The 576,716-nt window shown below is 35.6% G+C and overlaps 6 protein-coding genes and 2 non-coding genes across 10 annotated transcripts in view; 4 read left to right on the top strand and 4 right to left on the bottom strand.

Moving 5' to 3' along the window:
• The window catches only part of LOC138715495 (trehalase-like), a 95,900-nt gene extending 8,947 nt beyond the window's left edge, over positions 1 to 86,953 (top strand). The window contains exons 2-5 of the mRNA XM_069848468.1: positions 29,446 to 30,228; positions 50,470 to 50,603; positions 57,504 to 58,048; positions 86,648 to 86,953. Of these exons, the coding sequence (XP_069704569.1) occupies positions 29,446 to 30,228; positions 50,470 to 50,603; positions 57,504 to 58,048; positions 86,648 to 86,893 (1,708 nt within the window). The 3' untranslated portion in view covers positions 86,894 to 86,953. The remainder of the gene's footprint in view (positions 1 to 29,445; positions 30,229 to 50,469; positions 50,604 to 57,503; positions 58,049 to 86,647) is intronic.
• Positions 1 to 116,975, bottom strand: part of LOC138715497 (WAS/WASL-interacting protein family member 3-like) — a 211,352-nt gene extending 94,377 nt beyond the window's left edge. Inside the window, exon 1 of the mRNA XM_069848471.1 lies at positions 116,367 to 116,975. The gene's annotated coding sequence lies outside the window, so the exon portion shown is untranslated. The remainder of the gene's footprint in view (positions 1 to 116,366) is intronic.
• A 7,565-nt stretch (positions 116,976 to 124,540) lies between these two features.
• Positions 124,541 to 408,889, bottom strand: LOC138715496 (dnaJ homolog subfamily B member 9-like). Of its 2 annotated transcripts, none has more exons than XM_069848470.1 (4): positions 408,386 to 408,889; positions 158,509 to 158,737; positions 145,503 to 145,738; positions 124,541 to 132,331 (listed from the first exon to the last, which is right to left on the bottom strand). In XM_069848470.1, exons 2-4 carry the CDS (start codon positions 158,723 to 158,725, stop codon positions 132,098 to 132,100), a joined length of 687 nt encoding a protein of 228 aa, XP_069704571.1. In that variant the 5' UTR covers positions 158,726 to 158,737; positions 408,386 to 408,889; the 3' UTR covers positions 124,541 to 132,097. The 2 variants fall into 2 exon arrangements, with proteins under 2 accessions (XP_069704571.1, XP_069704570.1); XM_069848469.1 differs by lacking the exon at positions 408,386 to 408,889 and adding an exon at positions 166,486 to 166,653.
• On the top strand, positions 203,262 to 223,948 carry LOC138715494 (uncharacterized). Of its 2 annotated transcripts, none has more exons than XM_069848466.1 (14): positions 203,262 to 203,374; positions 219,228 to 219,273; positions 219,388 to 219,584; positions 220,655 to 220,912; positions 221,077 to 221,200; positions 221,299 to 221,483; positions 221,579 to 221,833; positions 221,950 to 222,073; positions 222,174 to 222,358; positions 222,447 to 222,701; positions 222,800 to 222,923; positions 223,042 to 223,208; positions 223,298 to 223,552; positions 223,669 to 223,948. In XM_069848466.1, exons 2-14 carry the CDS (start codon positions 219,228 to 219,230, stop codon positions 223,789 to 223,791), a joined length of 2,298 nt encoding a protein of 765 aa, XP_069704567.1. In that variant the 5' UTR covers positions 203,262 to 203,374; the 3' UTR covers positions 223,792 to 223,948. The 2 variants fall into 2 exon arrangements, with proteins under 2 accessions (XP_069704567.1, XP_069704566.1); XM_069848465.1 differs by having other exon boundaries at positions 223,024 to 223,208.
• A 538-nt stretch (positions 408,890 to 409,427) lies between the features above and the next one.
• On the top strand, positions 409,428 to 409,500 carry TRNAY-AUA (transfer RNA tyrosine (anticodon AUA)). The gene has a single exon. It is a non-coding gene; the product is annotated as a tRNA-Tyr (tRNA).
• A 5,192-nt stretch (positions 409,501 to 414,692) lies between these two features.
• On the bottom strand, positions 414,693 to 508,118 carry Cog3 (conserved oligomeric Golgi complex subunit 3). Its single transcript, XM_069848464.1, has 15 exons — positions 507,777 to 508,118; positions 498,679 to 498,813; positions 488,225 to 488,344; positions 478,098 to 478,205; positions 475,686 to 475,853; positions 472,716 to 472,978; positions 468,282 to 468,500; positions 464,390 to 464,529; positions 456,489 to 456,649; positions 451,073 to 451,232; positions 440,281 to 440,456; positions 437,767 to 437,893; positions 428,786 to 428,997; positions 425,314 to 425,517; positions 414,693 to 415,230 (listed from the first exon to the last, which is right to left on the bottom strand). The coding sequence occupies exons 1-15, from the start codon at positions 507,930 to 507,932 to the stop codon at positions 415,018 to 415,020; spliced, it is 2,562 nt and encodes an 853-aa protein (XP_069704565.1). The 5' UTR covers positions 507,933 to 508,118; the 3' UTR covers positions 414,693 to 415,017.
• TRNAT-CGU (transfer RNA threonine (anticodon CGU)) lies at positions 454,103 to 454,175 on the top strand. The gene has a single exon. It is a non-coding gene; the product is annotated as a tRNA-Thr (tRNA).
• A 33,896-nt stretch (positions 508,119 to 542,014) lies between the features above and the next one.
• The window catches only part of LOC138715492 (protein bunched, class 2/F/G isoform-like), a 717,347-nt gene continuing 682,645 nt past the window's right edge, over positions 542,015 to 576,716 (bottom strand). Inside the window, exon 4 of the mRNA XM_069848460.1 lies at positions 542,015 to 545,499. Within this exon, the coding sequence (XP_069704561.1) occupies positions 545,275 to 545,499 (225 nt within the window). The 3' untranslated portion in view covers positions 542,015 to 545,274. The remainder of the gene's footprint in view (positions 545,500 to 576,716) is intronic.

Below are 576,716 nucleotides of genomic sequence, written 5' to 3'. Positions count from 1 at the left end.
TTAACTAATATTTACAAAGCACTATTTACAAATCAGAACTGTCAGTTCTCAGTTCTTCTAGCTCAGTCACTCGAGTTCACCGTATCTCGAACCACAGACCTTCAGAGACAGTCCACTGTACTCGAATTCAGGTCCCTCCAACTGCGGTCCACTGCACTCGAACTCAGGCCTTCGGATGCTGACACAGTTGCGCACGCACACTCGAGTCGAACTCTGGTACTGGCTTGCTTGCTCTGGCTTACTGACTGAACTAATCATGAATCACACTCACACTGTCCGAGTTCCCTCGCGATTCTTCTTTTATAACCACAGCGACGTAGCCTGGAAAGTTCGAATTCCCGATTTTTCCACTTCGACGGACTTCTCGAAGAGTCGGGAGGGTCCGTCCCCCCTTCACTCCGCACGCAGCAGTTGCGCGCGCACACTCCCTCGCCGCGTAGGCCCTTTTCCCCTCTGTTCTCTCCGCCGCGCGCTGTCCCTCAGTGCTCCGTGGAGCCCGCGCGATCTTCTCTCTTGCGGGACGCTGGTCGTGAGTTCGAATCTCACGTTGCTGTCGCAATATGTTTGCAGGTGTTTGAATTCCTAGCAGGTCAACTATTCATGACCTTGTATATGAAGTCAGACGTACAGGATCTTTTATGAACAACAAACGTTTTCAACAACGCCGTGTACTGACAGAAGAGAAGCTCGATGAAGTAGGGCCGGTTAGAGCACTCACCCCGCAAATCACTGCGACGTTTAACATTTCCAAGACGTCAGCTTTTGTGGCAACAAAACTTCTGAAACTAAAGCCGTAGCCTACAGGTAACTGTAGTTCATGCTTTACAACCACAAGATCCTGTAGGTAGGGTTAATTATTGCAATTGGTTTGTGCAGTCCGTTCATAATGGCGACGTGGACCCACTTTTAACGTTCTTCACTGATGAAGCGTGGTTTCATCTTCACGGTCACGATTCTACTCAGAACAATAGATACTGGGCTACCGAAAATCCCTATATTATTCATGAAGTTCCTCACCACGCTGCAAAGGTTGGAGTTTGGTGTGCAGTGAGTGCGAGTAGAATTATCGGTCCCATATTTTTCGACACAGCAGTTGATTCACACGTTTGTGTAACTCCAATTTTGAATAATTTTTTCCCGCAACTAACAAGAAATGAACGATTGAGTGGCAGGATTCAGCTACAGCGCAAACCGCTGCGAATTCTATGCATGAGTTGCGAAGTGTGTTTGGTGACGGAATGATTAGTCGAGGATTGTGGCCACCCCGTTCCCCTGACCTATCTCCATGCGATTTTTATTTATGGGGAACGTTAAAGAATAAAGTGTACGCGTCAAGTCCGCACACGTTACAAGTTATTGAAGGACAACATCACGAGTGATATACAGGCAATCATTCAATATAAACTTTTGCGAGTGAACCAGAATTGTTTTCGGAGATATAGGGAATGTGTTCGAGTTGAAGGTCATCACTTTCAACGTCTGTTGTGATGCAGGTAAGCCTAATGTTAGTAGAGTAGTTAGTGTTCCGTACCCATGACTGCCGGTCGTTTACGTGTAACTCTGGCGGCAGGCGCCCCAATCTTCACCCAGTCCAAGGAACGGTCCAGCCGAGCTACGAACGCACTGTGCTATGGGGATTATTATTGTGTTCTTCCATGATCTGATATTTAGGTTAAGTTTAGATTTAAGACCTCTCCTGGCACCACATAATCATAACCATAAACATCACATCATCGGGGTAATGCAATTCCGCCTCCCAGGCACCCCAACCTCAGAAGAGGGTTACAACTAAACCAATGCCAGGAGAAAAGACCAGAAATGTCGAAAAAGACAACCTGGTGGCATTGGTAAAAAAATTATATACTATAAATAAATAGTTCGTTGCTAGGGAAACGTGGACAGCACATCAGCCTATAGATAATTATACAGTATGGACACTTCGCGTCAGTATCTTTGATGTAGCAGGACTGATTTCAATGACCTTGTAACCAGTTTAAGCGTGAGATTCTGCCTTCTCCCTGGAGTTGGCACTGACATCACACCAGCTAGACCCTAGCAGTCGACACAGCGAAAATATAACACACACAATTAATACATCTAGGTACATTATGTACTCACATAAAATAAATTGGACAGATGAAATAATAAATCCGTCATTAACTGTAATATCTTGACTCTAGAGTTCCTTTATAATGAGAGTTGAGACGTTGACCCCAACAACAATTAAAATACGTAATGATTTGATAGTGACGTGAATATGTTAGGAGATAATTCACAAACGATTAGGGAAAATACGGGAATTTTACTTGAAGCAAGTAAAGCGATAGGTTTGGAAGTAAATCCCGAAAAGACAAAGTATATGATTATGTCTCGTGACCAGAATATTGTACGAAATGGAAACCTAAAAATTGGAGATTTATCCTTCGAAGAGGTAGAAAAATTCAAATATCTTGGAACAACAATAACAAATACAAATGACACTCGGGAGGAAATTAAACGCAGAATAAATATGGGAAATGCCTGTTATTATTCGGTTGAGAAGCTCTTATCATCCAGTCTGCTGTCGAAAAATCTGAAAGTTAGAATTTATAAAACAGTTATATTACCGGTTATTCTGTATGATTGTGAAACTTGGACTCTCACTTTGAGAGAGGAACAGAGATTAAGGGTGTTTGAGAATAAAGTTCTTAGGAAAATATTTGGGGCTAAGAGGGATGAAGTTACAGGAGAATGGAGAAAGTTACACAACGGAGAACTTCACGCATTGTATTCTTCACCTGACATAATTAGGAACATTAAATCCAGACGTTTGAGATGGGCAGGGCATGTAGCACGTATGGGCGAATCCAGAAATGCATATAGAGTGTTAGTTGGGAGGCCGGAGGGAAAAAGACCTTTGGGGTGGCCGAGACGTAGGTGGGAGGATAATATTAAAATGGATTTGAGGGAGACTGGATAGGATGATAGAGAGTGGATTAATCTTGCACAGGATAGAGACCGATGACGGGCTTATGTGAGGGCGGCAATGAACCTTCGGATTCCTTAAAAGCCATTTGTAAGTTGTAAGTAATGATTTGATAGTGCTGAAAATGGAAAAATAAAACTCCTATGAGAAGTAAAACCATATACCTATATTATAGGTTGTATACAACTATTAAACGAATTTGATACATAATTTTATAATGTATTATATTATTTTGTAGTACAATTTATTATATATAAAACATTCAAAAATATTATTACAACTAGTTTGTCACTGAGAAATAAGGAGAAGCTGTTAACTTGAATTTATTTGAAGCAAAGCGTTACTGGATTATGCAGTAAGGTAGGCGATGTTTGGATCCTGTGTTTAAACTCTTGCACTCAATTACCATTTTAGCGTGTGCTCGATTACACTAACCTCTAGCGTTTGAAAGTGGAACTAAACGCCGGCGCACAGAGAAACAAAACAGGAAAATTCGTTCAGTGTCCATTCTATATAATCCCTATTCGCTGAGACATGAACAATAATTTCAGTGTCATTTGTTTTGCCGCATGCCGTATAATATCTGTGTGTAAAGCACTTCGCTATTGTGGGTTATTGATTTTAATGAAAAGAAATTATTTTTTTTTTATTTAAAGTTGAAACTGTTTCATCAAATGTGCGTATAAAACTGGACATGCGCAACATGAAAAATACGTGATGTGATTATCCTGTAAAACAAGAAATGTTTAAATTATTTAATGAAAGTATGTGCAAAAGGGACAAAAGAAATATACGAATTATTAGACTTGAGTGAAGAAGAGATGGCAGATGATGAGTAAACTCAATTTAAATTGTATCTGTAAGCATAAACGTTTTTTTAATCTACCATCATTTTATAGAGACCTAATTAATACATGGATACCAAATGGCATCGTTGAGTTCTGATTTGACCAACAAAGGGATCTTTGCTGATTATGGGGATTTGTTAAACATCTAGGGATTTCCGTCTGAAAAAATACCTGGCAACACTGTATCACTGTGGTGTGCCTGTATTGTTATTACGGCATCCTTAATCATGGGAAAACAAAGTGTCTTCATTCAGAAATTTAGAAAAGAGTGGCTTGAAAATATTAGTTTAAAGACTCCGACAATTGGAGTACCAACTTCAACACCGCGGCCGAATAGCTTCAGAGCATAAGGTTTTCTGATTTGTCTTAATCTTGTTGATTTTGACTTCATATTACAATATTTGGAAATAACAGGTCCCTTTAATTGATCAGTGGTCGGTCTTACTGGTACACTTAGCGGCAAAAAGAATGGGCCGCCCGACAATTTCTAAGTTCCAGAGACATAACATTGCGCATGCTCGTCTCGTCAAAGCCGTAGTTCACCAGGTAACACATAATTAAACCATTTAAATGTGCTGCAATTTGTTTAAGAGTCTAAAATATATAATAAAATCGAATGACGTGTTGATTCTAGATACATCAAGGTCCTTGAAGTGTGAAATAATAATAATAAAATTGATAAATACAAAATCAACCGGAGCGAATATGAACAGGAAAACCACGTATTATGCCGAACTGATATTAACAGTCACAGTAGCGTAAGTCGTTACGGCTTTGGTCTATTGAACAAATTGATAGTATAGCTCAAGGTTCGAATCTCCCCTAATCTTCTTTTTTTAATTACAAATTTGCCATCATATGTGTCTCGCAAAGCTATAATTATGTGGCGATATCTCTTAGAATATGCCCAAACTCAAATAATAAACCTCCCTCTCTCTTTCAAGGAATACTGATATCTGTTAATACAACGTTCTGTCTCGTCATTACGCTTGAAGATGACACAGAAACAATAACTCATTGCCCTGGTTCGCATAGGTTATTCTGCGTATGCTATTCTCCGACAGGACTTCGATTGGAGAAATGTCATTTTCTCCGACGAGGTAATTGTCTCCAATAGCAACGATAGTACTGCCCTACTTTATTGTATGAATGGCCACCGATACGATGAAAGCTTCGTGAGACGAATTATTAACAAGTCGGGTTGCGTGAGGGTCGAGTGTTGGGGGTGGATGTCATACGATGGGGCAGGACTTCTGGAACGCATCCACGGGCGGTTTACGGCAGAAGTCTACGAACACATTTTGGCAAATGTAATGATCCCTTCCGCCCGAAAACGATATCCAAAAGGAACACTTTTCTTCCAGCACGATAACCATCCGATATACACCGCCAACCGGATTCAAAGATGGTTTATGAGGAGGCGTAATGTCGACGCAGTCGACTGGCCTCCAAATTCACCAGATATGAATCCGATTCAAAATTTGTGGGCTGCAGTCAAAAGGACCCTACGCTCTAATTGGGCAGAACCACCACCCGTTCGGACACCTGAGGAATTGTGGGACAGTGTTCTAGAGGAGATGGCCAAGAATTTAGACCTGTTCCATAATCTTGTGGACTCCATGCCGCGCAGAATGAGGGCAGTTGTTGACGCAGATGGTTTGTGGACGAGATACTAGTCCCTACCACAGGCCTTGTTTTGATAATATATTAAAAAATTGTTTGTTTTTGTTAATTTAATTATTTATTTGTGTTTGATATGCTTCCGGTTTTTTAGGATATGAAACAAGTATTTTTTGTTTATACAGGTCAGATCTCACCTATTAATAGCCCACAGATGATGGGAAATAATGTTTTTACACGACAAGCATAACTAAGTTTGTTAATAAATGCCATTTCATATTTAAACTAATAAATTAAGTAAAAGTTAAAATAAAAAAAATAACCATTTTACCGTACCGGGAGGCGAACTCACAACCTCTGGTACGGATGTCAAACTTCGTACCACTGGGCCACACACTGCCCGTACGGTTTATTACATTATAGACGGATGACTTTCAATGAAGAGACACCACAGCTATACCTTGAGGTGTAGTGCGTTTACACGAGTGAACCGCGCGATGGAACTTAGCATTTCTATCGACCAAGAGTCGGCCCATTCTTTTTGCCGCTAAGTGTACTTTATAATAATAGGTCACTCACATGATTTCGCCACAAAATATAGACTACTTGTATCCAGTAGCTGCCGGTGATCGAAATCCTCGGTGAGGCCAGATGCAACTAGTTTAAGTGCCTCCGATAGGAAATGTTTGTTTATGATATTAATTATTATTGTTATTATATTATTAATATAATTATTACTGTATTATTATTGGTAATTTGATAGAAGACGGGCAAAATCCAACATGGCTGACGAAAACTACCAAAAAGGTTCTGCCAACTATGAAGTCCAAATGTCACCAAACATCGCAAAATCAAAGATGAAAAATCAAATATATATTCATATTTTTAAAGAAGAACAAGCCCTCCAAAAAAATGAAAATATATTTAATTTTTTTCCTTCGATTCTTTTGGAGTTTCGTGGCATTCGAACTTCATAGTTGGTAGTACTTTTCTGGCAGTTTTTGTCCGCACTTTACCCCCAAAAGTCACTAAAACACAAAACAAAACAAAATAATTTATCACCTTATCAAATAAAATTCAATTCTCATTGACTTCTTCATCGACAACCACTTCACTTCCAGTATAAATGACACAGGCTTCAAGGCAATCTAACCTTAAACCATGCAGGCAACACAGAACTAAATGTCGTACAGTCAACTTTGCATAAACCACGTCTTTACACTGAATAAAATTCTCTTCGAACACTTATTACACCTTAACATGTACAGAAAATTCAGTAAATAATTCCTTTAAACCACAGAAAAAAAGTTTTCTCCTCAACACTCAACACAATCCTCATTCACCAGCGAAAGAACTAAACAAAATCGTCACAAAATTTAATAAATGATTTCAGAACACGGATTCCTTCCTTTCCCTCTTACTTCAATATTCCAACCTTGTGCACACAAAATAAATTATTGACACTGAAAAGTGACTTTTTGTAAGCATGATGTTGCGCATTCGACAAATGCAGACAAATCTACAATGTAACATCACTCACGTCAAACAACCAAGAACTGACAACGTCATTATCCATTCAAAATAAATGAAAATTCTAGAACAAATGACAACTATAACCAATCAAATTAAAAGAAAATCACGGCGACACCTAGTATAAAAACCCTAGAACTAATATGTAAAAGTCACTAAAAGATCACTAACATTTAACTCTGAAATAAAAAAGTTGGTAATACTTACTATATTGAACCAAGTGCCCGTCTTCTATCAAATTACCTTATTATTATTAGCCTACTATTGATGAAAAATAATGTCACTCACCAAATAAGCTCTTATGCTGTGAGTGTCAGTGATTGTTTCAGTGTGATGATGCAACCCACATTATGTGTTGAAAATCCCCTCCTTTCTGTTCTTTTTATTTTTTTCCCTTGACAGCAACGAACAAGGCCAACAGAGAAGTTTATTTCACACCACATTACCACTTAACCATTTATGTTGCCCATACCAGGATGCAATAGAAACTCGCGTTTTAAGATTATCTGTCAGAAAAATTGTCAGCGATGTCGTAGGTATCTCGGTAGTCTCTCTCTTTATTTAAAACTTCCTTTCTTTCAATATTATTTCTTCTCGAAAAAGGACACTCTAACAATGAATTAACCACACCAGTATTATTTCTCGCATTTGTTTCTGTTTATATTTTCCCGAAATATATAACAACATTGGCCCAGATTCACTACTGTACTACGAATTACAATAGTACAACACTCTCGCTTAAGTCATAAACTGAGACATAAGGGGAGGGAATAGTGTGCGTCTCTGCCTGCCAAAGAGCTGGAATTTGTGTTATTTATGACCTATTTAGGAAGACAAGTCACCACTGCTATTCCCACCCCACTCTACCCTTGGATGGGAGGAGTGAAACCTGACCAGGCCAGCCGAATTGTGTCTCGACAACGTTTTAAGCGCAAGCTCAAACCCCGCGAAAATACAGGAAATTCAGAAGACAGACCCGCCACGAACGATTCTGGCCTCAGGAACAAATTTTACTGCAAAACAGGTCTATATACATCACAAGCCAAACCCGGCACGAGCGATTCTGGCTTCAGGAGTAAATTTTACTGCAAAACAGGTCTATATACATCATAAAGTTTTTAAATGCTTCTACAGCGATGCTTCATTCAAATAACTAATACATTATATAAAAACACAAAATTTGATTTTTGTTAAGCCAAGTGACTGGGGCCCGGCCTCACTTGCCTCAGTCAGTCAGCCGCCACTGCTTGTATCCTATTTTTACGAAGAAACGTTCAGGCCTGCAATTGCATATCTTAACAAAATACATTATCATTGTCGGGGAGTGGTCACTTTTCTTCGCCTTGTCACTAATAACCACAAAACTAATGTGGAAATGTTGAGGTCTTCCGAAGGTAAGCAAGTACACAGCGTTGCATCGCACTTGTGACGTATTGGCATATGATAAGTAACAGGTATGAAACAATATTTATGACTGAAAAGTCTGATTGGACTGAAGCCGTTACAAGAATACACATTCATATTCCGTAAGAGAAGCCATTCATCAGTGGCGCCAACTTTTGGAAAACATTGGGTGGGCTCAAACACGAGTTATAAGTTAAAATAAATAAATCTCAATAATAATAATAATAATGATAATAATAATAATAATAATAATAATAATAATAATAATAATAATAATAATAATAATAATAATGGTGTTTAATTAGACCGCAAAACCCTTGCAATCATAAAAGAGACACCAACAAATACAAAGTCTAAAGTTAAGTGTATGGGGGAAATTTCTGAACCTTTCGAAGTAAAAACAGGAGTAAGACAAGGAGATGGACTCTCTTCATTATTTTTCAACAATCTACTTGAAAAAGTAACACAAGAGTGGCGTGAACAAAAAACAATCCTCAAAATTAATCAACCAATCACATTAGGCAGAAGAAAATTAAAGATAGACTGCTTAGTATTTGCAGACGACTTAGCAATTTTACCTCGTGACGTCAACAGCTGAAAAACAGGTTGAACTGTTAAAATAAAAAAAAATAGAAAACGAACAAAAGAAATCGCATAAAAATACATAAAATCCTAGTAGTGAGGAATCAGGGAAGAACTTTCTAAATGTACTGAAAGGTATGAAGTGTCTGTTTCAATTAAAGTATCAAAATTGAATAGTAAAGCCCATTTAGCTCTTCAGTGAACATGACTTATACTGTAAATGAAGAAAAGATGCCGTCACTTGTGACATAAAGCTACGTGACAAAATTCTCACTAAATTGGATCATTCACTTATGTGAAAGAGATGTTATCTGAATGGCTGGAATGGTGGTGGTAGTAGTAGTAGTAGTAGTAGTAGTAGTAGTAGTAGTAGTAGTAGTAGTAGTAGTAGTAGTAGGTTTATTTTGCCTGGCAGAGTTAAGGCCATGAGGCCTTCTCTTCCACTCAACCAGGTTTCAATAATATACATGAAATACAAAATTTGATTACAAAACAACACAAAAGAAAATACCTTAGAAATTACATAAAATATAGTAGAAAATTACAATAGTCAAGATCAGTTACATAATATAAAATTAAAAATAGATCGGTTATGTAATATATAAAATGAAGTAGAAAATTACACATAATCAAAATCAGTTACATAACATAAGGGGAATATACACACTCACACACACACACGCACAAACACACAATTTATAAGACCTAAAATGCTCGAGATAAATTCGACGATTAATTCACTTGAGATATATTATACAGTTAATATACTAATAGGAGAATACATGTGGGTTACAAGACATAAAATTTTGATTAGCAAAGTCGTACTAAATGGCATACAAACCAAAATGATTAAGAAATATATCAGGATAATAAAAAAAAAAGAAAAGAGATAAAAAAGAGACAGGAGAAAAAAATAACAACTTGATCATTTAAGACTATTTAGAAACTTCCGCAAGAGTCTAGTTCTGTTCATTAAAAACATTTCTAAGTAGAGTGTACTTAAAAGATTTTAGACTCCGACTGCTCCTGATTTCTGTGACAAGGAATTCCAGGAACGAGCTGTAGCCTATGTATTGTGAAGGAAGCAGAGTAGAGAGATGTTTGATGGAATGGAATTGATAGAACATGGTTATGCTGTGAACGTGTATCACGGTTGTGGTGGGATGCGAAGCGAGGAACTAGGTAAATAGGTGTGGAATTATTTAAAATATGATACAGCAAACAGAGTGAATGAACTGAACGTCTCTCCCGTAAACGAAGCCAAGATAATTGAAAGAAATACTCGGAGACATGATCATAGCGACGGCTGTTAAAAATGAAACGAACACAAGCATTATGAACACGCTGAAGCCTCAATGACAATTCAACACTAAGATCACTATACAAAACGTCGCAATAGTCAAAGTAAGGCATCACCAGGGTCTGTATCAAGATCTGTTTCAGTTTAGAAGGAAAGAAATTTTTCAGTCTTTTCAGTGAATGCAAGATTGAGAAAGTTTTCTTACAGACATATATTTTTACCTGTGCATTCCAGCTGAGATTCGAGTCGAAATGGAAACGTAAGTTTTTAACCGTAGTACTGAATGGTATTACAGTATTATTTAAAGTCACTGGCAAAAGTGTATTAATGCTGATGGAAGATAGTAATCTTTGATGTCCTAGTAGAATTACTTGCGTTTTTCCCGGATTAAGATTTAGCCCGCATTTTCTAGCCCAGCTGCTGATTAACTTAAGATCATGATTTAATTTTGATAGGCTATCATGGTAAGGCACTAAGTAATTTAGTTACTTATTTAAAATATAATTAAACTATTTTTACAGGTTCCAATCCCATTGCAGTGCAATGTTCAACACTTTCATTCATTCATTCATTCATTCATTCATTCATTCATTCATTCAATTCATTCATTCCATTCAATTCATTCATTCCATTCATTCATTCATTCCATTCATTCATTCATTCATTCATTCATTCATTCCATTCATTCCATTCATCCATTCATTCATTCATTCATTTTATTCCATAGATCTTACATGAGCAATGAAGCTTTAAGATGTGGAACAAGTCAAAATTTTACAATATTACAATTACAATTTTTGCAAAATTTTATAGTTTTACAATTTAGTAATTTTCTACAATTTTGTGCAATTTTTTACAATATTTTGGCGAGATGTAGTGAGATGAGATGAGATCCGAGGATTCGCCATAATATTACCCGGCATTTGCCTTTTGGTTGGGGAAAACCTCGGAAAAACCCAACCAAGTAATCAAATCAAAGGGCGGTAATCAAATCAAAGGGGTTGATGCCAAGGACTCGCTATAGACCATCTGGCTTCAGTTCCACGGCATGTGTAGGGATGTGTCTTGAAGAAGAATATTTCCAAGATAGTAAATATTAACTATAAATACAATTTCATTCCCGTGAATATTTTAAAACGAGACGAACATTTTAAATTGCATATTAGTCTCCAAAAATTGTGCATTTATTGGGTGTAGTGAAAAAAATTATCGATAGTTCTGTTCCTAAGCTTCCTAAAATTATTGTGAAGAATAACTTGAAAATGAATTTACGATCTGCATTGGAAAGAGCAGAACTTTTCAAGTATATGAATTTATTTGCATTCAAAATATTTAAAAAGTGTTTTGCAGCAAGGAGAGAAGTATTCGAGAAAAGTACTGAGGTTAGAACTTTTGCGTATATTATTAGTAGTTAGATTCCAAATACAAACGAGATATATTTTATTGGATTATTTTACGACGCTGTATCAACATCTAGGTTATTTAGCGTCTGAATGAAATGAAGGTGATAATGCCGGTGAAATGAGTCCGGAGTCCAGCACCGAAAGTTACCCAGCATTTGCTCGTATTGGGTTGAGGAAAAATCCCGGAGAAAACCTCAACCAGGTAACTTGCTCCGACCGGGTTTCGAACCCGGGCCACCTGGTTTCGCGGCCAGACGTGCTGACTGTTACTTCACAGGTGTGGACAACGAGATATATTCTGATTGGTTGCGGCCAGATATAATTATTAAACTACATACAACCTGGTGTAAGAACTTTTTATCTACCTTAATACGAACGATAGCGTAAAGGTTGGTAACATTGTGATACGAGTAATATTGTGATAATTCTTTTTGATAATGTATTACAATTTTACTGAGCGAAAGGAGGACTGGTTTTGTGCAGAAACTTGTCCACGAACATTCCCTCAATACGTAGACGCAAAAACCGATCTTCCTCTCGCCCAGTAAAATTGTAATAAATTCTCAAAAATAACTATCACAATATTACTCATATCACAATATTACCAACCTTTACCCTATATTGCTGTACATGTCAATAAAGGCTTGTGCCCTTTGACATCTTGGACATAAAAATATAATTATTTTGTAAATGAAAAGATGTACAATACTTCACATAAAACTGCCGCTTTTAAATTTGTACCTTTTTCGTTTGATGGCAGTTAGGAACATGCATCTAGTGTCTTAATTGCAAAGTAATTCTGAAAGAATTTCCTGCTGTCAACGTAAATACTGAAAATGATCTCTCTCTTCCTGCAGACACATTCCTACCCGTCGTTCATTTGTGGTAGTTCACTGCAGTATGCTCTGATCAATGGCGTTAATTTCGGTAATGATGATGCTGATCTTCAACCGTCAACTGTTCGTGGTCGATTTCAATAAACTCGATCTTTTTGAGGTAACCCACAAAAAGTAATCTGCTGACGTTAGGTCTACTGATATGGGTGGCCTAGAAATTATTCGGCAGTCAAGGAAACTTATTTTAAGGACGAGAGACTTAGCACATGCATGACAAGTCTTGATTACAATAGTCTTTAGTCTTTACAATGTCGCACATTCGCTCAATAAATGTCTAGAAAATGTGTCTGTATCGGTCTCTCTTCACCGTGTCCGGAAAGAAATGACCCCACTATTTTGCTTGTCCAATCTTCAGCGAGTGTAGCAGCGTTTCATGAATACCGTGTGGGTTATGTGGGGATCGAACGAGTGAGTTTAGATATCCAGACAGGTGGATCAGGCTTCTTCCGAAAATCACGTGATGTATAGAGTGCCAGGTACCCGCACAATTAGAGCCGAGAATCACGGGCCATAGTAATCATATGAATGCCTATATTATGTAGGCTATTTGACTTAATTTTAAATGTTTAATATAATGGCATACCGAAATAATTTTGTACATCCCTAAGCGAAAGAGAAGCCAAGTTCATATGATGTAAATACGTCTAAAATATTGTGGAATGAGTGAACTGGATCATATTTACCTCCCCTCCGTTTTGCTCATGCCTGACGTACGCCATGTCGTCTATATTCTATAAGAATATAAATAATGAATACAAGCAGTACTAAAAATACTTTGAAAATTAATATATATGTAGTAAGTTAAACCAGCCTATTAAACTATTAATGTATGGATTTTGATACATGATGTTGCAGAGTTGCCCAGTGTGTGAACTACTTATAGCATACCAAAACAGTTCAGTACTTCCTCTTCGTTCACACACGTGGTGATAAGAATACAAATACACATGGCGTATATTATTTAAATCAGGCCTGCACAAGGTTTGCGCTCTCCGAGCCGGCTCACAGCTCATGAGCGGAATGCAGATATTAGCTGCGCTCTGTATAAGGGTGGACTGGAAGAAGGGGTGATCTCGTACAAAATATACACAAAAGGAAGTACTAGTAAGAGTGTTCGTGAAATGAATTCCCGTTCAGTGTTTACAAAACTATCGTGGACTATTATTAATTAATAAAGAAATATTTATTTTACAAGAATAATAGAAATTCTATAGCTACTTAAATGTACAATATCATTTTGTTATATTTTTATTTATCAGTACATCAAAACGAGGTTTTATGCTGTTGGCAGCTGAAAGGAACAGTAGCCTACTGATCGTAATGAAACATCAATTACAGATGTGTTCGATGTCTGCCTTTATTAAAGTTGATTATAGAAAACAGTTGCTCACAAATATAAACGTTGAGCCAAACATAGCAATCATTTTCACAGCCAGCCTGTGTAGTCGTGGATATTATTGCTAATGTTTAGTCTTGTAAAACTCAACCAGGCTAGTAGTATTATTCAAACGATCATTAGCCCTTAGGTCACATTAAAGATCAATAAGTTCGAGCTGTAAATCGTTAAATGTTATGTTCCGTCTTTTAGATTCCTCCATACTGTACTGTAGCAGTAGGTAAGCAACGTGAAACAGTTACTGAGAATAGGCCTATACACTGCACTCCACTAGATAGCCGAGTGGTCGTTTCCCTCTCCTCTACCTATATCAAGTCTATGTCATTCTGACGTATCTTCCTCTCCATTTCGGCGAGCGGTAAATACGGCTCTCCCGCTCCGAAGGAGCGCGCGCGCTCGTTGACCGCTGTTTGTGCAGGTATGATTTAAATGCTTAAGGGGAGAGGATGGTATTTTTTAAAACTTTATTCCTATTTGATGTCAAATATATTAATTTTTTGTATGTAGAGAGCTCATAACTGTGGCAACTCAACCAAATAAAAATATTTAGAAAAAAAATTATTTCAGGGCCCAAATTTGAAAAAAAAATACCCGAAGCAGGACTGTACTAAAACCGATATATCTAAACTATTTTTAAAGATAGATTGAAACAGTTTTTTGCAATGTATTTGCAAAAGCACGTTCTACAAACTGTCTATAACAGAATTTTGATATTAGTCCCTACGTTTGTAAAATAAACAATTAAAATTTAATAACAATTTTCTGATTTCCTTTCTTGCAAACAAACGGACTTATTTTTAAAATGAAATCAACTAACAAAATTCTGTTATAGAGAAATGTTTCCTAATAGTCTAAAGAATATGTGTTCTAAATTTCATGCATGTATCTTTAATAATTCAGAAATTATATCCATTTTTGTCTGGCAATGTAGCAAAAAAAAATGAAGTTACTGGAAACCGATAAATGTGGGAGTGTGATTTAAAAATCCATAGCGCAGGAAGTTTAAAAATGACGTCTCAACATCCGATAAGGGGCACAAATACTCACAAAATGTTATGCAATGCATTCCACACATGTAAAAGGGTATTTTAAAGAAAAAAAAATTTAATTTCATTTACCGGAAACAACAATAAAAGTGGGCAAGTGATTTAAAAATCCATAACGCAGGAAGTTTAAAAATGGTGACTCAACATCCGATAAGGGCAAAAATACCAACAAAATGTTATGCTATGCATTCCACACATATCACAGAGTATTTTAAAGAATTTTTTTTGAAAATTTACTAATTTTTCGCCAAAAAATACCATCCTCTCCCCTTAATCATTGCTTCACCTTTGAGTCCAGTACAGTACGTGTGACAATCGGACTAAGAAGTGAATGTTGCGATCTTACAATGTATTTGTGCGTGAAATATAGTATACAAAATTACAGACGTGGACAAATTATTATACTAAAACGTTTTTCTTGGAAACATAATATAATTCGTCATATCGACTATCAATATAATTCACAAAGTATCTGTTGTTGTAAGTATGATTGTTTACATCTTCTGGTATATTTTTCCAATGGTTAAGTATATTTTTTCTGGCTATGTTGGTACTACTGATGTTTTAATTATATACTGCAGAAAGTCTGTTCTCCCATGGCCTGCAAGACGACCGGACATGAACGAAATTGAAAATCTGTGATCTATACTGAAGAATAAAGTCAAGAAAAAGGGGTTTACAACAAAACATGAATTAATTTAAGCACTGTCTGATATCTGGCTAAATGATGCTGATATTCAAAGAAAGTGTCAAACTTTGGTTTCCAGCATCCCTGACAAAATCAACGTGTTAATAAAGAATAAGGGAATGTTCACAAAATATTAGTAACCTCCAGACTCAATTTTCTGTTCATAATATCTGTGCAAAATACATTTTTGTTCATTATTTCTACCGGTAAATACAGCTTTGTTGCACATATAATTAATTTAGTCTAATAATTTGTCCACGTCTGTATTATGCCTTCTGTACTTTCAGAACTGAGTAAAGAAAAACATTACACAGTGAATGCCGTGGTGATTGTTAGCAACGTGTATGACTTCATGAAAGAGGAATCAGATAATAAAGAATGGTTTTGTACTGTAGTTCTACAAATAAATTTAAGAAGTTCGAGAAAGAGTTAGAAAAGCGACGGGAGTATCAGTACGTTCAGTTTTTAGGATTTTAAAAGATGGACAAAAACATGAGGACGCAGGAACTTCATGAAGAGAGACAACTCAAGAAAATAACTGAAATGCACTAGCTTTATAAAGTATTTATTCGATGTACTGTTCAAATATTTCTGCGTTCAATATAGTTCTATTCAAATAATATAAAATTGATGCCCAAAATTACAAGATACTATTATAATTTTCAAAGAAACTGCAAAAGCCTAAGAAGAATGATAAAAATCTAGGAAGTCTAATAGAGAAATTTTGATTGGAAAACATTATTACACTCTAAACGAAAAGCTTGCTTGTCGTGTCTGTGAAACTATAGAGATGAAAATATACCGATTTTCATTCGGATGAAAGATACATTCAGAGCGGCCATACCACCACCAGACTTGGATTGATGATAGTACCTTCGATGTTCTAGCACTTATATTGAAAGGAGGAAAGGATTACGTAATAGTTAATGCAGGTGAAGACATGGTTTCTACCTCAAATCCTTCCCCGCTTACAAATCAAGAGAGAAGAAAGATAATTTCCACCATGGAATGAACACACAAAATTGAGTACCTCAGTGGAAAAACGGCAGATCCCAACCCGCCGTCAAAATGGATGTTTCACTAGAATTGTATCTAGTAACATGTTGAGAAACGAATTGTTGTGTTGGGATATGTCGTTTGGCTGTAATCTGTATTCTTTGCTTCTGCAAATCTGCTTGCCGCGCTCTAGCCTAGTGGAAGATCGGCATATCCCAACCAGTCTCAGAATGGCGTCCGTAACGAGTGGAGTGGCGAAGTTGCTGCTGTGAAAGCTAGAAAACGATCACGAACTTCCCAGGATTGGGTGAAGAATAAACGAAAAATATGTAGAAATAGAGGGGAGGAATAGGCCTATATAAATGCATCGCACAAGCATGTATTAAAAAAGTGTAGGGTGAATTTGGTCTCGAGTTGTCGAATGCCAATACAGTAGCCTTACCACTGAACAAAAAGGCACGCTCTTTATGGAGTCCTATGATATGGGGGACTACAACAGACAGAACACCTACCTTTTTAGCCTTATTGAAAAATGTATGAAGATGAAGGCTTATAAAAAATACAGAGTGAATCCAGACTATTCGCAAAGAAACTGGACTTACAAGTACTGTGATCCTATTAACAATCGACGAGTTCCTGGTGCCAGAAGGCCCTATTGTCAATATTTTGTGTGGAGACTGCGAACAGTACGAGGTACGCCTATTATTATTATTATTATTATTATTATTATGATACGTGTTTCCTGTGTGAGTTTTACGCGGTTTCCCCATTCTAGGTGAAAACATTAATACGACACCAACGTCTCCAAAGACGGCACGTCTCACGCCTTCGCAAGATCAGCGAGTTAGGCATACAAATCGGCCACACTAAATCAAAGATGAGGACAAAGAAGAGATCGGGAAACACATACGGTCATTTCCAAAGTACCAATCACATTACAGCAGATCAAGAACCCCAAATAAGACGTACAGTTTCCCTGGAAAAGAATGAGACGATTGAATATTCCTAAGTCTCAGATGTAAGACACTGCGCATGATCAGAGACCAGAGCACTGATACACAAGATAACGAATATTGAGTTACTTAGATTCATGGCCGGTTTCACCAAGCTTCTTTAAATCAGCACAAACGACTTGTCAACAAATGGATCGTTTAATTTTAACGGGATCTTTAAAAGTTGACGGTTTCACCAAGCCTCGTATCTTTAAAATTAACAGGCGTTTACTAACGAGGGGATTTTGTACATGTATCTTGCATGTTTTGTTTTTCATACGACCATGGCTTCGAAATCGCGAATTTCATTGGTTACATATGATCATGGCTGACTTTGTTTGGCATGAGGAAATAATCATAAGCAAACGGGTAAGAGGCAGTAATTTTAAAAACATCTTCCTAAATACAACATGTTGTCATACCGCAATTAAAAACAAAAATACAGATGCTTCCAAATGTAAATAGTAGGAATGTAGAGCAGTTAAATTGTAACTTCTAAAGGAAATCTAAGAAAATTTAGCGGACTATAAGGCCGACAGCTTCAAACTGATGGCACAATTAATTATATACAAAGCATTCTAAGCAGTTATATTAGGCCTAAATTTAGGACGGGAAATCGCTCTTCCATAAATTGCATACCAATTTTCCACTGTATTTCATGCAGATTTATGTAGTACCCTGTAACAATTTTGCTATGCTTGTGTGGCAGGATTCAGGAGAGGTGTCATTAAATTGGATTTTAAGGGGTATCCATTGTCTCCTAAAAGAAAATCTCTTTGCACCCTTTTCATTTAAAAGGCATCCTCCTTTGGAATGTTGTGCTATCCGTGTAGACCGTAACATTATCTTAAACCGAGAAGAATCTGTTGAAGTGGCGTTAAGTGGGTGATTCCTATCTGTCGTGTTCTAACCTATTACAACTAAACTAGCGCTGAGGTAGTTCTGCTGGTTTCAGAAGTGAAAATCGTTGAATTTATAAGGGATTTTTTTGTGTCTGGTAATGCAGTTGATCGTATATGCAAGGCATAACAAAAACCTAAACTAATCAAACGTAACCTGTCACAGATTCTTATGTGCAAGGTGTATAAGCAGAGTACGAAGGAAACTACCTCAGCGCTAGTTTAGCCACAATTTTTCTATGCGGAGCTTTACATAGGCCTATGCAATTGTTTGAATATTGAAGGAAAAACAGGATCTTCTATTGCAGAATCTTTTGGCTATATTACTGCCAGAATATACGATTGGGACATGTACTGTACACAATCTATGTTGTCTGTGACAACAGAAAATTTAGCTATAAGCTTATTAGGCCTATAGAAATAATGACTATTGTAATGTTGATGTACGTCTGATATTTTATTCACATATCTAGACAATACAGCTTTTGATACCCCGTTCATATCATCAATTATTATTTCAAAACTTCCCGCAACATTATCTTAAAGCAAGAAGAATCTGTTGAAGAGGCGTTAAGTGGGTGATTTCTATCTGTCGTATTCTAACCTATACAGTGGTATTCAGTTTCTTCTAGAATCATTCTTACTACTTATTTCCTTAATGTTTAGCTTTCGTGGAATTCTTTATCACTTAAATCTTCAAAATGATTATTCCGAGTGTTATTACAACATATAAGTTCGTCGTTATGTTTAAGCTCTAAATAAAGAACTTCATCACCGAATAATTACGTCCGCCATGTTGTTGATTTCTTAACGCATCGTCACTGTTTTAACGCGACGAATAGGTCCTAATAAATTAACGATGAATTTAAAGATGCGTTAGCAATAATGATACTTGGTGAAACACAAAAACTGACTAACGTGTCATTAAATTATTTAACGAGACGTTATAATGATAACGAAGGTTGGTGAAACCGGCCATTAGGCTATTTAGTTTGTTACTAGCATCGTTCCGAAATTCACTTCAAAAACTGCAAAAAATATGATAATATTACGTAAATAAAATATAAGTATATACATAAATCGTGTAGTTAAATCGACAATGGACCTTCATGACTAGATCGACACTCATCACAGAAAGAAAAGCTTTCGTGTCGTTGCAATAGCTCAGACGTTAAGATTTCCGCGTGTTGTGTAGAAGAGAGCAAGTTCCATTCTTAGTCTACATCAACGATTTCTTTTTGTCTAAATAACGTTGAAATAGCTAAGTAACGTTGAAATAGAGTTTTACAAAGACCTCAGATTAAGTGTTAATGATCACAGACAATACAAAATTGCAAGTCATAATATTATAAACGTTAATCTAATGAATGCATTTATATACACACACACATATATACAATGTAAATGCATATATATTAAAAACTAACAATTAAAATGAAACTAAAAATATTCCTAAGCCACACAGACAAACTTTTACAAAGGTTTAGAGTCCTTAGACTATGTCATTTTTTGAGTAATTATTACAATATTTTATTAGTAGCTTTCCCAAATGTGTAATAAATGCACTCGCACAAAACAATTTTTGTTAAAAGTGTGGCTTTGGATTATTTCATTCTCACCCCTTCAGTTGATTTTAACTATTTTATCTACGTGTTTGCAATAGTGTTTAATTTAATGTGCATTCAACTTTATTCATGTTATGATTGAATGAAAAAGCACTGTTGGAGTTATTGACTAATTACATATATTAATACTAATTATTAAATTCATCTGTTAAGTAACTAATTGCAGTATCTTTTGCAAAATCTTGAATGTTTAAGTTGTCAATAATATTTCTGTACTATATACTATAAGACGTTAAAAGAATTTGCAATAGATTTGGGATCCTCTACTTTATAATCACTGGCTTTAATGAAAAAATATTTTATTTCATAATTGAAAAAGAGAAGGATAGCCACCTATGTCCACCGACGCCATCGAAATCGAGACGAATTGTGGAATCAAGTTGTTGACCCTGGGAAGATCTCGCCGGGGATTAGAACTTATTCCACAATCTCGTGACATCCATGCCGGACTGACTTAGAGCTGTAATAGAAGCTGATAGCATGTGGACAAGATTTTAAGTTAACAGGTCTCTTTTTGTTTCTTATGATTTTTGTTTGAGGAAGAATACTTTTAACTTCCAAGTAAGATTTATTTTTTGACGAGGTTCAGCCCACTTGTAAGACCCAGAAATTGGGCATAAATTATTAATATTTTTCGACAAAGTAGACAGTCGAGGAACTCTGAACGAATTAATTACACCTCAATGAAAAAAAGTTTTACCTGGGATCGAACACGAGACGTTTCGGTTAAGTAGTGGAAGCGACACGCTACTATATGAGCTACCGAGACAAGACAGTGACAGCAGCAATCTAGAATGTAGATCCCATAGCAGGCATTTGCCATTCGGTACAGAGAAGCAATGATATTTTGTGACCCGAGCTATGTTGTGAAATCGTGACCTTAAATGGCTGTCTTCTTCGTGATCCTTATTCTGGTCCTTGTCCTTGTTGTGGTCCTTGTAACAATTCTTGTTATATTTGTCATGAAACTTATCGTTACGTCGATATCGAGTGAACCGCGCTGTAGAACTTTAACTTCCGACGACCAAGAGTCGTCTCATTCCTTTTAAGGGTAACTGTACATCTCAAGTGTCCACTCTGTTCAGGAAATGTTTAATTTGTATGAGCGTCACTGTGATGAACCTGAGATTATTGGTCTCGGTTATACGTATGGCCATCAAAATGAGTGGATAAAAGTAAACACAAAAAGAAGGGGTCGACAGTGATCACTTTCAACCTCAGGTACCCAAGTGGCCATTGCATCAAGCTGTCCAAGTATGACGACCTAATGAAACTCGTACCACTAATTCCTCCTATTTATCAGAAATTTTAAGACTGTAAATGACACAAGTACGGGTGAAAACATCGAATTTATCGAAGATGAGATAGCGTTTGAGTAGTCATATATATGCCTGTAATGCTATCTTCAATTTTGAATAAATACTGATACACTATGTTTATAACTATGGCACTACCGATTTGCAGTCGTATTGTACATCTGTCTTCTTTCCTCTAAGCCAGGTTTGATACATGTATGTCCTATACATCAGTAGTAATTATCTCACAATTGCTTTGAGTTGGGATCTGCCGTTTTTCCACTGAGGTACTCAATTACATGAAGTGGTCCATAAGAGTGTTCATTCATCCCTGAGTTCCATCTTAGTTATCGACACTGCATCACACCACAACATCCAACTCCTTGAAGAAAGATTTGGAAGCATGGTTAATAAAAATAAAATTCTGTTCAGTGAAAATTAAAGCTAAGATAGCATACAAAACCAAATTATTTAATCGACCAGTAATCACATAATAGTCAGAAGTTCTCAAGTTATCGCCTTACCATCAAGATTTAACCCCATCGAATTAATCTGAAAGGATGTCAAGCAATGGGTTTCGCCAAAGTCGTCATGTTAAAAGAACTAAAAACCATTATTTTGAAAAGGATGACATTGTTAAGACTTCCACTTAGCGGAATCGAATCGAACAGAATCTCTCTTAACAATATATTTAAAGGAGACAAAAGAAATAGGAACAATAATTATAGACCAATATCATTACTTTCATGTATTTCAAAATTACTAGAAAAATGTTTGAAAGTTCGATTAATGAATTATCTAGATAAACATAATATATTAAGTGATAATCAATTTGGTTTTCGAAAAACTCAGTACAGATAATGCAATATATCAAGTTACTAAAAAAATGGTTAGAGAATTTGATCAATGTAAAAAATGCATTGGTATTTTCCTGGACATTAGAAAAGCATATGATACAGTGAAATATATCTTAATTGAGAAATTAGACTTATTAGGAATCAAAGGTAATGCTTTAAACTTAATAAAATCATATCTCAACGATAGAATTCAAATAACGAAAATTGACAATTATTCAAATGAACCTTCAAGGCACAGTTCTAGGCCTTATTTTATTTTTAATATAATTATATTAATGACTTGTCAAAAATTGACTTACAACAATACAATGGTGTTCATTATTCTTATGTAGATGACACAGTTTTACTTTTTGGTGGAAAAACCTGGTATGATGCATATAATAATTCAAATAATGGACTTGCACTAATTAAAAAAAATGTTTTGACATAAATTGTCTTTCTATCAACGAAAATAAAACCATAATAATTATTTCAATCTCATTATCTGAAAAATGTAACAAACCTCCTACATCTATAGTAAGTATTAAATTACATAATTCTGATTGTTGTCTTATACAGTGTAAATGTCTGATTATTAAGGAGTCCTCTGAAGTTAAGTATTTAGGCATAAATTTCGACAATCGTTTAAAATGGAACCAACACATTAATTACCTTTGTAATAAATTACGTAAAATAATATATTATTTTGTTTTATTGAGGAATTATTTGTCAATAAGTTTATCACACACAATAACTTCAATCGGTAATTATGTATGGAATTATAGGATGGGGTAGCTTATTTAAATCCAATTTTAATCCACTTTATTCATTACAGAAGTAAATAATTAAAATATGTCTTCATAAACCTATTGATCTTCCATCTCAAAAATTGTTTTTACACTTTAATTTTCTTAAAATAAGACAAATTTATTATATCTAATATATAAAAGTGAATGTCGGTATGTATGTATGTATGTATGTATGTATGTATGTATGTATGTATGTATGTATGTATGTTCCCTATACAAATCTACACGCTTTGACCAATATGTACCAAAGTTTGCACATTTAATCTTCATAACCCGGAGAAGAACATAGGCTATATTAAAATTGTTAAAATGGACGTTAGATTGATTAAAAAAGTAAAAAATAAAAATAAATATGATCAAACATTCATATATATTACTAAAATGCAATCTTCTATAGTCAATTGTTCTTTATTATTGTCTGTTGTATTCAACATAGACTTTCATGAGGCCATGGAAAAAGCAAAACGATATAAAATAACATTGTAGATACATCATGAAGGCTAAAACTAGATCATTCATACAATAAGTATCTTTACGAAGTCCAGGACCGAATTATAAATTTCTCGATGCAGTTGTAGATAGTGAGCAGACTGTGTTTTATCAAACTGAATTCTTAAATTCTTTAAAATCACAAGGATTGCCAACACATAATTTAATACTTAATATTGAATCACCAATAGTACTATTGCGAAATATTGATCCACAAGAATTATGCAATGAAACAGGAATTGGTGTGAAAAAACTCATGACAAACGTAATAGAAGTGACAGTATTAACTGGCAAAACGAAAGGAAAATATGTTTTTATCCCACATATTCTTATGATAGCCAGTAACATGCCATTTGATTTTAAGTAACTGCCATTTCAGTGCATCTAGCATTCGTAATGACCGTAGTAAAATAAAGCTCAAGGTTAGTCACTCAAAGTTGCAGACATTCACTTAAATCTCCGTGCTTTTCACATTGTCAATAATTGCGTAACTTGCTTTCAAGTGAGCACACCTAAACATATATACACATTTATACAAAAGACGGGAAAACGAATTGTATGCATATCAATGAGACTTTTGTCATGCTCCTAATGTAGTATGTGAATATACGTAAGCTCACTAACAATAAGACATTAATTTACATTTTCTCTATTTTTGTTCATTTGAATTGATTGGGATACCGATATTTTAAATCCAAGATTTGGACGGCTATCATTTCGATATATTACTTAATTCTAAAATATATATCTTTCAAAATATTATTGCCCATGTCCAATAATGTGTTATTGCGAAATTTTATCCGTGTAATCAGGTTGCCAGTGTAATATGTCAAGCGTTGTGGAAAGAACGGTCACTTCATTTTCTATAACATATGTCTTTCAAAATATTATTATTTATGCTGAATAATGACTTCTTGCAAAATTATACTCTATCTGCATTCTGTATATAAAATAAAAAGTAATATATTTAATATGTTCTGAATTTGTTAGATATAATATCTCAAGTAATATTTTAAGAAAGGCCGGATATGATATAAGCGGGCGTACAGCTGTCAAGGGGTAAAAAATATTCCAATATAAATTGAATTACATACGTATATATTGATTCTTTGGTACGACCGATAGATAAATTTAGGCTCACGATGACACCCCAACGATTCAGACTGGTAACAAGGGAATTCTCTAATTACCATCAGCTGTCTCTGAAGTTCAAGTGAAAGCACACATAGACGTGAAATTATGTGAAATGTATGTCAGCACAGCTTCAGTTAAATGTACAGATCTTACAATTATTTTTTCTCCGCCTCTGTAGTCGTACAACGTCACATTTGTGGCGGGGAGGAAAGGAGACAGCAGAAAAATTAATGGTGTTTAATACGTTGACAGCCACGACCAAAGATAAAGCACTTGAAATTTAGCGGTAACTGACCGGCAGAGATAAATAAACAAAACAAATAAATATATAAATTTAAATCAAAGTTGAAAGTCAGGCACATGATGAAATATTTTCTTTTCGGTGCCTGATCTACAATTGTTTTAAATTTAGTTAAACCTGGCAGGCATTTGGCTAAGGAGTATTAATTCATATAAGTGAAGTTAAGTAAAGATTCATCTTTATGTGCGAGGAAAGCTTAGTAAAACAATTCCTTTTGGTTGTCTATAGTTGGGTCTCCGAAATTTTCGAAAATTTAACAAACAGTTCATTTGAAAACAGAAGCAGAAAGGAAAACCCAGGCAAGGCCGGGTACTTTCAGCTAGTTGTGTTAATAAAATTCATACATAAAAATCGAAATAATTTTTAATTGTATTCTCATAGTTATGAAACAAAAGGTATGAATTATTTAAGATTGTTTGAACCAAAATGCAACACTGTTACAGTATTTAATCATAGTAATAATTTAGGCCCAGGAATATATAACAAATTTATATTTAAATATCCTAATCTTGTCAATTCTAATAGTTCTAGTATTAAATTTAAAAAGTTATGTATTGATTTTATAAAAATTAAAAAATTGTAAATTTAAATTCATATATGTTCTTATTTCATAGTAGACATAAGACAAATTGTACTATATACTTCTTAATTTCAATTCAGGAATCCGCCCCTGAGCACGAGTTCTACTCTTTCAGTTTCTTTCTGTTTATATTATATTTTTACCTGCACCGATTAAATCAACATCCGAATCAACATGCATTAAATTTGCTGGATAATAGTCAAACAACATGAAAACTTAAAAGGACCAATGCTCTTTACCTTCCATTCATTTTTAGTACAGCTATTTAAAACATTGTTATTTTTCTTTTGTAGTGTTGTCATGGGATAATATCTCCACTCAAGTCATATTCTTTTGTGCAAGATCGTGCGTATTTGCTTGGTTTCCGCACAAAACCAATCCGCGGAAAGTCTAAAATCCCACATTCAGTATTCCCAACCTAACATACATAACAATTTCCCTCTTCTTACCGCTTAAGTGACATATTGATTTTACTGCTTTAGGTTTATAACATATTATTTTTAGAGACGTTCAATATAGTAATAATTATAAATTGGAAACTTACCACTGCAATTTCACCTAAATTGCACTGTTAATTATTGTTTTTAAATATTTGCAAAAATTAAGTAAACTCTACAACTCCACTAAAGTTACTGCATTCGTGATGCAAGTAACATTAAGGAAGCCGTGAAAAAATCAACAAGATTCCAGACTCATCATAGACTGAGGGAAAGAAAAGACAGATGTATATCACGGCCTCCTGGAGTACAGTAAACACAGAAAACATTTTAAAGCAACGATGTTGAAGATAGATATTTTTGTTTTGCAAATTTGCCGTCATTGAACAGAAACCAAGATGGAGATTTCATTGCAAGTAATTAGAAATTTCTCTTTCAGGTATGTAATAAACGATCTTCGCACAAAATAATGTACGATACACGAACGGTAGGTTTTCTTTCAATTCTCGGAAATTAAAAAAGCTCAACTACGTTTCGCTTTTTCAAACTTTTCCTCGAACATGAAAACTTCAACATACCGCTCTTGTAACGCATATTACTATTATAATATTTACTTATTGTCTATTGTAGACAGATTGTAAATGTGGCATAATTGTTAAAAAAATTATATGTTACAATTATTAGCAAAATAAACAAACAAACAAACAAGTAAATAAGTAAATAATCAAATAAGTAAATAACTAAATAAATAATATAAGTAAATAAATAAATGAATAAATAAATAAATAAATAAATAAATAAATAAATAAATAAATGGAATATAGCATTAAGCGGCGCGTCCACTCGAATCGAATAGAATTCATGAGCTAGAATTTTCCACTGCTGTAACAGAACTTTTTGTTTTGGGTATGATTGTATGCTTTCGTGAAGCCTTCGTGAAAAAACAAATGAACCGTATCCATTTTTGGCAGCTTAATTTGTTTACTGCAAACTATTGCTGAAATAGTACTATGCAGAAAATTACAATGTAATAATATGAATGAAGAAAAATTAATAAGTCTTGTTCAGAATTATCCGCTACTGTATAACACAGCACAACATTATTACTGCAATGGCCCTAATTATGCCCATGTAGTGTTTGGAGCGAAATAAGTAAATTAATGGAAACATCAGATAAAAATTAAATTGTGATTTTTTGTGCAAATGAAAATTTATCACATTATCAACTACATTATATCTTAGATATTTATTTATTCCCTTCCCGTCTCTTCACATAACTATGCCAAAGCTAAATATTATGCGATCCATTTTAGAGTGAAACACGTTTAGGTTTGGTCGATTCGATTCCACTTGCTGTGAGCGGCCGCAGATGTTTCGTTTCGATTCGATTCCGCTGAGTGGAGCGGACCTCAAAACGGACCGTCGAAATAATCCTCATTCTGGAGAATGGTGCTGAAGGCAGCGATACCGATGTGAACATAAAATGTATAATCTGTTACATGGTTCTAAAAGGGTACCGACTTTAAACTGAAATAATGATTAATTTTAAATATTTTACCTAAAGAAATACATTTTTACATTTATTTAATTAACTAGATCTGCTATTGGCATTTATACGTCTTTTAGTATAAATCTTCCGAAACTTTGTTAGAACTACCGAAATTTTGTTATATAATAATAGGCTACGCCATATACAGGGCTATTCGTAAGTCCGTGAAACATTAAAAAAATTGTAGTATTATAGGATCATCTAGCTTCATATTCCGGTTTCTCAGCACCATCTTCTGCTCTGGCAAATTTTCTTCCCTTCCATGCTGTCTCATTTTTTTTAGATATAATCTACTTCTAGGTCTGTTTATCTCATAAGCTTCTGGTCCACTTCGTAAATATTCTTCAGCATGTTGGTTCGAGGATGAATTATTCCTTATTGCTGAAATTTCACTTGACCCTAGCTTCCATAATTAAATGTAAACACAATCGTATGTAAATGCTTATGTCAGTGTATTGTTATTAGTATCTCTTTGTTGTTACGTTGTTACCTATTGCTTTAAAAAGAATATGTTTAACTTGTAATTTTAAGTCAATTTTTCTACTACTCCTTTACTGTTTATATTTGTTTTTAAATCTTTTTGTATTGCCCCTACTATTATACATTGCCTTTCAAGAATTTCGTTATTCGTTAGTTGTAAGTCATTACTTGTGTTATTATTTTAATCATTGTACTTGTTTCTGAATCACGTATGTAACTTGTAACCGTAAATCATTGCTTGTAATATCCCTTTATTACTCTTAACTGTTCCATTGTTCATGAATTAAGTATGAATTTGAATGTGAAAATCAAACTTTGTTATATTAATCTACTATTGATTATCTTTTTAGGTCGTGTATTTACTCTGAAACGGTTAGACATTCTTGTATATCTTTTACATTGATTATTCCTCAAGCATCTCATTAATCTTTAACGGGATCCATTTTTCATTCTTCTACATAATTCATGTTAATTGTAACTGTGACCACTATTTTATATTATCACTTTACTATTGTTTATTGGTTATAAAATATGTATTTTGATGCCAACTACAGCCCTAATATACACATATCAAAATTGTCTAAGGAACAACTAAAAAATATGAAATATTGAGAAAATTGACCAAGTTACAAAACTGAACGGAAGTGAATATTAAATTACTAGTCATTTGTCATTCTACCAGGTTACCATAGTAACCAACACACACACTATTAATTGACACCACATTTCAACACTTTTCAACAATTGAACGCACCCACACAACAGGCAGCGAAGTTCGAGATGACGCCGAGATTTAGTAGGCTCTGAGGATGGTGTGAAGAAGCACCGAAACAGCTGTAAGCCGCACATGCTTACACAATTAACACGAGTAAGATCGCCATTTAATCAATTATGTAATGTTAAAACATTGAGGACATTTGGAAGAAACTAAAAATTCTGGGACATCTTACTTGAAGCTGAAATACAGGACAATTCCGTTTTTTAGAAAGTAGCCTATGGTAACCCTAACTGAATCTTTTCGTAGTACACAATTTCACATAATAAGAACAATACAGAAGATCTATTATGAAAACGAGGACCAATTGATATTTTTCGTATAAAACTAATTCACTCCAAAAATTAGTAACATTTGATTAGGTTATATTTTGAAATTCTGAAACAAGTGAATTGAGAGCTGGTTTTTGATACGACATAAAATATATTTTAACTACTGTACCTCCAGACTATTTCCTCTCATTTTTCACAGCTTACAACGGAAGTGGCATATAAAACTAATATTTTAGGCCTATTGCACATTACTCCGATATATTTTACACGTATAAGAATTGCTGTCTTTTTGTTTCAGCGACATCTACTGCCATGGACCACTGCTTCATTCGGTGCAGATGTCAAATATTCACCCTGATTCCAAAACATTTGTCGATATGAAAATGAAATATTCTCGTGATGAAATATGGCAAAAATTTTCTACATTGATGAACAGAACTAATAATACACCAAATAATACAGAAATTTCCAAATTTGTGAATGAAACGTTTGACCCACCTGGAAGTGAGTTTGAAGATTGGAATCCTGTGGATTGGAGGGAGTCTCCGAAGTTTTTGAATAAAATCAAAGACATTGAGTTTAAATTCTGGGCAAAACATCTACATGGGTTTTGGAAATCACTTGGGAGGAAAATGAAGGACGAGGTGAAGCATAACATGGAGCTGTATTCCATCATTTATATTCCACACCCCGTGATTGTGCCTGGCGGCCGGTTTCGAGAGGTCTACTACTGGGACTCGTATTGGATCGTCCGAGGTCTCCTCATTTCTGAAATGCACCAAACTGTGAAGGGAGTGTTGGAAAACTTTCTTTACTTGGTTAAACGCTATGGATTCATTCCAAATGGTGGACGCATATATTACACCAAGAGATCACAACCGCCCTTTTTAATACCAATGGTTAAGAGCTATGTAGATAAAACAAATGATACAGATTTTCTTAGACAGAATATTGACACCCTTGAAAAAGAATTTTTATACTGGATGAAAAACCGCACAGTCGAGATTACGAAGGATGGAAAAACGTTCAAACTGGCAAGATACTCAGCTCCTTCACTTGGACCCCGGCCTGAGTCTTACAGGTGAGTGTACAGACACTTAATAATGCAACTTACAGTTAAGACAAAAGTGATGATCAGTGATCACTGTTTTACTGCATTTGCTTTTGTTACTTATAACGTACTCGAATACTCACAACAACTGGGACGAAGTGTTTTTCTTCAAATACTTATGAGACGCAAAATGTTTTAATTATCCACCAGTGGCGTAGCGTCAATGTAAGCTAAAAAGCTCAGCTTCCCCAGTTAATAATAATTTCATAATAAACCTGCAGTTCATGGACAAAATTATTTATTAATTTTAACAGAATTTAACGCGTTAAATATTGTGATGCGGCAGCTCAGGGTGACTTGTGATGCAGCAGTAAACAAGAAGCCTGCACACACCAGCTTCCAAGCAGACTGGTTTCTTACTCATTCTTCTGTGTAACCCACCCCGCAGATTTTCCATCCCTTTCTAACTAAACTACACTGGTCGCAAGGCTCGCAAGAAGCTAGCTTTGACATTGAAAATAAGTAGTTTCCGAGTTATCCCTTTTCGTCAGTTGTGTTCAGTTGAAGTGTTAGTGTGCATTGTGGCTGATATAATAAATAATGAGTGAAATAACAGTTCCTGACACTAATTTACTTGAATTTTTAGGACAATTCTATTATCAAGACTGACTTAGGAACAAAAGTGTGATCTAAAAAACAAATGACCGACTCCCTTGCTGTCGATGAAGGACATACTCAAAATACAGACGCATACTTACGTAATGATACTAATATTGTATCTATTGATCGTTAATATTGTGATTTATCTAAGTATGACAGGGAGTGAGCGAATGTTATACGTATACGTGTCTATTTGTTAGAGATATGTGTAAACCGTCAAATCATATTTTACTACGTACCATTTGAGGTCATGCCTTATTGGTGTTACTTACGAGGTTCCAACCAATCTTCGACTGCCGACTTGAAATTGACTACTATTTATTTTAAGACTGTATTTTTGTAATACGTTTTCTCATATTGCATTAAAGACAACTTGAGTTTGCTTTCCCTGCTTAAAATTTCATGCTACGCCACTGCTATCCACCACTGTGTAGTAACATTTAACATATTTGACTATGAAACGAGCGGGCCCGGGTTCAAATCATGGTTGGAGTACAATTTACCTAACTGAGGTTTTCTGTGGTGTTTTCTGTGCTCGACGCTGAACTCATGTCGCTGGCATTAGCAGCTTCATTTCACTTGACTCTGGATAACCATTACAGTTGATAAAGCGCCGTAAAATAAACAAAAACATATTAAACTTAAAATGTCATTGATTTATAAAGATGTTCATTGCCATATCTATCTATCTTATCTATCTTATCCATCCATCCATCCATCCAACGTATCTATCTATCTATCTATCTATCTATCTATCTATCTATCTATCTATCTATCTATCTATCTATCTATCTATCTATCTATCTATCTATCTATCTATCTATCTATCTATCTATCTATCTATCTATCTATCTATCTATCTATCTATCTATCTATCTATCTATCTATCTATCTATCTATCTATCTATCTATCTATCTATCTATCTATCTATCTATCTATCTATCTATCTATCTATCTATCTATCTATCTATCTATCTATCTATCTATCTACCTACCTATTTATTGCTAGTGAGTTTGAAATGAATACAAATTAATAAATACAATGAAAGATAAACTAGCCCACTCCTGAATGAGTAAGACTCGTGCTCAGGAGGGGATTCCAATACAGACAAAAATAAAATCAAAATACAGATTAAATAGTGTTTAATATGTTTAAACCCAAACTATAAATCTAATGCATTTTTTTTTTATTTTTGTATTAATTTGGAGAGGATTCGTGGTTGAAATATTATTGGAATAAAATTTGTTTAACAATCTGGGACCTTGACTCATGCTATGATAAAAAGCTGCACTGGTTTTACATTTTGGTTCAGACAAACGCAGAGAATTCATATTTTTAGTTCTGTATTTATGTATATACCTTTCAAAGTTATTAAAATTTCTATGAAAATATTTTAATAAAATAAAATAATACATTTGTTTAATGTTGATAACTTTGAAATGTTTAAACAACAATTCAGTTGGGTAATATTTCTGCTTTTTTAAACAAATTTTTAAAACTTTTTTTCTGTAGTAAAATTAACGGATAAAAGTTCTATTTATAAGTTCCACCCCAACCTATAATACCATACATAAATATAGATTGAAATAATGCTAAATAAATTACACGTAAACAGTTCATTGATAATAAAGAAATTTTAATTATAATAATGTATTAGCCCTTACTACTTAACCATGCAATTCCCTCTTCGGTCACTAAATAATCATATCACATGTAGATAAAAAAAATTAGTCTCTGAGACATGTATAGAAATCGTTACTGCTTCCACTGAAACAGTTAAGCCTGATGTTCAGATGTGAAATATTCAGCACCATCGTGATCCCTTAATAGTAATATACGTTACAAGAGCGGTATGTTGACGTTTTCATGTTCGAGGAAAAGATTGAAAAAGCGAAACGTAGTTGAGCTTTTTAATTTCCGAGAACATGAAAACAAACATACCGCTCGTGTATCGTACATTATTTTGTGCGAAGATCGTTTATTACATACCTGAAAGACGAATTTCTAATTAGTTGCAATAAAATCTCCATGTTGGTTTCTGTTTAATGACGGCAACTTCGGAACACCGAAATATCTTTCTTCAACATTGTTGCTATAAAATGTTTTCTGTGTTTACTATACTCCAGCAGGCCGTGATATACGTCTGTCTTTCCCCCCCCCCCCCGTCTATAAATGCGAACTTAAAACAAACGGTAAGGTTATGTAATGATTTATTTTTCATTTTAATAGTTTAACAATATTATTTATATAACATATTGCAGTAATAACATCGGCATCTGGAATCTCGTTGATTTTTTCACGGCTTTCTTAATGTTACTTGTATCAGGAATGCAATAAGTTTCGTGGTGTAGTAGACTTTACTTAATTTTTGCAAATATTTAAAAACAATAATTAACATTGCAATTTAGGTGAAATTGCAGTGATAAGTTTCCAATTTATAATTATTACTATGTTAAACGTCTCTAAAAATAATATGTTAAAAGCCTAAAGCAGTAAAATGAATGTCGCGCTTAAGCGGTAAGAAGAGGGCAATTATGTGTGTTACGTTGGGAATACTGAATGTCGTATTTCACACTTACCGCGTATTGGTTCTGTGCGGAAAACAAGCAAATACGCACGATCTCGCACAAAATACTTTACATGAGCGGGAATGAGCAATATTGAATACTGTATACAAAACTGAGACATACTCACATACCTAACAATTTGCATTCACTGTACACAATACATAGTGAATTATGATTATTATTTCATAGCAACATTTACGTTGTAGGACTTTTTAAACATTGCAAACGAATATCACTGCCACTGCCACACCATAGCCATAATGTTCTCGAAATGGAAAGCCATATAGGACATGAGGCGTTTCTTTTCTTCTTCAGTTCTCTTAAGGAGTTTAAAGATACGGAAAACCTACTGGCAATTGAAAGACAAAATCTCTGAAAAATTTATTATTGTATTTTTAACAAAGACACAAAATAAGACAATCAAATATTATTTAGTGATCTACAGTATGCGGCAAAACAAACAACATTGAAATTATCGCTCCTCTGCTACCCATGTCTCCCCAGCAACCAAGCATTTATTTTATATAATAGTTTGACTTACTGTATAATATTCAGTGCTAGGGTGTTAGTGCTGCAAAAATGGTTCCCACTAGAGCTGGGGATGGAGCGAGTAGAACTGTTGAGTTGCTCGGTTCTATCGGTTTATGTGCTTGGCAGCGGAGCACCGAAGTTACTCGGTTAACCGTAGCCGTTACCGGTCAGTTCAAACATTCAGAGTTCACGTGTTTTACTTAATTCTAGCAGACAACAACGTAGGTACTGTTGTATTTAAATAGTATCTGCTGCAGGACAAATTGTTTCCTTATCCCCAAGGCGGGCTGAAAGGCCTCTAGTATTGAAGAGGAGTTCATCCTATTATATGACCTGTCAAGTGGACCTAATGAACACTGACAGTCGGAACATAGACTATTACTGTACATAATTATAATAATAATAATAATAATAATAATAATAATAGCCATGTATTGTGGGTCCCTATCACCACGGCATGGCGCGTCCTCAGGTTGCGGATAGAGGAGACGGCCTCCAGATATGGAGGGTAGCTGCGAATATATTGAATAAGCAGTCGTGGACAGCCGATAAGGGGTGGTTCTCCAGCTTGGGGGTTGGGCGAAGGGCTAACAACCCATCACCGTAAAAAACAGCTTGTTACTTATCCCTATAATAAGCCTCGGAATAGGACTCATTCTCTGGCACGACCACAGCAAAGGAATAAGGATTTGAGATTTGGCACTTGGAACGTAACTAGTCTTTATAGAACAGGAGGGGTAACATTAGTAGCAAAAGAACTAGCTAGATATAGAATAGACTTCGTAGGAGTACAAGAGGTTAGGTTAGATGGGAATGGCATATCACAAATAGGAGATTACTTGTTGTATTATGGGGAAGGAAACAATAATCACCAATTAGGAACAGGATTCTTTGTTCATAAAAGAATAAAATCAGCAGTAAAAAAGGTCGAATTTATCAGTGACAGGTTATCATATTTAGTACTTAAGGGTAGATGGTGCGACATCATAGTCATAAATGCTCACGCCCCTACAGAAGAGAAAGACGACCATATAAAGAATAGCTTCTATGAGGAATTGGAACATACTTTTGATCAGTTCCCTAGATATCACATGAAAATTTTATTGGGGGATTTCAATGCTAAAGTAGGACGGGAGGATATTTTTAGACCAACTATTGGAAAAGAGAGCCTACACGCAATTAGTAGTGACAATGGAGTTAGATTAGTCAACTTTGCCACATCGAAAAATTTAATTGTCAAAAGTACAACATTCCCCCTTAAGGATATACATAAATATACTTGGACTTCTCCAGATGGATTGACACACAACCAAATAGATCACATCTTGATAGATAAACGGAGACATACTAGCATAGTAGATATTCGAAATTTCAGGGGTGCAGACTGTAATTCTGACCATTATTTGGTGATTGGAGAATTAAGAGAAAGATTATCAGTAGCCAAGCGAGTAGAGCAAGAAGTTAATATTACTAAATTCAATATTTTGAAATTAAAGGACGAGGAAGCTAAGCAAAATTATCAGGTCGAAATTTCGAATAGGTTTGCCACTTTAGAAAGTTCCGACGAAGTTGAGAAAGAATTAGATGTTAATAGCGTGTGGGAAAATATCAGAGATAGTATCAAAATTGCAGCTGAGCAGAGCATAGGTTATTATGAAACTAAGAAAAAGAAACCGTGGTATGATGAAGATTGTTGCATGGTAGTAGAAAGAAGGAAACAGGCAAAATTGAAATTATTACAGGATCCAGTCGAGGAGAAGAGAGATAATTATTTCAATGAAAGACGGGAAGCAAGTCGTACACTTAGGATTAAAAAGAGAGGTTACTTGAAGGAAAAACTGAATGAGGTAGAAACCAATAGTAAGGATAAAAACATTCGAGATTTATATAAGGGTATAAAGGAATTTAAGAACGGATATCAGCCAAGGGTAAACGTGATCAAGGATGAGAATGGTGACTTGCTTGCAGACTCTCCATCAATCCTAAACAGATGGAAAAACTATTTTGCGCAACTACTAAATGTACATAGGCCAAATAGAAATGATCGGGACGAAATTGAAATACAAACTGCTGAGCCATTTATACCCGAACCCACGCTTTCAGAAGTCGAAATTGCGATAGAAAATCTGAAAAAGTGAAAATCTCCGGGTATTGATCAAATTCCACCATAGTTAATACAAGAGGATGGAAGCGCATTATCTAGCAAAATTTATAAACATGTACTTGCTATTTGGGAAAAAGAAATTGTACCAGAACAATGGAAGGAGTCCATAATTGTACCTATTTTTAAGAAGGGGGACAAAACCAACTGTGGTAACTTTCGAGGAATATCACTTTTGTTGACGTCGTACAAAATTTTGTCCAATATTCTTTTGAGAAGATTAACTCCGTACGTAGATGAAATTATTGGGGATCATCAGTGCGGTTTTCGGCGTAATAGATCGACTATTGATCAGATTTTTTGTATTCGACAGATAATGGAGAAAAAATGGGAGTATAAGGGTACAGTACATCAGTTATTCATAGATTTCAAAAAGGCTTGTGACTCGGTTAAGAGGGAAGAATTATATGATATTCTTATTGAATTTGGTATTCCCAAGAAACTAGTTCGATTAATTAAAATGTGTCTCAGTGAAACATACAGCAGGGTCCGTATAGGTCAGTTTCTATCTGATGCTTTTCCAATTCACTGCGGGCTAAAGCAGGGAGATGCACTATCACCTTTACTTTTTAACTTCGCTCTAGAATATGCCATTGGGAAAGTTCAGGATAACAGGCAGGGTTTGGAATTGAACGGGTTACATCAGCTTCTTGTCTATGCGGATGACGTGAATATGTTAGGAGAAAATACACAAACGATTAGGGAAAACACGGAAATTTTACTTGAAGCAAGTAGAGCGATCGGTTTGGAAGTAAATCCCGAAAAGACAAAGTATATGATTATGTCTCGTGACCAGAATATTGTACGAAATGGAAATATAAAAATTGGAGATTTATCCTTCGAAGAGGTGGAAAAATTCAAATATCTTGGAACAACAGTAACAAATATAAATGACACTCGGGAGGAAATTAAACGCAGAATAAATATGGGAAATGCGTGTTATTATTCGGTGGAGAAGCTCTTATCATCCAGTCTGCTGTCCAAAAATCTGAAAGTTAGAATTTATAAAACAGTTATATTACCGGTTGTTCTGTATGGTTGTGAAACTTGGACTCTCACTCTGAGAGAGGAACATAGGTTAAGGGTGTTTGAGAATAAGGTGCTTAGGAAAATATTTGGGGCTAAGAGGTATGAAGTTACAGGAGAATGGAGAAAGTTACACAACACAGAACTGCACGCATTGTATTCTTCACCTGACATAATTAGGAACATAAAATCGAGACGTTTGAGATGGGCAGGGCATGTAGCACGTATGGGCGAATCCAGAAATGCATATAGAGTGTTAGTTGGGAGACCGGATGGAAAAAGACCTTTAGGGAGGCCGAGACGTAGATGGGAGGATAATATTAAAATGGATTTGAGGGAGGTAGGGTATGATGATAGAGACTGGATTAATCTTGCACAGGATAGGGACCGCTGGCGGGCTTATGTGAGGGCGGCAATGAACCTTCGGGTTCCTTAAAAGCCATTTGTAAGTAAGTAAGTAAGTAATAATAATAATAGAGTGTTTTATTAATATTAAAATATGTTAAAAAAGGAAGTGCATTATATTTTTCTTGTATTTGCGTTTATTGTATTTGTATTACCTCATCAGTCATCATTTATTGGTATTTATTTCTACGAATTATGTTACCTAATTACTTTAATTTATCAATAATATTACTCTTCACCAAAGGGAACATGGTTGTATTGAAGGCTAGTAATGTTATAAAATAAATAAGCATTAGGTTCTTCAGTTTAAGATTCCACGTTTTATTGATTATTTTACCCACTTTCCGTAATAATAAATAATTCTGTGTTATTTTTAAGTGTTTTAGGCAGCGCTTCATGGAGCCCGTTTCTTTGTATCTTATTTACTTAGCTTTCAGCGTTTAACGTTTATCTCGCATGTTAATTTATTAGTTGTTAGTATTATAAATTATTTTATCAATTTTATTTCGTCTGTCATATATAACAACACTGAAAGTTAAATAGGCCTTTCATACAAAATAACTCGCAAATAGTTGTAATCACGCAAATGAAATTTGCAACCGCCATTTTGCAATGAAGAGAAGCACTTTTTTCTCGTCAATTGGCGAAGCGAAAGCGCTTTACTACGACGCTTTTAAAACACCCTTGGTTTCACTTTCAAAATACGTTCTAAAATCGACTCAATCTATCTTAATTTTAAATCTGCCGCCACAAATTTGTACTCGATTCAACCGAGTAATGACGTCACAATAACTGCTCCAGCCCTAATTCTCACAACAGAGGAGAAGGTGTTTATCGTCGGGCATTATTTTCGGTCATACGGAGTGCTGAAATTACAAACATACTCTGAAAATCAAGATAAGTCATTATAACATGCAAGGCGACATAAGACTGATCCCGTACGACGGAACTTCTCGACGACAACTAACATTGTTGTGGTATTTGGTGCTGATTGTTAAATCGCTTCTGGCACTGCTCTTTAACCCTCGCAACCTAACTGGGGTCTTTTCTGACCCCATACTTTTTACATTCGCTTGTAAGTTGGCAGAATACAGTTTTATTCATTCAGTATTCTAGACATGCTTCTATTACAATCTCTAAATTAGTTTGTGCATGTATTTGTAGAGTCCACTGCAAAAAGGGGAAATGTCGTAAATTTGTGAAAAATGAGGTGAAGGTTCAGTACTATATATTTCCAGATCTACATCGTGTTGACGAACAAAACAAAGGAGGAATGTCAGAGCGAAACAGTATAAAAAGGGGAAATGTCATGGCATCACTGTATCACGCGACTAAGGACTCATTTGTTTACAATATTTATTTGTTCGTAGTGATGTTTAGACATTATCTGCTTTGTAATTTATTGCTATTTTTTAAGTTTAAAATCACGTCTAATTATGGCATCTTCGGAAGACAGTAAAGGTGAGTGCACCAGTCTGAAGATAAACACAGGTACAAGGAAACGTAACAGTTACGTTAGAAGTAGTGATGTAATGGAAACGTTGAGGTTATCAACGTATAAAACTGGACCAGACTGCAAGTGCAAACGTTATTGGTGTTCTGAGGTCATTCCGCAACAAGAAATTTTGAAATTAGAGTAAGTCAATTAGATTTTTCACAGCAACATGAAAGCAGTTTTTCTCATAACTTCAAATTTTGAGTTATTTTCCTTTTGGACTGGCTTTTTGAAGCTTGTCAGCGTGACTATTTAGGTGTTTCGACCGATATAAAGCGGCTTGAGCAAATGTGCAAAATCTCCTAATTTTTTATACCCAATCAACGGAATTTTTAGAAGTCATCTAAGGATTTGCACACTTAAGAGGTTGGTAACGCTGTTCTACAGCTAACAATAACAATGTGCCACACTACACAATAAACTGAGAACGGAAATGACAACGAGAACGAAAATGGACAAACTGTTTAAGTACATATATTTAAATATGAGCAATCACAATTAACGAGAAACTTTCCGGAGCCCGGGAACGGGAAGTTGAAGTTTGGCGAAGTTTCAACTCGTTTTCGTTTCCGATTTTGTTGTCATCATAAAGCTATTTGGTCGTCGTATATTTTGTAGCAAGGATGTCGTGACATAATTAATTCTTCATGCATCGTGTCTAACTAGCTCAGAAATTCAGTAGAATCGCTTTCAATACATGAGTCGTTCAGAGCAGAAGTGGTGTAAGTCAAAATGGGTAATGAGGGTTAAACTAACATTCTGTAAAATACAGCGCAAAGTAGCAATTAATATTCAATTTATTTAAACTATTAGTAGTCAGTGAATAGCACGAAGGACCGGTGCTCACCCAGCATCGTGATGTACTTGGGGAGCTACGATAAGTAGCGAAATCCGGTAGCGAATACCAGCTATAAAGGCTGGGGGGATCATCGTGCTAACCACACGATACCTCCATTCTGGTTGTATGATCGTCCACCTCTACTTCGGCATGTGGGCGTGAGGCCTGCAGCCGGCTGGTCGGTGCAGGCCCTTCACGGGCTGTAGCGCCACGGATTATTATTATTATTATTATTATTATTATTATTATTATTATTATACCAGAATGCGTAATATCGACTTTTACATACCATTATTGACATGCATATCGATATGCATAGTCATTTAAGTTCTCGGTTTATTGTGAATCAAAAATCTTCACATTCATGTCCTCCGCTTCCCGTCCTCATTCTGGTTCTCGTTTCAGTTTATTGTAGACTTTCGGTGAGCTGAAAGAGTAATAATTATAATGTGCGTATTACTATTGTTGCATCAATACTTTCGAAATTTTACTTCTAAGAGCAAAAATGTATTTGAACCCGCAGTTTCATTGCCGCCCTCACATAAGCCCGCCATCGGTCCCTATCCTGTGCAAGATTAATCCAGTCTGTCCTTGCTGCTATTATTATTATTATTATTATTATTATTATTAGTAGTAGTAGTAGTAGTAGTAGTAGTGTTATTATTATTATTGTTATTATTATTATTATTATTATTATTATTATTATTCTTGCGAATTCATATCTTTACAATATTATTTATATTATTCCAGTCTTCATTTATTTGATTTCATTAATACATTTGTAATTCACTCTATTCAATTGTCATTATTTTTAATTATCTCACTGAACTAATTTTAATAATAATTATTATTTGTGCTATTTATTTTGTTGCATTTGGTCAATTGATTAATGTAGACTATTATATTGTTTGTATTTCATCTCACTGCCATTTCTATCATTCATTCTCATCATCATTTGTTGTTTTGTTTGTATCTTGTGCTAAACTGTAATCGGCCTTGAGCTGTTGTTTCGCACATTAATATTATAAATAAATAAAATAAAAAAAATAATAGTATTATTATTGTTATTATTATTGTTACTGGCGGCCGGGTAGCTCAGTTGGTAGAGCAGCTGGCTACGGACTGAAAGGTCCGGGGTTCGATCCCAGGTGGTGACAGGATTTTTTCTCGTTGCCAAACTTTCAGAACGGCCCCCGAGGTTCACTCAGCCTCCTATAAAATTGAGTACCGGGTCCTTCCCGGGGGTAAAAGGCGGTCAGAGCGTGATGCCGACCACACCACCTCATTCTAGTGCCGAGGTCATGGAAAGCATGGGGCTCTACCTCCATGCCTCCCAAGTGCCTTCATGGCATGTTATGGGGATACCTTTACCTTTTATTATTATTGTTACTATTATTATTGTTATTATTATTATTGTTATTAATATTATTATTGTTGTTATTATTATTGTTATTAATATTATTATTGTTATTATTATTATCATTATTGCTATTATTATCGTTATTATTGTTATTATCATTATTATTGATATTTTTATTATTATCGTTGTAATTATTATATTATTATTATTATTATTATTATTATTATTATTGTTATTATATTATTATTATTATTATTTTATTATTATTATTATTATTAATATTACAAAAATATTAAATAACAATACGAATATGAATACTAAAAAGAAGGATTGATGACATACACAAAACAAGCAATTAAGTTGAAGTCGGTATGCAAGGAGAAAGTAGTAAAAACGTGTAGATTTTAACAACTTATTCCTTGGGTAGGTTAGGCATAGACTACAACAAAATATGTCAGTATCATATTAGCCCCAAATGAATACTTTTCTCATAAAAAAAATTTTCACGTTAACTTCTACCCCCGCATGTAAACGTACAGTCTTAGAAAAAAGTTTTGTGGTACAGATATTTTACAAGTCCCAGAAAGGAGGCAGTGCGCATGATCAGAGGACGAGCGACCTGGTTCACAAGAGGACGACTAGTTGAGCTAATAAATCAGTTCTTTTTCGTTGATGTCTGATCATACGCACTGCCTCCATTCTGGGACTTATAAACTATCTGTACCACAAAACTTTTTTCTAAAACTGTACACTCACCTGCAGGTCGTGCATGTAATGAAAATAGCGATTTTGTAACCAGTGCAATTCCGTTTTCTTATAGCCTACACAATTATTTAGTGGATGTGTATTTAAATATGCCAACATTTTCTTAACACGAATATCTCTACATGATTTTAATTTACTGAGAATCACGCTATAAAACTCGTGACGCTCGACGACTGTATGAAGAAAGATTTCCAGGAATGTAGAAGTGTTTACTTTTCCAGTTTATCAGCGTACATGACACAGGAAGTGTAATATCTGGTTTTATAATTCTGTAATAAACGACGTAATGAAATAAAATAATTGTCAACAGAGAGAAGGAAATGTTGAAATTAGTGGAACAAAATGCAGAGCTGACTATAGCATTGGACTGTTCTGAGAACATTAAAAGAACAGTTATTAACCTCCATATCACATCCAGCGTATACAACGTCAATATGCACACGATTTTCAACGACGTGTGTTGTTGTATGAGTGGCTAAGTAATAGCCGTATGCATGATCCAGGTAGCTGCTTGAATTCTTATATGGCAAGCTCGCTGAAACATATTTCACTGAGTTAGGATTATATTGAATTTCTCTCTTAAGCTGTTATGTTCGAAATTGCCGCCGGAACTTCAATTAAGGGAATAAGATACTGAAATTTGACTAAAATTCACATTCAAAATGCGCTTAAAATAATCTTTTAACTGTAGAGAGTATATCTATACTAATAATAAATCTGTAGCCGAAATTTTTCTGGTAATTTTCGATTTTCCAAAAATAATTGGTCCTAACATATATAATTAACCACCCTGAAACCGAAAATCGCTTTTTTGAAATTTTTGTTTGTATGTCTGTCTGTATGTTTGTTACCTTTTCACGCGATAATGGCTGAACCGATTTCGATGAAAATTGGAATATAAATTAAGTTCGTTGTAACTTAGATTATAGGCTATATGGAATTCAAAATACATTATTTAAAAGGGGGGTTATAAGGGGGTCTGAGTTAAATAAATCGAAATATCTCGCTTATTATTCATTTTTGTGAAAAATGTTACATAACAAAAGTTTCTTTAACAATTATTTCTGATAAGTTTTGTTCTCTGAAAAATTTTGATAGGACTGATATTTAATGAGATAAATTGGTTTTAAAATTAAAATAACTGCCTTCTAAGGCGGTCTATTGAAATAAAAAACAAATGACTTCGTCTATAAGGGGCCTTGGACACAACAATCGAAAGCTATGAATCATAGCCTACAGAGAATGTTTCTGTGTTTGTATGAAGCTAAATTAACCGATTTGTATAAATAATTATAATTTCATCATTGGAAAGTGTAGTTTGTCTGGATGGACATAATGCTATAATGTTATTACAGTAACTTGTGAGTGAATCGAGGACAGGTAAGATTAAAATAGCTTCTTATGCACAGAAAACTTGATAGGTTATTCTGTATATTCATTTCCTGTATTTCTTATAATAATGTTTATGGACATATTCATTTTTATCTCATAGAATTAACGAACAACGAGAGTGTATTGATTTAGTATGCAGTAATAGTACGTTAGCTTAGCAATGCATTATTTTATAATTCAAATTTTAACTATGCTCAATTGAATCGTGTTAAAATACATAAAATACATATGCAATAAATGCAATGCAAAAAAATTGGGTAATGACTAATGAGCCAAGCAGATTATGTTGCGCTGTTGTAAAAGTTGTTCCTCCTGAGATTCAACAGCTCCCACAACAAATTAAAAACTTTCTAATTCGAGTACATCCGTTATCAACACACTTTTTCATAATATAATATAATATAAACATAATAATAAATCTGTAGCCAAAATGTTTCTGTTAATTTTCGCTTTTCCAAAAATAATTGGTAATAACAATTAAGAAACATGTTAAAGGAATTGTCATTGCACCAAATGAGTGGTCTCTGGATCAAAATGATCGCATTTTAATATTTTAAATACAATTTAAATTAAGTAACATATTAAACGATTTATCCTTCTATCAAACACGAATGTTCCCTGGATCAAATGTCCTATTTTAATTATGTAATTACTTTATATTTATTTCTAACGGGTGCAGCGGAGCGCACGGGTACGGCTAGTTACAAATAAAATCTAACCTCTAACTCAATGCTATGACAGGTATACAGGGTAGGCGGAAACTGCACACCGCTTTTCGACGACCCACTAATCTACCCGGATACTGCACACTGATTCACGAGGGTTTTACTAATCTTATCCGAAAACTGCACAATTTACAAAATATGTTTCTTTTGTATTTGTCTGAATTTACATTGAAACTTCGGTTACTTCCTTCATTGCTTTGCAGTTTAATAATGCAAGTCTCAGTTTGTATGTCCAGAAGTTGATTCACGAATTTATACAATGAAGGATGACAGCTGTAAAAACTGACATTAAAATGCTTGTGAAATGATTCACAGCCATTTGTTGTGCGAGAGGTCGATGCAGTCAGGGCTGCCCATACAGTAGGAGAGAATATTGCATCTTCGGAGATGTACGTTTACAGTAGGCTAAACAATCTGCAAATTTCTCAAGTCTAGATTTACCTCAGCCAGTTCCACAGCGAAGAATTCCCCGACTTCTTGTTATTGAAAAGAATGAAATCTTCGCTTCGTTGAGTAATACAAGTTTAAATGACTCAGTCTGTCATGAACTTCGGGTTGCGATTTAGGTAGAATTGGTTGAAGTGTCCTCCACGATTTGTATGTTATCTTTTATTCGAGATATGTCACGCACTTTTATGTTTTCTGTAGGCAAGATTTGACAAACAGCATGAAATATTTTTGGTGACTTGCTATTAACAACATCGATGGCTCTTCTTTTCTTAGCTGTATTAATTATTTGGCGATTTAATACACTAATGTCCACCACATGTTATGCCCACTGCGTTCTCTAGTAATTTCCACATTGTTCAGCATGCTATAAATTTTCGCATTGCATTTTCTAATAAAGCATCTCCACATTACTTCATAGTTTTTCAGTTCCTTGGCTTTATAAAATTTACAGTCGTCATATACCAGTACTAAATTATCCCGGTCACTTTCAGATGTAAACAAACGCTCCATTTCGAACAAAATTAAAACAGTTTGGTAAATTAAAACTATCTATAGTATTGGCAAAGCAGGGAGAAAATATTCTGATGTGCAGTTTCCGACACCCGGCTGTGACATTTATACTTACTCACTTACTTACTTACAAATGGCCTTTAAGGAACCCGGAGGTTCATTGTCGCTCTCACATAAGCCCGCCATCGGTCCCTATCCTGAGTAAGATTAATCCAGTCTCTGTCATCATATCCCACCTCCCTTAAATCCATTTTAATATTATCCTCCCATCTACGTCTCGGCATCCCCAAAGATCTTTTTCCCTCTGGCCTCCCAACTAACACTCTATAGGCTATGCATTTCTGGATTCACCCATACGTGCTACATGCCCTGCCCAACTCAAACTTCTGGATATAACCTCCGGTTTCCTTAAAAGCCATAAATAAGTAATAAGCCTACTCAAATTTGGATTTTATGGTTGTTCACAAGCCCCAACAGCCTAGGCTGCGCAGAATTTTAAAGTAGGGACAAATTGAAACTTGCGTCCACCGCCATATTTTGGGAGAAGCACCGGCTATGCAATGTTAAATGTTTACTATATATATATATATATATATATATATATATATATATATATATATATATATATATATATATATATATATTTGTTTTATGTATCTTATAAATCAATCTGAATGGATAAATGAAATAAAACCGTTAGTTTGACACGAAATGAAAGAAAACTGCAACAATTAGATACCGTAACCAAAGACGTTGTGTAGTTATTTGACAACATATAGGGCGAACAGAATTAATACAAATGCATGTTTTAGTAATAGTTCAGATGAAAAGAAAATTATTAGTATTAACTATTATTACCAAAATAATTCCAGTTGTGTAAGGCATTACATAACGTCTGTATTATAAACACACGTTTGCTTTGATGTGGACGAGAAACGAAAAATATCTGTTTCCATATCACAGAATATACACCTTTAAAATAAAAGCATGTACCGGTACCATACCTAATGTTTTAGTTTGAAATATAAGTAGGCCTACCATGCCTTAGCTTATTATCACATCTTTAGTATGAAATAAGAGTCATACGTATGAATTAGTCATATAATAGAACTCAGGCCTAGTGAACAGAACATCTTTGCCCATTGATTATTACTTTTATTATTATTATTATTATTATTATTATTATTAACTACGTTAAATGTTGTCTTTCAACTTTTTTATGTAAATCCGGTACCAGTAACCTTAATCTGTGTAGTGACATCTGCTCTTCATGTAATACTTTCTTTTAGTTGGTTATTTAACGACGTTGTATCAACTACTAGATTATTTAACATCGATGGTATTGATGGTAGCAAGATGGTATTTGGCGAGACGACACCATAGATTACCTGACATTCGTCTTACGGTTAGGAATATCGGAAAAAAAAAAACCCCAACCAGGAAATCAGCCAAAGCGGGCATCGAACCCGCGCCTGAGCGCAACTCCGGATCGGCAGGTCTTAGTCGGCTGAGCTACGCCGGTAGCTCTTTATGTACTTCTATGGTCAATTTAACAGTTTAAAATGTGATTCTCGGGGGAATCTGAGGACCCATTTCCTAAAATATTTTCCTATAGTTGTAGAAATATTGTACAAATGTCCTACTGTTAGATCACATTGTTTTCACACGATGTAAGAGAGACCCTTTGGTGGTAATATGTCATTATTCTCTGTCAATATCTGTATAATCGCTCTTTCACTTAGGCGGCATATTTCTATAATCCGAAATGATGGTACAAGACTGCCATTTTTCTTTCGTTAAAAAAAAAAAAAAAAAAAAAGAGATTTTGTTTACTGCTGGTACGTATCATAAATTGAGCCTTTAAATTTATTACATCATACTTTCTTAATGATTTAACAACTAAGCCAGCAATGAATACAATCACATTTTCACAATATTCCGTCATCGAGAATGATGTACGAATGAGGGAATTGCAATCAATGTCTGCAGTTGAAAGTTCTAAATAGTCATATCGCCTCTGATTCTCAGAACACTGAGGATTATTATTGCAGTGCGTTAGGTTTTGTAAAATACCATTGGGTATATAGACATCTTTTCAGCGAACATGCCCCTCTTCGTAATATAACTTAAATAAGTTATTTACGTATTTTCTAACGTATATAAAATAACATAAGTAAAAATATTCCATGTATTCCGTCATTGGAAACAGAAATAAACTAATAAGTCTATTTATGAGCAAAATGAAAGGTTTATATTTGAAGCAATGCTTAGTTGAAGTAGGGGAATATGGGGCAGGACGGGGTATAGCCTCTATCTTCCCAACAAGTAGTGCAATCGACCGAATTTTTTTTTAAAACTTCGTCAACTCATGTAAATATATCATCACAGAACACTTACTGCCATTCCTTGCATCTGTTGTATGTTATTCGGTTGCTGCATCATATTGTATCATTCATTTGCAACTTTAAAGTGTTCTCTTATCACACGTAAGTAGAAATGAGATTTATTTAGATAATCTATTTTAATGTCATATTATAGAGTGCTTACCTGGCTTTTAATTCCGAAACTTTCTTAAATTGCGTGCGTTATTTTTCCTGCCAATACCTCATAACTTAGAAATTGTGACTGTGGGGCAAAACGGGGTGGGGCATAACAGGGCAGTACGTTCTGCCCCACATCATATTTAATTAAATTTCACCTCCTGTAATGGGTTGTTCGTTCTGTTGTTTGTCAGAAGAAGGTTGGATTAGATGCGTATCATGTCTGAAATGGGCTCACAATTGTTGCTCAGGAGTAGACAGTGAAGACGAGGATGCCACGCACATTTGCGTATTTTGCGAATGACTTTTTCTCAAGTAAACTTGTAAAATGTTGTAGTATTCATACTTTCAGTATATAATTTTTGCCACTTTTGCCATTTAATTATTACAAAAAGTAGATACCCCATTTTGCCCCATACGTGGGGCAGAACGGGGCAAAACACACATTTCGAAAAACTAATTTATTTTAAGGTTATAATGACCGGATTTTACTCGAAGTGCATTTTTTTTTTTTTACTTGTTTACAGTGTAATAAAAGCATATATGTCATAAAACCCATACATTTACATTATTTGATACCAAATAAAAGCATTCAAACATTAACTACCCCGTCCTGCCCCATGTTCCCCTATTTAGATTTACTTATTTTACATTACAAAATACGGATGTCCGCTAAGAAAACTCCTATATACCCAATGGTATTTTCTGAACTCCGAATCCTTCATAGAAACAATCATTCGTGCTCCCCAAACATGGCGTCGTGCCAACCTGCGCGAGAGGTTTCAAATTTGTACACGACACCAGCGCCAATTGTGTGTCTAGGTATATAACTACTATGTCTTTGGGTTGTTCAGCACAACAAATTGTAAGTTTCAAGGTGAAAGCAAGGAATTTCAAATGTTCAGTAGGCCTATCCCTTCATTTAATTTTAAAGAGTGCCTACTATTATATTATGAGCGGCCTCGAACTGGACCGAAGTGGACAGGAACGCCGTTTCGGTCTAGTTCGTGAATTTCAGGAATATTTTCGCTCCGTCTCGTAAAAAATGGATATTGCCCGATCTGTATCGTTTTAATTTCATTTCATTTTATTTTATATTATATTTCATTCTATTCTATACAATAAATTTTCAATTAAGCGTGCATTATTAAAAATACTGGCGGCACTGTCGGTAATACTTTGTTGCATTAAGTATCCGTATAAGCTCTCACTAATCCATAATACTGTTGTGACATGTCTTATGTTTCATTGTGCATCGAGTATCGTTCAGGTTCTGAATAACAGCGCAACCTGCATACCAGCTAATGGTCAGATGTATAGACCATTGCTATACAGCGAGTCGAATTTTTCATTGTTTTAACTGCGACCTGGGTATCCATTTCAAATACTTGCTAGACAAAGGTTCCAGTCGTAAGTGTAGCGCCGAAAATAATAATTTCGCTACTAATAGTACACGCACCGAAGTAAATTATTAAAGATGTGTGCATTTTATAAAAAAAGAAACTATACGCCTATATATTGATTGATTGATTGATTGATTCATTCATTCATTCATTGACAGACAGACTGACTCACTGACTGACTGACTGATTCATTCATTCATTCATTGACAGATAGACTGACTCACTGACTGATTGATTGATTGATTGATTCATTCATTCATTCATTCATTGACAGACAGACTGACTCACTGATTGATTGATTGATTCATTCATTCATTCATTCATTGACAGACAGATTGACTCACTGACTGACTGACTGATTCATTCATTCATTGACAGACAGACTGACTGATTGGCTGACTGATTGACTGGCTGGCTGACTGACTGATTCATTCATTGACAGACAGACTGACTCACTGACTGACTGACTGACTGACTGATTGATTCATTCATTCATTGACAGACTGACTCACTGACTGAGTGACTCACTGACTGATTGATTCATTCATTGACAGACTGACTCACTGACTGACTGATTGATTGATTCATTCATTCATTGACAGATAGACTCACTGACTGATTGATTCATTCATTGACAGACAGACTGACTCACTGACTGACTGACTCACTGATTGATTGATTGATTCATTCATTCATTGACAGACAGGCTCACTGACTGACTGACTGATTGATCCATTCATTCATTGACAGACAGACAGACTCACTGACTGAGTGATTGATTGATTCATTCATTCATTGACAGACAGACTGACTGATTGCTTGATTGATTGATTCATTCATTCATTCATTGACAGACAGACTGACTCACTGACTGACTGACTGACTGACTGCTTGATTGATTGATTTGATTCATTCATTCATTGACAAACAGACTGACTCACTGACTGACTGAGTGACTGACTGACTGATTGATTCATTCATTGACAGACAGACAGACAGACAGACAGACAGACAGACTGACTGATTGATTGAAGTGACTATCATTCCTGGTTTCCGTCTGCGTAAATCAGATAAAAGGACGAAAATTTCCGCAGACATGAGTCCGAAACTTTTATATAAGTTGCGTCATCTTATTAGTCACTAATTCCGTCGTCATCAACAGCACCGTGTCTTCTACAGCGCGTCTAAAGATAGAGTGGACTTGCCGGCTGTTTACATAGCTGCGGCAACTCTCGCCCAGTCCAAGGCGCCGCGGTGCTCTCTATCTCTAGACCACTGTAGCATAGCAGAGCGTTCCGGTTCGAGAAAGCGTCCATTTCGAGCTCCGATTATGAGATAAAGCGTGGGAAATAATGTGTATATAACATTAGACACTGTCATAATAGTCCTGTAAAATTTAAGAAATAATTTGTTAATATTAATTATACTCTTTTGTTTACAGTGAAGACTTTGAATCAGCAAAAGTTTTCCAAGACGATTTTGAAAAACAAGAATTTTACAATCAACTGAAGTCTGCAGCAGAATCCGGCTGGGACTTTTCAACGCGGTGGTTCATTCTCAATGGCACCAACAGCGGTAAGTCAGCTGCAGTTGTAGTTTGTCCTATACAAAAAATCCTGTGCCAGTGTAAGAAGGATTTGACATAATAAATTACTTATAGACAGTGGCGGCTCGTGATAAAATATTATGTGTGTTCACAATTTTGTGGTTCAAAAATCGAAGAGAATTTGAAATTGTACGTTTAGTCTAATGTGAAATGTCATGATTCCAATATTTCATTATCGAAAAAAACCGTATATAAATTCAAAACATGTAATAATAATAATAATAATAATAATAATAATAATAATAATAATAATAATAGTAATAATAATAAAACTCAGACTTTATATTTCCAATTTTTCCTGGTAAGCCAGTTTACCCAGTTCTTTACTGTTCCAAATTTCATTGAACAGCGTTCATTGTTTACGTTTGTTAATAATGAATACATACCACAGTCCCGTTATTTACAAACGCGTGTGTTCAGTAATATATTTTGATTCACAACACACTGATACACTATAGCCTATACCAGTACTGTAATCCCATTCGCATAGATTGATTACTATAAATACATGCCAGTAAATATTATTCTTAAATACTATACACTACCATACAGATACTTAAATTCATACCACCACCACCACAGTCAGCCAGCACGTGTTTGAAAGCCAAACTATGCTATTATGCCGACACTGAAGTATAGTAATTCACAAACTACACTCTCGTAGCAGCACTGTACACACATCTACGTAAAGTAAACGTTCCTACAGTCAGATGCTGACATCTACAGGCTTTTAAATTTCCTCCTCGAGATATAGCACGTGAACGATAGGCACCGATGTACCTGACATCTGTAGGATAGATACTCATCATGTTCACTTAACGCTTTGTGCTCTTGACGAGTCATAAGCGGCCAGCTAAAGACAATTTTCTCCCGCGCATGCCTGAAATTCCTGTAACCATCTCGAAAAGAGCACGGCTTGTACGTGAACGGATGTTGCCAAGTTTACATAAGAAGTTTATGCAAGATGCGGGAAGTTTAAAATACGGTACTCTATTCTGATATTATACATCCCCACTACGTCAATACGGTATCAAATAATAAAACTAGTCGTGCATTAATGGAAACAAGGTGTTCACGTGCTCTTGTGCTCTTATTGACGCACCGCCACTGCTTATAGACATGACTTAACTTAATAGTTTTATGTTATTTAATTTATTTGATAAGTCTCACTTTAACTTTAAAACAAAACTGATGGACGTCTATTATGTAACGTAACAAGGTACAGGACTCCACACAACAATACAATCAATTCTTCGCAATACTATCACCTTACAAGTTGTTATTGAATTATTTATAGGAGCTGTAAGTGTGGGGCCTCAGCAGTCATATTCTGAATCATCACCATCATGTAGTATAGTGTCTTCACCGCCCTAAAAGAAAGCTAAACACGATTTTTCTGAAACTGAAGAAACTAAAAGCCTTACCAACACAGAACTACAACGACTAGTGTTGTTGGAACGATATAAACTAACAAAACTTCAGCTTGAGAGAGAATGATTGCTCTTTGAAAGACTTAATAGTAACGAAGGCCTACCTCACAACAATGAAAATGAAATCTGTCTTGAAAATGATGGAAGTTTTAATTTTTATGTTTTATAATTGCGGAACTGTACACTGTACTGTTTTTTTCATACGATTACATGTTTGTTCATAAGGATAATAATTATTATCCTTGTATCATGATCTATTTTAGTAAGGCAGGTTAACTCACAAGTTATATAAATGCTGTTAGTCTGAAGTAGGCCTACTTAAATAATAGACAAGTATCACATCATATTTTGGGTGTGTGTTATAAAGTATTTTTCTACAAAATATAAGTAAATTAAATGTGTGTACTCTAAAGTCTAAACTAAATATTGCTCTTTGAAAACAAGATAAATAGTTAGGTAATTTCATTTGTGAGTTTATCGTGTTCTTTAGTTTTACATAAACTAGGCCTAAATAAAATATTACAGTCAGAAGCACATTTGAATTCTATTTCAGTAAATTTAGTTATATGTTATGTTAGTGGCCACACTTGTAGGTGTTTAAAGATATGTGTATATCACTTTTCTATATTCTAAGTTGTTGTGAACATATTTAATTTCTTTAGCAAAATGTAAAACTAAATTACTAAATATACTAAATTCCTACACATTTCAGACAATGCCCTTGAAAACAATACCCAATACTTTTTTCAGATAACGCTGATAAAATTATTAAAAGCACTCTTAAAGAAATTTTGCACCTACCAGCTGACACACCCGATTCTATGGTATATACACATCGTAAATATAAAGGTCTTGGTCTTTTTAGGGTACGCTGGAAATCCACGCTACAACATATTAACGGCTTAAGGGTATTACACAAAACTAATGATCCTTACATTACTTCCACTAGGGACCTTATTGAGGAGAGTAAAACATGTTTAAAGGGCCTTAAATTAACTCCTGCTAATTCTTTTTTAAATAATCGTGAAAATTTTGTTGACTCTCGAAAAGTTAGAGACGCTTTAAGAGAAAAAGAATTTGAAAATTGGTGTACATTGCAACAAAAGGGTAAAGGAGTGATTCTTAACAAAGAGTTCCCCCCCAGCAAACAGCTGGATAAGAAATCACAAAGGTCTAACCCTCTCGGAATGGATAGACGCCCTTAAAATGGTAGGCTATGTCGCTCCGGTCCGAGCGGGTAGAAGTCGGGATGGTACCCGCTGTAGGCGCTGTCTCAGCGAAATTGAAACTCTTCCCCATATCCTTGGCTTCTGCCCCTATAGTGAGGCCCTTCGCAACATCCGTCACCATGCTGTCCGTTCTATGCTGGCCGAGGCACTGAAGGAAGTAGGGTTTACAGTCCATCAAGAGGTGCAGGGACTAGCCACACAAGGAAGTGTTCGGCGAATTGATATCATTGCCATTATAACAACTCGGCATACATTCTCGATCCCACCATCAGATTTGAAACACATGCAGATCAACCGCATGAGGTGGACAGTGAAAAGAAAAAGAAACGGATCTGTGAACCAACAATCCCGTTCTATAAAGATAAATATAGCCTGTCCCACGTTGATGTAATAGGTCTGATGGTGGGAGCACGAGGTACCATACCCTCCTCCTTTGCCAACAAATGTAAAAACCTGGGGCTAACACACAGCATTGTGAAGGAAATAGCCATTAGTGTCCTCAAAGCATCGGTTCAGATATTGAGAAATCATTTGTATGGGAGTGATAATGGAAATTTAAAGTTATCTTAACCGATGGCTATTGATTAGTTTAGATATCAATTCCAGTAAATCCGTACTATTATTTTTCTCGAGGTATATGGCATTCAAATCATTCTAACCTATCTGATGATATTTTTTCCCCCTTTCTTAACTGTAAATGAGCACAAACGCTACTTAGGTGTAAATTTTTCTGACATTTTGTATATTCCAAATTATATGTAATACGCTTTGTCAGGTCTGGCAACCTCTTCATAAGGGAAGCTAAATTTATATTTATATTATGTGAAATTAATTGGTGTTTCATTACAAGCAATTTTAGTCACAACCGCAAGGGTGACTCAAGAGTCCATGATTTTATATTATAAAAGCAATTTTATTTCTTCCCTTCTGTCACGTCCCACACGTAAAATTTCTCTTACATTCACTTGTTCCTCTTCACCCTCTTCCACACCCACGTCATCTACAATTTCAACGTCTGTGAAACTGTGCCATGATCTACTCTGCAGACAGGTGAGGCTGCTACTGACCCAGAAGCTTTTGCTCATTGCATGAAGCAAATCCATCTCTTTATTCACATTATTTTTCTAATCAGAGAGCAATTGGACCGACGGAAAGCACTTGCTCATGTCTGCTGTTGCATCACCATGAGCAGGAGGTCGAGCTCTTTTTCATTCAACATATTGGAAGCATTTCATTCAAAATAGTGAAGTAAAAGGACTTGCTCAGCTTTATTCACTCGGCCGAATGATTCTAAAGTGCTTAGCAGACTTACCTTTTCCAGATCATAATCAACTCGCTTACCAAACAATTCACTCATACTGTATGGTAAGGACAAAAGAAAATATTGAGAAAAAAATCGTTCTCTTCTCTTATTCATTCATTCATAGTTTTCAGCCCAAGTGCAGGTCTTTCACTGCAAACCCAGCATTCTCCAATCTTTCCTATATTCTGCCTTCCTCTTTGTCTCCGCATATGTTGCGTATTACTGTATCTTAATATCGTCTATCATCTGATATCTTCTTCTGCCCCGAACTATTCTCCCGTTCACCATTCCTTCCAGTGCATCCTTCAGCAGGCTGTTTCTTCTCAGCCAGTGATCCAACCAACTCCTTCTTCTCTTCCTGATCAGTATCAACATCAATATTTCTTCACCCACTCTTTCCAACAAAGCTTCATTTCTTATTTTATCTGTCCATTTCACACGTTCCCTCCTTCTCCATACCCACATTTCAAATGCTTCTATTCGCTTCTCTACACTTTGTCGTAATGTCCATGTTTCTGCCCCATACAATGCCACATTCCACACAAAGCATTTCACTAGTCTCTTAGTTCTTTTTTCCAGAGGTCCGCAGAAAATGCTCCTTTTTCTATTAAAACCTTCATTTGCCATTGCTATCCTTCTTTTGATTTTATGGCAACAGCTCATTTTACTGCTTATAGTATACCCCAAGTATTTGAACCTGTCCACTTGCTCTACTGCCTCTTTTCGAATTCACAAGTTTACCTTCTTTATTTTTCTTCCTATGACCATGCTCTTCGTCTTGTTTGCATTTATCTTCATCCCTTACTGCTCACAGCTGTCATTTAGGTGCCGTAGCATATACCTTAGTACAGCGTTTCTCAAACTATGGTCCGCGAACCACCTGCGGTCCTTCAAAAAGGACAGAAGAAAAAATAAAATTCAAACGAATTGCGTATCACTCTATAGCTGAAATTCTCAGAGTTGGGAAGTGGCACATGACAGTCGCCTTTCACTTTTTCTCCCAGTACTGACATTTTATGAAATTTATTACCCTATCCTTCTACTAACTTCCCACTCTACTTTCAACAACAAAAGAGGGATTTAAAGCACTATGAATGTAGCGTTTCCCTGCACATCTGGCGCCGCGCCTGTAACCCAGCCAGGGACCACCCAAATTCATAACAGAGGGCCGAACTTTATCATGTATTATGACTTTCTTAATAGTTTTGCCGACACCCAGTCTGCACATTGAAATGGTTATATACTGTACGTCGTACACCAATAATATAACTCTGAGGTTACAATTTGAAACTTATTTTCCAAATAAATACGACGAATTTTGATGAGTCGTGATCACTTTCATTGCGATATTGAAACTAACAAACTTTCGTTGAGTGAAAGAGAACAGTTAATTGAACTCTCGAATGACACCGGACTTAAAATGAAATTCCAAGCGGAAGGTATGGATAATTTCTGGACCGCATCACAAGTAAAAAGAGAATATAGTAAACTGTACAATGGTGCTTTAGAAATTATAATTCACTTTGCTTCCACGTATCTGTGTGAGAAAGGGTTTTCATCACTAACGCTAATAAAAACAAAGTAGGCTACCGAAATCGTCTCGATGTATGTGACAATCTCCGACTTAAGCTTACCAGCATATGTCCAAATACAGAACAACTGTGCAAGAATCGGCAGGCTCATCCATGTCGTTAATGTGTGTATTAACATTTATTTATCTTTTTTGTTAATAAGTTAAAGATTATCCAAACTCTGATAGCTTTGAATTATTAAAAAAACAAAGATGAATTTTCTTATATTAACGTTAGCTTAATTACAGTAGTTAATACTAATATAAAATTAATTTAATTTATTTAATTTTAATTAATTAATTCTATTTTAAAATATAAGTATACTGGTATTAAAATATGCTACAAAAATGATAAAGTTTGCTTTCGAAGGGAACAAGAGTATGGTGGTCCGCGGAACTGTTCTGACTTAAAAAAGTGGTCCCCACTTCAAAAATGTTTGAGAAACGCTGCCTTAGTATCATCTCCTCTTCTGCTAACAATGCCATATCATCAGCAAATCTTGTACATTTTATTCTTCTTCGTCCTACTATCATCCCTCCCATGTTCTGAAAACAGTTTCTTCTCTTATTATTGTCAAAATTACGCGTATATTGGTGATAACAATTTTGACGATGATGACAACGATGAAGATGATGATGATGATTGTGATGATGATGATGATGATGACAGAGATGACACCAATAATAATCACGTTGTTAACATTACTATGACCTTAACATCATAAAGTAATATTTCAATCATGATCATTAATATCATCATCATCAGCATGTTGAAGGTTTATATGCAACACATTATGTAAATATCTATTAATTTGAGAAAAATTCGTCCCTGCATCGGGAGTCGAACCTGGGACCTCTCAGCTCTGCGCGCTGAGCGCTCTTTCCATATGAGCTATACCACAGTCTAGTATATACAGTCGCGAAGCTCAATACGTAGTAAATATGCAAACATTAGGTAGTTGCTCACCACTAGGATCGCTAATATCGCCTCATTACAGGCAATGCAAAATATAACCGTCACAGTCTATTGTTTCTAGCACCCTCAAAACTCAAGCTTCGTGACTATATATAGTAGACTGTGGCTATACCGGGACAAAATGTACGGCGCCAGTCGAACTCTTCTCCGTGGATCGTGTCCCGGCATAGCTCAGATGGAAAGAGCGCTCAGAGCGCAAAGCTCAGAGTTCGGGTTCGATTTTTTTTCTAAAATTAATAGATATTCATAGTATGGCTATTTATAGACATTGATTATTGAAAAAGGACGGCGAGGTCTCATATATGTATACATTATGTAAAGACATACAATAATGAAGTGTATTTTGTTTTTGTATTTGCAGGGAACTTGAGCAACACCAAAACACAATATATCATTCCTGTTGAACTGAATGCTCTCCTTTATTGGAGCGCAAAACTGCTTTCCCAATTCTATGACACTTTGGGTCAAGCTTTCGAGTCAGTTACGTACGCTCACATAGCAAACGAAATCCTACAAGCTGTAAATGAAGTCCTATGGAACGAAAATGTTGGCATATGGCTAGATTACGACTTAATTAACAATAAATCACGAAACTACTTCTATCCAACGAACCTGGTTCCTCTGTGGACCGGCTGTTATGACAAGAGGATGGAGGTGGGGAGAATCATGAAGTACCTGGAGCGTTCACAGATCATGATGCACATGGGAGGCATTCCGACGTCTCTGGAACACTCCGGTGAACAGTGGGACTTCCCAAATGCTTGGCCACCACTCCAGTATATGGTAATCATGTCCCTTGAGGCGACGGAAGACAAGTGGGCCCAAGAACTTGCCTTTGAGATAGCAAAGAAATGGGTCCGTTCCAACTACAAGGCCTTCAATGAAAGTAAAGCTATGTACGAAAAGGTATGAAAATCATTTGTATTTCTTTTAAACGCATAGTATGTTACAACTAAAGGTAGGAATTTATACCAGAACATGAGGATATTAGGTTAGTTGTGCTTAGACTATCGTTATGTCATGAATGACGTGAATCCTGAAGTATTTCAGGTTACAACTGAAATGTGTTGTGTATCGCAGCAATTGGATGGGGATACGTTTCTCGTGCGTAAGGTTCAGCGACTCATTTCACCGGCATTATCACCTTCATCTCATTCAGACGCTAAATATAACCTAAGATGTTGATAAAGCGTCGTAAAATAACCTACTAAAATTAAAAAAAAATTGTCCAACTAAAACTTTCAAGGTCCAAGTGGAATTCAAAGAAAAATTTTATTTAATACATAGTTATTCGCACATAATTCGGTTTCATGATGATAAATGCAAGAAAAAGGTGCCTGAACGCCGCTCAAGAGCGTTCCGCCAGAAAAAAAAAAACACTTCTATGTAGTGTCGGACATCCAGTGTTGTAGATAAATCGATGTTAACATGCTATCTAAAAAAAAAAACAAGCAGCAACTTGAGCGGCATTAGAAAAAACAAAGGTACGTGTCAAAAATTCCAACCTATTTATATTGGATGTCCGATAAAAGTTATTATTGTTTTCGAAAACTCGCCTATTTAAATTAATGTGAAGTCTGCGCTTGGTGGGTTGCACAAAGTTTCTCTATACGTGGCCTTATAGTTGACAGGCCAACATGTAAATCATCTTCAAGATGCAGCAGTCTGTTCCTTTGTTTAGATTTCACTATTTTCATCATAGAAAATGCTGATTCACACAATTGTGACGTTGAAAATGGCAGTTATAAATACTTGTTTTAGTTTATTCGGTACCATCGACTGATTTGACAAAACATTTTCGCATATAAGACACTCGAGATATTGTTTATAGTCATCGCCACATATTGCAAATATTCATCACTATATTTAGAAACACAGTACGTTTTTGTGAACCCTGAAGGGAATTTTCGTTGACATTATTTGAATTATCACTGCTGTTATCTAGCGCAGATTTTGATTCAGATTGTCTTTTTCGAAATAAAAATTTGTCCACGATAAAATCTAAATAAAGCACTTTTGATAAAATAGTCGCACTGTCACACGTATATATTGAAAATGACCAATATGTTCTGATGATTCTAAACTCTATTTATTACTAACAAGGGAAGTACCCCAGCTCGAACGGCTAAAACCGACTGGAAACGCGTTTAAAATATAATGTTGTACCTGTTCGAATAGCTATCAATGCCATTCATCTGTAAAACTACGTGTGCGGCCGCTAACGTCATCTGAAAGATAGCGTACTAGCCCCACTACATCGCAGCTGTACAGAGAGTACGAGCGAGACCATTGCGGTGTTCAGTAGTGAAGTGCACGTACTAACGGCAGACATGAGTAGGCTGAAGTCAATTAATCCTGTGAAGATTGTTTACCTGCTGCGCGAAGAGGTACGTCGAGCGTGCATACCGGATAATGTGGATATAATTGGAGTAAGGATGAGCCATTTGCATGCATGTTACGTGACATTATAATGCAAAAATACAACCGGGAATTATCAGAAGTAGATACCGACATATTGGATAGGAATAGTGATTGTGAGTCTGATGGCGGAGAAGAAACAGCACATGGGTATGAGAGTTCCAACAGTTCTGGAACGTCCTCTCCAGCAAATAAAGGGACTGCAAGTCAAAGTGAATACTTACTTTCATTCCGAAAATGTGACCTCCGCGATCTCCAGGTTTCAATCCGGCCGACTTTTGGTTTGGGGTTACCTTAAATAACGAGTTTTCCTGACACATCCAACAACCCTACTGCAACTGAAAGACGCCATCTCCAAGAAATTGCCAATATTCCAAGACATTATCTGCAAAATGCTGTGCATGGTAGCAGAAAGAAAGCTGTACGTTGAACAAGAGAACGGCGAACATCTTTCCAATTTTTTGTAAACTCCGTTGTTTGCCCAACACTGTGATGTTTTTGTTTTTTCCCTAGCTCATATTATAATATTTATAGCGGTTTAATGCTTGAACTGACTTTTGAAATAGCCTATACTCGTATATTATTTAAAGCAAATGCCGTGTAGCTTCTGGCCACATAATACCTGATTTATGTATTTTGTGGATCTCCTTGTCATAACTGTCTGTTACACGGGGTTGTTTCTTCAGCGATTTGTGCTTCTCTAGTCATTAGATTCGTTATTCTTCAATCATTGATTGCACACGACTGCAGAGTTTTACAGATAAATAACCTTGATGCGTGGTAGAACAAGCACAGCTCTGTATTTTAAACGTATTTACACTCGGTTTTAGCCGTTCGAGCTGGGGTACTTCCCTTGTAAGTGGGAAGAGTAAACGCATGCTATACCCCTCTTACCCCCTGCAGTAGGCGGGTTAGTGAATATAACATTACAAGATGTCACAATCTCTAAGTCACAATCTTCAGTGGAACTGTTCTCATATTTAAATTAAATTAAATTAATATTTAATATAAAACGCCATGTACTCCCTGACTCTGTAGCAATAACACGTGTTCAGTTTAGCACAAGAAGATAATACGTGCGCATGCGCATAGCGTCGGCGGTGTGATTGGAGACGGGGAGCATGTTGGGAAAGGGAGCATACGTCATCTGCGCGAGACAGTCACGCCCTCTGGTTTCTGCGCACAGAGTTTTCATTGTCGAATGCTTATAAGCATTGTTTCAGTGTTCACTTTCATTCGAATTATCGCCAGGCAGGAAAATTAAACTCAGCATTGTTGCAGGTGTTCCCATTTCATTGGTAAAGTCTGTCTCAAAATAAAATATAGGCCTACCATAACAAAGATTTCGTTGAAAATAAAAAGAAATGCGTTGTAAAGAGACTTTCTCTATGGCATAAAATTTATTTTTCAATTTAAAAATTTCGCGACACACTCCATGGGGTTGCGCGACACACCGGTTGGGAACCCCTGAGTTAGCGGACCTTTCAAGTTTCTGGGTTGTCGGGTTGCAGAAGAAACATTTAACGGGCCGCTAGTTATTGGATCGTTAACCAAGCGTCTTTGGATTTCACAAGTGACGCAATAGTACGTGAATGAATAAAAAGTTAACATCGGCTGCTAGACTGATGTGAGGCATGCTTTCATTGTTGTCAAAATTTGCACTAAATGTACACTAATACCGACCAGAAAGAAATCAGGAACACAAGTTTTAGTGAGAAAGATAAACATGCCTATTTGTTATTATAGAAAATAAAAAGATTACAGAGCACATAACCTCGTCGTCAGACGATGAACTAGAGTCTGTAATAAAGAAATAAATAACAACTTCGCTATTCGAAGAATGAATGAATGAATTAATTAATTAATTAATTGAATAAATAAACAGTTAAGTAAAAAAATAAATAAATTATTAAATAAAAATTAAACAAATAAATAATGAAGTAAATAAATCATTAAATAGATAAAGAAATTACCGTACATCGATGGCTAAGAAGAGATGCCTCGTATCTACAAAAATGGTCATTTAGTTATTTAGATTGCCAGAACTACATTATTGTTGTGTTCACAAAATTGGACAGTATACTATTATCTTGTTCTCGAGTAGAAGATCTTGCAAAGCAGAAACATGTATGAAAATCTGTCCATTTTGAGAAAATAATTTCTAAAATATTTTTTTCTTAATTTACCTGCAAATTTACAGATACGAGGTATCGCTTCTTAGCCATCGATATGCAACATTATTTTTATATCATGTATATAGGCATAGCCCTCTCTAGTCATGGCCCGGCCCACACTACGTGGCAACGTCGGACAGCACGTTAGTTGCCGTCCTATGCTGTTGCGTAACTGTTAAATGCGAGAAAAGCAGTAGGCTACATCGTTTTCCTGTTTCAAAGGAAAAGTAACGACTTCCTAAATCTTCGGTGAATTCACTAAACATTATAGATCACCCTATTATTGCCAGTTATGATACACAATGTTTTGTAATCCACATACATGTATTTGTTGTAAAATATCTTAACATACTGTATTTCTGCTGAACTTGGGCCTGTAAGTTGTTTAACCAAAACAAGTCTTATCACTTATCACCTTTTCAAAATTACCAAAATGCAGCACTAATTAAAAAAGTTATCAATACAATACTTTTCGCGAGATTATCTATTTTATTTGCAGCAACCCCAAACAATCGTCCATTTTCGTAGTCTACAGTTCCTTATACTTGAATTTAATCTACTTGAATTTTCACAATTTTTACACTCTCTGAATACTGCCTAACATGCTACAAGAACTATCTAGTCTCAGATATTGAAGAAGGGGATAATTTAAACAACGAGGGAAGTTTTCTTAGATAGGCTATCGAGAGTGATGTAATGACAAGATGTTGTTCAGTATAATCATATCCTAACACTTGGCATTTTGGATATAAATTAAAAATGAGTTTATAAATTATTGAGGACACATCGTACTGTCGCCCTGGGTGACGTAGTCGGTATAGTACCGGTCTTCTGTGCTCGAGGTTGCGGGTTCGATCCCGGCCTAGGTCGATGGCATATAAACGTGTTTAAATGCGACAGGTTCATGTTATTAGATTTACTGGCGTTTAAAAGAACTCCAGCGGGACAAAATTGCGGCATATCGGCGAATTCATTCTGTGAGCAAAGAATTTCTACAGCTATTAGCAAGTTAGAGGCTGTCCATATTAAAACTTCATTCGGTAGACGTCCACCATTCATGTGCATTTGCACACTAAAATCCCTGTTTATTCTAATGCTAACAGCTATTTTAGGAGTATTAGTTGCGTTAAGTTCAAACAGTGTTCAACGAGATTCGTTTTTAAATAGTGACTCGTCTTTTTTAGACAGTTTCTTTGATATATTTTCCAAAAAATTAGGAAAATGATACACACTGTTTTCTTCGTCTGCCTCTTTCTTTTTGGTTTTTAAGGCGATTTTCAATTTCTTCTCTCCTCTGTTGCGGATTTTTCCATTTAGTTTCAGTCACACTGCTTAGATATGAAGGAAAATTTGGAAACGCATTCGAAATTGCACCTTCACACAAAACTGGATGACCGCGTTTACGAAACCTCGTGTTTTAGTCCCTGCCGGTGTATTTCTCAAAGCTCAAGTCAGTTTTTATGAAAATGTTCCTTTCATGCCACAGATGTGTTGGTTGGTGACCAGTCTGCCCGTAGAACCCAACGAATCCATTTACTGCGTAGTTCGGGATCTTTAGGAAACCGAAAACAACTTATAATATTATCCCTCTGCTTTTATTGTCTTATCGTAGCTACCTAAGCAGCCCGTCATTACACATACATCTATCTGACATGGTTATGAAAAATGTATGTTATCACAGACGACATAACAATGGAAATATAGGCGCAAATGCACAAGCGAGGAGAGCGCCTTACACTGAAACACATGGCACATTGCTGAGCTGATAGGACGGGCTGCGACGTTGCCACAATTACCAGGGCCGGGCTATGACTAGAGAGGGCTATGACATAGGCCTATTATACAGGGACATCATTTTATTTTTACTAACATTTTTAATATTAACCTGGCTATACCTTTAGATTAATGACTGAGACCCGGAAACACAGTTTGCTACCTCCTTCCAGGACTGGAGTTCGATGGTACTGGCGTAAAATACAAACAAATCACTTTACTAGGTATAGGAGGGAAGAAAAATAGTTCATTCATTTACGTAAACTAGGAAATATCGCAATTTTGAGTTCGATAATTTTCATTAGGTTTTGTTTAATCAAAATACAGTACTGTATTAACAATAAGTGTTTTTACTCACGAACTGAGTTTATCCATGCGAACGTATTCATTATGCAGTGTATATTATACTGTCTACAGCACATTAGCGTACAATATAGAGAATGAAGTTAATATGAAAAATAACCATAATATAGATATTTAAACACATTTTCGAAAATGGTGGCCGTTCATTTCGATACAGGCTTCAGTTCTTTTGTGCCTATTATCGCACTATAGACTATTGCATCTGATTCCAATTACCAGTTTCGTCCTTCATACTTAGTAACTCATGTTGAAATAATTCTGTACCTGCTCTATAAAGAGTACCTTACGTACTGTAAATTCAGTCTTAACTTCTGCCCGACCCGCACAGATAAAATTACTCAGACATGCTATCTACTGTCCGTCCAAGTGGTTATGTCGCAGGATCGTAGAAAAGTGTGGGGGGGGGGAATTACGTGATAGTTAATTACTTAACGAGGCCCTTTTATTTAAGTTATTTTAAACAGTTGCATAATATTACGTAGACGTCTAATTAATTCCTAACAGAAATTAATGTTTTCAGAAAACAGCTAAGAAAGCCCAGCTACTAGTCTTTACAGTGGAGCGAGCAGAAGCAGATGGGGGAAATCGGGATGCGACGTAGGCAAACGGACGACAGTACCTGTGCGAAAATATGATTCAATATTGGAAGTTTTCGTCACTGGAAAACGCGAACATATTTCTGAAACGCACTATACTCACTAACTCAGTACTGCGGCCTTGGTTCTGTGTGGACAGTTGGAACTTCGTTAGTAGAAGGGGTGGGAGTGAAGTACATTCAGAAACTCAGGTACAATAAAAGTTGAAGTAAAAATAAAATGATGTCCCTGTACAAAATATCACATACCTGAATCTCATATAGGTAACATTATGATAGCCACCGGCGTGACTCAGTCGGTTAAGGCGTTTGCCTGCCGGTCTGAAGTTGCGCTCGGGCGCGGGTTCGATCCCCGCTTGGGCTGATTACCAGATTGGGTTTTTTCCGAGGTTTTTCCCAACCGTACGGTGAATTCCAGGTAATCTATGGCGAATCCTCGGCCTCATCTCGCCAAATACCATCTCGCTATCATCAATTTCATCGACGCTAAAGTCGATCTCGTTGGCAAGTTGGTATAGCGCTTGCCTTCTATGCCCAAGGTTGCGGGTTCGATCCCGGGCCAGGTCGATGGCATTTAAGTGTGCTTAAATGCGACAGGCTCATGTCAGTAGATTTACTGGCATGTAAAAGAACTCCTGCGGGACAAAATGCCGGCACATCCGGCGACGCTGATATAACCTCTGCAGTTGCGAGCGTCGTTAAATAAAACATAACATTTAACATTCGACGCTAAATAACCACGTAGTTGATACAGCGTCGTTAAATAACCAACTTAAAAAAATCATTATGATAAATAAAAGTATAGTCAAACTATTCGCCAATACACAAAATGTACGTAAGATGGCTGTCTAACGGAGGAATAAATATTATTTATTATAGTAGGAGAGAAATCATATCTCAAAGTCAGATCCTTTAACGGACTAATAACACTAAAGATCATCATCATCATACGCATTACGGTATGGACCATAAGATCCGTTCCACTCCAATCAAATCAAAACTGGTCCCGCCATTTTTTTCTGGGTCTTCCTGGTTTCTTCTTCTTTCATGTCTGCAGTCGGTTTTTGTTGGTCCCGCACGATGCCGTATGTATGCGAAACCATTATACAGGGTATTTCAAAAGTCAGTTCAAACATAAAATCGCTATAAATATTATAATATTTGAGATAGGGAAAAAACAAAAACATCACAGTGTTGGGCACACAACGGGGTTTACAAAACACTGGGAAGATGTCCGCCGTTCTCTTGTTCAACGTACAGCATTCTGTTTGCGACACCATGCACAGCATTTTGCAGATAATGTCTTGGAATATTGGCAATTTCTTGCGATATGGCATCCTTCAGTTGCAGTAGGGTTGTTGGATGTGTCAGGAAAACTCGTTCCTTAAGGTAACGCCACAACCAAAAGTCGACCGCATTGAAATCTGGAGGTAGCGGAGGTCACATTGTTGAAAGTGCCTACTGATGACACAATCGCCAAACATCTGCGTAATTAATTGTTTTGCAGGGATAAAGATGTGGGGTGGAGCGCCATCTTGCATGAAGATTATGTTTTCCATATCGTGATTCCTTAGTCTAAGGATGACGAAGTTCTGTAACAGGCTGTAGTAGCGTTCTCCGTTTACTGTAACAGTCTGTCTTATTCCATTATTGTCCACACCTGTGGAGTAACGATTAGCGCGTCTGGCCAGAAAACCAGGTGGCCCGGGTTCGATTTCCGGTCGCGGCACGTTACCTGGTTGAGGTTATTTCGGGGTTTTCCCTCAACCCAATATGAGCAAATGCTGAGTAACTTTCGGTGCTGGACCATGGACTCATTTCACTGGCATTATCATCATCTCATTCAGACGCTAAATAACCTAAAATGTTGATAAAGTGACGTAAAATAATCTACTAAAAATTAATGATGGAGTTAACACGCCTAATTGACATTCGTTTTCCGACCAAAGTGATCAGTAGCCACTTTCCAACAATGTTGCCTCCGCGATCTCCAGATTTCAATCCGGCCGACTTTTGGTTGTGGAGTTGTGGTTGTGAATGAGATGAGGGTTTTCTGTACTCCAGTATCTATCGTTTTCAGTTATAACATGGCTATGCAAGTGAAACCATGCTTCACCTGTGAAAATAATTACTGTATGATCCACAACACCATTGGTAACACTTTGTAAAACCAAGTTATAAAATTTCACACAACTCACATTAAATCTAGGTTGTAATTCATGCACTACTGCAACCCTGTAGGGCTTAAATTTAATAATTTTATTGACTCTAAATGCTGTGATTTTCGAAACGCCCGTCTCCTGTGAGAGACGGCGGAGAGATTTCCGAGGATGTTTTAACCATTCTCCTATCTCAACGAGTTTTTCCTCAGTAAATACACTCGGATTTCTCTTTCCACATTTATTCAGAACTGATCCCGTTTCTCTCAACTTTTTACGAAGTTTAATAAAATCGTCCTATGTGGAACAGGAATACTAAGAAATTGCGTAGCAAAACGTCGTCGCACTGTTCCACAATTCTTTGTTATCAAGTAACACCCGACAAGATAAATCCTTTGTTGTAATGCAAACTTTTATGGTGCCACATTAAGCCACAATCTTCAGTCTTCAACTAAGACGTACGTACATAAATACAAACGTCTACAGAGCTTATAGGCAACTGAACAGCAGCTATCAGTTGCAATGTGACCATGTGCTCTGTCAACCTACTCAACCAATTCCTCCCTCAACTTCCTATGGTTCAGCTCCCGAACCACCACAACGTCCTCCGCCTCGAGAGTCGAGAGTCTTCTCAAGCCGACCTTTGAATGACAAAATCTCCAATTCCATTCTTACTACACTACACTCTGTCACTTCCGGATTTGAATCAAACTCTCTTGGCTCTCTTCAACATCATCCAATCAAAACTCCGTCCCCAGAATGTTCATCACATAAGCTACTACGATAGTCAAAACCAGCACGTTTAATATCTTCTGTTTTTTTCTTATTATTATTATTTTTAATTAATTGAATAACAATTTTTGTAGCATTTGTTGTATATATTTTGCATTCCTATGTTTTATTTTAAAATAATTTTCTTTGGCTGATTTAAAATACTTAAATTAAAAACATCATTTGGCAATCAAATTTTGGTTACTCGAAAAAGAAAATGTAGTTTTTTTTTTTTTTTTTTTTTTGGTACGTGCTTCTTTATTACAACACGACTTCGAAATATTACTGATTTTTCTTGGTGTGATATTTCGAATGTTTTAATTGCAATTCTCTCAATGTTTCATTATTTGTATTCCAATTAAAATATCCCCATTAAAGAAGCACATTATGTTGGTACTATGATTTAACTCATCCTGATATTTTCCTTTTAATGCGCTGACAATTGCTGGGCAAATTTCTAGGATTATTTCTCCGATAGCCTGTTTTGAAATTCGCAAAAGGTACTGAAGGCTTGTAAACAAATCCCCTGTCCAAGAACCGTAAAGTCACTGAGAACCTGGAATATTGACATATACAATCAACTAAAAATAGTATTTTATATACTTTGTTAATTACACAGTAACATTCTTCAAAGGATGAATTGAGTTTAGTACAATAAATACTGTCCTATCCTGACTTGAGATTGGTTCTCGCATGTTGGTGACTGATTTTTTAAAGTTTGGTCCGATTTTCGTCAATAATTCTCCAGAATTGGTGGATATCCGAGTAGTCCTAAGGTTTTTATACTGGCCGCTGATGTCTTGAAAGTTTATAGCACTTAAAAAATTACTCCCTAGCCACTTCTTATACAGTCCGTAGGTCTACGTCTCTTTCTGTTGACAATGTGTCCTACTGCTACGAAAGCGCAAATAGCAGTTAACAAAGCTTCCTCGTTTTCCATGGTCGTGCATCGTGCTAGATAGAATGGAACTAGAAAGGTGTTCAAGGCTTGCGCGCTGCTCAGATGGTTCGTATCGTGCGCACCGCTTGTTCCAGAGAGCACAATTTCCTCCGCGCATTACATGTAGTGCCGCGTTACTCGCGCAGGGCGTCCGTGTATTCCGAGCACAGAATACATAGAGTAGACACTAGCATCTTAATACCATTGGACGGAGTGAAGCCGGTTTGATGGGCCTGACGCCATCTTGTTGCTACCAAAACATTGCAAAATAGCTATTACGTTATAGAAGATTTTATGATAATAGGAATTCCATATGTCCCTAATTTCCTGGAGGACTCACACTTCCTTGTTTGTTTCGTAATACAGAATCCCTAGGCACGTATTTTTAGCAAAAATTGCAAAACTGTAATCGATAAATCACATATATACATATTTAAATTGACAGCTCTTCAAATTGCAGTATGGTATTTAATAGGTACTCTGGAAAGTTAAACAAACAATAATGATAAAAAAGGAAGATAACAGTTTGACCTTATTTTGCTACTAGTCCAATAAAAATGCTAGCCTATAATAAGTACTTTCATAGATTGATCCATTTGCTTCGATTTAATAATGCAACTTGCTTCTTAACGCAAATTATCATTCTCTTCCTTTTGCCAGTATTTCGTATAGATGTCCCGATTTTTGTTTAGAGAAAAAGTGGAATGCTCTTAACCATATAATATTTGATAGGCTCTTCGTTTATAGTATATAATTAGATTATAACGGCGAACAAAAGTGAAGTTTTATTGCCAAGTGGGTCAAGTTAGATCACGATGGAGTTAATGCAGCTACTAAATCTGCAAAGCGTAAGTCTGATTTCGTGATTATAAAAATTAATTAACTTATAATAATATTAATACACTATTTCTTTTTCTTCATAAAACGAATACGTGCATTCGGTTGAAGAGAAACCTCGGTACACCATTTTCTATAGCACGCGACACAAACTTCCAACACAAGTTGCTAGGTTAGCTTCGCTCGTAGATGCTAAGTCTGCAAAGCATGTCTAATTTCGTGATTATAAAAATTAATTACAATAATATTAATGCAATATTTCTTTTACATCAAACGAATACGTGCATTCGGTTGAAGAGAAATCTTGGTACACCCATTTTCTATAGCACGCGACACAAACTTCCAACTTGGGTTGTTAGGTTAGCTTCGCTCGTAAATGCTAAGTGTACAAAGCGTAAGTCTGATTTAGTGATTATAAAAATTAATTACAATAATATCAATACACTAATCCTTTATCTTAATCAAACTAATACGTAAACAATACGAATCTAACTGACTAACTTAGGCTAAATCATTCATTACCGTAATAAGTACATTTCACACATGCATATTTACCTGTGAAAAGTTATTCCAGGAATTTTTTTTGAAAACCTGTTTGTGCAGCCATACGCAGAACATGTAGGCATATTGAAATTAGTTAATTTATTAATTAAAACAACGATGCAACATCACAATCAACTGCCCATGTGCTAACCGGGAGCCCAATGTTTTGGTAGCATCATAATGGTGACTGTCCACAAAAGCGGCTTCACCTCCAAGCTGTTTATATCTACTCTATGCATTCTGTGCTCGTTGGTGTATTCCAGGCCTTAAAGGCAGGGGCAGAGAGAGAAAGACTGTAGCGGACAAATGACAAGCGCTGACGCCGGGCCCGCTTGCCGTAGAGAATGTCATAGACCGCTCTGTAGTTACCGTTTTCGCATTGTACTATTTTTCTCGATCGAAGGCCTATAATTATTTTGTAATTCATACATGCAACGAAAATAAAAATGAATTACATTTTCTTCATGTTTGTACTTCTGATAGGAGATTTGTTAAAAAGAACTGTTTAATTTTCGGTTTAATAGACATCTGCAAGATTATAACAATGTTTTAATCTCAACTTGCAATTATTTCACTCCCTCTCAAAATCTGTAATAACATTACGACCATTTAATACACTGGTATTCATTTTCCCTATTGGGATAAAATATAAGTCCAGTGTTCTGTGTAAACTGATGGCCTCGTAATCACTAAATGGTACAGGTACAAGTATATGTTCAACTGGTCGTAAAGATTGAGAGGTATATATCCCGTCTAATCTCTCTGTAGACGATCCTGTAAAGTGAGTGAATCGAACTGTGGTGTGAGTTTTCAGCTCTACGTCACACACCTGAATTGAACTAAATCACGTAATGTGTCACGTGGCTTATATTGTCCTGTACAATCTTCCGTTCGCAATACTCAATTGAAATCACCTGCAAATACTGCACGTAAAGTTATGGAAGAGTACGTAACAAATACGGAATTTCAGACTGAGAGAAGAGATTTATTTCTCGTTGCTTATTTGAACCTGATGGTGGATATATGTTATAAACAAGACATTTTTATAAACTCTGCTGATTCTTCTCCCCGAGGGTAATTTTTCTACTGAAGTCAAAATGATGCCAGATTTTATCAGGATGGCTCTACCCAACACCTCACTTCCAAAATTTACATACGCTTTATAATTGTAAATAGTAGAAAAGTCATTCGTTTTTATTTTCTCTACGAACAACACATCAATATCATTTATACCGTATTTAAAAAAGTTGCAACATTGCCATTTTTGTTGAGGAATAATTTCCGTTGAAATTTAATGTGGCCACCACTATAGTAAGCGCCATAAAAATAAACAAATACCTTCAATGACAACTAATAGAAGTATGATGTCAAATAAATATTCTTTCTGTCGTAATTATGAAAATTATTCTCATTGTCTACGCAGTGATATCAATGCCCCCATAAACCTACACAGGGCAGATTCGGGGTAGATGACGTAAAGCGGACGACAATTCAATCGTACCTGCATGCAGTGTTCTGTGCCCGATCACATTGCCGTGTGTGAATGTAAGACCAGGGAAATTTCTTGTGCACGATTAGCTACAGCCAAAGAGTTTGTAATACTTATTACTAGACTTCGTTGAATTGCCACACGCAGCATGCGATCAGATTGCCGATGTACGGTAGTATAGAGGAGGTGAGCGACCGCCCGGTCTCGTAGTATAAGTAGTTCACGTTAAGAGATGTGACCGGTCCAAATAGATAGAGCAGCTACAGCTAATGCATACCTATGTAAGCACTTGTTTTTGCATTACTGTGGTTGGAATAGTCAAAGCTTAACATCTGTTCAGTGCAGACAAGAATTCAATCAAACATACTACAATGAGAGTGTTGCTGTTACAAATAATTGCCCCTGGAATACCCTTACCCCCGCAGCCAATTTTGACCCGTTGGGGAGCGTGGTTGAATGCTGTTAATTATTATGCATAACATTACTGCGAAATAATGGAGGTAATTGATGCATTGGATAGCACAAACAGTTCTGCAGTTGCAGCTGTAAAATCATTACCTTCTGAACAGCTATTGGAAGATATTCTGTTCATTGATTCTAATTTTAAAATCGTGTCCAAAAGCAACATCCTGTTAGAATCGTCTAAACTACAACTCTCAGAAGCCCTTAATATAGTGGATAAAGTATCACAAGCCGTTATCCAAAATAAAAATTCATTAATTTCAGACAAAGTGAAATGTAAGTTGAGAAACATTATTGCTAAAAATTCTGCCTATTCACAACTTCGTATTATAAATGATGTACTATCAGATCACAAGACATCTGAAGTTGGTGTACTAAAATGTAGTGACTTTCCGTTCTTCAAATATGTACGTATTACATCGTGTGTTGTTGAACTTACATTTTCCCAAAATAAAAACTGTTACTTTGCAGTCGCTCAAGGATGTGAGTATCTTACATTAAATTTTAAGAGTTAATATATCTCACTATAAAATAATTGTGTACTTACATGTTTAGACATTTCCTACTTCAACGATCATTCATTACATTTCTTGAATGCAGGATACAGGTTTTATTGTAACTGCAGTATACTGCTCAGTGTTTACATCAGAGGCATATTTCCCTCCGTTGCACGCCCCTTTCTCGTACAGTCTATACTGCGTGCGTAGTAAACCTTACGATTCTCGTGGCAATTCCACGAAGTCTACTTATTACAAACTCTTTGGCTACAGCGAATGGTGATATTCGGCCGGTTCGCACCGGCTCGGAGGAACCGAGTTGTTAAATTATTTCTAGGTTCGGCGAACTTTTCAGTTTGTGATATTTGGAATTAGCTACCATGGACTTATACCATATATGTTTAACATAGGTACACATGAGAGAACTGGTTGTTGAACTTCTTGAATATCACCACTGGCTACAGTATTTAGCGACAAGTTTACGGTCTGGAAATTCGAAGGTTCATTGGGACACACATTCTTTGCTGTTATTAAAATGCAGTCCTTAATAAATCGTCCGTCTGAATAAGTTCCATGTCTAGCGATAATAATGCGCGCCAGTTCATCACAGCATCAACACTATACACCTCCATGCCCCACGAAAAGATATACAGGGACATCATTTTATTTTTACTTCAATTTTTATTGTACCTGAGTTTTTGAATGTACTTCACTCCCACCCCCTCTACTAGTAAACTTCCAACCACACAGAACAAAGGCCGCGTATGCGGTCATATTAAGCAGTACTGAGTTAGAGAGTATAGTACGTTCCAGAAATATATTCGCGGTTTCCAGTGACGAAAGAACTTTCAATATTGAATCATATTTTCGCACAGGTACTGTCATCCGTTTACTTACGTCGCATCCCTGTTTCCCCCACCCGCTTCTTCTCGCTTTTCTGTAAAGGCTAGTGGCTAGGCTGACATAGCTCTTTGCCGAAAACATTAATTTCTGTTAGGAATTGGACGTTTACGTAATATTATACAACTGTTTAAAATAACTTAAATAAAAGGGCCTCGTTAAGTAATTAACTGTCACGTGATTTCCCCTCTTTCTACGACCCTGTTATTAATCACTTGGACGGACAGTATCTTTTCGAATCGGGCAGAAGTGAAGAGTGAATTTTCATTACGTAAGGTACTCTTTTATAGAGTAGGTACAGAATTATTTCAACATGGGTTACTAGTACGAAGGACGAAACTGGTAATTGGAACTGGTACAATAATCTATAGTGCGATAATATGCACAAAAGAACTGAAGTCTGTATCGAAATGAACGGCCACCATTTTCAAAAATGTGTTTAAATATCCATATTACGATTATTTTTCAATTTAACTTCATTCTCTATATTGTATGCAAATGTGCTATAGACAGTATGATATACACTGCATAATGAATACGTCCAAATGGACAGCTCAGTTCGTGAGTAAAACATGTATTGTTAATACAGTACTGTATTTTGTTTAAACAAAAACCTAATGAAAATTATCAAACTCAAAATCGCGATATTTTATAGTTTACGTAAATGAACTACTTTTCTTCCCTCCTATACGTAGTAAAGTGATCTGTTTGTATTTTATGTCAGTATCATCGAACCCCAGTCATGGAATGGGTGGCAAACTGTGTTTACGATTGTGAACCTTTAATGCAAAGGTATACCCAGGTTAATTTTAAAAATGTTAGTAAAAATAAAATGATGTCCCTGTATAAAAACACTTCAAGAACAGTGCTCTAACCGACATGTTATTATCTCGGTTTTCACAGAATCGCACGAAGCTTTCACCCATTCAGTTAGTATCGACACATAAGATGCACCATGCTTTTCAGACCTATTTTCATGAAAAAAGTGCGTTTTATATCCTGGGAAATACGGTACATAGCGGGAAATATGTAGTAAACATTAATAGAATGCGATGAAAGAGTAATGGAACAGAGAAAAATTCTCTCCGGCACCGGGATTAGAACCCGGGTTTTCAGCTCTACGTGCTGATGCTTTATCCATTAAGCCACACCGGATACCCATCCCGGTGTCGGACACAATCGTCTCAGTTTAAGTTCCAACTCTTGGGTTCCCTCTAGTGGCCGCCCTCTGCACTACGTCATAGATGTCTATGAACGTAGAACGAAGTCCACACATGTGCTGAGGTGCACTCGTTATGAGTGACTAGTTGGCCGGGATCCGACGGAATAAGCGCCGTCTTAAATCACGAAGTGATTTACGCATATCATATATATTACTTTAATGTACCGACGTACATATGATATTTCCATGCAGATATTGTGCGTCATCATACGATGAAAGAGTAATGGAACAGAGAAAAATTCTCGCCGGCACCGGGATTTGAACCCGGGTTTTCAGCTCTACGTGCTGATGCTTTATCCATTAAGAGTTGGAAATTAAACTGAGACGTTTCTGTCCGACACCGGGATGGGTATCCGGTGTGGCTTAATGGATAAAGCATCAGCACGTAGAGCTGAAAACCCGGGTTCAAATCTCGGTGCCGGAGAGAATTTTTCTCTGTTCAATTATTCTTTCATCGTATGATGACACAGAATATCTGCATGGAAATATCGTATGTACTTCGGAACATTAAAATAATATATATTAATAGAATACATAAGTAAATATAAAAACTGTGTACCTTACGGAATAATTCACGTTTATTTATATCATTCTCTTTAAATTTGTGGTCATTTCCTTCAAACTCTTGTACAGGGACATCATTTTATTTTTACTAAGATTTCTAATATTAACCTGGCTATACCTTTGGATGGCTGAGAACCGGAAACACCGTTTGCTACCTCCTTCCACGACTGGAGATCGATGATACTGGCGTAAAATACAAACAAATCACTTTACTAGGTATAGGAGGGAAGAAAAGTAGTTCATCCATTTACGTAAACTAGGAAATATCGCGATTTTGAGTTTGATAATTTTCATTAGGTTTTTGTTTAATCAAAATACAGTACAGTATTAACAATGAGTGTTTTTACTCACGAAATGAACTATTCATTCGGACGTATTCGTTATGCAGTGTATATCATACTGTCTACAGCACATTAGCGTACAATATAGAGAATGAAGTTAAATTGAAAAATAATCATAATATGGATATTTAAACACAATTTTGAAAATGGTGCAGTTCATTTGATACAGACTTCAGTTGTTTTGTGCATATTATCGCACTATAGACGATTGTACCTAATTCCAATTACCAGTTTCGTGCTTCGTACTAGTAACTCATGTTGAAATAATTCTGTACCTACTCTATAAAAGAGTACCTTACGTACTGTAAATTCAATCTTCACTTCTGCCCGATCTGAAAAGATAAAATTACTCAGACATGCTATCTCTGTCCGTCCAAGTGGTCACGTCGCAGGGTCGTAGAAAGGGGGGAAATTACATGACAGTTAATTACTTAACGAGGGCCTTTTATTTAATTTATTTTAAACAGTTGTATAATATTACGTAGACTTCTAATTCCTAACAGAAATTAATGTTCTCAGAAAAGAGCTAAGACAGCCGAGCCACTACCATTTACAGATAGGCGAATAGAAACTGATGGGGGAAACCGGGATGTGACGTAGGCAAATGGACGACAGTATCTGTGCGAAAATGATTCAATAATGAAAGCTCTTTCGTCACTGGAAAACGTGAACATATTTTTGAAACGTACTACTTACTATGACCGTAATGTATATGCGGTCTTGGATGTGTGTGGAGGACGGTTGAACTTCATTAGTAGAAGGGGCGGGAGTGAAGTACATTCAAAAACTCAGGTACAATAAAAATTGAAGTAAAAATAAAATGATGTCCCTGTATAAATTTAATGATCAGTTTTATATTTCCTTGGATCATCGAAATGCAGATCCAGATCATTAATACTACCTATCTATTACTGCTACGACTTCTTTTTACATATTATTAACTATGATTCTATGAAAAATCTTTACTTTCCTCTTAGAATTGCACAACAGTATAATAAGCCTAAATGTACTATCAGCACATTCCATGAGCTTTAAAACTGTGAAATTATGGTAAATAGCATTTAACTTTGTAGGAAAATAATTCTAATATCGCACAGCGTGACTGAACTACTTACATCACAGTTATCAACTTTACTAGAACAACTCCAAATCCTTCATAGTCAGCTTAGTGTTTCAACTCGTAATGTAGTTTTATATTGCACTTCCTCATAAAAAAGTACTGTTTGCATTGTACAGGGACATCACTTTATTTTTACTTGCATTTTTATTGTACCTGGGTTTCTGAATGTACTTGACTCCCACCTCTTTCACTAATGTCCTTGCTAACGTCAGCCACACAAACTTACGGCCGTTGTTGCTAGCAGTGAAGTAACCAGTACAGAGTACAGTGTGTTTCAGAAATATGTTTCATTTTCTATAGAAGAAAGAACTTATATTATTGAACTTTATTTTCACACAGGTATGGTGTGCTCAATCCACACGGATAAATTCAGTTATGCTACACAAGTGAAGATTAGAGTTACCGAAAGTACGGTACCTACAATATGGTACGGTACTTAACAGCATTAATAAATTTAAACAAGAGTTTTGTTTTACTGTTTGTAGTTATGAAGGACGATGGTGGAAACTGGAATTAAAATATAAACGAATGTGAACAACAGTTTTTTTCACGCTTTTCTTATTATATCATTATGGGATATTTTCCTAGAAATTTCATTAATCTGATAGGTAAATTTAGAGCAACAGGGTGTACAGAAAGGAAGAAAAGTGTAAGATAACCAACAAAGGTGACAGAAGATGCTAGAGAAAGGATGCAGCGAAGTCCTAATAAGTCGGTCAAGAAGTTAGCTGTAGAAATTGGGGTTTCTTACGGAAGTGCTCACAAAATTCTCAGGAGTAAATTAGGTTGGTAATATAATGAATAAAGTAGACATTATATGATAAATATAACCGCCTGAAGAGTTGAGTTTGTGAAAAAAAATATATATATATTGTTACTACTCTATTGTTTTTTTAAACATATCGTAAAAGTAATGATAAAACTGAAAATCGTAATAGGCCTACTGTATTTTCCTGTAACATAAATGGATACACTACTTTTCTCTCCTCCTATACCTAGTAAAATGATTTGTTTACATATTGCACTAGTAAGACCAAACTCCTGTAATGGAAGGGGGGTAACAGTGTTTCCGAGTATAGCCAGGTTAATGTTAAAAATGTTGGTAAAAATAAAGTGATGTCCCTGTATATGATTTGCTAGAACCCTACACAACAACGCATTCTCCCATTCTACATAGCCTATATTAAATGTCTGCACAAAGTAGAGATTCAGCGCGGTTCACGTCTAGGGATTTAGACACAGTCTTTCCTTGGACTTTGTTCTTACGTCTTGCTAGCACTTCGGGCCACGAGACGCCCTGGGCCCGAGCTCGTGGCAGCTGCCACCAGTGGCCGAGCTTGACATGACTGATCTACTGTATTACATTTGACATTTGATCCTATTGCAGATTTAGGTTTGCCAAATGAACTCCTTTAGTATTATTTTGTGAATATTTCCTGTTTATTTCTCTTCCAGTTACATTTTGTTTCCCTTCTACATGGACATCACTTTATTTTTACCAACATTTTTAACATTAACCTGGCTATACTCGGAAACACTGTTGCCCCCTTCCATTACAGGAGTTTGATGTTACTAGTGCAATATGTAAACAAATCATTTTACTAGGTATATGAGGAGAGAAAAGTAGTGTATCCATTTATGTTGTAGGGAAATACGATATTACGACTTTCAGTTTGATCATCACTTTTATGGAATTTATTAAAATACAGTAGAGTATTAACATTTTTTTTTCAAAAACTCAATTTTTCAGGCGGCTATGTTCGTTATGTAATGTCTACTTTATGTAGCATATTAATTATTGGTGTTAACATACAATATACAGAGTGCACTTAAATAGAGAGGCTCATAAGTAAAGGGCTGTAAGTGCACTTAAGTTACTTTTGAGAAAATGGGGTTTAAATATTTAAGCTTTCGTAAAATCGGTGAAATTTTTATTTAAATTTTAATGTGTGATGAGATTAAAATATCCCTTTGCCACTAAAATTTTAGATACTTTAGCTTACACTGGATGCACTTAACTCATGTTATTACAAATTTCACTAGCATTCCTTTGCTTCTAGCCACCTCAATTCAAAAAAAGCTAACCTGAATTTTCAAACAAGTTGCTGAAAATGGTTGCCGTTCATTACAATGCAGGCTTCAATTCAGTACGCATATTATTAAAAACATTTTGAAGCATATTCTATGAAATTTAATTTATCGTTTCTTGAATATAATTTTTAATACGATATTATTAATATAGGTTCTTTCTTCTATAGAAAACGCAATCATATTTATGAAACACACTATACACTGCAGTGTTTACTTCACTGCTTGAAGACTTCGAATGCAACAGCGGCCGTAAGTTTGTGTGTCTGACGGGAGCAAGGACATTAGTGAAGGGGTGGGAGTGAAGTACATTCAGAAATGCAGGTACAATAAAAATGCAAGTAAAAATAAAATGATTGTCCTGTATATTTGTAGTTTCATTGCTATGCCCAACAAACTTAGGATCTGGTTGTTGTAGGGGTTGGAGTTGTTGTGAGTTGATGTTGTTGTTGCTGTTATAGCTGACGCCAGCGTTTTTGGCGTGTATCCTAGATATATATTGCCCTGTTTGTGAGCATGTTGATAGTGAGAGGTCAGAATGGTACCACTTCCTATACACGTCACATCAGCTATATGCCAAACACAGTTGTCAGACTGACTGCGGCAAATGTAAAACACACGCAGTTAACGTTCCCGTTACTTATTTCACACGCCAAAAACGGTGACGCGGACTGTACTGTTGTGTAATGTAGGAACTAGATCACTAATGTCCGCGGAGCTAGTATAACCTTCTCATGTATGTTTCATTTCGGACAAGTATGCTTCATGTGTGAAGAACTTGTACATCGCAAACAGGCTTGTTCTTGTCTAACATAGAGGTGTGAAAATTATTAGAATAATCTTAATTTTAAAGGTTTTTTAATAGTTCCTTCACAAATATTAATTGAATTGATGAATATTGGTATATATTACTATACTGATGTAGGATATATTTACTACTAACAATGCCGGAAAGCATTGTTATACATTGGTATTTTTCTTATTTTACAATTGTTATGGGAATTCAGAAATTATTATATTATGTTGGCGGAATTGTAAACATAAAACATTATATGCACAAAACAGATGTATACGTTCATTGAACCTTCACAACAATGTAAACGCAAAGAACAATTTGTTTAAAGCATTTCTTAATTAATTTTTGATGTTTCCAATTCCGCCAACATAATATAATAATTTCTGAATTCCCATAACAATTGTAAAATGAGAAAAATACCAATGTACAACAATGCTTTCCGGCATTGTTAGTAGTAAATATATCCTACATTAGTATAGTAATATTATATACCAATATTCATCAATTCAATGAATATTTGTGAAGGAACTATTAAAAAACCTCTAAAATTAAGATTATTCTAATAATTTTCACACCTCTAAGAAACAAAAGTCTCATAGCTTCCAATTATTATATTACATGGAATTGATTTGCAATTATCATTCGTACGAACCGTATACCAGTTTCTAACTGAAATCTGTATCGAGCTGACCATTATTCATTACTAACTTTGGGTAAATTTTCATAATTTTGTAGAAAACATTTTTAAATCTATCATTATTTACTTCCGGAGGAATGTTAAGAATTCTGACTGTTGTAAATTCCTTATCTGCAAGGGTTACAACTACATTACTTTGTCTCCACTCCATTACAGTTGAGTTGCCAGCATTGTTACGTAAACGAGTTTCGTAACTAGCATTTATTTTCAATTTTAAACACACTGCACTCTGTTTTTCCATTAATTGTAAAGTTTGTAATTCATCGTCACGTACCTTAAGACCTTCTTCCACCCATTTGTGTATTTCCATGGCTAACAGCCTCTGCTGTGCTGTACTAAATGTTGCTTTGAATGTATTTTTCCTATTAACTTTAGTTTCCACGATGTTTATAACTTAGTAGACAACAAAGTCACTAACAACTTGAAGGTATGCAGAAACCGCAGTATGCAAGAAATACTCGTACACACACTGACGGCACTAGACATCCGATCAGTATGAGACACACGGGTGAACTGTGCACTCACAAGGAACGGTCAACACTGGAAGGTTTAATAGGACCTTCAAATTTTGCACACTGATATGTCCTATTACCAGTGGCGGCTTCTCAAGAGGGTTGCAGGTTTGTACACCCCCCAGTAATGTTCCTAATCTCCCGGCTTTGTTACTATTAAAAAAAATATATATATATATTTTTTTACAATTTTCATTCATGACCAGTGGCGGCTCGTGATAAAATATTATGTGTGTTCACAATTTTGTGGTTCCAAAATCGAAGAAAATTTGAAATCGTACGTTTAGTCTAATATGAAATGTCATGATTCCAATGTTTTACTATCGAAAAAAACCGTATATAAATTCAAAACAACATATAATAATAATAATAATAATAATAATAATAATAATAATAATAATAATAATAATAATAATGAAACTCAGTCTTTTTATTTCCAATTTTTCTTGGTAAGCCAGTTTACCCAGTTCTTTACTGTTCAAAATTACTTGAACAGAGTTCATTGTTTACGTTTGTTAAAAATGAATACATACCACAGTCCCGTTATTTACAAACGCGTGTGTTCAGTAATATATTTTGATTCACAACACACTGATACACTATAGCCTATACCAGTACTGTAATCCCACTCGCATAGATTACTATAAATACATGCCAGTAAATATTATTCTTAAATATTATACACTGCCATACAGATACTTAAATTCATACCACCACCACAGTCAGCCAGCACGTGTTTGAAAGCCAAACTATGCTATTATGCCGACACTGAAGTATAGTAATTCACAAACTACACTCTCGTAGCAGCACTGTACACGTAAGTAAACGTTCCTACAGTCAGATGCTGACATCTACAGTCTGTTAAATTTCCTCCTCGAGATATAGCATTTGAACGATAGGCATCGATGGACCTGACATCTGTAGGATAGTTACTCATCATGTTCACTTAACGCTTTGTGCTCTTGACGAGTCATAAGCGGCCAGCTAAAGACAATTTCTCCCGCGCATGCGTGAAATTCCTGTAACCAATTCGAAAAGAGCACGGCTTATACGTGAACGGATGTTGCCAAGTTTACATAAGAAGTTTATGCAAGATGCGGGAAGTTTAAAATACTCGACTCTGATATTATACATCCCCACTACGTCAATACGGTATCAAATAATAAACCTAGTCGTGTATTAATGGAAAAAAGGTGTTCACGTGCTCTTGTGCTCTTATTGACGCACCGTCACTGTTCATGACTATCTGCAGCTGGCGTCTTGTTTTGTACGTCTGTAGGAGCCTTCGAGCCTCTTGGTTTGCAAAGATGTTGAAAACCTAGGGAAGGTAGTTTATAGATATGTTCGGCTAATGCAGGGACAGGGGGGTTAGAGGCGTGGTCTACTGCTTTCTCATTGAGAAAGGTTTGTCGCACTCCCTGACATGGACACCAACGTCAGTGCTGAAGAAACTAAATTTACTGGGAAAGTATCTGTTTCAACTAGACATTTGTCCGAAGTAATAAGCATGAAAAATGTATTCATTCGGCTTGTGCAAGGAACAGTCGCATATTTCGCACATTACTTTCTCAATCTGCATGCACACAAACGGCACAATACATAAAGGAGCTTGTATTTTGCTTTAAAGTTCTAAGAGTTGTCGTTCTGACAATAAGTGCTGCTATCTCCCGACAGCCTACGAAAGCTGCATTTGAATTTTATGAACGAAAACGTTGGATTTGGTACTTGGTAGCATTCTGATGACGATTCTGTGCTCAAATGTTTTTCATGAGGTTAAATCGTAATACAGAGAGCTCCATCCACGACCCCGTCCACTTTTGGACTTTCTGTATAAATAAGTATGCTTGTATTTAGTCATTTTACTTATTAATTGCATATAAATAACCTTTAACAGTCTTACTAATAAACCGTGTATAGTTTTTATACGAGACTTATGCAGAGTTGAGACAGAAAACGTTACTAATAAACCGTGAATAAGCTATGGACGTATAAACAGGCTGTAACTATACAATGGGAATTGCTTTGCAGTAGTTATATATACGAAACCCCTTGTTTAAGCGTTGTATATAGCGAAAAAATGGCCGCCCCTCTAACCAACGAGCACAGAATGCATAGAGTAGATATAAACAGCTTGGAGGTGAAGCCGCTTTTGTGGACAGTCGCCATTATGATGCTACCAAAACATTGGGCTCCCGGTTAGCACATGGGCAGTTGATTGTGATGTTGCATCGTTGTTTTAATTAATAAATTAACTAATTTCAATATGCCTACATGTTCTGCGTATGGCTGCACAAACAGGTTTTCAAAAAAAAATTCCTGGAATAACTTTTCACGGGTAAATATGCATGTGTGAAATGTACTTATTACCGGTAGGCTAGATACGGTAATGAATGATTTAGCCTAAGTTAGTCGGTTAGATTCGTATTGTTCACGTATTTGTTTGATTAAGAGAAAGGATTAGAGTATTGATATTATTGTAATTAATTTTTATAATCACTAAATCTGACACGCTTTGTAAACTTAGCATTTACGAGCGAAGCTAACCTAACAACGCAAGTTGGAAGTTTGTGTCGCGTGCTATAGAAAATGGGTGTAACGAGGTTTCTCTTCAACCGAATGCACGTATTCGTTTGATGAAAAAGAAAGAGTGTATTAATATTATTGTAATTAATTTTTATAATCACGAAATCAGACATGCTTTGCAAACTTAGCATTTACGAGCGAAGCTAACCTAACAACCCATGTTGGAAGTTTGTGAATAGTGTATTAATATTATTGTAATTAATTTTTATAATCACGAAATCAGACTTATGCTTTACAGACTTAGTAGCTTCATTAACTCGGTCGTGAACTGACTTGACCCACTTGGTAATAAAACTTCACTTTTGTTCGCCGTTATAATCTAATTATATACTATAAACGAAGAGCCTATCAAATATTATACGGTTAAGAGCATTCCACTTTTTCTCTAAACAAAATCGGGACATCTATACGAAATACTGGCAAAAGGAAGAGAATGATAATTTGCGTTAAGAAGCAAGTTTAATTATTAAATCGAAGCAAATAGATCAACCTATAAAAGTAATTATTATAGGGTAGCATTTTTATTGGACTAGTAGCAAAATAAGGTCAAACTGTTATCTTCCTTTTTTTTTATCATTATTGTTTGTTTAACCTTCCAGATTATCTATTAAATACCATACTGCAATTTGAAGAGCTGCCAATTTAAATAACCTGTATATATGTGATTTATCGATGACAGTTTCGTAATTTTTGCTAAAAATACGTGCATAGCGATTCTGTATTACGAAACAAACAAGAAAGTGTGAGTCCTACAAGAAATTAGGGACATATGGAATTCTTATTATCATAAGATCTTCTACAACGTAATAGCTATTTTGCAATGTTTTGGTAGCAACAAGATGGCGTCAGGTCCATCAAACCGGCTTCACTCCGTCCAATGGTATTAAGATGCTAGTGTCTACTCTATTGTATTCTGTGCTCGTTGTCTCTAACAGCTGTTCGTATCGACTGTCATTTTATGATGATGGTTACCTTGTGACCACAGAAGAACAAACCAAATATCGTAGAATTATTAGAATAATATTGCTGTAGCTTGTACTCTTTGACCAAAATGTAGTGTGGTAATCGATTAGAGCCAGTTGTACTATCGAAACTTAACACGCCACACTACAGCGCTCTACCGGATGCAATAGAGAACCTCAGATATTCTATTACCTTGCGTAACGAAGTAATGACGAAACTATGACGTAGCTGTGCAACAGTTATACTGTTATACACGACGTATGTAGTGATTATTAGTAAGGAATTTAACCACGACTTATAAACGAGCTACTCATTGTATAAGAAAGTTAAACGTCTGTATATAGAGTTTTTATTAGTAAGACTGTATATGTATAGCCCTGAGGTATACACGGTTTTAAACTTTAAAGTAAAGTATGTTTAACTCCTCTCCGATATCCATTGTGCACCACCATATTTTCAAACCACCAGCCCCCACTGTATATAAGATATGTCAAAAAAGTTGCGAAAATAATATGCAAGATATTAAAACGATGTTCCGAATATCACTGTGGATCTAGTAGTTGCGGGAGTGTATCGTCTGGTAGAGATGACGGAGAAACAAGGCTGCGACTCATTCTTTGTAAACAGCAGAGTTAAATAGGGTCTATCATTCATTACGAACAAAATATGAACTTATTTCATGGATTTAAACAAACTCATAGTATATTAGATTGGTATGGTATGTTTAATTATCTGACAAACTAAATCTATAACAGCATATTTTTCAATAATTAAGCCTAGACAAATACAATACAAAGCCTACAGCACAGGTTCGTCTATCCCTTCTTCATTTCTCTTATTCTATTCTTCCACCCCTTCTGGTTGTCTATACACACTACAGTCCCACTGAGCGAAATTGTGAAAATTGTTAAGGAATTGATGAAAGCACAAATGCTTATTGCACCACGCTCAGCAAATAAAACTTGTTGCTGCATCCATATAGTACATTTTTAAACCGTAATATGTTTAATGGACTCAATTTTTATGTCTGAAATCAGTGACTTAAACTAGCGATGGCGAAAATGTAATCGTGCGCCGAGCCACTGTGTAACCTGCAACGTACATAGCACCTATGGAGGGAGGCGGACACCCGAAGGGGAAGTGAAGCAACTGTCTGACTTATTAACGGAATTTCATTTTCCTTACGTCAAGCACTTAAATATAAATTTATACAGTGCAAGACTACAAACTAATGTTTAGTACGTGTAACGAAGAAAGAAATGAACAATAAATGAACAATATCACAACCTAAAATTAACTGTCTTCAGAATGTCTCTGCGACAAAGTTTCAAAATCAGGAATTATGTCACTTACTGCTAGTCGTAGTTGATCACGAAATATTTGTCTGTCAGTCGTGATCTAAATTTGGTTTTTACTATTTTAATTGTTGAAAATACTTTTTCAATAATTTTTCACAATAGTAACATACGTTACAAGAGCGGTATGTTGACGTTTTCATGGTGGAGGAAAAGATTGAAAAAGCGAAACGTAGTTGAGCTTTTTTAATTTCCGAGAACATGAAAACAAACATACCGCTCGTGTATCGTACATTATTTTGTGCGAAGATCCTTTATTACATACCTGAAAGAGGAATTTCTAATTACTTGCAATGAAATCTCCATGTTGGTTTCTGTTTATTGACGGCAACTTCGGAACACCAAAATATCTTTCTTCAACATTGTTGCTATAAAATGTTTTCTGTGTGTACTATACTCCAGCAGGCCGTGATATACGTCTGTCTTTTTTTCCCCCAGTCTATAAATGCGAACTTAAAACAAACGGTAAGGTTATGTAATGATTTATTATTTTAATATTTTAACAATATTATTTATATAACATATTGCAGTAATAACATCGGCATCTGGAATCTTGTTGATTTTTTCACGGCTTCCTTAATGTTATTTGTATCAGGAATGCAATAAGTTTCGTGGAGTAGTAGACTTTACTTAATTTTTTCAAATATTTAAAAACAATAATTAACATTGCAATTTAGGTGAAATTGCAGTGGTAAGTTTCCAATTTATAATTATTACTATGTTAAACGTCTCTAAAAATAATATGTTAAAAGCCTAAAGCAGTAAAATGGATGTCGCGCTTAAGCGGTAAGAAGAGGGAAATTGTTATGTGTGTTACGTTGGGAATACTGAATGTGATATTTCACACTTACCGCCTATTGGTTCTGTGCGGAAAACAAGCAAATACGCACGATCTCGCACAAACGTAAGTTTTAGCGAACATGGCTTCAACAGAGCAAGCGAAAGAACGAAGCTTCGGATATTTATTTTTTGGCAAAGATTTGAAAGTTCAACATTTATCAAGTCCTTACATCTAGCTTTCATTTGACATCACATTGTAAATCATTGAGTTCAAATTGAAGAGCTAACCGCGTTATTCGTACATCTGCAGAAAAAGGGTCGACGTACAGAGATGATGATGATGATGATGATGATGATGATGATGATGATAACAATAACTCTTAACCTTTTAATGTTATATTAATCGTGCCGCAGCTATATGACGAGTGCCGGCAAGAGGAGGAATTTAATGAGAAATAGGCTATATTATAATGGAAGAGTTTTAAGTGAGACACACCGCTGGCTATTTATAGTGCAACATTACTTTTCATTGATTTCTAACATGTAACACTTTTTGTTTACAGTACGACGCAACACTTCCCGGAGGTCATGGTACTGGTGGAGAATACGTAAACCAAATAGGATTTGGTTGGACAAATGGCATCATTCTGGAACTGCTTGAGAAGTATGGTCAAATTATGACCATTCAAGAGAGCTTCTTTCATCCTGAAACAAAACACATACCTGATAGTGCTGCTATTAGATTATCCGTGGTAACATATATTCCAGTGATGTTGACGTTAGTTTCTTGTGCAGTGTCATTTTTATAAAGTACGTGTAAGTAGGTAGTTTTTTTTTAATATAAACAGTGTATTAAATGTGAAACATTATATCGAACTTTCCTTTACCCTACACTAGTGATGGGCGAAGTTGTTCTTTTCCCGGAACAGTTCCGACGGTTCCGGTTCCGAAAAAATACTATGTTCCAAATAACAGTTCCGAAATAACAGTCACCAGTGGTGATGAGTCGGAGTCGTTGAGTCGTTCAAACGAACGGTACAGTACCCTCCCTCTTCACCATGCAGCTCACACTGGAGCACTCAAAGGCATGACATAGTACACATTCTTATCTATAGATGGCACTGCAATGCACATTCGAATCGATTTTGGAAAATTGCTGTGCATGCGGACAGAACTCAAAAGCTTAATGTTAGTAATTACACAGCTGTTGACTACAAGGACAGAATACAACACTTTGTTTTCGTACATAAAGTTATAAAGATATGGTTGCCAACTAAAAAAAAAAAATCATTAATTTTTATTTTTACTTTTCTTAATGCACAGTTATAATAATAATAATAATAATAATAATAATAATAATAATAATAATAATAATAATAATAATAATAATAAATATTACAATTTCATAAATAAAAAAGATATATATTGGCAGTACTGAAACCTGGAAACCCCGCAGTGGGTTAGTAAAATGTTGGAATCGCATCTTTACCAAAGTGTAATTTAAACTTCGCATTAAACCTCGCTCTCCAAATCAGTACTTATATGGGTAGTTTCCAACAAATAATGCTACAACATTTTTGTCGTTCTTTGATAACAGAGAAGATAGCACAAAAACTTGTGCTTGTCAGACTTAACCTCAACAAACGACATACAGACATTGTAACTAAACCACTCATTACCATTTACGACTTTAACCTTTGTATAGAATCAGCTGATCAATGAATTAATAATAGTATGCGTACTTTATGACTTTGTAGAATGTTTATAAAACAGAATTAGTCAACTAATGGTGAAATAAACCATAAAGCGGGAATGAATATTACAGATTATTAAATACTTACTATAACATTACAGATGATTGGCCAGTCTTACAAATGTTGATATTAAAGTTCGCGCCACCGCAAGGATTTCAATTTCCATGCGCCCCCCTCCAACCACGTGAGAGTTTCAAATACTAACTTCATCCAACGAAGTTCCAAGTACAACATAAAGAACAACGAGAACAGTGTAACTGCTGCTGTCGTTGGTTCATCGGAACAAGCTCCGACGTTCCGACTGTTATCTCGGAGTCGGAACATACCTTGTGCAACGCGGTCCTGCGAGCCCGCAACAGCTGGGCAAGTGAGCAGCTCGGAGTCGGAACACTGTTATTTCGGAACAGGAGGTTCCGACCTACTGTTCATTTTTGCAACAGTTCCGAGACCGGAACAGTTCCAAAATAACTGTTGTGTTATTTTTTACCCATCTCTACCCTACACCCCTGCGGTGGCTGGGCGGCCAGACCTCCAGCCTGTCACGCAGGCGGCCAGGGTGCCAGTCCCGGCCAGGTCTGGAATTTTTCATTGAAAAATCCATAGTGACACTTGTAGCGGACAAGGTCATAGTTGGGGTTTTTCCCGGGGCTTCCCGTTTCCCTGTATTATAAATATACATACTCCGTCAACATTTCTCCATTCCGTCATCATTCCGTAGCATTCCCCGATTGCCGGCTGGTGATGTACGGAGGGGGCTGGCTAGGGACGAGGGGGGTTGCCTACCATTCTACTCTCAGCAACAAAAGAGGGATTTAAAGCACTATGAACGTGGTGTTTCTCGCCATCTTTTCCCTGTACATCAGCTGACGACATGCGACTAAGTACATTGGCATATCTTTAAGATATATCTTAAAATTAAGCGAACTAAATCTCTCTCTACAAGGTAATTCTTTGATTGTTCTCAATGCGCATGAGAAAATAAACTTGGTTTGTGGGTCAGTTCCGTAAAACAGACTATTTTTTTTCGCTATTTCCAACCCTAGAGTCTTTTTTGGTCGAAAATGATTTCGTTATTGGAAAAGAATTATGCAATGACATATGTTCGCGTCTCGAAACTACGAGGTCACAATTTTAAACTTATTTTCTAAGTAAATATGACGAATTTTCATGTATTCGTGAACCATTTCATTGCGATATTGAAAATAACAAACTTTCATTGAGTGAAAGAGAACAGTTAATTGAACCCTGGAATGACACCGGCCTTAAAGTGATATTCGAAGCGGAAGATATGGTTAATTTCTGGACCTCATCACAAGAGAAAAGAGAATATAGTGAATTGTACAGATTATAATTCAGTTTGCTTCTACGTATCTATGTGAGAAAGAGTTTTCATCACTAAATCTAATAAAAAAATACCGAAATCGACTCGATGTATGTGACGATCTCCGACTTAAGCTTACCAGCATACATCCAAATATAGAACAACTGTGCTAGAATCGGCAGGCTTATCCATCTCATTAATGTGAGCAACAACATTTATTTACTTTGTTTAGTTAATAAGTTAAAGATTTTATCCAATCTCTAATAGCCTTGATTTATTTTTAAAAAATGAAAATGATTTTTTTCTTTTGACATTAACTAACTGTTCTGACTTAAAAAAGTGGTCCCCACTTCAAAAACGTTTGAGAAACGCTGGACTACACGAAACCTGGGTACACAGCGAACTTTAGTGCAGTCAGCCGGTGTGAGTTCGGGAATGCGCCTATCTTGAGGGTTAGTGCAATAGATCATAATAGGTCGCAGTGCTGGGCCATAGTGCCCCCCCCCTTCCGTAAATTCCATTCCTTAACTCTTTAAAAATAATTAGAAATCATTTTACTGTTTGAAGTTAAGGTTGAATATTTGTGGTAGGCCTAAGTACAGCAAGTTATAATATGAATTTCGTTCCGATGGTTTTGATCATCATAGCCAAGTCCAGTCTTATAATATATCTGATTGTAATAAGTCAATCTTTATTCATTTTGTGTGAACGTATCAATGATGTTTGTCTGCTTATTGCTCATCAAAATGAACTGAAATAATAGTCCCGAAATTAGGTAGTAATCTAGTTCTGTTCTGGTGGTCTAATGGTCAAAGTGAAGTGGAAAGATTCTTGTTATAAGAAATATGGACCTATCTTTACTAAAGGTGATACATTTAAAAATAAATCCCACAATAAAAAATAATTTAAAATTCGACTTCTGTGATTATTTAAATGGGGTGTAATTGTACATTTAAAGTGTTTCAGAAGATCCTTTGAAGTTTTTATTTATACACTAGCCGTACCCGTGCGCTCCGTTGCACCCGTTAGAAATAAATATAAAGTAATTACATAATTAAAATAGGACATTTGATCCAGGGAACATTCGTGTTTGATAGAAGGATAAATCGTTTAATATGTTACTTAATTTAAATTGTATTTAAAATATTAAAATGCGATCATTTTGATCCAGAGACACTCATTTGGTTCAATGGCAATTCCTTTAACATGTTTCTTAATTGTTATTACCAATTATTTTTGGAAAAGCGAAAATTAACAGAAAAATTTTGGCTACAGATTTATTATTATATTATATTATATTATATTATATTATATTATATTATATTATATTATATTATATTATATTATATTATATTATATTATGTAAAAAGTGTGTTGATAACGGATGTACTCGAATTAGAAAGTTTTTAATTTGTTGTGGGAGCTCTTGAATCTCAGGGGGAACAACTTTTACAACAGCGCAACATAATCTACTTGGCTCATTACCCAATTTTTTTGCATTGCATTTACTGCATATGTATTTTATTTATTTTAACACGATTCAATTGAGTATAGTTAAAATTTGAATTATAAAATAATGGATTGCTAAGCTAACGTAGTATTACTGCATACTAAATCAATACACTCTCGTTGTTCGTTAATTCTCTGAAATGAAAATGAATATGTTCATAAACATTATTATAAGAAATACAGGAAATGAATATACAGAATAACCTATCAAGTTTTCTGTGCATAAGAAGCTATTTTAATCTTACCTGTCCTCAATTCACTCAAAAGTTACTGTAATAACATTATAGCATTATGTCCATCGAGAGAAACTACACTTTCTAATGGTGAAATAATAATTAATTATACAAATCGGTTAATTTAGCTTCCGATATTTTACTTCATACAAACACACAAACATTGCCTGTAGGCTATGTTTCATAGCTTTCGATTGTTGTGTCCAAGGCCCCTTATAGACGAAGTCATTTGTTTTTTATTTCAATACACCGCCTTAGATGGCAGTTATTTTAATTTTAAAACTCATTTATCTCATTAAATATCAGTCCTATCAAAATTTTTCAAAGAATAAAACTTATCAGAAATCATTTTTAAAGAAACTTTTGTTATGTAACATATTTTACAAAAATCAATAATAAGCGAGTTATTTCGATTTATTTAATTCACGCCCCCTTATAACCCCCCTTTTAAATAACGTATTTTGAATTCCATATAGCCTATAATCTAAGTTACAACGAACTTAATTTATATTCCAATTTTCATCGAAATCCGTTCAGCCATTATCGCGTGAAAAGGTAACAAACATACAGACAGACAGACACATACAAACAAAAATTTCAAAAAAGCGATTTTCGGCTTCAGGGTGGTTAATTACATATGTTAGGACCAATTATTTTTGGAAAATCGAAAATTACCAGAAAAATTTCGGCTACAGATTTATTATTAGTATAGATAAAAAATCTAGTTCTGAAAGGATGAAAAATGTATTCTTATAACAGCAATTGAATTTTGTACTGGCTCTAGGCCAGGCCTGCACAAACGGCGCTCATCGAGCGGGAGAGCTGTCCAAACAGCTCGCCGGAAAGTTACGTCGGAATGACGTAGGCCTGCTATAGGTAGAGGATAGTCCACGCAGCTATCTGGTGTAGTGTGTATTATCAGTAGCTATTTCACTCTGGCTATCTACGGCTACATAATGGCGGAATCTAAAAGACGGAAAAGTGATCATCAGGCAAATTCTTTCAATATTGCATGGAATTATGCTTATTGTTTCACAGTAGCTGGAGTCAATACTTATCTGCCACAAGAGTTTGAAAGAAAGAGAAAAACATAATATAATGCGTCATTACTAGTCCATATATACAGATACGATGGTTTTGTTGGTGAAGATCGCAGTGAAAAGGTTCAGGAGTTGAAAGTTGCATTATTACATGAGGTAGGGTACGTTAGAATTTATTAATCTTTAACAATTTATAAATATCTCTCTTCAGGGAAAAGGCCACCTCATTGTTGATGTGCTGAATAATTTACCGGATTTCAGTCGTAAACTTATACTTTTCGTAAGTCAGTTTCGGGAAGGTAATATGGCTCACTTACGAACGATAGAAACTGCTCGTGATGAAGCCATGTTAAACGATTATGTGCAAATATTAATTGAAATTCAAAATGAATTTAATAAAATTCTAGGTTCCAAGATCTTGTCTTAATTGGAAAGAAGTTTAAAGTTATAATAAATTCCTTCAACACCAGTTGAAACATGTCATGCATAACATTTAAGTGTACTTAAATGCGACAGGTTCAAAATTCCGGCACACGGAAGACGCTGATATAACCTCGGCAGTTGCGAGCGTCGTTAAATAAAACATAACATGTAACATTTAACGATTTACAGCTTGAACTTATTCATCTTCAATGAGACCTAAGGGCTAAAGACAGTTTGAATACTACTACTAACCCGGTTGACTTTTACAAGACTAAACATTAGCAATAATATCCACGACTACACAGGCTGGCTGTGAAAATGATTGCTATGTTTGGCTCAACATTTATATTTGTGAGCAACTGTTTTCTATAATCAACTTAAACATCTGTAACTGATGTTTCATTGCGATCAGAAGGCCTGCTCTTCCTTTCAGCTGCCAACAGCATAAAAACTCGTTTTCATGTACTGATAAATAAAAATATAACAAAATGATATTGTACATTTAAGTAGCTATAGAATTTCTATTATTTCTGTAAAATAAATATTTCTTTATTAATTAATAATAGTCCAACATAGTTTTTTTTATCCAATTTAATAAACCCTATTTCACCCTTGCGGTATATTAGGGTTATAGTTGGTATCAAAATACATATTTTATAAGCAATAAACAATAATAAAATTATCATACAAAATTGTGGTCAAGGTTACAATTCACATGAATTATGTACAAGAATGCACCTTAATGAAAGAATGGATCGTTTCATAAAGCCTCAAGGCATGTCTCTATATTTATGTCTAATGGTTATAGGAAGAAATAAATATATATATATATATATATATATATACTAGGTAGCTATTAAACATGTTATTTTAGAAGCAATAAATAGCTATACTAAGAGATGGCTTAAAATTTACGAATTAAATACATTATTTAGTAACAACAATTGGCAATAATCAGGTATTACAAGAAATGGCTCAAAATTAGAAATCAAATGCATAATTAAAATAAAAATTAAAACCAATAGTACAATATTATAGTATGCGAAATTGAAGACTTACAGTTTCATTATAGTTGATTAGAACTAATACGATTTTTTTTTCCCCGGAATAATTTAACATTTTACAGTTTGACGAATATTCTATTCAAGAAGGACATGAAATACTTATATGATTTGGAGTTTGTAAGCATATTGGTTAACGGTTTGGTAAATCTATAATTTAAAGTGTTCAGTAACAACTCAAGCTCGTATCTTTCACGCCAGAAGACTGGACATTCATATAATACATGTTTGACATAGTTTTATAAACACTGAACGGGAATTCATTTCATGAACACCTTGTGTATATTTTGTACGAGATCGCCCCTTCTGCCAGTCCATCCTTATACAGAGCGCAGCTAATATCTGCATTCCGCTCATGAGCTGTGAGCCGGCTCGGAGAGCGCAAACCTTGTGCAGGCTTGCTCTAGACCAAGGTTGCGTATGAAGTGAAATAACTTGAAGGAAAGTTATCCTAGCTGGTTCCATTCTAACTGGCAGTAACGATGTTTTAAATCAGTGGCCGTCAGCACTTGCTGAAATGGGTATCGGGTAAAGAGTGTATGCACCGTAAGCAGTCGTAGCTGATACGGGCGATCAGTGCAGATTAGTCAGTAGTGCAGACGAGGACGCTATTTTCCGCACCGTCAAACATTATTATGTCGTAGCTCCTATGATAGTCAATCAACTTTAGGATTCATATGTGAATGTCTAAGGGAAGCATAGAACTATTGTCTGTTAGAATTGCGGATTCTCATAGAAATCATCGCGGTGATTTCAAATTTGTTTTCGAAATGTTTCCATTGATTAAAGTCTTCGAGTTAATTGTGAGTTTTGAAATTTAATTTAAATAGTTCTATTACATAATATTTATGCTGACTGACACTAGTATGACATACTTTGAAATTACAAAAATGAAAAGAATATCATAGTAGTCTTTTTATTTATTATTGACATTACTGTCACTATTATTATTATTATTATTATTATTATTATTATTATTATTATTATTATTCTACTCGGGAGGAAATTAAACACAGAATAAATACTGTATGTTATTATTCGGTTGAGAAGCTTTTATCATCCAGTCTGCTGTCAAAAAATCTGAAAGTTAGAATTTATAAAACAGTTATATTACCGGTTGTTCTTTATGGTTGTGAAACTTGAACTCTTACTTTGAGAGATGAACATAGGTTAAGGGTGTTTGAGAATAAGGTGCTTAGGAAAATATTTGGGGCTAAGAGGGATGAAGTTACAGGAGAATGGAGAAAGTTACACAACACAGAACTGCACGCATTGTATTCTTCACCTGACATAATTAGGAACATTAAATCCAGACGTTTGAGATGGGCAGGGCATGTAGCACTTATGGGCGAATCCAGAAATGCATATAGAGTGTTAGTTGGGAGGCCGGAGGGAAAAGACCTTTGGGGAGGCCGAGACGTAGATGTGAAGATAATATTAAAATGGATTTGAGGGAGGTGGGATATGATGATAGAGACTGGATTAATCTTGCTCAGGATAGGGACCAATGGCGGGCTTATGTGAAGGCGGTAATGAACCTCCAGGTTCCTTAAAAGCCAGTAAGTAATTATTATTATTATTACTATTATTATTATTATTATTATTATTATTATTATTATTATTATTATTATTATTATTATTAGACGCTGTCTTGTTTCATTTTCCTGTCTTAGCACAAGAGCCATTCCACTTCAAACCTCTCAAGATTCCATACTGATATTTCCATTTTTGGCGCACTTTTAACTTTAAAATAAATTTTATCAGTGTATATTTTTTTTCTAGTAATCTAATTTCGGCAGATATTAAATTACGAAATTTTCGAAAAACCGTTTGTATCAATTCCTCGGATCTATCTGTCTCCGGTTATAATCGTTCATATTATTTAGTCTTGGCCCAGATGAAAGGTAAAAATCTCACTGAAATAATGAGATATTCTACGAGTATGAAAGGATTAAGGGAAGGATCGCCGTCCATGGCCGGACTTTCAAGAGGTACAATCCCGGCATTTGCCTGGAAATAACTGAGGAAACCATGAAAAACCTCAGTTAGAATTGCCGGCCCCTGGGATCGAACCCCGGACCTCCCGAATGCAAGACCAACCCTCTACCAATTATTAGTAGTAATAATAATAATAATAATAATAATAATAATAATAATAATAATACCTGTCTTATATTAGTGTTTTTTAACTGCTCCACCATTTCGATTCTTTCGTCGTCTTTTAATTTGTCGCATTCATTAGCATGACAGTTGTCATAGTGACGCTGCAGGTTATATTTTCTTATCACATTGAGTACCTTACTGCAAATTGAACATCTTGCTGCATTTTCAAACTCTGTAAAATAAAAAAAAAAGCCTCCTCCCATGAAGGGTTAAACAACGTAGGGGTGGAAGACCTATGTAAATCACTATTTGAACTATCTGCCATCGTGTACGTACACAAACCACTCACAAGTGTCTAGTGCTGTACTTACTACTCTAGTCTCCACTGATCGTCCGCATCCAGGGCTATAGCCCTGGTCCGCATCAGCTAAGGCCAGATTCCTCCCTCTCCCTCCTCGAAGCATGCACGGACGTGGAGGTTTCCCTGCTCTCTATACCCAATACCCATTTCAGCGAGTGCTGACGACCACTGCACTAGCCGGACTAGCGTCTTTGCAGGTAAGAGACTCTACCCCGAGGACGCATTGATGACCGCTGGTCTAGGAGATGAAATTTCAAAGGGCGCAAGGATACAGGTTTTCAGCATCCCGCAAGAAAGAAGGAGTGACCACGAATGAGAATCTGAGCAAGAATTATTTTTTTCTGATTGAATGATCTTCTTTCGCCTTAAATGTTTGTTTAACAGGGAATGACAAAGTTTTAGCGAAACAAATCTATTCTTCAAGAAGCGGTAAAACGGAAAGTAAAATTGTAATATTATTTCTGAGGCCGATAAGAATAACAAGCAACGAGTTGGCTTCCTAACAACGAGTGACGTCACGACTGATGGAGTCAATTGCCGCGTTTGTATCTCAAGTGCTAGGGAACTGGTCTTCCACCCAAGAGGCCCGCGTTCGGTCCCCGGCCAGTTCGTGATGACAAAGCAGACATTGCAGAGGGGTTTTCTCGGGTTACGCCCCGTTCCTCTCTATCATTCCACCAACACTCTCCACCTCCCCTCATTTCATCTATCATCTACAGGGACATTATTTTATTTTTACTTGCATTTTTATTGTACCTGCATTTCTGAATGTACTTCACTCCCACCCCTTCACTAATGTCCTTGCTCCCGTCAGACACACAAACTTACGGCCGCTGTTGCATTCGAAGTCTTCAAGCAGTGAAGTAAACACTGCAGTGTATAGTGTGTTTCAGAAATATGGTTGCGTTTTCTATAGAAGAAAGAACCTATATTAATAATATCGTACTAAAAATTATATTCAAGAAACGATAAATTAAGTTTCAGAGAATATGCTTCAAAATGTTTTTAATAATATGCGTAAAGAATTGAAGACTGCATTGTAATGAAAGGCAACCATTTTCAGCAACTTGTTAAAAAATTCAGATTAGCTTATTTTGAATTGAGGTGGCTAGAAGCAAAGGAATGCTAGTGACATTTGTAATAACATGAGTTAAGTGCATCCAGTGTAAGCAAAAGTATCTAAAATTTTAGTGGCAAAGGGATATTTTAATCGCATCACACATTAAAATTTAAATAAAAATTTCACCGGTTTTACGAAAGCTTAAATATTTAAACCCCATTTTCTCAAAAGTAACTTAAGTGCACTTACAGCCCTTTACTTCCGACCCCCTCAATTTAAACGCACTCTCTATATTGTATGTTAACATCAATAATTCATATGCTAAATAAAGTAGACATTACATAACGAACATAGCCGCCTAAAAAGTTGAGTTTTTGAAAAAAAAAAAAAATGTTACTACTCTACTGTATTTTGATAAATTCCGTAAAAGTGATCATCAAACTGAAAATCGTAATATCGTATTTCCCTACAACATAAATGGATACACTACTTTTCTCTCCTCCTATACCTAGTAAAATGATTTGATTGCACTAATACCATCAAACTCCTGTAATGGAAGGGGGTAACAGTGTTTCCGAGTATAGCCAGGTTAATGTTAAAAATGTTGGTAAAAATAAAGTGATGTCCCTGTACAAGAGTAAAAACAGGCCAGAGTGAAGTCTTGGGGGTAGCACGGGTTTCCGATAAAGAAGGGCTTGGAGCTCCGCCCCTGGGGCTTCTCAGGCTATTCGTCCGCAAAACGAGACATGGCTCTATCAAGGGCCGAGGCAACAATGACAAATCCAGACTGCCAAGCTTCAAATCCAGGAAAAGCTAATATCGGTATCCATACAAGCTGACAAAGGATGAAAAAGGCTGACATTGAACTTACTGGTATTTAAAGCAGTGACTTCAAAAAAGAAGTCAGTTTAATGTGAGATTTACTTTTATTGTAATTGTCAGTCACATACTTAGCTTTCCTAAGAATGTCTCATCTAATTCCTGTTCATAACATTTCCCCTAATAATTCATCTTGCAACATATCAGAGAAGAGAATGTTCCGTTCATTTTCGTGCTAGAACTACAACATTAGTGTTAAGAATAAATAAGAAGCAAGAATAATTGTAATTAAGTTTGTGAACTGTGTTTTATTTTGTCGGATAAGACTGAATACTCTTTCCTCTGTTCCATTGCTATAGGGCAGCGTTTCTCAAACTATGGTCCGCGGACCACCTGTAGTCCTCGACGTCTGCCTTTTGGTCCTTCAAACAAGACAGGAGAAAAATAAAATTCAAACGAATTGCATATCTCACTATAGCTTAAAATCTCAGAGTTTGGAAATGACACATGGCAATCGAATTTCACTTTTTCTCCTAGTATTGCATTTCATGAAATTTATTAGCCTACCCGTCTATCGACTTCCCACTCTACTCTCAGCAACAAAAGAGAGATTTAAAGCACTATATAGTGGTGTTTCTCGACTACCCGAATTCATAACAGAGGACCAAAATACCGAACCTTAATTCAATTTTAAAATATAAGTTTACTGGCATTAAAATATGCTACGAAAATGATAAATTTGCTTTCGAAGGGAACAAGAGTAAGGTGGTCCGCGGAACTATTCTGACTTTAAAAAGTGGTCCCCACTTCAAAAAAGTTTGAGAAACGCTGCTATAGGGCATAGGTGGAGTTATGGGAGGGGGCATGGGGGGACACTGTCCCCCCCCAAATTTGTCTCAACTCTTTTTTATATTAACATTAGAAAATATTGAATTCAAAAGATCTATTTTGCGTTTGTTTATGATTAAGTTCCTGTGCTTAAATTGATGAATTAATGTCTTCAGATCATGTGTCTGGACTATAATATTTATTTTAAATTTCTGAATGTATAATAATTGCTGTACCTCAATTGAGGAAGTGAAGCACTGTAATGTTTCTTTTGTAACAGCCTGTACTCATGTTTTAGAAGTCTGCAGGTGTTCAGGCCGCCACTTGGAGAAATATGAATAACATACTGCACAACAATGCAGAAAAAAGAAAAGTGATCCCAGTATAATGTGTAAACTTAAAGACGAGGTAAAATAATTAGAGTTTACATTTCACATCATATCTTCAGAAAGTTAAACTTCAAATAAAAAGTTTCTGTTAGCACTGTTACGTAGTGTTATTCATGTATGCTTGTGTTTCTGTACGAAAGAAAAAAGAGGGAGATTGTTTTAAGTTATACCCTATTATACAGGGACATCATTTTATTTTTACTTCAATTTTTATTGGACCTGAGTTTTTTAATGTACTTCACTTCCACCCCTTCTACTAACGAAGTTCCAACTGTCCTCCACACAGAACCAAGGCCGCAGTACTGAGTTAGTGATTATAGTACGTTTCAGAAATATGTTCGCGTTCTCCAGTGACGAAAACTTCCAATATTGAATCATATTTTCGCACAGGTACTGTCGTCCGTTTGCCTACGTCGCATCCCGATTTCCCCCACCTGCTTCTGCTCGCTCCACTGTAAAGACAAGTGGCTGGGCTTTCTTAGCTCTTTTCTGAAAACATTGATTTCTGTTAGTAATTAATTGGACGTCTACGTAATATTATGCAACTGTTTAAAATAATTTAAATGAAAGGGCGTCGTTAAGTAATTAACTATCACGTGATTCCCCCCCCCTTTCTACGATCCTGCGACATAACCACTTGGACGGACAGTAGATAGCATGTCTGAGTAATTTTATCTGTGCGGGTCGGGCAGAAGTTAAGACTGAATTTACAGTACGTAAGGTACTCTTTATAGAGCAGGTACAGAATTATTTCAACATGAGTTACTGGTACGAAGGACGAAAATGGTAATTGGAATTAGATGCAATAGTCTATAGTGCGATAATATGCACAAAAGAACTGAAGCCTGTATCGAAATGAACGGCCATCATTTTAAAAAATGTGTTTAAAGATCCATATTATGGTTATTTTTCATATTAACTTCATTCTCTATATCGTACGCTAATGTGCTGTAGACAATATAATATACACTGCATAATGAATACGTCCACATGGATAGCTCAGTTCGTGAGTAAAAACACTTATTGTTAATACAGTACTGTATTTTGATTAAACAAAACCTAATGAAAATTATCACACTCAAAATCGCGATATTTCCTAGTTTACGTAAATGAATGAACTACTTTTCTTCCCTCCTATACATAGTAAAGTGATTTGTTTGTATTTTACGCCGGTATCATCGAACTCCAGTCGTGGAAGGGGGTAGCAAACGGTGTTTCCGGGTCTCAATCATTAATCCAAAGGTATAGCCAGGTTAATATTAGAAATGTTAGTAAAAATAAAATGATGTCCCTGTACAAGGTGATCCTTTTGGGTATGGACAAAATAAAAACACCGTAAAACATTTACTACTGAACTTTATTTATTGAAACTTCGTCCATACAACACTGAAAGATGGGAGATTCCTCAGAGTTCAACAAAACCCCCATTGCGCACCCTGCACAGCAACGGCAATTCAGTCCATGTCCGTTGTAACATAAGGGGGGAGGATGATTTGTTGAAAAGCTTTAGTAATTTTACTCTCAGATCATCAATGTTCGTGGGTTTCTGTGAATAGACAGTGGCTTTAACAAAACCCCACACGAAGAAATCAGGAGGGGTTAGATCTGGTGAGTTTGGGGACCAAGCCAAGAGATAGCTGCTTCTCGTACTGGGTTTCGCCTGCGACCTCCTGTATGTTTTAACACAGAACCTGTTTGTACTAATGTTCGATACCACAGCATTATGGAATCTTACTTAGCCTAGGTACATTACGCACACCATACTCATGTCGAAATTTCCTTTGAACTCTTTTAACACTCTCAAATTTAGCATACTAAAGAACACATTGTGCCCGCTGTTGATTTGTAGTGGCCATTTTAATCATCTACGACAGGCATGTCAATTGATACCCACAGGAGCAAGCGCGCGCTTTAGAGCCCAGGAGAGCCTGAGCGCTTTACAGCGGAAAGGAAAGAAGCAGACGAAAGTGGTGGTATATGCTGATTGGTCGAGCTATATTCAGGGATGGCCAGCACTGATTCAATAGATAAAGGGAACAGAACTTATTAAAACTGTATCCATGTTAATTTTTAGATTTGCCTAACAAGTGTAAGTGCATTATAAGAATGTAAGTTTTAATTTTAATGCTCATTTTTCACAAGTTTGATTTTTTTATTCAAAAGAAATATTTTCTCAACTTTTCGTATAGAAAAGTGAAATTTTCAGGTATAGGCCTATTTATTTAGTAGCCTTACAGAATGTTTTCGTAAATCTAATATACCGTATATAAGTATTAATGAAGATAGTGTATTGAAAATTTTGAAAATATTCGCATGGAAATTGTTTGTAAGGAGATGAATTAACAAAGCAACTACTGTTACATCCTAAACAAAAGATACGTGCCCATGTGTTGTAAAATGTCAGCTCTATAGCTTCAGCAGATTTCAAGAAAATAATTTAATATTCTGATGATAGGAAGTTGCTCACAGATATCACCTTAAAAGCATAATGCGATAAGAGTTTTTTATGTAATATTAGTTACACTTAAAACAGATACAGTACCTAGGTAACTTTGCTTTGTACTGTAATATTGTTTTGATTAGTTTATTGATTACTTTTGTAAGGCTAAAGATACCATCAATATGAATTCCAACTTATCATATCATACTCAATCACTTTCTTTGGAATATCACTTTCTTTATGAATGATGTGTTTCATCCATTTAGTACAGTATAATTGTACTACTATGGAATTTAAGTGAATATTCCATCTCAACTCTCTATTATGTTATTAAGATTTAAAACACAAGTGCAATATTAAGAAATCAGTGTTAGTACTTTTGTTTTACAGACAATATAGATAATATTAAACAGAAAGAAGCCATATAAAAATAACGACATAAAATTTCACGTTCCGTTTGACGTTTGTGCACCACTGTTTTCTTAATCCAACAGGTTGCTTATTCATATACACAACCCTTCCTCTTTCCATACTTAGCGCTTGCTGCCCGCGCACGACGTCAAGGTCAGAAAAATGCGCTTGCTTTGGTATCACTGATCTACGATTTTCATTTGTCCTTTCAGATTATGCGTTGTCGATTGTAATATATGGAAACTACCACCTTTTAATCATAATATAACCAGTAAGAAATTTTTCCTATTATCACAATAGCTTTATAATAATAAATTAATATTATCCATACCCACACGGATCAGACTGTAATTTGTAGTAGACCTACAGTTCAAGCCCTACACAACTCGGTCCGAAACATCGCGGATATGGATGTAACACTATAAGAAATATACCTCCGAAAATACCTTTATTAAATGATTACATTTCGATATACTGTACCACGGTTAAGCTATAACGGAGGGAGGAGGTAAATGATGTCCCCCATAACCCCGTTATATGGGGATTCTATGGTTTTGCTTTGCCCCTCCCCCCCCAAGGAAAGGGTTCTCTCTCCGCCTATGCTATGGAGCAAAGTTGAAACAATTAGCACAACCCTGCAGAGTTTTTCATATTTGTTACACCATTTTAGTCAGTTTTACTGTGCAGATTGTTCCAAACTACCTCACAATCAACACTTCAACCAATGCCACCTGAAAATTTGGAGACTGTTGTTGAAAACAAGGACTCGGCGTCAAAAACTTTGGGAAGGAAGGTGGTGAGTGCATGTGTTACGCTGACAAGCATAAAAAACGCTGATCTCAGCCGTAAAAGCTGACATTGGCAAGCCCGCAAATCTCCCAAAGTCGTATAAACTACCTGATGGTGTGTTTGAAATGAAAGTGTTGTGAAGTGCAGTTTAAAGATGACAAATAGAGAGAAACATAGTGATTCAATATTTATAAATCAGTCAGTAGTTAAAGTTTTCATGTTAGATCAAATCTTGTTTTGTAAGCCTCAATTCCTCATGAGCATTAAATATATGTTAAACAGATGTACTTATTATATAGGCCTACTTATAATATGCTGTCATACTCGTTAGTTTGTAACAATTGTATAGTGGGTGATGACGGATTAAGAACTGGATTACATCTAATTCACCATGACGTAAGTACTAAATGCTACAATGAATGAATGAATGAATGAATGAATGAATGAATGAATGAATATGCTAACAAATAAGTAAATATGTTAATAAATAAATATGTTAATAAATATATAATTGCAGAAACGTTCATTTCATTCACAGAATTTACCTTTGATTGCGAATGATTTTTATTAATATTTTTCGCCAGCAACGAATAAATCTAACGACCAAAAAGTATTATTTATTTGTGATTAACGAGTAATTTTTATTCACCTTATTCGACAGCAATGAATAAATCTCACGAACAGAAAGTATTATTTATTACTCGTGTTTAACGAATAATTTTTTTTATCTTATTACCCAACAACGAATAAATCTCACGAACAGAAAGTACTATTTATTATTCGTGATTAACGAGTAATTTTTATTTATCTTATTCGCCAGCAACGAATAAATCTCACGAACAGAAAGTATTATTTGTTACTCGTGATTAACGAGTAATTTTTATTCACCTTATTCGACAGCAATGAATAAATCTCACGAACAGAAAGTATTATTTGTTACTCGTGATTAACGAATATTTTTTTTATCTTATTACCCAGCAACGAATAAATCTCACGAACAGAAAGTACTATTTATTATTCGTGATTAACGAATAATTTTTTTATCTTATTACCCAGCAACGAATAAATCTCACGAACAAAAAGTACTATTTATTATTCGTGATTAACGAGTAATTTTTATTTATCTTATTCGCCAGCAACGAATAAATCTCACGAACAGAAAGTATTATTTGTTACTCGTGTTTAACGAGTAATTTTTATTCCTCTTATTCGCCAGCAACAAATAAATCTTACGAACAAAAAGTACTATTTGTTATTCGTGATTAACGAATAATTTTTTTTTTATCTTATTATCCAGCAACGAATAAATCTCACGAACAGAAAGTACTATTTATTAATCGTGATTAACGAATAATTTTTATTCATCTTATTCAGCAGCAACGAATAAATCTCACGAACAAAAAGTACTATTTGTTATTCGTGATTAACGAATAATTTTTATTCATCTTATTCGCCAGCAACGAATAAATCTCACGTTCAAAAAGTACTATTTGTTATTCATGATTAACGAATAATTTTTTTTATCTTATTACCCAGCAACGAATAAATCTCACGTTCAAAAAGTACTATTTATTATTCGTGATTAACGAATAATTTTTATTCATCTTATTCTGCAGCAACGAATAAATCTCACGTTCAAAAAGTACTATTTGTTATTTGTGATTAACGAATAATTTTTATTCATTTTATTCAGCAGCAACGAATAAGTCTCATGTTCAAAAAGTACTATTTGTTATTCGTGATTAACGAATAATTTTTATTCATCTTATTCACCAGCAACGAATAAGTCTCATGTTCAAAAAGTACTATTTGTTATTCGTGATTAACGAATAATTTTTATTCATCTTATTCAGCACCAACGAATAAATCTCACATTCAAAAAGTACTATTTGTTATTCGTGATTAACGAATAATTTTTATTCATCTTATTCACCAGCAACGAATAAATCTCACGTTCAAAAAGTACTATTTGTTATTCGTGATTAACGAATAATTTTTATTCATCTTATTCACCAGCAACGAATAAATCTCATGTTCAAAAAGTATTATTTGTTATTCGTGATTAACGAATAATTTTTATTCATCTTATTCAGCACCAACGAATAAATCTCACGTTCAAAAAGTACTATTTGTTATTCGTGATTAACGAATAATTTTTATTCATCTTATTCAGCACCAACGAATAAATCTCACGTTCAAAAAGTACTATTTGTTATTCGTGATTAACGAATAATTTTTATTCATCTTATTCACCAGCAACGAATAAATCTCATGTTCAAAAAGTATTATTTGTTATTCGTGATTAACGAATAATTTTTATTCATCTTATTCAGCACCAACGAATAAATCTCACGTTCAAAAAGTACTATTTGTTATTCGTGATTAACGAATAATTTTTATTCATCTTATTCAGCACCAACGAATAAATCTCACGTTCAAAAAGTACTATTTGTTATTCGTGATTAACGAATAATTTTTATTCATCTTATTCACCAGCAACGAATAAATCTCATGTTCAAAAAGTATTATTTGTTATTCGTGATTAACGAATAATTTTTATTCATCTTATTCAGCACCAACGAATAAATCTCACGTTCAAAAAGTACTATTTGTTATTCGTGATTAACGAATAATTTTTATTCATCTTATTCAGCACCAACGAATAAATCTCACGTTCAAAAAGTACTATTTGTTATTCGTGATTAACGAATAATTTTTATTCATCTTATTCACCAGCAACGAATAAATCTCACGTTCAAAAAGTACTATTTGTTATTCGTGATTAACGAATAATTTTATTCATCTTATTCACCAGCAACGAATAAATCTCACGTTCAAAAAGTACTATTTATTTTTCGTGATTAACGAGTAATTTTTATTCATCTTATTCTGCAGCAACGAATAAATCTCACGTTCAAAAAGTACTATTTGTTATTCGTGATTAACGAGTAATTTTTATTCCTCTTATTCGCCAGCAACGAATAAATCTCACGTTCAAAAAGTACTATTTGTTATTCGTGATTAACGAGTAATTTTCTTTATTCGTAATCATTATTCGTCAATCGAATAAATTTTGTCTAAAACTCTTCATGCAGAAGTATCAGTAGTAGTCCGTCATTCGCTCGTACGCGTGCTACTGATACCCAGCGCACCTGGCGAGAGAGAGACTACTAAGGAAGGGTGTACACTGGCGTTCAAAGACCTACAATTTTCTGACCGTGTAAACGTACTTTCCAATCACGAAATAAATCAGAACCAAAGATATAACAAACTGACAAACCTTGAAGTAGATCTCCTACTTCTCAATAGGTGACTCTATTATTGGGATGGGTAGAAAATTATATGGGAAAATGTTGATTTAGATTAAAAATAAATTATTCTCATGACACTACAAACGGTATCTCGCTAAACTTTGTGCTTTTTACTATGATTAGGTAGTGATGAAATTTTGAATCCTAAATGTAGGTATATTCATGTACTGTTGACAACACTGGCTGTCATCTTCACCATCTATTCATAAAGTTAATAACTACAAGCCAACTTACACCCAACAAATTATCGATCACTATCGATTAGTATTGATCAGGTATCTTTGAATGCCAGTGTACATGGAAGGAGAGAAGAGTAAAGATTGGTTCACAATAAATCGGGAACGGAAACGACAAAGAGAACGAGAACGGAAATATTGATAAAATAAATGTATTTAAATTTGAGCATTCACAATTAACGGGAAGCTTGCTTGAGCCCGGGAACGAGAACGTAAAATTTAATTGTGAATGCTTATATTTAACTTACTTTCTTACAAAGGGCTTTTAAGGAACCCGGATGTTCATTGCCGCCCTCACATAAGCCCGTCATCTGTCCCTATCCTGTGCAAGATTAATCCAGTCTCTATCACCATACCCCACCTCCCTCAAATCCATTTTAATATCATTCTCCTATCTATGTCTCGCCCTCCCCAAAGGTCTTATTTCCTCCGGCCTCCTAACTTACACTCTATATGCATTTCTGAATTCGCCCATACGTGCTACATGCCGTGCCCAACAAAAACGTCTGGATTTAATGTTCCTAATTATGTCAGGTGAAGAATACAATGCGTGTAGTTCTGTGTTGTGTAACTTTCTCCATTCTCCTGTAACTTCATCCTTCTTAGCCCCAAATATTTTCCTATGCATCTTATTCTCAAACACCCTTAACCTATGTTCCTCTCTCAAATTGAGAGTCCAAGTTTCACAACCATACAGAACAACAGGTAATATAACTGTTTTATAAATTCTAACTTTCAAATTTTTTGACAGCAGACTAGATGATAAAAGCTTCTCAACCGAATAATAACACGCATTTCCCATATTTATTCTGCGTTTAATTTTCTCCCGAGTATCATTTATATGTTAATAGCGTGTGGGAAAATATCAGAGATAGTATCAAAATTGCAGCTGAGCAGAGCATAGGTTATTATGAAACTAAGAAAAAGAAACCGTGGTTTGATGAAGATTGTTGCATGGTAGTAGAAAGAAGGAAACAGGCAAAATTGAAATTCTTACAGGATCCAGTTGAGGAGAAGAGAGATAATTATTTCAATGAAAGACGGGAAGCAAGTCGTACACTTAGGAATAAAAAGAGAGGTTACTTGAAGGAAAAACTGAATGAGGTAGAAACAAATAGTAAGAATAAAAACATTCGAGATTTATATAAGGGTATAAAGGAATTTAAGAACGGATATCAGCCAAGGGTAAACGTGATCAAGGATGAGAATGGTGACTTGCTTGCAGACTCTCCATCAATCCTAAACAGATGGAAAAACTATTTTGCGCAACTACTAAATGTACATAGGCCAAATAGAAATGATCGGGACGAAATTGAAATACAAACTGCTGAACCATTTATACCCGAACCCACACTTTCAGAAGTCGAAATTGCGATAGAAAATCTGAAAAAGTACAAGTCTCCAGGTATCGATCAAATTCCAGCAGAATTAATACAAGAGGGTGGAAGTGCATTATATAGCGAAATTTATAAACTTGTACTTGCTATTTGGGAAAAGGAAATTGTACCAGAACAATGGAAGGAGTCCATAATTGTGCCTATTTTTAAAAAGGGGGACAAAACCAACTGTGGTAACTTTCGAGGAATATCACTTTTGTTGACGTCGTACAAAATTTTGTCCAATATTCTTTTGAGAAGATTAACTCCGTATGTAGATGAAATTATTGGGGATCATCAGTGTGGTTTTCGGCGTAATAGATCGACTATTGATCAGATTTTTTGTATTCGACAGATAATGGAGAAAAAATGGGAGTATAAGGGTACAGTACATCAGTTATTCATAGATTTCAAAAAGGCATATGACTCGGTTAAGAGGGAAGTATTATATGATATTCTTATTGAATTTGGTATTCCCAAGAAACTAGTTCGATTAATTAAAATGTGTCTCAGTGAAGCATACAGCAGAGTCCGTATAGGTCAGTTTCTATCTGATGCTTTTCCAATTCACTGCGGGCTAAAGCAGGGAGATGCACTATCACCTTTACTTTTTAACTTCGCGCTTGAATATGCTATTAGGAAAGTTCAGGATAACAGGCAGGGTTTGGAATTGAACGGGTTACATCAGCTTCTTGTCTATGCGGATGACGTGAATATGTTAGGAGAAAATACACAAACGATTAGGGAAAACACGGAAATTTTACTTGAAGCAAGTAGAGCGATCGGTTTGGAAGTAAATCCCGAAAAGACAAAGTATATGATTATGTCTCGTGACCAGAATATTGTACGAAATGGAAATATAAAAATTGGAGATTTATCCTTCGAAGAGGTGGAAAAATTCAAATATCTTGGAGCAACAGTAACAAATATAAATGACACTCGGGAGGAAATCAAACGCAGAATAAATATGGGAAATGCGTGTTATTATTCGGTTGAGAAGCTCTTATCATCCAGTCTGCTGTCCAAAAATCTGAAAGTTAGAATTTATAAAACAGTTATATTACCGGTTGTTCTGTATGGTTGTGAAACTTGGACTCTCACTCTGAGAGAGGAACATAGGTTCAGGGTGTTTGAGAATAAGGTGCTTAGGAAAATATTTGGGGCTAAGCGGGATGAAGTTACAGGAGAATGGAGAAAGTTACACAACACAGAACTGCACGCATTGTATTCTTCACCTGACATAATTAGGAACATTAAATCCAGACGTTTGAGATGGGCAGGGCATGTAGCACGTATGGGCGAATCCAGAAATGCATATAGAGTGTTAGTTGGGAGACCGGAGGGAAAAAGACCTTTAGGGAGGCCGAGACGTAGATGGGAGGATAATATTAAAATGGATTTGAGGGAGGTGGGATATGATGATAGAGACTGGATTAATCTTGCACAGGATAGGGACCGCTGGCGGGCTTATGTGAGGGCGGCAATGAACATCCGGGTTCCTTAAAAGCCATTTGTAAGTAAGTAAGTAAGTAAGTATCATTTATATTTCTTACTGTTGCTCCAAGATATTTGAATTTTTCCAACTCTTCGAAGGATAAATCTCCAATTTCTATGTTTCCATTTCGCACAATATTCTGGTCACGAGACATAATCATATACTTTGTTTTTTCAGGATTTACTTCCAAACCTATTGCTTTACTTGCTTCAAGTAAAATTCCCGTGTTTTCCCTAATCATTTGTGGATTTTCTTCTAACATATTCACGTCATCCGCATAGACAAGAAGCTGATGTAACCATTCAATTTCAAACTCTCTCTGTTATCCTGAGCTTTCCTAATGGCATGGGCATATTCTAGAGCGAAGTTAAAAAGTAAAGGTGATAGTGCATCTCCTTGCTTTAGCCCACAGTGAGTTGGAAAAGCATCAGATAGAAACTGGCCTATACGGACTCCGCTGTAAGTTTCATTGAGACACATTTTAATTAATCGAACTAGTTTTTTGGGAATACCAAATTCAATAAGAATCTATACTAATAATAAATCTGTAGCCGAAATTTTTCTGGTAATTTTCGATTTTCCAAAAATAATTGGTCCTAACATATATAATTAACCACCCTGAAACCGAAAATCGCATTTTTGAAATTTTTGTTTGTATGTCTGTCTGTATGTTTGTTACCTTTTCACGCGATAATGGCTGAACCGATTTGTATGAAAATTGGAATATAAATTAAGTTCGTTGCAACTTAGATTTTAGGCTATATGGCATTCAAAATACTTTATTTCAAAGGGGGGTTATAAGGGGGCCTGAATTAAATAAATCGAAATATCTCGATTATTATTGATTTTTGTGAAAAATGTTACATAACAAAAGTTTCTTCAAAAATGATTTCCGATAAGTTTTATTCTTTACAAAATCTTGATAGGACTGATATTTAATGAGATAAATGAGTTTTAAAATTAAAATAACGCCTTCTAAGACGGTGCAATGAATTAAGAACAAATGACTTCGTCTATAAGGGGCCTTGAACAACAACAATCGAAACAGGGGCCTTGGACATCAACAATCGAAAGCTATTAAACATAGCCTACAGAGAATGTTTCTGTGTTTGTATGAAGTAATATCAGAAGCTAAATTAACAGATTTGTATAATTAATTATTATTTCACCATTGGAAAGTGTATTTTCTTTAGATGGACATAATGCTATAATGTTATTACAGTAACGTCTGAGTAAATCGAGGACAGGTAAGATTAAAATAGCTTCTGATGCACAGAAAATTTGATAGGCTATTTTGTACATTCGTTTTCTGTATTTCTTAAAATAATATTTATGTACACTCATTTTAATCTCAGAGAATTAACGAACAACGAGAGTGTATTGATTTAGTATGCAGTAATAGTACGTTAGCTTAGCAATCCATTATTTTATAATTCAAATTTTAACTATGCTCAATTGAATCGTGTTAAAATACATAAAATATATATGCAATAAATGCAATGCAAAAAAAATTGGGTAATGAGCGAAGCAGATTATCTTGCGCTGTTGTAAAAGTTGTTCCCTGGATCAAACGTCCTATTTTAATTATGTAATTACTTTATATTTATTTCTAACAGGTGCAGCGGAGCGCACGGGTACGGCTAGTATTATATAAACCTTCTCTCGCTTAATCGAGTCATATGCCTTTTTTAAATCTATGAATAACTGATGTACTGTATACTTCCATTTTTTCTCCAATGTCTGTCGAATACAAAAAATCTGATCCCCCCTTCCTTGTAGTGCTCGCATTACATTGCGTATAAAAAGTGCTTGACATTTTAGTTTTACTGCTGATAGCTGCAACCCTCCCTTCTTTTTTGGTAGATATAATTGCTTTTTTTTTTTAGCTTTAGAACTGCCCCTTCCATATGTAATAGTTTACAGCTTTTTCCGCGATGCATGAATATTTGTTAGTCATCGGCAGAACTTGAGCGACATACCATAATTTTGACAGACAAAATACATTGATGTACCAAATTTTCTGGTGATATTTTTAAACATGGAGGCTCGGCTGCTGGCAGTGACTTTAGACCAATTGCTTTCCACCATATCGTCAAAGGAGCTGCAGACCGTTAGACCTAGTATATTTGTTTTAGATTTAATTGGGACTTTTGATAATTTATTTGTCCGTTTGAGGCCTCAAAATAAGTTTTCAAAATGTCCGGTAGATGTTCACACTCTTCGACGTCACGAAGCAGGAGGACGTCGTCGTCTGCATACACTCTTACCGTAAACATTGGTGTTGGTACTCGATTTCTAGGGTGCAGTACCTGATGTGCAAGTCGTATAAATGGTTCTACACTGACGAGAAAAAGAAACATAGATAGAGGGCACCCTTGTCTGACTGAGGATTTTATTGGGATTCTTTTAGTAATAAACCCATTAACTTGAATCTGAGAATGTGCATTAACGTATATCGATTTAATGATATTAATTATTTTCTGAGGTATACAGAAGTGCTGCATGACTGCGTACAAATAATTGTGGTTCACTTTGCCAAAAGCTTTCTCAAAATCGACCGATACCAGTGCACCACTTTCATTTGGGTGTTATTCACAGTATAATATGGTGTCTCCGATGGCAGTGAGATTGTCTATGATGGATTTATTAGGGATGCCACATGTTTGCCCTGTTTCAAAAATATCTTCAGACATAGGTCGAAAACGGTTGGCTAGAACTTTCATCAGTTGTTTATAATCGATGTTTAATAGTGTAATGGTCTATGGCTGCTCTACTAGGAGATGTCTTCTTCGGGATGAGCGTCACCACACCGTCACTGAACCCATCAATTATATCATGAGTATTAGAAATATAGTTGAACAGTTCCAACAAATATTCTTTCATCACTACCCAATGTGTTTTGTAAAACTGGTATGTTAGACCATCTGGAACGGGTGCTATGTGTTTAGGCGTTGAGTCTAAAGCTTTCCGGTTTCCTCTTCCGTGATTGGATGTTGCAGTTCTTCTTGCTGGATCACACTTAAGTGACGATTGATATGTATGAATAGCACTTGTGTTTGCTGCTGCGAATTTGTATTTGTATTTGCATACAGAGACGTAAAGTGTTTCTCAAATTCTGTTATACATTCGTTGTTTGTGTTGAGGGTTTTCCCAGCCGCCGTCTGAAGATTTGTAATGAATCTGACATGTTTTTGCTTTTTTTTTTTACCAGGTGATAGAGGGCACATTTTTCGTATTCGTTTATTGTAGGAACTCTCGATCGAATTACTACTTCATACTTTGTATTTTCCTGTAAAGTGCATATTGTGCGTTTAACTTGACTGATTTCTTCCCATTTATTACCTTCTGTCTTGTTACGAGAATAAAGTTCGTTCAACATCTGATAATGAAATTGAAGTGTAGCTCTACTTTCCTGTGCTAGCAGATATCCCGCAGATATAACGACTTAATTCCGGGTTTTATAAGACGAAACTTTTTATTTTTTATTTTATTGGGTTATTTTACGACGTTGTATCAACATCTAGATTAGGCCTATTTAGCGTCTGAATGAAATGATAATGCCGGTGAAATGAGTCCGTGGTCCAGAACCGAACGTTACCCAGCATTTGCTCGTATTGGGTTGAGGAAAAACCCCGGAAAAAATCTCAACCAGGTAACTTGCCCCGACCGGGATTCGAACCCGGGCCACTGGTTTCGCTGCCAGACACGCTAGCCGTTACTCCACAGGTGTGGACAATACGAAACCATTTCTGCATAATACTTAGAGGGGAATTTTTTACTCTGCTTTTTATATTTTCAAGATGATCATTAAAATTCTGATTCACATCATGCAGTTGAAGTAAAGAGTTGTTTAGCTTCCAATAACTGCGTCCATACAAAGGAGGTAGTGTTCGGTTATTGTTGACAATCGCACAGAATCATGGTCGGAGAATGGAGTGGGAATGACTGTCACGTTGTATGTGTCATTTGTATGCGCTTCACCGATGTAAAAACGGTCAAGTCGGGACGCACTGTTCTGTCTGTGAAATGTGAACGATACGTTGTTGCCATGCTTATTTTCCCACGTGTCCACAAGCTCAAAGTCCGTCACTAGTGTTTTAAAAACAGGCGAGCGATTGTAACTCCCAGATTGGTCCTTGGCTTGTAGTACACAATTCCAGTCTCCTCCGAGAATTAGCTGATTATATCGATGTCGTAGAACAGCGATGTCAAAGAAAGAGCGCATGAACGACGTTCGATTCCTTCGCTCGCTTACGTGCTGGAGTGGAATTCTGTAAACACAGAAACGAGCAAGACACAGGGGCGGACAAAGTGAAAATGATCTGGTGTCCAGATGTAATAATGCGTTACACACTTGTTCATACATTTTTATTAAATGCAATTATGTGATAGCTGAATAATTTATACATGCTTTACAATAGTCAGCCAAGATTACTTTTGTAGACTATTATAGCCTAGTACTGTTTTAGTAACCTAAAAATAACATCACAGATAGAATGATTTCTGAATATTCTTGGTTATTACAATTACTATCTTCAGTAATAACGAAAATAGGGAAAATGAACATTGCAAAATGAAGTTAAATCAGAATAGTCAGCCAAGGTTAGTTTCGCAGACTATTATAGCCGACAGGCATATGAACTTGGAACTTTAATGATTGTTTTTATTGATCATTGTCCATAATTACGCTAATGTGATTCTCACAAACAAACATGATTGATTGATTGATTGATTGAATACTGCTTTACAAATAACATAACTTATATAATGATTTCTGAACATTCTTGGTTATTAAAATTACTACTGTATCTTCTGTAACGGCGAAAATAAGGAAAATTAACATTTCAAAATGAATTTTCGCCAGAATCGTTCCTACGAATTCTGTTCGATACCAGTCTTGTAATGTTTGGTACTACAGTACGTTATTTGAAGTAGCAAGTCGAACCGTAGCACGCTTATTGTCATCAGATAATTTGGCGCTTAGTCTTGGCTTTGTTAATTCCATAAATTAATAAAAATTGTTGGCATACATATAAGCTACTGAAAATTGTTATAATTTGAGTTGCAAACTTACGGACCATAGGATTCAGTTCAGGACTCAAACATTTGTAAAAGGTAAGGAGGTCCTGATTATTATATGCATGTTTTAACAACGTTGTATTCCCAATATCAATTATTTATAGCTGCAATCTAGTGGTACAGTTTCTATGTTTGCAGCAAGAGGTCGATAGAAAAGTTCTAGTTTATTTCGCTGGGCGCATGATTAATGCCAACTGTACACTACAACTACAGTCTACTATATACAGTCGCGAAGCTCAATATGTAGTAAAAATGCAAACATGGGTAGTTGCCCACCACTAGGATCGCTACTATCGCTTCATCATCGCAGATCTCTCTCCTAGCAGCCGACAAAATATGTTACACTTTCTTGTCGTGTTCTTTTGGAAAAATTAACACCTTCCTTCCATTATTGAAATATTAAATGCATAAAGTTAATTTATTATTTTAATGAAGTATATTAAATTCCACCATAAACTCGAAGATACCTGCAAGAAATAGGTTAATATTATTTTTGTTTGTGCAAAACGAAAAAAAAAAAAAAAAGTACTATAATCGCTTCACTCATTCAAGATTATAGCGATAATTAACTATGAATTGAAACCAATAAATATTAATTTGCATTTCTCTTTACAACAATAATAATGGAAATATGAATTAATGGAGTAACTTACGTGTACCGGTACTTGTAGTGTAGGCTTACGTAGTTAACAAAATGGGATGAGGTTAAGCAATAATAATCACACCAGAATTGGAAATAAAACGTGATCAATACATTTTATTGTAACAGACTTTTTCTACGTCTCTAGTTAAAGCAACAAATAAAAATAACAACAAAATTAACAGCTATAATTAAAAACATATCCTTTGAAGAAAAAAGTAGGCCCAAGCAATAATAATCCCACCAGAATTGAAAATAAAACGTGATCAGTAAAGTTCATTAAAACAAACTTAATTTTTCTACGTCTTTAGTAAAGTAACACATAAAAATAATAACAAAATTAATAGCTACAATTAAAAATATATCCTCTGAAAAAAAAAGTAGACCTAACCTTTATTTCTCTGGAAATTTAGCAGCCTAAGTGACAGAACTTTGACCGGTATCTAATGTCCTTTCGGTTAGACTGAAACATTTCATTGTGAAATTTAAGGATATAATGTATTCTAACAGTCACAAAGAACTTCAAATTAACTGTTTTGTTTCTGCACAGCATTCTTGTGGAAACCCAGGAACCTTTCTGAATCTTTCGGAAATCGGAAAAAGGATAATTCTGGCCTCTTTCTCTTACTGTTGCTACAATTTATAGCACTACAAACGTATCCTCCTTGTCCCATATTATTATTCCAATTATTATATTTTAGCCATTAACATTTTCATTATAACCAATAACGAACATTTCACAAGCATCAATGTGAAATACGCAAGGAGCTAGCACTCGATAGAAATACGACACAGTCCAAAGTCGACCATGGACAGTCTATTGTTTTTAGTTGCTAACCGCTTGGAGCGCTTTATCACGAGATTTGCAAAAAAACACCTCAAACTTCGCGACTGTATATAGTAGACTGTGCTACAACCCTCACTGAAGCTCGTACTGTATTCGTAGCTGGCGCGCTCCAGTGGCGCAAGCGTCCTCATAGCGCATACAGTATACGCTCTGATTGACATCCCTGTCGTAGAAAGAAGGCCAAGTCTCTACCAAGGAAGTTTTCTCGTTCACTACGATTATAGTATTGGTTCCGGATGGGAGGTACACATTCACTATGTGGGTGTCATTTAAAGTCAAGGATGTTACTCTACCACTTGGATGTCCTTCTATATTTTTTACAATAAAACCAGCACGATAGATTACAGCAGTAGGCCTACCTCTATTGTTTTCTCCTGTATGAACTACAAAATCAAATTGTGGTCCTAAAACATTAAAACTGTCCACGTTTACCTCTTGTAACAGTAATACATCTATGTTATTGTCTCTAATAAATTGACTCACTGCGTTTTGCTTGGATTTACTCTATATGCAACTTATATTTAACGTAGCATACTTTCTTAAGATTACCATACTGAAAAAGTGAAACTGTGATCGCATTTAAAGAATAGTTGCTAGAAATGTACCACCACGTTTCATAATAAATATTTGCAACAAAAAGCTTCCCCTTCATATGTTTGTACACTATTCTCTCAAATAAGTTAGGAGAAATTACCTTGAGATAAAGTGATCTTTCCTGTGTGTTGAGCTGTACCATATTCAACTGATCTGCTGTTACCTTTAACTGTTGCTGTATCCATCGGTGCAGTTCCATTGCTGTAGGTCTCGTTGCCGTTGTCCCAAATTGAACCTTGATGGTGTTGACACGACGAAAGGTAGTCATTCTTGTTGAAATTCACTTAAAGCACAACTATTTATATTAATTGATGTATATTTTCTGTTATTAATGTACCTTATTTGACCGCATTATTTCACTTACACTGTAAACAATAAGAACCTTTACGTGCGCGTAATCAGTAAGTTCTCGTCACGGTACACAAGCCTGATCGGAAACACACGACCTTCCTCTACCGTGGTCAGAACCACACTGGATTCATACATCTCAGTACCCAATAGTTTTACCGTAAATGGGATTCAAACTTTAGACACAAATTATTTTTTTTCGGCTAAACTATTGTTCAAATACTAAAATGACATTTGACTTTCACTTCTTGGTTACTTACAACCTAAAGATTCTGTTTTTAAAATTAATGCAGTTATACCCCCTCCTTACTGCATAACATACATATTCTACAAGATAAATATTTATACGAACAAAAGCACTTGTAACTACGAAGTATATTCTCCAAAAATAAATATGACTGTATGGGAAGATAGCGTCAAATCATGACGGGAGTACTTGTGGGAAGATCGCATCGAATCCCACTAATTTTTTGTGTCGTCGCATTTAGTTGGTTGTGCACGTCTCTTCGTACTGCACAAGGTCAAGATGAGTTCTACCTTAACTTCCGTCAGATGGCTTATAAAGAGGATGCCTACTGTCTTTAATTTTACTCATCACACTTATTGTAGTTAATATCACTTGTTTTACTTGTTATGCTAGTTTTAAACAGGATAGGCCCTACCAGTTTTTTTTTTTTAATTCAGGTAGTCTAAGTTTCAAAATTAAATTATTTACAAACAAAACTATACTTGATTTATTGAATTTACAAATATGATACATTATTTATATGAAATATCTGTTATCTTTTTGAAGTCGGTTATTTAACGACGCTGTATCAACTACTAGGTTATTTAGCGTCGATGAGATTGGTGATAGCGAGATGAAGCCGAGGATTAGTCATAGATTACCTGGCATTCACCTTACGGTTGGGGAAAACCTCGGAAAAAACCCAACCAGGTAATCAGCCCAGGCGGGGATCGAACCCGCGCCCGAGCGCAACTTCAGACCGGCAGGCAAGCGCCTTAACTGACTGAGCCACGCCGGTGGCTTCTATTATCTTAGATCGTTGTTATGTCTGCCAACTGATGCCATAATTTTTTTCGAACTTTGTTGAAATATCTTCTGCAATCCAATCCATGTCTGTTAAGCCGAAAACCTAGAGCCTAATAACGTTGAAAGTCCAACAATTGAGAACGCAAACAGTTTTTGCATTCTCAACTACTGCAGCTTACCTTCTTTAGGCAAAATACCCTTAAGACGTTTATGTCTTAAGAAAATCTAAAGCGTCATCACAATCAACATGTAGTGTAAATTAAGACATCTTGCTGTATTTTAGACAATACAGGAATACATGAATACAATGGAATTCCGCTTAGGAAAATAGTTCGAGCGATGTTCCGTTATCAACAACCATTGAGAATTAAACACAAAACATATGTAGGCGATCTTACTTGATGTGGCGTGAATGAATACACTTATTCAAGAATGTGACGTGTATCCACGTGCAAATAAAAACATTTTCGATGACTGCTGGCGTCAAACCAAAGTTCATAGCTAGATCAACGAATTCCCTTCCTGGCTAGACAATAGATTTCTGTGCAACTTATTAACTTCGTTCTCAAGGCTTTTATAATGGAGTACAATTATCATCAGATTTCGCTGCGAATTTATTTCACCCTAACTTCCTTATATGCTTGCACCCTCTATCAGCTAAGAAACATCTGTTATCCTTGATTTTCAATATAAACATCTTAAAAATATGTTGAATATATTTGGTTTTCATATCTTAACATACTAAAACTACAGTTGTTAAAGCATTATAGTTTAAATAATTACGCTATAAATTGTCGTAATATATTATAAGAAAATTAAAATAACAAAAAAATGGTACGTGATAGGAACTTTCTGGCTTCGAATTTGACTTCAGCATGCTAAAAATACCCTAAAAACATTCAAACTTTGGAGGCAGTAATTTCATCGCAGACTAGTGTTATTTGATACGAGCGATAAAGAGGTAAATTAACTCACCATGAGACCCCAAGGGGTTCAGACTGGGAAGAAGAGAATTCCTTATTTATCGTTAACTGTCTTTAAACGTCGAGTGAAAGCATACGTAGACAGGAAATTACACTAAATTTGTGTGAGCACAGCTTTAGATCAATGTAGAACATTGAGTTTTGTTTCCATATATTGTTTGAAAACTGCAGTTCCTCTTTTTGCTAGTTGCAAGTAGTCTCTCACATGTGAGGAATCCATTGTAAAATTGAGTTTCTGCTGTTTTTCTGTAGTGTTTGATACTATTTCTGTTTTTGAGGGGTTTGCTGGATGCTATTCCTTGTATTGCTGTTCTTGGGGTCTATCAAAATGACTGCTTTGTTAAAGTTGTAGGCCCTATGTATTACATTTGTTAGAGCTACTTGTATTGATTATTTTACTTCCTCATCAAATACTGTACTTACTAACTTACTGGCTTTTAAGGAACCCGGAGGTTCATTGCCGCCCTCACATAAGCCCGCCATTGGTCCCTATCCTGAGCAAGATTAATCCAGTCTCTATCATCATATCCCACCTCCCTCAAATCCATTTTAATATTATCTTCCCATCTAAGTCTCGGCTTCCCCAAAGGTCTTTTTCCCTCCGACCTCTCAACTAACACTCTATATGCATTTCTGGATTCACCCATACGTGCTACATGCCCTGCCCATCTCAAACGTCTCGATTTAATGTTCCTAATTATGTCAGGTGAAGAATACAATGCGTGCAGTTCTGTGTCGTGTAACTTCTTCCATTCTCCTGTAACTTCATCCCTCTTAGCCCCAAATATTTTCCTAAGCACCTTATTTTCAAACACCCTTAACCTATGTTCCTCAAAGTGAGAGTCCAAGTTTCACAACCATAAAGAACCGGTAATATAACTGTTTTATAAACTGTAACTTTCAGATTTTTTGACAGCAGACTGAATGATAAAAGCTTCTCAACAAAATAATAACAGGCATTTCTCATATTTATTCTGTATTTTATTTCCTCCCGAGTGTCATTTATATTTGTTACTGTTGCTCCCAGGTATTTGAATTTTTCCACCTCTTCAAAAGATAAATTTCCAATTTTTATATTTCCATTTCGTGCAATATTCTGGTCACGAGACATAATCATATATTTTGAATTTTCGGGATTTACTTCCAAACCTCTCTCTTTACTTGCTTCAAGTAAAATTCCCGTGTTTTCCCTAATCGTTCCTGGACTTTCTCCTAACTTATTAACATCATCCGCATAGACAAGCAGCTGATGTAACCCGTTCAACTCCAAACCCTCTCTGTTATCCTGGACTTTCCTAATGGCATACTCTACAGCAAAGTTAAAAAGTAAAGGTGATAGTGCATCTCCTTGCTTCAGCCAAAGTGAATTGGAAACACATCACAGAAACTGACCTATACGGACTCTGCTGTACGTTTCACTGAGACACATTTTAATTAATCGAACTAATTTCTTGAGAATACCAAATTCAATAAGAATATCATATAAAACTTCTCTCTTAACCGAGTCATATGCCTTTTTGAAATCTATGAATAACTGATGCACTGTACCCTTATACTCCCATTTTTTCTCCATTATCTGTCGAATACAAAATATCTGATCAATAGTTGATCTATTACGCATAAAAACCACACTGATGATCACTACCTTTGCCTATTGCTATGTAGTGTGCTAATTCTTTACTGTAAACACCTGCGCTACTGTTATCCTAAGAATTGATTCTAGGTCTATCTGTGTATATTTTCCACCACTCATGTTCCATATGCATCATCAACCATGGATTAAAGGTAACTAGTCGCTGTTCATATAATTTTCCTTGTTTATTGGTATATTAAGTTCTAGGTATATTTTATATATGTAATATTCGAAGGGTTTATTAGTGATGGCATTAAGTTTTGGAACGGTCTACTAACAAGCTAGCAGTATCTTTGTAACTTATTAATTTAAAGCATTCAATGTCAACTAAATTTTGTGAATCTCATTTTCTAAACTAAACTTCCGAATCATGATCTGAAGCATACTCTGACAAACTTACGTTAAGTCAAAAGAAGATTAGCATACGAAATTTTCAAGCTTTTCCTGGTGTCTACCATTTCATTAAACTTATCATCTTAATAAAACAAAATGTTGACTGTGTGTTTCTTATGTACAGTGAAGGACATAATGGTTGAGCAGACGCAAATGTTTCAAGATCTATAGTGCAGTTCAGAAGAGGCTATCGTTTCAATTCCTTCCCAGTCTAGATATGTAGGTAATATTTAAACAGAAAAGCGAAACGAATATCTCGTCATACGAACCAAAACTTTCGGCTTGGAGCATGCACAGTGTGGGCATTCTTTGTCTTAGAAAATACACTCAGGGACAAAAAAACCGGACACTTCTACATTTGCTTGTATTTTGTTGCCAATTATTTCAAAATGAAACAAAACCCATTTAAACAAAATAATGTTTCATTTAGCACCTTATATGACAACATTTGAAAAAAAAAATTCTCTGATGAGAAAATTTACAAAAAAATTACAAAGGGCGTATAACTATGGCATCGTTTGGTCTGTTTTTTTCATTTTATGGTGCCTTAAACATTAAAAACTCTTTTTAGTAAAAGGTATTACCCCCTCTGGCTTGAATAACTGCATCCATACGTCTTGGCATGCTCTCAATTTGGTTAGCAATGTCTTCTTGAGGAATAAGTTCCCGTTCTTCGCCAAGTGCTCGCCTCAACTCTTGTAACGATTCTGGTCTCGGTCATCTATTCTTAACATGCCGTCCCAGCATGTCCCACACGAGTTCAATTGGGTTCATGTCTGGACTCCTTGCTGGCCATGGAAGAACATGGATTCCCACTTCTTGGAGATAATCTCCGACCGCATGGGCAATATGCGGCCGTGTATTATCATGCATTAAAACAAAATTATCGCCTACAAATTGGCCAAATGGCACAACATGATCAGCCAAACATTCATTTATATACCTATCAGCTGTTAGTCTTCCATTTTCAACAAAAACCAACTCTGTACGAGCACCCGTACACACTCCTGCCCAAACCATCACTCCACCACCTCCATACGGCACATTTTCGGAAATGCAACACTGTGAAAATCGTTCTCCCCTCCTTCTCCAAACTCTTTCACGTCCATTAGGTGAGCACAGATTGAAACGGGACTCATCGGTGAACAGAACACAGCTCCACTGTCCATTTCTCCAATCCCTGTGATCATTTGCAAAACGCAGTCGTTCAACTCTATGCATCCTGAGAAGTCTGGGACCAGTTGCAGGTCTACTTGATATCAGTCCACTTGCTTTCAACCTCCTTCTAACTGTTTTGGCCGAAATTGGGCGTCCATGTATGTTAACAAATTGCTGGGTACACTAGTAGCTGCAGGTTGCGCTCCCTAAGAACTCTCAACACCATATATCTGTCTTCATTTGGATTTGTAGCTCTTGGACGACCCGAACCTGGTCTTCTGGTATATTCTAGGATCTCTCTATACCGTTTTATGGCATCATGGGTTGTGCTTCTAGCCATATTCATAACATTTGCAATGTAACGTACACTGCGTCCATCATCGTAAAGGGCTACAGCTCGAGCCAATCTTCAGGTCGCATCTTGTTTTAAGACAAACGTTACAACCCCACTTAAACTCAGAAAATGTAAAAATAAAGAAATAACGAATGACAACGATAATGAAGCAAAAACTGGTTGAGACAAAATTGTTATAGTTGAGACTCCGAAAGCAAAATTGGAATATTTGGTTGTAATGGCTTGTTTATAAAACAAAAAACAGTCAACAATGTATACACGTCTCCATAACAACAGATGGATACCATAATATTGTATGAGAAGATAATATTTTGCAAAATACCAGCAAATATTAAAGTGTCCGGTTTTTTTTGTCCCTGAGTGTACTTCAGTCATTCAACTATTATGTCCATCATTGTACATTAATTTGTAATCCACACATATCCACTCATGTGAAGAATGTAGGCATATGCAGATTTCCTGAAATTTCATTTACAGTTAGGTATAGTTTATAAGTGAAATATTTTACACCAGCGTTTCTCAAACTATGGTCTGCGGACCACCTGTGGTCCTCGAAGTCTGCCCTTGTGGTCCTTCAAAAAAGACAGAAGATAAAATAAAATTCAAACGAATTGCGTATCATACTACAGCTGAAAATCTGTTTGGAAATGACACATAGCAATCGCCTCTCACTTTTTCGCCCAGTACTGACATTTCATGAAATTTTAATATTACCCTACTCGTCTACCGAATTCCCACTCTACTCTCAGCAACAAAAGAGAGATTTAAAACACTATGAACGTGGTGTTTCTCTCCATCTTTTCCCTGCACATCCCGCGTCTGTAACCCAGCCAGGGACCACCCGAATTCATAACAGAGGACCAAAGTACCGAATCTTTTCATGTATTTATGACTTTCTTAATAGTTTTGCCAACACCCAGTCTGCACACTGAAATGGTCATGTACAGTATGTCGTACACCAATAATAGAACGTGCCAAATTGCATATTTACTTTTTGAAAATCAGGCATGTTTCTGCATTAATTCTTTTTATTTCTGTTTTTCCAGATGATGATATAAGAAATTTTAGACCCCACCTATTTTAAAATCCGGGCGAATCAGATCCAAAAATTCAAATGCAATACCTTTCTAATTATATTTTTTGTAGCCAATAACAAGTAACTTAAAACAAATTCTGTGCATTGTTAATTCGTTGCTTGCCTTTTAGCAGTTATTTGTTTGAAAACTTTCTTATGTGGTACATTTTAGTAGTTGTCTATGTCTCTCTTAAATAGTGCCCATTATACATAATGGAAAACTGGCTTCGATCCTGATCTTTGAAAAGAAATGAACGTGATTATATGCTTCAGTTAGGTAGTGCTAATAGATATTAATATCAGTGATTCTAGTGCCATTAAAGAAATATCTAGTCATGTTCAAAGAAAAAATACTTTCGTAAATATTACAAGAGTTATTTGGAACTTGGATTTTACTTGGTGTGGCAATGAGAGTGAACCAAACCTCGGTGCGTTGTTTGTTACGAAGTGCTTTCAAATGAGCGTATGGAACCCGCGAAATTAATCGGCACTTAGAGACGAAACACGCAAATGTAAAAAGTAAACCTGTAGAATTATTAATGTCAGTACTAACATTTCTCTATTCTGTTAATTAATAACTTAAAGATTATCCAAACTCTGACAGCTTTGTATTATTAAAAAAACGAAAATAAATTTTCTTCTATTAACATTAACTTAATTAGTTAATCATCATCAACGTCATGGATTAGGCCATTTCGGCCTGTTCCGGCGATGTCTCAGCAGGGTGTCCATCTCTTCCAGGGTCTTCCCACCTCACACTTGCCTCTAGGATTGTAATTTAAGGCTAACTTAGGCAATCTGCTGTTATCCATTCTGAATAGATGTTCTGTCCATTTATGTTTATAATCATGAATTTTTTCTTCCATATTTTTGTATCTGCAAATTTTTTCTTATTTCTACATTCTGTATTCTGTCCATGATATTACTTCCATTCACATATCGTAGGAATTTCATTTCGGCAGTCTGTACTTTTCTTTTATTTCCTGCACCCATCATCCATTAGTTAATACTAATATAAAATTAATTGAAATAAATTAATTTTAATTAATTAATTCCATTTAAAAATATAGACATACTGGTATTAAAATATGCTACAAAAATGATAAATTTGCTTTCGAAGAGAACAAGAGTAAGGTGGTCTGCAGAACTGTTCTGACTTAAAAAGGTGGTCCTCACTTCAAAAAAGTTTGAGAAACGCTGTTTTACATTATTTGAATAAATATACTGAATACAGAATATTCTCACACACCAATAGATAATCAGCATGAAAATACAGTAATTCTGAATACAGGCAGTATATGGAAAAGAAAAGAAAGGTGCACTCTTAATCAGGTAATATTTAGACTGACACAATTCATCTCTTGAATACAAACAACTTTATTAAACACTCTAAAATAAGACCAAATTTCGTGACAAAATGCAGGCTTACATTAATGTGGGAAGGAGTGTAAAGGGAGCAGAAATAACAGGGAAGTAACAACACTGTTACTCAATCTGTCCAGTGACATAATCCTTCATGTACTGTTATAACATCAATTGACTGTAATTGAGGTCCCAAATAAAACAACAGCCCAAGCATAGGACGCAAAATTTTACAGAAGATCGTTTTATTTGAATTACTCATTTCTAGGCTTAATTTTATTAAAAAGTTTTGGGTTATAGTTTTACATAATCAAACTGTATATAGCATTAAGTTTTAATGTTTGTGTGCTTGTTGGGTACAAAATATTAAGGCCTTTTTAAGCTTGACTTGAGACGTTATTTTATTTTAGCCCTTCTTTGCTATACTGAATTAATCTTCGGTTCATTATATAATACACTAAATGAACAAAAATTCACATAAACCAAAATGTATGTACAAAATATATTTAGACAAAAATAACAATTAGCCTGCATAATAAATTTCTAAATTATAGACATCAGCTCAAAGGATTTTGAGTGACCACAAGGGTCCTGAATACAATAAACATGTACAATAATGTGATGTGATACATGAAAGAAAAAAAAAAAGTTAATTGTTGAAGGCAAATATAAGTTGATTAATTGAAATAGAGATGATGATGTAATATTTGAAGAGAATCCTTGATAATATTTATAAGAATAGACATTACATAATCAATGTGAAGTTCCTTAAGATAATTCCACGTGAATTTTGTGATTGAACATCTACTGCCAAACAGCAAACCAATGACAGACCATTGTTTAAGAGGGACGTTGTACTTTTGAGAAAGATACGGCAGACAAGGTTCATATATGGACTTCTTCTCAATATCAACTTCGGTGGCCTGATTTAGGTTTCTTTCGAAACGGATAGCAGGGTCAAGAACAAGAGCCCGTTTTAAGCGTCCGTTGATAGCAATAATGTCTGCCCGCCTAAAAGAACCATCTGATGATACACAATGTACTTCCTCATGAATCTCCCAATATAAAGTTTTTAACGATGTCGCCAAAGCATGTCATACACGATGATGTCTAGCATTGATCAGCAGCTCGCCTTTGGGGCATTGTCCAAGCACGTGTCCAAGTGTTTCAAGCTCACTACAGTCTGGATGACGGCAGCGGGTTGTGCTTAGAGTTCTGCCCGATTATAAGGAAATTTCATAACCATAAAAATAGATCAGTAATCTAGTCACTTGCCTTTCGTTGATAAGAATTTTCCTCCTTTTCAAGATGTCAAGAGCTGTGTTCTTTACAACCAAAATTTTGATATCCAACTTTTCACATTCTCTACAGACAAGTACGAGTACGAGTATAATTGAAATTGTGTGTGTGTGTGTGTGGGGGGGGGGGGGAATATTCAAAGCTACATGCTTCCCTTTATTCAACATTTTGTTCTGTATGCTTCTTGGTGGACGTTGTTGGGTATACACAGTTTTTATTATCTTGCACTTATTTTGTCTCCATTCTGCACTTTCTTTCAGTCGAATTTCACAATTACATTCCCTCGAAACTTCGTCCTGCTGGCAAGCACCCTAGACTGGTCAAACCAGTGACTTTGCTGCAACACATGATCCCAAGTTGGCAGTGCCGACCAATGAAACAGTGACCGAAGTGATATTGTTACATAGGAATGAAGGATGAAGACGTCACAAAGTGTATGAAGACACGGAGTATTTCTTGTCTTCTTGTCAGTGGAGGGTCACTCTGCCTTAGCACAGCTAACATCTAAAGAAATGTCAATTTCGCAAAAAATGAGACTTGGTCTGTTGTTTTATTTGGAACCTCAATTGCTTCGAAATGATTCCTTTAGTAAATCATACTTCTATCACAGTCTAGTATATACAGTCACGAAGCTTAATACTTACTAAATATGCAAACACAGACAGTTGAAATATGCATCCATAGATAGTTGCTCACCACCAGGATCGCTACTATCGCCTCATCACAGACTCTTTCCTAGCAGACGATAAAATATATTGTACTTGCGATATCGTGTTCTTTTGAAAAAAATTAATACCTTCCACTATTGAAATATGAAATACATAAGGTTTATATATTATTTTCACAAAATATATATTATACTCTATAAACCCACTTTCCTGGATCTTTCGGAAGAAGGATAACTCTTACCTATTTTTCTTACAATTTATAGTACTACAAACGTCTCCTTATCCCATATTATTATTCAAATTATTGTATTTTAGCCATTTACAATTATTACAACCGATAACGAACATTTCACAGTTTACATAGCTTTTCACAAAAATGCGAAATACGGCACAGTCAATGCCTTTTCGATCTAGACCAGGCCGTAATGTTTGTTCGGGTTTTCTATTTCAGTGTATGGAGCTCAGTGAAATATTATATTATAACTTTATTGCTTATCATTGCTAAGCTTTATTTAGTGTAATGTGTCCATAAGTTCCGTTTACTTCTTGTTGCATAATATGTTGCAGAAATAATTACAAAACTGTGTTATTTTAATGTGAAGAGAATTTTATATGTTAACATAATCTGTTCGTGTCAACATTTCAAGTTTAGAATGGAAGCTATTTTGAGGTTTAATAACAAAGAATTTATATTATGACTTCAATTTAGGACATCTACCTTCCTTAATTTTAGACAAAATGTTTACCATACCACTCCTATGAAATTAGTGTACATACAATTGTGTTACTTCGTCTCTTAAGTAGTAGATAAATACAATAATTCAGTACTCAATTGTAGTATTAAAATACAGACAAATTGAATGTCCGGGGTATCATACATGACATTATGCTTACTTATAATGTATGATTGCGAATTTAGGAATATAAGTTAAGTATAGTAAACATAACCTATAATTTTCATATGAATGGCAAGGCATTGGAGGTCACTAAATTTAGACAGAAAGGGGCAACTGGTACATTAAACATAACCTATAATTTCAACATATCTAAATATCCGTGCGGTGCAATTGAAAATTATTGAATCGTGCATAAATGAATGTACAAGAATTTCGCAATATTTAATCGAAATAAATGCAGGTATTACACATACGAACAACGTAATTTTCACACCATAAATAATATTACATCTTAACTCGCAAGTGAATTATGTCTGAAGTGTCTCATAATCATTGTTTTAAATTTTATTAATGGAATTACACTACATTTTAGAGAAATATATGTTACTGTTCATGCATTCCAACTAATTTATATGGTTGAAACGCCGCCATTCATGATCGGGTTAAGCGAGTTACATCAGTTACATGATCTGCCTTACGGCCTGTATTAGATCACGATGACTGTGGCACAGTCTATTGTTCCTAGTACTCACAGCACTCCAAGTGGCTAGCAACTACCGTGAAAATTGCAAAAAATCATCCCAAGCTTCGTGACTGTATATAGTAGACTGTGCTTCTATGTTAATTTTTCATTGACATCTGACACATTAAGTCAAGCTGAAGAGTATTAAAAAATTCTGTAAACATACTCTTGGTACTTGGCATCACCATTCATACGTTCATGAGGAACCTTGTATTATAAATAATGTATGTACATATTTACAAATTGAAATTTAAAGGCACATAATTTAATTTCTCCTATATTACATATGTAAATTTCCTATAAGTAATGCTATTTCACTTGAACTGCTTTATTCATTGAAAGAAAATTCAATGCTGAGAGAAAGTAATATTTCTTATTTTAATTCTATAGAAGTTAAAAAATAAGTCAACCGACATTTAGCTGTTGTACACAGAAACTCCCCAAAGTGTGCTTGGACATGTTCCAAAAAATAAATGTAAACAATGAGAGTAATCCACACAAAGAAGAAAATAGTACAGAGAGATGAGCTGTGCACCAACACTCTGAAATACTAAATAGTTCCTTTAAATTTGCAAGCTGGTGCCTGTGAATAATGAAAAGAAAAATTATACATAAATTTGTATAAATAATTTGTTTCAATACATATATACAATGTATATGTACAAATATGGTGATACTGGTAATACTTCGATATCACTGATACTGATCTGTATCAGGTACCACTGACAGTATCAAAAATATAACACGAAGTTTCTCTGTACATCGTTGCTTTCCTTGAAATTATTCTTGTCAAATCAAGCCTATACTACTATATCAGCACTATAACTATGGTCTTCACACTGCTCTCGAGAGCAATACATTCAAAAAATCCTGTTCAACATTCTAGATTTATCCAAGATATGAAACAGAAATAACCGGAATTAGGAAGAGTCTGGAAGTTCCAAAAACAATCTGTAATTCAAGGAGGACATATACTTCGGTAAAATGCAATATGTTTCTGCATAATTAATATTAAATACAGCAAAACCTGCAGAAATGGTCACCTCCAATCAGTGATCACTAGGGCTAGGATTTTGATGAAATTGCATCTTTTTTTCTAGTAAGCCAGAAACATAGCTGCTTTGGTATTTATATGTTATGTGATAAACTGAGTCTTTTAAGACATATTTGTTAGGGCATATTTTTGCATTTTTTGGCTGTTTCAACTCATAAGAGCATCTTTTGTTTTATTCGGTCATTTTTAGGAATTTTCATTTAATTTTGACCATACATCATCATTATTAATGTAAAATAATGTTTATTTCCTTTGATATTTTCTTTACATATTTTGTCCATTAATACCCTTTATTTTCTATAATATTTTAATCGTTTTTCTACACAAATATTGCCATTTTAACGTAGTACACCCCATGTAATGGATCAGTCCAACTACCCCTTCAATATAGACTCCTCTATACCTGCTAATTCCGGATAAGTGTGGCCTTGTGGTAGACTACATGGAAACTAAAAGTAAAGTAAATCCATGGCGCTACAGCCCATGAAGGGCCAAGACCGACCAGCTGACTACTGACCTCACGTCCACATGCCAAAGCAGAGGTGAACGATCATACATGGAAACTACATCAGGTAAAATAATTAATTAAAGTGCACTACTTAGAAAAAATTACGTAAAATTTAATGCAATTACTACTTTAAATATTAAGTAGTACAAAACCTCTTTTCCTACTAAGCCAATTATGTAAGATCAATTTTTAGGGCATTTTTAAGGGCATATTTGAAAGATTTTTAGGCCATAAATGCAATGTCTTAGGACATTTTTTCATGATTTATAGGTCATCAAAATCCTAGCCCTAGTGATCACTCATTTTCGTATGAAATTAATTTAATTTTTCAGGACATTCAAGTAAGTAACACCTCATTTTTTATTATATCTTACCATGGTCAGCAGTCAGACAACTTTTACAGTCACTACTTGACAGCCAGCCATAAACTGATTCAAGTCACATACCAGCCACTGTCTTTATTACTTTCTTACGTAATGTATTTTCTCTGTATATGAGTAAATTAATAGAATCTCACTTTTTCATACTGCAGGAGCTGTCAAAATACTTTTCAAAAATGTTACTGAATCACAATTGGTTAGGTTACTGCTAATGTTTATGGTACCTCAGCTTAAAACTTCATCCTGCAACTACATGTTACAATACCGAAAGTAGTATCTATTAACAAATAAATTTGCAAATATTTCGACAACGATAGTGAGATGACATGAATCAACAAACTCACTGCACACTGATTCAAAGGACAATGCTACTTGTAAAGTGAATACACCTAATGGATTTTGTATTAGCACAAGTCTGGTATATGTTTAAATGTGCTATATTTTATCGGAAAACCAAGTAATATTGACGTGAATTTTCAACCATTCCCTATGTTACCATCTCACGAAAATTTTTCATAGCAAGGCATTTAAAAATACTGGCACAGAGTTATACTGGATATTTAAATACCTCTGGATTGGACTTAAAGTGTTAACAAAGGAACAAATATAAAAAAGTGTAGCTAAAAGGAAATTTAGACACATGCAACTGCACTAGAGAATTTTTTCATTAGTAGGTGCGTTCAAAATTTATTGTACAGTACGCTCATTGTTTTGACTTACAATATTATGCAGTCACTGCGTGATAAAATACAGAGTGATTTATATAAAGTAGAACTAACTCATTTCTTTCTTTCTTTATTTCAAAACGAATGATGCTCACCACAATTTGTTATACCTCAAATGTAGAGTATCTCTGGGAGATTACTAACCTATATAGGAAATGATGAAAATTCTTTATTTATTCAGCTGGAAATTCACTTAATGACTAATTTTTAACGTCCAATTAAGCAGGAGTTGTGATTCTCTGTCACGAGATGCGCAGATGTTTATTCTTTACTCCTTATTGTTAGCAGCTGTTTTCGACATTTTGTTTCAGTCGCTGAAAATGCAGTACGCATTAAATCAACGGCTCTTCCTTGTGAAGCAATACTGGATCATCATCATCATCATATCCGTCACGTATTAGACCCTACAGGATCTGTTACGGTCTCATGCCAGCCCTTACGTGGTCTTCCCAATTTCCTCTTGGTACATAAGTAAGAATCTGTTTAGGCCATCTAGTGCGATCCATCCTTTCGACATGTTTTTTCCGCTGAAGGCGATATTGTTGAACAAAATTAACTATAGGATCCATTTTTAGTTCCTGCAATATGTCCACATTTTTACGGTGTTCCAGCAAAGAGCATCCCGCTGTTCATCGCATGAACCTCATTTCAGCTGTCGTCAGCCTTTGCTCATGAGCTTTTCTGATTGTCCATGCCTCGCTACCGTAAGTGAGGACCGGTCGAGCTAGTGTTTTATGTACCTTTAGCCTTGTATGGATTACGAATTCAATTACAGCTACTCAAAGGGCATATCAGAGAATTTCGTTTTGAAATAAATAAATAAATAAATAAAGAAAGAAATGTGTTAGTTCTACGTAAATCATTCTGTACAACGGACTTCTATATTTCGTACTTTGCGCTCACCTGTGCTGAACTGTATTTTTAAGAAGGTCTGATCAGTCATGAAGACAAGTTTCACAGTACTGGTATTTTACCAATTGTGATAAATAATAGATTTCAAATTTCAATGTTGGATTAATAACTTCAAAATTACATACTGTATTTTACCAGTTAAACAATTGATATTACAGATGCATTATTTGGATTAATAAATTAATATTCAATTACGAGATAAATTTTAGTTTAGACATTATTTCTTCTCAGTTGAACAATGGACTGTTTAATAATAACCATAGTATAAAATAGGAATCTTCAATTCTGATATCAGCCTATCGTAATTACCAATTTAGAATTCCTTATTAACAAGAAGTTATTTATTTTATGGATCACACAGAGGGAAATTTGTGTCGTATATAGTAAGAATTATTGAAAATCTAATCCAGAACTTCAAAGCTCATTCCACGCTGTCAAAAGAGACTGAAAACATTACAATAATCTATAGCAGAACCTCAATCATGCATCAAATCTAAAAAATTATACAGAAAAATATCACAACTTCAGAGAGATTAATTTAAACTTAGGGTTAAGATTTTGTTCACAATTCGTTCAGTCTATTTCTTTTTTAAGAACATTGCGTATATGTTGTCACCATGTTCCCAACTCGTTGCGTCACTGTCCGACATGATCTTCCTCCAGAATTATGGTGAACTCTACTTTCGTGGTGACCGTGGTGACCATGATGAGCATGGTGAGCATGGTGTGCATTATACCCAAAATGAGAGCCAAAGAAAGAACTCCCGTCTCCAAACATGTGGGGTTCATATCCATAATGATTATGTGTGAAAGATTCTGGCTCCTGAAACATAGACAAATTTTACTAATGATGGATTCATGGCGAAGTGCATCAACATCGGTTAAAAACGCAGTAATCATAGATTACGAAACGACGGTTAAACAGTAACCGTGGTTAAAATGTAATTTCTGTGCACCATTCATAATCACCGATTACTTAAACATAGTTAGCTGACACTTCATTTAACCAGAGCAAAGTCTTTGATGGTACACTGTTTCTACAAAATGACTAAAGGAAAGCATTCATACCACAGCAAAGATAATAGTCAACATCTAAAAACGACTGCGGTCACTCCGTTCTATATCGAAGTGAACATGTCCTACATTTTCGCGTTGCATTTGTTTGCCTTTGGGCGCTGTTATATTTGCGAGTTGCATTTCTTTGTTTTTCATTGCTGTTAGGTTAAAATCGTACAAAATAGAAAATTGAATGCAAAAATGATTATATCCCAATGTGAGGTTAAGTATCGATAGACTTACTTAATAGATTTAAATATATTATATAATAAAGAAGGAATATCCATAAAGGAAAAGGATGCAGAAGATTAGTAGAAATGTGTGTACGACCCAAGATCCCATTTACACCAGGTTACCGTTCATTATCCTAAGATCCATAACCTCTCTTTGTTCAGCCAGTGACAGAGAAAGAGATATTCAAGTATTCCCTCTTAAAATACAGAAAATAACAGTTACATAGAATCTTAACATAAGGAGCTGATCAACAGAAGAAATATGACTGTTTTTGAGTTATTGCAAGTGAGCCATTTGTAGATTTTGATAAACAAAATCCCTCCTGAAATTTTCTGTCACCTAATTCCTCGTAAAGATTCTCTCTTTCCACTAAAGGAACTTCACGCTCACGCTCTATCCATATAATTCAAGTACTGTACAATAATAATCGTCTTCGAAGTAAACATCTGTGGCTCTGGCCGCCATTTTGCTTTACTTGCTCTACTAATCACTGGTTATCTCCTTTAACCGCTCGAAAATGGCCGGTTATAGATTACTGTGGTTAACCTTCTATTTAAGTCGTAACCGAGGTCGATCCACTGTAAAAATGCTTAAACAGAGGTTAGATGACAATTTTAACTGGTGGTTACACTAACCGACGTTGATGCACGTGGGCATCAGAGAAAGAACTGGAGGGCTGCCTAGAATAACGTAGTAAGTCACTTTCTGACCGAAGTAAGAAATATTTTACACATATCTTCTATCATGTGCTGCTTGTTTTCTTGCCGATGTGGCACTACTTTGAGAGCTGTAATGTTTTGAGTTTGTTGTTCAGCTGAAAAACGTAATAACACAAGTGAAATAGCAGACAAGCTATTTTGAATGCGGCACATGGTCTTTCAAGTAATGTAAATAAAAAGAGAAACGAAAAAATATTGTCATGGAGCTGAAGGGCAATGTACATAAGCCACGAAACGATCAGGAGAAAGAATATATCTTGAAGAGAGGCAACATTAAATCAGCTGTAAAAGTTCTGAACCAATGAGCAGAATAACATTATATGTATGTCAATGCACAGGATGGACGTTATAGCAAAATAATACAGTATATACTTACTGTGGTAACAAAAGCAGGAAGTAAGTGTTTTATTAATTAAACTGCACAATGAGTGAATATTATTCAATCATAATGTTAACGTGACTTGGGTTAAATTTGTAATGACAGACAGATTTTCGTCCTTAACGTCAAACATAAATTTTAATAAATAAATCATCATCATCATCATCATCATCATCATCCTTCACGAATTAGGCCTCTGTAGACCTGTTTCGGCCCCATCTAGCAGTCTTTTTAAAGGTCTTCCTGGTCGACGATGTCCTCTAGGTTTATACTGCATCATAATTTTTGGGATTCTTGAATTTTCCATTCTTCTTACATGATCTAGCCAATTGAATTTATATCTGCTGATTTTTTCTTCCACTGACTCTACTTCTAATTGTTCTAAAATTTCTTCATTCCTTTTTCGGTCTAAAAGAATATATCCTGCTGTCCTCCTGAAAAATTTCATTTCCGTTCCTTTGATTCTGTTCATGTCTTTTTTTCTTTAAAGTCCAAATCTCACTTCCGTATAAAAGGGAGGGTAATGCTAGTGTATTATATATTTTTATTCTTGTAGATTTTTGTACTAATTTAGCTTTTAATGTATTATTTATTATTCCTAGAATTTGTGTAAATCTGGTAATTTTCTTGTTCACATCTTTTTCATTTTGGTAAGATATTTCACAACCCAGATAGTTGAAATTTTGCACTTGTTCGAGGCATTGGTTATTGTGTATTATCTTACTTCTGACTGGGTCTTGTCCTAAAAATGCCATTACTTTTGATTTTTGTGCTGAAATTTCCATCCCAAAATCTTTTAATATTTTATTTAATGTATACAATCCTCTTTGTAAATTATCCTCTGAATTGGAAATTATGACTTGATCATCGGCATAGAGTAAGGTATTTAATGTTAGAGCACTGGTTATTTTGATTCCTGATGTGTAGATTTGAGTCTATTTTAAAATAATTTCATTTATATAGATATTAAATAAAGTTGGTGATAGTGGACAACCTTGTCGAACTCCATTATTAACTAATTTTCTTTCGGATATACAGTTATTAATTTTGACACTTATTTTGCTGTCTGTGTAGATTGCTATTATATTTTGTAATAGCAAATTTGGAATATTTTTATCTTGTAATATGTCGAATAAAAGGTCTCTTCGGACTTTATCAAAAGCTTTCACAAAATCAATAAAAGCTATATGGGTTTCTAAATTAAATTCTCTTCTTTTTTCTAACAATAGTTTGATACTAAATAATGGATCTACACATGATCTTCCTTTTCTAAAGCCATTTTGACACTCCAGAAGGAAAGTTTCAGCATGTTTTTTTTTTTAATTTTTCATTTAAAATCCTACTAAATATCTTATAACATGTGTTAATAAATAAATAATCCATAAATTTTCTAGACATCACAATAACAAAAGTAGACAACAAACACACATTCAAAGTATACAGAAAACCCACAACAACAACAACACACATACACAACACATCCAACCACCCCACACAACACAAACAAGCTGCATTCCGAACAATGGTACACAGACTACTCAACATATCAATGAGCCAACAAGATTACAACGAAGAACTAAACACAATCAAATACATAGTACAAGAAAACGGATACAACCCTAACATAATAGACAACATAATACGTAAGACAAAACATAACCACAAAAAACAGAACAATACAACACAAACACAAGAACACAAAAAATACATCACACTAACATACGAAAACAAAAACACACATAAAATTGCAACCTCATTCAAGAAATTAAATTACAACATCGCATACAGAACAAATAACACTCTACAAAAACATCAACACACAAACAAACAAATACAACCACACAAGCGTATACAAACTCAAATGTAACACCTGCAACAACTTCTACATAGGACAGACAGGCAGATCATTTCAAACACGTTACAAAGAACACATCACAGCCATAACAAAATTACAAAACACCTCCACATATGCAGAACATATCAGAAATGCTAATCACACCCACAGAGACATCAACACAGACATGGAAATACTACACATCCAACCAAAAAGCCAGAAACTCAACACACTAGAACAATATGAAATATACAGACACACGAAAACATACCCCAACGATATTCTCAACACACAACTCAATTTCAGAACACACACACTCTTTGACTCTACACTACGAACACACCCTCACAGGAAACAAGAGGCGCCAAGACCAACAACGACCAGTTCTGAAGATGACCCAAAATAGGTCGAAACATGTAAACAAGGTAAGTTAAAATTTAACACAAGAAAGTTCTTATCATACATATTCCGAAGTGATACAGTGTCAAAAGCTGTGTAACCAAGATGTATAAATTTTAAATTTAATTTACTTTATTCCTAACCAACATTATTTATCTTTCATGTTGCAACATAAAGCGTGTAACAGTATGTTTCAGTGTAAAACTTCCACGTATGTCAGAAATCATTATGTGACATTATTGGTTTAGTGTTTGCAGATTAAAGTGAGCAGGGTGTCACCAATCTGTCAGATTTACGAGGAAAACATTGTAATAGGAGATTCACTTTATCTCTCATGATGCAAAGCAAGTGTAGTTCGTGAGAACAATTGAAGCTTCCCAAAACAAGGAAACCAATACAGTAGGAACACTTCAGCTAATTTGAAGATGAAGACAATGTAGCAGATAAGTCAGACTTCTGATTATCTTTATTGCCAAATATTTCATACTGAGTTCAACTTCAACCCTGAGGCTCCTGCATCAGATACTTGTGCTACCTGTGACAAAAAAACTGCTGGAGAATTATGGAAGAACAAGATGGTATATCATTTGTTAAGTGAAGTGCATCATGGGGAAGGTAGAATCAGCATACGATAACACTGTTCAATAGCCATTTTGTTACAGAAATATAAATAACCAATTTTGAATAATTCGACATCTTTGCGTTCGAAAAGGGCCACGAACACTTTTAATTGGTTACAGTTTTTGTGTGCAAGAGAATAGCTGTTTTCATAATTTTGGTAATTCTCCATAACAGTTGACCTATACTTAAAATGAATATAGGGAGTAACTTGATAATTACAGGTGGACTTATACATAAAAATTAATTATCTGGTAATTAAAATGTGTAATTTTATTATTAAAATATTAAATATTAAAAGAATCTGTTACAGTGTACTAAGGTATAACTATCAACTCAAATTGTCCGAAACCTAAATCCTTTGCCTTTTGGATTTGCTCTTGTACTGAATGTCGGGAGCATCTCTTGCAATGTGTCAACAGTAATTGTTATAATCAGCTAGCATGTTCCTGAGAGGTATCTTTCTCCCATGCAAAACCAGATCCTGATGGAACAGCTTACCATCAATGACTTTTCGACAATTAACTTGGAAATATTTCAGATGACAATGCAAGAATTGTATTTTGAATATTTATTGCAATAGTATCAAGAAATATAGAATTTTATAGTGCATACTGATTGGCATATTTTAAGGTTTTTAAAGGCATACTTGCATGCATATTTAATAGGTTTTTAGGGCACGAACTTCCTGGCCCTAATAATGACACTCAAAGACCAGAGCTCCACCTTATAATGTTCACTTTTTGCATGGCCGTCACAAAAAACAATAAAAGTTATTACATCCTAATTGCAGTCAGAATACAAAAGCCACTACCTTCAAATCTCCACATATACAATAACTGCAAAATCGTTTTCATAACCTCTACATATCAATGAGGTCAATTTTCGCCTTTGTTTCACAAATGTAAATTCACCACAAACATAACAAAAATTGCCATTACTATTCAAACATTTCTGTGGCATACAATGATAAATTACCAGTGGCGGCTTCTCAAGGGGGTTGCAGGTTTGTACACCCCCCAGTAATGTTCATAATCTCCCGGCTTTGTTACTACTAAATATATATATATTTTACAATTTTTATTCATGACTATCTGCAGCTGGCGTCTTGTTTTGTACGTCTGTAGGAGCCTTCGAGCCTCTTGGTTTGCAAAGATGTTGAAAACCTATGGAAGGTAGTTTATAGAGATGTTCGGCTAATGCGGGGGCAGGGGGTTAGAGGCGTGGTCTACTGCTTTCTCATTGAGAACGGTTTGTCGCACTCCCTGGCATGGGACACCAACGTCAGTGCAGAAGAAACTAAATTCACTGGGAAAGTATCTGTTTCAACTAGACATTTGTCCGAAGTAATAAGCATGAAAAATGTATTCATTCGGCTTGTGCAACGAACAGTCGCATATTTCGCACATTACTTTCTCAATCTGCATGCACACAAACGGCACAATACATAAAGGACCTTGTATTTTGCTTTAAAGTTGTAAGAGTTGTCGTTCTGAAAATAAGTGCTGCTATCTCCCGACAGCCTACGAAAGCTGCATTTGAATTTTATGAACGAAAACGTTGGATTTGGTACTTGGTAGCATTCTGATGACGATTCTGTGCTCAAATGTTTTTCATGAGGTTAAATCGTAATATAGAGAGCTCCATCCACGACCCCATCCACTTTTGGACTTTCTGTATAAATAGGTATGCTTGTATTTAGTCATTTTACTTATTAATTGCATATAAATAAGCTTTATATGTATAGCCCTGAGGTATACACGGTTTTAAAATTTAAAGTAAAGTATGTTTAACTCCTCTCCGTTATCCTTTGTGCACCACCATATTTTCAAACCAGCAGCCGCCACTGTAAATTACAATACGAAATAAACAGTAAAATGTTTCACAACTGAGGTATTTTCAGTGTCCTGTCTATTCCACATAATAATTCAGACACAAAGAAACTATTACAATCCCACAACAATAGAACAGTCTAAACTTGTATCCCTTCAATCCCTTCTCTCACCACCTAGTAATTCAAAACTACCATAAAATGGTGTTAAACCTTCTTCTGCTGGTTTGGCAACAGTGTTTACAAGCTACATTTTGCTTTAAAAGTTATAGTCAGGTCTTTGTAATTTATTTTTCTTACACTAATTATGATTTATTCAGAAATGGAAAAAATGGTGTTTATTCAATAATTCAAAATTCGTAACCAATTCAAATTATGCTGAAAGCTACCTTTAATAGAATACATTTTAGTATGTTAGGACAGGGCAGAAGAAAACTTGCTGTAACATACAATATATGAACACTGCGATTATTCTTCTCTAAGTTATCTTAGTGTAGTTCCTACCCGGAGATAGATCGAGGGACTATTTTAACTCCAGAACATTTTACATTGAGATCAGCCATCATTGTTAGGGAAAAAGAGTGGGACTGTAGTAGGTGTTTTTACAGCTTATGTAGGTACCTCACTTATCGTCTTCTGAAAGGATCACCAGTGGTATACCCCAAGGATCTGTACTTAGTCCAACCCTCTTCAATATCATGTTACATAGCCTACCTGATATCATTCCTTCTGACGTCGAAATATGTATTTATGCTGATGATGTTTCAATATGGACTACCAATAAAGACCCAGACAGAGCTTTAAAATCTATTCAAATAGCCATATAAACATTTGGGCAAGTAAATGGAAATTATCTATATCGCACTCAAAAACTGAATACACTGTATTTACAAGAAAATATAGTCTGAAAAACTATAAACCTATCATTTTTATTAACAATATGCAAATCCCATATAATTCAACTCCAAAAGTTCTCAGCATTATTTTTTATGAAAAGCTCCTGTGGCACGCACATATCAATCATATTATTACACGATGTGTGCCTAGACTTACTCTTTTAAAAATTGTTGCAAATAAAAAATGGAGATCTGATATCATAACAATGAGATCGTTTTATATAGCTTATATAAGATCGAAATTATTATATGGGTGTGAAGTTTGGAGTGGTACAGCAAAGACACACCTGAAGAAAATTACTACATTCCAAAACGCTGCATTAAAACTGTGTTTGGGAGTGCCTAAAACTACCTCAACATGTGCAATAGAAATTGAATGTAATATCCAACCTGTTTGGTTATATATACGTGAGAAAAAATTCTTAAAATTCACCTTAAGCTTCAGTCTTCGTCAAGATGTATGTTTTTTCAAATAACGGATCACAACTTCAGCAAGTTTTATAATGTACAAATGGAAGATATTCCTTTAAATGTAACTTGTTTAGTGATGGAACAAAATTTAGTTGTCAATGAAACTCCACCATGGATGTGGAAAAGACCAAAGTGTTATATTAGTATCCTTGGCAATTATACTAAGAATGATACATCACATGTTTTAAAATCTAGTGCCATGGAACTAAGCTGTAACAAATATGAAAATTTTCTTCATATCTATACTGATGGGTCACAGAATCCTGATGATGGACTTTCAGGCACAGGGTATTATATTCCAAAATATAACGATAAATATTATATATCATGTTCATCTCCCTCTAGTCTCGAAACAGAATTACTGGCCATAGAGGCAGCTCTTTTACATGTCTCTACCTTATATGATATATTTGTATGCATTTTCAGTCACTCGATGCGAGCTATTCTAAATATCATGAAATATACTCCAACTTCCTATCCACAAATTACAATCTCTATAAAGAAAATATGAAATAAACTAAATCTTCAAAAGAAATAGTATTCCAATGGATACCTAGTCATTGCGGCATTACTGGAATTGAGAGATTGTAGATAATATTGCTAAACAGGCAACATCTTTGGGGCCCAAACCTATGCAAACAACTTCTTTAATCAGTACATATTCTGCAGTTAACTCTCATTTAACAAATTTATGGGTCGAATTATGGCTTTCTACTGATAAAGGCCAAGTATTTCAAAACATTCAAAAGAAACCTAATGATTTACAAATGTTCCGCAACATTCCCAGACACATACAAACTTTCTTAGCAAGAGCCAGGACAGGCCATATTGTCACTCAGAAGTATCTTCACCGCTTTAATCTTGTTGACTCTAGTAGTTGTTGCTGGTGCAACAATAACGAAGAAGATGTGGAACATATCCTCTTAAACTGCCCTGTCACAAGCATCCATAGAACTAATCTAAAATCTGCAATCCCTGTAACCTTGGACAATTCTCTCCAATATATACTGAATACACCTCATCTTTGGAATGTGGCTGCTGAAATATACAACCAGCATCGTGCTTTTACCCTTCATTTGTAAGAAGAGGAAATTCATAGTGAAATATAGTGGAACACGTGTTGTCAGCAAATAGCTGGATACACTATGAAGATAGAAATAAGTTATCTGAAATTACATTGTTCAACAAACTTTAACTCTTTATTACAGGGATGTAAATAATATTTCCTTATTAATTTGAGGCCACTACATCAGACACAACTGTACCATTCATAATATTAGTACTAAAGACACTTTTTTGTGAATGTCTGGGATGAAACAGTAGCTAAATTGAAATTGCATGAGTAGGGGTGTATTACTTTTTTTTTATTTTATTGGGTTATTTTACGACGCTTTATCAACATCTAGGTTATTTAGCGTCTGAATGAAATGATGGTGATAATGCCGGTGAAATGAGTCCGGAGTCCAGCACCGAAAGTTACCCAGCATTTGCTCATATTGGGTTGAGGGAAAACCCCGGAAAAAACCTCAACCAGGTAACTTGCCCCGACCGGGAATCGAACCCGGGCCACCTGGTTTCGCGGCCAGACGTGCTGTTATTCCACAGGTGTGGACGGGGGTGTATTACTATTCACAGATCTTAGAAAAGAGCACAAAGGAGAGGAAGGGTGTGTTGTGAAATATCAGTCAGTTTGGTGCCATAAAAGCAGAGTGTCACTTTGCATTCTGTATAACAGTGGTAAACTGACACATAGATTTCTGTCAACTTAACCATTCATTTTTATGGTTATTCCGACGATATTTTTTTGGCAGAATAGCCAAATCAACACTGTTATTCAACATTAAAAAATCAGTACCTTTTACAATTTTGTTTTCAGTATAGCATTGGGACATTTTAGGAAGGTATGTCTGTCAACATGCTCCAGATACTCTCCAAAAGCTACGGGGCCATGTATGCAACACTTGAGCCATATAACGTAAGCTGCGGTCATCCTTTACCAAAGCGACTGCTCTAGTGATGTTCTCGGGGCTTAACGGCATATTAACTCTCTTAAATGTTGTTTAGAACTGAGTTCAATATTACAGAATTCCATTATAAGCAAAAACGAAAATAACAATGTGGTAACTTTGTTTTGTCTTCTTGTGTTTAGTGTTGTAAATTTTAATGGCATAGCAATAAATAAAGTGAGAGACAGGAAGTGGCAAAGAGGGTGTCACAAATCACGCAATGACTATACTTTCCTTCCCAAAATATGAATTAACACTTGTCTAACACAAACAGGTTCATAGAAACACATAGAAATGTTGTTGTTTTCTAATGCCAGGCGTTTGACAATAAAGTCATTTGACCTCTTGCACTCCAATATTTTTCAAAGATATTATCATGGTCAGCCACTGAAGCACAGATTTTGAGGTGTTCCAAATCCATTTCTTTCAGAAATGTTATAATTTGTATTATGGTTTAATATTTCAAATTTATTAAGTGTTGCGTTTTTTTTTTCTTTTTTGGCTCAGCAGTGTATAATTAAGTATTGCAACAAGACTAGCGACATACCATTATATATTTGATTTGTTACTTTTATATGTATGCATAAATTATTTTACATTTAAATTTACGAATGTTCTAATTTGACAATTAGTGTCTCTTTATATTACTTGCTTATAGCGTTTCTTGTTCTATGGCCATGGAACATTGGCGCAAAGACAAATTTGGTTATGATCCGACATTACATGTTTCTTGGGCTAGTTAGTTGACATTTAAAGCTGCGTTACTACTGTTCATTCACTATACTAAAAGCCAGGTTATGAACCGACTAAACCGGAAGCAACGTTCTGTTGCTCTCTTTCTGAGCTCTGTTGCCACATAGTGGGGCGAGATTCAAAGCGTGTTCAGCGTTTGTCACCGATATGTTTAAAATAACTACTGTATATAGATCTCGATAACACTATCTACAATATTAGTAATTAAAATTACTGTTTTTAAGAAAGCACGAGCTAATGACGCTGGTACGAAATGCGACTCGTAGTGCATGTGGTACCGCAAATGAACTGGCTACACTGTCTCCGTGATTCCGTTGCCAGATTTTCGTTAGCAGACGACATTTTCACGCGAGGTCCAATGAAAAGCTCCGTTCTCTTTCTCCCCTCCATCCTCCACACTCAACGTGTCATCACTGCACAGGCTACCCCTCTAACCCGCACTTTCCTCTCGCCCTTCCAACCACTTCCTATTTCGTCGGTTCATAACCTGGCTTTAAGTATAGAGATATAGTCCAAGCTCACATAACTTAATACTTTTGGTACCAACTTCGTAACTCTGGTGAAAACGTATTTCATTGTAGTATACTGGAAGCAATGATTTAATAAGAACATACAGTAAAACCTCGATAAGATGCGCCCACTTATTACGCTATCCCGTGTAATACGCTTTTTTGTCCGGTCCCTGCACATTTCATATATAACGCCTTTATAAAATACCCTGTTTGTTGCGCTCAAGTCCTGCATAATACGCTGTTTTTGTGGAATATTTTCGATGTAATTTTCAGCCATGTACTGTAACAGCAATGAAACATCTTGGTTACTGAAGTCACTGGTGCCATTAACCTGAGAAGTATTGGTATTCGACCCTTTACCTGCGCATCTAAACCTTCATACTTCATACCTCAGTATACTCCACTCTCTTGTTACGCTCTCTTATTGGACTCTTTACCTGCATGGTTAAAGCCTACATACAGTTACAATACCTCACCCTTTTGCTAACCCTCTCTCTCAAACAGCATTCCTCACTCGGCTGTAATAAAATTCTGGAAATTTTTGCTGGGCAGTTTGATGTCCTTTAGTGTATTGAAGTGTCTGTGAATGTGATTACAATGAGTGTTAAACGAAAAGCCTTTTCTGTGTCGGAAAAATTGGAAATCTTACGAAAGTACGATGAGAACAGTACTCTTACTCAGAAACAACCCTCTGATTTATTGCAACGCTGCTGGGAGGATATAATCGCAGAAACTGAAGTGTGGTAAACATGAGTTCTTGGAGAACACGCATACGGCAAACAACTATAAATGACTTTTTTTTTCGAAAGAATTAAGTACAGTACAGTAATTACATAATGGAGTAATACTGTATTACCTTTCATGAATCATGTATCTCAATAAAGAAAAATGCTAATAGATACTGTATATAAGTCAAAATTAGTATACCTGCCTAATACATGGTCCCGGTTAATACGCCGTTTACATCCGGTTCCTTGAACAGCGTCTTATCGGGGTTTTACTGTATTACACTGGACCATAATCGGTATTATATGTATAGCTTCACACAATGTCTAAGTTGCTTTATGCTCGACCATGCCGAAATGTAGTAATTATACACCTGGTAGCAGACCTTTAATGCATGTCATTAAAGTACACCTACTCATTAAAGGTCAGGTCTTTCAGCCAATGACGACTCAGATTACAACTGTTCAGCCAATGACAGGTCAGCTTTCTACCGTTATAAAACCGCAAGTATCGATTATTCTCGGATATGCAATCGAAAGAGAATTAGCGAAAAGTCACAGAGGCTGGAAATCCAATACTGTCGCAGAAGGTTATGTTCTGTTACTATAATAATTAGCGTTAATTGTAAATAATATTCAAATAAATTCAATTTGTCATCTCGTTTTTCAATGTCGAATTCAATAATCAAGGTTATAATATTATAATATTATCAAGTTTAACGGGACTATGTCAAGGTCAATGACATTATTGTTCCTCGGAAAAAATCAATACTTTCGCGTCTGCGCACATCTCACAATTCACGACCTAGAACAAGGTCACTTCCGATCTTGTCAGTTACAAATAAAATGTATACATCTGAATACCGGTAATTTCAAGTCAGAAATATTGTCGAGCATAAAAAGTCGTATGAAACTCGCCTATAATGGTAATTAAGAAGCTCGTATGAAAATTATGAAACTCGCTTGCGGTCATTTCATAAATATCCATACTCGATTCTTAATTACTATCATTATAGGGTCGTTGCATAATGTACTATTAGAAAATTATTGAGAACATCATACATAAAGAATTTTAGGCATATCTTTTGCAATTGCATTATGATGAAAGTTAGTACTGAAAATAAATCAGCATCAAATATACTGTGAAATGATCTGTGTATTAAATATAAAGGGGGCTGTGCTTATTCAATAAACATAAGAATGATGGTGTTACTATGCAACATTAAACTAAAATACTAATTTTAAAGTAAGTTATACACAACATTGCATTACATAACATACGCTTATAGTCCACCGCTGTGGAGTAACAGCATGTCTAACCATGAAACAAGCGGGCCCAGGTTCAAATCCTGCCTGGGACAAGTTACCTGGTTGAGGCTTTTTCCGGAGTTTTACTTCAACTCATTAAGAGCAAATGCTGGGTAACTTTCGGTACTGGACCCTGGACTCCTTTCACTGGCAATATCTCCTTCATTAGACACTAGATGACCTTAGCAGCTGATAAAGCGTCGTAAAATAACAACTAAAAAATCATATGCTTATTATATTTATATTATCTTACCTCTTGGAAAAAATCCTCGAAGTTAAAGAAATTGTGTCCACGGTCCTCATAAGCATTTCCCCCGAAATGGAAAGAACTCTGTCCAAATTCGTCCTCAAAGTTGCGTAATATGTCATCGAAATTGAATTGGAAACCTTGGCCTGCAGTACCACCACTACCACCATTATTTTCGAAATATGATGATCCGAATTTGTCATACTTCTTTCGTTTTTCTGGATCCGTCAGTACTTCATAAGCTATAAAAGCAAAAATACAAATTAATGAAGGAAAAGAGAAAGAAGACAAGCAGAAAAAAGAACACGAAGTAAAAAAAGGAGGAAGACAAAAGGAAGGAAGCTGAAGAAAAGAAGACATAAGTAGGCTTTCTATAGTGTAATAAATTTATTTGTATATCTTATTTAAGACATGAAAAGCCTTTCCTATAACAGTCCTATGGAAATGCTGAAGCATATTTATGATGTGCAGAAAGAACAATCCAGAATGCTGCACCTCAAGAACACTTGTGTTCAAAAGCAATATGTAAGTGTGAGATCATTAAACAACAACAAAATCTTAAATTTAATTTGAATTTATTTAATCTATGAGTCTAAGGGCAGTTGGCATAGTCAAATTACGTAATAAAATAATTATTGGTGGTTTTTGTTAATCTACATTTGAGTATACCCAAAAAATCACTACCGTAAAATGAGGTGAAGTTGACCACAGGGGTGAAGTTGACCAAAACTCCCGAATAAGTTTCAGAGGCCATTAATGCCCAGAAGTAAAATTTCTAATTTTTTCAAAAAATGGTATTTTATATGTTGTACTTCTCTTTTCATATTTCACACATTGACAAAATTTTAAAATATGTTTCGTTTCAACTAGAATATTTTATTTAAGTCTACAATATTTAACATTTTTTATACATGGGATAAACTTTAAAGCTGCAGGTGACTCCAAAGAGGATATTATCACACAACCATTGATTTCAGCATCTTTGAGCATCTCTGAACACACACATAATTTGGTTTCCTATCCTGAATTACTTAGTAGTCTACTGGAGGGAAAAATAAAAAAAAAGGGAAATTTACATGTTTCTTGGGGTGAAGTTGACCACACTGTAGGAATTCACTGCATTTGTTATAGTACTGAGTATAGATACAATTTTGAGGTTAGAAAGTTATTTTTTTGCCCTTTTTTGTAGTCTCAAGACAGTGTTAGTTGGAAATGCCTAGAAAGTATGTATCAGTTGGTAAACAGAACTGCCAATATAGTAAACAAGATTTAGAAGATGCTCTAAAAGACTATTTAGATGGGAAATTGAGCATGAAACGGGCATGTGAGAAGTACCATATTCCAAAGGGAACACTTTTCAATAGGGTGCATGGATTGAAAGGAAAATCGTATGGTGGTCCAACGGTTTTTCAGCTGGTGAGGAAAATATAATGGTAAACTGCTTGCTGGCATGCGCATCTTGGGGTTTTCCCTTAAATACCCTTGATGTGCGGTTGTTTGCCAAGGAATATCTAGACAGAATAGGTAGGGAAGAAAAGAAATTTGTAAACAACATGCCTGGTGTTGAATGGGCTAAAAGCTTTTTGCAGCGACATTCTGAAAAATTGTCAGAGCGCCTGGCAAACAACATTAAAAGAGCAAGAGCAAACGTCAGTGAAGATGTAATTAGGGATTATCATGTAAATCTTTCTGACACAATAGAAGGGTTACCAGCAGAAAATGTTTTCAACTACGATGAAAGCAACTTGTCAGACGACCCAGGAAGAAGCAAGATGATTTTCAAGAGGGGTGTTAAGTATCCTGACAATGTTATAAATCATTCTAAGAGCTCCGTATCATTTATGATGTGTGTGTCAGCTGATGGAACTGCTCTTCCGCCATACGTGGTGTACAAATCAGCTCATTTATATGACACCTGGAGGGAAGGAGGACCAAAGGGAGCTCCATTTTGTACAAAACCATGCTGCAGTAGAGGGACACGTTACAATAGAACTTCTCATGGGTGGTTTGAAACAATCACGTTTACAGATTGGTTCAAATCAATGTTCCTCCCACATGCTAGTCGTCTCCCTGGAAAGAAAGCCCTCATAGGTGATAATTTATCATCACACTTTAATGAGGAAGTGCTTCAGCTGTGTGAAAAGAACAATATTTTTTTTGTATGTCTTCCAGCCAATGCTACTCATCTATGCCAACCTCTAGATATCAGCTTTTTTGGACCATTAAAGAAAGCATGGAGGAAAATCCTAAACAGCTGGAAGAAATGTCACTCCAAGCACTCTGCTGTGGAAAAGAGCTTGTTTCCAAAGTTGTTTAAACTGTTGTTCAATGAAGTGCCAAATATGCACCAGAATATTATCAGTGGCTTTGAAGCCACAGGAATCCATCCTCTGAACTTAGATAAGCTCTTAAAAAGAATTCCCAGGAAGGAAACACTCACACCTTCGAAACACCCTGACACTTCTATGATGATAACAGAAACACTTGTAGAGTTTTTGAGCCAGCAGCGACATCCAGTGCAGACTTCATCAGGTTGTAATACAGAGAAGAAAGCCAGAAGACGACTGACATTGACTCCTGGTCAATCAGTTGCATCAGAGGACTCTCCTCTGAAGAATAATAGTGCCACTTCAATACCAGTATCCAAGCAATCAGGATCAGCTAGAAAGTTATTTGTTTCTCCTGGAAAGTCATTGACACTGACTTCCAACACAAGAAGAGCTGCCGAAACTGCTCAAAAAGAACCTCCACATTCTGCAACAGTGCCGAAAGAAAATGACTTTGTGTTGGTGAAATTCAAACAAACAAAAAGTGTCCTTTATTATGTGGGTCAAGTCATGGGGAAGATGAATGAAAGTGGTGACCTGGAAGTCAAATTCATGCGCCGTAGTAATAAGATTCCAGGTTCATTTCATTTCCCAAATGTGGAAGATATTTCTTTCGTAAAATTTGATGATGTAGTGAGAGTATTAAGTGAGGTTTCTGCTCCTAAAAGGCTAACCTCACGACAGAAATCATATTTTAATTTTGTGTTAGATGAGGACAATGTTCACTGAAATGTAAAAGTGGAACTGGCTTCGTAACACCTACTCACACACGGTACCGGTATTTTATTGTAATTATAAATTTGTTTAAAATTTTCTAATGTTTTTAATGTGTTTGAAGTCAATTATGGCACTTTTCTTAGAAATTGCTCTGTTAAAATTCAAATTTCAATAAAAATTACGTTTGATAAGGTATTATGTGTTGTGTATAGGTACTGGGTACTCTTTTCTTGGTGTTTTAATCACTGTGGTATAAAAGCAATGGTTAACCTTCATTTTCATAAGGTCACCTTCATCCCATGCCTTAAAGAACTTATTTCTACATGAAATACTTATGTGTGGTCACCTTCACCCCATGCGGGGAGAAGGTGACCAAATAATGTTTTTTTAAAATTAAGACTACTTGTAATAGCGAAAGTATGTTTGCTCTGATTAAATTCTATTCTTCAGATACGCACCTTTCTTTATATGCTTTTACAAAAAAAATTAAAAAATAATCCTGAACGCCACAGTTATGCAAAGTTCAGAATTGGTCACCTTCACCCCGTTTTACGGTATTCCTAGTATCATGACAATGAACATCATTCACAAAGTAAATATAAGAAGATTATTTTTAACAAAATTTAAAGCTTGATAAATATACTGAGATGTTATAATAATTTTTCCATAAATAAATCATGGTTTCCGTATGTCTTCATTGATGAGCTACCAGTAGTTATTATTCTAATAGTTCTTTTTTGATGAGCTATCAATAATTACTATTCCAACATTTTTTTTCATAAAGTCCTATCAATGTGAGTACTATTGCCCCATGACAATAAATCATAGGACAGAATACTACGCAAAAATGAAGAATAAGAAAGTCTAGGGAGCATACAATTTTAGATTTCGTATAAAACATTTGATTCTTGACAATTTTTTTCAAAATAAATCAATATGATCTTCCCACGTAAGTGTGCCATTAACAATGATGCTGAGGAGTTTCAAGCAATTGCCATTGTCCATGGTTTTTTTTTTTCGTTGTTGGTAACTCTATAGCATCTATTAGATGCTTTATGGTTGTGCTAACAGATGGAGTTACTTGTCAACAATGTGACACTGAAACGTGTGTTCAGGTTACTGCCCAGCGACAGTCCTGATGTATTTTTATATTTGTGATGATTGGTTAATTAATATTAACCCGGCACACTCACAATCACACTCACATTCATACAAATTTCCAGACTCTAGACACCCAGGGAATTCTTCTTCTTCAAGAAAAACTCACCGAGAGCCGAGCCCGGGAATCGAACCCCGGACCTTCTGATCTGGAAGCCAGCATGCTGACCAACAGACCACTGTCCACGGTTTTACTACTGAATAAAAGAGATGACTTTGGTTTCATTTAGTAAAAATTACTCACTAAACCATTTCTTACCATCTTTAAAGGCTGAATTGGCAAGATTTTTCAATTCATTAAGATGACTATATTGTGTCAAAAATGTAGTATCAGCAAAAACCACAGAAAAGGCAGGAACTTTATAAATAAAAACAAAAGTGGGCCCAATATAGAAGCCTAAGGAACAACATATTTTAGGTTAATAATTACAGATTTATTACCATCAATGAAGATGCAGTTATAAAAATACGAAGAAATCACAATATTGCAGTTTAATATAACCTAACTCACAGAAAAGCACATTTAAATTACTTCCTTTTAAAACCTTCAATAGCATTATAAAATATCTTCATTATGAAACTACAATATTAAGGAACCTATGATCCACCTATGGTGTCATGCATGGTACTCAAAAGGTACGGATGTTTGATGAGGTGGTGAAAGTCATTAATAATAATGAACTTCAATCCAGTTTAACTAACGGAACTGACGAAGAAACAAGTCAAAGCTTTGAGGGTACTGTACATTATATTCCAAGAGGTTCTTTCCGCAAAGGTGGCAAACCTTGATGGAATTATGCAGAATGTGACAAAAAGAATCAATTTCATCCGAAGTAGACATTTAAAACATTCATAAATGAAATCAATAGTAAATATGGGATGCAATTTACCACAAAGAAGTAAGGCACCTGAGCCTCAGTCACACACTGGCAAGGTGTTTGCTCTGTGAGAGGGGATCCATAAATTTCTTGAAGAAAAAGGTTCCCACGTGAATTTATTAACTGATCCTCTTTGGCTGTCCTCCTTAGCATTTCTTGTTCATTTAACAAAATATTTCAATGATTTTAACACTGTATTACAAGGCAAAGCTAAACTAATCAATGATGCATACAGTGCAGTAAAATCATTTCAGTTAAAGTTACAGTTATTCAAAGGACAAATTTCGTGAAAAATGAGGACATTTTCCTACAATAAATGATCTGCAAAGCCAATATCCTGAAATATCTTTCTATTTTGTGGAAGTTATTGAAGGTATTGAGGGGTTGCTAAGAGGCCCTGACATTAGTTTGATGGAATGCGTTTATAAGCACGTTATTTATATAGTAGGCCTATAATTAACATTCTCAACTAATATATTTCTATATTGGCTTCAAGAGTTAGAACTAACATTTATCTACCTGCGGTAGTATTGGTATAAGGAAATTTAACATCTTTGTCGCGGAATTTACAACAGGAAAAATAGTTCTTATCAGGACTAGTTGTTTGTTTACATATTCAATTATATATAAATCAATATTTATGTACTTATCAAGATTCTGAATGTGAAATAACATGCTTCATTGATAACTTAGTGCACTAATGATATCTTCAATTTATTTGTGAACAATTTACATTTATTTATTACCAGCCATGTAATTTATACTAATGAATAATAATCAAAATACCCAACGGTGTGAATATTGTGATAAACTCTTCAAATGTGTAACCATTCATATAAGTAAAGGACACCCTGATGTTAATCACAAGGACATTATATCTACAGTCGCGACGCTGTTATTCCCGGTGTGACTCATCCTCTTTGCTTACGCCTTAGGAAGTGAAGGCTCTATAAAGTCTAAGTACATAGTATCGTGCGCCATTTTTGTTCTTTCATTGCCAAGCTACCAGACAAGGAATCTATTTGCCGCACCGTTAAACATTATCATGTCATAGCTATGATAATAAATCAAACGCACTGTATTTGAGCGGCAAATAACGTCCTCGTGTGCTTTCTGTAAACGCCAATGAAAGAGTCAAAATGGCGGGCTATTATATTAAGTATCTATCGAGCCTTAGGAAATGCATAACATTATCAGGAGCGAATCACAAGGTGCACATGTTTAAATATAGCTGACCTGCAACGCGATTGGCTGCGGAAATAACAGCGATGGGACTATAAATATGATGTGAACAAAGCAACTAACCAGTTGAAGGGACATTCCTATGCATCTATTCCTGGGAGAGAGGAAGATGAGTCACAGTCTTCACACGAAAGTCCACCAAATGGTAAATCTCAAGGTATTGTAGAATTTGAAAATAATTTCAGGTTGTTATTATTAACAGTGACGTGGAGGAGTTTGAGAAAATCGTCGTTGATTTCACTGAATATTTGGCAAATGCTATTAACACCTTCCCAGGTCCTAGTTATTCTGCAGTACATTATTATAATGTGAAGCCCATAAGGAAAAAAGGCATATTTCCCACTTATCTACGAAAAATCCTGGTAGGTTAACTGCAAGAAAACGAAAACAACATAAAGAACGATATCAATATGAAGTGGCCCAGTATCAGTATTTGAATCAACGGCGTAAAGTAGTGAGCAATATAATGAATAGTCAAAATAATAAAATGTGTAAAATACCTATTAATAATAGTCTATTTCTGAATATTTTACAAATAGGTTTGGTAAAACAAATGACTTAACACTACTACAGCTTATTTACCCTATATTTTCAGAAGAGGATATTCAGATATCTGAACATGATATAAACATGGAAGTATCAAAAATTAGCGTTGACACTTCTTCTGGTCCGGATCGGGTAATCATGAGAACAAAAAAGGCACTAAAGACGAGTAAAGTACTTTGCTTACTAGTTAATGCCATGGTGAAGTTTAAAGATGTTCTCATGTTCTTAAGACAGATAGGACAATTTTACTATTTAAAGATGGTGAAGAAAACAAGTTGACGAACTGGAGACTGATATCAATATTTTCAGTAGTGAGAAGAATAATAGAGAAGGTTCTTGATAAATATCTCCGCAATTTCGTTAACTTGTCAAATCAGCAATGGGGGTTTATATCTATGTCTGGGACTCATATAAATTCATCAGTTATCAACAGATGTCTTCAGGATGCAAAATTGAAGAAGAAGAACTGTTGCGTAGCTTTCCTTGATATAAGTAAAGCCTACGATAATGTAGGACATGAGCATTTAAAATGATCTCTCTACCATATGGATATGCCAAACAATCTCAGAGACTTAATTATTAATTTAATGGAAGATAACATTATCAAAATAGAAACAGGCTTAAATAAAAGTGGTGACATACACCTTAATAAAGGAGTAGCTCAGGGTTCTCCTTTATCCCCAGTTGTCTTTAACTGGCTATTGATAATATTCTTAAAGAATTAACTGAACCTGAAATAGCCCAAGAATACGGTTACCAGTTATCTCCTACTGTTAGCCCTGTCTCAATTGTTGCCTTCACCAATGATTTGGAGTAAGGATCTTGAGTCAGTTTCTATATTAATGGATTTGACCAGGGGCGTGCATTTAGGGTAAGCGCCGCATACCCTACATACACTTCAAATTAATGTATCATTTTATCTCATTCAGCTTATACATAAACACTTTTAATAAAGTGTATTCTGCACTTCATATATAAATGTTCTGCATTAAGGCAGCTCTTCGTTCACAGCTTGCCTTTAGCCTCATTTTACAGTGCTGGCGCATGCGCGGACAGTAGACAAGGATGGAAAATTTCCTCGTACACCACTGCATTGCCTATACGCAAGAATAAGCGCTGGGATTATCGCTTGTCCTGGCTTGTTAAGTTCCTACAGAAGAATACCAGTGTTGATTGTTGAATTTGACAGTGTGTGTGAAACATGTGATTTGTTTGTCAATTGTGATAGTGTTCAGGATCTCTCAGTTATTTGAAGATTTGTTTCTTTGTGAGTGACAATTTATGTCGTAGTTTTCTGTGTATAAATTAAATATTGATTAAGAATGGGCGATTCGTTATGTCCTATCAAAAAATTATCGAAATACCCATCTCGACTACATTCTTTGCAAGAAAAATTAAACAATACAAAGTGATCGACCATGTCCTGAAATGCCAACGCTTTTTGTAGCTCATAAAGATAAAAGGAAAAGAATATACTAGACATTTTCAAGCGTCCCAATATCAGAAAACTCAGTGGATTGCAGGAAGTGCGAAATTAAATAAACTCTTTTGCTGGCCCTGTCTTATGTTTTCTAAAGCAGAAACAGTTTGGTCTAAAAATGGTTATGATAATCTGAACAATCTGCACAATGCCATTAATAAACATGAAAAGTCACAGGCACATATTTTTAGTGTTTTACAGTTTAAGTCATTTGGATCATCTCGAATAGACGTACAGTTAGATTCACAACTTCGTGTCAGTGTCGAACAACACAATGAAATGGTGCGAAAGAACAGGGAAATATTGAAGAAGTTAATTGATACAGTCTGTTTTCTAGCCATACATGAATTGCCATTTCGTGGTCACTGTGAGTCGGAAGAGGCAGTTAACAAAGGAGTATATTTAGGTGTGCTCAATTACCTTGCAAAATATGACTTAACTCTCAGCCATCATCTGGAAACCTCTACTACATTCCGCTGAACTTCAAATCGAATACAGAATGACTTGATTCTCGCTGTAAGTGATGTTGTTATGGATAACATAAAACAAAAACTTTCAAAAACGTCATTTGTTGCAATCATGCTAGACGAAACTTCAGACATTATGAATGCATCCCAGCTTTCAACCACTCTTAGGTATGGTGATTCAGAGAATGGTGAGATTAATGAAAGATTCATATGTTTTACTGATGTAAGCAATGATAGATCTGCCAGTGGTTTATTCGAACATGTCCAAAATATAGCCACTGAGTATGACATAAGCAACAAGCTCGTTGCTCAAACGTTCAATGGAGCTGCTGTCATGGCTGGTCACACAAATGGACTGAGAGCTAAAGTTCTTGAAAAATAATCTAAGGCAATATTTGTGCACAGTTTCAGTCATAAATTAAATTTAATCTTGTTGCAGTCACTTACGTGTTGGAAAGAGTGCAGAATATTTTTACAGACTTTAACTGGTTTGGGTTCTTTCTTCAGTAAATCGTCCAAAAGAACACAACGACTTAAGGAATACACCTTAAAAAAAATGCCTAGACACACTCCAACTAGATGGAATTTTACATCGCGTCTTGTTCAGACTGTAAGGGAACTTAGGAGTGAATTTATTGGATTTTTTCAAGACATATGAGAAGACAGTTCTACCTGGGACAGTGAAACAGTTGTCACTGCACAAGACCATTCTGAGAAAAAGATGTCATATAAACATTTTGTCCTAATTGCGATATTTTCAGAGTTACATTAATTTGAAATTATTAGTAAAATACCTTTTTTCTTTAGTTTTACGGGTAAAAAATGTTACAAATAGAGAATGAACTATTCAGAAGTATCATTTCTTTAATTGGCTAGTTTTCTGAAGCTAAAAATAAGCTCCGTAAGGGACGGTAAATCCTCGTGAATCACATTCATGACTAATATGTATAAAATAAATGTCAATAAGTAAATTTCAGAGCTTACCCACACAAAAAATACACCGCACGCCCCTGGATTTGACGAATCAAAATTGATCAAAAATTGATTTGAATATTAACCCCCAAAAATATCTCATTAACATTACACATAGTAATCTCAGCCAAGACACTATCACTTTGAATTGTGGAAATACAATTAATTCTATTGGATCGGGTGAAATCGTCAAATATTTGGGATTAAATTTTCTGCAGAAATTGTATTTGATCAACCAAGTATTATTCGAACTTTTGGTAAAGATATTGACAAGTTAATCACCACTAATTTACTGAAACTTGATCAAAAAATGATGTTACGAATCAGTATATATGGCCTAAGATCATTTATTCCTCCAATGTACACCATTGAATAATATTCCAAAATCTTTCTTGCATGATATTGATAAAATTGTCCAAACAGGTGCTAAAAAAATTGTGGGTTTGCCACATGACTGTCCGAATGACATGCTATATGCTCTGAAGAATCTCCGTGGCCTTGGTTTATTTAATACACTACAATATTGCCAGAAGTCTTCCAAAAATAAATGACGAACATCTCCATTTCTGCAGGAATCTTGAAACTGAAAAACAAGAAGCTCTTTCACAATTAAACATTCCCAACAACGCAGAAGCACATTCGATGACAGGACGAAGTTTAAGATCTGAGTTACGGTGGAGGTTGTTTAATAATTGGTGTCATCTTCCACAAAAAGGTAAAGGAGTGGTGACTTACAGTGAAGATCCGAAAAACAACTCTTGGATTAGTAACAGAAGAGGGATATCATCCTCAGTGTGGACCAATGCCATAAAGATGTCCACAAACATCGCAGCAGGTCAGGTTGTTCCTTCCAAGATCATCGGTTTTAGATATTGTCTACTATTATACATCATCTTAACAACGTGGCAGCCATACTTAGGCATTGTTTAACCTTAAACATAGTCTAAATATTGTTTCTGCAATTGATCCATAAGTCTCCATGTTTTCATCAACATATATATGAGAAGATCAGAAGCAAAGTGGTTTAACTTTAACATGAGAGTCTGGTGTGAACAAAATATTACATAAGTTTTGTTAACAAAGTTAATTAACATTGTTTATCAACAATTACAATGTGGACACATCTTTACCCAGAAAGTGAAGAGTTTCCTTGATTCCACAGCAAAAAAGACAAAAGTTTGGTATTTCACCGCACACCACAGAATAGGCAAAAAAATCAACACATTGTATTCCTATGATTGATTTTCATCATCATCATCATCATCATCATCAGCCATACAGGTTATAGTCCCAGAAGGACTGTTACAGTCCACAAAAGTTTTCACCCATCTCTTCAGCTTATCCAGAAGCTATAAAGTGGCAATCCCACCACTGGACTTACCTCCTCCTTGCTAGCAACTAGTTGGAGGGAAATCCTACCATGCCTGCAAGTCTATGGTTGATTTTTATGGCTCAAATGCTCCAAGATATTGCAAACTACTCCACAGGCTAAGACGTGCAATCCAAAACAGAAGACATGTGGCACAACACAAGACCACACCTTAGTTTTAAATGGGAAAGTTCAAGCCATTCTGCCCAGTCCTGATCTTACTTCCAGTAATCCCCACCTATTTTTGTTTCTAAAGAAAAGTCTAGCTGGGTGAATATTCTGAAATGGGCAAATATGAATAACAAAACTGGAAAAAATATATTATATTAAATTGTGTACTTTTTTCTCACATTGGTTACATTTGCTCCTATTATTGAAGATTCTAGTATCAGCTGAGCTTAAAAAAAAAAAATATGTGACTTTTCTAATTTAAAAAAAATCCAAGGGATTGTTGTTATCTTTCCCTTACAGTCCATTGTTTAAGGTATCTTCTAAACTTCTGTACTTCAGATTTCACTTGTCTTCAAACATTTAGTTTTTCACGATCAGTCATATCTGCTGTTTTCTTTCTTTTTTTTTTTTTTATATATTATTTGCCATAGTGCCTTTTTTTTCTGCAACTCCTCTTCAGTCATATTTGCCCTCTGCCTACCTATCTTCTCCCTTTCATATTTCCTACTTTCATCATCAGACTTTTTTTTTTCTTTCCTATAAACAATCACATGAAATAATATTCGAAGTTACTTTATATATACCAGTATTTAATAATTGTATGTTAAATGAAACCTCGTCCCACAATAATGGGACAGACATTACAGGGAACTTGTTACAAATTAGTATAATTTCCGCAATAGTTCTGACAAAATAAATCGTTAAAAATATCATGGAGGTTAGATTTTTTAGTCGACAAACATTGTAATGTTTTGCATATACTACGAAAGTTTAGTATATACAAACTATATTTAATGCCACCTGGGACCGGTGTTACCAATAGAAAACATAACATTCAGTCATCAGTGATGATTTTTGTATTTTTCAATAAAATAAAATACGATAATGGACGAAAAGTTTTTCAACTGGCGCCATGTTGACCTCTCATCACTACCAAGCGTTAAAATTTACCACATGAAGCAAAATTGTCTTTTGTGTAGCTCTTTTATTTCAAGGGACCGGCGTTACGAAATTTTTGGGGACAAACTTTACGTTAAAGTTGTGTCCTTTCAGAATTAAACAAACAACAATTCCTGTCTTTCAAAAGTATTTTAACTATTTATTTTTATAATCTTGGTCGAGGAAATTAAATCGAAAATTCCGAGAAAAACTTAATAAAACAGAGTAAAATGTAGTTGGGGACATAGGGACCATAGTTACATTTTGACGTTTGGACATTATTTTTAATTATAAATTTCAAAATTAATCCTTTTATGCTTTGTTTCCAACTAAAACATGTGAAAGTTAGTTAATTAAATGCAAAAGTAATCAGGTAACATTTTCAAGAAACTCCTTGAATCAGCCGGGACATACATTTACCCATTTCAGAATATTTATACAGCTAGCAAAGGATTAGACGAAAATAAAGAGATGAAAAATTGTCACTGCATTGTTGCATATGCAGGAGGCAGAGTTCTATGACATCAGAATACAAAATACCCAACCTCAACAAATGTTTTGACAACAATGGCCACTATGCAAAAAAAAAAGTTAAAGGGCATTTGTAAATAGGTTCATCACTCGATTTTGTAAATAGGCCTACAGTTTGTTTTGTTTCTATAGCATTTGTATCTTTACTTTCTGGATATTCTTTATACATTGTACCAGCTTTACAAATTTTACTTTATGCAAGAGCACGAACTTACCTTGGGCAAGTTTTTTAAATTTTTCTTCTGCATCTTTCTCCTTGTTCTTATCTGGATGGTACTTAACTGCCAGTTTCCGAAATGCTTTCTTTATTTCCCTATCTGATGCATTTCGTGACACCCCCAACAACGCATAGTAATCCTTCTCATCATTGCGTGCAGAAATTTCTAACAATGTGAAGGCAACAAGTAGAATCAATCCTTTCATAAAAGTCATTTTTCTTGAAATCTGTGGACAAAGAGAGAAAAATTATTAAATTTTCATCAACTGTTAACTTATGCCATGTTACTTGTTACAAAAGTTGATTAAAAACAAAAATTATGAGATGGTGGACATTAAACCTTGATTTATTATACATATTGGAAAGATTTTACAACAGCATTGTAGCTTTGAGATGTGAACAAGCGAAAAGTCACACAAAAATATACAATACATAGTAAACAGACTATACCCAGGTTGCTGTAACCTTCTATTTGACAGACAGCTTTGTAACATTGCCACAATGACCAACTACACGACAGCACAATTTTGCTATTAATTCAAATGACAATTATTATGTAACTCCGTCATAGAGAGGCTTAAATGTTTTTATGTTTGCTGTATTACGAATGGAGAGACGAATTCCTTCTCCTGTTGCTCGTAAAATTGACGAGTTACTCATACCTGATGCGTGCCCATTCATGCAAAGGATTCTCACTATTTGAGCTATTTTCTGTACAACATCTTTTATGTAACATTTCACAGCAGCATTACATATTATTTGTAACACTAACACATAAATGATGTACGTGGTAGTAACACGATATAATACAGGATGTAGCAAAACGACAGTGCTCTGTGTAGCAACAGCAGCTGATACAAAATGCTATGTTATATGTATGTATGTATTTATTTACACTGCAAGTGGGCAAGCACCCAGTGGCAGTGGTAAACACAATATAAACAATACACAATAAAATGATAAATACACAATAAAATTTACAATTCACAATACAATTATACAATAACAATACAATTTAAGTTTAGTCCTGAACTTAATAATTACAATTGTTGCATCTACAGCGATTCACAAACAGCCCTCAAATCAATAGATAATAAGTTTCACTTAAATCCTCTGGCAGTGGAAATTAGAAGAAATGTAATACATTGCGACAAACACATTTGTTTCTCATGGATGCGAGGACACAGTGGAACAGAAGGAAATGAAAGGGCTGATGAACTGGCAAAGAGTGCTGCAGTTTCGAACTTAAATTTGAGCTATAGTCTATGTCCTTATTCATATGCAAAAAGAAAAATACATGAGCACATAATAAATAGTGGCTGTGCAGTACAAAGGGTTCAGTTACGAGAGAAATCTTCTTTCCTAGCGTCGACACCCGCTTAAATAGAAACCAAATTATACCGGATTTTATATTAACACAATTTTTATCGGGTCATGGGAAATTTGGGGCTTACCTAGAACGATTTAAATTGCATAAGGACAATGGCTATTTATGTATCTGTGAGGAAGGGCAGACTGTGGATCACCTTCTGTTTCATTGTCCAGTGTTCGAAAACAAAAGATTTATTTTGGTCGGACATTTACATTTTTGTAATATAATATATGACAAACCACTATTCAATTTGTTCACAAAAACGTGCTGCTATAAAGAGTTTTGTAATTTTATATGTAATATATTTAAGAACTTGTAAATAATTCAAATTATTGTAGTATATATAATTGTTAATTGTAAATAGCAAGACTGGGTAACCCACGTCAATGTAAGTCTATATGTAATATATTTAAGAACTTGTAAATAATTCAAATTATTGTAGTATATATAAGTTAAGTGTTAATTTTAAGTAGCAAGACTGGGTTACCCACGTCAATGTAATTTTATATGTAATTAATTTAAGAACCTGTAAATAATTCAAATTATTGTAGTAGATATGTGTTAATTTTAAGTAGCAAGACTGGGTTACCCACATCAAATGAATTCTCATTATAATAATATAAACTATAACTATAACCCTAATGTACTTTCTGGTAAAATAGGGTTCAAGAAAATGTATATTCAAATAAATAAATAAAATAACAATACAATTTTATACACAATACAATAAGAATACACAATACAATTTAACACAATAATAATAAAACATAAATAAAATACCTAATTTTACTATATAACCTACATAATTATGTATAGGCCCTACATAAGTTTCAATAGTCTTTCACTTTACTCTCATCTCACTCACTCTAGTGGCACTATGACGCATTTCACTGACACTTTAGCACACATTTCACTGACACTCTGTAACACATTTCACTGACACTATAGAACACGTTTCATTGACGCTATAAATTATCACTGATCGGAACTATTCACTGCACTGTAAAACCATAACTTCACTGACTCACCTCGCTTCACTGATACAACAGTTCAAATAAGTCAAATAATTACACCCTTATGCATACTTATAAACAGAACTACATTTAAACTAAACATTTCTAATCTAAGGCCTTCTTACACGCTATTTTTAAATAATTTACAATTCAAACCAAGGAAGTAACTCGTCAGGCTAAATAAATACATGTCACCTTAAAAAATTAAATGTTAAATGTCACCTTAATTTTAAGTTGCACTTTATACACAACTTTTTAAGTTATTCTTGAATTTCCTTAAGGAAGGACAGCCCTCAAAGACTGCTGCAGGTAGATCATTCCAATCATTTATAGTTCTATTTAAGAATGAGAATTTACCTACATCCGTTTTCTGTTTCCTACATTTGATTTTAAAATCATGATCGTTCCTACCATAGTACGTTGGCTTTTCTAACCGAGCCGTTATGTCTACCCATGCTTTCTGACCTAGATGTGCTCTATACAATGATCTTATTCTAGTTTTCCTACATCTGTTTTCCAAAGTTTCCCATTTAAGTTCTTTTATCGTATCGTTTCCATCTTCTCTTTTACCTTTAACAAATTTCGCTGCCCTATACTGGATTCTTTCTAATGAATTTTCCTGATATATTCTATAGGGATCCCAACACGTAGTTCCGTATTCCATTAACGGTCCCATTAACGTTAGATATGTTGTGATTGGTTCAGAAGACCATCACACAGCATGTCCTCCTTTTGCCGGATGAATGGTAATCCTAGATAATCCTAGACAGTTGAAACTCGTAGAAATACAGTGACTCTCAAAAGTATTCGTACGCATGAGATATTAATCATATTCCAATGTCAATAGGCCTATACAGTTTTGTGAACGTAAGCAGTTTTAATATTGTTAAAATACGAATGAAAAACATAAATAACTAATAGGCCTATTAGGTAATTTGTGTAGAGAAAACAGTTCTTTTCTGCAAAAAGTGAAGTAAGATTTAAATAAAACAAACGATAACGTCGTGTCTCAAAAGTATTCGTACGCACCACAAAAGTATTTGTACACAGTTCTGAAACATTGGTTAATGTTTTGTCCTGAATGGAAACACAGACAAGGATGCACTCAAGATAGTAATTGTAATACAAAGAGCTGTACAGTCTACTGCTCTTACAAACAGTACAATGGCGCGTAAAAGTAAAAATACATCAACTGAATAGTTGATAGTTGATAATTAAAAAAAAAGGTAAAACATACAGACAGATTAAAAAAATCACGGGAAAATCTGTTTCTACAATCCAGTACAATAAAAAAATTCAAGAAAGGAGTCGCCCTCAGTAGCATAGTTGGTATAGTGCTGGCCTTCTATGCTTGAGGTTGCGGCTCTGATCCCGACCCAGGTCGATGGCATTTAAGTGTGTTTAAATGCGACAGCCTCATGTCAGTAGATTTACTGGCATATAAAAGAACTCCTGCGGGACAAAATTCCGGCACACCGGCAACGCTGATATAATCTCTGCAGTTGCATCGTTAAATAAACCATACTTTTTTTTTTCCACGAAAGGAAACAGGCTTCAAGATGAACCAAAATCAGGACGTCCTACATTACTGCCTCAAAGACGTGAGGGATTTGTTGTAAATAAAATGAAATTAAAACCAAAAATGAGAGCTCCCATGATTGTTTCTAGTTGTGAAAACAATATTGGTGTAAAAGTAAGTCCAGAAATTGTAGGAACAATTGTTATGGGAGAGTAGCTAGAAAAAACCGTATATTAGTAAAGAAAATCGCAAAAAGAGATTAGCATTTGCTGTGTAACCTGCAATGAAAAAAAAAAGTTAGGTTTTATTTAACGACGCTCGCAACTGCAGAGGTTATATCAGCATCGCCGGATGTGCCAGAATTTTGTCCCGCAGGAGTTCTTTTACATGCCAGTAAATCTACTGACATGAGCCTGTCGCATTTAATCACACTTAAATGCCATCGACCTGGCCCAGGATCGAACCCGCAACCTCGGGCATAAAAGGCCAGCGCTATACCAACTCGCCAATCAGGTCGACCACACAATGAAAACAGAAGATTTTTGGAAGGATATGATATTTACTGATGAAAGTAAATACAGCATTTTTGGGTCAGACAGTAGATAAATAGCATGGAGAAAATCAAACATTGAACTAAATATAAAAAATCTTACTTCTACTGTATGGTTCAGTACTAGTATGGGGTTGTATGTCATCCCGCGGTGTTGGAAATCTAGCCTTTATTGAAGGCACGATGGACCAATACAAGTACGTAGACATACTTAAGAAAAATTCAAAAGAGTGCTATAAAAATGGGTACAGAGAATAATTTCAAATTCTACCCAGGCAATGATCCTAAGTACAAGCCATTACTTTCAAATACTTGGTTATTATAAGTTACAACTACATGTACTCTGAAGTACTGCAAACATCTCCCCAATTGCCGGATACCAATCCGATACAATATTTGTGGTCCCACCTTGGACAACAAATTCGAAAACATTAAATTCGAAATGCTACTGTCTTAAACAAAAACTTCAAGAAGAATGACAGTCTATTTCACCATCAGTTACAAGCAAGTTGGTAACATCAATGCCTAACGGCTACAAAGTGTAATACAACAGAAAAGTTATCCTACCAAGTATTGATTACAGAATATTAGTGTTGTATGAATACTTCTGTGATGTGTACAAAAGCTTCTGTGGCACCGTATTTCTATGATTTTGTGATATTCCTTACCATTAATTATTCTATGTAAAGTTCAGAAATGATTTAACTTTATAATTACAAGCTGTATTTCTCTTAATTTATATAAATAATATCACAATTCAGACTTCAAATCTCTTTCATTTATAAGTACTGTAGTGTACGCATACTTTTGTGAGTCACTGTACATTATCGAAGGTACGTTTTGTAAACAATTTTAACATTGAATTTTTCAACTAACAGTTACGAGAGACTGCTAAGCAGAAGGTTTCTGGATCGATCCCAGTGATTCCAATATGGTGAACAGGCCTATTATACTTAAGAAATATCTGTGTTAATATAAAAGTGTGATGAAGGTAGGAGAAAATAGTACTTACAACTTACTTACAAATGGCTTTTAAGGAACCCGAAGGTTCATTGCCGCCCTCACATAAGCCCGCCAGCGGTCCCTATCCTGTGCAAGATTAATCCAGTCTCTATCATCATACCCCACCTCCCTCAAATCCATTTTAATATTATCCTCCCATCTACGTCTCGGCCTCCCTAAAGGTCTTTTTCCCTCCGGTCTCCCAACTAACACTCTATATGCATTTCTGGATTCGCCCATACGTGCTACATGCCCTGCCCATCTCAAACGTCTGGATTTAATGTTCCTAATTATGTCAGGTGAAGAATACAATGCGTGCAGTTCTGTGTTGTGTAACTTTCTCCATTCTCCTGTAACTTCATCCCTCTTAGCCCCAAATATTTTCCTAAGCACCTTATTCTCAAACACCCTGAACCTATGTTCCTCTCTCAGAGTGAGAGTCCAAGTTTCACAACCATACAGAAGAACCGGTAATATAACTGTTTTATAAATTCTAACTTTCAGATTTTTGGACAGCAGACTAGATGATAAGAGCTTCTCAACCGAATAATAACACGCATTTCCCATATTTATTCTGCGTTTAATTTCCTCCCGAGTGTCATTTATATTTGTTACTGTTGCTCCAAGATATTTGAATTTTTCCACCTCTTCGAAGGATAAATCTCCAATTTTTATATTTCCATTTCGTACAATATTCTGGTCACGAGACATAATCATATACTTTGTCTTTTCGGGATTTACTTCCAAACCGGTCGCTCTACTTGCTTCAAGTAAAATTTCCGTGTTTTAGGAGAAAATAGTACAAATAATTAATTAGAGATGGAGAAACGGAAAGAAAAAGGGTAGGCCTATATAGACAAAAGGTTTTATTCCCCAGCCGTGTAGTTCCACAATCCTTGAGTTAATGCTTAACTGGCAACTGAAAATATGGCAGCTCCAACAATGCACACTTGTTCCTACTACATTTTGATAAATTACTGCTATAAAAATATAGGCCTATTTATTATTTTGTTACATTATGTGAAAACGGAAAAAGTTACTTATCATTAGAAAGTGATTTTCTCTTTTGTGATTTGACTTTTATAAAGTTAGAAAACACCCCAATGTTAACCAGGCCTAATGTACTAGTCTTTCTAATCGTGTATTGAAGATCTATATAGGCTATATTATGCTTATTAAAATTAAGGAATACAGGCATCATTGAAAAAATAAGAATGATTTTCATTGAAGTGTCTACAAATGGTATAAGTACACCCACCTTAATAACTTATTTCGTACTTTGTCCAATAATAGTTAAAACTATGACAAAATAAATCACTGGCAACAGAAAATGAGGAATATGTTTGTAGCAAAAATAAATCAGATTTAATATAGGCCTACCAAATATCTAAGTATAAGTGTATTGTAATTTTCAATGTAGATTTTATTCAACACTGGAAATTAGAAGTAGAGCCTCTGCATTTTAAAGTATGGTGTGCTGTGAAAACAGTGACACTAACAGATATGGAACACGAGAAGGAAAATATTATGAACTGGCCTTTACTAAAGGAAGCACATCTCCCTTCCCCCTCTACTAACTGCCAAGGGAGCCTGTTAGAGGTCCAGGACGAACTACCAGGGAAATGGTAGTCTCATTACTTCATTAGCATTGCGTCCTTGACCTCTAGAGCATTTTATTTGTAACAATTACAGAGGGGGTGGGCTACAACACATTAGATTATATACAGGTAAATAACAAACGATTTTCATGTTGAAAGCATTTGTGGGTGCTAACTAAAACTATATGTTTGTCATTATATACAGCTCACAGAAGCAATGAAAACAATAAAAAAATTTGTGCCTCCTTTAGTTTAGCTTTTCTGGAGAATTACATAATATAAAATAATCGCAAGCCTTCGGATTACAACAAAAATGAAACTTTGCCTCTTATCATGATCACATAGTCTACAATTTTAATACCATTTTTAGCAGTTCTATCGATTCTACGTTAGTATGATCAAATCTTCAGTAATATACAACATTACCTACATTTCTTGGGAAGGTTAGGTTTGTTTTTCTGTATAGGTAAATGAGCCCGTACTTAACGTTCATTAGAAGTCCATACTTTACTTAATTGTAGTACTTTGCGTAGGTTTACCTCTCTTGAGACGTACAGCAACAATCAGCAATGATCCATACATATTACAGCGGAATTATGTCAATGTTTAATATGTACATTTTGTGTATGTTACATAATTTCTATATCACAGCTGTTACGAAGAGCTTTGAAAACTATTAACCTAAGTAGGTTATCGGTTGAAATTTATTTAATTACGATATCTATCTAATATTGTTAAGATTAGTAGCACGTAATTATACATATCTACACCTATTTCAGTCATCTCAATAACGCACTAAATCATAATTTTAAAAAATTAAAATAGACATATGATCAAAACATGTAAGTCTAAAGTAATTTATCTCTGATGTCCACAACTATGTCATATTACGTACTTCTACCATGCTAAATGTATACTAACCTATGTAATTATTATAAATTATTTTAGTTGGTCTGATTAATACACTTAATGATAACTTTCACTTTCACTGCCACTACAACACAGAAATTCCACAATTCCAGTATATATACAAACTGCAGTCATATAGACACGAACACTAATCTCATTGGCTAAATGGTTAATCTCCAAGCAGTCTTGTCAACACATAGATTGAAAATATGCTAGTTGAGCTACAAAACAAGCATTCTTGCATAAAAAGATTTGCTAGTTTATAAAAACAAGAAACAGATTCAAAATGTCAATTAAAGAACCAAATTATGCAAAAACTGTATATGAAGAAGTAAGTTAAATTATCTCAGAAATAGAATAATTTGCGTTCTTAAAACTATTATATTGGCTGTCCTTTCTCCGCGAGGTTCCATATTTTCCACTTGTGTCTCGGGAGCACAATTTTCGTGAGACGTCGGAGATCTTCGGCGATATTCGCTTTTAGCAGAACACTGTCATGACTAGGGCTCTGAAGTTGATGAAATATCTTTTTTCTAAGACATCACAGACAATGCAATGCAGGCTGCAATATAAACTCACATTTCAACATGAACCAATATAGCCTACTTTCATTTTGCATTTTTTGGCATTTCTGTCTTTTATTATCTATTGGTCATTTTTTAGGAAATGTTCAACTTTTTTTTAGCATATTTGCCCTTTTCTGCTTATGACGGACTTCTTTTTTTACGGTGTAGTCGTCTATATTTGGGAACCTAAATTTATACTGCAGATTGTTTATGCAATTCGATTACATCATGATGCAATTCGATTGCATCATGTAAAAAATTTCCTTATGGATGCTTTGATGTGGTCCCCCAATTCAGCGCACTAGAACAAATATTGCAGCTGCAATGCCCGTAGTCACAAGTGACGACTTAAAAATACCGAAAGTAAAGCAACTGACGATCCATCAAACCCGAGACCTTACGAATGGCGATGGCTCTTTACTGCAATGCTGCAATGCAATGAGAATTCCAGTTTCTCCTAGTATTTAAATGTGCATTGGTGTGATTTCGGAGACATTTTATTATTATTATTATTATTATTATTATTATTATTATTATTATTGGAATCTTGGTCTTTTTTTAACCTTAATGTAATATTTTTTCAGAAAATTTAAGGTCATTTTATAGGTAATTTTCTGTGATTTTTAGGTCATCAACTTCCGAGCTCTAGTCATGACGCTGTAGAGATGAGCTTAAACGATATTTCCAAGTACTTGTGACAACTACTGTGACTTGACAATTAAATATCTGTGACTTTTATCTGTGATTTTCTCACATCGACATTTTTATAATATTGACTATTACACTCTTACTACGTCATACTACTTTTGACCAATAAAACGGTACGAAACAACGAGCACAGAATACATAGAGTAGACACTAGCATCTTAATACCATTGGACGGAGTGAAGCCGGTTTGATGGGCCTGACGCCATCTTGTTGCTACCAAAACATTGCAAAATAGCTATTACGTTATAGAAGATTTTATGATAATAGGAATTCCATATGTCCCTAATTTCCTGGAGGACTCACACTTCCTTGTTTGTTTCGTAATACAGAATCCCTAGGCACGTATTTTTAGCAAAAATTGCAAAACTGTAATCGATAAATCACATATATACATATTTAAATTGACAGCTCTTCAAATTGCAGTATGGTATTTAATAGGTACTCTGGAAAGTTAAACAAACAATAATGATAAAAAAGGAAGATAACAGTTTGACCTTATTTTGCTACTAGTCAAAATAAAAATGCTAGCCTATAATAAGTACTTTCGTAGATTGATCCATTTGCTTCGATTTAATAATGCAACTTGCTTCTTAACGCAAATTATCATTCTCTTCCTTTTGCCAGTATTTCGTATAGATGTCCCGATTTTTGTTTAGAGAAAAAGTGGAATGCTCTTAACCATACAATATTTGATAGGCTCTTCGTTTATAGTATATAATTAGATTATAACGGCGAACAAAAGTGAAGTTTTATTACCAAGTGGGTCAAGTTAGATCACGATGGAGTTAATGCAGCTACTAAATCTGCAAAGCATAAGTCTGATTTCGTGATTATAAAAATTAATTATAATAATATTAATACATTATTTCTTTTTCTTCATAAAACGAATACGTGCATTCGGTTGAAGAGAAACCTCGGTACACCCATTTTCTATAGCACGCGACACAAACTTCCAACACGGGTTGTTAGGTTAGCTTCGCTCGTAGATGCTAAGTCTGCAAAGCATGTCTGATTTCGTGATTATAAAAATTAATTACAATAATATTAATGCAATATTTCTTTTTCATCAAACGAATACGTGCATTCGGTTGAAGAGAAACCTTGGTACACCCATTTTCTATAGCACGCGACACAAACTTCCAACTTGGGTTGTTAGGTTAGCTTCGCTCGTAAATGCTAAGTGTACAAAGCGTGTCTGATTTAGTGATTATAAAAATTAATTACAATAATATCAATACACTAATCCTTTATCTTAATCAAACTAATACATAAACAATACGAATCTAACCGACTAACTTAGGCTAAATCATTCATTACCGTATTTAGCCTACCGGTAATAAGTACATTTCACACATGCATATTTACCCGTGAAAAGTTATTCCAGGATTTCTTTTTTAAACCTGTTTGTGCAGCCATACGCAGAACATGTAGGCATATTGAAATTAGTTAATTTATTAATTAAAACAACGATGCAACATCACAATCAACTGCCCATGTGCTAACCGGTAGCCCAATGTTTTGATAGCATCATAATGGCGACTGTCCACAAAAGCGGCTTCACCTCCAAGCTGTTTATATCTACTCCATGCATTCTGTGCTCGTTGGTACGAAAGGACGTAATTCAACAAATCATGGCTGCTTATCGCACAATTTTATCGCGTCCCTAGCATTTGTTTCTTTGTTTGCCAACATTTGAAACTGCGCTGGTCTGGACGTCAAAAATATATACAAACCACTCCAGTCGATGCACAGCAGTTTCAAATATGACTCGCATTGGCATTCAAGAACAAGAATTAATCAAAATCACTGATCATACCTATGCATCTTCTGAAATCCGATTTACAAATAAATGAAGAGCACCATTCGGAAATCCTGAATAAGTTGAATACACCATGTAGGCCTAAATCAACGAGTTCCACTTCTATTATGCACACGTCCAATATAACATCAATTGAACCACCAACCACATTCAAATTTGAAAATTGTACATTCAATAATTATTCCTTTTAAAATTATTCATGTTTATTTTTTATGTCATCGTCGTTAATTAAAACTTTTCTAACACTTGTGTATATTAGTTAGGTTATGTTATAGCTTCTGCTCTGAGAGGATAAAAAGAACTTCTGCTATATGATATTATGGATAGTCACGTATCAGAGATTGTTTAATATTAAGATTTATTGAATAGTAATCATTACAGTGTCTGTATAAAGACACTACTGCCATCTAGCATGCATCTAGCGTAATATTTGTAATGTTGAGATGGTACAATAATACATTTGAAGACAGTTGTATTTTCGTAAGTCAATTAATATTTTATTGTATTGGAGTACTTCGTTACTTCTAATCTTTATATACTTTCTTCTAATCGTGTAATAGTCCATTAAATCCCACTCGAGTTTTGATTTTCTCTAGATAAATCAAAACGTCTAGTGAGATTACTGTTGATAAGTAAGCAAAATATGCATGAATTACACCGATATTTTGTCACACCTATAAAAATTAACAGAAAATATTAAGGAGCAGTGAAATGTGAATACCGTACGATATCTCTATACATGTTAGGTGCCACACATCAGTGATTTATATGGGAAAATCCAACAAAAAATTACGTATACCGGTACGTACAGTACCATTAACAAATAAATACTAAAATTAATGAAACATAAGTAATCGGAAAAACATTGGAAAAATAATTATAAAGCAAAACAGTTGTTCAGGCAGGATTGTACACAAGATACAGACTCACAAAAGTATTCGTATACTGTAGGTACAGTATTATAAATGAAAGAGATTTAAAGTTTGAATTGTGGTATTATTTATATTAATGAAAATAAATACAGATTGCAATTATAAACTTGAATCATTTCTGAACTTTACGTAGAATAATGATAAGGAGTATCATAAAATCATATAAATACGGCATCAGAGATACAAACCCATATTAGTACTGAACCACTACAGTGGAACTATTGTCCGCGCAACTTATCTAGGCACTTGGGTTCCCTAGTGCTCTCTCGCTGCCCCTCTCCTTCCCTCTCCTACCACGCTACCGCTACAAGCAACCTCGCTACACTCCAATTCCCCGCTCTTTTAGCTGCCCAGATAAGTTGCGCGAACAGTAACACGTTTTATATTTAGTTCGTCTACCATCTGACCCACTTTCATAATTAAATATCACATCCTTCAAAAGTTTTCTGTTCTCATTGCATGTTCCACAGCAACACCAATCTCTTTATGCGATTGATATACGGCTTATTTCTAGCTACTCTCCCATTGTAGGCCTAATTGTTCCTCCTTCTCTTCTTACAGTTCCTGGGCTTACTTTTACATAATATTGTTTTCACAACTAGAATCGATCATGGGAGCACTAATTTTTTTTCCCCGTTTAATTTCATTTTATTTACAATAAATCACTCACGTCTTTGAGACAATAGTCTAGGATGTCCTGATTTTTATTCTTCTTGAAGCACCGTTCTTCCTTTATTGAATTTATTGTTGATGGACTGGGTTATAGAAACAGATTTTCTAGTGATTGCTTTAATCCGTCTGTATGTTTTACCTTTCTTGAAATGACCACCTATCAGCCAGTGGCGTAGCGTCAATGTAAACTAAAAAGCTCAGCTTCCCCAGTTAATAATAATTTCATAATAAACCTGCAGTTTATGAACAAAATTATTTATTAATTTTAATAGAGTTTATATTTATGCGTTAAATATTGTGATGCGGCAGCTCAGGATGATTCGTGATGCAGCAGTAAACAAAAAGCCTGCACACACCAGCTTCCAAGCAGACTGGTTTCTTTCACTCATTCTTCTGTGTAACCCACCCCGCAGATTTTCCATCCCTTTCTAACTAAACTACCTTGGTCACAAGGCTCGCAAGAAGCTAGCTTTTACATTGAAAATAATTTAGTTTCCGAATTATCAAATGTTATGGTTTATTTAACGACGCTCGCAACTGCAGAGGTTATATCAGCGTCGCCGGATGCACCGGAATTTTGTCCCGCAGGAGTTCTTTTACATGCCAGTAAATCTACTGACATGAGCCTGTCGCATTTAAGCACACTTAAATGCCATCGACCTGACCCGGGATCGAACCCGCAACCTTGGGCATAGAAGGCCAGCACTATACCAACTTGCCAACCAGGTCGACTCCCGAATTATCCCTTTCGTGAGATGTGTTCAGTTGAAGTGTTAGTGTGCATTGTGGCTGATATAGTAAATATTGAGTGAAATAACAGTTCCTGAGACTAATTTACTTGAATTTTTTAGGACAATTCTATTATCAAGACTGACTTACGAACAAAGGTGTGATTTAAAAAACAAATTACCGACTCCCTTGCTGTCAATGAAGGACATAACCAAAACACAGACACATAGTGTCGTAATGATACTAATACCACAGTCTAGTATATACAGTCACGAAGCTCAATACGTAGTAAATATGCATACATTAGACAGTTGCTCACCACTAGGATCGCTAATATCGCCTCATTACAGACAATGCAAAATAGTACCGGCACAGTCTATTGTTTCTAGCACCCTCAAAACTCAAGCTTCGTGACTGTATATACTAGACTGTGGTAATACCACAGTCTACTATATACAGTCGCGAAGCTTGAGGTGATTTTTTGCAAATCTCGTGATAAATCGCTCCAAGCGGTTAGCAACTAGAAACAATAGACTGTCCACGGTCGACTTTGGACTGAATCGTATTTCCATCGAGTGTTAGCTCGTTGCGTATTTCACATTGATGCTTGTGAAATGTTCGTTATTGGTTGTAATGAAAATGTTAATCGCTAAAATACAATAATTGGAATAAGAATATTTTACTAGAGACGTAGAAAAATTAAGTTTGTTTTAATGAAATTTATTGATCACGTTTTATTTTCAATTCTGGTGGGATTATTATTGCTTAGGCCTACTTTTTTTTTCAAAGGATATGTTTTTAATTATAGCTGTTAATTTTGTTGTTATTTTTATTTGTTACTTTATTAGAGACGTAGAAAAAGTCTGTTACAATAAAATTTATTAATCAAGTTTTATTTCCAATTCTGGTGTGATTATTATTGCTTAACCTCAACTACGTAAGCCTACACTACAAGTACCGGTACACGTAAGTTACTCCATTAATTCATATTTCCATTATTATTATTGTTGTAAAGAGAAGTGCAAATTAATATTTATTGGTTTCATAGTTAATTATCGCTATAATCTTGAATGAGTGAAGCGATTATAGTAAATTTCAGTTCGTTTTGCACAAACAAAAATAATATTAACTTATTTCTTGCAGGTATCTTCGAGTTTATGGTGGAATTTAATATACTTCATTAAAATAATAAATTAACTTTATGTATTTAATATTTCAATAATGGAAGGATGGTGTTAATTTTTCCAAAAGAACACAACGAAAGTGTAACATATTTTGTGGGCTGCTAGGAGAGAGATCTGCGATGATGAGGCGATAGTAGCGATCCTAGTGGTGGGCAACTATCCATGTTTGCATTTTTACTACATATTGAGCTTCGCGACTGTATATAGTAGACTGTGGTAATACTGTATCTATTGACCGTTAATATTGTGATTCCTCTAAGTATGACAGGGAGTGAGCTAATGTTATACGTATACGTGTTTATTTGTTAGAGATATGTGTAAACCGTGAAATCATATTTTACTACGTATCATTTGAGGTCATGCCTTATTGGTGTTACTTACGATGTTCCAACCAATCTTCGACTGCTGACTTGACATTGACTACTATTTATTTTAAGACTATATTTTTGTAATACGTTTTCTCATATGTACCGTACATGAAAGACAACTTGAGTTAGCTTCCCCTGCTCAAAATTTCATGCTACGCCACTGCTATCAGCTGACGTAATTCAATTGATGTGTATTTACTTTTACGCGCCATTGTACTGTTTGTAAGAGCAGTATGTTCCACCATGTAAGAGCAGTAGACAGTACAACTCTGTGTCTGTATTACACCTGCTGTCTTGAGTGCATCCTCCATTCAGGGCAAAACAATCAGAGCTATGTACGAATACTTTTGTGACGCGACATTATTGTTTGTTTTGTATAAATTACTTCACTTTTTGCAGGAAAGAACTGTTTTCTTTACACAAGGCAGCTAATATGAGCTATTTATGTTTTTCATTCGCATTTGAACAATATCAAAACTACTGACGTTCATAATACTTATATTAATATTGGAATATGATTAATATTTCATGAATACGAATACTTTTGAGAGTCACTGTAAGTACTGGTAACCAATGGTGTTATTATTTAAATCGTTTAATCACTACCTACATCATTTACAATAAGATGGTAAAACTAGCGCTGAAGTTGTTTCGGCGATTTCGGAAGTGAAAATCGTTGCATTTATAAGAAATTTTTTATGGAGATGCAGTTGCCCACCATAGTATTATATACAGTAAAAAATATCAATCTTAAAACGATTAAAAATAATTACATAACCTCAATTTCTCCATAACCAACTACATTAAAAATTATCAACTGATTCAGCAACTATCCAGAAAACCTACACCAAATAAAGGCATAATTTTATTTTCCTTCACTGGCTTTTGTGAGATGTACTAATATATAGTGGTAAACACGTGGTCTTAGTTTGCAGCCACAAATACTTTCAACAAAAAGTCGTTTGATACCTGTTATGCACCATTGTAGTCCCTCCCAACTTGCTACTTATTATAAACATGAGAGATCCAGGGCAAATTACTAGGGAAATGATCAGTTTCGTTGGTATTGCTTCCGGATCTCTCGAGTATTATATCTGGAACAAGTAGGAGAAGGCAGGGGTTAGGACAATGTACTAGAATATACAGGTAAGTATAAAACTATTTTTATGTTGAAAGTAATATTGTGGCTGAAAACAGTGGCGAGCGGTGACGGTTTTCATGGGGGACCTGCAGTAATGACACTATTTAACAATAAACAGAAAAAATATAAAAATATGTTAGGTAATACGTATTACAACAATAATAAGACTTACCAGTTACTTTCATGTGTACATCAACGGAATCCTCCTTTCTCCTTTTCGGGCAAATTTTCCTATGACGTCATCGTAAAAATGCTTTTGGCTTTGAATTTTGTTAAATAGAACTATTTCAATCGATAACAGTGAAACTCGCGAAAGCCTGTCTTCGCACTGAGTGTTCCGTACTAGAGACCTGCAAAACAGCGTACACAACCGGTTTAGATTCAACCGGTCGGAGCTCAACCGGCTAGGATGAACATCGGACCGAATAACTTGGTTGTCGAGCGGTTACGCCTGATGTATTGCAGAGTAGACAGAACATCAGGCGCATTTACATGAAAATAACGTTTTTCGAGTACACAACCGGAGTAACAAGGAAATTTACGTTGTCTTATTGAAAAAAAAAAAAAGTGTTTGCAAGTATTCTTACAGTTCATTCGACACTATTATATTTTCTTTATTATTCTGAACTTGCAGTAACTTTATAAGTATCGTTTATATTTTAAACTTTTAGAGTTTTACTAATGAAAATTGCTTATAGATATGTTAAACAATATTATAGTTTTTCACAGAACAAGACGTGCACAAGCCATGTATATTTTTCTTACCAATAAACGCTATATAGCTGGCGTTTTTCTATACCAGTGTTAAACAGTATACGTCATAACTTCATCATTTGATTACGTCGTAACTCTTTCTCGTCACATATTGATGAATCTTGTCCGATTTGTATAACCCAATGATCGATATTACATAAGTTCATGTAAGATTGGGAATTATTTAGAACACAAGTCTCACACAGAAAGAAATGGTAAGGAGGAAGAAAATACGATCTCCAAATAACACCAGGTACATTTCACCATACAATAACTCTTTAACATTTTCTCAGTAGGCTATACAAACAGAGTAATAATATTGAAGGATATTTATTTTGTTTAATTACAAAAATATGTTTGCTTGAAATAGGAATAGAAATAATTTGACACTTTAATACATTTATTTTTGTATTTCGAACTTGCAGTAATTTGACTAGTAACAAATAAATGACATCGAAGGAAATAGACGTAATGTATAATGTGAAATATCATTATATAAACATATTCAAAAATATAATTACAATTCATTATAAAACAAAATAGGAAATAAGTACACAAGTCCATTATGACGTTTGTACTTTAAACTAAAAAAAATGTATAGGCCTACCTCTAAAACAATTGTTACATGCTTTTTAATTATTCTAATCAGTTGCAATATTATTTATTAAGAAATCAATTTAAAAAGATATACAGTAATGTTATTTTCAACAATACGATTACTTTGGCTCCCAATGGTTGTTGTTCTGTACAAAATAAGTATAATTTACACATTTCTATACTACAAATAACAAAAGAATAGCAAGATTTAGAAACAAATCATTCTGTATAGAAAAGATCTACTTCAGAGAAAACAAGTGCCATTCAAAGAACTATTTTATTACACACGTGCTAATATCAACAATTTGATGTTCACAATTATTATTAGGGCCTATTATCATAGACTACATGATCAGAGTTGACTTCTTGTGTTTATGTATTAATAAACCTGTTTTAGTAGAATAAAGTTACGCTCGGTGGAAACACTTATTCATGGAATGACGAATATTCATTTCACAAGTGTTGCTAGAGAGGCTAGAGTTGTTTGGTGATCTTTCCATCAATTTAGTATGTAGAAAATGAAATGAGCATAATGTATAATGTGAGATATAAGTAAATAAATCCAAAATAGAATTACAATTAATCACAAAACATAAAATTAAATAATTATTAACTGTAAATGCATTCCTCCAAAACAGTAGCTATTCTTATACAGGGTAGAAGTGAAATAACCCTGCAGATTGTACGGGGCGATAAGGTTCACTTAAATGAATGGAAAACCTATATTACGTTTAATTCTCTAGTCATAGTAAACGTACTAAAAGCATTGGTTGTAGTAGGTTTCAGAAGATATAAAGTTAATTTTGTTTTAGTTTTACTACTGATCGAGTTTACTGTTTTTTAAGTGTGTCATTATTGTAATATTATAATTCGGTTTTCTAGTGTAAGCAAAAATTGCAACCTTGTTAATTTGTGGATACCGAAAGATTTTTTCTGCAACTTACGCTTTACAACGTCTGTAGTTTCACGCTGCATGCTGTTTGTTCCTCTTGATGATCCGCAGCTATAATATCTGGATGGTTCACTGTGATCTTCATTTTATACGCCAGAGCCGTCCACCCACAGAGAGATCGAATCAACTCGAATACACGTTAAACCGAATGCTGAGGCAGTACGCAAGCAGATGTACTTCGCATACTGCCTATAAAGCCAGGCGTTCAGTAGCGCTCTGCAAGTTTGTTCGCTTTCAACCGGTTTTGCAGGACTCTATTCCGTACGTAACTCTTCACACGTTTTAATCAGGAAGAAGTACGTAACTCCACCGTGGAGGTGCTCGCTGGAAATGTAGCTACCAGTCACTGTCCTGCCTGCAAAGTCTGACAACCTATAAACAGCCACTAACTCACTTCGCAAATTTTCGAAAGTTTTTGTAGCCTGATTTTAGAGACGTAAACAAAATCTCGGGAAATCTGGTTTTGAAAGATTCAAACTTTTTGGAATCAATTAGCTCGACTATTTCGTTTATATGACGTCATTCCATTTTCGACCAATGAAGTGTAATGAAATTTTGAATTCCAACCAATCACAGTCACACTTTGCGATAATTTTTGCAGCTAGATTTATCGCTATCAATTTATCGCATGGTCGTTCTTTTGTTTAGTCGTTGTCGCCAACTGTTTCCCCGTAAATTGATGATCATGAATACATTAAGATGCAACTATACGGTTAAACATTTCTTTCAACTTTAAAGCAATGAATGCAAGATTGATATTAATATTAATTAATATATTTACGCACTGAAGACGACGTTCAAAACGGCGTTCCATGTAGACATAAAATCTTCATGCATCTTAATTTAACGTACGTTTTAAACTTGATTCTTTCAATATTCTTCCCAGATTGCATGCATACGCGATTGAAATATTGAACTGTGTAGATGCAGCCTTAGTTCCGTTACACACTATAGCGAGAATATGTTTGTCGAGCTATAAAAAATGCTTTCCTGTAGCACGTAGTTAACGATCGAAATAAGGCACAGCTGACACTGGTCGTGCTCACACAGGTAATCTAATCCTGTATAACTGTAGCCTATAAAATACATCTTCATCTTCCAATTCCATGTCCATTGGAGGCTATCTGAAAAAAAAAATTACATTCCTTCATTCAGATTAGATAACTGCGTTTTCAACAATTCTTCATTTAATTAATGTATTAATCAGGTTACTGTAATTATATTATACAATTTTAAACTAAATCATGATTTCAGCAGATAACGAAAATGTATTTATATTATAATAATAAGAGAAAAGTGCAGTACATGTAATTAACATTGTTAAACCTGTATTTCGCTTTTCGCAATTGGCATTACTGAATAATAACATCGAATTTCTTTATTGCAGTAATCGATATTCATCTATTTCAACTTCACAATGTCTGAATAGGTTAAGTATTCGTAAATATACAATTATTAATATTTTGTAATCGAATTTTAGGGATATATTATTTACATTTTTATTTTATTCACGAAACAGTCCTAATAAATGTCACTCGAGGTCTGAGGTTTCCTAGATAAATCCACTCGCTTCGCTCGTGGATTTATCGGCAGATCTCAGACCTCTTGTGACATTACTACAGATAAATTTTAATTCTTCTAAATCATGAAATCTGTTTTCCATTTGGCTAACTATCGTGTCAGTTATCTCGTTGTAAAGACGCAAATATCTCATTCTGGGATCGTCCAATTCGCCTTCCAACGGCGCTTTCTAGGTTCATTCTCATTCGTATTACTTTCTTCTAGTGTTGCATACATATCATCAAAATTGTTTCGAGAGTCATGAATGAAAGAAATGGTCTCTTTCACTTTTCTTATGCAATAATTTACATCAAAAGTCTTTGTCTGGAGAATATAGAATAACGTATCAGTGAGAGGAAAAATATGACTCAAAATTTCCAACAGAAAAGAAAAGGTGAAATCCTTCAGGGATGCTAAATATCCTCTCCTTGCATTCCCATTGTCCTTATATTCGCCTTGTTCGCCTTGTTCTTCTCGTATCCACCCCTGTTCTCTTCGTATTCCCTCTATGCCACCTCTTCTCCTCGTATGCCACCTGTTCTTCTGGTATCCTTCGTCTTCCTCGTATCCCCCTGTTCTCCTCGTATCCTCCATGTTCTCCGCGTATTCTCCCTGTTCTCCCCGTATTTCCTTGCATTCCCCATGTTCTCCTTGTATTTTATCCGTTCTCCTTGTATGTCACTAGTTCTCCCTGCATTCCCCATGTTCTCCTTGTATTTTATCCGTTCTCCTTGTATGTCACTAGTTCTCCCTGCATTCCCCATGTTCTCCTTGTATTTTATCAGTTATCCTTGTATGTCACTAGTTGTCCCTGCATTCCCCATGTTCTCCTTGTATTTTATCCGTTCTCTTTGTATGTCACTAGTTCTCCTTGCATTTCCCATGTTCTCCTTGTATTTTATCCGTTCTCCTTGTATGTCACTAGTTCTCCCTGCATTCCCCATGTTCTCCTTGTATTTTATCCGTTCTCCTTGTATGTCACTAGTTCTCCCTGCATTCCCCATGTTCTCCTTGTATTTTATCCGTTCTCCTTGTATGTCACTAGTTCTCCCTGCATTCCCCATGTTCTCCTTGTATTTTATCCGTTATCCTTGTATGTCACTAGTTGTCCCTGCATTCCCCATGTTCTCCTTGTATTTTATCCGTTCTCCTTGTATGTCACTAGTTCTCCTTGCATTTCCCATGTTCTCCTTGTATTTTATCCGTTCTCCTTGTATGTCACTAGTTCTCCCTGCATTCCCCATGTTCTCCTTGTATTTTATCCGTTCTCCTTGTATGTCACTAGTTCTCCCTGCATTCCCCATGTTCTCCTTGTATTTTATCCGTTCTCCTTGTATGTCACTAGTTCTCCCTGCATTCCCCATGTTCTCCTTGTATTTTATCCGTTATCCTTGTATGTCACTAGTTCTCCCTGCATTCCCCATGTTCTCCTTGTATTTTATCCGTTCTCCTTGTATGTCACTAGTTCTCCTTGCATTCCCCATGTTCTCCTTGTATTTTATCCGTTCTCCTTGTATGTCACTAGTTCTCCTCGCATTCCCCATGTTCTCCTTGTATTTTATCCGTTTCCTTGTATGTCACTAGTTCTCCCTGCATTCCCCATGTTCTCCTTGTATTTTATCCGTTCTCCTTGTATGTCACTAGATCTCCTTGCATTCCCCATGTTCTCCTTGTATTTCATCCCTTCTCCTTGTATGTCACTAGTTCTCCTTGCATTCCCCATGTTCTCCTTGTATTTTATCCGTTCTCCTTGTATGTCACTAGTTCTCCCTGCATTCCCCATGTTCTCCTTGTATTTTATCCGTTATCCTTGTATGTCACTAGTTCTCCCTGCATTCCCCATGTTCCCCTTGTATTTTATCCGTTCTCCTTGTATGTCACTAGTTCTCCTTGCATTCCCCATGTTCTCCTTGTATTTTATCCGTTCTCCTTGTATGTCACTAGTTCTCCTTGCATTCCCCATGTTCTCCTTGTATTTTATCCGTTTCCTTGTATGTCACTAGTTCTCCTTGCATTCCCCATGTTCTCCTTGTATTTTATCCGTTCTCCTTGTATGTCACTAGATCTCCTTGCATTCCCCATGTTCTCCTTGTATTTCATCCCTTCTCCTTGTATGTCACTAGTTCTCCTTGCATTCCCCATGTTCTCCTTGTATTTTATCCGTTCTCCTTGTATGTCAGTAGTTCTCCTTGCATTCCCCATGTTCTCCTTGTATTTTATCCGTTCTCCTTGTATTTCACTAGTTCTCCTTGCATTCCCCATGTTCTCCTTGTATTTTATCCGTTCTCCTTGTATGTCACTAGTTCTCCTTGCATCCCCCATGTTCTCCTAGTATTTTATCCGTTCTCCTTGTATGTCACTAGTTCTCCTTGCATTCCCCATGTTCTCCTTGTATTTTATCCGTTCTCCTTGTATGTCACTAGTTCTCCTTGCATTCCCCATGTTCTCCTAGTATTTTATCCGTTCTCCTTGTATGTCACTAGTTCTCCTTGCATTCCCCATATTGTCCTTATATCTCCTTTTATTCAATTTTTCTCCCTGCATTCTCCTCGTTCTTGTATTTACCTCGTCGTTCTTGTATTTACCTCCTCGTTCTTGTATTTACCTCCTCGTTCTTGTATTACCTCCTCGTTCTTGTATTTACCTCCTCGTTCTTGTATTTACCTCCTCGTTCTTGTATTTACCTCCTCGTTCTTGTATTTACCTCCTCGTTCTTGTATTTACCTCGTCGTTCTTGTATTTACCTCCTCGTTCTTGTATTTACCTCCTCGTTCTTGTATTTACCTCGTCGTTCTTGTATTTACCTCGTCGTTCTTGTATTACCTCCTCGTTCTTGTATTTACCTCGTCGTTCTTGTATTTACCTCCTCGTTCTTGTATTTACCTCCTCGTTCTTGTATTTACCTCCTCGTTCTTGTATTTACCTCCTCGTTCTTGTATTTACCTCGTCCTTCTTGTATTCTCCTTATTCGCTCTGCTTATATTCTCCTTGTTGTCCTTTTATTCCCATGATTTTCTTGTATTTCAATTGTTCTTTTTTGTTTTCGTTGCATTCCCCTTGTTCTCATTGTATTCCCCTTGTTTTCTTTGTATTCTTCTTTTTTCCTTCTTGTATCCCTCTGTCCTGTTTATATTCTCCTTGTTTATTCCCATTGTATACTCATTGTTATCCCTATATTCTATTTCTTCACCTTGTATTCTTATTGCCCTCCTAGTATTTCATTTGTTCTCTTTGTATTATTGATTTTCTCCTTGTATTCATTTTGTTCTCCACATATTAACCTTATTGTTCATGTTCCCGTTGTTCTCCTTATATTCCCCTTGTTATCCTCACATTTTCCTTCTATATATGAAGATATGCAGCACAGAAAAGCTATGCATCTGTCGACAGGTGTTTGCACCCAGATGTATGCATCTGTCGATCTTTTGTAAACTATTTTCCTATCAAGAAAATAATAAGTACGGTAGGCCTTCTCGCTTTTATATCCTGAAGAAAATTACCAAAGTAAGATTTTTAAGTGCGCAATTACTTTCATAACCAGAGCCGTGTTTCTGTGATGATAATTTTCTTACAATTTCGCATGGCACTTTCAAAATTTGTGTTGAATAAAGTACCAAATTTTCGCGATAATGTTGCAATACAGTTATATATATATATATATATATATATATATATACTAATAATAAATCTGTAGCCGAAATTTTTCTGGTAATTTTCGATTTTCCAAAAATAATTTGTCCTAACATATATAATTAACCACCCTGAAACCGAAAATCGCTTTTTTGAAATTTTTGTTTGTATGTCTGTCTGTCTATCTGTCTGTCTGTATGTTTGTTACCTTTTCACGCGATAATGGCTGAACGGATTTCGATGAAAATTGGAATATAAATTAAGTTCGTTGTAACTTAGATTATAGGCTATATGGCATTAAAATACGTTATTTAAAAGGGGGGTTATAAGGGGCCCTGAATTAAATCAATCGAAATATCTCGCTTATTATTGATTTTTGTGAAATATGTTACATAACAAAAGTTTCTTTAAAAATTATTATTTCTGATAAGTTTCGTTCTCTGAAAAATTTTGATAGGACTGATATTTAATGAGATAAATGAGTTTTAAAACTAAAATAGTTGCCATCTAAGGAGGTGTATTGAAATAAAAAACAAATGACTTCGTCTGTAAGGGGCCTTGGACACAACAATCGAAAGCTATGAAACATAGCCTACAGACAATGTTTCTGTGTTTGTATGAAGCTAAATTAACCGATTTGTATAATTAATTATTATTTCATCATTGGAAAGTGTAGTTTCTCTGGATGGACATAATGCTATAATGTTATTACAGTAACTTGTGAGTGAATTGAGGACAGGTAAGATTGAAATAGCTTCTTATGCACAGAAAACTTATAATAATGTTTATGAACATATTCATTTTTATCTCAGAGAATTAACGAACAGCGAGAGTGTATTGATTTAGTATGCAGTAATAGTACGTTAGCTTAGCAATCCATTATTGTATAATTCAAATTTTAACTATGCTCAATTGAATCGTGTTAAAATGCATAAAATACATATGCAATAAATGCAATGCAAAGAAATTGGGTAATGAGCCAAGCAGATTATGTTGCGCTGTTGTAAAAGTTGTTCCTCCTGAGATTCAAGAGCTCCCACAACAAATTAAAAACTTTCTAATTCGAGTACATCCATTATCAACACACATTTTATATAATATAATATAATATAATATAATATAATATAATATAATATAATATAATATAATATAATATAATATAACATAAGTAATTTTAGTTTTTTGAAGGGTTCAGAACCATAGTGGGCCAATCGCCATTTACTGAATACGTAGAAAGCAAGAGTTAAAATTAAGTTATTACCATAATTCAATGGAAACATAATAAAGTCTACACATTAAATCTAAATGATGTCAATCTTCATTGAACTATGGATGCATGTAATAAAAATTAAGAAACATGTTAAAGGAATTGTCATTGCTCCAAATGAGTGTCTCTGGACAAAAATGATAGCATTTTAATTATTTGGATGCAATTTAAATTAAGTAACATATTAAACGATTTAACCTTCTATCAAACACGAATGTTCCCTGGATCAAATGTCCTATTTTAATTATGTAATTACTTTATATTTATTTCTAACGGGTGCAGTGGAGCGCACGGGTACGGCTAGTATATATATATATATATATATATATATATATATATATATATATATATATATATATATTTAAGTAGATTACATAAAATGAAACTCTTAATTTTGTATAGGTTATTATTACTACCTTTATTATATTATGAATTTTTTCATGTAAAATTTCTACCTCGGGACTAGGAGAGATGGCGGTGCGCAACTTCTAATCATTATATTCTGCACCAGCATGTCTGGGTTAAATCCCAAATCTCTCCGCAGTGATTAAGAGAAGGCATATTATTGCGGGGAGCTCACGAGATCAGCCCTGGTAGGAATGTGGAGTAATGCCAATCCTGCACGCGTAACCCCACTCCTGCTCGCAAAAAACGACATAATGACACACTACTAACTACATTACAGTAACTAACCAATGTGAAAACATTCGATCAACTTTTAACATATAAACTAACAGTTTTAACTTATACAGGGACATCATTTTATTTTTACTTGCATTTTTATTGTACCTGCATTTCTGAATGTACTTCACTCTCACCCCTTCACTAATGTCCTTGCTCCCGTCAGACACACAAACTTACGGCCGCTGTTGCATTCGAAGTCTCCAAGCAGTGAAGTAAACACTGCAGTGTATAGTGTGTTTCATAAATATGATTGCGTTTTCTATAGAAGAAAGAACCTATATTAATAATATCGTACTAAAAATTATATTCAAGAAACGATAAATTCAATTTCAGAGAATATGCTTCAAAATGTTTTTAATAATATGCGTACTGAATTGAAGCCTGCATTGTAATGAACGGCAACCATTTTCAGCAACTTGTTTAAAAATTCAGATTAGCTTTTTTTTGAATTGAGGTGGCTAGAAGCAAAGGAATGCTAGTGACATTTGTAATAACATGAGTTAAGTGCATCCAGTGTAAGCAAAAGTATCTAAAATTTTAGTGGCAAAGGGATATTTTAATCGTATCACACATTAAAATTTAAATAAAAAATTTTACCGATTTTACGAAAGCTTAAATATTTAAACCCCATTTTCTCAAAAGTAACTTAAGTGCACTTACAGCCCTTTACTTATGACCCCCTCAATTTAAGTGCACTCTCTATATTGTATGATAACATCAATAATTAATATGCTAAATAAAATGGACATTACATAACGAACATAGTCCACACCTGTGGAGTAACGGTCAGCGCGTCTGGCTGCGAAACCAGGTGGCCCGGGTTCGAATCCCGGTCGGGGCAAGTTACCTGGTTGAGGTTTTTTCCGGGGTTTTCCCTCAACCCAATATGAGCAAATGCTGGGTAACTTTCGGTGCTGGACCCCGGATTCATTTCACCGGCATTATCACCTTCATATCATTCAGACGCTAAATAACCTAGATGTTGATACAGCGTCGTAAAATAACCCAATAAAATAAAAATAAAATAACGAACATAGCCGCCTGAAAAGTTGAGTTTTGAAAAAAAAAAATGTTACTACTCTACTGTATTTTGATAAATTCCGTAAAAGTGATGATCAAATTGAAAATCGTAATATCGTATTTCCCTACAACATAAATGGATACACTACTTTTCTGTCCTCCTATACCTAGTAAAATGATTTGTTTACATATTGCACTAGTAACATCAAACTCCTGTAATGGAAGGGGGTAACAGTGTTTCCGAGTATAGCCAGGTTAATGTTAAAAATGTTGGTAAAAATAAAGTGATGTCCCTGTACAACTCACCCACACAGAGCTAGTCTCAAACTAGCTGATATTTTCAGCCAAAGTATAATTACACACCATGTGCTGATAGTGGTGTCATTTGTTTAATGTCGTAAGACTCATAACTCATAACTAGGGAACGGAATTTGGAGTAGTAAAAGCTAGTATTGGCATCTACACAGTCATTTGTTTACAACCCTTTATACCAAGTCCTCCCCTCCATGACATACTCGCAGATCTCTGCACGTCAACAACAGGTGAACGGGACAGTTGTCGCATAAGAACTTCAACATGCAGGTTTGGAGTTCAGCGTAGTGGAGTGCATGTACAATGCCGAAAGTGAAGCCAACTAACAATACAAAATTGAGAGACTATATTTGTAAAAGCTAAGATCGATCATCAAAATTCAGGAAACAATTCCCTAAATTATCGCTTCCCCCATGTCCAGTTCTTAAGAGATGGGGGTCATGGTTAGAAGCTTGCAATAATTATTATTACGCACATCACCTCCAATCTGTGAAGAAAGTGGTCCAGTCTTTCGACTGCGATTCAAATATGCCAGGAACTGCTAAATGATAGAATAATCAAAAAAGAAATCATGGATATTAAGTCAAATTTTTTTATATTTACCGGATGCCATTATTCGATTAGTACAATCAGGAGTAGAACTAGTTAAGCAAATAAATATTATGAGTACTATTGTAAATAAACTGAGTGCAGTAGAAGGTGAAGTAGGAAAACGTGTTGGTGAAAAAATGAACAGAGTTTTGATTAAAAATGATAGTACAGTATTCTCAGTCGGATTTCAGATGCACTAACAAACACGTGTTCCAATGACGTCATTCAACATGTGAGTTTAATTGACGTATTTTGTTTCAAGTACTCTCCAATTGTCTCTGCAGATGTAGAACCGAGTTTTTCCATGTTAAAAAATTTCCTTCCTTGCAAAAGAGCAAAGTTGTGTTTTGAAAATGTCAAAATGATATTTACAATTTATTATAACAAGGCACAGCAGGAATAATTGTTTCATCACCAAAACATAGCATTAATTGAAAATGCCATTTCGTTTGGCTCTACATTTTGTTCAACATTTAATGATACTGTATTAGGCTATGTTGTAAATATTGTAGTATTTATATATATATATATATATATATATATATATATATATATATATATATATATATATATATATATATTCTAAATACTGTAGTGTACGTTGTGTACATATTATCATATTTCACGTTATTGTAAATAAAGGTTTTAATTTAGCACGCTCCTGACAGAAAAACACACATATTCAGAGTCGAGTTCCATACAGAAGACAACTATCAGCCACCAATATTTCCCCTGACACGCGAGGACGCAGGGATTGATATTTAATTATGTATATTTGTAATGTTGTTTATTGGTGTCTTGTGCGTTGCCTAGAAAAACACATGTAGTTCAAAGTGAAATGCAGATTATGTATGTAGGCCACTATATGTCATTAAACTATTCCATATGTTTATTCTGAAATACGTTTACAGCACGTTGCGTGTAAGTTTGTATGAAGTGAACTGTACTCGTCCATGCTCTGTGACGCAGCTCGCTTGACAGTCACTGATCTACGAATATCTATACTACGTTTCACCATTCTTTATAATACTCCAAATCCCTTTCCCTACTCATAACAATGTGTCTTATCTCTGGTCAGTTCTAGGAAGAGCGGTGCTCCATTTACCAATATCTCCTCGCACCGCACCTGATTGAAATACATCTCGCAGAGACTTTCTGGTAAGCTCCTCACAGTACATTGTTGATAGTAATTAGTCCGTCACACTGGGGCGTTAAGCCTGGCAGGTCCTTTAGACTACGTGCAGGCACCGGGTTTCTCCTTCTCCCTTGCTCATCTTCATAATCATCACTCATTCCATACACTATCAGTCTTACTAATAAACCGTGTATTGTTTTTATACGAGACTTATGCAGACTTGAGACAGAAAACTTTACTAATAAACCATGCATGAGCAATGGATGTATAAACAGGCTGCAACTATACAATGGGAATTGCTTTGCAGTAGTTATATACACGAAACCCCTTATTTAAGCGTTGTATATAGAGAAAAAATGGCCGCCCTTCTAACAGCTGTTCGTATCGACTCTCATTTTATGATGATGGTTGCCTTGTAACCACAGAAGAACAAACCAAAGAGCACAGAATAATTCGAATAATATCATTGTAGCTTGTACTCTTTGACCAAAATATAGTGTGGTAATCGATTAGAACCAGTTGTACTATCGATTCTTAACATCCCACACTAGAGCGCTCTACCGGATGCAATAGAGAAACTCAGATTTTCTATTATCTTTCGTGATGAAGTAATGACGAATCTATGACGTAGCCATGGATAAATATATAATAGGATGTGAAACTTAATGAGTTTCCCGTAACACATACTAGAGGCGCTGTTGTAGAAATTGATCTTGCTGCCATCTATTTCTGGGAGAGGCGTTATTACATCTAGCAGCGCACCAAGTAGCGAAAAGAGTAATTACACCATGCATTTAGCAGCGCACCTGGTGACGAAAATGTTAAACTGTGCAAAAAGTATTCCCTCCCATCCTCATCGATATTCAAAACTAACCCAATTTAAAATAAAACATTTACGGTTTTATTCCTCACAGCATATTCTACTGAAAATTCTTACCGGAGCCAACAGGAAGGTAAAAGAGACGATGTGTTTTACACTACCCGATTAAAATATAACCAGACAGAGACAAAAAATAAAGCAAAAGGTTAGATAATAGGGATTGTATTCTTTGGGTATGGAAAAGTCTGCAAGAACTACTTAGATAGTTCAATTTATTATATTACTATTACTATACAATACATTCAACAACACTATTTTTACAACGTCCATAAACATCACTGTTTAACATACACTGCTTATACACACACGTATCACTTTAAGTTCACTTATTAGCAAGTTTCAGTCCGCCATCTTAATCTTCGACTCTCCCGTACAGCAATATCTCGAACGGATAAATAGAGAACTCTCGGTAATGTACCCAACACGTAGTTCTAATATTCACCACCTACGACGTTGGGCGCTGATCACCTTATTTCAAACCCCCAAATCCAGATGGTGCTGACCGCAGTTTCGCATCCTATTATACATACTAGGTTCAAAAAGTTCCCGGAATTTGCTAGCATCATAGAAACAACGTACCTTAAACACTATTCTACAGCATTCCCTTCAAAATAGTTGCCTTCCGCAACAACACACTTTTGCCAACGCGTGTAGAGTTCCTGGAAGCAGGCCTGGAAGCCATTTTGTGAAACCCGTCTTAGTGCTCTCGTCGCGTTTGCGATAACCTCTTCAGCATTGAATCTCCGTCCTTTCAGATGACTTTTCAGACGGGGAAACAGAAAGTAATCAGGTGGTGAGAGATCAGGAGAGTATGGTGGGTGATCCAAAGCAGTTATGTTGTGCCTGGCAAGAAAATTCTTTACAATAATTGCGCGATGAGCAGGTGCATTGTCATGCATAAGGAACCAGTTGTTTTCTACCCACTTTTCTGGACGTTTCCTTCTCACTGCGTCCCAGAGGCGACGGAGGGTTTCTACGTACAATTCTTTCGTTACAGTACGACCTTCTGGAATGAACTCATGGTGCATGAGACCCTGAGAGTCGAAGAAAACTTCCAAAATAACTTTGCTTTAAGTGTGCTTAAATGCGACAGGCTCATGTCAGTAGATTTACTGGCATGTGAAAGAACTCCTGCGGGACAAAATTCCGGCACATCCGGCGATGCTGATATAACCTCTGCAGTTGCGAGCGTCGTTAAATAAAACATAACATTTAAAATAACTTTGCCTTTGGAAGTGTCCCTAGGAAATTTTTGCTTCCGAGGAGATGTTTTCGATTTCCACTCAGATGACTGTCGTTTAGGGACTGGGTCGTACAAGTAGCACCAGTTTCATTTTGTTTAAGAAATCACCATCTTCATCAGCCATACTGATCATGTCCCCAGCAAAACACAGAACTTGATGTTTGTACTTTGCTCTGTGGACATAATTACAAAATGCGACGAACAAACAAAACACTATGATAAACAATTGCCTACAACTCAAAACCAATAATTGCCATTATCAACAAACTTTAAGGAAATGACATCATGAATGTTACCAACAAAACAAATGTATAATATCCCTTGATATATATTAATACGAAAAATGGTAGTAAAATTCCGGGAACTTTTTGAACCTAGTAGTATATTCATCCATGACGTAGCTGTGTAACAGTTATACTGTTGTACACGACGTATGTAGTGATTATTAGTAAGGAATTTACTCACGGCTTATAAACGAGCTACTCATTGTATAAGTATAAGACAGTGAAACGTCTGTATATAGAGTTTTTATTAGTAAGACCGCTAGTTGCTTAGGCGAAGGTCAGTAGGCACTAGCAGTTTGTTAGCATTTCATTACAATCAAAATATTGACTGTGCTCATTTGAATGATATTGAAATATGTGAAGCGCATAAGTTTCCAATAAATATATACAATGCAAAAAATGTGTCTTTGAGTCAAATGGATTATGTCGCGTTTCTAGAAAAGTTCCTCTTGAAATTCAAGAGTCCCCACGACCAATTAAAAACTTGCAATATTACATCCTTATGTGGAGTGTATGGGGGCAGAAACATGGAAATTACGACGAAGTAAAGACAAAAAATTGAAGCATTTGCAATGTGGGTATGGAGAAGATTGGAGTGTGTGAAATGAACAAAGTAAGGAATGGAACTGTGCTAGGAAGCGTGGTTGAAGAAAGAATAGAGTTGAAATTAACCAGGAAGAAAAAAAGTGGATGTGCCACTGCCTAAGAAGGAAATGCCTATTGCTGGATGCACTGGATGGAATGGGAAGCGGAAGGAAAATTCAAGGCAGAAGAAATGAGATGATAGGCGACACTAAAATACATGGCTTTTTTAATAGGTTAATTTACAACGCTGTATCAACATGTCACGTTATTTACCGTCTGAATGAGATGAAGGTGATAATGACGGTGAAATGAGTTCGGGGTCCAGCACTGATAGTTACCCAGCATTTGCTGGTATTGGGTTGAGGGAAATCATCCTGAAAAAACCTCAACCAGGTAATTTATCCCGACCGGGATTCGAACCCGGGCCACCTGGTTTCGCAGTTAGACTCGCTAACCGTTACTCCAAAGATGTGGACAAGGTATCTGGATCATATGTGGGGACCAAGAGGAAGACGGAACATATGAAAGACTGCAAATGCTGGGTCTGGAGTAGAGTTGGGCAACACGATTCTTTTTCAGAAGTCGATTCCAACGATTCAATCACACATTACGAATCGATTCTAACGATTCATTCACGATTCTTCTCAGGCTGCGATTCCAACTATTCTTTTGAATCGTCGCAAGACACTTTCCTTTGCAATTTTTTTTTTTTTTTTTTTTAAATTCGTCAACTTTTGGATACAGTATCGAAATCTTGGGTGATCTCCCGACTGTTGCTAATTACTTTTACTTATTGCTGAGAGGTAGTTCATTTATGATGCTGCACTCCCGTCATAAACTTTCCTTTGCAAACCACGCGTAGAACAAAAACGTTCTACATCTCTCTCATAGATGGCATAAGAGGCGAGACATTCGATTGTCTCTTTCTCATTGGCTGGAACCATTCAGTATGACCTCCATTAGTCACAAAATTACCCAAGATAATGTCTCTAAATTATAATTTATCAACTGAACCTTATTATGAAGTACATTTTTTGCATTACATCTCTATTTAACTATGCAAATTTCAGGTTTGTGTTCATTATTTTCCATACTTAACAAATGCAGTACATATTTTGATTTCACTCTCGCTCGGGAGCATTCGACACGGTTCGGAAATGTCCGTTGACAGGTTACATCAAACAACGAATAGAATCGTGGGTTACGATACCATGCCTATTCCTTAATATTCTTTCGAATGACGATTCGTTACGATTCTTTTGAACGACGATTCGTTACGATTCTTTTGAACGACGATTCGTTGCTACCACGAATCGATTCTTTATTATTAGTCGTTCGAATGAACGATTCGTTCACGAATCGACCCAACTCTAGTCTGCAGTGCAAGACCTGCCCGTGGGCAGAAAACATTGAATGAGTGAGTAGGCCTTGTACATTCGTTATCAACATACTTTTCAAATAATATATAAGGCAGTACAACAGCATATTGTAAATGGCATCAATTGGTGCAATAGGAGTACCCGAAAGCCATTTAATGCAAAAATTTAAAGTTGAAGGAAAGGCTTATCATTTAATGGAAGTCATCTTCCAGCTCTCATTTCTCACTAACATTTTTCTTTCAGACGCTGACCATTCTTCTGTTAAGTCTAATGTACTCGTAGTAATACAATAAATAACCTTTGGGGCTACAGCTTTTTCAAAACAAAGACTGACGAGATGGCTGCTTGCCTCACGTTCACAATCCGAAGCAGAGGTGGACGATCATCCAACTATAATGGAGGTATCATGTAGTATCCTCCCAGCTGATATACCTTGCGTTTTTTAAAGCGCTTCATGACTTTGCTGCAGTAAAAAGAGGGTCGAAAAAAATCCAATTCGGCTAGCTGTCTGGAAAATGGTGGACAATTAATATTGGCTTCTATTACTGCAATAATAAATTTAACCTTAAAAGAAACGAACATATTAAATAGTTTCTACTTCCATGACAATGACATGGAATCACTATTAGTTTAACAATAATAAACATTGCAAAAGACTAAAACACGCATTCCTCCATGATGGATCGTGCGGCAAACTCGTAAGGTAGAGCCAAAGAGTTTGTAATACTTACTAGAGACACATACCCGTGAGTGGCAGGCAAGAAAAATGTCACAAATTGAACCGGCTAGCATCCGCCATTAAAGGGAGTGTTTGCGGCGCGAAATTCTAAAACAGTACCACAATACATTGATGTAGCCTGATGATAGACACTGTTTTAAACATATTTTACAAAGGATGAGTCGTGATGAAATAAACATGAATGACAAAGTATTATAATCAAAGTATTATCAAAGTATTATAATGGCGATATTCTAAAAAAATTAATTAAATCACCATATACACTCCGGATAAGTATGTGAGATATTGAATAATGGCAATGTCAACATTAATTTTCAGTATTACTAGTATTGTTTTAAAGACATAATAATGGATATTTACTGTAATAAATATCTATATGATCTATATTTCAGTCCTTTCATGCAAAGGAAGAGGAAGGTATATGGTGCTTAGAAAATATTTAGTGGTGAAATATGAGATCATGAAAATTCTGGAAACAGATTTAAAATATGAGAATAAATTTTATCATAAAACAATCTATTCATTGTGTAATTGATGACCACCAAGTTAGAGGTCAGTACATACTTTTCAATACAATTAGTAGCGGTAATAGTAGGCCTAGTAGTAGTGGTAATAATAGATCTAGTAGTAGTGGTAATAATAGGCCTGGTAGTAGTGGTAATAGTAGGCCTAGTATTAGTGGTAGTAGTAGGCTTACTTTTTGTGGTAATAATAGGCCTAGTAGTAGTGGTAATAGTAGGCCTAGTAGTAGTGGTAATAGTAGGCCTAGTAGTAGTGGTAATAGTAGGCCTAGTAGTAGTGGTAATAGTAGGCCTAGTAGTAGTGGTAATAGTAGGCCTAGTAGTAGTGGTAATAGTAGGCCTAGTAGTAGTGGTAATAGTAGGCCTAGTATTAGTGGTAGTAGTAGGCTTAGTTTTTGTGGTAATAGTAGGCCTAGTAGTAGTGGTATTAGCAGGCCTAGTAGTAGTGGTAATAGGCCTAGTAGTAGTGATAATAGTAGGCCTAGTAGTAGTGGTAATAGTAGGCCTAGTTTTGGTGGTATTAGTAGGCCTAGTAGTAGTGGTAATAGTAGGCCTAGTTTTGGTGGTATTAGTAGGCCTAGTAGTAGTGGTATTAGCAGGCCTAGTAGTAGTGGTAATAGGCCTAGTAGTAGTGATAATAGTAGGCCTAGTAGTAGTGGTAATAGTAGGCCTAGTAGTAGTGGTAATAGTAGGCCTAGTAGTAGTGGTAATAGGCCTAGTAGTAGTGATAATAGTAGGCCTAGTAGTAGTGGTAATAGTAGGCCTAGTAGTAGTGGTAATAGTAGGCCTAGTAGTAGTGGTAATAGTAGGCCTAGTAGTAGTGGTAATAGTAGGCCGAGTAGTAGTGGTAATAGTAGGCCTAGTATTAGTGGTAGTAGTAGGCTTAGTTTTTGTGGTAATAGTAGGCCTAGTAGTAGTGGTATTAGCAGGCCTAGTAGTAGTGGTAATAGGCCTAGTAGTAGTGATAATAGTAGGCCTAGTAGTAGTGGTAATAGTAGGCCTAGTAGTAGTGATAATAGTAGGCCTAGTAGTAGTGGTAATAGTAGGCCTAGTAGTAGTGGTAATAGTAGGCCTAGTAGTAGTGGTAATAGTAGGCCTAGTAGTAGTGATAATAGTAGGCCTAGTAGTAGTGGTAATAGTAGGCCTAGTTTTGGTGGTATTAGTAGGCCTAGTAGTAGTGATAATAGTAGGCCTAGTAGTAGTGGTAATAGTAGACCTAGTTTTGGTGGTATTAGTAGGCCTAGTAGTAGTGATAATAGTAGGCCTAGTAGTAGTGGTAATAGTAGGCCTAGTAGTAGTGATAATAGTAGGCCTAGTAGTAATGGTAATAGTAGGCCTAGTAGTAGTGGTAATAGTAGGCCTAGTTTTGGTGGTATTAGTAGGCCTAGTAGTAGTGATAATAGTAGGCCTAGTAGTAGTGGTAATAGTAGGCCTAGTTTTTGTGGTAATAGTAGGCCTAGTAGTAGTGGTAATAGTAGGCCTAGTAGTAGTGGTAATAGTAGGCCTAGTTTTTGTGGTAATAGTAGGCCTAGTAGTAGTGGTAATAGTAGGCCTAGTAGTAGTGGTAATAGTAGGCCTAGTTTTTGTGGTAATAGTAGGCCTAGTAGTAGTGGTAATAGTAGGCCTATTTTTTGTGGTAATAGTAGGCCTAGTAGTAGTGGTAATAGTAGGCCTAGTTTTGGTGGTATTAGTAGGCCTAGTAGTAGTGATAATAGTAGGCCTAGTAGTAGTGGTAATAGTAGGCCTAGTTTTTGTGGTAATAGTAGGCCTAGTAGTAGTGGTAATAGTAGGCCTAGTAGTAGTGGTAATAGTAGGCCTAGTTTTTGTGGTAATAGTAGGCCTAGTAGTAGTGGTAATAGTAGGCTTAGTAGTAGTGGTAATAGTAGGCCTAGTTTTTGTGGTAATAGTAGGCCTAGTAGTAGTGGTAATAGTAGGCCTAGTTTTTGTGGTAATAGTAGGCCTAGTAGTAGTGGTAATAGTAGGCCTAGTAGTAGTGGTAATAGTAGGCCTAGTTTTTGTGGTAATAGTAGGCCTAGTAGTAGTGGTAATAGTAGGCCTAGTTTTTGTGGTAATAGTAGGCCTAGTAGTAGTGGTAATAGTAGGCCTAGTAGTAGTGGTAATAGTAGGCCTAGTAGTAGTGAGACCTAGTAGCAGTGGTAATAATAGGCATAGCTAGGCCATCAGCTATATTTTCACTAATTTCTTTGCATTTAATATAACCAAACACTAGAAGTACATACTGTACAAAACGGAAATTACATGATTAATTCATTATTGTGAAACAAAACAGTTCTAGAGGGATATAGTCTGCGGATTTTCTTATGCACTCTGCTATTATAATCCACTGTAATGTGATGGCACCTAACTCTTACATACATTGTTGAAATCAGTCTTATAAACCTGATTAATGTGTTTCTGGAAAAACTTATCCAAGAAATATTCCGACATTCTGTAAACACATTCAAAGGAGGAACTGCATTTGTAACATTCTTCCAAATATTAAGATATGCATGCTTTCCTGGGCATCCTACAATAGTAGCTATGTTCGAACAATTATTTGCGGCGCAGTATTTCACCATTTTCTTATTATTTCCCTTCAAGTGTACTTATATTTATTCGTACTCCTCAATAAGCATGAACTGCTCGCACTCCTGGCGAAGCATCAACTCCCTTTAATGGCGGTCGAACAGCGGTTCAATTTTGTACGCGAAACTAGCGCCGTTGGTGTCTCTAGTTATATATTACAAACTCTTTGGGTAGAGCTGAGACGAGATGTTATGGCACCAACATGCGCGATGTTTTAAATTGCCGGCCAGCAGGGTAGAGGAGTGGGGGTTGTTTGGGTTACGGTTCTCAAGCTCAGAGCGGCAGGCATATCCGTTTCATCTCTTTCCAAAAACATTCGTCTTACCTTAGTATCACCACTTTCCTACTCAAGAGTCCGAAGGACCTAATGGAATAACGCCCGCTATTCCATCTTTACATTCTTATTCTCCGTCCGAATCAGACGACTGATCTGTGCTGGAATCAGATATCCCTACGTTTATGGAAATGTTCTAAAAAATACTGTCCATCACGTGCTCACTTTCAATGTAATTATTCTCTACTTTCTTCACATAATCATACACTGATATCCATTCTTGGAATACGCGATTGCAGAGTCGGCCTCTGCTTATGCGTAGCGTAGAAATTATAAATGAGTCTTCTTATGACTTCCTCATCAAAACTGTCTACAGCTGCAACAATCTTCTTCTTCGGCTGTGATTTTTCCGGACTGGAGAAAGATCTGCTGTTCCTGCCTCAATATTTTTCCCTTCTTTCCTGATTCTTGCCAAGGTTCGCTTTGAAATACCAGTGGCAGCCAGTACTCGTGCACACACGCTTTTCAATGGAACTGGTATTCCATTTACAGCCTCTTCTGACATGAATTTCCATACATTGTGTGCTATTTCATGTCCTAGACTATGAACTACTCTATGATTTCACACCTTAGACAATGCCATAATGAGGGCGCTCAGAAGGACAATGTTTTCAGTATTAGCAATAGCGGTAGTAGCAGAACGATCTGATCACTCGGAATGCTAGTAACCAACTAACCCAACACCCTCCAGTTGAGTGTGAGGGCGAGTCCAAGCAAACGAACTAAAATGCGTCCTTCGCGCCGGTGCCATAACTTCTCGTCCGGGCTCTAGTGTTTGGATATGCTGCACGGTTGCTGCAGCGCTTCACGTTTCGCTTAAAAAGAAAACGCACGGATAGCTTACTGCTTTCGTAACTGGAAATCGCTGCCTAGAGAAGCTCCGTAGTCCTCCAAATGCATCACGATGCTAGGTGGTCATTAGTTCTATACTCTGACCGAAATTTCATGAGACAATTTGTATCCCCATGAGGGCTCGTAGCAGCGCCCATTCTGTAACGCGAGTCTTAAGCAGAATTTAGACGACGAGGCCACGGCTCGTAAGAGTCTAATGGAGTACCGTACCAACCTTCAAAGTGGAATTGGACAACTCCAGAAAGTATTGTTTAAAAATTGCATTATAGTGTTAAGTACGATTTGGAAAGAATTGATGAACAGACGGCTTACAAATTATAATAAGTTAACTTTTTTACTAAGTAAGTAATAAAAAAAAACTATATTTGAAAATATAACGGATTTAGGTCGATTATATTTGTAACAAGTGGAGCGAAGGGACGGGGATAACTAATAAATAAATAAATAAATAAATAAATAAATAAATAAATAAATATTTGGACTGATTGAGTATCTGGATAAGTTATTATATGGATAGATGGGTGAATGGACGGTTGGATTGTAGGTGATGCATGTGTAGGCTATATGGAGTGAGTGAGTGCATTGATGAGTTGCGAAGAAGTGATTGGATTACGAATCTATACTAATAATAAATCTGTAGCCGAAATTTTTCTGGTAATTTTCGATTTTCCAAAAACAATTGGTCCTGACATATATAATTAACCACCCTGAAACCGAAAATCGCTTTTTTGAAATTTTTGTTTGTATGTCTGTCTGTCCGTATGTATGTTTGTTACCTTTTCACGCGATAATGGCTGAACGGATTTCGATGAAAATTGTAATATAAATTAAGTTCGTTGTAACTTAGATTTTAGGCTATATGGCATTCAAAATACATTATTTAAAATGTGGGTTATAAGGGGGTCTGAATTAAATAAATTGAAATATCTTGGTTATTATTGATTTTTATGGAAAATGTTACATAACAAAAGTTTCTTTAAAAATCATTTCCGATAAGTTTTATTCCTTGCAAAATTTTGATAGGACTGATATTTAATGAGATAAATGAGTTTTAAAATTAAAATAACTGCCATCTAAGGCCGTGTAATGAATTAAAAAACAAATGACTTCGTCTATAAGGGGCCTTGGACAGCAACAATCGAAAGCTATGAAAGATAGCCTACAGATAGCCTAATGTTTCTGCGTTTCTATGAAGTAATATCGGAAGCTAAATTAACCGATTTGTATAATTAATTATTATTTCATCATTGGAAAGTGTAGTTTCTCTAGAGGGACATAATGCTATAATGTTATTACAGTAACGTCTGAGTAAATCGAGGACAGGTAAGATTAAAATAGCTTCTTATGCACAGAAAACTTGATAGGCTATTTTGTATATTCGTTTCCTGTATTTCCTAAACTAATTTTTATGATCGCATTTTAATTTTTTAATTCAATTTAAATTAAGTAACATAATAAACGATTTATCCTTCTATCAAACACGAATGTTCCCTGGATCAAACGTCCTATTTTAATTATATAATTACTTTATATTTATTTCTAACGGGTGCAGCGGAGCGCACGGGTACGGCTAGTGGAGGAATAAATGTATTGATGGATTAGTGAATATGTTGGTGGATTAATTAGGCATGCATTAATGCGTGAGAGATAATAGACTGTTGCGGTGAGTTGATTAGTGGGTACATTCCAACTTTAAACGTGCATAATGCATACCATAATGCATTTTGAAATAATCAGAATGACAATTAAAAAGGAATATTATTATTACGTATACAAAATAAGCAATTCAATTACCAACATTTTAGCCAACAACTTGTGTACTTAACAAGAATCGTGATGGTAATTCTTTAAATAGATCACAAACATTTGTCAAAATAATATTATAATACACCGTGTTCCGCTTATAAGTATAACAAAAGAAATAGCTATAACTTCTGAATTAATACAAGTATATAGTTGAAACCAACTGCTACAAAGAATGAAAACTGGGAATTTTTGTTACCTTATGTTCCATAAACCTCAACATGGCTTCCATTGGTGGCACGGGAAATATCCAACCGGTATTCAACCTCGACCCAAGTGTTATGAAGCATCTGTGGTGTAACATTGTTGACAGCAGCATAAATTCTTTCTTGTAAGTCTGCCAAATCACGTACTGGCGTCCTGTAGACCTGGTCCTTAACAAACCCCCACAGGAAAAAATCAGGTGGTGTTAGATCTGGTGATCTGGCAGGCCATGTGATGTACGGTGATCCTCTTCCGATCCATCTTGCAGGGAATTGTTCGTCTAAGAATGTGCGAACCATGTTGGCAAAGTGTGGTGGAGCCCCATCTTGCTGGAAAATTGCTCCATCTGGGAGTTGTGGCACAGCATACAGTTGCAACATATCCAGGTACGTGTTTGCAGTGACTGTCTTTTCAGCAAAGAAATAGGAACCAATGATTCTGTCACGCATGATCCCACACCAAACATTCCATTTAGGGGAATCCCGTTGGTGGGATGTTCAACTGCACACTAGCCTGTCGAATGGATTTCCGCGGGCTTCTCTGAAATCCCTCGCGAATGCGTTCGACATTTTCGTCAGACACTTTACGCTTGGAATGTTTACCTGCATTAGACAACAAACTTCCTGTTTCTCTGAGCTGCCTATCCCATTTCATTATTGAGACGTACGTCGGTACAGCTTCCCTCGGTCTAAGATTGTACTGACGGCGAAACAAGCGCTGTACACGAATTATGGATCTATGTTCTGCTAATGACAGCACACAAAAGGCTTTCTGCTGTGGCGTCCACATGCTGACTGACTAAAGATACGATACGAATTCTCTTATTTAATGATCTGCGCATGCGTGAGTCTTCTAAAAATAAGTAACAACAATGGATTAAAACTTCCCAATTTCCTCTTTACAATGGTACCAATCTTAACCCATTTGCATGCATTGTTATGAAATTATAACTATTTCTTTTATTATACTTATAAGCGGAACACGGTGTATATAAACATGATGTAGCTATAGTCACGTATAGTCAGATTTAAAAGCCAAAGCTTGAGGTAGTAAGAGGCATTCTACCTCATGTCCTTGGCTTTCAGTCTATTTAAGCTCTGCTCCAGTAGTTGTGTATTCACAGTAAAGGTAATAGTACAATACCATACTAGGTTGCAAAGTACTTTCTGCAAAATCGAGGAAAAATCTGAAAAAGGAACAGAGCGAGGTTTTCAATTTCCGAGATTTTGTAATGGACTTCACAAACGTGTATTGTAGGCCTTAAAACAATTTTTTGCAGGATCATATTTAAAAAATTGGAAATACAATATATTTTGCATTAAAATTTAGAGCAATATTATCCAAAGTTTTCGCAAAAATGTATGTAATTGTAACTAAATAACAATAAGTGCACTGTAATAGGTTTATATCAGTACTAGTGGCTTGTGCAGCAAATACTGCTGCAAACTATGTTCGTTAGAAGTTCAAATAAAAATTGTTCAGATTTATTTTCAATGAAGAATACTTCTCTTTTTGATAGTTATTCGCTTCCATAATAATGAAACATACTCCCTCTGAATAGATTTTTTTTAGGCCAAATACTTTTTCTTGAACCTATCCAAATTCAGTTTTTGAGCTTCAACGCGAAAACGCAAGTATCAATGTCAGGACGATAGCAGTAGCTATTTCGGGTCATTGTGGATTGTAGGCAAAAGTTAAAAAAAGTCAGTTTTGCTAAGCTTTCGAACAATAGCATTTTCGTATAGCTGCTGCATGTAGAACTTGAAATGTAGAGCGTAAAATCATTTTATCCTACTAAGAGATTTTGCTGAAATGATCTGGAGACTACAAAATTTTCTAGGCCTCTTATTTTATCAGTAAGTGATACCTTTTTATCTTTCCTTAGGAACTGTAATTTTTGCGCTCTCTCGAGCCAATACTGAAGGCAATGACACATATCAAGATCTACACTACACCGCCATTAAGTATATGAAAAAGACCCAACCCCACTGGACTAATAAGTATAAAAATATTTGATTTCTAATAACAATATTATTATCTTACTTAAGTTTTGTAGTTACTCGTATATAGGCCTATAGCAGCCACTCAGTAAATTATAGAAATGAAGATCTAAATTAAGATATTCTCTACATTTATTTACATAACCTCAAAACGTTTCACTTTCATGTCATCAATATAGCATTAATATTATGTACAATTAATGAAAAATAGACGCATCATGATATTAACTATAATAATATTTAATTTCTAATGATAATAATGTCATCAAACCACCTCAAGTTTCGTAGATTTGAATATCCAATACACAGTTGTACTCAGAAAATTATTATACACTGCAGAATCAGTTTTTAGTAAAAAAAATTGAATTGAGCTCTAAATATGTCGGCAATCCTACAGGTCATGGCCTTCGTGTAATAGCCTATTGTTTATTGTAGTGTGTGTTTTGTTCTGAAAGTCAATAAAGTCGGCCGTGGTTCGATAAAATTAGTTCTCAAAACTGACAACAGATGGATTTTGGAAAATAGGAAAATTGTGTATGAAAATTGACATTTCACTGAAAACTACTACTTTTCCGAAAAACTTTGGGTTCCAAGCTTCAAAATGAGGGGCCATTTATTAAAATCCGTTCAGCCGTTTTCCCGTAATTTCCATTACCAGTTCAAATTATATATATAGATAGTTTTATATTATAGAGAATGGTTTCCCTAGCAACAAGTTTCTGTGTGCAAATTATAATTTTCAAGGGCTAACAACAATAGCTGTAAATACAACAGGAAAACGATCGTACAAAAAATGTTCTTACAAGAAATATTGTGATGAATGGAATGAAATAGAATTTACGGGACGGGGGCACTATGGCCCAGCACTGCGACCAATTTCCACTTACTGTGCTAACCCTCAAGCTAGGCGCATTCTCAAACCCAAACCGGCTGACTACGCTAAGGTTCACTGAGTACCCAGATTTCGAACATGCAATCCTCCCTCGTACCCTGGTCTGCCCCTCCTTGTGTCGTCAACCGGCGATCGCAGAATGCTATGGAATTATAACGAAATGTAGAAAAAGTGACAGGAGGATGTAGATCACTAATATGGGGAAAAGTGGGAGAAACCCGAGATAAACCTCAACAGCGTCCTTGAAAAATCTCAGACCTGACCGGGACTCGAACCCGGGCCGCTTGTGTGACAGAATGGAGGTCTCAACACTCAGTCAGCGCAGGCTCCTAACATTGTGAAGAAAGGAGAGAGTAGAACCATAGTCTAGTATAAACAGTCGCTTAGCTCAATACGTAGTAAATATGCAAACATTAGATAGTTCCTCACCACTAGGATCGGTAATATCGCCTCATTACTTACTTACTTACAAATGGCTTTTAAGGAACCCGAAGGTTCATTGCCGCCCTCACATAAGCCCGCCAGCGGTCCCTATCCTGTGCAAGATTAATCCAGTCTCTATCATCATACCCCACCTCCCTCAAATCCATTTTAATATTATCCTCCCATCTACGTCTCGGCCTCCCTAAAGGTCTTTTTCCCTCCGGTCTCCCAACTAACACTCTATATGCATTTCTGGATTCGCCGATACGTGCTACATGCCCTGCCCATCTCAAACGTCTGGATTTAATGTTCCTAATTATGTCAGGTGAAGAATACAATGCGTGCAGTTCTGTGTTGTGTAACTTTCTCCATTCTCCTGTAACTTCATCCCGCTTAGCCCCAAATATTTTCCTAAGCACCTTATTCTCAAACACCCTCAACCTATGTTCCTCTCTCAGAGTGAAAGTCCAAGTTTCACAACCATACAGAAGAACCGGTAATATAACTGTTGTATAAATTCTAACTTTCAGATTTTTGGACAGCAGACTGGATGATAAGAGCTTCTCAACCGAATAATAACACGCATTTCCCATATTTATTCTGCGTTTAATTTCCTCCCGAGTCTCATTTATATTTGTTACTGTTGCTCCAAGATATTTGAATTTTTCCACCTCTTCGAAGGATAAATCTTCAATTTTTATATTTCCATTTCGTACAATATTCTGGTCACGAGACATAATCATATAGTTTGTCTTTTCGGGATTTACTTCCAAACCGATCGCTTTACTTGCTTCAAGTAAAATTTCCGTGTTTTCCCTGATCGTTTGTGGATTTTCTCCTAACATATTCAAGTCATCCGCATAGACAAGAAGCTGATGTAACCCGTTCAATTCCAAACCCTGCCTGTTATCCTGAACTTTCCTAACGGCATATTCTAGAGCGAAGTTAAAAAGTAAAGGTGATAGTGCATCTCCCTGCTTTAGCCTGCAGTGAATTGGAAAAGCATCAGATAGAAACTGACCTATACGGACTCTGCTGTTTGTTTCACTGAGACACATTTTAATTAATCGAACTAGTTTCTTGGGAATACCAAATTCAATAAGAATATCATATAATACTTCCCTCTTAACCGAGTCATATGTCTTTTTGAAATCTATGAATAACTGATGTACTGTACCCTTATACTCCCTTATTGCCTCATTACTGGCAATGCAAAATAGTACCGTCACAGTCCATTGTTTCTAGCACCCTCTAGCACTGTATATAGTAGACTGTGGTATAACCCTCTTTAAAGAGTCATGTGATGCTTCTATCATAGTTTACGTCTATAAGGCTGATTAAAACTTGATAGAGGATTATGTAATCCGATGTAGGCTTACTATCTGAATACTTGGACTTTGTAAGGCTGAGGAGAAAAAGCAGTCGGCAACACATCGAATTGAAAAAATGTAGCCTATCTAATCTCTAAATCGTGGAGTATATAAGAAAGCCGATCAGCTCCGTTAAGACATCAACTGGTATTCCTTCTGACGAGCATCAGAGGAGCATTAGTCAAGGTGAGAAACATTTATAATTTTCAGACAGGTGAACACAATTTGCTTGATAACAGCATGCCAGGAATTAACTTTATGGCTCTATACACAACATGGAAATTAACAGGGGCGGCTTTCGAAGAGGGGCTGCGGAGCTGCAGCACCCCCAGACATTTGTGGCTCTTGACTTGTTTTATGTTGTGAAAAACATTTATTATACAGTCTCTATTTAGCGGCTCGAATTTTTTAAAAAGTTTCGCTCTCAATGATATGCACGCAATCGTTAGTGAAGTCACTTCCTCCCCTGGTGCTGCCAGAGCGAAACCAGAGATAAGGACTATAGGGTGAAGCCACTTCCTCCCCTGGAGCTGCCAGTCTTGTCTCGGATGCTTTGCGCATTACAGTCCATGAGGATTTACTTGTCTAGTCCCTTTTAGAAAGAGAAAGAATACTCACCATCTCTCTCTACCCTCATTTATGGTAACGGCGGTATGGTCGACACTCCTTCCAGCGACCAGGAGTTAGCAGCGGCGGCACTCTCTTCCTCTTCAAATTCTGACTCCTCTCCGCCAGAAAGTTCCTCGTCCGTGTCCGTGTCATCCAAATTTATTACGAATCGATCGCTAATTTCGTCTACTAGTCCGTCCTTCTCCCAATAAAATTGTTCGACTTTTTCCACGTGTTCACAGGCCTTTCTCCAATTATCTTCCGTCACTTTTGCAAGAGCGCTCTCAAACAACAATTTCACATCTTTACTTTTGAACGAAATATTACGCTTCGCAACGTCATTTTTAACCTGCCCCCATATTAATTCGATCGCGTTTAAATCACAATGGTATGGTGGCTGTCTCACTACAGTATGGGAGTGCATTGTCGCAATTTGGTCGATTTCGTATGTTTTGAAATTATCTTTTTTAGTTTTTACAAGTTCATATAATACAGGTTTCGTGGATCGTAAATCAAATTCAATGTTATTGTTACGAAGCCAGGACTGCATTTCAGATTTCGGTGTTGATGAAATTGGTGCCTTATTGAGTTCTGTTGAATGATAGGGGGCATTGTCCATTACAATGATGCTATTGAGAGGAATGTTTGGTAATAATTGATTAATGAACCAGTTCTTAAATACAGTGCTGTCCATCTCCTCGTGGTAGTCTTTAGTTGATTTAGATTTGAAAGTTAGAAGCGCGTTTGGAATGAAACCTGTCGAACATCCGGCGTGTAAAATAATAAACCGTTGACCTTTTCCTATTGGGGTTTGAAGTGGGAAGTCAATTTCGTGATCATCGCTTTTCCAAACTTTGCTTTTCGTATGGTTCACATTAACCCAAGTTTCGTCTAGATAAACAACGGCGCGTCCAGTGGCGCGTAATTCTTTCATTTTTCTTAAGAATTTAAATCTCTTTAAAATAACATCTGACCTTTCCATTAAAAATTTTCTGCCTTGAGTATTTTTAACATACCTAAATTTCATTTTTTTAAGAATTTCTCTCAAACTTCATATGCTTCCAGTGAATAAGCTTTCCTTAATTAATGCGTCATTTATATCCTTCAAACTAGGCAAAAAATCAGTCCGATACAAAGAATAAATTACTCGTCTTATAGCGGCGGCAGAAAATGAGTCAATTGCAGTTTTCTGAGGGGTCCTGTTTGGGCGTTTCTTTCCTGGAGTTCGCAGAACACTTCCACTTTCTAGTGCCTCCCTTTGTTTTTTTAAAATCCTGCTAACACTACGAGACGATATACCTGTCGCTGCAGCAGTTCTTTCGATAACACTCGACACAGATATTGTTTGCTTTCCGCGTTTCAGTGCCTCATATTCTTCAGTAAAGAATTTGTGTACATTAATAACCATGTTCATACTGTCCGACTTCAAGGCTTTCCCACGTTTTCCCATATTGCCTACCATGATTATTAAAAACAAGAGCACAACACACATTACAATGTTTAAGATAACAGGGAAACCATGCAATTCCGAAAACATTTTGTTTAAATTGTGAATTATTGTATATTATATTATATTATATTAAATTGACACAACGAGACACACACTTACTTCACTATTCACTAAACACTACTAAATAAATGAACTCGAACAACGCCAAGACGCCACTGAGAGACCCACTAATTGGATTTGCAAAAGTGTGTTCTAGAAGGGCCAAGGGAGAAGGAGGGAAGGGAATTCCAAGAATTCTACAAAAGAAAATCTTTCCCCCCTTACATCTGTTGACAGTCGATAGACAAGGACCGCAGACAAGGATAGTAGAAATCACGCCAACTTAACCCTCATGCACTGTAGTTTTACCCCTCCTCCCTGCTGCCCCTTACCTAGAATCCAGAGTTTCTAGGCGCTGCAAAATTTGCAGCAGTTTGTCAGTAGCGCGCAGTTTTAAATACATTTTCTTTAATGTTGTGAGTATAACAAGTGCAACAATGTTTAATTCTGTACAATATTTACAGCCTATTCAGTTCAGTGCCTTAACAATTCAGGAGAAATGTGAAATTAAGTGCCCATCAATTGAATCTCATAATGGAAAGAGCCGCTAAACAAAATAGGGTAAACTAGGTAGTTATTGACCAGTATACGGTGATTGACCGCTTCCTTTTTTCAAGTATATTGTGAATAAACCACGATCGTGATTTCACTTTTTGCTGGATATACCTCTAGTAACAACCCTTATTTGTGGTTAGTTGTCGCTGTTCATCCCACTGAGTTAGTGTCTGTTGTCTGAGAGGACTGAAATCGATTGGAAATGCAACTGAACCTAAACAGGTGTAAGTAACTAGAGAAATTGCTAAGAATAATGCACGCAATAATTTATTTATTCTGCAAAGGATACATAAATTCTGGTGCTCTTTTTTACACTCACACTGTGAGAAAAGGTATAAGGTCTCCGTCCACAGAATATTATTTTGTAAAAGTTTTTATATGACATAAAAATGCCCCGTGGTCAATCACTATAAAGTGTATGTCCGCAAACTACAGTGATTGGTCGTTCATAAATTATTTGTTAGAATAATGACCAATGTGCTTCAATTCTATATATGTTATCGGTTAAATGATGGGGATTTTTACAGGACTGATACTATATTATAATGCCTAAGCCAGGTAAAGTGCATTATACAGGGGAAGCTTTACGAAACGCTACAGAACCTGTCCACAGTGGATTTGATTTAAATGAAGCTGCCAAGAAGTTTGGTGTCCTAAAAGCAACCTTAGCGTCCAGAAACAAATATCCCGTTGAAGGAAAAGTGTTCTTTGGTCCTCGTCCAGTGCTGGGTGAAGCCATTTGTAATAACATCAGAGAAATGACACACACTTGCTTCTGATAAGGCACAAAAGAGAAAAATGGAAGAAGAGGCAAGAGAAGAAAGGAAGCGAATAAGAAATGAAAGAAAAGGCAGCGAGAAGAGTTCTTTTCTTATTTTTTTAACTTGGTTATTTAACGACACTGTATCAACTACGAGGTTATTTAGCGTCGATGGGATTGATGATAGCGAGATGGTATTTGGCGAGATGAGGCCGAGGATTCGTCATAGATTACCTGAAATTTGCCTTACGGTTGGGCAAAACCTCGGAAAAACCCAACTAGGTAATCAGCCCAAGCGGGAATTGAACCCGCGCCCGAACGAAACTTCGGATCGGCAGGCAAACACCTTTGCCGACAGAGCTACGCCGGTGGCGAATAGTTCTTAATGAAAAAGATCAGAAGAAGAGAAACGAAACAGACAAGAAAAAAGTGAAAATTGTGAAAATGTGTTGTTCAATCACTAATAAATGAGTATTCAATAACTGTGCAGTAGACGGTCAATCACTAATAAGCGTGTGGTCAATAACTGTGCAGTAGACGGTCAATAACTGTAAAAGTGGACTTGTTGTGTTTATTTAATTTATCTTTGCATTAAAATTTTATTTTTTCTTTTGTTTATTGATTTTGATTTGTTTCTGAATCTTCACTTGACCCAATGCCTTTAAAATTCTCTCAATAAGTTACCACTGTTTTCCGCTATTTCATTGTTTTATTATTCATTAGCTTAAGTGGTCAATCACTGTACAGTTTACCCTACAAAGGCTCGCATATTTTTTGCTCATTTATCCAGTATCCCTGCTTTCTTCTCTCGATCTCCACACAGTCTGTATTAGATTAATGTGTTTCAAAGACAATTCCATCAGCTGGGGCAACAAGATGGATTTAAAATAAGAACAGTAAATGTTGTTCATGAGAAGGAGCCATTGCTAGAATGTTTTCAAACCATAATGGAATCTGAAGCATCTAACATCATCACAATAAATGAGGCAAGCGCCCTGGTGCGTGCTCTTGAAGATCCTGAATTCAATTTCTGGCTCAGTTATTTTTTTCATTTATTGATGTATCATATATTATACAACCAACTACAACATCGCCAGTTAGATATTTCTAAGGTTGAAATCTGCATATAAAGAATTAAATTATGGTTTATTTAACGACACTCGCAACTGCAGGGGTTATATCAGCGTCGCCGGTGTGCCGGATTCTTTTAAATGCCAGTAAATCTACTGACATGAGCCTGTCTCATTTAAACACAACTTACAAGATAAGGCGCATGGATCTAATCTTTAAGTAAAGTAAGTTGCTTGGTTTATTTTTGTATGCAGCCCCCCTTAATTCAATACCCACGAGCCGCCACTGGAAATTAATATTAATATATCGGCATTCTAATACTTTCTCTGTACTTTGTAGAAGAAACCAAATTAGCTTATTTTAATACGCGGTAACAAGTTACAAATTATGTGGATTGTAAAGTTTTTATACAAGCGTACACTAAATCCATTTAAGATGTTCCGAAAAGGAAGTTGTTCCATTAGCTCTATAGTGCTAATTTTTTCATATTAAATTTCAAAGTAGTAACAATATTCACCATTAACATTATCACAATTAATAAATTTTAATTCAATACACGTTTGCAAGTCTGCTCCCATAGTCAAGGGAATTTAAACTCTCACGTACATAGAAAGCAGCTGTCTACTTTTTTATGTTTATTTTTTGCAATAATTGAAATTTACGATTTTCTTGTACTAAGACATTACAATTTAAAACTGAACAGGGGTACTCCTACGTCGCATAATAGTTTCGAAATATATAATAACTGCTGGCTTGGGTAGCAAATGCTGCAAGCTAAGTTCATTAGAACTTTAAATAAAAGTTTTTTAGATATAATTTCAGAAAGAATACCAGACATTTTGAAAGTTGTTTGCTTCATAACAATGATGATGTAACATTCAAAATAACGTAATAATTCGATGAACTGCCTTGAAAGTTTGAGATCCGTATCACTATTTATCAACAGTATTCTCACGAGAGGTTTTGATTTATCTAGAGAAAATCAAAACTCGAGTGGGATTTAATTGACTATTACACGATTAGAAGAAAGTATATAAAGATTATAAGTAACAAAGTACTCCAATACAATAAAATATTAATTGACTTACGAAAATAAACCTGTCTTCAAATGTATTATTGCACCATTACGCTAGATGGCAGTTGTGCCAACTATGGAATCTTCATTGAACTCTGTAGACGGTTACTAGTCAAGAAAGCTTTGTTGATTCAGTTTCATTTTTATTAAGACAGTTACATTCCACTTCAATTATCCGAATCCCAGTAATCAACGTCACTTGACAGATGATTTTCAATAAATCTTAATATTAAACAATCTCTGATACGTGACTACCCATAATATCATATAGCAGAAGCTATAACATAACCTAACTAATATACACAAGTGTTAGAAAAGTTTTAATTAACGACGACGACATAAAAAATAAACATGAATAATTTTAAAAGGAATAATTATTGAATGTACAATTTTCAAATTTGAATGTGGTTGGTGGTTCAATTGATATTATATTGGACGTGTGCGTAATAGAAGTGGAACTAGTTGATTTAGGCCTACATGGTGTATTCAACTTATTCAGGATTTCAGAATGAATAATTTTAAAAGGAATAATTATTAAATGTACAATTTTCAAATTTGAATGTGGTTGGTGGTTCAATTGATGTTATATTGGACGTGTGCGTAATAGAAGTGGAACTCGTTGATTTAGGCCTACATGATGTATTCAACCTATTCAGTATTTACGAATGGTGCTCTTCATTTATTTGTAAATCGGATTTCAGAAGATGGATAGGTATGATCAGTGATTTTTATTAATTCTTGTTCTTGAATGCCAATGCGAGTCATATTTGAAACTGCTGTGCATCGACTGGAGTGGTTTGTAATTGTATATATATTTTTGACGTCCAGACCAGTGCAGTTTCAAATGTTGGCAAACAATGAAACAAATGCTAGGGACGCGATAAAATTAAACAAATGCTAGGGACGCGATAAAATTAAACAAATGCTAGGGACGCGATAAAATTGTGCGATAAGCAGCCATGATTGGTCGAAATACGTCCTTTCGTACCGTTTTATTGGTCAAAAGTAGTATGACGTAGTAGGAGTGAAATAGTCCTGCTAAAACATCTTGCTGAAGTGATCGGGAGATTACAAGATCTTATTATTAACCTCTTATTTTATCACTAAGTAATACCTTTTGGTTTTCCCTTCGAAATTGTAAACTTTGCTCTTCCTCCGGGCAATACTGGTCTACTAAATATTGCTGGATTAATTTGTGTGACTAATGAATGTGTGATAAATGGTTACAAACAGCAATCGGGAATGATACAAACTGAAGTAAAATCATTTTAGTCAGCTTAATTTGCTGACATGGGCACTGTGTTGCAATAATTGAGCCGTTGAGAGCAGAAGTGGAGTAAGTCAAAATTGGGTTATGAGGTTTAAAGTAAAAATTCTGTAAAATACAGCGGAAAGTAGCAAATTAATGTCCTTCGTACTATCCACTGACTACTAATAGTTTAAATAAATTGAAAATTAATTGCTACTTTGCGCTGTATTTTACAGAATGTTTACTTAACCATCATTACCCATTTTTCACTTACATCTCGTCTGCTTTTAACGGCCCAATTGTGAGCTATAACTTCCATAATTAAAGGGATGGCGATAAATCATCAGATCGTATTTAGGGCTTACTTTGTTCTCCCTAGTCTGCCATGCAAAAAATAACGGCATTTTAGAAGTTCACCATCTTCGGAGACAAAAACACCCTCAATTTGCTCTGAAATAATTTTATTGTATCGTCGTTGAACTAACCCAAAATGATCAACGAAAATTAAATCTATAAATCACACGTTTCTTCGTTTGCCTATATTTGTCCTGGAAATAGCATAAAAATTGTTAACAACAATATTTCATAATTTTCTTTGGAGTGTATTACTCGTAGGTACCTGTCAATGCTGGACATCATTTTGGCCATGTAAATTATAAGATGAATCAATGACGTATAATTGGCCAAAGCTCGTATTGATTTATTAGTTTCGGAAGATCGGAGAATTATTTGTGTGTGTTCAGCAGTATAGGCTGTTGTGAGGAATCTATTTCTGAGATACGGAAAATAAGGTAAATGTTTTAGCAGAGTCATAAATAAAATTGTTCATTGTAAATTATTAGCAGTCTCCGTGTTGCAGTCGGTGCTAATTGCGGGAAATACAGAGTGATTTATATAGAACTGACACATTTCTTTCATTAATTGTTTCAAAACGAATTGTGCTAGCGACAACTTATTATACTTCAATGTAGAGGAATTTTGGAGATTATTTACCTCTATAGCAAATGTCCGGCGTTGTCAAATCCGGAGATCTCGGTGGCCACAGGTTCCTGGAAATTATTCGGTCGTCACATAACCGGATAAATGGAACCATGCTTCATCTGTGAACCATGTGATGGACAATATGGCAGGATGTTGCACAATGAACGTCTGAAACCAACGACAATAATTCAATCTTTTATCCTTATCTGGTTCCTGTAGCTGATGGACAACCGTAACCCTATATGGCTTTAGGCTCTCTGACACATTGAGTAGGTGTACCCTGTCTCCTGCGACAAACATCTTAATGATTTTTTGGGTGACTGCTCCAGTCGTGCTCTTAAATCAACAACAACCGTGGGAAGCCTAGATGAACGATGATTGCCCTTTTCAATCACCAGAGATCCAGTTGTTTCCAATTTGTTTACCAGTCCCAGTATTGTGTTTCTTTTGGGAGGATTGCGAACACCAAATTCTCTCTGGTATGCCCTTTGAGTAGCTGTAATTGAATTCGTAATCCAGTAATGCTTCACAAGGAAGAGTCGTTGATTTTTATTGGGTTATTTTACGACGCTGTATCAACATCTAGGTTATTTAGCGTCTGAATGATATGAAGGTGATAATGCCGGTGAAATGAGTCCGGGGTCCAGCACCGAAAGTTACCCAGCATTTGCTCATATTGGCTTGAGGGAAAACCCCGGAAAAAACCTCAACCAGGTAACTTGTCCCGACCGGGATTCGAACCCGGGCCACCTGGTTTCGCAGCCAGACGCGCTGACCGTTACTCCACAGGTGTGGGCTAGAGTCGTTGATTTAATGTGTACTGCATTTTCACGTTGACACAAAATGTCGAAAACAGCTGCCAACAATAGGAATAAAACATAAACATCTGCGCATCTAGTGACAAGGAATCGAAACTCCAGAACATTCTGCTGTTGGTTTCAGACGTTCATTGTGCAAAATGCTTCCATATTGTCCATCACATGGTTCACAGATGAAGCATGGTTCCATTTATCCGGTTATGTGACGACCGAATAATTTCCAGGAACCTGTGGCCACCGAGATCTCCGGATTTGACAACGCCGGATATTTGCTATAGAGGTAAATAATCTCCCAAAATTCCTCTATATTTTAGGTATAATAAGTTGTCGCTAGCACAATTCGTTTTGAAACAATCAATGAAAGAAATGTGTCAGTTCTATATAAATCACTCCGTATAATAAGTCATCATGGCCCTGCTATTCTCCCTATAACAAAATGTTACGCTTGGAAGCGATCACAGAGCTAATCGATTAAAGGAACGGAATATGATATTAATTTTGATGTAGTTTAAATACGCAGCTGAAATAGAAGTATGACTCGATTACTAATGCTTGTTCTATAGTACTGCACTACATCCCAGGAAAATTAAAGAATCTGCACCGCACCGTTATTAAATATCTGAAAAGACTCACACCATTTGATTAAGAACTTATTTTTAATAACAATATTGTTATCATACGTAAGTTTTGTGGTTTTCAGTTTTATATATACTGTTTATCCGTTACTCAGTAAATTATAGAAATGAAGGTCTAATTTAAGATATTCTCTACGCGCACTTATACAACCCCACAAGTTTTCAATTTTTTATCGTCATTATATCCATACAGGGGCGGCTTTTATTAAGGGGCACATGGGCACGTGCCCTCCCAGTGATTTTTATTATCGTGTTATGACTATATTATAATACAATTTAATTGCATTATGAAATAATAACTTAAAGAGTGTCACATTTTCATTGCTACTAATGTTTTCAGAATGTGTAGTAGTCTACGAAACCCAAGTTTTCTGAACAGGTAATAAAATGGGCTCTCTCTTCTCGTGCCCAGCGATGGACGAGGAAGGGATGAGGGTGTGAGTTGTAGGAAGGCGGAGCTCTTTGCCTCAGACCGTGTGCTTTGGGCACTGTATTTGCCGTGTCCACCAAGCCTCTTTAGTTTAGGAACAGTCCAATTAGCTGCGTGCCATTTTTAGGGGTCTTAATACTTGCTGAATAGCAGATGACATTTTACAAGTGAACTTGACATGAAAAACGTTAAATGCAGTGGCGGCTCCTGCATATTTCTTAAGAGGAGGAAAGAAGTTAACAACACGAAATGACACCTTCTTGAGTGAAACATGCTACAAATTAGACTACATGCATACATGTAAGACTAGGTAGTGTTGGGGTTGGCCTTCCCTTCTGTATAGCAATAATCTGTTCTTGTAAACTGAGTTTCCTAAATTGTCCAAAATATATTATGTTTTCACTTCCATTCATTGTGGAATAATTGCGCAAATTAACAATTACAAGGAAATTCACAACCTCGCAGCATTTTTCGAGCACACTACAGCATCACACGTGTTGGAAGAGACTAGCTACTAACTCGTAACCGGAACCGTTTTACGGAAATGGGAATGGGAAATGATCTGAGGAAAGCGAGAACACTGCACCCACCCACGTGGTCTGTGTTGCCACATGTACATTTTACAAGTTCAGTATCTCATACTTTTGAAGAATGTTAGTTCTTGTAAAGTCATACTATCATTATTGTTCAAAGCTGCGGGTGGCCGATTAATTTTTTATGTTAAAAATGATGTAGTTTGGAGTACCTGCTTTCAGTTTCAAATATATTTGTACAAAACTGACAACTTGGCTGTTGCCCTGTCTAGTAAACAATGAATAGAAGTAAATTTCAGGGGCCAACTACGTAGAACTACTTCCTCTTTGTTTTACATAAACCCGACTTTAACTTTCAAATATTCATGAAAGTTTCAAACCATGAATAGTAGCCTATATAAAGTGCAATGAATAATATATTTTTATTTATAATTTTAAAGAAACTTTACATGGTGTCTTTCATAGCGTTGCGTTAAAACTGTTTTTGTTGTCTCCTCCTAGATGTGTTATAGTCTGGTTGAATGCAGCACCGTTAGATGGCAGCGGTAGCGAGCTTGCTGCACGACCAGTCGGTTTCTATTTCCCGCCCATGACTGATTCAGAGAAGGATCTCCTCCCTCTCCGTTCATTTACTTGCTTTAAAACTCTGCTTCTTTCTCTAGCCGCTAGTGCGCTGTTGTCTGTGTGTGTTAACTGCAGTAGAGGAGGAATGGAGTGCCTTTCCTCCACACAGACAATCTCGCATCTTTCTCACAGTTTTTTACAGCACATGTGCACGCGTCGTTTAAAACTCGATCAACCGAGTTTTTCTTATAGGTGTGAACTTAAAAATTATCGAATCTTCCTCGAATTTCAAGGCACATATTTTATTTGGTATTTACTTTCAAAAGAAGAAAATGTGAGGAGGACGTTCCTCCCTTCCCTCCCCCGAGGAACCGCCACTGGTTAAATGTAAGTTTACTAATTTAGAAGCTCGACTCATTGTGTAAATCACGTGTATATGTATATATAGATATTCAATTGTCACAGTTACGTTGTTAATGCTCCCTGTAAACTTTTATGCTTCCATCGTAACCAAAAAAGAAAGTTTACATTACAATACATGGAGTTGGCAGTTCTCAAAAAGCTTTGTCACTGACAATAGAGAACCTTGGCGGGCGTTTTGCCGCCTTCAGTGCACACTACAGTTTTCAACTGAGTTTCCCCAAGTCTAGTGCTGCGGTAGTAAGAAGGCAGGCAGTTCCGTGATCTGTGAGTACGAACGAGTGAGAATCAGCGCATTTCTGTGAATTACACTTAGAATTCCATTTAACTTTCCTCTGGGGGTAGCAGTGCTTTCAATTGAGGGAGAGATGGTACATCCTATTCCGAACTTCAACAATAGAGTTATAGGGGTTTTTCTTGCAGAAAGAACCGAAAAATGGAGCTCATCTACAAGAATTAGAAAGGTTAGTGCACATAAATTGGTTTTATATGTTTTTAATTTTCAGGGTTCATCATTAAGGTTGTGCCCCACTTGACAGAATGGCCTTCGGCCGCCACTGTATCCATACCATCAATATGTATCATTACTGGCAAATACTCGTATCATAACATCAATTATAATAATACTATTTCATTTTAATGATAATAATGTTATGAAAGTTTCTTAGTTTTGTAGGTTTTAATATCCAACACACATCTGAACTCAGAAAATTAAACACCACAGAATCAGGCCTGTAAATTCTTTGTAGTAGGCCTAAGTTTTGAAGTTTTTAATACTCAATATAGACACGTTTTAAAACGTACACAAATGGAGATCGACATATTGGCGTTACGATGTCGGAAAATCTAAGCTCTAAATATTGTGAATTTTATTAGTAACAACAATGTAATTTATTCGTCACAACAATAATTCCTTTCTACAATTCGCCTTAACCGCTCTCGTCAACAATTGGATTTTCACTCAACACAATATTCGTTATAAAACTCCACCGACGACAATGACAATTTACTTGGACTAGTACGAACAACAATGAACTGTTAATCTTAACTAATATTTACAAAGCACTATTTACAAATCAGAACTATCAGTTCTCAGTTCACAGTTCTTCTATCTCAGTCACTCGAGTTCACAGTATCTCGAACCACAGACATTCAGAGACAGTTCACTGTACTCGAACTCGGGTCCCTCCAACTGCGGTCCACTGCACTCGAACTCAGGTCCCTCCAACTGCGGTCCACTGCACTCGAACTCAGGCCTTCGGATGCTGACGCAGATGCGGACGCACACTCGAGTCGACTTCCGGTTTGTTTGACTGGCTTGCTTGCTCTGGCTTTCTCACTGACTGGCTGACTAATCAATTGAAAACTGCTGTCGTTCCTTCGCGACCGTAATTTATAACCACAGCGACGTAGCCTCGAAAGTTCCACGCGTCTCTAGAGATGGCACTCCAGAAAAATCCAGAGCCCTCTCCTCTCTACCAGCACCAGATGCGCGCGCACTCTCTCTCCACTCTCTCGCCGCGTTGGCCCTTTCCCCTCTCCGCCGCGCGCCATCCCAAAGTGCTTCGCGCGATCTTCTCTCTTGCGGGACGCTGGTCGTGAGTTCGAATCTCACGTCGCTGTCACAATATGTAAGCAATCCTGCAGGTCATGATCTTCGTGTGATAATGTTTATTGTAGTGTGTGTGTTTTGTGTCATTCTGAAAAGCCATTACTTCTCAAAACTGACGACAGATGGATTTTGGAAAATAGGACAATTACATAGGAAATTTGACATTTCACTGAAAACCAATATTTTTCCGAACATTTTTGTATTCCAACCTTCAAAGTGAGGGATCATTCATTAAAATCCATTCAGACATTTTCCCGTAATCTCCACTACCAGTTCAAATTATATAAAGATGTTGTTCATCAGGGATGCATTAAGTTACTTCTACTCACAAGTATTCATTGCAGAATAACGGAAAATATTAAATTTATAATAAATTTATATGCCTTCATGACAGTCAATAAATATTTGCTTTCTGTCAAAATAATTCCATGCGAAAATATAAAAGTTTATAAAATGATGTATGTAAAACTTAAAATAATATAGTCTGCCAACAGTATAGAAATATAGATATTAAAATTGTTTATATTATGCGGCAGAATAACTTAATCAGCAGAGCAACTGGTTACAGACTGTAAGGTTCTGGCTTCAATCTCCAGTGTCGATGATATTTCCTTGTTGCCAAGAATTCAAATTCGAAACTGAGCTTCACTCAGTTTCTTATCGAATTGAGTAGGCTTACTGAATCTTACACAGGGGAGAGCTGACCACAGTAATAAGTCATTCTAGTGCTGAGGCCAGGAAAGCATGGAGCTCTCATTATGTGCATTCAAGCACTTATATAGGGGAAGTATTTCTTTCACTTGCCTATTTATAATATCAAAAATTGAAGCCGGTATAAAGCACATTCCCAGTTAATACAGCTATCAAATGGAGAAATTATAGGGTAAACTAGGTAGTTATTGACCAGTATACGGTGATTGACCGCTTCCTTTTTTCAAGTATATTGTGAATAAACCACGATCGCGATTTCACTTTTTGCTGCATATACCTCTAGTAGCAACCCTTATTTGTGGTTAGTTGTCGCTGTTCATCCCACTGAGTTAGTGTCTGTTGTCTGAGAGGACTGAAATCGATTGGAAATGCAACTGAACCTAAACAAGTGTAAGTAACTAGAGAAATTGCTAAGAATAATGCACGCAATAATTTATTTATTCTGCAAAGGATACATAAATTCTGGTGCTCGTTTTTACACTCACAGTGTGAGAAAAGGTATAAGGTTTCCGCCACAGAATATTATTTTGTAAAAGTTTTTATATGACATAAAAATGCCCCGTGGTCAATCACTATAAAGTGAATGGCCGCAAACTACAGTGATTGGTCGTTCATAAATTATTTGTTAGAATAATGACCAATTTGCTCCAATTCTATATATGTTATCGGTTAAATGATGGGGATTTTTACAGGACTGATACTATATTATAATGCCTAAGCCAGGTAAAGTGCATTATACAGGGGAAGCTTTACGAAACGCTACAGAACCTGTCCACAGTGGATTTGATTTAAATGAAGCTGCCAAGAAGTTTGGTGTCCTAAAAGCAACCTTAGCGTCCAGAAGCAAATATCCCGTTGAATGAAAAGTGTTCTTTGGTCCTCGTCCAGTGCTGGGTGAAGCCATTTGTAATAACATCAGAGAAATGACACACACTTGCTTCTGATAAGGCACAAAAGAGAAAAATGGAAGAAGAGGCAAGAGAAGAAAGGAAGCGAATAAGAAATGAAAGAAAAGGCAGCGAGAAGAGTTCTTTTCTTATTTTTTTAACTTGGTTATTTAACGACACTGTATCAACTATGAGGTTATTTAGCGTCGATGGGATTGATGGTAGCGAGATGGTATTTGGCGAGATGAGGCCGAGGATTCGTCATAGATTACCTGAAATTTGCCTTACGGTTGGGCAAAACCTCGGAAAAACCCAACCAGGTAATCAGCCCAAGCTGGAATTGAACCCGCGCCCGAACGAAACTTCGGATCGGCAGGCAAACACCTTTGCCGACAGAGCTACGCCGGTGGCGAATAGTTCTTAATGAGAAAGATCAGAAGAAGAGAAACGAAACAGACAAGAAAAAAGTGAAAATTGTGAAAATGTGTTGTTCAATCACTAATAAATGAGTATTCAATAACTGTGCAGTAGACGGTCAATCACTAATAAGCATGTGGTCAATAACTGTGCAGTAGACGGTCAATAACTGTAAAAGTGGACTTGTTGTGTTTATTTAATTTATCTTTGCATTAAAATTTTCTTTTTTCTTTTGTTTATTGATTTTGATTTGTTTCTGAATCTTCACTTGACCCAATGCCTTTAAAATTCTGTCAATAAGTTACCACTGTTTTCCGCTATTTCATTGTTTTATTATTCATTAGCTTAAGTGGTCAATCACTATACAGTTTACCCTATATCATTTAAAACTAGCGTTGGAAAAATTTCAAATGTCCTAACAACGATGAAATGAAATTATAAGCTTTGCATCAAAATTCAATTATTTAGGAAATTATTTCTCACATATCGCTGAATGTGTAATTCATAAACTTACTTGCAAATATCATGCCGATTACATCTGATGTAGAATAACTTGAAAATTTCCACTCTTTGAAATTTAACAGATGACAGAAATAATTTTTCCCTGTAAGCTCATAGAATGAAATAGGGTACCGATTAAGTATACACAGATTATTATGATCCCGTAAGCAGTAAATGCAACGATTTCTCAATTCACTAATCTACTCTACATCTAATTACTCTCATTGTATATATTTTAGTTACAAGGTTGACTAAATACGAATTAATTAAATATGTAGGCCTACGAGGGAGAGTAAAAAGTAACATTCATTAATAATTGTTTTATTACTTGAATATGTAAAGTAAGACCACAAACACTTCACCAGTTTTCGACATACTCCCCAGTACGTTCAATGCTAGCGCTCCTGTTATATCATGTTGAAAACTGATGAAGTGTTTGTAGTCTTACGGTACATATTCAATTAACAAAACAATTTATTAAGGTTACATTTTAATTCTCCCTCGTATATTTACCAAACACGTAGGAAGGGTAGAAATTATTTTAATAAAGTAATTGACAAAGAAATAAATACACCTCTTGACGAGAGAACTCTTCCTTTTCTCTACCAGTGAATATAAAGAAAAATAAAAGGTAGTAATGATGGCCATTTATTTATTTGCAGATGAAGCTTCCGATTGTGATTTTGACAGTGTTGGGAGTTACATTTGGTAAGTTTTTATGGACCATTGGAAATGTTGCTCTGATCTCAAAACCTCTTTACTTCAGAGTAGTTTCTAAGAGATATATAATTATAATTAAACGCACTTTAAATATACTTCCAGGCAAGTCCCTCCCCACCCGCAACCTCCAGGATGACCTCAACGACTTCCTGGCCCTTGTGCCCGTGGACGAAATAACCGCCATTGTTATGGACTACCTGGCTAACGATGCTGAAGTACAAGAGGCTGTGGTTTATTTGCAAGGAGAAGAATTCCACAAGATTGTTTTAACAGTTGAAGGACTCCAGGAATTCAGGAACGTAAGTGTAATATTGCATATATATATATATATATATATATATATATATATATATATATATATATATATATACATTTGTACATATATGCCTCATTCTATTTGATATTCTCACATAAAAGTGTACTAGAACCAGAATTTTACTGTAGGTATATAAGATGATACAGTACATCATCAGTTCTATCATACCGGTTTTTGACGACGTAGTGTCACCGGCGTAGCTCAGCCGTTAGAGAGTTTACACGCTCAACTAGACTTGTGCTCAGAAGTAAATTCAATTTTTGCTGGGTCTGATTATGTGGTTGTGTTTTCACATGGTTTTCCCCAACCCTAAGACAAATATCAGGTAATCTATGGCGTCATTAAAAAACAAAGTAAATACATTTTATTTTATTAGGTTATTTTACGACGCTGTATCAACATCTCAGGTTATTTAGCGTCTGAATGAGATGAAGGTGATATTGCCGGTGAAATGAGTCCGAGGGGTCCAGCACCGAAAGTTACCCAGCATTTGCTCATATTGGGTTGAGGGAAAACCCCGGAAAAAACCTCAACCAGGTAACTTGTCCCGACCGGGATTCGAACCCGGGCCACCTGGTTTCACGGCCAGACGTGCTGACCGTCAGTCCACAGGTGTGGACTAAGTAAATACATAAATGACATGTTCGTATGAATTAAACAATTCTGAAATCTCAATCAGTTCCAGAAACACAAAGGATACAAATCGGTTTCGATAATATAACAGCAGAAATTTGATATATCGTAAGGTTTAATCCATCATGTCAATAGTTTGTATGCAAAAATTACTGTTATTCTAGTTTGCAAAGCTAATACATGGAGTTTCCGTCTGATGTAGGTCTAAGCGTTTTTAAAGGTATAACACCATCTTGTCCAAGTAGATCCACACAGGATATCCGAAAGTGAGCATATTCCGCATGCATTTAATTTCAAAATTTGGAATAACTTAGGCCTATTCTAAATGCCAATTAAATTATTTTAGTGTGGAAGGCCTACTAATAACCTCGTCCTTATATAACTTATATAAAATAAGCAAGATTTTACATTTTATTGCAGTTCGTGCAATTCTTGGAAGACCACGGCCTTGATGCCGTAGGTTATATCAACCAACTCCACTCAGTACTTGGTTGGGATCCCTACGTCCCACCATCCCAACGCAAGCACGCTCGCAGAGGCGTTGGTGTCGATGGTCTCATAGACGACATCATTGCAATCCTTCCTATTGACGATCTGAAGGCTCTCTTCCTAGAAAAACTGGAAACTAGTCCAGATTTCAAAGCTTTCTACGATGCTGTACGGTCTCCTGAATTCCAGGTAACACTTGTGTAGTGTGCACTGAAATATAAACAAATGTGTCGCCATAATCATACACATAACTAATAAGAGTATTGTCTACTATTTTATAGTGTAGATATGCAGATATACTAACATGTTGCCACGATTGTGCCATACCACTAACATAATGTTTCTCCATGCAGAGCATTGTGCAGACTCTGAACGCCATGCCAGAGTACCAAGATCTTCTACAGAAACTGCGAGACAAGGGCGTTGATATAGACCACTACATCGAGTTGATCAGGGCACTCTTCGGCCTCTCTCGAGGTAACTTTATTGATTGTAGCATTATGTAAGTAATACTATGAAAGGAATGCTGTTTTGTATGTTGTAGTAATAATCATGTATTTACACCTATTCAACAGCGGCACGTAACCTGCAAGATGACCTAAACGACTTCCTAGCACTCATTCCCACCGATCAGATCCTCGCCATCGCCATGGACTACCTCGCCAACGACGCCGAAGTGCAAGAGCTAGTGGCGTATCTCCAGTCTGACGATTTCCACAAAATTATGACTACCATTGAAGCACTCCCTGAATTCGCTAACGTGAGTACCTATCCATGCTCTCTCTACGAATGTGACTGATACTTCTTATTGATCTTGTCGAATAAGTTTGACTTGCTTTTGTTTTTGTGTTGCAGTTCTATAATTTCCTCAAGGAGCATGGTCTCGATGTCGTAGACTACATCAACGAGATCCACTCCATCATTGGCTTGCCACCATTTGTCCCGCCATCTCGAAGACACACTCGCAGAGGTGTAGGAATCAATGGACTGATTGATGATGTCATCGCCATTCTTCCAGTTGACGAGTTGAAGGCTCTCTTCCAAGAGAAACTGGAGACAAGCCCCGACTTCAAGGCCCTTTACGAAGCTATACGATCTCCGGAATTCCAGGTGCGTTTTCTAAATTATAGACTAAAATCCCGAATCATTTAAAACACTAAGTGGGGCTATGACTATGATTGTATTTTGATTCCATATTTGAAATAATTAATTCGTTCTGATTCCAGAGCATAATCTCAACTCTAAACGCAATGCCGGAGTACCAGAAACTACTACAGAATCTTCGTAACAAAGGAGTTGATGTGGATCACTTCATCGAGCTGATCAGGGCACTCTTCGGACTCTCTCGAGGTAACTTTATTGATTGTATAATTATGTAGGTGAGATTATGAAAGGAATATTGATGTCATATGTATGTACTAATACTCATATATTTATACCTATTCAACAGCGGCACGCAACCTTCAAGATGATCTGAACGACTTCCTGGCCCTCATTCCCACCGATCAGATCCTCGCCATCGCCATGGACTACCTCGCCAACGACGCCGAAGTGCAAGAGCTAGTGGCATACCTCCAGTCTGACGCCTTCCACAAAATTATCACTACCATTGAAGCACTCCCCGAATTCGCTAACGTGAGTCAATATTCAGCTCTCTCTAAGAATGTGATTGATAATTCTTATTGATCTTGTCGAATAAGGTTGAATTGTTTTTGCGTTGCAGTTCTATAATTTCCTCAAGGAGCATGGTCTTGATGTCGTGGACTACATCAACGAGATCCACTCCATCATTGGCTTGCCACCATTTGTTCCACCATCTCGAAGACACGCTCGCAAAGGTGTAGGAATCAATGGACTGATTGATGATGTCATCGCCATTCTTCCAGTTGACGAGTTGAAGGCTCTCTTCCAGGAAAAACTGGAGACAAGCCCCGACTTCAAGGCCCTTTACGATGCTATACGGTCCCCCGAGTTCCAGGTACCTCTTTAATGTTTGTAACTAATATTCCTGATTGTTATAACTTCACCACTATGAATTTTGTATTTAAATAAATATTTAATTCTCTTGTGCTTTAGAGTATTATCTCAACTCTAAATGCCATGCCAGAGTACCAGGAACTACTACAGAATCTTCGTGACAAAGGAGTTGATGTGGATCACTTCATCGAACTGATCAGGGCACTCTTCGGACTCTCTCGAGGTAACTTTATTGATTGTAGAATTATGTAGGTGAGATTATGAAAGGAATATTGATGTCATATGTATGTACTAATACTCATATATTTATATCTATTCAACAGCGGCACGCAATTTTCCAGATGACCAAAACGGCTATCTAGCACTCATTCCCACCGATCAGATCCTCGCCATCGCCATGGACTACCTCGCCAACGACGCCGAAGTGCAAGAGCTAATGGCGTATCTCCAGTCTGATGACTTCCACAAAATTATGACTACCATTGAAGCACTCCCTGAATTCGCTAACGTGAGTACATATTCATGCTCTCTCTACGAATGTCACTGATACTTCTTATTGATCTTGTCGAATAAGTTTGACTTGCTTTTGTGTTGCAGTTCTATAATTTCCTCAAGGAGCATGGTCTCGATGTCGTGTACTACATCAACGAGATCCACTCCATCATTGGCTTGCCACCATTCGTCCCACCATCTCGAAGACACGCTCGCAGAGGTGTAGGAATCGATGGACTGATTGATGATATCATCGCCATTCTTCCAGTTGACGCTTTGAAGGATGTCTTCCAAGAGTATCTGGAGACATGCCCCGACTTCAAGGCCCTTTACGAAGCTATACTATCTCCGGAATTCCAGGTGCGTCTTCTTAATTCACGACTGAAATCCCGAATCATTTTACACACTAAGTGTACCTATCACTATGACTGTATTTTGAGTCTATATTTGAAATAACTAATTCCTTCTTATTCCAGAGCATAATTTCAACTCTAAATGCCATGCCAGAGTACCAGGAACTCCTACAGAATCTTCGTGACAAGGGATTTCATATGGACCATTTCATCGAGCTGATCCGCAGCTTGTACGGCCTGCCCTGATACTAACTCAACAGTTTAGATATTTTGTAAAAAATCTTGACGAATTGCTATGTTTTGACTATTCACTTCTATAGCTGATCCATCTGCAAGTATCATATGCGTTGCTGTATGATTATGTGTGTGATGACATCTGAAATAAATGTAATACTCTGATGCATGCAATTGTTTTTTTTTTTTAACATTTTGCAACTAAAACCGTTATTTTATACCACTGAGTAATAAAGTACAGATGCGTAAGCACACTATTGTACGAGATGATTAACAACGTGTTACTTGTCCTCAGTATCTACTTTCTTATTGTGTTATTTTCGACGCTGTATCATATCTCAGGTTATTTGACGTCTGAATAAGATGAAGGTGAAAATGCCGATGAAGTGAGTGGAGGTCGAGCACTCTTAGTTACCCATCAGTTACTCATACTGGGTTGAGGGAAAACTCCGAAAGAACCTCAACTACGTAACTGTCCTCTACCAAATTTCGACCCCGAGCCACCTGGCTTCGCGGTCATACGAGCTAATCGTTATTCCACAGGTGTAGACCCTCAGATTCTCTGAGCATATTGTCTCCTTATATATTTTTATGAGATTTTCGAGAAAGCATTGATTTAAAATAATATATTTTTTCTTTGTCTCCTTTTCTCGCGTTTGTGAATGCAGTATAATGATCGGTTATAATTATGTGGACTTATGTAATGTCTGGTAATTCTATGGCTAAGCCTGTGGATCATCTCACAACATAACTAATTCTGTCGTGAATTTTAACTAGGCGGGATAATCTCGCAGTCGAAAAAACGTCGTTTAAAATCCGGTATAATGTTTCGTAAAGTTTTCCTTGAAGTTTGAACATTCCCCACACTTGTTCCTCTCTGCCATGTGGTGGAAAGAATTTTGCATACTTTCTTGTTCTTAGAGGAGTGATTTTGTAGATTATGTAAGAAATATATATATTGCAAAATACAGCGTTTCTACATCAATCTTTTATTTTACATTTTCGACTAATTGGCTAATTATATTTAGAGTTTCCTTCTAGATTAGTGTCGCCAAAATTTAACAATCACATAGTCATTCCATCAGACTATGTAGTTATCAATGTATTATATATTTTATCATTGTAAGGAATTATATTTACGCATTTTGATAATATATTTCCATGTTTATAAGAACGAAAGCTATATACAGGGTACTAAGAAAAAAGTATCTAATATTTTAGGAGTTGCTTGTATTCATCAAAACAAGAAAAAAGTCTAATAAGCATGGGTCCTACAACTCATACTTTTTTGAGATCTGAACACTTGTTTATAGGAGGTGCTCAACGTGACGTCCATTTATGGCAATGCATTCCTCTGCCCTTCGGCGTAAGGAATCACGTTGTCTTTGAAATTGAGCTGGTTGTTCTTGATAACCAAAAGTCTAGCGAATTTACAATTAATATTTCAGGAGAAAAATTTGCTCCGGTGCCGGGGATCAAACCCGGTTCCTTGGTTATACGTACCAAGCGCTCTAACCACTGAGCTAAGCCGAATTCAGTCCACAGCACCGGACCAAATCCCTCTTCTTCATTGTTTCCCTTTGTGTATATGTCTGTACAGATTACTGTGCACTTAACTGCGGAATCCCGGCCAAACAAGTCACTCAGCTGAGTGCGCTCCTAGTATAATGACAGTTGACATATACGTCAACATATATGCCTAACTTGGAGTCAGGCCACAAAGGAAAACATTGAAGGAGAGGGATTCGGTCCGGTGCTGCGGATTGAATTCGGCTTAGCTCAGTGGTCAGAGCGCTTGGTACGTATAACCAAGGAACCGGGTTTGATCCCCGGCACCGGAGCGAATATTTCTCCTCAAATATTAATTGTCAATAACGCAGATATTATTCTGTAGGACAAATTAATAAATCTATAATATTCTCTAGGCGAATTTAGATTTGAGAAATGAGCAGGCTAAGGAGTGGGGCGTCCCCAATCAATCCAGCGTTCTAGAAATATCAGCGTCAGGTGTTTACGCTTATTGCGTGCTGGTGTGCCATCATACATGAATCACATTTGTAGTCTTTGCTGACAGGACACACACTGCAGTAAGGTAGGCAATACGGTAACTAGAAATTCCTGATAACGAGCGCCAGTTAATCTCCGTGGTAGCACGTATGGCCCTTAATCTATCGCCAAAAACGTCTACCCATACGTTGATTGAGAATCAGTGTTGTTGCCTTGTTTCTTAAAGAGCGTGGAAATTTTCATCAGCCCACACGTGTTCATTATGAAAAGTCACAACACCATCTCTGCTGAACCCCGCTCATATCCGCAACCAAACTTTTTTTTTCAGTATTCCTTGCGACGTAACAGTATTCCATGCCAGTTTCAACTACGGTATGATTATCTGGTTGTCTGCTGTATTGTACGGCAGAAAAAAGCATTGCCATAAGTGGACGTCTCATTGAGCAACCTCCTTTGAACAAGTGTTCAGATCTCAGAAAGTATGTGTTGTAGGACTCCTGTTTATTAGACTTTTTTCATGTTTTTATGCATACTATCACCTCGTAAAATATTGGATACTTTTTTAACACTCTGTATAAGTGAAAAATGTAAGAGATATCTAAATGAAAATATGAGTATAAAACAAATTAGAACATTCTTACCCTTTCGTACTCTTGAAGCATGTTCCATGATCGGAAGGTTTCGCTCTATTCTAATAACCGTGAAAGTGTTAGTGATCCTTGATATTGGGAATCAATAGAAAAGAAAGAAGTCGCATGTGGTTCGGTTAGCGTAGAAGAGTTCTGAACAGATGCAATAGTAAATGTGTAGCCCTTTCTTTTTTAAATAATAGACATTAGTAATTTTATTCTACTCTACAATTAATGTAAACTATTTTGGGCAACTACTAAATATACATAGGCCAAATAGAAATGATCGGGACGAAATTCAAATACAAACTGCTGAGCCATTTATACCGGAACCCACACTTTCTGAAGTCGAAATTGCAATAGAAAATCTGAAAAAGTACAACTCTCCAGGTATCGATCAAATTCCAGGAGAATTAATACAAGAGGGTGGAAGCGCATTATCTAGTGAAATTTATAAACTTGTACTTGCAATTTGAGAAAAAGAAATTATACCAGAACAATGGGACTCCATAATCGTACCTATTTTTAAGAAGGGGGACAAGACTAACTGTAGTAATTTTCGAGGATTATGCCATTACGAAAGATCAGGATAACACAGAGGGTTTGGAATTGAACGGGTTACATCAGCTGCTTGTCTATGCGGATGACGTGAATATGTTAGGAGAAAATCCACAAACGATTAGGGAAAACACGGAAATTCTACTTGAAGCAAGTAAAGCGATAGGGTAGGAAGTAAATCCCGAAAAGACTAAGTATATGATTATGTCTCGTGACGAGAATATTGTACGAAATGGAAATATAAAAATTGGAGATTTATCCTTCGAAGAAGTGGAAAAATTCAAATATCTTGGAGCAACAGTAACAAATATAAATGACACTCAGGAGGAAATTAAACGCAGAATAAATATGGGAAATGCCTGTTATTATTCGGTTGAGAAGCTTTTGTCATCTAGTCTGCTGTCAAAAAATCTGAAAGTTAGAATTTATAAAACAGTTATATTACCGGTTGTTCTATACGGTTGTGAAGCTTGAATTCTCACTTTGTGAGAGGAACAGAGATTAAGGGTGTTTGAGAATAAGGTTCTTAGGAAAATATTTGGGGCTAAGAGGGATGAAGTTACAGGAGAATGGAGAAAGTTACACAACGCAGAACTGCACGCATTGTATTCTTCACCTGACATAATTAGGAACATTGAATCCAGACGTTTGAGATGGGCAGGGCATATAGCACGTATGGGCGAATCCAGAAATGCATATAGAGTGTTAGTTGGGAGGCCGGCGGGAAAAAGACCTTTGGGGAGGCCGAGACGTAGATGGGAAGATAATATTAAAATGGATTTGAGGGAGGTGGGATATGATGGTAGAGACTGGATTAATCTTGCTCAGGATAGGGATCAATGGCGGGCTTATGTGAGGGCGGCAATGAACCTCCGGGTTCCTTAAAAGCCAATAAGTAAGTAAGTAAGTAAATCAAATTATATTTTTGATCCTAACTGCTACAATTAAAAATATTGCTAAATAGACTTACTACGATAAATGTAATATGGAGTCGTGGTAATATTTTTATCGTGTGCCAAAACATATAGGCTATAACCTTTAAAGCAACATTTGGTAAAGTGTTGAACATTATCTGTATTGTACTTTGCTGAAGTAGAGAAATAAGGAAATTGATCACAGTTCTAAAAGATTTAAAGTAGTAGTGATAGTAAAGTAGTAGCGGCAACATTCAGAAGATCTTAACAACATTGATTACCGGTACTTGAAGTTTTCGCAATAAAATTGGCTCTCTTAGAATGAGAGAATTTCGTTAAAGTCTATTATAATATCTTCATTTGTTTATGAAGAAACTTTGAAACCAAAAGAAAATCTGCCTATTTACTGCGAACAGCGTTCATAACAGAACAAGAGTGAGAAGTAAGAATAAGAATTGTGGAGTACAAAAATCCATACTTGGAGAGATAAAATGTTGATATATTTTACATCGTGTCTAATATGTAAAATGAATTCCTGCGGAGAGTTTATAGCATTACCTAATATAAATCGGTACAAAACAATATTAGATTTTTGACTTACGATCAAAACTGAAAGTGTTACAAATCAAATCTCAGATATATATATCTTTTGGCATTTGGCCTACGTCATGTTTTGAAACTTGATATTTTTTTCTCTTTTATGACCAATCTTCTAGCGATAACCTTTTGCAAGAGATAGATTAGATACTTCGTTTCAGGACATGATGAGCTACCCAAAAGTCTATTTCTATTCGCATTAATTTTGAAGGAATCCTCAAGTCGCAACTAATGAACATTTATGGGGAAGAAGAATGCAATAATATCAGAAAATTTGAACAGCTTGTTTGAATAAAAATATTATACTCTTTCACTTTCCTTTCTAGGAATATCTCATTAAAATTATTGCTACTACATCAAAGTTATTAAGTTATACATGCTCTTGCTGCATACAGAACATACAAGCATAGTCTTATTAGGAGTGTCGAAAAATCGAAAGAGAATTGGGAGGAAAAATTTTAAAAGGTACGCAAAACGCGTCCTTGCAAGGGGTTGGGGGCTGTACAAAACTAAATATGTGAGCTCCAAGCCTGTTGGCCACTAGTCTCACTCCGGGTTACGCTACTCCACTGAAGGAACTCTAGAAAATTTTGAAGGGGAAGCCGAAATTGGACGTAACCTCTTAGGTACCACATACGCGAGGGGGACTGAGATTTGATCAAGTGATCACGGAACGGGAAGAGGAAGAGCTGGCTGGTGTTTGTCGTTAGGATGGCAAGATGCTGTCGTCTATTGTTCGAGGACAAAGCATGTGAAGGCCGTCGGAAGAAGCGCCGTGAAATCTAAATCTGCAATTTGAGAGGTCCCTGTCCTTTCAATTTGCGACTAATTGAGTGACCTCGTATATTTAATAGACAATTTATATGTTCTGAACTAGGGCATACGTCGTTTATAATAAAGGGGAATATATATGGGGAAGGGCATATAGGTCCGTGGCCCATTTCTTATAGGGCTCATCCCGACATTTGTCTTACGCCTTAGGAAAACCACGGAATACGTTAGGCAGGATGAGTTGTCTCATATAAGAGACTAGCCAATTTGGCTATTATGTAGGAGGTGATTGTTGTCATGAGCCTTGTTGATTTGTCTCAATTTCGAGACCATCCATTTGGCTGTATGATGGCTCAATTGCGAAGAGGGGGGAGAGATGTAATTGTTAATTAATTTAGAGTAAATTAGGGAGATTCATGGGGATATGAGTGCAGGTCCGTGGCCCATTTCTTTTAGGGCTCATCCCGACATTTGTCTTAGCGCCTTAGGAAAACCACGGAAAAACCTTAGGCAGGATGAGTTGTCTCAGAGACTAGCCAGTTGGCTCTTAGGTTGAATGACTCTATGAATCGATGGATCTATACTAGCCAATTGGCTCTATGATAGTGCCATCGATCAACAAAAGTAGATATTGTTAGGGAGGGATTTTGTTTAGCCTAGTTAAGACAAGGTCATTTTAAAGCGGTTGCACTATTCAAAGAGTCTCATGGAGTTGAGTCGTGGCTACTAAAACCTGGGAGTAACGCCACAGTCTAATACTTACAGTCGCGCAACTTCAACACTTTTTTTGCCAACATTCGCGACACTAGCGCCCAAGCGGCAGGCAAGGCACTGGTCATAGGGTTGATACAGCCAGCACGTGCTTTAAAGGGATGCGAGATGTTATAAACGTTTTAATCATGCGTCGGAATAAAGGCAATGTGTGCAATGACGAAAATTGCAGTAACTACAAGTTTAAATCTCCGAATTTGTCGTTCTTCAGATTCCCTAAAGATCAAGAGAAAAGCATAACTCAGTCATAACCAATAATCCACGTTGTAGGTAGCCTACGTAATGTGTTCTATAAAACATTTATAGTTATCAGTTACCTCTTTGTATGTCAGGAAGGAGAGTTAAAATAAAAACAAAGTAGATACCTGTTACAGTATATTATTTTTTTCTGCAGAGATCATGTGTAAATGTGTAACCATTCCGATTTTGGATAACGTATCTACAGTTTTTAATGCAAGTAATTCCATAATTTTTGTATTCGTGTTTTTTTCTTTATATTTTTCAAAAGTTGAATGTTATATTGCATTCAAATAAGGATCATGGTGTTAATTTTTCAAGAATTCATGGAGTATTGTAATCCTTTTGCAAAATATTCACTTCTTGAATAAATCCAGACTGTATCGATAAATTTCTGATGTGTTGGTGTGGATTCATGTGGCAGACGTATTAAGTTCTCAAGAAATAAAAGAGCCTTTTTAAATTTCATATAAAAAGCAATCTTTTCTGTAATAATTTGCATGACTGTTATTGGTGTTGATTTTACATTCCCAGTGATTATTTGGGCCGTTCAGAGCAGAAGTGGTGTAAGTCAAAATTAGGCCTACATTTTCTGAGTTAATTGAAGTTACAATTTTTTCAACAAAATTGTGTGTTCATTTATTTGTTCTCACCTACGTCATATTAACAGTAAGTGCATGTAAATTACGTATTATATATTGTAGGATAAGTTCAAATTAAGCTTATGTGTGAAAACGGGAAATGTAATGTAAAATGCGGTAAACTTGCCATAAAAATTTAAGCCATAATATCAGCACTATTTGTGACTCAAATAATAAAGGAAATACCGGTTCTTAAAAAATGAAAAAATAATGAACTTCGTAAATCAATATCTATCATATTAAGGTTTAAATCCTCCCCTTTTTTATTTTCAAGTTTACCTCAGCGCCCGAGTTTACCGCAATTTTCGGTATGGAAAATAGTTAATTTCTCAGGAAATAGGGAGAGGAGTTCACAACGCGATAGACCCTACGAGATATGCTCTACAATTTTGAAGCAACTAATTTTGACTCGTCTCACAGGAAAATAATATAGAGGTTCAATGATTCATAAATATATTTAGGAATGAATTGAATTAACCGTCCACGTACGAACAATTATATTATTTCAAACCATGATACGTAATCAGGGCCATGATTCAGTTGTAAGGAGCAGAAAGAATTACATTTATTCCTAGCTTCTGAAACTTGTAGATTAACTGCGTGTGAAATTCTTTTAGGATTCTAAAGTAAAATTAATAAGGACCATATACACTTACTGTATAGCATAAAAATACAAAATAAATTATGCAAAACCCGTTTTCTGATGTGTCATCATATGTCGTGTGCACACTTTTAACTTGCCTGCCGCTAGAGGGCTACTGTCGCGCCAGCTGTCAAATGTTGGCATATTTGATACGTATGAGTTGCGCGACTGTAAGTATTAGACTGTGGTAACGCCTGCCTCCGTGTCCTCCTATCTCAATAGTATAGCTAATGGACCTGTCTGGTGTCTACGCCGTAACCTAGGATCATACTGGCCGAGGCCAAGGCGAATATATTTCATATATATTATATAAATTTATATTCTATTTCGCACAACTGTTATGAACGCTAGGAATGTTACAAGAACACGGTAGATTAGCCACAAACGCACTTCTGAGTACATTTACCGTGAAGATCTAAACTTGCATGAAAGCGAGTTTCATTGCAGGGCGTTTGTTCCGCAATAATACGTTATGTGTTCATTAATTATCAGTATTTAGATGGTGTTTAAGATCCATAAACACTAAAGAATCTGAAACTTATAATGTGTGGACAGCACATAATTTTACTACAAATGCATCAGTTAATATCATTGCCTTAGTAAGTAAAATAAATGTGGTAATATATTTTTTTAATTCAAAGTAACTAAATGCTAAAAAAGTGAATACAATTTGGCGAAATCCGTGGTCGCCAAATAACACCAAGTTCGGCACGTGCATGACGAACACAATATTTCTTGAGTAGAGCATACGTCAATAACGACACGCGAGTAAAGCGCTGTTTGCACCGGATTATCACATCATCCAAACCAGTGATGTAGCGTCAGGGGAGACTTTGAGACTGAGCCTACTGAAAAGAGTCCACCGACCGAAATATATAAACAAATAAAAAACTACGATAGTGTCCAACTCATGTCGTATGTGATTAAGCAGGCTTGAAATTTTTGATGCGGCAGCACAGTCGAGTAAAGACTGGAACCTTCTTAGCTCTAGTCCAAGAGGAGTAGAATAGAAGAGAGGGGCTCAAGAGGCGGATTAAGTGTAATCTGTCAAGAAGCTTCTTTTTACCAGCAGTGGAGCGCCACATGCACAAAAATGGCGGTATTTTCAAACGACTTCCTGCACCGGAAATAGCGGGAATTTCAAAATACTTCTTTGCACATCCCCGTTACATTCATATTAACATGAATGTTTGAAATGTAACCATCCCTATTACAATTCCCTTTTTTTTTTGTTTTAAGATCTTTAGCCAGAAACCTTTTTTTGTAAATTACAATACCATAAGTGTTTTCAGAACGAGATATCTCATGAAGTAGAGTAGTAGAGGTAGGAAATGGACTGTGAAGTTGGAAATGATTTAGACATGACCAAGCAAATCTGTTATGTTGGAATGTATCAGATTTATTTATTAACAATATTTCATTTTGTACATAAACACATAGACCTTTATTGAAATTAACTGTTTGATGTTTTACTGTAATAGAGAAAAGATCGTGAGCTCACGATAGGTACTATATATATAATATTAACAACATAGTAGTAAATGTTACACAAAGAAAAAAATCATACCTAAACATTCTTAACACTCTACATATTTATTAATGAAGTAATCTCTGCTCTTTGAAGTCAGCTAACCGCTTAATTTTCTAATATTTTCTATTTCTACTCCTCTTGGGATGGGGTAATCTCTGTTTCCGCTTTCTGAGGCTAACATAAATGTTGCCAATTCTCCCCTGAATCCTAACATTAACTGCAGTCTTTCTTAGCATGTTCAAACAATTCACAAATGCTTTTGTTCGCTGTTTGAAAGTCTTCTGCAATTGTATTATCATTATTATTATTATTATTATTATTATTATTATTATTATTATTATACAGTGGAGTATATTGTAAATTACTTAGTTTTTACAACCCCAAGATAGCAATGATAGAGGAACAGCAATTTTAAAGACATAATTAACTTTATTAGGACAATAATATAACCCTGCTCAACTCCCCATCAAGGGAGTTATGTTGCAGGATATCAAATCAGCCATGCAGTAAGGAACATGCAGTGGAGGAGCTCGCAGCCTCATATGAACACGTTGTGTTACGATTTCCTCCGTACAACTGTGTTTTAAATCCTTTGGGAATGTTAAATGCTCGCAACTGCCGAGGTTATATCAGCGTCGCCGGTGTGCCGGAATTTTATCCCGCAGGAGTTCTTTTACATGCCAGTAAATATACTAACATGAGCCTGTCGCATTTAAGCATACAAACGCCATCGACCTAGCCCGGGATCGAACCCGCAACCTCGGGCATAGAAGGTCATCGCTATACCAACTGCGCTAACCAGGTCGACCTTGGGAAATGATCTGGCATCAACTGAAGTCTTATGTTAGGAAAAACAACATTATCCCGACTTGAGTCTAGTGTGTTAACTTCTGCGTGATGGAGCTGCAACAATCGGTCCTCCTGTGTTCAACATGCAATTAAAACGGAAGGGAATTATATGAAGTACGACAGGGACAGTAACCAAGAGAGATTTGTGATTCATTTAGGAGAGAGTGACGACGAATAGAGGTAAGAGAAGAAAAATGCCATATTTTATTACATAACATTTCAGATTTCGCTGCGAATTTAGACACGAAACACAAATTGACAATATTCTTTCTGTGTTATTATTATTATTATTATTATTATTATTATTATTATTGGAAATATATTAGTTTGAAGAAGTTGACCGTACAATGATTCTATAAGGATCTTTATACACACAGTAACTCAAAATTAACCATTCATTAATTCGTGATTGATTGCATGAAAGTACAATTTGTTGTATAGAAATAAATATACGATTGTTTCATACCCACGTGGCGAAGTCAATGTAAAATGTGACAACTGCGCGCCTAGAAATTTCCTCACGCGTCCCTTAATGACCCGGGGTGGACCGTGCGGCTAAGTTCTTCTAGCAACAAGAGAGACCGACTGGGGATCCTTTGAGAAATCCTACTATACTAATAAATTATGTGGAAGTATGGCACATTGAAAAAAATCGTCCGGAAATAGAGTACAAACGGCGACTCTACAGTTATCCGCGCGACACGTACAGCTCAGTTACTTTATGGTGACAGGTCGTCGACGCGAGAGAGGAGAAGGTTCGGCTGTGGGAGGGAGACCGATCCGAGACAGAGAGAATGGAGGGAGGGAAATACAGTGTCATTAGAAATGAAGTCTCACGTTGCAGCGTCTGCATAATTTTGAGCTCCTGTGACTGTGTTCACTTCATACTCCGGAACAATAGTCACTAATAAACACTAAAGTAGTAAACTAATGGAAATACAATGCGCAGGATTTCGGAACAATAATAAACACTAAAGAATAAACTAATGTGGAAATACAATGAGCTGCAGTTTGGAACAATAAAATAACTAATAAACACTAATGTGGAAATACACTGAGCAGCAATCGAATCATTATATTTAACAGTTATCACTAATTAACAATGACATATACTCATGCGGAAATATCGGTAATGTTCATCAGTGCTTCACTGTTACCTTTCTCACCACCATCATCATCATCATCATCATCATCATCATCATCGCCCATGTAAAAGATGGAGCGGCCTTCTTCTCTGTACTTCTTTATTTTCCTCAAATACTGCAAACTTTTGGCCCTAATGCTGTGATGCTCGACCAGAATTTGGCGATTATTTTGTTTTTTCTTTTTTTTTTTCAATGAAATCCTAACTTCAAAATAACTTTTCTCAAAGTCGAGATACCTCCCTGAAAGTTGACAGTCTTTCAATTTCAATAATATATATATATATATAAAGTGTGGGCCGCTATTTCTGTGAAATATAGAACTCGTGCTTTGGTTCGTCTTATGGCAGCTTCATTAAAGTTGTCCACAGTTGATTTTGTTGCCGACTATCAATGTCTTTAGTCTGCCTTATTATTTGGCTAACACAGCTCTCAGACACAGCGGTAAACTCTGCTACAAGTTTTCCAACATTTGTTACGTTTTTTCTTCCGACGCTATCTTCATAAAGAGCTACACGTTGCTCACGACTTCTCGCGACTGCGAATGCAATACCCGACCTTTCAGTTTGCTTCTAACAGGCAGCATTTTCACAAACAGAAAATAGCAGTGAATCTAGACAATAAATACTACATACTAAACAATACGAAACAGAAGCACACAACTATTTAAGTAACTAAATGAAATATACGTAACAAACACACTAAATTGCAATATACAAGGCAGTGGTGGTGTAGTACGTCCTTAGCGCGACTGTACGCCCACACTAACGCTCCCGAGATGTGAACGCTAGCGCAGCCAGGGGAAGACTAAAAGGAACACCCCTTCGAACAAACAGTGAACTCGCCCATACCACTGCGTCGCCAGGCCAGAGCTGTCACCATAAAGTAACTGGCCTGTAAACATCAGAGACCTTGTTAAAAAGGTAGTCTACATCCTGAAGCAACGGCAACTAGGACAAATTGTGGGTAGATATCAAACATACTGTAAACATAACATTAACCTGTATTTGAAAATCATAAGCTACAAAATTAAATTCTATTCGGTAGAACCACAAGAAGAAAGAGGACATTAATAGCTAATATTGAGAAATCATCATGTTCATAGCTGAGAACATCAATATTGCTTCCACTTTCATCTTGGAACACGTGAACTTTGATTCACAGAACTTCTTCGCTAGGACAAGGCCCGGTTTCTTCAACCTTTGTTAAATTATAACAGTGTGTTATTGCATTTTAACTGTAAACTTAACAGTTGAAGCATTTCTTCAACTACTGTTAGTACTAACAGGCTGTTAAAACCTATCTTAATTTAACTGCCCAATTTCATGCAGTTAAATCATTTAACTCCTGTTAGCATAGTAGTATCTAATATGGCTGGTGCATTAGATGCTGAACTTACATATCTGCATTATTTAGAAAATGATATCCATGAATACATAAACAGAGGGGTTGATTTCTGTGATTTGACAGACCAGAAGTTCATACAAAGGTATAGGTTATTTTCTGCCAATCCTCACTTTTCGCTTTCAACTTAGATCCGTTTGTTTGTTTATTCTCATTAATTGGTTTATACTGCGAAATAATTTCCAACAGAAGGTTTCTTTCGAACGAAGAGAAATTAGTCCCACGATTTCTTTTTGTTCCAGTGTTTTCCATTTCACAACAGCAAAACCAATACGCCGCTCCACGCTATTGTGATACAGACGAGGAAAGAAGCAGAAATCAAACCTGAGAGAATAGAAAGACTTCTATCCTCTCTGAATCAAACAACGGAAACAAGCGAGAATCGCAACTGTCAGAGTTCAGAAAACAGAAGTGAACCTATACTTGGTTATAGGTTATGGTTAAACTCTAGAATCTCTGGTCCTAACAGAGAGTTAACAAACAGAATGTTAAAATGTGAAATGTAAAGTTGAAGAAACGCAATATTTTTAACAGCAATTCATACTTTTAACTTACAGTTAATTAACGCTATGTTAGGTGCAGTTTAACAAAGGTTGAAGAAACCGAGCCCAAGAGTTGAGCACGGGTCCTCCAGCCGACTACCTGTACAGCAGTAAGCCCACCCGCGGTCCTCGTGAACTCTTGCTTCAGAGTTCGAGCTCCAGGCAATGAAGCCCAACAGAGACCGAGACCGCTAGCCCGCGGAGCCCAAGCAGACCTGCTTGCGAACCGCAGCGATTCCTTCACAGTTCGCTTCTTTACTTGATGCATAATATTTCTAATAATCTTATTCATTTGGGAATAGTACCTCAAGTTTCAAACAATAGTCCCATACCTGGGTTGGGTGAAAAGAATTTTTATGCTCGACCATGCCGAAATGTAGTAATTATACACCTGGTAGCAGCCCTTTAATGGACCTCATTAAAGTACACCTATTCATTAAAGTTCAGGTGTTCCACCAATCAGAAAATACCATTGTAGCAATATGAAAGCGCAAGTATCGATTATTCTATTCTATTCATTGAAACGTCACGGAGGCTGGAAATCCAATACTGTCGCAGAAGGTTATGTTGAAGAATCGATCCAAAATAAAATTGAATTCTCAAATACAATATTAAACTCAGTCGAAAAAAACAACACACAAATTAACATCAATTCACCGTCATCTTCCAGCCTTTCACAAAGCACATTTCCGCAAATTCATTTCACCAATTGCACAATAAATCACCTATATTTGAAATAAAGTCAGTTCTGTTACTATAATAATTAGCGTTAATTGTAAATAATATTCACATAAATTCAATTTGTCATCTCGTTTTTCAATATCTAATTCAATTTTAAGGTTATATCAAGATTAATGTTTATTTTACTCTCTAGATTATATCAAGGTCAATATCGACATTTGTTTCTCGGAAAAAATCAATACTTTCGCGTCTGCGCACATCTCATAATTTACGAGGTATTGCACAAGGTCACTTCCGCTCCTCAGTCAGATAAGAATAACATGAATACTTATGAATAATTTCAAGTTAGAAATATGGTCGAGCATAAAAAGTCGTATGAAACTTGCCTATAATGGCAATTAAGACGCTCGTATGAAAATTATGAAACTCGCTTGCGCTCGTTTCATAAACATACTCGCGTCTTAATTACTACCATTATAGGCTCGTTGCATAATGTACTATTAATACATCTCGTTATTATTTTACATCGAAGCTCCATAGTATAAGAATTATTTCATACTTCATATAATTTTCCTTTATTAATTGTAAAATATGTTTCATTTGTTTTAGTAAGACAACAGTAAGGCCCGATTGTATAAACCATTTAATCTTAGATCAGAGGTTAAATTGATCCTTGTTTCAGCTGAACTTGGAATTTTATGTTGTATAAAGTCTAATCTGAGATTAATTTGTCTCAAACTAAAGTCAACTTTGACTGAAGAAATTTCTCCGATTAAGTTAGATGATCCAAGTTCAGTTATTTCTTTTCTGTTTGAAATATACGAGTGATAGATTGTGAAAATAAAATATCCATTATTATTAATATTAATATATATGATAGGTACATTTATATATATATTTCTTTCAATTTCTTGCCTTAATACACAAACAATCTTATATTTTATAAGGCTCTATCATGTTCAGCAGTATCTAATAACATAACCTATAATTATATTATGTTCATAACAACCATTAATTATTAATGGATATGATAGGTACATTCATAAATTTTCAATTAACTGTATTACTAAACGAAAATCGTTGTTTTATAAAGCTTTATTATGTTTAGCAGTATCAAACACCATAACATGATAACAACTTGGAGAACAGTCAACCTTCTTCTTATTGTTCGCCATTATTTACATTGCACAAAAAACCAGTGTCTCCAACAGAGTGTACGGAAAGTCGCCAAAAAGTAGTTGTAAAGTCGCTAGATATCTCATTATCAAAAAAGAAAGATTAAATTTTGTCACTATAGGGTGCTGAAAAGGTCATTAAATCCCTATTTAAGCAATATAAAAGTTAAAAGGAATTGTTGTTGAAAAAGAGTTAAAGTCGCTAGATTGGCAACACTGAACAAACCTGTCCGCGCATCACGTATTTCACCTGTTTATGCGATGTTGCCAAATCCTTTTCACGTGAACTTAGATTGCATTTGAAGCAAGGTAATTTGATCGCAGAAAAGTTTTATACAATAGAAGAAGTGTCTGAACTCGGTTCACTTTTCGATCTTCGATCAAAGTTGATCTTTAGTCAGGGAGTTTTATACAATTGGGCCTTAATCTTAGATCAGAGGTTAAATTAATCCTTGTTTCAGCTGAACTTGGAATTTTGTGTTGTATAAAGTCTAATCTGAGATTAATTTGTCTCAAACTAAAGTCAACTTTGACTGAAGAAATTTCTCCGATTAAGTTAGATGATCCAAGTTCAGTTATTTCTTTTCTGTTTGAAATATACGAGTGATAGATTGTGAAAATAAAATATCCATTATTATTAATATTAATAGATATGTTAGGTACATTTATATATATTTCTTTCAATTTCTTGCCTTAATACACAAACATTCTTATATTTTATAAGGCTCTATCGTGTTCAGCAGTATCAAATAACATAACCTATAATTACATTATTTTTATAACAACCATTAATTATTAATGGATATGATAGGTACATTCATAAATGTTCAATTAACTGTATTACTAAACGAAAATTGTCGTTTTATAAAGTTTTATTATGTTTAGCAGTATCAAACACCATAACATGATAACAACTTGGAGAACAGTCAACCTTCTTCTTATTGTCCGCCATTATTTACATTGCAAAAAAAAACAGTGTCTCCAACAGAGTGTAATACGGAAAGTCGTGAAAAAGTAGTTGTAAAGTCGCTAGATTTCTCATTATCAACAAGAAAGATTAAATTTTGTCACTATGGGGTGCTAAAAAGGTCACTAAATCCCTATTTAAGCAATATAAAAGTTAAAAGAAATTATTGTTGAAAAAGAGTTAAAATCGCTAGATTGGCAACACTGAACAAACCTGTATAACATGGTCCGCGCATCACGTATTTCATCTGTTTATGCGATGTTGCCAAATCCTTTTCACGTGAACTTAGATTGCATTTGAACCAAGGTAATTTGATCGCAGAAAAGTTTTATACAATAGAAGAAGTGTCTGAACTCGGTTTACTTTTCGATCTTCGATCAAAGTTGATCTTTAGTCAGGGAGTTTTATACAATTGGGCCTTAATCTTAGATCAGAGGTTAAATTAATCCTTGTTTCAGCTGAACTTGGAATTTTGTGTTGTATAAAGTCTAATCTGAGATTAATTTGTCTCAAACTAAAGTCAACTTTGACTGAAGAAATTTCTCCGATTAAGTTAGATGATCCAAGTTCAGTTATTTCTTTTCTGTTTGAAATATACGAGTGATAGATTGTGAAAATAAAATATCCATTATTATTAATATTAATAGATATGTTAGGTACATTTATATATATTTCTTTCAATTTCTTGCCTTAATACACAAACATTCTTATATTTTATAAGGCTCTAACGTGTTCAGCAGTATCAAATAACATAACCTATAATTACATTATTTTTATAACAACCATTAATTATTTATGGATATGATAGGTACATTCATAAATGTTCAATTAACTGTATTACTAAACGAAAATTGTCGTTTTATAAAGTTTTATTATGTTTAGCAGTATCAAACACCATAACATGATAACAACTTGGAGAACAGTCAACCTTCTTCTTATTGTCCGCCATTATTTACATTGCAAAAAAAACAGTGTCTCCAACAGAGTGTAATACGGAAAGTCGTGAAAAAGTAGTTGTAAAGTCGCTAGATTTCTCATTATCAACAAGAAAGATTAAATTTTGTCACTATGGGGTGCTAAAAAGGTCTCTATTTAAGGAATATAAAAGTTAAAAGAAATTGTTGTTGAAAAAGAGTTAAAATCGCTAGATTGGCAACACTGAACAAACCTGTATAACATGGTCCGCGCATCACGTATTTCATCTGTTTATGCGATGTTGCCAAATCCTTTTCACGTGAACTTAGATTGCATTTGAACCAAGGTAATTTGATCGCAGAAAAGTTTTATACAATAGAAGAAGTGTCTGAACTCGGTTTACTTTTCGATCTTCGATCAAAGTTGATCTTTACTCAGGGAGTTTTATACAATTGGGCCTAATTCTGTCATTAACAAAGGGATTGCAATACCGCATATTTCATTTCAAGATACAAAGTTACGCAACATGAATTATGGTACAAACTGCACAATTAAATTATTAAATCGTATCCACATATCAGACCTAAATAAGAACATTTCATATTTCAAGCGTATGATATATTCATATAGATACGTACGTTTGTATAATTTGTATTCGATACATTCCATTCGGTGAAATCGCATAGAAAGAAATTCGTCTTGTTTAAATTGTTAGCCTACTCACTTATAAATGGCTTTCACAGAAACCGGCCCTCACGTAAGCCACCCTCGGTCCCTATCCTGAGGTAAATTAATCCAGTCCGTAGCATCATATCCCACCTCTCTCAAATCCATTTTAATATTACCCTCCCATCTATGTCTCGGCTTATCCAAAGTGTAGAGCGCTGAAATACACAACACAGTATGACGAAATGATATTGTTGTTACGTTTTCATGGTTACCAATTACCTTTACGGTTATGGACATATATTTCAATCGATGCATTTAATATCGTGCTAATTGTGACTTGATTAGTGGTTAACAAAGCGCGTGAAATGTGAGCAGGATCAATCTACATCTGTAACAAATATCTAAAAGTAACGCTGTGACGTAGGTATAGCCTACAATGTGATACGTAATCAAGTCTTCAGATAATTCAAGCAAGACATGGCATGGATCCTCAGTCTGCGGCCAAACGTTTAGAGATCAATGAAACTTTTCATCAGAAAGCTCAGTTGCATCCTTTTTACTAAATAATCTAAGGTTAGAAGTTTAACTGGCATTAAATTAACAAAGGCTATAGGCTATGTATGTATATTACTTCCAGCACAACATGACTAATAACGTGGCAATAATTATATAACTTGTGAGATACGGTCAATGTAGAGTATCCACCGCCCACTGAACGAATATTTCACACTTTTATCACTGCCAATGCGCTATAAACCAATTTTCGGCAATCTAATGTAAAAGACTGCCTACAGATATTTGGAAAGTTTCAGAGAAAATTCACAAATTCAATCTTCTAACACGATATTTTTGTTTTTAAATAATTAAGTAACTTGCTGGGAGACATCGTTAGATATAGACCACTCTTACACTATACTGGAGTAATTTGAGCTTATTAATCAGATATGATTCTACTTACTGTTTTTTATACGCTCACCTGTTATGTAATTTTTGTTTTATACATATTTCATTGTTATTTCCCATCCAAAGATCATTAAGAACGATGAATATTACTTAATATCTCCTATCTTTCTTCAAATAGTGTTTATATGCCATGTTAATTTTCATTTGTTTTCATAAGTTAACAATGATGCACATGGGAGTAACTTATAAGAAATTATTTTCCAACACAATCCACGCTATATTCACGTTGTTTTGAAATGATTAATCGAAGATGGTTTGCTTATTGTTTATTACACGCACATTTGTATGTAATTTCTATTCCATACTTTTTTTTCTATCCCACGATCCTTTGGAATGGTGAATATTATTCCTGCTTGTTTCCTGCATTTCTTAAAATAATGTTATGTGGCATGTTTGTTTTTATTTGTCGTTATTTACGTAAAAATGATGCGCCAAAAAATAAAAAATAATAATAATTTCGTACTCACTCCACATCGTATATATTCACATTTGTTTTTCAGTGATTTATTAAAGAATGTACCAGTATTTAAAAGACTAATAATTTAGAAACATGTTACACAAATTATCCTTGTGCAAAAAGAGAATGCTCCCTGGACCAAATTGTCATATTTCGCAGAGGTCGTCAGTACTCGCTGAAATGGGTAATAATGTACCGGTAATATAATTATGTTGTATGTAGCATTTAGAAACGTGTTACATAAATCATCCTTGTGCCAAAAGAGAATGCTCCCTGGACCAAATTACCGTATTTTGCAGTGGTCGTCAGTACTCGCTGAAATGGGTAATAATATAATATAATTATGTTGTATGTAGCAAGATCGATTATTCAATTGATAGGATATTTTATGAGGTTGTCATGACTGAGATATCTATTGTCAATTGCTTTTATTTCTCAGAAAGCCTTGACTGACGGGTATATAAGGACCGGCGCTGTTACGGGCGGAGGTCGGGGTTTGGGACGGCCCACAAGCAACAAGTTATACTAAACATGTTTAGTGTAAAACTGGCCTATGTCTCTATAGTGGGCGGGATATAAGTAACATTCACCGATACTAAAATTCGGAAGGGGTATTTAGTAAAACTTTACTTTCAGTGTACTTCAAAAATACAGCAAGGGACAATAAAATATAAATTCTTCCTACAATGTGATTTGTAATCAAGCCTTCGCTTACTTCAAGCAAGATATGGCATGCATCCTCAGTCTACAGCCTAATATGCAGTAGGCCTATAGTGATCATCGAAACATTTATATACCGGCATCTAATATTAGAACTTAATTCACATTAAATCAATAAGGTTTTATTCTATGCACATTATTTCCATGTAGACCTACTTATGTTTTCAGCAAAATATGGTTAATAACGTGGCAATTCTTATCAAACATATGCAATAATTAAATTATTTTCTGTGTAAATATTTCAAAATGCTTTGATTTTCAGAACAGTAGGCAACAATAGGCCTAACGTACAATCTCTTACTACAATGTGATTTGTAAAGAAGAAACACGTTAATTCAAGACAGATATGATATGAATCCTCAATCTACAGTATAACGTGTAGTGATCATCAAAAAGTTTCATCAGGATCGCTTTTAATTTATATTGTATGTAGTCCATATCTAAGATTAGAAGTTTCATTCATATTGAATGTGAATGAATGTACAGGGACATCATTTTATTTTTACTTCAATTTTTATTGTACCTGAGTTTTTCAATGTACTTCACTCCCACCCCTTCTACTAAGGAAGTTCCAACTCCACACAGAACCAAGACCGCAGATAGTAAGCAGTACTGAGTTACTGAGTATAGTACGTTCCAGAAATATGTTCGCGTTTTCCAGTGACGAAAGAGCTTTCAATATTGAATCATATTTTCGCACAGGTACTGTCCGTTTGCCTACGTCGCATCCCGATTTCCCCCACCTGCTTCTGCTCGCCCCTCTGTAATAGCTGGGCTGTCTTAGCTCTTTTCTGAAAACATTAATTTCTCTTAGGAATTGGGCGTTTACGTAATATTATACAGCTGTTTAATTTAACTTAAATAAAAGGGCCTCGTTAAGTAATTAACTGTCACGTGATTTCCTCCCTTTCTACAATCCTGCGGCATAACCACTTGGACGGACAGTAGATAGCATGTCTGAGTAATTTTATATTTTCGGGTCGGGCAGAAGTGAAGATTGAATTCACAGTACGTAGAGTAGGTACAGAATTATTTCAACATGAGTTACTATTACGAAGGACGAAACTGGCAATTGGAATTAGATGCAATAGTCTATAGTGCGATAATATGCACAAAAGAACTGAAGCCTGTATCGAAATGAACGGCCACCATTTTCAAAATTGTGTTTAAATATTCATATTATGATTATTTTTCAATTTAACTTCTTTCTCTATATTGTACGCTAATGTGCTGTAGATAGTATAATATACACTGCATAATGAATACGTTCGCATGGATAACTCACTTCGTGAGTAAAAACACTTATTCTTAATACAGTACTGTACTTTGATTAAAGAAAAACCTAATGAAAATTATCGAACTCAAAATCGCGATATTTCCTAGTTTACGTAAATGGATGAACTACTTTTCTTCCTTCCTATACCTAGTAGAGTGATTTGTGTTTTACGCCAGTATCATCGAACTCCAGTCTTGGAGGGGGGAGCAAGCGGTGTTTCCGGTTCTCTAAAGGTATAGACAGGTTAATATTAAAAACGTTAGTAAAAATAAAATGATGTCCCTGTATATTTGTCTTCAAGCAATGTACCTTTCGGTGAGGTGGCACTTCACATTATTAGTATACAGTGCCGACTCACCGTTTTACACGCCTCACGTACAAGTCATTTAGGAAATTACTAATTTTTTAATTATTATTGCAATTCTTTCACTAGTCTTTTCTTGTCTGTCATCAATTCTTCTACAAGTTTACTCCTAACCCATTATTATACCAAAAATACTATAACCCCCTCCTGTATGACACATTTCTCCTCACTCTACATCTTTATTTATTTGCACTTTTCACTACTCCCTTTTCCACATTGCTACTTTTTAGGTCTTAGTTTTCTTCTCTCACGATTTATTTTCCCTCCACATATTTCCTTAAGTCATACTGTTTTTTCACCTTGTTTTCCCCTCTTCCTTCATCACTGCTCCCTGAACTATCTTCCACTTGCGTTACTCCACTTCTCGTCAGCCTCGATGTTTCATTCATATTACATTATAAGGTTTTATTTCGTGTATACTATTTGCGTGTAGGCCCTACGTTTCTTTCCAGCATAATATGATTAATAACGTGACAATCTTGTAGAACCTATGCGATATATCATTTCTGAAGAAGCATTTAGTACATAATTTTCGGTATGATTATTTCAAAATACTTTGATTTTCAGTACAGTAAGATACAATCTCTTCTTACAATATGATTTGTAATGAAGTCTCCGGTTACTTGCAGAAGGACATGGCATGAATCCTCAGTCTGCAGCCTAATATATAAGTTAGTGATCATCGAAACGTGTTATCAGAAAGGCAAGTTCTGTTTTTTTAATATGTTTTCTATATTTAAGATTGGAATTTGATTTCGGATTAAATTGTGATTGTTTTTTTTTCCTATAAATATTAGCAATTCTTCAGAACTTGTGCGATAATTTAATTCGAAACGTGTATGAAGTAGAGGGACATCATTTTATTTTTACTAACATTTTTAATATTAACTTGGCTATACCTCTGGATCAACGCCGTTTGCTACCTCCTTCCACCGCTAGAGTTCGATGATACTGGCGTAATATACAAACAAATCACTTTACTAGGTACAGGAGGGAAGAAAAGTAGTTCATTTACGTAAACTAGGAAATATAGCGATTTTGAGCTTGATAATTTTCATTAGGTTTTGTTTAATCAAAATACAGTACAGTATTAACAATGAGTGTTTTTACTCACGAACTGAGCTATCCATTCGGACGTATTCATTATACAGTGTATATTATACTGTCTACAGCACATTAGCGTGCAATATAGAGAATGAAGTGAAATTGAAAAATAATAATATGGGTATTTCAACACATTTTTTTAAATGGTGGGTTCATTTCGATACAGGCTTCAGTTCTAATGTGCATATTATCGCACTATAGACTATTGTACCTAATCCCAATTACCAGTGTCGTCCTTCGTACTAGTAACTCATGTTGAAATAATTCTGCACCTACTCTATAAAAGACTACCTTACGTACTGTAAATTCAATCTTCACTTCAGCCCGATCCGAAAAGATAAAATTACTCAGACATACTATCTACTGTCAGTCCAAGTAGTTATGTCGTAGGGTCGTAGAAAGGGAGGAAATCACGTGACAGTTAATTACTTAACGAGGCCCTTTTACTTAAGTTATTTTAAACAGTCGTATAATATTACGTAGACGTCCAATTCCTAACAGAAATTAATGTTCTCAGAAAAGAGCTAAGACAGCCCAGCCACTAGCTGGCGAATAAAAGCTGGTGGAGGAAACCGGGATACGACGTAGGCAAATGGACAGTACCTGTGCGAAAATGATTCAATATTTAAAGCTCTTTCGTCACTGGAAAACGCGAACATATTTTTGGAACGTACTGTTTACTATGACCGTAAGGCTACTATGACTGTATATGCGGTCTTGGATCTGTGTGGAAGACGGTTGAACTTTATTGGTAGAAGGGGTGGGAGTGAAGTACATTAAAAAACTCAGGTACAATCAAAATTGAAGTAAAAATAAAATGATGTCCCTGTATAAGTTAGTGTTATCAGAAAGGCAAGTTCTGTTTTTTAATATGTTTTCTATATTTAAGATTGGAATTTGATTTCGGATTAAATTGCGATTGTTTTTTTTTTCCTATGAATATTAGCAATTCTTCAGAACTTGTGCGATAATTTAATTCGAAACGTGTATGAAGTACAAGTTTATTTTCAGTGCATGTATTTTAAAAAACTTTGATTTTCAGTACAGAAAGGAACAATAACGTAGAATCTCTTGTTACAATATGATTTGTAAAGGAACATCGCGTTAATTCAAGAAAGATATGTCATGAATCCTCAATCTATAGCCTAACATATAAGTTTAGTTGTCATCGAAACGTATCACCAAAAAGACCAGTGCTATGTTGGAATTCGAAGTATAATTCGTATTACATTATTAAGAGTTATTCCATGCATATTATTTGCGCAGTATTTTTAATAACGTGGCATTCTTGTAGAATTTATGCGAAATTTAATTTCGGAAGGAGCGTTTAGTAGATAATTTTTCAGTGTGATTATTTCAAAATACTTTGATTTTGAGTCCAGTAAGATACAATAACGTAGAAACTTCACTGCAATGTGATTTGCAATGAAGTCTGACGTTAAATATAGACATGGCATGAATTCTCAATCTGTAACCTAAGGTATAGTGATCATCGAAGCGTTTCTTAAGAAAAGCCAGTTCTATCCTGGGATTATAAGTTTAATTGGTATTAAATTATAAGATTTTATTTTATGCATATTATTTGCGTGTACTTTTGTGTGCAGCATTATATTATTCATAACGTGGCAATTCTTATTTAAATTCCGAAGGAGTATTTAGTACATTTTTAGTTGTTCTTTGCAAAACGTGTTATGTCCACTGATAATATTTTGTTGGTTTTTTTGCGACATGTTGTTCCTTATTATCTTCTCTATCGATAAAGCTACAAATAAAGCGACTAAACGCGTTCTGTCCATGGTAGAAAACGATTGAACAAGTTAGATGCAGATGCAAGGAATGCTTTGTCCTCCTACTATACAGTTACAACATAATGTATTAATTCCTCAAATATGTAAAATGTGTTTTGTTCAATCATAAATCCTCTGCTACCACTATTACATCTGCAACCAAAGTAATTACTGTCCAATAAATGATTCCTTTGTGTATAATTCATGCTATTTCTTCTTTGTTGTGGTACCATGTTATTTTAATGATTTGAAGAGAATTTTAATGTAATGTTTTCAGCATTGAAGAACAGCTATGTACTGATTATTGTTAACAGGAAAAGTGCTTTTGTAGATACGATTGGAGTTTTAATAGTTGCCATTTAATACAGTGAATTGACAGTAATCATGAATGAGGAAAATAGAGTGGCAACCTCAAACAACAAAGTAACATCTGCTGCTCCTGACAGAGCTCGAAAAAAGACGAGAAATGAACAATCCTTGAAATGAAACAAGGCGAAACGAATGAGGTTAGCTATGTTCAGTTACTGCCTACTGTATTCAGATATTAGTATAAATAATTTATTTTATGCTCTATGATAACTTGTTTAGTTTATTATCGTTTCTATAATGCACGTAATTTTACAATATTACTTTATATTGTTTGAGATACACTGCAAACGTTTCCAAAGACCCCCAAATTGTCAGCATCCACAAATTCAAAATTCAGATGCTTTGAATTTACATTACAGGATGTGAGATTAATCAACCAGAAGTTCTTCCAGGAGCCAGATCTACATGCAAAATGAAATGGTTCTGAAGTATGTGACGGTGCTATCACCAAAACGCAAACGATCTCGCAAGAATTCTTTCAGCAAGTCTGTATCAGTAAAATGTTACCGAGTAAATATGAAGAGAGGGTAATGTTCACTCAGGTATGTACAGAGCGGTCTATGACATTCTCTACACCACTCGGCAGCAAGTGAGCCCGGCACGGTGTCAGCGCTTGTCACTCCCGGTGAACGGGGTCCGCCACAGTCGCACGATACAGTCTTTCCTTCTCTGTCCCTGCTTTCTCCCTCTTTGCCTGCCTTCAAGGACATAGCACATGGCCACATTGCAACAGATAGCTGCTCTTCAGTTGTCTATGAGTTCTGTTGACATTTATATTGATGTACTGTTAGTGACTGGTAAATCCGACCCTAGAACTTGGAGAAGTTAGGGGTGAAAATTGCTCCCCACCCACCACACTCTTTAGTAGAGCTGAGACGAGATGTTATGGCACCAACCTGCGCGAAGTTTTAAATTGCCGGCCAGCAGGGTAGAGAAGTAGGGGTTGTTTGGGTTACGGTTCTCAAGCTCAGAGCGGCAGGCATATGCGTTTGATCTCTTTCCAAAAACATTCGTATTACCTTAGTATCACCACTTTCCTGCTCAAGAGTCCGAAGGTACCTAATGAAATTACGCCCGCTATTCCATCTTTATATTCTTATTCTCCGTCCGAATCAGACGACTGATCTGTGCTGGAATCAGATGTCCCTAAGTTTACGGAAATGTTCTCCAAAATACTGTCCATCGCGTGCTCACTTTCAATGTAATTGTTCTCTACTTTCTTCACATAATCATACACTGATATCCATTACTGGAAGAAGCGATTGCAGAGTCGGCCTCTGCTTATGCGTAGCGTAGAAATTATAGAGGAGTCTTCTCATGACTTCCTCATCAAAACTGTCTACAGCTGCAACAATCTTCTTCTTTGGCTGTCATTTGTCTGGACTGGAGAAAGAATCTGCTGTTCCTGCCTCAATATTTTCCCCTTCTTTGCTGATTCTTGCCAAGGTTCGCTTTGAAATACCAGTGGCAGCCAGTACTCTTGCACACACGCTTTTCGATGGAATTGGTATTCCGTTTACAGCCTCTTCTGACATGAATTTCCATACATTGTATACTATTTCATGTTTTTGACTATGAACTACTCCATGATTTCACATCTTAGACAATGCCATAATGAGGGCGCTCAGAAGGACAATGTTTTCAGTATTAGCAATAGCGGTAGTAGCAGAACGATATGAACACTCGGAATGCTAGTAACCAACTAACCCAACACCCCTCCAGTTTAGTGTGAGGGCGAGTCCAAGTAAACGAACTAAAATGCGTCCCTCGCGCGGGTGTCATAACTTCTCGTCCGGGCTCTAGCAAGAGTCTGCCAGTCAGTTTATGGTTGTCAGGTGGTCAGGTCCTCAGTCTTGCCTGCCTGTGTGTTGTACGTATTGAAAACATTTAGTCTGGTGATCTTTCGCTTTCGCGTGCTGTAATATATTACTAGCGCTTTAGTTCAGTTTTTGTTATATTAATTTAGTTTAGTTTAGTTAGTGTGCTCTTCTTTATAATTGTTTCAAGTTTTTAGTTATAATAAATGTCGCCTTGTACTTACTCATTCGGTGTTAACATCCGACTGCCTCTGCCTAGTTTAAAAGCAGGAACCTGATTTCAATGCCAAGCCTGATTTGGTAATTACCGATGATGACGCGTAATGAACTTCTTCGTTACTTTAGCCCTTTGTCCATTTCTTAATGATTCGAGGGAGTCTCGCTATCCTTCGGCAGGCCTTCGTACACAACTTCTTTCTTTGTCTTGTTTTATCTCCGTCTTAACAAGCCAACGAGATGTAGGGGATGGCATATCTCTCACAATACAGGACCATCGTGGAGACGTTACAGGACAAGTGCAAGACCTACCGAGTCCTGTGGCATAGAGATAAATTTCACCCCACGTCAGGAATGGAACCACGGACTGCCTAGTTGGGAAGCACACGCTGTCTTGTGAACATTTATTGCTAGCTATTTTCACAACGCGACTTCTTAAAAGTAGCTATTATTTTATTCTAATTTTACAGCAAAGTGCTGGCTGGCACTTTCTATTAATTTAAAATTAGCTTATCGAAACAATTTTGAAATTACTGATGAGTGTGATTAACTCGCAATTTATTATAAGACTACGTTAATTCATTTACAGCTGTTGAAAGGATTGCGACTGGATTGGCATAACGTTTTCCCGTTACTAATTAAACTACATCATAGCGAACTAGTATTTACTATTTAGCTGTAGTTATAGTCATTTTCAGAATACCCTCAGATTGCTTTAATGTGTATTTGTTATTTGATATATTACATTTAGGACACTGCAGTCCAAGTTTCCAATAATGTTTTAATTACCAACCGTCACAAATGTTTGATGAAATAGTTAATTTCGGCGAACTAATGTATGCAGTAATTTACCAAGGGTCTTAGAAATCTTTTCAAACTTATTTCCCTTCTGATTTTGTTGTCAGAAATAGGCATTGTGAATTCATCCGTTCTTGCAATATGTCATTTCGGTTAATGTTTTAATTTCGGCATTTCTTGTGTGATTTAACTAAGTGTATCCAACCGTTCGTATAGGACTGTATTTTTAAACAGCGCCCTTTTTTTTTGTAACAGAAAATAACCAAGTAATATGTAGTAGTAAATAAAATATTTGAACAGGTTAATGTGTTCAGTTAATGGGATCGCTGTTATCAAATACAGCTAAAACGGTTTCTGAGGCTTATATAATTGAAGCAACACCACTATGATTCACCGGTGAGTAAAATGTTTTCTTTATCAATAGTAGCAGTAGCAGGGCGGTCTCTTCTCTACCCTCTGCCTCTGTTTCTCACGTGTTTGTTGACAGCGTGCGGACTGTTAGAAGTGGAGTGGGTGAAATTCGTTACAGGGCCGGATTTACCAGTCACCAACAATACCTATGTCTTAGATGAAGATTGAAGATTGTGGCTTGTAAACTTTTGTGATGCCATACTAAGCCACAATCTTCATTCTTCATCTAAGACGTACGTACATCAATTCAAACGTCAACAGAGCTCATAGACAACAGAAGAGCAGCTATAATCTTTTCGCTGTAAGAAAAATCCTAATGTAAACAATAGCACGTGATTGAAGTGAGGCTTCATTGGCCACCGTTTGGCGCCATAGATTCTCAGTACGTGTTCCCGCCTACTGCTGTACATTCTGTTTCATGTTAAACATTTCCCGTTACTCATCAAGTAGGCCTAACCTCACTACTACGCATTCGTTTGCTGAGGAAACATTTACTTTATAATTACTACAATTAAATTATTTTCAAGTCTTATATCTTCACAATGGACAGTTGAGGATACAGAAGCCATACATACTTCGGTACTACGTGCTTACGTCAGCATCTACGAGCTCAAGTGACGCCAGCTTGTTACAAGAACAGACTACCTCGGTATTACTGTTGGTATTCATCCGCGTTCATAGTACATAACAAAATATAAAAGTAGCTTTTCTTTTACACAGCGTTTTACACATGAGTGAAGTTAAATGTTTCATCATATTTAACAACTAGAATTCAATTTTTTATTTCCAAATAATACAAGATTATGGTTTCCAAATACGAACTATATTTTCCTGCGTCATGTAAGTGTTTCGACTGGGAGCCAATCACGGGTATGACAGCAACGTGCTTATGTTTACATTAGGATTTTTCTTACAGCGAAAACAGTATATCTGTTGCAATGTGTCCTTGAAGGCAGGGACAGAGAGGGAAAGACTGTAGCGTGCGACTGTGGCGGACCCCGTTCACCGGGAATGACAAGCGCTGACGCCGGGCCCGCTTGCCGTAGAGAATGTCATAGACCGCTCTGTAGAAATCATTCTGTTCCTAGAAGCACTTCAAATAGGAAGGTCTCGTCTTCAAAATTAATGTAACAAATTTCTCAAGCAAGGTGTTTGGTCAAAAAAACAACAAGAGGTGACATTTTTCGAAATAACAAATTTCCCCATAAGAGACAATCAGTAGAGAAATAACCATCTCAGAGTCACTACTGCAGATCAAAAAGGTAAACCAGCCATTTAAGCATTTCAGCTATGTGGGATGAGTACAAGAAAGCTCATGACTAGGAGCTTCATGTCAATTATGAATACTTTCGAAGTATATTTGTTAATGAGTACAACATGTCCTGCAACTGATTGTTGTTCAACATGTTTACGAACGAAGGAGAAAATTAAAAACTGTGCAAATCCTGCAAAAAAAGATGATTTTCGATTACATCTTAAACTATATGAAAAGCGAACTGATGTATTTTTCTTCTACTTAAGTCTAATGAAGAAGAGCATCTTACTTTGAGCTATGACTGCCAAAGAAATTAGAATTAATAGAATCTATTCCCATGATATCAGCCTCAACACTAAGAGCAAATTATATAAAACATTAATAAGACCAGTCTTGCTGTATGGATCTGAAACCTGGGCAGTTGGCAGTGCCGACAATTGTAGGCTGAGTTTGTTTGAGGGAAAGGTTCTGAGGACGATATACGGACCAGTAAATGATGAAGGCAGTTGGAGGAAAAGATATCACTATGATTTATACCAACTTTTTAAAGCATCAGATGTTTGCAGAGAAATTAAAGCTAGGAGAGTCAGGTGGCTGGGCCATATCTGTAGGAAGGATGAAAATGATCCTTGCAAGAAATTGACTCTCACTATACCTTTTGACACCAGAAAAGTAGGGAGGCCTCAGCTACGATGGCTGGATGAAGTGGAGAAGGATATAATAGCAGCAGGTGTTAGAGGATGGAAAACAAAGGCGTTAGATCGAAGGACATGGATAAGCATCGTTGCGGCGGTCAAGGCTGGAACCCGGCTGTAGAACCAAAGAAAAAGAAGAAGAATCTATTCCCCGTAGAATTGATGTTGTCATTAAAAGTAAAAGTTTCCCTATAAAATACTGAAATTCCCTCTCTAAAGAGTGAATGTAAAAATAACGTGAATGTTTAAAATAAGTGTTCTTTTTTTCTCAATAAGTTTTTATTATATTTATTTACTTTTCCTTCTCAGCATAAATTAGTTTAAACTTTTCTTGATATATTTTTAGCATAGAATGAATACTTCTCTATGTAGATGGGTTCTGTTAAAGTGTTGTGCGTTTATCAATATATTTCATCATATGAAGCCAGTTGTGTAGACCAATTTACAGACAGCCATCCACGGTGAGCCATAGAAGACTGGTCTTCACTACACCCACTTTGAGAAGAGGTTGTGGGAGATTTGTAGGATACCTCAGAGGAATAGGAGCTTCCGGAGAATACCTGTGTTAATGGATGCGTGCTTATGCCGGAGATCGAACCTGGGTTCACAGGATTGAGTGCAGCGCTCTAGCCACTGGACCATCGTGATGGTTTTGTATAATATGTATAAATATTGTGTGTATATATAAAGTGCTCTGCCCATGGGCAGGTCTTTCATTGCAAACCCAGCATTTTCCAATCTTTCCTCTTTTCTGCCTTCCTCTTAGTTTCCTCATACGATCCATATATCTTAATGTCGTCTATCATCTGGTATCTTCTTCTGCCTCCAACTTTTCCCCCGTTCACCATTCCTTTCAGTGCATCCTTCAGTAGGCAGTTTCTTTTCAGCCATTGACCCAACCAATTCCTAAATATAATAATAAATTATTTGCAAATAAAATATAAATATTTTGTGTCTATTTACGGAATTGTCCCATTTACATCTTGAACACAATGCAATATTTGGTTTTCCCCGTTTGTTATAATTCTTACAACTTTACATGCAGCATTCAGAAGACACCAGACTGAGGATCCTGATTTATGAAGGGAGAGGAAATGTAAGTGAAGGAAAAATGGAGGTAGTGCTCAAATGGTATTAATAGAAATCAAACTACTTTTGTATATTCACTAATACGATTTTTTTTGTTTTGTTTCTTTTGTTTCAGGCCCCGCTCATATCCTGTGCCTCATCGTGGCGAGCGGGTGAAACAAAGAATGATGCATGATGCCAGTTTTATTAATGGCTGAAAGTATTTTTCCAATTTTCCGTGACTTGTCTTATTTAGGACACTCGATATTTTAATTAATTCATGTTTAGGCCTATAACAAATTTCTAAGATGTCACTTATATAAAATTTCTTAGTAAAACTTTACCTACCAACACAATAAATAGTTTAAAATGGAAAGGTTAATGCGTCCTTCTTTGGCTAAACAGGATAACTACAAGTAGTGGTACATACATGAGGCCAAATCATGGACGCTGTTGATCGGAGACTCATTAAAGTAAGTCAGAGATTACAAATTGACTTATTTTGTTTTTAAATATAAATGCATCATTGGTTATAACTTGTATCACACATCATTGACTTGAAATTATTTTTTTTCAGTAAAAATATTCAACGAATTTCACATGAAATAGGTTCATAGTGAAGTATTCTTTGTATTTGTTTCCATTTTCTACTTTCGTCCATTTTCCCTGTAACTCAAGGTTTCTTCATTTCCACACCTTCTCTGTATTCTATTGTTTCTCCTGCTGGTATCTTTATACAGCTTTTTAGATGACTCCAGTATTCATTGCTATTCTCAGGTGTGGATTTTAATGTAGCAGCTTTCTCTTGAAAATTCCTTCGTCACCTGTTTTCCTCTTACCTTCTTCAGACGAAAATCTACTTCGATTACCAAAAGGACATGGTCTGAGTTAATATGGTAAAGCCTTTGCATTTTTTAAGCAATTTCGGAATATTTCCTGCACCTGTATATAGTCTAATCTGATATCTGATTTCGTACCTTGGGCATGCCCAGATGTATCTTCTTCGTTTATGTTGTTGGAATAGTGTATTTTCAACATTCACTGCATTTCTCGTACAGATATTCACCAAAGATTCTCCTCTGTCATTTCTTTTTCCCAATCCACATTTTCCAACTGATCGTCCATCTTGTCCTTCTCCTACGACTGCGTTCCAGTCGCCCATTAGGATTACGCAGCTCCCTTCTTCTCCTTCTCAACTACCTCTTCTATCATGTCATAGAGCGTATTCCGAATCTCACCGGTGAGCAATCCGATGGCATCACGGTGTTCCGAATTCCACTGATGACGTCATTGATGCTCCACCGGTGTCGTACCGGTGCCATCAACTTGCAGAGGTGGTGGCAGTCTCCATCAGCCGCCATCAGCGAATCTGATTGGTTCTTGTATAGGGCGGGAATTAGCAGACGAATGACATCGTGCACTGTTGTGTCATGGCGGTGTGTTCTGCTGTATTGTTTGTAATGAGCACAACGTAAAAACAATATGTTAATGGCTTATGAGCGAACATGTCAACGGACCAGTTATTACTACTGGTTCAAGAAATAAATTGTTTATGCTCTCTTTTCTTTGAACGAGATGGGAGTACGAAAAGTTCGCAAAATTTTGCTAGCGTAGCACAGAAAACAACTTGTACAGTCGCCATGACAGCATCGATCCTTCCAGCAGTTTTGTTCCTTATTTCTCTGCAACGTGACGGCATTGATGCCACCGGACCGGTGAGATTCGGAATACGCTGATAGCTTTCTTCCACTTCCTAATCTGCTAATCCACTACGTGGCATGTAAGTTTGCATAATAAATCCACATAACCAGGGTCGTCTTATATGGCAGATAAAATAAAAAGAGATATTACAATTCTACATTAAAACCATTATAAAAAACAACAGATAACATTCGTTGTCTGAGCCAAAGAGCTCGTGGAATATATCCTGACTTTCACTGTTGGCAGCGCCATCATATAGATCCCATTCTGAATGTGACGAGTCGGTTTCTACTTCGCCATCACCAGTCCATAACAAATAGTCCTCTGTGCTATCCATCGCGTTAGAAATTCCATATTTCTTTTAAGGATTTTATTACTTTTTTCCATGACAGTTGATAATTTGAGGGTATTTTAAAGGACAGATCTAAGCAAAAACATAATATTGTGCTTCAAATTTATACCTCGTATTATCTGAAGACTATCTTATTTGCGGAAATATACGACACTATGAATAACATTGGCGGACAACTGAATCCTATAGATTCAAAATCCCCTATATCTACTTTCACAAACTGAAGGATGAGTAGGATGAGTAGTGAAAAATTGAGGGAGTTTTCAACCTGACAGTGATTTTTAACAAACCTTTTGCTTTAAATTTAGTGGCTTTCTTAATTCAGACTATATAAATTATTATAATTCATTATCTGCAAGCAATATGTGGGCGTAACTCAATTATGAACAAAATGGTCTTTAGGGGGTTTTGAATCTAGAGCAGCGTTTCTCAAAGTGTGTTCCCCGGAACCCCGGGGTTCCGTAAGCAACTCTTAGGGGTTCCGCACAATTCCTTATGTGAAATTATTTACTTTTTAATCTCTAAAATATAATGTTACAAAATCATGAAAAAGAATAAGAACAGAACTATAACTGTTTATTCAGCCAATCTATTGACAATATTCAGACAACAATGGGTACCGTTTACGGCAATCTAATCATTAATGCACATTGTTGAAATAATAATAATAATAATCTATACTAATAATAAATCTGTAGCTGAAATTTTTCTGGTAATTTTCGATTTTCCAAAAATAATTGGTCCTAACATATATAATTAACCACCCTGAAACCGAAAATCGCATTTTTGAAATTTTTATTTGTATGTATGTCTGTATGTTTGTTACATTTTCACGCGATAATGGCTGAACCGATTTATATGATAATTGGAATATAAATTAAGTTCGTTGTAACTTAGATTTTAGGCTATATGGCACTCAAAATACTTTATTTAAAAGGGGGTTGTAAGGGGGCCGGAATTAAATAAATCGAAATATCTCGCTTATTATTGATTTTTGTGAAAACTATTACATAACAAAAGTTTCTTTAAACATTATTGCCGATAAGTTTTATTCTTTACAAAATTTTGATAGGACTGATATTTAATGAGATAAATGAGTTTTAAAATTAAAATAACGCCACATAAGACGGTGCAATGAAATAGCAAATGACTTCGTCTATAAGGGGCCTTGGACAACAACAATCGAAAAAGGGCCTGAATTAAATCGAAATATCTCGCTTATTATTGCTTTTTTGTGAAAAATGTTACATAACAAAAGTTTCTTTAAAAATGATTTCCGATAAGTTTTATTCTATGCAAAATTTGGTAGGTCTGATAGACTTTTAAAATAACAATACAATACATTTTCACCGCCGCCTCAGATTGTAGCGTTGTTGTTCCTGCAGTAATTCCCATGTGCAAAATATAAAATTTTTGAGTAGGAAGAAAAAACACATTTATTCATTCCATGGCAATGGTACATAGGAGATCGTGAATTCTTACATTTTCGGAAGAAAGAAATATAATTACATATCACTGTTTATGCTGTATCACTATTTAAGTTATTTGAAGGTTTCAGAACCATAGTGGACCAAGCGCCATTTACTGAAGACGTAGAAAACAAGGGTTAAAATGAATTTATTACCATAATTCAATGGAACCATATAGCAAGTAATATAAAGTTTACACATTAAAACTAAATGATATGTCAATCTTCATTAAACTATAGTTGCGTGTAATAACAAATAAGAAACAAGTTAAAGGAATTGTCATTGCACCAAATGAGTGCTCTCTGGACCAAAATGATCGCAATTTAATTATTTAAATACGATTTAAATTAAGTAACATATTAAACGACTTATTCTTCTAACAAACACGAATGTTCCCTGGATCAAACGTCCTATTTTAATTATGTAATTACTTTATATTTATTTCTAACGGGTGCAGCGGAGCGCACGGGTACGGCTAGTGCTATAATGTTATTACAGTAACTTGTGAGTGAATTGAGGACAGGTACGATTAAAATAGCTTCTTATGCACAGAAAACTTGATAAGTTATTCTGTATATTCATTTCCTGTATTTCTTAAAATAATTTTTATGAATATATTCATTTTTATCTCAGAGAATTAACGAACAACGAGAGTGTATTGATTTCGTTTGCAGTAATAGTACGTTAGCTTAGTAATTAGTGTATAATTCAAATTTTAACTATGCTCAATTCAATCGTGTTAAAATACATAAAATATATATGCAATAAATGCAATGCAAAAAAATTGGGTAATGAGCCAAGCAGATTATGTTGCGCTGTTGTAAAAGCTGTTCCTACTGAGATTCAAGAGCTCCCACAACAAATTAAAAACTTTCTAATTCGAGTACATCCGTTATCAACACACTTTTTACATAATATAATATAATATAATATAATATAATATAATATAATATATAATATAAACATAATAAATCTGTAGCCAAAATTTTTTTGTTAATTTTCGCTTTTCCAGAAATAATTGGTAATAACAATTAAGAAACATGTTAAAGGAATTGTCATTGCAACAAATGAGTGGTCTCTGGATCAAAATGATCGCATTTTAATATTTTAAATACAATTTAAATTAAGTAACATATTAAACGATTTATCCTTCTATCAAACACGAATGTTCCCTGGATCAAATGTCCTATTTTAATTATGTAATTACTTTATATTTATTTCTAACGGGTGCAGCGGAGTGCACGGGTACGGCTAGTAATAATAATAATAATAATAATAATAATAATAATAATAATAATAATAATAATAATAGGTGCGCTTAAAATAACTTAAGTGTCTGCAGCTAACACATTTTTCAACAATAATGCACAGGTGTAAATTGTATACGAAATAATTTGAAAGTTCTGTGAAGGATATTTCGCAGAGTTGTTTTGACGTTCCTTCAAGAAAGCACAGGAAACTTCTTTTGGAGAAGAAAGAACATTATTTTGAAGTTCAAGGCGAGTTATGTGTTAATTTTGTGTCTCAACGTTTATTTAATAATATTCGAAAAAGGCCAATGTTTTAAAGAAAAATTGTGCGAGTTATGTCATCCCTTCTTCAGAATTGTGTAAATAGAGGGCAAGACCGATTATTGCGCGCTATGTCATCGTATTGTTAATACAGAGTGATACCGATCCTAACTCTATTTTTTTTAATACAGAGTGACACTGAACCATGGATCGGTGGCTTAAAACAGAATCATTAAAACAATCAACATCGAAGTGTGCCACTATAACTTCAACTATCCCTAAACAAGTATGTGGGTCTGATGAAGGCGAAATGGAAACACCAGGTTTACAAAATAGCTTCTCGTCACCTGAAAATGTGAAGAGCCAATATCAAAAACATAACATGAACCTGTAATTAAAAAAACCTAAACATAATGAGAGTTACTTAGCCTTGGACTTCATGGATGCTAAAAACTGCCCTCAGTGTGTAATATGTGGCAGAATTTTACCTAATAATTCGATGGCATCTTCAAAATTACGTCGCCATTTTGAAACAAACCATTCTCATATATATTTTGATGTACCGAAGTACATATGATATTTCCATGCAGATATTCTGCGTCATCATGTGATGAAAGAGTGATGGAACGGAGAAAAATTCTCTCCGGCGCCGGGATTTGAACCCGGGTTTTCAGCTCTACGTGCTGATGTTTTATCCACTAAGCCACGCCGGATACAACCCCGACGCCGGTTAGAATCGTCTCAGATTAAGCTCCATCTCTTGGGTTCCCTCTAGTGGCCGCCCTCTCCATTACGTCATAGATGTCTATGAACGCAGGACCGAAGTCCATACATGTGTTGAGGTGCACTCGAATGAGTGACTGGTTGGCCGGGATCCGACGGTATGGGCGCCGTGATTTATTACGCATATCATATATATTTTCTCCGTTCCATCACTCTTTCATCACATGATGACGCAGAATATCTGCATGGAAATATCATATGTACTTCGGTACATCAAAATATATATGATATGCGTAATAAATCACTTTGTGATTTAAGACGGCGCCCATACCGTCGGATCCCGGCCAACCAGTCACTCATTCGAGTGCACCTCAACACATGTATGGACTTCGGTCCTGCGTTCATAGACATCTATGACGTAGTGCAGAGGGCGGCCACTAGAGGGAACCCAAGAGATGGAGCTTAATCTGAGACGATTCTAACCGGCGTCGGGGTTGTATCCAGCGTGGCTTAGTGGATAAAGCATCAGCACGTAGAGCTGAAAACCCGGGTTCAAATCCCGGCGCCGGAGAGAATTTTTCTCCGTTCCATCACTCTTTCATCAAAACCATTCTCAGTTTCATGACAAGAATATTGATTTCTTTGATAGAAAACGTTCACAAAAGTTCTTAGCTCAGTCATCTTATAGTACAAATTAAAAAGCAACGGAGGCATCTTTCCTTGTAAGCTACAGAGTGGCTCAGGCAGGTGAGTCCCACAAAATAGCCGAAAAATTAATAAAACCCTGCGCGATTGACAAGGTTAAGTGCATGCTCAATGAGGAGGAGACTAAACAATTATCTTCCGTGCCGCTTTCAAATGACACAGTGGCTCGTCGCATTCAAGATATGGCAGCTTACGTCAAGGAAGAATTAAACCGTCGGCTGAGATCATGTCAATTTGCACTAGAGATAGACGAGTCGAGTGATGTATCAGCTCAGGCAGTTTTTTTTTTTTTTTTTTTTTTGTATATCAGCATGCTCCATTACATTGGAGTAATACTACATGCTTTACATAAAATATTACAATAATTAGTTACATAATTTATGAGAACAAGATATTTACAATTTTGATTGCGATCTTGAAATTCTTATAGATACAAGTGTTGCCTAATTGTACTTCTTATATTTTAGGTTACCATCATTGTTAATATTATTTCTAATTTCAATTTCTGTTGCATTTTGCCAAATTCTATGGATTTTATAAATTTTCTGAAGCTTTTGAGGTATGCTGTTGTGAACTGATCAAAAGGTGGAGGCCAGGTTTGACTAGCTCGTAGGATTCTTCTTTCTTTTATCAGTGTGGCACATCTTAATATTATATGGTTGACTGTCTGCTCTTCTTTTAGTCTGCAAGGGCACGTTGGAGTTGGAATAATCTTGAATCTGTGAAGGTACGATCTTGTGAAGCCGTGACCTGTCACAATAGAAGTAAATTCTGCCCCGACAGGTAAATTTATCTTCAATCTATCTTTAATTGATGGGAAGAATGATTTCGTTATTGCGCCCTTAGTTGAGATAGCCCACTGCTCTTGCCATTTTCTTAAGGTCTTTTCTCTCTCTTCTGTTACTATGGTATCTCTCGGTATTTTGTTATAAGCTATTTCCCCTTCATCTTCTATGGCGGCTTGTTTGGCAAGACGGTCAGCTATCTCATTCCCTACTATTCCGACATGGGCCTTCACCCACCTAAAGAGAACTGTCCATTGCTGTCTCTCCAATTTTTTCAATTCTCTCTTTATATTTTCAATTATTGGATTATGTTTATTCTTGTTCTGTAAAGTGTCCAGTGTCACTTTGCTGCCTGTGTTAACTACTGCAATTTTCTCTGTTTCTTCTGTTATTTCTACATTCTCAATGTGTTGTAGTACCTTCAAGATTGCTATTTGTTCTGCCTGATTGTTAGAACATTTTTCATGCAGTTTGTATTTGGATCGGTGGATGACCATGTCCTTTTGGATTATGACCGCAGCAGCTCCAACTTTTCCTCCGATTTTACTTCCATCCGTGTATATATCTATTTTGTTTGCCGTATCCTCCATAGGCGCTCTTATGAGTGGTTCTTCAGCTGGGTGTGGCCAGTGAATCACTTCCAGAGGTGCATCGTACTCCATGTTTTTGTGGGTGGCTCTATAAATTCTGACCTTTTCTTCTATGACTAGACGAATTGGAAGAACTCCTGCTATTACACATGAGGCGTCATATGAAAGTGTTCTAAATGCCTTCGCTATTTTTATGTTCATTAGTCTTTGAACACGTTGATAGGCAGTTGTACTAGTGTTTGTCCGTTAACATTATGAAGGTGCTGTTGAAGAAGATATGCTAATACGTAAACTGCTGCCAGCTAATGCAACAGGATCTGAAATTTTCAGACTTGTTAGTGAGTACTTTGAAGAAAATCATATACTCTGGGACAATTGTGTTCATGTCTGCACGGATAGTGCAAAGGCAATGGTTGGGAAAACAGTTGGTGCAGTATCGTACAAAAAGTCAGTTGCAAAAAATTGCAAAATCAGCCCTTGTATTTTGCACCGTCAAGCTTTGGCCATATCAAAAATTCCAGTGTCCCTCAAAAAATGTTCTTAATGAAGCAGTAAAAATCGTTAATTTTATCAAGTCCAGAAAACTAAATTCAAAACTCTTCAAAATAATTTGTGACGACATGGGAAGCCTTCATAAATCTCTGCTTCTCTATACAGAAGTGAGATAAGTTTCTCGTGGAAAAACTTTAAGTAGACTCTTCGAACTTAAGGCTGAAGTGATGGCTTTCTTCATTGATCACCATTTCGAGTTGGACGATCGTTTGAGTGACAATTAATGGCTCTTGAGATTTGCCTATTTAGCAGAATTTTTATGCTAATATATTCAATGCAGAAAATAAAATCAGGGCTTTCAAGAAAAAAATTGAAGCTCTGGATGAGAAGTCTAGCCGGCCGTGAATTTGAGAGCTTCCCAGCTTTGAAAGATTTCCGTGGGGAGAACGAAGAAACTCTCCGAGAACTTGATGAAATCAATGAAGAATTTGTAAAGCATCTGGAGTATATGCGCCACACTGTAGAGCAGTATTTTCCAGAACAGGAAAGTGAAAACAATTCTCAAAACTTGAGAATCAAAAATCCATTTGATATTAAAAGAAAAAACCTTCTTCCCTCGCTTCTGAAGGATATGAAGCATTACTGGAAGTGACGTCTGATTCATCCCTGCAACCTCGGTTTAAGAATCTCCCTGTGGTGGATTTTAGCACAGCCTGAGAAGAGAGTACCCAGTTTTATCAAAGAAACCTATCACAATTCTACTTCCTATTGTAAGTACTTACCTATATGAAACTGGGTTTTCAGTGTATACGTCTATCAAAACTAAATACCGAAACAGACTGGATGCAGAACCAGACATGAGACTTCAGCTTTCCAACATTAAACCCGGTATTAAAGAAATATGCAGGTGTAAACAACAAAAACACTCGTCCCTCTGATCTATTTCAAATAGGTGTTTTTTTTTCTGAAAAAAAATTAAGTACCTGACTTTTAGTGTGAATTTCAAAACAGTGTTAACAATGCAAGTGGACTTAATTTCATTTGTACTTGTTATATATTTACTGACAAAAACATGTTTAATGTTAGTGGTAAAACTAAGCCAGAATTACTAATCTTTGTAATAACAGCAAATATAGTTCAACAATATTATTTATAATTTTTAAATATGTATAATAAGTGACATCAATAAAAATGTGTAATGTTAGTAGTAAAAATACATTTGGTAATTTAATATATATATATATATATATATATATATATATATATATATATATATATATCACTAATATTCCGCTGGGTTCCACAGTTATATTTTAGCTTTAAAAGGGTTTCGTAGAAAGAAAAGTTTGAGAAACGTTGATCTAGAGGATTGAACTCATAGTTGTCCGGCTTTTTGTTACTGCTACAGAAAAAGTTTCTATAACTGTCATGAAAAACAGTCATGCTGTCTTCTCCTGTTATTCATCTTCTTGATTAATTACTCGTCACGTACAAGGGCACGAATTTGAGGTCCATTGATCTTACAAAGCAGAAAAGGCTGAAACTATATGTTGCAAACAATTACAATCAGTATTCAATGCTCTGACAAACTGTTTCATCAAGTCAAACTTAATGTGAAGTGAGGGAAAAATGATTCTGTCTCTGCTCCCGATTGGTTCATATCATATCATAAAGTCGACCGTGGTAAAACATGACCAAACACGCTTTCAGTTTTTTTTTTTGTTACAGTAGAGTATAATTAATAATTAATTATTATGGAAATGTGAACGTGAGGCCAACAGCCGGCTGGTCTGTCTGAGCTTTTCAAGGGCTGTGGCACCACAGATTATTATTAATGTTAATTGAGCACCCACGTGCAATAATGGGGTAAGTAGTTACGAAATATATTCATACTTACCCCATTATTGCATGTAGGTGCTCAATTATGTTCTTTCATGTCCTTCCAGTCAAAATACTAACAACAATACGGCCTACCACAGAGTTTTGCGTTATTTTGGATGCGAGTGTCGAAATACAATTTTAATATTTTATTGCTATCATTGGGTTTGAAACGGAATTGTAGCGGTTTTATCCGTATTTAGTTTAACTTTATTACTAGTGAACCATTTATTTGATTAATCGTTTGTCTTCGAAATAGGCCTACTTCTTATAAGCTACAGCTCATCGTCTTCTTCTATAAGCAGTAAGGACACAAGGAACAGAAATAAAAGATATTTCATAATTTTGTTCATTAAGAAAGCACTTAACACTTAAAGATTTTTTTCTTCAGAAAATATATTAATTACATGTGTATATATGTATTTATTTACACTGCAATGGGTATATACCCGGTGGCAGTGGTAACTAATTACACTCAATAATGACAATAATAAACTTATTAATTAAAAATACAATTAATAATAATACTAATAATTAATACTAATAATAATTAATAATAATAATAATAATAACAACAGGCAATATACTAAATTAAATGAAACGATCACTTAAAATAACATTTGAAATATTCTAATTTGTATCTTAAAACTAAGATCGAACTAAAACCCACGAGTATGATATGTTCATACCTGCACAAGTACCTTCAACATTACACTCATTTCACTGTCAACTCACTCACTGCACTGGAACTACGACACATTTCACTGATTCTATCCTGATTTCACTAACACTTCAAAAACATTTCACTGTTCAAATACTTTGCACTGCCACTATAAACTATAAAGCTTCACTGACAGGAACACGTTTCACTTACACAGCACACTTCACTGACACGACATACTTCTTCACTGACACAACACACTTCACTGACACAACATAATTCTTCACTGATACAACACTTCAATAACAACATATCATTTACACCCTTTAAATACTGTGTATAATTACCGTCTATTAGTAAGGTCCTTAAGCCTATTTTTAAATGCATTTTTGGTTGTTGGTAAAGCCTTTAGTAAGTCTGCAGGTAAAGCATTCCAGTCCCTGATAGTACGATTGAGAAAAGAAAACTTTCCAGTGTCCGTCCTCTGCCTTCTTTCCCTCAATTTATACGAGTGGTCGTTCCTTGAAGAGTAATTTGGCGGCTGCAACCTATTTTTTATTCTCTCCAGGCAGGCTCACCTCTGTATGTTTTGAACATTGCGCATAATCAAATTCGCGTTCTCCTGTCCGTGAGTGTGTCCCATTTTAATGGTGAATTTTTCCGACAACACTTGAGAGCCCGTTTTTTTTAATCTTTTCAGTGTCTTAATATGTTCTAATCTGTAAGGATCCCAACATGCAGCACCATATTCCATTACATGTTAAATGTAAGAGAATAACACTTTTCAATAATTACAAATATAATAATAAAAATAATACACTGCAATTACTTACGCATTAGGTATATACAACAGAGAAACCTGCACTTTTCCTTTAAAAAACAAAGATTTGTTAAATCAGCGGGTAAAAAACACGACAATGGTTAAATGGCGTCCCACGAAACAGAGCTTCCTATGCTCTCCACATTCAGAAGACAAATATATGTACATGACACGGAGTTGGAGGCAGTTGTTGACAAGGCAGTACAAACAATTGCTGGTTTTCCTGCACATTTACAGAACAACATGAACTCCAGATCCTCACCTACGAAACGTAAAGCTTATGATATAATAATAAAGACAGCGTTAATTTCATTTTTTTTTTATGAAAATGCAGTTCACCAAAACTACAGTAAATAATTTAGCGACTTCAACAATAAGTTGTGTGAAACTGCATCATAAATTATAAACAAATGTTTTGATGGAGTACTGAAAGAACTTCTAGAAATTAACAGCTTGGAGAGACATCATTTGTCTCGTTTCATATTTATTATCCACTGTTTCAACAATTCCTTTTTTTTTTTTTTTCAAAGGGAATCTGCAAGAAAAGAAAAATGCTGTACACACCGCATGGTATGCCGGGCGTTGTTACACATTTATGCATGAAAAAAAATGCTGCTAATTAACAAAACTATGGACTTAACTTCATAAAATTTACATGAAATATGATAAATCAATTGTCTTTTTCCTTTTAACATTGCAGTTATATGCAGCACACACAACAGGCATGTTTTTTCTTCGTTTTTTTTTGTACTCCTTACCTCCGTTAAACAACATTGTAAGCAAACGAATTTTTACAAAGGTGGGCGCTTAGCTCAGATCTGCCGTGTTTCGCGGTGGCACCGCAAAGAGCGCTGTACAGGACAACATGGCCACTCTATATTCTTCTCTTTCTAACTCGTTGCTTCTATACAACGAGTTAGCTTCCACATCATAAATATAGCATTAATACGTATAATTAATGAAAAATAGTCGCATCATGGCATCAATTATAATAATACCGGTATTTCATTTCTAATGGTACTGTAATAATGTCATCAAACCACCTCAAGTTTTGTAGATTTTAATATTCAATACACAGCTGTACTCACAAAATTACACACCGCAGAATCAGACCTTTAAATTATTTTCAGAAGTTTTGAAGTTTTTAATAACCAATTGAATTTGAGCTCTAAATATGTCAGCAATCCTGTAGGTCATGGCCTTCGTGTAATAGTCTAGTGTTTATTGTAGTGTTTTTTGTTTTATTCTGAAATACAATTAACTAGTTCTCAAAACTGAAGAAAGATGGATTTTGGAAAATAGGAAAATGATGTAGGAAAATTGACATTTCACTGAAAAGTACTATTTTTCTCAAAAACTTTGTGTTCCAAGCATCGAAATGAGGGGTCATTTATTAAAATCCGTTCAGCCGTTTTCCCGTAATTTCCATTACCAGTTCAAATTATATACGTGTATAGATTTTCCTGTACTTATCTAAGAAACTGTAGAAGCAAACAATAACAGCGAATAGTACACGAATGCAACATTGTAGCGGACCATTTGTATGAGCGAAGCGGAATAACCACACTTCCTATTTGGACGTTCTTATGCAAAAAAGTGTTAACCCACAAAAAAATATAAAAAAGTTATTCCATGGCAGTCTGTAGGAAGGCTGTGTGTTTCGGCCTGGCAACACATATCATACACTCCTACCAACCATCGCGTCAGTCATAAATATCTTCAATGTATGTATCTAATGCCTACCCACTTCACTTTATGTGATTCGGGTTCCGCATATTGCGGATAGATGGCAGGACTGGTACTCATTTTCTAGTTATACACCACTTCGGCGGGCCATACTGTCAGTTCCGGGGGAGAAAAAACTGGTCGATGAGCGGCAAAACTTGTAATGTTACTTATGCCGGTTTTGTTGTGATTATCACAATACAGTGTCCAAGAGGGATACTGCTTACTTCCCCTAGAAGTTGCTGGGCTAGGAGAAAAAGGCTTTCGTACTGTTCCTGTTAACATTCTACAGAGACATCATTTTATTTTCATTAATATTTTTAATATTAACCAGTGGCGAAGCTACATTCATGCAACTGGGTATTCTAAAGTTATATACATATATATATATATATTTTTTTTTGTAGATAAACTCCAGTCGGGGTGTTTTTTGCTCTGCATAGATGTCGATGATGCGTTCTTTGAAGATGTAATCCCTGAAAAGACTGTTTAACAAACGCCAGAGTACTCAAATTGCTCAGTCTAGAATCTGACATGGAGTTCCTTAAAAATGTCTTAACTCTCTTCAGTGCACTCATACTTCTTTCACTCGACGCAGTAGATACTGGGAAGGTGAGAATCAGTCTTATGAGCCGCACTGTTTCTTGATAGATAGGCCATTGTTCAAAAAATATTTCAGCAAAAAACCTGCAGGCAAATGCTTTGTTTGGTCAGAATAAACGTTTGTGATCCATGTTCTTAAACTCACAAACATGCTCTGGAATATCGCTCTCACTTCAACACCGCGTCGTTATTTAAAGACGCTGCTGCTAACCAATAGTCATGCTCCTGCGTCGAAATGTGTCAGAAAAAGTTCGTTTCCACGTAGTATTCTTTACCAACCGTTAAATATATTTTCAATTTCACATTCGTTTTAGTAGTTAATCTTATTCGAATTCTATACTAAGTGTATTCGTAGTACCGAAATACCGAACCCACAGGTGATTATTTGAATAAAAACGTAAGTGGATAATGGATGATACATGATAATAATGAACACATCTGCACTTTACGGAAACAGACCGACGAAAAATGAATACTGCCCTATTATTTCTCACACACTGACAGACTGCAGCGTTGCCAACCGTGGCCGATTTCGGTAAACGTAGCTTTTAGTTATATAGTCCAATGGAAAAATGTAGCCGAATGAGATTCGATCGAATGACTATTTGTGAATACTCTCAATTTTATGTGTAAACACGTTCTTCTATCAAATTTTATTTTCTCACACTCTAATAGCCATAAGAAGTTTCTCGCTTCCGCAAAAAATTACGAAAACATAACAGAAAATTTAAGGTGGGATTGAATTCCGGACACAGCGACCATTATTTATGGCAAAGAAAGCTTTGGTATTTTCAGTTTTCTTTTCCTGTTATGTGAATAGCGCCCATTGTTTAACCATCAATTCTTGGATTCATGAATTCGCCGACACCTGACAGTGTCTTTATTGGGAGTCGCCTATGCAACAAAAATGAACTGGTCCTAAATTAATGAATGACATTTCCAACACATCCGCCTTCCAACATTGTAACTATAGCATAGGTCGTGGATTCTGTTTATTACTCTCTGAATGTGTGTGGCTTCATTTTGGTATTTGTAGCTGAATTTCGGGGCGTTTGTAGCAGAAGCAGACTCTGAGATTGGTGCTGCTGAGTCTAGGCTCTTCACAGAGCTGTCTAGCATTAGTGACGTATGCAAGCACTCCGCTTGGCGCATGCGCATATGCTTTCTCTAGCTGCTGCCGTGAGCCTGGTTTGAAGCAGTGTCAGCGAGTAGCCACACTGTAGTTACGTGCTGGTTCCGCGCCGAGGAGCTGGTGTCAGTCCTTCCGTAACTAGACCGAAAACTAGAGATTTCATTTACCTATACCAATGAAAACAGGAAAATATAAATGCGCTAATTTCTTCAAAATCCAATGGGTAATCAAGGCTCACAGATTACCCTTCAGCTTCGCCCCTGTGTCAAGATGTCCCTTCATTGCTGCATCGATCGAACTAACAAAATTGACAAGTCCCCTGAACACCCCAGATTATCTGAACTTGCACTTTCATCGTGGCCTCTCAGAGCCAGTTCAAACACTCCACAGAACTTAATACAAATGATTAATCTAGAACGAATATGACTGTTTTTCTCTACCTGTTCATTGTGCTTTCTAACTGATAGTCTGTAAGCACTATCTAATTGATCTTGGATATTCGAACGTCCTAACAATGACAATTCAATGCATACGTTTTTATGTGCGTGTGTACTTTCATGTTTTTTGTCATAGAACTTATATGACTAATGTCCCTAAAACCCGTTTTTGTCCATGCGTTTGATTCCTTGCTGAATATCAGGCAGGGAAAACAAAACAAAGCATTTCTAGTAGAGCATCCGCACTTATAGTTATTATATGTAGATATATTGAATTTTCTACGATATTCCCGTTCTTCACATTTTGTTACTTGCTCTATTGTTAATTCTCGCCGATCAGGACCTAATCTTTTAGCTGCTAATTTGTCGTCATAAGAGAGAGCGAATCTTTGCTTAATAGCGACTGAACGGAGTTCATTGTTAAAGCAAAACTGTACAGAATATACAGTTCCCAATCAGTGATCACTAAAAATAATTAATCACAGCCTAACACAGTATTATACACTATTATACAACTTCTAACGAAATTAAATTAAATCTATATTCTGCTCAACGCACTTATACTACAGTCTATAAACAATTTTGTATGAAACCACAATACTTTAACACACTCACAATTTCACACACGTCTGTCTCCAAACTTCAAGTGCCACTGTTTCAACTTTCAATACGCACATGCAGCTTGCATTTTCCTTATTTTGCTGAACAAAAGAACAGAATCAGCGGGTAGGCCATTGTTGCGCCCCACGGTCAGATAAGATGCAGCAAATAAAAAATGGTTCCTGTTTTGTGGGCATAGTTGCACCCCGTTCCCATCAGGTAGAGAAAGGAGCATGGCATTGTTGCGCCACGACGAAGTAGGTAGAGAAAAAGACATACGGAAACTCGAGTCTCATAATCAACCGACCTTATTGATTTCTTATTCGATTTAATATTTATTAAAATAAACACAATGAAGCTGGCAGTACTTTATTAACTGTTTTTCTACTGTTTATGCAGTGATTATCAATAGCCTACTGTTAAAATGAACACCATGAAGTTGGCAGTACTTTATTAACTGACATATTCAAATGAGTGAGCCATTGGAATATGGGGCCTTAGCAGTCTTGACATTTTATTAGTGATTTTCACACCGTCTGTGGTGTATAGTGAGGTTAATTTAAAATGAATGTTAAGTTTAGTGAAAAGGGTGAAGAGTTAATAATTCACAATGGTTCTAAGTTTCAATTTTCGAAACCCTTGTACCGTAGAGTTAAGATATCGATGTAGAAACAAAAAATTCAGTTCATTTATTGTGTGAGATCAATAAAAAAGTGTTATTTTAAATAGAAAAATTCATCATATGCTAGGCCTACCTGATTTCAATGCAGCTATCACTGTAATATTTTAAAGTAATTTATTTATTTTATGACAATCACTTTCGTGTGTACTATGCCCATCGGAGCGCAACTATGCCATATCCATTCTGCTACCTGATTTCTTCGGGGCGCAACTATGCCATGCCTAGGCCTCCCAATTGACCGCGGGGCGCAACTATGCCATACCGGAATCAGCCCCCGCGCGTAACAGTGTTTTGAAAAGAAAGAGGTCCACACCTGTGGAGTAACGGTTAGCGCGTCTGGCCGCGAAACCAGGTGGCCCGGGTTCGATTCTCGGTCGGGGCAATTACCTGGTTGAGGTTTTTTCCGGGGTTTTCCTTCAACCCAATATGAGCAAATGCTGGGTAACTTTCGGTGCTGGACCCCGGACTCATTTCACCGGCATTATCACCTTCATTTCATTCAGACGCTAAATAACCGAAGATGTTGATAAAGCGTCATAAATAACGTACTTAAAAAAATACAGAGTAAAGAGAGAAAACGAGAAAAGAGGGAAAAAGGAACAGGATGCCAGACCCAAGGGAGATGAAGCATCTCTGTTTCTCTGTCACTAGCACGTTAGACCTGTGCGAGCAGAGCTATTGTAACCAACGAGTTAGATACTATAGAGAGGACAAAGACCTCAGAAAGTTGAAGACAATTGAACATTGGTCCGCCATGTTTCGGTTAGTCAAAACAAAGGGGCGTGGCTCGGATGTTGTAGGAAATGACTGTGATGAAGTTAGTATTATTGTGAATTGAGTTACATATTAAGACTATGTTAATAAGTAAAAAGTAAAATACATACAAAACTTTACGTTTTATAACAGCTGTAGGCCTACGTTTTATTAGCTTCACTAAATATAGCCCAGATATTAAATGACAAGCTATAATCGATGCAACCAAAGCAAAGCACCTAAAGACGGATGAATTTAATCGGCAGAAGAAAAATAAATAATTTTTTGACTTCGTCACAAATTTAATTACCTTACAGCTAATCTAACCTAATATGTAATTATGTAATTCAGTGCTCACCAGGTGATTTCAAGAGAGACGACGTATGTAACTAATAGGAGTAAAATATAGGAAAGATAGTGGCGAAAATTGAAAAAAAAAAAAAAATATCCAGTAATTTAGTTCTTGAGAAAAATTCATTTGAAATTGGAATTAACACAGAGAACTTTTGAAAACTGAAATTATTAGAACTACAAATAACCTCTTAGCATGCAACATAATAATTAAAGAATGGCACTAATAGAAAGTTACTCGTGATCATAACTCACCACATTTATTGAAACGATAAGATACTTACGATTAACATTGTTATCAGAAACAACAGGAGCCACAGCTAGCTACACTTCTTTTCGCGTGATGGAGACATCATGTAGTCTAATATAATTTGAAACAAATATTGATCTCACACGTGTCTCGCAACTAGGCAGAGGCTTTTGCTGAATGAAACTGTTCTTACATTATTTTGAACAATAATGACAAATTGTGTGTGATGCAAGTGCTGACTTTCCTCTTTGTTAACAAAAAGAGCCCTACGCATTAATAAAAATAAAATTGGAGTAGGCCCTATAAACACAAAAAATACAAAACTCTTGGTGGTACAAACTTATTAATACAGATATTTCGCTTATGCTCAGTCCGTCTTATCTTATAATTCTCTGCGGCAATGGTACCTGTATTGAGAGGGTTTAATTATCCAGCAACGAATATTATGATTTACGGTACATTTCATTTAAATCCGAGGGAATGAGACATTTTTGGAAATTTTAAAGTCTTAATTGCAGTGTACCTTTGATAAGCACTCTTTGCGGAGGCTGGCGGTACTATAGACCGCCATGTTTTTTAGGGAACGATCCATAGTACTATTGGCCTCCGCAGGGAGCGCTTATCATAGGTCTTCAGCCTCTCTATAGTATCTAACTCGTTGATTGTAACCATTGTAACAAACCACAAAATATTCTCGCCTCAGGCTATTCCACCCTGCTAGAGAAAAATTGTGCGAACTGCTGTCAACCTGTCCAATAGAGATTTAAAGACATACGAACGGGACATTCTCTCGACACGAAAAATGTAGGAACGTCATTGCACATTAGAAAGTAATAGATGTAATAATATTAATACAGTAATACGTATGGTTATTGTTGGTTTTTAAGGTGTTCACGTGCTCCTGTGCGCATATAGAGGAACCGCCACTGGTCAACATGACCACTTCTTGTACCAGCACGCCCTGGGACCTGTCCTTCCAGCAGAACAAGCTCGCGTTCAGTGACAACCCAGAGCAGACTTGTCACTCCGCCGTGTTCACCCGCCGATTTCTTGACCCCTTAGGGAACCTACTCCGCGGGGGTGGTGGTGTGGACACCATTATTATGTCCCGCCAACCCCGGGTCATGAGCTTGAAACGGTGGAACCAAAAAGGTATAACCAGCGAATAGGGATTATAAAGAATGAACACTGAGCGAATTTGCCTGTGTTTTGTTTCTCTGTGCGCCAGCGTTTAGTTCTACTTTCAAGCGCTAGAGGTTAGTGTAATCGAGCATACGCTAAGATAATAATTGAGAATAGAGTTGAGACACTGGATTCAAACATCGCCTACCTTATTGCACAATCCAGTAACGCTTTGCTTCAAATAAATTCAAGTTAACAGCTTTTCCTTATTTCTCAGTGACGAACTAGTTGTCGTAATAATTTTTTATATTTCAGATATAATAAATTATATGATAAAATAATATAATACATTATAAAATTAAGTATCAAATTCGTTTAATATTTGTATATAATATAATATAGGTATATGATTTTACTTCTCGTAAGAGTTTTGTTTTTCCATTTTCAGTGCTATCAAATCATTACATATTTTAATTGTTGTTGGGGTCAACGTCTCAACTCTCATTATAAAGGAACTCTAGAGTCTAGACATTACAGTTAATGACGGATTTATTATTTTATGGATCCAATTTATTTTATTTTGCTAGCTGGTGTGATGTCAGCGCCAACTCTAGGGAGAAAGCAGAATCTCACGCTCTAGCTGGCTTGAAGGTCATTGAAATCAGTCCGGCTACATCAAAGGTACCGACGCGAAGTGTCCATTCTTTATAATCCCTATTCGCTGGTATATCTAATATGGCCGTCAAATTACCCATAGTCCATTTCTTTTTCCGGTATGTTTATCACCGGTTTTTTTCTTCATATTATTATGATTACAAATTGTTTCGTGTTGTTGTGAATATTTCAAAAGTTTAGTCAAGTTCAGCAGCTGTTATTTTTTTTTATAAATAAGATAATATTCTGTTCGGCTCAACTGTAGAATATATCCTTTGATCAACGAGTTACAAAGAGATTATCTCGTTGCCGTTGATATGTCCCTCTATGCTCGAGCCCCTACCACGCCGTAGCGTAGAAGTGAGAAATATGTTCCCAAATTGAAGCAGCGGAAAGCCGCTATTTATTTGGAAGAAAACGCGCGGGATTTCGAAACCGCTATTTGAATACGTGTTGCATTGCGTATCCGAAAGCTACATGTTTTTGTTTAAAGGAGCAATACTTCCTTTGCGAGATACCTTTAATACCGTGTTTCTGCTGTCAGCAGTTGCTAGGTTTTCTGCGAGGAAATCGGGATCAGAAGCTAACTTAAGACATTAGACTTATCAACACTTTATCACAAAACTTATAGCAGTTTTCTACAAAGTAATGTAATAGGCCTATTCGCCTCTGTGAGAAACACTAAAATACGAAGGACACACAGTACAGTGAACACTATAATATATTTTTGTTTTATTAACCACGAATATGTTTTAACCATTTGCTACTAAATTAACTTTGCAACTTTTCTTTTCCGGAACCGGTACTGCAACAGTTTCACTATCTGACGATGAATCCATGTTTAAACATAGTTCACTAAACTATAAAACGCAGCAATTGTATTTAATTCAATTTAGTAGGTTATTTTACAACGCTTTATCAACATCTTAGGTTATTTAGCGTCTGAATGAGATGAAGGTGATAATGCCGGTGAAATGAGTCCGGGGTCCAACACTGAAAGTTACCCAGCATTTGCTCATATTGGGTTAAGGGAAAACCCCGGAAAAAAACCTCAACCAGACAACTTGCCCCGACCGGGAATCGAACCCAGCTAGACGCGCTAACCGTTACTCCACAGGTGTGGACGCAGCAATTGTATGTTTCTATTATTAGTGTAAAATATGATATCAAAACGCTGTCTTTCTTGCCACTCAACGCACTTAAAATACACAATTTATACTAATTGCGAGAGCAGCGACAAGAGACCGAAACGGAATGTGGCAGAACTAGAAAAAGTATTATCTTGCCTCAATCAGCTGGGCTACCTCACAGACTTACTAAATATCCGCGCGTTACCTCTATGATTACAATGTTACCATTTGAGTCAAAATATAGGCCTAAATAAAAAATATCGGATAATAGGAAATACAGACATAATTTGTTTAAATACATTCTAGGCTAATATCTGTAAAATCGAGATTTTTGTCAATCTCTACGCGCTTTAATTGGGACTCAACCAGGAAATTGGGAGAATCCCGCCTACATTGGGATACCCGACAACCCTGACTGTCAGACTTGCCTCATTTTCATAGGAACTCTGAATGTGAATATTCTTAACCACGGTTAATAAATGAATTAATATGTCAACTTTTTAAGTCAATCTGTAGGTTAAACTCCAGTATGAAGTCAAAAAGCATTATTATTATTATTATTATTATTATTATTATTATTATTATTATTATTATTAGTAGTAGTAGTAGTAGTAGTAGTAGTTGTAGTAGTAGCAACAACAGTAGTATAAGAAAATGTTTCATTAATTCGTAACTAAAACAAGAATTACTCTCAATCAGTTATAATAAAAAAATAATTATAATGTATGCAGCTTCTGTATATTTAAATTCGATTAATATTTATTCATGTATGCACTGAAACAACAGCTGTTTGAAGAAAATGAGTGATATGGAGTGGATGAAGAACAATAACATTGTACAATAACGTAGTTTGAAAAGTAACAACTATCTTCGAAATGAGTTGAACACACTGAATGATTCATTGTAGGGTAGAAATTCTTCCTGTGGATTGCATCTATCGTTAAATCTTCTCCTACCCACAGTGAACGCAGAAATAATGTGATACAGGAACGAAAAATGAACTCGTTGGTATGAAGGAATACCAACACCCTTCTTGATGAAAGAAAGAATGTGGAAATGAAGTGTTCAGTCCATATACATTGATATAATAATCTGCTAGTACTCTTGGTACCTCCGTTTACGTATGACTGAAAGCGATAGCAGCAATATAATTTTTGCTAATTGGCGGTATTTCGCGGTGGATTATGGGGCGTAAAAGGTGTCGTTTGACGTCATATCCGTCGCACAGATTTCAAGCATATTTGCCTGGAGTACTCCCTTCTTTCTTTTTTTTCAGTGTCCCTTCAACAGCGAATTTCGAGATACGGTTTAGGCGACTGACGCCAGGAGTCAGCACTGCGTGGGGTGGTAGAAAGGGAACGCGACTGCCACTGCCAGGTGGCAGCACCACAGAGAGAGAGAGAGAGAGAGAGAGAGAGAGAGAGAGAGAGAGAGAGAGAGCGAGCGAGCGAGACGTGCGCAGGGTTGCCAGATTGGGTGAAAAGTCGAGGATTGGGCTACTCTTAAGCCCTGTTTGCGACTAATTTTTACTTTAGGCGATTTGCGAATTTTTTGGGCTATTAGAAATTTTGACGAGCGAAATTTGGGCGGATGAAAACTCTTTGTCATGTATATTTTTAAATCTTATCTTTTTCTTTCGTTTTTGAGTTTACATTTGGCATTACGGAGGTCTTTTTTATCTCTGAATCAAATATTCCTTCTAATAAGTTATACGTTAATTGAATCCACGTGAATCACCACCTACGATAAACTATAGTATCACTCCTCGACGTGTAGCCTTTTCGAAGGGGCTTCCCCATCCCCACTCCATCACTTATCTGAGAAAGCTCCAGTGCCTAGACTAAAGTCTGTATGATGTATCTTGTCTCACTGTGAAAAGAGAGAGAAAGGAGATATGTTTTACTTCGTCTGTGTTGTTATGGCGATGGGGGAGTGGAGCGGTGCCGTCCATCCATCCAGTGGCGGAAGGGAGTAGTTGATACATTTTGTAGCGCAAAATAAAATTACAAAATATCTCTCTTCATACTGTGTAGTTCCGTCACTGAGCTTGTCTTTCAAAGACACTGAGTTCCGGTAGCCTGTACAATAACAAGGTTTTGAAATGAATCCTGAAAATTTACAACCCTCCTATAATCTCCACCCTCATTTGAAGGGACTTGGTTTTATTGCTACTGAGACAAGATAAACCTTACCAGGTATAGATGGAGTGCAAGTTGCAACTTACGTTCAATTATGATTAGTTTGTGAGCAGTGGCGGCTCATGGGTATTGAATTAAGGGGGGCTGCATGCAAAAATAAACCAAGGAAATTACCTTATTTAAAGATCAGTTCCATGCGCCTTGTCTTGTAGGTTGCAAACTTTTGAATCATCGTCTTATTAAAATCCGATATGTCGTTTAACATAATCTTTACAATGGAAAATATAGCTAATGCGGTCAGTCTCTCTTCTCTCATCGTATTTCTAAGACAGGATTTTACTCTCTTCAAACACGAAAAGCAACGTTCTGGTTCGGAAGCTGTCATTGGTATGGTGATAGCTATGCGTAGTAGTTTCACAACTTTTGAAAATGAGACCTGCAAGTTCTCAGATAGAAGAAACTGCAAGAGCTTGACTGCGTCACTGATATTCTGAATTCTTGTCTCTGATACAACACAGTGAGTTCAGTTTTTAGTTTAGTTCGAACATTGGAAAAAGCTTCACACATACATTTAGGTCATTTTTAGGAAATGAGCTTTTGTAGCATTCAAATTTTTCTTGACACAGAAGAGAAGATAATATCAGATGATTTATGAACTGGAATCGGGTGTTAGCTTGTGTGATAATGAGTTCACACACTTCCTTGGCTGCCGCAACCGTTACGACGCTTTTTAGGGTTTTCATTTTCACAGATCTCGCTGCTCAACTGTGCACTGTTCCGTATTTTCTGTATGGCATTAACAAAGCTTGATTTGCAGAGTCGGCCTTGGTAGCATAGTCGGTTGCGGGTTCGATCCCGGCCCAGGTCGATGGCATTTAAGTGTGTTTAAATGAGACAGGCTCATGTCAGTAGATTTACTGGCATTTAAAAGAATCCTGCGGGACAAAATTCCGGCACACCGGCGACGCTCTGCACTTGCGAGTGTCGTTAAATAAACCATAATTTAATTTTTTTATATGCAGATTTGAACCTTAGAAATATCTAACTGGCGATGTTATAGTTGGTTATATAATATATCTACATGATACATCAATAAATGAAAAAAAAAAACTGAGCCATAAATTGAATTCAGGATCTTCAAGAGTACGCACCAGAGTGCTTGCCTCATTTATTGTGATGTTGTTACATGTTTCAGATTCCATTATGGTTTGAAAACATTCTAGCAATTGCTCCTTCTTCTCATGAACAACATTAACTGTTCTTATTTAAAACTCCATCTTGTTGCCCCAGTTGATGGAATTGTCTTTCAAACACATTAATTTAATATACAGTATACTGTGTAGAGTTCGAGAGAAGAAAGCAGGGATACTGGATTCATTAGCAAAAAATATGCGAGCTTTGTAGGCTATTTTGTTTAGCGGCTCTTTCCATTATGAGTTTCAACTGATGGGCACTTAATTTCACATTTCTCCTGAACTGTTAAGGTACTGAACTGAATGGACTGTAAATATTGTACAGAATTAAACATTGTCGCACTTGTTATACTAACAACGTTAAAGAAAATGTAGTTAAAACTGCGCGCTACTGACAAATTGCTGCAAATTTTGCAGCGCCTGGAAACTCTGGATTCTAGGCAAGGGGCTATCAGGGGGAGGGATAAAACTAACGCGCAAAACTTCCGAGACGAGACTGGCAGCTCCAGGGGAGGAAGTGGCTTCACCCTATAGTCCTTGTCTCTGGTTTCGCTCTGGCAGCACCAGGGGAGGAAGTGACTTCACTAACGAGTGCGTGCATGTCAACCCAGTTTTTTTTTTAATTCGAGCGCTAAATAGAGACTGTATAATAAATGTATTTCACAACATAAAACGAGACAAGAACCACAAATGTCTGGGGGTGCTGCAGCTCCGCAGCCCCCATTCGAAAGCCGCCCCTGTTCGTGAGTTTAAGCAAGAAAAATTTGACAGTTTATCAGCTATTTCACTATGTTTCTCACTGTCGGCATGAGTGTTATTTGCAATAATAGTGATTATATTTATAAGTTACATATTGTTCGCCGCTGTAGAGTAACAGTTAGCATGTCTGACCTTGAAGGAGAGGGCCCGGGTTTCAGTCCCGGTTGGGGCAAGTTAACTGGTTGAGATATTTTACGAGGTTTCCTCTCAATCCTATAAGAGCAAAGGCTGAGTAGCTTTCAGCGCTGGACCTGCACTCATTTCGCTGGCATTATCACCTTCATCTCAGATGTTAGATAACGATCGCAGTTGATAAAGCGTCTTAAAATAAATCAATTACTAGTTATTGATTATTTTTATTATGTGTAATTATTTACAAGACTATAAACAGTGAGTCCATTATTGCCTCTTTCACACTGCGTTTTCTCTCTGCTATATTATTAATATTTTGTAGGGCAATGTAAATGTGGGACAGTAAGAACTGTCGAGTAGAGTTCGGGGCACAAATGTGGACTTGAAAACATGTAGATTCATCAAAATACAAACAAAATTCATCATGTATCTTCTTTCAATGTAAACTTAAATATGTAATTACTAGTTGCTAAACAATTAACTCCTTACCGCATTCTGGGACAGATATGGCACATACCGGTTTTACATTCATATAATAATATTTCAAACTGCATATTGGGAAGATATGACACACGATCAAGAATTGCATTTGACCATATGTGACATCAGTTGAGAAAGAAAGAACTACTTAAGTTATCTGAATATCAAACCGGTATGTGCAAGACTGTCCCATGCGGTAAGGGGTTAACAAAATTTGAACTTCAGTTGTCGGTTATGTGGCCAGTCATACCGTGATAAAAAGTCTTTGGGTCATTTAAGCTAATTTATTGATTTAAATTGTCTAAGTGTGGGAATGTACATCTCCATCTTCATAGAACAAAGTGTACTGCAATAATTAAGACGGTCATAGCCACTAACATCCGAAAAGAGCAAGTAGAGTAGGCGCAAGAAGAGCTTGCCACGGTAAGCTGCGCGAACTTTCGGAAACGTTCGGCTGCACTCGACCTCGCTTCGATTCGATTGGCAAACTGTCGACAGTTCTCAGTCGTCTGCTGGCTTGATGTTTGGAGTGAGATTTATCACAGCGCATGTAACGTAACCTAAACCTTGTTGCAGAGTAACTAATAACGTAACATTGTGAAAATACAGAATCACAAAATATGTAATCATCAGGCTTAGAGACTTTAGACCCGATAGACGAAAACAGTGCGGTTTCAAGTTGGAAAGCAGGACGATAGTGGGAGGGGGCAGTGATGGTAGCGACCTGCCTGTCGTCCCATGTGCTTTATTCACTCAGATACTCATGAGGCAGGTACTGTTCTGGTAATAAAAACAGTCCCGTACACCTAGTTCACGTTGTCAGAAGAGAGGACAGGAGATAGCAGTCTAGTTTCGATGTGTGCATGTGGTTATCTATCTGATTAGTCGAGGAATATAATTAACAGTAAGTATGCCAAAAGTGAAATACTCTAAGACGCATTTATTTGTGCAGGAGTTCGGAAGTGATTATTTTGAAGTTAATGGGGACCATGTTACATTAAATTGTGTCATGTCAGACTAAGGGGAGACAAAAGCGATACATTGGGACCCATTGTAACTCCCAAAAACACATTTCACGTATAAACATTTTGTCTCTTAACACAGAAGAAATTCCACCTGTGACAGGCTAACGTATAAATAAAGAATCCGAGTTCTTCCTAGTTGCATGTGAAATGATGGTGGCTGTAAACATGTCATTTAATAAAGTAAATAACCCTAATTTCAAAGCTTTCATGGAAAATTATACCAAGAGAATAGTCCCTACTAACTCGACGTTTCGGCAGACTTACTTGAGAAAGTGATACGATAGAACATTAAGTAACATTAGACAACAAACAGCAAATAATAAAATCTGGATGCCGATAGATGAAGCCACTCATAGTCGGAACCCTCGTGACTGACAGTTCAGGAAAAAAAAAATTCTACTAACTAGTGAGGTTATAGAAAACGTCAATTATTCATCTGCTGAAGCTCTAAGATTAATTGAGGAAATAACGAAACTAATTCATCAAGAATCCGCTACACCAGCTAGTAATCGTGTTAAACAGAAATTAAGCTCAGTTTTGTGTAAAAACAGTGGATATGCCATATTCTGTGACATAAAAGACATGCTAGCAGGGAAGAAGTCTACGGACACTGCTGCGGTAGCGAAGACAGATTACAATGATTTAGTGTTTTATCGTTTTGCACCCATTACATCATGTGATGTAGAACGGAGCTTCTCCCAATACAAATTTTGTCTTGCCGACAACCGAAGAAAATTTAGTTTTGAGGCCTTGAGAATGTGTGTTGTAGTACATTGTAACAGTTCAAATAGTATTCTGGAAGATAAAGCTGGAAAATAAACAAGTTGAACAGAACATAAATTCTCACTACATTATATTGTAAATATATTGTATAGGCTATATTGTGGGGATATCATGGATTGTACATTATAAGTTGTGTATATTGTGTATGATTCTTATGTATTTTGTGTAAGTATTGCACATGTGCTTATGGAAGAAGCCGAAAAGAAATGCATATTAATTTGATTTGAAAATGTCGCATTATAGGTTTGTATTTTAATCTACGTATAGATTTTTTTTTTGGTCCTACAGAATTTTTCTCCTCTTACAATTATTTTATTTTAATGTTTGATAAATTAGTTGTCTTTGTTTGGAACGTCACTGTACAGCACCAGCAGACAGGACTGAACTTGGTTTCATGTACACATGTCTCTCCTTCTGCCTACTTCCATCCACCTCAAGCACAGTGACAAAGCTTCCTATAGTATGGACTTAGTAAACTTATTCTATCGGGTCCAAAATCTCGATGTCTGGTAATCATGTAATAATGTATATTTGACGTTGTAATAAAACACTTATATTATGTGATTTTATTAAAATGTTCCGATAAGTAGGGTACTACGGTTGGTTTATTTTAATCTGTATATACTCCTTATGTTATGAGCGAAGCCTGTTTCGTTTTTCATAAATTTATGACCGTTATAAATAATTCCCTAGTTTGACTGTGTAACGTTTTATTAGTACTTCCTAATTTAGAGCGAAATGGGGGCCATTGTTAAGTACATAGAATGTTATACAGAACTCTGTTATTTAACAAACACACTTTGAACTACATAAAAACTCCTGATATCAGGGATAAAACGCAGAATATGTAACGCAAACGCTGGCTTCTACCCGCTCTGCACAGCAACGCTCCACTCAAGACCGCGCTTTCGAATGCGCCCTGTAATCAGCATTACGTGATTCATAGCAGCCCTGTAACGAGCATGGCGGCACGAAGACCGAATTTCGTTCTCTGCGCATCAGTCAAATGGGCAAGCTTTCTTTGTGCTTCCTCTATAAGATATGAAAGATGTAGACCTACCAATTCCCTGAATTATTGGGCCTATTAACGAATCGACTAATCGACAGATGTACAGTATTATACAACATCGCAATGTATCTGTTGTAGGTATTATAACAGGATGTTTGTCTCTCATTAAGGTAGGATATAATGTGAAATTAAAACATTAGGCGATTTTTTTCTCTGAAAGCCGACTTTTAAAGAAATATTTGCGAATTTTCGTGAAAACAATCTGGCAATTCTGTACGTGACTGTGTGACTCTGTGATCTGTATATATAACTGTCTGTTTTTCTTTTTTGAATTACAAAACTTTCTAGCGTGTTCATTTTTACAGTTGACCTAAGCCTATTTACTGTATTGTTTCTTTAAAATCTGGCGTCCAGAATTTACAATAAAGCAAATATAGGAAATTAATTTTAAACAATACACTCTCGTTTGAGGATAAATGTTGCGCGGCTAAGGCACATAACCTGCTTAATTAACAACTTTCTATCTCAGCAGTTCGCAAGCAACAACGAAATCAAAGCTAACCTGTCTGTCACCATAACTACAGTCTGTCAAAAAAAAGTTGTTTAAATGTTATGTTTTATTTAACGACGCTCGCAACAGCAGAGGTTATATCAGCGTCGCCGAATGTGCCGGAATTTTGTCTCGCAGAAGTTCTTTTACATGCCGGTAAATCTACCGACATAAGCCTGTCGCATTTAAGCACACTTAAATGCCATCGACCTGGCCCGGGATCGAACCCGCAGCCTTGGGCATAGAAGGCCAGCGCTATACCAACTCGCCAACCAGGTCGACAAAAGTTGTTTAAATTATGTATTGAATAAATAAAGCGTTTCAGCAGGAGATGAGAGTTTAGCTGCAATATGACATATAATTGTTTCTTTAACCGGTTATTTTTAACATACTGTAACATACCGGTATGAAATATCTTAAAGAAAAAAAGTCGGTATGAAGTTTGCTGGTGTAGATAATTGCCAGTTGGTACTTGGTATACAAGCCCATTTACAGCACTGGTGGTGGTGGTGGTAATAATAATAATAATAATAATAATAATAATAATAATAATAACAATAATCTATTATAGGACCTTCTACAGTGCTGTAGTTTTCCTCAACCAAACAAAGTCTCATGTTGTTCATTAATTTTTTTTTTCCTCCATTGTTCCCTATCTACCTGAGAGTAAATCTGTTCGTGTATGGGGGAAAAGTATCAAGACTTTCGGCCTTGAGACAAGCCTCCAGGCGACTACTTGAAATTTTCCGACTGTAGCGCTCTCCAAATTAAGCGGCAAAAAAAGTAAAACTAAAAACAAGTGATATTGCAACTACCTGATCGAGATTTCATTGTTTCGTCTTGTAGTTCTCTGTAGCGAAATAACGGCAAGCTATGATAGTTCAGATTTAAGGAACTATTCTCATGAATTTCTGTTAGAATTTATAGAAATGTAAAAATCTTTTCCGTCCTTATGGAAAATCGAAAGCAAAAAGTATTCCAATAAAACGCTGTTTGTGTGTGAACTGTGTTCGATTATAAGTTATAACAAAGAAACACTATACAGATTTACTATTTCAGAATGAGGTTAAGGAACAGTGAATAGTGATGAGCAGAAAATCACTGACCTGTGATTTTATCACGATGATCGAAAAATCATTATCACAACTGTGATTAAACAGCTATTTAAACAGTGATCACAGTTCGAGAAATAAACTGCTCCGGTAGGTAACTATAACGTCATTAATTTGCTCTCCAGCTGATACAGTTCATGCATTCTTTTCTCACTGCGTGCGCTGCTATGCTTACGCTACCTTTCTTTTTATCCTCTCAGTGCTATCTATAACTGTCTTTTTTTTTTTTGAGATGGGACATGACAGGAGCATTGCGATCGGAAAAACAACTGAATGTCACATAGCGTGGTAGGCCTGTTGCTATGGTAACAACGGTTGAGTTGCCAAACTTACAGTTCCCACGTGGTGAGTGCTTAATAATTAAGCTCTCTTGGTGACGTTTTATTGTGCACACAATATTAGCATTGGTACGTTTCGTCTTTGATTCTCTGTCGATTTTTGTATTGTTTTCTTACCTTCGCGTCATAGGCGGAGAGAGAACCATTTCCTTAGGGGGAGGGCAAGAGAGTTATGGGGGACATCATTTACCTCCTGCCCCCGTTACAGCTTGACCGTGGTACAGTATATCGGAATACGATCATTTAATAAAGGTAGGTTTATTTTCGGGAGACATGTTTCTTACAGTGTTACATCCATATACTTTTTGCTGGTCGAGTGGAAGAGAAGGCCTTACGGCCTTAACTCTGCCAGCTAAAATAAATAATAATTATTATTATTATTATTATTATTATTATTATTATTATTATTATTATTATTATTATCCATATCCGTGATGTTTCGAACCGAAATGTATAGGGCTTGAACTGTAGATTTACTACAAATTATAATAGGGCATAATTTAAAACAATCTCTATCTTTTTCTCTTTCGTACAGAAACACATATACATCAATAAAACTACGTAACAGTGCTAACAGAAACTTTTTTTTATATTAAGCTTTCCTGAAGATATCATATGAAATTTAAACTCTAATTATTTTATTTAATCTCGTCTTTAATTTTACACATTATACCGGAATCACTTTTCTTTATTCTGCATTATTGTGCAGTATGTTATTCATATTTCTCAAAGTGGCAACCTGAACACCTGTAGATTTCTAACACATGAGTACAGGCTGTTACAAAAGAAACATTATAGTGCTTCCATTCATCAAATGAGTTATAGAAATTCTTATACATTCAGAAATTTAAAATAAATATTATAGTCCAGACACATGATTTGAAGACATTAATTCGTCAATTTAAGCACAGGAACTTAATCATAAACAAAAGCAAAAAAGATGTTTTGTATTCAATATTTTCTAACTTTAATAAAGTAAAATACAAATTGTTGATAAAATGATAAACTCAAGTGTTAAAAGTAGTGTGCGGAAGATTCAAGATGGATAAAGTAAAATAGTTCAGACAAGTTGGGGGGGGGGGGAGTGTCCCCTAGGCCCTCCCATGATCGCGTCAATAATTGTCAATGAATGTTTTAACGTCAGTCATCATAACGTCATTGCTAGCTTCCATAAGCTGGCAACGTGGTAGTCCATATTCGCAACATAGCACTGTAGTTCCAAGTTCAACCGCTTAACTGTCATGTCCTATTTTTAAAAAATACAGGTATAGTGACAAAGCTGGCAACTGTGAGCGCCCGATTTTAATAATACATTCAGTGGAGCCAATTCAGTAGATTTCAGGCTGATCCTGGCAAATTTTAATTTCTTAAACGGAAAATATACCATTGTCAGCCGACGTCGAAAATCTGGCAGGGTTTTATATTGTTTAATTGATTCCATTATTTTAAGCAGTGAAATTATTAATTAGCTACACTATTCACAATAACAAAATTTTACCAAATATGAAAATGATTTAAAAACTGTCTCATTCATTTTCTGAGTGCTGCGTGAATTAAGTCAAAATTGCTATAGTCGCGACGCTGTTATTCCCGGCATGACTCCTCCTCTTTGCTTACGTCTTAGGAAGTGAAGGCTCTATAAAGTCTAGGTAGGTAGTGTCGTTCGTCATTTTTGTTCTTTCGTTGCCGAGCTACTATACGAGGAATCTAATTGCCACACCGTTAAACATTATCATGTCGTAGCTCCTATGATAATAAATCAAACGCACTGCAATTCAGCAAATAATTGAGCGGCAAATAACGTCTTCGCGTGCTTTCTGCGAACGCCAACGAAAGAGCCAAAATGGCGGGCGATTATATTAAGTATTTATCGAGCCTTAAGAAATGAATAATGTCTTCATAAGCGAATCACAAGACGCAGACGTTTAAATGTAGCCGACCTGCAACGTGATTGGCTGTCGGAAATTAGAGCGACGGGACTATAATTTTCTGTTTTTATACCTGCATAATACTGGAATACTGGACAAGATCAAATTGTTTAGCCAGACGACAAATGTTCGGTTTGTCTATAGCATTAGATTAAATGAATGAATAAATACTGACTTTCAAACCTTCAATATGTTTTTAAGATGATGAAACGCCTATATTTAAAACTCAGTATCGTACTTACACTTGACTTCAGTGAAATACACACATAACTTCAACATTTTCTCATCGCACTGAGACGCTCTGAATGGACTGTCCAGTGTTCACTGTTCAACTCGAACAAGTTCGCAGTTCAATCACTGTTTCACTGTCTAAGATAACCGTTATCATAAATGAGCAATCACAGGTCGAACAGTGATAAAAAAAAGAGCAGTTTATCTCATCCGATCTCATCCAACGAGCACAGAATACATAGAGTAGACACTAGCATCTTAATACCATTGGACGGAGTGAAGCCGGTTTGATGGGCCTGACGCCATCTTGTTGCTACCAAAACATTGCAAAATAGCTATTACGTTGTAGAAGATCTTATGATAATAAGAATTCCATATGTCCCTAATTTCTTGTAGGACTCACACTTTCTTGTTTGTTTCGTAATACAGAATCGCTATGCACGTATTTTTAGCAAAAATTACGAAACTGTCATCGATAAATCACATATATACAGGTTATTTAAATTGGCAGCTCTTCAAATTGCAGTATGGTATTTAATAGATAATCTGGAAGGTTAAACAAACAATAATGATAAAAAAAGGAAGATAACAGTTTGACCTTATTTTGCTACAAGTCCAATAAAAATGCTACCCTATAATATTACTTTTATAGGTTGATCCATTTGCTTCGATTTAATCATGCAACTTGCTTCTTAACACAAATTATCATTCTCTTCCTTTTGCCAGTATTTCGTATAGATGTCCCGATTTTGTTTAGAGAAAAAGTGGAATGCTCTTAACCGTATAATATTTGATAGGCTCTTCGTTTATATTATATAATTAGATTATAACAGCGAACAAAAGTGAAGTTTTATTACCAAATGGGTCAAGTTACATCACGACCGAGTTAATGAAGCTACTAAGTCTGTAAAACATAAGTCTGGTTTCGTGATTATAAAAATTAATTACAATAATATTAATTCAGCATTTCTTTTTCTTCATCAAACAAATACGTGCATTCGGTTGAAGAGAAACCTCGGTACACCCATTTTCTATAGCACGCGACACAAACTTCCAACTTGGGTTGTTAGGTTAGCTTCGCTCGTACAAAGCGTGTCTGATTAGTGATTATAAAAATTAATTACAATAATATCAATGCACTAATCCTTTCTCTTAATCAAACTAATAGGTGAACAATACGAATCTAACCGACTAACCTAAGCTAAATCATTCATTATCTACCGGTAATAAGTACATTTCACACATGCATATTTACCTGTGAAAAGTTATTCCAGGAATTTTTTTTGAAAACCTGTTTGTGCAGCCATACGCAGCACATGTAGGAATATTGAAATTAGTTCATTTATTAATTAAAATAACGATGCAACATCACAATCAACTGCCCATGTGCTAACCGGGAGCCCAATGTTTTGGTAGCATCATAATGGCGACTGTCCACAAAAGCGGCTTCTCCTTCAAGCTGTTCATGTCTACTCTATGCATTCTGTGCGCGTTGATCTCGTCACTAACAGCGAACAAATGAACGCAGAACCATGGAGGAACAGCATTTCTCGAGCGGTCGCATTTCTCCATGGGAAATAATTGACTTCAACGTCCTCTTACGACTTCTCTGTAAACTATAAATCTAGGAGGTAAGTTTGAGCATGTATGGGCAATCATCCAATTCAGACTCACATACCTCCCTGCGATAAGTCTATACAGATTACCTCCAGGTAAGTCTTTACGTGTTTGGGGCTCTTAATGTATCAAGATCAATAATAATAGCCACCCCAGTAGCTCAGGCAGTAGAGCCTTCCGGGGTTGTACTGGGGAGTGAGTTCGATTCCCGCTTCGGCTGATTATCTGGTCGGATTTTTTTCAAGGTTTTTCCCCAACAGTAAGGCGAATGTCAGGCAAATCATGACGAATATTCGGTCTCATCTCTCCAAATACAATATCGATATCTCCAAATACAATATCGATATCATCGATGCCAAACACCTAATATTTGATATAGTGTCATCAAATAACCTACTAAATAAATAAATCTATACTAATAATAAATCTGTAGCCGAAATTTTTCTGGTAATTTTCGATTTTCCAAAAATAATTGGTCCTAACATATATAATTAACCACCCTGAAACCGAAAATCGCATTTTTTAAATTTTTGTTTGTATGTCTGTCTGTATGTTTGTTACCTTTTCACGCGATAATGGCTGAACCGATTTATATGAAAATTGGAATATAAATTAAGTTCGTTGTAACTTAGATTTTAGGCTATATGGCATTCAAAATACTTTATTTAAAAGGGGGGTTGTAAGGGGGCCTGAATTAAATCGAAATATCTCGCTTATTATTGATTTTTGTGAAAAATGTTACATAACAAAAGTTTCTTTAAAAATGATTTCCGATAAGCTTTATTCGTTACAAAATTTTGATAGCACTGATATTTAATGAGATAAATGAGTTTTAAAATTAAAATAACTGTCATCTAAGGCGGTGTATTGAAATAAAAAACAAATGACTTCGTCTATAAGGGGCCTTGGACAACAACAATCGAAACAGGGGCCTTGAACATCAACAATCGAAAGCTATTAAACGTAGCCTACAGAGAATGTTTCTGTGTTTGTATGAAGTAATATCAGAAGCTAAATTAACCGATTTGTATAATTAATTATTAATTCACTATTGGAAAGTGTAGTTTCTCTAGAGGGACATAATGCTATAATGTTATTACAGTAACGTCTTAGTGAATCGAGGACAGGTAAGATTAAAATAGATTCTTATGCACAGAAAACTTGATAGGCTATTCTGTATATTCGTTTCCTGTATTTCCTAAACTAATTTTTATGACCAAATGAGTGGTCTCTGGATCAAAATGATCGCATTTTAATTTTTTAATTCAATTTAAATTAAGTAACATAATAAACGATTTATCCTTCTATCAAACACGAATGTTCCCTGGATCAAACGTCCTATTTTAATTATGTAATTACTTTATATTTATTTCTCACGGGTGCAGCGGAGCGCACGGGTACGGCTAGTAATAATAATAATTTTTCTGGTAAATAATTAGTCCTAACATATATAATTAACCACCCTGAAACCGAAAATCGCTTTTTTGAAATTTTTGTTTGTATGTCTGTCTGTCTGTATGTTTGTTACCTTTTCACGCGATAATGGCTGAACCGATTTATATGAAAATTGGAATATAAATTAAGTTCGTTGTAACTTAGATTTTAGGCTATATGGGATTCAAAATACTTTATTTAAAAGGGGGGTTATAAAGGGGCCTGAATTAAATAAATCGAAATATCTCGCTTATTATTGATTTTTGTGAAAAATGTTACACAACAAAAGTTTCTTTAAAAATTATTTCCGATAAGTTTCATTCTTTACAAAATTTTGATAGGATGATATTTAATGAGATAAATGAGTTTTAAAATCAAAATAACGCCATCTAAGACGGTGCAATGAATTAAGAACAAATGACTTCGTCTATAAGGGGCCTTGGACAACAACAATCGAAACAGGGGCCTTGGACATCAACAATCGAAAGCTATTAAACTTAGTATACTAATAATAAATATGTAACCGAAAATTTTCTGGTAATTTTCGCTTTTCCAAAAATAATTGGTGTTAACATGTATAATTATTCACCCTGAGACCGAAAATCGCTTTTTTTATTTTTGTTTGTATGTCTGTCTGTCTGTCTGGATGTTTGTTACCTTTTCACGCGATAATGGCTGAACGGATTTCGATGAAAATTGAAATATAAATTAAGTTCGTTGTAATTTAGATTTTAGGCTATATGGCATTCAAAATACTTCATTTAACGGGGCCTGAATTAAATCGAAATATCTCGCTTATTATTGCTTTCTTGTGAAAAATGTTACATAAGAAAAGTTTCTTTAAAAATGATTTCCGATAAGTTTTATTCTATGCAAAATTTGGTAGGTCTGATAGACTTTTAAAATAACAATACAATACGCTTTCACCGCCGCCTCAGATTGTAGCGTTGTTGTTCCTGCAGTAATTCCCATGTGCAAAATATAAATTTTTTGAGTAGGAAGAAAAAAACACATTTATTCATTCCATGGCAACGGTACATAGGAGATCGTGAATTCTTACATTTTCGAAAGAAAGAAATATAATTACATATCACTGTTTATGCTGTATCACTATTTAAGTTATTTGAAGGGTTCAGAACCATAGTGGGCCAAGCGCTATTTACTGAAGACGTAGAAAACATGGGTTAAAATTAAGTTATTACCATAATTCAATGGAACCATATAGCAAGTAATATAAAGTTTACACATTAAAACTAAATGATATGTCAATCTTCATTAAACTATGGTTGCATGTCATAACAAATAAGAAACATGTTAAAGTTATTGTCATTGCACCAAATGAGTGCTCTCTGGACCAAGTGAAACGTGTTCCTGTCAGTGAAGCTTTATAGTTTATAGTGGCAGTGCAAAGTATTTGAACAGTGAAATGTTTTTGAAGTGTTAGTGAAATCAGGATAGAATCAGTGAAATGTGTCGTAGTTCCAGTGCAGTGAGTGAGCTGACAGCGAAATGAGTGTAATGTTGAAAGGTACTTGTGCAGATATGAACATATCATACTCGTGGGTTTTAGTTCGATCTTAGTTTTAAGATACAAATTAGAATATTTCAAATGTTATTTTAAGTGATCGTTTCATTTAATTTAGTATATTCTCTGTTGTTGTTATTATTATTATTATTATTATTATTATTATTATTATTATTATTAATTATTAGTATTATCATTAATTGTATTTTTAATTAATAATTTTATTATTGTCATTATTGAGTGTAATTAGTTACCACTGCCACCGGGTACATACCCATTGCAGTGTGAATAAATACAGACATACATACAAAATGGTCGCATTTTAATTATTTAAATACGATTTAAATTAAGTAACATATTAAACGATTTATCCTTCCATCAAACACGAATGTCCCCTGGATCAAACGTCCTATTTTAATTATGTAATTACTTTATATTTATTTCTAACAGGTGCAGCGGAGCGCACGGGTACGGCTAGTAAATAAATAAATAAATAAATAAATAATAATAATAATAATAATAATAATAATAATAATAATAATAATAATAACATACAATTTCTTTCATATCTTTATGCCTCTTTTGTGCTATTAAGTGAGGATGGCCCATTCATAGCATTGTTATTTAAAAAGGATAGGTATTGGTAGGGCCTACATTACTATGGACATGGCTATAAAAAGAATAGCTCGTTACGTTTTAATGGTCTAAGCATGACGATGAATTTTCACTCTGGTGGAGGTCGCCCATCGTGTGGGTTCAATTGTTTTCCTCCGTTGATAGAGGGCAGTTGTTTACGTCCACGTGTGACGTTTAGTAATTGCTGAATTAAAATAGAAATGAAGCAGCATTAGGGACTCCCACTTATCTCCGACGTCACCAACTGGATCTATTAATTAAGAATTACACAACAGGAGAATTTCAACAATGCCTCGAGGTTGTAATGAAACGGATATGGAAATAGTGGCGCCTTTTAATCTTCCAATCACAGCCTTCTGAAGTACCAGTCTTCTATCTCTCCCTTCTTCCTAATGTGTCAAGGATAAATAATAACAATGCATCCATTCATCTCATGCATACGGTTATGGACGCATTTTCAATGGAACAATGGTTCTTCCTCATTTTATACTCGGTAATAGTTCTTCCCATTTGCATGAATCTTTCCCGGAAATTTTGAAGACTATTTCGTTTATATGACGTCATTCCATTTTCGACCAATGAAGTGTAATGAAATTTTGAATTCCAACCAATCACAGTCAGAATTTGCGATAATTTCTGCAGCTAGATTTATCGCTATCAATTTATCGCATGGTCGTTCTTTTGTTTAGTCGTTGTCGCCAACTGTTTCCCCGTAAATTGATGATCATGAATACATTAAGATACAACTACACGGTTAAACTTTTCTTTCAACTTTAAAGCAATGAATGCAAGATTGATATTTAATATTAATTAATATATTTACGCAGTGAAGATGGCGTTCAAAACGGCGCACCATGTAGACACAAAATCTTTATGTATCTTAATTGAACGTACCTTTTAAACTTGATTCTTTCAATATTCTTCCCAGATTGCACGCATACGCGATTGGAATATTGAACTGTGTAGATGCAGCTTTAGTTCCTTTACACACTACAGCGAGAATGCGTTTGTCGAGCTATAAAAAATGCTTTCGTGTAGCACTCATTGTAAGTAACGGTCGAAACAAGACACAGCTGACATTGGTCCTGCTTCCACAGGTAACATAACCTATAAAATTGTAGCCTATAACATTTGTATTGAAATTAAACAATTAATAGACGTTCAAATTTATGTAACATAATCGCATATCAAACTCATAGACCTTGCATAGTAATAATGTCTTTGATCAAACTGCCTTTCGTATGGCGTAATAAAATCCGTGTTTTAATTAGGCCTATCTATTCAGAGATGGCTTCACTGTGTAGCAACATGTCTCACTGTGAATACATAAGCATTGGTATATAGCTGTCCCCACTGTTACTGTTAAATTACATTATGATTTCAGCAGATAATGAAAATGTATTTGTTATAATAATAAGAGAAAAGTGCAGTACATGTACCGTAATTAACATTGTTAAACCTGTATTTCGCTTTTCGCAATTGGCATTACTGAATAATAACATCGAATTTCTTTATTGCAGTAATCGATATTCATCGACGAGTATTTCAACTTCACAATGTCTGAATAGGTTAAGTAGGCTATTCGTTAATATACAATTATTAACATTTTGTGATCGAATTTTAGGGATATATTATTTAAATTTTTATTTTATTCACGAAATAGTCCTAATAAATGTCACTCGAGGTCTGAGATTTCCCAGATAAATCCACTCGCTTCGCTCGTGGATTTATCGGCAGATCTCAGATCTCTCGTGACATTACTACAGATAACACTGCTCAGTTAGGCCTACATCTGTCTCACTATTCGTTGATTGCTGTCACGAATAATATCAGAGTGCATGTAAAAGCTTCCTCCTACCACACATTTCAATCGTAACACAAAAAATACATCAGTAGCCAGCGACTCCATCTTAATCTTCGGGTTGCAACTGATTCTTCCTGATGAAGTTGAAGCGTTGCTCTCGCGACACACTTCGTGTTTCAATCTACAGTTTGTGTAATTTTTTTTAATTTTCTTGCCTATAATCCCAAACGTGAGTGAAGTAATTAACTAAATTCTATTTTATAATCTCTTATTATTTTTTGTATTTTGTTTAGGGACGTCATTGATAATCCTCAGCATCTAATAATAATAATAATAATAATAATAATAATAATAATAATAATAATAATAATAATAATAATAATAATAATAATTTATTTAACCTGGCAGAGTTAAGGCCATACGGCCTTCTCTAACACTCAACCAGGAGTAAAACTGCGTTACAAAAACACTACAAATTTACAAAGTACACTACAATTTTACACACAACTGAATAAGATAATAATAATAATAAAATGTAAACAACAAGTAAGAAGAAATCAGACATAATATATAACATACAGAAAGAAAGAAAAAAAGCATAATAAAATGTGAACAGCAGGTCAAAATAAATGAGACATACAAAGTATAAAAAATAAGACAATTAATAATAATAATAATAATACTAATAATAATAATAATAATAATAATAATAATACTAATAGTAGTACTAAAATAGTGCAATACAAAGCATACAATGAATACAATATTTTAAATACACAGTAAGGAAAATTATGATTATACTGTATATAGCTCAACTTATCACATTATAGATATACCATTATCGGAAAATATGAAAACAAAAATATAAAATAAGTTAAATATCTCTAGAACATAAAAAATGTGAATAACGTGGAAACATGCAATACAACACTTGTCATAATAGTAAGTTAGTTTGGAAACTCGTCATAAGTTAATTTTCTAGCTTGGATTTGAAAGATTTCAATGTTCTGCAGCCCTTGACTACAGGCGGCAGAGAGTTCCAGTGACGAGAGGTAGCAACAGTGAAAGATGAGGAATACAGGGATGATGTGTGAAGTGGAATTTCTAGCGTGTTACCGCGTTGTGATCGAGTATTAATATTATGATAGCGAGAGAGAGTATGAAAACGAGCGAATAAATAATAGGGGGATGAAGTGTGCATAATTCGATATAAGAGAGAAAGTGAGTGCAGATTTCTCCTCTCATGTAACCTAAGCCATGATAACTTCTCGAAAGAAGGTGAGATATGATCATAGTATCGAACATTGCAAAGGAAATGACGTTACATTAACTATCTTCTTGTTGGATTACAGTTGATTGCAAATTCTTTGATTTCTATTGCAAGTAATCTCTCATTTTGTTTTCCTGACTAATTTGCTGACTTAAAACGTAAAAAAATAATAATAACCCGCAAATAACCGGTTACAGATTAAATTAATTTAAAATTAACCGATTAACCGATAAGCGATTATTTTGAACTAGCCGTACCCGTGCGCTCCGCTGCACCTGTTAGAAATAAATATGAAGTAATTACATAATTAAAATAGGACGTTTGATCCAGGGAACATCTTTTACAACAGCGCAAGATAATCTGCTTCGCTCATTACCCAATTTTTTTTTTGCATTGCATTTATTGCATATATATTTTATGTATTTTAATACGATTCAATTGAGCATAGTTAAAATTTGAATTATAAAATAATGGATTGCTAAGCTAACGTACTATTACTGCATACTAAATCAATGCACTCTCGTTGTTCGTTAATTCTCTGAGATTAAAATGAGTGTATATAAATATTATTTTACGAAATACAGAAAACGAATGTACAAAATAGCCATCAGATTTTCTGTGCATAAGAAGCTATTTTAATCTTACCTGTCCTCGATTTACTCAGACGTTACTGTAATAACATTATAGCATTATGTCCGTCTAGAGAAACTACACTTTCCAATGGTGAAATAATAATTAATTATACAAATCGGTTAATTTAGCTTCTGATATTACTTCATACAAACACAGAAACATTCTCTGTAGGCTATGTTTAATAGCTTTCGATTGTTGATGTCCAAGGCCCCTGTTTGAATTGTTGTTGTCCAAGGCCCCTTATAGACGAAGTCATTTGTTCTTAATTCATTGCACCGTCTTAGATGGCGTTATTTAAATTTTAAAACTCATTTATCTCATTAAATATCAGTCCTATCAAAATTGTGTAAAGAATAAAACTTATCGGAAATCATTTTTAAAGAAACGTTTGTTATCTAACTTTTTTCACAAAAATCAATAATAAGCGAGATATTTCGATTTATTTAATTCAGGCCCCCTTATAACCCCCCTTTTAAATAAAGTATTTTGAATGCCATATAGCCTAAAATCTAAGTTACAAAGAACTTAATTTATATTCCAATTTTCATATAAATCGGTTCAGCCATTATCGCGTGAAAAGGTAACAAACATACAGACAGACATACAAACAAAAATGTCAAAAATGCGATTTTCGGTTTCAGGGTGGTTAATTATATATGTTAGGACCAATTATTTTTGGAAAAGCGAAAATTACCAGAAAAATTTCGGCTACAGATTTATTATTAGTATAGATAACCTCCCATGCCTATCGGAAATGCTTGTTGTTGTTGTTGTTGAAGTGTGTCTGTTATTTCATTGTAATTGGATCCAATTCGGCACTCGCCTTTTAACCGAAAATTAGTTATATCAGTCAAAGAAAACTACAGGAAAAAAACCTAGACCAGATTGGTCGGTACTGGAGATCGAATCAGGAACATCCCGAATGCAATCCAGTGCGTCAGCACTGAGCCACTAGCTCGGTTTATAAACATTGTTTTCAAGCAGAATACGTCCTTCTTTCTCCACCGAGTATGGGAACCTCTTCCAGGATCTATGATGAAATAAAAAAATTACACAATTTCAAATGCTTACTCCAACAAGATTATGCGGCACAGTCGAACACTAAGGTTATGCGATGAACCAAGTGTAACCATTAGTGTCGTGCATTTCAAGCGCTATGTTCGGTTCAAGTTTGTCGAGCTTGACAAGAACCGAACGAAGGCTGCTTTGAAGAAGCGGATCTATCCAGCTCGCTCGAATCTGCCCCTTCAAGCTTGCTGGCCTCTCCTATCCTCCCCTCCCAACTCTTCATTCATTTAGCTCTGTATGGAGTTTAGAACAAATCTTGTGAAGTTTTATTTAGATGTAAAGATAGGTAATTTTTATTACAAAATTATCATTAAACATCTACAGAAATATATGCACATATAGATAAATCACATTTGTTTTATTAATATATGACAGTTTTTTACTATATCAATTACCGACAGAAAATAATTATAATTACTTTCTTCGCATAATACTCAAATAAAACACAGTTGCTCGGTAACAATAGATGTGTGACTATATGGATGATGAAAGTATTTTAACATGAACACATAATACACTCAGGGACAAAAAAACCGGACACTTCTACATTTGCTTGTATTTTGTTGCCAATTATTTCAAAATGAAACAAAATCCATTTAAACAAAATAATGTTTCATTTAGCACCTTATACGACAACATTTGAAAAAAAATCTCTGATGAGAAAATTTACAAAAAATTACAAAGGGCGTATAACTATGGCATCGTTTGGTCTAACTGTTTTTTTTTTTCATTTTATGGTGCCTTAAACATTAAAAACTCTTTTTAGTAACGGGTATTACCCCCTCTGGCTTGAATAACTGCATCCATACGTCTTGGCATGCTCTCAATTTGGTTAGCAATGTCTTCTTGAGGAATACGTTCCCATTCTTCGCCAAGTGCTCGCCTCAACTCTTGTAACGATTCTGGTCTCGGTCGTCTATTCTTAACACGCCGTCCCAGCATGTCCCACACGTGTTCAATTGGGTTCATGTCTGGACTCCTTGCTGGCCATGGAAGAACATGGATATCCACTTCTTGGAGATAATCTCCGACCGCATGGGCAATATGCGGCCGTGCATTATCATGCATTAAAACAAAATTATCGCCTACAAATTGGCCAAATGGCACAACATGATCAGCCAAACATTCATTTATATACCTATCAGCTGTTAGTCTTCCATTTTCAACAAAAACCAACTCTGTACGAGCATCCGTACACACTCCTGCCCAAACCATCACTCCACCACCTCCATACGGCACATTTTCGGAAATGCAACACTGTGAAAATCGTTCTCCCCTCCTTCTCCAAACTCTTTCACGTCCATCAGGTGAGCACAGATTGAAACGGGACTCATCGGTGAACAGAACACAGCTCCACTGTCCATTTCTCCAATCCCTGTGATCATTTGCAAAACGCAGTCGTTCAACTCGATGCATCCTGAGAAGTCTGGGACCAGTTGCAGGTCTACTTGATATCAGTCCACTTGCTTTCAACTTCCTTCTAACTGTTTTGGCCGAAATTGGGCGTCCATGCATGTTAACAAATTGCTGGGCTACACTAGTAGCTGGCAGGTTGCGCTCCCTAAGAACTCTCAACACCATATACCTGTCTTCATTTGGATTTGTAGCTCTTGGACGACCCGAACCTGGTATTCTGGTATATTCTAGGGTCTCTCTATACCGTTTTATGGCATCATGGGTTGTGCTTCTAGCCATATTCATAACATTTGCAATCTAACGTACACTGCGTCCATCATCGTAAAGGGCTATAGCTCGAGCCACATCTTCAGATCGCATCTTGTTTTAAGACAAATGTTACAACCCCACTTAAACTCAGAAAATGTAAAAATAAAGAAATAACAAATGATAACGATAATGAAGCATAAAATGGTTGAGACAAAATTGTTATAGCTGAGACTCCGAAAGCAAAATTGGAATATTTGGTTGTAATGGCTTGTTTATAAAACAAAAAAAAACAATCAACAATGTATACACGTCTCCATAACAACAGATGGCTACCATAATATTGTATGAGAAGATAATGTTTTGCAAAATACCAGCAAATATTAAAGTGTCCGGTTTTTTTTTGTCCTGAATATATAAATTGTTAAGTCCATAGGAATAAATAAATTATTTCATTTTCATACTACACGTCATCATAACTTATCCAGCCTGTTAATAAATAAAATATATGATTTCATTCTCATACTAAGTGCACATAATTCGCTGTAGCTTGCAATATTCAACCTGAGAATAAATAAGGTTATTTCATTTTCATATTACACATAATAAAATTAGAAAAAAAATCACTGTCATACTATACATCAGCCGTGGCGAAAATGTGACTCGCGAGCACATTGTGGCTCGCAATGATAGCTATGCATTTCTCTTGCTTCCTACATCCTCCAACCCCATCCTCTCACTCATTGGAGTCAAACTCCGTTCCATTTTTTATTTGTCTCTGACCTGCGAGTGGCGTATCGTCGCAATATCTCTTTCGAAACCATGTACCTCTACAAAAACGAAAGTTTCAAGTAGGATGGAAGGACGCATTTTTTGCTGACAATATGATGAGAATATTAAATGTATGATTTGAAGAGTCCACTGCAAGAATGATGGATGTCATTTGGAATACATTTTGCAGGAGAAGCAATTGAAAGTTTGAAATGCTTAGCGCTCAAAGCTTAACTATGATTTTCCGATCATTACTGGACAATAACATAAAACGACATTATACTACATGTCACTTATGAAACATTAAAATGTTAAGTGTTGTTATTGTTATTATTATATCATTATTATTATTATCATTATCATTTCTGTACGTCGATCCTTTTCAGCAGATGTACGAATAATGCGGTTAGATCTTCAATTCAAACTCACAGATTTACAATGTGATGTTAAATGAAAGCTAGATGTAAGGACTTGACAAATGTTGAACTTTTCAAATCTTTACCAAAAAACAAATATCCGAATCTTCGTTCTTTCGCTTGCTCTGTTGAAGCCATGTTCGCTACACCTTACGTTTTGAAAAATTATTTTCAACAATGAAAACAGTAAAAACCAAATTTAGATCACGACTGGCAGACAAATACTTTCGTGATCAACTACGACTGGCAGTAAGTGACAATTCCGGATTTTGAAACTCTGTCACAGAGACATTTTGAAGACAGTTTATTTTAGGTTGTGATGTGTTCTATATTTTTTTATTTTTTTATTTCTTCGTTACACGTACTAAACATTAGTTTGCAACCTTATACTATATGAAATTATATTTAAGTGCTTGACGTAATAAGTCAGACAGTAGCTTCACTTCCCCTTCGGGTGTCCGCCTCCCTCCATAGGTGCTATGCACGTTGCAGGTTACACAGTGTCTTGGAGCACGATCACATTTTCGCCATTGCTGCTATACATAACATAATTACAAAAAAAAAAAAAAACTTCTACTATCCACTCTGTTAATAAATGAAATAAATAATATCCAACCTGCTACATATAGTATATATATTTTTTTCATTTTCATAATATTATAGTCTACATAATTAATTAGGCCCTATTAACAACTATCCAACCTGTTAAATAAGATAAATAAATTCATTTTCAAACTACATATTATCGTCGTGTATGACAGAAAATACGTTTCGTTCATTTTGTCGTGCATGGCGAAATTTGAAATTTGCCGCGTTCGCTTTCCAGGAGGAAGCTTAACATGTTTGTTCGGCACAAAGAGTTTGTAATACCACAGTCTAATATATACAGTCGCGCAACTTCAACACTTTTTTTGCCAACATTCGCGACACTAGTGCCCAAGCGGCAAGCAAGGCACTGGTCATAGGGTTGATACAGCCAGCACGTGCTTTAAAGGGATGCGAGATGTTATAATAACGTTTTAATCATGCGTCGGAATAAAGGCAATGTGTGCAATGACGAAAATTGCAGTAACAACAAGTTTAAATCTCCGAATTTGTCGTTCTTCAGATTCCCTAAAGACCAAGAGAAAATCATAACTCATTCATAACCAATAATCCACGTTGTAGGTAGCCTACGTATTGTGTTCTATAAAACATTTATTACTTATCAGTTACCTATTTGTATGTCAGGAAGGACAGTTTAAATAAAAACAAAGTAAATACCTGTTACAGTATATTATTTTTTTGCAGAAATCATATGTGTGAATGTGTAACCATTCCGATTTTGGATAATATATCTACAGTTTTTAATGCAAGTAATTTCATAATTTTTGTATTCGTGTTTTTTTCTTTATATTTTTCAAGAATGTTATATAGCATTCAAGTAGGTATCATGGTGTTAATTTTGCAAGAATTCATGGAGTATAGTAATCCTTTTACAAAATATTCACTTCTTGAATAAATCCAGACTGTGTCGATAAATTTCTGATGTGTTGGTGTAGATTCATGTGGCAGACGTATTAAGTTCTCAAGAAATAAAAGAGTCTTTTTAAATTTAATATAAAAAGCAATCTTTTCTGTAATAATTTCCATGACTGTTATTGGTGTTTATTTTACATTCCCAGTGATTATTTGAGCCGTTCAGTGCAGAAGTGGTGTAAGTCAAAATCAGGTAATGCGGTTTAAAGTAATTCTGTAAAATACAGCGCAAAGTAGCACTTAATATATCCTTCGTGCTATTCACTGACTATTAATAGTTTAAATACATTCAATATTAACTGCCACTTTGCGCTGTATTTTACAGAATGTTTACTTTAACCCTCATTACCCATTTTTGACTTACACCACTTCTGCTCTGAAAATAAAATTAGGCCTACATTTTCTGAGTTAATTGAAGTTACAATTTTTTCAACAGAATTGTGTGTTCATTTATTTGTTCTCACCTACGTCATATTAACAGTAAGTGCATGTAAATTACGTATTATATAGGTAGGATAAGTTAAAATTAGGCATTATGTGTGAAAACTGGAAATGTAATGTAAAATGCGGTAAACTTGCCATAAAAATTTAAACCATACATCAGCACTATTTGTGACTCAAAATAATAAAGGAAATACCGGTTTTTAAGAAATGGAAAAACAATGAACTTCATATTAATGTTTAAATCCTCCACTTTCTTTATTTTCAAGTTTACCTCAGCGGCCGAGTTTACCCCAATTTGCGATATACAAAATCGTTAATTTCTCAGGAAATAGGGAGAAGAGTTCACCACGCGATATGCTCTACAATTTTGAAGCTACTAATTTTGACTCTTCTCACAGGAAATACAAAGTTCCAATGATTCATAAATATATTTAGGAATGAATTGAATTAACCGATCACGCACGAACAATTATATTATTTCAATCCATGATACGTGATCAGGGCCATGATTCAGTTGTAAGGAGCAGAAAGAATTAAGTTTATTCCCAGCTTCTGAAACTTGTAGATTAACTGCGTGTGAAATTATTTCAGGATTCTAAAGTAGAATTAATAAGAACCATATACACTTATTGTATAGCATAAAGATATAAAATAAATTACGCAAAACCCGTTTTCTAATGTGTTATCATGTGCACACTTTTAACTTGCCTGCCGCTAGAGGGCTACTGTCGCGCCAGCTGTCAAATGTTGGCATATTTTATACGTATGAGTTGCGTGACTGTATCTATTAGACTGTGGTGATAGAGGCACATACCCGTGAGTGGCAGGCAAGAAAAATGTCACAAATTGAATCGGCTAGCATCCGCCATTAAAGGGAGTGTTTGTGGCGCAAAATTCGAAAACAGTACCACAATACATTGATGTAGCCTGGTGATAGACACTGTTTTAAACATCTTTTACAAAGGATGAGTCGTGATGAAATAAACATGAATGCAGAGGAGCGCTATATTTATTAAAGTATTATAATGATTCGTCTTTGGCGATATTCTAAAAAATAAATTAAATCACCATATACACTCGGAATAAGTATGTGAAATATTGAATAATGGCAATGTCAACATTAATTTTCAGTATTGCTAGTATTGTTTTAAAGACACAATAATGGATATTTACTGTAATATTTAAAATGATCTATATTTCAGTCCTTTCGTGCAAATAAAGAGGAAGGTATATGGGGCTTAGAAAATATTTAGTGGTGAAATATGAGATCATGAAAATTCTGGAAACTGATTTAAAATATAATGAGAATAAATTTTATCATAAAACAATCTATTCATGGTGTAGTTAATGACCACCAGGTTTGAGGTCAGTACAGACTTTTTAATACAATTAGTAGCGGTAATAGTAGGCCTAGTAGTAGTGGTAATAGTAGGCCTAGTAGAAGTAGTAGTAATAATAGGCCTAGTAGTAGTCGTAATAATAGACCTAGTAGTAGTGGTAATAATAGACCTAGTAGTAGTGGTAATAATAGACCTAGTAGTAGTGGTAATAATAGGCCTAGTATTAATGGTAATAGGCCTAGTAGTAATGGTAATAGGAGGCCTAGTTTTGGTAATATTATTAGGCGTAGTAGTAGTAGTAGTGGTAATAGTAGGCCTAGTAGTATTGGTAATAATAGGCCTAGTAGTATTGGTAATAATAGCCCTAGTAATAGCGGTAATAATAGACCTAGTGGTAGTGGTAATAATAGGCTTAGTAACTTAGTAGTGGTAATAGTAGGCGTAGTAGTAGTGGTAATAGGAGGTCTAGTTTTTGTGGCAATAGTACGCCTAGTAGTAGTGGTAATAATAGGCCTAGTAGTAGTGGTAACAGTAGGCCTAGTATTAGTGGTAATAATAGGCCTAGTTTTTGTAGTGGTAACAGTAGGCCTAGTAGTAGTGGTAATAGTAGTCCTAGTTTTGGTGGAATTAGTAGGCCTAGTAGTAGTGGTAATAGTAGGCCTAGTTTTGGTGGAATTAGTAGGCCTAGTAGTAGTGGTAATAGTAGGTCTAGTATTAGTGGTAATAGTAGTCCTAGTTTTTGTAGTAATGGTAGGCCTAGTAGTAGTGGTAATAGTAGGCCTAGTTTTGGTGGAATTAGTAGGCCTAGTAGTAGTGGTAATAGTAGGCCTAGTTTTGGTGGAATTAGTAGACCTAGTCGTAGTGGTAATAGTAGGTCTAGTATTAGTGGTAATAGTAGTCCTAGTTTTTGTAGTAATAGTAGGCCTAGTATTAGTGGTAATAGTAGGCCTAGTATTAGTGGTAATAATAGGCCTAGTAGTAGTGGTAATAGTAGACCTAGTTTTGGTGGAATTAGTAGGCCTAGTAGTAGTGGTAATAGTAGGCCTAGTAGTAGTGGTAATAGTAGGCCTAGTAGTAGTGGTAATAGTAGGTCTAGTATTAGTGGTAATAGTAGTCCTAGTTTTTGTAGTAATAGTAGGCGTAGTAGTAGTGATAATAGTAGGCCTAGAATTAGTGGTAATAGTAGTCCTAGTTTTTGTAGTAATAGTAGGCCTAGTTTTTGTACTAATAGTAGGCCTAGTAGTAGCGGTAATAGTAGGCCTAGTTTTGGTGGAATTAGTAGGCCTAGTAGTAGTGGTAATAGTAGGTCTAGTATTAGTGGTAATAGTAGTCCTAGTTTTTGTAGTAATAGTAGGTCTAGTATTAGTAGTAATAGTAGTCCTAGTTTTTGTAGTAATAGTAGGCCTAGTAGTAGTGGTAATAGTAGGCCTAGTATTAGTGGTAATAGTAGTCCTAGTTTTTGTAGTAATAGTAGGCCTAGTAGTAGTAGTAATAGTAGGCCTAGTATTAGTGGTAATAGTAGTCCTAGTTTTTGTAGTAATAGTAGGCCTAGTAGTAGTGGTAATAGTAGGCCTAGTTTTGGTGGAATTAGTAGGCCTAGTAGTAGTGGTAATAGTCGGCCTAGTTTTGGTGGAATTAGTAGGCCTAGTAGTAGTGGTAATAGTAGGCCTAGTATTAGTAGTAACAGTAGGTCTAGTATTAGTAGTAATAGTAGTCCTAGTTTTTGTAGTAATAGTAGGCGTAGTAGTAGTGGTAATAGTAGGCCTAGTATTAGTGGTAATAGTAGGCCTAGTAGTAGTGAGACCTAGTTAGTAGTAGTGGTAATAATAGACCTAGTAGTAGTGGTAATAATAGGCCTAGTAGTAGTGGTAATAGTAGGTCTAGTATTAGTGGTAATAGTAGTCCTAGTTTTTGTAGTAATAGTAGGTCTAGTATTAGTAGTAATAGTAGTCCTAGTTTTTGTAGTAATAGTAGGCCTAGTAGTAGTGGTAATAGTAGGCCTAGTATTAGTGGTAATAGTAGTCCTAGTTTTTGTAGTAATAGTAGGCCTAGTAGTAGTAGTAATAGTAGGCCTAGTATTAGTGGTAATAGTAGTCCTAGTTTTTGTAGTAATAGTAGGCCTAGTAGTAGTGGTAATAGTAGGCCTAGTTTTGGTGGAATTAGTAGGCCTAGTAGTAGTGGTAATAGTCGGCCTAGTTTTGGTGGAATTAGTAGGCCTAGTAGTAGTGGTAATAGTAGGCCTAGTATTAGTAGTAACAGTAGGTCTAGTATTAGTAGTAATAGTAGTCCTAGTTTTTGTAGTAATAGTAGGCGTAGTAGTAGTGGTAATAGTAGGCCTAGTATTAGTGGTAATAGTAGGCCTAGTAGTAGTGAGACCTAGTTAGTAGTAGTGGTAATAATAGACCTAGTAGTAGTGGTAATAATAGGCCTAGTAGTAGTGGTAATAATAGGCCTAGTAGTAGTGGTAATAATAGGCCTAGTAGTAGTGGTAATATTAGGCCTAGTTTTGGTGGAATTAGTAGGCCTAGTAGTAGTGATAATAGTAGGCCTAGTATTAGTGGTAATAATAGGCCTAGTAGTAGTGGTAATAGTAGGTCTAGTTTTGGTGGAATTAGTAGGCCTAGTAGTAGTGAGACCTAGTTAGTAGTAGTGGTAATAATAGACCTAGTAGTAATGGTAATAATAGGCCTAAGTAGACCATCAGCTATATTTTCACTAATTTCTTTGCATATAATACAACCAAAAACTAGAAGTACATACTTTACAAAACGAAAATTACATGATTAATTCATTTATTGTGAAACAAAACAGTTTTAGACAGATATAGTCTAAGGATTTTCTTATGCACTCTGCTATTATAATCCACTGTAATGTGATGGCACCTAACCCTTACATACATTGTTGAAACCAACCTTATAAACCTGATTAATGTGTTTCTGGAAAAATTTTATCCAAGAAATATTCCGACATTCTGTAAACACATTCAAAGGAGGAACTGCATTTGGAACATTCTTCCAAATATTAAGATATGCATGCTTTCCTGAGCATCCTACAATAGTAGCTATGTTCGAACAATTATTTGCGGCGCAGTATTTCACCATTTTCTTATTATTTTCCTTCAAGTGTACTTATATTTATTCGTACTCCTCAATAAGCATGAACTGCTCGCACTCCCGGCGAAGCATCAACTCCCTTTAATGGCGGCCGAACAGCGGTTCAATTTTGTACGCGAAACTAGCGCCGTTGGTGTCTCTAGTTATATATTACAAACTCTTTGGTTCGGCAATATTATAAAATATTTGTCTCCTCGGCCCCCATCCCTTCATGCTTTCAAAAAGCGTCTGCATTGTTCAAGTTTGTCGAGTATGGTGAAGTTCGATATTCGCCGACGTTCGCTCTGTCGTGTTTGTTCCACCTGGTTATAAAAAATCGCTGTCCTCCGCTCCCACTTTAACCGCTTAAGGGGAGTTACAACTTATTGTTAAAAATAGCTTATCTTCAAGTAGTCATAAGCATAATACTATTTATCACAGCTCTTTAATTTGTTTAGTGTTGTGTGTATATACATTACTTACTTACTTACTTACTTACATCTTACTGGCTTTTAAGGAACCCGGAGGTTCATTGCCGCCCTCACATAAGCCCGCCATTGGTTCCTATCCTGAGCAAGATTAATCCATTCTCTATCATCATATCCCACCTCCCTCAAATCCATTTTAATATTATCTTCCCATCTACGTCTCGGCCTCCCTAAAGGTCTTTATCCCTCCGGCCTCCCAACTAACACACTATATGCATTTCTGGATTCGCCCATACGTGCTACATGCCCTACCCATCTCAAACGTCTGGATTTAATGTTCCTAATTATATCAGGTGAAGAATACAATGCATGCAGTTCTGTGTTGTGTAACTTTCTCCATTCTCCCGTAACTTCATCCCTTTTAGCTCCAAATATTTTCCTAAGCATCTTATTCTCAAATACCAATGTTCCTCTCTCAAAGTGAGAGTTCAAGTTTCACAACCATAAAGAACAACCGGTAATATAACTGTTTTATAAATTCTAACTTTCAGATTTTTTGACAGCAGTCTGGACGATAAAAGCTTCTCAACCGAATAATAACAGGCATTTCCCATATTTATTCTGTGTTTAATTTCCTCCCGAGTATCTTTTATATTTGGTGTATATATATTAAGTTTTAAAATACAAAAGGAATGGTTATTCTAGAATAAATCTTTCTCCTTAAAATAATTTTTTATTGAAATATATTTTTTTATGAATTCACTACGTACCTGTGATTAGGTACATTCTATTCACTTATTACAGCACATATTGATATGAAATTTTAGCCACGTACTGCTAATAGATACTAAAACACACATTACTAAAATTATTAATAGATCTGCAATATTTGGGCATGCGGTTTATACCAATCATCAACAGTAGGCTAATCTCACTAGACGTTTTGATTTATCCAGAGAAAATCAAAACTCGAGTGGGATTTAATTGACTATTACACGATTAGAAGAAAGTATATAAAGATTAGAAGTAACGAAGTACTCCAATACAATAAAATATTAATTGACTTACGAAAATAGAACTGTCTTCAAATGTATTATTGTACCATCTCAACTTTACAATTATTACGCTAGATGCATGCTAGATGGCAGTAGTGAGCAATGCCTTCTCGTCGAGAAGTTCTCGATCTATCATACATGATGGCTGAATATATTTTGTTGGGGTGATGGGAAGAATTACGGTAATTAACTCTTTTTGTATAAAATACATTTATTTATGAATGATTGATCAAAATTTGTTGATTATAAGATTAAATTACCTTAGGGATAACAGCGTAATCTTTTTTGAGAGTTCTTATTGATAAATGGGTTTGCGACCTCGATGTTGGATTAAGATTTAATTTGGGTGTAGAATTTCAATTTGTTTAGGTCTGTTCGACCTTTAAAATCTTACATGATCAGAGTTCAGACCGGCGCACAGTGTGAAATTTCGCCAATCTAGCTGGCCAAAAGTCAATTTTTGACTTCGAAAATTGAGGTCCATGCTGCAGTACATTTTATTCTTAAATGTCTGTAGTATCTTGTTCTGCATTTTGTTTGGCAAGGGTCGTCATAGTTTACACTCAGCACAAGCATAAACATACGCCTCGAGATGAGGTTTCGGTTGCCGTTCTGAGTTGCGTTCAGCGCACAGTAAGAAGAAGCTGTGTAACTTTTGTCACAAGCGTGGTATTTTAAAAGTGAAACATGGAAAATGCAGAGGAAGCTATACACTTTAATCCTATATATATTTAAATAATTTGTTTTCTACTAATAAGCTACAGTATTAAGGTTAAAATGGACAAAAAATATAGGATTTAAAAAATATATTTTCTTCTTTAAATAAAGTTTTGAAAATTTCCAAAAAGTTCCAAACTCTGGAATTTACATAATTATGAAGATCGATTTGTTTTAAATATGCATGCAAAATCTCAAAGTGCGGAAATGTGCGGAAGTTTGTCATTTTCAGACTCACGCACTTCAATTGCAAGGAGGAGGCTGTTTGAAGTGTGGCGTAGTAGCTCCAAACAAACAAGGAATACAAAAATGCTGGACTCGCTGCTTCAGGATTTGGACATAGGAGAATGTAATAAAACTACTCTTAATAAAATTAAAATTTTTGTGTCAAAACTTTCGATACAGTTTAATAACAAGTGGGTTAAGTGTGGAAGACGGATGCACCAATTTTTGAAATTGAATCATCAGTGGTTAGATTGTGACTTAAAATTCCCAGCAGAAATTTATAGAGACATGAAATCGGACTGTGCAGAATTTAAGAACAAATCGGGTTCAAGTAAGGGTAGGCCAAAATTATTCTTTGGCGACAGCAGTTACAGGAATAAGAGAAGGAAAGCTAAATCTTTTTCTCAGGGGCAAGGTTCCGGAGCTGTAATGTTAGCAGCTGAAATAGATCTGAAACTTTCAGGCGAAAGAGATGCTGCTAACATTGTTAAAGAACTGTTCCTAGCTTCCCTTAAAAGAGCAAAAAAAAAAAAAAAAAAAAAAAAAAAAACCAGGCAGTTGTTCGAATCAAAGCCGAAGCAAATTAGCCTACTCCTGAACAGGCATTATCCTTCTATGTTAGTGCCAATCTTACGTATAATCAATATAAAATTATGTACGACAATGCAAAAGAATTAGGATCACAGATATATCCTTCCTAATACATTTTACGTCAGGCAAAAGAAGCATGCTGCCCTCCAGAGGACAGTATTTCGATCACAGAAGTAAATGGAGAAATTGAATTACAGTCATTATTGGACCATACTGTTCATCGATTACCAAGTTTGCAAGAGGATGTTCTAAATACTATTAAGACACCAATCAAAATAAATTCAAACAATATTTAAATCAAACAAGAGAACTGTACATTAGTTTATATCCATGGTATTATATGCCAGTATCTGTTCATAAGATCCTGGTTCATGGCCCAGAAATTGTAAGTAATTTCATGCTACCAATAGGGCAACTAGCGGAAGAAGCCCAAGAGGCTCGGAACAAGAACTGTAGAAGGTATATGCAGAATCATACTAGAAAGATGTCAAGAATCCATACTAACAGAGATATACTTTCTATGTTGTTGATTTCAAGTGGTCCTGTCATCTCCAGTCTCAGGAAGTTTCGGCAGTCAGCAATGTTGATTTATTTCCAATTTCGGCTTCCCCTTCAAAATTTTCTAGAGCTCCTTCAGTGGAGAAGCGTAACCCGGAGTGAGACTAGTGGCCAACAGGCTTGGAGCTCACATATTTAGTTTTGTATAGCCCCAACCCCTTGCAAGGACGCGTTTTGCGTACCTTTTAAATTTGTCCTCCCAATTCTCTTTCAATTTTTCGATTTTTTTTTCGTTGATTTATCACCGGATGCTATAAAGTTGCTTACGGACCCTAACATTCCCTTTAATGCTGGAGATAGTGAGAGTGATAATGAAGTTTAAGCATTTGTTGGTCTGAAAACATTCTCTTGCTTAGATATTACCTGTTTTAATTTAAATGCCAGTCAGTATTTTAGTATATTCCTTCTCTATTATGTTAAGATTTTATTATTTATGTTATTTTGAGTTAGTATTATTGCCTTTTTACTGTCTTTTGAATACTTCTATTTCGTATTATGTTCTGTTTGTGTGATTCAGTCTGCTCTATCTCCCTTCATTTACACAAAAGTATTTATTTTCTGTTTACTCAATTACTATGTTTAGTATGATATTATTATTATTATTATTATTATCACTATTATTATTATTACTTTTATTATTATTACTATTATTATTATTTTTATTGTTATTAACACTACTATCATTATTAAATGTTACTTTTAAGTGTAATTTCATTCACTTATAAACTACTGGCTAACGTGTTTCTTATTTCCCCACTGCTGGACAATAATATTTTATATATTTTATTATGTTCTAAAGTGTGATGTATTGTGAAAATGTTTAAGGTTCTAGATGTTAGATACAATATATGTGAGTGAAAATATACTTAGTAGGTTTTCCCATATCTGCTAAGACAGTGATTAAAATGTGTACGTGTCAGTTTATTGTCCGACAATTATCCGTCCAACACATAACGCAAAATAATTATTTCTTCTTAAAGAAGTAATAAAATTATTTTTGAAATACTGAACATTACCTACAGTAATTTTTCTTTTCCAATTGACCAATTTAAGAATATTCTATGCCAACTCCAAAATGTAACATAATTTTTTGTAATCCGTAGAGATTCGAACCGATATCCTCGCGAGTTCAGAAATCTCGCGCATCTCAAACTGTCGTCAAATGATAGAATAAGGGTAATATCATGTTATTGTAACATAAAACATTACTACTCGTGCTTATAGAAGCGACAAATATTTTTGGCCAGCTAGATTGGCGAAATTTCACACTGTGCGGCGGGAGCCAGGTCGGTTTCTATCTATAATTAATTTTATATCTTAGTACGAGAGGACCAGATATTTGGAATCTTGTCAAGAAGGCTTTGTTGATTCAGTTTCATTTTTATTAAAATGCAACATTCCACTTTAATTATCCGAATCCCAGTAATCAACGTCACTTGAGAGATGATTTTCAATAAATCTTAATATTAAACAATCTCTGATACGTGACTATCCATAATATCATATAGCAGAAGCTATAACATAACCTAACTAATATACACAAGTGTTAGAAAAGTTTTAATTAACGACGATGACATAAAAAATAAACATGAATAATTTTAAAAGGAATAATTATTGAATGTACAATTTTCAAATTTGAATGTGGTTGGTGGTTCAATTGATGTTATATTGGACGTGTGCGTAATAGAAGTGGAACTCGTTGATTTAGGCCTACATGGTGTATTCAACTTATTCAGGATTTCCGAATGGTGCTCTTCATTTGTAAATCGGATTTCAGAAGATGCATAGGTATGATCAGTGATTTTTATTAATTCTTGTTCTTGAATGCCAATGCGAGTCATATTTGAAACTGCTGTGCATCGACTGGAGTGGTTTGTATATATATATATATGACGTCCAGACCAGCGCAATTTCAAATGTTGGCAAACAAAGGAACAAATGCTAGGGACGCGATAAAATTAAACAAATGCTAGGGACGCGATAAAATTGTGCGATAAGCAGCCATGATTGGTTGAAATACGTCCTTTCGTACCGTTTTATTGGTCAAAAGTAGTATGACGTAGTAATAGTGTAATAGTCACCATATATATATATATATATATATATATATATATATATATATATATATAGATCTCTACAAGTCACCAGGCGAACCCCTGCAGTATCCTGCCTTCCCAATAAAATCGGGGCTCTGTGTTGGTGACCTTTATTTCCCCGGTACTCGTGGGACTACAAATGTATGAACTAACACAAGAATATAAAAGAAAGAGGGGTGACTGGGACTCTCCAGTTGAGGGAAACCTATCACCTAACAAGGAAATGGGCATCACTGCCTCTTCTATAAATCGGCTGCACCTGAGGAGTAAAAGGTTATCACGGGCGGCTAGAAAGAAATTGAAAAGGGCGTCCACACCTGTGGAGTAACGGTTAGTACGTCTGGCCGCGAAACCAGGTGGCCCGGGTTCGATTCCCGGTCGGGGCAAGTTACCTGGTTGAGGCTTTTTCCGGGGTTTTCCCTCAACCCAATATCAGCAAATGCTGGGTAACTTTCGGTGCTGGACTCCGGACTCATTTCATCGGCGTTATCACCTTCATCTCATTCAGACGTTAAATAACCTAAGCTGTTGATAAAGGTCGTAAAATAACCTATTGAAATAAATTGAAAAGGGCTAGGAACAAGGAGAAAGAAGCTGGGAGCGTTACGCAGCCGGGTCCGTCTCCTCAACCTGGCTGTAATGGCAGCCAAGCTGGCCAGGAAGAAGGCAATACACTTTGTTGCACTGCAAGAAAGATGACAGTTTCAGATCTACATTGTGTTACGAATTGGCATACAACACAAAAAAAGGGGGAATGTCAGAGCGAAACAGTATAAAAAGGGGCAGTGTCATGTAGGCCTATTTACATTGGCATTGCTGTATGCTATAAGGCAGGTATGCTCAAAATTGTAAAAGCGCCGATTACACGGATGATGCTGCACTGCATAACACACATTGTGTACGGGCTGGGCTCCGCAACTACATTGCAGCACAGCCCGTAGCATAGTTCTTACACTCTTACAAATACGGATAATAAACTGAATTTGAAAAAGGGAAGAGTATACACTGCAATATTCAGTTATTACATTATTTGTTATATTTAATATAGTTATGATATAATAATATCATAGATAATATCATTTTCATATTCCACCATATAGTCTACTTTGGGGTCTATTCAACATCTGCATTCTTTTCTGCAAGTAATCGGGAATCCAACGAATTTACTGCAATGCGCTAAAGATGCTCATCTGTTAATCGGGACCTATGTTTGGATTTAGTAACCTTCATTCTCGAAAATAATTGTTCGCACATATATGTCGAGGCGAAGGTAGCTAACATAGTGGCAACGAATAAGCTCATCTTGTAACATTTAGTTTTGTTCATTTTTTTTAAATAATTCTATGCTTGTCAAGTCATATTCTCTGCATTTAGTTCTGAATTCGTCCTGGAACTGCACTCTCACGGATTGTACTAAATTTGCGAAAAGATTAACAAAAATACTAATATCACTCTCCATACGTCTAAAATCACTAAAACTATGTTCTGTGAATTCACATTTGAACTGTTGCAGTATAGAGACATAATTAACTATATTTTGTTCAGGCATCATACATCTCTTTACAAGTTCACCATCCGTGAGGGGTTTTAGTGCCTTAGCTAATTCCCAACATACTACATAGGCTAAATTTCTCCAAAATATAGACCCTGAATTGTTCGACTCTCTTCAATGTTTGGTCTTTCATGAAGTGCTTTCAATTCTTTTAGCTGTAATGCACGTTGCACCCCTGAAAAATTATTTTATCAAAATATTTCTGCTGGAATAAAATCACCACAACAACAACAATAATAGTAATAGTAATAATAATAATAATAATAATAATAATAATAATAATAACAACGTTGGTATATGAAAATAGGCTATATTACAGAGAACAGCTTCTCTGTCACTTCGGCATGTTCTGGGTAGCAGAGCCTATAATGTAGTTTTATGTTGCCCAGTAGTATTCTGACAGTACCTTACAATATAGTAATCTCTTTCCGTTTTCACCGAACGTACAACAAAAATAGTCTTCCTCCCACACTGTACGGAATGATCGTTTGCTTACAGAAGGTTTTGACTGTGTCATTGTCCCGCACAGTTCGTACGTTTACTAAGTACTTGAACTGCCTTCCGCAGTCATCAGTCGAGCTTCGAACGGGGAACAGCTCGCTCTACATTCGAAGGTTGTGATTACAGAACGTAATCGGGAGTCAGGGAATGAGCATACCTGTCGTAAGGCATTCATGTCTTTACCATAGCATTACCAAGAAACGCACGCAGAGTCTACAGAAGCTCTAAAAACTACTGAGACATCACCGAAAGATCGGCGAGGCAAATATGACCACAAACATTGCAGAAAACCAAAAGATGTGGCAGACAGTGTGGTCAAGCACATCAACTCATTCAAGGGAAGGCAGAGTCATTACAGTAGGAAGAAAATCGAGAGAGTTTATCTGCCAGATACACTAAATATTAATAAAACGTTTGAAATGTACAAAGAAGAAAAACTGTTATCTGTTTCATAAGAATATTACAAAAAGATCTTCAATACGAGATTTTAATATCGCATTAGGCTTTCCATGCTGCGATACATGCATATGATAAGTACCAGGCTAATGCAAAGGCACTTCAACAGAAGTTATCAGATTCTTGCTTATCAGGAGATGAAAACACAACATTGAGAATCAGATGAAGACAGCGCAGTGGAAAATGAAGTTCACAAGTATAAAGCGCGAGTATTTTATGACAGAAGACGAAAAGCAAGAAAGAACTGCATGAAGAGTGGAATGCACGAAGCTATTGCATTTGATTTTCAAGAAACCCTACGTGTGCCTAACCTTAACAAAGAACGATGAATATTACGGACAACAAATGTCATTCTATTCCTTCAACATCCACACTTTGTCCACGAGATATTCAGTTTTCTACTGCTATCCAGAAACAGTAGGGAAAAAACATTCTGATGACTTCACCTCATTCCTTCATCATTCTATTCTTAATATTTTGTACCCCAAAGTGAAGAATCTTGAGATGTTCTGTGATGGATGTGCCGGTCAAAACAAAAGCGGTTTTATGCGGTGCATTAGAGCTGCTTATGATTAGGTTTTCTCCGGAGCGGTTGTTTGCGCGTTTTCAATCGGAGACCTCCGGTTACCTCCGATTGATGCCGCGCAGGTTGTATATGTGCTGCGGCGCAGACATACACTTTCCGCTGAGCATTCCTTTAATCGGATCAGGCAGTGATTCGAGTCCGCTGACGTCCGCGTATCTTTTGAAATAAGTTGTAATTTGTTGTCGTTTATTCTCTCCTTTATGCTAATCTCTCTCTCTCTCTTTCTTCGGCTCTTTTTTTTCTTGTGTTGCTTAAAGTGCTACGTCAGCTGACATTTTTTTCTAGTTTTGAAATTCAAAGTATATGTGGAAAGGCGTATTAGTTTTATGTCACTGATCAAATTAATAACATTCAATCTAACTGCAAAACTAACGCAGAAGTAAAGCTTTTCAGTAGCTAATGTAAACATTTATACTTTAATTCTCCTAGAAACTCTCGTTTAATCCCAAACAGATTTTGTCAAGTATTATTCTAATCGGTTTAGTTTAATGTAAAATATATTAAGAGAGCTTCAGAATGGAACAATAGAAACGTGGGCTATCAATGGGATAAAGTTTACTGTCCAACATAATTTATTCAGATTTTTCACAGGACAGGATTGTGATTATTGTGTTAAAGGGTGTCAGTATTTGAACTGCCTCTTCTAAAACGCGCCACTCTTGCTCTGTAATAAAAATATAAGTGGATATCAACTTAAGGATAATTGTAATCATATTATTACCACATGTTTCTTTAGTTTCATTCAGAAATATTTTAATCCAAACAGTAAAATATAACTCAAGTTGTCTAAACTGCAAGATATAACTCAAGTCGTCTTGTAAATATTTCATATATTTTTTATTGCCTCGAAAGTTACGTTTTAGAGAAATTTCAAGACTTTTTCCTAGACTGTGAGCCTTTGGAAACAATAGCACTAAAACAATTTAAAAAGAAATCGTACCAATGTTTTGCGTAATTCTTTTCATCCAGTTAGCGGTTGTGAGATCGCTTCAAATGGTCTAACAAATTCGAAGTTCCACCACCCTTAGAATAAATTCGCCCACAAAGTTTACAGTGTGCGACTTTATTATTACCTTCAACTAAATTAAAGAATTTCCATGCGACGGATATCCGATTTGGTGCCATTTTATTCCACTCACAACTACCGTCAGTCCGTACGCGCCGGTCGTCCTTGAGCTAACTGTCGCTTCGCTCCGAACCCCCGCATCCCTCCGTATGTCCCCTGTTCCACCTACGGTAGTGCCGGAGATCACCGGTGGAGGGCTTTATTCGTAATCTCCGATTCCTCCGCGGTAGTAGTCACTCCGATGAGCAGCACTGCGGTGCATGCTGCTCGGAGACTGGTTTGCATTAAAGTAACATTCCCTGCTCGCGGCCATTCTTACATAGACTGCGATTGAAACATGGCTCTCATAAACCAGAAATATCCAAGAGAATTAGCAGAACATTGGATAGAAGTATTTGAGAGTGCTCGCATGGAGCCATCTGCTTACCATGTTGTTCATGTTGACCAAGCTATGCTGAGAAACTGGACACTGTACTCGACACCATTGCTTAAGAAGACTAGCCCGATTGTAACGAGACCTAACACTGAAACTATTTTTACAGTTAATCATCCTCGTCTAGCAGAGCTTAGATCCACATATGTGGAATGTGGGAAACTGCAGTTACGGTTCCAACAAATGGCTTACTTACACAAATAAAGGATACTCAATTACGAAGTGGAGAGTTCCTCCAGCTTGGGAAGGTTCATCACGGTAATAAATATAACTTTTACTTTTAAACTGTGTTACCAATTTCATGGGATAAATTCAAAGATTTGCAACTCCTCAAGCAGTTTTGTTGTGCAGATGCAAGAGAATATTACAACAAACACTCCCGTAAAGGTTCTTAAATGTGAAAATAACATAGAGTGAACAGATCTTTGTAAGATTACTGACATTCTTACTTTTTGTTATTTATTCTTGCATTAATGGCTGACATCCCTCCTTTCTGTCATTTGAGGCGTTTAGTTGCAAGATCAGATACATCACTAAAACATAATTGTTCAGTATGAAGGAAAAACGTTTGCAAGGAACCAAGGATTAGCAACCAATACTATTCTTTCATCACATAAATCCATGTGATGTATCTGGCTTTGGACCATAACAGTGCTATAGCAGTTGTACAGGGACATCATTTCATTTTTACTTCAATTTTTATTGTACCTGAGTTTTTGAATGTACTTCACTCCCACCCCTTCTACTAAGGAAGTTCCAACTCCACACAGAACCAAGACCGCAGATAGTAAGCAGTACTGAGTTACTGAGTATAGTACGTTCCAGAAATATGTTCGCGTTTTCCAGTGACGAAAGAGCTTTCAATATTGAATCATATTTTCGCACAGGTACTGTCCGTTTGCCTACGTCGCATCCCGATTTCCCCCACCTGCTTCTGCTCGCCCCTCTGTAAAAGCTGGGCTGTCTTAGCTCTTTTCTGAAAACATTAATTTCTCTTAGGAATTGGGCGTTTACGTAATATTATACAGCTGTTTAATTTAACTTAAATAAAAGGGCCTCGTTAAGTAATTAACTGTCACGTGATTTCCTCCCTTTCTACAATCCTGCGGCATAACCACTTGGACGGACAGTAGATAGCATGTCTGAGTAATTTTATCCTTTCGGGTCGGGCAGAAGTGAAGATTGAATTTACAGTACGTAGAGTAGGTACAGAATTATTTCAACATGAGTTACTAGTACGAAGGACGAAACTGGCAATTGGAATTAGATGCAATAGTCTATAGTGCGATAATATGCACAAAAGAACTGAAGCCTGTATCAAAATGAACGGCCACCATTTTCAAAATTGTGTTTAAATATTCATATTATGATTATTTTTCAATTTAACTTCATTCTCTATATTGTACGCTAATGTGCTGTAGACAGTATACACTGCATAATGAATACGTTCGCATGGATAACTCACTTCGTGAGTAAAAACACTTATTCTTAATACAGTACTGTACTTTGATTAAAGAAAAACCTAATGAAAATTATCAAACTCAAAATCGCGATATTTCCTAGTTTACGTAAATGGATGAACTACTTTTCTTCCCTCCTATACCTAGTAGAATGATTTGTGTTTTACGCCAGTATCATCGAACTCCAATCTTGGAGGGGGGAGCAAGCGGTGTTTCCGGTTCTCTAAAGGTATAGACAGGTTAATATTAAAAATGTTAGTAAAAATAAAATGATGTCCCTGTAGAATCATATGAAGATATGAAATACAACATTAACTCATTTCGAAAAATAAAAGTGATGTATCTGATTTTACAACTACACACCTCATTTATTGTTTGCATTTATTGATGAAAAATTATTCTGGTAACAAAGATTGCTTAGCAAGAGCCACAGTTTATTGCATATCATTTCTGTAATATGTGTAGAGTTGTATGAAAAAGAAGTACATGAGTTATGTTTGCTCATTGTTCTGTAATATTGTTTCAAAGTTTAAATATCCTTTCCTGCAAAATGAAATAAATTCGACATTCCCCCGTTTCGCAGCGGACTCTTCATTTGTAAGCCGAAACAAAAATAAAACATTCAAACCAACACAACTGTATATTACGATGTACCGAAGTACATATGATATTTCAGTGCAGAATTTCTACGTCATCATATGTTGATGGAAGAGTGGAACAGAGAAAAATTCTCTTCGGCACCGGGATTTGAATCCGGGTTTTCAGCTCTACGTGCTGACGCTCTATCCACTAAGCCACACCGGATTCCCATCCGTCGGATCCAGGCCACTTAGTCACTCAAAACGAGTGCACCTCTGCACATTGTGGACATTGTGCCACTGTTATACATCTGTGACGCAGTGCATGAGAGTAGGCCACTAGAGGGAACCCAAGAGGTGGAACTTAAACTGAGAGGATTCGATCCGACATCGGGATTGGAATCCGGTGTGGCTAAGTTGATAGAGCGTCAGCAGGGAGAGTTGAAAACCCGGGTTCAAATCCCAGTCCCGGAGAGAATTTTTCTCTGTTCCACTCATCCATCATCATAACACAACTGTAGTTTTATCCCCAAACTGGGTATCATATTCTACGTGTTGGTACACTATATCCCCCATTGAGCGCATATTTTTTTTGTACAGGGACATCACTTTATTTTTACCAACATTTTTAACATTAACCTGGCTATACTCGGAAACACTGTTGCCCCCTTCCATTACAGGAGTTTGGTGTTACTAGTGCAATACGTAAACAAATCATTTTACTACCTATAGGAGGAGAGAAAAGTAGTGTATCCATTTATGTTACAGGGAAATACGATATTACGATTTTCAGTTTGTTTATTCCCTTTACGGTATTTTATAAAAATACAGTAGAGTAGTAACAGTTTTTTTTTTTCACAAGCACAACTCTTCAGCGGTTGTATTCATTATATAATGGCTACTTTATTCAGCATATTACCGTACTTTGGGTAACTCTAATTTCACTTCTGCTCAGTCCACACAGATAAAGTTATTCAGTCATGCTACACACTGTACCTGTGCGAAATAAACAGGGCCGGATGTTTATGGAGATCGCGAAAATCACGACATAATAGGTATACAATAGATTTTTACTAATCTTTACGAATTAAGTGATTCTGATTAATAATATGCGGATAAAACAATCACGACAAATCGCGAAATAGAGTTCTAATAGCGAAATATGAACATATTCGCGAATTATTTTTATTGCGTCGTTTTATAGCGAATTTAATATTCTGAGTTCTTTTTTCGGACTTTTTTTCTTTGTTATACATTCAAGTAGGCTACATTACATGGTATTCTGATTACATTAGCGAACAAAAAAAAAAAAAAGACGGAGAATTCAACATTTCACTAATAATTTGAAAGTGTTAATTTGAGGGCTGCAAGTTTTTTTCGTCTTTAATGTATGTGTGTTAAATACAGTCTCAATCCAACAAATATTGTCTATTGGTCATACCGCACCTTTGCCAGAATCCAACAAACCTTTAATATTAATTATTTAATTCTTTGGAAAGTAATATTCATACTGAGTTAATACTCCAATTTCAAAATAATTGTATTTTCCAAAATTTCCATTAATCTTTACCAAGAGTACAAATCAATCTCCAACAATCTCCGCCGACACCAATATTAAAAAAAAACAAATGGTAAAGTTAATCTCCATAAATACCTGCCCCTGGAAATAAGCTTCAATAATATAGGCTCTTTCTTCTATAGAAAACGCAACCATATTTCTGAAACACACTATACTCTGTACTGTTTACTTCACTGCTAGCAGACTACGAATGCAACAGCGGCCGTAAGTTTGTGTGGCTGACGGGAGCAAGGACATTAGTTAAAGGGGCGGGTATCAAGTACATTCAGAAACGTAGGTACAATAAAAATGCAAGTAAAAATAAAGTGATGTCCCTGTACAACTTATACATTATACGAGTAAGTATTTTAGCCTTGCATAATTTTTTTAATGATTACTTGTACATCTTTTGGATTCATTCACACGGCTGAAAGCTTCATACATGAAGTGTCCCGTGAGTAAACACTGGTTTAAGAAGGTAGATCCTAATTTTGTTCAAAGTTAACCTTGGGTTTTGTTTATAGTAGGCCTAATAGCGATTTCTAGCCATAATGCGAACTGCAATCTTACCATGAAAAAAGCCATGTTCCGATCATAGATATAAGCTACATTTTTAGCATAAACTACAGGCACATCATTTTATTTTTACTTCAATTTTTATTGTACCCGAGTTTTTAAATGTCTTCACTCCCACCCCTTCTACTAATGAAGTTCAACAGTCCTCCACACAGATCCAAGACCGCATATACAGTCATTGTAGCCTTACGGTCATAGTATACAGTACGTTCCAAAAATATATTCGCGTTTTCCAGTGACGAAAGAGCCTTCAATATTGTATCATTTTCCTTTTGCCTACGTCGCATCCCGGTTTCCCCCATCTGCTTCTATTCGCCTCTCTGTAAATGCTAGTGGCTGGGCTGTCTTAGCTCTTTTCTGAGAACATTAATTTCTGTTAGGAATTGGACGTCTACGTAATCTTATACCCATACAATTATTTAAGATAACTTAAATGAAAGGGCCTCGTTAAGTAATTAACTGTCACGTGATTTCCTCCCTTTCTACGACGCTGCGACGTAACCACTTGGACGGACAGTAGATAGCATGTCTGAGTAATTTTATCTTTTCGGATCGGGCAGAAGTGAAGATTGAATTTACAGTACGTAAGGTCTCTTTTATAGAGCAGGTACAGCATTATTTCAACATGAGTTACTGATACGAAGTACGAACCTAGTAATTGGAATTAGGTACAATAGTCTATAGTGCGATAATATGCACATTAGAACTGAAGCCTGTATCGAAATGAACGGCCACCATTTTCAAACTTGTGTTTAAATATCCATATTATGATTATTTTTCAATTTAACTTCATTCTCTATATTGTACGCTAATGTGCTGTAGACAGTATAATATACACTGCATAATGAATATGTCCGCATGGATACCTCAGTTCGTAAGTAAAACACACTCATTGTTAATACTGTAGTGCATTTTGATTAAACAAAAACCTAATGAAAATTATCAAACTCAAAATCGCGATATTTCCTAGTTTACGTAAATGGATGAACTACTTTTCTTCCGTCCTATACCTAGTAAAGTGATTTGTTTGTATTTTACGCTAGTATCATCGAACTCCAGTCATGGAAGGGGGTAGCAAACGGTGTTTCCGGTTCTTAATCGTTGATCCGAAGGTATAGCCAGGTTAATATTAAAAATGTTGGTAAAAATAAAATGATATCCCTGTATATTTACAGATTTTACCTTAAGCCAAGTACCGCATGGGAAACCCATTAACGAAACCTGAGCTCAACTTCATTCCTATTCCTGAGGAGCATAACGATCGTACAGGATAAGTTTGTGTGGAGGCATTCCTGACGGTGCAATGGAAATCAGGCAGCTACTCTAGCGGAATATATAACTTTGCCGTTGGGTCATCTGTGATGATCGAGTCGATACTGTAGTAGGGGAGACTGTTGTACCTTTAAACACTTTTCATACTTTGTTTTTATTTTTTTTTAATTTTGGGAAATGAAATTTTTTAAATAAAAAATGCTTGAAATAATTATTGAAGATTCCTTTACATCTTCCTGTATGTATTTTCCTGTTTTACAGATCTATTAAAGATGGAACAAATAAAATGAAGGGATATGTAATGTATTCAAAGATACAACAGGTTCGTGTACCTTGGAACATACACTCTTGTAAGTTGGAACACATTGACTATAGGGGGGAATATAGCTGTAAAAACTAACAATCATATTTAAAATGTATTTGCCATCATAAACCAGAGCAGACTTCTCTGATTTAGATTTTATTTCCTGCAGGAGCAATAATTGCTTCAACAGCTTTCTTCAAGACATCCGAATCAATTGGGGACCTCTTTAACTCCAGACTTACTTCGTGACATGACCTTAAAATAAAACAAAAACAAAAACCGATAGTATCGTGTAATTTGGACATGTTCCATGGTACAAGATGTTTTGTGTTCAAAGGTACAAGAGGGTGCACGTTTAAACAAATATGGCTCCCAAAACTAGAGAGTCAAATAAATCATGGAAATTAAAATATGTTATTACTCACCAGATGATAGGGAACACACCCTACTTGAAAGATATTAACAAATACAATCTGGTTTTGTGTTAGGAAACATATCAATGAACGAAATGTTTACTTTTTGTACTAAAAAAACTTTTGTCTACGGAACTCACACTTTGCAATAAATCAAACTGAAATTTATGACCAGAGCTACTTAGCGGCTTTCTCTACAATCTACTTCAGTTTGAGTCCTCTAGGTAGCAGCAAAAATAATAAAAAAAAATAATAATAAAAATAAAAAATGTTCAAAGGTACACTATGCTGAAGGTACAACAGTCTCCCCTACTCCTTACGGATTTCTAAGAAAAATTATACATTTTTGTAAACTGAATTTAGATCTATTGCATTACTGTATAATACAATAGTACATTATGCAACGAGCCTATAATAATAGTAATTAAGAATCGAGTATGGATATTTATGAAACTCGCTTGCGCTCGTTTCATAATTTTCATACGAGCTTCTTAATTACCATTGTAGGCGAGTTTCATACGACGTTTTATGCTCGACCATATTTCTAACTTGAAATTACCGGTATTCAGATGTATACATTTTATTTGTAACTGACAAGATCGGAAGTGACCTTGTTCTAGATCGTGAATTGTGAGATGTGCGCAGACGCGAAAGTATTGATTTTTTCCGAGGAACAATAATGTCATTGACCTTGACGTAGTCCCGTTAAACTTGATAATATTATAATATTATAACCTTGATTATTGAATTCGACATTGAAAAACGAGATGACAAATTGAATTTATTTGAATATTATTTACAATTAACGCTAATTATTATAGTAACAGAACATAACCTTCTGCGACAGTATTGGATTTCCAGCCTCCGTGACTTTTCGCTAATTCTCTTTCGATTGCATATCCGAGAATAATCGATACTTGCGGTTTTATAACGGTAGAAAGCTGACCTGTCATTGGCTGAACAGTTGTAACCTGAGTCGTTATTGGCTGAAAGACCTGACCTTTAATGAGTAGGTGTACTTAATGACATGCATTAAAGATCTGCTACCAGGTGTATAATTATTACATTTCGGCATGGTCGAGCATAAAGTATATTATGATTGTTGATATTTTGTTTCCTCTTAGCATTAGCTAATAAAGTTGACTACGTTAATTTCTTGAAAAATTAATGACAACTGTGATTAAAATGTAAGTTAGCTTCGTCGACTCCAGCTTTCGTGAGATATGTGGAACATCTACTTCTTAGGTTAGGTTAGGTGGTTACGGGCGGGTTAGCATGACCCTTTGCACGTCGGACATACTGAGGCCTATTGTACACCCGAAGTGTATGGGATGAAAGAGGATGAGAGTGTACCAGCCCACTGGCAGCATGTAACCCTCTACCACTCATCCAATAGGGGCCTTCTACCCTCCCCCGCTCTAAGTTCACACCGCCAAGGTGACCAAGCACCACAGGATCCATTCCAAAGGCCCTTCCAAGATGTCGAAGCGCCCTTGGAAGTGCTCTTAAGGAATGAATCCTGGCAAAGACATAGCGGGAGGCTGGGAACTCAGGAATGGTTGTACAGAGGACGCCCTCTCCCGTAAGCGGATGAAGACATGCGTCCTGATCTGAATATGTCTATTGAATGAGATGAGGAAGATAAATGATATGATATGAAAATCTAAATTCTTTTTCTACACGGGAGGGGAAGGGAAATGGACTGTGGCAATGAAAATTCCAACCCCAAATTTGCCTAAATAACTGTAGAAAACCACAGTCAGGTTGGTAAGTCTGGGAATCGAACCACGGACCTCCCGTATGCGAGTCACATGCAATACGTATGAGCAACTCGCTCGGTACATCTATTTCTTCCCCCCCCCCCACTTATTTCTCATAACGTCGTAACTAACAAAGTAGAAGCGCACAGAAACAATGGCGCGTGCATTACTTGAGGCGGTTCTTTCCAGAACTTGCCTTATCCACTATAAGTTACTTTTCAGGAAACGCAAAAAAAAAAAAAACATAATTCATCTTGATTCAGACTTCTTGAATTTTTTACTAACAGTTCAAACCTTGATCAAGGAGAACACCAAACAGGGAAATATGAAATATTATCAACAGAATCCTAGTTATTCAACTTTTCATTTTGGATGACACAGGTTTTGGAGCAACATAAGACAAAAATTACTTTACATAACCTTATTGAAAAGCCACAAAGAGAACAAAAATTAAGGCATCTTGGCTTTTTTAGCTCCAGGAATATCCCGGCTTGAAAACCACAATGTGTGAGTAATATTATTGAGAAAACAAGAACAAAAATACATTCTGGCTTATTTAACCCTAACAATACTGCGGCCTGCGAACCACAATTTATTTTAGTTGTTTTGATTTGTTTCAGAACACAATGAATAGAACAGCCGCGGCGAAAATGCGACTCACGAGCACATTGTGGCTCGCAGTGCTTTTCTCTCGCTTCCTACCCCCCCCCTCTCACTCACTGGAGTCAAACTCCGTTCTATTTGTATTTGTCTCGGACCTGCGAGTGGCGTATCGTCGCAATATCTCTCTAGAAACCATGTACCTCTACAAAAACGAAAGTTTCAAGTAGGATGGGAGGATGCATTCTTTTGCTTACAATATGATGAAAATATTAAATGTATGATTTGTTCACAAATATTACTAGGAAAACGGTTGTATAACATAAAACGGCATTATAAGTTACTACATGTTACTGATGAAACATTAAAAGGTTAAGTATTATTATTATTATTATTATTATTATTATTATTATTATTATTATTATTATTATTATCATCTCTGTACGTCGATTCTTTTACAGCAGATGTACGAATAATGCGATTAGATTTTCAATTTAAACTCACAGATTTACAGTGTGACGTTAAATGAAAGCTAGATGTAAGGACTTGACAGATATTGAACTTTTCAAATCTTTGGAAAAAAATAAATATTTGAAGCTTCGTTCTTTCGCTTGCTCTGTTGAAGCCATGTTCGCTGTAACTTACGTTTGTGAAAAGTTATTTTCAACAATGAAAATAGTAAAAACCAAATTTAGATCACGACTGACAGACAAATACCTTCGTGATCAACTACGACTGGCAGTAAGTGACATAATTCCTGATTTTGAAACTTTGTCGCAGAGACATTCTGAAGACAGTTAATTTTAGGTTGTGACAATGTGTCCTATGTTTTCTTGTTCATTTCTTTCTTCGTTACACGTCCTAAACATTAACTTCCCCTTCGGCTGTCCGCCTCCCTCCATAGGTGCTATGCACGTTGCAGCTTACACAGTGGCTCGGCGCACCATGGCCTTTTCGCCACGGCTGGAATAGAACATAGAACAGTGATGTCAAAGTAAGCGCATTTTTCTGATCTTGACGTCGTGCGCGGGCATCAAGCGCTAGGTATGCTAGGGGGAATAAGCAGCCTGTTGGATTAAGAAAACAGTGGTGCACAAACTTCAAACGGAACGTGAAATTTTATGTCGTTATTTTTATATGGCTCCTTTCTGTTTGTTATTTTCTATATTGTCTGTAAAACGAAAGTACTAACACCTATTTCTTAGCCTAATATTGCAGTTGTGTTTTAAACGTTAATAACATAATAAAGAGTAAAGAAGGAATATTCACACAAATTCCATAATAACTGCAACTATACTGTACTAAGTGAATTAAACACATCATTCATAAAGAAAGTGTTATCCCAAAGAAATACACTGAATATGACATGATAGATAAGTTGACGTTTATATTGACGGTATCTTTAGCCTTACAAAAGTAATCAAAACAATATTACAGTACAAAGCAAAGTTGTCTAGGTATATGTTTTAACTGTAACTAATATTACATAATAAAACTCTTATCGCATTATGCTTTTAGGTGGTATTGGTGCGCAACTTTCTGTTATCAGAATATTAAATTATCTCGAAATCTGCTGAAGCTATAGAGCTGACGTTTTACCAACACATAGGCACATATCTTTTGTTTGTGATGTAACAGTATTTTCTTTGTTAATTCATTTCCTTACAAACATTTTCCATGCGAATATTTTCAAACATTTTAATACACTATTTCCAGTAATACGTATTTACGATATATTAGATTTGCAAAAACATTGTTTTAGTACCTGTAATTCTACTAAACAAACATATCTGAAAATTTCACTTTTCTATAAAAAAAAAAGTTCAGAAAATATTCCTTTTGAATAAAAAAGCAAGCTTGTGAAAAATGAACATTAAAATCAAAACTTACATTCTTATAATGCACTTGTACTTCTCAGACAAATCTTAAAATAAACATGGATACAGTTTTAATAAGTTCTCTTCCCTTTATCCTTTGAATCGGTGCTAGCCATCCCTGCATATAGCTCGACCAAGCGGCATATATTACCTCTTCGTCTGTCTCTTTCCTTTCCGCTGTAAAGCGCTCAGGCTCTCCTGGGCTCTAAAGCGCGCGCTTGCTCCTATGGGCATCAATTGACATGACTGATATAGAACATAAATGTGGAGAAAACATGAGCTGTGACAATACCGTACAAAACAATATTTTCCGATTTCCAGAACCCAAGTTTACTTTTAGTACCTTATAACCACATATTGGATTTCTGACAAAACTAAAACAAAATTTTATGACATTACCACTGGAGTATTCTAAAACAAAAGTTTCAAACACCGACCAAAATATATTATGAAAGTGCATTAATGAAAAGTCACACCTCCAACCCCGCACATACCTGTTACATTCCTAATCTGAATTACACTCCTAAATCTGATTCCTCCTTTTCACAGCCTTCACAGAAACTTCAAGGGAAATGTTGTCTTCTGCAGCTGAACGATTTTGAACGAGTTTTTATGAAAGACAAGCAATTTATGCTTTCCTTAGTGTACCCCAAAATCCTTTTCTAGCAAATTATTTACGTTTACATCCTTCACTTTGGCGGAGTTTAAGACTATTCCTGGCAATTCTGCAGAAGGTACGAGTATGTTCATTTCTTACAGACTTTTCCCTTTTTTTCACCACCGATTTCTCCACATAGGCTAGATGTCTGTAATACAGTGAGGTTCTTCCTTAACTCACATTCCCTGTACATCTCTAAGAATGTTCCCCAAAGGAAATTTTGAAATGCCACGATGTTGTTGTTCAGCATATCTTAGCAGCCAATTTTCAATTATTTACAGAGCGATCCCTCCCTAACTTGAAGACTTTAGCATGTTTGAGAAATAACTTCTCATATTCTGCTGGATTGCTTATTTATCTCCTTCTCCTGGCTGTTTTTCCAGGAATCTCGATCGTTTCCCGCCGTCTCCATTTTCCGTTAGTGGCAGGAGTAATATTCTCTGTCGTCCTCTAAATCAGGGATGGGCACGGGGAGCGATTCCAAAGTCTAAACGGGGACGCTTAATATTCATCCGTCACCAAATCCCCGATGCGCGGTGTTCGGATGGAAGAAAGGGGTTGAAGAGAATCATATGGCTCCCCGTGAGAGAGTAGAATCCGCTCTTGGTGCCCAGCCCTGATATAAATATTAATAATGAACGTGCATATTACTGATTCATTTACCTATTCATATCAGACAAAATGCCTTTCACATAACAATAATAATGACTTTGATACACCGTAGACATAGAGGACAGCCGACACAAACCGCGGGGGAAAATGTGAAATCATATCACGTGCCGAAAAGTCTATCATTTATTGGTCGATTAATTAGGCGAATTATGAAATGACAAGTACGATGGATAAGGCAAGTTACGGAATAATGCCATAGTTTTCGTCAGTGATTTCTATGGCAAAAGGTCGACCTGGTTGGCAAGTTGGTATAGCGCTGGCCTTCTATGCCCACGGTTGCGGGTTCGATCCCGGGCCAGGTCGATGGCATTTAAGTGTGCTTAAATGCGACAGGCTCATGTCAGTAGATTTACTGGCATGTAAAGGAACTCCTGCGGGACAAAATTCCGGCACATCCGGCGACGCTGATATAACCTCTGCAGTTGCGAGCGTCGTTAAATAAAACATAACATTTAACATTCTATGGCAAAAGGAAAGCTTTGACACATTGCTTACGATAGAATTATTACACGCCTAACAAAGAAAACCAGTCTACCACAAATTCATTTAAAAAATGGATAAGGTATGTTTTGGAAAGAACCGCCTCACTTACCACTTGAAATTCATTCTATCTATAATGCGATAATTTAACATAATGATATGATATCAATACAATAAAGACATGGAATATTAAAAGAAAATTATGAAAAATGATTATTTTATTAGTCAGTAAATAAGGCATTTTGGATTTTGGACATTCCGTATGGGGTTAATAAGGGACAAACTTTTAGAGCGCCGATACCTGGCAACTTTAGCTACAAGTGAACTAAACTTGGCACTCCTGTTGTCAGACTTCCAAGTATCTGATAAGTCTCATTCTGACGTTTAACAATCCAGAGTGCATTTACACACACTGGAACACTCTGAACACAAACACAGTATAATTGTGGAAAAGTCTCCTTTTTGAACTCAGGTCTTCAATTGTAAATGTAATACTGAGATGTACTACGATTCAAATGAACTTACAGTACAGTGCAACTCCACAAATAGACACAGCAATGGTACGTGTGCATGACGAGGTACGAACTCTGTCTTTCTACGGAGTACTACGGACATTGATAAACATAAGGGCTGTGCAATGTTTTTATGGCGTGCGGACTGAAACATAAATAATTAACGTATATAATTTTAAATAATATATTGTAGTATATGCAAAATATATAACAAAACAAATCCGTGATTAAGTATGATACATACGTGATACATCTGAAACACAAAACAAACTTCTGGAGGAAAAACTCTCTAAATTTATCTACATACGGGGGGCTTTCATTTCAAAACATCCCACTCTAAATAACTAGTTATTTAAATTAAATTCAATTTAAACAAAAAAAACACGTAAATTTAGATATCAAGAGGGAAGTCTTAAACAAGGCTTAATTGCATTTTAGATTTCACTTCCCACCGCCAGCCATCCATACTTTAAAATTTTAAATGGCACCCCTATATTTTTATACTTTAACTAGCCGTACCCGTGCGCTCCGCTGCACCCGTTAGAAATAAATATAAAATAATTACATAATTAAAATAGGACATTTGATCCAGGGAACATTCGTGTTTGATATAAGGATAAATCGTTTATTATGTTACTTAATTTAAATTGTATTTGCGTAATTAAAATGCGATCATTTTGATCCAGAGACCACTCATTTGGTCATAAAAATTATTTTAGGAAATACAGGAAACGAATATACAGAATAGTCTATCAAGTTTTCTGTGCATAAGAATCTATTTTAATCTTACCTGTCCTCGATTCACTCAGAAGTTACTGTAATAACATTATAGCATTATGTCCATCTAGAGAAACTACACTTTCCAATGGTGAAATAATAATTAATTATACAAATCGGTTAATTTAGCTTCTGATATTACTTCATACAAACACAGAAACATTATCTGTAGGCTATCTTTCATAGCTTTCGATTGTTGCTGTCCAAGGCCCCTTATAGACGAAGTCATTTGTTTTTTAATTCATTACACGGCCTTAGATGGCAGTTATTTTAATTTTAAAACTCATTTAGCTCATTAAATATCAGTCCTATCAAAATTTTTCCAGGAATAAAACTTATCGGAAATTATTTTTAAAGAAACTTTTGTTATGTAATATTTTTCACAAAAATTAATAATAAGCGAGATATTTCGATTTATTTAATTCAGGCCCCCTTATAACCCCCCTTTTAAATAATGTATTTTGAATGCCATATAGCCTAAAATCTAAGTTACAACGAACTTAATTTATATTCCAATTTTCATCGAAATCCGTTCAGCCATTACCGCGTGAAAAGGTAACAAACAGACAGACAGACAGACAGACAGACAGACAGATAGACATACAAACAAAAATTTCATAAAAGCGATTTTCGGTTTCAGGGTGGTTAATTGTATATGTTAGGACCAATTATTTTTGGAAAATCGAAACTTATCAGAAAAATTTCGGCTACAGATTTATTATTAGTATAGATATGAAAAAGTATTCAATTGTTTATACACCACATTCATTTGTTTCCGCATCTTTTCTTTTCTATCGTCGCCTGGTAACCTGCATTTTTGTTATTGTTGATTAGAGCCGAAGAGAATAAAAACTTATTGAGCATTTCTTGTAATAGTTGTGTTTGTGTATTAAATTATTTCAAAATGGTGTATACCCTTCAAGAGAGAACATAAATCATCCCTATTGATTAAATTTAGGAAATACACAAAATAAGCTGTGTTTTCATCCTACAATCAACTGATAATAACAAAGCTTCTTATAATCACTACAGAATGTCTCGTAATTAGATGAATTTTGTTTTATGCTATGCACTGTTCTGATCGAAATGCCAAATTCTTGAGCGATGGCTCTGATTGATTCACCTTTTTAAACCGTTCCAATAGTTGTAACTTCTGCTTCAACATAAGTACACATTTTTGTTCCCTGCCTTGCTGCCAACGTGTACGAGTATCTGCACACTACTGCACTGGTTCAACCGGTTAGCCCTGTGCAGCACGGGACAGGATGCGTTGACTTACCTTGTATCGTGAAGCATACGAGAGTGAGCGTCTATTTGTGGAGTTGCACTGTATACCAAAAAGAGCTTATGTGTAAGTTATCATAAGAAAAGAATGTTTAGTATGCTACATGATAAAACAAGCTCAAAATTAATCATATTAATTTTGCTGAATAAGTTAAAAATGTTAGTTGGGAGACCGGAGGGAAAAAGACCTTTAGGGAGGCCGAGACGTAGATGGGAGGATAATATTAAAATGGATTTGAGGGAGGTGGGGTATGATGATAGAGACTGGATTAATCTTGCTCAGGATAGGGACCGCTGGCGGGCTTATGTGAGGGCGGCAATGAACCTTCGGGTTCCTTAAAAGCCATTTGTAAGTAAGTAAGTTAAAAATAAAGATAAAAATGTTTGTTATGCTATGCGAGTTGGTAAAATGAAGTACGAGAGAATTATTGAAGAAGTTTAAACCTAATATTTAATAAATCTACACGTACAATGTAGGCGTACTAATTCTACTATTTTTATGCGTTTTTGTCCTGTTGATGCTACTGTGTTTTGTTAACCGCAGTACATACAACATGCAGTAAAAGTTCCATATTCCTAGCATCAAAATTATAAGTCTGCACATTTTGAACATGAAACGTGCTGAAAAAATGGGTGAGAAAACAGCCTGTGAAGTTTGCGCACGAAATTGAAATTCAAGAATGCAGCCATTTAAATATGACGTAATTTGTATACTTCTAAACGACGCAGAGCTCTAAAACTTCCTGAACATGTAAATAAGAGATTGCTGATTCATCTTTAAAAAAAAACTTTTCATTAAAGACGACCAAAAATTTCATCCTCCTTCCACCGTAATTTCCTTCTCCTATTTGAACATCCATTTTTAGCGCAAGTAACTGTTCAAAGGCCTATATGTACTCCGTATCATATACAGGGACATCATTTTATTTTTACTAACATTTTTAATATTAACCTGGCTATACCTTTAGAGAACCGGAAACACAGATTGCTCCCCTTTCCAAGACAGTAGTTCGATGATACTGGCGTAAAATACAAACAAATCACTTTACTAGGTATAGGAGGGAAGAAAATTGGTTCTCCATTTACGTAAACTAGGAAATATCGCGATTTTGAGTTCGATAATTTTCATTAGGTTTTTGTTTAATCTTAATACAATACTGTATTAAGAATAAGTTGTTTTTACTCACGAACTGAGTTAGCCATTCGAACGTATTCATTATGCAGTGTATATATACTGTCTACAGCACATTAGCGTACAATTTAGACAATGAAGTTAAATTGAAAAATAATCATAATATGGATATTTAAAAACACTTTTGAAAATGGTGGCCGTTCATTTCGATACAGGCTTCAGTTCTTTTGTGCATATTATCGCACTATAGACTACTGCATCTAATTCCAATTGCCAGTTTCGTCCTTCGTACTAGTAACTCATGTTGAAATAATTCTGTACCTACTCTACGTACTGTGAATTCAATCTTCACTTCTGCCCGACCCGAAAAGATAAAATTATTCAGACATGCTATCTACTGTCCGTCCAAGTGGTTATGTCGCAGGATCGTAGAAAGGAGAGAAATCACGTGACAGTTAATTACTTAACGAGGCCCTTTTATTTAAGTTATTTTAACAGTTGTATAATATTACGTAAACGTCCAATTCCTAACAGAAATTAATGTTTTCAGAAAAGAGCTAACACAGCCCAGCTTTTACAGAGGGGCGAGCAGAAGCAGGTGGGGGAAATAGGGATACGAGTAGGCAAACGGACAGTACCTGTGCGAAAATATGATTCAATATTGAAAGCTCTTTCGTCACTGGAAAACGCGAACATATTTCTGGAACGTACTATACTCACTAACTCAGTGCTGTTTACTATAAGCGGCCTTGGATCTGTGTGTAGAGGACAGTTCGAACTTCATTAGTAGAAGGGGTGGGAGTGAAGTACATTCAAAAACTCAGGTACAATAAAAATTGAAGTAAAAATAAAATGATGTCCCTGTACAATATTATATGGCTGGGCAAGAACTATATACTGAAGTCCGAGTGTTCATTTAATATCCAGGCGATGGCATAGACGGGGCTTTCTTTTGAACAGATAGGATAAGGGTTTGTTTATTGATAGGCCTTCTCAGATGCCGCTTAAATAACAAAAAGCAGTAACATAGGCCTATCAATGATGCGTTAACAATATTTTAATTGTAATTGACGTTCTCATATCTACTCCACGTGGAGTAAAAACCAGTGTTGTCGTGTCTACAGTTGATTGAAGACAACAAAAAAGGTTACTTACTTACTGGCTTTTAAGGAACCCGGAGGTTCATTGCCGTCCTCACATAAGCCCGCCATTGGTCCCTATCCTGAGCAAGATTAATCCATTCTCTATCATCATATCCCATTTCCCTCAAATCCATTTTAATATTATCCTCCCATCTACGTCTCGGCCTCCCTAAAGATCTTTTTCCCTCCGGCATCCCAACTAACACTCTATATGCATTTCTGGATTCGCCCATACGTGCTACATGCCCTGCCCATCTCAAACGTCTGGATTTAATGTTCCTAATTATGTCAGAGGAAGAATACAATGCGTGCAGTTCTGCGTTGTGTAACTTTCTCCATTCTCCTGTAACTTCATCCCTCTTAACCCCAAATATTTTCCTAAGCACCTTATTCTCAAACACCCTTAATCTCTGTTCCTCTCTCAAAGTGAGAGTCCAAGTTTCACAACCATAAAGAACAACCGGTAATATAACTGTTTTACAAATTCTAACTTTCAGATTTTTTGACAGCGGACTGGATGATAAAAGCTTCTCAACCGAATAATAACAGGCATATACCATATCTATTCTACGTTTAATTTCCTCCCGAGTATCATTTATATTTGTTACTCTTGCTCCAAGATATTTGAATTTTTCCACCTCTTCAAAGGATAAGTTTCCAATTTTTATATTTCCATTTCGTACAATATCCTCGTCACGAGACATAATCATATACTTTGTCTTTTTCGGGATTTACTTTCAAACCTATCGCTTTACTTGCTTCCAGTAAAATTCCCGTGTTTTCTCTAATCGTTTATGGATTTTCTCCTAACATATTCACGTCATCCGCATAGACAAGCAGCTGATGTAGCCCGTTCAATTCCAAACCCTCTCTGTTATCCTGGACTTTCCTAATGGCATACTCTAGAGCAAAGTTAAAAAGTAAAGGTGATAGTGCATTATAAAAAAGGTTAGTAATTTTAATTTCAGTTTTAAATAAAAGTAGTCTTACAGTTTAAAATTTATTCACTATGGATGGTGTTGGTAGAAATCAATATATTGATGTCGGTATAAAAATAATCGTAACAAGGAATAATCTTTACAACCAAAATGTAACAAACGACTTGACAGTACAAGTACTGATGCGTGCATATAGTCACCACAAAGCCTTCCGCCTGGGTATCAACATAGACTACTAATACATAATTCTATTACGTTTGCAATCACGTCCTTTATGTACAGTACGTAAATGATTGTCATGAACATTTAAAATGCCTATTCAAAGATGTCAGCGCTTTTCTTTCGGGTGCTGAAGCTATAATATGTGCACCTACAAATATTTCAAGCACATCGCTATGGGAACATTCTCAGGTTGGATTACGTCCGCAGTTCAGGACAGCGACAACACTACCTCGAATAGGTGAGTGGACTGGCCATCGGAGAACATTCGGCTCACGTACATTTCTGGAATTGCCAAGAAATTCAGACGCAGAACGAACACTTGCCAGCCTAGCTGTTTCAAGTCTGCCTGCCATTCCTTGGGAACTCCGCGGACCTCCTCAGAAATCAGCGGGGAGTGCCCAGGAAGCCAGTTCACTTCTATTGCGTAAAACATCCTGTAGCACTTAGGAGCAACGCGTCAGTCTTTCCATTATTACTCGTACAGGCGTTTGTTCAAGGCTAAGAAGTTCAACACCTTCCAAAAAATCCAATTAATGAACTCTTTTTTACGTTTTTATTTCAGTGTTTAGAGGTCAAGTTCTAGAACGGAGCACATGTAATTATGATCACAACATCCTTAATCAGCATCCTTAACAGGATAGAGACGAGGCAGATATGTAGTAATGGCATAAAAAGTGGAGCCACACAAAACACTAGTCTTCAAAATTGGTTGCGCAATTCCCGCACGTGTCGTCTCTTCGGATGGACGAGTTTAGAAAACCAGTACACGGATATGACGGCACACGTGTTCCTTTGATAGACGTGAAGGTCATAATAATAAAACATTATCTATACGGTTACAAAATTTATTTGCCGTAATATAAATTTCTCGACTGATGTGGTCCGAATGTAAGTCATGTAAACAGCTCCCGAATTCGATGCCCGATGAAAGGAAACGCACCATCTCCCATTGGGATTGCGTTCCGGTTTTTTTAGCATTACCTTGTATTTAGAAGTCAGTTAAGATTACCACATTAACAGGGAGATCAGCTGAATACTCGTATTTTTGCCAACTGTAGGTGCAACATCCCCACAACAATATATTAAATGATCCAGCCGTTGAAGCCAGGAGAAGAAGAAAATATGAGCATGAAAAAGATAGAGGAAAATACGTTAGTGACGGTTGTATTATCGTCGCGCTCTCATGGTTAACATGTCGGCAACATACAGAGCCATCTTCAGTTATAGGTCGCGCCAGGGATTTTGGCAGATGGATTTTCTTAATGTGAACTGGAGAGCGAGTCCTCACCGCTGCAAGATCGGCTGTTATCTCTGTCGCAGTGGAATGGGTAGGACATAATAGTAAACATGCACGCCGGAGTATTTGTGCACTCTGGACAGACACCTCCAAAAACTAAACAAATATTACAGTAGTCTATATGTGTCTTTGGTATTCTCAAGAAACTTGTTCGATTAATTAAAATGTGTCTCAATGAAACTTACAGCAGAGTCCGTATAGGCAAGTTTCTATCTGATGCTTTTCGAATTCACTGCGGGCTAAAGCAAGGAGATGCACTATCACCTTTACTTTTTAACTTCGCTCTAGAATATGCCATTAGGAAAGTTCAGGATAACAGAGAGGGTTGGGAATTGAATGGGTTACATCAGCTTTTCGTCTATGCGGATGACGTGAATATATGTTAGGAAAAACTCCACAAACGATTAGGGAAAACACGGAAATTTTACTTGAAGCAAATAAAGCGATAGGTTTGGTAGTAAATCCCGAAAAGACAAAGTATATGATTATGTCTCGTGACGAGAATATTGTACGAAATGGAAATATAATCTGTTATATATATATGTATATGGAAATACGTTAATCCTTAGTCAATAGATAAGACTGAGTTTTACGAAATTCGAACATTAAGGGATGGAAAATGGGAGGCAGTAATGATCAAAATAATTATACCGATTCATTTTTTTTAACCAGCAGACGTGCAGCCTTTAAATTTAAAACAAAGATTCACTCATAAAATTGGGTTAGACTATTCATCTCATCTCTGAGAATTGTTTCTAAAATGTAGAAGGAAAGTAAAAAAATTCAATTTCATGTAGGCTAGTCCCTTGAAATAACTTCATTTTTTTTTTACTTCCGAGTAGAGAGGAGAGAGAAAGAAGTCGACGATTTTAAAAATTCACTAAACTATATTTAACTAGAGACATAAAATTTATAATGAAGGTTACTCTGTACAATATTGGTTAAACATTCTTGGATTTTTTAAATACCATATCCTAAAGGTACTGATGAAAAGGGAGAAGGGAGTGAGAAATCTCATGTCATCCGATCTCGATGAAAGTCGATATCTGGGGATCTTTGCGAACCAGAATACGAATAAGGTATTATTTAGTCCGACTTTGTCCCTAAAGTGGTGGAGTGGGACAAAAATGGGTGAAAAATTAAATTAGATATCTTAGGGGTTTTCGAGACGAAAATTACGAATAATACAATTTGTGCGAATTCAATATGGCAGTTTCAGTACTATGAATTATATTTTTAAAAATTAAACATCGGCTATCGCACAGATAACACATGTACAGTATTTAAGGGGGTATGTAACACCTTTTCATAGTAGGCCTATACATTTAGTAAAATCCAAAGTGTAATTTCTACATATTCTGAATGAATGTTGTGCTGGAATTTAATACAGTCATTAGCCAATACTTCTAGATTAATAAACAACTTTTTAGAATCCATAAAATACAGTATTTATTGTGAATGGTAATTATATTTTTCAATTGGTATAATTTGTGCAGGGAAAATTGGTTTCTCCGATATTTTGTAAGATTTCGAATATTTTAAAATGCTTTCTTCTCTGTTCTATTCACAATGTGCGTGTGAAGAAATTATTGCCCTTGTAATATCCATTACAATCCTATTTATTATACTCTTATATAAATCTAACTTCCGCAGCATGCAATTTTATCCAATTAACCAAATTATATTTTGATTATTAAGAAGAATCGTAATTTTATTAACTTGAATTGTCGCACCACCAGTAGACGATCCCTAGTTTATTAATGGACAGATCTTGTATATTGATCTGGTAAGGGTAGGATTATATATAAGTTATATATATATATATATATATATATATATATATATATATATATGCGCAATGCAATGCTTTTCCCTTTTAATTAAGAATTAATTTAATTTAGAAAATGTAGGAGACGTATTGTAAAATCATTGCGAACGGAAGTCATTTACATTTATTAAAGGTATTCTTTGAGTAGGACTGTACCGTGGTGTGTTTCATAATAAGATAATTGATATGAGCTGCTGTTATGAAAATATGAACGACTCAGAATGTTATCGCATCTCATTCTCGCAGCTTACACAAACAATATTGGCTCGCCTACTGGAAATGTCATCGAGGTCATCTGCCAAAATCGGTGCCTCCGACTATACAAGCCGGAGCATGGGTAGGTTTGGCAACGCTGAGTGGAGGCGGGCGGAGGCGAAATAAAGGCATGACGTTTGACGTTTTAGTGCTTTGATTTCGTTGTCACATGTCGGCATTAGCACAAACACGTGGTCCGGAGAGTAACATTAGAGTTTAGAGCTATATAAATCTCATGAGAGTTCGCTAATCGGTTTAGAGAAGCTATATTCTGTCAGCGTGTAAACACTCCGTTAGAGAGCTCTTCTGATTCTTCATAACTTCGCTCTGAACTGTCGCCGTGCAAATGTAGCATGATTATTACTTTAGACCTGTATTTCAAGAGTTATGCGCCACCTTTTATAATTTCGTACGCAAGAGTTAATGAAAAAGATCAGCTTAGGTGAGTAATTTAGAGTTGCTCTAATGAGAGCTGACAGTATATGAGAATTCTCTGTCCGGGGTGTTTACACGGCGAGAGCAGTTTTCAAGGCCGCTCCATTTAGACTCTATTTAGATATTAGAGTCAACGAGATACCTGCTCTCAAAACCGTTTACACGGTGATACTTAGCTATAAGCTGTAGCTCTCTTCTCTAAACTGTCGCCGTGTAAACGTAGCATTACGTAAGTAGGAGGGAGAGGAAGTGATAGTCGCTTGTTTACTTCTGTGGCAAATGCCGGCCGGCAAGAAATAATTAGGGATGGGAGGTTATACGAAAATAACCGGTTATCGATTAACTGGTTATCAGTTAACCGGTTATTTTAAAATTAATTTAACTTGAAGGAAGTTAACCGATCAAAAATAACCACTTAACAAAATGAGAGGTTATCTGCAATATAAATGTAAGAACAATTTGCAATTAACTGCAAACCAACAAGAAGATAGTTAAAAAGAACGCCATTAGATGCTGAAGATCAACAATGACGTCCCTAAACAAAACAAACAAAAAAAAATAGGTTATGAAATTGCATTCACTTAATTACTGAACTCAGATTAGGTTGCAGGCAAGATAAATAAAAAATAACACAAATCGCATAATTTTCACAATAATAATCCTGATTAAATAATACATTTCGACGGGCAATCTATTCTCCTACAACCAATAATATTGAAGTCAAAGTTTCTCGCCGTATGGACAGAGAACATCTACGACTATGTCTGTCCTTGAAGTCACCTGTGAAAGTGATCGCTAATGGGAAGCTAGAGAGCTAATAGGACAGGGATATAAAATATTTATTTATCTACGCTATTAGAAAAAAAGTTTCTCGCCATTTGAAATGCTCCAACACCTGCAGATATATTATATATTATAAACCATTCAGAGAAAGTCAGTGATCAAGATAGGCATACAGGCTATTATTGACATTGATTCGAAGTCGCATTTCATTGTGCCATCTATGGACAGATGAAGTAAGTAAAGCAGTAACCCACATCCCATCTAGGAATGACCTACGAGACAATTTGTATATGGGGTTGATTACACACGATGCAAAATAATAAAAAGAAACGATATTCGACTGACATTAAATTTGAGATCAACTTAAAATACATTTGATTCGATATGTATTTTAAAAAAATAATTGGTCGTTTGGTTATTGCGGAAAATAACCGATTATCAGGTTAAACCTACAAGGAAGAGTACCCGGTAATTAACCGGTTAACCGTGTGAAAATAAGCAGTTATCCCTAGAAACAATCCGAGTCTCTCTTGACGTTCTTCAAACCGGGTTAAATTTCAAGCTTTTTAGGCTTCATACTGTAATTGTTCATAAATGTTTTGTAGTACAGCACGTGTGTTTATTTTATTACTATTCATGTACTGTACATGTATTGCAATAAAGTTTCTGTAGCATTTTGAAATTATTGGTTATATTGATTTAAAATTTTGTTTTAGGTTATCCGGACTTTAGATTATCCGGTCGACCCCTGGCCCAATTAGTCCGGATAATCGAGTTTCTACTGTAGGATAGAGTAGCATAAATCGCCCCGCTTCCTAAATGCATGTCACTTGATTTCTGCCATTTCTTTGTGTCAGCAGCGTGGTGATAGTGTATCTAATATAATCGCTCAGGTGGATGTACATTTAGCTAACATTTTGTAACTAAATAACGGATTTGTATGCAAAGGAATCCACAATCTTAAGATGTTATTGGTTTAAAGAAATATTAAAGAACATTTAACTTAGTAGTATTTTCGAACATGTGGTGATTATAGGCTAGAATGAAGGAAATAATAACTTATGACGCAGTTTCTCAATTCGCACCACTTTGTAGGGGCCTAATTCGCACCGGTGCGATATGAGCAACTGTAGCAATTCTAACCGTACAAAAGAAGTCCCCAAAATTTTAACTGAACTAGAAATGCATCAGGTGGGTGCAATATCAAGTGGTGAAAAGGGCGTTAATACAACAAGTGTGTGTTGTACAAGCGCACCAGGTATTTTGTGCCACCTGTGATAATTTTTAAACGTCAGTGCACCCTTCATTATCAGCTGGTGCTCCTCCAGGATCGTTATTTGTTTGCTCTGTGTCAGGTTACATCAACAGTGAACTATTTGTCGAATAGCTCAAACATTTTATTTGCCACTCAAACCTGCCATAGAAAAAAGTGCTGCTTCTGTATGTTCACCTATACGACCCATTCCAAAAATTTAGAAGCTAGATTATCTCGGGAAAATGGTATGCTCCTTTTTCAGCTTCCTCGTCATAATACTCATAGGCCCAGCCTTTAGATGTTTCTATCTTCAAATCATTTCAGACAGCTTTATCATGTGGCAGTTCTTAGGTGTGGCTTCGAGATAATCGTGGAGAAAAGGTGACGCAGTTTACAGTCTGAACTGCCTGGTGAAGCACATGGCAAATGTGTAACAATAAAAAACGCATTCAGAAAGTTTAAATGTTACGTAATTTACGCTCTATTTTTTTCAATTTCATTTGAAGATGCGTTACTCTCTTTCATTAATTTCAATAAACTTGTAATTTGCATTTATAACATTATTCATATTAAATACTGTTCAATATGTTCAATATTAAAAGCTTTCCTTCATCCTGTTCCCTGCAGATGAAGAGGTGCGATTTAAGAAACCGCGGGTGCTATTTAGGAAACTAGTTGCCTAAATGGCACCACTGACAAGTGTTTCGAAAATGTCATTTTAATTAAAAAATATTAAATCAAATTCAAGGATTCTTTTTTACATCAAAGGTAAATGTTCTGGGAATGTATCTCTGTAAAGGAATGCAGAAAATAAAAACTGTATTGTTCAATAAAAATTATAAATGCTAAAGCAGTGCGATATAGGCAACCTTACCCTACATATAATTTAATAATAAATTGAACTTGCGCTAAAATCTGCGGTGTAATATTCACATTATTTACACGCCATGATTGCCTCAATGAACATTTACAGAGATCTGAAATTGCAGAATCTCCTACACGCCCTCCCTCTCCGTAATTTTAATGACGATATGAATCAAGACCATCTTCTTCCCTGTCCAAATTTTATTCAATTTTTCAATCTTCCCTTTAAATATTGGAGTGCAAGAGAGCAAATTACATAATTTTAAATTGCTCAATATTCGATAACAACCAACTACATTACAGTTTAATTCAATAGTTCAAATTATTTAAATTCCCAAATGTTACTGAAATAACAACTTTTCACGAAAATACAAAAGGAGAAGTGTTAGCCACTGACGGAGAATGGATGATAACTTAGTAATAGGAGGCTTTCAATTCTGGAATCTAAGTTAAAGAGCAATGGAAAGATAAATATGGGCCATTCTAAACAAATTTGCGCAAAAGCGCAAATTCTCGCAATTTGCACTTTTGCCAGCGATATGCTCTTGACATTCCAGAAATCTAGTCACACTTTCTGTTTATACAGTGACGTCATTAATTACAATAGGCTTTGCAGGACTGAACTTATTATGCGTTTAAAACAAAGTAGGCCTAATTTGAAATCGAGACAGTCTTCAAAAACAAAAAGGGAAACAGATGAATATGGCATCGTAATGAATTAATTTTTAACGTAAAACAATGTAAAACGTTAACGAAATCCTCAACTTAATTTAAATTATTGAACAAATGTCATTCGTACACAAATGGGTGTGATTAATAAATACGAGGAGTATAAAGACAGGAATAGTTAATTTAACACAGTCTAATTCTAAAGTGCTTAACTGTGGTATTATGTGATTTCAATTCATTGTAATAATTATTCAAACAACTCAATGGCGTCATATTGATGTATAATTCGTTTCAATTATCAATTGCATTGTTGTCTGAAGACTAGGCCCCATAGAATGAGAAAGAGGTTATGAAATAACTAACCGTACCCGTGCGCTCCGCTGCACCCGTTAGAAATAAATATAAAGTAATTAAATAATTAAAATAGGACGTTTGATCCAGGGAACATTCGTGTTTGATAGAAGGATAAATCGTTTAATATGTTACTTAATTTAAATTATATTTAAATAATTATAATGGAATCATTTTGGTCCAGAGAGCACTCAAATGGTGAAATGACAATTCCTTTAACATGTTTCTTAATTTTTATTACATGCATCCATAGTTCAATGAACATTGACATCATTTACATTTAATGTGTATACTTTATTTTACTTGTTATATGTTTCCATTGAATTATGGTAATAACTTAATTTTAACTCTTGTTTTCTACGTATTCAGTAAATGGCGCTTGGCCCACTATGGTTCTGAACACTTCAAATAACTTAAATTATATTATATTATATTATATTATATTATATTATATTATATTATATTATATTATATTATATATTATATTATATAAAAAGTGTGTTGATAACGGATGTACCCCGATAAGTAAGTTTTCAATTTCTTATGGGGGCTCTTGAATCTCAGGAGGAACAAATTTTATTTTACAACAGGGCAACATAATCTGCTTGGCCCATACCCAAATTTTTTGCATTGCATTTAATGCATATGTATTTTATATATTTTAACTCGATTCAATTGAGCATAGTTAAAATTTGGATTATAAAATAATGAAATGCTAAGCTAACATACTATTACTCCATACTAAATCAATACACTCTCGTTGGTCGTTAATTCTCTGAGATAAACATTATTTTAAGAAATACAGGAAACGAATACACAGAATAGTCTATCAAGTTTTCTGTGCATAAGAAGCTATTTTAATCTTACCTGTCCTCAATTCACTCAGAAGTTACTGTAATAACATTATAGCATTATGTCCATACAGAGAAACTACACTTTCCAATGGTGAAATAATAATTAATTATACAAATCGGTTAATTTAGCTTCCGATATTGCTTCATACAAACACAGAAACATTTTCTGTAGGCTATGATTCATAGCTTTCGATTGTTGTTGACCAAGGCCCCTTATAGACGAAGTCATTTTTTTTTATTTCATTACACGGCCTTAGATGGCAGTTATTTTAATTTTAAAACTCACTTATCTCATTAAATATCAGTCCTATCAAAATTTTTCAAAGAATAAAACGTATCGGAAATGATGTTTAAAGAAATGTTTGTTATGTAACATTTTCCACAAAAATCAATAATAAGCGAGATATTTCGATTTATTTAATTCAGGCCCTCTTATAACCACGAAACAAAACAAAAAAATTAAACCGTGATATCAGCCTTATTTGTGGCATATAATAATAAAAAAATAAGAAAAGATTAATAAAAAATAATACTAACCTTACTATTTTTACACCTACTATTGGAAAAGAGAGCCTACACGTAATTAGTAGTGACAATGGAGTTAGATTAGTCAGCTTTGCCACATTGAAAAATTTAATTGTCAAAAGTACAACATCCCCCATAAGGATATACATAAATATACTTGGACTTCTCCAGATGGCTTGACACACAACCAAATAGATCACATCTTGATAGATAAACGGAGACATACTAGTATAGTAGATATTCGAACTTTCAGGGGTGCAGACTGTAATTCTGACCATTATTTGGTGATTGGAGAATTAAGAGAAAGACTATCAGTAGCCAAGCGAGTAGAGCAACAAGTTAATATTACTAAATTCAATATTTTGAAATTAAAGGACGAGGAAGTTAAGCAAAATTATCAGGTCGAAATTTCGAATAGGTTTGCCACTTTAGAAAGTTACGACGAAGTTGAGAAAGAATTAGGTGTTAACAGCGTGTGGGAAAATATCAGAGATAATATCAAAATTGCAGCTGAGTAGAGCATAGGTTATTATGAAACTAAGAAAAAGAAACCGTGGTTTGATGAAGATTGTTGCATGGTAATAGAAAGAAGGAAACAGGCAAAATTGAAATTCTTACAGGATCCAGTTGAGGAGAAGAGAGATAATTATTTCAATGAAAGACGGGAAGCAAGTCGTACACTTAGGAATAAAAAGAGAGGTTACTTGAAGGAAAAACTGAATGAGGTAGAAACAAATAGTAAGAATAAAAACATTAGGTATTTATATAAGGGTATAAAGGAATTTTAGAACGGATATCAGCCAAGAGTAAACGTTATCAAGGATGAGAATGGTGACTTGCTTGCAGACTCTCCATCAATCCTAAACAGATGGAAAAACTATTTTGCGCAACTACTAAATGTACATAGGCCAAATAAAAATGATCGGGATGAAATTGAAATACAAACTGCTGAGCCATTTATACCCGAACAACGCTTTCAGTAGTCGAAATTGCGATAGAAAATCTGAAAAAGTACAAGTCTCCAGGTATCGATCAAATTCCAGCAGAATTAATACAAGAGGGTGGAAGTGTATTATATAGCGAAATTTATAAACTTGTACTTGCTATTTGGGAACAGGAAATTGTACCAGAACAATGGAAGGAGTCCATAATTGTACCTATTTTTAAGAAGGGGGACAAAACCAACTGTGGTAACTTTCGAGGAATATCACTTTTGTTGACGTCGTACAAAGTTTTGTCCAATAGAAATATAAAAATTGAAGATTTATCCTTCGAAGGGGTGGAAAAATTCAAATATATTGGAGCAACAGTAACAAATATAAATGACAATCGGGAGGAAATTAAACACAGAATAAATATGGGAAATGCCTGTTCGGTTGAGAAGATTTTGTCATCTAGTCTGCTGTCAAAAAATCTGAAAGTTAGAATTTATAAAACAGTTATATTACCGGTTGTTCTTTATGGTTGAGAAACTTGGACTCTCACTTTGAGAGAGGAACAGAGATTAAGGGTGTTTGAGAATAAGATTCTTAGGAAAATATTTGGGGCTAAGAGGGATGAAGTTACAGGAGAATGGAGAAAGTTACAAAACGCAGAACTGCACGCATTGTATTCTTCACCTACATAATTAAGAACATTAAATCCAAACATTTGAGATGGGCAGGGCATGTAGCACGTATGGGCGAATGCAGAAATGCATAAAGACTGTTAGTTGGGAGACCGGAGGGAAAAAGACCTTTAGGGAGGCCGAGACGTAGATGGGAGGATAATATTAAAATGGATTTGAGGGAGGTGGGATATGATGATAGAGACTGGATTAATCTTGCACAGGATAGGGACCGATGGCGGGCTTAAATGAGGACGGCAATGAACCTGCGGGTTCCTTAAAAGCCATTTGTAAGTAAGTAGTACCCGGTACTTAAGGGTTAGGAAAAGCACGTAAAAACAGTTTAGATTTTACAAAGAAATTATAATTTTTATTCTCTGTACAGTTGTGCAACATGGCTAGTTCCGCATAACGATATAGGCTAAATTCTAAACCGTATTTAAGAGAGAGAAATGAGTTCTTGTGCTCTGAAAATATGCAAAGATGAACCAACTACTAACGAATTAGACACATTTAGAATTTAATGACAAAATCCAACAAAATAAAAAAGTGAAAACAACATTGTATAGAGTACAGGTGCCTTCAAGATCTACAAAATATTAATACATTACTCTGCCCGTGCCTCATTTCCTGAGCTGTTTCTTTGCGTGGCGAGAGGCAGAGGGGGAGAGTGGGAGTTCCTGGGTACCGCATGTGCCTACTACCCTACGTTCAACACATCGGCCTTTTCAGGATTCCTTTCGTCAGCTATGGAGCAAGATCAGCCATGGACAAGCGAATGTAAAGGCTGCCCCTCACAAAACAAATTATGTCCTTCTCATCAATTCCTGTAACTAAACACTAATACCAGTGGTAGACTACAGTCTCTACTTGAGATTATCGACCTAATCGCGATTATGGTTATCACGTGTACACATCCGTAAACTCTTTCCTCTATGGCAGCGTTTCTGAAACTTTTTCCACCGCGAAAACCCTTTTAATCTAAAGCATAACTACGGAATCCTTGTAATATTTTATTAGTATGTAATAGTTGACAGACAAGTGAAAGCTAGTATCTCAATAATTGTTCAGTGGGACGAATGTATTTGCTTTTTTAAGCCTGCAATCTGATTTTATGGCGGAAAGTTGTAGTCTCATTTCTACTGTACTTTTGCATTTTGTCTTTTTTGGTATTTTGTTTTAGTGAACACCTACGCAGAGAATCCAGTGATGAAGATGATAAGTATTATAGATATTTTCTGTTTTAGATGTTCATCAAACATATTGTTATTACGCATATTATTGGATTATTATTATTATTATTATTATTATTATTATTATTATTATTATTATTATTATTATTATTATTATTATCATCATCATCATCATCCGTGGTTTCATGATATTATTGATTCATATTTTTGTAATATTTATATATTTTTATAGTATCCACTAAGTATAAAATAGCCACCGGAGCAGCCCAGTTGGCTAAGGCGCTTGCCTATTGATCCAGAGTAGCGCTCGGGCACGGGTTCGATTCCCGCTTGGGCTGATTACCTGGTTGGGTTTCTTCCCGAGGTTTTCCCCATCGTAAGGCGAATGTCATGCAATCTTTGGCGAATCCCCGACTTCATCTCGCCAAATACCATTTCGCTATCATCAATCCCATCGATGCAAAATAACGTAGTAGTTGATACAATATTGTTAGATAACCAAGTAAAAAAACGTATGGAATAAAATTTAAAATCATATAGGGATCACGGAACCCCGGAACATACTTTGAGAAATGCTGCTTTATGGCAATTCAGCAATTGTCCAGACTGAACGAAGAGTGGCCTAGTGTGCACATACATTTTAGGAAATCGCCATCAGAGATAATATCGATAGTGGTAACCACGATTAGAGCATCCAGTATTATAAACAGTAAAAACCCCTGCACTGGCATAGGATAATGTTTTCCGCACAAGTAATATGCTGCCGTGCCAGTCCGAGCAGACCTAAGAGGCGTGGTTATAAGCACTAGGGAGTTCTCGGTTCAGGATGTGAGACACGGGCAGTAGTATGCAGTAATGTTCTATAAAGGAAAGATATATGTGGTGTTTTTTTATTTTAATTGGTTATGTTACAACGCTTTATCAACTGTCACGGTTATCTAGCGTTTGAGTGAGACGAAGGTGATAATGCCGGTGAAATGAGTCCAGGATCCAGCACCGAAAGTTACCCAGCATTTGCTATTAATGGGTTGACGGAGAACCCCAGAAAAACCTCAACCAGGTAGCTTGTCCCAACTAGGATTTGCGGAGGACGACATGTGACGTTTCAGAGAGAGTAGGACGTTCATTATCTACAAAATTACGCCCTTAATAAAAAATCTTTCCCGGTAGAATTTTAAAGCTTAACAAGAAAATATACACTAATTGTTTCGAAAAATTAACGGAAACGTACATAATTCTTTATTTTTAAAAATCCATTAGGTTAAACACACATGAAACTTATCTCTCTGGCTTTTTTTCTTTATACTCGCATCTTCATCTTACATTATCTCAATATTGACAGTACTTCCCTCTAACACAGGACCGTAAAATATATGACACCAGCCAAGTCTCAGATGGCCATGAATTTAAAAGGAAAGGACAAACAGTGGGCGACTTGAATGCCAGATGAGTTCGTATTGGTTGCAACAGCCTTCGCTGCTTTGTGACGGGGTGCGAGACAAACACGGGGGTCAAATATAGGACAAGGTAGCTGCATGCAACTGAGCTTTGCAATCGTAAGAAATACATTGCTTTATTTGACGACACTTTTAACGAGTGAGGTTATTCTGAATCGATAATTCGATGTGAGTCTGAAAACAACAATATAATGGTTACAATCGTCTATTTAAGGACGCTGTATCAACTAAACAGTTATCTAGAGTGTGTGGACTGGTCTGAACTTGAGGAACACTTAAAAAAACAATCAGCTAATAATCGGCCCAAGAAAGATCTTAACCTACGTCGGAGCATGAGTCTAATAATGTATTCCTCCGCGGGGAGAGGGAGGATGCTTTGATGCTGGCAGCATTCAATGTAGGTTATTTTACGACGCTTTTATCAACAGCTTTGGTTATTTATCGTCTGAATGAGATGAAGGTGATAATGCCGGTGAAATGAGACCGGGGTCCAGCACCGAAAGTTACCCAGCATTTGCTCATATTGGGTTGAGGGAAAACCCCGAAAAAAAACCTCAACCAGGTAATTTGCCCCGACCGGGAATCGAACCCGGGCCACCTGGTTTCGCGGCCAGACGTGCTAACCGTTACTCCACAGGTGTGATCAACATTCTGCAACATATCGTTTTCAAAGATTTGGAAATAAATCATGCTGATTAAAATGGTTAAGCGTTCTCAAAGATCGATTTTTCTAATGATACATGTTGTGATGTTAATATTCAATATATACCTTATTTTAGAGACTTAATTATAATCCTTTCCTTATTACGTTTGTAATTTCAGAGTTTTGTTTTTGTTTGCATTAGGATACAGATTGCCTGAATTTGTTACAGTCTATAGGTAGTTAAAACAAATTATTTTAACATAAAAAGGTCACCACCGTAGCTCAGTCGGTTAAGACGCTTACCTGCCGATCTGGCTTTGCACTCGGATGCAGCCCCACTTGGACTGATTCCCTAGTTGGGTTTTTCCCGGGGTTTTCCCCACATGTAAGGCGAATGTCAGGCAATCCTCGGTCTCACTTTTCCAAATACCATCTTGCTTACACCAATCCCATCAACGCTAAATAACCTCGTAGTTGATACAGCGTCGTTAAGTAAGCAAGTAAAAATCATAAAAAAAACAAATAAGCACTATAGTTAAATAATTATAACATAGTTTAAAATAATTCTATAACTATAAACAAGGCACAAGGGCAAATTTTCAATAAAGTTCCTTTTTACCTAACCAGTTTTTACAAATGAGCTAATTTGATTGTATATTGCTCTAACAAGAACAAGATCGCCTGACATTATAAACTAACACGAAGTGAGGAAGAGGACCATCTATTAGAAAACAGCACAGCTTTGGCGAGAAATGTAGTATGCAAAGAAGTGTTTATGCTTAAGGTGAGTTAAATATTGACCCCATATTCTATCATGGATTTGTTGATTTCTTTATAGTCAATTAGGCTTACATACATACATGCATGCATGCATGCATGCATACATACATACATACATACATACATACATACATACATACATACATACATACATACATACATACATACATACATACATACATACATACATACATAAGTGTTCTGCCTAAGCGCAGATCTTTCACTGCAAACCTAGCATTCTCGAACCTTTTTTATTTTCTGCTTTCCTCTTAGTCTCCGTATACGAACCACTTATCTTAATGTATAAGTTTATATCCAAGATTCCGTTCATATTCTACGGCACAGGCGGACAAAATGTGTCTTGCAACACAAAACAAACTCTGTGATCGCCGTGAAGTCAGGGTGTCAGGCTACACCCCAACCAACCGCAGATAAATTATCAGTACCGTCAACTGGGGTGACTTTGTCTCATATCATAGAAAAAAATAAAAGTGGCACCATTTCGCATATGTTTCAATGAATGGCTGATTCCGATAGATGACTGAACTAGTTTCAGTATGGAAATTTCAGATTGGACTTTGTGGTTCCACAGTTGGTTGTACTGGAACTGTTGTGGTGTTTACATTTCTCAGTGAATTTTCTGGGCAGCAAACTTTCTATTGCAACAGGTGTCTGAACTTACTTCAGTAAGCTGAAAAGTATTTATTTTCATTCCTTAATATGTCTACTTGAAACACCAATGAAAGTTAACGTTTATTAAGCAAACATTTCAGGTTATTTTGTTGGGTTTAGGGAAATGTGGCGTTTCTAACAGCGATTTGAGGTGAATTTGTCTCATCAAAGTTTGGTCATGGTTTTCTTATTGAACATGGATTTAGCTATTTTTGATTTGTATTTATATGCATCATGAATACCAACAAATACTGATACTTTCTTTTGTTTTTATATAGGTAGGCCTAGGTGCGCACTGATCCATCATGTCACGCACGTATGTGTGTCCCCAGCAGGTAGCCGGCGCTACAAAAACTACAATGAAGAAATTTTGAAGAAAGCTGTAGATGATGTCTTAATGAATCGATTAAGTCAAAGAAAAGCTGCCATAAATTTTGGAATTCTTATTGCAGCTTTGAAGAATAATTAAAAAACAGGCACACAAAAACACCGGGAAGACAAAAGATTTTCAATGATAGGGAGGAGCAAACATTTCTTGACCGTCTTATCAAGTTATCAGAGTTTGGCTTTCCTGTGGATGAAACTGATTTTAGAATGACTATGCAATATTATCTGCAAAGGTATAAAGAAATGTGCCTAAATTCAAGGACAATACCCCAGGCTCTCTTTGGATCAAAAGGTTTCATCCTATTATTAACGATGAGGTTTGCACAAAATATTAAGAAAGTAAGAGTTGGCATCTCTGCAATACGAATGGGAAAACATTGATCCTCCGAGATCTGTATCGGGAAGAGAAACAACTATCATTTATTTTTCATTCCCAGAGTTGAATAATTACTACTGAAATACAAGTAATTGACGGGCGGGTGTGTAAACTGTACTGTCAAGAATTCAATATTCCTTATGAGTCTCCAAATAACTCAAAAATGTGTTTTGCACTAAGCTATGCTATGCTAATTCAGAGTAGTACCAGTGACCGAAAAATTAACTTCACTTTTTCCATCATTCATAATACGATTTTAAATTCGATCTTAAACTTTTATAATCGATTTTTCAAAAGTACAATTTCACGACCTAACACACTTTACACATCCACCCACGAATTCCCCTATTATTGTTTGCTTTCCAGTCTTTTGTGTCTGCTTTTGCATTCCTCAAATTACTTTAAAAATGTGAAAATAAATGGAAATTTTTATGAAATTATATTACTTGCCTAGTTTAAATTTTTCAGCTATTGAAAATAATTACTTTTTATACATAGAAATTATCATAGTTTATTGAGATTCATTTTTTCTATGATAATATAGGAGTGTCACTACTTCACTATATCCTGTAAAGGCTTATTCAGTGGCAAGGTCGAGGTGAGATTGTCCCCCCCCCTTTTTTTTTAATATGTGGACTGAGGAAATTTCAATAACTTTGAAAAATGGCTTTAAATGATTCATTAGACACTAAACAGTTTAAGAATAAGATTCTATAAATAAAAAATACTTTTCACACGATAAAAATGTTTTAAAGGGGAAAAGGTCCTGAAAATGAGACAGAGGCACCTCGGTTGACGGTAACAGAATGCTGCAGAACAGCGCTTAGAACCGGTTTATATTCGACCGCTCGCAGATCAACCGGTGAGATTTGACATTCGCTCGAATATCCGGCGATATATATAGGACAGAATACCAAGCGCATTTCATCAAACAGGAACTCTGATGACATTTTCTAACTACACAATTGAAGGAAATTTACTTTTCCTAATTAAAAAGTGTTATCTTGAAATTCTTAGGAAAATATTTGGGGCTAAGAGAGATGAAGTTACAGGAGAATGGAGAAAGTTACACAACGCAGAACTGCACGCAATGTGTTCTTCACATTAAATTCAGACGTTTCAGATGGGAAGGGCATGTAGTTCGTATGGCCGAGTCCAGAAATGCATATAGAGTGTTAGTTGGGAGGCCGGAGGGAAAAAGATCTTTGAGGAGGCCGAGACGTAGATGAGAGGATAATATTAAAATAGATTTAAAGGAAGTGGGATATGAAGATAGAGACTGGTTTAATCTTGCACGGATAGGGACTGATAGCGGGCTTATGTGAGGGCGGCAATGAACCCACGGGTTCCTTAAAAGTCATAAGTAAGTTAGCTTGAAATAGGGTTATAATTGATTGGACACTTTGGTACATGTATCTTCATAACTAATACATAAATCAACTAATGGACACCGGTAACAACAAAGGAAATAAAGCGTAATGCATAGATGAAATCTGACATGTAAACAAATACAAGAATAAAATAGTTACTTACAAAATAAGTTCATACTTACTATTGTAACGTTCATACTTTAAACTCAAAATACATAGTCTACCTCTGAAAGAGTAGTTGTTAATATAGCCTATGTCTTCTAATTATTCTAAGTGGATGTATTATTATTTCTTTAATAAATCGTTTTTAGGGAGATAAAAAGTTATTAACAAAAGTAAAACACTCTCAAGTCTAATGATTGTAGCTTCATGATGCGTGCTCCAATCAATGAGGAGAGAGGAGGAAATATCATTTGAAAGGTACACGATGATAATCGCGTCCTTGCAACGATTCTTGGAACTCCTGGATGGCTCAATATTATCGTCGTTCATGATCCAGAGCCGTCCAACCGAGTGAGACTCGGACATTCGTTAAACCGAACATTGGATCACTCTGCGAGACGCAAGAGCTTCGCATACTGTCTATAGCGCCAGGCGTTCAGTAGCAATAGTCTTTTCCATCTTTCGTAACCGGTTATGCACGACTCTAGACGGTAATGTATTTCTTGTTATCCTGACCTTGTCATTTTATTGTCACACAGGCTGCATCAATTGTTCCTTACATTTTACCTGCCTCTAATCTACGGGTTACTTGCTTGTAAATAAATACAATAAACAAGAAATTGTGTGTATGGAGTGCCTCTTCTTGTGTACCAGCCTATCATTAAAAATAATAAAGAAAGAAGAAAAGGAAGAAAGAAAGGAAAAAATAAAGAAAATTTAAAATCTGTCGTCGGATTCAGTCGCAAAAATCTGTTAACGCTAAAACAGTTAAAGAGAAGATGAAACAATTGGGTACTTTAAAGTAGAAGGGTGCAAAGTGCCAAACTGGAACACTGGAGATAAGACAAACAAATGTAGCTATAAGAATAATTGTACACATATTTGTGTCATGTTTTTTTAGTGACAGAAAACAGCAATAGTACAGTGTTTACTCATTAATAATAGTGGTATGTAAAGACATTACTTCTCCATATTTAATTACATAATAGGAATTGTGAAAAGGGTTAAGTAATTGGTACAGTTGCAGTAGAATGGTGCAAAGTCCAATACTTATTTTTTCCTATTCTGGAGCAATTTTTACTCACAGATCTGCCTGTAGAACTGCCTATGCTCCTCATTTGGAAAGTAGGGAATCATTGCTAGTAGATCCCTCTTCGTTTCTTAAGTAATCTGCCTATTTTGTATTTTAACTTGAAACAACACTGACTGCACATCTTTCATGTTTTTTTTTCTTTTTAAGCACTTTAATGGTATGCACTGCTTCATTATCATGGGACTGTTTCACAGAAACACTTCCTGCTTTACTAACATCATAATGAATGCAACATGCCTTAGAAATATTAAAGTTCTTGATGGAAATTAGTTGATCAGCAACATCTTGTAGATTAAGGAAATCTGACTCTAGCACTGGAACTGTTTTAAATGCTTTTACAACTTGAAAGTCTTGTACGATTTTAAGCAGGTCATTAGGAATGAAGGCTTTTGTCACTTTCTTTCATTTTTCAATCAAAGCGAAATCAGAATCGCATTGCAAGTGGCTACTGAGAAGTAAACGTTGTTCTATGTGCTTAAATAAACCAATGGCAACTAAAAAGAGACACGTGAGAACCATTACATGGTTTTTTGTTTTGAGCTGCACAGTTATCGCTCCAGATTATCAGATTCTTCATGTTTGTTATGTCCATGTTCATCAGTTTTAGTACACACGAGGCAATCTCATTGGCACCTCTACTCGCGATGCTTTCATCCCACATACACATGTATTTATTTATTTCAGTAGGTTATTTTACGACGCTTTATCAACAGCTTAGGTTATTTAGCGTCTGAATGAGATGAAGGTGATAATGCCGGTGAAATGAGTCCGGGGTCCAGCACCGAAAGTTACCCAGAATTTGCTCATATTGGGTTAAGGGAAAACCCCGGAAAAAACCTCAACCAGATAACTTGCCCCGACCGGGAATCGAACCCGGGCCACCTGGTTTGGCGGCCAGACGTGCTAACCGTTACTCCACAGGTGTGGACCATAAACATGTAAGACGGCATTGTATCACATACACAAACTCCAAAGTTATAACACAAAAGCTGACGTCTGTAAAACATTTCGCTGTATATAAGTGTGGACACAAATTGCAAGGGAACAAACATTACTATCAGGCAACTGTGAAAGACTCGTATCAGTCTTCATAATATTTTGTGCACATTCTGCCCTATGATGCAGCTCATAGGGCGCTTACCGTCTGAAACTGCATGGTACTGGCAACGTAACATCTAAATATCTCACTTATGAAACATAAGTGGATGTAACCTCTTTCATACATCATCCTCCTAGGCACATTGCACCTTTCTGCATAATAATTTCGTTTTCTATGATTTTGGTACTTTGCACCTTCCTACTTTAAAGTATCCAATTGATAGGATTGCCCCAATTCTTCGTTATTCGAGAACTAGCCTGTGTGTTAGGAAGTGGACACCAGTGGCGGCTCGTAGTCAAATGTCCAGGGTAGGCAAAATTTACAGAACATTTTTATGTAATTCCCGCGATTCAATGACAGCTCGCTTTCATCATGCCCCCCGAAAATTTAACTCTTGCTTACATAACAATACTGTTACATCAATGAGCCGTCTCATAATTTGTCGGTTTTTTCTAGTTTATTGTAATACTGTTGTCTTGCAACCCTTGTTGTTCAGACAACATTTCCGAAATTGGATTCAAATCCTTTTCAAGTCTCTTTAGACTTACCGAGTTACAAATATGATCTGATTCCAAGTACCTTCTTTAGATTACAATAACAAACGTGACCACCTACAGCTTAGCTTTAACTTCACTTCCTGTTAGCCATTTATGTGTTTCATACCATACTTACTTACTTACAAATGGCTTTTAAAGAATCCGCAGGTTCATTGCCGCCCTCACGTAAGCCCGCCATCGGTCCCTACACTGTGCAAGATTAATCCAGTCTCTATCATCACATCCCACCTCCCTAAAATCCATTTTAATATTATCCTCCCATCTACGTCTCGGCCTCCCCAAATGTCTTTTTTCCTCCGGCCTCCCAACTAACACACTATATGCATTTCTGGATTCGCCCGTACGTGCTACATGCCCTGCCCATTTCAAACGTCTGGATTTAATGTTCCTAATTATGTCAGGTGAAGAATACAATGCGTGCAGTTCTGCGTTATGTAACTTTCTCCATTCTCCTGTAACTTCATCCCTCTTAGCCCCAAATATTTTCCTAAGAACCTTATTCTCAAACATCCTTAACCTATGTTCCTCTCTCAAAGTGAGAGTCCAAGTTTCACTATCATACAGAACAACCGGTAATATAACTGTTTTATAAATTCTAACTTTCAGATTTTTTGACAGCCGACTGGATGACAAAAGCTTCTCAATCGAATAATAACATGCATTTCACATATTTATTCTGTGTTTAATTTCCTCCCGAGTATCATTTATATTTGTTACTGTTGCTCCAAGATATTTGAATTTTTCCACCTTATCGAAAGATAAACCTCCAATTTTTATATTTCCATTTCACAGTGTTTCATACCATGATGGATTAAATTTTCTTGCACCTTCAGCACTGACTTTATGAACAATAGAGCTTAATGCAGGAGTGGGTCGTCCATTTCCAAAATACTTCTCTTTTCAATGTCATTACGACGCGAAAACGGACAACGTAACAGTTTACTTATTATATCAGTCATAATATAATATTATTGTTATCACTTACATTAACTATAAATCACCAAATATACGTAACATTAATATACAGTACGTACTTGCAAAAATCACATTTTCTAAAATACACTGTTAAAAAAAACATCTTTTAAAACACACTGTTTAAAAACTGTTATACTACTCGTAACAATCTACGTTCCAACTCGTGAAACTTTCAAACAGAAATTTCGCAAATCGTAGGTGTTCGATAATGCTCGTGGGTTCTCGTTAGGGCAGGCAGAATTCTAGCGCGCTGGCTTCAGCATAGAACGCATGCGCTAAGAAAGCATTTAGAATAGCGATCTCTTTTAATGCTTACTCCAGGGCCAGCTTTGAAGTTACGTGTAAGGTCGGCTAACTTCGCTTCTGCCTACCTTCTGACGCATCGTGATCTGTCCAGTGTATTCTTGTCGCATAAATCGAACTGCCAGTAGTAAGCAACGTCCAACTAACACTCAAAAAATCCCATTCATAGTTAATTGAAGAATTTCTAAGCACCTAGACAAGAGTATATAATTATGTAAGGTTTTCCAAATGTGTTGGGGTAGTTAATAAATATCCACTTTTAGGTTTTTCTAAATGTGTTGAGGTAGGCTTAGCCTACCCTGCCTGCCCTGAGGAGCCGCCTCTGGTGGACACGTAAATTTATTATAGATTATCTATAAAATGATGCCTCAGCAACATGACTCAAGAGATGAAATGATCTCATCTCGGGTCCCACGAAACGTTTCGCAAGCAGTTCACTCACTAACTCCTTTTGAGTGGCATAATTGCACACTGGATATTCTATCCACAACCGAACAAAACGGTAGGCTCCTGTTTTACACCTAGAAATCATATACCGTCATCCAGCTTATGAATTATGTATAGCTGGTCCCGCGGATGTCTTGGTGATGCATAGTTTCGAAATTACTGTTCTATACAGCGACTGACAGTTCAAGACACGCAGCATTCCATAGCTAATGGATGGAACGAATTTGTGTGTGTCAGTGATTTGATTCCAGAAAAAAATGAACGCAAGAAGCATTTTATATCAGATGTTTCTCAGTTTACTAGCCGTTAATATAATCTATACTAATAATAAATCTGTAGCCGAAATTTTTCTGGTAATTTTCTATTTTCCAAAAATAATTGGTCCTAAGATATATAATTAACCACCTGAAACCGAAAATCGCTTTTTTGACATTTTTGTTTGTATGTCTGTCTGTATGTTTGTTACCTTTTCACGCGATAATGGCTGAACCGATTTATATGAAAATTGGAATATAAATTTAATTCGTTGTAACTTAGATTCTAGGCTATATGGCATCCAAAATACATTATTTAAAAGGGGGTTATAAGGAGGCCTGAATTAAATAAATCGAAATATATCGCTTATTATTGATTTCTGTGAAAAATGTTACATAACAAAAGTTTCTTTAAAAACAATTTGCGATAAGTTTTATTCCTTGAAAAATTTTGATAGGACTGACATTTAATGAGATAAATGAGTTTTAAAATTAAAATAACTGCCATCTAAGGCCGTGTAATGAATTAAAAAACAAATAACTTCGTCTATAAGGGGCCTTGGACAGCAACAATTGAAAGCTATGAAAGATAGCCTAGAGAGACTGTTTCTGGGTTTGTATGAAGTAATATCGGAAGCTAAATTAACCGATTTGTATAATTAATTATTATTTCACCATTGGAAAGTGTAGTTTCTCTAGATGGACATAATGCTATAATGTTATTACAGTAACTTCTGATATAATATAATATAATATAATATAATATAATATAATATAATATAATATAATATAATATAATTTAAGTTATTTGAAGAGTTCAGAACCATAGTGGGCCAAGCGCCATTTACTGAATACGTAGAAAACAAGGATTAAAATTAAGTTATTACCATAATTCAATGGAAACCTATAAGAAGTAAAATAAAATATACACATTAAATCTAAATGATGTCAATCTTCATTAAACTATGGTTACATGTAATAAAAATTAAGAAACATGTTAAAGGAATTGTCATTGCACCAAATGAGTGTCTCTGGACCAAAATGATCGCATTTTAATTATTTGGATGCAATTTAAATTAAGTAACATATTAAACGATTTATCCTTCTATCAAACACGAATGTTCCCTGGATCAAATGTCCTATTTTAATTATGTAATTACTTTATGTTTATTTCTAACGGAAGCAGCGGAGCGCACGGTTACGGCTAGTACAATATAAAAGTAAACATCAGTCGAAGGTAACAAGTGTCTAGGTCTTTTCTTAGATCTAAAGAAATCGCTCGATACCATTAATTGCAAGATACTTTTAGACAAACTTGGCACTGTGGAAATTAGGGATGTTGTCTTCGACATATTTCGCTCTTATTTATCAAATAGACATCAGGAGATTAAAATTGAAAATAATTTCAGTTATTGTTCTACTATTATTACTGACATCCCTCAAGAAATTGCCTTAGGACTATATTATTTGTTATATATATTAATGACTTATTATGAATATATCAAGATAAAATTAAAAGAAATATTTACTCTTTCGCTGATGACACTGTTTTAATCTTCACTGTTACAGACTGGGAAATAGCGCTCCTAAATTCAAATACGGAAGTTAACATGGTTAAAAATAAATTGGTTAGGTGCTAACCTGTCTCTCAATACAGTAAAATGTTATAACAATATTCGTTTTATGGGGAATTTATCTTTTCAAATATCTTTAACTTCTACTTGTTCATGTATTTCTAATTTTGTTTTATGTGGAATACCATTTCTAGCAGGATTTTGAACTTGGAAGATTCATTAAAACGAAATTTCGTTAAACAGGCATTGGTATTGATGAACATAACCTCTAAAGAACCTAGTAACAGGAATTAAGAAAAAGTCTATCTTCAGTGTTATAAAGTTCAAGGCCTTTCCTGTTCTTTAGAAACTTGGAAAGAGTCGAGCACATTCTCTCGCCACATCTCCCTTCTTCATACCGCTGTAAACTTGTTCTATAATTTTATTTTTGTTTTTTTTTTAGAGAGAACTACTTGTATTGCTTCTTGTTGCTGAGAGTAAAATGCAGCTAACCACATAAAATTCTACTTTACTTGAATTATCAGTTCTTTTCCACGTATCAAGTCGATTCGCGTCGAGTATCGATAGTAGTCGACTTGGATACTTACATACTTACTTACAAATTGCTTTTAAGGAACCCGAAGGTTCATTGCCGCCCTCACATAAGCCCGCCATCGGTCCCTATCCTGAGCAAGATTAATCCATTCTCTATCATCATAACCCACCTCCCTGAAATCCATTTTAATATTATCCTCCCATCTACGTCTCGGCCTCCCAAAGGTCTTTTTCCCCCCGGCCTCCCAACTAACACTCTATATGCATTTCTGGATTCGCCCATACGTGCTACATGCCCTGCCCATCTCAAACGTCTGGATTTAATGTTCCTAATTATGTCAGGTGAAGAATACAATGCGTGCAGTTCTGCGTTGTGTAACTTTCTCCATTCTCCTGTAATTTCATCCCGCTTAGCCCCAAATATTTTCCTAAGCACCTTATTCTCAAACACCCTTAACCTATGTTCCTCTCTCAGAGTGAGAGTCCAAGTTTCACAACCATACAGAAGAACCGGTAATATAACTGTTTTATAAATTCTAACTTTCAGATTTTTGGACAGCAGACTAGATGATAAGAGCTTCTCAATCGAATAATAACACGCATTTCCCATATTTATTCTGCGTTTAATTTCCTCCCGAGTGTCATTTATATTTGTTACTGTTTCTCCAAGATATTTGAATTTTTCCACCTCTTCGAAAGATAAATCTCCAATTTTTATATTTCCATTTCGTACAATATTCTGGTCACGAGACATAATCATATACTTTGTCTTTTCGGGATTTACTTCCAAACCTATCTCTTTACTTGCTTCAAGTAAAATTCCCGTGTTTTCCCTAATCGTTTGTGGAGTTTTTCCTAACATATTCACGTCATCCGCATAGACAAGCAGCTGATGTATCCCGTTCAATTCCAAACCCTGTCTGTTATCCTGGACTTTCCTAATGGCATATTCTAGAGCGAAGTTAAAGAGTAAAGGTGATAGTGCATCTCCTTGCTTTAGCCCGCAGTGAATTGGAAAAGCATCAGATAGAAACTGGCCTATACGGACTCTGCTGTACGTTTCACTGAGACACATTTTAATTAATCGAACTAGTTTCTTGGGAATACCAGATTAGTCTACTCGGATACAAAGACTAAAGAGTAGAGCCATACATGTGCAGTAGTTGACTGGACAGACCTTCAGCCTGTCACGCAGGGGTCCAGGTTCGAGTCCCGGTTAGGCCTGGGACTTTCCATTGAAAAATCCATAGTGACACTCATGGTGGACAAGGTCGCAGTTGGGGTTTTCCTTGGGGCTCTTCCGTTCCCCATATTAGGCATCTACATAATTCCGTGAATATTTCTCAATTCCATCATCACTCCACAGCATTCCCTGGATGCACAGAGGGAGCTGGTCTAGGGCGCGCGGGTACACAGAACCTTAGTGTAGTCAGCCGGTGTGGGTTTGGGAATGCGCCTAGCTTGAGGGTTAGCGCAGTAGATCCTGAAAGGTCGCAGTGCCTCCTCTCCCAAAATTCCATTCCATACATTACATACACCCACAGTAGTCAGTCGGTTTAGGTTCAAAGGCAACTCGGTGACAATAGAGCTACACATACGTTAATCATAACTTCAGTCTCCATGGACTGATAGAGTTTTATTCAGCATGAGGATATTAGACACTTTCTTAAACATGCGTTGTAAGAGATACTTTTTCGCTAAACTGGTATATTCTTTATACAGTGAAACCTCTCATTTACGGACATCGAAGGGACGTAACAATCTGTCCGCATCTGGGAGGTGTCCTTTATTGGAAAGGAGGCTCCCCAATCTAACAGTAAATTTATAATATGCATTATGTATCCCTTCACACTCTAAATGAAATGTATTACTGTAGTTTAATTCTAAATACAGTCTACTACAATAAATTCTTTGCAACTTTGAACTACAGTAGATAAGACCGAAAAAGGAAAATACAGTACTGTGCCATGCAATTTTATTCTAGGTCTACAGTTATTCAATACTGTAAATTTACAGTTTTCAACTAAACCCTTATGTTCAGGTGCCATGTCTCTCGAAACAGAACAACTGTTTGAGGTGAAGAGAATAATCCTACTAACCCTATCATGTGTCAAATACAATTTCACGATCGCGAAAACCTTGGACCCATCAGATAGGTTAAATTTTATGACTGTTTATCCACCCGCTTCCAGCTAACGAGAGGTAGAGTGGTAGTGGGCTAGTGGTAGAGTACGAGACTCTTACTGTCTTCTTTCATGTTAAGGAATTTCTGTACAGTTCTCAAAACTAAATTTTCTATTTTTGTAACAAGTTTCGTCCGCAGTCAGGAGGTAAAGCAAGCTTTAGGACTGTGAAACAGCTGTCCGTGTCCTTGTCTCAGAGTGTCCGTAAATGAGAGTTAAATTTATCATTATTTCTATATTATTTTAGTTGGGACATAAAAATCTGTTCGTATATGAGGAGTGTCCGTATCTTGGAGGTGTCCGTAAGGAGAGGTTTTACTGTACTGCTATTCGTTATAAAGGCATAGCCTACTAGTGCTGCTTATGATTAGGTTTTCTCCGGAGCGGTTGTTTGCGCGCTTTCAATCGGAGACCTCCGGATTACCTCCGATTGATGCCGCGCAGGTTGTATATGTGCTGTGGCGCAGACATACACTTTCCGCTGAGCATTCCTTTAATCGGATCAGGTAGTGATTCGAGTCCGCTGACGTCCGCGTATCTTTTAAAATAAGTTCTAATTTGTTGTTGTTTATTTTCTCTTTTTTATTTACCTCTCTCTCTTTCTTCGGCTCTTCTTTTTTCCTTGTTTTGCTTGAAGTATCTATGTACTATGTTAGCTGGCATTTTTTTTTTTCTAGTTTTGAAATTCATAGTGTATGCTGTATGTGGAAAGGCATATTAGTTTTATGTCATTGATCAAATTAATAACATTAAAATTAACTGAAAACTAACGCAGAAGTAAAGCTTTTCAGTAGCTAATGTAAACATTTATAATTTTCCTGGAAACACTCGTTTATTCACGAACAGTTTCTGTCAATTATTATTCAAATCGGTTTAGATTAACGTAAAATATATTAACGGAGCTTCAGAATGGAACAAAAGAAACGTGTGGTATCAATGGGTTAAGTCCACACCTGTGGAGTTACGGTTAGCACGTCTAGCCGCGAAACCAGGTGGCCCGGGTTCGATTCCCGGTCGGGGCAAGTTACCTGGTTGAGGTTTTATCAGGGGTTTTCCCTCAACCCAATATGAGCAAATGCTGGGTAACTTTCGGTGTTGGACCCCGGAATCATTTCACCGGCATTATCACCTTCATCTCATTCAGACTCTAAATAACCTAAGCTGTTGATAAAGCGTCGTAAAATAACCTACTCAATGGGTTAAAGTTTACTGTCCAAAATAATTTATTAAGATTCTCACCAGACAGGATTGTGATCTTTGATGTTAAAGGGTATCAGTATTTGAACTGCCTCGTCTAAAACGCGTCACTCATCCTCTGTAATAAAAAATATAAGCGGATATCAACTTAAGGATAATTGTAATTATGCTATTACCACATATTTCTTTAGTTTAAGAATGAAACTCAATATTTTAATCCAATAACTCAAGTTGCCTTTTAAATATTCCATATAAGTTATGTATGATTTTTATTGCCTCGAAAGTTACGTTTTATAGAAATTTCAAGACTTTTTTTCTAGACTGTGGACCTTTGCAACAATAACACTAAAGCAGTTTAAAAAATCGTATCAAATGTTTTCCGTAATTTTAAAACTACGAAAACGATGATATCACTAATTAACCGTCAATGTGTATCTGAATGGTAATAATTTATTTTTGACAGCAAGTACGAGTACCACAACCGCGACTCTTAATGTTAGCCTAAACACTTACATACCTACATTTCAAAATTTAGACCTACTCAGAGAATCTATCTAACCTGGTCCACGCTATAGAGATTTCCAAATACGGACCTGTTAGCGTCCTAGGAGCGTTTGGAATTTCTGGCAACACAATCACCAACTCATATTTCATTTCAAGTAAGCGGCTCATCACTGAAGTTTGGAGTTTCATCTCGTAACAATATGCTGGATCAATCTTAGAGGGTCCTTTTTTGCTGAAATTCTTCTGCTTTTCAGTTTTTCATTCGCAATGTTACTCTGTCTGCACACAAAACCACGAAATTATTTATTAGAACTTTTATATATAAATCAAAGTAAACACGCTTTTTAAAAGAGTTCAAAAGGGTTTTGAACAGTTAAATTTACTTACTTACTTACTTACTTACTTACTTACTTACTTACTTTCTTCAAGTTCGCGATTGTGCGATCGCTTCAAATGGTCTAACAAATTCGAAGTACCTCCACCCTTAGAGTAAATTCGCCCACAAAGTTCACAGCGTGCGACTTTATTATTATCTTCAACTAAATTAAAAAATTTCCATGCGACGGATATAGGATTTGGTGCCATTTAATTCCACTCACAACTACCCTCAGTCCGTACCCGCCGGTCGTCCTTGAGCTCTACGTCCTCCAACTTCGCTTCGCTCCGAACCACCGCATCCCTCCTTTGTTCCCTGTTCCACCTACGATAGTACCGGAGATCACCGGTGGAGAGCTTTATTCGTAATCTTCGATTTCTCCGCGGTAGTAGTCACTCCGATGAGCAGCACTATAGCCTACGCTTACTTTTTACATTCAGGGACAAATATAAAAATTCGCAAAACTGAAGAATTCATTATTCTGGCGTTCGTTACTATATGAATAAAACAGTCGTTATACATTTTTCTTTAAATAAAACACAGCTTACCGAAAGTAAAAATAATTTCAAAATAACTTTTCATACCGGAATTATTCAGAAAACATCAATTGCAATCCAGAAAGCGTTAACCTTAATTGGAGTCATTTTTATTTCATTTTTTGTTTAATATTCACAATAAAACTTATATGAACAAACAACATTTTAATTCGAAACATTTCTTCTACAACTAGGGCCTACAAGTACTAGACTACCATCACGTTTACACCTACTACTACTATTTCTCCAACTAACACTATTAACCCTACAACTATTATTACTACTAATAAATTACCACCATCATATTTACAACTGCTACTACTACCTCTTTAACACTATTATCTCTATAACTATTACTATTGCTTCCACAATACCATCACAGCTACAACTTTTAATACTACTCTGCAACTATTTCTATTATCTCTGCAACTATTATTATATACACAACTATTTCTACTAGTACTGCCTTCTCTATTACCACTACTATTAGTATATCTACAACTATTTCTACTAGTACTGTCTTTTCTACTACCACTGATGATATATCTACAACTATTTCTACTAATACTTTCTTTTCTACTACCACTACTACTAGTATATCTTCAACTATTTCTACTAGTACTGCCTTTGCTACTACCATTGCTACTTCTACTAGTATATCTACAACTATTTCTACTAGTACTGCCTTTTTTACTTCCACTACTACTAGTATATTTTCAACTATTTCTACTAGTACTGCCTTTTCTACTACCATTACTACTAGTATATTTTCAACTATTTCTACTAGTACTGTCTTTTCTACTACTACTAGTATATTTTCAACTATTTCTACTAGTACTGTCTTTTCTACTACCACTGCTGATATATCTACAACTATTTCTACTAGTACTTTCTTTTCTACTACCACTACTACTAGTATATCTTCAACTATTTCTACTAGTACTGCCTTTTCTACTACCACTACTACTAGTATATTTTCAACTATTTCTACTAGTACTGTCTTTTCTACTACCACTGCTGATATATCTACAACTATTTCTACTAGTACTTTCTTTTCTACTACCACTACTACTAGTATATCTTCAACTATTTCTACTAGTACTGTCTTTTCTACTACCACTGCTGATATATCTACAACTATTTCTACTAGTACTTTCTTTTCTACTACCACTACTACTAGTATATCTTCAACTATTTCTACTAGTACTGCCTTTTCTACTACCACTACTACTAGTATATTTTCAACTATTTCTACTAGTACTGCCTTTTCTACTACCACTACTACTAGTATATTTTCAACTATTTCTACTAGTACTGTCTTTTCTACTACCACTGCTGATATATCTACAACTATTTCTACTAGTACTTTCTTTTCTACTACCACTGCTGATATATCTACAACTATTTCTACTAGTACTTTCTTTTCTACTACCACTACTACTAGTATATCTTCAACTATTTCTACTAGTACTGCCTTTTCTACTACCACTACTACTAGTATATTTTCAACTATTTCTACTAGTACTGCCTTTTCTACTACCACTACTACTAGCATATTTCCAACTATTTCTACTAGTACTGTCTTTTCTACTACCACTGCTGATATATCTACAACTATTTCTACTAGTACTTTCTTTTCTACTACCACTACTACTAGTATATTTTCAACTATTTCTACTAGTACTGCCTTTTCTACTACCACTACTACTAGTATATCTACAACTATTTCTACTAGTACTGCCTTTTCTACTACCACTACTACTAGTATATTTTCAACTATTTCTACTAGTACTGTCTTTTCTACTACCACTACTAACGGTACTAATATATCTACAAATATTTCTACTAGTACTGCATTTCCCGGGGGTAAAAGGCGGCCAGAGCGTGGTGCGACCACACCACCTCATTCTAGTGCCGAGGTCATGGAAAGCATGGGGCTCTACCTCCGTGGCCCCCAAATGCCTTCATGGCATGTTACGGGGATACCTTTACCTTTTACTGCATTTTCTACTACCACTACTACTAGTATATCTACAACCATTTCTACTAGTACTGCCTTTTCTACTACCACTACTACTAGTATACCTTCCACTATTTCTAATAGTACTGCATTTTATACTACCACTACTACTAGCATTAATTCTAATACTACAACTAATATTACTAATACAAATTCTACAGCAACTAGTACTATTTCTATAACCACTACTATTAGTATTACCACTACCACTGATACTATTACTTATACTGTTACCACCAACTTATGTTGGGAAAACATAAATTATCGTTGCTCTAAATTGAGAAAATTGATACACAAAGTTTACCACCTATGATTACTTAAGACAGGGATGGGCACAATTCGCTCCACGGATCTATCCCAAAACCAAGGCTGAATATCAATCCACATCATGACAATGAATGCCTATCCCACCACTTTGGTTGGAAGTGCAGACAAAGTGGAATGCGGGCACTATGATCCAGCACTACATGTCTTCAAGTTCCTTTGCATGAATGATAGATTTTCTAATACTTGCCTCTTAATATTATTACAATCACTAGTATTATCTGTACTACAACGGATGGCCCGGTAGTATTCGTGAATACGACGCTAACAGGCGGACTACCCTTCCTGGGCTCTGCAGGTAAGATTCCATCAATCATCTATTGACAAGCCGAACCCAGAGCTCGGAGCCCCAAGTCCTGGAAATACAGTAAATGTGATCTGGTATACAACTACGATGCGAGTATGACTTCGAGTTGGCGCCGCGCGTGTGGGGGTCTGCGACGACTGGCGAATATTTGGGACATTTAAGATTGTATATAGGAGAAGGAAAGGTGTTTTCGTGATATTTTTAATATTATGGCTAGTTTTTCCCCATTTTGGAAATGATACTATATTTTTCTATTTCTATGGCATTATTGTAACAAAATATATCTATAATCAGAGAGGTGTATTTTCTATTTTTTTTAAGTTTAATTATTAATAGAAAATAGGATTGAAAATATGAGTGTTTGGTAGGTAATTTCGTGATAGGGGTATCTAATTTCGTGATAGTGGTAAGGCATTTCGTGAATAAAAGGAATACATAGTTATTTCATATTAGGCCTACTGTATATTTATCTAAATTCACAATAGTGTTTTTAAACACTAAACTATTTGATGAGCTTTTATTTATGCACGCCTATAAATGTATTTCAATGATATAGAATATTTCAGAGCACTCACTTCACGATATGTGTCACAGGAAAAACAGTAATGGTTTGTATACATCTGAAGTCTAATTAGTGTAACATGTAGCTAGTCGGCGATGTATACAATGGAGGGGGGAAAGGAATTGGCCACCCTACCGCATTATCTCCTGGCTTAGTTGCCTCATAAGTGGTGCCTTGTTGGCACCACTTGTGAGGTTCAGACCTGTCTTCGGGTAGCTGACTAAATATTAACAACAATAAAGATAAATTATTATTATTATTATTATTATTATTATTATTATTATTATTATTATTATTATTATTATTATTATACGAGAATTTTTGTTCTGTTGGTGCGACAATATTTCTCTATGTACAAACCCTGTTTCAACTAATCATTTCATTAACAGCACAGGTCTGCATCGGACGTTTTCGCTAGAGCGCCAAGTAGTTCATAGCATAATCCGATAGGTAGCGCACATGCATAAAGCGTAAAATTGTCACGAGCGATAAGTCCTCGAACGGTATAAGCCGAGCGTTAGACATTCGTTCTCGTTACAGTGATGAACTGTGTAGTAACATCATAGATGTTTATCATTTAAAAACTTTGCAGTGTTTAACTATCCTCTCCATAGTACAACTACAAAACTTGCTTTAAAATGTAATATAAATGTTGTAGGTAAATGTTCCCCCCCCCCCACACAGGAGTGATTTTGTTTTTGCCACATCTGATAGATGTTATTGGATGTAAATGTAATTATTATAAACGGAGAACACAATCACGATAATGCAAGACCTGTATCATGTTTTCTAGTAATAATAATAATAATAATAATAATAATAATAATAATAATAATAATAATAATAATAACAATAATAATATCTAATAATTAGTGTATCAATCTTTGCGTCTGTAACAGTTGTGCAGCATGATTATTCGTTTTATTACATTTTCTGTGACGTTATCTCTGTAGGTACTAATATTGTTATTAATCTACTGCTATATCAATAATATTTTGTAAAACGTTTCTACATTGTCGCAGTACATAGGCGGAACACTATGTATGGATCTATCATATTATACCTGTATATGTGGTAAATCAAATATTGAATTATAATTAGTAATAATAACTGTATATCGAAGTTTTTCATACTATTTTATTTATAACTTCATGTTCCTGTTTTGGTACGTTCCATTGACTGTTTCATTAAACGTTTGTCATAAACGCAGAAAATAAAGCCTTATTTTTACCGTGTGAGCAAAACATATGTGTATCTTATCTGTCGCCTTCCATACAAGATAAGACATGTCGGTGAGATGACCTTGTACTGTGCTTCTATTTATTGCGAGCGTATCACGACCGATCGTATCTCACTCGAGGGTGCGACATTCGACCGAGTTTAAGCGAGCGATTTAACTCCAATGCAGCACTCTAACAGCCTCTCAAAACAATTAACGTAGCCTATGACAGGTATTTTTAGTTGGTTATTTTACGACGCTTTATCAACTCCTCTAGTTACCTAGCGTCTGAGTGAGATGAAGGTGATAATGCTAGCGAGATGAGTCCAGGGTTCAGCGCCGAAAGTTACCCAGCATTTGCTATTAATGGTTTGAGGGTAACCAGGTAACTTGTCTCAACCAGGATTTGAACCCGGGCCCCCTCGTTCCACACGACAGGTCTAATGGCTAACAGATTTATCCACTAATCGATAAACCAGGGGGTTAAGCCATCCTTCTTTCACACTTGAAATCCACCGGGATGACCTTCATCAGCACAACTAATTAGGTTTCTCGAGATGACAGAGTAAGAAAGAAGATACAAGTCGGCACCGTCACCTCAGGGCTACACAGACGAAAGATATATTTCAGATGCACTGCAGGGTGGGGGTCCTCGTATATAACGTCGCACCCGCCGCACAGAACACACTGCTCCGCCGTAGCATCCAGTGGCTGTTCAGAGAGACTACAACAATGAGAGTTATCGTGAGTACACACCAGACCAGAGTCTATGTGACGTGAACATATTTCGGATTGGCTTCCTTTTAATATCTTGTACCGTATACTGTTTATTTACTGTATTAGATACTACTATTAATAATTTATTATTTATATATTATGTATAGTTCTACCGCATTGGGTTTAATTACCCACACTACAACTCCCTCGCTCTTTACATCAGTAATCAAATCTTACACGTATGCCTCACCAGTTTTATAAACTAACTAGCTGAAAGCACCCGGCGTTGCCCGGATTTTCCTTTCTGTTTCTATTTTTAATTAAACTGGTTATTAAATTTTCGGAAATCTCGGAAACCTAACTATACACAACCAAAACGAATTGCCTTTGGTAAGCTTTCCTCGCCCATAAAGATGAATCTTTACTTAACGTCACTTACATGAATTAATGAAGTCCTTAGCCAAATGCCTGCCAGAGTTAACTCAATTTAAAACAGTTGTAAATCAGGCACCGAAAAGAAAACATTTCAACATGTCGCTGAAGTTAAACTGCTGTTTTAAATTTATATATTTATTTGTTTTTATTTATTTATTTATTTACTTATTTATTTATTTATTTTGGTGTAGTTAAGGCCATTAGGCCTTCTCTTTCACACCACCAGAAATACAAATAAAGTAATAGAAAAATCAAACTATAAACAAAGTAAAACCCAACGAAAATATAATTCCTTCTCCTCTTTCCGATCAGTTTCAGCATCGAATCAATATATACATACATAATTTAATTTATATTGGAAGATTTTTTATCTCTGGACCGCTGTACACCCACTTATATCATACCCAGTTTTTATAATATAACTTGAAACTATATCTCATAAATTCAGAACATATTATATTAATTCTAACTTTATACACAGAATACAGATGCAATATAAACTCGCAATAAATCATTTTAACATAAAGACTAATATTCCGAGAACCGTATAAGGCCTACCGATATTTTAGAAACTAAGAGATTTTTATTTCCACAACGCTTAACATACTAAATTTGCAACGTGATTATACAGATCTAATTTCGCAGCAACACATTTTCGGACGTGAACAACAATATTTTGAGAATTAATACAGTGATATTTTCAGTGGGCTTATGCACATTAACAACATGACAAAAGTATAATTGAATTGCTTATTGTTATATGTAAAATCTTTCTTTTTTTTTCACTTCTTTGTATAAAATATAGTTGAAGATGTGAAAAACACGCAGTTTTTAAGTTAATGTCTGGAACTATGAGCGACTGCCCTTGAGGTTCATTTTAATATGGCCATTACAAATGCTAGCGGCATTGAAATTGCAGTTGCTTAAAAATGAATAAGTATCCTAGCAATACGTGGAATAAAAACATATTTTATTTTTGCAGTTCATATTGCCAATTCTTTTACGTTTCGTATGAGTTTTTCACACCAATTCTTATTTATGTGTAATTTGGTAGCTTAATATTTCGCAATAATACTATTGGTTATTCAATATTAAGTAAATTATGTGGTAGCAATCCTTGTAGTTTCAAAGAATTCTAGAATTCAATTGTATAAAACAGCCTGCTCACTATCTACAAAACTGCATCGAGGAATTCATAATACGGTCCTGGACTGCGTAAAGATACTTATTGCATGAATTATCTAGTTTTAGCCTTCATGATGTGTAACAACAATGTAATTTAATTTCGTGTTAAAATTTCCATGGCCTCGTGAAAGTCGATGTTGAATACAACAGACAATGATAAAGAACTGACTGTAGAAGATTTTGCATTTTAATATAATACATGAATATTTGATCTCTTTATTTTTATTTTTTATATTTTTAATTGATTTAACTTCCATTTGCACAATTTTAATGTAGCCTATGTTCTTCTCCTGGTTATGAAGGTTAAATGTGCAAGCTTTGGCACATATCGGTCAAAGAGTGTAGATTTGTATAGAGAACATACCCACATTCAATTTTATATATTAAGATTTAGAAATTAAACAGCATTAAATTAATAATTTCGTACAATCTGTGGATTGGCATGACTATTGAGCATTCTATTCAAATCGGGATTAACACCACTTCAAATATCGCTATTTACACAATGATCTGTACATTAACATTAACTGGAGAGGAAGCGATTTTCATTGCATAACGGGAATATTAGGCCTAACACAATTTTAATATTCGTTCCTCGCAACAATGTAACTCAACTGGAAGTTCAAACTAGACGTTCAAATAAACATTTTCCAGATTTATTTTCAATGAAAAATATCAGATATTCTGAAAGTTATTTGCTTCCGTAATAATGAAACATACTCCCTCTGAATGGTTTTTTTATGCCAAATACTTTTTCTTGAACCTATACACCAGAGCTGGGCATCGGGGGCGGATCCAGTCTCTAAACGGGGACGCTTAATATTCATCCGTTACTGAATCAACGCTGCGCGGTATTCGGCGGGGAACAAAGGAGATGAAGAGAAGTCATATGGCTCCCCGTGAGAGAGTAGAATCCGCTCTTGCTGCCCTGCCCTGCTATACACCTTCAGTTTTATAGTTTGAACGCGAAAACGCAAGTAACAATGTCAGGACGATCAGTCGGTTTTTCATGTGGGAGTAAAGCAGTAGCTATTTCAGATCATTGCGGATTATAGGTGAAAGTTAAAAAAATGTCAGGTTTGCTATGCTTTCGAACAATAGACGTAGCATCTTGGTATAGCTGCTGCATGTTTCGTAAACGACCTTGAAATGTAGAGGGTAAAATCATTTTATCCTGCTAAGAGATCTTGCTGAAATGATCGGGAGACTACAAAATCTTGTAGGCCTCATATTTTATCAGTACCGGTAATACCTTTTGGTCTTTCCTTAGGTACTGTAATTTTTGCGCTCTCTCGAGCTAATACTGAAGAGAATCACGCATATAAATCGACACCACACCGTCATTAAGTATATGAGAAAGACCCAACCCCACTTGATTAATAACTACAAAAATATTTGATTTCTAATAACAATATTAATTATCTTACGTAAGTTTTAGTTTTCAATAACATATACTACATAGCCGCCACTCAGCAAATTATATAAATGGAGATCTAATTTAAGATATTCTCTACATCTACTTATATAACCCCAAAACGTTTCACTTTCATATCAATATAGCATTAATAGTATAATTAATTAAAAATAGTCACAGCATGGCATTATAATAATATTTCATTTCTAATGGCAATAATGTCATGAAACCACCTCAAGTTTTGTAGATTTTACTATCCAATACACCAGGGGCGTATTTTGCGGGCTACCGGGGCTACCGGCGGTAGCCCAAGGAAATTACAAAAGAAAAAGTTTATAATATAACATAATGTAATAATTTTGTATTATTAGTTTTACCATAGTAATTAAAATTAAAGTAATTGTTAGATATATTTTGTGTAATAATAGGGTCAGCGGTAGCCCAAACCCTTTAACCAGTATACGCCACTGCAATACACAGCTGTACTCAGAAAATTACACACCACAGAATCAGACCTCTAAATTAATTTTAGTAAGTCTTGAAATGTTTAATAACCAATTGAAATTGAGCTCTAAATATGTGTAATACTGTTTACTGTAGTGTGTGTTTTGTTTTATTCTGAAATGCAAGTAGTTAGTGACGACAGATGGCTTTTAGAAAATAGGAAAATTATGTTGAAAAAATGACATTTCACTCAAAACTACTATTTTTCCGAAAAACTTTGAGTTCCAAGCTTCAGAATGAGGGGTCATTTATTAAAATCCGTTCAGCCGTCTTCCCGTTATTTCCATTACCAGTTCAAATTATATATAGATAATTATTAGCACATAAAATACGTTCTCTAATAATAATAATAATAATAATAATAATAATAATAATATTAATAATATTAATAATAATAATAATAATAATAATAATCTGTGACCCTACAGTTCTTTAAGAGCTCAGACCGATCAACCGGCTGCTGGCCTCACGTTCACATGCCGAAATAGAGGTGGACGATCATCCAACCAGAATGCAGTTATCGTGTGGTTAAGTCGATGAAGCCCTCAGTCGTTATAGCTGGCTTTCACGACCGAATTTCGCTACCTATCGTAGGTCCCCAAGTGCATCACGATGCTTGTCGTCGTCGAAATTTCTTGAGCAAGATTCGCACAAAAAGCATTAGGTCTATCATTCGCCTTTCTTTAAGCACAGATCTTCTTTGTTCGGCTCCTGAAGATGATTATGTTTTGTTGTCTACCTATTTTAACTCACATAAGGGGCTGTAAATGTCATTCTCCTTTACTGTTGCATTGGTCCCTTTCTGGTCCTCGTCGAACTTGCCAAGAAAAAGGCGAGGTTTCTCTGCGGCAGTTTTCCTTTGTTTTCGATGCAATAAATTGCATCTTTCATATCACTTTCATTGTATTTCTTTTCACAACTGATCCTGCGATTATCTGCTTTTTGGAGCAAGTACGGCGTGAACAATATATCAGAGATGCTATGAATACATTTACAAATATTTTACGTTTCATGCATTTGATATTTCTTCCACCAGAGAATGTTGTTAACTATACCATAGAAAAATTTAAAGGGAAAAAATGGCCTAGTGGAATGAGAAAAACGCTAAGAAAACAACTTCCCAAAATAAGGCTGTGTTACATAAGCAATGCATTTTTATTGTACCTGCATTTCTGAATGTACTTCACTCTCACCCTTTCACTAATGTCCTTGCTCCCGTCAGACACATAAACATACGGCCGCTGTTGCATTCGAAGTCTTCAAGCAGTGAAGTAAACACTGCAGTGTATAGTGTGTTTCATAAATATGATTGCGTTTTCTATAGAAGAAAGAACCTATATTAATAATATCGTACTAAAAAATTATATTCAAGAAACGATAAATTCAATTTCAGAGAATATGCTTCAAAATGTTTTTAATAATATGCGTACTGAATTGAAGCCTGCATTGTAATGAACGGCAACCATTTTCAGCAACTTGTTTAAAAATTCGGATTAGCTTTTTTTTAATTGAGGTGGCTAGAAGCAAAGGAATGCTAGTGACATTTGTAATAACATGAGTTAAGTGCATCCAGTGTAAGCAAAAGTATCTAAAATTTTAGTAGCAAATGGATATTTTAATCGCATCACACATTAAAATTTAAATAAAAAATTTCACCGATTTTAGGAAAGCTTAAATATTTAAACCCCATTTTCTCAAAAGTAACTTAAGTGCACTTATAGCCCTTTACTTATGACCCCCTCAATTTAAATGCACTCTCTATATAGTATGTTAACACCAATAATTAATATGCTAAATAAAGTAGACATTACATAACGAACATAGCCGCCTGAAAAGTTGAGTTTTTGAAAAAAAATGTTACTACTCTACTGTATTTTGATAAATTCCGTAAAAGTGATGAACAAACTGAAAATCGTAATATCGTATTTCCCTACAACATAAATGGATACACTACTTTTCTCTCCTCCTATACCTAGTAAAATGATTTGTTTACATATTGCACTAGTAACATCAAACTCCTGTAATGGAAGGGGGAAACAGTGTTTCCGAGTATAGACAGGTTAATGTTAAAAATGTTGGTAAAAATAAAGTGATGTCCGTGTATTTTTCACCAAGAAGTATAAAATGTCAGTACTTAACATTGAAAACAAACTGAACCACAAAACACAGCAAAAAAACTCTTCTTTTAAGAAAGGAAATCGGATGGTGTATTCACGCACAAATTCAAAGCTATAGATCTCATAACTCTTCAGACAGTTTCCAAAAACTCTGCTCACATCACTGCAAGAACGCGGTGGACAGAATCTAAGTTATAATCCATCTTCTGTCATTTATACTATACCATCAGAATTACATTTGTCCCTGGTATAAAATCGTGATAAATTTAAATAAAAATATCACGAAATTAGCCTGTCATGAGATTAGCCGAGTTTGCCCTACATGTGGAAGTAATGAAAAGGACAAGGGGAAGGGAGATGGACGGACAGTTTGTACAGTGGGCCTAAACTTAAAAAAGGGGGAAAAGGGAGGACCTTCTTCAGTGAAATGACGTAGCTTCAGCAACAGTGCATTAGACTGTGCAGGTAAATATCTTTTAATTATGTTGAAAATATTTGCAGCCGGAAAGTGAGAACGTTTGCTTATTACTACGTAGACCTCACAGAAAGAATTCAATTTAAAAACTAAAATTCTCCTTTGGTTCAACTGTTCGGGAAAATTACCCTAATCTAATCTAATCTAATCTAATCTAATCTAATCTAATCTAATATATATATATATATATATATATATATATAATTTGAACTGGTAATTGAAATTACGGAAAAACGGCTGAACGGATTTTAATAAACGACCCCTCATTTTGAAGCTTAGGACCCGAAGTTTTTCAGAAAAATAGTAACATTCAGTGAAGCGTTAGTTTTCCTACATAATTTTCATATTTTCCAAAATCCATCTTCCGTCAGTTTTGAGAACTAACTGCATCATTTTAGAATAAAACAAAACATACATTAGCCTACAATAAACAATAGGCTATTACATGAAGGCAGGATTGCTGACATATTTAGAGCTCAAATTCAATTGGTTATTAAAAACTTCAAGGCTTACTAAAAATAATTTACAGGTCTGATTCTACGATGTGTAATTTTATGAGTACAACTGTGCATTGGATATTAAAATCTACAAAATTTGAGATGGTTTGATGACATTATTACCATTAGAAATTAAATATTATTATAATTAATGCCATGATGCGACTATTTTTCAGTAATTATACGTATTAATGCTATATTGATGATATGAAAGTCAAACTTTTGGGGTTATATAAGTAGATGTGGAGAATATATGAAATTAGATATTCATTTCTATAATTTACTGGATGGCAGCTATGTAGTATATAACTACAAAACTTACGTAAGATAATAATATTGTTATTAAAAATCAAATATTTTTATAGTTATTAATCAAGTGGGGTGGGGTTGGGTCTTTTTCATATACTTAATGGCGGTGTGGTATAGATATTTATATGCGTCATTCTCTTCAGTATTGGCTCGAGAGAACGCAAAAATTACAGTTCCTAAGGAAAAATCAAAAGGTATTACTTACTGATAAAATAAGAGACCTAGAAAATTTTGTAGTCTCCCGATCATTTCAGCAAGATCTCTTAACAGGATGAAATGATTTTACCCTCTACATTTCAAGCTCTACATGCAGCAGGTATACCAAGATGCTATGTTTATTGTTCGAAAGCATAGCAAACCTGACATTATTTTTAACTTTCGCGTACAATTCACAATGACCTGAATTAGCTATTATTTAGTCCCACATGAAAAACCCACTGATCGTTCTGACATTGTTACTTGCGTTTTCGCATTTGCTGCACAAGCCACTAGTATTTTTATATTTATGAAACTCGGAATTTAAAAGTGATACGATATTTATATAATTGCTGAGTACGCTATATAACAGGCCTGTAGGCCACTGGCGTAGCTCAGTCGGCTAAGGCGCTTGCCTGCCAGTTCGAAGTTGCGCCTCATCTCTCCAAGTAGCCTACCATTTCGCTATCAGAAATCCCATCGATGCTAAATAACCTAATAGTTGATACAGCATAGTTAAATAACCAACTAAAAAAAAAGGTTTGCGATGAGACTCCGAATTAACTGCACCTTCACATTGAACAGCATCTCTCTCCAAGTCTTTATATCTGCTCACTACTGGACTACAAAATAACTTGCAAGGATAAATACAAATAATTTTATGTAATATAATTAATTTCTGTACGCCTAACGTTCAGTAACCCGTTTCATTTGTCAATATATTCTGCGTAATACAAAAAATAATGAAGACACCTACTTGTCAGCGCCACTGTATACTTTCTATTTCACATAAAGAGTAACCTAACCTTACTCATTTCACTAAAAATCATTATATTGCATACGTATCATTCAAGTAAAGATTGCTCGTAGGCCTACTGAATATGAACAAAATCCGACCAACAGACACACAAACAGGTAAATGTTTTTATTTTTTTTATTTTATTGGGTTATTTTACGACGCTGTATCAACATCTAGGTTATTTAGCGTCTGAATGATATGAAGGTGATAATGCCGGTGAAATGAGTCCGGGGTCCAGTACCGAAAGTTACCCAGCATTTGCTCGTATTGGGTTGAGGGAACATCCGGGGAAAAAACCTCAACCAGGTAACTTGTCCCGATCGGGATTCGAACCCGGGTCACCTGGTTCGCGGCCAGAGGCGTTGACCGTTACTCCACAGGTGTGGACAGGTAAATGTTAAAAACTACTTTGTCAACGCTGGAAACGTGCAGGTTACTTCAGCGAATATCTCGAAATAGACTTTCTGCATTACCACTGTATACTGTTTCTAATCATAAAATAAAATGAAACACATGTCATCTATTGTCATTCACAATAAACATCACACTAGTTACGAGAATCGAACTCGATTCCGCTGAGTTTATAGCTGAATAGTCATCACTTCACATCAGAAGATAAATTTTATATTGGTTAAGTAGGCCCATTGTAATTAGTAGGCCTGAATGATGGCAAGCTGAATCAATTATTTTTCTATTCGTTACTGGGATGGTTCTTCATACTGTATTTTTATAACAATTAAGTATGTAAATATTTAAATACTAGCCGTACCCGTGCGCTCCGCTGCACCCGTTAGAAATACATATAAAGTAATTACATAATTAAAATAGGACATTTGATCCAGGGAACATTCGTGTTTGATAGAAGGATAAATCGTTTAATATGTTACTTAATTTAAATCGTATTTAAAATATTAAAATGCGATCATCTTGATCCAGAGACCACTCATTTGGTGCAATGACAATTCCTTTAACATGTTTCTTAATTGTTATTACCAATTATTTTTGGAAAAGCGAAAATTAACAGAAAAATTTTGGCTACAGATTTATTATTATGTTTATATTACATTACATTACATTATATTACATTATATTATATTATATTATATTATATTATATTATATTATATTATATTATATTATATTATATTATAGCCTATTACATTACATTACATTATATTATATTATATTATATTATATTATATTATATTATATTATATTATATTATATTATATTATATTATATTATATTATGTAAAAAGTATGTTGATAACGGATGGACTCGAATTAGAAAGTTTTTAATTTGTTGTGGGAGCTCTTGAATCTCAGGAGGAACAGCTTTTACAACAGCGCAACATAATCTGCTTGGCTCATTACCCAATTTTTTTTCATTGCATTTATTGCATATATATTTTATGTATTTTAACACGATTCAATTGAGCATAGTTAAAATTTTAATTATACAATAATGGATTGCTAAGCTAACGTACTATTACTGCATACTAAATCAATACACTCTCGTTGTTCGTTAATTCTCTGAGATAAAAATTAATATGTTCATAAACATTATTTTAAGAAATACAGGAAATGAATATACACAATAACTTATCAAGTTTTCTGTGCATAAGAAGCTATTTTAATCTTACCTGTCCTCGATTCACTCACAAGTTACTGTAATAACATTATAGCAATATGTCCATACAGAGAAACTACACTTTCCAATGATGAAATAATAATAAATTATACAAATCGGTTTAATTAGCTTCCGATATTACTTCATGCAAACACAGAAACATTGTCTGTAGGCTATGTTTCATAGCTTTCGATTGTTGTGTCCAAGGCCCTTGTTTTTTATTTCAATACACCGCCTTAGATGGCGTTATTTTAATTTTAAAACTCATTTATCTCATTAAATATCAGCCCTATCAAAATTTTTCAGAGAATAAAACTTATCGGAAATCATTTTTAAATAAACTTTTGTTATGTAACATATTTCACAAAAATCAATAATAAGCGACATATTTCGATTTATTTAATTCAGGCCCCCTTATAACCCCCCTTTTAAATAATGTATTTTGAATGTCATATAGCCTATAATCTAAGTTACAACAACTTAATTTATATTCCAATTTTCATCGAAATCGGTTCAGCCATTATCGCGTGAAAAAGTAACAAATATACAGACAGACAGACAGACATACAAACAAAAATTTAAAAAAAGCTATTTTCGGTTTCAGGGTGGTTAATTATATATGTTAGGATCAATTATTTTTGGACAATCGAAAATTACCAGAAAAATTTCGGCTACAGATTTATTATTAGTATAGATTATAGTTTGACGTGTGTTTGTGTGAAAAATACATACTGATGAAGAGGCTCCTGCTTTGACGCAACATTACATTTGCATGAGTTTGAATTTTAATTTGTTTCCTATATAAAGCACAGCAAATTATAATCTTTACTGAATTCGCCTGGCCTGGCGAGTCAACAGAGCAGGCGACCCTATCTTACCTGTCTGCCCTGATGATGGAACACAACCAGTATGCAATTCCGAAACATTGGAAATGCCAAGTTCCAGAACACTGATCACAGTCGTCGTGAAACCCTGTTCTTCAGTATTCCCATTGAATTATTATATTTGTTTTTTTTTTTTTCGTTTATTTTACGGCTCTTTAACAATTGCTATGGTTATCTATCGTCTGAGTGAGATGAAGGTGATAATGCCGGTGAAATGAGTCCAAGTCCAGCACCGAAAATTGCCCAGCATTTGCTCTTAATGGGTTGAGGGAAAACCCCGGAAAAACCTCAACCAGGTAACTTGTCCCAACCAACATTTAAACCCGGGCCCGCTGGTTTCATGGTCAAACGTGTTTTTACTCCACAGCGGTGGATAATTGAATCGGTGAGTGGAAAGGGGGTAACATTCCAAAAAATGCGAAAATAAACTGAGATAGCAAAGTGGTTCATATATCATAGTCCTACCTATTCAGCAGGAAAAGAGTAATATTCCTATCATGCTAATGCCAATAGCATGGACCCGTGTTTGGAGTTGAGTAGAAGAACGGTAACAATCCAGGAATGTTACTTTTATTCCACTCAATAGTGGAGCACTATTGAGTTAGTTTTCATATAGTGTGCTTCGAGCGCTGACACGGACTGTAATAATCGTTTAGTTTCATTCTTTTTTTTAGTAGATTATTTTAGGACGCGTTATCAACATCTAGGTTATTTAGCGCCTGAATGAGATGAAGGTGATAATGCCGGTGAAATGAGTCCGGGATCCAACACCGAAAGTTACCCAGCATTTGCTCATATTGGATTGAGGGAAAACCCCGGAAAAAAATCTCAACCAGGTAACTTGTCCCAACCGGGAATCGAACTCGTGCCACCTGGTTTTCCGGCCAGACGCGCTAGCCGTTACTCCACGGGTGTGGACTGTTTGACCATCGCTATTCTGTCTGCAAGATTTGGAAAATAGTTTTTGAAGTTAGTGTCTTCGAGTAAAAAACAACAATTTCAGAAGAGGAAGATAATGAGCCAAGAAGAAAGAAAGGAAAGGTGAACAAGAATACACATACAAAAGAAATGGAGGAAGTATCTAGGAGTAGGGGAGAAGAGTATGTAACCTACAAAGGTGTGTTAGTCGAGACCAAAAAAACAACATTGTAACATCGTTTTTATGATTGTTTCTTTTTCCCACATTTGAAAAAAGTATTTGTAGCCTACACGTTTTTCGACAGTTACGCTACAAAGAAAAGTTACTAATTGTTCAAAATATTTCTGTTCATTTTAACCAAAATTCCATTTGACTGGAAAAAGGGTAACATTCCCAAACTTTAAACAATCAAATCTAAAAAAAAACAATTTATATATTAACAAACAAAAATAAAGGCTGAGATACTTGTAACTAGTAGTAAATGTGAGCCATTATACGTTTTTTTTTATTAAATTAAAAATAAAGTCACAAAACAGTTTTCTTTTATTATCTCGAAAGCATGATTTTGGAATGTTACCACTTTTCGACTCACTGATTCAATTATAATGTTATAATACCGTATTTTTATATGTTGCATCTTGCGGGGAAAACGTGATTAGGCTTACTGCAATAATTACTCTTATCTATATTGTAAGCTTGGGCACAATTTCTTCCGTGGGTACCAACAAAATGCATATTTTTAATAATTATATTACCTTAAAATACAAAAAGTTCTATTACCCACGACTCCCAAAATTTTCGACCAGAAGCCGCCACTGATTCCTTGCTTACCGTACTGCTCGAACTTTTTGAATGGAGTAAGATTAGACGGAAACATTTCGACTAAAGCTAACTGCTTTTTGTACCGTAACTAACGTCTCGTGAAAACTGTAGGAAATAATGCATTCACTTCACATTCAAGACTTCTGAACTGACTGTCAATTTACTTTAAGAACTGCTGCCATCCTTGATGCCAATATTCAACAGGTTCAAGACCTCGTAGAGTAGAGGATTCCATGACTTCTGGCAACGTAATTGCATGCATCAGTAACACAATCTAAAGGTTCCGGAAAACAGCTATTGAGATTTATTTGCGAACATAATAATAATAATAATAATAATAATAATAATAATAATAATAATAGTTTTATTTTCTCTGGCAGAGTTAAGGCCATCAGGCCTTCTCTTCCACTCAACCAGGATCAAATCATATATAGAAAAATGCATACCGGTATACAAATATTGACTTAAAAATAATAATAAACATAATTAAGTAAAAAAGACAGATTGAATACATATACACAATCAGTATTAACTTTAAAATAATAATAATAAAAAATATATAATAAAAAAGAGACTGAATACATAATCACAAACAGGAAAATACATTCTAGTATACAAGTATTAACTAAAAAAAAAGAATTAATATATATGAATATAATCTCACAACTAAAGGAATAGTAGAATTAGTATAGTCAGCACAGCATGTGTTACATTGAGACAATGACAATTACCTAGATATCAGTGTTAATGGAAAAATAATGGACACGTGCTTGGACAATGCCCCAAAGGCGAGCTGCTGATCAATGCTAGACATCATCGTGTACGACATGCTTTGGCGACATCGTTAAAAACTTTAAATTGGGAGATTCATGAGGAAGTACATTGTGTATCATCAGACGGTTCTTTTAGACGGGCAGACATTATTGCTATCAACGGACACTTAAAACGGGCTCTTGTTCTTGACCCTACTATCCGTTTCGAAAGAAACCTAAATCAGGCCGCCGAAGTTGATATTGAGAAGAAGTCCATATATGAACCTTGTCTGCCGTATCTTTCTCAAAAGTACAACGTCCCTCTTAAACAATGGTCTGTCATTGGTTTGCTGTTTGGCAGTAGAGGTTCAATCACAAAATTCACATGGAATTATCTTAAGGAAATTCACATTCCTTTCGATTATGTAATGTCTATTCTTATAAATATTATCAAGGATTCTCTTCAAATATTACATCATCATCTCTATTTCAATTAATCAACTTATATTTGCCTTCAACAATTAACTTTCTTTTTTCATTAATGTATCACATCACATTATATTGTACATGTTTATTGTATTCAGGACCCTTGTGGTCACTCAAACTCTTTGAGCTGATGTCTATAATTTAGAAATTTATTTATTTCTGTGTAAAATAATAATAATAATAATAATAATAATAATAATAATAATAGTAATAATAATAATAAAAATTATACCTAAAAAACTAATTCTGTGCATTTAAAATATTTCTAAACAACCTAATTTTAAACAACTGAGGACTAAGACTACCCCTGATTTCCAGCGGCAGCGAATTCCATGAGCGGGCCATGGCTATTGAGAAAGAACTTGAGTACAGAGATGTCTGATGACGTGGTATTGATAGCAACAGATTGTGCTGTGAACGTGTATTGCGATTATGATGTGAAGCTAGGAGAGTAAACCGAGAGGCAAGGTAGTTGGGTGTGGAATCATGTATAATTCGATATAGCAGGCAAAGAGAATGTACTAAACGTCGATCTTGCAAGCGGAGCTAGGAGAGTCGTAGAAAATATTCCGATATGTGATCATGTAGATTAAACATAAGTCAGTACTTTTTATTGAGCGTGTTATGTAATGCTGATTCATTTCCATTAGGCCTACATCCTCTCTGATTGACTGACTGACATTGATTGATTGGTTGGTTCATTGATTGATTGATTCTTTCATTTCGCGAGGACTGGATCCGGAATGGATCTTTGCATTTAAGGCGTTTTAGGTCTACAGTATGTGCGATGATTGTCGAAGTTCGACGGATGGCCCGTGTGACATTCGTGAATCCGACGCTGACAGGTGGGCCATTCTTCCTGAGCCCTGTAGGTAAGGTCCCATCGTCTACAGACGAGTCCGAACCCAGAGCCCCAAGCTCTTAGAACCTAGATCAACATCGGAAACACGTACTACCTCCAGACTTCACATCAGCTTATTTTTACTATTGCAGATGATAGATGAAATGAAGGGGAAGTTGAAAGTGTTTGTGGAATGAAAAAAGGAAACGGGAGTACCCCGAGAAAATCCCTCTGTAACGTCTGTTTTGTCAACCACAAATTCCACTGAGAAAGGAGATCGAATCCGTGCCACCTGAATGGAAGGCAAACGCACCATGCTCCCTGAACTCGTGTTAGTCTGGCAGTACGAACAATTTAATTTCCGGAATAAGAGGATTTCCAAGACAGAATTAAATTAACCCGATGTTACGATATAATAGGCGAGGATAATGACAAGCAGAGTGAATTTTGTAGTGAGCGAGAAATAAGCGGCGAACTTTGTCCACACACAGATCTCCTTACTCAGAGATGTTAGGCACTGAAGATATTCCCAATAATAATTGTACTTATTTATTTTTTTTTTTACCTCATTCGAGGGACATAGAAATAAAATATTACTAGTGGCTTGTGCAGCAAATGCTGCTGCAAACTAAGTTCGTTAGACATTCAAATAAAAATTTTTCAGATTTATTTTCAATTAAGAATACTTGTCTTTTTGATAGAAATTTGCTTCCATAATAATGAAACATACTCCCTCTGAATGGATTTTTTTAGGCCAAATACTTTTTCTTGAAACTATCCAACTTCAGTTTTTGAGCTTCAACGCGAAAACGCAAGTATCAATGTCAGGACGATAGCAGTAGCTATTTCAGGTCATTGTGGATTGTAGGCAAAAAAAAAAAAAAAAAAAAAAAAAAAAAAAAATGTCAGGTTTGTTAAGCTTTCGAACAATAGCATTTTCGTATAGCTGCTGCATGTAGAACTTGAAATGTAGAGCGTAAAACCATTTTATCCTACTAAGAGATCTTGCTGAAATGATCTGGAGACTACAAAATTTTCTAGGCCTCTTATTTTATCAGTAAGTAATAAGTAATACCTTTTGATCTTTCCTTAGGAACTGTAATTTTTGCGCTCTCTCGAGCCAATACTGAGGACAATGACACATATCAATATCTACACTACACCGCCATTAAGTATATGAAAAAGACCCAACCCCACTGGGTTAATAAGTATAAAAATATTTGATTTTTAATAACAATATTATTATCCTACTTAAGTTTTGTAGTTATATATAGCAGGCACTCAGTAAATTATAGAAATGAAGATCTAAATTAAGATATTCTCTACATTTACTTACATAACCACAAAACGTTTCATTTTCATGTCATCAATATAGCATCATTATTATGTACAATTGATGAAAAAATAGATGCATCATGATATTAACTATAATAATATTTAATTTCTAATGGTAACAATGTCATCAAACCACCTCAAGTTTCGTAGATTTGAATATCCACTACACAGCTGTACTCAGAAAATTATACACTGCAGAATTAGTTTTTAATAACAAATTGAATTGAGCTCTAAATATGTCAGCAATCCTGCAGGTCATGGCCTTCGTGTAATAGCCTATTGTTTATTGTAGTGTGTGTTTTGTTCTGAAATTCAATCAAGTCGGCCGTGATTGAATAAAATTAGTTCTCAAAACTGACAACAGATGGATTTTGGAAAATAGGAAAATTATGTAGGAAAATTGACTTTTCACTGAAAACTACTACTTTTCCGAAAAGCTTTGGATGCCAGGCCAGCCGTTTTCTCGTAATTTCCATTACCAGTTCAAATTATATATATATATATAGATTTTTGCAAGTTCGTGTTTTTGTTATATTTACAGCTATTGATGTTAGGCCTTGAAAGTTAGAATTCCCACACAGAAACTTCTTGCTAGAGAAACCATTCTTCGTAACATAACACTATACTAAAATAGATCCAAGAAACTTGTTGCTAAGGAAACCATTCTTCATAACACTATACTAAAATAGATCCAAGAAACTTGTTGCTAAGGAAACCATTCTTCATAACATAACACTATACTAAAATAGATCCAAGAAACTTGTTGCTAAGGAAACCATTCTTCATAACATAACACTATACTAAAATAGATCCAAGAAACTTGTTGCTAAGGAAACCATTCTTCATAACATACAGTAATACTACACTAAAATAGATCCAAGAAACTTGTTGCTAAGGAAACCATTCTTCATAACATAACACTATACTAAAATAGATCCAAGAAACTTGTTGCTAAGGAAACCATTCTTCATAACGTAACACTATACTAAAATAGATCCAAGAAACTTGTTGCTAAGGAAACCATTCTTCATAACATAACACTATACTAAAACAAACCCAAGAAACTTGTTGCTAGAGAAACCATTCTTCATAACATAACACTATACTAAAAAGAGACCCAAGAAACTTGTTGCTAAGGAAACCATTCTTCATAACATAACACTATACTAAAATAGATCCAAAAAACTTGTTGCTAAGGAAACCATTCTTCATAACATAACACTATACCAAAACAGATCCAAGAAACTTGTTGCAAAGGAAACCATTGTTCATAACACTATACTAAAATAGATCCAAGAAACTTGTTGCTAAGGAAACCATTCTTCATAACATAACACTATACTAAAATAGACCTAAGAAACTTGTTGCTAGAGAAACCATTCTTCATAACATAACACTATACTAAAATAGACCCAAGAAACTTGTTGCTAGAGAAACCATTCTTCATAACATAACACTATACTAAAATAGATCCAAGAAACTTGTTGCTAAGGAAACCATTCTTCATAACATAACACTATACCAAAACAGATCCAAGAAACTTGTTGCTAAGGAAACCATTCTTCATAACATAACACTATACTAAAATAGATCCAAGAAACCTGTTGCTAAGGAAACCATTCTTCATAACACTATACTAAAATAGATCCAAGAAACTTGTTGCTAATGAAACGATTCTTCATAACGTAACACTATACTAAAATAGATCCAAGAAACTTGTTGCTAAGGAAACCATTCTTCATAACATAACACTATACTAAAATAGACCCAAGAAACTTGTTGCTAAGGAAACCATTCTTCATAACATAACACTATACTAAAATAGATCCAAGAAACTTGTTACTAAGGAAACCATTCATCATAATATACAGTAACACTATACTAAAATAGACCCATTACAGTACATTTATTGTTACTTAGTTACCATTATAGTGCAGTTTTGCGAAGGCTTTGGAATAATATTGCTCTAAATCAGGCATGCAGAACTGAGTGACAGTTGTGGCAGACGTCACAAGCCGGAATACATCCCTCATCCCTCCCTTTAACATCTCGTGTCATTGACATGATAGGGTAGAGGGGATTTGTAGTTAGTGTCTAGTGCTACATGGTTGCGGACAAGTCATGGAGATGTCATTCAATGCGGGTGGATTGTGGAAGGGGAACCAATGCTTTTCCCATGCTTCCATCCCTCTCTCTACCAGTTCTGCATCCCTGCTTGCTCCGATGTGGACTGCCACCGAAATTGGACCGCATGGTTTGCGGTCATTAGTTGCTGGTGATAGTGCAATGTACCATGGGCTCTCCCCATGGGCTTATTGTAGCTCGTGGGATGGGACTGAGGGACCGCGATGATGCCTACATGGGAAGGTAAAATGGATTGTGTAGGTTGAAGGGGAGTTCGGAGGCGTTACCCAGAGAAATATCTAGTGCTCAGGGCCTTAGGACATGCACATCATTCCATTCCGGGTAGTACAATCGACCTACATGCGAGGACACCCCCAAGCCCGTGTCCTTCCTCTCAAAGGGAACTTATAAAATATAATCGTGCCTGGCTTATTTGCCCAGCAAAGTAACGTTCTAATAGTTGACTTTTTTTTTTGAAATGTGAATGAATAAAATAAAATAATTTATTTATATGGTTCCGTCAATTGCTTATCTTTAATATATAAATAAGTCAAAACATGACCTAATTATACAAACTCAAAATAGGACCCTAGTGGAGGTGAGAACAAATGTTCTCGCCATAAATGGCATCTTCAGGTCCTTTGTTAGGCGGCAATGAACACCTTAGCATATCTGGTTGTCTTGGAAATACACATATACATGCAGGTACTGCACATTGAAAACCCTGACATAATATATACAAACTACAAAAAATTATTCATACTACGAGTAACATATTTTTGCAATTAACCTCTTAAAAACATGACTGCTCTATGTATTGAGATATGGCACTTTTGCTGGAACCAGACTATTCCAAGTCCATTTTACGATTTTTTTTTCAGGAGAGCTATTTTAAGATCCTGGCATTCAAAGCTTCATGAAACAATTTGGAATAGCTGCATAGCAACCTTATGGAGAGGAATATTTATAATTTTGTTCGATTCATACTGTATATGCAGACAAGAACTGGAACACAATGAAACACAGATTTCTTTCTTATAAAAACTGGATTTAGAATAGACTGGTTCTCAGCCATCGATATGTATTTTTCAAGCCCCTTCTAATATAAGACTGTTGCAGGACTATTGTAAGAAGTCATTATCAGAAGATTATCTCGTTCTCACACTCCTACTGTAATATTGCTTATCAGTTCACTCTTACAGACATTTCTAATACGGTACGTTAAAACTTCATGCCTTTCCATATCTTCTCTGAATTTGCCAACCATTACTGACGTCTTTCCTCAGCCAGATGTACCAGTAAATTCTCCACAAATTAATGAGGATCACAACAACGCACTATAATTACTAAAATTGTGGACTTGCTACAAAAATGATGGAATTATTAGTAATGCATATTGTATTGATGGCCCAGGTGGCTCATTGTTTACCAATGTTTGATTCACAATTGCAGAAATTTGGGGCTAACTGTAATTTTTGTTGCATGGACTGGTACGGTATTGCAGCAATGTTACTATCTGGATATGTGATGACTTGTCGTGGTTTTGAGTTTGTATTATCATGTCATGTTTTGACTTATTTATATATTAAAGCTAAGCAGTTGAGGAAACCATATATAAATTATTTTTATTTTATTGTACCCACTTGTCGGACCGCTATGTCAATGAAAATGTGAATGAAGCTCACATAAAAGTTAAAAAAAGTCCCAAGAGCCTTTATAAGAGTGCGATTTTATCATGTACCTTTTAAATGTTTCTCTTCCCATTCATCCATTCATTCATGAAGCAGAAGTACAGTTAGTTAGTGGGGTTTAAAAAGGGCACGTCAGCTACTATGGCTATTTGCGCTCTTACCTAAAATCTTCACTAAACACAAACACAATACAATAACCAGAATACTTAAAAGAACTAAAACGCGTTGTCACGGTTAAAACGAGGCAAACAAATGCAGTTTCAACAAGGTGAAGCATAAAAACCATAAAAGTGAGCAGTTCTCAGGCCCTAACTATTATTTAAAAAGAAACAACAAAACAATAAAACAAATGCCACCAGAGATAAATTGTCTGGAGCATTTATAAAATGCACGGATGTAAAAGGTCCGAATGTCAAATTTGTTAAAATCATATACTAAAAAATATAACCTCCAGATGTAAAGAGTCCGGAGGATAAATAAAACGGGTTATTAAGAAACTACATCACCCTGTCAAGTCCTGTATTCGATAAAAATCTCAGAACTGCACTTGTACAATTAAAATCGTTTCCAAGAGCATCACGTAGAGTCGGCTGAATTCCATACCGCCGACGGACACGGTCGTATTTTCTACACTGTAATAAAAAATGTCCCACGGTCAGTGGAACATGGCATAGATCACACTCCGGCTGAGGCTCGCCACGTAGGAGATGGCCATGCGTCAGATGACAGTGGCCAATCCTCAACCCGGTGAGTAAAACTTCGTGTCGTGACGCTCTTGTGGACGAATCCCAAACGCGAACAGTATTCTTTATTCTTCGTAATTTATTTCCCTCTTGTGCAGACCATTCTCCTTCCCATTGCCACCATAATGTATGTTTCAAGTAATTTCTAATATCTTGCCACCTCTCGCGCCAATACACCTCAGACCCATTTACAGCACCATCCCTTGCTGCAGCATCCACTGCCTCATTTCCAGGAATGCCAACATGACCCGGAGTCCACACTGGCAGGAGTATATGTTACGCAACAAAATTGAAGCATTCTCATATAAAATAGTAACCTATGTCTTCCTAACTTCACCCAGTCCTGCCCAGTTCAGTATCATTACCAGTACTCCTTCCTGATGAAATAATCTGAGAATTATCACTGATTATATCCCTGAGTTATTTCCTTTCCCCTGATAGTTACACTAAGAGTAATCGTCATTGGCTACGTTTGTTAATTTTAACTATGCTATTCATGATTCATTTTTAAACAAAAATTACAAAACCTATTAATTTGAGACACTACATCTACCGTAACACAATGTTGCTATTCTTATGGATTGAGAAGCCACAACCCGCAATCTGTTTACAGGTAGTACTGCTGCTCCTGCTGGGCATGACTTTAGCTGCCCCTGCACCAGCACCGGCACCAGCGCCAGCGCCCAAGCCAAGCTTCTACCCCCTGGTGTACAGCTACCCCTCAGCACTCACGTACAGCGCCTACACATCACCTTACTACTCGAGCTACTACTCACCCTACACCTACTCGAATTTAGGTCAGTATACAGTATTTAATTAGTTACCTTTGGTTCAGAGACATGAACATTTACAAAGAAAGACGAGAACGCTTTAAGAAGTTTTGAACGGAAGATTCTGCGTAGAATCTTTGGCCCAGTCAATGATCATCAAGGATGGAGGATACGCCCCAACAATGAACTTCTTAACCTGATAGGAGGTCAAGATGTTGTAAAATTTATGAAAGCTCAAACAATGAGATGGCTGGGACATGTAAACAGGATGCCTGAAACGCGCACTCCTATTAAGATGTTAAAGGGTAGACTATATAACAGGAGGAGAAAGGGAAGACCAAAGCTGAGGTGGATGGACGCGGTATCCAAAGATCTTGAAATTATGGGAGTGAGAGGATGGACTAACATCACAGTCTACTATATACAGTCGCGAAGCTCAATATGTAGTAAAAATGCAAACATGGGTAGTTGCCCACCACTAGGATCGCTACTATCGCCTCATCATCACAGATCTCTCCTAGCAGATGACAAAATATGTTACACTTTCGTTGTCGTGTTCTTTTGGAAAAATTAACACCTTCCTTCCATTATTGAAATATTAAATGGATAAAGTTAATTTATTATTTTAATGAAGTATATTAAATTCCACCATAAACTCGAAGATACCTGCAAGAAATAGGTTAATATTATTTTTGTTTGTGCAAAACGAACTGAAATTTACTATAATAGCTTCACTCATTCAAGATTATAGCGATAATGAACTATGAAACCAATAAATATTAATTTGCATTTCCCTTCACAACAATAATATAATAACAATAATAATGGAAATATGAATTAATGGGAGTAACTTACGTGTACCGGTACTTGTAGTGTAGGCTTACGTAGTTAACAAAGTGGGATGAGGTTAAGCAATAATAATCACACCAGAATTGGAAATAAAACGTGATCAATAAATTTTATTGTAACAGACTTACTTTTTCTACGTCTATAGTAAAGTAACAAATAAAAATAACAACAAAATTAACAGCTATAATTAAAAATATATCCTTTGAAAAAAAAAAAAGTTGTCTGAAAATGTACAATTATTCAAGGAATCAGCTGATACAGACGTAGAATTAGCGCAAAGCTTTTGTTTCTCAGCTGCAGATAATAACAGAACAGGTTTATTTGAAACATCAAATAAAGTTGGAACTGCATTCCAGATTAATTTATTTTTGTTTTCATTCATAAATTGTGTGTTTTCGAAATGAAGAGAGCAAAACTTTATATTATTATAAAGATATGCTTCATTCTTTGTCATTAGATCTTCCCTCCTGCTGTTTATTAACCACTTTTTGCATCTAGAAGTAAAATAAGAAATAGATGTTAGGATTTTTCTTCACGAGCATCAATGCGAAATATGCAACGACCTAGCACTCGATGGAAATACGACTCAGTCCACTCTAAATCCAAAGTCGACCGTGGACAGTCTATTGTTTCTAGTTGCTAACCGCTTGGAGCGCTTTATCGTGAGATTTGCAAAAAATCACCTCAAGCTTCGCGACTGTATATAGTAGACTGTGCTAACATGATGAAGGGCAGAGTAAGATGGAAGGCTGTTTTGTTAAGGAGGCCAAAACCCACCCCGGGTTATAGTGCTAACTGATGATGATGATGACGACGACGACGACGACGACGACGACGACGATGATGATGATGATGATGATACAGTATTTAATTGTAAATGAAGTTGTCCCAACACTATGAACGAATTTACTTCAATTTACAGATTCATGTACGGACAATTGGTACCGTATTGGTATTCTTACATGTTTTGCATGTTTTCCAACAATTCAGTTCTTTTCTTGTTAGCATTGGTACTCCTGCTTAGAATTTATTTTCCTGAATTAGCATTTACAAGATACATGAAAATGAAACTATTTGCTGTGCATCCAAATAAGAAAATTAACTTTCCCTTTCTGCTTTAAACACAAAAGAAAATTTTTTACCATATTTTTCAGACAATGAAACGCACAGCCTACAAAACACACCTGGAGTTTATGATATTTTAAATTAAAAATAATCAGATTGATACATTGTGCAAATAAATTATTGAAATAAATTTTCAATTTCATTATCACTTATAACTTTCAAGTCAGAATGTTGACCCATGCCTACAAGAAGTATACCATCTACAATACTGAATTTCTTGATTGATTTGACCACGATTTTCTTTTTAACTGATTTCCATGATATTTTCACACAGTCACAGACTTACCTAAGAAAATTGTTGGTCTCTTCTAACTAGTTTGGGTGAGTGAAGACATAACAAATGAATGTCGGTAGTCATCTTACTGTATGATGGACCTTTGGGACATTTACACAAAGTTGAATTTTGAGCAGTGCTTTTCAAGGAAAAAAGTGAGCCATATGGTTAGAAAAATATGGCATACCCTTATGAATATTAATTGAATCAAGCTGGTAAAATTTGTATCTTAGCATTGGTCATGCTGGTCCCAGCTATTTTTTTTAAATTTCTAACAGCTGATTTGCATTCATCTTGGTTATTTCTTGAAAAGCTAATCCCTTTTAGTAACTGAGGGTAGTTTTGGCTATGCTTGGTGTGTTTTATTATTAGTTTATCGTCGGTCATTTTCAGAAGGTTATTTAACGATATTGTATCAGCTACTTGGTTATTTAGTGTTGTTGGAATTGGTGAGTTTAGCCGAAGATTCGTCATGTGATTACCTGACATTTATCTTGAATTTGGAAAAAACCAACCAGGTAATCACCTCAAACGCATTACTGCCTTAGCTATGTCGTTACCACCATTTTATTTTAAATGATTGATTAAATGGCAAACTTACCAGTAAATTTAAAAGGCATAGTGAGGATCGATAAGCTAATACAATAACATTAGGAGTAATCAGGATCCATCTGTGCTTATATGTTTAACAAATATTGGTTGTTATAATACTTGTCACATTAGTTTATTCACTTTTTAACTTTTTCGGCTTGAATAAGCCATCTTCAGAAAAGTTACATGCCTAATTACATGAATGAAATTGGTACATGTATATATAGTACAGGGACATCATTTTATTTTTACTTCAATTTTTATTGTACCTGAGTTTTTGAATGTACTTCACTCCCACCCCCTCTACTAGTAAACTTGCAATCGTTTTCCACACAGAGCCAAGGCTGCATATGCAGTACTGAGTTAGTATAGTACGTTCCAGAAATATGTTCACGTTTTCCAGTGACGAAAGAGTTTTCAATATTGAATCATATTTTCGCACAGGTACTTTCGTCCGTTTGCCTACTTCGCATCCCGGTTTCCCCCACCTGCTTCTGTTCGCCCCTCCGTAAAGTCTAGTACCTGGGCTGTCTTAGCTCTTTTCTGAAAACATTAATTTCTGTTAGGAATTGGACGTCTACGTAATATTATACAACTGTTTAAAATAAATTAAGTAAAAGGGCCTCGTTAAGTAATTAACTGTCACGTGATTTCCCTCCCCCCCTCTTTCTACGACCCTGCGACAAAACCATTTGAACGGACAGTAGATAGTATGTCTGAGTAATTTTATCTTTTCGGATCGGGCAGAAGTGAAGATTGAATTTACAGTACGTAAGGTACTCTTTTACAGAGCAGGTACAGAATTATTTCAACATGAGTTACTAGTTACGAAGGAGAAACTGGTAATTGGGATTAGGTACAATAGTCTATAGTGCGATAATATGCATATTAGAACTGAAGCCTGTATCGAAATGAACGGCCACCATTTAAAAAATATATGTTTAAATATCTATATTATGATTATTTTTCAATTTAACTTCATTCTCTACATTGTACGCTAATGTGCTGTAGACAGTATAACATACACTGCATAATGACTACGTCCACATGGATAGCTCAGTTCATGAGTAAAAACACTCATTGTTAATACTGTACTGTATTTAGATAAAAAACAAAAACCTAATGAAAATGATCAAACTCAAAAGCGCGATATTTTCTAGTTTACGTAAATGGATAAACTACTTTTCTTCCCTCCTATACGCAGTAAAGTGATTTGTTTGTATATTACGCCAGTATCATCGAACTCCAGTTGTGGAAGGGGGTAGGAAACGGCGTTGATCCAAAGGTATAGCCAAGTTAATATTAAAAATGTTAGTAAAAATAAAATGATGTCCCTGTACAAAATAGATGAATCAGTTGAAATTATAAGTCTCTATGGTGATAATATTGAACATAAATTGATTAAAATATTAAAATATTAAAACATGGGCTATATAAGGCATGGTCAAAGGTTATTAAAATACAAAAATAGTAAAACATGTACAATATTGTTACAATTACTATATGTTGGACCATCTGTGGTAGTGTCCAATGCCGACGAGAATGAAGGTGATTCAATATCGTATGTACTGTGATGGCATCTCTGTAGTCGCAGGTGGTGGGTAGACAACTGATTCATCTATTTTGTACTATATACACATGTACCAATTTCATTCATGTAATTAGGCATATAACTTTTCTGAAGATGGCTTATTCAAGCCGAAAACGTTAAAAACTGAATAAACTAATGTGACAAGTATTATAACAACCAATATTTGTTAAACAGATAAGCACAGACGAATCCTGATTACTCCTAATGTTAAACTTACTAGTGTTAAATTATATAACCACGTGTGGCTTACAGCTGTTTCGGTGTATCCTTCACACCATCATCACACCGAAACAGCTGTAAGCCACACGTGGTTATACAGGGACATCATTTTATTTTTACTTGCATTTTTATTGTACCTGCATTTCTGAATGTACTTCACTCACACCCCTTCACTAATGTCCTTGCTCCCGTCAGACACACAAACTTACGGCCGCTGTTGCATTCGAAGTCTTCAAGCAGTGAAGTAAACACTGCAGTGTATAGTGTGTTTCATAAATATGATTGCGTTTTCTATAGAAGAAAGAACCTATATTAATAATATCGTACTAAAAAATTATATTCAAGAAACGATAAATTCAATTTCATAGAATATGCTTCAAAATGTTTTTTAATAATATGCGTACTGAATTGAAGCCTGCATTGTAATGAACGGCAACCATTTTCAGCAACTTGTTTAAAAATTCAGATTAGCTTTTTTTGAATTGAGGTGGCTAGAAGCAAAGGAATGCTAGTGATATTTGTAATAACATGAGTTAAGTGCATCCAGTGTAAGCAAAAGTATCTAAAATTTTAGTGGCAAAGGGATATTTTAATCGCATCACACATTAAATTTCAAATAAAAATTTCACCGAATTTACGAAAGTTTAAATATTTAAACCCCATTTTCTCAAAAGTAACTTAAGTGCACTCACAGCCCTTTACTTATGAGCCCCTCAATTTAAATGCACTCTCTATATTGTATGTTAACACCAATAATTAATATGCTAAATAAAGTAGACATTACATAACGAACATAGCCGCCTGAAAAGTTGAGTTAAAAAAAAATGTTACTACTCTACCGTATTTTGATAAATTCCGTAAAAGTGATGATCAAACTGAAAATCGCAATATCGTATTTCCCTACAACATAAATGGATACACTACTTTTCTCTCCTCCTATACCCAGTAAAATGATTTGTTTACATATTGCACTAGTAACATCAAACTCCTGTAATGGAAGGGGGCAACAGTGTTTCCGAGTATAGCCAGGTTAATGTTAAAAATGTTGGTAAAAATAAAGTGATGTCCCTGTATAATTTAACACTAGTAAGTTTGCCATTTAATCAACATTTATATTTAAATGTTAAAAGTAGTGTATGCAAGATTCAAGATGGATTTTATTTTACTTTATATTATAGTATTTCGGTTACTTTATTCAATATTGGAAGATGAATGTAACTCCAAGGAAGAATAATGAACGGTAACTTATCTAGTGAGAACACTTTTCTCACTGAATGACAGAATGCTGCAGAAATGGTGTCAAAGTGCTGTGTGTAAAATTCTTATGATGAAGACTGGAACTGGCTTGAAGGGAAGGACAATGGGGAAGAAAATTAGCCACAATAGCCAAAGATGACACTTACTTGTCGAGAGGAAACAAAATATACCCTAGGAAGAGTAGTTTTGATCTTCAGAAGGAATTGACCTGTTTAGAAACTCGTGCTAATGACTCAATTATCCACCGACATTTGTTGGAATATGGCCGTAAAGCACGCCGACCAGGTGAGAAATAGTGGGCAAAGAAACATAGTATTTAGTATTTATTTATTTAACCTGGTAGAGATAAGGCCGTCAGGCCTTCTCTGCCCCTCTACCAGGGGATTACAACTATAATATGAACAATAACATTACAATTAATATTAAATTTACAATTACAATTACAATAAAAATTAACGATGAAAGACTGAAGGAAACCTGACATACTAAGTGGTACTTCAGGCAATTGTTAAATTTGTGAATAAAACAATTACAAGGAAAAAAATTGTTTGAATCCATTCATTTGCATAAGAGTGTAATTCCTAAAACAAGATGTCTGGCTTCAATAATTACAAACTGACAAGTTTAAGTGTACATATACAGTAGCGTGCAAATTAATCCGAACACGACATATTTTTACATTTTCTGTCATTGTTGGCCTCACAGCTGCTCATACCGCTTTAATTGACATCTGTAGTACGTGTAATTCCATTGTTGAAGGTCTGTCGTTATTATTTTTTTATAATATGTGACATTTTGCCTGTCGTTTTGTACTTATAAGCATTTCAGTTGTGTTGAAGACTTAATACTGCAATCCTGTGTACATTCTGTCGTCTTCACAAATTGATACAACTCCACGAAAACGATCTAAAATTATAACATTAGCAGACCATTCTTCTATGACACAGAGGCAAATTGCTGCAGAATGCCACATCGGTTTGGCTACTGTTAATTCGATCATAAAACGATACAGAGAGACTGGATCCATCACACCCCAGAAAAAAGAAAACTGTGGCCGGAAAAGGGAGACTTCACGTGCAGATGATCGTTTAATTGTCAGGAAAAGTAAATTAAATCCTAGACTAACTGCTGTCGACTTAACCCGCGAGTTAATGGCTACCACTGGGGCGAATATTCACGTCACAACAGTGCGGCGTAGGCTTTTGGAAGCTGGACGAAGGGCTCGTAAGCCTATTAAGAAGCAACTGCTAACCCCTGTTATGTGCAAAAAACGCTTAATGTGGGCAAAATTACATCAACACTGGACAGTGAATAACTGGAAGAATGTACTTTTTTCCGATGAGTCTCATTTCGAGGTCCACGGCCACCGTGTTTCTTACGTACGGAAAGGATCCGAAAAAGTAACAGCAGCTCATCTCCAACAAGCACCCAAATACCCCCCTAAAGTAATGTTTTGGGGTTGTTTTACACATGAAGGGCCTGGAGCATTAATACCTATCAAGGGAATTGTGAATTCTGACAAAATAAATATATTCACTTATTGGAAACCAGAATCGTACCCCAGCTGCAAAAATCATTTCCGGATGGCAGAGGTGTGTTCCAACAAGACCTGACACCATACCATACGTCTCGAAAAACTACAGAATTCTTCAACAAGAAGAATATTCAGGTACTCCCCTGGCCAGGCAACTCATCCGACATCAACCCCATTGAGAACTTGTGGTCAATTTGCAAAAGAAGAATGCAAAAAATGGATTGTTCTACAAAGGAGAAGATGATTTCTGCCCTCATTGCTGTATGGTTTCGCGATGAAGAAATGAAGAATATTTGTGGGAAATTAGTGGAATCCATGCCAAATCGTCTCAGAGCTGTTATTAGGAACAAGGGAGGCCACATAGATTACTGAGGTATGTCTTAGTTCCTTTTTTTTTTATCCCGTTTGAGTGTTTTTGCATAAGTAATTACGTTGTTCGGATTAATTTGCACGCTACTGTATAGAGTGGAAGGTAACCACTGCACCAAAATGAAACTGGTAATAGGTCATGAGGAGAGATTTTCAAAAAATCTAAATAAATTTTTCTTCTAACATTCACTGTTTTAGAGGGAATCTTTATAAAACTTAAAATTGTTTAACGACACGTTAAAAGTGTTAAAATTTTTAAAAAAGGTTATGTACCTTAGACAGACAGCCCGTTTCGACGCCGGTTCTGCGTCATCTTCAGTGTCCTACGAACTACTGATGTTCTGTTGATCTTGCATACTGCTATTTGCATTCGTCAGTTGTAGGGGTGGGGGTGTTAATTTTTGTCGTTTAAGTCTTGAGTATTCATTATTACGGTACAATATTACACTTATCTGCTTTTACGAATGTTAAATTGTGTGCTTGTTGTTTCTTTCTTAATGTCTTTATCGTTTTAAGTTCATGTTTATCAGTTATAGGTTTGTTTATTTTATCTATGTTCCTTAGTAAATCTTGTCGAATGTATTCTTGGTGTTATGCAGTGGCGTAGCGTCAATGTAAGCTAAAAAGCTTAGCTTCCCCAGTTAATAATAATTTCATAATAAACCTGCAGTTTATGAAGAAAATTATTTCTCAATTTTAATAGAATTTATATTTACGCATTAAATATTGTGATGCGGCAGCTCAGGATGATTTGTGATGCAGCAGTAAACAAGAAGCCTGCACACACCAGCTTCCAAGCAGACCGGTTTCTTCTGTGTAATCCACCCCGCAGATTTTCCATCCCTTCCTAAGCTACCCTAGTCGCAAGACTCGCAAAGAAGCTAGCTTTAACATTTAAAATAAGTAGTTTCCGCGTTATCCCTTTTCATCTAGTTATGTTCAGTTGAAGTGTTAGTGTGCATTGTGGCTGATATAATAAATAATGAGCGAAATAACAGCTCCTGACACCAATTTACTTGAATTTTTTTAGGACAACTGTATTATCAAAACTGACTTACGAACAAAAGTGTGATTTAAAAAACAAATGACCGACTCCCTTGCTGTCAATGAAGGACACAACCAAAAGACAGACGCATACTTACGTAATGATACTAATATTGTGATTTCTCTAAGTATGACAGGGAGTGAGCTAATGTTATACGTACACGTGTCTATTTGTTAGAGATATGTGTAAACCGTGAAATCATATTTTATTACGTATCATTTGAGGTCATGCCTTATTGGTGTTACTTACGATATTCCAACCAATCTTCGACTGCTGACTTGAAATTGACTACTATTTATTTTAAGACTGTATTTTTGTAATACGTTTTCTCATATTGCATGAAAGACAACTTGAGTTAGCTTCCCCTACTCAAAATTTCATGCTACGCCACTGGTGTTATGCTTGTGTGTTTTGAATTGCTGTTTCTGCATTGATGATCGTTTGCATTTGTTATGTTCTTGGTGTCTTGTTATATTGTAGGTTATGTTTTAGTCCTTTTTCAAGTAATTTCGTTTCATTTTGACTAAATGTTACGTTGGTGTTATTGAATATCTTAGGATGGAATTTCTGTGTGGTGTTGTATTTTTTTATGGGTTAATGCTGCTAGTTTGTTTCTGTGTCGTTTCTTTATCTTTTCACTTATTTGTGTTATTACTTTGTTCGTATGTAAAATGATTTCCTCTAATTGCATATGATGTACTGTTTTTGTTAATTGTAAATACCGGTATATCTTAGCCTATATGTATTTGTATTGTGTTTGTTTTTCATGTAATGTAATTGTTTTATATTGTTTTGTATGTAGATTTTCTCTGCTGTGGCTTTTGTTTTCTGTGCTAGATATGTGTTGTTTTTTTATGTTTATGTGTATGTATTTGGGTATTACGTCTCGTTTGAGGCATTCTTGATTGAATTTGATGTTGTGAGATGTCTTGATCACTTTCACTCGCGTGGTTCGATATTGGTGAACTAAATGACTTATATCGTCGTAATTCATTGATTCTGGTTCACGTTAACACTTTGTTTAAAAAACTTAAAATTGTTTAACGATACGTTAAAAGTGTTAAAGTTTTTAAAAAAAGTTATGTACCTTAGACAGACGGCCCGTTTCGACGCCGTGTCTTACGAACTACTGATGTTCTGTTGATCTTGCATACTGCCATTTGCATACGTCAGTTGTAGGGGTGGGGGTGTGTTGTTCCTGCGGTGGGGGGTGATTGTTTGTGTGCTATGTATCATGATGTCGAATAATGTGTGGGTATTGAACTGTAATTGCAAGTCGCGCTCAAACCTCCTGGCGTTTCGCGAAAGCCAGTAACATGCGAGCGCGACGTTGTCACAACTACTCTCTCCGTCTCTGTCACTCAGCGGCAGTAGTTTTAAAACTGTGGAGCGCGACTCTTTACCTGAGGTTGGTTTGATAGGAAGATGCAGAAGACTTAATAATAATAATAATAATAATAATAATAATAATAATAATAATAATAATAATAATCACAAATATATAGAAAAATTAGTTGAGTCAGATGTAACTCGCTGAATTTATATCAGTTTTGTAAGTTTTACTTTTATTAGGGTTAATAAAGTTGTCGAATAACACAAATGCGCAGTTTGATCAAATAAATTGAATGATAGGATTAATTTGAAACAGTAATTTTCTGTACAAATGAATTGATTGAATTGACGTGGCCCTAAATAGCATTATGTCCATGCTGTCAGAGCACAAAAATAGCGGTTTCTATATGCCTGTGTTCCGTTTAAGGAAAATGATGAATTAATAAAACGTACCTTTTGTGCTGCAAATTTATACTCCAGTGGGAGAGCTAATGGTGAGCCAACATCGTCGTCGTCAGCTCGCTCACCATCAGTTTCACTGTCATCTGTGTCACTGTCTTCTTCTAAATTAATGACCACTGGTTCCACAATGTTTTCCCGGCCTAACTCTTCAGCGAAATCTTCCTCTTGTAATTTCACCGCGTGTTTCACGCATTTCCTCAATTGTCACATTATCAAGTTCCTTATTTACAAGTTCTTCCACATCCGACATTTTGAAAGTTTTGTTGTTTCTAGCGACCTCCCTTTTCACCTGGACCCAAATTAGTTCTATTGCATTATACTGGCAATGATACGGTGGGAGTCTTATCACTTCATGCCCCATTTCATTGGCCAGCTGATCAAGTTCATACATTTTTTCACTGCTTTTGAAAGGCAACACTTTTTCCAAAAGTTCTGACTTAGTTTCTGAGGGAGAAAAACTAACATCTTTACTTTTCAGCCATTCACTGATTTCATCTTTTTTGGAGGAGGTATTTGGTGTTCTATTAATGCTAACGGAATGGTATGGAGCATTGTCCATTATAATTATACTTCCTTCCTCTAGATGATTTAGAAATCTTTTTAAGAACCAATCGCGAAATGATTGTGCCGTCATTTCTTCGTGATAATCACTGGTTTTCTTTGATCTGAATACCCATTTACTACCTGGAACGAAACCTGTTTCAGCTGATCCTACATGGCAAACAATAAATCTACCTCCCTTTCCTAAAGGCACGTTAAGACCTCCATTTCTATTTGAGTCTTGCCAAACATATTTCAGAGAATGATTTTTGTTGACCCACGTTTCATCAAGGTAAAATGTGGGTCCAGTGTCACCTGATGCTCTGATCATGTGCATTTTGCGCAGAAACGTCAGTCTTGCGGCAACAATATCATTCCGTTCCATTAGATATTTTCGCCCATCATTGGTTTTCCTGTAGCGGAATCCCAACCGATTCAATAATCTTTTAGTGGAAGAAACTGAACCTGAGTAATTATTTTTTTTTTCTAAGCAGTACGGTTAGTTTGTTAGCTGTCGGAAATTTTCCGTTATCGTAAAAGTAAAAAAATTGTACGTCGTACAACGTCTTTTTGGAAGTCGTCTAGATTTGTAACTCTTTTAGGAACATTTATATGCTTTCTAGGAGAATGGAACAATTTATCGGCACCCTGTGTTTGCGCTCTTTTAACTTCTCTGCATACCCAGGACACTATAGAGACACTTAAAGAACACGCCTCGGCAGTCAGCGCTTGACATTTTGAAAAGTTAAGATTTTTACGCATTTCTTCAGAAGAGTATTTCCTAAAGAAATTATAAACACTAAACACCATTTTTCGAATTTGACTGCCATATCCATTCGATCCACCATTCCCACGTCTTGTACTGGGCTCACTAAGAGACATATTAATTGTTTTGAGAATGCCAAATTGCCAACACACGAAGCAGATATTACATTGCACTTTCATATACCGTACTTTAAACAGAGCCAACTGCACACAACACCATCAGAAATCGAACTGGTATTTCAATTTAGCAGTCTCTCTTCTCTCCTCTCACAAACAGATAACTCTGTTTATATTCTGAAGGGACCCTTCGTTTGAAGCTGTAAGTTTATGGTTCTCAAAATTCTTACATATGATAAACATTCCTTATCGCATCGCAGCTGTATAAACATCGTCCACTACTTCATTGCTGGAAGTCAGCACAAAAGCAATGAGACAGAGGCAACTGTGACGGAAAAATTGGAAATCTTACGAAATTACGATGAAAACAGTACTCTTAATCAGAAACAACTCTCTGATTCACTAGAAATCCCATCATTCACATTAAGGAAAATAATAAAAAAATCGCGACTTAATCTCTGCAGCTGCGACGTTGGAAGGATGTAAGCGCAGGAAAGTGAAGTGTGATAAACATAAGGACTTGGAAACGCACACGACAAATAACTATAAATTACTTTTTTCGAGAGAATTGAGTACAGTACATTGTAAATGTCTTTGACGTACAGTACAGTAATTACATAATGGAGTAATACTGTATTACCTTTCATGAATCATGTATTTCAATAAAGAAAAATGCTAATAGATACTGTATGTAAGTCAAAATTAGTATACCTGTCTAATAAGCGGTCCCGATTAATGTGGGTTTACACGCGGTCCCTTGAACAGCGTCTTATCGGGGTTTTACCGTATTAACCCATAAAATTGGAACCACTGGGGGTAGAAATGTGATTTTTGTTTCTATGTGTTCAGAAAACATTAAACATTCATCATATATGCATGCAGGGTCCCAACAACATACCAATTTTCCCAGCGCTCTTGTTATTTGATTTTGAGATTTCTAAACAGCGACTATGCGGCGGGTCTGCATAGCCCATATGTTGCTATTGGCTATCGCCGATAAGTAGACACACCTGCAAATGTCAGGAGGTTTGAGTTTTGTAAATATATGTTGCAGGTGTGTTACTGTATGTTGTATATTTCATATTGTTCCAAGATGTTTAATTGTGAACTTTTTGGTGTGATGTGTAGAATTTCCATATCTGTTTCTATATTATTGTAGTCATGATTATTGTTGATAATGTGGTCTGCATAATTTGATGTGATGTATGGTTTGGTTATAGCTTTAATGTGTTCTTTATATCTTGTTTCAAAAGTTCTCCCTGTCTGTCCTATGTAAAAATGTGGGCAACTATTGCATTTTAGTTTGTAAACTCCAGTTGAATTATATTTATTTGAATGTTTGATGTGATTGTCGTTAAACAATTTTAAGTTTTTTAAACAAAGTGTTAACGTGAACCAGAATCAAGGAATCTTTATGTTTCTATGAAACATTTGACTACATAATGGCTACTGCAATAACTCTAACAAGTTCAGCCTGTGCTATGGCAGGCCCAAGTTAGTAGTTCAAGACAATCTAGATCCATAGCAGACGTAAAGAAAAGCATTCGTCTCTAGGGTAGGAAGGGAATGGTGTAATGCACTTGTGGCTTAGTGATCGCAATTTTAAACGGAAATAATTACGCATCTTGTGATATTAGAAATAAATTGATAATTTTTCTATTGACATGATTTGTCTTACATTAAATTAACATTCCTGAAAATAAATCATTAAAACACACTGTACTATTTATATGTAATTTTAGACTGAAAACTGTAAAATTAACGTAAATGCCAACCAGGGGCGAATGCTAGTCACGAAAGTTAGGCTTGCTCTTTTATTCATAGGGGAAGATGGGAGTATATAATTCATAATTAATAAATATAATCAGACCCACATAAATAATTTATTTTATAATTATGAAATCATTATGAGTCATGGATCATATTCGCTTATCAGATGTAGAAGTTCGATATAATATAACAAACATGGCCAACAAAACAGTTTATTTAGTTTTTTCGACCCTGCCAACCAATGCACATTGTTGTATTGAGCTGCACTGAACGAGCGCACATATTCTCTATAATGTCTGTCTTCTCTTGAATAGTCCTTCGGGAAAATGGATTTAATAATAATGTTTCAATGACACACAATTCCGAACTCATTGTAAGAATTAATAATACATGCAGCAGCTAACACATGCATTCCGCTCATACAATTACATTGCACTCGCAAATCACAGCACATTCCCGCTGTCAATACTGTTCTGTGTAACGTTAAATAGTCGTTGGTGTAGCTCTCGGACCAGAGCTTCAAACAACACATAACAGAAGCTTGTGCGCCTAGGACGGACTAAGGAGGAAGGCACTTGCGCACGCATCATATTCTCGCTGTTTCTACGTCTTTCCTGTAGCTCCGAGAAACGAGCAAGCGTTGTGATACTTGCGGTGTGCAATCTGCGGATGGTATTACGCCTATACAGTATTCCAAAAATCAAAATAAATTTTAATGTACGTAACGCCATTTTGAGAAATACACATTCTACGAAAATATTGGGCTTACGCAGCAAGCATAGCATGCCCTGAGAAATCACCCCTAATGCCAACACATAAGCGAAGGTCAGATTAGGTCATTGCCCCATCCCTTACCTTCCCCTCCTCTTCTGCTGTACTCAGTAGGAGACACGTAACACTGCGCTATGTTGCAAGATTTATTTTAACGATTTTCGCAATTATTAAATTTAAATTCATGGCTAAACGGTTTAATTTGCAAAAAAAAAAAAAGGCTCAAGACACGAACTATTCTGATTATTTTTTACCTATCTGCTTGTATACTATTCAGTCATTTCTCTGCAGCCATTACTGCAATAGAGCGCTGCAAACATTGGGCAAAGACTATTTTTTTTTCTGCTTAACGGTGCTCCATCGAAGTAAAAGTGTAATGAAAGTTTTGTTATATTTAACATGTGGAGTCACGTCTTAAATTTTGGTGCATTGGTCCCCTCCCACCCTGTATATTAATTTTACACACATTCATATAAAATAGTTATTGTAGATATTTTTCAGGGTGTAAAAAAATAGGTTTTAAAAGTAGTGATGGCTATTGCCCTAATAAGAAGCGACTCTGAATTGTACTCTCTTCGTACCTGACTTTTAAATTATGTCATTTCATACAGCACAATTTTCAGAGAATAAATTTTTTGCATAAAATCCATCCTTTTTATAGTGCTCTATATCAAATAACAGACAAACTTCCAATTGCAAGATTAATTCCATTAAATATTAATTGGTAATTTTTCTCGCTTTATTCCATAAATACTACGAGTACGTACATAGAATCTGTAAGTTATGCTGAAATATTATGTCATATATTTTTTTTTCTGGAGAATTTTTCGGCAAGAAGCATAATTATAAAAATAATAATAAATTTCTCTGATAACATTTCTGGACACATGCTTACTGCCTATATTATCACATGGTCTTATGTAAGAAACAAAATCATTTTAAAAAGTCGCTATTTTTTGTCATTTAAAAATACCACGATTTCTTTTAGCAAAAATGGTATTGGTAATGTGTGAAGTGTAATATTTCCAAATGAAGACAAACACATCCCGTCCAACAGTTCTAATATAGTATGCAGATAGACTAGAGTTGCCAACCTTCCCGTATTCGCCCCTAATTTTTAAAAATCTCCCGGCTCCCGTATTTTTCTTCTCTTCGAGAATTTTTATCATTTATTTTTGCAGAATGTAAAAATCATTATTCTAAACATTTGATTTTGCAGTGAATGAAGATCGTTTATATGATGAATTCTGTAGTTCAAGAGATGGATTAAAATGTACAGAAATGAGTTTCAATGCTGACCTGTTTAAATGGAAAAATATTAATATTATAAATTTGGAAAAACTGGCTACTTTTGATCTAAGTGTACAAAGTAGTAATGCTCATATCAAGAGGATGTTTTATCTCATGAACAATAATTGGACAAGTGTTCCAAAACAGGAGCACGACACATCTAATCAAATCAGAGTTGCAAACTGCAATTGACTTCAACTATTACACGACACAAAATCTGTTTCAAAATACTACTCTTAATTTAAGCCTAGCTGTGTACCTAGGTAGAATAAAGTTGTTTTTTAGTAACTGAACTGAATAATTTTCCAATTTTATATGTGAAATTTTGTTGATTCTTTAGTCTCCCATATTTTTTTCATAAAAAGTTGGCAACCTTAAGATAGACAGATAGATAGGGACATGCCTAAAACTTATATATATATTTTACAGACACTGGATAAACATATTTATGTGGGAATCTCGAAATCGATTGTTTGCAGAAATTCTCCTTAAATGTATGATACTTGCGGGAAGCAAAATAAACTGTTAATACTATCATTTTATTTCTTAAAGCAGGTAGTTCACAAATCAATATCTTTAAATTTCCTGAAGTATAATTTACCAAGTCTCGTGCCGTGGCGTCGCGGTCTAAGGCATCCTGCCTAGGACTCACGTTATGGAATACGTGCTGGTTCGAATCCTCATTCATGGGGGAAGAAATTTTCTCATGAAATTTCGGCCAGTGTATGGGACGGTGCCCACCCAGCATCTTGATGCACTTGGGGAGCTACGAAAGGTAGCGAAATCCGGTTGTGAATGCCAGCTATAACGGCTGGGGGGATCATCGTGCTAACCACACGATACCTCCATTCTGGTTGGATGATCGTCCACCTCTGCTTCGACATGTGGGTGTGAGGCCAGCAGCCGGCTGGTCGGTCTAGGCCCTTCATGGGCTGTAGCGTCACGGATTATTATTATTATAATTTACCAAAACAATACAAGATATTATACAATATGGAAATTTGAGGCAATGACTTATCTAGTCATTTCATTGGTAGAATTAGAGCCAAATTTTGCAAAGAAATACGTAGGAATCCTTTAGAATGCAACAAACCTAACTGGTAGATATGAAATTGATGTAGATAACATCATGGGCTCTATGTTAGTATGTTTGTGAGGAAAATTTAATTTTTAGGTCGTATTATTTTACAGGATGATAATACTCGAAATGAAATGTTTGCAATTTCCATAAACTACTAACTTGAAATCCAACTGGTTAACGGAATTAGAACATAATATATAAGCAGATTAGGTCTTAATTAGCAATAGGAAGAAATTGGGGTAATGAACCTAAATGTAAAGGCTGGTTCACAATAAACCTGGAACGAGAACCAGAGTGAAGACGAGAAGCAGGAAACGTGAATATGAAAAGTTCTGATTCACAATTAACCGAGAACATAGACGACTATGCATATCGATATGCATGTCAATAACGATATGTAAAGTCGATATTACGCATTCTGATGTTATTTGTGTATAATTGACCAATGGCGTTCTCTCATGAGTACAAGGCAGCCAACATAAACACAGGTTAACCAACTTCAAAATTTCAACGGTACTATAAATATGCCCATGCATCTTTATTATCAGAACCTATTTTTTAAGTCTACCATAACGTAAAATAATTAAAGAAGAAACATTTGTAATATAACAAAAATGAACACAACAGTAGTTATTGAATTGAAGCATGAATATGTAGTGTGTAATACAACCAATACAGTAATAAAATATGATTCACTTACGATCGGTGTTTAAAGATGCAGCTGTTGAAAGCCACGTATTCTCCTTCATTTTCTCATCTTTATACGAGGCGTGCCGCTTATCGTAAACTTATTTTCCTCAACACTCAATATTAGCTCATCAAATAAAACTTGCTCCACGATGCACAGCACAGAACAGAACAGAACAAAATAATGCATAGGTTATGTCACTGTCTCCTTGCTACAAAATATACGACAAAATAGCTTTTAGATGGCAATAGAATGAATCTAGTGGGCTGTGATCGGAAACATGAACGCCAAAGTTGAAACTTGGCCAACTCTCCATTCCCGATCCCGGCAAGCTTTTCGTTAATTGTGAATGCTCACACTTAAATGTACACATTTTAACAATTTTACCGTTTTCGTTTCTGTTGCGATTCTCGTTTCCAGTTTATTGTGAACCAGCCTTAATTTGTAAATATTATAGATTTATTAATTTGTCCTACAGAATAATATCTGTAATATTGACAATTAATATTTGAGGAGAAAAATTTGCTCCTGCGCCGGGGATCGAACCCGGGTCCTTGGTTCTACGTACCAAGCGCTCTGACCACTGAGCTACGCCGAATTCAATCCACAGCACCGGCCCGAATCATCCTCCTTCAATGTTTCCCCTTATGGCCTGACTCCAAGTTCGGCATATATGTTGACGTATACGTCCAAAGTCAACTGCCATTTATTAGGAGCGCACTCAGCTGAGTGACTTGTTTGGCCGGGATTCCGCAGTTACGTGCACAGTGATCTGTACAGACATATGCACTACAGCTATGAGAATATTATAGATTTATTAATTTGTCCTACAGAATAATATCTGTAATATTGACAATTAATATTTGCATATATTTATACAGATCACTGTGCACGTAACTGCGGAATCCCGGCCAAACAAGTCACTCAGCTGAGTGCGCTCCTAATAAATGGCAGTTGACTTTGGACGTATACGTCAACATATATGCCTAACTTGGAGTCAGGCCATAAAGGGAAACATTGAAGGAGGATGATTCGGCCGGTGCTGTGAATTGAATTCGGCGTAGCTCAGTGGTCAGAGCACTTGGTACATAGAACCAAGGACCCGGGTTCGATCCCCGGCGCCGGAGCGAATTTTTCTCCTCAAATATTACTCAATTTGTAAGATTCTGAAGGAGAGAAGTAATGAAATAACGACATAAGAGCTATGTCAAAACTTAAATGAATATTAAGATCATTAATTAATTATAAGGATATAAAACTTCATGGGGACAAGAAGAATACTGAAGAAGGTTGGCATAGCTTGGTTGAAATTAGGAAATACGAGGAAAAACACAGGGAAAGATATCTGCTCCTTATGCGATTAGAAAGCAGATATGATCCACACAGTATTGCTACGCCCAGAAACAGGAAATTTAAGAAAATTATGAATCAACAACAAAATCCTAAAGCTAAATATTTATATAGCTTATAGAAAACTATGTGGTTCCCCAATGTTAGTAATCTAAAAAAGTTAAGAAAATTTTTATAGTTAAGACGAAATGAGAAGAAAAGGTTAAGTTGTAAGTTTTAATGTGATTTGTAAATAATACGTGATATTAAATTCAAATTGTCAAAGCTTTATGTGTTATTGAGAGGACTGTGATTTTTATACATAGAACTCACAGAAAATATTAATATTCGTATAAGGATCTAAATTAAATACACATGTAGAAATTAGCTTAAGTTAGGCAGAGCCTGATAATAGTTGTTGAATATTAGATTACATTAGAAGATAAGTTTAAATCAAGACAATGAAATGTAGAACTGTAAGAGTTAAGGCGGGTCTGAAGAAGTGGAATGAACCTGGCCCGCCATTAACAGAAAAAAATAATTTTATGACAATAAATGTTATATTATACTGGTAATTATTAAAAAAATTACCGGTACCAAAACTATTGAGTGCTAAAACGTTGTTGACATATTATGTTTCAGGTTACGCATACTCATACCCCTATGTACTCGTGTGAAGGACCAGAAGATAATCATTCGGGTACTAACAACGAAGATCCAGCACCTCATATTTACTTACACTTACAAATTTACACAGGAATTTCTTACACCAGTTTTTACCTTTATGGACTGTTGAATTCGAATCATTCCCACAAATGTTGGATCCCTTTTAAGTTACATTTTATACTGAAATTTATAGTGTAATTCTGTTACATCATTTTACCATCCTCACCTATTCCTTGACTATATTTCTCTTTGAAAATAATGTACCAGTATGTATTTCTTCTCATCTGCATAATCCATATTTAATTGTATATTGTACCATATTTTCTCACAAAATAAAATATTTTTAAAATTTATATTGTTAATTTGATTACAGTTTAGTATTAAATGTTGAATTAAATGTAGGATATGCACAGCAGAATTACCAAAAGGGGTCATCATAAACACGATGAAGACGCAATGCAGTCATATCAACTGATACCCATCAGCGCAAGCGCGCGCTTTAGAGCTCAGGAGAGCCTGAGCGCTTTACAGCGGAAAGGAAAGAGACAGACGAAAGAATAAGTATATGCCGCTTGGTCGAGCTATATTCAGGGATGGCCAGCATAACTCTTCATAACACGAACGCACCCCCACAACAGGCAGCGAAGTTGAGATAGTGCCAAGATCTAGTAGGCTCTGAGGATGGTGTCAAGTAACACCGAAACAGCTGTAAGCCGCACATGCTTACATAATTAACACGAGTAAGATCGCCATTTAATCAATTATTTATATTCAAGTGTTAAAAGTAGTGTACGAAAGATTCAACATGGATTAACAATAATAATATATTCTGATAATTTGCAGCCAAGCAGCCAAGTGTGCAAATGAAGCTAGGCTTATATTTTTATATTCACGTGACTCTTTTCTCCATCTAGTGTGTAGCCAGTCTTCTCAATACCAAGAAAGCCTGTAAAGGGGATGAGTGTTTTATAACCAATTCTTTAAAGCGATTTGCATGTATAAATTGAAACTTTTTCTTCACAATTTACATGTTTACAGACTTTTTCCATGATTTACATATTTAAATAAGCCGTCACGATAACCTAATGGCTACACCATTGGATTTATAATTCTGTGGATCCAGGCTCAATCCCTGGTGTATCCCCAATTAATAACTTGTCATGGTCCATCTTCATCATCATCTTATCTCATCGCAAGTACAATGTACATCAGTCTCCTATGGCGCACCCTGGGCAACGACTCTGTCAATAAATTGGTATACATAGCTGGCTTCATATGGGTGACTGACGAAAAGTCAAGTACCTGCCATTAGTTAAAAAAAAACGGATTTTTTCACGATTTACATACTTAAATAATGGCCCTTTTTTTTTCACGAATCACAGTAGTTTTATTTACCAACCTTGATCTATTTTATTTAATACTAGCCGTACCCGTGCGCTCCGCTGCACCTGTTAGAAATAAATACAAAGTAATTACATAATTAAAATAGGACGTTTGATCCAGGGAACAATTTTTACAACAGCGCAAGATAATCTGCTTCGCTCATTACCCAATTTTTTTGCATTGCATTTATTGCATATATATTTCATGTATTTTAACACGATTCAATTGAGCATAGTTAAAATTTGAATTATAAAATAATGGATTGCTAAGCTAACGTACTATTACTGCATACTAAATCAATACACTCTCGTTGTTCGTTAATTCTCTGAGATTAAAATGAGTGTACATAAATATTATTTTAAGAAATACAGAAAACGAATGTACAAAATAACCTATCAAATTTTCTGTGCATAAGAAGCTATTTTAATCTTACCTGTCCTCGATTTACTCAGATGTTACTGTAATAACATTATAGCATTATGTCATCTAGAGAAACTACACTTCCCAATGATGAAATAATAATTAATTATACAAATCGGTTAATTTAGCTTCTGATATTACTTCATACAAACACAGAAACATTCTCTGTAGGCTATGTTTAATAGCTTTCGATTGTTGATGTCCAAGGCCCCTGTTTCGATTGTTGTTGTCCAAGGGCCCTTATAGACGAAGTCATTTTTTCTTAATTCATTGCATCGTCTTAGATGGCGTTATTTTAATTTTAAAACTCATTTATCTCATTAAATATCAGTCCTATCAAAATTTTGTAAAGAATAAAACTTATCGGAAATCATTTTTAAAGAAACGTTTGTTATGTAACATTTTTCACAAAAATCAATAATACGCGAGATATTTCGATTTATTTAATTCAGGCCCCCTTATAACTCCCCTTTTAAATACAGTATTTTGAATGCCATATAGCCTATAATCTAAGTTACAACGAACTTAATTTATATTCCAATTTTCATATAAATCGGTTCAGCCATTATCGCGTGAAAAGGTAACAAACATACAGACAGACATACAAACAAAAACTTCAAAAATGCGATTTTCGGTTTCATGTTGGTTAACTATATATGTTAGGACCAATTATTTTTGGAAAATCGAAAATTACCAGAAAAATTTCGGCTACAGATTTATTATTAGTATAGATTTTACAGGGTTCAGCCAAATGAGCAACGATAACCTTAAAATGCAACCTGCTTTAAAGAAGGAAGACCTTGAGCTATAAAGGAATTGATGGAAGCTAATCATACATCATATTATATCAGGTCATTGACAATGTGCAATGTTGTAAAACTATAATGTGACTGTTCACTGTAGTAAATGGATTACAGAAACATTGTTGTTGATCTGCCAGTCATCTTGCGAATGTTGGGAGAGGTAATTCCAATTTACCTCTACTCGCTTTATGTATCCGATCTCAAAAAACAATTTAACAACTAGTGAAAAATCAACAGTAAACCATTTTACGTATGTATTTATTCACACTGCAAATGGGTATATACCCGGTGGCAGTGGTAACTAATTACACTCAATAATGACAATTAATAATAAACATAATCAATAAAAAACAATAATTAATAATAATAATAATAATAATAATAATAATAATAAGGAGCATCCTAAATTAAAATGAAGCATGGTCACTTAAAATAACATTTAAAGTAAATCTAATTTGTATCTTAACCCTAAGTTCGAACTAAGACACACGAGTCTGACAGGTTCATATCTGCACAAGTACCTTTCGGCACTACACTTATTTCGCTGTCAACTCACTCACTGCACTGATTCCATCCTGATTTCACTAACACTTCTAACCATTTCACTGTTCAAATACTTTCCACAGCCACTTCACTGACACACTTCACTTACACAACAGACTTCACTGACACTACACACTTCACTGACACAACACACTTCCTCACTGACAGAACACTTCAAATAACAAGATATCAATTACACCCTTTAAATAGTGTGTATAATATACTACCGTCTATTAGTAAAGTCCTTAAGCCTATATTTAAATACATTTTTGGTTATTGGTAAAGCCTTTAGTAAGTCTGCAGGTAAAGCATTCCAGTCTCTGATAGTACGATTGAGAAAAGAAAACTTTCCAGTGTCCGTCCTCTGTCTTCTTTCCCTCAATTAAATGAGTGGTCGTTCCTTGAAGAGTAATTTGGCGGCTGCAACCTATTTTTTATTTCTCTCCAGGCAGGCTCACCTCTGTATGTTTTGAACATTGCGCATAATCGAATTCGCATTCTCCGGTCCGTGAGTGTGTCCCATTTTAATGGTGAATTATTACGACAACACTTGACAGCCCGTTTTTTAATCTTCTCCAGTGTCTTAATATGTTCTAATCTGTAAGGATCCCAACATGCAGCACCATATTCCATTACTGGACGTACTAGTGATTTATATGCAGTCTCTTTGGATTTATCAGAGCCTTTCCTTAGTACCCTCATCACAAAGTGTAACGCCCTCCGTGCGTTTCCCATTGTGTCAGTAATGTGTTCCCCCCAGCCGAGATCGCTGCTAAATGTTATTCCGAGGTATTTACATTTGTTAACTTCCGGAATGGTTTCACCCCCTAACGTATACGATGCGATTATTTTATTTCTTTTCCTTGTAAAGCTAATGGCTTTGCTCTTTAGAGAATTTATTTTAATTTGTTGGCCATTGCCCAATCGTTTATTCTATTGAGGTCATTCTGAAGAAGAGTAGTATCTTCATGACTTTTTATTTTTCCCTATATATGATACAGTCATCCGCAAATAATCGAACCCTGGACAAGATGTTAACTGGCAGATCATTTACAAAAGCAAAGAATAGAAGGGGCCCAAGAGGTTCCGTAATTCTGGGGCAGTTATATGAAGGGGAAAGGAAATGTGAGCTTCTAAGTTGGTAAAAGATAAGTACAAGGGCAAAAAATATAATGTAAAGACAAAATATATATATTAACAACATAAGGCTTTCAGCCAAAAATCAACAAAAGTTGTAGGTATCATGTTCTGGGAGACAGAAGTTCAGGGACACAATCTTGTACAAGGGAATTCCTAGACTGAAAACAATATACAGTGCAATTTATAATACTACTCACAAGACAAAACAAAATTCAAAATATTTAACTATATGTGAGGTAATTATTAGAACATCATTCACATTATCCTGCAACCTAATTAACGTGCCGTTATCCTTCACCAGAATGTGTTCCTGCTCTTCAAAATGAATAAAATGAAATACAATTCTAGATTATTTTTACGCTATGTATTTGAGTCTTCTTCTACAACTGTTCTAGCTGTTGTAGTGGAAATTTTGGTCTGACTGTCCTGATTCGATCCCATTAATGAAGCTGATGAGAGAAGAACAGTTATCTGCTCAGGCGACGGACAACCTGCCAGCAGGAGATCATCTGAAGTGTAGCCTCCACCTGAGAGGAGTTGCTGAAGTTGGACAAAGCTCGCAACTACATTGTTCTGTAAAAAAACGATAAATTAAAAGGTGGCTGTAGATCAACAAGTCGTACATTCGGCACCATACAATCATTTCCTGCTCATATTTACAAACAATACATTGACCATTCTGATCTAAATTCACTTCAAAAATCTTTAAAAAATCACAATCAAAATGGATTATTTAACAATTTGATTACTTGCACTTATCTGTATCCAATTCCAGTTCGAATATCTTTCATAGGTGCATTATTAATTATGCAGTTATCATTAAGTTCAACTTTCGAAAAATGCAATCTACTACTGATCAATATGTATTTAACAAAATCAGACATGTAACTGTAACGTTATTAATTGAAAACAGCTATTATACTGCGTGTTCAGTTCAAAGTGTGTCATGGCTCGCTGTATGCCGTCATGGGCTAGTCGATGAGCCTAGAGAATTCAATCTTCCTACACTTCCGCAGAGGTGTATTACCTATGTGCCAGAGAAGTTGCCTAGCAAGTACGGCGTTCATTCTGAAGAGTACTTACCGATACGTACCGTAACGCTGGTAGTGGCAGGAATGTGAACTGTTTGGAAACATGTACTGAGGTGAGTTTTTTTTCCTTACTATCGGGATATGGCAAGAGGGTTAAGACGATTACTTACGTATTTGTTGACATTAACTTCGATGGTCAACATGGACACGGAGCATTTGATTTGTTTGTGGAATGTTGCCGTAAGCAACCGATGATAACAAATCCCTGCGTACGACTTGCCCACGCAAAACACAGTTTGAAAGAGGTTATGGTAGCACACAGACCGTACAGACCGCCATCTGTTGCTATGACGTTCAAGTTATACCGTACACGTTCTCAAGTTCAGATTGAATGCCTTGATTAATAGGCAACTTCTCTGACATAAAAGCTGAAACTCGCTTCAAATCGTTGACTCGCCAATAGTGACGTCATGACACACTTTGAAATGAACACCCAGTATTATTCATACCACATCAATATCAATGTGATAATTAGGCAACTGAGGCATTCCCTTCAATAATAACTTAACCTATGTTACGTCATTTTTCCGTATCCAGCATACTGTATACTGAATCCTTAACACATTTATTGTATTATATACAGTATAAACCCCACAAGGGTAGCTGCCCTTCAGTAAGGGTTGCCAAAAGACACAGCATACTAAACTAATAAAATAAACATTTGCGTTATCACTATTTACGATGTTTATTTTCAAATGGAAGCTACCCTTGGGAAAGTACTTTTATTCAATAAGTATTAGTAATAAAATAGAATATAAGGAAATTCAGGTGTACAGGTGATTACGTAAAATCTGAACAGAATATTTCATTACATCTATAGCAATAATTTTGAAAATATTTAAAGGAATTCCAAAAGACTTAAAACATTCAACTGAGAATTTTGGAATTGTTCCCCTTGCTCCGAACAATAGGCCAAATACTTCAATCTGTCCTTGTATATGATAATAATCCCTAAAGTACTGAATTGTAGAGTCATCAATGGTCTTCTTTTCTTCATGTACTGCTACAGGTTGTTCAACTGCAGTTTTAAAGCGCACAGTGGGATCGATTATAATTGCTCTGTCATTTCTTCTATCAATGGCAATGATGTCAACTCGCCGAGAACTTCCATCTTTTGCAAGGCAGTGGACTTCTTGGTGAACCTCGTAGAAGGAAGGAAGACTTTTAGCAATAAGTTCTCGTATTGCATGGTGTCTAGTATTCAGGATGAGAGTTCCATGTTGGCAGAATCCCAGGACGTGAGGCAAGGTTTCTATCTCAGTGCAGTGTCTGCACTGGGAGCCATCCTGGCATGGCACGCACGTTTGACACTTGTCCTGTCATTTTAATTGCCTCCTTCCACTCGGATACAGAGAGACCATCCCTTGTTTTTATCCAACGATTAGCTTGTGTGTATTCCTCAACTCTTAATATATTTCTCAGCATTGTACTAGTTATTTCTTTAGTCACTGCAAGCAATTGTTCTCTTTTTATACCCAATTTATTAAGACAGTTATTCCATGGTATTCGTACATTGTTTCACAGCTAGAATATGGAACAAGTCAAATGAAAAAAAAAAGTCTTAATAGTACTATAAAGTCTTAATTATAGTCATAGTCTAGTTGAAATATACACAGAAGAGTTTTACAATATAATCTACCAGTACAACACAAAGTAGCAGGGCCGCCGAGAAGGAGGGGCAAAGGGGGCAAGAGCATATGGGCCGTGAGCAGTAAGGGCCCGTCAGATTAAGTGAGCCTGATTACTTTTCATTATCATGAATAATTATTCATAGATACATATCGGTACTATAAAATTTTGTAAGAATATTTGTTACATAAATTTGACATATATTATTAACTCAACAATAGTAGAATTAATACAAATTACCACTTCATATGTAAATATTAGACTTTTATATAATAGAACATTGGTTTTGCCACATTAACATTCATCAACACGACAATTGAGGGCCCCGGCATTTGCCGGAACTATGTTCCCGTCGCTTGTACTGAACACATTCAATTATTTATTGGCTTGTCCTTTTCAAACCATCCCCGCTGGCCCACTTCAATCTGCTAGTGGACTCTTCCAAACTGAAGTCGCAGGATCACGATTCCATTTCAGTACATTGTATGTTTCGTGTCAAAACTTTCGTCTTTTTGTTGTCGTTTGTCTAGTGAATTCTGTTTATTAGTATTACCGGTTATAGTTTAACTGCACAATGGACAAGTACAGGCATAAGTCGGGAGCTGAGAAGCACAAGGAGAGACAGAAAAAATTGGGAGATATTAATATGGGTGCTAGACTGCGTGAAAAATGTTATGGAGACATTAACAAAGAGATCAGTGATGAGCCGAAAAATATAGGGTCAACCCCACTGAAACCTACGAATCTCCTAAATAGTCTGAGGGAATTAATACTGGACAGTTTATTTCCAAATATTTGTATAACCATTACAATATTCTATACAATTCCTATGACAGTTGCTGATGCTGAAAGATACTTTAACAAATTGAAGGAAATAAAAAATGTATTCAGATCAACAATGTATCAAGAACGACTGAGTAACCTTGGCTCCTTAGTCTGGAGAACGATCTTGCTAGGTCTTTAAATTTTGATGATATGATTGATGATTTTGCACCAGTGAAGTCAAGGAGAGTTGTTTGTTGATGTTGGACTGCAAGTTAGAAATTACAGATGTTTAGGAATAATGTTTTATGAATATAATATATTGTGCTAATGTAAAGTTTTGCTAAAAGTTTTCAATGTAATAGAAGTGTATATTTTTAAGTTCGTATCTGTGTATGGGGTTGGCTCTTATTTATTTTGCAAATAATTATTATGGTTAGAATAACTGGTAACTTGTAATTGTTACTTTTTTCAACGGGGATCCGAGTACAGTATTGCATAGGGGCCCACAAATTCTGTCAGCGGCCCTGCAAAGTAGTATCAGTACTTAATACAAGAGAGAAATATTCATGAAGCATTGTTGTATGTCATGAATTCACCTACAGAATAGAAGGCATGAAAACTTAGGTACTTCTTTAATTTAGCCCTAAATAATCTTATGTTTTGAGTTTGATTTTTTATATCCATAAGGAGGCTATTAAAATTTTTTACTGCCATATAACGCACTCCTTTTTTATAGCATGATAGACTTGCCAATGGAGTATGAAAGTCATTTTTGACGTGTATTTATGGTATGAACAGTTGAATTAGTTACAAAGTTTTCACGATTACATACATCTCCCTTTTGACAAAATATTAATTTCCTCCAACTAGTAACATATGAATGTCTTTCTGCGCAATGTTGTTGTTCCAGATCTAAAATGATTGATCTTTTGTATCTCAAACCGAAGATTCTGCAGTAAAGTTCCCATTCCAGAGAATCCCTCATTTTTTTTTTTTTAATTATCCAATTTAATAAACCCTATTTCACCCTGAGGTATATTAGGGTTATAGTTGGTATCAAAATACATATTTTATAAGCAATAAACAATAATAAAATTATAATACAAAATTGTGGTCAAGGTTACAATTCACATGAATTATGTACAAGAATGCACCTTAATGAAAGAATGGATCGTTTCATAAAGCCTCAAGGCATGTCTCTATATTTATATCTAATGGTTATAGGAAGAAATATATAAACATGTTATTTTAGAAGCAATAAATAGCTATACTAAGAGATGGCTTAAAATTTACGAATTAAATACATTATTTAGTAACAACAATTGGCAATAATCAGGTATTACAAGAAATGGCTCAAAATTAGAAATCAAATGCCTAATTAAAATAAAAATTTAAAACCAATAGTACAATATTATAGTATGCGAAATTGAAGACTTACAGTTTCATTATAGTTGATTAGAACTAATACGGTTTTTTTTCCCCCGGAATAATTTAACATTTTACAGTTTGACGAATATTCTATTCAAGAAGGACATGAAATACTTATATGATTTGGAGTTTGTAAGTATATTGGTTAACGGTTTGGTAAATGTATAATTTAAAGTTAGAAAGCATGATGGAAATATTCAGATTGTCAATTAATATAGATAAACACAATATAATATTTGTTACTCAGTCAAATGACAAATCAATGTAAAATAATGACTTATATTATATGGTCATTAAGTTTTACATACATGAGCTACAAATTGCAAACGTTTTCGCCCGTTCAGGCATCTTCAGGCACAATTATACAATATCTCAATATCAAACTATGTAGCTATTACATTGGTGGTAGAAAAACTGTTTAAGATTAATGGTGTACAAAACATCTCCATAATTAAAATGTAATATTACAAGTCATAAATTAAAATAATGTTAAAAACCACGTAGTGTTGTAATTAAACTTCATAATATTCTGTGGAACTCTTGTTCAGTAGAGTCCAATCACTAATGGTTCAATATCTGCTATAACCTGAGAGGCTGCAGTAGATATTGTACGATATCCTTGGATGATTCGTAAGAGATATCCTCGTTGAATCTGAGACAGTTTTTCTTGCACCCATTTTTTCTGTAATATATGTTGAAATGCTGCCACACAGTACAGAACCATAGGTTCTACTGCTCCCCGATATATTATCTTTAGTACAGAGGAGTTAAGACCCCATGTGGGTCTAGTTGCAGTGGAGAGAGCAGAAAGTAGCTTGTTAGCTTTACCAGCAATGTGTTGAAGATGTTACTTATTTATTTAATCTGGTGAAGTTCAGCCATTTCAGGCCTCCTCTACCACAACATTAGAAATACAAATATAGAAAAAAAAAACAACTGCAAAGAGAAGAAGAAATAAATAAGAAAATAAAATGAAAGTACCAATACAAATATTAGAACAGAGGATGGAAAGATAAAAGTACAGAGACGAAATCACAACAGTAAAAAATGTAACCAGTGTATTAATTGCCTAATATATATTTTAGTGATTAAAGTAAGGAACTCTACTGACATGTTGACTCTAGGAGACTCGTAAACTGAACTGATGAAACATGTCTCATAAGAAGCGTAAATTTCTACAAGTATAAATTCAGGGCGAGGTACGTATTTGCTGAGTGATTTGTGCAAAACTTTTGGTTGTAGGTCCGAATGAACATAAACTCCCCCTTTTTCCAACTCTGTCATTTCGAGAAAGAATGTAAGGAGAATGGAGAAAGTTACACAACGCAGAACTGCACGCATTGTATTCTTCACCTGACATAATTAGGAACATTAAATCCAGACGTTTGAGATGGGCAGGGCATGTAGCACGTATGGGCGAATCCAGAAATGCATATAGAGTGTTAGTTGGGAGGCCGGAGGGAAAAATACCTTTAGGGAGGCTGAGACGTAGATGGGAAGATAATATTAAAATGGATTTGAGGGAGGTGAGATATGATGATAGAGACTGGATTAATCTTGCTCAGGATAGGGGCCAATGGCGGGCTTATGTGAGGGCGGCAATGAACCTCCGGGTTCCTTAAAAGCCAGTAAGTAAGTATGTAGTCATATAAGTCCACAAGTGTGGAGAAGACGGAAGATTGAGCTATGTTTCAGAAATAAGAGATAGCACAGAGATATTCAGGGAAGAGAAGTTAGAAATAAATTCATGCAAGTGAGATACAGTGAAACCTGGTCAAATCGGAACCTGAATAATCTGGAATCCTGTCTATTTCAGAACAATTTATTGGTCCCAGCGAAATTCGTATGTATTATGTGTAATTTTTCCTGAATAAAATGAAAATTGTCCAACGCGGAAACTGAAACTGCCTGCTACTGTTCAAAACGGAAATAATATTTTGGACACATTATATTTTGTAACTATATTTTGAAACAGCATGTAATTTTAAGGAATATACGAAATATGTAGGTCACTAAGAAAAAAAAAAACACGCTTTCTTTCCAAAATTTTAGAGAGTACAAGGGTGTGTTGGCCTGTCGGTCATAAATTTTATTACCCTGTTGACTAGGCAGACGAGTCCCTTTAAAGGTTGTCAATGCTTCACACCCATATATTGTCGTAGCTAGACAGAGCGCAAGTGTAGTGATTTCCTGGTAAAAAAGTTGCGTAAAATGTGGCATTAACATTAAGTGACGAAGTAAAAGTTATCAACTTAAAGGAAAATTAGAAACTAAGTGTATGTGAAATAATTCAGTTGTGGAAAACTCAGGTGTGATACTTTAAAGCTAAAGATGATAACAAGTGAGTGGCTTGGGATCAATATTCAAGGCTTCTAATGGATGGCTCCTAGTCGAATTAATAATGTGCAGTGATATAATGAACATTATTATAATATAGTGTTAGATATTAAACTAAATGAGATTAGTAAACTTTAGTAATGTTTAATGACTGATGAGTGAGTTACGATAAACTTTATACAGAAAAAGAGATTTTAATCAAGATGATTCACCAACGGAATAAGCGACAGAAAGCTGATTTAATGTGATGAGTGTTAAATGGAATATTTTGTACTTCTTGCAGTTTCCGGTATGCCGTTTTGTTTTTCATGTATATGAATGACAAAATATTCCATTTTAATGTCACACCTGAATAATACTGAAACCTGTCCACAACGGAAAAAAAATTAGGACCATATCACTTCCGTCTTGAACAGGTTTCACTGTATTAATCTTTGCATGTTTAAATTATTAATTCTAATGATTTTAACTCTATTATGAAACTAAGAAAAAGAAACCGTGGTTTGATGAAGATTGTTGCATGGTAGTAGAAAGAAGGAAACAGGCAAAATTGAAATTCTTACAGGATCCAGTTGAGGAGAAGAGAGATAATTATTTCAATGAAAGACGGGAAGCAAGTCGTACACTTAGGAATAAAAAGAGAGGTTACTTGAAGGAAAAACTGAATGAGGTAGAAACAAATAGTAAGAATAAAAACATTCGAGATTTATATAAGGGTATAAAGGAATTTAAGAACGGATATCAGCCAAGGGTAAACGTGATCAAGGATGAGAAGGGTGAGTTGCTTGCAGACTCTCCATCAATCCTAAACAGATGGAAAAACTATTTTGCGCAACTACTAAATGTACATAGGCCAAATAGAAATGATTGGGACGAAATTGAAATACAAACTGCTGAGCCATTTATACCCGAACCCACGCTTTCAGAAGTCGAAATTGCGATAGAAAATCTGAAAAAGTACAAGTCTCCAGGTATCGATCAAATTCCAGCAGAATTAATACAAGAGAGTGGGAGTGCATTATATAGCGAAATTTATAAACTTGTACTTGCTATTTGGGAAAAGGAAATTGTACCAGAACAATGGAAGGTGTCCATAACTGTACCTATTTTTAAAAAGGGGGACAAAACCAACTGTGGTAACTTTCGAGGAATATCACTTTTGTTGACGTCGTACAAAATTTTGTCCAATATTCTTTTGAGAAGATTAACTCCGTACGTAGATGAAATTATTGGGGATCATCAGTGCGGTTTTAGGGGCAAGTAAAGAGATAGGTTTGGAAGTAAATCCCGAAAAGACAAAGTATATGATTATGTCTCGTGACCAGAATATTGTACGAAATGGAAATATAAAAATTGGAGATTTATCCTTCGAAGAGGTGGAAAAATTCAAATATCTTGGAGCAACAGTAACAAATATAAATGACACTCGGGAGGAAATTAAACGCAGAATAAATATGGGAAATGCGTGTTATTATTCGGTTGAGAAGCTCTTATCATCCAGTCTGCTGTCCAAAAATCTGAAAGTTAGAATTTATAAAACAGTTATATTACCGGTTCTTCTGTATGGTTGTGAAACTTGGACTCTCACTCTGAGAGAGGAACATAGGTTCAGGGTGTTTGAGAATAAGGTGCTAAGGAAAATATTTGGGGCTAAGCGGGATGAAGTTACAGGAGAATAGAGAAAGTTACACAACACAGAACTGCACGCATTGTATTCTTCACCTGACATAATTAGGAACATTAAATCCAGACGTTTGAGATGGGCAGGGCATGTAGCACGTATGGGCGAATCCAGAAATGCATATAGAGTGTTAGTTGGGAGACCGGAGGGAAAAAGACCTTTAGGGAGGCCGAGACGTAGATGGGAGGATAATATTAAAATGGATTTGAGGGAGGTGGGGTATGATGATAAAGACTAGATTAATCTTGCACAGGATAGGGACCGATGGCGGGCTTATGTGAGGGCGGCAATGAACCTTCGGGTTCCTTAAAAGCCATTTGTAAGTAAGTAAGTAAATGATTTTAACTCGATAATTACATACTTGTATGCTAGTGATATATATTACAATTTGTCCTGATTGTCACTGGATATCACGGCCCTGTTTACTTTTCTATTCGTGTTCTCGGTTTTGACAATAATTGTCCCATCTAGGGTCCAAACATTTTGGGAACTTATCTTGCAGCAGTTTATGAAGCACTTCTGTGAGATCTTCTTATATGTTTATACCTGCAGTTGTGTCATTTACCAACAGCCCTGATTTTCTGCGTGATGGCGACCACTAGTTTATCGATATATTTACCAGATGCCTCCCAACACCAAACACATATAAACATTGCCAATGTTGGTACTGTTCTAAATCGTTTATTTTGCTCTTAAGTTTCGCTATTTTATTATTTTTCTCCACCACAAAGATGTCATACTTGCAATTACTCCATGATCCTTTGCGATGGTGTCCCTCAAGTCAGCGACAACATGTTCTTTTATGAGGTTGGTAGGAATGCTAGCATGTCTGCATCCTGCAGCACGTACTTAACAGTATCATTTGTTACCCTATTTCTGTCCATAATTTCTTTAAGAATGAGAAAATCTTGCTATTATATTACACTCCTGTTATTAGTTATTACCTTGATTGCAAACACCAAGAAACCTGCTGGAAATAGGTAGAATCAGGAGCAATGCATACACAACTAGTCCGCCATATTGACCATTAGTATTAAATTCTTAAAGAAAAATATACATTTCGACAATAAAGATATTTAACCAAATGATAAATGTAATATTCATTGCTACAATGTAATAAAAATAAATCACTTTTTATAATTATTCTAAAGGTCAGTGAGTGATCACAGGAATAACCCCTAGGCGAGGCTGTGGGTATGCAAACCATGACTCGCCCCAGATTTACTATAGTCCGGTCGCTCTAATTTCCGGCAGCCAATCGCATTGCAGGTCGGCTACATTTAAACGTATGTGTCTTGTGATTCGCTTACGAAGACATTATTAATTTCTTAAGGCTCGATTAATACTTAATATAATCGACCGCCATTTTGGCTCTTTCGTTGGCGTTCGCAGAAAGCACACGAAGACGTTATTTGCCGCTCAATTATTTGCTGAATTACAGTGCGTTTGATTTATTATCATAGGAGCTATGACATGATAATGTTTAACGGTGTGGCAAATAGATTTCTTGTATGATAGCTTAGGAACGAAAGAACAAAAATGGCGAAGATACTACCTACCTAGACTTTATAGAGCCTTCACTTCCTAAGTCGTAAGAAAAGAGGAGGAGTCACGCCGGAAATAACAGCGTCGCGACTTCAGTCAGGGTGACACAGTGGTGGTTTGCCGATTTATCAGCTAGTAAATAAATATAAAACTGAACGTGATTTAAAAGTAAAATAATACCTTGATTGGACGAAACAATATGAATTCTGTTTCACGATTTGCCAAGTAAAGCTGCATACTCCTTTGAATTACTGGTAGTTTGTTTTTGATAAGGCGCTGAGTCTCTTGTACAATCTGACCAATGATGTCTGCACGAGCAAATGGCTGTTGTGCCAAAGTGACGTTTCCTCCAACTTCAGTCTGCATACTAACAAACACTTGTCCCTGAAACATACCAATTAACTAAATAAATATTAAACAACAGTGAACTCACATGCAATGGGCAACATACATTGAATAAATAATATTAAGGAATCTTCAATTAGTTTCATTCATCTGATAATTACATACTAATGAAGGAAAACTAATTGTTTGGCGTAAATATACAAGCTAGTACAAATTTTCATAGGCACTTCACTTAATTTCGAAACACCAAATATTGTTTTCTTTTTTCTGATTATAGTAAATAAATCAAATTTAAAACAACTCTCTCCCTAGTTCTACAACTTATGTAATAAATCTAAAGGTTAACGAAAAATGGCGGATTCCAGAGTAAAATAAAAATTTAGTCACTTTTACAGGATTAAAAAAATAGGTAATTCCGATTTTAAGGATGTTAATGTCAAAAAGTATTTACAAAATTACGAGTGTTTTAGTATGTCTCCAGAAAGTGAAACCATATAGGATAAACATAGTGACGACTTTTTCTTTGTTATTCCCATAGGATACTCTGTCTGCCATTTTTTTAACATGTCCTTGGAGAAATTTGAGTGGATTACTATTTGCTTACTTAGCACCCAATATGATTTATGTCACAGAAAGATATTTTGAAAACAATTTAAATGGATTTCGTCATTTTGTGAAACAATTCTATATGAAATCTAAATACTACAACCTGTTAAGGCATATTAATGATGTTTACAATACAACATCTATTATAATATTAATCTAGAGCAGGCCTGCACAAGGTTTGCGCTCTCCGAGCCGGCTCACAGCTCATAAGCGGAATACAGATATTAGCTGCGCTCTGTATAAGGGTGGACTGGAAGAAGGGGTGGATCTCGTACAAAATATACACAAAAGGAAGTACTATTACGAGTGTTTATGAAATGAATTCCCGTTCAGTGTTTGCAAAACTATCTTGGACTATTATTAATTAATAAAGAAATATTTATTTTACAGAAATAATAGAAATTCTATAGCTACTTAAATGTACAATATAATTTTGTTATATTTTTATTTATCAGTACATCAAAACGAGGTTTTATGCTGTTGGCAGCTGAAAGGAACAGTAGCCTACTGATTGTAATGAAACATCAGTTACAGATGTTCGATGCCTGCCTTTATTAAAGTTGATTATTGAAAACAGTTGCTCACAAATATAAATGTTGAGCCAAACATAGCAATCATTTTCACAGCCAGCCTGTGTAGTCGTGGATATTATTGCTAATGTTTAGTCTTGTAAAACTGAACCAGGCTAGTAGCGTTATTCAAACGATCTTTACCCCTTAGGTCACATTGAAGATCAATAAGTTCGAGCTGTAAATCATTAAATGTTAAATGTTATGTTCCGTCTTTTAGATTCCTCCATACAGTACTGTAGCAGTAGGTAAGCAACGTGAAACAGTTACTGAGAATAGGCCTACACACTGCACTCCACTAGATAAGTGAGTGGTCGTTTCCCTCTCCTCTACCTATAGCAAGTCTATGTCATTCTGACGTATCTTCCTCTCCGTTTCGGCGAGCGGTAAACACGGCTCTCCCACTCTGAAGGAGCGCACGTGCTTGTTGAGTGCTGTTTGTGCAGGTATGATCTAGAGATATGAAAATCGGGTATCTGCTGTCTGACAAAAAAAAAATTGCATTTTCAGAAATTTATATTCATGAATAAAAACGACAAATGGACTATCATTTAATATGAGGCACAATGAATAAACTGTAGAAGTCGTACTGCCAATGCTGGACAGTAAAATGGCTAAAATCTGAATATAATCCTTAGGGCTGCTGGTCATAAAAGGACCATATGATGGAATAAACAATATGAAGAGCTAGAACCAGGCAAAGAGATGAAATCGACGAAAAAGAAGATGGAGTGACTGTTGCAGTGGTTATAAGCTATGGCTGGGCTATGAAATAGTTGTTGTTGTTTTCTAATGCCAGGCGTTTGACAATAAAGTCATTTGACCTCTTGCACTCCAATATTTTTCAAAGATATTATCATGACCAGCCACTGAAGCACAGATTTTGAGGTGTTCCGAATCCATTTCTTGGTTTGAGTTGCACAATGGGCAGTTAGGGGACTGATATATTCCAATTCTATGCAGGTGTTTGGCCAAACAGTCATGGCCTGTTGCCAATCTAAATACAGCTACAGACGATTTTCGTGGTAAATCGGGAATTAACTGTGGATTTTGATGCAGAGAGTTCCATTTTTTCCCTTGGGATTGTGTTATCAAATTTTGTTTGTTGAAGTCTAAGTATGTAGATTTAATAAATCTCTTCACAGAGTAATACGTAGATTTAGTAACAGGTCTGTACGTAGCAGTGCTGCCCTTCTTTGCTAAAGCATCCGCATTCTCGTTTCCCAGGATTCCACAATGGGATGGTATCCATTGGAATACAATTCTTTTATTGAGTGATATTAATTGAGAGAGCATTTTAGTTATTTCTGCTGTTTGAGATGAAAGTGTGTGTTTAGAGACGATTGATAGAATAGCTGCTTTGGAGTCTGACAATATAACTGCATTCTTAAATTTATTGATGTGGCATAGAAGATTCCTGAGACATTCACTTATTGCAATGATTTCTCCATCAAAACTTGTTGCTCCATACCCAAGAGATCTATAAAGTGAGAAGAGACAGCACGTAACACCTAGAAAGTAAAGTCATTGACTGAAAATAAATATTTCGTATTATAAATTTCTCATGTGTTTCAATGCAATGACATTTGCAACTTTTCGTACCTATATATATATATATATATATATATATATATGTATTCGAAATAAAAATTTTCCGATCCACCCTAATAGTTATTCTCGTCACTGGCTGGCTGACTTGAATGCATCTTCCATGTCACAATCCTAACAAAATGCTGCTACCCATTATGCCACAGTTTGATATGGTAATGTTTGTTCACCACATGCTTTCCTAAGATCTTGATAACATTCCTTAGCATTTGTTCCTCCTGTCATTTTGAGTTAACTTTGTAAACATGTTTTTATTGCAATTTCATTTGCTAACAACACTCCAACAACTCGTACTTTTGCTTCCTTCTAGCATGGCCTTACAAGTACTAATATAAGGCCTCCTTTACACATATATGGGTACTACTACAAGCACTAGGAACACTAATATTCCCAGCACAGTAGCAGTGTTGCCACTAGTTTGTATCCAGCCCTCGTAGATGTAAAAGTGGAAAGTGCTCTCTATCACAGCAGTTAATTCTGATTTGTATTCGTCACTGACTGACTTCGCTAGCTCAATTACTTACCTTATCAAGAAAAGCTAAAAGAGGTGTTGCTAAACTCTTCGTAGCATGTTGTATGAATGCTTCACAGGACGATTTGAGCTGCTTGTCCACTTCCTTCCGAGAATCTACCAACTGCTCCCGTACAGTAGGAGTTCCTTCCAGGAGGAATTCTAATAATGCATTATTTGTGCCCAAAGAGAATAATCTCTTGCGTTTATGCAGAAGGCCAAAAGCTGTAAGAACAAAATAAATATATGGAATGCAGTAGAAACAATTACACAATTTAAAATATGATAAGGAAATCATAACCATCACAACGGCAGACAGTACTAGTTATGTTGTTGAAAGTTCCCAGTTTTTTGCAATAAAGTTGAGGAAATTTAAGGTAATAAATGTGATCCTTCCATCAAAATAGAGAGGAAACTTTAGGAAACAATCACGGAGTTAAAATCAGCATGAGAGATTATTAATACATATACATCTTGATTACACAACTTTTAACACTGTATCACTTCGGAATGTGTATTATAAGATTTTCTTGTGTTAAATTCTATCATACCTGGTGTACATGTTTCGACCTATTATAGGTCATTCTCAGAACTGGTCGTTGTTGGTCTTGGCACCTCTTGTTTTGTTTCCTGTGAGGGTGTGTTCGTGTGGTGTAACACAGAGTCAAAGAATGTGTGTGTTCTGAAATTGAGTTGTGTCTGTATATTTCATATTGTTCTAGTGTGTTTAGTTTCTGGCTTTTTGGTTGGATGTGCAGTATTTCCATGTCTGTGTTGATGTCTCTGTAGGTGTGGTTAGCATTTGTGATGTGTTCTGCATATGTGGAGGTGTTTTGCAATTTTATGGCTGTGATGTGTTCTTTGTAACGTGTTCGAAATGATCTGCCTGTCTGTCCTATATAGAAGTTGTTGCAGGTGTTACATTTGAGTTTGTATATGCCTGTATATAATCCAAAAAGAAAAAATGTGGAGGATGAAAAGTTCATCAGCAGTAGCAGTAGCCTAATCATAACCTAAATGAAAAATGGAGATGTGTAACGAAAGGAAAATGCCTTACAAGTGATGAATTAAATCAAATACCATCAAGACAAAATCGGTATGCATATTTACACAAGTTAAAAGAGCTAGAAGAAAAGAATAATAAAGGGTATGAAGAGAAACTGGTTAAATGTGTGAAACAAATGCAGAATAATGTCGCTGTAATAGGAGAAAGCCATGCAAAGGAATTTGAAAAAGAAATCATAAATTAGTGGTTGTATAATGCTCAGAACAGATTGCTATTGAGTATCACTTGCTTCTAGGAGCGTAATTTTTTCATCCAGAGTAAAAGTTTTTGTTTCTCCACTACAGTTGTCACTAACAAAGGATAACACTCACAGCATTAAAATTTTGGAAATACCCTATTCTATCTAGCCTTGTTTCAATCAGTCATCCAATACGGAATAACAGGATGGGGTGGAATGATAAAGACTATCTTAACTCCATTAATATTACTACAAAAACGTATCATCAAAATTTGTCTGCATAAACCACTTGATTATCCGACACAATTCATTTATTCTAAATTCCAAGTACTAAAAATTGAGCAAATATATAAACATACATTACTAACTTATTTTCACAAAAATCGAATGAATTTTATAACTGAAAAACATATACATAACACCAGAAGAAATGTCCCAACTCTTTTGGCAGAACCTAAATGCCACACTACAGCTGGATTAAGACACAGTAGGAATTATGGACCAAGACTATACAATTCAGTATTGAAAAATAATCCAGACCTAAGCAATTTACACATTCTTAAGTTTAAAAATAAAGTGAAAATATTTGTATGATATTTGAAAAATTTTATTATAATTTTTTTAAGTGTTACTAGCATTATATGGTACTAATTTTTATTGTATTTATCTGATGCATGTACCATAAGATAAAACATTGTAATAAATATAAATAGATCATTTTCTTAATTAATAACAGTGTATATCTCCAATAAATGATTTTCTTAGCATCGCCACAGATACGCTTGATTGTACTTGTCACTAGAAAGTTCTTGAAATTTATATTTTCCCCGCCATTCATAAAATATTTTGATATGATACCTCTTGCACAAAAGGAGAGATCTATAACTGAAACTCGATTAATATATTTCAGTATTATTTGTATTTATCCTGGTAATAGCAAACAGTTTGACTCGTAGACATTTTGTTTTTTCAGCATTAACTTCCCATGATTTTACGAGAAGATTAGAAGAGAACGGCAGTTACGTAGACTTTCAGCTCCCCACTACTACCATTAATGCACAACACAATGTCAATACGGCGGTTGCTGTCGTCTGCGATACAACGAACTTTTCTGTTGATTTTCGAGTTTGGCATTTTTTCCGGTTATTATATGCTTATTTAAGTTGTGTTAACTCTCGCTAGTGGTTTTATATTTTATTTTATCCGTCTTAGTATTTATTTTATTACTGTAAATATTTTTGTTCTATCACTATTATTATTATTATTATTATTATTATTATTATTATTATTATTATTATTGTTACTATTATTTCTATCATCAGCATTATTATTTGAACCCTGTAAAATTTATGTAGACTACTGGACTGTACCCGAGCACGAGCATTATGCTCATTTCGGGTATCTATTCATATGTATTCAATTCAAATGTAAATTGTAAATAAATTTGAAATTTGAATTTGAAATTTGAACATTTTTTTCCTCCATTACTGTATCTTGACTCATATTATTGTACATTTATGTAGACATAAGAGTATGGTAGGAGGAATCAGATTTTAATTGCTTCATTGACAGGACACCAATGAAAATGCTTCAATTTACAAAGGCATAAATATTCTTCAACTCAGCAAAAAAACCATAGTTTTTTTTCTATACTTTTGTCAAAGATTGTCATGAAGATATTCGTATGTATTTTCCCATTACGCCTTTTACGAGATTTGCAACAATTTGTTTTCTCTACCATGTTGCGAATTACCATTACCACCATCACCATCACATAGGAAGAACGTCACATAATAACTGCAGAGGGAGGCACACACACTAACGTAATGCCAAAATTGTTCAATTATATGCAAACAAAACTGTACCTTCAGCTATTCTCCTCTCCTTGCTTCTCTCGATAAAAGAAACTCCATTATGAAGCCCAACAAGGCGTGAATGATTCCAATGAAAAGAAAATGTCGGGATGACACTCGCAACATTTTCATTCTGCCGATTTTATCCAACTTATTTCTTTGCCAACCTACAGTGTTCACACCTGTAAAGATGAGATTCCAAACCAGCTAGCAATATTATTTTCTCTTGAATTACCCAAGGCAACACGGGAAATTCAAGGCTCCAATTTTTTAGGCTTTAATTTGAAAAATACCGAAATTTATGTGGGGAGTATGTAGGTTCGTGGCCCATTTATTTCAGAGCTCATTCCATTGTCTTAACGCCTTACAAAAACAGAGATTTTGGGTTATTGGCGTGTTTAGGTTTTTGTATAGTATTGTATTGTATTTATTAACATTCCATGGTATTCATACATTGCTTTACAGCTAGAATATGGAACAAGTCAAAAAACTTAATACTATTATAGTCTTAATTTATAGTCACAGTCTAGATGGAATATATGAGTAGTTTAATATCAAAGACGGACATCTGTCATCTCCATAGTTTTGATCTAGAGGCAATTTTTTAATTCACAGTGTTCTTTGTAATATTTAGCACAATTTATTTTATAAATGTAGTGTTAGAGTTTGCATATGGTTTCACTATAACTGGAAAGAGCATGAAAAATTGTATAAAAAACCATAGCTATCTAAATTTCGATTGAGGTCAGATGTCCGTCTTTGATATTAAGCTACTCTACATACAGACGAGATTTACAATATAGTCTACTAGTACAACACATAGTTTTAGTATCAATTTCATGGAGTGTTATTGAATGTCATGAATTCACTTACAGAATAGAAGGCGTGAGAAATTAGGTACTTCTTTAATTTGGCCATAAATAATCTTATGTTTTGAGTTTCATTTTTTATATCGATAGGGAGACTATTAAAAATTTTTACTGCCATATAACGCACTCCTTTTTGATAGCACGATAGACTTGCCGATGGAGTATGAAAGTCATTTTTTTGACGTGTATTTATGCTATGAACTGTTGAATTAGTTACAAAGTTTTCACGATTACATACGAGGAAGACTATTAATGAAGAGATATACTGACAAGCCATGGGCATTATTTGTAGTTTTTTGAAAATAGTCCTACAAGATTCCCTAGATTTGGCACCTACTATTATTCTAATTACTCTTTTTTATAATAGGAATATACTGTTACTATCTGTGGAATTTCCCCAGAATATTATTCCAAAACTCATTACCGAGTGGAAGTATGCAAAGGTATTGATATTTACTATCTTTTGCATAGATCTAATAGCAAAACAAGCTGAATTTAGTTTGGGGGGTCATTTCTTTAATATGATTTTTCCAATTTAACACATTATCGAATTAAATTGAATTGATATTTCTATTTCTTCATTGGACGTCCTTGTTCTCTCTTGCCTCTTGGTTTATAATCTAATTTATATATTTAAGGTATATTTTTTGTTTGGAATTCAGTGGTCTGGGATTAGATTCACTATACTGCTGTTCTAAATTATAGTGAACCATGCTGTACTGTACGATACTGCATAACTACAAAATTGACGACTTTCAACAGATCTCATTGGAGTCAAGTTCGTGATATCATTCACTTGCGATGTATAATTGACAGCTTACCATATTGGCCTAAACAGGCAAATGATATCTCTCCTGCCGCTAACAGATACAAACAACAGATAAGAGATACCAGGGCAACTTATAAACAGGAAACTATGAAAATAAAACCAATGGGGTTATTTAGGTTTAATTTGTCAAAACCAACTAAATGAATGAATATTTATTAACTACGAATGGGGTTTCAACTGATGGCAGTTACAGATAACAATAAATAAATAAATGTAAAAATTAAAATACACTACAAATCTAAATACTTCGCAAATCTAAATAAAAGACTCTGCTAGCGTGATCCATATTTTAAGGAACAATCTCGGTGTTTGTCTGGTGTAAACTCAGAGAGACCACAAAAACTTCAACCAGGATTGCCAGTCTCTGTAGATCGAACTCCAGTCCTCCTGATTTCAAGTCACTCTGTTTCCAGGGTTAATACTCTCGTTAGATCTTAATACATATGTACATAAATCAGATTTACAACTTTAGCCATGCATGCACGCTTATAATTTAGCACAGATAATTATTTGCCACACTCATCTTACTCTCACCTCACTCACTGCACCGACACTATGACACTTTTCACTGCAACTATAACACTTTTCACTGTCACTTCAAAAACTTTTCATCACGACTATAACATTATAATTTCACTTCCACAATATACTTTGCTGTCACAATAGTTAAAATTTCAGGTGACCAGACTCTGCACCTCCTTTGTCTCCAAGGTCATCATGCTCATTTTACTTCACATAGGAAATGAAGGTGGTTTTGTGGAGGGTGGGGAGTTCATTATGGAATGAAAGAAAACAGTGAACTATCATGAAGAGATGACAGGCAACGTCTTCATAAATTGGTTTAAAGGAATTTTGTCTTCATTTGCACCTAACAGTGTAATTACGGACAATGCATCCTACCATAATCTAAATTTAACAGAATAAATACTGAAATCAGAAGTAAACACTGAAATACTGAAACAATTGTCTTTAGAGACAATTAATATTAGGTACCCTCCACAAAACTGGCTTCATTTATACACTGACGGATCCTTGATCTCCAGAGAACAAGGTGCCGATGCAGGTGTTATGTGCTGTCTCTTCTCACTTTATAGATCTCTTGGATATGGAACAACAAGTTTTGATGGAGAAATCATTGCAATAAGTGAAAGTTTCAGGAATCTTCTATGCCACATCAATAAATTTAGGAATGCAGTTATATTGTCAGACTCCAAAGCAGCTATTCTATCAATCGTCTCTAAACACAAACCTTCATCGCAAACAGCAGAAATAACTAAAATGCTCTCTCAATTAATATCACTCAATAAAAGAATTGTATTCCAGTGGATACCATCCCATTGTGGAATCCTGGGAAACGAGAATGCGGATGCTTTAGCAAAGAAGGGCAGCACTGCTACTTACAGACCTGTTACTAAATCTACGTATTACTCTGTGAAGAGATTTATTAAATCTACATACTTAGACTTCAACAAACAAAATTTGATAACACAATCCCATGGGAAAAAATGGAACTCTCTGCATCAAAATCCACAGTTAATTCCCGATTTACCACGAAAATCGTCTGTAGCTGCATTTAGATTGGCAACAGGCCATGATTGTTTGGCCAAACACCTGCATAGAATTGGAATATATCAGTCCCCTAACTGCCCATTGTGCAACTCAAACCAAGAAATGGATTCGGAACACCTCAAAATCTGTCCTTCAGTGGCTGGCCATGATAATATCTTTGAAAAATATTGGAGTGCAAGAGGTCAAATGACTTTATTGTCAAACGCCTTGCATTAGAAAACAACAACAACAACATAATGTGAAGTTGGATTGCGTTCCCACTAAGCAGTGGATGAAAAAAGATATGATCGAGTGGATGGATGCGGAAGGAATAAGATACAGGACGGACATGGTGAAGGACGAACTGACAGAACAGATAAAGATAGCTAACATTAACAAGAAGTTCGACAAATATGTTGTGGATTCTATGGCAGAACAAGCAGGTCACACAGTGTTAAGACTCCCTCCTTATCACTGTGTATTAAATCCCATAGAAGCCGTTTGGAGCAAAGTGAAAGGGTATGTTGCCTAAATAATACATCTTTTAAACTTAATGAAGTCAGAACCTTACTAAACGAAGGCTTAAAGTTGGTAACACCTGATATGTAGCGGTCATTCATATGCCATGTAGAAGGGGAAATTCTGGAAATTGAACGGCCTGAGCGACACCATTGTTGACCAGTTCATTATCAACCCAGCTGAGTCAGCAGCAGCAGTGGTGAAGAGGAGGAGGAGGGGAGTTTCCTGAAAGGAGTCAACGCCTTTTCTGAGTCTGATTAGGTAGGCAATTAAAATAGTTATTTTATGTCTTTCATTACATATTAGTAGGCCTCCGACGCTCTTAACAGGCCTGTTCACGACATCGGATCTGAATTGCATTCATATTTACTTACTTTAGTCGTCATTTTTCCGATTTTCTCGTAAGAACGTGACCTCGACCGAGCGGTGACAGTTATATACAGTAGAGCCCCGATTATCCGTCACCCTATTAACCGATTGGCGGATTGTCCGACTCTATTTCTTGCTCTTTTTTTTTTTCTTCAGAAATAAATAACTTATATAAAGTACTGTTTTGTATATCATATTAGTAGGCTCTACATATGTTTTTTGCTACAGAGTGTTATTATAACTCTTTACCGTTACGCAATATTGTCTACTATTAGAATTTCCGTTCTATAATATAACTTGTAGGGGAGAGTCGGGTAGTATCGGATAGTGCGTTTCTTTCATCTACCACCGTATGGTAGTACCTGAATGACATGGTTACGTTTCTCTATGCGACATCACAGAAATGTAACCATGTCAATCAGGTGCTATCATCGTGTGGTAGATGAAAGAAACTCACTGTCCGATATTACCCGATGTCCGATACTACCCGACTCTCCCCTATATAAAATGTCTTCCACAGGTGTTAACAGAAAACGTGTTGTGCTAAGTATCGAAAAAAAATGGAAATAATTGAATGGTTTGAGAAAGAGGAACTGTGGCTCATTTCGCATCAGAATATGAGAATGGAGTTACAACTGTGCGATTTAATAAAAAAAACCAAGGACAAAGTGTAAAAAAGTACGTAAATCTACAACATGAGACCTCTTTCATTCATATCTTTCCTGAGACAGTCATTACAAAGGGCCTCCTTGTCCCTTAAAAACCCGTCGTTGACAACCAGACTTAAATTAGTGAACTTCCTGATCCACTACATAGCGAGTTAAATACAAGACCATGGAGGAGATACAAATCTTTCATGGTACGGATTATCCGATTTTTTTGATCAACCGTTCAGTCCACCCCCTTCATTACCATGGATAATAGAGGTTCTACTGTACAGTTAAAAGTGACATCCACATGGCAGGTAAAGTAATGCCACAATTCTGCCCAATCACAGTAGCTCGCAGATAGATACCTTTTGCAGCTTTGTTTACAGTACAACATATTCTTAGCCCGGAAATCGTATAGTAGAATCTCTTGGCTTAGAGGAAAAACTAAATGTTGATGAAATGTATTGGGAAGTAATTGAAATTGGAGATTTGTTTTCTGGGAAGGCAAAGGTAGCAGAAAGATTAAAAGAAAGTGTCACAAGTATGATAGTTATAGAAAGATGGGTTTATCTTGTAGGTTAAATGGTCCATAAAAATGGAAAAACACTTTAATTGTAATTAAGATTTTATTAAGCATGTTCCTATCAAATGCATTTCCAGAGAGAATATTTTCAATCATGGGTATTAAGTGGATAAATAAAAGAAAGAGGAGTTCTGCAGAATTGATCAAAAACGAATTTTAGGTATATTTTAATTACGATGAAAACTGCAGTGAATTTTACAAAATGATTGTCACACAAATAATTGCTAAATATGGCATCATCACGGGAGAAATACATGGAAACTTGATGTCAGTAAAAGGCATTCTTTATTTCATACCTGGCAACACTGTTATCAAAGCTACTGTTGACCTATAATCCTAAAGGAATAAGAAATGTCACCTGACCGAAGACATTCTGGACTAATAATAATCCCTGAAGAACAGGCCTTTGTACCTTAAACTGTAGGGCCTTTGTAGTGTCAATGAAAATGAATGCGTATTACTTTTTACATTCATACTCAGCTAGTCTAATTGTCCTACCGATGCTTTTAATTCATATGTTTCTTACTCACCTGCAGTCTTCACTTTACTGAAATCCAAACTCATCTCCTTGATTGTGAAATCCACCTGAAAGGGTGCAATCTGTTCCCGCAGTATAAGAAGATGCTTTATCTGGAACAACTCTCCATCAATTGGACTCTGTAACAAATTGATTCAAGTAACCTTTTCAGAAGACTTCTAAATACCACACAGATGGTAATAACACAGTCTACTATATACAGTCACGAAGCTTGGGGTGATTTTTCGAATTTCTCATGGTAGTTGCTAGCCGCTTGGAGCACTGTGAGTACTAGGAACAATAGACTGTGTCACTGCCATCATGATCTAATATAGGCTGTAAGGCAGACCATGTGACTCGCTTAACCCGATCACGAAGGGATGCGTTTCAACCATATAAATTAATTGGAATGCATAAAGAGTAACATATATTTCTCTAAAACGTAGTGTAATTGCATTAATAAAATTTAAAACAATGATTAGGAGACACTTCAGACATCATTCCTTGCGAGTTAAGGTGTAACATTTTTGGTGTGAAAATTACGTTGTTCATATGTGTAATACCTGCCTTTATTTCGATTAAATATTGCGAAATTATTGTACATTCATTTATGCACGATTCAGTAATTTTCAGTTGCACCGCACGAATATTTAGATATGTTGAAATTATAGGTTATGTTTACTGTACCAGTTGCCCGTTTCTGTCTAATTATAGTGGTCTCTAATGCCCTGCCACTACATATATATGTTATGTCATATGGAAAGTATAGGTTCTGTTTACTATATTTAACTTATATTCCTATATTCGCAATTATACATTATAATTAAACATAATGTTATGTATGACACCCATCACATTCTATTTGTCTGTATTTTAATACTACAATTGAGTACTGAATTATTGTATTTATCTACTACCTAAGAGACGAAGTAACACAATCGTACGTACACTAATTTCATAGGAGTGGTATGGTAAATTTTCTGTCTACAATTAAGGAAGGTAGATGTGCTAAATTAAAATCACAATATAAATTCGTTTTTATTGAACCTCAAAATAGCTTCCATTCTAAACTTAAAATGTTGATGCGAACAGATTATGTTAACGCGTAAAATTCTTTTCACATTAAAATAACAGTTTTGTAATTATTTCTGCAACATATTATGCAACAAGAAGTAAACAGAACTTATGGACACATTACACTAAATAGGCCTAAAGCTTAGCAATGATACGCAATAAAGTTATAATATAATATTTCACTGAGCTCCATACACTGAAATAGAAAACCAGAACAAACATTACGGCCTGGTCTAGATCGAAAAGGCATTGACTATGCCATATTTCGCTTTGTTGTGAAAAGTTATGTAAACTGTGAAATGTTCGTTATCGGTTGTAATAACTGTAAATGGCTAAAATACAATAATTTGAATAATAATATGGGACAAGGAGACGTTTGTAGTACTATAAATTGTAAGAAAAATAGGTAAGAGTTATCCTTCTTCTGAAAGATCCAGGAAAGTGGGTTTATAGAGTATAATATATATTTTGTGAAAATAATATATAAACCTTATGTATTTCATATTTCAATAGTGGAAGGAAGGTGTTAATTTTTTCAAAAGAACACGATATCGAAAGTACAATACATTTTATCGTCTGCTATGGAAAGAGTCTGTGATGAGGTGATAGTAGCAATCCTGGTGGTGAGCAACTACCTATGTTTACGATGAAAGAGTAATGGAACGGAGAAAAATTCTCTCCGGCGCCGGGATTTTAACCCGGGTTTTCAGCTCTACGTGCTGACGCTTTATCCACTAAGCCACACCGGATTCCACCCCGGCGTCGGAAGAATCGTCTCAGTTTCAACTCTTGGGTTCCCTCTAGTGGCCGCCCTCTGCACTACGTCATAGATATCTATGAACCTAGGACCGAAGTCCACACATGTGCTGAGGTGCACTCGTAATGAGTGACTAGTTGGCCGGGATCTGACGGAATGAGCGCCGTCTTAAGTCACGAAGTGATTTACGCATATCATATATATTATTTTAATGTACCGAAGTACATATGATTTCCATACAGATATTCTGCGTCATCATACGATGAAAGAGTAATTGAGACGATTCTTCCGATGCCGGGGTGGAATCCGGTGTGGCTTAGTGGATAAAGCGTCAGTACGTAGAGCTGAAAACCCGGGTTCAAATCCCGGCGCCGGAGAGAATTTTTCTCCATTCCATTACTCTTTCATCGTATGATGACGCAGAATATCTGCATGGAAAATCATATGTACTTCGGTACATTAAAATAATATATAACTATCTATGTTTGCATATTTAGTAAATATTGAGCTTCGTGACTGTGACTGTGCCTGTGGTAATAACTTGAATGGCTTGAGTAATACTTGCGTCTGAAATGTGTAATTGATAACTATATCCACTCGTAAAATAATAAGATCAATTAATGAGAATTGTTTAAGAAACTAGAGATTGCGTACCAGTACGACTTACACACCTCATTTTATCAGAGAAGTACTCACTTTCTTGGCACTGATGGCTTGCGCTGCTGAAGCCACGCTCTGTATGCACATGGTAAGTGCCTCTTGGGACAGTCCTTGAAAAATAGGTCTATCCACACATCGGTATAGGCGCGATAGGCACACCAATGTCCTCCTAACAGTAGGATACCACATACCATGTAAGTCTGCAGGTGAGTCTGAATAATAATAATAAAAAAGGTAATTTATACGAAATGTTATTAACAGCAAAAACAACTGAACGGTTGATAGCAAAAACCAGACAAGTCCAAAATACAGGAGGATCGAAAAGTAACGCACAACTATTTATTTATTACGAATATACAAGTGATACATCTGTGAAACTTGTACAGTCCTTCAATGTAGTAACCAGCATTGTCAACAACTCGTTGCCAGCGATGTGGAAGTCGTAGTATCCCTGTAGCAGCTCCAGTTCTGTTGATGTTTCTGATGGACCACCCTACTGCCTGCAGAATATCAGGAACAGTCCGGAATCGAACGTCACGAAGTGGTTCCTTCATCTTTGGGATTAAGGCTGGTATTCATAGTCGACACTTTCGATTAAAGTGTCCTTTGGAAGACGCAAAGTATCACTTTTCTTTGCACAGTCGACACTTTGGTGCAAAGGAACACTTTGAATGAAAGTGTAGTTCCGACCACACTTTGAGCCGAAAGTGACACTTTGTAGAAAAATGGCGGACGTCTTGGAAGTTGTCGAATTATTAGAACGTGCGGAAGAGATGGCACAATTAGTGGACAACGTACAAATTAGAGATAGGCCTAAAGACAATCCCGTGGAATTTTATAATGATATAGAATTTAAAAAAAACGGTTCCGATTTGATAAAGAAACTTATTGAGATTGCTTATATTTTCGGTGACTGGTTGACAAAAACGAATAATAGACGTTTGCCAGTGCCTCCAATAATACAGTTATTGACTGCATTAAAATTCTATGCTACAGATATGTACCATACATTAATATATATAATATTATAGTTCAGGTATTTCTGTAGTAACATTCGTATATTTATAACCTCAATTCTATGAAGTGATAAGTAGGTAGATATGTCTATATAACCTATTTTTTATTACTGAAACGAATTTTTTAACTTAAATAATATTAAACTAACTTCAATCTAATGTAGGTATAATTATTTTAAATTAGCATTGAGAGACCTCACGTGCCTGCCTTCTAAGCAGATTCCATAATTATATTGGGTTTAAAATGATTTTGATTTTTGTTGATGACCTGTATTTTGAGATAAGATTTATCTTGATGTTGATATAATCATTACTGTTTTCATACCGGTAATATTATTTTCATGCCGGTAAGCAATACATCTACTGTCTCTAGTTCATGTGCAGTCATAACCTCACCATGAAAAGAGATCTCATACTATTAGGCCTATTTTGTTTTGCATTGTAGAAACATTTAGCATTCAAAATATTCCTGAAGAGCAGGCAATAATGGACACGAGAGAGAGAAAACAGTAATAACAATAATAATAATAATAATAATAATAATAATAATAATAATAATAATAATAATAATAATAGCAGTAGTAATGTGTTTATTTCATTCTTTTTTTACTTCTATTCACTATTCACGAAAAAGAAAAAATGAAAATTACGGAAATAACACGATATATCAATGAAGCAGATACGTATAAAACCTAACCTAACGATATAAATTTAATGATTATATATATATATATATATATAAACATACACAAAACTTAACCTACTCTGTCCAACTTAACCTAACTATATAAACTAATAGAAGATATGTAGCTTACAAAATCTAACCGAACTATATAAATCAGTGGAACGGATACATACAAAATCTAACTTAGTGACATAAATCAATGAAAAAAATATGTACAGAACCTAATCTAACTATATAAATTAATAAATTAGTTATGTACTCTACAAAACCTAACCTAATTTCACCAGCAGTATCACTAACTATTTAATAAAATGTTATATATCTGAACTGACTGAAATAATCTAAACTATCGGCAACAAAAACTAGAAACTGAAATAAAACAACTTTAAATATATATTTTCTTTCTCGCGCGATGAATTAGGCTCCCAACTCAAATCACAAGCATTATAATCTGTGGGTTACACATTAATTTGTTATTGTTCGTTCACTTGTTTTGAAAGGCATTGTGGGACTTCTGTTACCAACCAAATTGTAACAAATTGTAACTCTACACTGGCATAAAGTGACACTTTGTGAAGTGCACTTCTTCAATCGTCTATGAATACCACTATAAGTCATAATCATAGGAGCTTAAGTCCGGTGAATGTGGTGGATGGAAAAACACTTCCCATCCCCAGTGACGGTACAAATTAGCTACAGTGTGCCATGTGCACCCTTGCGTTATCCTGCAAAATGATGGGAAGGTTCTGCAAAACGTGTGAGCTCTTTCTTCGCAACGCTGGTCTCAGATTATGGTCCAAAAATGACGGAAATACTGTGCATTAACATTCTGTCTTTGCGGGACTGTATGTGTTAGGATGATGCCGTCACAGTCGTACACAACAATCAGCATAACTTTCACTCTTTTGCGTGGTGACCAGTAATGACGCCACTCATTTGATTGGCACTTAAGTAGAGGTTCGTATGACCTGGCCCATGTCTCATCAAGCGCAACAATATGCCGTAAGAAGGCGTCTCCTTCACGATCATAACGCTCCCAGTGAGTTTGAGCGGTGTCGTATTGTATCCATCCTTGTGCCCCCGTCAAATCCCAGAGAACCCACCGAGATCCAATTTTTCTCATTTTTAGGATTCTTTTCGGACAACCCGACTGAGCCATGTTTTCCACGCGGTCAAGCCCCTCGTTGAAGATTCGGACCCACTCCGCCACCCAGTCCGCCGTCTCTCCACATGCCTCAACAAGACCATCATGACATTGTTGCGCTGTACTACCACAGGCAGATTGAATTTTCAGCCAAGATCGCTGTTCCTGCTTTGTAAACATGGCGAAGCACAACTGTTTAGAGCTGTAACTAACAGGAGACTAACTTCAACTCTCCACAGCGCATGCGCTGTGAGTCGGATGGAAGAGACCTTTTAGGGGGGAGGAGGGCAGACATAGACTAACATGTGGTAGAAGTGACAACAATTAACTCTGTCTCGTTTCGCTTTTACAGCGGTGTTGCCACTATTAAAGTTACACTCCACGTAGTATTCTGTAAAAAAAATTGTTGTGTGTTACTTTTTGATCCTCCCTCGTATTAATTTTTCAGAAAACGAAAAAAACTGTCCCTCACGTTTCTCATACAATATAATAATCTGACATATTTGATATAGGTATCTCATATATCTACTAACTTCGGAAAAAAGTTTCACTGTTCTCTTTTATATGGTTTCTTGGAGAAAAAAAAAAAAAAAAAAAAAAAAAACATTTGGACATATCCACTTTTTGCAGAAAATTTTATATACGGTATATATACAGACATTGAGAAAAAATATATGAAATCATGTTACATTCATATTGTCAACTGTAATAACTTACAAATAAATACTTCATAGGTGTTTTATTAAATTAAAAACTTAATGTTGGAATAATTTCCTGAACAAGAAAAACAATATTGTTATGTTTATATTTCTCTCTTTCTAAATTTGTGTCCTTCAGTCTTTTAATTCTTGGTACGTCAGGTAGCCTATATCAAGTACCGAAAAATAATTATTCTAATAACAACACAAACTATGCTCAATAAATATAATTATTATTTTATAATAATAATAATAATAATAATAATAATAATAATAATAATAATAATACTTTATTGCCAGAACGAAGATACATATTGATTTTTTTTAATATAAGAACTCTCTAGCATCCCCAGAAAGATTAAGTTACATACTCGTGCTCAGGGGGCATTCCACATAAATTAATGTTAAGACATTTTATTGGATAACAGAGTAAAAAGTAATAAAAGAAAAGAAGAAGAAGAAAAACACATATCACAATAATTGAACTTTAAATTTTCTCTCTTAACAGCAATTTTCAATAGATTTTTTTTTAAATAAGAAGCATTAGCAAACTGTATGTCTGAGAATTTATCTATTATCATGTTATAAAGCCTTGGACCGAAGTTGCTACTGTGATTATATGCTACAGTTGTAGTACATTTAGGAACTGTCAAGCATATGTTGTCTGATCTTTTGGTTTTATATTTATGTGAATATAAATTAAATATGTTTCGGTTTTTATGTATGAAATTCAGTAATACATTGTTATAAATTTGATGGAAGTGAAATACTTTAAATTCTGAATATAGCAGCTCTGAAGGATAATCAAGAGGTTTATTAAGGCATATTTTTTTTTTATTCTTTTCTGTAGCAGAGTTATTGGCATGAGAAAGGTACTATAAGCACTACACCATCCTATAATACCATATTGTAATATAGCTTGTACTAATGCGAGATAAATTAGTCGTAAAGTATGAACAGTCAAGTAATTTCGTAGGATGACAAAATAGTGAATAATTTTTCTTATTCTATTGCACAGAAAAAGTACATGTTTATCCCAACGTAAATGTTGGTCGATTATTATTCCGAGATATTTAACTTGAGGAGATTCATTTAGAATAGGACAGTTACAACTATTAGAAGAACAATTGGATAGCTGTTTTCACACGTCTTGGAATCAATTTCCCCAACATGATTTATATGTTCTTCACCTTTAACTTTGGGATTTCTTATTTTGTCTTCTTTCTTTTCTTTTCTCTTCCTCTTCTTTGGCCATTGCATATTTGGATCTGGTTCATTTTGATCAGCATTAATTTTCAAAACGAAATATTTAACCAATAACACCGATCTGAAGTATTTTTAAACAGATAAGTTAACCTAATTAACCCAGACTAGTTGCAATATAAAAAATTGTCAACAATTACTTAAGTCAAGTATTCACACTACTCTATTATGTACTTGAATAATTATTATTGTGGCCCAGTTATTGTAAACAGTGTAGTAATTGTTCCTTTAAAATAAATAAAACTGGACCTTATTGCTCACTGACATTTTATAAACTCAAGTAACAATGAATGTTTACATAAAACGTTGATTCATGTCAACATTAATAATACGTGTCCTGTTTTTTTTTATTTTGGAAATCTGGTCACCCTAGAGTAAGTAGATCAGTGAACTGCATCCAACTTGGACATTCAACTACAGAAACTATTTGAATGATCAAGAAGACTTCAGTGATCATTCAATGAGTAAAAACCAGATAAAATTGTGGCACCAATGCTTTAGAGATGACCAGGAATCAACAAGCAGAACACCTGTAAGTGTTGAACACATGTGGGCTGCAAACAACGAAAATCGGCAACTGACAACAAGAGAATAAAAAGCAAATCTTTGGATTCCTTGAATTCTGTTTCAGAAGTTCTGACAAAGGATCTTGGTATGAAATATTTGGTGGCAAAATTAACGACAATGCACCTGACAATTCTTCATGTCTTGTACAGGTTTTTTTTTTTTTTTTAGTGGGGAGGGGGAAACATCGCATTTCCCCTGGTATGTCAGCCTCCACACAGAAACTTATAACTTTTCCCAAAGCTAAAATTGCTGTTAAGAGATTTTGGACCATGGATGAGGTTAAGGTTTATGGAACCAGAAAGCGAAAGAGGACTTTGAAGATTGTTTTGAAAAGTAAAAGGGATACAGGGATAAGTATGTCAGGTTCCAAAGGGATTTTCTTCTTTCCTTCTTCTTTTTAAATATTAAATGACTCAATACTTCCCAGACAGATCTCATATCAACATAAAGCATGCAATATCAGTCTCCTAACTGTCCATTGTGTAACTTAAATCAAGAAATGGATTCAGAACATCTCAAAATCTGTGCGTCAGTGGCTAGCCATGACAATATCTTTGAAAAATATTGGAGTGCAAGAGGTCAAATGCCTGGCATTAGAAAACAACAACAACAACATATAAATGAAATTCAATTAAACTTACTTGGGATTATAAAGAATGTATTTTGTATATGTGATGGGTGGAAAGTCACTCCCTATTTTCGAACACTTGTTTCTCCTGAAAAATATTGAAAGTAGAACCTTACATTTTTCTCACATGTAGTCTATTGTTTACCATTATCTCCCATAAAGTTACAAATGAATGTTTTCTCCAGCATTTTATACATATTTTCTTAAACAAACAGAGGAATACCAGTATGACTTGACGGATCTGATTTTCAAGTTGATCAAGAGTCTGAGGTTTAAAGTTATGAAATATATTTATTAAAATTTTCAATCATATAACTTATCATTCTCATTACAAATTAACATTTGCTACAACATGTTACTAAAAGAAAAGTATAAACGTTTTCGTCTGTATAGCATCATCAGATACATAATTGTTTAACGATATCTAACATAAGTGCAATGTAGAACATATTCATTTGTAATGAAATGTTAATTTGTATATTATATAGCATTAAAAGGTGAAGTCATGAGTTATATGTAGTAATAGTTTAATATATTTATAGGGAAAATATTGATTTCAATTGATTTGCATTTGATATGCTAATTTGCTAAAATTGTACGTGACTTGGTATATGTGTGCACAGAATTCATGTTACAATAATTGTTGTATGTGTTGGTTAACATAGTGTATACATATACGTAAGTTTTCCCATTTAACTCAACTTTGACACAACATCATAAATTCAGAATTAATCTACATATTCTCTAATTTCTTTCCCTTTTTCAGATCAATATAGATCATAACATGCATATTTCTCCACCCTAATTTTCAAAATTAGCAATTGATTCATTAATGGTTCATATCAACATTATAACCTTGAAAAAAATTAATTTTACTAAATCAACCCTTTTTAAATATATGTATATTTTCAATGATTACAGAGCTAAAATATCCAACATCATAACTAGCTTATTCCTTTTACAACATATCCATATGACCGGACCATTGCACACATCCACTGTGCATTAGTGCTGTTGATCGATCAAAATATTTAATCGATTAACTATTTGAATTTAATCGATAGATTAATCGAGTTGGAAAAATGTTTTAATGTACTGTAATACACAATTATGGGAATCCACAATTATTGTTAAATTTAACTTGTGTTTGGTGATAAGTATTAAATGCTGTATGTATATATTGTATTGTCATATTACAAAACAACTATTTTAATTACTTACTAACATACTTATTATGAGGCTTATAATTTATAGTATCATTTTCTCCGGGAATTTTTTAGACAAACATAAATAACAGAGTATGAAGACTCACATGCTCCGAATTAAGTGCCGCTCTATGTTTAGTAACAATGTTTTCCTGCATCACTAAACACGAAAAAACCTTTTTTTCTGTCAAGCACTTCTCCACGATCGTTCAATTTAAATCCAAACGTTTCACCGAGTTCACCTCTCAAATTCTCATATGACATAAAGGAGTTTACACTTTTCACAAACCACAGAAAACTGATTTTGACTGGCTCCTATTGTAATAGAATTACCAGATTTTTGAAAGAGAAGAAGGTAGTTACACTCTCACTTACACATAGTGTAGACATGGCTATTTTATAAGGGCTGAGGGGACGAATCCCAGAAAAGTATGTATTTCATATACTAGGAAGATGAGCTGACAACAAGGTGGAAGTTTTCTTGGAAAACCATAAAACTTAATACGGGTTTCGCATTGTGTTTCAACTTTCAATAGAGGTAGACTCAAATGTCCATCTCTTTCTGAAGTGTTTGTGCAAAGATTTTCTTTACGCTATCTGGTTTACAGTTAGAAAATACTATTGTGCTTTTAAGTAAGCAATTTCCGAGAGAGAAATAGGCTATTGTCGAAATTTTTACTGTAGTATGAGTTTGTATTAACAAAATAATAATTAATATCAACTACAACAGATTAATTTTAATTGACTCGATTATTTGATTAAATATTTTTGATCAATTAATCTTACAACAGAAATTGATCGATTAATCGATTAAATCCCACAACACTATTGTACATATATACGCAAGTTCTCTCATTTAACTAAAAACATTACACATGTAGAATGTAATTCATACTTTAACTACATTAAAATAAATTCTCTTCTTCAAGAATAAACAATCATCGAAATATAACACGTAAGATTGTTAACAGTTTGCATTAATAATACGCCTTTGAGCATTAAATCAAATAATTATATTTATTATTCCAAATCACATTTTATTCAAACACATGTATATTTTACAGATTTAGGAATCACCTGGCAAACACGCATCTGCAAAATACGAAACAACTACATAGAGAAGAAGTTATAACTTACATCAAAATATAATTGTATTATATGTATACACAAACACACGTCGTCATAACATCACAATGTTCATGTACAATTAATAACAACGCCAAATTTCTATAGGAAATTTAAATTTTAACATATATGTATACCGTAAGTATAACGATATTTTATATTTTATCAGTTTTAATTTTTAGCAATGTTAACCAAGAGATATAACAAATATTGTAACATGAGTTCTTGTACACATATACCAAGTCAAGTACAATTTTAGCAACTTAGCAAACCAAATGCAAATTAATTGAAATCAACATATTCCCTATAAATATATTAAACTATTACTACATATAACGCATGACTTCGCCTTTTAGTGTTATACAGTAAAACCTCTTCAAGACGGAAGTGACATGGTCCTAATTTTTTTCCGTTGTGGATAGGTTTCTGTATTATTCAGATGTGAAATTAAAATGGAATATTTTTATCATTCATAAACATGAAAAACAAAATGGCATGCCGCAAACTGCAAGAAGTACAAAGTATTCCGTTTAACACTATTCACATTAAATCAGCTTCCTGTCGCTTATTCCGTTGATAAATGTATAAATGTTATCGTAATTCAGGCATTAAACACTACTAAAGTTTACTAATCTCATTCAAATTAATATCTAACACTATATTATAATATTGTACTGTGTATCACTGCACATTATTAATTAATTGGACTAGGAGCCATCCATTAGAAGCCTTGAATTCTGGTTTATCTAATTTCTTTGCCAGTTGCAGAATAGATCCAGAAATTGACATGTTTTTTGGAAGGTCATGAAAAACCCACTCCCACAACAGTTCATTTATTTCCACATAAACAGTTGCTTTCTGGTTCCTTTTATTTCACCAATATTAGCCACAAGCCACTCACTCATTATGATCTTTATTTTTTAAAGTATCACACCTGAGTTTTCCACAACTGTACTTCAATTTTATTTCACATAGACTTTGTTTCTAATTTTCCTTCATCTCGATAACTTTTACTTCATCACTTAATGTTAATGCCACATTTTACGCAACTTTTTTTTTTACCAAGAAATCACTACACTCTGTCCAGCTACGGGTGTGAAGCATTGAAAATCTTTGAAGGGACTCGTCTGCCTAGTCAACAGGGTAATAAAATTTATTACCGACACAACACACCCTTGTACCCTCTAAAATTTTGCAAAACAAACTTGTTTTCATCTTAGTGACCTATATATTTCGTATATGCCTTGAAATTACACGCTGTTACAAAATATAGTTTACATTAAAGCAGTGTGCCCAAAATATTATTTCCATTTTGAACAGTAGCAGGCAATTTCCATTTCCACATTGGGCAGTTTCCATTTTATTCAGGAAAAATTATACTTAATACATACGAATTTCGCTGGGACCAATAAATTGTTCCGAAATAGACAGGATTCTGGATTATTCAGATTCCGATTTGAACAGGTTTCACTGTACAATATACAAATCAATATTTCATCACAAATAAATACATTCTACATTGTATTTATGTTAGATATCATTAAACATTTATGTACCTTATGATGCCGTACAGGCAAAAATGTTTATACTTTTCTTTTAGTAACATGTTGTAGCAAATGTTAATTTGCAATAAGAATGGTAAGTCATATGATTGCAAATTTTAAATAAATATATTTCATAACTTTGTAATTGACTTATCTGATAATCAAAAATGAATTGTAAAAGTCTGAGGTTTGCTGTGATACACTTCTTCCTTGGCCACCTGCATAAAAAGAAACTGCACGAAGTCAAGTCTTGAGTTCTTGCTGACTATTCTGTGGGCTCCCGGCAGCCTATCCAACATCCTGGAAAGTCCTCATTGAGCCATTCAAGGCAAAATGCGGAAGAGCAGCATCTCACATGAACACAAGTTCATTCAATAAACACTTTCCAGGATGTTGGATAGGCCACCAGAAGTTCACAAAATGGCTGCAAGAAGTCCAGACTTGACCCTAGGCAATTTCTTTTTATGGGGATGGGGAAAAAAAGAATTGTATTGCAGCAAATCTCAGACTCTTGATGAACTTGAAAATCAGATCTGTCAAGTCAAAACTGGTGTTCCTGCCGAGTTCTTGAGGAAGGCCACAGAAAACATACCTGTCCGTTTAAGAAAATGTGACACAAATGCTGGAGCATACATTGAGTTGTAACTTTAGGGGAAGTAATGACAAACAATAGATTATCTGTGAAAAAATGTGAAGTTCCACTTTCAATATTTTAGGAGAAACAGGGAGTGACTTTCCGCCCATCCTACACAATCTAGAAAATGAAAGTTCATTTTATTTGGATACTTAGTAAATAATGTATATCTTTTGAACATTTTCAACATGATAAAAGAACTAAATTGTAGTCAAATGCGTAAAATATATGAGGAACACCTGCGTGACCTGTTTAACACTCTTTTTTTAAGGTGCACTTTTCAAACAATATAACACTAAATAAACTTGAGCTAACTCACTTCCTGTTCGTGATCGAGGCTGCTCGATGGCTGTACCACTATCATTATTAATACGGGCCACTTCTTGAGAAGTAGCAGAACCAACTGAAGCAAGAGATGATCTTGACTCTGATCGCCGTAAGGAAGAAGCAGCTTGCTCTTGCAGAGATTGGGCTATGCTCTGAAAGAAGCAACAAAATCACTTCCTTCACACTATCAGGAAAATGATGATAGCATAGCTCAACATTACACACAAAAATCACCCTGAACCTGCGACATTATTAAATTTAGTACCTATGAGGTGGAACAGAATGAAAATGGAGCAATGATGTAATTATATTGATACGGAAAGCTCAAGTACCAACACTTAATCGGTTCAATGACAGGCCGTAACTACGAGGTCCGTCCATAAAGTAACTTTTCCACTCGTCCCACAGCTAGCAAACCATATGTTGCGACTGCGTGTACGTGATAGAGTTGTTGTTGTTTTCTAATGCCAGGCGTTTGACAATAAAGTCATTTGACCTCTTGCACTCCAATATTTTTCAAAGATATTATCATGGCCAGCCACTGAAGCACAGATTCTGAGGTGTTCCGAATCCATTTCTTGGTCTGAGTTGCACAATGGGCAGTTAGGGGACTGATATATTCCAATTCCATGCAGGTGTTTGGCCAAACAATCATGGCCTGTTGCCAATCTAAATGCAGCTACAGACGATTTTCGTGGTAAATCGGGAATTAACTGTGGATTTTGATGCACAGAGTTCCATTTTTTCCCTTGGGATTGTTTTATCAAATTTTGTTTGTTGAAGTCTAAGTACGTAGATTTAATAAATCTTTTTACAGAGTAATACGTAGATTTAGTAACAGGTATGTAAGTAGCAGTGCTGCCCTTCTTTGCTAAAGCATCCGCATTCTCGTTTCCCAGGATTCCACAATGGGATGGTATCCATTGGAATACAATTCTTTTATTGAGTGATATTAATTGAGAGAGCATTTTAGTTATTTCTGCTGTTTGAGATGAAGGTGTGTGCTTAGAGACTATTTATAGAATAGCTGCTTTGGAGTCTGACAATATAACTGCAGTTTTAAATTTACTGATGTGGCATAGAAGATTCCTGAGACTTTCACTTATTGCAATGATTTCTCCATCAAAACTTGTTGTTCCATACCCAAGAGATCTATAAAGTGAGAAGAGACAGCACGTAACACCTGCACTGGCACCTTGTTCTCTGGAGATCAAGGATCCGTCAGTGTATAAATGAAGCCAGTTTTGTGGAGGGTACCTAATATTAACTGTCTCTAAAGACAATTGTTTCAGTATTTCAGTGTTTACTTCTGATTTCAGTATTTCTTCTGTTAAATTTAGATTATATTCCATATTTAATAGAGTTAAAGGGTTTGGTTTAATTTGTAGGTTTTCTTTTAAATTCGGGATATTGATTTTCTGTTTTAATTCTTGAACAATGGATATGAAACTTTTTTGAGTTTTCAATCTACAGAGAGGACTGTATGAATGCCAATTGTTTCCTGGTAATCTAATAAGTTTTTCATATTGAATCAGTGCTTTTTCTTCTATTGTCATTTTGATGCTGTTAATATTAGTGAGGAATCTCATAGAATCTATTGGAGTTGTTTTGATTCCACCAGTAATGAGTCTGAGAGCTTGGTTTTGAACATATTCTATTTCGTTTACGTCATAGAGTAATGTCCTGGCATGGGGCATGCACTACTGGAACTTCCCGAGTGCTCTCAGTAGCTTCGTTGCATTGGTTGAAGATGGACGTTCCTATTCCAGCTCCCGCCGCTTGTGAAGTGCGGTCAGTGATAAAGTTTTTGAATGCAGAGGGCATAGCGCCGATTGAAATTGATCGTCAGCTGTGCCAGGTCTATGGGCCTAACGTCATGAGCAAGCAGATGGTGCGTTGCTCCACAAGGTCGTCTGTGATGATGGTTGGCCTCCTACTGCGCTCTTCGTCATGCACATTTTGGCATCCTGCTGAAAATTGTCTGCAGCAGCAACGCACCATCTGCTTGCCCATAGACCTGGCACAGCTGACGATCAATTTCAATCGGCGCTATGCCCTGTGCATTCAAAAACTCTTATCACTGACCGTACTTCACACGGCAGGAGCTGGAATAGGAGCGTCCATCTTCAACCAATGCAACGAAGCTACTGAGAGCACTCGGGAAGTTCCACTGGTGCATGCGCCATGCCAGAATATTACTCTATCACATACACGCAGTCGCTTCACGCAACATATGGTTTGCTAGCTGTGGGACGAGTGGGAAAGTTACTTTATGGACACGCCTCGTACATGTAAAAATTTAGACAGCATCTTCGTGTCAGCATTATTTTTATTTTTATTGCTCTAATACAGTGTTTCTCAACAACTTCCAGTTGAAGGACTAGTTAGAAGCATAAAACAAAATTATTCTGTGTACTGCTGAATTATGCCACGAAGTGTTTTATACGTATTTAAGCAATATGAACTGTTGGTGTGTATAGTAGAGGAGGAAAGACATGACTTGTGACGTTATCATGTGCCGTAGCTATATCACTGATCGATATGGAGTCTGAGAGGAACTTCCATGTCGGTAGATTTGTATAATATTAACTATCATGAAACAAACTCATTCTTTCCTCTCTCGTACAGGTCACAGGCCAGGTGAGGCCTCCTCTTCTGTACATCACACCATGATGTGAAAGATTCTTTAAAGAACCATATAAACTCATGGGAATAGGATTTTGAAATAGTACGAAAAAATAATTTTTGCTTATTTTAATATCACACTCTACACAAAACTCTAGCATCTCATACAAATATCTAAATAGAAACTGTTGTAATTAATTGAGGAGAAAAATTCGCTCCAGCACCGGAGATCAAACCTGGGTCCTTGATTCTGTGTACCAAGCGCTCTAACCATTGAGCTACGCCGAAGTTCAATCCACATACATAAAAATGTCAACATACATGTCGAACTTGGAGTTAGGCCACAAAGAGAAAAACACTGGAGGAGAGGGATTTGATCCAGTGTTGTGGATTGAACTCTGGCGTAGCTCAATGGTTAGAGCACTTGGTACGTAGAACCAAGAACCCAGGTTCGATCCCTGGTGCCAGAACGAAATTTTCTCCTCTAATATCAATTGTTACCGTAACAGACGCATTCTGTAGGACCAAAGAATTAATCTTTACGTAGATTCTTCGAGCAATAGTGCACATTACTGTGGTATCCCAGCCACCAAGTCACTCAACTGAGTGCACCTCTCGTATAATGGCAGTTGACTTAACATAAAAATGTCAACATACATGTCGAACTTGGAGTCAGGCCACAAAGGGAAAAACAATGGAGCAGAGGGATTCGATCTGGTGATGTGGACTGAACTTCGGCATAACTCAATGGTTAGAGCACTTGATATGTAGAACTAAGGACCTGGGTTCGATCCCCAGCATCAGAGCGAATTTTTCTCCTCTAATATTAATTGTTACCGTAACAAACGTATTTTGTAAGATCAAAACATTAATATTTGTAATTAAATTAGTATCGTGATTCAAGTAAAACGAGCTCAAGGCTAGGTGAGCAACACTGTGTATATAATACAATGATTTTTTAGTCGGTTATTTAATGATGCTATTAACTACAACGTTATTTAGCATCGAAGGAATTGCTGATAGTAAAATGATATATGGCGAGATAGGCCCAGGATTCCCCATGTCATTACCTCACATTCACCTTACTGTTTGGGAAAATCTCGAGAAAAACCCAACCAATTAATCAGCCACAAGCAGGAATCTAACACATGGTCGTGTGCAGCTCTGGATTAGTAGGTAATGTGTTACCATCCAAGCTGTGCTGGTTGCGAGAATGAATAATGCTTTTACTACCACCACTGCCACTGTTAATAGTACTTACTATTTGACATAATATATTTGCTTCAGTAAAGTCTCATTTTACAAACCTATGGATCAACAATTGGCTCTCTTCTGACAAAGGAAAAATTTTACAGTCTGTACAAAAGAAACCAAATGACCTGGAAATGTACAAAAACTTGCCCAGACATGTTTAAACATTTTTAACAAGAGCCAGAACAGGTCATATTGTCACTCAAATGTACCTACACCGATTTCACATTTCTGATAATCCTACTTGTCTGTGGTGTAATAATCATGATGAAGATCTGGAACACATTCTTCTATACTGTCCATCCATGAACCACAAAAGAAGTAAATTAAAATCAGAAGACACAGCCCTGCAGTATATATTGACTACATCCCAACTCTGGCTACTAGCAACAGGCATCTATAATGAACACCGATCAAAATACCCCTCATTTCTCGTGAAAAACAACAACTGAATACACGACAGTGGACTATAGTGGACTTTATGTTGTCAGCAAACAGCTGGATACATTAAGAAGATTGATTGATTTGACATAACATATATTAACACAGTCTAGTATATACAGTCGCGAAGCTCAATACATAGTAAATATGCAAACATTAGATAGTTGCTCACCACTAGGATCGCTAATATCGCCTCATTACAGGCAATGCAAAATAGTACCGTCACAGTCTATTGTTTCTAGCACCCTCAAAACTCAAGCTTCGTGACTGTATATAGTAGACTGTGATATAACCGAGGTCCGTTTTTGCAAAACTTGCTAACTGTAAAAACTAAATGTTACAGGAAACACAAAAAACTGAAATAACTGCAAGTTTTGCTATAGCTCTCACATAGCAGAAAGAAAGTTTTGAAAAAACGATCACATTTTGACACACTACTGTGAAGGAAATAATATTTTCCTAAGAAACCTTTAGCATCATGTAGAGGCATGTCTTATGTTAACTAATCCACCAAAATCTCAATTTTGAAAATTTTGCAGTTAGCAAGTTTTGCAAAAACGGTCCTCAATTACACAAAATATCAGCAAATTTGTAAATGTAACTATTTTATTTTACATGTACAATGGATGAAATTTTTCGAAGACTTTAAGCATGCTGAACTGATCGACTAAGACAGAAATGAGTGAAAGGTATAGGTTAATTCTTTATGGTTGTTCTATGGTAAAGATTACGTTTATACAGAGGAATGTGGTACTACTATTTTCAAAGCTCACATGCAGCTAAATGTATGTACTGGCACGAAAAAGTCGCCACCAGTAAGGTCTGAAATTTCCCTTGCCACTATAGCAAGACAGCATTTCTTTATATTATATTTCTGGACACAATCAACACCACCTACATCCCCTGGCCGTGCAGCACTTGATAAGTTCTCATTTTTTAATATTTTAACCAAGAATAATGGAGACTTTTTAACTACAAATCTGTATCTGTCAAATCTGTTTCCACTAATCTAGGAATACACTTACCAACTTTGTACTAGAAGAAGAAAACGTTTCCAATCCTCAGCTTAAAGTAACACCCCTTCCACTTACCTCCATCATTTCTAATTTCTCGGGATAAGCCAGGTCACCGGGTGCAGGCCTGTACTGCAGGATATCTGACTGGAGGTAACAGTGCGCACGAAACACCAATCTCTCCTGAACATCCTGTAGAAGTTGCCATGCTACTCGACCGAATGCCTCTAATGGACCAGCTTAAAATAAAGTTGTATATTATTCATCTATGTGTAGGGGAGAGTCGGGTAGTATCGGACATCGGGTAATATCGGACAGTGAGTTCCTTTCATCTACCACACGATGATAGTACCTGATTGACATGGTTACGTTTCTGTGATGTCGCATAGAGAAACGTAACCATGTCATTCAGGTACTACCATATGGTGGTAGATGAAAGAAACGCACTGTCCGATACTACCCGATGTCCGATACTACCCGACTCTCCCCTATATGCGTATATTTGGTAATGATACCAATATTCGAAATATTGTATGACAGAAGTATCAGAGAGCACCATGACAGATTAACTGGCAGAGTCATTTGCACCTAAAAACACATTAGCTGTATGACAGATGTCATAACATAAGAATCTTTTACATGTAACAAATTGAACGTGACATAGCTACCAGATTTACTTTCCTTCTGTACTAAGTCGTTTTTCGGAATTCTTTTCGTTCAAAAAATTCTTGGCTAAGTTTGTACCCTTGATGCTTAGGCCTAAAGGAAGAAGATTTTTACATTACAGAATACTGAATCAACTGTGCATAGAGCAGTACTTCTAGAAAATGTAGTATAGCAAACTCTCAGTTATTCGTGCAGGGCTTTTTTTTTTTTTACTTCAGTGAAGGTGTTCGAAAGATTGAAACAACACGAAATTTTGAATACGTGTGAACTGAGCTCGCACAACTAGCACCGCGCGTGTCATGAACTGCAACAATCGACATACAGCTGTAGTATAAACACAGTATAGTACATACTAGATAAGCGACCAAACTAGAGAAACTTATGAAAACAAAATATAAGAACATACTGTACAGCCGTATTTATTCGCGTAATTCACGCCATCGCATATTTCACACACCCAAATTATTTATCAGGCTATATAATTTAATAAATTAATTTCCTCGTATATTTCACGCATTTAATATTCGTGAAATACTGTAACAAGTACATACTGAAACATGAAGTAATGAGGTGTGTTATGTCGAGGAGCCCTGAATGTACGGTATCTTAAATGCTGTAACGAGAGAGTGCATAGCGGTATTTGGGACCGGACAGCTACCTGTTACAGGCGCACCCTTCTCGTCTATGAAAGTCCTTTAAAAATACCGATATAGGGTATTGACCTCCCCCTACCATTTGAATGGGGTGGTTTGAAAGCTTTGTGTTGCATCGCATCAGTTGAGTTTGAGACTCGAAAAGGGAAACCTGTCAAAAGCCGTCTGTTAAAAGTTTTAACAATGAATGGTAAATCTCGATATTCCAGTCATACTGCGTCCTTCAAATTAAAAATTGTAGTTTTGTCATTTTTACCCTTAAAAATACCAGCTTGTGAAATTCCTCGCTTAATTCACGCACCCTTAATTTATAGATCGAAATTGCGGGAAAAAAAGTGCGTGAAATATTTGAGTAAATACGGTAATTTCAATGCAGTAACGTATTTAGTATTGTAATTAGAAACAACAGAATATGTTCTTGTTGTTGTTTTCTAATGCCAGGTGTTTGACAAAGTCATTTGACCTCTTGCACTCCAATATTTTTCAAAGATATTATCATGACCAGCCACTGAAGCACAGATTTTGAGGTGTTCCGAATCCATTTCTTGGTTTGAGTTGCACAATGGGCAGTTAGGGGACTGATATATTCCAATTCTATGCAGGTGTTTGGCCAAACAGTCATGGCCTGTTGCCAATCTAAATGCAGCTACAGACGATTTTCGTGGTAAATCGGGAATTAACTGTGGATTATGATGGAGAGAGTTCCATTTTTTCCCTTCAGATTGTGTTATCAAATTTTGTTTGTTGAAGTCTAAGTATGTAGATTTAATAAATCTCTTCACAGAGTAATACGTAGATTTAGTAACAGGTCTGTAAGTAGCAGTGCTGCCCTTCTTTGCTAAAGCATCCACATTCTCGTTTCCCAGGATTCCACAATGGGATGGTATCCATTGGAATACAATTCTTTTATTGAGTGATATTAATTGAGAGGGCAATTTCTGCAGTTTGAGATGAAGGTGTGTGTTTAGAGACTATTGATAGAATAGCTGCTTTGAAGTCTGACAATATAACTGCATTCTTAAATTTATTGATGTGGCATAGAAGATTCCTGAGACTTTCACTTATTGCAATGATTTCTCCATCAAAACTTGTTGTTCCATATCCAAGAGATCTATAAAGAGAGAAGAGATAGCACGTAACACCTGCACCGGCACCTTGTTCTCTTGAGATCAAGGATCCGTCGATGTATAAATGATGCCAGTTTTGTGGAGGGTATCTAATATTAATTGTCTCTAAAGACAATTGAGAAACGATAGAATATAAATTATATCATATTTTGAGTGTCTAATTTGTTAGCGTTAGAGCAACAAAAGAGGTTTTGTCTTCCTAATTACAATTTAGTTAACTTTTTTTTTTCGAATGTTCGCGACAGTTATTTTAAAATTAAACTGACGTCGCGGTTATTATTGATCAGTATGTTGATACTTTGCTCGACTATATGGGATTATGATTACACAGATGTCATTGCCATTCGAAATATTCGTTTCGTTATAAGAAAACATTACATGCATCTAAAAGATAGAGAAATATTACTGATTACTTTCATCCAGAAAACAAACAGTAAAAGTTCTGCGGCAGTGCTGACAGTTCCAGGGGATTACCAGTGCAGTGAGTTCAATGATTAAACTGCAGCCTGATATTCTTATTCTGCCTTAAAAAGTAAAAAGAATAATTTTAAATACAGCAAGTTAGCTTACTGTACATATTATGTTTATGATTTTCTTATGCTAAACCATTATTGCGGCAAACCAATAAACATTTCTGATTATTCGTGTTGTTTTCTCAGGTGATTAGCACAAATAATCGAAAGTTTGCTGTATTGCAAATTTGACTGGACTAGCAAATATATCAGAGAGGAGAATAGTTTGAAAACTGTCCTTAATGTTCTTTTACTGTTTATTTATTGTCCTTTATATCTTATTCCAGAGACAATTTCAAGGTTACCAAAAACATGTCATGAAATAATGGCAGTTCTCTCTTTAGCTCATTTTTCTTGTAATATAATAAAAACGTGGGGTAATAAAATAATAATTACCACATACATGTCCCTGATAATTTAAGATTCACACTCTGATCTTTCATATTTCTTTCATCTTTAATCAATCCAAGGTGAAAGACTCAAACTCCTGAGTTCAATGAAAAATACAGAGCATCTGGCTCGAGGCCGGGCTGATAAGGTGCACACAGTGGGACAGCTGCTATTTCGATCTGTAACTTCCAGCAAAGTTCCTGCAGTGCATGGCATAGATAGCAGCACTGTCAATCCGCAACCTCTTGTGTGATTCAAAACACATAACTCTTTTAATAATAGCATGCGCCCAACAATTATATGATTATTCCATAATGAATGCCTGCATTACAGAAGCTGTGGAAATTCTTGGATTATATATATTTTTTATATGATTCTGTCCGGCACCGGAATGGGTATTCAGTGTGGCTTAGTGGATAAAGCATCAGCACGTAGAGCTGAAAATCCGGGTTCAAATCCCGGTGCTGGAGAGAATTTTTCTCCGTTCCATTACTCTTTCATTGTATCTTAGATTATAGCCAATCTGTCAGGTTTCAGAGGTTTTAGAAATGCATACTTCTTGTGAAACACAACGTAGAGATTTCTTTGGAGAACATCCTAATGATGCATCAATTTCATTGATTTCTCTTCGCCCCATTAAAACCCTTCATTTTGACTTGGGATTTCTAGCATTTAGTGATCCTGTTTCCCTTAATCTAAGAACAAATTGTCCAGCTGTTTCTTTACTTGGAACTGGAATGCCAGGGAATCCCTAATTGCCTACACACATCTCAATATGAGTTAGTTTTCACATACTTACTCATTTATGGCTCTTAGAGAACCCGGAGGTTCATTGCCGCCCTCACATAAGTCCGGCATCGGTCCCTATCCTCAGCAAGTTTAATCCAGTCTCCACCATCATATCCCACCTTCCTCAAATCCATTTTACTATTATCCTCCCATCTACGTCTCGGCCTCCCCAAAGGTCTTTTTCGCTCTGGTCTCCCAACTAACACTCTATATGCATTGCTGGATTCGCCCATACGTGCTACATGCCTTGCCCATCTCAAACATCTAGATTTAATGTTCCTAATTATGTCAGGTAACTTTCTCCATTCTCCTGTAACTTCATCCCTCATAGACGCAAATATTTTCCTAAACACCTTATTCTCAAACACTCTTAACTTGTTCCTCTCTCAAAGTGATAGTCCAAATTTCACAACCATATTAGTTTTCACATATGTGTCAAAAATAAAAATTCTTTCTTCTAGCATGAACTTTTCGGCTCGCATACTTTGGTCTAACAAGCTAATTTAATACACACATCAAAATTACATTTAAAAGAACTAACACTAAAAGTAATGACACATCTTGATCTTTAGGAGACTATCATACTGCACACTCCACTAAAGTAAACTGGGCATTATACCTGCAACAATGATGGCACGTTTTGCAATTCTTTTTGATTAATTTTCAGAAAAGTCTATGATATATAATACGAATATTTATTTTCAGTCAATGACTTTACTATCAATATATGTAAGGTGCGAGTCCTTACATTACATGATTTAATACTGTATGAACGTTTTTGTCTGTTTCATACCAACATCATCAGATACAACATTCTATATAGCAATATCATCACTAACAGGTACATATGTCTCTACAAACCAAAATACAATATATATTAATAAGCATACAATATGATAAAAACCAACATAATTAGGACATAAATATGTCTTATGTGACTACACCCTACTCTCAAATGATTAAAAAGCACACGTGTGATTATAATACTTGTACAAATGTGTTTGCAGGTCTTCACTGATAAAATAATAAAAATAAAATGAAATCTGTATATTATATTATGTGAAGAGATGCATTACAGTCTTTGAACTATGTTAACTGACTGTAATGCATCTCTTCACATAATATAGTATACACATTTCATTTTATTTTTATTATTTTATTAGTGAAGACCTGCAAACACATTTGTACAAGTATTATAATCACACGTGTGCTTTTTAATCATTTGACAGTAGGGTGTAGTCACACAAGAAAGACATATTTATGTCCTAATTATGTTCGTTTCTATCATGTTTTTATCATATTGTATGCTTATTAATATATACTGTATTTTGGTTGTAGAGACATATGTACCTGTTAGTGTTGATATTGCTATATAGAATGTTGTATCTGATGATGTTGGTATGAAACCGACGAAAACGTTCATACAATATTAAGGCCCGATTGTATAAACCATTTAATCTTAGATCAGAGGTTAAATTGATCCTTGTTTCAGCTGAACTTGGAATTTTGTGTTGTATAAAGTCTAATCTGAGATTAATTTGTCTCAAACTAAAGTCAACTTTGACTGAAGAAATTTCTCCGATTAAGTTGGATGATCCAAGTTCAGTTATTTCTTTTCTGTTTGAAATATACGAGTGACAGATTGTGCAAATAAAATATCCATTATTATTAATATTAATAGATATGTTAGGTACATTTATATATATTTCTTTAAATTTCTTGCCTTAATACACAAACATTCTTATATTTTATAAGGCTCTATCGTGTTCAGCAGTATCAAATAACATAACCTATAATTATATTATGTATATAACAAACATTAATTATTAATGGATATGATAGGTACATTCATAAATGTTCAGGTAACTGTATTACTAAACGAAAATTGTCGTTTTATAAAGCTTTATTATGTTTAGCACTATCAAACACCAGAACATGATGACAACTTGGAGAACAGTCAACCTTCTTCTTATTGTCCGCCATTATTTACATTGAAAAAAAAAAAAAACCAGTGTCTCCAATAGAGTGTAATACGGAAAGTCGCGAAAAAGTACTTGTAAAGTCGCTAGATTTCTCATTATCAACAAAGAAAGATTAAATTTTGTCACTATGGGGTGCTAAAAAGGTCACTAAATCCCTATTTAAGCAATATAAAAGTTAAAAGAAATTGTTGTTGAAAAAGAGTTAAAATCGCTAGATTGGCAACACTGAACAAACCAGTATAACATGGTCCGCGCATCACGTATTTCACCTGTTTATGCGATGTTGCCAAATCCTTTTCACGTGAACTTAGATTGCATTTGAACCAAGGTAATTTGATCGCAGAAAAGTTTTATACAATAGAAGAAGTGTCTGAACTCGGTTTACTTTTCGATCTTCGATCAAAGTTGATCTTTAGTCACGGAGTTTTATACAATTGGGCCTAAATCATGTAATGTAAGGACTCGCACCTTACATATTTTGATAGTAAAGTCATTGACTGAAAATAAATATTCGTATTAAATAATGGCATGGTAAATGAAGCCTGACTAGCTGTTATTAGCCATACTAAGTTCTCTGTTCTACAGGCAAATGTTTTTGTGGACAATACCCATTGAGGCCTCCAAAGCAAAAATCAGGAAACTAACCATAATAATTTGGACTACTTTGTCTTTGACTTTAGTATTTAAATGCCTACAAGGAGCACTACCATTACAAATTATTTAGGTTTCAGATTTGTTAAATTACTGTATGATGACAACATAAACTGTGGCAATTTAAAAATAACAAATAGCAGTTGTAACATGTTTCTGTTGAATGTTAAATTTGTAGAATTGTGAGACTGCAGTCCAATAAACAAGGCGAGTCAAAATCACATTTTCTTTAAATGAAGGCATTCTCTGACATGTTTTTATTTTTTAATCTAATGCCACGAGGTTGTCTTTTCAACATTTCTGGTCTTCTCTCCTGGCCGTAGCTTAGTTGTAACCCACTTCTGAGGTTGGGGGCGCCTGGAAGGCAGAGTTACATTACCCCGATGATGTGATAGGATGATTATGAGAGGTCTTAAATCTAAACTTAACCTAAATTCCAAAAAAAAATTATTTGAATGCATGGCTGTTTCTTTGCAAAGAAAGTAGATTAGTATAAAATCTTTGAAATCAGGGAATACTTTGATAGTGATGTACCGGTAATTATATTTTCATTTCTTAATAAATTGTATTTTTAATTTAATGGATGTAATTTAGGCTACTGTTTCATATTATTTTTTTATATCTGGGCCTACATGCCGAAAATAATCTTTATATTTGTTATTACTATGACTATGTACATAGCAACACTTGTTTCATGACAATAAAGAATATTGAATATTAAGTACCGGTAGTAATTTATTCATACACTGATTTATTTATTCAGTCGTTTATTTATTTCGTCATAAACCCTGGATTCTGCAATGGGCTGGCATAATTCAAATTATTATAATTAAATGCAGAGTATAGAATCAGATGCACCCTTTCATTGTCTTCGTCATAATTATTATAAATTATTAATTATTTTAGCTGATTATTTAATGACACTGTATCAAATTAGCGTTAATAATGCAGCTACGATTATCCTGTGGTCATCGTCGTTAGTGCGAATGTCTGACATGTAAAGACATGAGTAATAAAAAAATTGCAACAGCAAAAAAAAATTTGGAGAATTTAAAGCAAATTATCTTTATGAAGAACGAACACACTACAAGGATGGTGGTGTTACAGTATTTATAACAGAAAATTATGTAACAAAAGAAATTAAATGTTAAGAAATTATTATGAAATGTTAAGTCATTTCTTTACAACAGATGTTCCAATTCTACTTACGATTGTTTTGGACGTGATCTTCAAGCATTTCAAGACGCAGTATACTGCATACTTCTGCTAATGTTTCCAAATGGTTGATATGAATAATGAAGGGCCGTAGGACATCATACAAAGTTGTACAAAGACCTTCTAGATATGACCTGCAATAAAGTATGAGAACGGTTGTAATTGTTTTCTATATTAACAATATTAATAATAATAATAATAATAATAATAATAATAATAATAATACTTACTTACAAATGGCTTTTAAGGAACCCGAAGGTTCATTGCCGCCCTCACATAAGCCCGCCATGGGTCCCTATCCTGTGCAAGATTAATCCAGTCTCTATCATCATATCCCACCTCCCTCAAATCTATTTTAATATTGTCCTCCAATCTACGTCTCGGCCTCCCTAAAGGTCTTTTTCCCTCCGGTCTCCCAACTAACACTTTATATGCATTTCTGGATTCGCCCATACGTGCTACATGCCCTGCCCATCTCAAACGTCTGGATTTAATGTTCCTAATTATGTCAGGTGAAGAATACAATGTGTGCAGTTCTGTGTTGTGTAACTTTCTCCATTCTCCTGTAACTTCATCCCTCTTAGCCCCAAATATTTTCGTAAGCACCTTATTCTCAAACACCCTTAACCTATGTTCCTCTCTCAGAGTGAGAGTCCATGTTTCACAATCATACAGAAGAACCGGTAATATAATAATAATAATAATAATAATAATAATAATAATAATAATAATAATAATAATAATAATGATTTATTTAACCTGGCAGAGTTAAGGCCATACGGCCTTCTCTAACACTCACCCAGGAGCTAGATTCATTGTCAACCATTCCCAATTATGCATAAATACTGTAATTATGTTTCTGGGAACTGCAGATAAGTCAGGAAATAATCTATCACTGTACACTTAACCCATTACCACCGTGTGTGATCAGTACTTAACCCATTACCACAGTGCATGATCGATCGCCGTGTGTGATCATATGATCACGGTACGCATGTGTTTATTTAAACTGTTGAAAAAATAATACTACGTTATGGATTTGAATTTTGGAAGTGCCTATTGGTTCAGAAGATGTGTGGCAATGCTGTCACTGCAATAAATTCATTGCCGAGACACAGTTAGGAGCTGTCTGCAGTGTTAGTTATCTGTTCGCGTTCATCGGCTGAAATATGAGTCAGTCTTTGTGTATGTATTGCTTTTATCGCAATGTTTGAAGATATTTATTAGGATAGTAATGTTGGCCATACTCAAGAATAATCATAGCTTGTGCTGTATTGCTAAGGATGTTTAATTTTTCATTATGATGCAAGTATACTAATTATAAATATGACGTGATAATATGAACACGCTAGATGTTGATGAGGTCACTACATAGTTCATTCTATGAGGCGCAGTACATCTGCACCTTTGTAGCTTGTGGTATTGATTTAGAAATTAAAATATATTATACAGCATCTGTCTTACTAATAAAAACTCTTATACAAACGTTTAACTATCTTACACTTACACAATGAATAGCTCATTTATAAGTCGTGTGTAAATTTCTTACTAATAATCACTACATACGTCGTGTATAACAGTACAACTATTACACAGCTACGTTATAGTTTCGTCATTACTGCACTACAAAAGGTAATAGGACAGAGGTTCTCTATTGCATCCTATAGTTAGCGCTAGTGTATAGCGATAAGAATCGATAGTACAACTGGGCCTAGTTAACATTGTTCAAAGACTGTAATGCATCTCTTCACATAATATAGTATACAGATTTCATTTTATTTTTATTATTTTATCAGTGAAGACCTGCAAACATACGTGGTGTGTCTAAAAAGTTCGGTGAATGGTGTCATATCTGATCGAGAAAGTGCGACAAATGCTGGCACAAGATCGGCACAAGATCGGCACAAGATCGGCGACTGACTCTAAGATTGATTGCGGAGGAATTGGACATTAGCAAGGACACGGTGCACACCATCGTCCGCGATGATTTGGGTAAGCAGAAGATCTGCTCCCGATTTGTGCCTCACAAGCTCACAGACGAGCAGAAAGCAAAACGGATGGAAACTTCTGGTGATTTCATTTCCATGTGTGACCAGGATCCATTGCTTCTGAAAACCATCGTCACGGGAGATGAGACCTGGTGCTGCCAGTTCGATCCGGAATCAAACGGCAATCGATGTCATGGTGTTCACGGACTTCCCCGCGACCAAAAAAAAAAAAGCTGTCTGCAAAAATCCAAGGTGAAAACACTGTTGATCGCCATCTTCGAAAACAACGGCATCATCCACAAGGAATTTGTTCCTGCAGGTCAAACCATTAATGCTGCATTTTACCAGTCCATTTTGAACTGATTGCTACAGCGTATCCGGCGGGTTCGGCCAGAGTTGCACAGGACTGGAAAATGGATGCTGCTCCATGACAATACCCCTGCACACTGTGCGATCCGTGTGCACCAATTCCTGGCTCAGAAGATGGTAACTGTACTCCCCTGATCTGGCCACCTTCAAGCGGGGAAACAGGAAGAAGTCCGCAGGAGCCAGATCAGGAGAGTACGGAGGGTGTTCAAGAACATTAACCATCTTCTGAGCCAGGAATTGGAAAAGTTCGGTGAAACTATCAGAAAACAAACAAAACAAAGATACAAACAAATTTTCTTTATTGCCCTTCAAAATAGTCGCCACCCGCTACAACACACTTTCGATAACGTTCGTGCAGCTTCTGGAAACTATCAGCAAAGGCCTCCTGTGGAATCGATCGCTGACTATGTTCAACTGGTCGCAGTCTGTTTACACTGCCAGTCACATGCATTGCATGCTGTGTATCGATTCTCCCCACGTCTCTGAAGAACCATGCGCATGCGCAAGAACATGTGCCAAGTTGCCGTTCAGATATGACACCATTCACCGAACTTTTTAGACACACCACGTATTTGTACAAGTATTATAATCACACGTGTGCTTTAAGCATTTGACAGTAGGGTGTAGTCACATAAGAAAGACATATTTATGTCCTAATTATGTTGGTTTTTATCATGTATATCTTGGTCAGAGAGAACAGCTACAGAAAAATTATTCCAATTATTCTGTGCTATTTGGTTTTTTCTTCTGTGGTTACAAGGCAATCATCATCATAAAATGACAGTCGATACGAACACCTGTTAGAGGGGCGGCCATTTTTTCTCTATATAACGCTTAAGCAAGGGATTTCATGTATATAACTACTGCAAAGCAATTCCCATTGTATAGTTACAGACTGTTTATACATCCATCGCTTATGCATGGTTTATTAGTGAAGTTTTCTGTCCCAACTATGCATAAGTCTCGTATAAAAACTATACACGGTTTATTAGTAAGACCATATATATATATATATATATATATATAGTAGTTTTCATCGATCCATCTATTTTACATGAACCTGTGCTTCATGATAATTGATCCATAAAATTAATTTTAGGCATGTTCATATAATGAATGCATACTGTATCTCTGTACTTTGTAATAATGATTGTATGGGCAGTAAAAAACAGTTATATAATATATATATATATATATAATAATAAGCACCTTATTCTCAACCACCCTTAACCTCTGTTCCTCTCTCAAAGTGAGAGTCCAAGTTTCACAACCATAAAGAACAACCGGTCGTGCCAGAGAATCAGTCCCATTCCAAGGCTTATTTTGAGGTTTCATAACAGACTGTTTTTTATGGTGATGGGTTGTTAGCCCAATCCCCAAGCTGGAGGACCACTCCTCATCGGCTGTCCGCAACTGCTTATTCAATATATTCGCAGCTACCCTCCATAGCTGGAGACCGTCTCCTCTATCCGCAACTTGAGGAGCGCCATGCCGTGGACTTAGATTGACAAAATTGAAGAATAACTCACGCTAGAAGAGGAGTTGGTTGACCAAAGAATTGATAGAAGAGCTGGTGCTCATCCTGGCACACAAGCACCAAACACGTACAGCTGCTGCGCACGAGAGAACAGTGGTCACCTTTATGCGTGACAGACAGCTCTGTCACAGACGAGGTCACATTGGAGCTCAGCAGAAGCTCCCTTTGAGCGAAGTAGCACTGATGGCACTCTGTCAGCAACTGCTGGTACCTGCAAGTGTCACAATATGCCTAAGTACCAAATACTCGCAATTCCAATGTGACATTCAACTTAACTACTATATAAATGCCAAACCTAATGCACTTTGCAATTAAAGCTCTCAAATACACTGAAACATCTTAAAAAAAACTGTCTGAATGAAAGAGTTTATGAACAAATTTGTATACACTACTAGTCAAAAGTTTTCGATCAGCTATGAAAACAACTATATACTTTATTTCAATGTACAAACACATCGGAAAAACTAAATAGGCCAACAAAATAAATATTTTCTCTCTCTAGCATTATGATATGATAGAATATTCAAAACGAAATCCCTGTTTTAACCACAAATCCATAGTTGTAATAAGTGATCGAAAACTTTTGACCGGTAGTGTAGGTTTGAAAGGTGATTTCAGAATGAGGTTTCTGGGGGCAATGGAAAAAGCAATAGAATTAGGACATTCAATATCAACTTTAAAAAATATCTACAATGTTTTGAACAAGTTAGGAGAATGAAAAAAGGGATTATTCCTAAGTTACAGTACCAAGAAATGAAAGTGCAGCAGAGATCGTTAGTTAGGAAGATCGTGAGCACATTGGCTGCAAGTCATACTACGCAAGGAGAGAATTAGAAACAAAGGAAATTATGGAAGAACTTTTGTTTGAAAAATATCATTGGCGTGGATGTTTGATAACTGGTTATAATGACGACTGGCGATTAATAATAATAATAATAATAATAATAATAATAATAATAATAATAATAATAATAATAATAACAATAATAATAATAACAATAATAATAATAACAATAATAACAACAACAACAACAATAATAATAATAATAATAATAATAATAATAATAATAATAATAATTTATTTTAGCTGGCAGAGTTAAGGCCATAAGGCCTTCTCTTCCACTCAACCAGCAAAAAGTATACATACATATGAACTTACAAAGAATTCAACAATTTTATTTAGATAATAGTTACATGTATACAAGAGTTATTTACGAATTAAACAACAAAATACTATGAACTATTAATTAAACACTATGTAGCAGAATTAAGCTAAAATACATAGAATGTTAATATATATTTCAAATAATGTTATATAATAGAAAGAAATTATTATGAGACAATTTTGAAAAAACAGCACTATCAGGATGCATGTCTAAAGGAAGAAATAACAATATAATCAGTGATAGTTTAAGTCAGTATGATTGGAGTGAATTGCTAAGAAGGTTATCTTTTAACCTGTTCTTAAAGTGTTTATTGTCTTGCAGCCCCTAATACTTTGTGACAGGGAATTCCATTGTCGCGAGGTGGATACTGTAAAAGATGATGAATAACAAGATGTTCTATGAAGAAGTACACTTAATGCGCCACAGATAAGTGATCTGGTATTTACATCGTGGTTAGAGTATAGATAAGAGAAACAAGACGAAAGGTAATTTGGTAGACAAAAGGTAATTTATGAGGCAATAATGAAGATTAAACACTTATGCCACATGCTTCATACTCCAAAGATTGTGTACGTGTGATCTATAAAATGGCCATGCAAACATTATGTCCCATATTCAGATCTGCTACTAACAATGAATAATTTCAAGGAAAAATTGTTCCGGGACCGGGTATCGATCCCAGGACCCTTTGCTTAGCGCACGAACGCTCTTCCGACTGAGCTACCCCAGGAACTATACACGACACCGTCACAATTTTTCCTTTGTATCCACACGACTCAAATGAGCTGACAAGACGCCAGAACTCAACTATGAGTGCACACAAATACTGTGTGACTTAAATTGTGGCTTTCTGTTAACGTACCTCCAGTAACGAATGTATGCTACTAGCAATGTTTTATGATAAGAAAGGTTTTCTACCATGACTTTTGACGAAAAAGAAAACAAAAACGATCACTGCAACTAATACACAGACAGCACATGTATGAGAAAACCACATAAGAGCCATTCTTCTTTAATTCATTATTCTAAAATATTTAAGGCATCAGTTAGAGTTACACCAACTTCATAGATATAATGTTAAAATTATCAAGGAATAACCAGAGAAAAAGAGAAAAATTACTAATGCTGTTGTCAGAGAATTTCAAGCACAGATCCTTTAACGACAAAGTCTGACTCAGCTGTTTTAATGACTAACACTGCATAACACAAAAATGTGTATTGATGATATAAACAATTAATGGAATCTTTGACTTTAAGTGAGTGCTTGTGACTGAAGAATTTTATGTACAGCATGTTCCCCAAGCCTTCATGGCATAAAAAGGGGAAACTTTACATTCAATTATTATTATTAGTGACGAGAATTCCATGCAAATGCATGCTTTTATAGGAAAATAGGACACATCTCAAACTTAGTACTTATCCTTTTTTAATTACTTTCCGGTTCTAAATATGAGTACTTTTTCCGTGCATATTTCCATGTTTTGGTCTTTTTTGGTGATAAAAATATGCATAATGCATATTTCAGCAATTTTTAGCTTAATCATGCATATAATATACATTATATTCAGTTTAAATGCATGTTTTAATGGTTTTTAGCTTCAGGAATCAGGATAGAAGAAGGAAAAGAAAAAAACTAAATAACAGAAAAATGTTCATTCAAGTTTGCACCGATAACTTCTTGCGATGTATAGAAGCCATTCTCTGCCTACAAAAACATGTTGACTGACAAGCGTAGGAACCTCACAGGAACGAATTTACAAATGTTGTTAATTGTTAACTGTGCAAAAAAATAAATGAAAATAAAAAAATGAAAAAAAAAAATGAAATAAAAAAAATTTGGAACAAAAATGAAAGTGCATGTTTTAATGTATTTTTTGCTTGATCGTGCATGTTTCATAGTTTGATAGTGCATGAATGTGTGCATAGTTCGGGATTTTATAGTGCATGAAATTCTCGTCTCCAATTATTATCCTACAAAACTGCAACCTATTACAGCATTTATGAATATAAAACCCAGATAATATATTTATTATCTTCTTACGAGGCGTGTTCTTAAAGTAAGTTCCGTTTTCAATTATAGCCGTCGCATCATTGCAATTGTTATTCTGCACATGCGTGTTTTCTTCTTCAGTCCTCAGGCAAGCTGTGCATGCAGTTTCAGAGCTTCAGTCCGTGTGTGGGGTTAGTGGTGATCAGTTGAAATGATTAAAGTGATCGAGCGTCATCGTACAATGAAAGAGTAGTCGAACGGAGAATATCTGCATGGAAACATCATATGTAATTCGGTACATTAAAATAATATATATGATATGCGTAAATCACCTAGTGATTTAAGATTGCCTTTATTCCATCGGACCCGGCCAATTAGTCACTCATAACGAGTGCACCTCCGCACATATGTGGACATTGTCCTATGTTCATATACATCTATGACGTAGTGCAGACAGCAGACCACTAGAGGGAACCCAAGAGTTGGAACTTAAACTGAGACGATTCGATCCGACACCGGGATGGGAATCCAATGTGGCTTAGTGGATAAAGCATCAGCACGTAGAGCAGAAAACCCGGGTTCAAATCTCGGTGCCGGAGAGAATTTTTCTCCGTTCCACTACTCTTTCATCGTACGATGACGAAGAATATCTGCATGGAAACATCATATGTAATTCGGTACATTAAAATAATATATATGATATGCGTAAATCACCTAGTGATTTAAGACTGCCTTTATTCCATCGGACCCGGCCAATTAGTCACTCATAACGAGTGCACCTCCGCACATATGTGGACATTGTCCTATGTTCATATACATCTATGACGTAGTGCAGACAGCAGACCACTAGAGGGAACCCAAGAGTTGGAACTTAAACTGAGACGATTCGATCCGACACCGGGATGGGAATCCAATGTGGCTTAGTGGATAAAGCATCAGCACGTAGAGCTGAAAACCCGGGTTCAAATCTCGGTGCCGGAGAGAATTTTTCTCCGTTCCACTGCTCTTTCATCGTACGATGACGAAGAATATCTGCATGGAAACATCATATGTACTTCGGTACATTAAAATAATATACCTATATGGTTGTTGTTTGTTTCTTTATGTATCCATATATATATATATATATATATATATATATAGAATTTTCATCATATTGAGAATGTAACTTCAATAAGAGTTTCAAGAACAATCTCTTTGTGAGCAAAGAAACGTACCTACAGCACTTATGGTATTTGTTACCTAGTTTACAATAATAAATGTAACTCACTCAGGACTGCGGGAAACTCTGGCTTCAATTTGTGCAATGAGAGGCTTTATACGAGGTGCCGAGGCCTGGAACTTGCCATAGTAAAGGGCAAGTGCCGTGTTGTGCGCAGAACCAATAGAACTGGGTACATGCGCAGCTGGCGCCAGGACTTGCTGGGTTGCATGTTCCAAGGCTTCCACGACATGGCTGCGAACCATGGCCACAGCTCGAGACAGGCAGTGGTGGAACCGGGCAAGGTAGGCATTCGATTCCCTCCACTTTACCTAGAAAAATTTTAATACACATCTCACTGGTTGTAAACCACAATAACACAACATATAATCCATGTTGAATCCAGGGGCGGTTTTTCGGGTGAAGCTCGTGAAGCGGCACTTCACCTGTTTACTAAGCGCAAATTCACTTATTTACACGTATTTTAATGTTTTATTTTATTTCACTTCATTTTTGTCTTTTACGTTCTGCGTTGTAATATGTTCTGCACTTAGGTATTCTGCATTATGGAACACTAGTCCCATTGTCACTAGAGGTTGGCACAGAGTGGAGAAGGGTGACAATTACAGCTATATCCCTCTTTCAGAGGTAGAGCTTCTCAATTTGCGGATTTGTTTACGGGTAACCATGGCAACAAACCCTTGTAAGATTTCTATAGAGCCTGTTTGCGAGGGTACTTGAATCGCTGACAAAACATTTCTCTTGTAGCTGCAAACACTCTTACAGCCTCCTGGCTTGGCTCTTTTGAAAGGAAAATAACGGCACGCGAATACAATGAGATAAAATTCCTTGTCTTTCACAGTGTTCACACTTCTTTGTACCTGTTAATTTCAGTTTGTGAGACGTGTGAACAGAGTGACTGTGTTATGTCTTGTTGCTCAAACAATATATTAGAAGATTAAGTTAACTAAGCAGTTATTTATTTTAATGATAGTTTTATGATTATTTTTAAAAGTGGTGACTCCGATATTTTTATTCACAACGAGGAACGTATTCTATAAACGATGTAGTGTATAGTGTGTTACAGACACCATTTTCGCGATGGACTGAAGGTTACCGGGAAACCACCAGCGTGGCTCAGTCGGTTAAGGTGCTTGCCTGCCGGTCTGAAGTTGCGCTCGGGTGCGGGTTCTATCCCCGGTTGGGTTTTTTCGAGGTTTTTGCCAACTGTAAGGTGAATGTCAGGTAATCTGTCGCGAATCCTCGGCCTCATCTCGCCAAATATCATCTCGCTATCACCAATCTCATCGACGCTAAATAACCTCGTAGTTGATACAACGTCGTTAAATAACCGGCTAAAATAAAAAAAAAATTGTTAGCAGGAAAACCAGCACTTGTTATTAATATATCAGCAAAAAAGTTGGAAAGGAAAGGTGCAAGATCTTACACCAAACATTTTTATAAGTGGGTAGTACAGTGAATATCAGTGGCTGTGCGGTAGTTCTTATTTGGAAAAATTGTTTTGTTGGCCCTGTTTGTTAGTTGGAATTAAAAAATCGGCATGGAACTCGGATGGATTTTGTGAAAACAGATGAAGTTTTTGTCAGTTTTTTTTAAGGCTAAAGAAAGGGGTGAATTTTCAGGGCGGAAAGGTGTCAGAAGGTGAACTTTTTCAGAAGTACAAACAATTATTTTTTAAATACTTGACGTCATTTTTATGCAAGTTAACACTAGATATGAAAACAATGAACAGCTTCAGTTTTGCTCTTTTGCCAATACTTCAAAATGTCTTCCTTCTAATGCTCTTGCCACTCTACAAAAGACTCTCCCAAATTTGTTCAAAGTAAGTCGTTTGAAAACAGAACTAGAGCTTCTCTATGCAGATCATGAGTACCAGAACATTTCCCTGATACAAGCACTGAAACGTGTAAGAGAAAACAAAGGCGTATTGAAGATACCTATAGGCTCTTTTCCCTTATTGTGACATTACCATCAACAAGCGTTTCAGTGGAGCGAAGTTTTTCTGCACTCAACTGCATAAAGACAAATCTTCGCAATTCAATGGCACAAGGGAGATTAACATCATTGGCGTGCATCTCCATTCACAAGGACTTGCTACATGATATAATTGAGAAGCAGCCATTTCATGACGACATCATTGACAAATTCTCCATCCGTAGAGACAGACGAATCAACTTAATCTACAAAAAATAGGTAAGTCGTACATCATGTCCCTCAATAAAAGAGCTTCACCAACTTTTCAGGTTGCGAGCTGCCACTGGTTGAATCTTTCGTACACTACTTTTAACACTTGAATATAAATAATTGATTAAATGGCGATCTTACTCGTGTTAGTTATGTAAGCATGTGTGGCTTACAGCTGTTTCGGTGTTGCTTGACACCATCCTCAGAGCCTACTAGATCTCGGCACTATCTCAACTTCGCTGCCTGTTGTGTCGGTGCGTTCGTGTGATGAAGAGTTGTGTCAAATAGTGTGTGTTTTCTGAAATTGATCTGTGTGTTGAGAATTTGATTAGTTACACACCCCTAGTGTGTCTGTATATTTCATATTGTTGCAGGTGTTGAGTTTTTGGTTTTTGGGTTGTATGTGTAGGATTTCCATGTCTGTATTTATGTTATTGTATGTGTGGTTAGCATTAGTTATGTGTTCGGCATATGTAGATGTATTGTGTCCTCTAATTATTACTTTAATGTGTTCTTTGTATCGAGTTTGGAATGATCTGCCTGTCTGTCCAATGTAGAAACGGTCGTAACTATTGCATGTGAGTTTGTATACACCTGTGTGGTTGTATTTATTTGTTTGTGTTGTTTGTGTGTTGAGATGTCTTTGTAGTGTGCTTTCTGTTCTGTATGCTATGTTGTATTTCTGTTTTCTGAATGAGGATGCGATCTTGTGTGTGTTTTTGTTTTCGTATGTTAGTGTGATGTACCGTGTTTGTGTTGTGTTTTGTGTGTTTGTGTTTGTTGAGTTTGTAACCATTTTCTTGTCACACAAAATACATCAAGCACTGTACTCACATGGGCACCTATGTATTCCATACACTGGTCCAGGCAGTCCAGAATGTCAATGAAGGTCTCACTTGACACAGATAATGTGGGTGAAGCTAAGCGATTGCTGAGGGAATCCAGTGCTGTGAAGTGCTGAAGTCTTCGTCCCACTTCCTCACAAACATCATGTAACTTGGTCTGCAACAATGTAATATGAAGTGGAAATTATAACAATGCAGAGTTCTTTTCAGAGCAAGCAGTACATCGAAGTCTGTTTTAATTATATTTCCTGTCTCATGTTCGTTTTTATATTTTAACCTTCACTTGCATTCGAGAAACATTCCCGACATCTGCAAAAAGAAGGTAAACACAGGACAATGACATTCAAAAATGTTGCTAGTTTGTGTAAAAAAAGATAAAGCTTCTGAGAAAACAATGGAAACGAATATACTGAGTGAGCAGTCTTTATATGAAGAAATTCAAGAAATGCTCCTAGCCTCTGGGAAGAAGCTAAAACTTCCCGATAAAACAATGGACAACAAAATTAAAAAATTATTTCTGGCTTTATGGAAAGAAGTTAACATTTAACCTAAGAAAGCAGTCCTTTTGGTGGTTGTTGTTTAGTCAACTCCGAAGACAGGTTTGCTTGAACCTCATAAGTGACACTAATAAGGCATCACTCGTGAGGCAACTAAGCCAGGAGATAATGGGGTAGAACAGCCAGTTCCTTTCCCCCTACCTCTGTGGTGGCTGAATGGTCAGACCTTCAGACTGTCACGCAGGAAGCCCGGGTTTGATTCTCGGTCAGGTCTGGGATTTTTTCACTGAAAAAAATCCATAGTGACACTTGTGGCGGACAAGGTCGCAGTTGGGGTTTTTCCCGGGTTCTCCCATTTTTCCCCAAATTAGGCATTTAGATCATTCCATCACCATTTCTCCATTTCATTATCATTCAGTAGTGTTCCCCGAATGCCGACCGGCGACACATGGAGGGGACTGGCCTAGGGACGAGTGGGGTTGCCTGCTCGAAACCTGAACCAGAGAACCTTGGTGTGGTCAGCCGGTGTGGGTTTGGGAATGCGTCACCAGAGGGCTAGCGCAATAGATCTGAACAAGGTCGCAGTGCTGGGCCATAGTGCCTCCCTCTATTAAATTCAATTCCTTTCCCCCTCCATTGCACACATCGCTGACTGATAACATATTACACTAATCAGACTTCAGATGTCCTTTGGTAAGAAATATACTTACTTACTTACTGGCTTTTAAGGAACCCGGGGGGTCATTGCCGCCCTCACATAAGCCCGCCATTGGTCCCTATCCTGAGCAAGATTAATCCAGTCTCTATATCATATCCCACCTCCCTCAAATACATTTTAATATTATCTTCCCATCTACGTCTCGGCTTCCCAAAGGTCTTTTTCCCTCCGGCCTCCCAACTAACACTATATATGCATTTCTGGATTCACCCATACGTGCTACATGCCCTGCCCATCTCAAACGTCTGGATTTAATGTTCCTAATTATGTTATATGAAGAATACAATGCGTGCAGTTGTGTGTTGTGTAACTTTCTCCATTCTCCTGTCATTTCATCCCTCTTAGTCCCAAATATTTTCCTAAGCACCTTATTCTCAAACACCCTTAACCTATGTTCCTCTCTCAAAGTAAGAGTCCAAGTTTCATAACCATATAGAACAACCGGTAATATAACTCTTTTATAAATTCTAACTTTCAGATTTTTTGTCAACAGACTGGATGATAAAAGCTTCTCAACCGAATAATAACAGGCATTTCCCATATTTATAATTAATAGATTAAAAGCAGCACTTAAACATGGTGCTAGTTTCGCCCCAAGACTTTATAATAAAGTTAAACATCATTTTTCAAATTTGAAATATTTTAAAATTAAACCCTTTAAAAAATACATTTGTAAAATTATTCATGATATATAATATTAACAAATGTGTGTATTTTTTACCTTTTATTTCTGTCGACTATATTCATGTTTTTATTGAATGTCATTGGCTTCTGTCTGATTGTCCTTTTTTTTTTCTGCTCTTGTGTATTAGTTGAATTAAGTTAATTAGTGTATTTAATAAACTGTCTTTGTAAATTTTATTTTGTATTATTGGCTAAGACCACACTGTACACGAGCCTGGCTCTTACGGTAGTGGCTAGAAACATTTTTGTTGTATAATTTTGAATTTATACCCACTCTGCCTACTAGCTAAATAAACAATACGATTTAATACCAACTTCTACTTATATCAGAGCTGTTATTCTTCCTGTTGTATTATGTTAGGATATATTTCAATCGAAGTTATAATCGATCTTCAGTTGAGTTACATTTCATTAACGTGATCTCATTCCTTGAACACCCCTGCACTACATGATGGAAGTTTAATTTAGGTTCCACTGAATGGCTACAAACTGTGTTAAGTACCTGGTCGGCCAACAGCTGCTCACTGACTTGATGCAATGAATTGGTCCTGTTAGACACAATCTGGTATTGCTCTGTGAGGCAAGTCAAGTCCTTCAGGGAGGCTTCGATCTGAAATGAAGAAAACAGAGCAGAAATAATGAGAAAACACTGAAACAATTAAGAACACCAAAGCATTATGCCACGTATACTGTATTTTTAAAACATAGCCTCAACATGCTGAGTTGGAACAACAGTTGCCAAGGATGGCATATATGCCACAAGTTTCAAAGTAGATGATTGAGGTGACACCAATAAGGCAAGTAAGCCAGAAGATAATAGGGTAGGGCAGCCAGTTTCTTTCCCCCCTCCATTGCATACGTTGCTGACTACATACAGTATTACACTAATCAAACTTCAGATGTATACAAGCAATTGTTCTTCCTTTGACTCATATCGTCAAGTGAGATGTACTGCCTGATAATTAGACCTCGGGTTTTAGGCAAATTCCTATTTAGTTCCTTTAGGAAAATGTGCAAAATAACTGCAGATTTTGCAATTTATGGAAAATTATACACATTAGAAGCAGTTTTATAGTGCCTAAAATTACCTAAAATGGGGGTCTGTGCCTATTTCTTACTTTTTCTGCCTAAACAAGTTAATTTTTAAGGGTTTTTTTAAGAATTTCAAGAACTTTTAACAATCAATATTATAGTTCACTTAAAAATTATTTATTTTAAAATTTGTCTCAAGCACAGAATGACACCGCATTGTCGTGCAAAGACTACAGGCGAATTCGTGTCAACAGTGAAAAGCTAACTATTTACGGCTGGCCACCAACAATTGATATGTTTCTCATTAAAGTTTTAACTACCAACTGTTTTGGATGCTTCCAACGACAATGTGCAACACATACCTTAAATTTAATTTCTAGTTTTCTTCTCTGTGTGTATGGTTTAGCGCTCATATTCTGAGTTGTATTAGTTGCATTGCATAGCAGTGTGAAGAGAAACAATGCCGAAAGACAAGTGTTTGAAAGCTTCTTTAATTCGTTCCTGGCTAGTGGATTATAATCATCTTATTTATGACGGGAAAATAATTTTTTGTCATTTGTGTAAACAACAGATAAGAATTAGACATTTTTTTTTGTTATGGTAGGCAAGCCGGTAACTAATTTATTTGTTTTCAGTGATGTTCTCAGATTATTTAAGGCTAACACCCGGCCACAAATTAGCCAAAGTTTATTTTTTAAGAAATGTAAAATCGTATATCTTTTCTTCTTTGGCGTTATAAATATTTATTATCATTATTATTATTATTATTATTATTATTATTATTATTATTATTATTATTATTCTAAAGCAAGGAGATGCACTATCACCTTTACTTTTTAACTTTGCTCTAGAGTAGTGGTTCCCAAACTTTTTTGATCGCGGATCCTTTTCGACTGGAAAAAAGATTCATGGATTCTCAAATTAAACTAAATTAAATTAATAGTTAGATTAAAATAGAGATAAATTTAATATGCCTTCATATTTATATTCTGTAAGTATTTAACATGTGTCCTGCGCTGTAGCGTCGTGGTGTAAGACATCCTGCCAGGACTCGTGTTACAGAATGCACACTGGTTCGAGTCCTCATGGGAGAAGAAATTTTCTCATGAAATTTCGGCCAGTGTATGGGACCGGTGCCCACCCAGCATCGTGATGCACTTGGGGAACTATGATAGGTAGCGAAATCCGGTTACATAAACCAGCTATAATGGCTTGGGGCTCATCATGCTAACCACACGATCCTCCATTCTGGTTGGATGATCGTCCACCTCTGCTTCGGCATGTGGCCGTGAGGCCAGCAGTCGGCTGGTCGGTCTTGGCCCTTCGTGGGCTGTAGCCCCACGGATTATTATTAAGTAAAGAGGCAGGTTTGAAAATAAATCCCAAAAAGAGAAAGTAGATGATCATGTCTCGTGACGAGAATATTGTACGAAATGGAAATATACAAATTGAAAATTTATCCTTTGAAGAAATGTAAAAATTCAACTACCTTGGAGCAACAGTAACAAATATAAATGATACTCGGGAGGAAATGAACCGCAGAGGGATGAAGTTACAGGAGAATGGAGAAAGTTACACAACGCAGAACTGCATGCATTGTATTCTTCACCTGACGTAATTAGGAACATTAAATCCAGACATTTTGAGATGTCCAGGGCATGTAGCACGTATGGGCGAATCAAGAAATGCATATAGAGTGTTAGTTGGGAGACTGGAGGGAAAAAGACCTTTGGGGAGGCCGAGACGTAGATGGGAATATATTAAAATGGATTTGAGGGAGGTGGGATATGATGGTAGAGACTGGATTAATCTTGCTCAGGATAGGGACCAATGGCGGGCTTATGTGAGGGCGGCAATGAACCTCCGGGTTCCTTAAAAGCCATAACTGAGTATTATTATTATTATTATTATTATTATTATCCACTTCAAAGCTGTTCAGACTAAACATTTGAAAACATTATTACGAATATAACAGACTCAATACCTATACCTAAAGTAACATATGATGACATTCGTAAAACAATTAAAAAAACTGAAACCAACTAAAACAATTAGCACTGACGGTATTCCATATTTTATAATTAAAGGATGCTCTGATATATTTATTCCTCTGTTAGCCCACATATTTAATTCTAGTTTGAAAAATGGTGAATTTCCCTCACTATGAAAACAAGGTGCAATTATTCCTATATTTAAAAATGAAAAGAGAAACGATGTCAAAAACTACAGACTTATCTCGATCCTAAATAACTTTTAAAAAATATTTGAAACTATTATTCGCAGACTATACTATTATATGAAAAACAATTCATATTTCAAATTGTCATTATTTTAATAATTATTCCTATGTACTTTTATTATAATTTCTATCATTGTTAATGTTCTTGTAATGATATTGTCTGTGCTGAACTGTTATTGGCCCCTAGCTGTTGTACAGCACATTAAATATTAGTAAATATTAGTGAAAGTCTCAGGAATCTTCTATGCCACATCAATAAATTTAAGAATGCAGTTATATTGTCAGACTCCAAAGCAGCTAATCTATCAATAGTCTCTAAATACATACTTTCATCTCAAACAGCAGAAATAACTAAAATGCTCTCTCAATTAATATCACTCAATAAAAGAATTGTATTCCAATGGATACCATCCCATTGTGGAATCCTGGGAAACGAGAATGCAGATGCTTTAGCAAAGAAGGGCAGCACTGCTACTTACAGACCTGTTACTAAATCTACGTATTACTCTGTGAAAAGATTTATTAAATCTACATACTTAGACTTCAACAAACAAAATTTGATAACACAATCCCATGGGAAAAAATGGAACTCTCTGCATCAAAATCCACAGTTAATTCCCGATTTACCACGAAAATCGTCTGTAGCTGCATTTAGATTGGCAACAGGCCATGATTGTTTGGCCAAACACCTGCATAGAATTGGAATATATCAGTCCCCTAACTGCCCATTGTGCAACTCAAACCAAGAAATGGATTCGGAACACCTCAAAATCTGTGCTTCAGTGGCTGGTCATGATAATATCTTTGAAAAATATTGGAGTGCAAGAGGTCAAATGACTTTATTGTCAAACGCCTGGCATTAGAAAACAACAAACAACAACAACATATTAGTAAATAAATAAATAAATAAAATTAAAATAATAATAATAATAATAATAATAATAATAATAATAATAAAAAACAGTGGTATAACAGCCCGTGGTATAACAGCCCACGAAGGGCCAAGGCTGACCACCTGCTGCTGGTCTCACGTCCGCATGCCTCAGCAGAGGTGAACAATTATCCAACCAGAATGGAGGTATCCTATAGTCAGCACAATGATCCCCCCAGCTGTTATAGCTTGCTCTGAAACCGGATTTTGCTACTATCAAGTTCTCCAAATTCATCATGATGCTGGATGGGCACTGGTCCCTAACACTCGCCGAAATTTCATGAGGAAATTCCTTCCCCATCAGGATTCGAACTACAGTAAAACACCGATAAGATGCTGTTCAAGGGACCGGGTGTAAAATGCATATTAACCGTGTATTAGGCGGGTATACTAATTTTGACTTATATACAGTATCTATTAGCATTTTTCTTTATTGAAATACATGATTCATGAAAGGTAATACAGTATTACTCCATTATGTAATTACTGTACTGTACGTCAAAGACATTTACAATATGTACTGTACTTAATTCTTTCGAAAAAAAAAAGTCATTTTAGTTGTTTGCCGTGTGCGTGTTCTCCAAGTCCTCGTGTTTACCACACTTCAGTTTCCTGCTATTACATCCTCCCAACGTCGCAACTGTAGTGATTGAGTCGCGATTTTTTTATTATCGTTCTTAATATCGATGATGGGATTCCTAATGAATCAGAGAGTTGTTTCTGAGTAAGAGTACTGTTCTCATCGTACTTTCGTAAGATTTCCAGTTTTTCCGACACAGAAAGGGCTTTTCGTTTAACACTCATTGTCATCACATTCACAGACACTTCAATACACTAAAGGACAACAAACTGCCCAGCAAAAATTTCCAGAATTTTATTACGGCCGAGTGAGGAATGTTGCCTGAGAGAGGGTTAGCAAGAGGGTGAGGTATTGTAACTGTATGTAGGCTTTAACCACGCAGATGAGTTGAATAAGAGAGCGTAACAAGAGGGTGGGGTATACTGAGGTATGAAGTATGAAGGTTTAAATGCGCAGGTAAAGGGTCGAATACCAATACTTTTCAGGTTAATGGCACTGGCGAGTTCAGTGACCAAGATGTTTCATTGCTGTTACAGTACATTGCTGAAAATTACATCGAAAATTTTTCACAAAAACAGCGTATTATGCAGGACTTGAGCACAACAAACGGGGTATTTTATAAAGGCGTTATATATGAAATGTGCAGGGACCGGACAAAAAAAGCATATTACACGGGATAGCGTAATAAGCGGGCGTGTCTTATCGAGGTTTTACTGTAGTGTGAATTCCATAATGTGAGTCCTGGCATGATGTCTTAGATCAAGAAGCTACTGAGTGGGACTTACTACTGGGATGCCTAAAGGAAAATGGATGAACTCCAATTGCGCAAGAATTAACAACTAACTGACTCACTCACTTACCGATCCACTGACTAAAGTGCAAACACTATTCAATCTCAATACATTGCAACATATTTCTTTATTGCATCCACTCTCAATATTGCTATCTACTCTGACTGTAAGATACTTTTGCTATTCTAACACATGCAGAGTCTCAGTACAGTTATATTTAATTGAGCTTGCATGAATAAATTGTCCTAATCATGCTAGAATAGTATAATGACGTCATAGACATTAACTACAAAAACTGAAATTAAAAAATGTAATGCATCAATTTTATATTTGCTACTTTTGGGTCTTTGTCTCTGTATATATAAATAAGCATAGACATCTGTATTCTATTCTTCACATTGCAATAAGTGGAAAAATAATACTGATTCTACAAGGTATGAAGTGAATATGAATGTAAAGTACTACATTGAAAGTCATTATACATTACCGTCATTTGTAAACGTAGTGAGAGCTGAATCACACATTTCTTTTGTGTCACAAAGCATGGATGGAACAAGGAGCACATATCACACTTCGTGTTCAGCTGGACAATGTGCAATGAAAATTTTCGAATGATGGAACAACTAGTTGGAGGTAACTGTATTTCTCTTACAAGGACCTATCTTTAAGTGACAAAACCATTTTCATCATAGAAGAGAATCAATGGCCCATTAAAAATTATTCGAACACAGAGTTGATTAAAAGCTGCGAAAATAACACCATTCTGCATGGATTTTGTTGTTTTGAAATAAATGAGCGTTTCTGAATCACAATTTCAAACTGATTGCAAAAATGAATCCGTTTTCGCGTACCATGTCAGAATTTTTTACAATTCAAAATTTTATGTTTTCAATATTTTTCGTAATATAGTAATATTACAGTGTGCTTGTCCTTTGTTAAAAAGGCACGACAGGTTATAATTTAAAATGTATTACTTAAAATGTGACATAATATATTTTATTATGTTTGTATTTGATATTTATTGAAATCTACTGACATCTGCCCTTGGGGGATGTACAAAATTGTGTCCTCCCCCTTAAAATGAACCAAGGTTAAGACATCCATTGTATATTCTTGGCGATTTTTATCTGTCTGCACACAATGTTATCTATAAACAGGAAGTTGAAATGTTTAGTGTCTCAGATCATAAAAAATTATGAAGAAAATATTTACTCTTAGAGATTGCTATTAAAACTAACAATGACTTAGAGAAATGACATAGGGTCCCTGTATATATATTTATTTATGGAAGTGCAATCCAGCTTATGAGGCTACAGATTTCCTTACTGAAATAATAAACCTATCCCCTTTTAAAAGTTGTTTTAAAATTAGAGGTTCAGTTTTGTGTTGTTGGTTGTCGTGTAAAAGTGAAGTGTGTAAGTTCTCATTTTTCTCGAGAGTATAACATGATAATGTTGTTGTTGTTGTCTAGTGCCTTGCATTTGGCAATGAAGCCATTAGCAGTCGTGCTTTCTAATACTTTTGAACTGTAGTTTCTTCTGATCTTAATGCTTCACAGGTCTTCAAGTGGTCTTCATTCATTTCTGCTGGATCGTTACACAGGACACATATGGGTGAATCTGAGATACCTATTCTGTAGAGATGACTTGCTAGACAGTCATGATTTGTCAACAGTCTGAAGGCTGCAACTGCTGTTTTCCTTGGTCTCTGTTGTTTCATAGAAATGTCGAAACGTGGTTGTGTAAATGATCCAAATTTGTTTTGCTATATATGTGGGTCATATAAGTTAGTAAAACAGAGACAGAATATAACAGTTTTTGTAAAGAATACTTACTTTCAATATTTTGGCATTAAGTTAGGAGACCAGGACAAATCCTAGTGCCCCACAAAATATGTCGTAGTTGTGTTGAAGAGAGGAGGAGTTGGAAAAATGGAAAAAGGAAGTCATTGTCCTTTGGTATCCCTATGATTTGGAGGGAATCTACAAATCATGGATACGATTATTATTTTTGTACAGTTAAGGTAGCTGGATATACTGCTAAAAACAAGAAAGAGATTCTATATCCTAACATTCCCTCTGCCATTTGGGCCATACCTCATGGTCCTGATATTCCCGTTCCGGTACACCCTGAATCAGATACACTGTCATCTGCATCCAGCAGCACTGAAACTGAATCTCCAGTGGATCATACTTATGAACCAGGCAATACTGGTGATGATAGATGTTTTAATCAAAGTGAGCTTAATGATTTAGCAAGGGATTTAAATTTGCCTAAAGAATCAGCAGAACTATTAGGTTCTAGGTTAAAAGAAAAGAAAGTATTGGCTGAAGGTACATATTTTTCATGGTACAGGCTTCGTGAGAAGGAACTTGTCCCTTTTTTGCTGAAGAAGAAAATTTAGTGTATTGCCAAGACATCAGTGCCATCTTAAAATTCTATAACATAAACTATAATTCCAAAGAGTGGAGGTTCTTCATAGATTCTTTTCAGAAAATTCTTAAAGGTGTTTTGCTTCATAATGGAAACATTGCGGACTATTGTTGGATGTTAAAAAGGGACTGCTCTGAACAACATGCGATGAGGTCAAAGAGGAGAAAATTTGAAGTGCAATATTGAGGTAAGGTTATGAAAGTGTTTATAATTATTAATTAATATTAATTAATGATAAATTAGTGGCAAATAGCAAATTGTGGCCTAGTTTTTCTCACAAAAATCTTGTTAAAAATAATTTTTATGACATTTCATAAAGCAATAATTTCATTTCTAGTTATTCATGAATTGTCTGAAAACCTGATGTGATGGGGAAAAATGGAGATTATTTTCAAATTCAGCACAAAAAATCCGTTTAGAATCATCGATCAGATTGAAAACAACAGAAAATAAGTTCTGAAATGCAGAACGGTGTAATCAATAATGACCAAAATGCATTGCTTCGGATGCTTTCAGAAGATCTGCGTGTTAATAGGGAACTCATTCGAGAAATAATAACTCAAGATTTGAAGTTTAAGATCCATGAGCAGTTTGTTCCACATCCTTTAACAGACAATTGACAGCAGCTCTAAGTTGAACATTGCAGTTAACTCACAGATGACAATGAAAATAACCAAACTTCCTGAATTGGACTGATACAGTGGTGAGACATGATATTTCCACTATGGCCTAAAACAAAGTGTTGTTTGGAAGTCTGCAAACTCTCACCACGCCAAGAATGCTCACTAAGAAGAAAACTGTGCACAAAGAGTTCGTGTCCAGGTCTCTGTTACATGTCAATGCACCAAATCATAAAGTTCTCCGTGTTAGGAAGTTCCTGGCCAGCACAAAAGTCTCTGTGCTGTAGCTTTCATTATACTCACCAGACTTACATTGTGCGACTTCTTTTTGTTCCCGAAACACAAAACACAACTGAAAGCCTGTTGTTTGGATGACATGTAAAGAGCATAATCGAGAACAAGACAGATTTTGAGAGACAGCCTTCTGCCATTCCTTCCAGTTGCTTCATGAACACTGTGTGTAGTGTAGGTGCAGGAGAAATTTATTATGAATCGACAAACTCACGTCATTAATACATGCAAACATTCCTTTTCCAGCACCAGTTCTGTTTTCCAGCTTCCATACTAAATATAACACAAATGCCTATACTTACTTACTTACTGGCGTTTAAGGAACCCAGAGGTTCATTGCCGCCCTCATGTAAGTCCGCAATAGGTCCCTATCCTGAGCAAGATTAATCCATTCTCTATCATCATATCCCACCTCCCTCAAATCCATTTTAATATTATCTTCCCATCTACGTCTCCACCTCCCTAAAGGTCTTTTTCCCTCCGGCCTCCCAACTAACACTCTATATGCATTTCTGGATTCGCCCATACATGCTACATGCCCTGCCCATCTCAAACGTCTGGATTTAATGTTCCTAATTATGTCAGGTGAAGAATACAATGTATGTAGTTCTGCGTTTGTAACTTCCTCCATTCTCCTGTAACTTCATCCCTCTTAGCCTCAAATATTTTCCTAAGTACCTTATTCTCAAACACCCTTAACTTATGTTCCTTTCTCAAAGTGAGAGTCCAAGTTTAACAACCATACAGAACAACCGGTAATATAACTGTTTTATAAATTCTAACTTTCAGATTTTTTGACAGCAGACTGGATGATAGAAGCTTCTCAACCGAATAATAACAGGCATTTCCCATATTTATTCTGTGTTTAATTTCCTCCCGAGTATCATTTATATTTGTTACTGTTGCTCCAAGATATTTGAACTTCTCCACCTCTTCAAAAGATAAATTTCCAATTTTTATATTTCCATTTCGTACAATATTCTCGTCACGAGACATAATCATATACTTTGTCTTTTCGGCATTTACTTGCTTCAAGTAAAATTCCCATGTTTTACCTAATCGTTTGTGGATTTTCTCCTAACATATTCACGTCATCCGCATAGACAAGCAGCTGATGTAACCCGTTCAGTTCCAAACCCTCTCTGTTATCCTGGACTTTCCTAATGGCATATTCTAGAGCAAAGTTAAAAAGTACAGGTGGTAGTGCATCTCCTTGCTTTAGCCCACAGTGAATTGGAAAAGCATCAGATAGAAACTGACCTATACGAACTCTTCTGTACGTTTCACTGAGACACATTTTAATTAATCGAACTAGTTTCTTGGGAATACCAAATTCCATAAGAATATCATATAAAACTTCTCTCTTAACCGAGTCATATGCATTTTTGAAATCTATGAATAACTGATGTACTGTACCCTTATACTCCCATTTTTTCTCCATTATTTGTCGAATACAAAATATCTGGTCAATAGTTGATCTATTACACCTGAAACCACACTGATGATCCCCAATAATTTCATCTACATATGGAGTTAAACAAATGCCTATAATTGAATATAAATGTGAATAAAAATACCATGAACTTCATAAAAAAAATCAGGCTTCTGACAACATAATGACTTCTTCTTAAACTTGTACATTTTTCAGATACTAATATCATAACATAAAGATTAAGTGAATCATTGAAAACAATGAAAACTCTTGTAACTTACTTGTGAGAGGAGATCTGCACATTCGTCTCTTCTGTCAGCCAACTGACGCCAGTAATCAGTGAACCGAACATCATCTGCTTGAAGTAGTTCATCTTCTACTTTCGAATACCATGACAAAAACTGCCAAAAAATGTTTAATTGGTTATATTTACCAAAATATCTCTCGAGAAACCACAGTCATGTTTACTATGACGGACAATAGCCTATGCTGCTAATTTCAAATTCAAGTGAAACCTATGATTTCAAAATAATTTTGTGATTGTTACACTCATATAAATTGAGGGAAAGAAGGCAGAGGACGGACACTGGAAAGTTTTCTTTTCTCAATCGTACTATCAGGGACTGGAATGCTTTACCTGCAGACTTACTAAAGGCTTTACCAACAACCAAAAATGCATTTAAAAATAGGCTTAAGGACCTTACTAATAGACGATAATTATACACAGTATTTAAAGGGTGTAAATGATATGTTGTTATTGAAGTGTTGTATCAGTGAAGAATTATGTTGTGTCAGTGAAGTGTGTTGTATCAGTGAAGAAGTATGTCGTGTCAGTGAAGTGTGCTGTGTAAGTGAAATGTGTTCCTGTCAGTGAAGCTTTATAGTTTATAGTGGCAGTCCAAAGAATTTGAACAGTGAAATGTTTTTGAAGTGTTAGTGAAATCAGGATAGAATCAGTGAAATGTGTCGTAGTTCCAGTGCAGTGAGTGAGTTGACAGTGAAATGAGTGTAATGTTGAAAGGTACTTGTGCAGATATGAACATATACTCGTGGGTTTTAGTTCGACCTCAGTTTTAAGATACAAATTACAATATTTCAAATGTTATTTTAAGTGATCGTTTCATTTAATTTAGTATATGCCCTGTTGTTGTTGTTATTATATTATTATTATTATTATTATTATTATTATTATTATAATTATTAGTATTAGTATTAATTATTAGTATTAGTATTAATTATTAGTACTGAGTGTAATTAGTTACCACTGCCACCGGGTATATACCCATTGCAGTGTGAATAAATACATACATACAATATTGCAAACAGTTTCTTTCGACAATTAATAAATCGTGGCACATCCATAGCTGTATTCGTTTAAAATAAATTCAATAATAGTTTTAAGAACTAATTTTCTTTGAATTAGAATAAGTTTAATTAGTACCAAAAACACAAAATTAAATATTCTTATGAACATCATCATCATCATCATCAATAGCTATCAGGGTTTAGGCCATTTGGCCTGTTCCGTCTCAGGTGAAAAGCTGGTCTCTCCATCGCTTCTTTGGGCATCCACGATCTCGGTATCCAAGGGGTCTGTAATTTAATAATCTCCTGGGTAGTCTATCATTTGGCATCCGTAGAACATGCTCATGCCAGTTGCTCCGATACTTGTGGATTGTCTCTGTAATGGCTGCGATATTTAGTTCTTGTCGGATGTCTTCATTATATTTATGGTCATAGAGAGTGTAGCCTGCTAGCGGTCTTAGTAATCTCATCTCAGCTGCTTCTATTCTTTTCAGTTGACTAGTTGTTAGAGTCCAAGTTTCTGATCCATATAGCAAAGTTGGAATGGCCATTGTTTTGTAGAATTTCAAAATTGTGTCTTGCCAGACCTTCTTAAACAGTGTATTTCTAATTGTTCTTAGCAGCTGTTGAAATTTGGCTAATTTATTATCTATATCTCGAGAATGAATATAGGAGAGATTACAGCCAAGGTAAGTAAAAGCATTTACTTGCTCTACTCCAGAGTTATTGATAACTATTTTAGTTCTTATAGAATTTTTACCAATAAAGGCCATGGTTTTTGTTTTGTGTATAGAAATTTCTAAATTGTACTCTTTTGCTTTTTGATATAACCTATGAATTGCCATTTGTAAGTTGTCTTCGGTGTTAGCTAATATAATTACATCATCTGCGTAGAGCAGAGTGTTAAGGGGTTTATTATCGATCATAAAATGTGTGGCCAAATCAATTTCCCAGTCCTTAATAAGTGCATTAATATATATATATTAAATAAACAAGGAGACAGCGGACAACCTTGTTTTAAGCCTTGATTTGTTATCCTAGTCGTTAAACTAATCTTGTTATTAATTTTAATTTTAATCTTTGTGTTTCTGTACATGCTTTGAATGGCATAAATTAAATTTTAAGGTATCCCTTCTTTCTTTAAAATGTTCCAAAGTGTTGATCTATTTACAGTATCAAATGCTTTTTGGAAATCAATAAATGTTATGTTATGAACATCATAATTATAATTCTACTTTCCAATGGCACGAAAACGTCATCACTGAACTGACCAATTAAAAACAAATTTCGCAAAAAAATGAATTCATTACATTTAAAAATTATTACTTATTTCTAATTAAAAACAAATTTCGCAATAAAATGAATTAATTCATGACATTAAAAAATTATTACTTATTTCTTTAAGTTAGTATGTTAATAATTCTAATTGCATCTGAGTACTTCTTAATATTGGAAAATAAAAAACTTGACTGTAGTACTTCATGTGTTTACTGTATTGATAACAATACTGCATTTTTTCCCAATGCTTCACGAGTAAATTGACATAATATAGGACTTAACAGAAATGTCATTGGCATTCAATATCCTGAAAAAAAAAGTATTGTTATAAATTAACTGAATCCTATCAATTGAAGCAGCGTTTCTCAAACTTTTCTGAAGTGGGGACCACTTTTCTAAGTCAGAACAGCCCCGCGGACCACCTTACTTTTGTTCCCTTTGAAAGCAAATTGATCATTTTTGTAGCATATTTTAATACCAGTATACCTACATTTTAAAATGGAATTAATTAATTAAAATTAATTTATTTCAATTAATTTTATATTAGTATTAACTGATTAAGTTAATGTTAATAGAAGAAAATTTATTTTCATTTTTTTAATAATTCAAGGCTGTTAGAGTTTGGATAATCTTTAACTTATTAATTAACAAAATAAATAAATGTTGGTACTCACATTAATAATTCTACAGGTTTACTTTTTGCACTTGCGTGTTTCGTCTCTAAGTGCCGTTTCAATTTTGCGGGTTTCATACACTCGTTTGAAAGCACTTTCGTAACAAACAACGCACCGAGGTTTTGGTTCACTCTCATTGCCACACCAAGTAAAATCCAAGTTCCAAACATCTCTTGAAATATTTTCGAAAGTATGTTTTCTTTGAACAGGACTACATACCATATTTCTTTAATGGCACTAGAATCAATGATATTAATATTTTCACACACAGCTTCTGAACTATTAGCACTGCTTAAATGAAGCGTATAATCACGTTCCTTTCTTTTCAAAGATCCGGATTGAAGCCAGTTTTCCATTATGTATAATGGACACTATTTAACAGAGACATAGACATCTACTAGCGTGCACCACATAAGAAGGATTTCAAACAAATAACTGCTAAAAAGGCAAGCAATGAATCAACAATGCACAGAATTTGTTTTAAGTTATTTGTGATTGACTACAAAAATATAATTAGAAAAGTATTGCAATTTGAATTTCTGGATCTGATTCACCCAGATTTTAAAATAGGCGGTGTCTAAAATTTCTTATATCGTCATCTGGAAAAACAGAAATAAAAGAATTAATGCAGAAACATACCCGATTTTCAACAAGTAAATATGTAATTTGGCACGTTCTATTATTGGTGTACGACGTACAGTACGTGACCATTTCAGTGTGCAGACTGTGTGTCGGCAAAACTATTAAGAAAGTCATAAATACATGGAAAGATTCCGTACTTTGGTCCTCTGTTATGAATTTGGGTGGTCCCTGGCTGGGTTACAGACGCGGGATGTGCAGGGAAAAGATGGCGAGAAACACCACGTTCATAGTGCTTTAAATTTCTCTTTTGTTGCTGAGAGTAGAGTGGGAATTCAGTAGATGAGTAGGGTAATAAATTTCATAAAATGTCAGTACTGGGAGAAAAAGTGAAAGGCGATAGCCATGTGTCATTTCCAAACTGAGATTTTAAGCTATAGTATGATACGCAATTCGTTCGAATTTTATTTCTTCTTCTGTCTTTTTTGAAGGACCACAAGGGCAGACCTCGAGGACCACAGGTGGTCCGCAGACTATAGTTTGAGAAACGCTGAATTAAAGGAATAAAAAGAACTATGTTATACGAATGTTACTGATTCTTATGAACATTATAATATTATATAATAATTCTCCTTTACAATGGCAGGAAACCTTCATGACTGCAAAAGTTTCCTCTTTCATATAAAAATGTGACTGAAGAGGCATATTGAAAAAAAAAAACAAATTGCTTAATTGCTTATGAAAGGGGAAAAAACAAACAACTATTGTAAGAATACAATATTTTATGCTGTTTATAGTACATTAAACTTAAAACAGAAAACTGTTCACGTATTTAGGATAGAAAACACAAAATATACTCAAAAGAAACATTACTCGTATTATTTCACCTACACATAACAGACCCATGCACTTCCACTACTCCCACTTGAGAAAGACTGGCATAATGGGTGTGTACCCATGTTTTGTTGATGTACACTGATTTTCTAGGACTGTTGTTCTTTCTACGTGACCTTAGGTACATATGCTGCCCATCTTGGAACAATATCAGGATGATCCATTAAAATATGTCCTCTGTTTTCACATTTTTTAAAATTTAAATGCCTTTCTTTTGGTTAAACGCCATAGAGTGTGTTTCTTCCTTTGAAACTTTATCCTTTCCTTAATAACATTAAGACATTTTAGCTATGTTGAAATCTCTCATGGCCAACATTTTCTTGGCCTCCACAGCCTTTTTCCCCCCACTATTTTCTGCCTTTTCAAATTCTCTGAATATATTCCAAACGATTTTTACTCTTTTTCCTCCCACACTCTTTACACTTTGGAGCTCTATCTACAGCTCTGTTCCAAAGAATAACACCGTTCTTCTTTTCTTCTATATCACAGTCATATCTTCAGAATGTATACCTTTATGTAGCAATTTGTTCTTCGAAGTTTCCATGACGTTACTGCACTATAGATCTCTGATTGCGTTTCTGGCTGATATGTATTATCAGGCAGTACATCTCACTTGATGATATGTATCAGAGGAAGAACAATTGTTTCTATAATACATCTGAAGTCTAATTAATATAATACGTAGCTAGTCAGCGATGTATGCAATGGAAGAGAAAAAGAACCAACCATCCTACCCCATTATCGCGCCTGGTTGCCCCATAGGTGGTGCCATATTGTTGGTATCACTTATGAGATTCAGATCTGTCTTCGGACAGTTGACTAAGCAACAACTGCACTACAGAACATGGTGAACACAACTGAATGCCAGTAATTTATTGTTTTCATCCAGTGCAGTGGCGGCTCGTACCTGAAAATAATAGCGTCCTAAAAATATTTCTAGACTCTCCTAATTTTTTAAGGTGAAATCCATCCGTCGACATTTTGAATCGACTTAGAATTGCCTTTAAACACTTTGTTATTTTCAATGTATTTTCTCACTACACTGTCCACGCTGCTTATCAGATTAGTGAGACCTACGAACACACCGAGATTATCTGACGTTTCCGTCTCATCGTGGCCATGTAGTGCTAGTTCAAATTTCCCACAAAATTTAATACAATCAATTATTTTTGATAAAATATATCGATTTTTTCGACTTTCTCATTATGTTTCTGAGCTGATTCTTGATAAGCTCTATTAGCTGTGCTGCAATATTTGCGGTGCCAAGCGTACAAAGATCAAACGAGTTCATGTTTCTTGCTGTGTGAATGTTTCTTCATATATTCATTCAGAGACCAAGACCTCTGACACCTGTCGTAGACATGAATCACCGCTACTGAATACAAGACAAGGGAAGCAGAACAGAGCATTTCGTATTTCGCATCCACATATCCAGTCACTGTTGTCATAAACTCTTGTTACATTTCCTAGTGTACACATAGTTTTTACCATCCTTTACTTTCTAAATTTAACAGAAGAAATACTGAAATCAGAAGTAAGCACTGAAATACTGAAACAATTGTCTTTAGAGACAATTAATATTAGGTACCCTCCACAAAACTGGCTTCATTTATACACCGACGGATCCTTGATCTCCAGAGAACAAGGTGCCGGTGCAGGTGTTACGTACTGTCTCTTCTCACTTTATAGATCTCTTGGATATGGAACAACAAGTTTTGATGGTGAAATCATTGCAATAAGTGAATGTCTCAGGAATCTTCTATGCCACATCAGTAAATTTAGGAATGCAGTTATATTGTCAGACTCCAAAGCAGCTATTCTATCAATCGTCTCTAAACACACACCTTCATCTCAAACAGCAGAAATAACTAAAATGCTCTCTCAATTAATATCACTCAATAAAAGAATTGTATTCCAATGGATACCATCCCATTGTGGAATCCTGGGAAACGAGAATGCGGATGCTTTAGCAAAGAAGGGCAGCACTGCTACTTACAGACCGGTTACTAAATCTACGTATTACTCTGTGAAGAGATTTATTAAATCTACATACTTAGACTTCAACAAACAAAATTTGATAACTCAATCCCAAGGGAAAAAATGGAACTCTCTGCATCAAAATCCACAGTTAATTCCCGATTTACCACGAAAATCGTCTGTAGCTGCATTCAGATTGGCAACAGGCCATGATTGTTTGGCCAAACACCTGCATAGAATTGGAATATATCAGTCCCCTAACTGCCCATTGTGCAACTCAAACCAAAAAATGGATTCGGAACACCTCAAAATCTGTGCTTCAGTGGCTAGTCATTGTTTATTGTTTATTGTTGTTAATAAAATAACATTGACAGAAATACAATCTCAGTTGTTCCCTGAAGGAGTAAAAAAACTCGTGCTCAGGGAGATATCTAAACACAAAGATAAAATGATGATAATATCTTTGAAAAATATTGGAGTGCAAGAGGTCAAATGACTTTATTGTCAAACGCCTGGCATTAGAAAACAACAACAACAACTTTCTGCACAATATTGGTGTTGCCCGCCCTAGATTTTTAATTCTAATTTAATCTTCTATGGCTGCTCGGAGAAAGCAGTATTGAGTAATGAATCAATGGAGTTCATCATGATATAACTACAGTATATTTTTGAAACTATTTATAATCCCAATATTAAAACCTGTCTCTGGATTAACATACATATTAAACTTATGTTACATTATTTGAATTACACTAGGCACAAAATATAGACCGACACACAGCAGAATATACATTTAAAATGACCGCAGTATAAAAGATAATGAATGCCATAAACCTGCACACACTGTTTTGAAAGTGGAAAATAATCCCTATTTTAAGACTCCTGCGAAAAGGCATACCAACATAGACCCCGTAACACGTAGATAATAAACTCAAAATTATCTTGTAATAAGTTTCGATTTGACCATCTATGCTTATCTTATGTTGCAATTGTGAATTTTACATTTATTGATTTTTCACATTAACATTTTCGGTACGTTGGTGTACCATCTTCAGATGTGTATACATGATACTGGTTAAGAACCAAGCCAATAGGCATATGTATTGTGGATTTAAGTGATCTGTGTTTGTGTGCTTGATGTACATTATCCATGATGTATTACAGTGATTTACATAATAACCTTACAACACTTAATATGCTATTAGATAGATAGAGAGGATGTCCGATCTTTAATGAAGCCATGGTCGAGAATATCCACAAGGCGAGGTGCTCCCCATCGGCAACATGCAGATCAACTCTATGTCTGAGTTACGACGGCTGGCCGGCGTCAAGAGCATGGGCGATGCGGAATGCCCCACGCTGCTGGACATCGAGATCTGCAGCGAGCAGGACGACCCCAGGCAGCGCCCCAACTTCGGCGTCAAGTGCAAGATCTTCGAACTGGACGCTTGCCAAGGCATCGGAAAGGTGTGTCTGGTGTACATGGACAAGAGCGAGTGCGAATCCGATCTAAAACGAGAGGACCCCAATATCTGGCTGCTGGACAGAAGTTTCGAGTGGCACTACCTGGCTGCAGACTTCACGCAGTACTTCCGCATGATGCTGGTTCACCAGGGTCTGCCCCAGTGGCAGTTCAAATTCACGCCCATGGACCTAACACCGTGGGCTGAGCAAATGTTAGTGTTGATCGCACCGCATCTGCTCCAATCTGATGTGAATAACCCACTCACACAGAGCGTGGACTGGTGTGACATGCCGTATAACCACCTCGACCCTGCGATCTTCAAGACGAGAGCGAAGAGCTCCAAGAAGAAGGCAGACCCAGCCAAGGTCAAACCATCCTGAGCAACTCTGCGGGTGTACGAGTCATAACAGAGCGGCAGAAACAACTTCTGTAATACGAGTATTACACTAATATTCGTGTTTATTTAGAAATTTCATGACTTTCCGTTTCAGTGTTATAGAAAATAAAATTTTTACGTGTAAAAAAAAAAAAAGTAAGTTTCAACTAATAGTTAATTAAATTAAGTCATGAAACATTAAACTAATTTGTTTAAAATCAGTTTTTAAAACAAATATTTAAAACCAATATTTAAAAACACATTGGTCGTTGCTACTGCGTCGTGTCCTTGATTACATGATATTGTTGGATGTTATGATGTTTAATAGGGCAACGAGTTTTTGAATTTCACTATGTTTGTTTCACTTTTTAGTTTCACTGTATATTGATTTAATCTATAAAACCTTATCTGATACGTCTTGTCACTTCATGTTTGTATTTTGCACACGCTAATATTGGAACTACATGTGATGGATCGTTGTATGAAGTACGAACATGAAGTGACAAGACGTATCAGATAAGGTTTTATAGATTAAATCAATATACAGTGAAACTAAAAAGTGAAACAAACATAGTGAAATTCAAAAACTCGTTGCCGTATTAAACATCATAACATCCAACAATATCATGTAATCAAGGACACGATGCAGTAGCAACGACCAATGTGTTTTTAAATATTGGTTTTAAATATTTGTTTTAAACACTGATTTTAAACAAATTAGTTTTAAATTTAAAAGTTTGTTACTATCTAATAGCATATTAAGTGTTGTAAGGTTATTATGTAAATCACTGTAATACATCATGGATAATGTACATTAAGCACACAAACACAGATCACTTAAATCCACAATACATATGCCTATTGGCTTGGTTCTTAACCAGTATCATGTATACACATCTGAAGATGGTACACCAACGTACTGAAAACGTTAATGTGAAAAATCAATAAATGTAAAATTCACAATTGCAACATAAGATAAGCAACATAACTTATTACATGATAGTGAGCTTATCGGAAAACCAAAACAAAAATGAAATTGTCAAAACTATCTGCTGAGATTATATAAAAGTAACCCTGTTTACACAAATGTTCAAAAATGTATTTCAATATGATTATATTTATGAAAAACACAAAAAGCAAAAATAAGCTACATATATAAAACGTATTTTCTTTATTTCAAAGTTATATCTTTAGCGGTGTCTAGGCAGCACTGTTCTGTCGACTGCTACGAACCAAAGAATATAGAAAGGAAGAGAGAAAGTTTCACCAAAACAAAATGAAGAAGAGCGTACCGGGCTGCACAATAGTGAGCACGGTGTTGTGTGAAAAAGCAGAACAAAATATCAATGAGGGGCGAGATGAAGTGCTCTTCTGTGCATGAGCAGACACTGCTAGCCGGGCTAAATTGGGAATTAGCACGTAGAGTAAGGATGGATTCCATTGAGTCTATAGCACAAAATTATCGAAAATAGTGGACTATTATAAGTAGAATTTCTATTATGTGGGTTTTTTAACAATATTATTTTGGCGATAATTTTATGGCGTGCTACAGCATGTTAGCATGTAGGGAGCAGCCGCCACTGATCCAGTGTTATATGATACTTCCACTGTATCATGCAATAAGATCTGTTTATGAGGAAATGTTCATGCTTTCGTTCGCCTACTAGACACCAGCAGTAATTCTGCAACAGGTTATAAGTATGGGTATGATTTCAGATAGGCAAGGGATGGGGTAACTAACTGCACTTAACGTCCAGTCCTGGAGAGTAGCTCTTAGTAATGGATACAACAGATAGGTTCCTTCTTCCTCTGATAATGGAGCTGATACATTGCTCCGAAACATTGGAAGCCTCTACAGCTATAACATGGAGTAAAGATCCTAAAATCTTACGATACTCCCTGGGTGGCGCAGGTGGTATAGTGCTGGCCTTCTGTGCCCGAGGTTGCGGGTTCGATCCCAGCCCAGATCGATGGCATTTAAGCGTGATTAAATGGGACAGGCTCATGTCACTAGATTTATTGACATGTAGAAGAACTCATGCGGAACAAAATTCCGGCACATTGGCAATGCTGATATTTCGGCAGTTGCGAACATCGTTAAATAAAACATAATTTAAATTTCTTACACTACTATAAATAACACTGCAGTCATGTATTCATAAATACCAAAAAAATGTGTAAACGTACCTGCTGAGTGGTTTCAATTTTAACTTTACCAAGTTCTAACTTAAGAAAGCTTTGTGCAAGATCTTGACAAACTTTATCACTGTCTTTATTGAATTGAGATGTCGACACTAGGTCATCTTCATCACCCAGAGGCAGCTGTAATGTAAGAACAAAGTGAATTGAATTATTCTACTTAAATGACATGTACAATTTTATATAGCTCAACTAAAATATGTTTTTATATTGACTTAATCTGTTTACTATGTATTGTATTTTTTGTTTAGCATAACTGATGAATTGTATGTACTGTAAATTGAATAGTATACTGTATAGGTCAACTGACGAATTGTTTAAGCTTATAAATTGAATTAATCTACTTCATATGAATTGTATAGCTTAACGAAAATAAGTTTGTAAATTGAACTAATTTGATTGTATATGTTTGTATAGTTTGGCTGATGAATTGTATATGTTCTTAAAATGATTACTAGTCTGTGTAGCTCTACTGATGAATTGTATATAGACCTACTGTAAATTGAATGGTAATATGTATAGCTCAACTGATGAATTGTTTATGATTATAAATTGAATTAATCTACTTGATATTAATTGCACAAATTTGTATAGCTTAATGAAAGTATGCTACTTTGTATTGTATATATTTGTATAGTTTTGGCCGATGAATTGTATATGCTTTAAATTGAATAGTAATCTATATAGCTCTACTGATAAATTGTTTGTGTTTGTAATTTGAAGTAGTTTGCATGATATGTATTATCAATTTCTGTATATCACAACTGGTTGAATTGTTTATGCCTTAAATTTAATTAAATTGTTTTGTATTATAATATAGCTCAACTTATGAATGATCGTTTGCGTTTGTAAATTTAATAATCTGATTGGCTATGTATTGTATACTTTTAGTAGAGCCATCGATGTAGCTCAGTCGGCAGACTCGCTGGGCTGCTGATCCGGAGCTGCGTTCGGGCTTGGGTTGGATCCCCCTTTGGACTTTGGTTTCTTCGGAGGTTTTCCCCAGCCCTGGGACTGAAGCCGAATGGTCTATGGCATCAACCCCTTTGATTTGATTACCTGGTTGGGTTTTTCCGAGGTTTCCCCCACCGAAAAGGCAAATGCCGGGTAATATTTTGGCGAATCCTCGGACCTCATCTCATCTCACTACATCTCGCCAAAATGTAAAAAAAATGTAAAAAAATTGTACAAAATTGTAAAAATTGTAGAAAATTACTAAATTGTAAAACTATAAAAATTTGTAAAAATTGTAATTGTAATATTGTAAAATGTTGACATGTTCCACATCTTAAAGCTTCATTGCTCATGTAAGATCTATGGAATAAAATAAATGAATGAATGAATGAATGAGTAAAACACTCCATGAGATTCAAACATACTAGATTCCCTAACAATTAAAAACAAGTGTCCTTCATTTTAAAGAATCAAACATGAACTGAGCAGTAACATAAATATCAGAAAGGTTGGGACTGCTCATATTCTGCAAATGTTGTTTTTAAATGGAGATTCCTCATCATCAGAATTTCGCTTCCCTAAATATTTAGACAGCATAATTAAAACACTGATTAGTTTGGATTTACCATTTCTTACTTAGACTACACAACAATCAAAACATTTCATCACGTAAAAGTGGTGTTTGGTGGTTGTTGTGGTTTGATGACTCAGTGGTACAAAAGAAAAAATTGGTACCCTGTGGTGTACTTACAAAATTTTATTTTATAGCTCAGTTTTTCATTTTGAAATTTTAAGCTAAGTATATTCGGGACTAAGAGGGATGAAGTTACAGCAGAATGGAGAAAGTTACACAATGTAGAACTGCACGCATTGTATTCTTCACCTGACATAATTAGGAACATTAAATCCAGACGTTTGAGATGGTTAGGGCATGTAGCACGTATGGGCAAATCCAGAAATGCATATAGAGTGTTAGTTGAGAGGCCGGAGGGAAAAAGACCTTTGAGGAGGATGTGTCGCCCACATCACATCCTGAACCACATTAGAAAAATATGAAATTTATAAACATACAAAAACACCCACAACACATCCTGAACACTCAACTCAATTTCAAAACACACACCCTTTTCGACACAATCATGAACACACTCCTCCACAACAGGAAACCAGAAGATAGCGCGGGATCTCCACTAGTCTATGGATAATGAAGAACAACACTTCGAAACTAGTCGCCAGGTAAATTCCTAAATATTAACACAGTGAAGAAGTTGAAAAGTCAATTAGTGATTTTAGGGTGGAATTCATAGTCGTCACTTATAAAATGAGTGAACCCTTAAGTAATAAGTGTTTGCTTATAATAAGAGAACCCTTAAGTCAGTGCCGAATTCATAGACAACACTTATTTTCACGTAATGAGTGCTCACTTACAGCTGCCGGACATGACGTCATAACAAAAGCTGAACTAATCGAAAGCAGCTCTGCATGTGGAGTTGCTATAACAACGAGTTATCAATATTATTGTACTGAATAAGTTATATACAGCAATAGTTTCATGATATTGTGACAGCGACGTGAGATTCGAACTCACGACCAGCGTCCCGCAAGAGAGAAGATCACGCGGAGCACTTTGGGATGGCGCGCGGCGGAGAGGGGAAAAGGGCCAACGCGGCAAGAGAGTGGAGAGAGAGTGCGCGCGCATCTGGTGCTGGTAGAGAGGAGAGGGCTCGGGATTTTTCTGGAGTGCCATCTCTAGAGACGCGTGGAACCTTCGAGGCTATGTCGCTGTGGTTATAAATTACGGACGCGAAGGAACGACAGAAGTTTCCGAGTTTTCAGTTATTCAGTCAGTGAGTAAGCCAGAGCAAGCAAGCCAGACTTGTGTGCCGGAGTTCGACTCGAGTGTGCGTCAGCATCCGAAGGCCTGAGTTCGAGTGCAGTGGACCGCAGTTGGAGGGACCCGAGTTCGAGTACAGTGAACTGTCTCTGAAAGTCTGTGGTTCGAGATACTGTGAACTCGAGTGACTGAGATAGAAGAACTGTGAACTGAGAACTGGTAGTTCTGATTTGTAAATAGTGCTTTGTAAATATTAGTTAAGATTAACAGTTCATTGTTGTGCGTAATAGTCCAAGTCAATTGTCATTGTCGTCGGTGGAGTGCTATAACGAATACTGTGTTGAGTGAAGATCCAATTGTTGACGAGAGCGTTTAAGGTGGATTGTAGAAAGGAATTATTGTTGTGACGAATAAATTACATTGTTGTTACTAATAAAATTCACAATATGTTAAATTCTAGTTGCATGTTAGTTATAGTTATAATCAGATACCATATTAATTGGAACACATGCTCTGTAGTAGTGAATTTCTTAAATAAATTAATTAAGCCTATTAGGCCTACTATATAATACTGTATACTGAATTTATTAACATGGTGTTATACTTTGTAATTTGCCAATCACAGCTACATTTTACATTTTTGGCTATGATATCTATACTTAACTCTTTTTAATTTATTTTTATTTGGTATTTTTCATTTATATCTACAGCCTATGTGTCTTTTATTTAGATAGTATCTGTTTTTTTTTTTTTTTTTTTTTCATTTTTCATTTTCAATTTGTAATTACACTTGTATCTTGCATTTGTATCTGTTTTATCTTTTTTTTTCATGTTATATGCAATTCTATACTCCATGTCTCTAATATACCTCTTTGGAACACGTATATTTTCCTCATTTCGTTCAGCAAAATCCTCAAAATCATTCTCAGTATCCATTTTGAAAATGAGTGGTCACTTAAGGGTACAGATCAGCTCACTTAAGTAATCACTCATTATGTGAATGAGGGAGAACTATGAATTAGAAATGAGTATAAGTAACCATTTAAGGGTTCACTCATTTATAAGTGTCGACTATGAATTCCGCCCTAAGTGTCAAAAGTATATACTGAAAAATGAAGAATTTCCAAATATATTCAAATACTCTTTGACTCTTCTGCACAGGGCGAGAGGGATTTCGGACAAAGAGAGTCTCCCTCCTGAGATCCGTCACCTACGTGAGATGTTCCAACAGAACAACTTCGGCAACAGGGAAATCGGCTGGGCCCTCAGAAGGGCCTTTTCGGAAAATCACCTGCCGAGGAACAAGAGGAGACAAAGGGCATGGCATACATCCCGTTCTACGGCCCCATCTCGGGCAAAATTAGCAGAATGCTAAGAAAACATGGGATTAAAACCATCCATAAGCCGCCCACAAAGACCCAGAACTTGCTGAGACCAGTGAAGGACGACCTTGGTCTTAGGACACCTGGTGTCTACAGAATACCTTGAATGTGGGAAATGCTACATCGGCCAGATGGGACGCACCATTATGGAACGCTGCAAGGAACATAAACGTAGCATAAGACTATACTACCCCGATAAGTCTGCAGTAGCCCAACACAGCCTAGAAACTGGTCACAAGGTAGATTTCGGCACCACCACCATCTTGGACAAGACATCAGGTTACTGGGACTTGGTTATCAAGGAAGCCATCGAAATCCAGCTAGACGGCAATAATTTCAACAGAGACGGGGTCTACAGCTGAGTACAGCATGGAAACCTGCCATCAATACGCTTAGACCACCAGCACAAGGCAGACAGTCAGGACCAGCAAGTAGCTCCTGATTGGCTGCCGCTTCCACCAACCAGAATGCGCCTGACGGTTGGGACTAGGAACTAGCTCCTTATTGGCCCGCAGCAGGAAGCCCTACTTTTGCATATATATACCAGCTAGACATGGTCCCACATCACTTCATTCCCTGAAGAAGATGGCAGAGCTAGCCGTCGAAAGCTTGGAAGCTAATCTCCAACTCACCTGGCTGAGAACCCAAGAAGAGTTATTCTACATCAAACGCTGGGAAAACCTGAAGTCATACACATTCAAATATATTCTCTCTCAATTTTAAATAGTTAACTTAATGTTGAAGCATTACCAATTGGTAAATTTGATGTCCATCTACTTTATGTCGGTTTTGCCTCAAAGTAACACAGAAAATTCTGTTACTTTTTTCTTTGGTCTAAAGCAATGTATTAGAACGCAGCGAAAATAAGCTATTTCTTTAATTTATACTGCAAATTGTCGACTGATCCTCAATAAAGAAGCATGCATCCTGGACCAAACAATCGAAAACAGAAGGCAATTCTAAAGTCTGTGGTTCAAGGGCAATATATCTGAATGCAATGAAGGTAGAAAGTTATTGCTTTAATTCATACTGAATATTGTCGACTGATTCTCAACAAAGAATGCATGCGCCCCAGACAAAATAATCTAAACCCAAAGTGCTTCTAAAGCCTTTAGTCTAGGACAATTTATTTGAGTGTAATGAAGAAAGTTATTAATTCTTGAATTTGTGACCTGGATCAAAGAACAAAAGTCAACAGAATTTTTTCTGTATTAATTAAACCAAAACCACATAAGTACATAGAAGACACATCTATCAAGTCACTGATACGTCCACTAATGTGTCACAATAAGAACATTAGGCATTACTATGAGTCTATTCTGTTATTAGCGCCCTTTCGGCAAATCAGTGTTTTTATTTCAACAAATTTCATTAACTTAACAAATTGTCTCTGATTGACGTTCTGGCTGATATGTAGGCCTATATCTATTATCAGGCAATAGCCTAACTTATATCTCACTTGATAATATGTGTCAGAGAAAAAACAATTGTTTGTATACATCTGAGATCTGATTAGTGTAATATGTAGCCAATCGGCGATGTATACAATGGGGAGAAAAGGAACTGGTCACCCTACCCCATACATGGGCACAATTTTCGGTTACGTGAGGCACTCGATTTGAAATAGTTTGTTTACTAGGAGAGGAGACTGCAGAGTAGGATGGGAAATATAAACTGCTGTGACCTGCGTCACCTTATCGTAATCGCTAAGGCGGTCAGTGGCGAATTATTAGGAAAGCGCTTGGTTAACGTGAGAGACTCGAAAACTTTTATTCAATTTGGAAAATTAATTCGGCAGCTTTAATCATAAACTTCTTTACTATTTCTCCATCACTGAATTAATTTAAATCACAGGCGAGAAATTGCGTAACTAGCCATTAATATTCCATCACGTTGTCTATGTTTTTTTCTTGAATATTCTGGTGTTTCTTAAGATTACTTAATAGATTTGCACGTTCTCGACCTAAAATAATTTCAGAAAATCATATTTCGTTTTCTACATACATTTGATATTTTTTTTATTAATTTCTTTTGGAAATAATACGTACAAACAACATTTAATTCCTCATACCTTTTAATGCAGCGTGTTTAAGGTATAATGTCGTATTTAGTATACTAGGCCTATGCAAATGTTAAGACCATAAATTTTCTTCGAAATAGTACGAAATATAACATTTAATTTGTCTTACCTTCTAATTCAGCATGTTCTTTATGACATAAGGAGTAATGTCGTTGTATATTTAATTTATTAATGCCTAATAGAATTTTCGAGCATAACATACATCGTATGTTCTCCCCTTCTAAACAGAAAAAAAAAACTTTTCCTCCTATTTCTCATGAAATAATCGTTTTCTAATGCGTACACACTGCTTTGATAATGCCATTATGCCACCACTGATATTGCTTATGAAACTGATACAGAACCTGCCAATGCCTAGGAGCTGCGTGAGGGAGGAACAGGGACTGTGAAGATGATAAGCTCTGTGAAGGTCAGTGAGGCACAAATTCTCAAGTGAGGCACGATGCCCATCTGTGCCCTACCCCATTATCTCCTGGCCTAGTTGCCTCACAAGTGATGCCTTGTTGGTATCACTTGTGGGCTTCAGACCTGTTTTCAGGCAGTTAACTGAACATCAACGCCAAAAACTTAACAAATGTGTTAACTTATATTCCATAAATGTGGAATGCAGCACTGGGCACACTGTGGGGAGCTTCTTGTAGGCTTGGGTGGGCTTTATGAGGCTGGATCAGAACGAGTCCTTATGCTTAGGCACGCTTTGGTCATTGTGCACCCTATACATGCGATGATTGCCCAAGCCCGACAAGCAGTCTAGGTGGCATTCGTGAATCCGATGTTGACAGGTGCCTCAGCCCCTGAAAGAGCCAGTAGCAGTAGCCTTAAAAGTCCCAGAGCCCCAACCCCTTCCTAAACCAGCATCATGAAACCCATACTGATAACTAAGGAGCGGATTCCTATGTAATTAAATATTTTTCTTGTGTGTGATAAAACGCAATTAACAAAGTTTAAAATTCCGAATATCAAGTTTCAAGTTTAAAACCCGAATTTTATTTCACAAAAAAATTATGTAAATAGGCCTACATATTTTCAGGAAATCTATTATAAACACATAAATCTTGGAGATTTTTTACTTAAATAATTTTTTACAAGAACTTTTAAATATTTTAAAACTAAATCAATTATATCACTCAGTAGTACGTTATCTTTTTACGAATTCTTGGGTCTTTTAAGAATTTCTGGTTACTTCGTGTTTCTATGGGCTGTGTGGTGTATATCCATGATCCATTTTTGTAATAGTATCTGAGAACTGCTAGGCAGCATATCAGTGTTATTATATGAGAATAAATTAACATGGACAAGAAGGAGAGATCTTGCAACACATAAATAGGAATGTTTATTGTTGCTGAAGATGATTTTCATTCTGCGCTTTGTTTGTAAAACACAATGGATAAGAGCTCTGTTATAAACATATTTAATTTAAACAAATCTCTCACCTCTCGCTCATGCCTATATCTTGTTGTGATTCCCCGTTATCGGGCCATAAGCATAAGCTGCGTAGTGAAGATGTGGTGGCGTCGCTATAGAAAGCTTTTCTCCGACATTGTCAGTCAGTAGCTGGAAACATTATTTACGTTAAGACGTGTGTATATTAGCCTCTTAAGATGCCTATAATCAAATCGAGTTTAAGATCGCGTCTTGAGCAATATGTAGATGAATTTAAAAACATTTTACTACCGACAGAAAAGTGTTATTTTGCCAACCATGTGGTAAATCAGTAAGTGCAGATCAGAGCTCTCAGGTAACCCAACATTTTTCTGGAAACAAGCACACTGCCACTGCTTCATGTGTGCATTCACGGCAAAATAGTGGATATAAAAAAAATGTGTAAAGTTGCTCAAGTATTGGAGGGTATGCCTGTAGGTGAAATTGACTGTGTGTGTTTGTGACATTCCTCTCTTTAAATATGCATGTCTGACGTCCTGTGATGTGGAAAGATCGTTTTCACAGTGTAAGTCGTTGTTCAGAGATAATGGGCATGCATTTGTGATGGAGAATTTGGAGATGACCTTTGTTGTTCACTGCATTCTCGGACAACTACTAGCAACTGATACTAAAATGTGATTGGTGAGTACCTTGTAACATTTTTTTTTCACGCTAAGTAAGGTATTTTTGTCATATTTAAAAAAGATATTTTTTTTTTATTTTTAGCAAATATTTTCGTACTTTTTACCACATCAAAAATAAATATATTTAAATTTTTAGCACATAAAAATCCGCTCCCTACTGATAACAGGTGGGCTATCTGCCTAAACTCCTGATAGAGCTAGGTCCCATCCGAATACTAGTAGCTTGATAAGCCCCAGGGACCCAGAGCCCAAAGCTCTTCCTATATCATCATCGAAAACCCGTCTGTACTACCACCAAAGCTTCACCCCGGCCAATTTTTACTATTGCGGATTAATTATGTATGAAGTAAGAGGGTGGTGCGGAGTGTTAATGGAATGATACAGGGAAACGGAGTACTCCGAGAAAGACACCTCGCAACATCTTTGTCTACCACAAATCCATCACCACCTGGCCAGGAAACGAACATGGGCCACCTGGATGGAAGTTCAGCGCGCTAGTACTTTAGCCACAGACGCAGCTTCTCTTGTATAGCATTAATTCATTAAATTTCCTGTAAATAATCATAAAATGTTCTGCAACATTCTATTCTGTTACTTTCACCTTCACTCGAAAAGTGCAATCAGACTAACTCAGCCGTGAAGATTAAACGAACTCAGACATCTCTAGTCCTTCAATTTTACTCAACCTTTACAATGAATGAAAAACTGAACTAATATGTTGAGGTTATCTCTGCTGCACACGCATAAACCAATATATTCGTTATACTTACATCACTAGGAATTGGCCTAGTATTCGCTTCTGCTGACAGGTCAAGTATAATATCTCTTTGTGAAGTACTCAAGGGTGCCAAAGGTCTGTCTGGTTGTTCCCATTCCAGTAATTTGTCCTGTAATTTCCTAACGTCAATCACTGCCACGTCGGCCATGATACAAGCTTCGCAGACGTCATATGGATAATATCGATATTATGTAAAATCCTGAACTCACAAGAGGGATATTATATTGGAAATTAATTTGTTAGATGACATTTTCTTGAGAAATTAAGTCCTAATATCTTTCATAAGAGTGAGTTTCTGTGTCATATTTATCAATTCGTTGCAGGCAGCTGACACTTCAATTAACCATAGCAATTCTATCTATAAAAAATACAGATTAAAATTAAGAATCACTTTCGGTGGATGAAACACTACCAATGTCCGTATTAAAGACGTTATATGGTCCATATGGAAATTCGTTCAAAATAAACTATTTCCTATGAACTAATTTCACCTTAATCTGCAACAATTAATTGTGCGGATAAGGGGATAAGATTAATGTCTTTAGTAACTATTCTACAGCTTGTATAAGATCATCCCGACAATAATATACTTTGACTAACAGAATACCCTAATAACACTTCTTTTTATTAACATACAGACGATATAAATTTAATGTTCGTATAGAAATGGAATGCAGGAAATTTTTTACTGAACAAGGGAAATTTTGTTAGATTTCGAGGGAACTTTGAAATGTCGAATCTGACGACACTGAAAACCTTCCGAGTCTCATCATTATAACGTCTTTGGTCTCATCAAGTGTAAAACTAAAACAAAGCGCATAAGATGGCGGCGAAATTGAAAAGTAATGGTGCCAATAATGATTATTGTATATCTGTGTTATTGGTCGGATCAAGTATAATCTGTGAAAAACTGTCGGCAGCATTATTTGAGTACAGTAAGAAACAAGAAATGTATAAGATTCTAGTTCACTGTGCTAATTGCGTAGAAGATGTTATATTATCAGATACAAATATCCGTGTAGATTTTGTAGTATTCTGGATTGATACACGCAACAGAAACTGCCTCGATAAATTGGAACAAGATATCTTGAAGTTAGATATAGACTTCACCGTAGGACGTATGTGCTTCGTGCATGGGAGTGACGTTAAGCCGAAGGAGATGGCTGTCAGTTACAATGCAATGTGGGATCTTAAAAAGAAGTACTCCGTTCATCTTTTAGCTGGAAATACAGCAAATGAAGCGAAGTGTTTATACTTGGCAGGTCGTATTTTGAAGATGGTGTCTGCAGTTAGTGGTGTGTACTCTGGTATTCCTTACATAGACTGTCGTTGTATGCCAATGGAAGATAAATAAAAGTGGACAAATGTCATAATCATACCTTAGCCTATATTATTATTAATCCTGGTGTATAATTGGTTAATCTTTCTTCTGTCCCAGCCACTAATAAATAAATAAAAAATACCTTTAAAATGCCTAATAACTTATTTATAGTACTGATTAGTAGAAATTGGTGTGATCACTGGGAGAGCTGTAAGCCCACCCACCCTAAATACGTACTCTACTTATATACGAAAGAAGTCGTGCGTGAACAAAGAATACCGCCATATTTCTTTAATGTAACAGTGGGTTTCAGTGTTGCCAACACAGTCTACTATATACAGTCACGAAGCTTGAGTTTTGAGGGTGCTAGAAACAATAGACTGTGCCGGTACTATTTTGCATTGCCTGTAATGAGCCGACATTAGCGATCCTAGTGGTGAGCAACTACCTAATGTTTGCATATTTACTACCTATTGAGCTTCGTGACTGTATATACTAGACTGTGGTAATAATACTACACACCTAATCAAACCAAACCTAACCTTTCTCATAATACTACAAACCACTGATATGAGCCTGCCGCATTTAAGCGTCGCATTTAAGCACACTTAAATGCTATCGACCTGGCCTGGGATCGAACTCGCAACCTCGGCCATAGAAGGCCAGCACTATACCAACTCCGCCAACCAGGCCGACAAGATGGTGGATATGGCCCATTATAATACTAACAAAATGTCCGTACCTCCTAGAAGTATACAATTAGTATGATAAAATATGATAGAAAAATACTTAATTCTGGATATGATCCATTTTTTTTCCCTCATAGATATGTTCCTTAACTATCAGAAGGCACATACATCCACATAAAAGTGGAGTTTCTACTTTTTTACTGAAGGGCTCAACTAAGTTAAGACAATAGACAGAAAGCTCCTCCTGTAAAAATTTTGCCCAATGGAAACAAAGAAAAGCTAGACAACACAACTTTTCTTTCCCTAAATGCGAAAGCCACAACTCCAGGAAATATACCTACAGAAGAGAAATTTTTGCCCTTCCTCACAGTTAGAGATCATATTGTGAAATTATAGGCAACCCAATTAGTAAATCTGTTTATGAGGCACTCTTTCATTCCTTTAGTCCATTAGAACTTTTACTTCTACAAACACCACCCCTGGACATACAATTTGATCCTACATGATTGTAACACTAAAGCAGACTTTTGTTACATGTGGCATGGTGAAATAGCTGGAGGAGTGCAAAAGAGATAACATCTTCTCTTTGTAAGTACCTCAGTTATCTTCAAACTCATTTTTCCAGTGAAGCATATGGTGGTCAAATAGAAATAATCACATTGTGGCAATGTTCGTTACTGTTATGCAAAAATTAGAACACTTGTAACAAACGATAAACCACAAATTTATATCAGGCCACTTACATCTAGAATGCAATTATTCAGTAATTCAACAAAAGAAGAAACGCACAAACACAGATGTATTCCACTCATGGGATGTGTACCAACTTGTTCGTGCTGCTTTTACAAAAACAATCCATTTCAAGTAATTGAAATGCAACAGATGGATTTTCCAGTCTTTGCTATAGTTTTAAAATTATCACTTACTCATGGCTTTTAAGAAACCCAAAGGTTCATTGCCGCCCTCACATAGGCCCGCCATCTGTCTCTATCCTGTGCAAGATTAATCCAGTCTCTATCGTCATATCCCACCTCCCTCAAATCCATTTTAATATTATCCTCCTATCTACGTCTAGGCCTCCCCAAAGGTATTTTTCCCTCTGGCCTTCCAACTAACACTATATACATTTCTGGATTTACCCATCCCAAACATCTGGATTTAATGTTCATAATTATGTCAAATGAAGAATACAATGCGTGCAGTTCTGTGTTGTGTAACTTTCTCCATGCTCCTGTAACTTCATCCCTCTTAGCCCCAAATATTTTCCTAAGAACCTTATTTTCAAATACCCTTAATCTCTGTTCCTCTCTCAAAATGAGAGTCCAAGTTTCACAACCATACAGAACAACCGGTAATATAACTGTTTTATAAATGATAACTTTCAGATTTTTTGACAGCAAACTAGATGACAAAAGCTTCTGAACCGAATAATAACAGGCATTTCCCATATTTATTCTGTGTTTAATTTCCTCCCAAGTGTCATTTATATTTGTTACTGTTGCTCCAAGATATTTGAATTTTTCCATCTCTTCAAAGGATAAATTTTCAATTTTTATATTTCTATTTCATAGAATATTCTGGTCACGAGTCATAATCATGTACTTTGTCTTTTCGAGATTTACTTCCAAACCTATCGCTTTACTTGCTTCTTGTAAAATTTCTGTGTTTTCCCTATCGTTCGTGGATTTTCCCCTAAAATATGCATGTCATTCTCATAGACAAGCAGTTGATGTAACCCGTTCGAATCCAATCCCTCTCTGTTATCCTGAACTTTCCTAATGGCATATTCTAGAGCAAAGTTAAAAAGTAAAGGTAAAAGTACATCTCCTTGCTTTAGCCCGCAGTGAATTGGAAAAGCATCTGACAGAAACTGACCTATACGGACTCTGCTGTATGTTTCACTGAGACACATTTTAATTAATCGAACTAGTTTAAAACAATCACTTGCGGCAAGAAAAGTAAATGAAAATAAGTTCTTGTGGAATATGTATGATGTGTAAAATACATGAATTATAGAATAGCCATCAACAACAAATTCTTATGAGAAAACGGGTGTCTCCCATGAACTGAATTTTAGTCGTTGGAGTGTTACGAAATTAGCAGTGAGTTAAAATGGGTCGAATCCTATTTCACAGAAGAAAAAGAAAGATCTACTTGCTCTTGTATAGTACAATGATCCAGTATTCCATTATTTATACCAGAACTCGACTATACGTAATGTTACAGATGTGAATCCAGATCTAGTTTTCTGATGAAGATGAGTAACTCTCACAATATGCAAGCAGTTTAATATCAAAGGTGAACATCTTTAGTTTTGATCATTTTGATCTGACTGCACTACTTGTTTCTGATACTGTTATGAACTAAATACTAATACTCAGGGCCACTGAGAAGGGAGGGCAAAGGGGGCGAGTGCACATGGGCCCGTGAGCAATAAGGGCCCGTCAGATTGAGTCTGATTACTTTTTAATATCATGAATAATTATTCGTAGATACATACGGGTACTGTAAAATTTTGTAAGAACATTTGTTGCATAAATTAGACATATTAACTCAACAATAGTAGAATTAATACGAATTACCACTTCATATGTAAATATTTGACATATATAATAGAATATCGGTTTCTCACATTAACGTTGATCGACACGACAATTGAGGGCCCCGGCATTTGCCTGAACTATGTTCCTGTAGCTTGTACCGAACACGTTCAATTATTTATTGGCTTGTCCTTAACTACCAACCGCAATATGGTAGTGGATTTTCCTAAACCGAAGTCGCAGGATACGTTTCCTTTTCAGTACATTGTATGTTTTGTGTCGAAACTTTCGTCTTTTCGTTGTCATTTGTCTAGCAAATTCTATTCATTAGTGTTACTGGTTATAGTTTAACTGCAAAGTGGACAAGTACAGGCCTAAGTCGGGAGCTGAGAAGCACAAGGAGAGACAGAAAAAATTGGAAGATATTAATATGGGTGCTAGACTGCGTGAAAAATATTATGAAGATATTAACAAAGAGATCAGTGATGAGCCAAAATATTTAAAATCAATTCATGCTTCTAATTTAGATCCAATCCCACTGAAACCTATGAATCTAGTAAATAGTCTGAGGAAATTAAAACTGGACAGATTATTTCCAAATATTTGTATAACCATTAGAATATTCTATACAATTCCTGTGACAGTTGCTGATGCTGAAAGATCCTTCGGCAAAATGAAGGAAATAAAAAATGTATTCAGGTAAACAATGTGTCAAGAACAACTGAGTAACCTTGGCTCCTTAGCCTGGAGAGCGATCTTGCTAGGTCTTTAAATTTTGATGATTTTGCATGAGAGTTGTTTGTTGATGTTGGACTGCAAGTTAGAAATTACACGTGTTTAGGAATAATGTTTTATGAATATAATATATTGTGCTAATGTGAAGTTTTGCTAAAAGTTTCCAGTGTAATAAAAGTGTATATTTTGAAGTTCGTATCTGTGTATGGGGTTATTTTTTATTTATTTTGCAAATAATTGTTATGGTTAGAATAACTGGTAACTTAAATGTTACTTTTTTCAACCGGGGTCTGAGTACAATATTGCATAGGGGCCCATAAATTCTGTCGGCGGCCCTGCTAATACTTCTGTAAATTTATTATACAGGTCAGATGAATGCCACTAGTAAAAAGAGCATATAAGAATGCATGGGTTAAATGCCTGACTTTGATGCTGCTCATGTTCTCAGAATTACTAGTAACACTCTAATAAGAACTCACTTAACACTGTCCACTTATATTTTGTTGAACTTTCACAGAAAATTTTAAAATGTATTATGTTCACAGTAAGGCAACTATATGCATTCCTGTATTATTAATTTTTCCATATAAATAAATTGAAATTTAAAAAAAAAGAACCATAGTACAAAAAATGCAATGGTGAGCGTAGTGTAATGGCCATCTACCGAATTAGTTATTATGGGAAAAAAACACCAGGGCCTATGTTATAGGAGTGGAAATTTTCAATGGTTTTCATAAAACAACCGTAGTTGAAAGACTTTTTTTGTGAAAACAACCAGGACAATGGTAGCATTTACAAATACCCCATTCATATCATCTTGAAATATTTATCTATACAATTTGTAGTAGATTGGCAGTACTGCTTCTTAAGTACGCGGCAAAAACCACCTCAGAGAAAAGACTTTAGCACATGAATTGTTGTATTAATTATGGAGTCATCTTTAGGTGCAGACATAACCCCATGGAAGAAATGTAAGCAACGGGAGGAGAAGAAATAAGATATAATAAAGAAAAAGAAGCTTAAAAGAGAGACACATTTCAGCCACAATTGAGTATTTGATCTTAAAACCACCATAGCTATATCAACTTAATTATAATTCTTTACATATTGCAGATAGACTGAATTGAATTACATTAGCTCATAAATTAAGTTATTACTTTTTCGTATCTCAAATTAAATAAACATGTACTAGTCGTTAAAATTTAACTGAGGAATATTGCTGGAGAATTTTAGTGTCTTGCTGGTAGAGTGGAAGAGACGGCCATATGGCCTTAAATATGCCAGCGAAAATAAAACATTCTATTCTATTGTCCACAGTTACTTACATTTACACATGTATTTCTATGAGGCAATTTAAGTTATAAATGTACTTCAGTTGTCCCAAGTTTCTACAACACCTTAAGAAATGGCATGATTAATTTCATACTTGAAGTGTCAACAACACCCATGGCAGATAGTTTTTTGTTTATCCTGAAAATTATGTTTTCGGACTATGGTTGTTTTTCTAAAAGATCCTTCAATTATATTACATAAAAATCTCTTTTATTTCAGTATTTAGTAATATGAAGTTCGACGAAATGGAGATAAGTCACTTAGAATCAAGACTAACTATTAAATTTTTGTTCTGAGTATTTCCCACCAACGATACCGGTGTAGAACACAGATGAGCTTTCAAATCACTCACATGCTCCAATTTAAAAATACTGTACCTATACGAAAAAAGGCTCTCCTGGAAGTTTAAGCTTTTCCACCTACCTGATTTTTCCCGAGGATGAGTGATTTTGTATCTCCACTACAAATTACTTTATAGAAGAATTTTATAAATATGGTAGGCTTAGTTAGTTTGATTCTAATTAATGTATCGGTACCAGTAATTACTATTATGTATTCTATCATTTGTCCCATAATCATCCACTAAACATGGGATGTACGGAATGAATATAAAATAAATAAATTATACATCTTAATTACACACTTTTATCACTTACGATTTGTTATAGAAACAATTTCCTGTGTTGCCGGTAATGTGAAACTAAGTTGCTAATTTACCTTAATTGACTAGTTTTGGCTTGATACTAGTGAGAAGATACTAATAATAAGAAACTGGAAACCAGCAAGGACGCTATATATCAAGCTGAAACATAGTTAACTAATTATACATCTTGATCAGTGGCGTGTAGTGATAAATAATCCTGGTGGTGCATAAATATTTATTATAATTATGATGATGATGATTATTATTATTATCATTATTATTATTATTATTATTATCACCTTTACTTTTTAACTTCGCTCTAGAATATGCCATTAGGAAAGTTCAGGATAACAGGCAGGGTTTGGAATTGAACGGGTTACATCAGCTTCTTGTCTATGCGGATGACGTGAATATGTTAGGAGAAAATACACAAACGATTAGGGAAAACACGGAAATTTTACTTGAAGCAAGTAGAGCGATCGGTTTGGAAGTAAATCCCGAAAAGACAAAGTATATGATTATGTCTCGTGTCCAGAATATTGTACGAAATGGAAATATAAAAATTGGAGATTTATCCTTCAAAGAGGTGGAAAAATTCAAATATCTTGGAGCAACAGTAACAAATATAAATGACACTCGGGAGGAAATTAAACGCAGAATAAATATGGGAAATGCGTGTTATTATTCGGTTGAGAAGCTCTTATCATCCAGTCTGCTGTCCAAAAATCTGAAAGATAGAATTTATAAAACAGTTATATTACCGGTTCTTCTGTATGGTTGTGAAACTTGGACTCTCACTCTGAGAGAGGAACATAGGTTCAGGGTGTTTGAGAATAAGGTGCTTAGGAAAATATTTGGGGCTAAGAGGGATGAAGTTACAGGAGAATGGAGAAAGTTACACAACACAGAACTGCACGCATTGTATTCTTCACCTGACATAATTAGGAACATTAAATCCAGACGTTTGAGATGGGCAGGGCATGTAGCACGTATGGGCGAATCCAGAAATGCATATAGAGTGTTAGTTGGGAGACCGGAGGGAAAAAGACCTTTAGGGAGGCCGATACGTAGATGGGAGGATAATATTAAAATGGATTTGAGGGAGGTGGGGTATGATGATAGAGACTGGATTAATCTTGCACAGGATAGGGACCGCTGGCGGGCTTATGTGAGGGCGGCAATGAACCTTCGGGTTCCTTAAAAGCCATTTGTAAGTAAGTAAGTATTATTATTATTATTATTATTATTATTATTATTATTATAGGTACTAACTATTAACATATGTTACGTAGGTATAGATTTACATAATTTTGTTAGTCAAGAAATTGCAGTTAATCAGTTTCCTATGCAGGTCCAGTAATAGCAAAGTAAAGTGTTCAATTTCTATTGCAGCACACCGTAAATAATATTGTTTTCGCTATATTACGTTTTATAACAAAGTTCACACGTTCACAAGCATTCGATACGTGTGTCGTCTCATCAGCCTTAACTGCTAAAAAGTCAGCAACTTTCTTTATTTCTTTGAAATATCATCGTGGCATACAGCCAAAATGACTTGAAAGATTTCGTTCTGTATAGTGTTTGATGTGCTCTTAAACACTGTTCCTCTTTCCAAATGTTCCTTAAGAGTGCGTTGCAGCTGAAGAATCGTGTTTTTTAATTCTTTCATTCATGTGCTTCAAATCAATCATACCTGCAGAATGATAATCAAAATTATTTAGTTACTACGCAAAGTCCTAAATTCAAACAGAAAAATAAATAAAATTCATAAAACGTATTTATTTTTGTCAATAAATGTTCGCCGTCGAACAATAGGCAAGGAAAATAAATTACAGTGTCTTTTATATTGCAGCCGCATATTGCATTTTTCGTAAGGCTGAATGTTGAATTTTCTTGTCACTTCTCTATTACTGTTCTTCGTCACTTATAATTTTAATTCATGTGTAGGTCTACCCATCTTCTTTATTTTGATCTTTTCGTGTAAAGGTCTTACAGAAAATTACACATTTAGCTGATTTTGCACACTATTCATTGTAACATTTATGATGGGACGAGCTTGAGAACACATCTGAAAGTGCTCCTAATCCCTCCTATGCACACTGTACTGCCTCCCTACCAAGCTCCAAAGCCTGCCAGTGAAACAGTACTACTGCGCATGCTCGAATGGAACAGTGTGCCGCAAGTGTCGAGCGGTAAACGTAAGTCCCAGGCGTCAACAAGACCAGTACACGTGCAGTGTTATTTTTACATAGTATTATAATAAAGAATTATGTCGCTCACATAGTCTACTGCAGCTCATTGATATAACTTTAAAAACATGTGTTATTTGAAGAGCACTGCTCCTGTGTTCCTTAAGAGAAATTGCCACTGATCTTGATTACACACATTTAACACTTTATATCGCTTAGGATTATAGTTATACTAACCACTTTCATGTTTTAAAATAAAAACTAAGTTGTAAATTACCTAGTTGACTAGTTTCAGTTTTGTGTCGGGTATCTTCAGAATTAGTGAGGTCCTTGCTAGTTCTGATTAAGGCTTACACAAAGTTGAAAGTAGTCAACTGAGGTAAATTACCAACTTAGTTTCACATTAACACAGGAAAGTTGTTTCTATAACGATGTTACAGTATATAGGATAAACATATATTCATCACCCCAGTTTATTCTTTGTAAGGAAGCAAACTCTGCACAGTAATAAATAAAAACTATCTAATAAGGTGAAGAAGCGGATATATCAACTCAATTTTCAACATACTACTGGGACGCTAGCAAGAAAATGGAATAAATTCGAGTATTGAGCACTGGCAAACAACAACAGTTACCGGTATATTTTGACATGGTTACATGGGACATGTGTCTTTTCTAGGCTTAATTTTAATTATATTCTTGCATGAAGCATTTTGATTAGTCTACATTATTTACATTTTATTAGAGCTGTCGGTTTAATCCATTAATTGAACCGATTGAAAACTATCAATGATAAACGTTATTTAACAAGAAATACCTATTTCACTGTGTTAATATTGTCAATTTTGGTGGTAAATTACCTGGTTGACTAGTTTCGATGTGGTTTGCGTCATCCTCTGAGGATGTTCAGTGATTATATAAGTGTTAAAAGAGTGTATCCAAGAATGAAAATTATCGTGTGGTGAAGGAAACATAACTGCCCTGTGAAGTCTGTGTACACAAAACCTGTCTATCATGTGATGCGGTAAACACTTAAGCTCTGATTGACTATTTTGAAATTTGAATAGCTAAGATGAGTTTCTAAAATAAAATTTTGAGAGAAATACCAGTACGATAGTGCATTTTTAATAGGCATTAATTAGCCAGCACCAAATATAGCTGGTATATGTACCGAGTTTGAAATCCCAGGAAGACAGAAAATGCGGACACAAAAGCAACTTACCTTATATATCATTACATTCCAGCCAACCTCTCCAAACGAACTGCATTTATAGCTGGTACTTTTGGGATGACTGAATCTTTTTCAGAAGGTCCTTTTTGTCACATAGCATTTTGTACAATTTGGCACAGGAGTAATTAAAGTTAAATTCAGTGATTAGCATTGCTTTCAGGGTGTTATGGATAGCTGTTTTATTACTTTCCCATAATGCATTTATATGAGAAAACTCTCTTTTGGTAGGTGGGTTAGTTCTGGACAAACACAAAACGAATTCCAGTGCTTGAAGAGCAGTCAAATACAGCACACAGGGGCGGATGCAAGGGAGGGGGGGATTAAGGGGATATATCCCTCCCGAAATTTTGAGAAAAATACAAAACAAGAAACAAAAATAATATTAATTTTAATTCGTGAATGTACATAAGAATCAGAGAATTTTCCACGTAAATTCTCTTTGCTAAAGTGTTAAATTCCAAGAACTGCAGGAAGACAAACACAGCGTTCTTACTTCAAGACAGAGAGTCATGAAGAGTATTTTAGGCTTTTGATTTTCCTTCTCTTCTTAGACTATTTCATTGGTCAGCTCAAGGACAGGTTTTTAAATCATAAGGGAATCCTAAAGTCCATACAAACTTTTCTGCCTAAAACATAGTGCGAGCATCATATGAAGATTTAGATCCTTGATCTCCAGAGAACAAGGTGCCGGTGCAGGTGTTATGTGCTGTCTCTTCTCATTTTATAGATCTCTTGGATATGGAACAACAAGTTTTGATGGAGAAATCATTGCAATAAGTGAATGTCTCAGGAATCTTCTATGCCACATCAATAAATTTAGGAATGCTGTTATATTGTCAGACTCCAAAGCAGTTATTCTATCAACAGTCTCTAAACACACACCTTCATCTCAAACAGCAGAAATAACTAAAATGCTCTCTCAATTAATATCACTCAATAAAAGAATTGTATTCCAATGGATACCATCCCATTGTGGAATCCTGGGAAACGAGAATGTGGATGCTTTAGCAAAGAAGGGCAGCACTGCTACTTACAGACCTGTTACTAAATCTACGTATTACTCTGTGAAGAGATTTATTAAATCTACATACTTATACTTCAAGAAACAAAATTTGATAACACAATCTCAAGGGAAAAAATGGAACTCTCTGCATCATAATCCACAGTTGATTCCCGATTTACCACGCAAATCGTCTGTAGCTGCATTTAGATTGGCAACAGGCCATGATTGTTTGGCCAAACACCTGCATAGAATTGGAATATATCAGTCCCCTAACTGCCCATTGTGCAACTCAAACGAAGAAATGGATTCGGAGCACCTCAAAATCTGTGCTTCAGTGGCTGGTCATGATAATATCTTTGAAAAATATTGGAGTGCAAGAGGTCAAATGACTTTGTTGTCAAACACCTGGCATTAGAACATTAGAAAACAACAACAGATTTAGAAACTAGTGTTGAGGCTAGAGTAAATCAGTGGCCCAATGATGTTGATGAATCACCAGAGTCTTTCTTCAATGAATTGAAGATGTGGAGAAGAAATTTCCTTGATCAGAAAAATCTTCACTTAATACCTACTGACTTTATATCATCTTCAAACAGGTGCAATGAAATTATTTTTCCCTGCACTCACAAGACGCTGAAACTTTTCTGCGCGTTGCCTGTAACTACAGCAACACCAGAATGGTCGTTCTCAACTTTGCGGTATTTGAAGACTTACTTGAGGAGCACGATGGGAGCAGACAGATTAAATGGACTGGCCTTGATGTATATACATAAAAATGTAGAAGTAAAAGCTCATGAAGTACTGGATGAAATGTCTAAGAAGCCTCGTCGCCTTCTTCTGTAAATGTCATTCTGTCATTGTTTTTGTATTGCAGTCATTGTAAATGTTAAAATTAAAAAAATTATGGTTTATTTAACAACGTTCGCAATTGCCGAGGTTATATCAGCGTTGCTGGTGTGCCGGAATTTTTTCCCTCAGGACTACTTTTACATGCCAGTAAATCGACTGATGTGAGGCCTGTCGCATTTAAACACACTTAAATGCCATCGAGCTGGGTTGGGGTAGAATCCGCAACTTCGAGCACAGAAGGCTATACCGACTACGCTACTCAGGCCAACTTGTAAATGTTTGTGACTCGGAAACAAATTGTGAGTATATAAACTTATTTCTCATTACTCCATTTTTACTATCTCCTCAAATCACTCCCCGAAAAAAAATCCTGCGTCCGCCCCTGTCAGCACATACCACATTATGACAATTGAAGTGGGAAAGAATTTCTACCCAACACTGGTCAGATGATTCTTTGTTCGACCTCCATTTGACTAGCGATTCTGAGATCACATATTCTTAGACGCATCTGTATTTGTCATACAGAGCAATTTCATTAACTTCAACTGAAGGACTTATTTTCTAACAAAATCTATAATATTCTGTATCTCTTCACAGTTCAGTATCCCTTTCAGTGTTACCAACTAAACTGTTTAAAATGTTCAGGGAGTGCTATCCATTTTATTAAATATTCAGCAGTAACTTCGTAGAAAGTATGAATGTACTGTCGAAATTTCGCTATCTGAACAAAGGTCCTCTCTTTCCATATTTGCTAGAATGATTCTGATTGCTGATGTTATAAAACATCTGTTGTTTCTCTTTGAAGCCAAGTTTGTCTTTATATCATAGAACATATGAACTACTTCAAAAACTGTAACTGTCTGACCTATTCTTTGTACAAATGAGTGACAGACGTGGATAAAGTAGAACCATGCTTCTGACAAGGAGTTTTTAAACAAGAGTTTTAAAGTACGTAAACACTTACGGCCTATTTTGGGATTCAAAATAGGATTTTAGAGGCAAAATATACCCAGATGATTTTCAACAGTACTCCTGTTTTTTTTTAAGATGGGACATGACAGTTAAGTGGCCGAGCTTGGAACTACAGTGCCATGTTGCCAATATGAACTACCACGCTGCCAGCTGATGGAAGCTAGCAATTGACGTTAAGATGACTGACGTTAAAACATTCATTGACAATTGACGCGAAGGTAAGAAAACAATACAAAAATCAACAGAGAATCAAACACGAAACGTACCAATGCTCACATTGTGTGCACAATAAATGTCGCCAAGAGAGCTATTAAGCACTTGCCACATGGGAACCGTAAGTTTGGCAACTCAACCGTTGTTACCATAGCAACAGGCCTACCACGCTATGTGAGACATTCAGTTGTTTTTCAGATCACAACGCTCCTGTCATGTCCCATCTTTCAAGAAAACAGGTATAGGAAGTAGGAGAAGTCATCTTGTTTTACTGCACCCTAACATCTGTTTGTACTCTTGATCCACAAATTTGAGTCACTGGGATAGCTCAAATGGCAGGTGCATTTACTTGCTGATCTAGAGCTGTGGTCAGGTGCAGGTTCGATTCCTGGTTGGGTTTTTCCGAGGATTTCTCCAACCATAAGGTGAATTTCATGTAATCTCGGCCTCATCTCGCCAAATACTATCCTACTATCACCAGTTCCATTGACGTTAAATAACTGAAGTACTTAGTTGATATAGCTTCATTAAATAATTATCACAAAATATACCAACAGGAAGATCCCCGATGAATCCATATTGAGAAAGAACTATTTACATCCCAGATACAATGTATTCATAAGTTCTTTGTTAATTTTTGTATTTTTTTTTTTAATTTTAATTTAACCTGGCATAGGTCGTTATGTCTGGGTAGTTGCATACCCAACATTTTGCCGAGACTAGAGCAGCACTGATTTTTTTCCTTATATGACTTTTGAAAGAGATGAAATATCAAGCTGAAGTGAGAACCGTGTTTTCTTAAGACTTGCGGCTTTCTTTTGATGTAGGCTATCACAATACACAATTTCTTCTGAAAAGACTGTCCATAAGTGCTTTAACATTTCCTGACCATATTTATGTTCAACTGACATTTGTACTGCAAAATCCCTGAATTCACAGAAAGTTTATGAACATTTAAAAGAAACTAATAAACCCGAATAGGATTAGAACACACACACTCTTTGACTCCACATTACACTACACAAACACACCCTCACAGGAAATACAAACAAAAGGCGCCAAGACCAACAACAACCAGTTCTGAAGATGGCCAATAGCAGGCTGAAACATGTTAACGAGGTAAAGTAACATTTAACACAAGAAAGTCAAATAATACGTTTTCTGATTAGAATTTCATTGACTCCACAAAGTCATGACAGTAATTATCCCAACACAACTGAGCTACTACTAGTCTCAGAAATAGTTCTCTAGAGAGTATTGTGTTTTTCGAAAAAAATTCTCCTAGTAGATAATAGCCAATGCTTATAAGGTCAGCTAGAGAGAGAGAGAGAGAGACAAACTTGCAACCACTTCCATTTTTATGTGATTGTCATTTTAAATTGATACTGAGCAAGATGCTCATATAGTGGCCATTGCTAGGTTAGAAAAGGCTTTAAAGTAATCGAATCTGAACACACTCGTTTATAAACGTAATTATTTGTTTTATATTTCTTATTGTATGTCTGTTTTTTCTTCCTCTAAAGCCTATTTGAGTGCCTAAATCTTACATACTGTGTCCAGAAAAGAACTGATGAAAAAGAAAAAATCATATCTCTGAAACAATTGAATCAGTCAATCCAGAAAAGGGCTAAGTCCATTTTTACAACTTTTCAGGAGACGCAAAAAATTGTATTACTTGAAAACTATTAATTTGATGAAATTATATTTTTTACACTGGTTCCCTGAGCTATTGTCTATACTACCATGTAGGCCTACTATTTACATTAAAAAATTTAACATGCTGCCCAAGAAAAACATAAAAAAAATGGACTTACAAGGAGAGGACATGCTCTGTATATCACCGAATGAAATAAGATTGTGTGAGATGAAAGTACAAGACGTACTGTTTAAAGTCATACCTGGTATGGGTGGCCAATGACCCCTCGTTTTGGAAATATTGGCTATTGTTTGTGACATACTTCCGTTAGGTGCCTAATAGGGAAGCATTACACTGTGTAAAAGCGTAGCTCATATGGTTGGGTGTTGAGTTGTTATCCAGGCGACCTGGGTTCAAACCTCAACTGGTCCTACATTTTTTTCTTTTAATAATGTATTGAACGCTTCATCATGGTTTAAACAAATTACTAATTAACTAACATTTTATTGTAAAGGATAAACAAGGAAATATTGCTCACGTAGGCAGGTCACTGGTGTCTGTTCTGTTTCTATTCCAATTCATTTTGTACCCGATTCATTATGATAAATATCATAAAAACACACAAAACATACATATTTCCTGCACCATGCACAGCAAATGAAAGAAGGTTGTCCACAGTCACACACATTTTTCCGCACTTCTGCTGCGAAACAGACATTCTTCACATTCACAAACACTTCTCGTTCGTTTATTAATTTTGATCCATACCACGCATATTTCAACATGGCTTTGAATATAGGAGCTGACAAATGAAAGTGAATTAAGGAGTGAATTTTGAGGGCATCCTACCTTGAAGCAATTTGTCGTCCAGTTTGTAAAAGGAAAGGACTATTTTGCAAATATTTGATAAAAATCTTCACCTGTCTAAAAAAAATAAACATCGTAGGACTGGCAATCCAGTACATTTGGGTGAAATCACTTTAAGGTTGCACGTTACTTCATTTTCTTCATTTGTAAATATTTCATAATGCAAAGAAGGGTTTACCTGCCCTTCCCTCGAGTCCAGAATTAGAAGAAATGGCTGCTCTTTCACATATATCTTTATTACTTTCTCCAGGTATTGCTTATGGAGTTGAGATGTCAGCTTTCCTGATGAAGAACGTGTTACACATATATTCCCGAATTTAGAACTGAGTTCATCTACTTGACGTTGAATTCTTGGGCCAAATTGTCCTTTTGGTTCTAATAATAATAATAAATATAATAATAATAATAATAATAATAATAATGAATATAATAATAAATATAATAATAATAACAATATGAAGTTTTAAAAAATGAGAAGGCATTAGGATTAGCACGGGGGTTGCCTGAATGACAACTCAGCATCCAACCATATGAGCTACACTCTTACATAGTCTAATGCTTCCCTATTGGGTACCCAACGGAAGTATGTCACAAACAACAGCTAATATTTCCAAAACGAGGGGTCATTGGCCACCCATACCAGGTATGACTTTAAACAGTATGTCTTGTACTTTCATCTCACACAATCTTATTCCATTCGGTGATATACAGAGCGTGTCCTCTCCCTGTTAGTTCCTTTCTGCTCAGTACGATTTCTTTCTATGCATTTATTATATTTTATTGTATTATAATGGGGGACAAAGGCTAATTGGGATTTCCCAGGCTTTGATCAGGTCAAAAATCCTGATAGAACAGATATTTAATTCTTGCGGTGAATTTCGGTGAAGTCCAGAGGGCCTAATTAGTCAAATCCACTCTCACTCACGCTGAGGCCCCTGGGATCTTTTAAGATGCGAAAGAGAGAGTGGTGTGCGGAAAGTTACCACATTGAACTCTCACAAGAAAAACTGCAGAGATGACATGATGAGTCTTTCTACGGTAAAAGATTCTGGACGTAAACTATCCCCCATTCGGATGTCCGGGAGGGGCATGGTAGGGGAGGACACATTATGAAGCAATCCAACAGAGAGAAGGAAAGAAGATTGAGGATTGGAACGTAGAATGTAAGGACTCTACTGGAAGCAGGTAAGTTGGAAAACTTGAAGGAAGAAATGAGAAGAAACAGAGTGGATGTGATGGGAATATCAGAAGTGAGGTGGAAAAATAGTTGAGCTGGTGAGTAATGAATAAGGAGCGGATTCCTATGTAATTAAATATTATTTTTGCGTCTGATAAAACCCAATTAACAAAGTTAGAAATTCCGAACTTGAAGTTTCAAATTTAAAACCCGAATTTTATTTCACATAAAAACACATATTTTCACAAAAAAATTATGTAAATACATATTTTCAGGAAATCTATTATAAACACATAAATCTTGGAGTTTTTATTTAAATAATTTTTTTACAAGAACTTTTAAATATTTTAAAACTAAATCAATTATGTCACTCAGAAATACGTTATCTTTTTAAGAATTCTTGGTAGCTTCGTGTTTCTCAGCGCTGTTTGGTGTATCCGTGAACCATTTTCGTAATAGTATCGCCTCAAGTTCTGAGAACTGCTAGGCAGCATATCAGTGTTATTATTAGAGAATAAATTAACATGGACAAGGAGGAGAGATCTTGCAACACATAATTAGGAATGTTTATTGTTGCTGAAGATGATTTCATTCCATGCTTTGTTTGTGAAACACAACAGATAAGAGCTCGGGTATGAACATTATTTAATTTAAACAAATCTCTCGCCTCTCGCTCATGTCTATCAGGTAAGGCAATATATCTTGTTGTGATTTCCTGTTATCGGGCTTCGTCAATCGATATCCTTCAAGATATACTGAAAGATGGTTGTTTAAAAAACGATTTGGCTTTCCTATTAGCAAATTTAAGCTTTTTGTGTGACACCATAAAAAACTCGAAACATCCAAAAACCTGTTGTCTGAAACAGGGAGGTGCGTGCCGTGGAAATTAAACTAGACTCGCTACCAGGTTCAGAAGTACAAGTACTAAGGGACAAATTCCAGAATGTGTTTGGGAAAAACAGTGGATATGAAAAATTGTGTAGAGTTGCTCAAGTATTGGAGAATGTGCCTGTAGGTGAAATTGACGGTGTATGTATTTGTGACATTCCTCTCTTTAAATATGCACGTCTGATGTCCTGTGATGCGGAAAGATCGTTTTCACAGTATAAGTCATTGTTCAGAGATAATCGGCATGCATTTGTGATGGAGAATTTGGAGATGACCTTTGTTGTTCACAGCAATTCTCGGCCAACTACTAGCACTCAAGTGTGGTAGGTGAGTACCTAGTAACATTTTTTTTTCCCAAACTAAGTAAGGTATTCTTGTTATATTTAAATATAAAATATTTTTTTTATTTTTAGCAAATATTTTCGTACTTTTTAGCACATAAAAAATAAATATATTTAAATTTTTTAGCACATAAAAATCCGTTCCCTAGTAATGAATTTAGGTTGTTTTATTCAAATGATGAGTGCAAAGGAAGTCATGGTATTGGTGTATTACTGGGACCACGTGTGAAAGATAAAGTGATATCAGTGCGTTATGTAGATGACCGGGTGATAATGATGACACTACAAGGGAAGAAAATGGACTTAGTACTAGTGCAGGTTTATATGCCACACAGTGGATTAGCAGACGAGGAAGTGGAAGAAAGCTATGACGAGATAGAAGAGATAGTTGAGAAGGGAGCATGCATAATCCTAATGAGCGACTGGAACGCAGTTGTAGGAGAAGGTCAAGAGAGAAGAACAGTTGGAAAATATGGATTGGGAAGAAGAAATGACAGAGAAGAATATTTGGTAAATTTCTGTAAACGAAATGCAATGATTGTAGGAAATACATTATTCCAACAACATAAACGAAGAAGAAATGTTATGTTTTATTTAACGACTCTCACAACTGCAGAGGTTATATCAGCGTCGCCGGATGTGCCGGAATTTTGTCCCGCAGGAGTTCTTTTACATGCCAGTAAATCTACTGATATGAGCCTGTCGCATTTAAGCACCATCGATCTGGCCCGGGATCGAACCCGCAACCTTGGGCATAGAAGGCCAGCACTATACCAGGTCGACAACGAAGAAGGTATACATGAACATGTCCAAGGGACGAAAGCAGATACCAGATAAATTACATACTGGTACATGAAAGATTCCGAAATTGTTTAAAAAGTGCGAAGACTTTACCAGGAGCGGATATGTTGTTGTTGTTGTTTTCTAATGCCAGGCATTTGACAATAAAGTCATTTGACCTCTTGCACTCCAATATTTTTCAAAGATATTATCATGACTAGCCACTGAAGCACAGATTTTGAGATGTTCTGAATCCATTTCTTGGTTTGAGTTGCACAATGGGCAGTTAGGGGACTGATATATTCCAATTCTATGCAGGTGTTTGGCCAAACAATCATGGCCTGTTGCCAATATAAATGCAGCTACAGACGATTATCGTGGTAATTCGGGAATTAACTGTGGATTTTGATGCAGAGAGTTCCATTTTTTCCCTTGGGATTGAGTTATCAAATTTTGTTTGTTGAAGTCTAAGTATGTAGATTTAATAAATCTCTTCACAGAGTAATACGTAGATTTAGTAACAGGTCTGTAAGTAGCAGTGCTGCCCTTCTTTGCTAAAGCATCTGCATTCTCGTTTCCCAGGATTCCACAATGGGATGGTATCCATTGGAATACAATTCTTTTATTGAGTGATATTAATTGAGAGAGCATTTTAGTTATGTCTGCTGTTTGAGATGAAGGTGTGTGTTTAGAGACTATTGATAGAATAGCTGCTTTGGAGTCTGACAATATAACTGCATTCCTAAATTTATTGATGTGGCATAGAAGATTCCTGAGACTTTCACTTATTGCAATGATTTCACCATCAAAACTTGCCAGGAGCAGATATTAACTCAGATCATGTCCTGCTGATAGGCGAAGTAGATATTCGTCTGAAGAAGATAGGAGGAAGACAGGTGAGGAAGAAATTGAACATGGAAAAACTGAAGAATGAAGATGAAAGGAGAAAATTTGAAGCAAATTTTCAAGAAAAAGCTGCTACATTAGAATCCACACATGAGAATAGTAATGGGTACTGGACTCATCTAAAAAGCTGTATACACACAACAGCAGAAGAAACAATAGTATACACAGAAGGTGGGAGAATTAAGAAACCTTGGGTTACAAGTAAAATGTTGGAGAAGATGGAGGAAAGGAGAAAATGGAAAAACATCAACACAGAAGAAGGTAGAAGAAACTACAGGAAGCTTAACAACGAACTAAGAAGAGAAACTGATAAGGCGAAGGAAAACTGGATGAAAGAGAAATGTAAAGAAATAGAGAATTTAGGGAGAAAAGGAAAATGTGATTTAATGTACTTACTTACTGGCTCTTAAGGAACCCGAAGGTTCATTGCCGCCCTCACATAAGCCTGCCATCGGTCCCTATCCTGTGCAAGATTAATCCAGTCTCTATCATCATATCCCACCTCCCTCAAATCCATTTTAATATTATCCTCCCATCTATGTCTCGGCTTCCCTAAAGGTCTTTTTCCCTCCAGCATCCCAACTAACAGTCTATATACATTTCTGGATTTGCCCATACGTGCTACATGCTCTGCCCATCTCAAACGTCTGGATTTAATGTTTCTAATTATGTCAGGTGAAGAATAAAATGCGTCCAGTTCTGCGTTGTGTAACTTTCTCTACTCTCCTGTAACTTCACCCCTGTTAGTCCCAAATATTTTCCTAAGCACCTTATTCTCAAACACCCTTAACCTCTGTTTCTCTCTCAGAGTGAGAGTCCAAGTTCACAACAATACAGAACAACCGATACTAACTGTTTTATAAATTCTGACTTTCAGCGTTTTTGAGAACTGACTGGATGACAAAAGCTTCTCAACCTAATAATAGCAGGCATTTCCCCTATTTATTCTTCCGAGTGTCATTTACATTTGCTACTGTTGCTGTATTTGAATTTTTCCACCTCTTCAATGGATAAATTTCCAGTTTTTATATTTCCATTTCGTACTATGTTCTAGTCACGAGACATAATCATATACTTTGTCTTTTCGGGATTTATTTCGAAATGTATCTCTTTACTTGCCTCAAGTGTTTCCCTAATAATTTATGGATTTTATAATACGTCTAGACGATACCAGCAGTGATGATGATGATGATGATGATGATGGTGATGATGATAATGAAGAAGGGAAGAGGAGGAGGAAGAAGAAGAAGAATATTGATAATGACTGTATGTGAAAGTGAACTTTTTGGAAACCCAACAACACAGACCTGTGCTTCTAGTTGAAAGACTTCATGCATCGCTTACCATCAGTAGCTGACGGCCAGATACGAATATTGTAATAATTGGAGTTGTGATCATACTGTATTGCACACAGAAGAAGAAAAAATTAATTTATTTATGTTTGTTATTTTGTGAAACCATATACTTTCACCTACCATATCCAATCCAATAGAATGCACTGAAATTAAATACCGAATGATGTTTTTGTAACTGTACATACAACTGCTGCAGCGATGGTCAGGAGCCAGCAGATAGCTACGGGGCAGCAAGAGAGCAGTAGGGAACCAGGTGCCTAGATAAGTTGCGCAGACAAAATGTATGTCTTTCTGCGTGAAATTCCATTAAAGAATTTGGCATTCACTATTTTCAAATATGCTTAAGAATAGTTACACAGTACAATGGTTGATTGTTTGGATCTTTTCCATTGATAATTTTCAAATTGTAGCACAACATTTCAAAAAGTGGATCTCTCTTCGTCAGATGTCTCCAAAAGCGTACTCGCGAGTAAGCCCCTGAACGGAACCGAAGCCAGTATGTAATGAGCGCGCTCCGCCTCACCCATCTCCACCTGTACTGTACTCAATGTTTATGCGCAAACGAAGAGCAGTGGCGGACTAGCATTATCATTGTGTTGGTCGGAGTGTTCCACCGTTTCACAATGTCTTCTAATCAGGGACGTAGTACATTCAAGGATGAATAGGAAGAGAAATTTTTTTGTGTTTGTGGGGAGAAAGTGAAATGCTTAATTTGTTCGGAAATTCTTAAGGGTGTGTTAAAATTGAACATGCGACGACAATACTCGACTCTTCACAAAGAATATCTACAATTACAGGTATGCTGGACATGTGAAAATAATTTATTTTGGGGCTATCTGTGTAACTGTTGGTTATACATAATAATCAGTATATTACAATACGTTTACACTCAGTTCCGCATGACAAACATATAGTTTCTCGTTTAATTTTAGATAAAATGCGTAGGCCTACAAATATTTTGATAAATATAAAACAAGAAAATACAAACACAAATCACACACGTGTCCTCAGTCTTAAACAAAAAAAGCTTCTTCTAGCTATGTTCTAGCTTGGAATATTGGAAAATCAATGAAGCCCTTTACAGAAGCATCATTTGTAAAATCGTGCATACAGGACGTTACTAAAATACTGTGTCCAGAACAAAGTCAAAGTTTAAGAAAATTAAATTGTTTCCAATTACAGTTCAGAGAAGGAATTTCAAGATTGTAAATGTAATTGAATCTGAAGTCGAAACCACAATTATCCAGTTGGTAGCTTACTCACTTGCATTGGACGAAAGCACAGATAGAAATGACGAAGCTCACCTAACCATTTTCATCCGAGGAGTTAATGACCAGTTTACTGTGTCTGAATGTCTTCTAGATGTAATTACAAAATACAACTGGAGAAGATCTTTTCCAGCACTGAAAGGCACCATAGAACAGAAGAGGTTGAATTTGCAATGGCTTGTGTCCATAGCAACAGACGGGGCTCCAGCTTCATAATATGTCAAAATAATATACAAACGTATGATATTTCTTATTCTTTTGATGTTAATAGTTGTAAACATGAGCAGACAGTTGCCGCGATCCCCACTGACCGCTCCCATCTGTTGAGGTACGAGTCTCTCCCCCTTCTCTAGCCTTACAGCACACTCTGTTCGGCGGGCAGCATCGAGAGCACGAATGACGATACGCTTTTTGGAGACCTCTGCTCTTCATCGTCAGGTGAAAACCTACTGCAGTCAGACAGCCTAGCTGTTTCTAACGACCCCCACAGTAGGTTTTCAACTGACGACAAAGAGAGGTCCACTTTTCGAAATGTTGTGCTACAATTTTTGAAAATTAGCAATGGAAAAAGTCCAAACAACTCAATCATTGAACTATTCACCGTTGCTCCCCCCCCCCCTTCATTCAGATCAAGAGTTACACAGACTGAAGTATTGTTCCTGATCAGGATATCACACTTACGAATAACTGGCAGAACAATTCTATTTCACTTTTGACTTCAATATACTCTGGAACTCTCTGGTCCTCCAAGTTGGAAGTTCTGTGATAGGCTGGTGACCTTCAAGGTAAAAAAAAATATGAAGAGTTCGCGGGAAAAACGATGAATGTCACGTTTCTGTTAAGGATTAGATAATGATCTAATTGAGTCTATAACTGCGGAATGTGGTGCTGTTTCTATAGAAAATAAAGGAAAGAATTACTGTATTCGTGGTGATAATTCTCCTTTTACCATTTTTCATAAGAACAGCATTGAATTTCGCAGTGATCCATTGAATTAGATAATGACATCAACCTTAAGAAAACTGTGACATTCATCGTTTTTCCCGCGAACTCTTCATATGTATTACTTACAGTTCATATATATAGTGTCTGAGTGGTTGAATATTACATTCAATTTCTAGGGCAACAGTTGACGTGGTTTTTGGTACTCCTAGGCATAATCTTAAGGCTGAGTTTTGAAGAACAGAAATTTTTTGTAGATGGGTACTCACCTTCTCACGGTGAGGGGGTTTAAACTTGTTGTTTAAGCTAACAAATAACAATAAGCTGCATTACTACCAACGCAGTCCCACTATATTTTTCACCGTTTATATTCATGCGGTCCCTCAGTGTAAAATTCTCCAGAGGTAAAATAGTCCCTCATCGGATCTCTGGGTAGGGACTGCACTGAGGGATGTCAAGAACTACCGTATCATTGTATCACTCTATTAATTATTGCTTATAAAATGTATGTTAAAATTATTACAAGGCAATTAAATTACATTACTGTGTGACGAATAACAAGATGGGAGTAGAATCTAACCAGACATATCCCATTTGTTATTACAACAAAGCATTTGAAATTATTTTCATACAAAAACTGCCGAAAATGGTGAATTAAGAATTTATAAAGTAATGTCAATTTGTGTAGATAATGGTCAATCATATTCCGGACATGTGACTTAGTAGTCACTAATCAAGGAGTCCATTGTCACTGACCCTTTTTGGGATTTACACAGGAATGGCAACAGCAATTGAAAACATTTCACGATTGGAAAATTAACATTAAACACAATTTTACTTGCTGTTGACGAGAGAATGGTCTACAACGAGCTGCATATGCTACATAAAGTAGTGCAGAATTCTAATTTAAATCGTCATGGGAGTTCAGGGAAAACAACCATTCAAGTCTAAAATAACACTTAATAACGAAATTATAGAACAAGTTAAATATTTTATATAGTTAGGCTGCAATAACCATGTATGGTGGGTCCCTATCACCACAGCATGGCACGTCCTCAGGTTGCGGATAGAGATGGTCTCCAGCTTGGAGATTGGGTGAAGGGCCCACATTCCATCACCATAAAAAACAGTTTGTTACGAAACCCCAATATAAGCCTCGGAATAGGACTGAGGGACCGATGGCGGGCTTATGTGAGGGCAGCAATGAACCTCTGGGTTCCTTAGAAACCATTTGTAAGTAAGGTGCAATATACCTTAGATTAAAGATAAAGATTTACAAACTAAATTACATATGTGGGTTGATCAATTCGACATAGTTTCAAAGCAAACATCATTGTGTATTTGCTATGTTTACTACCGGTACCTCTAAATGTGAACATGAACACAGGAATGTCACAATAGTCATTAGATTATCATGCATATTTATTAATTAATTATTTTTTTTAACTTACCCTTAAAATGGAAGGTACTAAGCAAAGAGCTGTGATAATCTATCTTCAGAAAAAGAGAACGAGTCCCATGCAGTTTATGCGAGACTTTGGGTGAATGTGCAGTATTATATGGCATAATCAAACGATGGTGCCACGAATGTAAGTGTGGTAGAGAATCATGTGAAGACCAAGATGCCGGTTATGCCCCAGTGACTGCAACCACGCAAGAAATTATTGATAAAAACTCACGATCTGATGTTGCATATCGGGCAAATTATAGTAGAAACAAACTTATCTTATGATAGAGTACATATTATTTTGTCTAAAGAATAACTATTGAAAAATTAACACCAAGATGAGTGCCACAATTGAGGCGGTAGCCGGAAAAGGGGCCCATGGGTCTACAGGCCCTTTTTCGGGAGAATGTTTAAATTGATTCTCCGTGTTAAAATCTACTTGCTTACATAGTTTCGTTTCAATATCTTGTACACAGAGGGCAGGGTAGCTAACTGAATGAACCCATGCACTCTAGCGTAGTTGTGGAATGCAGCAAACATCAACACAGTCAGTTTGAGGCAGGCACTGCAAGCAGTATAATTGTGTTGCGTGTAGCAGTTGTGATCTGCGTGCGGTCTGAATTGTTTCAAAATGGAAAGAAATGAACATAAACGAAAAAGAATAAACAACATGATATCACGTATGTAACTTCGAAAGGTGCTATTGTTGAAGGTAAGTTTTTGCACCCATTACCTCCTGCTGCCAGAAGGAATGTTTCTCCTAGTTCACTGCTGATGAAAGATCTCTTCGAAATATTTTACAGTCGGCAAACAAAGTTACTGCAGGATGCTACAGCGGCAGGTTTGTTATAAAAAATCTACTAGTCATAAATGTAACTTAAAATCCAAAAGTAAGTCGTGAAAATGCATGGACATACTCTCTGCGTTGAAGTGGTATTCAGCAAGAGGTGTGTCGTCAAGTGATTTTGGGAATCTTCAAAATGTTTGCCAAAAGACTGAGAGTAATGCAAGGGAAAATATTAAAGGTGAAAGATTTGAGGGAAAAAGGAGTTCCCATGAAAACAGACCATATAAAATGAACAACAATATAATGGGATTTACTGCAGTCATACCTACAATCGATTCCACATAGCAAGATCCTTTATTGTCCACTAACCCAAACCTAATATCAAGATTCTCTTTGGGTTATTCTGTGATTATTACAAAGAAAAGACTGGTGAAAAACTGAATGTGAAGTGCAAAACATATTGAAGAGAGAAAAGTTAGATAGGGAGAAAACATCAATGTACTTAGATGATTCCCAAAGTGAGTGTGAGTCCATCAAGGATGTGCACTGAAGTGTAAACTGCACTGGGTGTGAATCCATTCTAAATTAATATTAAATAACCTGTATTCTGTACCCAATAGATATTCTTGATTCTTAGGTATTTGGTACAATTTTGACGTAACTATGAGATATATGTAAGAAATATAATTTTACTAAAATGATTATGAAATCGTTAACCTCTGTAATGTGCACCGTTCAATGCTGATATAAAATTTTACTAAAATATAATCATATTGAAAGTATTTTGATAAAATAAACTTGTTCTCTGGAAAAAGAGCCTATAAAATGCTTCAATGAAATATATTCTTTTATTAACATTATTAAAGTCGGAATATATTATTTAACAAAAACTTGTAGACAAATATTATTGTAACAGTATGAAAATTGTTATCTTGACAAAAGTGCATCTAAATCGCAATGACATACAAATAAATTTTTCAATCATTGTTTTCTCGAAACATGACTTTTGCTTATGGGCCCTTTTTCCGGCTAACACCTCAATTGTTAACTCCCACTCAAAAGTGATCTGAAATGTGATGTCACTGTACAGAAGAAACAAGTAAAATTTCACTGATAGATTTGTAACCCTGGATTTGGTACTATGACCTGGAGACCAAACTGCCATCAAATTCAAAACACTACTTCAGCCAGTGGCGGTTCCTCGGGGGAGGGAAGGGAGGAACGTCCTCCTCACATTTTTCTTCTTTTGAAAGTAAATGCCAAATAAAATATGTGCCTTGAAATTCGAGGAAGATTCGATAACTTTTAAGTTCACAGCTATAAGCTTGGTTGATCGAGTTTCAAACGACGCACGCTTATGTACTGAAGAAAACTGTGAGAAAGATGCGAGATTCTCTGTGTGGAGGAAAGTCAATCCATTCCTCCTTTACTGCAGTTAACACACATAGACAACAGCGCACTAGCGGCCAGAGAAAGAAGCAGAGTTTTAAAGCAAGTGAATGAACGGAGAGGGAGGAGATCCTCCTCTGAATCAGCGCATGGGCGGGAAATAGAAACCGACTGGTCGTGCAGCAAGCTCGCTACCGCTGCCACCTAACGATCTTGCATTCAATCAGACTATAACACATCTAGGAGGAGGCACAATAAAAACAGTTTTAACGCAACGCTATGAAAGACACCATATAAACTTTGTTTTAATTACAAATCAAAAAATATTATTCATTACACTTTATATGAGCCACTATTCATGGTTTGAAACTTTCAAGGATATTTTAAAGTTAAAGTCGGGTTTATATAAAACAAAGATGAAGTAGTTCTACGTTAATATCGCAGATCTTTTTGGCCACTGAAATTCACTTCCATTCATTGTCTACTAGACAGGGCAACAACCAAGTTGTCAGTTTTGTACAAATATATTTGAAATTGAAAGTAGGTACTCCAAACTACATTATGTTTAACATAAAAAAATTAATCGGCCACCGGCAGCTTTGAACAATAATGGTAGTATGACTTTACAAGAACTGACATTCTTCAAAAGCATGTGATACTGAACTTGTAAAATGTACATGTGGCAACACAGACCACGTGGGTGGGTGCAGTGTTCTCGCTTTCCTCAGATCATTTCCCATTCCCATTTCCGTAAAACGGTTCCGGTTACGTGTTAGTAGCTGGTCTCTTCCAACACGTGTGATGCTGTAGTGTGCGTGATAAATGCTGCGAGGTTGTTAATTTCCTTGTAATTTTTATTTGTGTAATTATTCAACAATGAATGGAAGTGAAAACGTAATATATTTTGCAAAATTTAGGAAACTCAGTTTACAAGAATAGAAGGGAAGGCCAACCCCAACACAACCTGGTCTTACATGTATGCATGTAGGCTAATTTGTAGCATGTTTCATTCAAGAATGTGTCAGTTCATGCTGTTAACTTCTTTCCTCCTCTTAAGAAATACGCAGGAGCCGCCACTGAGAAGTAGATAATATTATGGTCTCAGTTTCTTGTGATGCTAAAGGAGTTAATGGTCGATTATTTGCAAAAGGAACTACAATCAAAGGGACTTCTCACGTAAATTTTCTATCAAAATTGCGAGAGTAGGCCTAAATTGAAAGAAAGTGGAGTAAAAGTTAATTGAATGTGTGGTTTGCAAAAAGTGGAGAAAACTTCTTCCTGCAGGCTAATGTGACAAATGTAACAACCTATAGAGAAAATATGTAGAACAATAAGACTTCCTGAGTGAGCCATTGTAGTGAGTGGACGCATTGTTTTGCTGCTGCAGCTATTTGAATTACAAGTAAGTAAACTAACTTTAACGAAATGAGTAAAAGAAAGAACTCCAGTAAAAGCAATAATGATAAACAATATGAATCTAGAAATGACAAAAATAGTGAGGAATCAGTAATAAACGTAGTGTTACTTCTTTTAACAAACAATTATTATGTTTGAAAAGTTTGCCTCCAATATTCATCAGGACATTAATGACATAAAGAAATCTATCGACTTCATGTCAACGAAGTTTGACTCTTTATTAAGTGAAATAAATAATGTAAAGGATGAGTTAAAATAAGTGCGAAAAGAAAACGACTTCTTGAAATGTGAGATCAACGAACTAGGTGTTCGACTTCAGTATTTGAAACAGTACAACCGCAGGGACAATATTGTGTTGTATGGTGTTCCCTCTACTAATAATCTATGGCTAAGCCGTTTCCGAGAAGAGGCTAAAAATAACAAAGAAGAATTCGGCCTTCCAACTCAAACAATTTGTCAACAATTCCAGCCTGGTTTGGTCACAGCTTCGGATCATCTTACGGCATTTATGAACAATCTGTTCAACAAGACAAAACTTACTGCCAGAGAAAAAGGTTACAAATTCACTTGGGTTAAAGACTGCAAAATTTTTGTTAGGAAAAATGAAAATTCCCAAGTGAATAGAGTGATTACTATGATTACACCTCTTGATTACTTTCATTATATTATTTATATTTAACTGACATCATTGATAACAATAATAACAGCAAGCTATATAACAATGTAGATAATTATTATATCAAGTGTAACCCAACAAAAATATTTAACGACATACTTAACTTTGATAATTATATTGCTAACTGTAAGGTAAAGGTATCCCCGTAACATGCCATGAAGGCACTTGGGGGGCATGGAGGTAGAGCCCCATGCTTTCCATGACCTCGGCACTAGAATGAGGTGGTGTGGTCGGCATCACACTGACTGCCTTTTACCCCTGGGAAAGACCCGGTACTCAATTTTATAGGAGGTTGAGTGAACCTCAGGGCCGTTCTGAAAGTTTGGCAACGAGAAAAAATCCTGTCACCACCTGGGATCGAACTCCGGACCAGTCCGTAGCCAGCTGCTCTACCAACTGAGCTACCATAAACACCTTAATTTAAAACTGATTCATTTAAACATTCGTAGTATAAAAAAGAGTTTATCTGAATTTTGTGCCTTCTTACAATACTTTTCTTTCAATTTTGACATACCAAATTATAATAAGTTTATTAAACCTTGTAAATGTAATACATGTGATGGCATTGTAGTGTATTTTAGAAATGATATTGAAGTGTCAGCTTCAGATATTGAAATTTTAAATTCAAATTGCATACATTTTAAATTTAATTTCAACAATACTATTACTGAGTTAATGGCAATGTATAGATCCCCCAATTTAAACAAAGCTTAATTTATAAATGATATAGAAAGCTTTCTAATAAACAAGAAAAAAGTTAATAACCACATTATAGTTGGATATATTAACATTCAAATTCTAGATGACTCTATGGATGACTTAGGGCATAGATATATGAACATTATGTATGAATTTGGTTATTAAAATCCATATCTAGACCTCAGTCGAAAAATTGTCTTGATCATATTTTCTTTAAAACCAATAACAAACTAACTGAATTTATACTAAGTGTATATCATAGCAGTATTACTGGCCATTACACTACTACTGCTTTAATTACATTTATTAATAAAGTAGATTTTGAAGACTCAGACTTATAAATATAACAGTAATATCAATTATGATGATCTATTGTTAGATATAAGTAATGAAACATGGGATACTGTAATGAGTTGTAATGATCCTGATAATGGTATCGACAATTTTTACCAAATTTTAAATATGAATATTATAAAGCACACAAATAAAACTACTCAAAACGTTTCTAGTAAGCTTAAAAACATTAAACCATAGATTTTGTATAGTTAAATCAATCCGTACGAGAGACAAACTTGCAAGCAAAGTAAGAAAAGAACCATTCAATATTATTTTAAAACACAAATTTTAAAAATTTCGTAACATATTAACTAATGTAGGCCTAATAAAGAGAGCGAAAGCTAATTATTTCTCTATCAAATTAGAAAAATATAGCAATAATACTAAAATGTTTTGGCAAACTGTGCGAGAAGCGGCAAATATTGAAGTAAATAAAAAAGAACAATTTAATGAGATTGTTTCTCGAAATGGTTTAATCTTAACTGATAAAAAATATTGCAACAGAATTTAACTCATATTTTACAAACATTGGCTTGGATATTGTATCGTCTATAAAAAATAACAATTTTCTTAGCAATGTAACTTCAGTAAATTTTTGTATGTATCTTTACCCCCGTAACAGATGACGAAATAATCAATATAGCCAAAACTTAAAAAAATAGTGTATCACCTGGTCCTGATAACATAAGTGCTAAAATACTAAGATGGTTATAAATTATATTGCCAAACCTCTAACTCATATTTTTAATTGATGTTTTTTAAATGGCAAATTCCCAAATAAATTTAAAAATGCAATTGTGAAACCTATTTTTAAAACAGGAGACAAAAGGAATATGAACAATTATAGACCAATATCATTACTTGCATGCATTACAAAATTAATAGAAAAATGTATTAAAGTTCGATTAATGAATTATCTTGATAAACATAATATATTAAGTGATAATCAATTTGCTTTCGAAAAAAATCAGTACAGATAATGCAATATATCAAGTTACTAAAAAAAACTGTTAGAGAATTTGATCAAGGTAACAAATGTATTGGTATTTTCCTGGACATAAGAAAAGCATTTGATACAGTGAAACATGATATCTTAATTGAGAAATTAGACTTATTAGGAATCAAAGACAATGCTTTAAACTTAATAAAATCGTATCTTAACGACAGAATTCAAATAACGAAAATTGACAATTATTTAAGTGAACCTTAATTATTAATATAGGTGTTCCCCAAGGCACAGTTCTAGGCCCTATTTTATTTTTAATATATATTAATGACTTATTAAAAATTGACTTACAACAATACAATGGTGTTCATTATTCATATACAGTTGACACAGTTTTACTTTTTGGTGGAAAAACCTGATAGGATGCATATAATAATTTAAATAATGGACTTAAATTAATAAAAAAATGGTTTGACATAAATTATCTTTCTATCAACGAAAATAAAACCATAATTATTCCATTCTCATTATCTGAAAAATGTAACAAGCCTCTTACGTCAATATTAAGTATTAAATTACATAATTCTGATTGTCTTATACAGTGTAAATGTCTGATTATTAAGGAGTCCACTGAAGTTAAGTATTTAGGCATAATTTTCGACAATCATTTAAAATGGAACAAACACATTCCTTTGTAATAAATTACGTAAAATAATATATTATTTTGTTTTATTGAGGAATTACTTGTCAATAAGTTTATTACCCACAATATACTTAACTTTATTTCAATCGGTAATTATGTATGGAATTATAGGATGGGGTAGCTTATTTAAATCAAATTTTAATCCACTTTATTTAATACAGAAGAAAATACTTAAAATATGTCTTCATAAACCTATTGATTTTCCATCTCAAAAATTGTTTTTAGACTTTAATGTTCTTAACATAAGACAAATTTATTATATTGTATTAATAAAATTCATACATAAAAATCGAAATAATTTTAAATTGTATTCTCATAGTTATGAAACAAAAGGTATGGATTCTTTAAGTTGTTTGAACCAAAATGCAACACTGTTACAGTATTTAATCATAGTAGTAACTTAGGCCCAAGAATATAAAACAAATTTATATTTAAATATCCTAATCTTGTCAATTCTAATAGTTCTAGTATTAAATTTAAAAAGTTACGTATGGATTTTATAAAAATTGAAAATTTGTATATATATATATATATATATATATATTCTAATTGCATAGGAGACCTAAGACAAATTGTATTATATACTTATTCATTTCAATACAGGAATCCGCCCCTGAGCACGCGTTCTACTCTTTCAGGGGCGAGCTAAAGTTTTTCTGTATATATTATATTTTATGTTACAATTATTAGGAAAATAAATAAATAAACTTTTTGATTTCTTAAGGATAAATACCTCAGGGGTGGAGCAAATTGATGAACCCACATAGAAATTCCAGCATGTGTAGAACTATGCACAAGACATTGAAGAATAAAACGAAAAATACAGAACTGAAATTTTATATGGTGATAGGCACTCTGGTGGTCATATACTGCTGTGAGAACTGGGTTCTTAACAATAAGACAAAAGAATATTGAAATTAGGCTCACCAGACGTCCTCTTTGTCCAGGATCCAGGAGGATTAAAAAAAATCAGAAATGTTCTCCTTTTCGTAACTTGTATGCCTGATAATTTAAAATTATCTGATTTGAAGCCTTTTTCATGTAATTTGCCAAGTAGGTGGCAGCAGCATCGACAGAATACACTCTTTGCCAACGATCATAACTCTCTTTGCTCTTTCTTGTTATGATCATTGCTCAGAGGTATCAAATAAATCGAGAGATCGAGGTGCGAATGTGAATCTAAATCAACGAGTTAGAAGAGATTAATCTCTCTTCTAACTGGTTGATCTTGTAGATATTTTCTGTCATCTTCAACAATTATTTTGTACAGAATGGATATTGACGTAATTTAAAGTATAATATAGGCCTAAGCCTAAATCTAAGTACATATTTTGTATCTCCATTTTTCGAAGAATGTCCTCTTTTTTATCGATATGAATTTGGTCACCCTAACAAACAACTAAGAGTTGAGATGAGGTTAGCTATAGAAGGACAAGATAAGAATAAAAGATTTTCAGCTTATGTGAAAAGAATGTAGACTGGAAAACAACCTGACAAGTGCTTATTACAAATGGATTGAAGATCAAATCGACAAGTTCTACAATACAAACCAGTTGAATGTAGTAGGGCAACTGATAAGAAAATGGGTAGACAACTTCTAAATTCTTGTATGACTGGAACACATATCGAGTCCATCTTGAATATTACGATTACAATGATGGTGATCATGTAATAAAACTTTACACAATAACTAAATTTTACATAAGTAAATCAATCATCATTTCACTGTCCCATATTAATTCTGAAAAATAGGACATATGTTTCAATTCTTATAAAATCTGCCATACCCATGACTTCCATTTCCTGGTACAGCCTCTTCATATTAGATCTTCGGGCTTCAAGATATATTGCTCTAAATAAAGTCACAATCACTAGCCAACAGGAATAAATTAAGGATACTGGGTAAGTAGAGGTAACGGTAAGTTTTGTGATATTAATAAAGTAAAAACCTTCATTGAAATAATGACTTATTTATTTTCTTATAAGGATGAGGAACCATCATAATGTTCTAAGCCTCTCAATGCTTCAAAAAGCAAAGTAAGTAAGCTTTTCATCTGGACACGTTTTCAGTCCATTTCCACTGTATGTACACACGTAACAGGACTGACCATCATTCGTTCAATTGTAATATCATGTCTATACGTGTACCACGGCTGCCAATAAAATATTCATCTTATATACATTGTACAGTTAACTCTTATTACTATATCAAAGTGATCACATCAAGCAAATATTCACACACACACATTCACACATAATATACACATACACGTCAGTCCTCCTGTTCATGTCGCTGACAAATATCTATTAAGATACCTCTCCAGTTCTATAATGTAAAATATATATTTATCTGTATTCTTCTCCTGCCCAGTACAAAAATCCCACTCACAAGGACAATACATATACTGTATTATGAATCCCATCCGGGATACAGAACCATGATAAGCCAGCAACTCTGATTTGGTCTCCAAAAATCAAATCTATCCCCTTGTCCTCTGCCAGCCTGAGCCGAGAAGGAATTCTGAATAAATCAGACGAGAGGAACAGGCTCCTCAATAAATTATGCTATTTACAAAATAGATAATGGCTTCGTTACAACAAAGCCAAATTTCTGGAATTTTTTTGAACCAGAAATACTGCAGCTAGGGACAGTCTCACACCTGTACACAATAATTTGATTTATCATTCACGCTGGAGACGAAACACAATTGCTAGCTAACTCCCATTTCCCTGGATGGTTAGTAATGCACAATAATGACAATTTCAACACTTCCATTCACTTTTCTACTTTCGAAAAACCAACACTGCCGCCAAATAACATTCATACATTCATTCCAGAAGTAATGTTTCATTTGCAGAAGACTTGTCAATAGTACATTTCATTTTGATCACTGCAGAAGCATATACGTATATGCATTAACTTCAAAGAGTATTCAAGCTATCTGGAGGGAAGAGAAAAAGTATATTTTATCACTGGTTGTTACTTATTGTCTTTTTTTATTTTCATGACAACTAATTCCAATTACTTTATAGTAAAAAGTCTTTCCTATTTATTACAATTATAAGCGTTCTTTCATGCTCAAAGAACTATCCGGTAGCCTTGTGACGTAAAAAAGAAGATGCCAGCAATTACGATAGCTCAGGAAAATGAGAGGCAGAATCGCCGGAATCTTTAGGTATCAATCTAATTAGTAATTACACAGACTTATAAGGTAAACATGTGTATTAAATATTTACATACCTGTATTAAAAAAACTAACATAGTTTTCAAATAGCACAGCCATATGGACTTTTTCCCATCTCTCTTTTGTCCTACAACACTTTTACATGTTCGAGGCAGGGAAGGGAAAAGCAAAATACTGAATAAGCTTTTACAATTAATTATGCGATATAGTGTCGTCCACAAACTAACGTTTATGTTTCACGTTGATATTTTCAGGATTTTAGTTAATTAAATATTTGTGTGCAATCATTTTCAGCAAAGATTTCTTTTTTTCTTTACAGAGAACGTTATTAACAATAGACATCATTTAGACAGAAAAAAAATGGCACAGCAACTCAAACACTTCCTTTACGTAAGAGTAATGTTTAACATACTTCACTCTACCGTAACAATGAAGCACAAATCACAAATTCATCAATCAATATTATTCATCAGCAGGAAATTTCCCGCATTATAAATGGAAAGGAGGGAAGAAAATTTCATGATTATATATTATCTATACAATGTGACTAATACGCAAAAATTAAGCACATCATATCCCAAGCAGAGAACTTCTAACCTAATCAGAAGAATATCTGCCTGCTCAGATTACAACGCATTACTATAAACAGCCTGGCTATCTCAGATTGACGTAACTAAATAAGCAAGCTTCATTACAATATTTTGTAATCGTCTATTTTCAGATCTTCTCCTCTCTAGTTTACACAACAAAGAATAATACAAATGCATAAAAAAAAAGTACTTGCAAGAAATAATTCTCTGGGTTACTGCACTATGTTCGATATTCTACAAGTCAGCAAAGTATCTCAGTTATAGTGAATGTACGATTCAAATGTAATATAAATTGTTGACTTATGGACGACTCATTTTCGCTTTTCAGTTTCTTAGCTGCACAATCATTGCTCATGACAATCATGCTCACTAAACTTGGCACACAAGTGATGCGGAAAATTAACAGCTCATAGTGGTAATTGTGAATTCATTTTTTTGCAGCTAACATCTACTATCCACTCGTGAGAGGAAAAAAAATATTTTTCCAAGTGCTTTAACATTTTAAATTACCTATGGCAAAGTGAATTCAATCTCTTGTATACATAATGGCAAAATCTGGTTATCCAAGAATGACTGTTATAGATAAAATATGTACGGATTCAGTGTTAGACGAAACATCTTCACAACAAATTCACTGGTATAAATATTCGTCGTAAGATGAATCTTCTAGTCTATGCGTGTACTTATATTAAAAATAAATATGGCAATTGTGATATGTCCAAATACTTGTAGATGTCTTAAATAGTTAATCCGAGACTGGCATAGCTTGGTATAGCCCTTACACTGATCTCAACTCGACAGAGACTTCCAGAACTAAAACAGTCTCTTTACGATCGTGAGATTTGTTTCACATACCGATCATCTCTATTATCTGTATGGGTACAAAGGAGCTAAACCATCTATTTTCTTAAAAAAAAAAAATGTTAATTCAACTAAACCATCAAATTGTTGTAAGGAACAGAGTCTCTCTGAAGACTAACATTTCATGTGTTCATTTTGTACCCACACAAATCTACATAAATATGGCAATTGGGTCTAGACTTCTGCAAGACTACCACGCTTTCCAGAAGTCATCAGTCCATTTCTTTTCACATGCAACACAGACCTGTGCCAACATGCTCGAAGAAAGAGACAAGCTCATCCGTTTACAAATGAGGAACATTCATTTCGGTATCACGATTTCCTACACATCTCCACAAAGAGTAATAGCACTGAAAACAGAATAGTCATTCTGTTGTCTTCTAACAATCAGTCTGGTCTTGATCTTCGAGTGATGCCAATATCGGATGACAGTAGAAGTATGCAAGACCTCGACAGACGCTACTGTTCTACTGTATGGAGAGACAACTTCGTATCTTCATGTTTGTTTCTGCAGTAGGTTTGTCAACATAAAACAATTCCACACGTAACTAAAACCAGCCGCCCTGGATATCGAGTGATTAGGACACGGAGCCGTTGGGGGGCTGCTGCGACTGCTGGTTCTTGCTGCCTTGCTGAGCCGTGTTGCCACCGAGCTGCGCTAGCGTCTCCTGAGAAGCGTGCGCCTTGAGGATCGTGTTCTCCAGTTCCAGCTGATTTATCCTGTCCATCAGCTCTGCGATTTTCTCCTTCAATACCTCCACCTCCTCACGGACAGCAAACATGAGATGGCTCTTAACAAGATCCTGAAACGAAACAAGCAATATCAGTATTAAATTACTATTACTACTCCAATTTGACGATTCAAATTTCAAGTACATCGTTCTAAATAATGCTAGTGACGAATATAATAGTACATTGTGCAACGAGCCTATAATGATAGTAATTAAGAATCGAGTACGGATATTTATGAAACGAGCGCAAGCGAGTTTCATAATTTTCATACGAGCTTCTTAATTACCATTAAAGGCGAGTTTCATACGACTTTTTATGCTCGACCATATTTATAACTTGAAATTACCGGTATTCAGATGTATACATTTTATTTGTAACTGACAAGATCGGAAGTTACCTTGTTCTAGGTCGTGAATTGTGAGATGTGCGCAGACGCGAAAGTATTGATTTTTTCCGAGGGACAATAATGTCATTGACCTTGACGTAGTCCCGTTAAACTTGATAATATTATAATATTACAACCTTGATTATTGAATTCGACATTGAAAAACGAGATGACAAATTGAATTTATTTGAATATTATTTACAATTAACGCTAATTATTATAGTAACAGAACATAACCTTCTGCGACAGTATTGGATTTCCAGCCTCCGTGACTTTTCGCTAATTCTCTTTCGATTGCATATCCGAGAATAATCGATACTTGCAGTTTTATAACGGTACAAAGCTGACTTGTCATTGGCTGAACACATGTAAGCTGAGTTATCATTGGCTGAAGACCTGTACTTTAATGAGTAGGTGTACTTTAATGACATGCATTAAAGGACTGCTACCAGAATGTATAATTAGTACATTTCGGCATGGTCGAGCATAAATATCTTAATGCTTCCAAGGTTGGTTCTACTTTCGTCTTCACGTGACGCGAATAAAACTGGAATTGGAGAGGAGGGCGAGAGGGCTCGAATGAATGAGAGGGAAATGGGAGGAGAAATTTTAAAGGTACGTGAAAACTCGTCCTTGCAAGGGAGTTGGGGCTGTGAAAAACTGAATATGTGAGCTTCAAGCCTCTTGGCCACTTCTCTCACTTCGGATTTCGCCGTTAGAAAAGTTCGAGGGGGAAAGCCGAAAATGGACGTAACTTAAAACGTGTTCGTTACAAGTGACTACTTGCACTTGACTGACGAACCCAATCAGAGTTGCCAACTGAAGTGTACGAAAAATCGTCAAGCAGTCGTTCAAAATTTGCCAGATTCCTTATTATTAATAGAGAAGCTTTTATTTTTGCAGTAAGAGTACGTTCAAAGTGTTGCTATATCCCCATGCAAGCAACAGAAAAGTTAAAAGAATTTTTTGCACAAAAACAGTTAAAAGTTATCAGATTTAGCGACAAAGTCGATAACCTGGCAACACTGATTACCCAACGATTGAAACATCTTTCTCATTCCCCGTTCCCTTCGTTCATCTTCAAAACCTTAAAAGGCTTGCCAATGTTAACGGTTTCTCGCTAAATCTGGCGGTTTTCGATTCCTCAATGCGGTAAAATTGAACTGATGGCAGTCGGCAGAAAATCTGGACGTTTTTATACAGAAATTCAGAGGATTCTGAGTAGGAATTAGGGTTTTTAAAGCGAAGTTCAAATGAAAAAGTAATTGGTTTCAAACAATTCAGTAGGCTAATTTATATCCCAGTTAAGATTTGTGTGCGATATGCATTCTTACGATATGGTGATACCACAGCTTTGAAAATTCCTGAATTGATTAATATTATTGCTACCGACAATGCGTCTGGAGGGAGGGAGGTTGGCTCGGGTTCTGTGGAGCAAAATAACACAGTATAGGACTACACGTTAAATTCAATTCTAAAGTTCGGGTTGGATTTAGGGAAGTATTGCCATAACTATCAACTTTCGGATGGAGCTGAGGCAGCATATCAATGAATCTCTTCTTCCAATACTATTGAATGTAACTAGACAAAAAATGGATTTCCATGAGTAGGATGGTTTTCCATTCTTACAGTAAGGTAAGTTTATAGGAGGTCTATTTAATGGTATATATAATGTATGTATGGTTATGTGCGTGCTGTAACATTCTCCAGTAATTTTTTTACAAAGCATGTTTACATGTTACATTAGTATTTACTCAGTTATTTACGTACATTTTAAAATCTGGCAGTTTTTATTCAGATTCTGCGATTTTTCGAGAGGGTGTTGGCGGGTTTTCATTTTTGAGTTGGCAACAGTGCTTGTTAAGATCCTTACATTCATCACAAGAGGGCTAGTCCTCTTGATTCATCCCCAGCAATGAAAGATGTCCAAGTTATACCTCTTCTATACAAAGAAGAGTTTTAATATTACTTTTAAAAGAATAAAGTAGGAAATAAATATAACTGAAGTTCTTAATATATAATATATCACATACACATTCAACATACATAAAAAAGGTAACTTATGTGCATAAAACTCATAATGAAAACAATATGCTTAAAAATTAAATTTATATCTATTATTGCTCTAAACACTTATAACTATTCTAGTATTCACGTTAGAACTAAAATTTACCAAATATTGATATTGATTCAGATAGTAATATTTCACACAACGTATTAGGTCTACTTTCATTTGTTTTTATTGCTAAATTGGCACATTTTCTCACGTAGAAAAATGTTTCAACAATTGCTTCAATTCCATGAAGCCTTAATTTAAAAATGTTTACAGTAGGGTTGCCGTTTTATAAAAATGTTATAAACTGAAAATGAGCTACGCCGCCACCATAACCAACATAAATTTCGGTTTAAACCATTATTAAGGCCTGTTCCCATTCTGCTCCTGGGTAAATGACACGGTACATCTAAGTTTACAACAAATTCTTCGAACAAAGGTTATTCAACAATGACTTCTACTTAGCTGTGTCTGACGCCCACCTATGAAATTCGCAAGTTTATTTTGAAATGGTGGAAGTAGCAATAAATTGATAGCTAATAACTACGATAACAGGAGACGTGCATGTTAATATTATGCCAAATTAATGACCGTAACATTACTGAATTTAAATACGGTTCCAAACAAAATTCTTAAGTACCTGTGCTACGTTCAGAACTCTGACCAGTGACCAGTTAATTCCATGCAACAGACAACAATGAAGACAAAATTACTTTTTCGAGGGCACTGTTCGAATAATATAAAAGGATAAAATTGTTTATCTCAAATCTCTTAATCATACGAAATTTAATGGTTTAAAAACCGCCACAATATTATTACACGATTCCTTGCTGTATTGTACAAGCCGAGAGAGCGTTAGCGTATTTTACGACTGGTAAGTCTTGTATGGACAGGAAAGACATTTATTACATCTTATTTTGTGAGTAAATTAGCAAGAATTGTTCGCTAACTTTTACATTTTAATTCGTTGAAATTATCGAATTATTTGTTTCCAAATCTCAGTGCTTCCACTAAAAAAAATTACAATTCGAACATATTCAACATAAATTAATTCAATGAAATAAAAATAAATATACGAATTCACAACACTGAAGTGACAAAATTATTACAGTATTTAGGCTATTAGTTCTGAACTGCGGCAGACTGACTGATATGTGATATGAAACATTATGCCATCATCAACATAAAGCATGGATCTTATCGTAAAGGTCAAATCTATAATGATGTATAACGTACAGACCTTGTACGAAGAATCTCAAGTCTTGTAACTAATGACAGTAATAACACTGTTGCCAACATATCGCCCTACAATCTAGCTAACTTTTCAACAAAAAGTAGCTAAATCTTTCCAAAATTTGTTAAAAAAACCCCAGAAATGTCGCTAAAAATTAATATCACTAAATAAAAATAAGAAAAACACACATTCGGAGAAAAATAGAATTTTCTTCGTCGTCACTTTCTTCTGCGGAGTCTGGTTGTATTGTTGACGGTTGTGATGTTGAGGTGGAAGCTGTGGGAACAGCTGATTGTGAATACACTGCACTTTCTGGCAAATTGTGTGGAAATTTTCCCCTAAGCGTTTGACCACAATTTTTTTTTGTGAAATCTAACACTTTTTAAATATATATTGAAATATAATTATATTAAAGCCAGCAAAAACTATAGTCTCAAAACTCAACTGCCTCGAGTCGGTTCTGGAAAATCTCCGCGTAGTGGGGAAGAACCAAGATCAAATTAGTTGGAGCTCGCGATCGTCATGTGTCAATCAAAGTTGCCACCGTTTACGGTTGTTGGAGCAGTAGCAATGAAAGAGAGACCTAAACCGTGACAATCATTGGATCAGTGCTTTTACGTATGAATCATTAGACGACTCAGTCATGAACCCATGCCTCTTCTAAAAGTAAGAAGTGCACGACTTCAGTAGAATGTTTTAACTAAAAAAAAAGTGGAAGAATATAAAAATTGGCAGAAAAGCCGCTAATCGTATTTTACAAAATTTGTCGCCGAGACTGACTCAAAATGTCCTAGATTTAGCGACTTATCGCTAAATATGGCAACACTGAGTAATAATACAAAAACTTAACTTTACTTAGTAATAAGCATTTAGGAAATCGCTACAAACACATTTCAAGTAATGCATATCGTAACTTGACGTCTTGCACAGGATAAACTAGTACTAGGCCTGCAGATATAATCTAAGCTCGACTTATATTGCATAAAATATATTAGATAAATTATTAATCATCTCATCTGGCCACATATTCTTCACGGTAGCTACTTGTACCTACTTTAGTGTCCGGTACGATGACGTAGCAAAGATCAGACCTTCCTCGCTGCTTGATTTCGTAAAGGCATGTCTGAGAATTCTGGCGAGGCTCTTCGAAAACCGCTTGCACGTCCAACATTGTTACCTTCAGCTTCACACACTAACTGTTTTTGTAAGAACTACTGCAACTCCCGACTGCCGGTGAAGATAGCTTAATACCGATAAGACGCCCAAGTGTCTGCTGCGGCCGGAGGGATCCTATAGTCTTTATAACTTCCAAGTCTTATCTCATCACAAGCGGGGTAAAGATCAAGATGATTTTTGTGTTAAAAACATCAAGTAAGCTGATAGACTCCAACCAATCAACAGAGAGATACAGTTCAGTATGATAACAACGTACAGGTCATCTCCGAATTCAGGGAACAAACAACCCAACACTTGAAATACAGAAATGCCCTGCTTCCTTAAAAATAAACAAACCTGACTTTCTATCAATAAAATGACAGGAACTGAATTTCATTAATCATTACAATGCTGAAAACAACATTTCGTAATTTTCAGTCTAGAACAGAGTGGTAAAACCCCTGACCCTAGAGTCGCGGGAAGTACGCGGCAGCTTGCTAACTCCTCGACATAATTTCTAAAATTACAATTACTACCATCGTCATCAATCTATGTCCCCCCCCCCCACTTTTATATAACAGAGTAAAAATAAACGACAGTGAAATTATCGCTCATCTGCTATTGAACGTTTCCCTAGCAAAGAAGTATTTATTTATTGTATATAATAGTTTGACATATCGTGAATTCAGCGTTGTGTTGATTTCTGCTTATTATGGTTCTCATAATAGAGGAGAATGTGTTTATTGTCGAGCATTATTTCCGGTCATACGAAATGGGGCGTCAGCATGGGCGGAGCTTGGCCACGTTAAAAAGCAGTACTAGGAGCGAGTTAACAGTTTGGACCAAATAACCCAACAATGTTAGCTATCATCCAGAAGTAACGCTTTGTAGCTACGTAGTGATGGAGGAAATAAATTAAATATCGATATATTGATATTGCAATATATTGCAAACCTAATTTCGATAATCGATATATATTGCAGAATATATATCGATATATCGCTATTCCGTAAGCAAATTGCATTTTCAGGTGTACATTTACTGTATTACAATGACATACTTACAAATGGCTTTTAAGGAACCCGAAGGTTCATTGCCGCCCTCACATAAGCCCGCCATCGGTCCCTATCCTGTGCAAGATTAATCCAGTCTCTATCATCACACCCCACCTCCCTCAAATCCATTTTAATATTATCCTCCCACCTAAGTCTCGGCCTCCCTAAAGGTCTTTTTCCCTCCAGTCTCCCAACTAACACTCTATATGCATTTCTGGATTCGCCCATACGTGCTACATGCCCTGCCCATCTCAAACGTCTGGATTTTAAGTTCCTAATTATGTCAGGTGAAGAATACAATGCGTGCAGTTCTGTGTTGTGTAACTTTCTCCATTCTCCTGTAACTTCAACCCGCTTCGCCCCGAATATTTTCCTAAGCACCTTATTCTCAAACACCCTTAACCTATGTTCCTCTCTCAGAGTGAGAGTCCAAGTTTCACAACCATACAGAAGAACCGGTAATATGACTGTTTTATAAATTCTAACTTTCAGATTTTTGAACAGCAGACTGGATGATAAGAGCTTCTCAATCGAATAATAACACGCATTTCCCATATTTATTCTGCGTTTAATTTCCTCCCGAGTGTCATTTATATTTGTTACTGTTGCTCCAAGATATTTGAATTTTTCCACCTCTTCGAAGGATAAATCTCCAATTTTTATATTTCCATTTCGTACAATATTCTGGTCACGAGACATAATCATATACTTTGTCTTTTCGGGATTTACTTCCAAACCGATCGCTTTACTTGCTTCAAGTAAAATTTCCGTGTTTTCCCTAATCGTTTGTGTATTTTCTCCAACATATTCACGTCATCTGCATAGACAAGAAGCTGATGTAACCCGTTCAATTCCAAACCCTGTCTGTTATCCTGAACTTTCCTAATGGCATATTCTTGAGCGAAGTTAAAAAGTAAAGGTGATAGTGCATCTCCCTGCTTTAGCCCGCAGTGAATTGGAAAAGCATCAGATAGAAATTGACCTATACGGACTCTGCTGTATGTTTCACTGAGACACATTTTAATTAATCGAACTAGTTTCTTGGGAATACCAAATTCAATAAGAATATCATATAAAACTTCCCTCTTAACCGAGTCATATGCCTTTTTGAAATTTATGAATAACTGATGTACTGTAACCTTATACATTTTTTCTCCATTATCTGTCGAATACAAAAAATCTGATCAATAGTCGATCTATTACGCCGAAAACGTATTACAATAAAATTACTTAAATTTTAATATTCCTTTTTACCACTTAAATTAACATCATAACAATCAAAAGCAATGTAAAATTGTAACAACAAACAATACATTTTCAATACCATATGATGTAGGTCCTAAGCTAATAAAAATTATGATGGAGGTAAGGCGAGCTTAAATTATATGTGGGAAAGAGTTAAGTGAACTCTACATGGTTGAGTATTTGATATTGGAACACGATTCAATTATTCTAATGTTATATAGGATTCAATCCAACAAACAGATATAATGCTCTTTTCTACTTAACAACGTAATCATTTTTAAATGTAAGTAAACAGAACTTTTAATTATTTTTAAATGTAAGTAAACCGTACTTAGAATGTTACAAGTTTTAACAAACTTCACAGTTGATTTGGTTCAATCCTTTATACTAAGTTCCCATTGCAAGTTATTGTTACACTCCAACATTCCAAACAACAATGGTGATGATGATAGGGATGGAATTTTTATGCACTAAAGACTAAAAGATATAATAAGAAAACAGAATGTCAGCACTAGGTTGTGCATAGCCATCATAGCCGTAAACAAATGCCACATCGGTATTAAATCCTTGTTTCTCTTTCCATTTCAGGATGAGAGTTGCTCCTGCCTTGGAGAACATTAATAACAATATTAAAACAGTAGTAGATAAACCTCCCGTCTCTCTCACGTTCGCACACTCTGCATTTTGAATTTGGTGCTGCATATTAAACAGTTTGAATTAGAATTCCAGTCCAGCCAATTAGAGCAAGGTATGGATTGTAGGCCTACTGGATATTTCAAAGTTGCACAATTATGTAACTATGCACCTTAGCGCCATCTCTCGGGAATTATCGGCGTTGTCTAGTGTGGATTTTGTTTTGTTGATAATGATAATTCCACAAAACCGACAAATTTATGAGAAAATCGATATATTATTTATACGATATATTGGATCAAAATTTCGATATCGATATATCGAAACGAAAATATCGGAATTTCGAAAAAACCGATATAGCGTTCCCATCTCTATAGCCACGAAGATGATGGGCCGTATGAATAGAGATGAGCTTAAACGATATTTTCAAGTATCTGTGACAACTGTTACTGTGACAATTAAATATCTGTGACTTTTATCGGTGATTTTGTCACACCGATATTTTATTTCGATACGTAGCATGAATTACACCGATATTTTGTCACACCGCACCAATAAAAATTAGCAATTATGAATACGATTTCTCTATACACACCACTCATCAGTGATTTATATGGGAAAATCCAACAAAGAAATTATGTACATGTACCATTAACAAATAAATACTTAACTTACCTAACTGAACAGTTACATGTCAAAAGTTAACCTCATGTACCAAGAGGTTATATTGTAGATATTGAACCAGTTGATCATTTTTAAATGTAGTTGGGTATGGAGAAATTGAGGTTATATGACTATCCTAATCGTTTTAAAAATTGATCCTTTTTATAGTATATAATGTAGGTAATGGATAAATTATTTTAAGTCGTGCATTAACATTATAATATTGAGCCGTAGAATAAAAGTTAATGAAACATAAGTATTCGGAAAAACATTGGAAAATAATGACAAAACAAAACAGTTGTTCAGACAGGATTCTTACACAAGATTAAGTACTGATAACCAATGTTATTATTATTATTTAAATCGTGTAATAACTACATCATTTATAAAAAGATGGAGAAACTACCGCCCGATTGCTGTTATTGTATCATGCGCACGCGCAAACCTACGACGTAGAGGAGAAAATATCAGTCGCAGAGTACTGAATACGGAGCAGATTTCGATAGTGATATTTTGTCACAGATATTTCGCGTCATCAGTCACAGGCTTATCTGTGACAAAAAAATACCCGTGAAAAAATATGTTTGTGAAATATCTGAAAATGTATACATTTAAATTATTTTTGTTTTAATGACCTGAATAAAAAACTATGGTACTTCATCCTTACATCATTTGAATCAGGATGAAGAGTGCAACACATCTATGGAATGAAATATAGGGTGCCCCATTAAAAACATGACTTTGTTACTACGAATTTCCGTAAAACTAAGTACAATCACCAACTACTCCAAACCGTAGGCTTTGGTCAATCCTATAATATAGACTACATACAAAACTACTTTTAGATATACTAAAATGCACTAGTTATGGGACATTGTATTAGTTTCTGTAGACATCTAAATTATGTTGCTAGATCGTGACATTTATTCCATTTCGTAAGACAGGGTTGCCAGATTTCAGATCCACCAAGGAGGGACATCCTTTTTCCATCACATACAGCACTTACGTTTTGTCTTAAAGAAATAAGATATGAACAGGGACAGAGTTCACATTTTCATGACTGTAGAAAAAAAGGAGTAAAAAGTTATCCCTTTATATGCAGTTGAAGAAAGTAATTTGTTATGCAAAATTATTGACTTAATAGTAGTTCTGTCTCATAGATTTCCCCAGTGAAGCACATTATATGTGACAAAATGGGCTATTTACATTTCTATGTTTATTAATTGATTACAAAGACAAAATTTATTGATAGGCCTACACATTTTCAGACCTTCCTACATATTTATCACTGGAGGTTAGCATTTTAAACAATGTTTTTTTTTTCCCCTGTGCCAACCATTTCTGATAAACGTCTCTTTTTAAATGTTTAGAAATATCACATTCGTCACTGAATTCTTTGTTGCAAACCTTATACTTGCCAAAATATTAGTTTTTTTCCTATGTAAAAACTTACATTGTTAAGAAAATTAATTTAAATATTGTAGGTCTAGAACAAAGTAGTTACTAGGTAACGATAAAACTATAAAAGTGATGTTAATTTTCTAAAGGAGGGACTGTTTGTGTCCCGCCTCGAATCGAAGCGAGACTCGGGATTTTTGTAAGAAAATTGGGACATGTCCCGCGAAAGGAACAGATGCATTATAGAGGCCACTCATCACACATTATACGCAAAAAAAGGTCGGTGGAAATAATGGTTCGATTATCGTTTTTAGTATTAGATATTCGATAAGCATTAAATTCTACCAAATTTAAAAAAAATGAATAAAAATGATTTAAATAGTTCATTATACTAGATGTGATTTTAGTCAGTTTGTATTATATTTTTGGTCCAGGGAAAATATATTTTAATGTTACTGCCGTTATTTCCATTTTGAAGTAGGCTACAAGTCAACAATATAAAACTGATTGTTAATTTAGAAGTTGGCTACATACTTTATATCGATTGTACCAACAATACATATCGATAGTAACATTCATACCATTCAATCAATAAGGAGATTGGCCCCTATAATGCATCTGTACCCCGCGAAAACGGGACATCTGGCAACCCTGTCGTAAGATTCCTTTCATAAAATAGTGTTCAGTTATGGGACAAAGGATATTTTAACGTTCTCTTCTATTTTTTTTAAACAATTCAAAATGTACAGAAATTTATCCAAGTTTCACCCTCGCTAAGCAATAATATTATTGCATGCAGCAATTAGCACGTTGAAATGAATTTCACGAAACTTAATTTGTTCTATATTTGAAGTACATTCGATCCACTAGACTGTCACTGCTTCCCAAGACTGAAGCGAATGCAACTTCAGCGCTCTGGCCTTTTTGATGTGACGGCGAAAAATTTACAAGTCACGGAACGCAGTGCTAACGCTCAGGTTACGGTACGAGGTTCACTTGCAAGTCTGGAAGAGGTTTTACTTGTGCATCATCTTTTGTGCGAGATCGTGCGTATTTGCTTGCTTTCCGCACAAAACCAATCCGCGGAAAGTCTAAAATTCCACATTCAGTATTCCCAACCTAACACACATAACAATTTCTTTTTACCGCTTAAGTGACATACTGATTTTACTGCTTTAGGCTTTTAACATAATATTTTTAGAGACGTTCAAAATAGTAATAATTATAAATTGGAAACTTACCACTGCAATTTCACCTAAATTGCACTGTTAATTATTGTTTTTAAATATTTGCAAAAATTAAGTAAACTCTAAAACTCCACTAAAGTTACTGCATTCGTGATGCAAGTAACATTAAGGAAGCCGTGAAAAAAATCAACAAGATTCCAGACTCATCATAGACTGGGGGGGGGGGAAGACAGACGTATATCACGGCCTGCTGGAGTATAGTAAACACAGAAAACATTTTAAAGCAACAATGTTAAAGATAGATATTTTTGTTTCGCAAATTTGCCGTCACTGAACAGAAACCAAGATGGAGATTTCATTGCAACTAATTAGAAATTCCTCTTTCGAGTATGTAATAAACGATCTTCGCACAAAATAATGTACGATACACGAGCGGTATGTTTTCTTTCAATTCTCGGAAATTAAAAAAGCTCAACTACGTTTCGCTTTTTCAAACTTTTCCTCTAACATAAAACTTCAACATACCGCTCTTGTAAGGCATATTACTATTAGAATACCACACTACTTTTTAAAATGGGGCTGCAAGTAGACTATCTGGTGGGTTTGCGTTTACTACGTATTTGCTCCTGCACCCAAGATGCATTGGGTCAAATTCGCCGACAGCACGGACATTTTAGAGGGAAAAAGATAATATTGTGCAGCTTCGATCATGTTACAGATTTACTGTCTACTAAAGAACATCTCTTCATTAATTAAGACGAAGGCAAAATTATACATAGGTATGTCCAGTCCCTTTCTCAACTCTTAACCAATACCACTATGACTCGATTGTGGAAAACAATATCAGCTTGCAAGTACCAGTGTTATCACCCACGTCATTCATAAATAAGTAAACTGAAAATGAATAGATTCATAAGTCTCTCGATACAAACAATAAATTTCAGTCCGAAAAAATTAGCTTCAGTTGAAATTCATACAGAACTTGTTTGGACTAACAAATTACACACCGTTTGGTCACGCAGTACGAAGTACAGCTTAATTCAAAACAGCAAGTCTCTTTCACAACAATGACAACCCGATAGTTCTATTGGTACAGTAACTGGCTACGGACTGGAAGGTCCCGGGTTCTACCCCAAGTGGTGGGATTTTTATAATCACCAAAACTTGGTCTCGGGATCCACATCACATTGAGTGCCGTGTCTTTCTCGGGGGTAAAGGTTGGTCGCAACAAATTATACTGTCAAGTCACGAACAGGCTGCAATTTCCAATTACCTTTGTGAAACAGTCAAATTTACTCGACTAGCCATTTGGATCCGTCATCAGAATAGATTTAAATGACAGAAAGTTTAAGCTTCATATCTTTGTACTTAAGGCGATGAGTGTCTACAAAACAACTAGTTTATTAAAATGGCATTAGTGGAATTGTATTTTGAGGTCCTATAATCTAACATGTATATGATAATATTGACATACATGCGTGACAGACACTGCCTCTACAAAATTCACGTTTACATGCCCGTGAGAGATATCGCATGTGATCTTACAGATAGCTTAAACTGTTAATACAAGTAATTCCGAGAGCTTGAGTGAAGTCTTTGGAAATTTCCTTCACAAATATTCTAGTATCTTCTGGAGAGAACTTTATCAGGCATAGATTATGAGACAACGATAAGCATTAATTATCTTTATTACATACTTTCATTAAGTGATGTTGCATAAAGATAGAACATCAGATAAAACTCTCGTTCTTAATTTTTTTTTAAAATAATTTAATTCCTGCTACGTCCTTACCTCCCATCTCACTAAATGAGCCCTCTGCCTTGGCCTGTGAAGTTCGATTTTTGTTCAAAGTGATTGAATTTTTTATTTTTATTTTATCAGTTGAGCAATGCTAGTTCTGTAGAGAAATTCCTACCTATCTGACACAACCCTCACTTGTAACTTCAAACGGAAGTATAGCGTAATCCACACAATTGACACAGGAAGAAAGTACGCGAAATACTCTCGCACATGCTCAGTACGCACGCACGCATGCCAGAACATTAGCCAACTATGCTTACGCACATTCTGCATCAGGTAAAAAAAAATATACACAGGGACATCATTTTATTTTTACTAATATTTCTAATATTAATCTGGCTATACCTTTGGATCGGCTGAGAACCGGAAACACCGTTTGCTACCCCCTTCCACGACTGGAGTTCGATGATACTGACGTAATATACAAACAAATCGCTTTAGTAGGTATAGGAGAGAAGAAAAGTAGTTCATCCATTTACGTAAACTAGGAAATATCGCGATTTTGAGTTTGATAATTTTCATTAGATTTTTGTTTAATCAAAATACAGTACAGTATTAACAATAACTGTTTTTACTCACGAACTGAGCTGTCCATGCGGACATAGGCTATTCATGCAATGTATATTATACTGTCTACAGCACATTAGCGTACTGTACATTATAAAGAATGAAGTTAAATTGAAAAATAATCATAATATGACTATTTAAACACATTTTTGAAAATGGTGGCCGTTCATTTCGACACAGGCTTCAGTTCTAATGTGCATATTAACGCACTATAGACTATTGTACCTAATTCTAATTAGCAGTTTCGTCCTTCGTAGTAGTAACTCATGTTGGAATAATTCTGTACCTACTCTATAAAAGAGTACCTTACGTACTGTAAATTCAATCTTCACTTCTGCCCGATCCGAAGAGATAAAATTACTCAGACATGCTATCTACTGTCCGTCCAAGTGGTTTTGTCGCAGGGTTGTAGAAAGTGGGGAAATCACATGACAGTTAATTACTTACCGAGGTCCTTTTATTTAAGTTATTTTAAACAGTTGTATAATATTACGTAGGCGTCCAATTTCTAACATAAATTAATGTTCTCAAAAAAAGAGCTAAGACAGCCACTACGCTTTACAGAGGGGCGAATAGAAGCTGGTGGGAGAAACCGGGATGCGAAGTAGGAAAATGGACGACAGTACCTGTGCGAAAATGATTCAATATTGAAAGCTCTTTCGTCACTTGAAAACGCGAACATATTTCTGGAACGTACTGTAAGGCTACTATGACTGTATATGTGGTCTTGGTTCTGTGTGGAGGACGGTTGAACTTCATTAGTAGAAGGGGTGTGAGTGAAGTACATTCAAAAACTCAGGTACAATAAAAATTGAAGTAAAAATAAAATGATGTCCCTGTATATATTATGGACACGCAAGGTAAATGGAAACTCTCGGGAAAAGAGAATGCGGTAAGTTGACGAGACTGTTGATGTGATCTAGGAAAATCAAGTATGCTGGTTTAAATGCGTTGTTAACGCCCTTGATGTTAATTTATATCGTGCACAAATATATAACGACTATGCGGGACGTGCATGTATCATGTCCACGCAATTATACAGATGAAGTGCATTATAGAAAATTCATGACGTGCTCGCACAGGCAGTTCGTCATGAACATTACGACGTAACTTTTATTCCAGTTAAGCTTCTATATACCCCAAGTAAAAACCTGTGTTTATCATTAAAATATTGACCTTACTGCGTCGAATAACCAAACGTTATCGTATGCCTCTGCATAATAAAATTATTTATTTCTAATCGACAGTAAATAAACCTGGAAGGCATTGTATATTCGTAGCAGCCTATTATGTGCTCCCTTCTGTACCCAATGGAAGAATTATGAACCAGAACTTTACCTTCAGAAGTAGTGTAAGTTCTTTGTTATGTCGTTATCATGGCAAAGGTCCACACCAGAGGTCTGCATCGGACGTTTTCGCTCGAGCGCCAAGTAGTTCATAGCATAATTCGATAGGTAGCGCACATGCATGATGGTAAAATTGTCACGAGCGATAAATCCTCGAACGGTATAAGCCGAGCGTTAGACATTCGTTCTTGTTACAGTGATGAACTGTGTAGTAACATCACAGATGTTTATCATTTCAAAACTTTGCAGTGTTTAACTAACCTCTCTATAGTACAACTACAAAGCTTGCTTTAGAATGTAATATAAATGTTGCAGGTAAATGTCCCCCCTCCTCACAGGAGTGATTTTGCTTTTGCCACATCTGATAGATGTTATTGGATATAAATGTAATTATTATAAACGGAGAATACAATCACGATAATGCAAGAACTGTATCAAGTCTTCTAGTAATAATAATAATAATAATAATAATAATAATAATAATAATAATAATAATAATAATAATAATAATAATAATCTCTAATAATTAGTGTATCAATCTTTGCGTCTGTAACAGTTGTGCAGCATGATTACTCGTTTTATTATATTTTCTGTGACGTTATCTCTGTAGGTACTAATATTGTTATTAATCTAATGCTATATCAAAAATATTTTGTAAAACGTTTCTACATTGACGCAGTGTATAGGCGGAACACTATGTATGGACCTATCATATTATATATGTGGTAAATCAAATATTGAATAATTATTAATTAGCAATAATAACTGTATATCGAAGTTTTTCATACTATTTTATTTATAACTTCATGTTCCTGTTGTGGTACGTTCCATTGACTGTTCCATTAAACGTTTGTCATAAACACAGAAAATAAAGTCTTATTTTTACCGTGTGAGCAAAACATATGTGTATCTTATCTGTCGCCTTCCATACAAGATAAGACATGTCGGTGAGATGACCTTGTACTGTGCTTCTATTTATTACGAGCGTATCACGACCGATCTTATCTCACTCGAGGGTGCGACACTCGACCGAGTTCAAGCGAGCGATTTAACGTCAAAGACAACACATGCTAAATATCCTATCTCTATAGAGTGAAAAACGTTACTGTTTGATTCGCAGAGAACGACTTGGTAATAACTTCAATAATATTTTCCAGGATTTGAGTCAACGCAGTTAGCTATTCACATACATAGTGATGCAGGAGGAATAGTAAATATTTTAAGAGGCTGGATTATTCCTAGTGAAAACGTTCACATAAACATGTCCAGTTTTCAACGCATCTAGAGACAGTTGTCTGAATGTTACCCATAAGAAGTTTTGCAAATTATATGAATAAACTACAAATAATTGAATAATGCTATTGACTACGAACAAATTAATAGCACGTGTTGCTCGTCTGAGGACAGCGCTGTTTATAATGGGTGTAGAGGAACAGCTGTTTGTAGTTCCCTTGTAGGATGGGAATGTTTTTCCAGCATGACGGAGCTCCTGCACATTATAGCCGTCTGGCGATACCATCTAAATCTCACATTCCTCGAACAACGGATCGGTCGCGTTGAGGGATGGCCACGTGCATTGGCCAACCTTACTCCCGTTGATTTTTGTTTGTGGGAGTTAAATAAAAGATTAAGTGTAAAAAAAAGTAAATACAAGGGACGAATTGGTCACTTGTATTATTAATAGTGCTGCCCTTATAAAAGTACAAGACGACCTCAAGAAAGCAACATTACACTTCGTCGTTGTTCCTGCAATAACTCCTAGGTGACATATTTATCGATTTTCAGATTTTTGCTCTATTAAATAACTTAAATAGTGATACAGCAAATAATAATATCTCCTATATGTAATTATATTTCTTTCTTTCGAAAATGTAAGAATTTACAATCCCCTATGTACGGCTGCCATAGAATGAATAAATGTGTTTTTTCCTCCTACTGAAATAGTAATATACGTTACAAGAGCGGTATGTTGACGTTTTCATGTTCGAGGAAAAAACTGAAAAAGCGAAACGTAGTTGAGCTTTTTTAATTTCCGACAACATGAAAACAAACATACCGCTCGTGTATCGTACATTATTTTGTGCGAAGATCGTTTATTACATATCTGAAAGACGAATTTCTAATTAGTTGCAATGAAATCTCCATGTTGGTTTCTGTTTAATGACGGCAACTTTAGAAAACAAAAATATCTATACTCCAGCAGGCCGTGATATACGTCTGTCTTTTTTTTCCCCCCAGTCTATAAATGTGAACTTAAAACAAACGGTAAGGTTATGTAATGATTTATTTTTCATTTTAATGTTTTAACAATATTATTGATATAACATATTGCAGTGTAATAACATCGGCATCTGGAGTTTTATTGATTTTTTCACGGCTTCCTTAGTGTTACTTGTATCAGGAATACAATAGCTTTCGTGGAGTAGTAGACTTTACTTAATTTTTGCAAATATTTAAAAACAATAATTAACACTGCAATTTAGGTGAAATTGCTGTGGTAAGTTTCCAATTTATAATTATTACTATGTTAAACGTCTCTAAAAATAATATGTTAAAAGCCTAAAGCAGTAAAATGAATGTCGCGCTTAAGCGGTAAGAAGAGGGAAATTGGTATGTGTGTTACGTTGGGAATACTGAATGTGGTATTTCACACTTACCGCGTATTGGTTCTGTGCGGAAAAACAAGCAAATACGGACGATCTCGCACAAAATTATATACTTTGCACGTAGGAGTTATTGCAGGAAGAACGACGATTTACTGTTGTCAACAGAGCGAAAAGAGCACTGAACTGTTGAAATGTATTGATACCACGTAAATAAGCAATAAATGCAATAATTAAGTCATTTATCTTTCCTTTATGCGTACTCACGTAACAAACAGCTGTTATCTCCACACCCATTGAAAAGTGGACACATGTTTAGGCCTAATATGAACTTTTTCCCACAATAGTTCGTACTACAGCTCCTAGATAATTACTATCCCTCTTGAATCACCCTGTATAAGGGGACTGTCTATGTGGTTATAGTGCCAGACTACGCTTAAGAAGAAAGACATAATCTAGTTCCTATGGAAAAGAATTGGAATAACAAGTTATAATTTGGAATAATCTGACACTTGTCATCTAAAACAGTTACTGTGAAACATCTGTATCCCTCATCGGAAATCGAATGCGAAGTCTAACATTGTGACATTACAATCAGTTCTTTGCCGTCCTTCCATTACGTTCGCCAGACTATTGGCCAAGAGACGCGTCCTCTAGAAAACACTTACCGACCTACAATAAATAACTTAATTCTGAAGGCCACGAGTTTATGTGCTTAGAAGATATCGCTTGTCTTGTAAGTACGCGCCTTCAACGCTGTAAACATGTGCTCAATATATTTTACGACTCATCAGTGTATAAACACGTGAAGCAATGAAGTTTTGTGCGCAGATTAAACTCCCGGAATAATATATCCTGTCCGAATATTATGACTAGCGGATTTTTATGTGCTAAAAAATTTAAATATATTTATTTTTTATGTGCTAAAAAGTACGAAAATATTTGCTAAAAACAAAAAAATATTTGCTAAAAACGGGAGCGGATTTTTATGTGCTAAAAAAATTTAAATATATTTATTTTTTATGTGCTAAAAAGTACGAAAATATTTGCTAAAAACAAAAAAATATTTGCTAAAAACAAAAAAAAAAAAAAATATTTGCTAAAAACAAAAAAAAAAATATTTGTTTTAAATATGACAAAAATATCTTACTTAGCTTGGAAAAAAAAAAAAATGTTACTAGGTACTCACCAACCACACGAGTGCTAACAGTTCGCCGAGAATTGCAGTGAACAACAAAGGTCATCTCCAAATTCTCCATCACAAATGCATGCCGATTATCTCTGAACAACGACTTATACTGTGAAAACGATCTTTCCGCATCACAGGACGTCAGACGTGCATATTTAAAGAGAGGAATGTCACAAACACCTACACCGTCAATTTCACCTACAGGCACATCTTCCAATACTTGAGCAACTTTACACATTTTTTTCATATCCACTGTTTTTCCCAAACACATTCTGGAATTTGTCCCTTAGTAATTGTGCTTCTGAACCTGGTAGCGAGTCTAGTTTAATTTCCACGGCACGCACCTCCCTGTTTCAGACAACAGGTTTTTGGATGTTTCGAATTTTTTTATGGTGTCACACAAAAAGCTTAAATTTGCTAATAGGAAAGCCATATCGTTTTTTAAATAACCACCTTTCAGTATATCTTGAAGGATATCGATTGACCAAGCCCGATAACAGGGAATCACAACAAGACATAGGTCTACTTCATGGACATGAGCGAGAGGCGAGAGATTTGTTTAAATTAAAATTCATACACGAGCTCTTATCTGTTGTGTTTCACAAACAAAGCGTGGAATGAAATCATCTTCAGCAACAATAAACATTCCCAATTATGTGTTGCAAGATCTCTCCTCCTTGTCCACGTTAATTTATTCTCTAATAATAACACTGATATGCTGCCTAGCAGTTCTCTGAACTTGAGGCGATACTATTTATAAAAATGGATCACGGATAAACCACACAGCGCTTAGAAACTCGAAGCAACCAAGAATTGTTAAAAAGATAACGTACTTCTGAGTGACATAATTGATTTAGTTTTAAAATGTTTAAATGTTCTTGTAAAAAAATTATTTAAGTAAAAAAACTCCAAGATTTATGTGTTTATAATAGATTTCCTGAAAATATGTATTTACATAATTTTTTTGTGAAAATATGTGTTTTTATGTGAAATAAAATTCGGGTTTTAAACTTGAAACATCATGTTCGGAATTTTTAACTTTGTTAATTGTGTTTTATCACACGCAAAAATAATATTTAATTACATAGAAATCCGCTCCTTAATTATGACATACTAGGGAGGATCGGAAAGTAAAGCACAGCAATTTCTTTACGGAATACTACAGAGTGATTTATATAGAACTGACACATTTCTTTCATTAATTGTTTCAAAACGAATTGTGCTAGCGACAACTTATTATACCTAAAATGTAGAGGAATTTTGGGAGATTATTTACCTCTATAGCAAATGTTGTCCGGCGTTGTCAAATCCGGAGATCTCGGTGGCCACAGGTTCCTGGAAATTATTCGGTCGTCACATAACCGGATAAATGGAACCATGCTTCATCTGTGAACCATGTGATGGACAATATGGCAGGATTTTGCACAATGAACGTCTGAAACCAATGTTCTGGAGTTTCGATTCCTTGTCACTAGATGCGCAGATGTTTATGTTTTATTTCTATTGTTGGCAGCTGTTTTCGACTTTTTGTGTCGACGTGAAAATGCAGTACACATTAAATCAACGACGCTTCCTTGTGAAGCAATATTGGATTACGAATTTAATTACAGCTACTCAAAGGGCATACCAGAGAGAATTTGGTGTTCGCAATCCTCCCAAAAGAAACACAATACTGGGACTGGTAAACAAATTGGAAACAACTGGATCTCTGGTGAGTGAAAAGGGCAAGCATCGTTCATCTAGGCTTCCCACGGTTGTTGTTGACGTAAGAGCACGACTGGAGCAGTCACCCAAAAAATCATTAAGACGTTTGTCTCAGGAGACAGGGTACACCTACTCAATGTGTCAGAGAGCCTAAAGCCATATAGGGTTACGGTTGTTCATCAGCTACAGGAAACAGATAAGGATAAAAGATTGAATTATTGTCGTTGGTTTCAGACGTTCATTGTGCAAAATCCTGCCATATTGTCCATCACATGGTTCACAGATGAAGCATGGTTCCATTTATCCGGTTATGTGACGACCGAATAATTTCCAGGAACCTGTGGCCACCGAGATCTCCGGATTTGACAATGCCGGACAACATTTGCTATAGAGGTAAATAATCTCCCAAAATCCCTCTACATTTTAGGTATAATAAGTTGTCGCTAGCACAATTCGTTTTGAAACAATTAATGAAAGAAATGTGTCAGTTCTATATAAATCACTCTGTATTTTGGTTAGGATGTTCAAAGTTGGCAGATAGTTTGAGTCTTGCGCTACAGACAGCACTGGCTCGATTAGGTGTCAACGAGCGGTAACTATTGAGTAAAGATGGAACGTGTGCTAGCATCGTCTAATCGTATGATTGTGAAGAGCAGCGAGGTGTAGTTCATTTTTTCTGAGCAAAACAAAAAAATCCTAGTGAAACCCACATTCAGTTAGTGAAGTCCATTATCAGTGATGGGGCATTGGCGCATTTGAGAGCGCTTCTAAATAATTTAGGAAGAAGCCTACTGTTTCCCAAAAGCATGAAGGTAATCTGAATTTTTAAACAAGTTGCTGAAAATGGTTCACGTTCATTACAATGCAGGCTTCAATTCTTTACGCATATTATTAAAAACATTTTGAATCATATCCTCTGAAATTGAATTTATCGTTTCTTCAATATAATTTTTAGTACGATATTATTAATATAGGTTATAGAAAACACGACCGTATTTCTGAAACACACTATACACTGCAGTGTTTACTTCACTGCTTGAAGACTTCGAACGCAAGAGCGGCCGTAAGTTTGTGTGTCTGACGGGAGCAAGGACATTAGTGAAGGGGTGAGAGTGAAGTACATTCAGAAATGCAGGTACAATAAAAATGCAAGTAAAAATAAAATGATGTCCCTGTATATCTATCAGGGGTTGAAGCAAGATGGCCCACCTGTCACCGTCGGATTCACGAATGCCATTCCGACGTCTGTCGGACTTAGACAATCATCGCATATGTGAGGCTTACAATGGGCCAAAGCATGTCGAAAAAGCCAAGGAAACGAAACCAAAGCACAGAGTTCTGTTTCTTATCCACGAGAGCTATTTTCTGCTCATTGTCAGTTTATGCAGATCATTGGTTCTGCTTCTGTACGAAGCATTACAGACGCAACCTGTACTCCGTATGTACCAAGGTTCAATCCCCGATAGCTAGTTAATTGTCCTTAAAGATAAACCTAGCACAGGTACGGTTCTATAAATGGTTTCCTGTTACCTTTCTTGGCAAGTTCGTCTTCTCACTCATTAGCTCGAATCCCTTCATGCTCCAGCACCGATTACAGTTCAACCGAATGTCGGCAACATGTGAATCCAGACAAACACCATGGCATATACAGACACTCATATAGTATTGAGCATGCTAGTATTAACGTTACGTAAATGTATGTAGAAAGGTTACGGATCGATAATGACGCAGTGCACGCTGGCTGAGAGCTATGTATGTGAAAACAAATACAGTATTTCGGTTTAAATCAATACCTACAGTGGATACAAAAAGTATTTACACAACCTTGTTTTTCGTAATATTTAAATAAATATCAAGAAAAATGTTATAAACACAATTGTAACAGGTAACAGTAGTAAAATTAAGAGTTATTTACTTGATAAGACTTGCTTACATCTACAAATTGATATAAGAATCAGAAAACTTCAATTTCTTGCAGTAAAAAAAGTATTTGCACATTAAAACTCTCAATGGATAAGTCCTATTTATTGGCTGAATCCCATCCAATGAAATATTTTGATGTTATAGTGGGGATAAGTAGGCTATGTGATTGAATGATATAACATCAATAAGCGACATGAGTCGGAAAGCACAAGAGCTAAATAAAATTGTTTTTCAATGTTTGCAAGGTCAGAGCTACCGTCAAATTTGAAAAGACCTGTCCCTGCCTTTTTCTACTGTCCGTTATGTGTGCAGGAAGTACGAGGAGACTGGAACAACAGACAATAAACCGCGAACAGGAAGACCAAAGATCTTACAGTTAGGAAGAGAGGCCAAATAATCCATACTGTCATCAAAGGTCCATTCCGAAGAGCTGCATCCTTAGCTGCTCACGTTTCTACAACGTCGGGCAAACAGGTTAGTTCTCAGACTATCAGGAATGTTTTGCATAGTACTCCATGGTCCAACACCGAGAAAAAGCCCTACGTTAGTGAAACTAATAGGAAGAAACTGTTAGAATACGCTAAAGTATACAAAGATAAGCCCCTGACAGTTTGAGACGAGGTTATTTTTTTCCGACGAGAGCAAGTATATACAATCTATCTGGGTCTAACAGAAGAAAGTCAGTGTGGCGGAGACCTAATCAGGAACTGGAAAAGGAAAATATTAGTCACAGTAAAACACGGTGGCGGTCATATTTTGATTTGAAGTTGCATAAGATCCTCTGAGTTGGGAATTTAGCAATAAATGGTGGAATAATGAATTCCAGAATGTATATCGAGCTGTTGCGACATAATTTACCCCTAGCACAGAAAAATTGGGTGCGGGTTAAAATTATTTCCAACAAGACAACGATCCCAAGCACACTGTTCAAATAACAAAAATGTGGTTGTTGTATAACACATCCAGAAGGCTTGTGACCCCACCTCAGTCACCTAGTCTCAATCCAATTGAGAATTTGTGGCTCTTATTGGGCAAAGAAATCAGAAAACACCGCAAATCAAACAAGACAGACCTTCCTAATGCTCTTCTGGCAGAATGGACTACATTCCTCCCGATACAACAAGAACGTTAGTGTATTCCATCCCATGAAGACCAGAAGCCCTGGTTGAAGCCAATGAATTGCACACAAAGTACTGAAAGAAACTTCTCTTAGTTTGAATGAATTTATTATTAAATTTACTGGCTGTGCAAATACTTTTTTTGACATCTAAATATGCAGTTTTTAGTTTTAATTTTATGTGTAACTATAAGCAATTTTTTCTTGATTATATAAGTCTTTCTTTCCATGCTGTTACTTATTAAAATTGTATTCAGAAAATTACCGTTATTATTTCTTTGAACATTAAAAAAACAAGGGTGTGCAAATACTTTTTGTATCCACTATATATAGACAACATGACAACATGCACAATCCTACATACAACAGGCCAAGAAATTGTAGATGGAAGAATTTATGGAACAAACAGACGTGACGAAAATGTTTGTTAGTAAATTTAGAAGACGGATGACGAGGACGGTGCCAAACGGCATACTGACCACGAAGAACATGGCAATGGTGACAACGAAACACTAGATGAGCTTCCAGCACTCTACTGGATAAAAACAGCAGGTGAGTAATGCCTATTTTGGGGAATTATGTTACTACACGTCACACATTAATATGCCTGACGTTGGCACGCAGGTGAGACGGGAGGGAGGGTGATAAGAATACAAAACGACGACGCTGCGCAAGTATTTGCGTTTTATTGGTTGTCACGGAAACAGCTTTCCATCTGAAAACGATTATAGTCGACAATGGAAAAGATCACAACAAACCATTTTTATGACTGGCGTAGGCATTCAGAATGTGTGTACAGGGCACAATTTAACAACAGAGCTGGCCAAAGGAGGGCTCTCGTGCTCTCGATCGTTTTATCGCTCTGCGCTGGTGTATGTTATTCCATACAGTGCCCAGACCAGATAGAATTAATCAATTACACCTCCCACCCCCCAACACGGATGGTAGTTGTATCTCTGCGGTCTGTCGCATGTGGTCTGTTATTCCGTCAATAGCATACAAATTAGTTTACTTATTGAGTGCAGATATTAGTTTAGCTACCGATGTTTTTTTTCTTTCTTTTATTTCTCTTAAAATATTGAAATGAGTGCAATTAAGAAACCAAAAACGTACCACTTACACACTGAATGGAAGAAAGCTTGTTTCTTCACAATGCTGAACTTCAGTTGCCATTCCTTAAAAAATCTGTTAGCCTACTCTGATTTGAGAAAAATTAAACTTAGAGGCTTGAAAGCTAAATTAGGAGCACAATACGGTAGTTACTTTTTTCCAGTGGCGTTCGCAGAATTTTGTCAAAGAGGGGGGGGGTCATTATTATTATTTTTTTTTTTTACAATTTACATTATCGGTATTTTAAATTTTGTTTACTATTATTATTACTTACTTACTGGCTTTTAAGGAACCCGGAGGTTCATTGCCGCCCTCACATAAGCCCGCCATTGGTCCCTATCCTGAGCAAGATTAATCCATTCTCTATCATCATATCCCACCTCCCTCAAATCCATTTTAATATTATCCCCCCATCTACGTCTCGGTATCCCCAAAGGTATTTTTCCCTCCGGCCTCCCAACTAACACTCTATATACATACAGAACAACCGGTAATATAACTGTTTTATAAATTCTGACTTTCAGATTTTTTGACAGCAGACTGGATGATAAAAGCTTCTCAACCGAATAATAACAGGCATTTCCCATATTTATTCTGTGTTTAATTTCCTCCCGAGTGTCATTTATATTTGTTACTGTTGCTCCAAGATATCTGAACTTCTCCACCTCTTCAAAAGATAAATTTCCAATTTTTATATTTCCATTTCTTACAATATTCTCGTCACGAGACATAATCATATACTTTGTCTTTTCGGGATTTACTTCCAAACCTATCTCTTTACTTGCTTCCAGTAAAATTTCCGTGTTTTCCCTAATCGTTTGTGGATTTTCTCCTAACATATTCACGTCATCCGCATAGACAAGCAGCTGATGTAACCCGTTCAATTCCAAACTCTCTCTGTTATCCTGAACTTTCTTAATGGCATACTCTAGAGCAAAGTTAAAAAGTAAAGGTGATACTGCATCTCCTTGCTTTAGCCCGCAGTGAATTGGAAACGCATCTGACAGAAATTGACCTATACGAACTTTGCTGTACGTTTCACTGAAACACATTTTAATTAATTGAACTAGTTTCTTGGGAATACCAAATTCAATAAGAATGTCATATAAAACTTTTCTCTTAACCGAGTCTTATGCCTTTTTGAAATCTATGAATAATTGATGCACATTATTATTATTATTATTATGTTACGATATATTTATTAATATACCATGTTCTAATAGAACTTATTCATGAATATCCTTATAAAATATTTGAAACTTTTTTTTTTTCACAGTCATCCAATTTTTAACAAATTTTCACTTCTGTTTAATCTTGTACAATAAAAAATGCTTGTGTCATTATTACATTTACACAAGAAGTTTATATTAAAAATATATACTGTCAAATGCACAAAACGTTAAACGAACGTTTCACAATAAAGTAAAAATTCAAACTAATGAGCGGGTGAATACCGCTCTTAAAATTAGTTTAAAATCGACAATGCACAATATTTAACATCTGCACTGCAATATGTTTCACAACAAATTAAATTTCATATTTCTTGGCTTCATTTTATTACAAGGTCGGTATGTATTATAGACAGTAGATCTCTCTCTAATGAAGATACGAGTAGCATTGTTATACTAATTCTAACGTGCCACAGCGCCAAGCACAGAGACTGAGGGGGGAGCAGGAGCACTACGTCTTATGTCGATGTAGGTTTTGTTACTCTAACAGTGAAAAATTACAGAAGAGAAAAGGATTTGTTCAAAAAAATATTCAAATCTAAATATGTAATTTAAAAAAAAAAGTTCGGGGGAGGGGGGTTCAAACCCGCTAATCCCTCCCTTGAGTACGTCCCTGCTTTCTTCTAAACCTATGCAATGAAATAATCTAAAGCAGAGGTTGAGCCTATGTTTGCAATTAGGCCTACTCGTACCTTCATTAAACGTTAAAATAAAAATCCAGGATTGAGAAATGGTGAAAGAAGCTTTAGAGCAGCGTTTTTCAATGTTGACTCGCTTTTTACTACTCTTTTCACTTTCAGTTTTCCAATTTACTACGTACAACCTTCACTATTTTCATTTTCTCGCGGCACACTGATTGAAATGGCTGCTTTAGAGGCTAGTGCAGTTTTATTTGACAAATTCAGAAATAAGTGGCTTAATAAGTTCAATTACTGAATTGCCGCTTAGGCGACGCAACGAAACGATGTGAATCAACTACTGGACAACGGCTTGCAAAATAATTGTTCTTTCTTCTTTACAATTTGACGAATCAACAGATGCGGTTGACACAGCTCGACTAATTGTATCTATACGAACAGTATTCCAGCACATGACGTCAAAAGAAGAACTTATCACCATCCTTGCTATCAAAGGACAACTCGGGGTCAAGATATTTTTAATCTCATATTTGCGGAATTCGCCCAGAAATAGATCTCCATTGCAAAGATTATTATTATTATTATTATTATTATTACTGACGGGCCCTTCCATGGCAGGCAAAATCAATCTGTTCATTTACACTTTGAAGGTAAAATAACGATTTTCCAGACTATCTCTTACTGTAGTATCCACCGAAATGCAGCATTCGTCGAAGTTTTAAATGTGAAAAACATTACGGACATAACTGTCAAAATAGCCATTTATATTCGGGAACGAAGTTTGCGTAGGAGACTTTTTCCAAGAAAATAAAGCTGAATACGAAGATCTGATATTTGTCAATGTTAGTTGGCTTGGTATAGAAAAGTTTCTTGAAAGATTTTTTAACATCTTGCCAGAAATAATCGAAACTTAGACGTATGAGAGAAAATTATGTTCCGCTACAAGACGCTACTTGGCTAAAACATGTAGGTTTTGTAAGTGACCTCAACAACGTTCACCTTTAGTTTGAAGTGTAGAAGGAAAGAGATTTAGTAATCTCGTTCAATGTTTTCGAATCAAAACGACGCCTGCTACAATCTCAATTTAGTACACGAAATACGAAAAAATATCTTGAATCTGGAGAAAAACACACCACATCGAACTGATGGAAATTCTGATAAATACATCGCTGAGATAAAAGTTTTGATAACAGAATTTGGCAAGCAATTCACAGACCTGAAGGCTTTAAGCGCATTTTAAGTTTTACATCGTATCTATCGAGGAAGTTTGAAGAAACATCCCCTTTACTTTCCTCTTCGATTCTTCAGTTTTATAAGGTAAGAGTGTGAACATATTTTCAACCCTACTGCCAGAAAAGAAGTTGTGTTCCTTTGCAGGATTTATACATTCACAAGCCAGGATCTTTTTTTATCTGGTGAACTTTTCGAGAAATCATTTTTTAAGGGAACAGTAATTATCAGGTCTGTGAAAATGTAACTGCTGTTTGGAAAAGGGAAGAATGTCCGGTGCCCTAATTAGATAAACCCAGTGGTTTGGTTGGACTGGGGCGAAGCGACGCTCCGGCATATAAAGATGTTTATCATTTAGGCCTATACATTAACCTATTATGCTGCAGTCAACCAACAGAATTGACACGGGCTCATCAGAAAAAACAAATCGGGACGTCCTTAGAAAAACTGCATTTTAAATATCATGGTAAATTAGGAAACTTAATCAGAAACTTGTGATATTGTCTCGCATGAACTTCAGACATACAGTATGTTCCCTGTTCTAGAATACTGCACAAATTTTACAATAGCAGTATGTATCCAATTCACAGTTATCTTATCATTGGCCATATCTATACTAATAATAAATCTGTAGCCGACATTTTTCTGGTAATTTTCGATTTTCCAAAAATAATTGGTCCTAACATATATAATTAACCACCCTGAAACCGATAAGTGCTTTTTTGAAATTTTTTTTTGTATGTCTGTCTGTCTGTCTGTCTGGATATTTGTTACCTTTTCACACGATAATGGCTGAACGGATTTCGATGAAAATTGAAATATAAATTAAGTTCGTTGTCACTTAGATTTTAGGCTACGTGGCATTCAAAATACTTTATTTAAAGGGGCCTGAATGAAATAAATAGAAATACCTCGCTTATTATTGCTTTTTGTGAAAAATGTTACATAACAAAAGTTTCTTTAAAAATGATTTCCGATAACTTTTATTCTATGAAACATTTTGATAGGACTGATATATAAGGATATACAAGACTTTTAAAGTAACAATATAATACGTTTTCACCGCCGCCTCAGATTATAGCGTTGTTGTTCCCGCAATAACTCCTATGTGCAAAATATAAAATTTTTGAGTAGGAAGAAAAAACACATTTATTCATTCCATGGCAATGGTACGTAGGAGATCGTGAATTCTTACATTTTCGAAAGAAAGAAATATAATTACATATCACTGTTTATGCTGTATCACTATGCAAGTTATTTGAAGGGTTCAGAACCATAGTGGGCCAAGCGCCATTTACTGAAGACGTAGAAAACAAGGGTTAAAATTAAGTTATTACCATAATTCAATGGAAACATATAGCAAGTAATATAAAGTATACATAATAAATCTAAATGATGTCAATCTTCATTAAACTATGGTTGCATGTAATAAAAATTAAGAAACATGTTAAAGGGAATGTCATTGCACCAAATGAGTGATCTCTTGACCAAAATGATCGCATTTTAATTCTTTAAATACAATTTAAATTAATTAACATATTAAACGATTTATCCTTCTATTAAACACGAATGTTCCTTGGATAAAATGTCCTATTTTAATTATGCAATTACTTTATATTTATTACTAACAGGTGCAACGGAGCGCACGGGTACGGCTAGTTTATAAATAAATACAGACTCCTTTCATTATTTGAAACATCTTAATCATAATGTACAATAATGCTTTATGGCCATAGAATAATTATATAAAATTCTTAATACTAGCAGAAGTATATAATGAATTATGATTTGTGATACGTAGTTAAACACAGTGTTAATAAATTATAATGAACATATTTGAGCTCTGAAACTAAATGTTCATATTTCTTGATATATTTTATGAAGTCTTTGAAATACAAATGTATTTTGGTGAATTTTTAAAAGTATTTTGTATTTGTATTTGAAACACTGGGATATCAGTATTTCGCGCACCTCTGTCTATGCGTGTTTCCATACTAACAAGAACAAAGCACCATGAAAATAGGTTCATTTCCATTTAAGTATACTCATACATGTAACTGCGATAAACCTTGCTAGTTCGCCGTAGGAATTATACCTTAAGGTAAATTTGTTTCCTCCATGCTTAACAATGTTGATAAAATAATATGGTGCGCAAATCACATACAGATATTTATTTTCTTGATATTAGTCTTTGAAGACGAGTTGCGATTATTACTGTGCATTACAGCAAACAGGGAGAAGATCAATATTAGTTTGGAATGAGCCTACACGTCGTAACCTTAGCACGCGTCGATGCATCCGTTCGATGAGGACAACATAATTATGTGAAATGTTTACATATTCCGACAAATATCAGCTGACGGCTACTTCCTGGTGGCAACAAACAGCCCAGAACCGGTTGGAAGTACACAGAACTGCAGCCAATGCTTTTCAAGTATAATTAAGTCCTTACGAGTTTCCACACAATTCTGTGGAGATGATACGGAAATTCGAGCCAGGTCACTATGATTGTGTTCCGGCTTGACATCAGGCGCAAGTCCAGTTTTTCATTCTATTTGACTCGTGATTGTGGTGCCGCTGAAAACTTTCTGTAAAACGTTATTGAACTAAAAAATACAGCAATATGTCTATTTTTGTCCTCTGACGTAGCCCCCAACCATTTTCACGACGAAGTAGTTAAAAATTTAGTATACATTTATATTTATTACTAGTAGCTTGTGCAGCAAATACTGCAAACTAAGTTCAATAGACGTTCAAATAAACATTTTTCAGATTTATTTTAAATGAAGAATACCAGACATTCGGAAAGTTATTTGCTTCCATAATAATGAAAGATACTCTCTCTCGAGCCAATACTGAAGAGAACTAAGCATATAAATATCTACACCACACCGCCATTAAATGTATGAAAAAAACCCAACCCCACTTGATTAATTATGATAAAAAATTTTATTTTTAATAATATTATTATCTTACGTAAGTTTTATAGCTTTCAGTAACATACATTATATAGCCGCCACTCAGTACCGGTAAAATATAGAAATCAAAATCTAATTTAAGTTGTTCTCTACATCTACTTATATAACCCCAAAACGTTTCACTTTCATATCATCAATATAGCATTAATATGTATAATTAATGAAAAATAGTCACATCATGGCATTAACTACAATAATATTTCATTTCTAATGGTAATAATGTCATCAAACCACCTCAAGCTTTGTAGTTTTTAATATCCAATACACAGCTGTACCCAGAAAATTACACACCACAGAATCGAACCTGTAAATTATTTTTAGTAAGTTAAGTTTTTAATAACCAATTTAATTTGAGCTCTAAATATGTCAGCATTCTTGCAGATCATGGCCTTCGTGTAATATTGTTTACTGTAGTATGTGTTTTGTTTTATTCCGAAATGCAACACGGCCGACTTGATGCTCGCTTCGCTTCTTCTTTACAAAAAAGCGAAGGTTATATCAAGTCGGCCGTGAATGCTATTAGGTAGTTCTCAAAACTGACGATAGATGGATTTTGGAAAATAGGAAAATTATGTTTAAAAATTGACATTTCACTGAAAACTACTATTTTTCCGAAAAACTTTGAGTTCCAAGCTTCAAAATGAGGGGTCATTTATTAAAATCCGTCCAGCCGTTTTCCCGTAATTTCCATTACCAGTTCAAATTATATATATATATATATATATATATATATATATATACACATATATATACATATATATACACATATATATATATACATATATATATACACATATATATACACATATATATACACACACACACACACACACACATATAGTTTT

The sequence above is a fragment of the Periplaneta americana genome, chromosome 15 (assembly GCF_040183065.1).
Source record: "Periplaneta americana isolate PAMFEO1 chromosome 15, P.americana_PAMFEO1_priV1, whole genome shotgun sequence".
Lineage (NCBI taxonomy): Eukaryota > Metazoa > Arthropoda > Insecta > Blattodea > Blattidae > Periplaneta > Periplaneta americana.
This window is presented reverse-complemented; position numbering and strand designations above follow the sequence as displayed.

Excerpts from the sequence above, each read along its gene's own strand:
- Cog3 (XM_069848464.1), bottom strand. The coding sequence starts at position 507,932 with ATGGCCGACGTGGCAGTGATTGACGTTAGGAAATTACAGGACAAATTA. Across the intron at positions 472,979-475,685 it reads TGGAATACATAGGTGCCCAT|GTAAAGTGGAGGGAATCGAA; the intron begins GTGAGTACAGTG and ends AAATTTTTCTAG. Across the intron at positions 468,501-472,715 it reads AGAGTTTCCCGCAGTCCTGA|GTACCAGCAGTTGCTGACAG; the intron begins GTGAGTTACATT and ends TGACACTTGCAG.
- LOC138715494 (XM_069848465.1), top strand. The coding sequence starts at position 219,228 with ATGAAGCTTCCGATTGTGATTTTGACAGTGTTGGGAGTTACATTTG. Across the intron at positions 221,201-221,298 it reads ACTCTTCGGCCTCTCTCGAG|CGGCACGTAACCTGCAAGAT; the intron begins GTAACTTTATTG and ends CCTATTCAACAG. Across the intron at positions 222,702-222,799 it reads TACGGTCCCCCGAGTTCCAG|AGTATTATCTCAACTCTAAA; the intron begins GTACCTCTTTAA and ends CTTGTGCTTTAG.
- LOC138715496 (XM_069848470.1), bottom strand. The coding sequence starts at position 158,725 with ATGACTTTTATGAAAGGATTGATTCTACTTGTTGCCTTCACATTGTTA. Across the intron at positions 145,739-158,508 it reads ATTTAAAAAACTTGCCCAAG|CTTATGAAGTACTGACGGAT; the intron begins GTAAGTTCGTGC and ends TTGCTTTTATAG. Across the intron at positions 132,332-145,502 it reads TCGAGGATTTTTTCCAAGAG|GAGCCAGAATCTTTCACACA; the intron begins GTAAGATAATAT and ends TCTATGTTTCAG.